The 559,483-nt window shown below is 38.7% G+C and overlaps 21 protein-coding genes, 3 long non-coding RNA genes and 4 other non-coding genes across 50 annotated transcripts; 15 read left to right on the top strand and 13 right to left on the bottom strand.

The window, feature by feature from the left end:
- Positions 1 to 16,131: 16,131 nt before the first annotated feature.
- Positions 16,132 to 86,541, bottom strand: adgrg6 (adhesion G protein-coupled receptor G6). Of its 9 annotated transcripts, none has more exons than XM_032585395.1 (35): positions 86,356 to 86,541; positions 76,795 to 76,883; positions 64,499 to 64,852; positions 64,041 to 64,180; positions 63,121 to 63,400; positions 62,227 to 62,400; positions 59,228 to 59,275; positions 53,197 to 53,244; positions 51,284 to 51,355; positions 50,925 to 51,038; positions 49,771 to 49,848; positions 49,508 to 49,585; positions 47,123 to 47,230; positions 41,354 to 41,433; positions 40,811 to 40,857; positions 39,776 to 39,802; positions 39,561 to 39,694; positions 38,808 to 38,919; positions 37,758 to 37,828; positions 36,935 to 36,999; positions 36,724 to 36,848; positions 36,451 to 36,616; positions 36,024 to 36,167; positions 35,830 to 35,946; positions 35,052 to 35,097; positions 34,738 to 34,844; positions 34,089 to 34,216; positions 33,729 to 34,000; positions 32,183 to 32,273; positions 31,824 to 31,974; positions 31,544 to 31,676; positions 30,683 to 30,784; positions 28,400 to 28,555; positions 26,915 to 26,956; positions 19,121 to 19,231 (listed from the first exon to the last, which is right to left on the bottom strand). In XM_032585395.1, coding segments are annotated over exons 1-34 (3,879 nt in total). In that variant the 5' UTR covers positions 86,358 to 86,541; the 3' UTR covers positions 19,121 to 19,231; positions 26,915 to 26,936. The 9 variants fall into 9 exon arrangements, with proteins under 9 accessions (XP_032441283.1, XP_032441284.1, XP_032441288.1 ...); XM_032585396.1 differs by lacking the exon at positions 19,121 to 19,231 and adding an exon at positions 24,718 to 24,735; XM_032585392.1 differs by lacking the exon at positions 26,915 to 26,956 and having other exon boundaries at positions 16,132 to 19,231.
- Positions 86,542 to 91,997: 5,456 nt separating this feature from the next.
- vta1 (vesicle (multivesicular body) trafficking 1) lies at positions 91,998 to 131,583 on the bottom strand. Its single transcript, XM_032585328.1, has 8 exons — positions 131,378 to 131,583; positions 125,510 to 125,604; positions 120,344 to 120,471; positions 116,570 to 116,645; positions 113,126 to 113,240; positions 108,661 to 108,894; positions 105,604 to 105,681; positions 91,998 to 95,125 (listed from the first exon to the last, which is right to left on the bottom strand). The coding sequence occupies exons 1-8, from the start codon at positions 131,466 to 131,468 to the stop codon at positions 94,980 to 94,982; spliced, it is 963 nt and encodes a 320-aa protein (XP_032441219.1). The 5' UTR covers positions 131,469 to 131,583; the 3' UTR covers positions 91,998 to 94,979.
- A 2,700-nt stretch (positions 131,584 to 134,283) lies between these two features.
- gje1a (gap junction protein epsilon 1a) lies at positions 134,284 to 140,640 on the bottom strand. Of its 2 annotated transcripts, none has more exons than XM_032584471.1 (5): positions 140,293 to 140,640; positions 140,057 to 140,201; positions 137,524 to 137,706; positions 136,725 to 136,922; positions 134,284 to 136,503 (listed from the first exon to the last, which is right to left on the bottom strand). In XM_032584471.1, exons 2-5 carry the CDS (start codon positions 140,084 to 140,086, stop codon positions 136,306 to 136,308), a joined length of 609 nt encoding a protein of 202 aa, XP_032440362.1. In that variant the 5' UTR covers positions 140,087 to 140,201; positions 140,293 to 140,640; the 3' UTR covers positions 134,284 to 136,305. The 2 variants fall into 2 exon arrangements, with proteins under 2 accessions (XP_032440362.1, XP_032440363.1); XM_032584472.1 differs by having other exon boundaries at positions 140,057 to 140,192.
- Positions 140,641 to 140,801: 161 nt separating this feature from the next.
- Positions 140,802 to 183,270, top strand: nmbr (neuromedin B receptor). Its single transcript, XM_032586041.1, has 5 exons — positions 140,802 to 143,627; positions 164,447 to 164,588; positions 165,648 to 165,863; positions 177,633 to 177,871; positions 180,570 to 183,270. The coding sequence occupies exons 1-5, from the start codon at positions 143,200 to 143,202 to the stop codon at positions 180,730 to 180,732; spliced, it is 1,188 nt and encodes a 395-aa protein (XP_032441932.1). The 5' UTR covers positions 140,802 to 143,199; the 3' UTR covers positions 180,733 to 183,270.
- Positions 183,271 to 243,923: 60,653 nt separating this feature from the next.
- Positions 243,924 to 249,574, top strand: LOC116734296 (uncharacterized). The gene is made up of 8 exons (XM_032585611.1): positions 243,924 to 244,043; positions 244,686 to 244,997; positions 245,632 to 245,895; positions 247,179 to 247,421; positions 247,776 to 248,045; positions 248,751 to 248,852; positions 248,929 to 248,957; positions 249,225 to 249,574. Exons 1-8 carry the CDS (start codon positions 243,929 to 243,931, stop codon positions 249,300 to 249,302), a joined length of 1,413 nt encoding a protein of 470 aa, XP_032441502.1. The 5' UTR covers positions 243,924 to 243,928; the 3' UTR covers positions 249,303 to 249,574.
- Positions 249,575 to 254,517: 4,943 nt separating this feature from the next.
- On the top strand, positions 254,518 to 261,983 carry LOC116734297 (uncharacterized). Its single transcript, XM_032585612.1, has 8 exons — positions 254,518 to 254,708; positions 254,978 to 255,289; positions 256,008 to 256,271; positions 258,795 to 259,040; positions 260,142 to 260,411; positions 261,119 to 261,220; positions 261,297 to 261,325; positions 261,593 to 261,983. Exons 1-8 carry the CDS (start codon positions 254,600 to 254,602, stop codon positions 261,668 to 261,670), a joined length of 1,410 nt encoding a protein of 469 aa, XP_032441503.1. The 5' UTR covers positions 254,518 to 254,599; the 3' UTR covers positions 261,671 to 261,983.
- A 5,165-nt stretch (positions 261,984 to 267,148) lies between these two features.
- LOC116734298 (uncharacterized) lies at positions 267,149 to 278,742 on the top strand. Its single transcript, XM_032585613.1, has 8 exons — positions 267,149 to 267,332; positions 267,602 to 267,741; positions 275,032 to 275,203; positions 275,375 to 275,653; positions 275,811 to 275,951; positions 277,468 to 277,499; positions 278,155 to 278,220; positions 278,459 to 278,742. The coding sequence occupies exons 1-8, from the start codon at positions 267,224 to 267,226 to the stop codon at positions 278,525 to 278,527; spliced, it is 1,008 nt and encodes a 335-aa protein (XP_032441504.1). The 5' UTR covers positions 267,149 to 267,223; the 3' UTR covers positions 278,528 to 278,742.
- LOC116734302 (uncharacterized) lies at positions 273,976 to 296,846 on the bottom strand. Its single transcript, XR_004342203.1, has 3 exons — positions 296,835 to 296,846; positions 295,862 to 295,866; positions 273,976 to 274,056 (listed from the first exon to the last, which is right to left on the bottom strand). It is a non-coding gene; the product is annotated as an uncharacterized LOC116734302 (long non-coding RNA).
- Positions 278,746 to 299,001, top strand: LOC116734293 (uncharacterized). Of its 3 annotated transcripts, none has more exons than XM_032585609.1 (9): positions 278,746 to 279,648; positions 286,799 to 287,110; positions 287,830 to 288,093; positions 292,708 to 292,953; positions 294,053 to 294,325; positions 294,470 to 294,604; positions 295,807 to 295,841; positions 297,026 to 297,091; positions 298,008 to 299,001. In XM_032585609.1, the coding sequence occupies exons 1-9, from the start codon at positions 279,522 to 279,524 to the stop codon at positions 298,116 to 298,118; spliced, it is 1,569 nt and encodes a 522-aa protein (XP_032441500.1). In that variant the 5' UTR covers positions 278,746 to 279,521; the 3' UTR covers positions 298,119 to 299,001. The 3 variants fall into 3 exon arrangements, with proteins under 3 accessions (XP_032441500.1, XP_032441499.1, XP_032441501.1); XM_032585608.1 differs by having other exon boundaries at positions 294,467 to 294,604; XM_032585610.1 differs by lacking the exon at positions 278,746 to 279,648 and adding an exon at positions 286,339 to 286,532 and having other exon boundaries at positions 294,467 to 294,604.
- A 686-nt stretch (positions 299,002 to 299,687) lies between these two features.
- On the top strand, positions 299,688 to 315,282 carry LOC116734299 (uncharacterized). Of its 2 annotated transcripts, none has more exons than XM_032585616.1 (6): positions 299,688 to 300,830; positions 301,293 to 301,589; positions 302,968 to 303,249; positions 303,328 to 303,432; positions 303,506 to 303,534; positions 303,882 to 305,471. In XM_032585616.1, the coding sequence occupies exons 1-6, from the start codon at positions 300,785 to 300,787 to the stop codon at positions 303,954 to 303,956; spliced, it is 834 nt and encodes a 277-aa protein (XP_032441507.1). In that variant the 5' UTR covers positions 299,688 to 300,784; the 3' UTR covers positions 303,957 to 305,471. The 2 variants fall into 2 exon arrangements, with proteins under 2 accessions (XP_032441507.1, XP_032441506.1); XM_032585615.1 differs by lacking the exons at positions 299,688 to 300,830; positions 301,293 to 301,589; positions 302,968 to 303,249; ... (1 more) ...; positions 303,506 to 303,534; positions 303,882 to 305,471 and adding exons at positions 313,059 to 313,281; positions 313,486 to 313,788; positions 314,030 to 314,314; ... (1 more) ...; positions 314,793 to 314,821; positions 315,088 to 315,282.
- LOC116734300 (uncharacterized) lies at positions 307,564 to 308,701 on the bottom strand. The gene is made up of 4 exons (XR_004342201.1): positions 308,538 to 308,701; positions 308,195 to 308,296; positions 307,693 to 307,846; positions 307,564 to 307,614 (listed from the first exon to the last, which is right to left on the bottom strand). It is a non-coding gene; the product is annotated as an uncharacterized LOC116734300 (long non-coding RNA).
- LOC116734301 (uncharacterized) lies at positions 308,842 to 311,518 on the top strand. The gene is made up of 2 exons (XR_004342202.1): positions 308,842 to 310,478; positions 310,619 to 311,518. It is a non-coding gene; the product is annotated as an uncharacterized LOC116734301 (long non-coding RNA).
- A 3,586-nt stretch (positions 315,283 to 318,868) lies between the features above and the next one.
- Positions 318,869 to 324,444, top strand: LOC116734367 (fibroblast growth factor receptor 2-like). Its single transcript, XM_032585712.1, has 7 exons — positions 318,869 to 319,132; positions 319,337 to 319,639; positions 319,967 to 320,251; positions 320,341 to 320,472; positions 320,986 to 321,020; positions 321,304 to 321,369; positions 323,321 to 324,444. Exons 1-7 carry the CDS (start codon positions 319,087 to 319,089, stop codon positions 323,423 to 323,425), a joined length of 972 nt encoding a protein of 323 aa, XP_032441603.1. The 5' UTR covers positions 318,869 to 319,086; the 3' UTR covers positions 323,426 to 324,444.
- A 1,767-nt stretch (positions 324,445 to 326,211) lies between these two features.
- On the bottom strand, positions 326,212 to 331,658 carry LOC116734364 (cytochrome P450 2K4-like). Its single transcript, XM_032585706.1, has 9 exons — positions 331,437 to 331,658; positions 330,499 to 330,661; positions 330,259 to 330,408; positions 329,904 to 330,064; positions 329,641 to 329,823; positions 328,339 to 328,480; positions 328,033 to 328,217; positions 327,799 to 327,940; positions 326,212 to 327,729 (listed from the first exon to the last, which is right to left on the bottom strand). Exons 1-9 carry the CDS (start codon positions 331,641 to 331,643, stop codon positions 327,542 to 327,544), a joined length of 1,521 nt encoding a protein of 506 aa, XP_032441597.1. The 5' UTR covers positions 331,644 to 331,658; the 3' UTR covers positions 326,212 to 327,541.
- Positions 331,659 to 333,881: 2,223 nt separating this feature from the next.
- Positions 333,882 to 342,478, bottom strand: LOC116734365 (cytochrome P450 2K1-like). 3 transcript variants are annotated; one of them, XM_032585708.1, is made up of 10 exons: positions 342,221 to 342,475; positions 340,558 to 340,723; positions 340,325 to 340,471; positions 338,376 to 338,536; positions 338,108 to 338,290; positions 337,001 to 337,142; positions 336,699 to 336,883; positions 335,498 to 335,639; positions 334,977 to 335,195; positions 333,882 to 334,666 (listed from the first exon to the last, which is right to left on the bottom strand). In XM_032585708.1, the coding sequence occupies exons 1-9, from the start codon at positions 342,425 to 342,427 to the stop codon at positions 335,008 to 335,010; spliced, it is 1,521 nt and encodes a 506-aa protein (XP_032441599.1). In that variant the 5' UTR covers positions 342,428 to 342,475; the 3' UTR covers positions 333,882 to 334,666; positions 334,977 to 335,007. The 3 variants fall into 3 exon arrangements, with proteins under 3 accessions (XP_032441599.1, XP_032441598.1, XP_032441600.1); XM_032585707.1 differs by having other exon boundaries at positions 333,882 to 335,195; XM_032585709.1 differs by lacking the exons at positions 333,882 to 334,666; positions 334,977 to 335,195; positions 335,498 to 335,639 and adding an exon at positions 335,659 to 335,872 and having other exon boundaries at positions 342,221 to 342,478.
- Positions 342,479 to 344,910: 2,432 nt separating this feature from the next.
- On the bottom strand, positions 344,911 to 348,448 carry LOC116734366 (cytochrome P450 2K1-like). The gene is made up of 9 exons (XM_032585711.1): positions 348,129 to 348,448; positions 347,894 to 348,056; positions 347,667 to 347,816; positions 347,430 to 347,590; positions 347,162 to 347,341; positions 346,663 to 346,804; positions 346,364 to 346,548; positions 345,315 to 345,456; positions 344,911 to 345,235 (listed from the first exon to the last, which is right to left on the bottom strand). Exons 1-9 carry the CDS (start codon positions 348,333 to 348,335, stop codon positions 345,048 to 345,050), a joined length of 1,518 nt encoding a protein of 505 aa, XP_032441602.1. The 5' UTR covers positions 348,336 to 348,448; the 3' UTR covers positions 344,911 to 345,047.
- A 1,330-nt stretch (positions 348,449 to 349,778) lies between these two features.
- Positions 349,779 to 355,161, bottom strand: LOC116734362 (cytochrome P450 2K1-like). Its single transcript, XM_032585705.1, has 9 exons — positions 354,748 to 355,161; positions 353,932 to 354,094; positions 353,708 to 353,857; positions 352,802 to 352,962; positions 352,546 to 352,725; positions 351,877 to 352,018; positions 351,574 to 351,758; positions 350,828 to 350,969; positions 349,779 to 350,752 (listed from the first exon to the last, which is right to left on the bottom strand). The coding sequence occupies exons 1-9, from the start codon at positions 354,964 to 354,966 to the stop codon at positions 350,565 to 350,567; spliced, it is 1,530 nt and encodes a 509-aa protein (XP_032441596.1). The 5' UTR covers positions 354,967 to 355,161; the 3' UTR covers positions 349,779 to 350,564.
- A 693-nt stretch (positions 355,162 to 355,854) lies between these two features.
- LOC116733689 (uncharacterized) lies at positions 355,855 to 360,372 on the top strand. The gene is made up of 9 exons (XM_032584497.1): positions 355,855 to 355,987; positions 356,070 to 356,381; positions 356,462 to 356,728; positions 356,809 to 356,895; positions 357,025 to 357,111; positions 357,201 to 357,229; positions 357,323 to 357,379; positions 358,545 to 358,613; positions 358,923 to 360,372. The coding sequence occupies exons 1-9, from the start codon at positions 355,891 to 355,893 to the stop codon at positions 359,031 to 359,033; spliced, it is 1,116 nt and encodes a 371-aa protein (XP_032440388.1). The 5' UTR covers positions 355,855 to 355,890; the 3' UTR covers positions 359,034 to 360,372.
- A 1,518-nt stretch (positions 360,373 to 361,890) lies between these two features.
- LOC116733684 (uncharacterized) lies at positions 361,891 to 365,218 on the top strand. Of its 2 annotated transcripts, XM_032584490.1 has the most exons (8): positions 361,891 to 362,166; positions 362,314 to 362,456; positions 362,547 to 362,646; positions 362,738 to 363,013; positions 363,123 to 363,170; positions 363,335 to 363,421; positions 363,504 to 363,532; positions 364,152 to 365,218. In XM_032584490.1, exons 1-8 carry the CDS (start codon positions 362,106 to 362,108, stop codon positions 364,401 to 364,403), a joined length of 996 nt encoding a protein of 331 aa, XP_032440381.1. In that variant the 5' UTR covers positions 361,891 to 362,105; the 3' UTR covers positions 364,404 to 365,218. The 2 variants fall into 2 exon arrangements, with proteins under 2 accessions (XP_032440381.1, XP_032440380.1); XM_032584489.1 differs by having other exon boundaries at positions 361,892 to 362,166; positions 362,314 to 362,646.
- Positions 365,219 to 366,074: 856 nt separating this feature from the next.
- LOC116733685 (uncharacterized) lies at positions 366,075 to 368,337 on the top strand. Of its 2 annotated transcripts, XM_032584491.1 has the most exons (8): positions 366,076 to 366,230; positions 366,378 to 366,710; positions 366,802 to 367,077; positions 367,187 to 367,234; positions 367,404 to 367,493; positions 367,570 to 367,637; positions 367,872 to 367,931; positions 368,050 to 368,337. In XM_032584491.1, exons 1-8 carry the CDS (start codon positions 366,170 to 366,172, stop codon positions 368,137 to 368,139), a joined length of 1,026 nt encoding a protein of 341 aa, XP_032440382.1. In that variant the 5' UTR covers positions 366,076 to 366,169; the 3' UTR covers positions 368,140 to 368,337. The 2 variants fall into 2 exon arrangements, with proteins under 2 accessions (XP_032440383.1, XP_032440382.1); XM_032584492.1 differs by lacking the exon at positions 367,404 to 367,493 and having other exon boundaries at positions 366,075 to 366,230.
- A 591-nt stretch (positions 368,338 to 368,928) lies between these two features.
- On the top strand, positions 368,929 to 390,499 carry vash2 (vasohibin 2). 3 transcript variants are annotated; one of them, XM_032585639.1, is made up of 9 exons: positions 368,929 to 369,203; positions 370,556 to 370,951; positions 378,491 to 378,579; positions 378,765 to 378,821; positions 378,979 to 379,053; positions 383,298 to 383,535; positions 383,617 to 383,760; positions 386,031 to 386,149; positions 387,543 to 390,499. In XM_032585639.1, exons 2-9 carry the CDS (start codon positions 370,640 to 370,642, stop codon positions 387,610 to 387,612), a joined length of 1,104 nt encoding a protein of 367 aa, XP_032441530.1. In that variant the 5' UTR covers positions 368,929 to 369,203; positions 370,556 to 370,639; the 3' UTR covers positions 387,613 to 390,499. The 3 variants fall into 3 exon arrangements, with proteins under 3 accessions (XP_032441530.1, XP_032441528.1, XP_032441529.1); XM_032585637.1 differs by having other exon boundaries at positions 368,929 to 369,255; XM_032585638.1 differs by lacking the exon at positions 368,929 to 369,203 and adding an exon at positions 369,394 to 369,646.
- trnat-ugu (transfer RNA threonine (anticodon UGU)) lies at positions 380,923 to 380,995 on the bottom strand. Its single transcript has one exon. It is a non-coding gene; the product is annotated as a tRNA-Thr (tRNA).
- Positions 390,500 to 392,317: 1,818 nt separating the features above from the next.
- angel2 (angel homolog 2 (Drosophila)) lies at positions 392,318 to 402,944 on the bottom strand. Of its 4 annotated transcripts, none has more exons than XM_032585045.1 (9): positions 402,693 to 402,944; positions 400,467 to 401,254; positions 399,836 to 400,047; positions 396,141 to 396,210; positions 394,925 to 395,355; positions 394,517 to 394,652; positions 393,768 to 393,837; positions 393,532 to 393,683; positions 392,318 to 393,415 (listed from the first exon to the last, which is right to left on the bottom strand). In XM_032585045.1, the coding sequence occupies exons 2-9, from the start codon at positions 401,245 to 401,247 to the stop codon at positions 393,240 to 393,242; spliced, it is 2,028 nt and encodes a 675-aa protein (XP_032440936.1). In that variant the 5' UTR covers positions 401,248 to 401,254; positions 402,693 to 402,944; the 3' UTR covers positions 392,318 to 393,239. The 4 variants fall into 4 exon arrangements, with proteins under 4 accessions (XP_032440936.1, XP_032440934.1, XP_032440933.1 ...); XM_032585043.1 differs by lacking the exon at positions 402,693 to 402,944 and adding an exon at positions 402,143 to 402,670; XM_032585042.1 differs by lacking the exon at positions 402,693 to 402,944 and adding an exon at positions 401,838 to 402,131.
- On the top strand, positions 396,500 to 396,572 carry trnat-ugu (transfer RNA threonine (anticodon UGU)). The gene has a single exon. It is a non-coding gene; the product is annotated as a tRNA-Thr (tRNA).
- Positions 398,199 to 398,271, top strand: trnat-ugu (transfer RNA threonine (anticodon UGU)). Its single transcript has one exon. It is a non-coding gene; the product is annotated as a tRNA-Thr (tRNA).
- On the top strand, positions 399,516 to 399,588 carry trnat-ugu (transfer RNA threonine (anticodon UGU)). Its single transcript has one exon. It is a non-coding gene; the product is annotated as a tRNA-Thr (tRNA).
- Positions 402,945 to 403,823: 879 nt separating the features above from the next.
- Positions 403,824 to 543,678, bottom strand: galnt14 (UDP-N-acetyl-alpha-D-galactosamine:polypeptide N-acetylgalactosaminyltransferase 14 (GalNAc-T14)). The gene is made up of 15 exons (XM_032585047.1): positions 543,067 to 543,678; positions 513,950 to 514,119; positions 460,820 to 460,918; positions 447,719 to 447,786; positions 446,262 to 446,327; positions 440,177 to 440,298; positions 432,676 to 432,763; positions 430,381 to 430,465; positions 427,637 to 427,740; positions 424,931 to 425,057; positions 421,833 to 421,925; positions 420,577 to 420,660; positions 417,089 to 417,233; positions 411,793 to 411,912; positions 403,824 to 405,300 (listed from the first exon to the last, which is right to left on the bottom strand). Exons 1-15 carry the CDS (start codon positions 543,220 to 543,222, stop codon positions 405,142 to 405,144), a joined length of 1,686 nt encoding a protein of 561 aa, XP_032440938.1. The 5' UTR covers positions 543,223 to 543,678; the 3' UTR covers positions 403,824 to 405,141.
- Positions 543,679 to 547,248: 3,570 nt separating this feature from the next.
- On the bottom strand, positions 547,249 to 558,721 carry LOC116734110 (AN1-type zinc finger protein 3-like). 2 transcript variants are annotated; one of them, XM_032585273.1, is made up of 7 exons: positions 558,539 to 558,606; positions 555,965 to 556,005; positions 552,165 to 552,199; positions 551,833 to 552,024; positions 550,263 to 550,328; positions 550,000 to 550,170; positions 547,249 to 549,248 (listed from the first exon to the last, which is right to left on the bottom strand). In XM_032585273.1, exons 3-7 carry the CDS (start codon positions 552,169 to 552,171, stop codon positions 549,094 to 549,096), a joined length of 591 nt encoding a protein of 196 aa, XP_032441164.1. In that variant the 5' UTR covers positions 552,172 to 552,199; positions 555,965 to 556,005; positions 558,539 to 558,606; the 3' UTR covers positions 547,249 to 549,093. The 2 variants fall into 2 exon arrangements, with proteins under 2 accessions (XP_032441164.1, XP_032441163.1); XM_032585272.1 differs by lacking the exon at positions 552,165 to 552,199 and having other exon boundaries at positions 558,539 to 558,721.
- Positions 558,722 to 559,483: the final 762 nt, after the last annotated feature.

Raw genomic sequence — 559,483 nt, 5'->3', positions numbered from 1 at the left:
AAATCGTACAACTGCGAAAAACTGACACTACTCTATTTTTGTTTACACTTTGTGAAGGAGGAGGTTGTACTTATATTTTCTTCAGATGTTTTTGTGTGGTTTCTTTCAGTGGTTCTTGGTGCAGCGCCCCCTCAGACCAGGAGGTGAACAGACTTTTCAGTTAGTTTGGTTCGTTTGACACAGTCCACATTTTTATGGACGAGGACTGTAGAAATGTGAAGCTGACTCTCTTCCTCACCACTGTGCTCTCACTGCAGTTCATGGTGGAGGTCATGGTCTGAAGAAGCCAAGAGAACTACAGTATCTGCGAAAAGCAAAGATGCCATCCAGGTTTCCAAACCAGACACCGTAATCTCCATGAGATGCTGTTCATGAACAACCTTGGCGGACACAGGGAACAAGCTCTACTTATACCAAGAACGTCAACACACGTAGATCCTTAATAGCCACCCAGATGCCCCAGAGTCCCACAGCACATATCTATCCTGCTAAATAGCTAATGTGTTATTAAACCAAATAATTAACCATGAGTCGCTCAGTAGAAGATTACTCCATCTTCTCCAGCCCATTGGATTTTATTTCATCTTGCAGACTCATTGGTGAGTCTTAGCATTGGATTTTTCCCAAAGAAAATGTTTTTAATGAGATAATGTCTGCTCATGGAAACTGTGGCAATGTAAATTTTACGGAGGGATTGTGGTTTTGTCAAATAAACTGTGTGTAGAGCCTGGGTCAGAACCTGAAACATTTGGTAATCCCTTAACACCACCAGCTCAAACAGGCCACTTTGAGTTATTCTGTTGTTTTTGTCGTAAAAATGAGCAATGACTTAATGTTTCTCCAGGATTACATAAGAGGTCATCTCATGTGTTAATAATGAACACTTTGTGATTTAATAACCATTTAGAGGTGCATAAAAACAAACTTTAATTGGGATTCCTATGGATTTTATTCTAGGGGAAAGAGGTTTTGTACATGAGGTGGAAGTTCAAACCGTAAAATTCAAATATGCACCCCTCTGTTTTTAAGATACTTTAGCAAATAATTGAAGCAGTTAAAATCTCAAATGCAACTTTGCTGTTAAAATATCTTTATACTACATAAAAGTCGAATTCTCAACGTCACTGAAATGCTGTGGTAGCATTTTAATGCCACAATATGACAAAATGATTAAATATTTGTTTTTCCTGAAAATATGACAGGAGCCAAAGTTATTTTACTTCATAAAAATAGTGACAAATATTTTTCTCAAATCCTGAAACAAATTTTTTTTAAGAGAAATTATTTGTTTCCTGATTAGATTGGCATAGAAACTAACAGCATTTTATGCAGAGATCTGCATGGGTTTCATAAAAATAATTCAAATTCAACAGCCTTGATGGAAATATTTAATGAAATATGAGCCGGAAAAGACAAAATACATTATTTCATTAAATGTACAGTATTTGTAGACTGATTGATTGTACATTGATCAAATTATACTGTTTTTCTTTTTCTTGGAAATCCTAACTTTCTACTTTCATGTTCTTTGCCATATTTAATCCAACAATTCTTTTGGTTTCTCCATTTCTCTGCTCTTCATTTAGCCAAATGTAGGATATTTTGTCAGATCTCAGTAAATTAGAGAGCAGAAACTGGACGGCAGCCTGACTCTGTCGCCCCGAGACACATCGAGATTATAAAGGTGGAGGTGAAATAATACAGGAGAGGAAGAGACCAGTGGGGAGAAACGGAAGAGAGAAAGGAAACGTTTAAAAAATGCCATCAATAGAAAAAAGTCAGAAGTAAATAAAAACAACATTTTGTCCAGCTGTAATTTCTGTGTTGGAATGAGAAAGATTAAGGATTGTTTTAATGAGTAAAGCCAATCAGACAACAACAAAACTGATTATTAAAAAGAAGAAAAAGAGTAGAAACATTAATGGACAGATAGCAGACAGACTCGTGTTTCTTGGAAGACAATCCTGTGAAATACTTCAAAAACCTCTCTGGTAATCTCTGCTTTCATGACAACTTCATAAAATGCTCCGAGGCCACATTCCTTTACCCTTTTCTGTTGTCTTTTCATGTCTTCATAGACCCATAAAGAGCAGCAGTATTTCATTTCATGACTCAGTGGATTTAGTGAAAGTTGCACAAACTGCTGTGGGACGGTAACGGGTCTGAAACGGGCTGCACGGCTTTTCCAGCAGAAACGACTCAAATGACCTGGTTGGAAGTTTTTGTTACTCCATTAAAGCTCCACAACCTTTTAAGTACATCTTAGATTTTATTTTATATTCTATTAATTCAGAAGTCTTGAAAAAGGTTTTTAGAAAAATTAGGAAAGTGCAGATGATGATGCTGTGGTTCTTTTAGCTATTTGAGAGATTTTCATTTCAAAGCAACACATCGAACACACTTTGACATGATGGAAAAATCAAAAGAAGACATCAGGAAGGGAACTGCGGAGCTCCTAAAGTCAGGTTCATACATGCTTCTGATTCCTAAATGCCTGGAGGTGGCATCTGGATCGACTCAAACTGCATGCAGTTCAGGAAGGGGACGGGTTCAGAGTCCAATACATGGGCAGGTTTTGGAGTTAAACATGTGAATAAACTCCAGAACAAAATCCTAAAATGTTGCGTTGGTAAGAGAGCATCAGCGGGTTCAGCACCAACATGGACTCAAAGAGGAAGACGCCATCGGCCCAAAAGGAATATAAAAGCCACATTACAGTTTGACGTGTCCTGTGGTCAGTGAGGAGCCTCTTTACTGCAGAGGCAGCTGCTCACTTTCATGAAATAGAAATGAAATTTATTTTTACTTCATGCTGAACAAACTGAAGTCACCAGAATTTCAAGAAGAAAATTACAAACTGAAACCTGCGACAGAACCAGACTGCCTCCTCTCCTACCTTCACTAAAATCCCACAAATGTTAACATCTGTTTCCCGGTGTGTGGACGCCACTCTGCACCTGTGGAAAAGCTGTGAAAACTCCCTACTGGGAGTACTGGAAGTGCTGGGGAGGTTGATAAATTCTCCACACCGATGGCTCTGGCAGCTGGAAAAGGAGAGAAATATGGAGGTTAGAAAGATGAAGAAAGACAACACAAACTGATCTTTGAGGTAAAGTTAGGCTGTGGTCTCTATAGGCAAAAGATTTCAAGTCCAAACATTAAATGATTCCCAGCTGCTTTAGGTTCTTTATCCAGCTGAGCTTCAGACTGTCAGGTTTGTCCTGACTGAAGAAGGAACTAGTTGGTATTTAATCAGCCAGATTGTTAGAGAAATCTTTAAGGATTCCAGACATTCCTTCAAATAATGAATTTTCTTCATAATCAACTGTGACCAGAAGCTGTGTGACCTGAATGTGAGCTTTTAATTCCAACCTGCTTGGAAGAAATAACTAAACCAGATGGATCTCATTTCGAAGGTTATTTACAGATTTCTGGAACATCTTAATATGCTTAAAAATTAATAGAAGAAGAAGAAGGCAAAAAAAGGCCCTCTGGGTGCTGCTATATTAAATTATGTTTTCTAAAACGCGTAACGAACAAAGTCCTTGATCCCTGCCAAACAGAAATGAAGCAGAACGGATGAACCGCTGCGGCTACGTTACCTCCTAAATAAATGATCCGGATTCATGGCTAAACCAAAACCAGAGACCCAGACTGCAGGATGCAACCGCCATGAGTCATGCAGCTCCAAACCCGACCTTCAACCCACTTCACCAGATTCTGGGAATACTTCCTATCTACGCTCTTCTCCTTAACTGTTGGGTGCTTGGTAACTGCCTGATCACGTTCCTAGAGCAGCTTTGTAAAGATCGATTCATTTCTGTTCCCAGTATCCGTGTGGAACGGGTCGGGTCCAAGTCGGCCTGGTCTTCCTGGGATCCGATCTGTTATTGTAAGTTCAGTTTTAATCTTAAGAGAAGAAAAACGGAGAAGGCTTCAACTGAGCAGTAATTTTATGAAATAAAAAAAAACACAGTTGGCAAAAGAGAAATATTTTTCTACTTTTTCACAGGTTAACAACTTAATAGAGTTGTTGTTTTTTCTATTGCTTGTTAACTGACCACCTGATTTAACCAACCTGGTTCTCAGTTAATGCTTCCTCTGCTTTATATTTCAGATGTTTGATCCCAAAGGTTCCTTCATGGCGTAATCTCTAATGCTAATAATTTTCTATATTCAAATCGTTTTTAAAGTAAATTTTTTAAAATGTAAAAGCCAGTTTGTCAAAAGTCCTGTGTGAGTCTTCAACCAGTCAGAAATTCACTGCTTGAAAAGTAAACAGAGAATCAACATTTGCATTAGCAGTTGGCTGTTGTAATTTTTCATAATTAGGGTTAATTAATTCCAGTGTTTCTGAAATCACAAGTGAACCTTGTCAGTTTCTGGTGAATGATTTAATTCAAAACAATGGGACAGGAAACGTTGACACACTTATTTCCAATCAAGTCTGAGAATTTATTAACAAAATGTCCCAACTTTACGGCTGAATTATTCCATAAATAACTTATTTCTCTAACTACTGACATGTAATCTAGTTACATAGAGAAAAGTCAAGCAGAATATATAGGGAACAATAAATGGATAAAAATCAAACCTCTGATAAAATGACATGAAATACTGAAAAATCATTTCACATTAATCAAACAAGACAAATCTTCACTTTCTCTATATTTACCTAGAAATGGAAAAATCCAGGTTTTTCAGGAACTTTGTATAATTATACAAATAAAACAAATTTGAATGAAAACAGTTTTAAAATACTATCGTTTTCCTTTCCTTAAAAAAACTGCATGAAATTTCCTAACACATTTTCAAATATAATTGTGCAGCTGATTCCTGAGTTTAAAGGAGAACTACAGTACATGTTCGCATTGCTTCATAAATGGTATATTTGCTCACTTTAGTGTCATTTCAAGCCAAAAGAACCACAGCAGGAATGCTAAAATTCAACTTAAATTGGAAACTGGCATGAATAACAGAAACTGAGGCTGTGAGGTTGAAGATTAAACATGGCTTGTTGGCATTCATAAGTTACTGCAATCATAAAGTTTGATGGTCTAAAGCAAAGGAAAGGGCTGCTGGATGAGCAGAAGAGCAGTTTGGGTATAAAAACAGACATTTGTACTCCTTTAAAAACACTTCTCAGATTTAATTAGGACATGGATACACGCGTTGGCATAGCAACAGTTCACTGAAACAATTTCCCTTCTCCTGAAAGGTAAATCCATCAGAAGCAGAAATGTATCTGCATGCCTGTAGTACCAGAGGTATTTCCCTCTTTACAGACTTTTTACAGTTCGGAGGCTCAATAAGTAAAACATTATGCTTCTAAATCTAACATCTAACATTACAAGGACATTTCTAAATGTAGCACTGATTATGCTACTATAGATGTTATGTAAACTCAGACATAACGACTGCTGGAGCTAACGTCAGAAATGAATAAAAAACAGAAGATAATGATTGTCATCACCACAAAAAATGAAACATACATAGAATAACCCATAAAATGAACAGAAATATGTACAATACTACAGTTAACTTTCAAAGTTAATGTGCACAAGGTTTGTTGAAAATGCAAAGACACAAATCAGTAAAGTTACCAACTGACACACATTAAACAAAGATTGTCCATAATTTTATTTATCTGATTTCAGTATCTTTAAACCCTAAAAGGTCACCTGACCAGCATTAAAATAAACAGGACTAGTAAATTATTATCACTGATGGTTAGAAACTTAACTGGACATTTTTCAGTGGTTCTTGTGTTCACATAAATCAGACAAATACATGCAGTTATATTCACAAATGTGCATCATTTGAATATTCCTCACCAATAATTCAAGGTTTTTCTCAGGTTTATGTGCCATATTAAAATCCAGAATGCAGTACCTGCCCTAAGAGGCATTTTCATTTATGCTACCAACTTAAATTCAACAATTTCTTAAAATGTTGAACTGTTACCATCAGCAGCAAATGCCAGCCCAAACCAGTTATCATTAGCTACAAACACTAGCATGCTAAAACAAACAAACATTTTATTCACAACTCACCAATTCCATCCACAGTTCACTGCGTGACAAACTTCATGGCCCAAATCTCACTGGCAGTTCAGATCTGAATCAGATGTGAGTCGTGAGCCTTAAAGTGCAAAAGGAGCAGAAAGGAATGAAAGAAGAAGAAGTTTCGCAGCACAAACCCGTAGCAGCTTTAGCTCTCCCCTCACAGCTGACTGGGTAAAGCTGGAGCAGCAAAACACTCCAAGAGCTCCTGACTCATTCTGGAGGCTCCAGCATGTAAGTGTCTGCAGGCCTCACTTCCTCAGTTAGGGTCAGAGGTCATGATTCAACAGTAATAAAGACAGAATGGGTAAAAATGGCATCAGTGGGAGAGTTTTAACCAAAAGGTCACAAAGGTCTTCTTAATAATGAAGACTTTTGGAAAAATATTCTGTGAACGGATGAGACAAAAGTCTGAGAGAAAAGGAACATGATACTGTACCTGAAGTCAAACAGGGTGGGGGTGGTATGATGCTGGACAAAATACATTAATTCTGCAGAAAACCATAAAATATTAAACAATCACCAGACACATACTCTGCTTTGTCCTTCTCCTTGTGCCTGTTCTCTGTCTCACTCAGTGGAGTAACAAAGGAGGAGTGTGTTTAATCCTCTGTGGAAAACGCAAATCCAACTCCGTCTCCCTTGGTGATGTTAACGACTTTGACAATAGAGTGATTTCTTTATGAATGTCAACTCTTCATCTACTGATTATATTCAGAAAACAATGTCTTTTCTGTTTGTGAAGCTCTATATTACAGGAAGAAATGAAGAACTATGTTACTCAAACACCAAAACCAGAATGTGAAACTGCTGACGTCCCACAACGTCTCAGTTAAAGTCACCGTTTCACTTTTAGGCTCATAAAATGTGAACTGCTGCAGGAGAACAGAATAAAATCTGAATGTTGGAAAATCAAAAACAAGTGAGAAAATGTGTTTCTTTTCTGTGTTTTATCTCCATAAACTAAATCCGAACGTTGCTGAGGCCGTTCATCTGATAACATCACATTTTAAAGACATTAGGTAAAGTCTAGAATAACATGCAGGGAGGCTTTGGCTATATTATGACACCTGAAACGCTGTTTGTTCAGTTTGTTGAACTGAAGAACTGTTTGATTTAGCTTTGAGCTTTTATTGTGCAGCGATCAAAGTTCTCTACTGTAGCTCTTGTCCATTTATCACTTCGTTTATCAGAGTCTAGATAAACTCTCCATGCTGTTTTCACCTCAGGGTCCCGTCTGTCCACAGCATGAAGGTATGTTATAAACTGCAGAGCACTGACTGATTGAGTGGTTGTACTTTGTCTTCTGAAGCACGTTTTCAAACCTCAACATGATCTATTTATGCTGCAGTTTACAGTAAATTTTCTCCCATTTCTAAAATATTGCACATTTTTGCTCGTCGCAGCATAAATAAAGGCCGTTCTTTAACAATGTGCAGTTTGTGGTTTTAACTTTGACCATTGAAAAGCAACAGGGGGTTAACAGGAATGGGAGACATCAAATTTCTGCATCTCCAGAAGCTGGAAGCTCCAGAGAAAACCTCCCATTCCAGCATTGATGTTGGTTTGATCAAAGATATTTTTATGATAGATATGATTTACAGATGTGCCTGAGAACAAAATATAATTGTGCAGTTCAGAAATAATCTAGTATTTTCTGTTAGTCAGTAAAAAGTGGGATCAACATTCCTCAGTGGCTGCAAAAAAGCAGTAGTACATTTACTACTGTATGATTAATCATCAAACACATGAATTTTATTGAAACTTTGTTCTTTTAATGATTTGTTTGAACAGTTCTTTTTCATGGTGGGAGCAGGAGTAAAAGAAGACACTGAAAAACTAAATAATTCCTGACAGAGATATGAAATGAAAAATGAACAGAAACCGAAGACTAACCCTTGGGGAACACCTCAGGTTACAAGCTGTCGCAGGTCAGAGTTCCCTCTGTTTAACAGAGAAACTTCTGTTTTTAAAGAGGAGGAAACTCAGTTCAATGCAGAGACAGAAATATGACTAATTGAAAAGTTTCCTATTATCGGATCCTGGATGAGGTGACGTAGCATACGTAGCGTTAGCACGCTGTAAGAAGACCTACATTTAAACCTTGTGTGAATGCTTCATGGTAGGTGGATGAATCTTTCTGTTTTTGTGATTTTCATTTTCTCCCCTCAGAGTTTGATGCCCGTTTCCTCTCATTTTCTCGTTTGCACCATAAAAAAATGCAAGCATATGGTCCAGATCAGGGGGAAGTGTTGGAGGGATAAATTACTGCTAATTTTTCTTCTCTGATGGATGTCCTGTCTCCACGATGGACTACAGGGAGTTCTCCTTGGAGGCTCCAACAGATGGCTTACTTTGGAATAAAAATAAGTTGTTCTCAGCCACTGAACAGTTTGTGGTGCTCATAAATTCATTTGAATAATTGGAAACACATATTCCCGCGAAGAAACATGTGCCACTGAACGGATCTGTGGCTGTCTGGCCAGGTTGGCTGCTCCATTTTGACTCATAATTATCCCTCGGTGTTTTTCGCTTTGCTTCACTTCAGGAAGTGTTTTTGCATCTCAAACATGCACCGACAGCATTCTGCAGACACCACATCATACGCTCTGAGGGCTGGATGCAGACACTTCTGCTCCAAGGCCACTCCACATACACATGTCCTGGCTCTGGGATGCCAAACAGCCACCAACTCTGCAACCACAAGTTCCCCAGAATCCCATCTGAAGTAATTCCCAGGGCAAACCAAGGATTAGCTTTAAAAACCCCCAACAGACTGCAAGATCATAGAAAATGTTTTTAAATCTAGTAAATTAGTTACAGTGAAACTTAGCACTTCAAAAAGATGACTATAAATCAAGTCAAAATAATAATTCAATAAACATCATGGCTGTTCCCAGAGAAGGAAGGCAAACTCCCAGCAGCCTCACTCGGCTCAACAGCTGGACAATCCGGGCAAAAGCAAGAACAAAATGAAAAATACATTAGAATAAATTCAGTGTAAACTCCATCAACCAAAAATCAAGCCATTCCCCCCAAGGACTCCCAACAAATGCGTTAAACATGCTGCAGTCACTTAATAATTTATTTGAGATTCCTTGAAGCCTCTCATGCTACACAAAGAGTTTGTTTTTCCTGAGAGCAAAACATTTTGCAGCTTGCGAATCAGTGAACATCCCAGTAAATTCATCCAAAGATTAGAGCGTGCAAAGCTCAGATAAATGGCAACAAATCTAAAACTTAAAGATGATTCAGTCAAATCTACGATGTAGACGATCATCAAAAACGTTCACTTCATTATATTTCTGAGATCAAAAACTTTGATTGAACTTTGACCTGACTTTCTCCTAATTATATGCAGAGAACAGAGATTTGTTAATATGTTTTTTATTTGCACAATGAGGCCTAGTCCACATGCAGCCCGGTCTTTTTAAAATGATGTAGTGAAGATATTCGTTTCTATAAAATAATCTCATCCACGAGTGATTGGCTTGAGAAAAGTTTTCATCCACACTAATCCGCTGAATTATATTACTGAGTGTTGTTTTAAACATGCCAAACCCACAGGGGGCAGTGTAGTGCTAAGCTAACACCTGTCAGCCAATCACAATCCTTCAAAACAACAAACTTGCTGTTAGGGATTAAACATGGCGCAAGGAGTTTCACTTGCTTGGACAGACAAAGAAGTCCAATTACTTTAACTGTTGTTTTAAAATCTAATGTTAATAAAACACAAGATAGTGTGGAGTGGGAATCATGTTAAAGTCATGTGGAGGTTAAACGTCGCTGTGCCTCCATATTGGGACGGAGAGCTGGTGTAACATCCAACCTTCAGACTCTCCTTTACAACTCAACGTATTGAGGATACTTGTCATAAAACATGTAAAAAGTGTCTGAACAAACATAAAAATTAGTCATATTTCCTCCATGGCCAAACAGTAACAGTGGTTACAGTAACGGTTCATCACAGCAGCATTATTTGCTGCAGACTGTCATGCTTTCACCTCTAAAGCTCCAGTTTCCAAATGCAAACACATAAAACGAGAATTTGCAAATCTCCACTTTACTTGCAGTTTTCATTATGAATAATTTTTAGTGATATTAAACGGAGGCTACGTGTGGAAGAGAGGCCAAATCACCAGCTACGTGTGGACAAGGTCTGAGTTTCTGCTCAGTGAAATGAAGAAACCTCCCGGCCTTCATCCAGGAAGACAACATCTCATTCACCGAGTGGCGACACAGTCTTCACGGTTTTCTATTTCTGGATATATTTCTCATATGTTTTCTTCCACCCATATATGCAGCTCTGGTTTCACAGCATCACTGCAGTAACAGTAAAGACAGTTTTATTTTCAGCAGGATTCCTGCTGACTCCAGCTGTTCCAGGAAATGAACCACATGTATGTGTGCTGATAAAAAAAAAAAAATCCTGATCTCGTTTCACTCCCATTTTCATACTCATTCTTATTTTCTTGTGATAAAACAGAGAGCAGCCAAACAAAAACAAGGCAAAGTCGTCCATTAGTGATGAATCTCAATAAAGAAAAGGAATCAAAGCTCTGCAGAGCAAACCGAGCAGCTTCCTGTAAAACAGGGATGAAGGCAGAGAGGGAGGATGAAGAGGAGGATGAGGTTGACCAAGCGTCAGACCTCGTAAACGTGTCTATGCCCTTTATATAAATGTGGTCGGAAGAAAGGGGAGACGGCGGAGCACGGGGTGGGTTTGGATAGGTTAAAATTTAACCCCTGTTTCTTAAATGTAACAAATAATCTCAGTTGGAGAAGAAGCAGGAAGAAGGAAGCGGAACGGTTTAATGCTGAGGAATCTTATTTTGAAATCTGCTTATATGGAAATCCTTCAAAAATCTCATAAAAGGACAAACATGACAGAAGTGATAGAACAGAAAAGTTCTGTTTATCTTTGAATAGACTTCATTTTTATGGATTCAGTTTGAACGGTGAGCAGTTTATGTCATTTCTCCTGATCCTGACTTGTTTCGGACTCCTGACCATCGCCTCTCTCTGCTCTGCCTGGATTAACTGGCAGAGCAGAGTTAATCCTCTGCCAGGATTAACTCAGCAACATTAACTGAATAAATAAAAAAAACACCTTTTTCTCCTGTAGTTCAATCAGCAAGTTTAGATTAATCAAGTTCTGCCATCTGTCCCTTCCCCAGAAAAACCAGCAGATCATTCCCACAAAACCAAACTGGAAGAGAGTTACCATGGAAACATCTTTAATAATTAATATTATGTTAATAAGACAAATTAAGTTTTTAAGTCTTGTTCTGCTCTTTTGGTGAACAGTTCATTCTCTAGTTATCCCATATTTCATAAAAATAGTCAACAGATCATTCATGTTTGAGAATTGTCCATGAGTGTCGTTGCATAAAGTTGATCCAAAAGTCCAGTTTGTGAAACCGGGTCAGAGCCACCAATGCCACCTAGTAGCGACTGTCACATTTCATTGAACATGTCATTTCCTTTCTGCTCACTGATGCTGCGTTGGTTGTTATACTTAACAACATCTGCATAGCGATTTCCTGATTGAAAACTCCAAACACTGGAAAATAAAACTTGCAGGAAAGTGTTGGGCAATAGCATTGCTTCATGGAAGAAAACCAAATAAAAATCAGATTAACCCTGATCTTTGTGGATCAACGCCCTGCTGTGCTGAAAGAGCAGTCTCTTTGGGAAAACAGTTAAATCCACTTTTATTTTTCAACTTTATGCTTCACTGTCTTGTCTCGTCGTTCCATAGTCCTCCTGTGGATTGATCACAGTGAAATGTAGAGTTGGATGTTTCAAATGCACCGGGAAGAGCCCAGAGCAAGAACTCACAGGTGATCAAATACCTTTCAGACGGTATTTCTGTCTGTTGACTGCATATTTCCTGATGTATAAATCACAGTCACTGCGGTGGGAAGGAACATTCACTTACTGTAGTTTATGTTAGGATCTTGAAAGATTGATGTTGAGCTTCAGGGTCATGTTGTCAGATAAAGGTTATGTCAGGCCTGATTTGGTGAACAAACTAGAAACTTTCTTTTTACAATAACAGAATCCTTCACCTGATTACTGGTGGAAAATTCTCACCATTCTGCTGATGGAAATGTCAGTTTTCTGGTAGATTTGACCAGATGTTAAAGAGTAGGAAGTGAACTAAATGTTTTCTTCCAAAATCACCAACATTTTCAAATAACTGTGTAATTTGAATCTTGTTGAGACAAAACCCCCGTTCAATAGAGCATGTCATGTTTTTATAACTAAAAGAAAAAAGTTTCTGCTAACCTTAAACCTCTAATCATTAACGTTCCTCTATTAATGTTATACCAATTTATGCTAAAGTGCAAAAATGCTGATTTCAACCATGTTCAAGATGCACAACGTCAATGACATGCCTTATATTAGTGCTTGTTTGTTGAATATTTACAAATTGTTCAATAAACTCACTTTTTAAACTGAAACGTTTTTTTAAAAGTGGCTCTAAGTACTGACGCAATGGAGCTGCCATAAAAAGCATAAATCTTCAAAATAAGAGCATGAATATTAAAAGTCTAACTACTTGAAGAATACTTATCTAAAACTTCAACACAGATATCAAACATTATTCAACTAAAAATTGGCTGTAAAGCCATAAAAATTAGCATTAGTGCTTTAGTATTTATCTGGCTAAGTGGGCTAAATGTTTTCAAAGTTAGCAGCAGCGCTAAACAAATTATTATCTCTGCTAATGCATTAGCGTATTAGCAGAGCTGGATCCTAATATCAGGCTCAACATAGATTCATCTGCATTGTTGCCTGTTTTACTGCATTTTCTTCATCCTGACGGATTAAAGTTGTGCTTTCATGTGTGGAGCAGCTGCAGATCAACTTCCCATTTCTGGGTTTTATTTTTGAGCTGTGTACGGTCCACAAGTTCAACTCACTTCAACACATTTCTCACAGCTTTTCCCCAAAGTAGAGAACAGTAAATCTGAGTGGACCTCAGGTGACTCAGGTAGCAGCAATTCCTGCTACTTAAACATAAGACAGATGGATTTATTTGTAGCGTTTGAAGAAATTAGCATTACTATACCTGGAGAGCAGACATTTGTGCAACTGACAACCTTTCATTTTTAACTGTAAGTTATTATTGCACTATAATAAATCTAACATTGTGACCTTTAAAGGTCTTAGATCTTAGACTTCTCAGGAACACACTGAAAATCTTCCTCCGACCTCAGAAACAAGTCCACTCGTCGTTTCCAAACCACACACTTTAATCTGCATTCTGTGGCAGCAGAATCCCTTTCAGCAGTGAAGAGAGCGAAACCAGTGAAACCTGAGCGTTCCTGGGTTTTACTCGCTGAGTGTGTGTCAACCGCCTCATCTCCATACACCGTATGATAAATGATCTCTGCGCTCTTGTGTTTTCTCTCCTTCGACTTTTGGAGCAGTGACAGGGTTCACACATTTTTTACATTTGTGACCTGACCGCATGTTTGATAAATCCCAGCGCTGAGAGTTAGCAGAGAGGTGAACACGAGGTGGAAAGAAAACAGAAAACGTTACCAAACACACAAGTCTGGGGATCTGTTTTCCACCCCTGACTAGGGACACGAGTTTGTCTCGTTTGCTGCTGTGGATGGAGGATGGAGGCTGTAGCTGATCAGCCTGATAATAGAAATTATTTACTCTTTTAAATCCGACTGAAGTGGCTTTCTGGGACCTTTTAAGGGTTTTTTCCCCAACAATTGCAGCATAAATTGGTTGATTTTTGAAGATTGTGCCACAGAATATCCATCTTAGGGTGTGATGGCGTTTAATAAATTCTTTGTGCTCAGGTCAGGGACTTTTTTCAATGCCTTACGAGTTAAACAAATAGGTGGACATCACTATAGCAACCAGTGACTCAGTGTGAGTGAGTGAGTTTGAATTTCTTGACAGGAATGACGTTCCCATAAGCTGGACTTTGGGCAGAAGTTGCATTATTTGTTGAATCCTGGAAAAACAAAAAAACAATCAGTATCCATGAAACAGCAGAAAAAAAGAGAAGAAATAATTTTACAAACAGCTGCGAGTCTCAACTGAAACACTGTATGGAACTTCATTAGTGCTAAAATGTAATTTACCAAAACGTTTAAAATAAAAGTATTTTTGTTTGAAGAAATTTTATCTAATAACTATCATAAAAAAAACTTTAAAAAGTTTTATACTTTAAGTATCTTTTAGGATTTAAGATTTATTAAATTGCTTTAAAGAAATGTTTTAAAATTTTATTATGTAATTATTTGAACTGAACATTTAACATGCTTTTTGTTTACATGAACTCTTTTGTTCATACTGAATATTAACACCATCTGATTTAAAAAGCTTTCAGCTTCTATGCACCACAAATCTGGAACAAACTTCCAGAAAACTGCCAAACAGCCGAAACACTGAGTTCCTTTAAAGGCTAAAAACTCACCTGTTTAGAGCTGCTTTTGAACTTTAATAAATGAAACGTTGATGATTGATGTTTGATGATGTCACTCATCAAAATGTTCTGATTTTCTCATGGTGTTGACTGTATTTTTTCATGACTTTTTATGTTTGTGTTTTATGATGTGAAGCACTTTGAGCTGCCTTGTTGCTAAAATGTGCATTATAAATAAACTTGATAAACCATAAATAAAAATCCTCTGTTGGATTGGCTGAATGCCCTCGACTGAAGACGAGACACAAACTGCTTTTAGCTCTACAGAACACCACTTATGGTTTTCTAAACCCTATTTTTAAAAGATGATCAATTAAGTTTCACGTTTCTATTTTAAATTAGAAGGTAATATTTAAATCTCACTTATTCATAATGAAGTGTTTTGGCCCTCAGTTTAACAGGACGTCCGCTCTTCCAGCCTGAGTCTCCCTGGCTTTTATTTTGTGAGCTGATGAATAAATTCCTTCACCATGCTGGGGAGAAGAAAGAAAGAGCGACCCGTGGGTTCCGGTGGCCGGTGAAATGTTTCCATGACCACACACTGGACCTCATGGTGAACTCTGCTGTTACCAGAACCGGTGGGTCAAGATCCAAAGAATGATTGTGTGGTTAACCATGAGAGACAAACCGAGTATTCAACAAAAAGTATTTAAAAAGTTTCAAAAGTATCACAGAAGAAACACAAAGGTCCAAAACCAGGTTAAATAAAAGACAGAAATAATGAGAACTCTGAGTCCAGATTGTTCAGCCGTTACCACAGAGGAACCATTAACAGTTTGATCGGGTCACAGAAAGGTAGATTTTACCAAACTGAATCTGGATTTTGATGTTTTCTTTAGGGTTTCACTGCAAGATTTTGATTGTAATGTCATATTCTGAAACTTTTTAATTTAAATTACTTTTATTCCCAGTTTTATCTACACAAGTTCATACACCAAAACATGGGGAAACGTCTCTGCTTTTGCAAGACAAGACAAACTGTTTTCTGTCAAATCAGCCCAGAGTTCAGAGTTCACACGCAAAATCTAATTTACTCCAACTATACTTCAGCTTAAATCTTTTATTTCAAAATTGGAACAGAAGAGTCTTTTAAAAATGTCATATTGAACATAAAATATATTTTTTAGAATATATTATATGTGCTGTACAAAAAAATGATCAGAATAGATGAAAAACTGAACCTGAAATAGTCGGGGGTCCCCTGTAGCGTCATTAAATATCCATAACCATTACTTTTAAAGTTTTGGCAGCCAAAGCTGCAGGGGCGATTTTATCCTGTTCCCAGTTATCAAACTTCAGGAAAGAGTTTTCAATGTGAATATTTGGCTTATTTGGTAAAAGTCATAGAAAAGCAGAACATGACCCTTTTTAAGGTACCACTAGCTAAAACCGTTGCCAACACACAGAGGTACTTGGATGGGATTTCACTTGTGGTGCTAAAATTTTTACAATTTTCCCAAAAACAAAGTTCTTGGGTTTAACAGCCCTCGCTGTAAACCTCTTCCAGTGGGAAAGATCAGAAAACTGGCCCACTGAGATGGGAGAAATAAACCTTTAATTCTTAGAGACTGCGGTCAATGTTTAAGCCAAAGACACAAAACAGGTTCCTAATTCTAAGATTGATTGAGTTTATTTATTCCTTCTGCCTCATAGACATTGAAAATTACAAGAAAATGACTTGTTATGTGCAGCTCTGTGGAAAACTCCAAAACATTGATCCCTCATTTTTCATACTTTTGTGCAGACATCACAGTTTTTCACCCTAAAACGTTTCTTTCCATGTTCAAGCTGCCAGATTTAAAACTAACATGGCAGGAAAAACAAAGACTGATTGAGCCTCCATTTGCAGTTGGTCAAGCTTTCAAATGTAAAATGAAGCAGCATTAAGGGGAAAGAAGTCTGCTTATGTAACAATAAAATGTATTTATTTAATCTTCACCCAAACAGCTGCAGAGAGAAATCAAAGATGCAAAACACAGATCAGTTTCCTAACAACACAAAAGTCTAATCTGAGCCAAACGTGATGCTGAGCTTTATGAAGCAGAGAAAATCTGTTTCGTCTTTCCCGTCTCTTCCGTTCTCCTGTGCACTCGGAGCTTCACAACGATCCGGACTGCAGCGTTCCTGCATCCACAGATCTCATGGCCACAGAATAAGGCACATCGAACAGCAAGATCATTATTTACAGAGAATTTGGCTCCACAAACAAACATCACAGTATTAAAAAAGACAACAGAACATAACAGCCCATTTTTCTCCAACCTGACTCCGACTCTTTCCCTTTTGTTACAGTCCGGCGGTTATATGATACAGTAGGATCGCATCAGCGTCTCTGACCACCCGGTCGCTCCAAACTGAAGCACCTCATCATCCTGGAGACGCCTGGATGTGAAAAACTGGGTGGTTTTATGGGTCATTTTTAACTGAAGATTTGTTCCTGTGACGTGACGAGTCTCAAACTGATTCCAGGAGGCTTTTTGTGTTCTGCAGAGTTTGCAAAAGATCATTTGGTTCTAGTGAACACTCAGTAAGCAAAATTCATCCAAAGCATTCTGTGTGTGTGGAGCTGCATGGTGGAGGCAGAAGCTAAATCAGTTGCGTTTTTATGCTCTTTATAGCTTATTCTGTGTGTAGAAACAGATTATTAAAGTGATGAGTAGCATTCCTCTCTGAGTTTGATTGGAAATGTTTTTGTCTGCATGAGCAGCAGCAGAACCTCAGAGCTGAATGAATTCAGTTTCATGGCATCCAGGAGGCATCTTGTGGTCACTGCCAGATGTTTCCACAACACTTAAAAACATACTTACTGCCAGAAAATAATTTATACAATATGTAAATATGTCACCATATTAACCACTACTTAGCTTTCAACCTCTCAGGAAATACAGAAAAGGTTTTTGTATTATAGCTGAAGTAGTAAAACACATGCAGTCAAAAATGACCAGCAATATTTTGGGTTATTTAGTCAATAAATAATTTCATCATGTTATGCATTCATTAATAAAATGTCACAGTTTCAAATCAAAGATACCGAGCTAGATATTCAGCTTACCAACGGCACACTAAATATTTAGCTCACATGTAGCTTAACATTTAGCCAGCTCTCTATTAGTCGTTTACATGCTATCTAGCAGCGTATAGCTAAATATTCAGCTGATATATGGAATATCAAAATAAAAGCTGTCTTGTGAACCTCTAGAACAATCAGTGAACATCTGCTTTGAGAATAATGTGGCTTATTATTTGTTTTAAGGTGAAATGTTGTATAAGAAAAGGAAGAAAATATATAATAAAGAAGTGACATGAAGGCTTGTAAAATCCAGCTTTTATTTCTGTAGTCCACTTCTACACATCACTCACTAAGCATTTACCTTGATAACTAAATGCTTAGTTTGAAGCTAAATACTTAATCTGCAAGATATATATTTATTTAAAAGCTAACTACTTAGCTTGCTGAACATTTAGTTTGGAGCTAAATATTTAGTTGGTTGATTAAATATTTAGCGTTCTAATTAAATGTTTAGTTTTAAACGGTGAACATGCGACTGAAATAATTTTTTTCTCCAATTCAGCTTTATAAACCAAATTGTTGCTGTTCATTTTTGACAGTGTGACTTTACAAGCGACACCATAACAAAATAGCTCTTACATGTTCAGAATGTGGTTTAAATCAGTTGAGCTGCTATAACATTGTTTTTTTGACACATGATTTATAGTCTTTCATTCGGCTGATTTTGTAAGTGAAGAAAGTCTAAATGGACATTTCTAATTGAGGTCTAGATATTTATTTCTAATTCATGTTCTCAGTCTCATCTCAGTTAGATTTATGTAAATATATATTATAATTAAAGTCCACCACCAATAACCACCAGGAAAGACCCTGAATGCAGAAACCAACTGTGGACTCCCACCAAACTATTGTTTTGCTTCTTAGGGTTTGCAGTTGTGTGCGGAGTTATGTTTTCTAATCATTTATTTTGTTTCTCTGCCATCAGACACTTTGTTCCTTGGTCATCAGAAAATCTTCTGGGTTGCAGTAAAGCTGGTTTAGGGAATTATTGATTATGTTATAATTTATAGAAATCTTGAGGACAGGACTAGATTTTAATGTCACTGATTTTGTTTTAATGAGTTGAGCTTGGACAAATTTCTCGACCTAAAGGATTTCCACATTGTAAAACTCCTACTACTTATACAATACCAAACTAACAAATATAACACAAGAAAACAATAAAATAAAACACGTTCCTTAAGACTGTAGGTGGGTTATAGGACGGCGGAAAGACTGATCCATTTTCCCGGGTGGAAAACGAAACGTTCCAGAAGACGTTTCCGGTCAGATCTGCAAAGATTCCCCAAGCTCCTTTAAATTGAAAATCTCCTCTGGGTGGCAACAACAGAGACACCTTAATCACCTGAAGATGTTCCAGAATGAGGCTGAAAGGGTTTCGTGAATATTTACAAAAAGAAAAAGTCTTCCAGAACCTGGAGATGCAGCTCTAGAGCCGGGTGCAGTTGGCGAAACTGTCGGACATGATGATGTTTTTGTAAAAGTTGTCGGTGCGCGTGGAGCAGTAATCTCTCACCTTGTCAATCATCTGACTGACAGGGAGGATGGAGGAGGAGGAGGAAGAGGAGTTGGGCTCCACATCTGAGGAGGAAGAGGATGAGGAGACGCACTTGGGGCTGGTCTGGTTGGCGAAACATTTGTCTGCAGAAAGAGACGGAAACAAGACAGTTAGGAGGCAAATGTAAAATCAGAGCAGCGAGAACAACAAACTTCAAATAAAAGTTTAATCTAAAGAGTCATTACACTAAAAAAAAAAACACACCACAGTCTAAATTACGATAAAATCTCAGCTTTCAAAATCAACCAACAGTAAGAAAAGATCAGGAATGTGACTGAGGTCAGGATGTGTAAAAGAAAAGAACGCTCATGATTGCACATGAGCAGAGATGTGCAGTGATGTTGTGCACCACCCACCACGAGCTTCCAGCAGGAAATAACATTCCCACTGGGAACGCATTCACTGTTATTCAAGAAAATATGGAAAACTGCAAATCCAATCATGGCTGTAATCTCATTTAGGAGTCGTCAGAAAGATAACCTTTGTTTTTCACAGGTATCATGTTTTTGCCTGCTTTCTGCTGGTTAGGGTCCTAGACTCATGCAAGACCTCAGACCACCAGGTAAAGAAAGAAACACCCAAGGGTAATGCACAACCACCAGTTAGTCTGAAATACTAACCAGAAACCAGAGAAAACCGTGATAACATGCTGACCTCTAAGAGAAACTCTGGATCAGACTCAGACCAAAGGAGGCAGTGAAAACATGTTCAGCAATATATGTTCTGCATGTTGAAAGTGAAATAATGTGTCAGTGGAGCCTTTCAATCCATTTACTAAAAACAAGCTCATGCTAAAATATTTGCACTAAAAACTAAACCAAAATACTCAGTAATACTTTATGTTTTTGCAGGACACCCTTCCTTCATTTTCTTAATTTTTCTTCCATAAAAGTATCAGTAAACAACAATAAAAGTTTGTGGAGCTATGATTGTGCCGGCATCCATATAGTTCCTTAAAAAATTATAATCAAGTGTTTTTTATGTTGATCATAACTGCCACCTCTAATCTGACATGTTACATAAGAGGCGTTGTGAGATTAACCCACATAAACCAAACTAAAAAGCAAACCTATAAGGTCTGAAAGTTTGATTTCTCCGTCCATCAGGATAAGTGGCGACTGGCATTTGAAAACTAGCCTGGTAAAAGCTGACCAGCTCATCACAAACCAGTTTGGCTGTTGCCGTTCTTTTAAAAACATTCTCTTCTAAATGTGGCTTGTTGGTTTGAAGACTTTATTCAACCCTGAAAGGTTTTGGAACCAGCAGATGAAACAACCGAGCCAAGGGAAGCCGGCCTGTGTCATGTTAAAGCTCAACAACAGCAGCCTCTCTCATATTTGCTTTTCATTTTCCAGCTCCCAGAGCCTGTGCAGGAACGAAGACAGAGGGATTACACCTCGGCCCCTCCAGGCAGGATGGGAAGCAGAGGATGGATGCACATCATCAACATGGACTGTCAGAGGAATAAATTCACTCTGCTGAACAGTTCTGATCAAACCGCCAGTAAAAACACGAGGAAAATGTTTTGAAACAGACTCTTTAATTCTTGTGAAAACCTTAAGAGCTTCTTTTTGTCTGAAGGAATGTTCTCAGCTCCACACGACTCAGCTGGGATGAGAGTTCATTTACGAAGCCAACAGACCGTTTCTACCATCAGACAGAAATGGAAATATTTTGAATATTTGCAATCACTTCTACAGAGATTGATTAGAAAAATAGGAATGGAAATTATGTGCTGCTGAAGGGGCAGGGGGTTCGTCCGGTAACCAGTAGGTTGCCATCTTGGTCAAGACGCTTCATCTACTGTCTGAACCTTAACTGCAGTCATAATCGTGACCAAGAGAACAGGATTTCAGATACGATTGATGGGACTTTTCTCTGTAAGGTGGCTGGTTTCAGATGGCACAAGGAGCTTTGTGATGGAGCCTCTCTGCATGAAGAGAAGTGTTTTCTCTGGTCAGGAAGCATCCTGGTTGAATCCTTTTGAGTTATTTGGGATCATTTTAATAAGACATCATGGGAAATACCAAAAACTCTCTAGAGCTATAATGTTTCTTTTCTGGTTTGGGATCCCCTGTGATGAGTTACAGCTTAACTCATTGGGTCATTGAATTAAACTAACCACAGAAACGCAAAGATTCAGTCTCACTTATCGATTCTCATTGAGTTAGGAAATAAACTCTCTAATTTAAAATATGCCCCACATTTTATTTGATTCAAACAAAATTAAAACTGGCTTTAAAAGAATTACATGAAACACATTACACACATTGGGTGTAATTGACAAGTTTTTGCAAACACAAAAACTTATTTTTAATCAGTAGTGTGTATATTTTATTTTCAATGAACAGTAGAGGGGAAACAGGTTTTTAGGTTAAGAGAAGTCATTTTTTTTGTTTTATTTTAATAAAAAAAGAGAATTTGGGGTACTTCTCTGTCATATGGCCTGTAGGGCAACGTTTAGCTCTAAAGGATTTCACCATAGTGAGATCGTCCATGTTAAGGGTTTGTGGGCTTTTGTTACTTTAACTATTAGAAAAGTATTAGAGGATTCTAATAGTTCTTGTGGTCCATCGAAAACATCCTGCAGGAAACCGTGAAGTCAGTCAAGATATTTTGGTTGGATACATGCATAAATAGGAGACCAAGTGCCAAAGTCAACATGATTATTAGGTGAATTTCAGCAGAAAACTCATTAGCATTCTCCATCCGTTTGCTAGACGTGTCGGTCTGAATTCTGAATTCATACTAATAATGCGAAGTGAATGCATACCGGATCAACACCATCCACCTTTAGAGGTTTACATTTCTTGGGAATTTGTTGTGCAACAGGTGCCAAAGCAGCCATGCTTAACGTACACATCTCCGGCCAAATCAAGCACATTTTGTGTTTGCTGGGCCTCTTCTGTTGCCAGCGTGATGCTGTCATACAGGCAGTCAGTCATTCAGTCTCCATCTGAATCCTGCTGTGCAGAGAAAGACTTCGTTGGCATCGGAGAAGGAGTTCTGCTGAAAAAAGTCCTCTACATTTACCTCAGAGGTCCGAATGTCACGCCCAGTTCAACTGGGTTATAGGCTTCAATCAGGAAATTTGTAGCAGTTTTTATTTTATTAGATTAAGAAATTGTGACTTGTTAAAAAATTTTCTGATACTGGGAAAATAAAAGCATATTTTCTCAAATTAGGAAGGACTAATAAACACTGTTAATTTGAATTTTTACTGAAAAATGTCCAACTTTCAAGGAAAGAAATAATAAAATATGAGGGTCCAAATACAGGTAAACTGACTGAAAGGCCCTTTGAGGCACAAACTGACCCAGATTACAAAAATGTGACCAACAGATTCAGCTTTGGCATCAAAATGGTGGAATCAGAAAACATGAATCCATCCTGGGACATTTCATCAGAACACTTTGTAAAAACTGAACGTTATTTAACAGCTCCGGCCTATCAGAATGTTGTTGTTGTAGACGATGTCCACCCGTCTGTTCATCTGTTTCCCCTTTAAAGCACTTTGAAGAACTTTAAACTCAAAGAAACTTCCTGTGACCTGATGACCACAGTGTACCAGGGTTGTCACAGCATCAACATTTACTGGACACTGATGCCATCTTCAGCTTGTGGTTGAAGCTCCTCAGATATAACAGGAAAAATGAGGCCTACATGTGTGCAGATCTCTGATCATGCAACAGAACGTGTTTTTAATCAGAACCTGTTAGGACATCAGAACAGACTGTCCTTTATGCTTCAAGCGTGACAAACTGCACGAAGAAAGATGACCTGGTTCTGTTTTACTGTCGGACCAGCTGACAGGAGACCACTGGACAGAAAGGCAGCACGCTACAAAGTTTGATTGAAATTATTATTTTTTAAATTAAAAGAGCAATGTTTTTCAGCCTGTGTCCTCTCACTGTTAATCTTCAAGTTTTCTGGAGACATTTTTTCATTCCCATCGCTGCCAACAAAACAACAGAAGACAGTTGGAAAGTTTTTCTGGTCATGCTTGGAAGTTAATCAGGTGTTGCTTCCAAAATTGTTGAGTGTTATTCCAGTGTGCTCATCTGTGGTTTATGAGGTTTAATATGCTGCGAAGGGGCTGAACGTTGACTGGACTCCCATCCATCTGGAAACGGTAACAGGCCTCTCTGAATGTCCGACCGTAGATCAGAAAACAGATCTATATGTTACAACTCTGGTCAAACGGGATGAGTGACTCCGTCATAAATGGGTTTTAATGTGAGCATTTCCTCCCACTTGACCCAAAATGAGACAAATAGCAGCTAATTTGGCTACAAGAGAAACAAGAGAAACCTCTTCCTCATAATATGAATTGATCCAACCTAAGGATTCCCAACAAACTCATCCTCAGAGATGCTAAAGATTTCAGACCAGATTTGGTACCTGCATCATTTGGGAAATAGTTGAAAAATGTCCACAGATTACATACCTGAACTATGGTAATGTTATTTACGTCAAAGTGCATTGAGATTCACAATAATACATGTTTTCTGAATGAGCTGCAGCGTATCGGTGTGGAGAGGAATGCCTGCAGGAACGCAGAGCTGCAATTAAAGAATGAGTGGCAACTAGGGATGGGAATTAAGAATCTTGATCTCACTTATCGATTCTCATTGAGTTAGGAAATAAGCTCTTTAATTTAAAACATGGACAAAATTAAAGCTGGTTTAAAAAATAAGAATAAAATAAGAGTTTATCATAAAAGATTTTTGTGCAGACAGATTTGCATGTTTGCAGGATCTGAAAAGACCCTTTTCAGGGCTGAAGGTGTCTCCAGCTGTGGACAAAGTCCCTCTCTAATTGTATTTATTGTCATTTATTTCACATTTCACTAGTTTTTTGTGGTTCTGGGTCTCAGTATTACACTTTTACCCAAAGTTATATCTAAAATGTAGGTTAGAGGAAACTGACTGCACACAAAAAACAGTGCATCCTGTTATTTACACATTAGAACTCATAGTTAATATATGTATTATTTTTGGTACTAATTGCTTGCCATAGTTTCTTGCCACCAGCCCTCCTGACACCCTCCAAAGATAACAGGATGAATGCGGATTATTTAGTGAGGCAGAAACTTCAAGGTGTGCTGGTTCCTTCCAGGTGAAAGTCATCAGGTCGATGGTTCTCTACCAAATGGAGCAGCAGTTTGAAAAGGAAGATGGAAAAGAAGCTTTCTGAGACACTGACTATGAGAAAACATCACTTAGCAAGGTGCTGACTCGGTCTCCATGTTCTTCTGCTTCAACCCAACTGTGTATTTGTGGAATGTGTTGGACAAACAATCCTCTTCCTGCCCACCTGGTGATGAAAATCAGACACTGAGACTTGGGTGTTAATCTGTTATTCCTGACTGTTGTGTGGCGATACAGTGAAAAGGAAGCCCACCGTGTGAGCTGCCAAATCAGCGGCGAGCCGAGCTGGACTCGCTTCCTGTGCTGTAAAAATGCCAAACTAAAGACAAAATAGGAATTAAATCTTCTGCAGCTGTACAAACCGAAGAATTGTTCAAACTGTCAGAAATTAAATCTTCTTACTTCACTCACGTCCATGATTAGCCAATAAAAGTGTTCTGAAAAGGCACAGGGAGCCAAATAAACTTTAGTGAAATTTGTCACTGATAAATTACACCTATTGTGGGTGAAACAAAAATTATATACTTATTTACACGAGGAAACTATTTAGAGAAAATTAGATAATGACAAAAACTTAATGCAAATAAATACAACCATCTGTGCTCACTTAAAGTCCAACTGAACTCACAATAATACACGCTAGTTTCAGCTGTCAGAAAAGAAGTTGGAATGATTTTAGAATAGGTTAGAAAACTCATTCACAGGTTTAATGGTCTGTAAAAACAAATGGACATGTTTTCAAGTCAAAGCACACATTACTTTCTGCCTGAAACACTTTGTTTCATGTCAATAGGGTGGACTTGGTGATTATTCCTTAGGTTGTGCCAATAAAACCCAAAGTACATAGAGGTGGTGCAAAATGTACCAGAAAGGAACTCCAATAGCATCAAAATAACCCCAATTAAATAAATAAAAATCAGAAAATTAGGAAATTACACAGCTTGGGTTTGGTCCTACTAGTACCCCACCATATATATTATAAATTAAATATAATTGATATCTCATAATATCAATATCTAAATTTAAATTGACTGAAAGGTTGTAATAAACTCCCAAATTTCTGTTTCACTTCAGCAAAATCAGGAAAGGCAGATTGCATCTGAATAGTTGTACACAAAAGAAGATTTTTGTTTTGTTCTCATTGTCTGCTGTAGGAGAATTAGATTTTATGACTCCTAGAAATCATATCTACCAGCAAGATGTGCCTGTATGGTGCCTTATTTTGCAATATTACATCATGTTTCATAACATAACTGGTCCAAATGCAAAAAAATAAAAGTGAACACAGGCTAATTAAAGTTTTATGATAATAACTTACTGATCATATTCAAGAAATCTGAATCTGTCTTTGTTTTAGGCTCATTTGTCAGATTAACAGCAACTTTAGAAAATTCTCAGTTGAAAGAACTTTTGGGTCACAACAAATTAAAATTAAAATTTTTTATTTAAACGATGTCTGATTTTTGTTAAAAAAAATTGTTGTGATTCATTTTAGATTCAAAACACAAAATTGGTCCCACATCATGTTTACAGTTTCCTATATTTTCTCATGAGAAATGTTTTCTGTTTAATGAAGTGAAATGTTTTGGTCTGTTCTCATCAATGAAAACAGGATATACCATCTGGATCAGGGGTGGGCAACTCCAGGCCTGGAGGGCCTAAAAGTCTCCTGCAACCTTTAGATGTATCTCTACTTCAACACACCTGAGTCAAATAATGAGGTCATTAGCAGGACTCTGGAGAACCTGACTGCACTTAGGAGGTGATTCAGCTGTTGGGTTAAAGTGTGTTGGACCAGGGAGACGTCTAAGAGTTGCAGGACACCGGCCCTCCAGGACCAGGATCGCCCACCTCTGATCTGGATGTTTGTTGTCTTACTTTCTGTAAAAAAGATGAAAGTATCAAAGACAAAAAAAATTATACTTATTGTAAAAAGATTATTTTAAAACTTCAAAGTTAGAATTAACTGATCTACAACAACATTTTAGAGCTTAGCTGTTTATCTGCAGATTAAACTCATAAGCGTGCGTTATGGTTTGGCGGCTCATGAAAGGGTTGTAAAAATGATTCAAATACTGCAGCTTTGGTGGAGTTTGGAGAACAGATGTTTCATGTGATTCCACCCAATGAAAGCCAGATTATTTCACTCCCACTGGAGTTTATTTCATCCCAACATATAAACAATGTTTGACGCCTTTCACATTTGGTGTTAATTCTAAAAAGCAAACCCAAACGATCAGTGACTGACTGATCTGAAGCACACCATTAGGCTGTTATTAAGAATCCATAACTGCAAATTATTGAGAAAAAAAACAAAAGCACACCACACATGTTAGCAGAGATGCAGACTGGCAGTGGGCATTTGTTTCTGCATCCCGGGACGCTCTGAGCGGGTGGAGTTCGGGTTTTCAAACCCTTCAAAGCGTCTCGGGTTGGAAACAGTGTGACATCACAGCGAGCAGCCAATCACAACACACTCAGCGGGAGGCATTTTCCCAAAACGTCTGATTCAGGACTTTCATCCTATGAAAACGTGAATCTGAGGATTTGGATAATTCAGATTCACTCAGAGGCGTTTTGGGAAACCTGAAGCGGATCACATGACATCATCTTTACCTCTGCAGGTGGTTTCCTCCTGTTAATGCTTTGATGACCTTTCTACACACCAGACACAGAGGCAGACACACACACACACATGAGAACTTGTAACAAAATGAACAGAACAACGACTGTTTTCACATAAAATCTGGAAACAGGGAGTCAGGCAGCCTGGAGCCTGGTTCCGATTTGATTGTTTTTAACAATCATCTACTTACAAAAGAACAACTGCTGTGTTTTCCACTAACTCTAATGTGGTACAACAAACATATTAGAGGAAATAAAAGGCTTAATTTATCATTAACAAAGTTTACTAGTTAATCAGCGTCAATTGATGTCCAAAGAGGCTGTTTGTCTCATAATTGATGGCTTAGAACAATAAGATGTGGTGTTTTTATTCTGCCTCAGCAGACAAAAGACCTCTTATAGTTAGGACTTTCCAGATGGCACCAAAACAACGAGGATGGATATTTAAAGTGGAGACACGCATGGATGATGTACTGGATCAGACTAAACTGGACCGAGAACAAGACTGTGTGAAAATGGCTTTAATTGGATTAATAATTCAGTGTTAGTAGGGTGGGGAGAATAAATGGGTCTAATGTGGGAAAGCAGTTGTGAAGACTGCTGAGGAAGATGAGTGGGATGAAAGGAGTGCAAAGAATAATGAAGAGGATGAGTGGGATGAAACAGATAAAGAATAGAAACCAGAAAATATTGGATGAAAGAGGGAATATACAAAAAATGATGGGAGGGATGATTGGGATGAAACAGGTTGAAAAAACTATAAGGAATCAAGTTGGGTCGTAGAGAATAAGAAGATGAGTGGGATGGAATGTGTGAAGCCAAAACTGTTGTAAAGAAAGATGGGGAGAACTGCTGTGATAATAAAGGTGTAGAAAAAGACAAGGAGGATAAATGGAAAAAATGGTAAGAAGGATGATTGGGATGAAAAGCGATTTCACAGAACAATGAGGAGGATGAGTGGGATAAAGCATTTTAAGGATAAGAAAGAGAAAAATGGGACTACAGGTGACAAAAACAGTGAGAAGAAGGAATAAGATGAATCTGAGTCCTTAAGGATGATGAAGAGGATGAGTGGGATCTTATTCTCCTTCTGACTGAACCGCCCATGCGTCATGTGTAATAAATTATTTTTCTTACAAGGTTTATTTTTCGGTTTCTGACATTTTATTTTTGTAAAACCTGATTGGTTATAAAGACTAGACAGAAACAGAAACGTCCCCCCAAAAGTAGAAAGATTGGTAAACTATTGTTCACTGTAGATTTAAAGACCAAAGTCCGACTGTGTGAACTTTGATTCCTTCCCTTGTTTCCAGACCTAAAGGTTGAAGGAAAAACTCTTTTATATCTGAGCTCATTTTCTCACAGCAAGACGTTCATGTAGTAAACTACTGTGTTCAGCGTTGTTCCAGGTTCTTGTTTGATCTGTCAAGCATGAAAACACTTTCATGTGGGGTTCTCATTAGCGAGGCGTCTCACCTGTGTTCCTGTTTCGCTTGGAGAACGGTGTCAGCGTGGCTTTAGCCTTGGAGGTCCAGTTGATGGTGCTGGAGCCGAAGGAGCTGGAGGACACCGACTTGGCCAGGTTGTCTGAGCTCACCTTCTTCGTGTTGTTGGTGGCCGTCTTACTCCAGTCTGCAGGAGGGAAACAACACCAGTACCATCACACCATCACTTCCAGATTAGTTCTCATCAGATGATTACCTGGAGTAGAAATTGTAGGTCATCAGATAAAAAACAAAAACACTACATTAAATCTTCCATATTTACCAAAATGTTGTATTAGTTTAGGCTTTCAGCTTCCTTGTCTTAAAGAGAAGCTAAACGTTGAATCAATATTTTACCTTAGCGCTAATAGTAGATTTTATTGGTCCTAAAGGTGCAGTGTTGTGTGTTTTCCAGGCACATGGAGCCATTTCATAGCATGATTAACTGTGTTACCTTCAATTGTTATAAATATGATATGTATATCAAATATGACTTCCTGATTTCACAAATCGAAATTGGGGCCCTGTCTCTTTAAAAACTCCTGCTCTTCAGGAAGTCATCACAACATGGCTCCTCTGTTTACCCTAACAAAGTTTTTACCAGTGTTTCACTGAGAAGCAGCTCCTTTAATGAGCTACACTTCCACCAGGTGTTTGCTAATTGCTGCTGGCTAGTCTGAAGGAGCAGAGTGGGCAGCTTGGACGCTGCAGCTCTGAGGAGGAGCTACATCTCAAAGGCGGGGCTAGGTCCACCCAGGCATTTTGGACAGCTGACTGGTTGCCATGGAGATTAAAGGATTTCTCAAACATGCATGTACGAATCAAGGTAAAACTTCAGGTATGTTGGTGATGAGGGAAAGAATTTATAACATGATGTAAAGCTCAAAAAAGTTGATTTTACATGATACTGCCCCTTTAAGGTTGCTGTCTTTGGGGTTATGGGCAAAATGAAATATTTTTGTGTAAATGTGTCTGATTCTTAGAGTGGTCCTCTTTGGGTTGAAGGACGGGAAATGCAACCAAATTTTCCTATTGGTTACAGTAGTACAGGTTGGTTGGTGTCTACGTCGCTCAGCTCCCCGATCGGGAACAAACACAACAAATATTGAGGCTCCGCCCACTTTAGTGGAAGCTTCAGTTTGTTTTGGCTTTTGTTTATAGGTTTTTGTCAACCATCTAATAGTCTGCAGTCCAAATGCTCATTATATTGAAACTTTTATTTGCTACTTTATCCCTGGTAGATTTTATTCTTCTTCCTGACCACATTAATCATCAATGACCCATATCTCTATTTAAATGAGATCAAGATCCAGGTATGGTGGGAGATCTGTGACGCTTCGGGTCCGTTTCTCCTCCAAAAGAGAGAACATTGTTAGAGTCCATGAAATCTATCAACTCTACCATATATTCAATAAAAACCAGATGGAATCTGACAGAAATATGAAATTTGAAGATGAAGATAGAAAACATAAGTTTCCAGACCCAAATCCTCAAAGAAAAGAGTGGAGAGACGAGAAAATCCGAGAGAGCAGGACTCTCCAGAGAAGTTCTGAAAGAGTTCGTCCTGAAGTTGCTGGTTTGACCCCGGCTCCTTGGGCAAGGCGCTTCATCTTCACCGGCGGTGTGTGGCAGCCAGGCTTCTGTCAGGCAGCTGTAGCTACTATCCAGTAGCCCACCCCCATCAGCGTGTGAATGAGACTGAACGTAGTGTGAAGTGATTTGGGGTCATGTTCAAGTACAGGCCATTTACCGGTTACCAGATCAAAGATCCTTCGCTCTGTGTGCTCCAATTTTGGGCAAATTGAGTCAATGAGTGGAAAGTTTAGGTAATGTGGAAAGCAGCTTTTGTTTTACGTCCAGCTGAGACGCCCAACAGGTCGTTGTTTAATTCGCTGTGTTCATCCCACACACAGGCAGGACAGGAACACGACTGTGATCCTGGCTTAAGGAGGAATTCCTCATTTCTAAGGCGATGACACACAAACTTAATGAGGAATTTTTTGAGTATGAAGTCAAACTTTATATTGGATGTTCACAGAGTGTTGTTGAGTACAGCGTCCTCAGACTGACTGCACCTGGAGGACATTCCTCTCCCTGAGAGACGGCTGCGTTTTATCTGCTTTTATTAGCTACAGAGCCGAGGTGACTTAGGTTTTATTAAACTGTCCTTCCTTTTTTTCCCCCTCACAGCTCTGTGAACCTGGCAGCAGCCAGGCAGACAAATCCGAAGGGCTTCCTGTGGGGAAACGAGGCAGGTAGACGGACGGACGGATACCTGAGTTTTCTGAGAGCCTGTAGGGGCCACAGCAGAGGTATCTCCTCCACTGCTTCTGCACGTTTTCCTTCAGAGCGCAGTGGAAGATAAATATGAAGAGACCTGAGAGGAGAGGAGATCAGACAAAAACATTTTTAGGTTGAGACTTTTACTGAAGCGACTATTAATCATGTCTTCTGAACAATAAGCAATTTTTAACCTGAATAAATAGAGACAGAAAAATCTGAACATCCAGATTACAAAAATAAAAAAGACATTTTTTCACAGGAGACCAAAAAGCCAAAAGATCTCACTGGATGGATGGATGAATAGATGGATGGACGGATGGATGAACGGATGGATGGATGGATGGATGGGTGGATAAATGGACGGATGGATGGACGGATGGATGGAGTGATGGACAGATGGATGAACGGATGGATGGATGGATAAATGGATGGACGGACAGATGGATGGATGAACGGATGGATGGATGGATGGATGAACGGATGGATGGATGGATAAATGGATGGACGGACAGATGGATGGATGAACGGATGGATGGATGGATAAATGGATGGATGGATGAATGAACGGATGGAAGGACGGATGGATGGATTGATGGACAGATGGATGGACGGATGGATGGATGGATGAACAGATGGATGGATGGATGGACGGATGGACGAACGGATGGATGGACGGATGGATGGATGATCAAACTTGAGCCACTACCACTGAAATCTCCTCAGATTAAAATAATTTCTTCCTCCCTCATTTGAACCCTGAATGTTTAGATGACATCTAAAGTCATGAGCCGTCGGTTCGGTTCAGTTCTGTTCGGTTCGGTTCAGTTCGGTTTAGTGGTAATGGACGCTGCACCTTGCAGAGAGTTGAAGATGGTGAACAGGTAGGTGAAGGTCAGGTAGACGGGTCCCCAGGCGAACAGAGCGAAGCCCCACGTCATCCCGAGCAGGAAGGTGAGGCTCACAACGCTCCGGAGGTTCCGAAGAATCTGGATCGCAGTGGAAGATTTAACTATTTAAACATTTCAAATAAAACGTTCAAAGATATCCTGGACACATTTGGCCTTAATCTCATCACCAAAAGCTGATTTCACTGAGAAATGTTCAGCTGTAAGTTAAAAACAGTGAGAACGGACCTCTTCTCGCAGGGTGCGGTTGCTGCGTTTGCCGTTGCGGCCGCAGATCTGCATCATCACCACGATGAACATGGCCACGTTGAGCAGGAACATCAGGCAGAAATAACCAACGCAGGTTGTGTAGAAAACACTCTGCTCCTTGATCCAACACCTGAGAGGAAACATGCAACACAAGAAGCATCTGCTAAGTCCTTGGTTGCTTCAGTGACGTCCCACCTCAGCTGTTGGTTGCCGTAGTGCCGTAGTTTACTTTCAGTAAAATTCAAGTTTAGAGGAAACAACAATTTCTACAGCAATAAAAACTTCATTTACAACACATTCTGGTTTCTACCAGACCGGTTACAATATGGTCGTCTTACATCATTGCTGATTCATCGGTGTGGTCCTTCAAGACGCCGTAATAGTTTTTATTCACCGTGACAACGATTCCCACCAGCACTGCAGGTAAACCTGGAAGAAAGCGTAGAGGAAAACTTTTACTGTGTAGGATCTCTGGATGAGTTTCTGACGCCGGCCTACTTCATGCATCGCCTCCACGCTAAAGTCTGTTCTTCTTCCATCTTCTGGATGTTTTCGGAGTAGCTCAGAGTTAAATGGAAATTATTGCTCACGAAGTGAACAAATCCTTCCTTCCCTGATGTTTTGGTGAATGCAAATAACTCAGAGCCTTAAAGCTTTCAGTTGACAGTTTGGGCTCCTCCACCCATCTATCCCTGTTTTCAGCTTGCAGTGCATCCCATAAAAGGCTTTTCCCAGGTTCTATTGTTTCCAGTTGTTCTTCCAACGTTTTAGACATTCCTGCATTGATGAGATCGAGTCATGAAAGGTTCCAGGTGTGATTAGTCCCAATGTTTCTGTAATACGTCTCAGCTGTCCAGCAGAACGGGGGTTCCTGTTGCAGTTCAGGTTTCTAAACTCTGCAGTCCAGAGACATCCCCTCTTTTTTGTCGTTGGAATTTAACTCATATTTTTAGATTTATCAATAAATTTTTAAAAATGCAAAACAAAAGTTTTTCTATTAATGAATTTATAGGAGCATGTGGGAAATGAAAAACGCAGATGGATATTTATCAGTGATGTCCAAAGTTGATCCTCAAAGGCCGGTATATTGCATGTTTCGGGTCTTTTCCTGATTCGACACACGTGAAACAGGTGATGGTTCAGAAACAGGGCTGGATAAACCTTCGACAGGCCGGGGAGGAACCGGGACTGGAGCTGGGCACTCATGGTCTAGATGAATGGATCAGTCTAAAGCTGAACTGGCCTCTTCATCCAAGATTTTTGAATCGTGTTGCAGCCTGAAATGAAGGAATGTGTACTGGCCCAAAGTGCGGCCCTTGGATTAGTTTTTTGTGGCCCTGGATGCAGTTCAGGAATGGTTTAAATGGGACGACAGCAAATAGAGTTTTATGTTTTTCTTTGTATGAGACTTTCAGTGACAAATTTATACCTTTGACAGAAAATCTCAGGTAAGAAATAAATGTTTTTCTTTTATTAGCCTGCGTTTTTTTTGCTGTAACTTTAATGTCAGTAGGACAAAATATCTTTACCGACTACGGAAAAACAGACTTAGTCACACTCAATAATTAAAATTGAATAAATATAGTTCACAGTTTTTGAGGCAGTTTTGGAAAGAAACTAATAATATTTAACTAAATAAAACTAATAATAGCTCCATTAACCATATAGTTGTACTAATAGGAATTATTAAAATACATTCAGTTAACAAAAATACATCAATTTGGAAAACAAAGCATGCTTTTTGCATTTTTTACTTGCACGCTTTTGGACATCAACTAGCCTAAGATGTAAAATATAACTCCAAGAATCAGCAACAATTGGCCAAATCTCAACTTTCAATGAGTTGCAAATTAATCATAGTCCTATAAAAAATAAAGAGCTCACCCCATCCCACGATGCAGAACTTGAGGATGTATCTGCGTATGTAGGTGTTGAAGACTTTGACCAGAGCGATGTACATGTGCACCGACTCCAGGCCCATCCAGGTGAAGGACGTCAGCAGGAAGTAGTGCAACAGGACGGCTGCGGATATGCACAGCCCCTCGCTGTCGACCATGCTGGCGAGCCAGCCGTCCAACAGGAACACGATGTTGAGGAACAACAGCGACGTGCTCAGGTTCATCAGGATCTTAGAAGGATAATCCCGTCGCAGTTTCCTGGGAGGATGGAAAAAAGAACGTTTACTTGATTCTCTGAATGGTGGTTTTAACTCCAACCAGTGAATCAACCAGCGACTGGACTCACTCGAAGGCGATGTAGGTGAGCAACGTGGCAGCCGAGCAGATGGCCGAGATGCCGCAGCCGATGTAGGAAAGGAACGTCAGGACCTTCTTGTTCTCTGGATCTATTATGAAGGAAGCCTGGGAAATGTCCTGCAGGGAATCAGAAACACAGAAAACTCTTCAGGATTTCTTTTCACTGATGGTTTATTTTCCAGGCTCGCCTGCTTTTGCCTTTCTTTTCTGAGAAGTTGAATTTAGTTGTTTTGCTCATTATTTTTAGAAACATTTATTAACAAAACCACTTGCATGGTAGGTTTGGACATTGAGATGTTTTTCCACCTTAGCTTGAACCAAAACACTGAGTTCGAGAGTTTAAATGACCTCAAGAATCCACTTGTATGTTCTCAAACACCATCGCAAGCCAGAAAAATGAAAGATGTGATTTTGTTTTCAGAATGAAGTCTGAGGTTAGCCGGAGATAAGATTTATATGCTCACAACATTAACTAACTTCTGGCTGCATACCAGCAGGACTGTCCAAAGTTTATAACAATTTTCTTTTTGCTATAAAAGATGTTTGTTATGTTTATGTTTGTTTCAGGAAAGCAGCTGTGAATGTGAACGGTGACGTCTGATGGATGCGTCCTAATCCCGGTCTGCGATGCGTCTCACCATCAGGATGCCGAAGTGGGTCAGGTGGTTGCAGAGGCAGACGGTTCTGCTGGAGGTCGACTCTTTAGAAAAGCTGCAGCCGTGGTTATTCCAGCCTCCGTTGCCCCCTGGTGGCGGTCAAACAGATTACAACTGTTGATTAATTTATCATTATTAAATAAAATTATGTTCATTTGGGTTTACAGTTTTCTTAGTATGATTTGTTCTGGAACTTTACAGCAAAAATTGACAAGTAGAAATATTTGAATATATCAGAACAACCTTGTGACCTGAAGCACAAAAGAAACTCCAGGATAAAACTGAGACAGACTCACTGTTCATGCTGAAGTCCCAGAAAACACACTCTCTACGCGACGACGCCTGCCAGGAAACAAGGAAAGAAGCAGCTCAACAAAAAATAAAATAAAAAGAAAATAGAATAACATTTTCATCTATACTCCAAGACGGGAAAATATCTGAAAAACACACTGACAAAAATATTAATACATAAAAACTACAAAAAGGAGTTGAATTTACATTAAAAAAAGAGAAACAATAATCATTTTAAAAATTAGATGAGAGATTAAAAGCAAACCAAATAAATTACTGAAGAAACAAAAAAATATCTCTTAGGAATTCAACTGGAAAATATTCACAATGTTTAAATCTATCACCTGTACCCAGTCTTGTTTTGAAATATAACCTTAAATATGAACAAACAAAATCACACCAAAATTATACATTTTGAGTGAATGAAATAAAAACCAAAACTGATCCATTAGTAATTAAAATAAACAATAAAAACAGAAAATTTAAATTAAAGACAAAAGGAATACACATTCACCTCTAATAAAATAAACAAAGCATAGAAAAGCAAAACAATATTTGAGAATAAAATAAAGACAACCAGCATGAACATAATCAAAACATTGACAATGGAATAAAATCCAAATTAAAATTAATTCTAATAACTCAAACTGTAGCCAACTGGTTCAGATTAAAATATTTTTAAAAAAAATCTGAAGGAATATTTAAAATTAAAAAAATATAAATAGGGTAAAAAATAAAGAAGCATAAAGTAAAAATAAATGACAGGAAGCATCAGAATTGCACCTGATCAGACAGATGGGCGATCTCGATCTTCACCGGATCCTGCAGGTCCGTGATGGAAAGGTTCCCGACGCTGCTGGCCACCACATAGCTGTTCAGAGACAAACCTTTCTGCTCTTTCTGGGGACAAAACACAGAAACACATTACCTGCTGTTCCCCTCATCCTCACTGATGAAGCTCAGCCCTGCCAGCCTACCATGAAGAGGCTGGGGCTGCTGAAGAACATGAAGTTGATCCTGGACAGAGACGACCGGCTGAAAACGCCCTCAGAGATTCCGGACAGCAGGGAGGCGGGAAGCGTGACCTGAGCCAACGGGTTGGCCGTCCGGTTGAACTCGATCTGACACAGGAATGACTCAATTCAGCTGATTGGTTTCATTTAAAAGGGACAGCGCATAATATAACAACACAAGATACAAAGAGTTATATAATTTCATTCATAAAAGTAAGAAATACAATAAAAGCCAGAAAAACCTATTTGAAGAGGCTTATCTCAATATGTTGATTTATAAGAAAGAAAACAAAATAGCATTTTGCTAATTAAAAAAAATAAATCAGCACTTTGGAAGAGGATTCATGAGAACATGCTCATCCTGCGGGGATTGACCCTCCATGACGGTTACCATGGGGTCGATGGAGTTTGGAGGGAAGAAGGCGCTGAATGACGTCTCGTTGAAGGATTTGAAGTTGAGCGCCAGGACACCCAGAGCCAGGTTTTTAGAGTTGATGTTAACCGATGGTCCATCAAACTCCACCTTGTTAGCCAGTTCATCCACAGCTTTCAGAGCTCTGCAGGACAAAAACGTAAAAGACTGAGTGTCCTCAGCAGTAGGCGTGTGGATCTGGTCCAGCAGGGCCGGATGATGCGATCAGAGTGCGACTGTAGGAAGACGTACATGTTGGACGCTTTCTCTGAGCTGACCATGACGTTAGAGATGATATTCACGACCGATTCGGCCACCGCCGTGTCAATCTTGGCAACGCTGACCAGTTCCTGGACCTTCGTCACAACCTGAGAGACCTGCAGACCAAAAGGACAGAAAAACAAACAGTTGGTTCAGTTCATTCTAATTCTTATTCTGATGAGTTTCCATTGTGAAGTCCAACCTCCTCATAGGACAGAGTGTTCTTGGTGAAGTTTGCCAGCTGCTCCGCTACGCCAGCCGCATTTTCTACAAAAACACAATAAATTCAATTCAAGGCCTTTAAGGGTTAATGTGGAAACTTATAGACATTTAGGCAAACATGATTAAATCTAATGTTGTCTATCAATCTGCACTTAAGTTTAATTAATGATCAGATTCATGTTAAAATATGACTGCCAGATGAGACTTTTTTTGTTCATGATTTTTAATATAAATTACATTAATGCATACATTAAGACTTAATACAATTTTGTATCAAAATTTATTTAAACTCCTAAACTCTTCAGAAAATGTATTTATCCCAAATTAAGACATACTTAAATTTGAATTAATATATATAATTTTAGATCAATTAAGATAAACAAAGGTAAATTTACATCAATGATGGGAATTTTAGATGAAATGGAGTAGAAATAAGATTTTTGCATTTTCATAAGTGTATTTTAATCTCACAGAAATTGTTTCAAAGTTAAGATTCAGTTTTAAAATAAATATTACTCTATCCTACAGCTACAGTATATAATTTAGTCCTAAACAAATTTTTAGATTAAGAATTATTAATTCACACTTTTTTTTAACATAATCTTACATTATTGTTACATCGTCAATCCTTCTGTAAAAACTAAATAAAATTTAAGTAAAAATAAATCAAGATTCAGCTAAGAGGCCGACGTCATGCGGTCAATTTTAACCAAGCAGGTTAAATAAACTCAGCTAATGAAAGCTTATGTTAATTTTTTACAGCTATATTTTTATTTTTAAATGTGCTTTAAGTTGGAGAGTACCTGCAGTAACTGAGCAGTTGGTGAGGTTTGCAGTCGACCAGTGAGACTGGAAGGTTTCTGGGTGAATCAAACTGGGAAAAGTGACAAAAACAGGTTAAATGTGACGGTTGTGAGACAATGACAATAAAGATTTATCTTATCTAATTACATATTAGCTCTATATTATCACTATATTAGAAACAATAATGAATAGAGTTTGTCATCAGTAGGAGTTTAATCACTAAGACTTTATCTATAAAGGCCTCATGGCTTTTAAAGTGAAACTATTAATAATCAGAGCTGGGCGTCTTTGTTCAGCCAGCAGTGATTAATGAAACGTCTCAAAGCGAAGCTAATCAGATTTAAAATGTTCTCCAGCGACCCGGGGGCCGGACGGCCCTGCTTAAACACCATTTAAAATTCAATTTACACTTCAGAGAAGATAAAATGATTTCCAATTAATGAGATTAGGGTTCTTTAAGATTTACGAGGATTTAAGCTTTCTTGTAAAGTTTCAGAGCGATTAGATAAACCGTGACCAACAGAAGCTAATCGGGAGCAGGTGCAGAAAACATGAAACGATACCAAGAGCTGGACATCGCTCCAAAAGTGATTAAAAACTTTCAAAAGGAAAACCACAACACTAATAAAACTGTTTGTATGGAACATCTGACATCAGTTTATTTTATTCTTTATGTTTCTGGGCTTTTGTGTCAAGTGGCAAGACAAAAGTTTTTATTCTTTACATTCCCCAAATTCGGCAAAATTAGGGGAAAAAACCCCACACTGATGAAGCTTAATAAAAGAATGTGAAACATGGGGGTGGTGGTATTATGCTGTGGGACTGTTCACCTTCACCTGGAGGAAACATTTCCAAATATCGGCTAGTTTTAGATTAAAACAAGCAGAAGAAGGTGAAATTTTTAAGAATATGATCAGAAGAAGGTTGAGCAAAGGAAATGTTCTCACAGTCTGAGATCCTGAGCTGTTTTGGAAAATACTCCCAAAACACCACATGAACTCACTGCCTCTACAAAGTTTTACTTCAGCCTAACGGCAGTATTTTTTCACCAGGTTCTGGAGGCGCTCTGGTCCTTGTTGGGGAAGCAAGGCAGGAAGTGAGAGACTCTGGGTTTGGTCTCAGACCACAGGTACTGAAGGTGGTTGTCCTCTGGGCAGTTCTCTGTGAGGAAACAGATGATTCACCAGCAACATGTTACAGATACAGGAGAAAAGAAGGAGGAACACGTTCATAACAAAGAGAAGCCAAATTATGAAGTAATGTAATAAAATACGGCTTTAAAATGTAACAAAACATCAAAATCACTATTATATAATAATCTATGCAGAATGTAAGAAAATCCCTGACTGTATTTTGAATTGTTTTGCCTTATTAAACAACAAATGAGTTTTAAAGCTCAAATAAATGACCAAAATCGAGTATTTATTAACCAAACTTTCAATTTAAATGATCTTCAACATGATAGAAGTATTATAATTAGGATGAACACAGTTTATTTCATAATGTGCCACATTAGTATATTATAATTTCTAAAAAAAATGAGCAAAATGTGTCCAAGGATGTCATTAAATTATTATATAATGTGGTTTTAATGATGTTTTATTACATTTTTAAGTCCAATTTTATTACATTATTACATATTGTGGCATTACAAGGAGTTATATGAAGAAAACTAAAGTGATAAGTCAGAGAAGGAGAGAAGAAAAGTTTTTATTTTTAGCAAAATTCTGTTTACTTCTGTTCTTTTTCTACAAATATCTAAAACCAAAGTTTCCAGTTTGACAGCTGAACTCGTCTCTGACCGATCTGGCGAACGTTGATGTCGGCAGCCCGGCCCAGCAGGCTGGTACCGGCCGGGTTGTTGATCAGCTGGTCCAACACGTCGGCTTCACCCAGACTCTCATTGGTGATCATCAGCAGCACCTGGCAGGTGTAACTGAGACGAAATGTTTTCAGCTCAGATTTAAACTGATCATCACCTGAAGATGAGGCCTGAAGCTTAAAAAAAAACCCTCACCTGTTCAAGGCTGCGTCCTGCTGAACTCTGGAAAAACAGATCAAAATAAAGAAACAACAGAAACAAATTGGAACATGAGTCATGATAAGATGTAATAAAGTACAGATAAAAACATCTAGTCGTTTAGCGGAAATAGCCAGTGTTTGTATCTAAATTGTTTTACAATGTTTCTCTTTCCAACATTTTTTGATTTGTTTTTAGATATTTTTAAAGATCATTGTATTAATCTTTCTTTTGACGTTCAACTGTAGTATTAGTGAACGTCCACTAGATGGCAGTAGTAGTAACAGACAGAGTCCTGGCTCAATTAGAAACAGAAAAATAAACATTTTCCTTTTTATTATCCCTTTATTTGGGATAATAAACACTTTTAGGGAAGCGTTCCCTGTTAGTGAAGCCTCTTCATTTTGGACCAATTGTGAATTTAATTTCTTGGCTCTTTGTTTTAGCCTGTCACACACATATTTTTCCTCATTTATTTTGTTCAACAAATTTTAGTCAGCAGCTAATAGATGAAAACTTGGATTTTAGTTCCAGAAAACTGCAAACATAAGGAGACTAACATTATTCAGACAAACACGAACAAAAGCATATTGTCAGTTGTGTTGATATAAAAGAATCAAAAAGTGTTTCTTCTTAAAGAAGCAGACAAAGAACAAAATATTGAAACATATTTTAAATAATTCTAAGTTTGCCAGCTAATTTGACTATGGCTGCTTTTTTCCCCCCTGATTCTTTTTTAATATTATCTTAAAGAAAAACAACAACTAATTGACTGAGGTTACATTAAAAATATTAAGTTATCCGGTTTGTCTAATGTGACTTCAAGCTAATGAAGTAAACAGTTTTATATTAGGACACTGGATGTTGCCATGGAGACGAAAGTAAATCTGTGAATAAAATGTTTTAAAACATCCTGAAGGTCACAGCAGGAACTACTTACATATGATCTTTTTAATAGAATAAAATACAAAACTGCACCAATAAAATCAGCTTGTGTTGGATTGTAAGACAAAAGAAAGTTTGCAGAATTACCTGATATTATCCAAAGAATGTGTCCAGTTCTGAAAAGTTTGATTCATCTGCAAGAAGAAACACATTGATCACTCAGCAGCAGCCAGAGATCACAAACAGATGAGAACTGATGTTCAGAAGAGAAATAGGCCCACTGGAAAAAAATTAAATAAAATCTGACTGCTAACTTCTGAGGTCAAAAGTCACAAATCTGAGAAAAAAAAAGACAGAATCCTAAAATTAAAGTCAAGATTTTGATAGAAAAAGTCAGAATTAAAAAAAAAAAAAAGAGTAAAAAATCTAAGAAAAATAATTCGAATTCTCAGAAATGTTAAATATTGAGATTAAAGTTTAAATTCTGAGAAAAGAGTGGAAATTAAGTGAACATTTTGAGATAAAAATCAGAATATTATGATTAATGTCAGAATTCAGAGAATAACTTTGAGAGAAAGTCATATTTTTCTTTATCTTTGGCCCTAATCCTCTCCCATACTGATGAAGCTTCAGCTCAGCTCTTTCCTGCTGTTTTCAGGGTGAATTGTGGGAACATTTGTCCCATCTTACCCAGAGCGCGGCGGCTCGCTGCACCGCCTGCAGGTTGAGCTCAGACTCCACCGTGAAGGAAACCCGGTAGAACAAACCGTCTGCAAAAAAACCAGGAAACCATCCCACAGTCAGAGCTTTTCATTCAAGTGGAGACCTTTCTGTTTCTGCGCCTCACAGCAGGAGATGAATCAAGCACTCAGAGCCAGTAGAGGCATGTTAACCTCCAGAGAACTGGTGAGGAGGAAAAGTGCAGCTCAGCAGATAACAGCCAACAAAACGAGAGCTTTCTTCTCTCTCAACCGCAACCTTTTCATTAGCGGTGCTGCTAGCTTCCTAAATCTTTAACAGATTTTCCACCTTTCAGCCCAATTTCCCCCAGTCTTGATCGTTTGCATTCAAACTGAGCGGAAAATAGAGAATGTGTTCAGCAACACATGAATGGAGGGAGTTTAGTTCATTTTGGTGAATAAACTCACATTACTGCAATGCAAATAGAAAACCTTCTGATTGCCTTAAAGATTATCTAACTGTCTGCAGAAAGCAAAAGGTTTTTAACCAAAATCTGAGGTTTATCACTTTCCTTATTTTTATCTTCCTGGTAACACTGGAGGGATTTGACTGAGCTGCTGCAGCTGATCCCCGATTCCAGGTATGCACAAATAAAACATCCAAATTCAGGAGAGAATCTGCTGGTTGATGAAATGTAAAACAATTTGATCAGCTATTTTGTGCAGCCTTGTCACTAGAGGGCAATGTCCAACGAGAAGTTCAGCAGATTAAGGTGATGTTTTGCAGACAGACAGTAGATTACCAGCAGTAGATGGAGTTTGACAGAAACTAAATTGAGCTTGACTGAGGAAAATCATTCCCTATTTTAACATTTTTATTGAAACTAAAGACCTAAAAATGAGTTCTTTATTAATATTCCGCCTGCAGGCCTTTTGACAGCTTTGCACATTTAAAAACTGAATAATTTTGGCCACTTTTCTTTGGAAAACAACTCAAGATAAATCGGTTAAAAATAAAAAATCTAAATTTGAATCCAAAAAGAGTTCAGGGAATGTCCTTCAATAAAAGACATTTTAACAACAGTTACATTAGCTTTACTCTATATATTTTGGTATATTTTCATCAGGAGTATTTCTGACATATTTCAGCTTATTTAACGTTTTCTCGTGGCTTTGAGCCTCAGTGGTTTTAGTGCTTCGCTCCATCTCCTGCTATGCTGCACAGCAGCCACTAGGTGTCTCTCTTAGATCTACAGTTGTTAGTTTGAAGACATTATTTCTGGTTGGAGAGCCTGCAAACTGACAGGGATTTGTTTTGCTTGTTCAAACATCTCAAGTAGATTTCTGATAAGGACTCAGAATCCGAGCAGCTGAGCAGGAAGGTCTCCCCCAGAGAGCGGGATGGACTTCGCTAAAAGACGAGGACTGTTGAGGAAAAGTGTCAGAAAATCAAAAAAAACGTCCGATACCTGGGTTTAAACTAGAACTACCAATACAGCAACCTGATTGGACCCAGAATCACACCAAACCAATCACCAAAACTCCAAATGGTGCCGTTGGTCACACAGTCAAAAATTAACAACAATAATTCAGATTATTTAGCTATAAGACACAAAAAGTTGTTAATTTTTCAGTCATATTTTCACCATTTATAAATGTCAGTTTCAATATAAATAAAAAGCAAGCTAGGCTACAAACTAAATATTTATCTGAGAGGTAGATATTTTGTTACGAAGTAACTGTTTAACTCAAAACTAAACACTCCAAGCACACTAAATATCTAGTTTATAAACTAAATATTTGTAGACTAAATATTTAGTTATAAAAACAAAGTCTAAAAACTAAATATTTAGCTAAATATTAGAGTTAGCTAAATATTTAGTTAACTCTGGGTTCGTAAAAATATGTAGTTTATAAACTAAATATGTAGGTAAAGGTTAGAACTAGCTAAATATTTAAACTAAATGAATAGCTAAATAAGCTAAATAATTAGCATGCTAATTGAAGTTAAATATTTTGTCTGAACTGAATATTTAGTTTGATAATTAAATATTTAGTTTGAAACAGTGACATTTGTAACTGAATTAATGACGGTGAAAATATGGCTGTAAAACTGACGGCCGTTTCTTTTTTCATGAATTTTGACCGTGTATCTTTACTAACGGCACCCCGTCAAGATTTATATGATTAATTAGTAAAGGTTCGTTGTTCTACAGAAAAGCCCAACCACCTTAAAAAGAAATCTAACATGTATTCTGTCCTAAAATCCCTTCACAGTCAAACTGAGCAAAAACTCCCAGATTTTAAGACTTAATACAATCAGAAGGAGGTTTCTATACTTGATTGCTTTCTCCAACGGTCTACAGCTACGGTTTGAACATACTGTTCCCTGATGCCTCTCTGCACAGACATGGAAAATCAAAGGTCAGTTTGCAGTGGCAGGAATCAACACTCAGAGCGGGTCGTAGCGCGGTTGGACTCGGGTCTCTGAGTGGAGCAGCCGAGGAAGAGGAAGTAGTTGTAGCTGCAGATGGTTTTGGGAAAACTCCGTGGTTCCACAGGTTCGGATCTGAGGCTGGTTTGGGCTTTGCAACAGCTGGTTCTTTTAAAATGCTTGAGTCTTCAGAAGCATTTTTGGCCCGTGTGGAGTTTGTCACTTCAGCTGGCTCCAGAGGGGCGTCTTTGAGCATCAGAATGATGTCTTTATTCATGCTGGAGATGTTTTTTGTGTCTACATTACCGGAAACATAAAACTCTTTAAGCCCAGACATGACGTCTTGATTTGGGGCATGGATGGAAGAGCTGGTGGGGGACCTGGAAGCTGCTGGATTGGGATCAGAAGATTGCAGGGGGGTTGGAGCAACAGCAGCAGTGATTTGCTGAGATGCATCCATCATGCTTGGTTTGTTTGTGTGTTTAGAAGCAGCAATCAAACGACCTGTTGCAGCTTCCTGCATCCCGTCTCTCCTGCTTTCAGCTGTAGAACTCACTCCGACTTCAGACACTCGCTCTTCAGCAGGAAGCATCTTCGGAGCGACATCTGCAAGATCAAACATGGAATCAATTCTGGAGGCGTCTGCTTTCAGGGAGCCGTTTGCAGGATGAGAGTCAACTCCATCACTGTCAGCGTCTCTGGCAGGAAGCGAAGGCTGCGAGGGAATGGCTTCCCATTCATCTCCAGAGAGTGTGGAAGACTGTTTCCCAGAGAGGGAGAAAAAGAGCTCAAAAGGCTGCATGTCGGCTCGGTGTGGGGTCTGGAAGTGTTTGTTCAGGAACGCCGCTGTGGGTCGAGTGGGTGACAGAAAGCCAATTTCTGCTTCTGTCACGCTGACGGTTGCTAATGTTGCCCTGCTGGAGGCGAGAGTGGGGGAAGAGGGAAAAGATGCAGGGGGAGGAATGTGGGGAACAGAGGGAGAAGGAAGCTGATGTGTGTGTGGAATCCGGTGTGAGTTATTTGGCAGAGGAGCCGGGATTCCCAGCTGTGCTCCGACGGTTCTGCGATGTGTTGTCGGTGGAACGGCAGGCGGGAGTAAAGAAGACTGAATAAATGGGTCATCATGATTCACCTGAGAAAGAGCTGCTGATGTTTGGCCCAGAAAAAAAGCAGGATTCCCTATGATTTGTTTTGAGTTCCCTACAGAAGGAGGAGACGTCTCAGACGACGTCCTGAGGCTGTCGCTTAAGACAGGAGGGAAAATATCTGAAAGCAAAGAGGACAAGGAAGCAGGAAGCCGAGCTGGGGTGGATAGGCGACGCAGATGAGACTGATCTGGAAACAGATTTACATCCTTTAAATCTCTTAGATCAGACTGGAGTGAGAACGGACTCAGAGACGGAGTGATTGGCCTTAAAACCTCAGACAAATTCTCCGTAAGTGAAATCAAAGAAACTGGATTATTCCCACTTAAGAATTTGTTCAATGGAGTTCCATCTGAGACACTTAATGGCTTTGATTTAGAATCAATTTCTGATACATTGGATAATCGTTCCTCAGAAGACAGGGAGGACTCAGGGAAGAGTGCACCAACACCAGACGGGATCTGGGATTCAGAGATGGAATCAGAAAGGAGAGGATGTGAAAACACAGATGGATTTCTGGGGTCAAATCCCATCTGAAGGGTTGAGGTTGGAGATGGAAGTGGTACAACAGAAGGATGGGAGGTTCCTGACACCCAAGGAGAGGCATGAAGCTGGAGAAGAGGAGGGACACTGTTGGAGGAGACAGAGGGTGGCTCAGTGGGACCCAAAAGGGACGGTGGGGAAGATGGAGGATGAAGAGAGGCGAGGAAGAGGGAGAGAAAATTTTGGTGAAAAACAGGGGAGGGATGAATTTTGGCAGATGGAGTTGTTTGAAGATTCCCAGTTTGTTCCACAGAAAGAGAAGAAGCAGGAGTGCTGTTGGGTTTCTGCTGTAAGACAGAAACAGCAACAAGTTGTTTAAGGGGAACCTCCAGAGAAACACCAGCAGAGGGTGAGGTTGCAGTTTCAGTTAAAGACACCGTCGGTTGAACCACGAGACGTTCATCAAACTTTGGTTCAATCAGACTCGTGTTATTTGGAGAGGTATCTTTAGCATCACCTTCCTCCAGAGTGTCACTGACTCTTGTTATAGAGCTGGCAGGAAGTTCTTCCTGGGAGGAAACAGCATCATACTCATACATGTCACCCAAATCATACATGAACATGTCAGACCCTGAAGAGTACTCCAGAGGATCCGTCCAGTTCCTCGTTAGGAATTCCCCACCGCTGATGCTCAGAGGGAACCAAGGGGGCGCTATGGGTTTGCTCTTTCTGTTACTCAGCCCTGAAGATGATGACACCTCACCTTTATGTTGCCGTGGAGACGAGGCCCGTGATGGTATGGGTGCAAGAAGAGTTTCAGAGTCTGGACTGGTTGTGGGGGTCTTGATTGTTGTGGTGTTATGGGTGGAAGATGAAGACTTTGCTGTGGAAATCAAACTGTTTAGCTGATTTCCCAACATGGGAGAGGTGTTCCTATAGGAAGGCCTGGCTGTCGACTTCGGTCCGGTTTTTAGAGGGGAAGGTTTTGTCACCCGAACCTCCACCCTGCTAGGGGTTGCTCGGGTGGCAGCTGGTCGCCTTCCTCCGCTCGGCCTTTTCCTCAGAGGGGTAGAGATGAACCCCAGGGAGTGTTTGGGGCTGTGATAGAAAGCTGAACTCCGGAAGGCGGCGGGGGGTCGTGGGTGTGATGGATCTACTGGCGAGGCTGGACCTGGGGCTGGAGCAATAATTCTGGGTTGATGCTGTGACTTTGGAGGTCTGGAGTCTTGACCTGTAGGACTGAACTGACTGGACGTTAGAGAACGGGGGTTGGATGATAACGCACGCCGGGTTCTTCTGATCGTTTGAAAAAGTCCAAAGTTTCTTACAGGAGTTAATCCACCAGCTAGAGTTTTATGAAGGTCAACCACCAGATGTTTGGGTCTTGGAGAATTGGGGTATTTTGTAGAACTCCTCTCCACTGTTGGGTTGCAGCATCAAAGGAGGAAGCATTGCAGTGAAAAAGCAGGTTAGATTAAATACATAAATGCATTTAAAGCAAAAGAAACACCTGCAAAGTACATTAAAACCAATGACGTAAACCAAGACCATCTGAAACCAGAAATTCTGCCGATTGATCCACGAATCACATGCATGACTTAAAGTTTATTAAATCTTAGAGCAATAAAGAACACAGAAGGTATGAAGGTTGGATAGAAATTCAGAACCTGAGGAGTTTATTCAAGATGCTAAACAGGACATGCAGCTGGTTTGTTACCCAGAGAAGAAACATCGGCTTTGTTAGTCGACGGATGGCTGGTGGTTAGAAACGGCAGCTGGAGAGTCGTCCCTGGAAGAGGTTCAGGTGAAGAAACGAAGGAAGAAACTACAGAAAAGAGGGTGGTTAAAAGATAAAGAAGAGCAGGAAGATGAAATTATTAAATATGTGATGTGATTGAAAATCAAGTCTCTAAATTTACAGAAACGAGGCAGCATGTCTGAAAAACACAAGGTTCCTACGCAATCTGGAGGAATTTGAACGTTGTTTTAAGGCTCTCAGGTTTCAGTTATTATGGAAACAAAGTATTGATTTAATGTGTTTCTCTAATGAATCTTCTACATGATAAAATGATCAAATTTCTCAAAAATAAGTTCATTAAACATTGACATTTTATCTTGTCTGTTGATGAAAACGATTGAAAATAGCTGCTTCATCCATCCGTTCAGCCATCATTCACAGTCCATCCGTCTCTACAAAAATCCACTGAGCAGAGAAAATGTAGGTATTTTAATAGGAAAACAGGAACTCCTATTTAAAGAAAATATTTCAGTACCTACTGCTAAATGTGTGTTTGTTGGTTTGAAGGATTAAATCTTGAATTAAAATAAGCAAAAATGAAGTTTGACATCATTTTAGGTGTAATTAAGACATGCAGGTTGTTAGTGAAAAGTTTTGCTAAAGTATTAAGAAGTAAAAATAACATATGCATAAATTTGATCGTTTCCAATGCAAACTGGACACTAACCATAATCCATGCAAATCCGTCCAATCTGTCCTATTTAGCTTCATTAAATGTTACTTTTCCACCAAACCAGTTCTGTTTCTAGTTCAGAGTTGGTGCTCGGGTTTGTGTAACTTCCTCCAGAGTAAAAAATTATTTCATGTTCAATAAACAGAGTAATGATGCATCTCAGAGCAGAGGTGGGACAGAGCCATTGTCCTGCAAGTCGCACACAGGTCTGAAATATTTCCAAGTCCCAAGAACAACTTGGTCCTGATTTGAGTCAAAGTCTCCCCGCATCACTAAACTCAAATAGTTATTAGCAGAGATGTTGTTAGTGTGAGAGACTAGAGAATAAAAAGTGTCTTTACAGGATGTGGAAATTACTTTAGACGCAACACCAGCCCTGATCTAGCACCAGAACCGCCTTGGTGGAAAACACCTACATTACTTTTTGTTTTTAACATTTATAGTTTTCTACTGATTCTGTTTCTCTTGTCACACTTTCATGGTTCAGGTCAGAATAATCCTTAAATCAGACAGAGTAAACACAAAATTCATTTTTTGAAATGAAGTAATTTTCTATCTGGACCAACCTGGTCTTCTGTGAAAAAGTAATTTTTGTTCTACAGTCGATGACCACAGCTATCTGTGGGTTTGGGAGCAGGAAATGAGTTTGCTACATCCCTGTGCAAGGAGTTTAGATGACATTTGAGAAATTCCAGCTCAGGACTTTCATTAAGCCACTTTTCAAACTATTGAAATGCATTTTGGATCATTGCAATGCTGCAAAATATAAGTTTATGGTCACAATGTGATACACAGAGATCATCCTTCAGGGATTTCTGCTAAAGATCAAAATTTATGATTCCATTAATTACAAGCAGCAGTTCATTTCCAGACCACCATGCTACTACCACCATGTTTTACTGTTAGCATCATCTTTATCTGGTAGAAAAAGTGTTAGTTTTCAGCTGTATTAAACCAGCTGCTGATGTTTTTGGTAAATGTCAGACGGGTTTCAGGTCTACCAACTGTAACGACTGCAGAAAACCCAAATGTAGCTCAGCATTTCAACAGACAGCCTTTTCTCTCAAAGGCATTACAAAATGGAACAAACTCCCAGAAAGTCTTAAACTTTCCACTAACCTGAAAGACTTTTCTTGTAAAGTCAGGAAATGACTGTTAGAAAACCAGCAGAGTAATCGTGACATTAATGATTACAGAGCAGAAGTCTGGCATTTAGCAATATTTATAATGAAATTTTATGACCTCATGCAGTGATCGTATGTAGGGAATATAGAGACTTAATGTATGTTTTATGGTATTTGACTGTTTAATTGACTCACCTGCTCAAGAGCTACAGATGGAAACTAGTTAAATCTGGTGAAAAGCATCTTTTATTCATGTTTTTTTGCACATTGTCCCTGTTTTAAATAAACTAATAACATTAAAATAAAATGTTGGCATACTCTCTGCAGTCAGAAAGGTTATATTTTAGTGATTTATTGATTGTAGAGATCACAAAGTTTTCTGATCAGATTGTGAAAACAAAGAATATAATTAAATACATTTTCTCATAGGTCCAGGTTGCTTGGAAAGTTTTAAATCCAAAAATGTAAAAACTGTTCACAGCACTTTAATGTTAATGTTGCTCTTACCAAGCGCTGTGCTGTTAGTATCTGCATGGTTAGTGCTAGCAGATGAAACGGCAGCCGTGATGCTGGTTGTCTGTTCAGCTACAGGGAAGTAAAACAATCACAGCAGGTTAGTCTCCTTCACCAAAGTGTTGATGCTGCTATAAAACTGTAAGAAAACATTTTATTTGTTCATGTTAGTCAGGTTTTAATGATTCTGTTTTCATGTTGCAGTCAGTCAGTGATGTTGTATTGATGGATGCTGCTGATGAGGCTATCTACCTTACCATGTGTGCTGCTGGTTGAAGCAATGGGAGCAGTGGTGGATGAAGGCGAAGTAGTGGTGGTGTTGATGGAGGCAGAAGCTGATTAGCAACAACATGGTGGCATGTCAGTGACAGAAATCACAGAACCAGACTGGGTTAAAGCAACAGGAGTCTTTCTGAGCTCTGATGAAGTTTTACACCAATGAAAGAAAACAGTTGGTTCTTTTAGTTTTTGGACATAAAATGATTTGATTTTTAGAAAGAACATTTTGAAATAAAACATACATGAAGCGAAAAGAAAATTGTATGCGTTTTGGTTTTCTCCAGATCTTGCTCAACATGTTCTCTCATGAAATGTCTTTATTTCAGAAGACATGAAGGTCATTCAGATGTGGCAAAGCTAAATGCCATGTTATCTACATTTTGATTTAGTTTCTGTAGAATACAGTTCAGAATAATTGGTATGGGGTGTAAAGTTACGTAGTCCAAAAATAAACTAATAATTTGAGTTATTTAGCCTGCAAAGAAAAATATGTGGTTTCAGTTTTTACTATTTTTTCACCACGTTATTAATTTATTTATATTGCAGTTTTGAATAAAGCTTCAAAAATATTTAATTAGCAAGCAAAATACTTAGATGTTAGTTGGTTACATGTTCAGTTAGCAGTTAGTTTGAGGTTCAATATTTAGCTAGTAAGCTAAATAGAAAATATATAGCTAGTCAGCTACATACATAGTTTGAAGCTAACTATTCAACTACAAACTAAATATTTAGGTTGCAAGGTAAATATGACCATGAAGGAAAATATTAAGCAAGCTAAATATTCAGTTTGAAGTTGAGTGTTTCACATCAGCTTAGTATATTTAGTTAGCAACCTTGCTAGCTAAATATTTAGTTTGAAGCTAAATATTTAGCAAGTTAAATATTTAGTTGCTAAACCAAATATTTAGTTTATAAATGAAACGCGTTACATTTAAAAATGAATGAACAACATGGTGAAAATATGACTGAGCAATTAACCTATTTTTTTTCTGTTAATAAAGGCAGAGTAATTTTTAACTGTGTAGCTTTACAAACGACTCCACATAAATGAGAAGTAATAATTATATCCTGATACAAAACATCCAATAAGCAAAGACTGTCCTGGCAAACAACGAGGCAGATGAAGGCTTACCAGAGGACGAGGAGGAGCTGGAAGTGCTGCTGGTGCTAAAGTTGGTGCTGATGGCAGGGGTTAGAGGCATGCTAGGGGTGGAGGTGGAGGTAAAAAAGATGGGAGGAGGGAAGGCTGGAGATGAAAAATTATGCTGGTGTTAACACATTCTCACTGTTCTCACTAAAGGGTTAGAAAGGGACCATTTCTCTAAATCAACTGAAGGAGAACAGAGAAACTGGTTCTAAAACTGAGAAAAGATCAAGAATATGAAAAACAAACTGACAACCAAGAATGAAAGGACAGGAATGAATGAGCAGAAAGGTAGACAAGAAGAAGAGGAAGGCAGAATGAGGGATGATGAGGATGAGGTTTCTTACCGTGGGAGATGGCGTTAGTAGCATGGCTGGTGTTAGTGGAGTCAGTGGATGAGGTGGTGGGAGAGGAAGCAGCTGGTGGAAGTACAGATGTTTGGATAAAACAGAGAAAGATAAATGTGATGCAAAAGGAGATTAACAATGTCCCAAAAACGGAGCAAGTCGTTACCCTCCTCACAAGTCAAATCCTCCTGAAACTTACAAAAAGTTTCTTTAAATACTCTTACTGCTCTACTGTTTCCATGAAACTATTGGAACCATAAGAAGACAGCAGAAAGAAAGGAGGAGCAGTCAGCAGTGTCATCCCGGTGGGTATTAATTGGTGCTTGGAGGCACTGAAGGTGGCGCCATTTCCCAACTGAAAACGTCAAAAATGCAACAACCAGAACGGCAAAAGTACAAAATGATGAAGAGGCAAAAATAACAAGCGACTGCAGTGAAAACAGCAGCAGAAAACTTAAATGGTAGATATGAGAACAAACAGATATAAACCCCTGCTGATGTCTGCATCAGTCAAAACACCAAATCCATCCACCAACCAGCCACACGCTCCGTTTTAATTCCCTTTCTATATTACTGAATTGATTTAAAGACATCAACCTAACAGCCATATTTTTGGACCCTGACAGAACCAACAGATGCACAGGGAGAATAGCCTATACTAACTTTTTTCTGCCATGCTCAATTACTATTATTACCCCAGAAGCTTATTGATTTCTACAAAATGCTTGTTTTTGTTAAAGCAAATATTGGAAGTGAAAGTGCAGTTCAGCTCAAACTTTTTAATTCCTGCTGATTGAGGTTTACATTAAACTTTTAATTTTACCAAATGTTTTTTTTTTTTTTTTTTCCATTGTTTTTACTATTTTTTGGCAGATTTGTGATTCTTTTCTAATAAGAAACAAACTTCAAGATCAGCAGGGGTCTGAATATTTTGGGCTGAACTGCATTTCCTCCCGTTCAGAGTGGCATGAATGCACTTGCAAGGCTCAGAGGTCAGAAAAGGTTTGTGATTTGGGAAGAGCAGGAGCTCAACATGAAAGTTGAGGTCAGAAAGGTTTTTTTAAGACGTCCAGAATCCAGTCAGCAGCTTCCTGGATGATTGCATTCCTGACAAAAAGGTTCATCTGAGGTTCATGTTTCACAGCTTTCAGGCTGAGCGACTTTTCTTAAGCAGAGATAATGGAAAGTTGAGCAAATTTCAAGCTGCTTGGGTTGAGGGTTTGAATCCTTCTTATTCCGTCTTTACAGATGAACATGGTACCAAAGACAATCTCAAAAATACAGGATGTACTTGGAAAAATGTCAAGAGATCCACTTCCTGTGTAATTCCCAAATATAGACACAGCTATAGTTGAATCTGAACAAACAGTGAACTCTTAAAAACTTTAATACTCCTTGAGTATTTTGAATAATATGTAACCTGAAATTACAATGAAAAACACATGGGAACATGTTCTCTTGTGTTGCACATGTGAAACAATGAAAACTCTTGGCAACCTGGGTAAATATGTGAAAACGTTCTTGTACATGTGGGAAAACTTTCACATGTGACATACACAGTGTTTGACATTATTAGATGATAAGATTTTCACATGTGAGCCATAAAAATGTCAAATGAACACTGTTGACCATGATATTTATTACATATTTGCCACATTAATTAATTTATCAAGCCATTTATTTACTTTTATTTCTTTTGTTGGTGCATCTGAAATACGTGAGGAAAAAGGTTCCAATTAAGTCAGAATCTAGCACACATTTTTAATTAAAACCTTCTGATTAAACAAACAAATGAATGAATAAATACTATAAAATGTATTTCCCTTGTAAAATAAAATGTGAAAAAATGTCAAATTAAGATTTAAGGTTCTTAATTCCAGCACAAGCATTCGAGGTGCGTTTAGTTTTCCTACCTGAGCAGCCCAGTTCGCCCGAGTCGCAGCCTGTAGCCGGGTTGGAACCTGAAGGGGACAAACGGTTCAGAATAAGTTGGTGATTGTTCCTACAAGGAAAGTAAGTACACCTGAACTGAAGCTAAAGAATGAACAAATAAAGTTGATATAAGGAATTTACAAAGCCCCGTTAACCTTTAACTGTGCCAGAACAGACAAACATCGTTAAGCTAACGCAAAATACAAATGACAAGAAAATGGAAATAAACCTTGGTTGTTCATATCAGTCCAGTTTCACTTTTTGACCCGGTATGTTAAAAAAAAAAAAACGATGATGAAATATCAGTACTGATTTTATCATGCATCAATCCCTTTCAGACCTTCTGACAGTGTGCCAATAAGGAGTCACCATTCTGATGAGAGGTTGGGAAAGCAACAGACAGATCAGTTTGGATCAACTTATCTGAACATGCAGGAGGGCAAAGAGGGAACATCTGAGCAAATACTATGAAACTCTTCACTACTTTTAAAGTTTGTGCTGAAGAACAAACTCCAACTTTTTTTATTTTCTCACAGGAACAGCATGGAGACCAAACTCTGGGCTCCTCTTGTTCTTTAGCTTTCAGAATTTTAATGCAGCTGCAGCCCACACATCGGGCGCTACATCCACAGAAACGTCAGTAGGAGGACAGGCAGCCGCACAGAGTGGAGACTGTTTCAGAGGGAGACAGTTTCAGAGGGAGACAGTTTCAGAGGGAGACAGTTTCAGAGGGAGACAGTTTCAGAGGGAGACAGTTTCAGAGGGAGACAGTTTCGTCATTGGATGGTTGTCAAAGCAAGTTGCTGTGAGCACAAAACTATCCTGCCTGCTGATTTTTTTGAATAAAAAAAAGAGACAAGACCTGTTTTCTTGAAATTGCAGTTGTATATAAAATGATCCAACCCACAATCAATTATACCAGTGTTACATAAATCAGATTTATACAAACTGTAAAGCTGAGGCACATTTCAACAAATGAATTCCCATCTAATAAGCAACTCTACAGTATTGAATGCAGGAAAAAATGTGAAAATCTATTAAAGGTTCTTATTCAGTTACTCTTTAGTTCCTGGTTCTGTCAAAAACAAATCAGAGGAGACAGTAAGGTTGTTTACACACCTGATAGTCCTGCAGACCCAGTTTGACTGGGAACCAACGTTTCAACATTTGTTACATTTCCATTGTTGTGCGTTTCGCTGTACCACTGCTCTGAGTCAAACCAACCAAGCTAAAACAAAAAACTGTTCACCTTCTCTCCTGTGGTGGCGCTGCACCAACAACCACTGAAGAAAACAACATGAAAACCTCTGAAGAAGACACATAGAACTCTAGTTCTAGTCTAGATCTGCAACTAGAGTTGCCGAGAACTTGAATTAGAACTACAGTTTGATTAAAGCAGACTAAACATATCTGGTGGAAATGAATCCTAAAACATTTAACCTGGAACAAAATAAGATGAACAATCAGGATTTTATTGGCCGTAATAAATGCCTACAGAGTCATACCTGACTCCAATTTAGTTTACCACAGGCGTTCAAATTTAAACAGTTTTGACATTTTCTGGTAAAATTTTAATTTTATTGCATTTCAGCATTTCAAGTGCCCATATCAACATTACCGGGGCATTTAAATAAATTTTAGTGAAACTATTTGGACGTTATTTGGGTAGTCCTGGATACAATTTTGGTGACGATACTAAATATAAATTTATCTTAAAGTTGCAGCGGATCCTTGCATATTCATTCAGTTTTCTGTTGAATGCGAATACAAATGATTTTCAGAACATTTACATATTTGCAGATTCTTTCATAGAGCATATGTAAAATATCCAAAAGAAAAATCAAATTGGGAAGCTGAATTGCCAATGCAACTTGATGCTATAGGCTGGCATTTGGAAAGCAGTCGATCTTATGGTGCCTTTTATCTTCCTTGGTGCTGATTGGCTGAAACCCCAAGGAGAAGATAGGGGAGAATGTTGATATTAGTTAACATTAATGGCGTTGGTTTCCACAGTGTGTATTCAAGCATATTAAAGTATATTTAGTGTCTGAACTACTAAAAAAAGCAGTTGTAAGTGTTTTCAGAGGGAATATCAAGTATTTGCAGATGTTTGTGGTTCATAAACCCTGGAATACTGGGGGCCGCTGCATTTCAATATAGATAATTGGGAGTACAATTAGATTTAAATGCACCATGAAGTTGAAACAGCCATAAAAATCTGTGTGGAAGTGTGGGCAGGGAGGAAATGCATCTTTACGGGACCCCGTGTTGAACACAAGCCATGAAAATTGGTTCTGATTGGACCCGGCCATTTTTAATAAGCTGCACAGTCCTGAACTGAAAAGGCCAAAAAAGTCAAGATTCCTCAACCAAGAGACTGCAGCAGTCGTTAAAAATGGCATTTTGTGTTAAACTCAGAGGAATCACTCAAAATATTAGCTATGTATAGGTAATTAATAACAATAATTGATAAACTTGTCACTGATCAACAGCATTTATGCTTGTTTTGTGTTAATATTGAGGTATGGCGAGTCTGAGGTTTGTTAGTGTAACAACAACATCAGCAAAGAGTCACAGCTGCTTTTATTTAATACAGTTGATGACCTCAGAGCTCAGAGTTGGAGAAAAACAGTCCTGAGGAGGCCGGCCAACAGCAGCAGCTATAAAACCTCCATCACAGCCAAACTGAAAATGACAGAGTTATAAAGTCTGGGAGATTACCTGACTAACACCACCGGCTTCAAACCGGACCATAACTCTCTGCTCTGATCCTGCCTGAGACGTCCAAACAATCCATTTACAGGGACTCCAGATGAAAACAGAGGATTTCACTTTCACAAACTCTTCCTTGTCCAGTGAGCCGTTTCACAGCTCAAAGCTCCAGAGTCTCTGCAGGAGATGATTTACGACAGTCGGGAAATATCAGAGGAATAATAGCAGAGGCTTAAAATAGGGGACAGAATGCAAGCAGGACGAAACTGCAATCATTTTGGGGATTTTGATCATCTACACAAAGATAAAGTAACAGTAATTTTTCTGTCAGTGTTATAATGATCAATTTATTTATTTTATTTTCTAAACATTTTAACAACAGTAACAGCTGTCATCTGCTTTGGTTCAGGTCAGTCAGGACATAAACAAATATTCACATTCGTTAAATGTCATTAAAGCACTAAACACTTTTTAGGGGCTTTTCTTTCCTCTTTCATATTCAAATTATTCCATCTAGATCCACAGTATAGCTTAGACTTGCTTTCTTAGACCAACAGTTACTTTTCTCATTTCACGCTTTAGCTAACTTTGAAAACGTTAAGCACCTTTAGATTCCCCAATTATTTCCTCTGCTTACATTCTAAAGTGCTACTTCACTTGGCTGTAAACTATTAGTTGTGTTGAAGTTTTGATCATCGACTGTTAAGAATTCTTCAAGTAGTTATATGGTTATATCCATGCTTTTATTTTGAAGTGAGTAAAGACAAAATTCTATTTCCTCTCCTCCCCTCCTGAAGTGAAATTGTACAGGAAGGTAAATAGTGACAAAATTTGTAGCACTTATTGCGTTATTGACATGATTAAAGTTAACGCTTTAGAATAAGCTTCTGGTAAATACCATGTTGGTTTAGCATTAGGGGAGCTAATGTTTATGATTAGTGCTTTAGGGTTAGCACTGCTAACATTTTTAGCAAATGTTTGCAAAAGATTCCTGTAATTTTGTCTCAGTGGCCACGTTTTCAGCCCACGTTGGTACAGGACATGTTTCACTCTGAATTATGACTCTCTTTATTTACAAAAATTAAATAGTTTTACAAAATAAAAGTGTCAAATTATAACAATTAGGGCGTGCCGTGGTGGCGTAGTGGTTAGCAGGACCCGTATTTGGAGGCCTTGAGTCCTCGACGTGGCCGTCGCGGGTTCGACTCCCGGACCTGACGACATTTGCCGCATGTCTTCCCCCCTCTCCTTCCCTGTTTCCGGTCAGCCTGCTGTCACATAAGGGACACTAGAGCCCACAAAAAGACCCCCTGGAGGGGTAACAAAAAAATATATATATATATAACAATTATGAAATTAATAAGTAAAAGATTATAGAAATACATAAATACAGAAATAATCAGTAAATTTTGAAATAAATAAAATTGAAAAAATAAGCTTCCCATCAAATAAGTATTTTATATCTATTTTGTTGTTATTTCATGTGGACATTTATTGAATATTCATCAACAATATATTAAATTATTACATCATGAATGAAATGGCTCTCCATGCCAGTTACGCTAAGATTTTTTCTTTATTAATTATGATTTCTGATATAATTCCTTGAGCTCATCCTCTCATTAGTTCCATATAATAGTGGAGTTTTTCCATCTAAATTGTGTCAAAGTCCAGGGTGTCCCAGTAAAACTCAGGATTTAAATGATTTAAGTCAGTCGAATGTTGATGGAAGGAAGCAAAGAGTTCGCACTGCTGATGTGAACTAAAAAAATCAAAAAGTGAACTAGTTGGTCCTTCGGTGGCTACCTCATAAATATCCAATGAGCACAGCTCCACCTTTGCTCAGAGATGACCTTCAGATTTCCGTCAGACATGGAGATCAGGAACCGTCTTGAAGTGCCTGACAGCAGCGGAGCGGCTGACTGACAGCCTCCTGGTGCTGCCGTGACAACCGCAGGGTGGATGTACCGAGGCTGTGCGTCAGCCTGACGCTCTGACTGACACTGCAAACAGGGATCTGCAGCAAACGCAGTCTGACAGGTACTCGTCAAATCATCTGAAGCCTGGAGAGAAGCAGCTCAGAAGAGGCTTTTCTGCTGAGCCAGGCTAAAGGAGAGTGTGTATCAAAAAAGCAGGAAGTCCTCTGAAGACGCAGAGCCCACAACCCGAGTAAACAGAAAAATCTGTTTTAAGATGACCGCTTCCAATAATAATCTGTCCAAAGCAATGTGGTCCAAAGTGAAATGTTAAATCATGAATTTAATCATGAATGAACATTAACCACATTTTTCAGAAAAGCTAGTCAGGGTTTCATCAACTGAAATGTAAGACTTTTTAAGATAATCATGCGTAAAGACCAGAAAGGAAAAACAGAATGTATTTAATTTTTTCAGGGGACCAAAACTTTCTGTGTTTCTGAAGAAGCAGCTTTGTGTTTCTCTACACTGCAAAAACACAAAATCTTATCAAGTATTTTTGGTCTAGTTTCTAGTGCAAATGTCTTATACTTGAAATAAGACAAATCCAACTCACAAGTAATTATTCAGCAAAATATCAGTTTGTTTTAAGCAAATAATTCCATAATATTGAAAAGTAAGAATTCTACTGGAAGTTTATTTCACTAATAAGACATTTTCTCCATGTCTTTTTTATTTTATTTTAAAGAAGTTGGTAAATTCAGTCTCTATACGTTTAATACAGAGAGACATGCAGACTCTCCAAAGCAATGGACCAGGGACTGAATAGTAACACATGCCAGACTTTTCAAATTTGAAACAATATGTTAAAAACATTTAATTTTATTTATAATTCCACCATCCTGTTATGTACCAACTTGTGATGATCTATTAAATTAAAACCCAGTAAATAATGCATTGAGGATTGTGGTTTAATGGCAGAACTTCTGTTAGTAATTTTGTCTGTTTTTTCGCCGCTCAGTGATCCGGACCCAGCTTTATAGTTCATATGGTTCTGAAATTGCTCGCAATTTGACCTGGATGTGTTAAAATAAAACTATTTTCCTGCATCTTAATGCTGTTTCCCCCCAGCAGCTCAAAGATGTCTCCATCATACAGTTTTACTAATTTACGTAATCTGAGACTCCCACAGCTAAAAGCAAAAGGTTTAATCTCAGCACATAATGTTAGTTAATGAGTTTTGTGCTATTGCTGATAATACAAACATTTTCAGACTGACGTAACATTTACAGGACTAAAATCACAGATTCCTCCATTCTTTTTCATGCATTAAAGCTCTGTTAGCATAAGCTATGCATATTAGAAGCGTGTTAGCAGCACTCACCACTAGTGGGCGCAGCAGCAGTTAAATGAATGCAATGAGGGTAGCAGACTGTGAAAAGAAGAAAAGGTTAGTGGGCATCACGTAAAACAATTATCATAATCAATCAATCAATCAATCAATCCGTCCGTCCGTCCATTCATTCATTTTCTAACACCCTTGTCCCTAGTGGGTTTAGGCGGGGTCTCTGGACAGGTCGCCAGTCTGTCGCAGTAACATCATAATACATTTAATAATAAACCTTCATTTAAAGATTATAAATATTTATTTTCATTCTAAAACCAAAGCAGAACTTCCCAGAATATCAGTTTTTTCTACACACACGCACACACACACATATATATATATATATATTTGCAGTGATCAAGTTTTTTTTTTTATATCTATGCTGGAAAGATCTGAGAAATCACCAGAACTGTCATCTAAACAAAGACAACTGGGATCAAATTATGGTCAATTTCACCAGTTAGTTGATGGTCTAAAACCACAGGGTTCAATGTGTTGTAGTGGTTGGTGTCATCAGCTATTTCTGCATCCAAAGCCTCATTAAGTCCTTAATAACGGGTGCAAAGATCACACTTTGCTTAGGCAGCAGAACCCAAGGACCCGGTTCTGCTGCAGTTGTTTTAGGGACAAAACTTGAAAAACTTTTCACTCAATTGTGGTAATTTATTTCTATAAGAAGCAATACTATTACTTTGTTTTCATTTATTTTACAAATGTCCTGACCCAAAGAAATTCTGATATGGAATTAAAAATGCAAGAAAGTAAGAAAAAGAATGAACAAAGCAGAGAAATAAGAAATAAAAACTGGGAAGAAATATGGGAAACAAGGACAAAAGGGAAAAAATAGGCAATTATCTCAACAGGCAATGAGGTAAGAAAAAAATGTACAGAAAGAAATTAGGAAGAAAGTTAGAAAAGAGCAAAGTAGAGAAGAAAGGAAGGAAGAAAGAAATATAGAACAGAAACTAACATGAAAGGCAAGAAGCAAGCAGGGAAGGAAGGAAAACTAGAAAATGACAGAAGGAAGCAAACAAGGGTTGAAGGAGGGAGGGAAGGAAAGAAGGAAACAATCAATCAGAACAATTGATTGTAGCAAATTTTAAGACCTGATATGATGTCTAGAGTCAAGATCAGAGGCGTGTAAAGTAAAAAAAATTAAAACTTGCCTGGTGGATCACTGCAGTGACTAACAACAACCTGGGTTCCCCATTAATTAACAGCATGGGCAGGTCAAACATGAAGTGTTAAATCAAATGCTAGCAGAGCTTTAACAATTTAAACAAGCTTGTCTGGGTGGAGGGCACGAAAAATCTCAAAGGCAGAGGAAAACCAAAACAAGCAGAGGGTTGGGAACCCCGGGAATTAAGCTCTGTCAGCACCTTGTGAAATTACAAACATGTGGAAGTTAAGAGAAAATTACCTTCAGGTTTGCTTGCATTTTCCTGTATTTAAATGAAAGTTAAAGTGTGTGCAGGACAATGTAGAATCTCACAACGGAGACATCCAAAACTGCTCCATAAACATAGACCTCCATTCTTTCCTGCATACACAGCTGGCTGGAGAAAAAGCCCACTGTGGCTCCACACTCATTCACAGTTCTCTATAAACCCACACCTTGGCTTGTACAAGTGCTTCTCTGGATGTGTCAGTGTGCATAATGCATTTTACTGCTACTGTGGGTATAGAATACAGTGAAAGAGTGAATAAATCAGCACACTGTGTCCCTCTTGAGCTGCTCCATAGTTCATGTTGGGAACTGTGGGAGAACTTCTCCAACCGAGCCAAACGAACCCAGACTCAAAGTGAAGTCTGGTCCTCAGCCAGCCAGCTTACTGGAAACCATTAACTCACCATCTGAAGGAAGAATGTAGAAGGATTTGGCGGAAATCTCCAACAGCCTGAATAGTTTAACACTTTGAGTTCCTGTTTGATACAATCCAATGTTCTGCATTTGGTGTTTGATCTGATACCACATCGCTTTGGATCCTGCCTCAAAGTTGAACCATTACTTCCATGTTGTCTCCTGTTTGGCTAATAGTCCATTTTCTCTTGCCTATTATTCTATAAAACATTCAGCATGATTTTATTTACAAGTCCTGAAAACTCGGGAATTTGTGGAGCTCCATGGCCCGGAGAAAGTTGGACTTTGTCTGAATCAGTTGGCATTTGATTCAGGCTCTGAACCCTTCAACTGCTTATTTTTGATCAAGGAATCCAAAAACAGAGCAATAGTAGCTCTGGAGTACCAAACTTGGGCATCTATATTCTACATAAAAAACAGCAGATGCACAAAAATATACATATGAAGCCATTAGAAGGTTGTGTTACTCAAAGTTCAATATTTTTTTCAAAACAACACAGTTTTTACAGATCAACTCTCTCCATGTTGTGGGCTTCCACAGAAAAGTGGAGAATCATTAGAGATGTTTACAAGTCATTTTTCCAAAGTACAAGTCAACACATAATTCTTTAAGGGCCCAGTTCAGATCAAGTTCAAATCTTTGAAGAGCAAATTCCAGTCAAGCCTAAATTTTTAAAGGGCCAGTTCAAGTCAAGACTAGAGTCTTCGAGGGGGAAGTCCAAGTTGAGTCCAAGTCTAAGTCTAATCTGGAGTCATTTAATTTTTGTGACTTAGGTCAGTCTCAAACTCAAGTCAGCATCTTTGGAAATGACCACAGCAATCAGTGACCAGTTTTATTCAAGACAAACTTTTGATACCTTCTACGACAGGTGAGGTGATTACCTTATGTAATCGATCTTGGGTGGCCTCATAATTTTTACCTTTTATTGCACAAGTCCACTTTAACAGTTTAGTTGTAGTTACACTGATCAATCCCTACTAGCTATTTTTGATATTTATATTTTAAAAAAGAATTTGATTTATTTCAAACCTAGCACTAAGCTCTTGACATTCATCTTTAACTACTTGGACCCTACTTTTCAGAGTTTTCATGCCCACCATCCAAAACCAGATAAAGATTGTAAAGTTTACTCACTGCAGCTGAGTGTGTTGTCAGTCTGAGCAAGAGAGGATGAGATGGTCCACTGGCTGTTGTCCCAGTCGATGATGTTTCCCACCATGTCACAGGTCAAGCTGTTGAGCTCCTGTACCGTCATGGCACGATTCCACAAGCGTAGGTTGTACATGTTCCCTTTGAAACTCTGCAGCCCTAAGCCAAACATGAATACAAAGAGTTCAAAGTGAACATCATGTTTGCTTTACAACTTTCTACCTTTTTAAATGATCGTCAGCCTGGATGGTTTTTTTTACACCAAGAACTGCCATAATACTTCAGAAAGTCTCCAAAATGAGAAGGAGAACATTCCACTCCAATGGACCAGGTATGTGTTCACCCTAATAAATAACAAAGTGGCTTCAAAATAGAAATGCTAACTGCTTGTTTAAGAGCTGTGGCAGGAAGGCTTTTTCTGCCCTACCATCACAAACATGGACATGGGTTTCCAAAAGTTTTATATTAGAAACTCGTCCATTGTTGAAATGAAACTAAGATTAAGCTTTTCCTTAGCAACATTCAAGGAGTGAACCAAAGGATGAATAGACATTAAAGCCCTTCATGCTTAATTACAGTGGATTGAATGATTCAATGATTGAACAAATTACCACAAAGTGGTTCATTGACACAAAGTTTGTGTGTAATTACCTAACATACCTTCGTGTGGGGAATTCAAAGGACTTAAACAATACATGGATCTAGTTTATCAGTCTTTTCTAATTGAATTGTCTGGAATCTTTTACAATGAGTTTGATTTTATTAACTTTTTCATCAGATTTATCAGGTGTTACTACAGATTCTGCCATTCTGACCAAGAAGTCCACCATGGTAATTACTGCATAGAGACTGTTAGATTAATAAGTAGAGGCCCCTTACCTCCTAATTTGAAGACTCCTCCAGCTGGAACAGAGTGGCCACTAGATGGCGAACAGGTCTTCCCATAGTAGCGCCTATTGAAGTAAGCAGCCACACGACTGTTTGAGGACATCCAGAGGACACAGAAGGACTTCATGGAAGAGGTGAACTCAGCAACAGAGATGATTGACTCTACTGGGCAGACCACTCCGTCAATAACCATTTCCATGCCCGTCTGATTGTAGCCAAAGCTTAACACCACGTTGTTGTTGATGTCGTAGTAGGTGAAGAACCATTCTCTCTGTTCAGGAACCAGAAGAACTGGGAGTAAGTTGAAAGCAACACAGGAATAAGATAGTTTAAAAGCACAACTTGACAAAGATCTCATTTCATGATATCTTGCCCATATGGTTTAATCAGCTGTTGCTGAGTAATGGTTCCTAAGAACAATCTCAGGGATTCTGTAATAGTACTGGATGCCTTGGTTGTTATCATAACCACAGCAAATGGGAATGTTGAACAACCACTGGATACAAGATGTAGCTCATATCTCCTGAGGCACATCTGCTCTGAATGTCACTGACTACATCTACAAGAAATGAATGAGTAAAGGCTCTGCCATACTTCATCTGAAGCGTCAACATTGTCTTTCATTGATGTAGACACATGACAAAACATTTTTCATCTTAGTAAAAGAGGAATTATACACATTTGTGCAATTCTTTGCAAAACATGTACAAATCTTGTTAAATAGCTAAAACTGACTGGATGGAAATCACAAAGTTGTTGTCCAAGCAGGAGCCTGTCTGCAGAGAGGCGTGGTGCTCTCTTTATGAAACTTGGTTACAGCGAAGCAGAAGACACAGGGATGGAGGTTTGATTCCCACACACTTAAAACATCAACATGGTGAAAATGCAAGAAAAGACTTTTAAACCAGCACCTGACTGGAGCCTGTTCTTTCCACCTCAAAGCATATGGTCAATTCGTTGAGCGCCGGTATGGAAACGGAGTTGATGACCTCTGCGATTTGTCCATTTCCGTTTGGGATTTTCACCTTTTGGTTCCTCAAAGCCACGGCAACTGTAGGGAGAGATGGATGAAGCAGAGAAAGAAAGCAAAGACAGTAAAACAGGAGCAAAGAGAATGCTGATTTTTTAACTTATCCAAACATGCATAAAAATGGGATCAATAAACAACAAAACAAGTTTTTTTTAGACTTAACACATCAACATCTCTGGGTTTTATCTTATCGACTTGAAAAGGAACTAAAGAAAGTACATCATAAAGTGGCCATATCAGTTGATGATATGAGGCATCTTAAAGAAATCAGCATTTCAACCAGCTTCTGTTTGATACATTTCCACCTGGATTAGTTTGCAAGTCATAGCTAGAACCTACCGTGTTGGAAGCTAACCATGAAGCCCTTCTTCTGTATGCTGAAGTCAGAGATGAAAGAAACCTCCATCACGTTCCTTGTCGAGTTTAGTGTCAAACCACTGGCCGTCAGACCACAAAACTTTGATTCAGTGCTACCGGTGTTCACCACGACCCGGTCATACATGCAGTCCTGTGCCTCTTCCAATTCAAAATCCAAGAAGGAGAGTTGGATGATGAAGCCGGTCGGCGCTTGCATGGTCCACTTACAGGTGTGAGAGTTGGGGTATTTCTGGGGGTAGCAGGGTGACATGAACTCGCCCTGGGCCTCAGTCAGCACCACGTTACAGTTTATGGAGCCGCAGCCCAGAACTGGAGCTGATGGTGGGATAAAGCCAGTGAGTCAAACCTCCAGTTACATGACTGATAACATTAGGACAGGACAAAGGAAGACGGGACGGAGAGGAGACCAGAACAAAAACGTGAGACTAGGCAAACACCAACTTCAGTTAGGTAAAGTTATCAAAGCTGGATCAGCAGTAAAGGGAGTGAATGAAGAAAAGTTTCCAAGAAGGACTTCATAGATCCATGCAACAAACGAAGGATTCTTTCAAGAGTTGAGCAAGTAACTCAAGAAAGATTGTGTAGAAGTCCTAAAATTAGGAGAAAACACGCCCACACTGGGAGATCTTGTTCTGTTAAAGAAAGGTTCAGCAGCGCAAAGAGAAGTTATATAATCAATCAATAGAAGATTGATTGCATAGATCAACAGCCAAAAAAATTGTCTGGGGTTTCTCAACTGTTTTAGGGTCATTTTGATGTGCTGAATCCAAATATCACATTGGTTTTGCTCCATCGGGTCAACTTTCTGAACTATGGAGCAACATGAGCATCAAAATGCATAACTTGTTCTCTCATTGGATCAGTTTCCTGAGAATCTGATCAATGAGTGACGAGCAGGAGAGATTCCATCAGCACAGAAAAGAGATGGAGGATTTTTCACAAGGAAGTTGTAATGTTCAATTCACATGTTCTTACCTTTATCAGTGTTTATTATTCAATTTACAGAAATAACATTAATACAGTTTGCTAGAAAAAAATTTTTTGGATGAGAAATATTAACAGAAATGAACTGATATTGTTACAAAACTGTAATAAATTTACTCAGAAGATTGGATTTCTCCAAATCAAATTCAAATAAAAACCTGACTGAGAAAAATGAATGTCATTTTTGGATTCAGTGGTGCAAAGTAGTCCTAATTCAGATAAAAAAAACATAGACAACTTCCAAAAATATTTTTTAGTTATAATCCAGGGAGATTTGGATTTGGGATAGAAGCAGAAGTCATTGTTATTTCCATTTGCCATAACGCCACATATTTATTGCAGTTAATAGACATGCAGGAGTGTCTGAACAGGGAAAAGACTGAGATGGTTTCCACTATGTGTATAAAGGCATATGTAGGGCCTAAAATATTAATAAACGCTGTTATATTTTACTACTGCTATCTATTTAGCTAACAAGCTAAATATTTGGGTAATATGCAAATTCACATGCTGATAAATGGAAGAGGACAACCAAAACAGAAACTGGGTCTTTCAAACTTCCTTTTCCCATGGCGACGAGTCTCTCTGGTCAGAGGGTTTTTCTCAACAGCTGCACCTTAATGATGCTCACAGGTACGTCTGCTAACTTGGATTATGTCAGCATGAAAGCAACAGCCAACCATTGTAAGACTTTTTCACTCACAAATGTCTGCAGTCTTTATTAATCAGCAAATCCTGATCAACAACATGTTCAATGTAAATATAATAATGTTTATTTTAACCATACATCCATTGGCTACACCCGCTGATCCGTCATTAATTAAAGAAAATTAATCCAGTTAGTTTAGTTTTATAGTGTCCATTGTTAATTTATTGAAGCAAACCAAACCCTGATTTTTATGTTAGGTTACACCCCTATAATTAACAATAATGTAGCAACAGCTTTAGTCATTAATCAAAAGTAACAGTTACTACTCTCGGATGTTTAGTGCTCTCTAAACAGTGGAGTTTTACTCCCAGTGAAACCAACACCAACCCACCAGTGGCTGGTTTCTCAAGAAGACTAATGAAAAACATGCTGGCCTTTATGGTTTTCTAAAACTGCTGGAAAAAAAGGGGAGAGCTCCCCAACATTAAACAAAAAAATACAGACACAAGAGCTGAAATGGAAAGTGGAAAGAATGGTTTGCCTTTCTCATGGGGAGCAACAATGGAGTCTGTTCATCGGAGGCCCGACCCTGGATGCAGCCAAACCACAGCCAACGCACTGAAAATGTCAGAAACGGCGCTGAGTGTGTCATTTCCCTCTCTGCATGTCTGAACCCACAACCAACCTTGTACAAGACAATCTGTCAGGGGCCACATTTTCAGAAACAGTCACACTGTGCAGCTTCACTTCAGAAGCCCGTGTTCATATCCTGCTGGCAGAAGCTCCACTGGAGAGCTTCACATCTTCACAGCTTCACATCTTCACAGCTTCACAGCTGCTGTTTCTCACAGTGAGGCATGTTGGGGTCATCTGGACAATCAGTCACCATCAAACTTTCACGATTATTAGCTTTTAACATTAAGGTCTGTTGGGATTTGGGGTGATCAGGCTGAACATCCAGGTAAAGGTGCATCAAACTAGAACAAGAATTGCACCAGCTAACTTTTGGCCAAGACATAAAAATGCAACACAATAAATGAACTTTCCCCAAAAAACGTTTCCAAATCAAGGATCACTGGTGACATCTCCGTTCTTTACTGACACCCTGCAGTCACAACAACTGAAGAAGCTGTTGGCTGAGAGCTGCGTATACGTCTAATAACAGAAAGTTGAGCGAAGGAAAAGTATTGAAAGGAACCTAGAAGAAAGGGAGAGATTCACAAGGTGTGGACTGCGGGTTGACTTGGTGCTTTAGGCTCCGACTGTCAAGACGTGGATGATGCAACCGCCACCACTGCGTTTATGTGTGGGTAGTTCATGGTTATTTGCTATGATATTGTGTGGCCTTTTTATCGCTTTAACTATGTGGTTTCTGTGGAAACAAAATGTTCCCGTCGGGGCTTTGGCTTAATTTTATTTTTTGCATGAAAAATATAATGGAGGAATTTTGTCCAAAATCAACTGTGTAAATAGTGGTGGTGGGGGGGTGGGGGTGGGGGGGGGGGGAAAGCATCTGAATCACTAAAACGTAGCGCTAGGTAGCGCTCTGAGTACTAACTTTACACATCTGACTCACTGATGGTTGAACAACAGAAACCTGCAGAATGACAATCAGAGCCTTCAGCTCACCTGAAACTGATTCTCTCTTTTCTTACAGTAAAAAAACTCAAAGGAGCAACATGATTCACATTCCTGTTTCTCCGTCTTCCTCTCTGTTCCCAGGTCAGCGCTCTCTCCGGTATAAGGTTTGTTCAGAAGCAACACGATTCACCCAGACTGGACTCTAAAAGCTGCTTCTCTTGTTTCCTCCTGGACAAACCCGACTGCCTGAGCTTTCAGACAAGAACTGCTTTCATTCCCACAAGAACACAGTTTCAGGACTGACTTCTTTTATTTTCAATGCAACCACCAAAAGTATTACTGCAAAGTGATACAGAAATGTAGTCCAATAATTCCCCTCTTAATTTCAGGCCCAGTGCAGAGAAAGTTTAACGATGATGCGATGATGCGATCTCTGAATCAGATCCAGATCTGTAAATCTGACCTGCTCTCCGTTTCCACTCTGTTCTTCTGACAGCGATGACATTTTTCTTTCCACAGCTGATAAAACCTGACAGACGAACCTGACCGACCGCACAGGTGTGGGCCTGTCGACCAATCAGGGAGCAGTAGCTGCACAGAGGAAGTCCATCCATGCAAACATGGCGACTGATAAGCAAATGCTGGAATTAGGGAGAGAAGTGGTTCCCAATGAAGAATTACTCAGACTTAATGAAGCGAGGAGGTTTTACCCCCACAGTAAAAACACGGGCAGCAGAAAGAGTTGGAAAATAGGTTGACGTTATACTTTATACTGCAGCATCACGGCTCTGCTCTCAGGTTTACTGAAACAAACACCAGGCGTTCAGCGACGCCTCGTTATCAGTCTGCTTGTCCTCCAATATGTCAGACAGCCGTTAGCAAAATGCCACTGAAAAGAAACTTAAACCTGAAGCCTCAAAATCTCTATATCAAGATTCTCATCTGAAACAAACTGAAATGATGATTTCCTGATTTCGTCGTGGAAGTTTTCCTTTTTCAGGAGAATTGCTGCTGCTTGTTAGTTGACTTTCACACCTTTTTGAAGCAGTTTGCTTCACAATCTTGTCAAGGGTGCAGTTATCCCTTCTGCATCTTTGTCCTTCCACCCAACTTTTCAGTATATCTGGATATAGTCAACGTCTTAAGCAACGTCTTTTTGTGGCTGATGCTCCTTGTGAGAACAACTGAAGTCTGTATCCAGACTCTGGATGCTTCTAACGTCTGTGATTCAGGAATGACTAGAAACACAAAGGATGCAAGAGTTGGACTTTTTTCTTCCACTTCACTTTCCTTTAATACGTTCAGATTTTTTCATTGGTTTGACGTGTTATCTTAAAAATAAACAGGAAAAAATGCTTTAATTAGCTCCCTTTGTAATTATTCCTCAACTCAATGCAAGGAAACGACTCCTCTTCACATTCACCTGCTACTTATCTTCCTAAGAAGCAGGACGATTCCCCTCAAGTTTTAAATAAATTGAAAAAAGTAGACATTTTTTGGAACGTTTCTCACCTGGAGGAACCTGCTGTTACCTTGACAACAGCACATCATCAGCGCCAGCTTCAGTTCAGTCGGTCAGAAGCAACATGGATCTCTGTCCTCAGCTGTCAGTACTGAGGGAACGTAATGGCTGCTGGATTACTGCTGGAGCCAAATTTACATTTAGATGTGTGGCTGTTTCTGGCAGCTCACTCAGTGTTCCCAATAATTCAATTAATTGGCTTAAATAATTGGGCTTTTATGGTCCTTACATTAAGTGTTTCTCTACCGATGTCTCTAAATTACAGTGAGTGTGATGTAAGTGGATTATATTAAAAATAACAGGATGCAGATCGGCTTTATTATCAGAAAATGGGGCGAAGCCTCCAATTACCAGGAGATTGGATAATTACTTCCATGAGGTTATTTATACTCCAATGGCCACATTCTGGGTCAGAGAAGACGAGGGAAAATAAGAAAAGATAATAGGAATAAAATGTCAAAAAGAGCAGTTGAATTTGACAGAAAAACAAAATTAGAAAATATTAACTCAGTTTTATTTTTTGACCCTTTTGGAACTTGACACCAATTTTTGCCATTAGTTAGCTGATGACAGAGACAGACGCTTAGCTTGAAGTTTTTTCCTAATCAGAAATGGGATGATTTCAGATGCTATAAATAGTTTATGAGGGCAGCCATTATGGAATTTATGCCTGAATAGAAGAGGCAGAAAATGCTGAGTCACTCGTTGCTATGGTGATTCCCTCCTTTTCCAGGAAGCAGGGGAACCCAATAGAACTTCTTTAACTTTATGAATAGGAGGCCGGCTGAGTGATTTCTGCACAACAAACTGTAAGACCTTCAGAAGTGAGTCACACTGACTCAACGCTCAGAAATACCAACATTCTGGTGTATAAACTGTGACGGAGGAGATCAAACTGTGGATATTAAAGGCATTCAAATACAAAATGTTTCTGAATGTTGCAGCATCATCACTATATGCTGAAGATCCTCAGGGAAAATCTAAGGAAATCATGAAGTTAATCTATGACTAGATTGATGAACAAGCAGACGGACGGATTTAGAACAGGATTTGTATTTTCAGGTCATTTTTCCTGTTTTCTCCTTTTATTTTCATCCAACCCAGTGAATTCTTTCAACCCAAAGCAGCCGAGTAAATAATTTAGAAACTATCGGATCCGACAGAGGCGACCCCTCAGAGCTCAGATGTTAGCTGGCAGGATGTGTGGCTCCTCCGCCTCATTCAGGGACTCAACCTGCAGCTCAGACGCTTCCTTCAACCTGACCTTCTCTGTTTTCACCTCTCTGTCCTCTCAAGCATTTCTCTCACATTCCTTTCCTCCAGCAGCATTCCTCTCCTCTCTTTTATCCAATCCTACAAAAACGTCTGTGGAAACAAGAAATCAGTTCCGTTTTCAAACTTTTATTCACTTTTAAATTTCTTTGTTCATCTAAGCTCAAATTCACCTTCAAAACTTGAAGCAGATAAAAATAAACTGACAGAAACTTAAAAACTAATAATCAACCAGAGTTTTTTTACATTTATCTTCTCTGGATTTCCCCGATGTGGGTCAGCAAAACGTATTTCTAATAATATAAAAGCAGCAGTTTTGATTTTAGTAGAGGAAAAATATTAAATTAAAGTTACTTTTTTTAATATCCAACTGGGTAATAGCTGTGTTTTAAAACTGTAGAAGGAAGCAGGAGTACCCAGAAAGAATACAGGAGGAGAAAATAATAATCTAATGCAGAAAAACCCCAAGCCGGGATTTGAGCCAAAGACTTTCATGCTGGAATTCAACAACGTTGCCAAAACTCAGCTGTACAACCGCAGTTTAATGCAAATCAATTAATTTATGACAAAATCAAATGCATAAATAAATTGCTATACTTTCTAATCACATAATCAGATTCAGATCCAGTTAAACGTTTCAATCCAATATCTGAGGAATCCCAGACAAACTGAACCGTTTTGACTTCAACAGCAAAACCTCATCACTAATAGAAACTTTACGTTTCTTTTCTTAAACAGAAATCTGCAAATGACTGATCAGGATATCATCAGAAAAAAAGCTGTAAAAACATCTGTTAACCTGCTGGAGGGCATGAGGTTCTAACAAATGACCGGGATAAAGATGAATAAGTCTATAGTTACTGAGTAAAAGCTGAAGGAAGAAGACCAGAAGTTTCCTACTCAAATGATCCTGAATCTGAATAAATGGGAGCAAAAAACAGCAGAAATTGTGATTCTAGAGTGAGCAGATATGATAATCCCTGATATACAAAACAAAAGCAGAAAACTGAGGCAAAAAACAAACATCAGGTCAAACTGAGAAGAATCATGTTGCTGATCTGGACAACAACATTTCCCATCAACCTGCAGTAAATCTTTAATCTGACACTCAGAAATGCTTGAGAACATCAAATTGTCATAAAAACATGGAATCCAAAAATGTACCAAGTATTTTTATTCTAGTTTCAAGTGAAAATATCTTAATACACCTGAAATAAGACAAAACCAACTTTACAAGTAAATGTCCTGCAACATATAGGAGCAGTTTTAAGTTTGTAATTCCTCAGTATTGATGATGAAAACGGATCAGTTCCACTGGCAGATTTTTTCCCTCAGAACATGGGAGAAATGTCTGATCATAAGTGAAATAATCTGCCAGTGGAACACGTATTATTTTAATGAATATTAAGTAATTGACTTAAAACAAGTTCTTATATGTTGCTGAAGGGAAACTGGTTTTTATCTCATTTCAAGTGCAAAGATATTTGCACAACAAAATAGACCAAAACTACTTGGTAAGATTGTGTTTTTGCTGTAAAGATGTTTTTTTTTTTGGTCCAGTTTGTGGATCTTAAGCCCATAACCATCCAGTGTCTGGGAATAATGCAACAAAGCTAATTCCCAGTTTATTAAAATGTTTATTAAATGCTAAATTAAGATGTGATTCTGTTCCTTCAGGTTCTCCGCGGTCAGCCTGTGTTCTGACCGGCCCGGCAGCAGCGCCTGCGCGTCACAGTTCAGTTCTGCAGGGAACTTTACGAGGCGGCATGCAGCAGCTCGGTTTGGCCCGAGGCTGCTGCAGCAGCGGCTGCAGCTCTGGTTCTGGAAAACACATTTAGCGCAGCGTGGTTCTGCTCTCAGGCTCATCGGCTCCTCGGTTCTCAGCGAGAGCTTTTAGTTTCCCGTCTAATGAGTGAAACAATCAGCCTGAGCTCCAGATTCCCTCCAACAAAGACCATGTTTGGGAAAGTCACAAAGTCACATCAAATCTCTGCAGCAGCAACTCCAATGTTTTCATTCCTGCAGCTACATGATTATGTTGGTCACCAGAGAGTTTTAACTACAAGGGTGCATCCCCCACCTGTTGCTGAATGCTGCCAAATGGGTGAAGAAATTTTATAAACCGTTTCTGTTTCAAATCTACAAACGTTTATAATCGTAGAAAGAGCTGCAATGACTTTCCTGGAGTTGCTGCTGTTCAACCCTGTTAGGATAAAACTGGTGACAGAAGCTCTGACTGCAGACCAGCTACCTGAGCAGATAGCCTGACTAATTACCAAGCTTCTGATAAATACTGGCTTAGCGCTTTAGCTTTAGCAGAACTAATGTTTATGACTAACGCTTTAGGAACAGAGTAACTTAATTTATAGTTAGTCGCCTACAGATATGGTTAAGACTGATAATACAACACTATGGCTTAAACAATTAATCATATTGATCAAGTAATTTAGTAATCAATTAATCACTAAGTGGAATATACAGACTGATAAAAAGACCAAATTCTGAAACATCAACATCCTCAGAGGAATAATTAGGCCAAAAATATAAACATTTTACATTCAAGATACAAAAAACGTAGACCTTGTATTTTCTTATTCAAAAAATAATATATTTTATTTACAATTTTTACGTATTTCTAATTATGTATAAAACAGCTTAGATGATTAAATAAAAATCTGCAGAATTTGCAGCATTGTTCATCTGATCAGAATCATTGATAGATTGACCAATTCCTAAAACTATCATTAGTTGCATCCTTATATGACATAATAATATTAGACAAAGACAGATGATCACTACATATTGATTGTATTTTTCATAATTACTGTTACAAGGCCAAAAGGAGGAATGAGATGTTAAGTATGTCGTGTTTTTCTGTAACAGCGACCAGCTGGTTTTAACAGCATGTGGGAAAAAAGGAAACTGGAATCATAACCTCAAACATCACACAACAAATCTATTTCAAACATTTGGTTTCTTCTTCTAAATCTCACTGTCTGCAAATCTAGACCCAAACTGTCTCACAACCATGAAAAAAGATCCAGTTCTGGCTAAAACTGCGATGAATGAATCAAAGCGTAGAAAGCGTGGCTCCGGTGGAGACCTGCATGGGTCTCAGAACTGCAGACGGTTCCAAAACGAAAAAGCTCTAGGCTGCGATCAAAGTACCAGCCAGATGGAAAAGAGATCCATCCGCAGGTTTCATGAAGGAGGGCATCTGATGCATGAGAAGTGGGTTTTGTTAATGGAGCAGTGAGGCAAAACGCGGCATGCTGGAGCACAGAGGGACGGAAAATATGAGGAAACAACAGCGTGGGATGAAGCGTGGCAGAAACAAGCAGGATGATGGAAACATGGCAGGACACAGATCAATTAAAACTGCTGCTGTCAGAATAAAGGCTGCATCTCTGAGGAAACCGCTTCAACACTCAGGGTGGCTTCGCTTTTCTCAATGGATCATTTTCACGCTGCCAAATATTTCATTTATCCTCAAGTCAAGTATGCAGCATTTTTCCCACAGCAGAAAAAACATAAATGAGATGAATAGAAACTCATAAAACAACAATGAGATGGTAAAATGTGCAGCGGTGGCGACTGCTTTTCTGGAGCAAATTACAACCCATCATGTAGAAAACAGTTTGCTGAAATCTGCCATAATGTGATGCTAATTATAATTTCAAACCATAAATGTAACATTTTGTTTTATAATAACCATCATCTACTCTTGGATCCTTTTTAGAGTTAAAAGCCATAAAACTAAGCCATAAAGTTTAGAACTGAGTGTACTATCAAAAATACTTGGTATTTTAGAAACATAAATCTGTCAAAATATGGAAGAACGTTAATAAAACTGCTAAATGCTGTTTGCAGACCCTTTAAACTGGTATGTCTTGCATTAAACGGTGCTGATGTTTGTGGGCCGGGTTGGAGTCCAACACTGACCACAGGTAGAACAAGTCACTTTGTTTCAAATTTGGAATAATCTTTGTGAAACTGAATAATGTGTCCCAGATTTTTACATCCACTGTGAGACAATCGTTCTGCCCGGCACTAAACGACAACAAAGCTTTTATGTTTCAGGATTAAACGAGTTATTTCTATTTGCTGGATATCAGAATAATGACAGAAAACTTGAAATTCAGATGTTTCCATCCGTCTCCTCAGGATTTAGTTTAGTAGTTTGAACTGGATGACTTGGGTCAAACCTTATGGTCTTCCTTCCACAAGCTTTTCCAACAGGTCCATTCCTCCTGACAGAACTGGTAGAAGTGGGTTGTTGTTCTTCAGCCTCTTCACATGTAGCTGTCGGTGGGTTTCAGGTCGTTTTGAAAACCTACTTAAGATTTAACTTCCCAGCAGATGTCTGGAGACGTTGCTTGAATATCTCCATGCAATGATTTGTTCTCTTTATGTTGTGAAGTGCACCAGTCCCTCCTGGAGCAAAGCAACTCCACATCAAGAAGCTGCTAATACCTCAAACAACTAAAGGAGACAATAATCATTATGTCCAAACACTTAGAGGTGACCTATTGTGTTTCCTTAAACAAGTTAGTGTGGGTTAATAGGCTACACTGAACATGTTCATTGCATTTTTTGCACAGAATCAAAGTAAGCTCCCGGTGGCCACGCCCCACAACTCAACATTTGCACTCACACCTGAAAATGGCTGCAAACAGATTCACATACATACATCTTTGAAAAGCAGAGGTGTAGCCTCCTGCACAACCAACGAACACAGTAAGTGGTTTCTGCAACAAAACATTTGTCTTTTCCAGCAGCCGTTATACAGCCTACAGCAGTGAAACCATCATACTAAACATGCTGAGGCTCAGCTAGGGTTGCTAGGTGACGCCCTAGGCTTCACTGAGGTTGCTAGGTAACGACGCAGTGCAAGTCCAATGTGACTCAACATTTGGGAGGTTTTTGAAATGGCTGATTTCCAGACACCAAAAAACATTAATTCATTGCCAAAACCAGCTGAGTGGATTTTTTTTAAGTGCTTGGGCTGTTTTTGGAAGCAGCACAAACACAAATTAAAGTTTAAAAACTTTTTAAAATACATTTTGCATAACAGGTTCCCTTTAAATAAAGGTCTTTGTACCCTGAGTGCATTTGCAGGTTGTAATGTTGCTTTTTCCTGCTGATTGTGGAGAAACGGCCTCTTCCTGTCAGCCATGTCGGTTCAGGACTCTGTCCTCTTCAGCAGCCTCTTTAAAAAATCATCTGCTTTGGTTCTGGGGTTGATTCACACATTTAACATCCAAACCAGAAAGAGTCTCCTTCCTGATCCATCCGGCAGCTGGACGCTCCCATGGCGTCTATATGTGTAACTGTTTGAACAGATGGCACCTCCAGGCACCGGAACCAACAACCAACCAAACCAGCAGCGGTCCTCGGTTCTTTAAGCGTTTCCATGACGTCACACAAGGAAACATCATGTTTATGGTGTTTCTTTAAAATGCATCCTCTGCTGTGCCTCTGTGTAACCAGAGGAATCATCGTCTGTGCAGAACAAACTTATGCATCATTCTGCTGTTCAGCAAATAGAAATAATAATTCTCACATTTAATTTTAAGTGTAATACGATAAAACTGTGGAATCAGAAGTGGCCCATTTCTACTTGGTGACCTAAAATACTAATAAAACCTATTTGAAATATTCTCTGCAGTTCTGCTTGGAGAAATTGTTTGTTTTCCAGTGGATTTGCTCTCACAGCTGATTCCACAACATCTGAATAAATTCTGATTAATTTCTGTGGTTGTTTGGTCATTTGTAGCTCTGAGTCTGCAGGGTGGTAATTACTGAGGAAGATGATGGTTTCTGCGTGTTGTGGGTTGTTTTTCTCTCCGTAGAGTCCCACCCTTCATCTTACGCAACAACTCTCCTCTACACACATGCAGCGTGATTTTATGTTAACAGGAAAACTAATCTCTTCGCTTTTATTTGGATGTTTAAACTTTCGTCTGATTTATAATGAAGGCTGACCTTATTGTTATACAGACGTCACTTTTTGTGAGTGTAAAATCCATGAAAACATTGATTTTTCTCTCTTTTAGCTCCAAATCAATTTAGTTTTCAGCAAAAGAAAATCTACACTACTGTTTAGAAATATCGACTCTGGTCAGTTCAGAGACCAACGCCACTTTCATTTTCCATCCGGAATGCGGCCAAGTAAAGACAATCAGTTTTGACACTTTCTAAACAAGATAAAAAACCAGAGTGAACGTGAGAGGGCGAGTCGGGTCCTACCGGTCCGGTGCAGAAACATCCACAGCAAAACAAACAGGACGACGTGCCGGAGCCTCCACCTTCCACCTCCCCGACGAGGCAAAAACCCCCTGAGGAAGCAAAACATCATCAGTCCAGACTTTCAGCAGCAGCTTTTAATCAGAAAATGTTTTGTTTTGAACAAAAAGCATCGCCCTGAAATGCTGGAACACAAAAATGTTGTTTTGAAAAAAAGTTTCAGTATTTTGAGGTTGTGATGAAATCATCATTTTCTGGGAGCCAGAAACAAAACTAAATGTTTTCATGGTTAAATGATGAAGAGAAAGAACAAACTTTCCTTCCTGATTTCACTTAAATTACTTTAGAAAGAAAAGAAATATGAAAATATGTCTTAACGCACATTTGGACGAATAGCTGTGTGGCAAAGTCAGACTGCAGCAGTTAGTCAGTTTAATGGCAGAAAAGACATTCTGACTCCATGTTTGTCTTTTAGCTAAACATACGCCGTGTAACGCAGGGAAGCAAAAAATTATGAGCAGAAATTTATTACAAAAATGTGTTATACCTGTACAGATAGTTCTGTAGCAAATAAAATGCCTAACTGAAATTAGAATTCAACATTTTATATAGATTTGTGGCTTTTCCAAAAGCTAAATTGCATCACTTCATTTCCCTAATTGAAGCTGCAGGAGAGAATAATGACCCTGACACAAAAACTACAATTCAAAACACACTTTAAAATGCAAAAAATTACTTTATTCTTAGATTCTCATGTTTTCTGAGTAAAGGAGTGGAAAGTTGACCCAGATAAGACACTGGGTCAACTTGTCTTTTTATTATTTTTAAATCTTCTTGAAGTCTGGTTTGGTTTTACTATTATAATCTTCTTAAATGCCTGCAAGTTACAACAAAACATGGACAAATTATTCTGAAAACAGAGAGAATATGAGAAACAACGGTTTGTGTCACAAGAGTTTGTGTTAACTTGCAAACCATTTATACATTCCTGATGGTATGTATGCAGTAAGAAAATATTTTACCCTCTGGTGAGACGTTAGCTGGAAATTAAAACTAAAATGGCTTGACAGAAATAGGAGTTTTCGGAACTTGAATGAACAAAATTTATTTTAATCTAGAGTAAAAACAAAACCAAAAACACACACACAAACACACACCCATACACCCACACACATACACAAAATAGAAAATTATGCAATTACAGAAATCAGAAGTAAAAGTGGAATTTGCTGCAAAAAGCAAAAACAGCAGCAGGTATAAAATGCTGCAAACTCTCTTCACAGAGCAGAAGTCCTCCAGACCACCAGGGGGAGTCGAACACTAAATCCCAGATGCCCAAACCCTCGGTAAAGACGGGTCATCATGATTTAATGGGATATCCAGAGGAAAGTTGGAGGAAGAAAGAAAGAGGTGTGATGGACTTTATCCCTTTTTCAAACATGTTTTTTTTACCATTATTATATAACTGCAGAATATTTACACAAGTAATATTACCTGCTCCTGACTCCCCCTAGTGGTCTGGAGCACTTCTGTTTTGTGCAGAGAATTTGCAGTGTTTTATGCTTGTTGCTGTTGCAGCATTTTCCCTTTTGCATCATTCATGTTGCAAGAACAACTGAAACCTGACATTTTCCTCAACCAACTCAAACAGTTGCTGACAGCAGACAGAGATAAGCAGCATGAATCCCGCTGCAGATAAAAATATTTCCTCTCCACACTGATGTTCCCATATTCAAACGTTGTTTGTTTTGCCCACCGGTCACTGAATAAACGAGTGACCAGGGATCTCAGAGAGCCACCTACGCCTTCATGTAACGTATACGTGTTCCTTATGGCCCCAGGGAGCCAATCAAAACTCTCCCACAGGTCATCATAATGTTTCAGGCCGCTGGCTGTTCCAACTGCTAATGAGACGAGCTGCGTGGAACATTTTTATGCTTCAACTGAAAAAAAAAAACACCTTTAAAATACATTTCTCTTATTTTTTCAAATTTAAATGTCCATGTTGGAATCGAAAGGAGAGATCTTTCCAGATGAAGGAAATAAAACCATGATGAACATTAGTGTAAGTTTAATGGTAAAGGTAAAAACTTCAACTAGTAGTTATGATTTAACAATCTGAGTCACTGAAGCATTTAAGGCAATAAAAGCCTAAACTTTGCTGTCAATTTTTATGTCAGAGGTAGGTATATTTCAAAATAAGAGCATGAATATAAAACATAATCACTTCATAACTTAAAGTTTACAAAACAACATTTATCCAAAGAACTTGATTTAGGGGAAGCTAAGAGCATTAAACATTTTCAAAATTAGAAAAAATGCCACAATTAGATCATGATTGAGCAAAAATCAATCAGTTTAACTTCTTCAGTTCATTATACGTTAGACCTTAATGTTACCTCATCTGCCTGCTTCAGTGGTTTGAATGTTCCTGTGTTTAACCTCATCAGAAACCAGGAGTTTCTTATCGAAGTGCATGGAAATATATGGATTTAATATTTCACATGTCAGAAAGTCTGAAAAAAAAACAAAAAAACAGAAAAAAACCCGCAGACCTTTTGAGCCTAAAGTTAACTAAAACGTTTCTCAGCTTTTGTTAAACCTTTCTTGTCATTATAAAGAGTTCAACCATGCAGGAACAACCAGGCCTTTAAATGAGAAACCCGCAGCATCACAGATTGTCCACTATGCTTCACAGAGAGTGTAATGTGCTTTCCATAGATTCGTCCTTCGTTTAAACCACCTGAAGTTTTTCTTGCTGAAAAACTCCATCCTCATAGCTTTTCATGTCTGGATGAGTCACAGGTCAGATTTTAGTGGCTTACAGAAAAATCCTCTGAAAACATTCAGGTTCTGGACCGAAACTAGGAGAAAATTGCCACTCTGTTGCTCAGGAACACGCCAAACGGATCATTAATATTTACAGCATAGCGAACAGGCTCCAGTTTTAATTCCAGCATCCACTTCTGAAAATTCATGCAGCTGCTGACATTAAAGAAAACTCGCCTCTTTGTCAAGTCATGCGTCTTGTCTCCCCGCCTCCTCCGGTATGGAAATGACGAGCGGAGCGAGGTCAGCGAACAAGGCTGCATACAGACGGAGGTTTTTGTGTGTGCAGGGCTGGATGGCAGCCTGCAAACCCTCCGCCTCCAGGCAGACATTTTGGGGCCCACGGCTCCTGGTTTCACACCAGGACAGAAACTAAACGGTTGTGAATTTAAACGTTTCCAGAGCCGATCATCTTCACTGTTTATAACGCGTCTGGTATCCGTCATTTATAAAAGTCTGAATGTTGCTTTCTTCAGAATGTCCCCTGATATTCTATGGTCGAATTAAACCCCCACTCTGCTCTGCTTAAGGCTGTGAAATTTATTGTGTCAAGATGATTATTCTGCATTGTGTCAAACAGTCAAAGTGACTTATTTCAGAACTGCACATTTGCACACAGGAACCAACAACCAGAAGCAAAAAAAACTAAGTTCAAGTGACATCCTTTGTGTTTTGTACAGCACTAGAGGTGCAAACAGGCAGCAAAGACACAAATGATGCAAACTCCAAAACACAAATGCAAAAGAAGAAATGCAGCAGAAAAATGTTGCAAACAACAAAACGATTCCAGCACAGGGAAGAGATGCAAAAGGGGAAACGCCGTAAATAACAGAAACAACAGCAAGTATAAAACGGAAGTCCTCCAGACCACTAGGGGGATTTGACCACCAGATCATATGGCACTACAACTTCAGTAAAATCCAGAAGAAAGTTGGATTAATAAAAGAAAAGATGGGTTATACTTCATTGTAGAACAACAACATATTTACTCCACTCCCCTTAGTGGTCTGGAGGACATCTGATTTATTTGCTGTTTTTGCTTTGTGCAGCATTTTACTGTTTGCTGCCATTTCTTATGATTGCAGCATTTTATTTGACATGCATTTGCATTTCTCTTTTTTTTCTTTTTTGCAGTGAGTTTCACTATTTACTGCATGTTTGCACCTGTTGGCCACCATAGCATAAATATGTTTAAAAACCCTTCATACATACATGTTGAAGGATAAACTCCAGTACACAGTAAGTACTTTCACTGCCCTCAGTTACTCTGCAGACTGAGAGGCTGAGACTCAGAAAATGCTGAGTCAGGGTTGCTAATGTGATTCCCTCCTTTTCAGCAGAGAAAAACATGAGAATTTAAGCTCGACACAAAACAGTCAATTTGTGAAAACGATAAAATATAGCAAAGGAAATCTTGAACTCCAGGTGGCGTAACCATCTGGTGGCAAAACACGTCCAGTCTCATGTGTCTGCGGTGTTTAATGCTAGAGATCCGATTAGTTTGTCCGGGTTTGGACATCGAAAAGATGGGAGGAAAAGAGCGAGACTACAGTCCTCAAGTTAATAAAAAATCCAAGTGTAAATTTAGCCTTCTGCTAACTTAAATATTTAGCAAAACGAGCTTGTGAGGTTATGTTTGCATATACTTCGAAAACTAAGATTTCTGGAGAAAGATTGAGAAGCTCAGTGAAAGCTCAGAGAAACATGTCCAGATTCAGAAACTCTGGAAAACTGCAGATCAATTCGACTTTCAGGAGATCAGAACTAGATCTGGCTGCTTGACAGAAAAACACAACAAATTGAGTCCAAATGAAGAGATGTGTTGACAGTGTCACTGGAGCAGAAATCAGCACCGAACAGCAGAAACTTTGTGTCAAACAAAAACGGCCCGATGGAGCAAATCGACTGGACCTGAGATGTTTCCAATGGTGTCAGCAAAACCGGAGCGAGGAGCCGGGCAGAGCAAAGTACTGACCGGCAAGATGCATCCATCCATCTGTTATCAGTCCATCCATCCATCCAGTCAGTCAGCATCACCGTAAAGGTCACTTTCAGACTCCTCCATTTCCAAACAGCTGAGCTGCATGTTCATTACATCACACAGATGTTATGCAACTGGAATGCTTGTTGGTTAAAGTCCCACACAAACTGCATGAAACACAACAACATGCAAACCCGTTCAAAGACACATTCAAAGCAGAATATGTGATAATCTTACATAGTGATGAGAAAATATGCATTTTTAGAAAACAGTTTGGGCCTTTATGTGATGGAGGTGATGTAATGGGAAAAGTATTTGGATATAAATGACATTATGGCAAACTCTGTTTCTTCATTAAATCTGTAGGAACTGGACTTTCCAAATAAAATCTAACGACAAAGACAAATGTCCAACTTTCAAGCAACTGTACTTGAGCCTCGCTTGTTGGTAAATGAAGAACACATAGGCTTAACTGGTGAAAATAAATGATATTCATAACACATGAAAATAACAGGGTGGACACGTCATGTCATAAAATAGCCTCATAAATGCAGGGTGGACAAATTTCTGATAATTTTAGCATTAAATGAGCACATGGTGAACCTACTGTTAAAATAATTAATTCACCAATTTGGTACTTTAAAAATCTATTTCAGATTTCTGTGAGGTGTTTATATTAATTGATAAAACATTACGAGAGTTTGGCCATGTTAAGCTGGAAAACATCCAATTACACATAATACAATAAAAATGGCTAAAAATAAGTAGAAATATTTACTTACTTTCATACTAGTCAATGTTTCAGTGGAGGTAATAATGTCTCTAAAGATACCAGAGGATTATTCTAAAGGATCCAGTCATTCAATGATCCAGGAATCGTTTGATCAATCCACTAATCAATCAACAATCAACCTGTTTTTCATTCATTCATTAGTTTAATATTCAGAGTCACCAAGCCAGACACCGAGCATGCGTTATATTTATCGAACCATGTTCAAGCATCCGGAAACAGAAAACTAAAAAATACTCAACAGAAAAGATGCAATCAGAGCAAAAAAAACAAAACTTAAGAAAATCTAAATCCTGTTGAAAGGAAAACAATCAAATGCACAGCGACCATCGTCTCTGACTCCAACATACAGCCGGTTTACAACCATAAAACTGTTTTTTTCTCGGTGCTGAAGCTTCATTTAAACCACTAACATCTAAACCAGCAGTCAGGATGGAGCTGCCTTCATTTGAGCTGCAGGCGTTTTACCTGACTTCCACCTGAAACTTCTTCTTCTTCTGCTCTGAATGTCAGCAGGATGAAAGTGAAGCTGCAGGTGGAGAGATCAGACTTTCCCCCTGCAGTTTAATTAAATCACATTCCAGCTCCATCTTCCAGTAACGGATCAGCTGCGTTTCCAGCTGGACCTGCTGACCCCCCCCCCTCCTGTCAACAGGTTGTTATTTAACACCGCCTCGCCTCGTTAACAGCAGCCAGCGTGAGGAGACTTCAGGCCGAATCACCTCCACAGGTAACATGGCAGCAGCGGCTCCTCCTTAAACAACACCTTCTTTGATAAAGTCTAAATAAAGTGGAGCGGTTCTCTGGAGAACCTCGACTCTTCCAACATCCCTGCAGTCACGTTTTACACTAAATACAAAATCACTTATCTTGATCTTCAGCAGAAAGTTGGGAAAGTCCTTCAAGAAGAATTTCAAAACAGCTTAAGAAGAGCCAAACATTTCTCCAAAGGTAAAAGGAAATAGTTTGAGGTTGTAAAACTGAGGAACCACAAAGGCTCAAATCGCCATGATCTGGTAAAGGTTTCATATTTTGATGGAGACAAAAGCTCAACAACGTCAAGTTGGACTTAAATCTGCAGCTGAACCAGAATAAATGACCAGATTGATTCTGGATGAAAAACTGAGAAGTTTGGATTCCCAAACTAATGTTGGACTCACTTCAGCTAAACTCATTTTTCGTTCTGTACTTTATCACTTTTGCTAACTTTGAAAACCTTTAGTGCACTTAGATTCCCCTAAATTACCTTTAGTTGAATAAATTTAAGTTTTGGTTATTGATTTAAGAATTCCTCTAGCAGTGAAACTTTCAAATTCATGCTCTTATTTTGAAGTGGGTTAAAACTATTTAGTTTCAGTTTTCTCTATTTTCCCCCACAAAGCCTTTAATCCAAACCAGAAACAAAATAAAACAGTGGAGAACAAAATATAATCACAAATGCAATATTGAAGAGAATTACAGAACATGTAAAATATGTCAAAATTAAACTGGAGCTTGAGAGTTAAAACCTTTCTGGGGAAAATCCAGTTTGAATTGCTTCCACTAAATCCTGTGTTGGTTTAGCAGAACTAATGTTTATGATTTGAGCTTTAGGATTAAAGCAATAACTTTTTATTCAGCTGGTTCCCATCGCTGTCCACAACATCAGGATGAAATACAATCTACTAAAAAATTAGATTTGGGGCTGAATGTACAACTTCTTAAGATCATGTTCACCTCAAAAAAACGTTGCGAAAAAGTTTGTTGTATAATCATCTCTCCCTTAAACAGACAAACAAAAAAAAAAAATCATTAAAGATTAATTCAAAATAAACTTCAATGTTCAGGTTGAACTTGAACTGAAGCTTCATCAGCAGTTTGATTTTTAGTTGTAGCACAAACTGACTTTTAGAGAAGTTTTTAACTTCCTTTAGTTCACAGGCGTGACGACAAGTCAGCAGCAAAACCTGCTTAAAACGAGCAGAACTCAACATTCAAAGCTGCTTCACATCATTTTAGACAAATAAAACTGACAGTAAATTTTAACCTAGAAAATGTTTTCTGCTTCGTCTCAAAGCCGTCCACCATCATCTGCCATCTAACCGCCATGGAAAGAAAAAGAAAACTTTCTTTTTCCCAGAAAGTCTCAGGACCTTCTGAGAGTTTATGAGTTGAGATCAAATCAGTCACCTGAGTTTCAGGTATAAACAACAGAACTGGAGACGGTTCTTGGGTTTTAAATTTCCAGAAGCTGATTTTCATCCCAGCAGAACCCAAAATGTTTTTGGATAAACAATAAAACTCAGACAAAAGTGACACTTTATTTTTAGATTTCAAAACATGGAAAGACAGAAAGTGTTTTTTTGTTTCAGTATTGAAGGGAATTGCTGAACATTTTGTTTCAACTGATGACATCGCCTTGAAAAAGCATGAACGTCCCTCAAAGCTATTTTCTATTTTGTCAGGCTACAACCAGAAAAGGTCTTTATCGGGACTTTAAATGAAAGACTAACACAAAGTGGAGCAAAGAAGACAATGCATGGCGTTCACTTTTCTTCTACCTCTAAATAAAATCCAAAAAGCTCCTTTAGACGTTAACTAAACAGCAGAAGTTTCTATTTTAATCTCTGGTCTCAGAGAGAACAAACGGCATTTTGAAGAAGTGACTAAATGCAACATGTGGCAGAAAACTAACAACCTTAACAAACCATCCCTATAGGGAAACATGGTGGTGGCAGCATCATGCTGTGGGGAAGACAGTCAGGAGATGAATGGAGCTCCGTCCTGACAATCAATCAGCTGCTACTGTTATGTATTACAAACATTTTCCTTTATTGAAATCATGATGAATCTTTATTATTTTCTCTCTTTTCCTCTGATGCCAATAAAAATACAACATCGAGATTTTAATGAGACAAAATGAAACGTTCAGTACGGTGCATTTCTGTCGATCCAGGTCTTTTCTTTAGATAAATAATTTTTCATAAATTTGATAGTTGAATAATTCAAGTTAAAATGAGAAACATGAGAAAAGCTTCATAAAACATTCAGAGTTGTGGGAAAATGTGAATTTTTCTAATATCTGGAAACTGATGGAACGTTGATCTTGTTTGTTTAAATTTCAAAACAAGTTTACCTTTTAATATTTTTTATTTACTTACAACATAATCAGACTTAAAATGTTCTTTACATCACTGGAGGTCATTTCTACAAGTTGTTGACAAACGAAACAAATTTAAGTCTTAAATAAAAAATGAAACAAGTTTCAGATGAAATTTATTTCTATTTACTTTACAATAACTGACTAAAATAAATAAATCAATAGTTTCAAAACCTCTGAGTTCACTTAGACATAAATGTTCCTTTTTAAAGACTGGGTGAGGGAAACCACAGAACTGATCCTGATTGGTTTTCTGTTTTAGTCGTTTAAAAAACATTAAAAGGTTTATTTCCATCCCAGATTAAAGTACAGAGAGAGAAATAAAACTGAATTTAACAGGATTTAACAGGAAATAAAAACTGCAGGTCAATGATTATTTAGTTTCACTGCTAATAGTAATAATATATGAAAGTGGGTGAAACTGTATGCAATTTGCATCAAAAACGTTTTATAAAAAATATAATTAATTGACCATAAAAACTGACCAATGACTTTTTTCCGTAACTTTCCCCCCAGCAGCTGTTTTAACTCGATCTCTCCTGATTCTCATGTCAAACTGAAAACCTGCGCAGATGTCAGCAGATCCATGGAAAACATTTCCCACCGCAGAGCTGAAGAGAAAAGATTTTCTCCTCTGCGCCAGATCCAGCATCACGTTTGAGGAGCGGCTGCAGCAGCTGGACGTTTGCATTCAATTAAGGAGCTGAAACTCCCAGCAGCCCTTCAAACTAAACTCAAACTTAGACCTCGGAGCGGGAGACGAGCAGGAGCCGCAGCAGCATCTCCAGGTCCGCAAAGACTGGAAATAAAGTTGAAAACACTCACATGTTCTCAGTGCAGCGGCGGCTGATCCCCCCGCAGGATCATTCTGACTCTCTGCAAACTCTCAGGAAAAACGGAGTTTTCTTTTTCTTAATGAAGAAGTTCACAAAGACTCCAAACCTGCTAAATCCCAAACGCGTCTCAGCTGAGGCGCAAAAAGTCTCCAAAGTTTGAGGAGCAGAGAGAGGGCGGAGAGAGGAGGAGGAGGAGTAGGAGGAAGAGGAGGAGGAGGAGGAGGAAGAAGAAGGTGTTGGTGCGGCTCTCTGGCGGGGTGCGTTCGCTTCTTTGACCCGGATTCACAGGCGGGGGCGGGGTTAAGGGGAAAGTTGTATCGTCTGAATTAAAGATTTTTTAAAAATGACTTTCTTTCGTCGTATGTCTGACTTTACTGGATGTTATATTTTGTTGCTTTTCATCCGATATTTTTAGATGTCTGACTTTTATTTTAATTAAACTGTTATTTTAATATGAAAACATCTCATCAGGTTATCTCATCTTGCAAACAAATTCTAAAAATAAAACACATTTAAAAAGAATTCATTAAAGTGACAATAATTTTGGCTAAGATGTAAAAAGTTTAAAAATCAGCTAAAGGTTTTAAATGTAGTTATAAGCTTTTAATATTTTTCTTTTTATTACTGCAATATTTGCATTGAATTTCCAGAAATAATGACACAAATAAAAGCACCAGTTATGGTTTTACATCTGATTTTATTGTCATTTTCCATCCCACAGAAAAAAAAAAGATCCATCCATAATTATCTTTATTTCAAATCTTGAAAATAGAAATCAATGGTTCTTTAAAAATACATTTTGCTGCTACATACAGTTTATTGTGAAGGAATGAAGAAACTGAAATGACTCCATGTTATTTAAATGAGGCGTTCTGTAATTGGTCACTGGTTTTATTTCTTTATTTTTTATGTCAGAAATGTCTATTGGAAAGTTTTAAGTTGTTTATAATTCTCATTTAAATAGTTCAAAAATAAAAGAGTGGGATGGAAAATGTGTTTTTTATTTTGTAGCATAATAATTCTGCACATATAAAAATTCTAGGAAGTGAAAAACTCATTTATTTCCTTAAACATTCATGTTTGAAGTTTCTTAACATTTTAGATGAACAGATGCTGCAGTTGGTGATGAACAGTTAGAACTAATGATAATAATTATATTCACACAGTTCTTACCCTCAAGGAGCAAAGGACATAAAATAAAAGCATCTTTTAAAACCTAAAGAGGTTCATTTCTCTCATTTCGACACATCCTGGTAACTCTGATCGTAGAGCAGGTTTCTGCCTCGGTCTGATCAGAATCAGCAGGTTTGGATCATAAACTCATCTGTTCAGCCTCATCCAGTCACAAAGCGATGTCACGCCTCCGTCTCAGAGCAGATGGATGTGCAGCCTGAGGTGAGCTGCTCTCATGCGTCTCATTTGCCTCTGAAGGTCGGAGCTTCCTCCCGATAAGAGCTTCAGGATGCTGCACAGATTTGCATGGTTGTGAAAGGAGCCTCAGAGAGACTGTCAGCTGCAGCAGAACCACCATGTGGAGGGGAAGACACGGCCGACGTCACGGAGACGGAGAGCAGCTGGGATTAAAACTCTGACCAGGAAACAGATGAAGATTAAACCCAAAGAGAACCATCCAAACTGAACTGGATGGTCCTCGTTTCAAATTAAATATGTCCAAAACTTAATAAAACCTACCAATTATCAAGTCGAGGCACCAACTGAAAATAGTAGCCAAATTATTTCCTGCCTGATAAAGTTTAGGTATTAAAATACCAAGAGAGGAAATCCAGCACTGCTGTTTTCCATACAGCAAAACGTTACACATTCAAATATGGAACAAACACAATAAACTTCTCTCCAATGTACAGAAGGTTATTACCAAAAATAATCCAACCATCCAGTAAAAATACTTTAAATGGACAAACTCACTAAAATATACAAGTAAAAATGCATAAATAAGAAAAGAGCCACAAAAAAGAAACAATGTCACAAGCTGCGGCTCCATTGTCCAAAACTTTAATATTCCGCTAATGTTGAAAAAAAATAACACAATTTCACAAATTCATTGTTTCCATTAAATAAGAAACACAATTAAAATCCCATGAATACGTTTGTTCAAGTGATAAGTTATTAAAAATTATGCAAGGCCACGATCCTCTACCACTTCCTGTTTCTTCTTCTTCGTGGTTTGTGCCAGTCGCAACATCCGGTTGTTGATCATGTGACTCTTGTGATGTAAAAAGTCTTTCTATTGCAGTTTTGAGAAATAAACTTATTTTGGCCAAAACTTTTATTATCAACAAACCAGAGTTTTTTCTACATTTCCATTAAGAGAATTTATTTTCAAAATGCCAAATTTCACAATTACATGGTCAATAGAAATGCATGAAATTATGAAAATTAAAAAAACAGGTTTATTGAAGAGGATTTTGGGAATGAGGACAAATTCATTATTTCCAAATAGTTCAGATTAGTTTGCAGCAAAATATATTGTCAATTTTCATGGCAACACCAAAATATGTGAAGCTAAAACAATAAATAATTATATATAGTGAAGCCACAATTCATTTTGAACATTTAAATTTAAAGACCAAGGTTTGAACTGAAGACTTTTGGAAATATGTAGCCTTAAAACAAACATATTTGTGACATCTTTAACTGGACCGAGGTAAGCAGTGAGCTCAACCTTGGAAAAGAAAAGATGACGGATGAAAGGATAGAAGAGTAACTAAGACTGGTGCTGAGGTTTTGGAAATCCTAATCCTGAAGTAGAAATGCTGTAAAGGGGGCAGCTGATGCAAAAATAGAAATATTTGTGTGTGTGGTTGCTATGCTGCTATTGATTAACTTTGGGGATTTGTTTCAAATCAGAGGATCGGTTGTGCTGCAAGCGTTTCAAAGTCTTCGTCTGAAACTTTGAGGTCACACGTACTACATTTTCCATGACATCTCCCACAGCCTGCGCGGACCAGCGACCTTTAATGATCTGAACATGACATCATCCCATTTCCTGTAACTCTGCTTACTTTGGTCTCCTGGAGGTTTCATACGTGAGCAGAACAGAAGGTGTCGTTTTCTGCTTCAGGCTGCAGAGTTTCCCTTCTATTAGGAGGAAAACAAGGTGAGAAGTGACCCTAAAAACAAACAGATGGAGAGAAAACGCTTCGGGTGAGCAGAGTGGATGAACTTCATCATGGAACACAACTTACAGAAAATGGAAAGTAAAACTATTTTATTCCACCTGAACGAGGAGAACGCAGCCCTAATTATTATCTTATATTCTTGTTTTTAGACTGAAGGAAACCAGAGAATTTCAGGCTGCACCAAAAACTCTACTTTTTTTTTCGGTAATGAGAACTTTTGTCTAAAATCTTGTCTGCCTTTTCAGTGTTTCTGTACCAACTTGCTGTTCTCAATGAGAAGCTTAAGAACAAAATTCAAAACTGGCGTTTGATGCATAAATCAACCGTTAAATGTCCTGGTTTGATCAGAATTAGTGTTTGAACATCGTTTTTATTTATTTATTTTACAGCTGATCAACAGGACCTCATCATGATGAGGCAACAAACGTTCCTCACATTTGTTTTCATTTTATTTACCCAGAATGCCGTGCGCTGTAGTCCAGTTTCGGCTTTTGGAGCGCTCTCCGGTCTGCTTGGTGTTCACATATTCGAACGGCACCAGAATTCACTTCAACCGAACCGAGACTGAGGTTTATAAGACTAGTTTGCTCTTCTTGCAGTTCAAACACACCAGACTTTCTAGACAAAAGAACTAGAGTTTGATTGGAGCGAAACAAACAGTTCTGGAGTGAAAACATCCCAGATCTGCCTGGGAGCAGCAGGAGACTTTATTGTCAAATATAAATGATATTCAAGGTCAGACGACACGTTACTGAGAAACTGACTGTTTTTGTTGTAGCATACCCGTTTGGTTGAGATGACGACATCAGCACTGCTGCTTCCACTTAAATGCCTGTTTCATAACATAATATTGCAGTATGAACTTTTTACTATTTCCATAAAATTCAGCCGAAAGCCAATTATTCCTAAGTTTTTGTGAGTGGTGTATAAAAGGCTCAGACCTGTTTCTGAAACCTGGACACTGATTCAGATCTGACCACTGAAAGGTCAGAACAAGAGGTCATAGCTGCAGATTTGTGGTTTCCTTTCGACTCCCTGACCACCAGGGGCCGATTCCTTCAAACTGAAACCACATGCCGCCTCTTTAAATACATGAATTACATTACGAGGTGAATATGCATTCCTTGCTCATGAACTTAAAGAGAGAAAAACTCTGATCAATAACACAAATTTTAAACAAATCTCTCAGTTAGGTAAACTGAGGCTTTGAGTTTATTTTATATGTGCTTGTAGTTTAGTGAAGTTTAAGAAAGGTCAGGTTTACCTGATCTTAGATCTGTTTCTGGTGTTCGTAGACCGGATCGTGGAGAGGAGGCTGAATGCTGGAGGAACATCTGGGTCTCATCGTTCTGCAGCTTTTATGATTCTACTGGCATCTTAAAGCTGTGACCTTCAGCCTGTAGATGTTTATGAGATGAGGGTCAGAGGTCACAGATTTCACCTGGAGGTGAAGCAGGATCCGGCTACATGGGCAGCTTTTTGCAGCTGCCTGATATTTATGCAGGTCTTCAACTTTTCCAGCACTTTGTAGAAACTTCTGGTTCAAACATTACAAACTTTCTGCAATGGAAAACTTCTCAAGATTCTCAAATACAACATCGCTGTCAGGTTTGTCTAAAAAACAACATTACTAATCAAATGGAACAAATTTCAATCTGATTAACCAATATTCAATAGTCAGATGTCTGCATCCATATCAATAAATATAAACCTGGAAAGTCTGTTTCAAAGAATCCCTTCCTGAAGAGTGAACTGTACAGGTAGGTGCAAAAAAGTTAGATCAATATGGTTCAATTTAGCACTTTAGCTTTTGCAAAATACCATGTTGGTATAGAACTGGACCCTTGGTACTATAACCTACATGAGTAAATTTTAAATTAAAATATTATCTTGTGAACATTAGTGAAACACTGAAACATCCTGCTGCTTGACTGTAGTCTTTAAAAGCTGGACTTGTTGGTTCTTGATCCAACTGTAGGCATGGAAACGTAACCTCATCCTCATCCTCATCCTCACTGCGGGTCGCCATCTGGACCGACTGACGTCTGAATCAGAACATTCTTTGAACTGATGATTGTAATCTCCTTTTCACAAATCCAGCTCTGACTGATCATTCAGTCGATTTCACAATCAGTTTCTCCACAAGGTGAATATTTGTCTAGTGCGACACAAACGGCTCATCAGAAACAGGCAGGTTGAGCCTTTTTCACTGATACCAACTGATTATTAAAAATAATTTCTGCCATGCTTCAACTTTGTGAGTCGTCTCAGAAAAAGGCAATTTACATAATAAGTAAAGATAAATTAAACTCTTGTCAGTAACATTTGAACAGTCTAAAGGTTTTCCTCATTTAAGAGCCTTTATAAGACCAACATTCAGAAAATCAAGTCATGTTAAACTGACTGAATGCAGATTATATGTTGCAGAAAGAAAAAAAAAAAACTTTTAAATGTCCAGATTCTTTAGATGTGACAAATATTCACACAATTAATCATTTCAGATATTTTATTCAAACTGCAGTGATGATTCGTGCAAACCTTGTGAAAACCTTGAGTTACTAAATCAGCTGATAAAGATTAGATTAAAATCAAAATGCAGAAAAAAGATTTAAAGCTCAGACTACAGCGCGACGTCTCCGTCGGCTGACAGTGAACATCAGAAACAAAAAGGTTTAGCTGGTTCCCCCCCCACTCTGCAGTCCTCCGGCTGCGTCGTTCTCTACGGTTTCTTCCATATGAATCTGTGAGACGCATGTCGACAGTTCAAACAGGATAAACAATGAGACTGAATCCATTCTGGCGTTTAGCTGGACAGAAAGCAGCTGTTTGTCGTTGGTTCAGTCTCAGTCTGATGAGTTCAGTTCCACTTAATGAATTCATCTCAGGTGTCCAAGAAAAGAAATTAACAAAAGGTTTAATCTGCAGCCAAAAGCTCGGTCAAGGAATAGTAAAAATCAGTTTCCACCCACTTGTAGGTGTTGAGTCATGGTAACATAAAGCATTTGGCTGTTTCAATCCAGGAAGCATCTAGACCTTTAACAGATGAAGAAGTGGTGCTTATCACAGGTTAAAGGTTTCAAAGTCTGGATCTCAGGTTGTAGCGTGTAATGAACAGTCAGTAGAACTCTTGCTTTTTATTCACAGTGAAGAAAATAATGCTGTTAATTCACTTATTATATTATCTATATGCCACCTAGAACACAACAGGTGGCGATAGCTTGGTTTATTAGCAACTTAGCTTCACTATAACAAAGCTGACATGCTAATGTTAGCATGGATTAGCTGGTTGTGCCTTGTTAAATGTAACATTAAAATTATAGTTAACTGGTTATAATGGTCAGATCTGACCAGCTTAGTGCCTTTAATTAACTTCTGCTCCATACGACTTCCTGTAGGAACGGTGGAGGATTGAATGACACTTTTAATACACTTTATGGAAAATTAGTAGACAATAAGAACAGTTGTTCTATTTTTTCTTTAAGTTCAAAGGATAAAGTTGGGAAAATGTTCATAAGCATGATGGCATGGTTAGCATGCTACTGTAAAGCTAGTTTAGCATGCTGGTGTTAGCATTATCTTCTTAGTGGAAATGAAGTCAAATCATATATTTTTAATGTGTTGTGTATTTATTAGTCATTAAAATACAGCTGTGGGTTTTCTTTATTTATATGTTAGATTTTAAAACAGAGTTAGCTGAGATGTCCATTAATGAGTTAGCATTAGCATGTAAAAGTAAAGTTTGAACGACAAAGCTCATTTAAGCTCATTTAAGCTAATTTAAAGCTCATTTAAAGCTCATTTAAAGCTCATTTAAGCATGCTAATGTTCGAAGTATGAAACTTCATTCCATCAACCTCTGCACTTTACTGGTACTGGGTCAAATTATTAATTTCTAGTGCACTTTGTAATAAATGAGTGAATATTACAAACAAAACTGTGGATAAACGTCAAAGCTAGAATTTCCCACTGTAGTATAAAATTGCTAAAAAAATCATGTTGGCATGTCTGTAACTAGCAACAGCTTTCTACAGCTAATTTTAGCATGCTAATGGGAAATGATTAGTTTACCAAATAATTCAAACAACCTCTGATCCTTTATTGTACAAATTTCTAGTGATGAATGAGACATTTAGAGCAAAGCTGAGGATGTTTTCATTTTTATATCAACAGATTGTAAAGATCAGATAAGACCTACCAAGATGTTTTTTAGCAGGTAAGGACTAATGTTACAGTAGCATGCTAATGGCTCGAGTCCGCATGTTAAATCAACATACCGCCGTAAAAACCAAACAAAAAACCAAACTCTTAATACTTGTGAGCTAACATTCAACATTGAGGCTATTATCAGGTGTTCAAAGGTTTCAGTTCAGCATTGAACATTCAAATAAGAGTGGAAAGATTTCTTAAAACCTGAGAAACATTGGCTGCAGTTGGTGCATCTATGCTGAGCTTAAAAAGTTTGGTTTTGTTGTCACAGTCCAGTAATTTGCAACTATAAGCACCGAGTCTCGGCTTTCATACTGAGAAATCAAGCAAATACTGGCGCCAGTAGTCAGCTTGGTAAAGGTTCCCAAAAAGGAAACTAGCATAAAATTAACAGCACTAAGAGAAAAATGTGTTTAAATTAATTTAATGTGCATCAGCCAAACATTCCAGATAAAGTTTTCCAGCAGTAAAAGGATTATCCTAAGTTTTTACAATCAAATCCCATCACCTGTTAAACTCTGAAATACTGTGAAAATAAACAGGAATTTAAAACTAACTTTAAGTCACAATTATCATTAAGTGTTGAAAATCATTTGATTAAATTCAGATAAGTAACTTCAGCCAAAATACGGGTTTTGTTAATGTTGATATTGACTAATTTGAGTTTGGATCAAATGATCCAGCTGTGTAACGATTTATTGCAGGAATTACACGATTTATTTATCCAAACTGATGTTTATATTTGTAATAAAGCTTTGTGGATCAAACCTAAGCTCTAAAAACACAAAGTCCTCCTGGCAGTGGAAGCCATCAGTGAGTTCACTCCTGCATTTCTGGGGAGATTGACTGACATCAGTTCTGTTGACAAAAAGCTTGAGTTGATAAAATGACACAAACTCAGGTTGGAGTTTTGGACCTACAGATGTTGTTTTCTATCTTCTTTATTTTGAACCTGCAGTCAGAGCGATATGAACCACGGCGAGGAGGATGAGCTCGTTACCAGCTGGAGGGAGTCACTAGCGAGGCTTTGAGTCCACATGTCCTGCAGTCGGTTGGTCAGTTATCCCGTCGATTGGAGCGGCGGTGGACACAGGCCACCATTGTTCCGTCTGATTTCCATCGTGTCCTCGTCTGACGCTTGAGAGTGGCCATTGGCTCACTTTGGGCCAGTTTGGAGACAGATAAAGGGGAGAAAAAGTGGTGGGGGGTTGAGATGGAAGAAAAGGAGAGGAGGAAGGAGGAGTCAGACTGGAGACGGACAAAGAGTTCATTCTTTGCCGGTGGTGAGGAGTTTCAGGGCTTTCTGGAGGTTCTGGATGGCTGTGCTGACGTCCTCGTACTGCAGAGCGCTGCCGGCGTACTTGCAATACTTCTGCGCCTTGGTGAAGTCTTCGGGGGAGAGCTGAATGCCACCTGAGGAAGGGAGGGAAGGAAGGATCAGAGGAGGAGGTAGAAATCAGGGAGATCAGACGTTAATGTGAGCCAATTAGAGGCGAAAAGAGGAGCAATCAGTCCTGATTACAGACTTAACAAAGGCTGCAGACAGAAACACAAAGTAGACCAGGATCACTTTACAGTCAATTCATGGCAGAGAGAGAGGAGGAGACAAATCTAAGTGCTGTTGGGAACTTTTAGCTAACAGCCAAGAATCAACAAAACACATTAAGAAAAGGCAGATATTTAACTGATTTTAAAGGCAAATGGTCAACTAATTCATTCAGTTAATTTGAAGGAAGAGACATCAGCCATGTTAAATCAGCTTGGACATATTCATTTGAACCAAACCAGAGTTCACTTCAACCGAACAGGGATCTAAGTTTGTAGGCGAATCAGTTTGATTGCAAACCAAAGTTCAGTTTCCTAAATAAACTGAACTTTTTAGGCAACAAACTAGAGTTCAATTAAAGCAAACAGTGCTGGTGTGAATGCACCCTCACTTTAAGTTGCCTAGTTAAGGATAAATTCACCCATTTTCTGCATAGATATGATTATGTCTTCATGGTTAGTCTGGTAATCTGTCCCCCCCAGGCAACCATCCAGTTAGTCCTGATGGCCTCCAAGATGTTCCCAAGTCAGAAGAAGGTAAATCGTCCTAGTAGAGAGTTCTGGATCTGTCTTTGGGTCTTCTCCCTTTAAGATGTGTCCAGAAAGCAATGAGACCTCATTGCTTCAACTATCCCAGTGAACTCCAAGAGAAAGTGCAGCAGATCGGGAATCTTAAATTGGATGCAAAAGGAGAAGCGGAAATGTAGTGGAAAAATGAGACCTTTAAACCTGAATCTATTCACAAGATGGTTGGAGGAGAAAAAACAAAACCAACCTGGAGAGATGCCAAGGTCTTTTCACTCCCCATTAGTCCTTGTACCGGACATTGTATTTGTAAATCTACCCAACTCCCTCTTATGAATCCTTTAGTGATAAAAGTCTCTGAATCGCTTGATAAGAGGAACACAGAAAGTGTGAGAGATCAAACAGTTTTGTAGGCGGTTTCAGTAAATACTGTAACCAGCTGCAACATTACCGTGCGTATCTTTCCTCCACAGCAAGCTGTCTAAGCGGAGAGACCTGAATTATTTTATAACAAAGTCAGGATGGAGCGAATTCAGACTCTGAACGTTCCGTTTTATTTTACACCAGGCGTCTCCAACTCTAGTCCTTAAGAGCTGCAGCCTTTAGATGCATCCCTGTTATAAGATACCGAATGACTCGCTAATAGGCCTTTGCTGAATTTGATGCTGAAGATTAAGACTTTTAAGTCTTACTCTTAAGAGTAAAAGTAAGACATACTCTTAAATAAGTCTTAAGTAAGACTCTAAAGAGTCTTACTTTTTGTATATGTTGTGTGTCTTTATTTTATTTAGCTCCTCGCTCTCTACCCTTTAGTTTCCTCTCGAGGTTTACGGCTCAGCCTGAAGGAGAGCAGAACGCCATGCAACACGAACGCCCTCCTTCCCAATGCAGGAATCCAGAAAAAGTTGGAAAACTAGGCGGTAAAGTTTTGTCTAAATCTTGCAGTAGTAACTGAAATGCACTGAGAAAACTCTTGGATAATAAAATAAGTTATAGATTATTTAGATAACCAACTGCACCCCAACTTTGATTTACAGTGTGTGAGTAAATAACACATTGTGTAGGGAACGGTGCTGTATGAGCAGGGGGTGTAAAAACAGCATGTTTATATTTTTATTAGTCATATTTGATATAGAAATCTTCATAAAAATCATTATGGACTCATCTATAAAACGTGAGACAGAAGTTAATTTAATTGTTTAGTGAAATGGCCTCCAGGCCCTAAAATCTGTTTGTTTAATGATCAGGACATTCTCAGCCATAACAAACCGTCTCCTGATCCATTTTTTATGACGCTTTAGCAACAACTAAATACCTGGTAATGCCTGAGAACTAAGTAACTTATGTTTAATGGCAAATGTAAAAATCCGGCATTAGGACTAATCTAATATCCTCGTCAACCTTGTCATGTTTTCTGTCTACCGATTTCTCAAAGTGTGAAGTCCGGGTTCAGAAAATATATTCCAGCCAAGTATTAAAAACAAAAGCCAAAACCCAGGAAATTAAAACTATGGATGAAATATGTGCTGCACATTTTATCAGATCTATTCAGACGTCTCCTGGGGATTTCAACAGCACACTAGAAATGTTTTACAAAACCTTAATTCCTTCAGTACATTTCTCGTGTCCCTTCCTCAATCTGTCTTTGCCTCCCCAGAGGAAACTGCTAACTGGAACCATGCCGCAGCGCCTCTCTCGCCCCTCGGCGTGGTGCCGTGCAAACTGAACACGAGACGCCGCGTGGGACGGCTCTCGCTCCGCATATCGAACAGAACCATCTGCACAGCTGCACGTCTCCAAGCCATAAAATGAGTGACGGCGCAAAATGAAAACATATTAATGCGTCGTGAGGAATAACGTTTAATAAGCCAGCCTGGCGCTTTACAAATCGGAGGGAGAAAGTTCTGTTAGAGAAGTGCTGAGTCTGAGAAAAACTCCCAGTTTAAGTTGCCTTACACAGAGTAATGTGTTACTTTGTAATCCTTTCATTGATTCAGAAAAGAAAATGTGATTTCTATTAATATTTGTCATGTTTAAAAAATAAAAAAAAATCCAATGTGCTGCGTTTAACAAAAAATCCTCAATGAACCTGTATTTCATGCTTGTGTTATGATTTTCTCCCTTTACTTTACCCAAAGCATCTTAATTTTACAGAAACATTTGGTTAAAACGTTATTTAGTCTGCAGTTCTCTCTAAACATTTATCTTGAGTAAATAGTTTTATTTAATGGAAGTAGTCCAGATCTGAAACAATCAATGTCTCTTCAAAGAGGTACCACAAGGCTGAGTGCTCGGGTCCAGCTTCTTTACAGACCAACACTGAACATTTTTCAGCTCACTCGTCCTCATGTTTTACTGCTTTACAAATGTCACCCAGCAGGATTTGTTATTTCTGATAGATTACTTCAAAACTATCACCACAAATTTGATAGCTCAAAGATTTTCACCTTGTTTCGCTCAGATAACATTTTGGAAGACGACTGTCCAAAAATGAATATTCAGAAGCTTCAAAAACACCAAATATACCTTAATATGTGTGTAAATATGTTGGAAAAATGGTGGAAACCATCTTGGTACCACAAAAGCCAAAATCCACCGTCCTTCTCATCTGTGCTCTTGGGGGTTCAGCCAATCAGCTCTAAGGAAATTGAATGGCACTCCTGGATTGGCTGCCTTGTTAAGTACCATGTTAAGTAACATTGCGCTCAGGTATTTTGGCTTCTAATGTTGTATTTTCATTAGAATATTTAAATATATTCCTAAAAAAGAAAAAAAAAAACAGTTGGAATCTGCTGTAATTCCAGGAAAGAACCATCAAGCACCACCTGTGTGATCTAATAAAATAAGCTAAAATGTGAGAAAGTACCCAGGTAATTCCAGTAATGGTGTCCTGTAGGTTAAAAAAAGTAAAGTGATTTCCTGGAAAGTCTGTAAATTCTGGAAAAGTAAACTGTAAGGCATGAGAAAGTACTGTGTAAACGGATGTCAGAGAATATTCTGTAAGTTCTGGGAAAGAACAAGCTTCAGGTTGCCACTCATCACTGCCTCTGATAATCATCCTCTGTATTGTTTGAAAGAAAAAGGCTCTGACTTTTGTAACCAGACAGAAAGTTGGACGTGACGGTTTGTGCATACGCTGGTATGAAAGCGGACAGAAGGGCTGTGGGTGTGCGCTTGGAAAGTGGACAAGAGCAAAGCCTCACTGAGGCACAAACATGAATACGTTAAAAGTCTGAGTAGAGAAGTTTAGAGCTGAAAACTGGCATATTGACGAGAAGGATACAGGACAAGACGTCTTCATCATGTCTGCGCTCGCCTTGTGGGGTGTTTAATGTCTGCAACCCATGATTTAGGTTCCCATAGTGTGCCTCACTTTATTTAAATTAAATAAACTTTAAATGGAAACAGAGAGGTGCAGCCAGTGATGGTTTACATGTTGGGGGGGGGTTTGATGAAATAACATTTTGTCCTCTATGGTTAAAAATGGTTTTAGTTTCCATTTAAACCTGAAAATCGAGACCTAAATGACTGAAGCATCGTTTCCTGTTTGAGTTTCTCTTAGGTAGAAAGAAAGCAAGAAGTTCAGGGGGTTCAGTAAATTTAAGTGTAGTGATTATGAGCTTAGGTTTGCTGGTTTAAAAAGTGAGCTCAGCAGTATATAATGGGGTGTAGAAACCACAGCAAGCAGTTCAACACTTTCTCTAAATCCACAGATGGGAACAGTTTCTCACCCAGAGTTAATATGCATTAAATGAAATAATATTTCCAAATTATTCTTCTACTTAAAGGTGAGATTAGCGGGAGCCTTTAGAGACTAAGAAGAAGGTCTCTGGGTGAGATTTCTAAAAAGCAGAGCATGCTGAACAAGCAGAGCGACAGATAATATCTCTTGGTTAAACAGCGCTCAGAAAATATGGTCTTCTGCTGTCTTACAACGTTAACGAGGGAAATCACGTTGAACCATAAGTCTCTAATCCCTCGTCTGATTAGCCTACAAAATGTGCTGACTGTATATTCCCAAGGATGGGAATCGTTTGAGACAGAGAAGGAAAAAAAATGGAAAAGTTAATAGAAAAAGTCTGCAAAGCAATGGGCCAGAAACCAGAGATCATGAGGAAACGACGATTTCAGGGAATCATGAATCAGCAGAATGAATAATAGGGATGGATGATAAAACCAGGATGCAGGTTACTGTGGCAACTCAGCTGACTTCTGTCTAAATGTTGGATTTCTTACAAAAATGTTTTCAGTTCATTGTTACATTAATTCCCATGAGTTAAAACTATGTGGTGAATATTTTCAAGTTGAATTTCAGAAGGGAAAACCAAAAATATTATAAAGATAAAAACAAAACAAACAAAAATTAATCAAACCTTAAATTAGGGAAATTTTCACCAACTTTTCTCCTCAGGAGGATCAGTTTGCATCACTTACCACATTTTAATTTTGGTGTTAAATTATGTAAATCCTTGGGTTCCCAGCAGCCTTAAAGAATGCTGATTTAAACACCCAGTGGGATTTGCAGAACCTCCAGCATGACCATTACAACATCACTGGGCTTCTCCAACCAAAACAATAGCTGCTTAATCTTAATTTTAGTTAAATGTTAGTGTTTGTGGGATTTCTCTTTTGTCGTTGGATAAAGATCACGAGCCATTTCTCCAGCTAGCTCTAGACTTGTCCACTTCTTTTGATTGTATTTACCCAGAATGCCCTGCACTGTCTGCTTTTGGAGCAGTCTCAATCTGCTTGGCATTCACATGTACATTCAAACTGCGGCAGAGTTCACTTCAACCGAACAGAGACCGAGGTTTGTAGACGGACCAGATCTTTGGTCCGCATCACCACAGTTTGATTGCGCATTCACACCTCCCAAAATGAACCGGACATTCTAAGATAACAAACTAGAATTTAATTAAATGTGGCTCAGAAATAAAAACTATTTAAAATTGTCCTATACCTACAAGAATCAAATATGAAAGCTCAGTTTCTTTGATTTACGAATGATCAGTAACGTGTACAGGCATCCTTGGTAATGATGGAGAAAAAGACATAACATTAAAGAAAAGAGTTATTTAATAAATCAAGTTTAACATAATTTTAAGTTTTGTAGACCAGAGCAGAAGCAACAAAAGTCACTTTAAGAAAAACCTTCTAATTAAATAAAAGTTTTTGTTTTCCTGCCGTAAAGAGCACCTGCAGAGAATCCACACTGGGCTGCTGAACAGAAAACACATCCTTACTGTTTAATTGGCTTCTTCTCCCCAGTCTGTTAGACACATTTAAATTGGATTCAATGAGACCCATTTTTCTTCATTTTAAAATCTTGGACCGGGGCTTAATGTGCTCCTCAAACAGGCAGATTCTTTTTAATTGTACCAGCAGTCAGGCTAAAGGGCAACGGCCTGGGTCATTAACGCCTAAAGTCACTCTGCAAGGAAAAAGTTAAAGATGCAAACTGAGTTTCTTCTTTTAGCTTCCCAGCAGGTAACTGGATTTTAACCAAATTGTGTAAATGAATCGTAGCACCTCTCTGTGCAGGTAATGATTCTGCTGAGCAGGTGAAACTCAACTCTTCAGAGAAATGCAATGTGTCATTAAGACGACTTCAAACTGCGTCATCTCAGGCTATTTTAGGCCAAAGACGTGAGCGAGACTGACCTTCAAACGGATCAGCAAGGAGCAGAACTACCAGTCTGGCACCAGAAAACCAAACTTTCATTAGAGTCAAACGTTCAAACAGCTAAAAGTTGAGCAAAAAATTGTAGAAAAATTGGATTTCTATAGAATTTTACAAAAAAGTGAATCTGGTGCAACAAAAATTAAAAGCTTGAACGATCATGTTAGTCTGTTGTCATTTGCACACACATATTTTTTACTATATATATTTTGGTAAAAAAAAAAGAACAAAAAAAACAAAAATTGAATTAATTGCTTAAGTAATAAGAAAAACTGAAACATTTTTACGAGCTAGTATTTAGGATGATCACGGTTGCTAGGTGACAGGACATATGCCAAAGTATCGATGGGAATAAATCTAAAACCATTTAATTTCATAGTCGATCACTTCCGAAAGGACACACCCACAGAAAATATTGGCATAAAATGAAGGACAACCCACAACAGAGTAAGAAAAAGTGAGAGTTACTGGTTCCTATGGTGACTTCCCTTCTCTTTAGGAAAACGTTGGGCAGGCGGACAGATACAGGCTTGAAGCTGAGCCTGAAAAAAGCCTTCAGTGTGTGAAAACTGGAAGTTTAATCCAAAAAATGATTAAACCGTGAATCTGGGAACCTTCTATTGGCCACACAAGTAAAACTTTATGGGTCTGCCGTGTTTTATGTAGAAGATGTGACAGGTTAAAGAGACACTTCAATTCCACTTTGGAAAGAAAATGTCAGAGACTAAATATAATGGGAATTAATATGTTTGGTGTGTGCGCTCTGGTGTGATTTGACAGAAAAGTCACTGTAAGTGCATAAAATATTGATTCAGTCGTGTAAATTTGATTTTTCTGGAAGCGGTTTAAACTTTGATTGGTGTTTCTGCTTCACATTCTGCTTCCTCAGTGGTTCCACCAACATGCTGCAACATTTCCTGTAATCCTGAGCCAGTTTTGTAAACATGCTGTTATCCTGTTGTTCCTGATCAAACCGCATGTCTCAAAGTACTTTATGTTTGGCTTTTTCCAACTCTTTTGGAAGAGCAGAAAACCACAAATTGTGCAGGAAACTGAAGATTAATGAGGCGATTTAAAACTTCTGCGCTGGGATCATTAATTGTATTTAGGGTTAGTTTTCAGCAATGACTAAAACTGTTATTATAAATTATTCCCAGTGACAGGAGTTTCCCCTGCTGCATGGAGCATAGCGTTAGACTCCCCCTCTCCCACCTGTTGCTTAATGCTACATTAACATTTTTAGGACTATATTCTTATTCAGGTAAAACTGTTTTAACCCTCCCGGGAACTACTTTGAATATTTTATTACAATTATTTTGCTGTGTTTATGTATTTTGGAGTGAATTTTTATCCATTATGTTTTTCTGATTTCTCTTAAACCAAATAAAATTATCTATGCCTCTTCAGTATGTTCTGTGGCATGGATTGTCATTAAAAAGCATTTTGGATACCCTGCTACTGCAATTTGATTTCTATTTCTATGTAGTTTTTTTAATTATTCCCTGGTGCAAAATATACTTGTCTGTTTTTCCAATGAGCTATTTTTCATCTGTTGTAATTATGTTCATTTCCATGTTTGGAATAGAAAAGTATGTAATTTTCAATGACGTTTTTGACTTTCAATCAGAATCAGTGTTGCTGCCAATTTTTGACATCGGACAAGGTTTGGATTATACTCCAACATGCACATTTACATTTACATATTTATGTAGAAAAATTATAACAAAAAATGTTATTTTTTTGACCTGTTGAAATTCTATATAATTCAGAAGAAACTTACTGTTACATTTTCTTTCAATGAAAATCGTATTTTATTATTTATAAGTATGCACTGCAAAATGTTTTATGAAGCCAAAGCAAAATCTATTTTTAGAATTTAAAATAAAAGAAAAAAAAACAATTTGGTAGAATAAGACAAGCAGTTTCTATAAATATGGAAAATAAAGTAAACTACGAAGCAAAGTGTAAAGTTCTTTGCTTTTAAAACACTGTTGCAGATGTTACAGGCAGATTTTGCAGAACAGCTCACAGAAAAACTCTAGAAAAAGACAATATTTTCTTATTGGGTTTATTAAAGAAACCATTTCCTTTTTGGTTTTGTAAGAGCAAAAGTGGACTGGCCAAAGAGCCACAGGATGTAGACCGCTACTCTATAAGGAGTGAAGTGACAAAAAATATTTTAAAAAACTCAAATCTTTAATAACCACCAGTTTTAGAAACTATTGACTTAACTCCTGAAGAATTAAACAAATATCTGACTGGAGTCAAACTGGAATCTGATTCTTTCTCATGTGGTCATATTTTATGAAGGCTTAAGAAAAAAAGTTTGCTTTTATACAGATCTAAAAACAAACATTGGTAAATTAGCACCTTTTGAAACAGCTTAGCTCTACAGTCTGTAAATTACAGAAAACCTATGCCTGGTGTTCAGAGCATCAGCTCGTCTCCACTCTAACCACTAACCCTCAGTGTGGCTCGCCACCAGCTGCTAATCACAATCGAAGCGACGAAGAGGAGGTGGAGTGGTTGAAACGATGCGTTCAGACGGCAGAACCTCACCACCTCCTTCTATGTTCCGGAGAGAGAAGACGGTCTTGTACGGAAACCCGGACATCTCCCCAAACCCCCCGCTGGTGGAGGAGGCAGCCGCTGCCTTCGCCTTCACACCATTCAGTCACAACTTGATCAGAGTTTCTGTTTCTGTCTCCAACTCAAAGGGTTTCAGTTCTTTTGGTTTTTACCTTTTAATTTGTTTATACATTTCTATGAAAACCCATTTCTGCCATGAAAAAAGAAGCCCAACAGGAAGTTGAAATTACAAGTTTAAAAGTTGCAATTGTGAAAATAAGTCAATAAATATGACAATTATTGTCAATTATGAGAATAGAACTTATGGCTGAGTTTTGAATTAATAATTTAAAGTTTGTAAGTTATAATTTGCGTTTCAAAGTCAATTATGACACTGTCAAACTGGTATTGCAGTGAATTATAAGAAAAAAGTCATAATTATGAAAATAAAACAATTTTAAGTTGTTAGCACTGAGAAGTGATAATTATTAATTTTTAAGTTTGAAGTGAATTACAGGAATCAAAAGTCATAACTATGAGAACAGGTCAGAATGTTTAGATTTCATTTTGAGTTTTAAGCTAATTATAATACAAGTCATAATTTCAAGTCATGATAAGTATCAAAGTTAGTCACAATTTAGTCATAATTACGAGAATAAGACGTAGTTATGTTGCAATTTCAAATTGTGCTGGTGCTTTATGTAAAACTTAATTATGACTTTATCACTGTGACTTCCTGTGAGGTTTTTTTCTTTTCTTTTATGGCAGAAAAAGGCTTCCATACACTTCAGGCTTTCCATATGGATATGGTTATCTTCATGTATCAGGGCAGAGTCGCTGCATAAAATGCATGATTGTCTAATGTAAAGGCAGCGACTGGGCCAGCAAAGAGTCTAAACTATGACACGGTTTGTATGAACTGTATTATTCAGTTTCTCTCAACTTCCCACTTTGACTTTATTTTTGAGGTCAAATTTAAAATACAGAACGTCTTAAAATCAAATGACTGTAAGGAGGCACTGATGGTTATAATGTCCCTACTTCCTGTGCAGCAGTTTACCAACAATCAGTGGCTTTAAAGTGATTTAGTCAATGAAACTAAATCCCTCCACTAAGACTCTGATGGTGCAGCTGTTACAGGTAAAATCTTAATTCTTTGAGGTTACGGCGAAACTTTAAAGCCAATAAATGTCATCTAAACATGAGTCTGAGGTTAAAGGTTCCCCTGCTGGTTGACCAAGTTTTTACTGGAAGAAAGCTGTGAGGAGTTCATGTTCCAGGCACAAAGTTAAAAAACAAATTAACCTCAGATCGACTGTTTCTGTATTTTAGTTTTTTGTGTTTGTTTCCTGTTCTGGTGAAGGTCAAGTCCTCCATGTGAATAAAAACCTTATTCAGATTGAAATGGAAATGTTTCAAGGCCACAGTTGTAATAACATGAATTGAATCATTCAGGACAGACAGTTGATGTAACAAACCGAAAAACATCTCAAAGTTTGAACCTTTGGAGACATTTTTAGATTATTAGGACCTTTTTTAAACCAACTGCAGTATCAGTGTGTTTTATCCTTACCCTGCTGCTTGGCGTTGAGCAGTGACGGGTCAACAGCAGGAACCGACCGGGCAGCAGGGATTGCTTTACCAGCTTCTCCTGGACAACAGCAACAAAGACAAACACTAAACGATCACGAAGTAACAATTCAAAAGGTTTTCAAAGAGTTGGGTAATAATGCTACTCCTGCTAAATAACATTAGAAGGTGAGCTTTCACCTCAGTCTCAGTGCCTCTGCAGGCCCAACAGGTTTTCTACCAACTCTGACCATCCAGCCAGCTCCTGCTGAAAAATCCCCACAGCATGATGCTGCCACCACCAGGGTTCACCAAGACAACTGTATTCAAACTGATCTGCATGTTTAGTTTTTCATGTTAGAAAAAAAGTTTCGTGTTGGTCTTATTTGCTGTGTTTCTTGGTCCTCATATTGTTCTCTAATGAAACTCTGAAATCTTGCAGTTTACCAACTAGCAAATGACTAGAAGAATCAAAATAAATGGACTGGAACAAAAACAGGCTATTTCTTTTTGTAAACATCCCAAAATCCCTAATTTTTCTTTCACTTCAAAATTGGTCTAACATATAAAATCACAAAAAATTACACTGAAGTTTGTGGTTGTTCAAACTTAAAAACTCTAAAAGGTGTTAATTCTTTTAAAGGCTCTGTAAGTTTCCTGTGCCTGTCAGTTGGTAAAAGCTAATATGCTCTAAATACATCCCCGCTTTGATCTTATCAGTCTAAATAACATTTCTCCTCAAGTTTTGTAGCTATTTAAGATACAATTTTGCCATATTTTGCTGGGAGAGAATACACGTTCTCCTTTAACACTTCCAAACAAGCTACGCTTGTTTCACCTTTAACTTGCCAACAACTGAAATCCAGGAAAACTTTAGAGCCCCTATAAAAACACTTAACTGCCTATTTTCTTTAGAATATTTTAGAAATGCATTATGACAAAAATCAAAAATTTTCCATGAATAACTAGAAGTCACATTCCACAGAAAATCAGCAAATAGGCGGTAGTTCACTGCAATTAAAAATATACTTAAATCCCTATTGGTGATACTTTTCCCCCCTGGCATTGTGCTACTGTAAACCTGAACGCTGTGGAAAACAACAAATCTATGAAAAACCTGGGTAATCTTTTACTGGAACTGCATTTTCTAAATTAATGCACTAAAAGACACTCTGTCCTTTTTGAGGGCCTCAAGGCACAAATAACAGTTCTTCAGCATCCGTCTCATTTTCAGAGGGAAGAAACACCTTGTCTGTCAGCACTTAGTGTGATTGGACGAGCTCCACGTTTACCTTTGACACTCTTTAATCTTAATCAACACTTTTTCTCTGCAGACATGTTTAACGAGATGCCAGCCAGACAATAACTCAACAAAGTGAGTGTTTGCACTTCTTGTGCCAGCTCACTGTGCAGAAAGCTGTTCTCTTTAGCTAAACCGGATGTCAAATGTTGCCTAACGGGAAGATAAATTAAGCTTCTTTCGCATGTGTGTTGCAGCAGTTCTTCAGGAATCTTTCCTTTGTCTTCAGAAACTAAACTGCATCTTCTGTCACACAAGAAAGTCGACATAAATGATGGAAATAATGCAGTGAATATTTAGCAAACAACTTTCACTGCAGAGCCACTTCTTCAACTTCATAAAAACACACACTTGTTTGTTGAAGAGTCTCTGTGGAGGGAATATTAACTTTAATGCCAGAAAACTGAAAACAGATTAAACTCATTAATTTACAAGGCAGTTTCTTTTGCTGGTACATGAAAAACAAGGAAAAACCTGGAACTGCTGCCTCATTATCCTCCTTTTATTCTGAGGTCGAGTGAATCAATTCCAGCTTGAGATGAGGCAATACCTGACATCTGAACTCACATAAACACTGAAGTCAGAGTTATGAAATCCAAATATTGTTTGTCAAAATCTGCACACATCAGTATGGTGAGCAGATCCTTAAAAAAAAACAGAAAACTGAGCAAATCGAACATAAAGGATGAGTCAGGTAAAAGAAACCTTCAGCTGATAAACTGGAACCGAACGTTCTGTCTCTAAGAAACCGTAAAAAAAAATCCAGGAGAGACGAGATGCAGGTCAAGCAGATATTCAGTAACCCAAGGAGAGAACCTTGGGGGATCTCTAAGAAATCTGATTCATCAACTTTGAATAAACCAAAGCAGGCCCAGCTTTCCAACTAAGATTTGATTCAGTCAAAAAGGAGTAAAACCGCCTAATTTTATTAAAAGTTTCTTTTAAAATCTCAAAAATGAATAAATTTCCATGAAAACAACCTCTGGTGTTCACAGAGGTTAGGGACTGCAGCCGCCTGCCGATACCTGAAATTCATGAATAGTCAAGTATTTTCTAGAAACACTTGTTAATACCAATGCAAACCAGCCAGGAGAATGGTAATATTTTCAGCTTCAAAAACTGCGCTTTCTTTTGAATATTTTAGATATACTCTGCAAACAGGCAAATTTTCAACAACTAATTTGCTTTAATTATGTTTCAAATTATGTTTTAATTATGTTTCAAAGAAATAGATGAATAGATGAATCCATGAATACTGAGTCACAAACAGACGGGAGTCCACTGTTAATCTGACTGTAAGAAATAAAAAATAAAAAAGCGTGAGATCAAATTTTGTTTTAAAAACACTTTCTGCTTTAATTCACTTCATCAACATTCAATGCTGGGGTACCTCAGGGTTGTGTTTCGATATTGTTGTTTTTGATTAAATTTGTGCCAATTATGAGCAAATTATTATAGAGGGACACAATTTTATTGTGTATGTAGAGAATCTTGTAAAATATGTTTCATGACATTAAAATCTTTTAATCATGTGGTTTTATTTTCATTAATCCTAAACTATTTATTTAGTCTTTGTGGTTTGTAAACACTGGTTTGGTTGTCTATCAAAAACATTTCCTATTATGTTTTTATCTCAGATATCAACATAATAGGAAGGAAATGTTATGCATAATTTTGGGGTAGAATAGAGAAACGTAACTGCATATAATTCATTGGTTGGAGTGTAAAGTCTTCAGCAGGTGTTGGGGTTTAGTGTTGTACCTGAAGGAGGAGGCAGCTCTGCCGGAGTGTTGGCTGGTGCGTGGGCCCCTGGTGGGATCTGGATGTTGTTGTAGTTGGATGCAGGGGGGCCCGTTGGACCTGATCCCGGATCCTGTGCAAAGCCGATACCTGGAGCTGGACCTTGATCCTGATTCTGGTTTTGTGAGGGAAGATCTGCCCTGAAGGAGCCTCCATGTGAGAAGCTCTGTCCTGAGAAACCTTCCGCTCCAAAGTCTGAGAGGCAGAAAGAAAACACATTGGCTTGTTTAAACAGCCTTCATTATTTATACCAAGTTTGTAGATTTTCCCATCTTTGCCAGTAGCTCTAATATTAATCTGCTTTGACTTTTCACTGCTTAGAATTGCTTCTTTTACGTTTTTTCAGCTACAGCAGCTCTCTGTGCATTTTAAAGCAGGAACTGAGCCCCGTTTCTATAGGATTCAGTGTAAGTGGGTTAATTAACCTCTGGAGAGCAGTATACTGTGTTTAACACACATTCAGGCTCCCACTCCCTCCACCACACAAATATATCAGTGGTGGTTACAGAAAGACCATTGTCTCCCCGCAGCTCCGCTCTGACTTTCCATTGGCTGGGAAAGGGACGTGTTGAGCAAGAGGAAAGGAATGGATGGAGGGTGGAGGTAGGGGACCGAAGAAAGGAAACAACTTCCACCGCCGGGCTGCAGAAACAGAAACGAGGTGTTGTTGGTCCTGGTAACCACAGGAACATTTGTGTTCGAGCAACATGTTGCATTTCCAGCAGTCTGTCTACAAGTTTCCTTCTGGCTTTCCAGCAGGTAAACATTGACGTCATGATGCTATTTATGGTGAGAAGTCATCATATGGCGAGAAGCATGAGAACATATATACAGCATTCGTCCTCAACCAGAAATAAACTGGGGGAAAGGCCTAAAAACTAAAAAGTCTCCATGAATTTATCGTATTGTTTATCAATTATGGTGATAAATTTTGATTTATTGTTGTCACGATAAATTAAGTTCCAGTTTATGAAGATTAAAATGTCCAAAAACTGTCAAACAAGTGATTCCAAGTGTGTAGGATGATTTAAAAGCGCCTTGAAAAAGATTGTTTGATGATAAACATCACTGCCAGTTTCCCAGAGTTTGTCCTTAAAACTAAGACGAGTCACTGAGTCAAAGAAATGAACGGACCTCCTACAGAGCCTGTCTGTCTGCAGAGGGAGCGAAACTCCTCATCCTCACTCAATCCAACCACAGATTATTTCTTTTCCAAAAGCCCATCAGGAGGCAGGAAAGTGAAAAAATGGGTTCTGGTGAAATAGTTTGACTATATGGAATTCAGTCAAACTGTTTAAATTCTATTCATGGCAATGTAACCAGAAATATATTTCAGAAGAGGAATGGGGCCTGGAGCTGAAGCGTCGCTGATGAGATGATAAATCAGCTTTATGACATTCATAATTATTCTCAAAACACCTCAATAAAATAAAATGTACTAAAATATCTCCATTTTAAAGCCATAAGTGAACTGGTAAATGAAACCTAGTAAGGACTTTAAAGAACCGTTCTGAGACGAAACATTCCTTCAGGTACAATTTTCCCAACGTAATAAAGAACTGTACTATAAGAAAGTGTGTTTAACTGTGAAAGACCATAATGGTGATGACTAACATATTTTAAGACATTTTACTAGATATATCCTGCTTTTTGAAGAGGGTTGAGAATAGAGCAGAAAAATGATTTAGGTCACACTTGCCTGCTGTGTGAAAGCAGCCTTAATCTCCATGAACCTTTTCATTAATATGTATATTTTCCTCAACAAATATTAACATATTTGGTGTTTTAACTACTAAAATTAGCTATAAGTGTTTTAAGAGGAGTTCTTCAGTGTTGGCGGATTTCAACTATGCATGGACAGTTGTAGACACTGTCCAATGAAAAAAAATGTAACCTTCAGTAAAATACTCAGACAAGGGCGAGGCAGACAATAACATCAGCTATAAGTTAGTGGGAATGAACTACCATGATGTCATCATTGTCAGAGAGACAACAGAGCATTCTGGGAAGAGAAAAAACACAAGCTGTTAAAGTGAGATGGTAACACCAGCAGACGTTGGGGTGTTTTCTAACAAGTTGATGTCATTGTAAACTGGCCATGTTTTGGGGTCAGACAAACCCAAATGTATGTGGCCTGAGTGAGTGTGGCCCAGCAGATGGGCTTTGTTTCAGGGAGGAATTTCACTGACTTAAGAAGCATGTTGCAAGTTTCCTCTTCCAGGGAGGGAAACAGGTTTCAGTCCAAACGTGCTTATGTCAAAACAAATGTCTGGTTCTGTTCCCAAGAGGCTTTTTATAGAATATCAAACTTTTATAATGAACTAAAAAAGTCAGAACAGATGTTGCAGATTCCCAAGGGTTGAAGGAAAAGCTCAACGTTGGGTGAAGTCATCAGGGTCTGGGATGATTCAGTGATTACAATGCTTCACAGTCACAATGAAAACACAGAATACTAATCCGTTCACACTTAACCGTCCCAGAAGGTTTTTAAACTCCTGAATCACTCTGATCCATCTAGGCCTCCAACATCCTAAGACAAACAGTCTGCTGTGCTCCTTGATACAATCTCAACTCTTTTACATGTTTTCTGTGATAACACACAACCATCTGGGCTATTTTAAAGTGAGTCTGTCACAGCCATTAAAGAAACACACAACTAACCCAAAAAAGGTCTTAGGGATTTTCCATCAACTAATAAATCAGCAGTGGAAGAATTCAGGATAAGAAAAGAAACCCAAACTGGACCAAGCGGGTCAGAAACATGTTGGCCTTTTCAGTTTGACAAACAGAAAGAGAAGTTGCAGAAGATTCATGCTATGATAATAACAAAGTTAGTCTCTTTTTAGATCAAACCTGGTTGGTTTGGGTTATTTTGTTAGGTTTGGTTGGAGCTGCGTTAGTGATGTAAGCTGGCTTGGTTGGGTCAAGTTGCTTACTGGATTTCTTGGTTGGTTGGTCAATTAGTGGATTAGGTTGCTTTCTTAGTTTGTGTTGGGTTCTCTGGTTGGTCTCAGAAATCTCTTACAGCTTAAAATGTGATGCTGCTTCCTTACATGATCTGTCTGCTGAAAGAATAATGATACTGATGTGCATTTCTGTGGCTAGATGTGATTTAAAATGTTGAATAGGCTAAAAAGACTCACAGTGGCCATTGGCAGCATCGTTGCCTTGCAGCAAAAGGTGAAAGGACTTCTGATTAACCGTAAATAAAGTTCAGCAACTTTTTACTGACATTTTACCTTCAAATGCCTCAGAGGGATCTGATTGGTAAAGGATAACAGTCAGGATAAGGATACAAAACAAGAAAAATCATAAAAATCTTGTGTCTTTGTCTCATATCTGGGCTGCGGTGCAGGACAGTAAAACAAACCTTTTGGGAAATTGTACTGTGGTCAAAACAAAGATAGGTGAAATATTACCAGTCTCTATCGGTAAAAACTCTACCAGAAACAAAATTACTGTAAGAGGAAAGTCTTTGTTCAGCACAACAACGACTCAAAGCAACTGAGAATCTGCTGGTTGGTGTGAACACAGGTGTGCACATGAGAAGTCCTGGCAGTCCAACAGGTGGTTAACCCAAAAACACTCGGCGTTGTAATGCAAATAAAAAAGTGCTTTGACAAAGTAACACACTAAGGGTGATTTTGTGTCTTTTAGGTCACATTAATGTTGGAAAAAGTCCTGAAATTATATTTACAAACACCTCTGGTACTACAACTGAGTGTTAAAGTTGCTTTTTTGTCTTTTTAACAAGAAATTTAGTCCACTGTGTGTGGGTAGAGGTCACAATGAGTCTCTGCTAAATGATTCTTATCTTTTGAATTACTTTCTGCAGAATCGGGAACAATCAACCAGTTTCCAGTCCATTTTCCCCCAACAAAAAGTTGCCCAAACAGTAGCTTTAAAGGTTGTTACTGGGCATATCTTGTCGTATGAGCTCAAACAAAGGGGTTTTCCAAGGCTTTCTTTCTTTAAAAGGTTAAGTTTTATGGTGTAAACCTGCATAAAAGTTCATTGATTTTCAAGGCAGCAAAGGTCAGAGTTGATCTGAAACTGATATTCTTTTTTCTTTTAAGTCATTTCTTATTCACGCAATAAAAAAAAGAGACTTCTAAGGCTAAAACATTTAGATCCAATTCTTAAAAAAAAAAAAGAGTTGTTTATATAAAAAGCTGAAACTTGTTGCCTGTGAGAACATATTACATGACTAATCTAGCCCTCACACTCTCCTAATCTTTCAGAGGCTACACCTCTGACTGCAGGCCTTTCCCGCTCCTGAGAGCTGATAACCAGAACAATGCCATGCCAGACTGAACACACACCGTCACACACAGATTAAACCCCGTCATCTGAGGAAGTGTTCCTTAAAGAAATGGGACTGGGTGTTTGCCTTGTGGAGGAACAGGACTGTATCAGAGGATCTCACCTGCTTCCTCATCCTCATCCATGCCGATGGGGCCGGACTGCGGGGTCTCGCCGTTCTTCAGACAGTTGTGGATGTAGGTGGCCTTCCAGCGGGCGTACTTCCGGTGCTGGATGTTCTGGAAAAGATTAAAACGTCCAATATTTTACAAGTAGGAGGTCAGTCTTGGAACAAAGTGTAACAAAGGAATAAATATTAATTGCTGAAGGATAATCACTGAATCTTGTTTGGTTCGAACTTTATCGCAATTATCACTCTTATTAACTATAAATGAAAGGCTATGTCTTATGTCATAAAGTCAGTTTCAGCACCATTCACTACCAAACTCAGCATAAATCTCAACCCTGAGGATATTTTAAGGACAGAGACGGTGTCTGGGTGTTTGGTCGATCATTGTAAGTTTTTACCAACTCTTCAGGTCTTTGAGTTACACTAGGCGTTTTACTATGCTAAGACGGGTCTTAATGTAAGGATGTCTTCCATCATACCAACTTTGAGGCAAATTTTCATCGTAACAATCCTTAAATAGTTGCTTTCTGTGTCAATCCTATAATAAAAGGGATTTTCTGGAGAACAGGCGATATAAAACTGTGGCCTAATTACTGGAGTCCTGCAGGTACCACTCTAAAACATCACAGTTGCTCTTTTTTAGTGTTGGTGGATGTTTGGAATGTGGGAAAAAGAGCAGAAGGGGTAAAAAGGACCAAGACGGACACATTCACACCGACGTGATGCTGATAAGAGCGACTGTAGAAACACCTGCTTCTTCCAGATAAGTGCCATGTTTTACAGAAACAATGGAGTTTTGGACGAGAGCTGTGTTTGTTTGACCTTGGCATGTCTAAAGGTTGAAGTTGGTCATTTCCAGCAGGGAAAGAAACACTGATGTGATATGAAACTAAAAAAGAGAAGGAAAGGACTTTTCATGTGAACATTTCAAGTAACAGGTGACTAATGGAGAAGATATTCTTAAAAAAAGATGTCTCTTCTGCTTGGGAAGGGGGCAGAGTAATGTCCGATACTCTCTACTTCTCTCTCTCCATAACCACCAGCAAAGCTAGCTAGCACCTAGCTTAAAGGTACCAAATGAGCGAATTTCTAAAATGCTTTTAGCTGCCTACTTTAATCATTTAAAACACCAAATATACCTTAAACATTAGAAACTGTTTTACCACTACTGCATAAGTTAATATCTTAACTTCCTCATCGTGTCTCTGGAAGGTAAAACAAATCAGCAACAAGAAAAATTAATGCTGCTCCTGGATTGGCAGTTTTGCAAATACCAGCCAATAATATTAAGTAACATTATGCCCCTTTCAGCTTTCTAAGCTGAGATACTGAGATTTCTAAAAAAAAAAAAAAAAAGCAGCTTGGATAGCCTGGTAGAGCTACATATGCTGTATGAAGAAATCTGCAAATATTCCATAAATAATGTGAAAGTTTTGCTGTTTGTAGAGACAGAAGTGAATACAATTATTTTTAACATAACTGTTAAAAATCCTTTTTTTGCATCAAACAAACCCATTAAAATTCTGATTTCCATGCTGAAAGAGTAGCATTGTGGGCTCCTGCAGCTCCACAGAAAGGAAGAGAATCACTATACAAACCGGCTGCTATGTAATTTCATGACAAAAACAATAAAAACATAAATAGCACCAGAATCTTTATAACTAAAACCTCATAATCCTTGCATTGATTAACCAATTATTTAAGTTCTGATCCAGGCAGAGACATGCTAACAGCAACTCACACACTACCCCTAATTTCACACTCTGGACAGGATAAAATCTGTGAAGGCTACAACTTCAGGATTAAAACCAGAAAATCATCAGAGACATAAAGCTCTGCTGAAAAAGCCGAACCAGAACCAGAACATCAGCGCAGTGTGACAGCAGAAACCAGCGTCTGCCGGCCGAGTCACAGAGCGTTCCTGTCTGAGTCGAACGGTGTGAACAAAACAAGAGTTCAGCTGATGTTTTCATGACTCAGGAGGAGAGAGTCCAGCTTTGTTTTCTTCAGCCACACACACTATTAATGGACCGATCCATTCGTTAAGCCACGACTAACGGAGAATTTGAATATGAATGTAAACAGAGGAGTTTTCACTTTGTTTTACCTAAAATAAAACTACCATTATAACAGTCTGCAGGCCTCATGAAGACAGAAGCACATAATTATTGGAAACATTAAAAAAAAAAATCCTCTTCCCCATAAAACTGTATCAAATTAAGAAAAACGGCAAAAACTCCAACAAAAACAGACCTGAGATCCCATTTTGACCCCAAAGTCTCTAAAACATCAGAATTTGCACAACATTAATTTTGTTTCTGTCTGGTTACATCATTCTTTTAAATATTCCACCAAACATTACCAATGCACTGTACTTCATTCGCATTTTTGCAAATGTTGGCTGATGCAATATTTGCTTCACTAGAGACAGTAGCGGTTATGATGATGTCATTGTGGTTGTTTCAGGTTTCATCTGAAATATTCAGCAGGGAGACGAGGAATGGAGAAACATTTTAGATTCAAATGTAAGCTTCAGGTTGAACAGGGAGAATTGAAATTCCTCATCTGTACTTTTTAACCTGATCGATTCAGTTTTGAAATAATGCTAAAGCTAATGTGACGTGAAGGATCGTTTGCCTTTCACTCCCTATTTAATATCTGTGCTACTTTAAATGTAATTAGAAGCTAAGATGGATAAAGTTTAAAGTACTTAAAGTTAATCTGCAGAAATCCATTCGATCCTTTGATAAATATGCCAGAGTGAAGAAATGACTCATTTGCTCTTCTTTATTTAGCCATTAATAGTTAGCAGAACAAAGATGTTAAAGTTCTGGTTTGTACGTCAGGTGAAGATCTGATGCTGCTGCTGTTCCTGACATGAGTGAGGACAGAACAGCACTTCCTGTTGCAAACACTCCAACAGTTCCCCGTTAATCAGCCTCTCTGTGGTTTGTCATGATTGCTCCTTTTGATTTAATGTCCAACACCTTTGCCCACCATTTATCACAGAATTCAGCGGGACATGTCAGGATCTTTGAACATGTTTGGCTCTGATCACGTCGGGTAGTTTGGCTGAGCAGCAGGAGTTTGGTAATTGCTTACCACTCTGCACAGATTAATGGGAGGATGAATGAAAATGATCGTGGGAAGTTAGTTTTTCAAAACACGAGTCAAAGCTTTCACAACAAACAGCTGAGATAGTATCGCCTGCCAGCTGCAGATAATGTGTTGACCATCAAATGCAACAATGATAACATTGGACAGTCTGAGAGCGTTTTAAGTGATAAATAGAGCTGGGTTTTGTTTGTGCCTTTACTCCGTTTTATCCATAATTGTATTATAAATCTAACAGAATGGGGGGAAATTCTTTTGATAACTCAAAGCAGAATGAAATGACGCAGGTTGTTTTGTTTTTTGTTGCCGTCTCATCTCACCCACCTCGTCTGAAAGCTCCCCAAAAACAGACAGAACGTCCATCAACAAGCTGGAGGTGTAGAAGGACTTGATCATGTTCCTGCAGAAAGAAAAAGACGTCAGATCAATCATTTTATTAATGTTTCTTCTAGTGTTTTACTGATTCAGATACATTAAGGCCTCCTTCCCATCACCCTAATGTTCACCCCAAAATTTTAACTCCAGTACAATACAGACAATACAATACATGGATAACAAACGTAACACCATACATTTTAAAATAGTTTATTTGTTTTCTACTGCACTTGAAGAATGAGAAATCCAAAACTCATGAAAGAAACAGAAGACCTAAAAAGAGCAACGTTGTATATTGTCCTTCAGTGTGTTTGTTTGAGAAGCTGTTAAACTGGCCGATGTGTTTATTGGATGAATAAATTCTTAATTTAGAAGCTGTTTTGAAAAGAAACATCTGCTAAATGATGTGGAAATACAGACAAATTACTCTGGCCCCGCAGCAGACGCCACAGCTGGAACTGAAATAGTTTTGAGGGTTTTAAACTAAAAAAGAAAGACCTCAAACATTGCTGTTCCCACTTCAGAAAAAGCAGACAAATGCCTAAAATGCAACATTTTGGCTCAAAGACATTCAGGATGCTTCGTGTTTGGACTTTGCAGCCTCGTTTTGTGATGCAACATGTTGCTCTGAGCCTCAGCAATCTGTGGACAGAGATGTTGCATTTCTAATGATCAACAGATCAGTACAGAAACTTTTAGTTTTATTAGCATCTCATATCCCATTAAGTATAAAACAAAATGGCTTCATAAACTGGAAGCTAATAGAAATCTCTTGTCAAACTTCACAAGCTTTTAAATTTCGACCCATTTCAGTCAGTTTTTTCTGTCAGGCAGCCGGCTGCTGCATCACAGCCATTCAACGCCTAGAGGTTTTCTGGGTTTTAGTGGAAAACTGCTCTCATTTACATGACTTCAAAGTGTTGGTCGGGGGTTCAATGTGACGGATGCTCCGACTTCAGGCTGCAGGGAGACATTCAGACATGACGATCCCATTAGCCACGCTGGGTGCCAAGACCCAACAAAGTGCAGAAGCATGCGTAAAAATGTTGGAGATGTTTTTGGTTAGATATTTGACTGTTTATATAAAGCGATTTTATGTCCTTCTGAAGAGTAGAAAAGCTATATGTAACTGATAAAGATCTTATTGTGAGACTAGTTGGTGAGAGAATAAATAAAGTGTCCCGTTAACATTGTTGTAGAGTTAAAACATGTATCTGATCAATTTTAAGTTAAACTTTCAATGCATCATTGTTTCATGTTAACGTTGAGCTTCATAAGCTATTAAGTTTTATGACTAATCCTTATAATTAAGGACTGATTTGAACAAAAAAGAAAATAACTTTGAACAAGGTCAGAATGGCACATTACAAAATACCAGCGCAAATAAAACATTGAAATGTCGCCACGTAAATGATGTTCATGGAGGTTAAAAGTGGATATAAACATCCGAGTTTGTCCCATCATGGAAGCAGAATGAAGACGAGAAGAATGAATAAACCCCATCAGAGGTTGGTTGGGTTTCTACCAACTCACCTCTGAGCATCAGATTGAATATAATTCTGTTTATTTATGACGGGTTATTTGTGCCTTTGTGTAAACACACTGCAGACGCCTGCTGCTTCTCATTAACTTGCAGGTTGTTTGCGTTCAGCGGAGCAGAAATGTGACTTGATCTTGTTAAACACAGCTGCAGGAAACAGAACGGTTCTGACTGCCTGTTTACACTGAAAACATCTCTGATGCTATTCATCCTGTACAACCTGCTGCTTGCTCCTCACACCTACCGCTACCATTAGGAGGGAAATCCAACCCACCTGGCCTGGCTTTCATTAATGTTTCAGTTGTGTTGGTAACAAGAGAGAGGCTGATCTGTTTTAGGGATGGAAGTACCAATCTATAAGATCTTATAGAGGTTTTATTGAAGTTTCCATAAACAATTTATTAGATTTAGGTAAGTTTTGGGAGCTTTTTACAATTATTTTCTTTTATTCAAGAGCTGAAATGTAAATTAAGCTGCACATTTAAAACAGCAAAGCTTTATTGGAGAGTGACCACAGAATTAATTCATAAAAAACCCTTAAGACATTTGCTAAACATTTGGAAGGTCTCCTGATAGGTAATGAATGAAAGCATGGTGGCGGCAGTGTTATAATGTGGAAATAGTTGTGATCTCAGAGGGCCACTGGATGCCTTCTCTCCATACTGGGGGAGCTGCACAGAGTCCTGGTTGGATTTAGAAGTTTAAAAGCATCATAAAAGGCATCTTTCACTCTGGACACCCGACCTTTGACCTGCTCCTGGCAGGGAAATGGGACAAACTGGTTTTATTCCACAGCATTACTTAACTCTGCCAATACACAATATTTTTAAGGTAGGTGCAGTAATGATCACCAAAATGCTTGTATATATATGTAGTCATTTCTGTAGCCTATTTAGGAGCTTATTCACTGACCTTCTAAAGACTGATGGACCTTATGGGGAGCAGAGCCCAGTCCTGATGTGATGGAGTCTCTCTTTCAGGGTTAGGGATTATGGTTAAAGGTATAGTGTGAGTTAAGGTTAAAATTTATGGTTAGCAATATACTGGCTATGGTAGAAGTTAATGTTTGGGTTGGGCATAAATGCAGTTACTAAAATCAATGGAAGTCAATAAAAAGTCCTAATATGAGTAGAAACACAAGCTTGTGTGTTTTTGTGTTCCGTTTTATATGCTTCATTTTCCTCTTTTGCCTTTTTTAATGTAAAAAAGGTGATTATTGTTTTTTGCATCATGTACAAATCATTTGTCAGAGGTGTTTGTGTGGATAAGCTCAATTTAATGTGGCCACCCTCTTCTATCCTTTGGCATCATCTGTCCAAATTAGCTGCATTTCCATTATGAATGTCCATAAAAATTGTGTCTATATTATGCTAGTGTTGAAAAAACACAATTCTCCAATTGGTGTTTTCAGTAAATAAGAAAGTCAATTAAAATCACATGAATAAGTTTGTTCACATGATAAGTGATTAAAAATCTTGCCACGCCATCATCCTATGACCACTTCCTGTTGATGTCTTTGTCTCTTCTGCCAGCAATAACGTCTGGCTGTTGGTCATGACTCAGGTGATGCAGAAAAGGCGTTTCCTAGTTCAAAAACTTTGTAGTGAAAAATGTGACTTTTCTTTTTCAAAATTGCTGCATTTCCATTAAACAAATTTATTTTTGTAATTCCAATTTGCGCAACAACACGGTCAATGGACACACAGCTACAGTCCTGGAAGTATTGTAACACAGAGCTGCTAACGGCGCCCTGTAATCAAGTGTTTTGTTTTGTGAAGGAAACAGGAAGTAAAAGTCTCCAGACTGCTGCAGTGAAGCTCACGTATAAACTAAGTAACCTAACACAACTGTTTACATGTAGACCTGAACATGTGGTCTGAAGTGAAAAGTCTTTGCATGAGTCACCGCCTGTTGCTAGGAAACGAAAGGTTCAAAGGACGTGAAACATGAAGTCATGCTGCGCGAGAGCGTGTTGTGTCTGAAAGCCGTGAGCATAAAACGCAGCCAGATGTGGCGGTGGTTGGTGGAGTAAACAGCTGGACAACAAACATCATCGGATTCAGAAGCAAACTGTGCTGATCTGACAGAGCAAACGCATCATAATCAAAGTGTTGACATCGAGGAGCAGCCCGACCGGCCTGCGTCGTCTCCTATCAACCAATCGTCTTCTGTCATTTCCTTACTTGTGGAACCGTTCTGCTCTGTCCTCGTTGTCGGCGTACAGGAACAGCTTTAAGGCGTAGTTTTCGATGTGAGCGTTGCCGACCACCTCCTGAGTGATGGAATCGTTTTCATTCAGCTCCTTCTTCATCTGCAAAACAAACATCACACAGTCGGTGGAAAAACTCTGATCTTAGCTTCCTGTTGGCTGATTTGTTGTAATCTGGTGTTTAACTTGCAGATTAAAACCGTTTGGTGCCAAAAAGGATTTCAGAACGTAATCCGGCCCACATGCCAATCAGTTTGGCGGATGGAAGTTTTTATATATTGTAGAAAGGATTAAAAGAAAGTAATCCAGAACCTTAAGAACTGCTTTCTCCAAAGTGAGCGCCATCTAGTGTGACGTCAGACTCATGTTTTCTCCAGTCCTTTCAGCTCCATTCTTTCTCTCTGTTACTGTGTCCAACAGGGCTTCAGGTTTCTAGTAAAAGCACTAAAGAAACCACTCTGGTTTCCCCCGGTAGGTGGACCCTGAGAGGCCTGAATAGATACTCTGTTCTCTGGTTTGATCAGTGGATGTGTTAAGCAGCACAGGAATGTAAAACCATGCAGGGAACATAAAGAACCTGGGATCAAAGGAATCTCTTTCTCTCTGGATTCCATGTTGGTGTTAAGCTAATGTTTCATCGGAAAAAAACAGCTTCACTTTGGAAATGCAATGATAGTCAGATATTTGTAAAGGTTGTTTAGGATGCTTATTTCAATAAACATGTAAAATGGTGGAAGGTGAAGGTCACTTCTTCCAAACAAAGACTGGTTCTGAATCACGAACCATCAAACTTCAAGGACTTTAGCTATTACACAAACTCCTTGGACATGTCTGCTCTTTCTTGGTTGTTTTTATATTTCGATATTTCAGGTCATCAAAACAAATTAGGAATGGATGTTTTGAACAAATGCAAAGGCAGTCATAGATTCTGAGCTCAGTTAGCAAGACGTTGAAGCTCAAAGAAACAGATATTGCAAATTTTGACAATATACTGCAGTGGAATATTATCTAGACAATATTTACCAATAATATCCCAATGTAATGTTTTACAGCTCTAGGTGGAATAATAATGATAAACATTTAAGAGAATAAAATGTCATCTTCAGATTCTCTATAAACTGTCTTTTGATTAACTGATTAATAATTTAATAGCAAAAGATGTATTTTTTTCCTTACATCACTTGAAGAGTTCTGGGTAGAGATTTTGACAGACAAAAAAGGTTTTTAATCTTAAATGCACAATGTATGTATGTATATATACATTATGCCATCCATCCATCCATCCATCTTCTTCCGCTTATCCGAGGTCGGGTCGCGGGGGTAGCAGCTTCAGAAGGGAGGCCCAGACTTCCCTCTCCCCAGCCACTTCTTCTAGCTCCTCCGGGGGAATCCCGAGGCGTTCCCAGGCCAGCCGAGAGACATAGTCCCTCCAGCGTGTCCTGGGTCTTCCCCGGGGCCTCCTCCCGGTGGGACGTGCCCGGAACACCTCACCAGGGAGGCGTCCAGGAGGCATCCTGACCAGATGCCCGAGCCACCTCAACTGGCTCCTCTCGATGTGAAGGAGCAGCGGCTCTACTCTGAGTCCCTCCCGGATGACTGAGCTTCTCACCCTATCTCTAAGGGAGAGCCCAGCCACCCTACGGAGAAAACCCATTTCGGCCGCTTGTATCCGCGATCTCGTTCTTTCGGTCATGACCCAAAGCTCATGACCATAGATGAGGGTGGGAACGTAGATCGACCGGTAAATCGAGAGCTTCGCTTTTTGGCTCAGCTCTCTCTTCACCACGACGGACCGGTACAGCGCCCGCTTGACAGCAGACGCTGCGCCAATCCGCCTGTCGATCTCCCGCTCCCTTCTTCCCCCATTCGTGAACAAGATCCCGAGATACTTAAACTCCTCCACTTGGGGCAGGACACCCCCCCTGACCCGGAGAAGGCACTCTACCCTTTTCCGGCTCAAGACCATGGCCTCGGATTTGGAGGCACTGATCCCCATCCCGGCCGCTTCACACTCGGCTGCGAACCGCTCCAGCGAGAGCTGCAGATCACGATCTGATGAAGCCAAAAGGACCACATCGTCTGCGAAAAGCAGAGATGAGATCCTAAGGCCACCAAATCGGATCCCCTCAACACCTTGGCTGCGCCTAGAAATTCTGTCCATGAAAGTGATGAACAGAATCGGTGACAAAGGGCAGCCCTGGCGGAGTCCAACTCTCACCGGAAACGAGCCCGACTTACTGCCGGCAATGCGGACCAGACTCTGACACCGGTCATACAGGGACCTGACAGCCCGTATCAAAGGGCCCGGTACCCCATACTCCCGGAGAACCCCCCACAGGGCTCCCCGAGGGACACGGTCGAACGCCTTCTCCAAGTCCACAAAACACATGTAGACTGGTTGGGCGAACTCCCATGCACCCTCCAGGACCCTGCCGAGGGTGTAGAGCTGGTCCAGTGTTCCACGACCAGGACGAAAACCACACTGCTCTTCCTGAATCCGAGGTTCGACTATCCGACGGACCCTCCTCTCCAGGACCCCTGAATAGACCTTGCCAGGGAGGCTTAAGAGTGTGACCCCTCTATAATTGGAGCACACCCTCCGGTCCCCCTTTTTGAACAGGGGGACCACCACCCTAGTCTGCCAATCCAGGGGAACTGCCCCCGATGTCCATGCGACATTATGTCCATTATACATTATGCATTTACTGTATATGCACAATTAGTTGATTTGGTAATCAACTACTTTGATCACCAAATTAGTTGTTGATTATTTCAATAAGAACAGATTAAAAAATAACACATTAACAGTAATGAACTCTGGCCATGTGCTGATAATGATATAAATTTGTGTGATGAATATACGCGGACTGAGAACGGCGCTTTGAGGAACTCCACAAGTTATATATTGTTGCTCATATTTACACAAATGACAGAAAGTACTTCCTTTAGTAGCATACCCAACGCATCACTAAAAACAACATAAAATGAGACAGAATGGTCTTTTATCATTTCATGTCTGTACTAAGATGAATTCACCTGTTAATCAGAATCAAACAGACCTCAGTGACTGACAGCAGTCTGGGCTTCAGAATGAAACCAGCTTTTAAACAAATGATTTCTACCTCTCCAGAGAGAGCGAACCGTCTGAGACCAGAGCCGACGATGACAGAGCAAAACAGATTTAATGAGTCCAGCTGAGCCAGTCAGCAGGGAGAAAGCTGCGATGGCTAATGCGCCGATTCATTTATTCTCTAGGAAGATCCCAGCTTGTATTTGTAAAACTCTTTTAATGGCAGGAAAAAGACAAAAAGTCATCTTCAACTTTGATGAAATGGAAACATGTCGGATGTGTCTCACTTCTTCTATTCAACCCAGATGTTTTTAGTCCTAATTTTAAAAGGAGTCCATCATAGCTTGGTGATGCATCGTGAAACTTAAAACCATGCCGGACAGCTGAGGACGGCTAACGAGTCTGAAAACTGAAGAACTGCATCAAAGCTGAGGATGTGACTCTGCATCCAGACTGTGACGTTATTAAGATCTCCACAGTTTCTGTAAAAGTTGTCTGCAGGGTAAACTGGGTCGACTTTAATTGGCTCCGAGTGATTAATAAGGAAAGTCCTGCAGCTCTTCTTCTCTCTTCTGCTGCTGCACAGACCAGGTTTATGTACGGTTTATAGAACTGCCAAAAGTTGCTGCACAGAAACTCTAAAAATGTGGAAACTCTTGAGTTGAGGTTTGTTTAAGGTGATGAAATTCTTCTTTCCAGCACCATCTATAAAATGTTCATCGTTAAGGCAGCCAGTGTCATCGTTTGTCCAAATACCTTTTATAGAAACAGATATGATTGCTCTGAAGAAGCATTTTGTATAATCATGATTACTTAAAACAATAAATTTGGAACTATGATGCATTTATTGCACATGAAGAATATTTTACCTGAATCTTCCCTTAAGAACATTTTATTCAAATGAAGTCAACAATCTCTATTTAAATATAAAAACTAAATGACTTCTGGTTTTATGTCTTTTAATTATAGCATTACTCAGATGTATCTGTATGACGGTTTACAGGTCATACATGACACTTGTGTAATTTACTACAACTACTGGTAAATTATTTGCCAAGTCTGAATTTTAGGAAAACAGGTGATAAAATTATTGAATGTTGTGATAAATAATAAAAGTGTTTCATAGCAAACACAAACCTCAGAAATTATTTATTCATCTCTTGGAAAATAAAAAATGTCCGTCTTAACATGGTTTTAGTGACTTCAGTACTTCTTTACCTTTTACATTTTCTTATTCATCTAAAAACAACCATCATAAACTGTATTTCAGGCACAGAGAACCTGAATGTATTGTACTTAAATAATCAGTAAATAATATTTACTGCCGTCCACATAATTCTTGCAAAATGCATATTACCAGAACAAATTGTCCACATATTCTTAGCTCTATTTGTGATAAACAAATACAATGTTTTCTTTCCTTATTTTTTCCTTTTTAATTGTCCTTTTCTTTTTCCCGTTTTTCATTTTTCTTTTCTCTTACCCATTTATTTTTTCTCTTTCTTATTTATTTTTTTCACTTTCCTCTTTTCTTGACCCCTTCTTTCTTCTTTGAAAAGAAAACATTTTCCCTAAAATCAGTGGTCTTGTTGCAGATTGTGGGTTTCTGTTATTTTGAACAGGCTGCAGAGTGAAACGGACTCTGTGGCCTTTCTGAAAAAGCTGACAGTCTGACCCCAGTCCTGAGTCTGTTTCAAGTTGATCAAACCAGCGCTCTGACTCCAGGACTTGCCAACTGAAGAAACTTAAGATTTTTAATTGAAATGATCAGAAAAAGGCATAACATACTGTAAGGATTGCATAAACATATATAATATACAACACAAGTGATGCAAAAAGTTAGAAAGGATGATTATATTGGTTCTCAAAGAGTCTCTGTGGAGTGGAGATTTAGATGAAGGAAGACACAGCCTCCTGCAGAGCCTAATGCATCCCACCATGAAACTCTGATCTCCAGCTAAAGTGCAGCTAATGGCAAGAATTACCTGCACTTTGCCAAACTACCCGACCCTGGCAGCCTAGATGGGATCGCACACAGAGAGGAAGAAGAGGAGGAGGAGGAAGACTCACCGTCTCCAGCTGGTCCATCAGCTTCACCAGGAACTTCCTGCACTCCGGAGTCTTGCTGTCCAGCTTCATGCCGGTCTGCATGGCGTAGAGCCGACCTGCAGCAGGAGGACGGACATGTTGACAGAACTTTTAAAAACTCGGGTTTATCCTTCATTAGTGCCTTTAAAAGCCAGGAGAGAGAATTACAACTTCATTAACGTGTTTTCAATGCTACATATTTAACCATTTTATTTCAAAATCAAACATTCATTTCAGATTAATTATCTTCAAAAGGTGAATGATTAGCTACTTTCTGATGTACAATAAATTCATTTGAAAGATTTTTTTAAATTCCTGTAATTTCTGAGGAAACCAACTGATTTTTAAAAATAATAAATATCATTACAAAAGTAAATTAACATTTTTAAAGAGTATTTTTTTATTTCAAGGTCTTTTAAAAATTATAATTTTGGAATAAATTTTGCTTCTCTTAAAAAGTTCTACATGTTTTCAGAGAAAATTTGTTTTCTTAAGCCATAATTATTTATTTCACTAAGTATTTTCTTTTAAGTCACATCTGTTATAAGACTTATATTTTTAAAAGACTTTTAGTTTTTTGAAAATCATTTACTTTCCATTGTTTCCTTTAAGGAAAACTCTTTAAAACGTAATCTTGTAAAATCACATCATAATTTTCTGTCCTTATATTTTTTCTTTTAATTTCTAAATCTGCATTACTTTATTTTCAGTAGCATTTTTCAAGGTAAATGCAATAATTTCAGGGATTTTTTTTTTTTATCCAGATTTTCTGATTTATTTTAAAGAGGAGTTGATTCACATTATCAGTTACTATCAATTGCTAGTTTTCTTTTTAAATCCAAAAATTCTTAAGACATTTTATTACACAACAGTTATTCATTTTAGAGAATTTGTCCTTTTTAGCTGAATTAATCTATTCACTGGAATTTTAAGTTTCACACCAGAAGACCCTTTTACACTGAAATAAAAATGTATTTTCCTAACATTTACTAACAGTAAAGTACTTTTATTTTTGACTGAAAAATGTTTTGACAAACTTAAAAGTCCCATTATCGTCACAGATCTCCTATTTGCTGTTGCTCTGGTTCGGAGGATATTCACCGTTTTTAGGCGTTAATTCTGCATTTATTATATTCATTAACTAAAGTTTTTCCTGGCTGCAGGTCAGGTTAGTTATCAGTGATGTTAACCAGATGCAGTTTGACTGGTCAGTTAAATGTCTCTGTCGTGTTTTGGGCCGCCTCGTTGCCGTCGGCAGCGCTTTGTGTTCAGCGTCATCGTCCTGCACAGCAACCAGCAGAACAAAGTTCCCGTTTCACAGAGGCAGCGTGGAGACGGGCCGGTCTGCGTGGCAGCAGCAGGACTTGCGCTGCTCACAGCTTCCAGAACATGGATGCTGCCCTGCAGCGCAGGAAGCCACGCACAAACAAAGGCTTCTTCTGTAGAAGCAGCTGGACGGCCTCCCACTCGGCCCATTCCTCCCAGTTTGCCCAGTTCAGCCCTTGCTGGTCAGCACACCCAACTGGTCAGCTTACAGGAATCTCTCTTAACTTGCAGCTTTAAGACCAGCTGATATTTGTATTTCCTGGTTTTCTCTGAGATGATCTCAGCATCATTTCTTTCTGTCCTGCTGTTTGCTACTTCCTGTTCAGGACGATGAAGACTTCCTGCTGCTGACCACAGCTCAGATAAAAATGGAAACTGCTCTAACGTTGTGTGAGAAAGGCTAAAAACTTTTTTTCCCACAGCAGGTGTGAAACGCAGCACTGCTGAGGCAGGACAGAACCTGTCTTCATTCTGAGAAATATCCAGCCAGAAATAGAAACGCTCTGCTGATCAGCTCCGGTGACTTCAGCCTCTATCTGCAGCCGTTTCCTCTTCACTGACGTACAAATGTTTTAAAGGAGTTCAGAACATTTTGATGTCAAAACTATAAACTTCTCCAGGAAACATTTTCCATTTCTTTACCCAGTTTTGAAGCTTGAATAAAAAAAAGCTTAATCTTTTGAATTTATCACAAATATTTCTGCAATGATCAGACTCAGAATGACTAATTATTTATGTATGTATGTATGTATGGATGGATGGATGGATGGATGTATGTATGTATGTATGCATGCATGCATGCATGGATGGATGGATGAAATGATGGACTGAAGGAGGGAAAGACAGATAAACAGATGAATGAATGAATGAATGAATGAATGAATGAATGAATGAATGAATGAATGAATGAATGAATGAATGAATGAATGACTGACTGATGGATGAAACAGGAAATAAAATTTGGATTAATTTTTCCATTTCTCTTTTCTTTTCTCCTCCTTTCACATGGAAAACACTTCAATGACATTCCAGAGTTTTCCAGGATGTTTCCAGATTCTGTTGATGTTATAAGTTAAAAGATGGATATGAGGAAACGGATCAAGTTCTTCCTGACTCTGGAACGGTTTCCAGAGGTCCATTAGCTCTAAAGAACAGCCTGGACGGTTCTGACCCGCATCTTTAAACCCAGCAACGTGTTAAATCGGGTCACACAATGAAAGCTCATAGACTGCACATTAAATCAGCCCACAAGCTGCTTCCATAAGCATCCAGTCGCTCTAAATGGGGCTAATATTTGCAGAGTAGTAAAATATTTACATTAATGCTGCCAAAATAAAACCTGACCAGAAATCTCACTATCAGAGGATCAGAACGAGTCATAACTCACAAATACTGGCAGCAAAATCAGAGCTGGAGTCATTAACAACGTCAGCGACCCAATCAGTGTGAAACGGTGTTTGTAACGCAGCCAAACAGCCGAGCTGCAGGTGAGTTCTGCAGAATCATTACAGCTGAATGAATCATGGTTCTGACTGCCGCTGAAAGCGATCGCACCGCTCCGAGCATCAGCTGGGTCATCTGCAGGCTGACACGCTGATTAAAGAGATGGATAAAAGCTTCAGGACTCTGATGAGAGTTCTGATCAAATACATTCCTATCGGACGAGTTTTTTTCTGCGTTCATGAAAATGTCTCAATCACTCCTCCAGTTCTTCCTGAACCAGATCCAGCTGCCTCATCTTTAACTGGTGCTGCATTTACTGTCTGAAAGACGTAGGAAATCCAGACCACTTGCACATCATGAGGAGATCTGAGTGGAAACTAGACTGGAGCTCGTTCCTGAAGCTGCTTCTGTCAGAAAGCCTGACCGTCTGCAGAGAGGCGGCTCAGAACCCAACGAGCCCCAGCTGGCCCAGCGGTCCAAACACTTGGTGCTGCTGACCTCCAGTGGCCTGGCGCCCTCACTGGGCCACGTCTGACCCGCATCCAACCCAAACCCCAGGCCTCTACTGGACAACATGGTGGCACAGGAAAGGAATTTAACTTTGGTTTTCAGAGTAACAGGTCAAAGTATAAATATGTAACCTTTACAGGAAGCACATAAATAACATAACAGAGGCATTTGCATGTATTTTAATAAAAACCGAAAAAGAAGGTTTCATGTGACAGAGCAGAGTCTGGGGGAGAAATCTGTCTCTGGAGCGCCACCTGAAGGTAAAAGTTTAAACAGTTTGTGTCTAGGATGTGTGGGGTCTGCAGAGAATGTACTCAAAGGGTGAGTTGTGGGGAAATATATTGATAAAACTACACGTTAAACTGTTAAAATATGAATAAATTAGTGTATCTGCATCCAATGAGAAATCCTTAAAGTAAAGTAATACTGAACATGTTCTCACATCAATGTAATCTGGCAGAATACAGATAAAAACTGCTTTGATGTGATTGATAAAACAATATTTAGGCATGCAAATGCTTATTTTTTAAGCCTGGTTCTGTCAGGAGGGATGGGTCAGAACTCCAGCTAACTAATGTGAGAATGGTGTGGAAGAAAACCCAAAACATTTAACTCAAGTCAGACAGTTTAAAAGACAATCATCCCTAACACTGAAATAATTTTGAAGAAAATAACCAAAAAAGTCTAAAAAATGTTCTTGCTAAGTTTTGGGGCTTTTAGCAAATAGGAAAATAGTAATTCTGACCCAGTTTAAACTGATTTTACTTCAGACAGTGAAAAAAATGTGTGCATGTTTTTTTCTGTGTGTAAAATTCTGCTTTCAACTGGGTATAGAAAAGGCCGACTGAAAAATAAATTAGATGCTTTTTAGAAAATTACCAATCAAACTTGAAAGTTTTTCTGAGAAACAACTTTTCCAATGATGACAACAATCACCAAGCATTTCAAAGACTTCAAAGCTTCAACCGCATCTGCTCAAGAGTGGAGCATCAATCACTGAGTCCTCTGTCTGAGAGCACTTACAAATATGACTAAATTAATTTCCTTTTGATCCCAGGATGCAGATTGGTGAATCAGAACCAGAGGAAGTGGAAACAAGCGCGAGGTCACAGCTGCTGATTCAGGATAGTTCAACGCAGTGACTCAACGTTCCGGAGAAATCTAAAGGTTTCCACAAATGTTACAAAAAGCATGACGCAGCTCTTCGTTATTATTTTAATTATGTCTAAAGGGAAGTTTAAATTCACCAGATTGTAAACTTTGATCCTTCGTTTGAACCTGTTTGTTGTGCAGGTCGTTGGTCGGATCAGCTTTGATATTCCAATTAAATCTGGATAACAATTCTATTCAGTAACTTCCTGTAATGTTTCATCTGTGCAAACAGATGCACAGACCTGTGCACCTGTTCGCAACTAGCCTTAAAGACAGCAGCTAGCCTTAAAACTAACTACTGCACATCAGGTTGACGTTACTCAGTTACAGGGTGTGTCCATACTCAGTCACTGCATCTTTCAAAGTACCCGGCCAACCAGATCCTTCAAAAGATGCAGCCTCTGAATTTACACACACCTTTACAGGAGCTGGCAGTCATTAACGCAAATCAATAATATGTACGAAGTCATTAGAGGTTATTGCAGGATGCTACATACTTCTGAGTCAAATTGCAGAAGTTTTAAAGTTTTTTTTTTTAATTCCTGCAATGTTTAAAGTTTTTAAACCCCTTTAACTGTGAACCAACCAGGTAATTTTTCTGCCACATCTTTATTGTCGCTTCATTCCTGTTATAAATTTAGATAATAATTTAGCTCATTTTCTTTGAAATTTATCTTGTTTTTTCAACCTAAAGAAGTTCTTTTGAACATCTGAAATAAATCATATTTGTCAACATTTATTTTATGAGTCTTTACTTTGGATTTGTTCAGATTCAGAGGTAATTTTCTACTCAGTTTATTTCAAGTAAATGTTGTTTTGTGTCTAAGTAGTTATTAGAAAACCGCAGGACGTTAACCTAAAGTTATGTTTCGATCAGATTTCTGTCCTGCCTCCTTTAGAGATCCATTGGATATAAACTGAGCAGTTTCTGTATTGTTTTGTTGAGGCTTTAGAGCACCACTGTAGAGGGGTTCGGTACATTCCTGCAGGTTGAGCCATTTGTCATCAGGCGGACAACCTGAACCTGCTGGACAGAAACTTTAACCTGCTGCGTCATTCTGACACAATGAAATGTCTGACAGACTTACAGACACTTGCTCATGCTAACAGAAACTTCACAGAACATGTAGCCATTTATAAAAGTCAGAATCCAGCCTAAAGTTAAGAATATCAGGAGAAACCTTCCACCTTAAACAGTAGTCAGGATTGTGCTACGGAAGCGTTGGCCTTTTCCTAAAGTTTGAATTGCCCAAACGATAACCTGTCACTCACAATTAACTATTTTTATCCCGCCGGTGTTCATCACTAAGGAAATTTCGCTCTGAAACACTTTGAATAAAAGTTAAAGCCAAAGCAGCCGCCCTGTTTCCAAGTAAACAAAGCCGAGGAGCTAACAGCTAGCGTTAGCTGAGGGCTTACAGTAATAAGTCACCACCGGGTCCCGTTTCTCATGCTCCTGAGCGGTCCGCAGATGGTGCTGGATGGCTCTGAGTTGGGCTGGTAAAGCCATGATGGTCCAAAAACTCCTGCACAAGACACAAACTCGGTGGAAACGGTCAGTGTTGTTGTTAGCAGGGTTTGTGTCGGTTCCGCCTCTCCGTCCAATAGGAGGCAGCCATCCAATCGTCAGGGATGACGTAACCCCTTAAAGAGGGGAAGATCACGTGACCAATTCTGGCGGGCCGCTACGTCATACACTTACTTCTTAAAACTTACATTTTAAATGATTACCTGAGTGGATAGACATTTATTTTACCATCACAGTGACAGTTTTTCTATACATTTCAGAACCGGACTAGGACTTTTTCAGCTTTTTCACATTTTTATGTTAAAGAAGCAAAACAGAAAAAAATAAAATAAATTAAAATAAAAAATAAAATAATACTACTACTACTACTACTACTACTACTACTACTACTAATAATAATAATAATAATAAGCAAATAAATAAGTAGCACAGAAATTTAACATAAAGTAGCAAAGCAGAGATAGGCTTCTGTTGATTCCCAAAGGTGTTCACTTCACAACACTTTTCAACCAACCTGAGTCCAAAATGAGGCTCTACATCCTTCAAAGAACCAGGTAGGTTGGATCATTTGAAGGATCCCACTTTGAATCTCCTGTTAAGCCAGCAATAAATCATGGGATAGAGTGTGAAGGATACATCAGTCCTTCAAATACACAAAAAAAGAATGCATTTGTAGACCACATTTGGAGGAGCTTAGAAACTTAGCTGTCTCCTAAGTTTCAAAAAGCCTTTGAATGACGCTGCCTCTCAGTTTAGACACACCTATAGAGAACATGTTTCCATCACTGTTTAGAAAAAGTATGGGGAAGTCTAGAATTTAATTTATGTATTTTATAGAAAATACATAAATTATTTATTTTCTTTTCTTGTTTTTTTTTTTCTTTGAAATTTTCCTTGTTTTTCCATCTTAAGGAAGTTTTTTTTGAAGCCTCATGAGGGTGTGTCCAACTAGTTTTCATTTATTTTGCTAACTTGGAGAAGGCTTGATCGTCTGTCTTTTATAATGTCCTGTGGTTTCGGTTTTCTACTAAGGATCATTCATTCCCTGAAAACAAATTTGATTTTGTTGTCACTAATTAGACTCATTTTTAGTGAGTGTTGGATTCCACCAGGGTTGTTCCTTGTGTCTGATTCTGTTCGCCTCCTGTCTACCCTTGTGTGTGATTGTTTGTTTGCCTTTTGTGGACTGTACTGAAACAAATTGTAACTTAAAGTCTGATTCTGATTTAGATTCATACCTTTTTCAGATTTCTAGGTCAATCAACCAAGGAGTCTGATTGTTTTCAGTTCAAGAGATTTTTAATTTCATTTCTGTTTTTTGCAGATCCTGGATCCTGGAGTCCACTTAGGCCCGGTTCACACAACAAAGCCAGGATAGTGAAACAGAAATATTTTGTGGGTTTTGTGCCTCGCATTTCAAAGCCTTTCGTTGCTTACAGGTAGCATCAAGACATAGACAGACATACAACTTTCAGATCCACAAATCCTGCTTTAAACTTTTAAAATCTAGTATCAGTTTCAGACTCGGATGTGAGCAAGTAAGGCAAAATTCAATCAACTTCTGAGCCAATAAAATGTTTTATTCAAGAGATCCTGTAGTTTGTGGAAACCAATATATATTTACCAGCAAGACACACTGAAGAAAACAAATCTAATCGAGCATTAAAAAACTCAAAGGAAATTAGATTTCAAAGGCAGCAGAAGGATTTGGAGTGGGGAGTTTGTCTGTCACAGTTAAATGACTTTATGGTCTGTGGGAGAAAAGAAAACTTTGATTTAATCTGTCTGGCTTGTGGTTGGATGAACCTGTGACCTGATGTTCTTCTTCAGAAATCCCATCCTACTGCTTTTAGTAATAAATATTCGTCTGATGCCAGTTTTCTTTGGTCCAAACCGCAGAAGGGAATGCTGTTTTCATGTGTTCCAACTACAGACTTGGAAATAAAAGTAAAATGAGATTTGGAGAGTGGCCATGACCAGGGGTGATTCAGCGTAGTCCGGGCCTTCATGTTCACTTCCATAATTCATTTTAACACTCATTGTCTTCAGCCTCAGATCTGATCTTTGTTTCCCTGACAAGATCAGGAAGCTGAATTGGTTTGGGGTACTGAGAACTGTTACAGGTACAGACAAAAATAGATAGTGTAGAGGGACAAGTACATGAAGATAAACACCCTGAGGTGCATAAAATGTTCCATCAACACTCTAATTGGCTGATTTTATGTTTAGAATGCAGGTGATTAAACTATGGTCCCATTTCTTAAATAGCTAAGTGATTTTTATGTTCCTGCATTAACATAAATGTCAAAGCTTCCCCTCTACTTTACACCCTTATTTGTAGCTTCCACAGCTACTGGCATATCTTTAAAAGATACGTAAAGAGAAAAACGTGTCCTTGGTTACACAGAATGCTGAAAATATTTGAGAATCATCATTGAGGCCATTCATTCGGTGACCAGCAACCGTCAAACAGTTGTTATAGAGACTTGATGACTAAATGTGACAATCTTTGCTGAGGTTTTCTTACAGTGAAACTTGAACCTCTTTTTGCATTTTGACCAGAAAAAATGGGTCCTTATCCATCCGTGTTGTTTTAATTTTTCAGTCTGATATGTCTCCAAAGATGCTGGCAAGTTTACACCAGTCTGTTTTTAATTAGCCATATATGGTTGCTCTGTGTAAAATAAAAATACCAACAGCATCAACAGAATTTTAAAATAGAAAATATTAACAAGGGTTGGTATGAAAACTGCCAAACTAAATTGTTTCATTAAATAAAATAAATAAAAAACAAAGCTAATTGGAGAACATTTTCTTTAATAATCTCATAACAAAACAAATATGAAAATTACAGATAATATGCAATATCAGTCAAACAAACAGTTTTAATATGCATACATTGGTCATGAAGTGTACCTTACTGCAGCTAAGTGACTGAAAACATCTTTGAGGGGTGAAATTATGTCAGTACAAAGACAGGAATGTGGGAAACAGATGTAGAAAGCATTTACCGTTTCTTTACACTTAGCAATACAAAATGAGTACAAACTAGAGTATGAATAGGAATTAAAGCAGAAAACATTCAGTAGTGGAAATTTCATACACATGATCACATGTAGCTGTGTTTAAATCTTTAACATGTCCTGATTTTTACAGTTTTAAATCTGTTGCAACTGTTGCTGGTTAGCATGCTAGCAACCGCCCACAGTTAGCATGCTAATCTGGACTAGCTACTACCAGTTAACCTTATAAAATCCCTGCACTTGGAAGTATGCAATGGATATACAAATGCTTAGGGGTTTAAATTACTAATGGATAAAATCAAATACTGGTAGCATGCAGCATGGGTCATGAAAGAAGCCCTGAAGATGAACTGTATAGTGATTAGTTGACTCTACAGACTTCTGTAACAGCCGACAGGTATTAGGTGCTCTGAAGGACTGAGGCTTCTCTAGTTGTAGGAACAAAACCATTGGTGTAATTTAGAGTGATAGAAATATAACTAATAAGTTATTTAAATCTGCCTGAGTGCTAAATAAAATGTTTAAAAGGTTTTGAAAACATGGTGTGATCCACTTTTGTCTTGTTATACAATCCTGTACCTGAGATGATAAACAGATTGTTAAAAACTTCATAACAAAAGTTGGATGGATGTCTGAGTATAAAAGAATAAAACAGTACAGAAGATTAAATCATATTTCCAAGGACATACACTGACTTCAAAAGGAAAAATGCATGAAGTAGCTTCAATCAAATAAATGGGTATATGGATGTAGAGGACATTATGTTAAATTCAGTGGTTGAAGCTTAAGGGCAGCTGCTGTAAACAAACTATGAGGATTATCATAACAGAACCAACTTCAAATGTGTCAAAATTTCACCACCATTAAAAATTATTAATAACTGGTTGTTGTATTGGGTGGGCAGCATGTATCTGTGCTCACTGAAAAATATTCTCAATGAGCACAGATAGATTTTTGACATGTTCTCAAAAAAATCAACACAACCAAATTTTCTATTGCTTCTTTTTCTTACTTCATTATACTAAAGTTAGACTGAGCTTGTATCTCTTTTAGTGATGAGGTCTGGGTCAAGACATTTTGACATCCATACTTTGAATTTCATGGAGATTAATTCAATCTGTTGGCCTTTCTGGTGCACTGGATTGGTGGGAGACTTTGGGCTTCTTTCAGGACTATTGACCTTTTGTTTTAGCTTCATCAAACAATAACTGGCAAACAGTAATCTGAGTTCAAGAGAAGATGCACTAGGTTGCTCAAAAATCAGTGTATATGGTGAAAAGAAGATCATATAATGTGTACGTCTCAACCCTACAAACTTTTGTTTGGTATAATATTAGATCTGAGGTTCATCTCCAAGAAATGTTCAGATCTCAGTGAACCTTCAGTTAATACAAATTTTCAAGTTTGGTCAAATGAGCTTTCCTTCTCCACTAATCAAAAGAAATGCATGGGATCTTAGCAGCTTTAAGAAGCTGACACTTTCTGGCCATCCAGTCCAATCATTCAACACTTTTCGAACATGCCAGTACAGAACCGTCTTCTGAAATACACCAACGGATGGTCATTCTATACTTAAGGGCAGAAAACACCAAAAGAACCGCTGGTTCTGGCCAGCCCTGACATGACTGCACCTTCCCAGATTTCTTGGTGCTGCTTACTGACGTAGCACAGGTGAAGTCTGACTCTAGCACCGACTTTCTGCTTCATGAAAGTCCCAATGACAATGAGCCCAACATGAACAGTCTGAAAATATGACAGATATTTTCACTCATTGTGTTTCTGCATGAATCTTTCTGTCATTGATTGCTGAGATAGCCAAGTCTCCGGCAGAGTATTTCAAATATCTCAGCAATACAGAGAAGAATGGTGATCACAGTGAAAGTGTACATAGCACTGAGGAAGATGGTTTTTTCAAAATGTTCAGGTACCATGCACTTGGTCACATTGAAGGCCTTCTCCAAGGAGCTGGCATCACAGACGTACACCGGGTGAACCTGAGGACAGCAGAGACGTATGAGGCAGTGGGTACATTGGGTTTGGTTTATTCCACAAGGACCTGCAGTTCATTCAGACACAACCTTCGAAATCTAAGTCAAGCTGTTGCATTCTTCTTAAAGAAAAGTAACTTTCTGCACCAACTCTACAAAACAAGCCATACTTCTTCATGCTCATGTATTGAACATTGAGCTAAAAGTTATCAGAAATGGAAACAAACCTGAAAACCAAAGAGGTGGCTTTGTAGCCAGAAGGCGATGATTTCTAGAATGATGCGGAGCAGAACGGAGATAATGTAGAAGACGGTGTAGATGGGCCGTTCAAGAATTTCCTCTTGCTCTATATTCCTACAGGCGGCGTACAGGTGGAACCAAGCTCCAGGAACCAGGACAGTTACCAGCTGTAGCGCCCAGAAGACCTGCAGAGAGCAGAAACATAAAGATGTACACACTGAAAAACAGATGTTAGGGATAAAGGTTGTTTCACCGACTGGTGTATATGCTAGCCATGTCAACTCCCTGCAAACTACTAACTACTTGAAGAATTCAGTAGTTAGTAGAAAACAGTCAATAACCAAAACTTCACAGATGTAAAATTTTATTCAACTGAAAGTTCACACCCTAACAGCTGAGTAAATTAGTGCTTTAGAATTCATTTGCAAACATTACATTAGTGGAAACTAGGTGTGCAAATGTTTTCAAGGTTAGCAAGGCGCTAAAGCACTAAGCTAGAAGTTAGCTCCGCTATTAGCGCATTAGCAAAAGTGTCCCTACCACTGTCTGCATCCCTTCTTGAACCTTCAGTATCCATTAAAATATTTAAGTTTTGAGTCTTTGAGAAATTACAGCAGTTGTATGTTGTATAATCATTCCACCCTGGAAAATACTGGAGGTCTAATGAATATGAGGTTAATGTTGAAGCCCATGATGAGTGAGTTGAAACATCTGACCAGTACTGTGTTCAAGGTTTGTGTTGAGATGTTTTCTCTGGTTCTGACTCATAGTGTTGCTTGGTCCCACCTGAGGTGTTATGGGTCTGAACTGGTTGTAGCAGAACAGGTTGAGCTCTCGTCGATCCGGGTCGCAGCTGAAGTGCAGAGCTTCATTCCCGTAGACCGCGAAGCCAAGAACACCCAGGAAGAACATCCGAACCGAGCCGAAGAACAGCGTGTGGAACTGGCCGATGACTGTAGGAGGCCTGAGCTAGAACACAGCCACAGATAGACACACAAAGATCACTCACAGAGCCAGAGAAGGCATTAAACTTTCAGACTTGGAAGGGACCGGTTACTCTTTTCTTTTCTTTTTTTTTTTACAAGGTTCTGGTTACAAAACTGTGGAGATTATCTTCCTTATGTTTCCTCTGTCATAAAGTCCTTTTACTGAGATGACTGTGCAGGGTTTTAGAATAATCCCCCTCCAGTAATGCCTGTGTACTGCAGTCTTTGCCCAGCAGTAGAAGAAGAGTGATCAGCAGCAGACAATCAAGATGATCAAAGTTGAGCATACATTTATGAGCTAAGAGACAATATTTACTTTTACTGTGAGTTTTTCCATTTTGCATACAAAACATCTGCTGATTTGCCAGATGACTTTTAAAGCAATAACCGCTCTTCAGTTGACAAACCTGCCTGTTAAACCACAGCGATTCAAAGTTGCATCACTTTCTTTCTCAGTAACCATCAACTCAAAATAACTTCCTCAATTTCACAAAAAGCTTTTTATGCTTGCTTGAGGTGTTTTCTTTTTATATTTTATAGAAAAAGAGTTAATGCGCTAAAGGGGAAATGGAAATACATTTACTTAATAAGTTCTGGTGTAATAAATGGCCTTTCCACTGGTAGGTATCTGCCTTACCAGAGACATGAATCTTGGAAAAATTTTAAATTCCAAGCCTCAGGCACGTATCGGAGGACTCTGTCTGTTTTTGCTGAGATGTGGGCTTCATGCTAGCTTGCAACTTCTACATCCTGTTTATTACAGGATGTGTAACGTCACCGATTGTCAAAATTAGACTAGGCTGAGCGATTCACTGCAAAACAGTAGATAGAAAAACGCGTAATTAGCATTTTTCACTTTTGTAAAAGTTTAAAAGTTAACTCAAAATTCAAATGACAGTTGGATGGAAACATGGCCAACATCAGATCGGACCCAGCTGTAATCTGACTCTATGTCTGATTACATAGAAATCAGACATAGATTTCTATGTCTATGTCTGACATAGATTCAATCCACCATGTGGTGAATTCATCCACAGAGACTCTCAGGGTGAACAAACATAATGTGAGGAAATTTGAATAAGGTCTTGACATCCATAACAACCTGATGCATGTTTTTATATGTCATAGTGAAAATGGTGGTCGGAACAAGAACAGAAATTTCAACATGAGCTTGAATTTTTGTGTTTATGACAGAATTTTTCACTGTGGCGATTTACAGGCAGACTGCGAACACCAAAGTGAGCTTCAAAGTCCCTCTGCAGGGTGCTGGTTTGTTGGGTCTCCAAACTGCTTACACATCATTTAAAATGAATTTCTCCTCCTCACTAGATAATATGGCTTACAAACCTTGGTGAAATCAGCTGCTGTGGTGTTAAACTTTGATGCCTGAGTTTATGGTGATGTGTTCTGTAAATTTTAACTTTCAGTACCTGGTTACATATTTTTCTGTTTCAGTTGGGTGAGAGCTGTAGATAAAAGCAGTTGGATCACGTTCTGATTAACACTGCGGCATTTTTACTCAGCTGTTAGAAAGAAAGAGAACCTGCTTTTGTCTGCCAGATAATCAGAGTCCCTGAGCTCTGACGGCTGAAAACAAAAAGCCATTCAGATGAAACATTTCTCATCTCTTCAGCTGCTCCGCTCTGATACAACCACCATCTACCAGAAAACAGCAAACAACAGCAGCAGACTGATTTCAGCAGGATAATGACTCCTGTCTCATCTACTCACACATCCTTCGTAGAAGTTCTTGATGTAGTTTAAAGACATGATTTGCTCTCTGACGTCCCCTGTGTGACTCCGGGTGGCTCCGGGCCCTCGAGGCCAGGACTCCACAAACCTGCAGCTGAACTCTTCCACCTCTTTTTCTCTCTCCTGAAATCATGTAGCCTTTTATCTCCCCCTAAACATACTGACCCACTCAGTGGAAAAAACACAACAGGGACCAGGGGGCCAACAAAGAGCCAGGGGCGGGGGCCTGGGTCGCCCGAGTTTTAATCCCTACTGGACTCTGTCAGCGAAAAAGCCCTCCTGTGGAGCACAATGCAGAGGAAACACCTGGTTAGGTGAAACAACTGATGGGTTTATTCTTTATTTCTGTTAATCTGGAGCTCCACTCACTGAAAACAAGTTCAGATTTTAATAAATGATCTAAAAACTAAAGGTTTCCTGCACTTTATTTCAGAGGTTTTGTTGAAGTGGAAGCATGAGTCCATCAGCAGTCAAACACACACTCCCACTGCACACACATCTGAGGTCCCAAAGATAGACAGAAGAACCAAAACCAGAACCAGAACCAGACCAGAACCAGAAGAAGAAGTAAGTCCACACACCAACCGGAATCCTGGCGGCGTGCTGTTCATTCCCTCTCTTTTTTCCCAAACACAGATCCCAGTTTCATCCCAGCTGTTGGACAGTACAGGTCAGACGAGTCGGACTCAAGTACATGGAGGTGAGGTGAGCCGCTTCCTGGCAGGACTTTCAAAATAAAACAGTGAAGCAGAAATCTGCAGCTGCTAAAGTGAGTCGTTCTGTTCTGTTTAAGCAGGAAGTAAGAGCTAAAACTGACCTCCAGGTTTTGGACTCTGGTGCATCACAGGGAGAGAAACCTGCAGAGATGATCTGAACTGAATGTAAACAGGAACAGCAACATAAACGCCTCTGAGCAGCAACGTTGCTTTCAAAGGGGCAGTATTATGTGTTTTACATGTATAGTGACATCATATAGCACAATCAAGTAACTATGTTACTTCATTTGTTATGAAAATGCTACATATATCAAATATGAGTTAAAAGAAAAGTTTCTTCATAATTTAGTGGTTTTGAAATTGGGGCCTCTGTCTCTTTAAAAACTTCTGCTCTTTCTGAAACTCAGCATGGCTCCTCTATTAACCTTCTAATATCGTTTTTACCAGCATTTCACTGAGTAGTCGCTCCTATAATGAACTCAGCAGTTCCACCAGCTGTTTGCTAATTGCTGCTGGCTAGTCTGAAGGAGCTGAGTGGGGGAGTCTTGGGGAGTCGCTGGTCTGTGCTCGGTAGCTTACAAACTGCAGCTCAGAGGAGGAGCTGCGCCTCGAAGGCGGGGCTAGGTCCAACCAGGCGTTTTGCACACCTGTATGGTTGCCATGGAGATTAAAGGATTTCTCGAACATGCTAGAAAGAATCAAGGCAATGCTACACCGATGGGGGAATAACATCATTACACAATGTACAACTGAAAAAAGTCGAGTTTCCATATTACTGCCCCTTTAAGCAACTTCTTGGGTGTCACACTTGAAGCTTTCTGAACTGACAGATTGGATCTTTCATCAGTAAGAACATTCAGCAGAGATCCAACTCGTTCCACCTCTGACTTTAACCATCTGTGACAGAATCAGACCCTCTCGGTCGGTTAAAGTCTCATTAAAGCAGCGAAACAGAAACTCCCAGATGGAGTCCTTCATCTCCAAGAAAACTTGGACGAAGGTGAGAAATAAAAGACGTTTTCTCTGTTCTCCAGTTCTCCTGATCAAATTCTGCAGATGTCAGGAGGCTGGAGAATTATTTCTGAACACCAAACAGATTCTTGGTCATGGCTCAAAGATTCTCTTCTACATGCATGAGATAAAAACCTTGCTGCACATTTAATCCCACGGTGAATTATTGCAGACAGAGAACCTGCTGAACTTGAAAACACACACAGGCTCTTCATACAGACAGGCGTAATAAATCACAGCTATTGCCTATTTGCACATTTTTATGTCTAAAGGTACCAGATTCATCAAAAACATCCCAACATCCACATTAATATGCGGCTTTAGAGTCAGCAGCAGAAAAATCACATCTTCAGGAAAACAGACTTTGCTGCTTTTACATCTGTTTCTGTGAGGATTTAAGTTTCTGCATGGCTGGAATTTAGTCACACTTTGAGATTCATCAGACAATCCAAAAGGAGAAATGGAGCAGGAAGCAAACAAAGGAGCTGGGCAGACAAAAGGTAGTGCTGAACCACAGCAGAGCCTTTTTTTTACCTGAATCAAACCGGATCTGTCTACTATAGGTCTGGATCCAGACAGTCAGCAGCAGGTTTCCTAGTCTCCCTAAACTCAATGCTGCCTCTACTGGATGGATTTCTGTCACCTCTGAGCTGCAGCAGCATATGAACCCAGAGAAAACAGCAAAAGCACCGGCCATGTTTGAAAAACGCAAACAAAGCCGACATGCTCTGCTTAGATCAAACCAAAATGAAAATTTTAAAATAAATACAAAACCCTGAGGAGAAAAAAACCTTGAACATCTTGATGACACTCGGTGGTGGCAGCATCATGCAGTTGGAGCTTCACCTGCCAGCAGGACAACCATCCTAAACATCCATGGTTTAGATCAGATCAGATTCATGGGTTAGGATGACCTAGTCAAAGTCCAGACATAAATCCAACTGAGAATGTCTGGTAAGAATTGGAAATTGATCTTCACAGACATTTTTTTCCCCAAAAAACAACAAAACAAAACAAACAATAAAAACTAGAGCTTTGTTTATTTTTAAAAGAATGAGGGAAACTTTTTAATCTTCTGTTTTTGAGATTTCTTTAAAAACATGTTGGCAACAGAAAAGGGAGAATATTTAATGCTCTGCAGCAAATAAACCCTTTAACAGGACATTAGGTGGGATTTGTTGATTTATTTTGTTAAATTACGAGAATGAAGTCATTATTATGAAAATAACGACTATCAGCAGAATGTTAGGAGAAAAAAAAGGTTGTTTTAGTGATAAAAAAGCTCGGATCGAGTTACTGTAGAAGAATAATGATCATGTTTTTATCACCGGAACCTCAAGAAGGAATTCAGATTATAACTGAAATGTTCCAGCTGGGCGATTCCTGGAAACACTCATAGAACAACAGCAAGAAGCCAAGAAAGAGCTGGACTGGTAGAGAACTACACACACACACACACACACACACGCACACCCCCACACACACACACACACACACACACACACCCCTACACACACAGCAGACAGCTGGGTTCCAGTATAAACACGCGGAACATGCAGTAAATAATGAACAGACAGAAACAGGACAACCATCCGTGTGATTTGATTTAGTTTTGCCATTTTTTTCACTCCCAACATGACAGCAGCTTTAAAAACTAGATTCTTCTGCCGTGGCTTTCTGTGGTTCATCACTCCTGATTTATTGAGTTTCACGTGGAAAACGAGCTGAATGAAGCGCGCGCACAGCAGAGAGGGAGACTGCTCTCCAACAGGTGCATCCTCCTCCTCCTCTTTCTCTTCCTCCTCCTCCTCTTCCTCCTCCTGCTCCTCTTTACGCGCTCTCCCCCTGCCTCTGCTCACTCTGCGGCTCAGACCTGCAGCCCTCAGATCAAGTGTTGCTCCAAACTTTTCTCTCCGCTCTCAGGCTGATCCAGCTGCACCACCGCGCTGGTTTTACGCGCAGCAGCTCCTGCAGCTGGAGCTCCTCTTCTCCCCAGCATGGATGACGAGTTCCTCTCCAACCTCTCCCCGGCTCCCCCCGGAGACCCCGAGGCGTTGACCCCCAACTCCACCGTGGAGCCCGGCTGGTGGGGGGCCTCCGACGGCGGGGAGACGGTGCACTTCGTGGTGCGCTGCGTCATGACCTCTGTCTACATCCTCATCATCACCGTGGGTCTGCTGGGGAACATCATGCTGGTGAAGATCTTCATCACCAACAGCGCCATGCGCAGCGTGCCCAACATCTTCATCTCCAGCCTGGCGGCGGGCGACCTGCTCCTGCTGGTCACCTGCGTGCCCGTGGACGCGTTCCGGTACTTCTCGGAGGAGTGGGTGTTCGGCGAGGCGGCGTGCAAGCTCATCCCCGTCATCCAGCTCACCTCAGTCGGCGTGTCGGTGTTCACGCTCACGGTTCTCAGCGCGGACAGGTAGGAGGACCCGGTGAACTCCGGAACAAGTTTTATCTGCTGGCAGGAAAAGCTGCAGGAATTCTGATGGTGAACAGACAAAATCCACAGAAATGTGACATCTTCGCGCTCCTCTCTGAGCCACTTCGGGGTTGCGTGCGATTTTCCGAAAAATAGAAAAATAATGGAATCAGCTTTTAATTAAGAACTGAAAATATTATCGCTACAGCCTGGATTAAATTAATAATTTGACCCAAAATCCAGAATGAATTCAAACGATGATTTTTGTTCCTTTTGTTTTTGTTATTTGTAAATCAAAAACACAAAACTCGAGTTACATTCCTGCTCTTGATCGTTGGTTTCTAGTTTCACATCAGCCACATTTTTATAGCATCAACAGCTGAACAATTTCAGTGAAAAGTTTTCAGCCCCTTTTATCGAATCACCAACAATAAAATCTGGAATAATCCCACAAAAACATTGAAAAAAAGCTTAATATCAAATGAAAGTGATTTCTACAAAATAATAATTACATAAAAATATGTAACAAAAGGAGTGATTGCATAAATATTCACTTCTTCCAAGTCAGTATTTATTTGCAGTCGGTCTCAGTCAGGCTCATCTGCTCTGCAGTTTTCCTCTATTCTTCCTGCTGAACTGTTAAATCTCTGTCAGATTGATTTGGATCAGCTAAGAACAGGTCTGGGCTTTGACTGGGCCACTCTGGAACTTCACCTCATTGTCTGTACAGCTTTAGCTTTGTGTTGTCGTTTTCCTGGATAATTACATTTTCCGAAGCCGTCCTGGCAGATGGAAACAAACTCCAGGATATCTTGATGCTCGCTGCGTGTCGGCACCTGTCGGCCACCGTAACGTTGTGCAGTACACCAGTTCCACCAGTAGTGAAACAGTCCACAGCATGATGCTGCCACCACCATGCTTGACGGTTGGTACGTTGCTTTTAGGTTTGAAAGTCTCACCTTGACTCTTCCAAATATTGTTCTTGTCATTTTGGAGACGTCTGGACGATGACCCAGAAAAAGCTTCTGGAATGGTCCAAGACTCGACTCCATGATTATTAAACATCTTCAGGAGAAAAGCAACCAGTTTAACTGAATTTTACCAATTTCACGACGGAAAAAGAAAAGAATTAAGCTTGTTGGTGGCAACAAAAAGAGAAGATATGTGTATATTTGAGCTTGTTCAGCCCAGACAACAAAAACACTCAAAAAAAAGATGAAATTGTTCATTTTAACCCAATCAGTCATGCAGAACAATTTGTTTTCCTTCTCCTTTACCTCCCAGACATTTCTCAAGGGTTTGTGTTTATTTTTGGGGCAGAGATTCCTGGTGGATCAATCCATCTTGAGTCCATTATCTGGTGCTTTTCAGGCAGCTTCTTTATCGTTCTCCTGCAGAGTTTTCCTTCATTGATCTGTTGCTCTTTAAATCTGTGCTGACCAAAAAAGTTGAGAAAGAATTTCAAACTTTAGTATATTATCTTTTGCTGAATGTAAGTTTGCATGAATGAAACATTTACAGGACAGATGTTGATCAAGTTGTTTGCGGTTTTATGTTTTAATGTTTGTTCATCTGCTGGGATCGTTCACTGGTTGCTGATCAGATTAATAAAGGAAGTTTGGATTTCAGCTGCATGATGAAATCATCAGAATCAGTTCAGGCTCTGTTGGTTTTCATCCTCCTGGTTTCCTGCAGCGCCTCCTTCTGCTGCTCAGCCAGGATTCTGGTTTCTCTCCAGCTGAGACGAGTTTACACCAGAAACTATTTGTTTTCACTGAGCAGTGATTCAGAAACTCACCAGCGTTTTGCTCCTGCAGTTTAATCTGCAGCTGGAAGAAACGCAACCAGCTGGCAGATTTTCATGCAGCTGGTTGCGTCTCTCTCACATACCTTCCCAGTTTATTTTAGTCTAAGTACATCTGATACATTCCTGGGAGATTTTATTATATTGTACATTTAAGTAAAAATTTAAACCAGTGGTGTCAAAGTCTAACATAAATTAAAAACTTGGATAAAGTCGCAGCTCAGTCTGGATATTTATTGAAAAGAAGTTTTTCCTTCTGTTCATTTACCATAATAAATGTTTATTATGAAACAAACTTAAGCTTTATTTTAACTTTAAATCCAAAGCAAGCAGTTTTGTAGTAAGAACTTATAAAATAATTCAAATGAAAAATAACTTTGGTAGCAGCACAGCATTCTGGGAATTGTAGTAAAAATGGAGCCTTTGCTGTTTATTTGTATCTAACAGACATTTGGATATGATCATACTATGGACCACATTTAGCCCACGAGCCTCATTTTGAACCCTATGACTCATAAAATTAGCTTTTAGATTCTCTTCATGGAGATTAAATTCAAATAAAAATAAAATAGGAATCATCAGAATCATCAGAACATGGAGCGTTCAGGGAGGATCTTCAAAAGCTCAGAGCAGAAATAAGAAATGAAACTTAATTCTTAGGTTCAGCTTTTAGGCATTTTCCAGAAGATCTGTATTGTAAGTGAAAAGAACTGGATGTTCAGTTTGTTCTCACTGACCTGAAAAGAAATCTGCATTAATCACATAAAACTTAATAATAAGATTGCATTATAATCTGTTAGCATTAAAGATATTGTGTCAGAAAGACACAAAGGTCCATCATTCAGGGCGCCGGTGTAACACAGAACAACAGCAGGATAACAATAAGAAGAATAACTGTAGATGTGAGACATGATGAGGAGAAAAATGGAAGATTTAAATGAAACAGTGAATCAGAGGGACAGAGTGAAACAGGCTTCAGGAGAGCTGGTGTTGTTCTGGTGTCCGTGATGCTGCAGCAGAACAAACGGAGCCACCAGACCAGCAGACAGAGTTCAGTGATAAATGACTGGGTGGAGGCTCAGCTCCACGGAGAGGTGGTGCTCATGTTCCTCAGCTGGGAGCCGATCGGTCAGAGGACGAATTAATCAGCTCATTGCTTCTCCATAAATCAGAACGTATCTAAGGTGGGACTTTATGTTTTAATGGGTCTGGAGGAAATAAGAGCAACATCATTAAGGTTTGTTCAGCTCTCTTAAGGAGACACTTCTTAGACTTTGACTGGGACATTTCAGCTCAGGTTATTTTGTCATGTTGCTTTAGAGAAAATAAGCTTTGTCATTTAATCTTTCCAACCCACTGGACATTTAACATGTGCTCTCCTAACTAAGCCCCAAATCAACTTCATTTTTCAGATAAGTAGTATAAACTTGGCTTTGAAGGTGCCGTTTTTATAGAAGAAATAGAAGATATAGAAATATCCTTTGTTGTCCCATAATGGTAACATTTCAGAGGCAATAACAGCAAACAGACTCACACAAAGATAAAACATGAAATAGTTCTAAAAACAGAATGAAGAATAAAAAGTAAGGGCAAAATTTTAAACATAAATATTGTGCAGTTGTATAAGAAACTCCATCAAAAGTATTTATGTTTCTGTACAAACTGTGACATTTACATTTAAACGTGTTTACTTCTTCAGTGCTGCCCTCTTTGGGTTGAAGACTGGCTACTACAGCTGAATTTTCCCATTGTTTCCATCAGTACAGCTTGTTGATGTTTACATAAAACCATCTCAGACAGGCGCCCCCTGGTGGCGAGCTGGAATAGTTGGCATCGATCTGTAGCGTTTTTCAGTTTTGGATGTGAGATTCATTTGCAATGTGGAACTTCTGCCAATCCACAAATGTGCAAATAGCAGCGCTGTTTGTTTTCTTTAGCTTTTCATCACTTCTGCTAACTTTGAAAATGTTTCATGCACATATTTTCCCCTAAATACATTTTTTCTGGATAAATTCTAAAGCGTTAATTTTCCTAGCAGTCTTGTAAACTTTCAGTTGCATAAGTTCGACATCTGTGTTGAAGTTTGTGGTTATTGACCTTTACACCGCACACAATCAGCAACAAAGTTAGCAATACTCAACAAATATAAAACTGAATGTATGAACTATAGGTCTGTTCAAAGAATGACTTCGTAAATCACACATATAGGAGTGTAATGACAAGTTAGACCCTGTTGAGGATCATATAGTATGTCGTGGGACGTTTTGTTGTTGTCATAAGGTGAGTATCAGTCTGTTTTAATTTAGCGCTTTAGCATTTTAGCCATTAAATTCCATGTTGGTGTAGAGCTTTATTGTTAATGATTTGTGCTTTAGGGTTGCACAAACTAATGTTTTAGTTAGCGGTGCCTACTGCTGGTGCTTAGGAAGTCTGCTCAGTTTCTGCAAAGCAACTGGTGCTTTCACATGTTGTCAAAGTCTCCAGTAACAAAAAAGAAGTTGATAGATTTGCCTCTAGCCATTTTGTTTTGAAGAAAAGTCTATTGGGAGGTATGAAAAATCAAAAAACAACAAAGCAACAAAGTGAGAAAGTTGACATAAGTCCTTGCCTCGCCCTGACTGCTGTGCATCAATTAAATCCCCTACTCCAACATCTCTCTGACCAGCTTTCTAACCATGCAGCCAAAGATTTAGAGGAATGGCAAAAGCAAATGAGGTGGATTAGTAACTAGGATGATACGAGTTATGAGTTTTGAGATAAGTCAAAGGAGACGGTTTCATGAACCTTCTCAATTACTTCAAAGTCATTGCTACTGTGTTCCCACTGGCATCGTGTTAACTCACATCTGTAGGCTGCAGAGCATCAAACCTCTGATTCCGTACGGATGTTTGCTGTATATGTTGGTATGACTTATAAACTGTGTTGAAGGTCACCTGTAACATCATTTCTTCTCGAAGCACTTGCATCCCTCTGGTGTCACCTCATTTACTGCAGAAAAATGTAAAACAGAGAGAGCTCAGAATTTAAAATATTCAGAATAAGAGCTACCTGGATTCCTGGAGGCCCTGAAGTCCTAAAGGAAGTTCAGAGGTTCTTTAAAAGTCATTTAGCAGAGTTACTAAAGGCACAATAAAAGCCTTGAAATAGATAGAAGAAAGGAGCCAATGAACGCTGCAGGGAGTCGTCTCTTTTGTTTCATCACTTCCTTTCTTTATCACATTTCCAAGGTTGATTGTTTCCTCCTGACTCCATCTTACTGCAGATCTCTGATGGATACTTACAACCTTTTTGCCCATTTACGGTTTAAAATCAATGGAAATCATGTTCATGCAAAGACATCAGGAAAAAGCCATCCAACATGACATTTAAACCACGAAAATACAATAATGACACACAGAAATATCAGAATAATTAGTTTAAAATCATGTAATAAAGCAATAAGTAACACTTTCGTCGTGTCATCACCTTGTTCTGACCGAACGCTCCTCCCTGCATCAACGTCCGCCTCGCTAATGAATGACAGAGAAAATCTGGAATCAAATCAGCAGAGGCGCCTAATGAATCATATTATCTGAGTTCATGGTGTGTAAATCACATTCACAGTGACGTGTGGCTCACAGTCGCCAGGGTCGATTATTGTAACCGCTCCAGAACCGTTTGTCTGGAAAAGTCACGCACGGCTTTATCTGAAGTATGGAGATGATTCTTATTGAACATGTTTTTAAAAAAATCTTCAACCAGAACAGCAACGACTTCAACATGTAAATAAATACATACATAAAAAGGGTCAAACAGCGGCTGGAAATGTTAAAGAGCTTCACATTAAAATCACCAGATAGAAAGTTATGTTCATTTATATGAATTTAATCTGCCTCAAAATTTGTAAAAAGATGATAAAAAACCAGTTACTTATATTTACTGCTGGTTCCACTAAACTGTTTATCTCTGATTTATGTAAGTAAGAAACAAGAATAGAATAAAGCAAGAATCTAACAACAATTTTCTTGTAAATGAGCAGGAAGTGATTTCTGACTGATGCTGGAAAAAAAAAAACTTTACATAAAATTTAAAACTACAAAATGTTTCTTTAAGATGAAATGTTGCAGTTTGATTGGGTCAGGATCAAATCATGTCTGGATTTCTGATTTTCTGAGTGATGCTGTCGTCTACATATGATGCAGAAACGGTTTTATTAGTTTTACACTTTGAGATTCTGTCCAGTTATGGAAATCTGGAAACAGTAGAGTATACAAATATTTGTTTTTCCAGATTTGATCCCCTGTCACTTTGTGTTTCCATGTTTTTCTTCTTGCATCATGTTTCCCAAATTTGAAGCTACAGAAATATGTGCAGTAAACTCCTGGTGAATCTTTGAATTTATATAAGTTTAGGGTGTAATTAAAACTGGATGCTAAAAACATTTCATTCTCAAATTACTAAAATAATTCCCTGTACAGTTTTGTTTTTCATATTTATCAAGTGGTATTTTGTTCCAGTCAATCAATATGAACACCAGCCGGTCAGTTTTAGTGGATGAGTTTGGTCTTTATTATATTTCAATATTGTTTTATTTGTGTTTGAATCATCAACAATACAAACGATTTTCACACACTTTTCTCTTTGTCCCTGTTTTCTGAGCTAACTGGCGCCCCCTGCAGGGACATCAGAGTGGTTTTCTTTGCCCTGCTGGTTCTCAGGAGCCGACCTTGGATTAAAAACCAGCAGGAACTCTGACTTTGTGCGATTTCACAGCAAGGAGCTGAAATGAGACAAAGGGCGTGAAGAGCTAAATATTTCATAGAGAATTAGGACGTTAATTACTGATCAAGGCAGTGTTTCATGCGTCAGAGCCTGTCATTGGTTATTAATGATCAGTCAGCGCTCAGACAGACTAATCAGTGATCAGCAGTAATGACGTGACGGTCAGACAGGAGATCACGTCTCTCACGGCGCGCCGAGCACGTTCAGCGTAAACCTCTGTGCGCCGTAAATGTCCGTCCGGTGAATTGTTGATTGAGCCCAACAGGCGGCTGAGAGCATCAGTTAAAACTCCGACAGCAGAGAGGGACGGCGCACAGACAGCAGAGGATTTACAGCCGGCCGGTTCCGATCCGATCGGATCATCAGATGCAGTAAAATGATCCAGCGATGTGTGAAAATATCATTCCCTCCCACGTCTAACTTCCTGCTCCCGGCCCATTAAGTCAGCTGGATTTATCCTCTGTGGAGAAAAGGTCCTGCGTCTGTGGAGGTTTTATTTTCCCTCCTGAACAGACATTTAAGTAAAAGAAGCTGATTGTGACTAATTTAATCAGCTCCGTCATCTGTGTGTCAGACTGAAGGAGTGTGTGTCTTCACACAGCAGCTCGGTTATTTCATTTGAGCGTCTTCTTCTTCTCTGCCTGCTCCTCTGACCCAAACATCATAATCCACATTTTTATTCAAACGTCTGTAGAGACAGAGCAAACAAAGCAGCTCCACCAGATCGTCCTTCATTGATAGATATATCTGATCTAGATCCTAATGGAGCCCTTGCATGTCATTATTTACAGCCAGAAATTACACGCATGCGCACAACGCTGGAGGGCCATAAGATTGTTTTACATGTAATCCATGGTGGAGCGCAACCGCTGACACAATGAAACCTGGAGATGTTTGAGTCAGTTAGTGCAATGAGCCACAGCAAAGGGAGAAATAACAGAAATATTATTGAAGAACAACTCAACTTTGCGTTCGACTTGTTGCCATAGCAACTGACAACAACACCACTTTATGTTCCAGAATTCAACACTAAACACTCAAACACACTGAACAGAACATTCAGTCTGTCACAGTTTTATGTTTTCACGCTTGGTGTTTATTTTGTGATTATTACCATTCGCTGTGGTAGATTAGCTATCGCTAAGCTAACACAGCAGTTGTTGATTAGCTCATTTAAACACCTGCTTTACTGATGACCTGTCAAGTTGGTCGCCATGTTTTATTTTTGAACTGAACCCAAACCCACAGAATTCCACATCACGTCTACATGCTGCGGTTGTCAAAGTCAAGCTAGCGTAACTGAGCTACTTCAGTCCATGTAACATGCAGGAATACAGCAGATTTAACTTTCACATAACTTAATGTGTTAAACTCTGAGTTATGAATCTATTATTTTTTCATAACATTTGTCGCTACCACAACTCCTGACTGTAAATATGAATCTGCAGCGACAGAGTGCAGCGTTTTCACTGCCGCTTATGGCTTATTCCCTCCAGTTTGTCCCAGCACACTCCGCTGTGCATCAGGTTTAATACGATGAGATGATTAATGCTGAGGGGGAGCAGTGAGTCAGGCTGCTGACATACAATATTTATATGCATCTCATTGGAAAACATTGAATATGTCAAATCTCCAAGGGCTCGTCTGAATTTTAATGATGTCACGAGGAAAAAGAAGAGTTGCTCAGGTTTCCAGGTGTGTTAATTATTCAAAACTCCAGCATCTGTTTTAAGAAATGAATTACTACAATTTTTAAACTCTGACATTTACAGCTATGGGGGGTTTAAAAGAAAGAAATAAGTAAGTTAGAATGGAACTGCTGGAAGAAATATAATGCAAAGAAAACTTGATTGGATTTTCTAGGACTGAATTTCCACCTATAGGTTACATAAAGTCAACACTTTATAATGTATGGGAGGTTATTTGCACTTTGCTTTTATCAACTAGTGGAATAAATATTAAATATTAAACAATACATAATAAATATTAACAAATAAAATGGTTCCAACAACAAAAAAGAACAAAAAACATCAGAAGAAATGATTATTTTGTAATTTCAGATGAAATTACAAAATAAGAACCACTCTGCCTGTTTTGGGTTTTACTGACGGGACCTTTCCGCATGTTTCTTGTCGCTGTTTTTTATACATGACTCTCAGCTCTGCTGGGATGAAGAAAACAGGACCTGGCATGCATGTCTGCAGAAAAGGTCAGAGCATTAAGTGTCACACTGGAAAGCAGATGAACACTTCAGACTCTTCATGAACATAGAGTCCAGTTAAATCCACCTCTTGACCTTCAAAGGAACATCTGCAGGTTTTAAGATACCTGAAACATACCTTTATTTTATTAAAATGTACAAATAAACAGGTTTAAAGGCTTGTTTTGGTAGTTCATTTAAACTGGTTCATATCCTGACACCAACTTCTAATCTCTGGTTGTTTCATCAGTTTCCAGTTGATGTTCGGTCTGAGCCAAGTGGAGACGCGTCTCAGCAACATCTCATTACCTGCTCAGTGGGTTTGACGCTCATTTAGATTGAATTCAGCTTATTGTGCACAGAAATGACAACCGACGCTATCTGAACTGGATCTGTTTACATGGCAAACAGATCCATTCATATCCAAACAAACAGAGCAGTTCATACATCCACTCCAATATGGTTCCAGCTAAAATACAATACTGTCATATTTAGCTTATGATGCTAATTTGAAAGAGATTGTAAATTAAACAGAGTTGGGAGGAGATATTATGCAGCTTGTCAGCACAAGATCAAGTTTATGATGACAAGAGTGAGTAGGAGATTTTGTGTGAAGCTAATTGGGTCTTAGAAAGTATTAAATTCAACATTTAGCCACTGAAAGTTAGAATTACTCACTATAACAGCTTTATGAGTACTGATAACCAAATCAGATAGAAACTATGAGAATTAATCTAAAGATTCAGAGCAAAGGCCTGGTGATGATGCAGAACCACTGATAAGCTCATCAGTGGTTCTGTTAATTGTATGATCAGCATAAACTGAATAAGGTAAGAAATCAAGCTGCAGGAAAATGTGTTAAAGCTGAATTTACTCATTTTCTAATGAGTACTTTTCTAAGCTCTACGTTACTCATTGAACGTAGAGCTGATCCATTCTGTCTTATTTGCCAGTTTTTACATTATGCAATATGATTTTCTTCTTTACGTCACCCAGACAACCAGCAGTTGAATGAAGAAATGCTGCTAAACATGTCAGATGCAGTTTTTATTGTTTTAATGTTTTTGAGGGTAGTCAGTGCTTGGGAAGGAATGAGTTACAGAGAAGTTGAATCAGAAACAGTGTTAATGGCCAAGATGTCTGCAGAAGTGATCACGGCCCTCCATGCTGCTCTGTCACATCTGGAGCAGCAGGGGAGCTATGTGCGGATGCTCTTTGTAGACTACAGCTCTGCTTTTAATACCATCCTCCCTCACAGACTGGTGGACAAATTGGGGGACCTGGGCCTCCCTCACTCCACCTGCATGTGGATTCTGAGCTTCCTGACCAACCGACAGCAGAGAGTTAGGGTGGGAAAACACACATCCACTGCCCTCAGCCTTAGTACTGGCTCTCCGCAGGGCTGTGTGCTGAGCCCCCTGCTCTATTGTCTGTACACATACGACTGCACCTCTGCCCACCACAGCAACACCATCATCAAGTTTGCTGATGACACCACAGTGGTGGGGCTCATCTCAGGAGGCGACGAGTCCGCCTACAGGGGAGAGGTGGAGCGGCTGTTGCAGTGGTGCAGGGAGAACAATCTGCTCCTCAACAACTCAAAGACAAAAGAACTCATAATAGATTCCAGGAGGAATAAAACGGACATTACACCACTAACCATTGGGGGAAAATGTGTGGAGAGGGTAGCTGATTTCCGTTTCCTGGGGGTCCACATTGAGCAGGGCCTCACATGGAACATGAACACCTTGGAGCTGATAAAAAAGGCCCAGCAAAGACTGTACTTCCTGAGGGTTCTCAGGAGGAACAACATCAAGGAGAAGCTGCTGGTGTCCTTCTACAAGTGCTCCATAGAGAGCATACTGACCTACTGTATCTGCGTATGGTATAACAGCAGCACTACGGCTCAAAGGAAAGCTCTCCAAAGGGTTGTGAATACAGCCCAAAAACTCATTGGCTGCCCTCTCCCCTCACTGGAGGACCTGCACAGCGACCGCTGTCTAAGAAAAGCACAACACATCACAAAGGACACTTCTCACCCCGGACATTCTCTGTTCACACTGCTGCCTTCAGGCAGAAGATACAGAGCAACCAGAACAAGAACCAACCGTCTCAGAGACAGTTTTTACCCGATAATAACAAAACTAAATGCAATCAAAAACAACCATTAATCATCATGATTGATGTATGTGAGAATGTGGCTGCTCTTACTTTTTTTTTTTTTTTTTTTTTTGCCAGTTGTTTGTTGATTCTTGCGTTGTGTGTGAATTGTGAGACAGTTATTTTTTGTTTTTGGGCATGTGCACCGACTGATGGCACCCTTTGAATTTCGTTGTCCTTGTGACAATGACAATAAAGATTTATCTTATCTTATCTTATCTTAGAAGTGATTTGACAGTATGCAGAGATTAAGTAAAAATATACAAACTGTAGAGAAATGTAAATAAAAGTGAAAAGGTCAGTCAGTTTTAGGTAAAACAGGCAGGTTGTGCAAATATACTGATTTTGCTTCCCAGCAGAGAAGCTGGGAGGAGTTCATTGTGTTCATCAGACAGCCTGGGGGGAAAAATGTCTCTGGACTTTTTCCTTCAGGTCGGCTGCAGAGCTGCAGTTTGTAAAAACCAAACAGTGTCAGTATGTGAGGACCAGCTCAGGTCCAGAGAAATGTTCTGTCCTTTTCTGGCTGGGAGCAGAACTTCTTCTTTATAACACACTAACAAGGTTTAGACACCAACCTTCCCAGTGATATACATTAAACCTGAGCTGCAGGTCCTGCAGCAGCAGCTCTGACGATGTAAATGTGAGTAAACCAACAGAGTGTGAGGAATGTGGTGTGAAAGCAGGAAATCTCAGGGCACTGAACTAACAATCCGTCTCATTAATGGGTTTTCAGGAAGCGGTTCTCCTGGCAGCGTTTACATCCTCCGTCATTTTAAACACGACTTCTCACATTGTTGTGAACGGATTTCTACATGAAACATAAAAGCTCAGAGATGTAAGGATCCAAACCCAGGAGGTGGGAATGACTATTTCACACCTTTACAAACTAAAACCTGAGAAAATAAATCTCAGGTTAATATCAGGCTCTCCCTCTGTTGATGACTTCATCATCAACTACTCTTTCACATAGTTTATCACCTCGGTAGAACATTTCACAGAGTTGTCAGAAGAACTGCTCTTAAAGATTCACTGTGACTAAATGCTTAAATTATTTGTTTAAAGTTATGGAACAATAAGAGTCACTAAATAAAAAGACAACATTTTCCTACATCCTCTTCTTAAAGATGTCCAACTGAAACTTAAAGGTGACCTGTTTGGATTCCTTGACCAGTCCATTGTAGCTCTGTGGATTATAGAAAACATGTCATTCTTTTACTCTGCTCAGTTCTGCCTATTTTCAGCTGTTTTAGTGTCTCTGTCACTTTAAAACAAATAAGCTGCTGCTGGCCACGCCCCCCAACTGTGAAAATGGCTGCAGACAGATGCGCAATTATACAACCGTATATCTTTGAAAAGCAAAAGTGGAGCCTCCTGCACGACCAACAAAATGATTTCAGTGGTTTCTAGATGTTAGTTGTCTTTTCCAGCAGCCATTGTACAGCGGATATAGTGATAAAACCAGCTGACCAAACATGCTGAAACTCAGTTTGGGTTGCTTGGTAACAGGCTGGGTTTCACTGGGGTTGCTATGTAACGGGGCAGTGCCTGCTGATTTGTGACTTTGCATTTGAAAAGCTCATTTTCCAGACACAAAAAAACATGAACCTATTAAAAAAACCAGCAGGGTGATTTATTGAAGCACTTGGACATTTTTTGTACAAAAATGTGCAAAATGTGAATTTAGCATAAAATGTCCTGACTCACTGCTCCTGTAGGTGACCAGCCTCCAGTTTTAAATCACCATTTTCCAGCTTCCTGTTTGCCGCTGAGCTGCAGCTCCTCCTCCTCCAAACCGCTTCTGTTCGGCATCATCCATCTGAAAGCCCATAACATCAGCCTAATGGCAAACTCATTTCCAGATCTGCTACTCACCCAGCTGTGTCTCTGACCCTGGTGGTCTCCAGTGGGCCCCTAACGAGGCTAAAGGCCACTAACGAACTCTCAGCGGCTCCTGACTCGCCTGAAGGTCCTTGATGAGGACACAAGCCTAATGGATATTTAGCATGGATTGGTCTGGCTAACTGGAGCTAAATCACTTCCCATCAACATCAGGGACAGTGATACCCCGTTGAGCTGAAGTTTTCTCTGAACTGATTACAGCTGGAAGGCCAAAGCTTTTGTCACTTACAGCTGGGAGAACAATTGGTTTGTATTCTTTGGTTTTTCTTGGTTTTTCTTGGTGTTTGGTGTAAAATCTCATCACTAGAAAGTACTTCCTGAGAAAAAAAGTTGATGTTTGGATATTTACTCAGCTATTTTCCACAACTGTATCACATCTGAAAACAGATTCTTTCTTCAGCAAAAAAAAACAGGGGTCACACCGACCTGATACACAGAAATAAAAGTTCTTGCTGTTGATGAAAGACGGAGACCTGGCAGGAAAAAGGGAATCTGAGCAAAGAAAGAAAGCATTTCTTCCCACCTTTGTATGTGCCATCGATTTTTCTCACAGCTTTCTGCCACTAAAGTGTCATCACAAAGAGTTGTGATAAGAGAACAAAGAAGAAGTCTGCTATTTAGAGAGATGGGTTTTAATGGTAGGAAATGGCTTCTTCTGACAGATAAAAGAGGGTCAGGATGATGAGGAGAGGAACGGAGCGGAGCGTGAAGAGGACAGGAAGTCTGCAGGTGTACGACTCAAACAAACACTTGGTTTCCACAGAGCCCGTCTGGTTGGTGATGTTTTATTTTGGAAAATAATGTTGGCTGATTCTACCTGAGTACGGTAGACTTTAAACGGCCTTCACCCACTTCAAAACAACAGCAGAAATATAAACACAACTACTTTAATAATTCTTAACAGTCGATAACCAATAATTCAACACAGATGATAAACATTATGCGACTGAAAGTTTACAAATCTGCCAAGAATTTTGTGGTTTGGAAATCAATTTAGGAGAAGCTAAGTGCGCCAAGACATTTCTAAGTTAATAACCAGATTAAGACGTCTCCTTTAGGATTTAAACCAGGGAAGAAATATCAGCAGCTTATTATTGTCATGTCAGACTTGAAAATATGTAAAGTGATTCATTAAAGTCTGAAGTGGTTTGTCTTTTTTCAGATAGAGTCAGACTTCATCAAGTTAAAAATGATCCGTTAGATTTCATATTGCAACTAATCTGCTAATCTATTCTTTGGTAACTGATGGCTGTTCATTAATCTCAGTCACTTTATTCAACTGTTTCCCAGCTCCGTTACATTTCTACATTTCAAGTGCCATGATCTGGTTTACCTCAGGAAGCAGTGAAACTTTCTTTTGTTTCTCAAAGCGAACCTGTAAAACCTTGAAACTCTGTAGTATTTATTGCATAGAAACTCCACTGAGACACTTTGGCGTCTTTCATCGTCTGTCTGAGGACTGATTCATTTATCACCAGAGTCTGTTAAGACTGCACGGTTAAATCATATTACATTCTCCTCATGCCAGAAACACAGCAATTATTCCCAACTCCAAATATGACAGTTTCTGAAACTTTATAAGGTTGGTTGGTTTCACAATGTGCACAGCTGAACTCCAGCTTCCGGTTAACGAAGGAGGATTTCCTGCTGAAAGGCTGAGAGGAGCTGCAGATGATGCTCAGGACCTGCTGAGGTCTCTGAGCGAAGTCAGACCACTCGGCTTTCAGACTCGGCGTCGCAGCTGCTGGAGGAGCTCCAGGTTCCTCTGTGGAGTTTTAAAGAATTAATCTGATGCGTTGAAGAGAACATTAAAAACTTCAGAGTGCATTAAAAACCTTCAGGAATGCTGCTTCATGTTGGGGGACATTAAATCCCTCAAAGTGGAGAGAAAACAGCCGTGGATGTAAAATGTGACAAAACTTTGTGCATGTTTTTCAGCTCTGCTTCATTTGGACAAAAAATATCTGCAGGTTGTAGCAACCTGGTGATCCTTTATGGGGAAAAACACGGCGCTGATTGGAAAACAAAACTGTTCAAAGAAAGACTGATGGAGATTTTTTTTATCATCAACTGATTCAAGAAATTCAGATAAAATTTGATGAAGCAGCTAAGCTGGACGGCCTGACCCGACATCTGAATCAAATCACTCCTTCATTAACGTCATCCTGCCTCGGTAACGAGACTTTTAATCCATTCAGGTGAACTGGAGCAGGGATCCATCTGGTCCACTTGCTGTAAAAAGTAAGTTATTACACTGGAGAAACTGATTCATAGATTCTTCAGAAACTCTGAGCTAAGAACGATCTGGTTCCAGTTTGGGACGTTTACACCAAGGGAAGCAGTCACTGTTTTATTCTGATCAGTAAAACAGATTCAGATAAACGACCAACTGGATTGACAGCGGCGGCGGCGGCGCAGCATCCAGGCAGAAATCGATCCTCTGGGACTCGAGCACACGGCTGTGGGGTACTCCTATGAGCCATTGGTTTTTCTTGGACATTAATTTGGAGCTCAGAGTGGAAAACACCAGCTGTGATCTTATTTATGTGTCCAGCTGCTGCCCACTGTCTCCATATTTAACATCACCAGTTCCTGGAGGAGCAGCTGACTCTCAGATCCATTAATGACTCAAACAGCAGGGGGTGCCGGCACTAACTGCAGCAGCAGAAACCGACCGGCTCTGGGTCCTGAGTGAGCAGACTGGGTTCCGATTAGATGTGTGACATGGTCAGAGTCTGTGCATGTCAGCAGCCTGACGTCGTCATGCCGGCATCAGGAAGCCGGAGCGGCGCCGCAGCAGCAGGAAAGCTTCAGCCACACTTCACCATTTTCAGCCTTATTCTGGTTTTTGTCTCAAAATAAACAGACTGACAGAAACGTCAAACCTGATCAGTGAAACACACTTTTCCTCTTTAGTTGCTATAGAAACCTGGACAAACATTGTCCGTCATATTCAGATCAAAAGTCCACTCAGGCTAAAATTAATACAAAACATTTCTGTTTAATTCAACTTCGAGTCACAGAGTTTGAAGTGATAGATTATAATGTGATTTTTAAAAATGAATAATTCCATAATTTTTGTCAAAAATGACCCAATTTTTCAGTTTCTTAGAAGTTTTTCAAAATAAATCATTAACAACTATAGTTAAAGATTTAACTAGTTGTTAAATGATTAATTAGTTAATCATTTAACTTGTTAAATGATTAACTAATTAATCTCCTCTCACATGAACAGATTAACAAATCTGTTCATATGATTTTTTTAACATTATAATTAAATGTTATAAATGTACAGATGTCTCAAACATCTGGATTAATGCTTCTGCCACGTTTCACCAGCATCACAGCCAATCAGACGTCTCTGTAGGAAATAGATCATCAAAACATATTTCTGTGTAAACAGAAATTAGTTAATATTGACTAGTAGCTTATGAAATGTTCATAAACTCTCTTAACTCCAAGTTTTAATATGTAAAATAAAAATAGCGCATTACCAATCTCTTGTTTTGTTAATAAAATGATATAAACTCATAAATAAGCGATAAAAATGAGCAACTTGACAGGCTACCGGTGCAGCCATTGCCCTGAAAAGCCAACATACATCAAGTGAAATCCTGAATTTACTTGATGGATGAAAATAAACATTAAGATGCCACTGAGACTCAAAAAATACTGAGTGGGAGGAGAAGAAGCCCAAAAGAATCGTTCCTCATCAAAGAGAACAAACTCAGACAGGAGCTCAAGCCTCAAACAAACTGTCGTCGTTGGAGAACCAGAGGTCATGTCTAAGAAATCTTTGAACTGTGAGGGTTGAAACATTTCTGTTGAACAGCTGAGATATAACAGTTTAAAGGGAGCCTTTAATGCCAGGTTGGAAAGACAAGAACTGAAATATAGTGGAAGTGAATTAGAGGTTGTGCTCTGTAAAAACATTGCTGCTGCTCCAGCAGTTAGGAAAGGGAAGGTGGAGGATATTTATTAAGGTGGCTGACAGATGCAAACATGCAGAAAACGTTGAACTGAGCTGCAAACGCATGAATGATGCAAACTCCAAAACACACAAACAAAAATGCAACAGAAAACGATACAAACACAAAATGCTGTATCACAGAAAACAGAAGCAAAAGGGAAATTCAGTAAACAACAAAAACAGCAGCAAGAATGAAATGTTGCAAACTCGCTGCACAAATGTCATCCAGGCCACCAGGGGGAGTCGACCTCCAGACATTCAGTAAAGAAGTGATTCAGTTCAGAAGAAAGTTAGAGGAAGAAAGAAAAAGTATCTTATGCTGCATGTCTATTTCAAACATGCAGTATTTTACAATGATACAGCAGCATATTTACACAGGTGATATTACCTACTCCAGACTCCCCCTAGTGGTCTGGAGGACTTCCGTTTTTGCAGCGTGAGTTTGCAGTATTTCATCTTTTGCATCATTTTTCCCTTTGCCTCTATTTCCTGTGGTTGCAGCACTTTTAGATTTCAGCATTTTTATGTTTCATTTGTGTTTTTTGTGTTTTGAAGCTCGGATCGTTTCTGTGTTTGCAATGCATTTTGCCGTTTGCTGCTTGTTTGCACTTTTTGACCACCATAATTTAAGCTTTGATCTATCATACATACAGATAAAAAAGTAAAATGAGCATAAGAGCAGGACCATGGAGCTTCAAAGATTACGAAACTTTCTCATTTTGTGGATCCACTTAGATTCTGTTCATCTTTTTGACTTTCATAGCTGTTTTTAGGGTTGTTACAGGTTTTAAAGTTACACTTTTCTATATTCCTTCTCTTCCATTTGAGAGACAAAAAGTATCTTTATCTGCACTTGTATCAAACACACAGCAGGAGCTTTATGCTTTTACACTCTAAAATGATGTGAACATTTAAGGTTTTAAATCTTCTGAGTGTCCAGTTTGGTATTTCTGTTTAAATTCAGTCTAACTTATGGAGCTTTTAGCTGCAGTGCATTAACAGATGGCTGATAGTCACAGGTCTGAATTAATCCTGCTCCGTGTGACTGTGCTGCTAAATCACGGATATGCTTCGCCTCTCAGGAATTTAAAATGCACAAGGAATGATTGAAATGACAAAGTGCTCTGGCTTCCCCTTTGTCTTTTTGCAGCCTCAGCCATCCAATCGCTGGTCGTTTGTCATGGTTTACGACACTGGGAGAAAGACTACACATTTATTTGCTGTTTGCATTTGGACCAGAAAACAAACAGAGATTCTTTAATGATTGATTTGAGCTTTCTATTAGTTAGAACAGAGACAGAGGCAGGATTTTATATTCCATTTCTTTGCTACGGGAAACAGTTGAAACTTCTGAGGCAGAAGCAGAATAATAGCTGTTGTGATGGGGGGTTGTCGAGTCCCTCAGCAGCCCTGACAGAAAACAAAGAAGCAACAACAGCCTTCTTGTTTTTCTCATCACGGCTGCAGGTAGAAGCTGATCGGTGCGGCAGACTGCAGCCTTGCATCATGGGAGCTGACCCCAACAGTAGCCTGTAGCCTGCAGAGCTGCTGCAAGCTGCTTTTCATGGAAATGTTTATGTAGCGGATTCTGAGTTTCATGGAGATATGTGAACATGGGAGAACTCTTAAGAACTGCTGGCTAAGGGGAAAGTTTTCATGCTTAAAGAAGTGAAGTGGAGGCAGACCTGAATGATGCTTCTGCTCCTTTAAAATGTCAAACCTCAGGGGATTTATGCTATACTGAATATTTTCTGCATCTTCCAAGTTTTTCTTTTTTATCAGCTGGATCTCAACCAACCAACCTCACCTAATTTCCACTGCTGTGGAAACACGAGTTGTAGATTTAGGAGAAAATGATTTTCTATCCATCTGTATGTGATGGACTGGCGACCAGTCTGGGGTGAGCCCTGCCTCTGGCCCAATTACTGATGGAGATAGGAAACAGAAAGCCCACAACTGTTACTGAAGTAACTTGAACCTGACAAAATTAGCAATAAATAAGAATGTACTGAAATTAACCAATGAAAAGCAGATGCTACTTTTGAGATCTAGTCTTCACACACACTGGCTGGACGGTAAGGTGAGGTCAGTTCTGGGTCCAAGAGGCATCAAGAAGATAAAGTAATAGAGAATCTAACTGGGTTTCCAGTTAAAGGTAGACCTGCAGGGGGATCATCAGCGGTTTGGCTAACTGTACGCTGAGGCCTGGCTCATCCTGGGGTTTGATCCTGTCAACATTTGTGCAAAGGCTAACTGTAAAAATGGCCGATGCATTGACATGGTTCTGCTTGGTACTATGGTATTTACCTGCTTTGAACAATCAGGTTTTCAAATGCAGTCACATCTACTTTCACCTCTGTTATAACCTGTTATATCAGGCAAAGTCCTTCATTCAACAGGAAAACCAGCCTGGAGCCTCTCAGTGTCTCATTTTCTTGCCTCTTTAACTTGCGGATGTTTATCCTGAAGAGCAAATCTGCTTGTTTTCCTGAATCACTATGTGAAGGATGACTCTAATAGAGGTCAGGGAAACGAAATAACGAAAATTATTAATTAATATAGTCTTTAATTAATGAATGCAATCAGATAAGGTCTTTTCAACGTTTAAGGGTCAGTTGATATTATTCTCATGAGTCTGCTGGTCTGAGGAGGTACATCAGCTGAAGTTATGCCCACCATCAGTCAGTGGACTGGAAACGCTGGAAGATTTATGGCCAAATTAAAACTCTGATGTTGACAAATGTGTTTGGGTTAAAAAGGCCAAATTATTTTGTATACTCCTGCCTCGTGACCTCATTAGACTTATTTTCTACCCTACATGATAGACATGCTTGTTGTCTGTGGGGACAGGACTAAATGAAGGCAGCGGACATCATTTGTTCCAAAACAACTTTACTTAATTATAGCAATAAAAGAGCTGAAAAGCTGCCGTCCTCTAAGATAAATAACACTGGGTGATGTTTCACAGTCGGAGGCTCCAGGCGGTTTTGCCCGGCCTGGTTCAGGGGCTGCAGCAGAGGTGAGAGTAGCTGTGACTGAGTATCAGAGAATCAGCTGACCTAGCATGGACAACAGATGCTACCGTCATGACACTGACCCAGGACGCCCGTTAGCTGGGTCATAAGGTCAAAGACAACATCATCACACAGCAATGGAAGACAGTGAGTCTCATTGAGATTTTATCAAAGATTGATCAGATTTGTGGTTTTATGATCTGTAGGTGTTTGAACGTTTCTTGTTCATCTTGTTAGATCTTCTTGGTTTCTGTTATCAAGCAGTTTTTGTCTTGGCAGCTGATGACATGAGACTTCTGCACATTAACAGAGAGGGCTTGTCTACTTAATGTAAGCAAAATGTTTCATTTGAATTAGTTCAGTGGGGAGAGATGCCATCTGCTTGGCGGCACAGCTCAATGTGTAAATCCTTTACCTGGTGCTCAGTGAACTTAGTTTATGCAAAATCAACACTGGGTCTGGCCAACAGGAAATATTCTGTACCGAATATTTCTATTCATTCAAAAGCCACAAAAAAATCTAATTCTGTGGTCAGACTGTCAAAGATCTGCTGGGATGAACGTGCTGAGAGTTTGAGATCTGGTTGAAGTTCAGCTTTAGCCACTCTGAGCAGTTTTCTGCGTTGTCTTCATTTTGCATTTCCACTCGATTCTCATCTCACTTCAGCACTCTGTCTGGGATTTCTCCCATTGAGCTTGATTTCTCAGGATGCATTTCATCCTGGCCAATCAGCGATTTTCTGCTCTGTTTTTGAATTGTGAAGCCATTCAGTCCATGCTGGCCTTGCTTCCAACTGCTGAGTGATTCAGTTACGAGCAGAAGGATGTTTGAGACATTTCCTGCTCCTGCTCCTCACTGAGTTTGGTGAAAGTCTAATTCTTCGCAGTGAGAGTCCAAGTAATTATTTCTCCGTAGCCCAGAGGTTGGTTTGATCAGCCCATACTGTGAAGCTTCTCGCTACATTTTCTCTTACAACCTGACTCTCCTGCCATCTTTCTGTCTGCCCTTCAGGTACAAGGCCATTGTGAATCCGATGGACATCCAGACATCTAGCGCCGTCTTCTGGACTTGTCTGAAAGCCGTTTCCATCTGGCTGCTGTCCGTCCTGCTGGCCGTCCCTGAAGCCATTTTCTCACAAGTGATTTCCATGCAGGTACAACAAAAACTGCATTTATCCTTTCAGGTTTCCTTCCTAAGACGTAGTTTTTCAAGATTTTTTGGGTGCTTCTACTTGTTCTAGCACAATGAAAACCAAAGGAGTCATTGACAAAATTCCAGGAAATTTTGGCCCATTTGGGTTTGTTACCTCAGTGATCCAACCTGAGATAAATTCAACAAACATATGGAAGAGACAGAAGATCCTATGTGGAATTTCTCTGTAGAACAAACAGAACTGGGTATTTAACTGCTTTGATTTAGGACTTGAGATGGCAGTCATGGTTTTATAGATGATACTTTTCACCTAAAAACGTTTTCTGTGACTTTCTCTCACATTACGTCGTGCAGATTTGAATGGTCCAAGTTTCTGATGAGGTCTGAAACGTAGTGACTCAGTGAGGTGAAGTCCAACCTGTTGAAGTTTAAATGATGTTTCTGCTGCTGAGCTGTGCAGCTTTTCACTTGTTTCACAGTTTTTTTTTTTCTGAATTTCAAATCCTCCATGCTGTGAATTCAAAGCGCTCCAGTCTCATCTGAGCTGCATGTAGAGGCATTTTTGCACGGGCTTCCTCAATGCCAGAGGAATGGAAAAATCGAAGAATAATAAGAAGAAACAGCATAGTCTGTTTCAATGGGCATCTTTACTAAAACCAAAATGTTTTCTTTATGTGGAGAAGAAGCTGACCTCCTGACTACGCCCATAACTCGTGAGAAACATCAATTAGAGGAACATGAAACCCAGAGCTGGAAATATTTAGGAGGATGATGGAGACATCAGCAGACATCATTTCATGACTCATTGCTTTGATTTGCCCATAATTCCAACATGTTTTGATGTTCTTTCGATCAGACTCGATGTGTCTTTAAACTGCACGCATTTGACTCAGTGGGGTTTCCCATCAAAAACTCGTTGTCTTCCAGCCCAGTACTCTCCTTTATAGTCTATTAATAAATGACAACTGTCTCTGGTTCCCTCCACTGCCAGGTTTATGATCGTCTCTGTCTATTTGCTCCTCTCTTCATCACGTTCTCCTCGTGTTTCTCGCCTCCTCAGGGTCACAGGGACAACATGAACGTCACCTTCGTGAACTGCGTTCCCTACCCGCTGTCCAATCAGATGCATCCCAAAATCCACTCTGTGATGATCTTCCTGGTTTACTTCCTGATCCCTCTGACCATCATCTCAGTGTATTACTACCACATTGCCCGCACGCTAATCAAGAGTGCCTACAACATGCCGGGGGAAGTCAGTGAACACACCAAGAGACAGGTACGCTTCTGTAGCCTTCAGTATGAGGCGGTTCAGTAATCCATTTAGCAGTAATGTGCAAGTTACGTTTCCTTTTTATGAGGTGATATTAATCCAAACCCTGAGTTACCTGGTTTGGCTGAGTACAAGATTGTGGTTCAAGGTTAGTGGCACGCAAAAAGCTTAAGGGCTTCAAGAACTCTTACAAGTCAGGCAGAACCTTCGAAACTCCTGGAAGGTCCAAACCTGATAGAGAGGGAAAGGAACAAAGGCCAGAGCAAAATGGACGCCATTATCCTCAGGGCTGGGATTGTTTCCTCAGTATGAACATGAGAGGACAGATGCGTCCCACTCATTGCAATGGCAGACCGGTCTTTGTTAAAGAGACACATGAATCAGTTTGGTTAAAGCTGAACGTTTCTGCAAACTTGACATTAGAACATGGAATGTAAGCAACATGTGTGAAGTCAGAGGGGAACTTTGAGCCTGATGGAGAACTTCAGCAGTCTGATCTCACTCCACTGCAGGACTTGGTACCGGCCGACACTGTCAAAGGTACCAACAGCTTCTTCAATGACCCTGGTGGTCCAAACCGACCGGACCGGTCAACAGGAAGACGAACAAATCAACCTGAACTCCCTGAACACCTCAGCCTGATTTCCTCCATCACACGTTGCATTGATACACTAATTTATGCAAAAGGAGCCACAACCAAGGATTGCGTGAACAGACAGTGCAGAACCTCAACATCCATTTCAGTTGGCCAACATTTTTATATTGCAAATAATTTTCTATTAGTCTGTTGCAATATTTCAATTGTCTGGGAATCAAGAATCAATACCAACAGAAATGAAAACTCAATATTTCCCAGTTTATGGAATAAATCCACCGTTTCTTGGCTGGGAGAAGTCGTTCATGTTCAGGATCCCACAACATCTCTGTTTTACACACTATGGCCATGAATTATTGATGGCAAACTGCTGAAGACTGAGTGTTTTTAAGGTGCAAAAAGACCTTACAAGTGAAGTTTGTACAAATTGACCAGAAACGGTTCCGTGTCCTCGTGTCATCGTTGTCGCTCACAGGAGAGAGACGGCGCTCGTTCCGTTAATGTTCCTCAGGACTTCAGGGAAACAATGTCTGGTTAGCTTAGGTGCAAAAATCTGAATGTAGCACAACCTAATATCTGAAATAATTTACATACTTAAGGTATATTGGAAATAACTTAAAATAAATGACCCATCAACATACAGGAACATTTTATTAAACTACAAAGTTTTCCGTCTGTTAAGACTAACAGGGGAAGATTCAATCATCAGCTTTTTGCACCCAGAGCTCCCTTAAAGGGCCGTAGTAAACATTTGGTCTGCAGGGGAGGCTGTAGTGGGAGGCAGCGTGTCAGTCAGAGTGAGTAATCACTTTTCACAAGCTTGATCTTCACGGATGGAGGACAGAAGGAGGAGCTGAGTTATTAACAGCCCCACGGCTGCAGAACACATCAGGTATTATAAATCAGAGAAGGCCGGAGTCACTGCGACGCCTCCAGAGGAAAATATGACAAGAATCAATGCTGATGGCAAATCTGACAGGGTCTGTGCTTTAATGGCATGAATTCAGCTGGGAGCAGTGTTCAGAGAAAACAGACCCGGCGCTGTGGTGACTGGAGCGCCTGAAGCCTTAGAAATGCTTTCTTAGGAGACTCCCAGTGGGAAGAGGCTGCAGAACAGAACAAAACCAGAACCAGAACCAGAACCAAAACCCACTTGAATCAATTCATTTCAAGGCTGACTGGGAAACATCTCAAAGTCCCAACAGATGAGCTGAAGGAGGAACCTGGGAAAAGCTCTGTGGGCCTTTCAGCTGTTTTTACCCACAACCTGATCCATGAACAGAAAACAGTCAAAACCAGCAGAGTCGGTGATAAAAGATGATCGGATTGACACGTTCATGTCAGACAGACGTTTCTTTATCAGTTTCAGGAATAAAAATTTACTTGATTTAGTTGCAGGGCTCAGTCAAAACCAGATGTTTAGGTAGCAAGCTAAATATTTAGTTTATAAAGTTAATATTTAGTTTGAAGCTAAGTATTTAGTTTGCAGATATTTTTAGGTAAGTCACAAACCCACCTGATGATAAGAGGAAGTGGACTACCAAATTAAAAGCTGGGTTTTGAGAACTTCTTTATAAACTCCTGGTGAGACTTAACCACTTTATGTCACCTGAGGCTGAAACCTAAAAAGACACATTTATGTCTTCAGAAAGTAAATATGAAGAGGCTGTAGTTATTCTGCGTATGATTAATATTACTTTTTCATGAGTCGACCCAGCAGTCGGGTGAATTTCTTGCTTACGGTCGGACAGCAGATCCAGTCTGACTTTTCTGCAGGATGTGGGAGTAAATCAGCTTCCATCGGCTGTGATGATAATGATAATGATGAAGAAATATTGCAGGTGCAGATGCAAAGCGACACGGCAGTTTGAGCTGCTGCCTTCTATCCGAGAGGAGAGATGAAAAACTCGGCATCGATTTTCAGCCCCATCAAACAGCGAACCAAGTAGAACAGAAGAGATGTTTGAGATGTTGGACTTTAAGAGAATCTAAAATCTCTAATGCTGATAAAACGTGAAGAGAAAAACTTAAAACTAAGTAGGTTTTTACAGCAAGAAGCACCAGAATTATTCTAAAGATTTATTGTGATTCTTTGAGTTAATGAGTTTCTCAGATTAACTGCTGACCTGTCCAGGGTTTAAACCACAGGAAAACCTGCAGAGAGGCTATTGAGGCAGATAAAGAGAATCTCAGAATACTGCAGAGATTTTTTCACTTGGATCAGATAAGACAGGAGAGAAAGGTGCAAAGCCAATAAAAATTATTATGTGTGAAATCTTTAGACATTTTTTATATCAGTGGCTTTAAATATTGCAGCAGATTTTGAGCAATGGCACATTTGGTGTTAAGAAGGTCCAAGGTTTGAATCCCAGTTCGGGGTCTTTCTGCATGCAGTCACATGTTCTCCTGGTGCATGCTGGGTTCTCTCATGACGTTAAATCCTCCATGTTGCCTCAGACAGCAGATGGATGAGAAAAAGTAGCTGATCTCTTTTTTAAAAACATTTTTAGCTTTTTGAACATTTTCCATCTTCTCAGCTGTCCTGATCTCTATTAGACTCACACCTGTGTGTTGTGCTGCTTGACCTCATCTGTATGCATCCTTGTAGGACCAATTCATTAAGTTCAATACAGACATTTTAAGTGGGGCGTTAAAAATAAATGGACTCACAGACGACATCTGCAAACAAAGCGATGGATGATAGAGCTGCTTCTCCTTGGTTGAGTTTTGCTTCACAAAAATGATCTGACGGGACACAGGAAAAGACTTTGCCATAATCTTATGGCAAAGTAATAAAACAACTGGGGTCTGGACTTTAAATTAAAAATGTATGTTAGTTACATACCTTTCAATTAACCAGATTACAATTTTCATTGAGTTGTCACTAATTTAAACACTCAGGTTTTAGAGTTTAGTTGTAATCTCTGGATATTCCCTCATTTTTGGTAGTTTTCCTGTGTGTGTGGGTGTGGGTGTATGTGTGTGTGTGTGATGCTCAGGCAGTGAGTGTTGTGATTCGTTGCATTTCTAATCTTTGGGGACATAATGAGCTCTGCTCTCTGATAAAGCAGCAGCCTTGTTGGGTATTGAAGCAGCGGTTAACGCAGCAATCGCCTGGTGACCCTGTGAGATGTGCAGATTTGGGCTCCGTGTGACGAGCTTTTCCCATTTAGGAACGCTCTGATGGAATCGCTGCCCCATGAGAAGCTGCAGTCGGGTTTAACAGTAATGAGATGAATTACATGACAAACACAATGTGCTTCAACATGGCGACACAGAGGCAGGAGGAAATGGAGGACAGAGTGATTTAACGCAGCAGATTGAATGTCTGGCTTTAAGGTGGTATGAAAATCTGCCTGCTGTCACCAGGATTATTAACTTCACAGTAAAAGTCTCTGATTTGGGTGACATGGACAACACTGTCAACATGAGTGGGACTAAAATGCTTTTTAAAAATTCTTCAATGGATACAGAGGAAATGATGTTCAGTTTGTTTCATAGATGTTAGAAGTAAGAAATGTGCGATTAATTGATTTTCATCTCCTCTCTGCACCACAGTTTGATTTCCTGACACTTTATTTTGGTGCAAGTGGGTCAGATGGACCATAACAGAATATTAAAGATGATTTAAGAAAAAAATCTGCTGCTTGACCACTTACACATAACCTCTTGTCTCAAAACCAGATTGCTAATCCCAAATTAGCTACCTTACAGTCCTTGATAGTTTACAAATAACTACATTTACAGCAAATATATGGGGAGAAAAACATGTTTCACGATGAGCTGTGTGAGTGAAAGCAAAACTACGTTCTCCAATCCTAAAAACACATGCAGGCTGTTGTATGAGTAGGAAGGTCAACATTCTGGTGAGGCCGTCATAAAGCCATGATCTGAACCTCATCACCACAACCCAACAGTTAGCATATGTAGAAGGTAGGGACTAAAAAGTAAGGAATCAAGGTGTTGAAATGGCCCAGTCAAAGTCTAGATCTCAACCTGATTGAAATGATGCAGTTGGACCTTCAAATATCCGTTCAGAAACAAATAACGATGTGATAAACTGACTAACAGCCAGAAATGAGTTATTTCTGCTAAACAAACTTCTGCATATTTCAAATAAGTTAAACTGTGCAAAACTTTTAAGATAAAAGAAAGTCCAGTTCCAGTTTATAAAGGCTTTGCAAATGTAGCAGAAAACACAGAATATTGATAACAAGGACATAAAAATATCCACTTAATGTCGTTTGTTTTATGGTCTGTGAGCCTCTTCGACGCCTGATAATCCTCCCCTCAGGTAATAAAACAGCATTTAATGGATGAAGCCTCCCACGTTTTAATGCTCATATTAAAGTGAAAAATCGAAATAAAAAGTGCTGTGATTGAATTTCTGGTCTGTGGCGAGTCACGCTGCCTGATATCACATCTTCACCCCTCAGGTGTCCTTCAGGGCAGAAACACCGACAGCACAGAGAATGACATCAGCGCCGTCTCAGGGAATCAAGTCAACGCTCCGTCTTCTCTAAAATATCAGCAGTCTGCTGAACTTTCAGACTTCACACAACTTCGCCTCATCACTGACGATTTCAAGCTGAAGACGCTGCAGCAGCCTAGATACCACTGAATATTTATTCAGTACTGATTGTCAGCAATGTTTGTCAAGTTACTTATACTGCTGATTACATCCCCAGTTTCAAAAGTTATTAGTTACTTTAGTAATTATTTACAGTTTTAAGGCAGTTATCCACACTGACCTGACTGATCCAAACTTGCAAAATGAATCTCTAAAAATAAAAAATATTTCTTGCTAACATGTCTGGCATTTATCAAATAGATAGTTTTGCTAATTCTAACTGACTTAAAAGAAGAGAAGTATTGTTTCATTTAACTTCATACAGGGAGAAAAAAATCTGGATGTTTATATTCTGGTTTCAGCGTCTTGTTGGCTTGAGATGTGCAAATAATTACATGTTAGTTAGCATAAACATGCCAATGAAAAGGCAGGGGGCCAAAGACTGAACCCTGAGGTACTCCACAAATCAAAAATAGTTGTGTAAGTATTTAATCTGCATCAACAGAATCAAAAGTGCTTCTTCATAGATGTTAGGGAAACCAACTGAGCTCAGTGCCAGAACTATAAGCCAATTAAAAAAGTAACTTCCAAGACGTAACTTCAGGTGAATTAATTTTACTTTTAGAAAGTTTTTGTTGGCGTTCTCGGTTTGCCCTAACCTTGTGTATTTGCATAATAAACCTTGGCAAAGAGGAAACACATTTTGTTGGAAGCATAATTGCTGTTTCACAATATTCAGAGTAAGTAGGTGGATGTTTTAAGCTGGTTTGGCTCATTATGAAACTGACTCATCTTCATCACCTGCAGCAGCAGGCGGCTGTCCTATTGTGATTCCACAGATGCTTGGAGGGCTGAGAGTTTCTGACTGACAGCCAACAGAAAATAAAGAAGAGGAAGATGTGCTGCAGGTGAGGGAGGTGAATGTTTACAAAGGAAAAGGAATGATGAAGATGTGAGACAGAGACGAGAGAAGACAGAGAGGAAGGCGACACATGAAGAGAGAGAGAATGATGGAGAGACGACAGGCAGAGGAATAAACACCATAAAGAAAAGAGGCTGAGATAATCAGCATATTGTTTTTATTTAATGCCGCTACTTTATAATTACTCAACTGTTTGCTTTAGAAACAGATTTAAAAAAAAGTTTTAAACTTAATTTAATGTAAAACTATGATCTGCTTTTCTTTTTTTTTTTACCAAAGAAAACAATCCTGCAGTCAAACACCTGAATCAGAGAAAGTTTTAAACCTTTACCTTCAGTCACATCACCAGATGCCTCTGAGGTACAGAAATGTTTTAATTAAAACCTGGACTGGAAATGATTCATCGTCATCAACAAAGAGGAAAACATCAAGTCAAAACAAGAAAACTGAAAATGAGTCAAAACAAGTCAGACCTTCTGACTTTAATGACACGACAAACAGAAACAACTGGAAACATGGATGGATGGATGGATGGATGGATGGATGGATGGATGGATGGATGGATGACTGGATGGACGGATGGATGGATGGATGGATGGATGGACGGATGGATGACTGGATGGATGGATGGATGGATGGATGGATGGATGGATGGATGACTGGATGGATGGATGGATGGATGGATGACTGGATGGATGGACAGATGGATGGATGGACGGATGGATGGATGGATGGATGGATGACTGGATGGATGGGTGGATGGATGGATGACTGGATGGATGGACAGATGGATGGATGGATGACTGGATGGATGGATGGATGGATGGATGACTGGATGGATGGATGGATGGATGGATGGATGGATGGATGGATGGATGGATGACTGGATGGATGGGTGGATGGATGGATGACTGGATGGATGGGTGGATGGATGGATGACTGGATGGATGGATGACTGGATGGATGGACGGATGGATGGATGGATGACTGGATGGATGGATGGATGGATGGATGGATGGATGACTGGATGGATGGACAGATGGATGGACGGATGGATGGATGGATGGATGGATGGATGGATGACTGGATGGATGGGTGGATGGATGGATGACTGGATGGATGGGTGGATGGATGGATGACTGGATGGATGGATGACTGGATGGATGGATGGATGGATGGATGGATGGATGACTGGATGGATGGACAGATGGATGGATGGATGACTGGATGGATGGATGACTGGATGGATGGACGGATGGATGGATGGATGACTGGATGGATGGATGGATGGATGGATGACTGGATGGATGGATGGATGGATGGATGGATGACTGGATGGATGGATGGATCATCTGGACATCTATCAGTCTTGGCTTCTTTTTAACTATTTTTTCTAATTATTTCCTAAACAGTTTTTAGTAAAATGTTCGTTTTAATCATTTCCTGTGTTTTTATGTTCAGTTTCCATCTCAGCTCCTCAGGGTCCAAAAGTCCTCCCTGTTTTAGATGTGAGGCCACCTAGAGGCTTAACTCGTGATTGCGTTTCATTTATCTATCATTTCCTCTTGCCACTCTGTTCAGTCTTTATATAAAACACATTTTCACAAAACCAAACCGATCTGGAGTTAATCTGAGATTAAAAATGTAAATAATAAACAACCATTTTATTTCTTCCAGTTACGTCACTCAGAGAGAGAAAATGTCAGACTGATTCTGCCGGTCAGAAATGCCAGCCTGCTTTCAGAACCCGCTCCTCTTTGTGCATGTTGGGATGAATGACGGATTGAAGTTGGCTTCCTGAATGCTAGATGGGAAACTTCCACCTGCTTCCTGGAACTAAAAGCTTTATTTCACCTGCAAACCCAGATGTTGCCCTGTTGTGCAACAACTGTGAAAACCTCATGAGGCCATACTTTCTCTGAATTTCAGCATTTAGAGAATCCAAGAATAAAAAATGACAACTTCATGGATCAGCGCATCCAGCAGTGGCCTGGAGAGCCGAATTATCTCCATGGAGCCTCTAATGGGATCAGGCAGCCTGTAATTCCCGGGCGACTCTGCAGACTTCTGCCTCAGAGACAACGATGGCTCTTAGCTCTGCCTCGGGGGAATCTCTTGATAATAACTTTCCTCCTATTATTACTACAGAGATATGAATCCATTCATGAGGGAGGCAGTAACATTACGGCCCGGATCCCCGTGGGTCACCAAATACCGAGAGACGGCCTCCAGGGAACAAACGATTCTTAAATTAGTTTCTAATTAGATATTTCAGACAGGTCATAAATTTATAAAAACAGTAAAATGCTGCTGGTTTGGTCACAGGATCCTGGTGTTACGGTAGGCTGCAAACGTAATTTCAGATTTTGTTACATTAAAACAATAAATTTTAGCTCATTACTGAACAAATTTACATAAAAAGGATTGATGACGTATTTGGACATCATCACTTTTGACTTTTTTAATTCTTATTGAGGTTTCTGTAACAAACAACAAAAAAAACCTTTTGTAGTGAAATAATCTGCCAGTGGAACCGGTACTTTTTCTAACCAATATTAAGGAATTATTTACTTATAATAAGCTCATATTACTGAAGCTACTTGTAAAAATTTGCATTAGAAGGTAAACCAAAACCAGCTGCTAAGACTTTGTGTTTTTGCATTTTGAGGTTGGATTATGCAGGAATCTCTATTTACTCAGTAAACTTCTGAAGTCAGTCGGTTGCACTTGATTTTATTTAAGGGTAAAAAAGTAAAAGGGGTCTGAAAAGAAATGCAGGCCACAAATGTTGGAGTTTTATTTTTTTGTGCTATTAAAAAGTGAACAACTTTGTGTAGCTAATTCACATAAATCTTAATAAATGCCAAATGGAAAACTGGGGCTGTGAATTTCCATGTTTTTCCGTATTCTTGTAAGAATATCTGGGTGATTAAACCAAACAGATGTTGACCAATTTTATTCTGATTTATTGGTCATTTCTGTTGAGTGTTTTCTACACTTCAGTTCAGATTTAAATCATTTCAAAACCAAATCATTTCATTATATCCTGAAATAGAATAACGCTGGAACATTTTCTTTCTACAAAAGAAGTGAAAGTTGCAGCTGGAATGATCACGGTTTCCCTTTGAAGTTACATTTTCATACAGCAATAAAAGGCAATATACAAATGCAGATGTAAAAAATACAAAGTTTCTTCTGATCCCGGCTCTCAGCTTGCAGGTCTCTGAGAAACTGCAGGAAGGAAAGCAGCAGAAAGTGTCCCGAAGCTTTGAGAGGATCAGTAGAGTTTTGCTTCAACTCAACATTTATTTTACATTAGTTATGATTTACTTCCTTTAAGCAGCAGAGCAGATGGTGACATAACGACTGCAGCTGAATGTATTTAATTACAGCATATTTACTGAGAAAAATCCACTTCAGCTAAACCTAATCCTCTGTTCAGTTCGCTCCAGTAATCCTCTTACAGCGTGTAAATGACTTTGTGATCATGTTGGATCAGGTGAGCCACCAGAGGTGAGAACCTGGCAGACTCAACATCTGCACACTCAGCTCTGATTGGCTGTGGACTTGCTTACATCACACTGTTTAGGGTCAGTTGGAGATTTTACAAAAAGCAGCCAAAAAGACGGAGGCTGCATGTCACTAGAAATGTTCAGCGAATCAAAATAATTATAAAATATTCAGTTTTGTTGATGTGATTCCAACATAAAAGCCTCATAAACTAATGCAACATCTAAAAATCATTTCAGTCACATGCATGAGTGCTGTGTTACCGATACATCCAACATCCTGAAATACATTCCTAAACACCATCTTACTAACATTTCTTGTTATTAATATTCCAACTATAACAGTCAGTGAAAGATCTGCTCCAGAAATAAACTTGTAAACTTCATAGGTAGATGTGCAATAATAAATTGAACGCTACTGAAAGCGATATACTCTGTTGTAACACATGATGGGCATCAATGTGGTTGAATTTAGTGTGTATTTATGGTTAGCCCATTTAAATTATTAGCTTTATCCAACACTGGATGAGACTCACTGGACCAACAACAAGTTTATTTCAGCAACAAAGCAGCTCAAAGAGTTTTACGTTATAGAAACACAATACAGGCAACAATTATGAAACAAGCAATAAATATTACATAAATAACATTTGTTACTAAAATGATCAGATAAATTGATCATTGCTCCACTTACTAAAGGCAACTCTAAACAGATGAGCTTCAGTCTGGATTTAAAGGAACTCAGTGTTTCTACAGTTTTGCAGTTTTATGGAAGTTTATTCCAGATTTGTGGTGCATAGAAGCTGAATGCTGCTTCTCTATGTTTGGTTCTGGTTCTGATGCAGAGCAGAACCAGAACCAGAAGACCTGAGCGGTCTGGAAGGTTGCTATGACAACAGCAGATCTTTAAGCCGTTAAGTGATTTATAAACTAACAGTATTTTAAAACAGATGAAATGAGATCATAAAACTTCAGTGGCTGGAAACTTTACTCTGAACCTCATGCAGCATTAAATCTGTGCCTCTCCACTCTTTACTGGGATGGAACCAGATGAGTGAAAACGGATTACTGGGAACCAGTGAACAAAGAGCTGATTGGGTCACGTGATTGGAGGAAGTCAAAGCAAAGCAAAAAAAAACAAAATCAATCAGTGAACACAGAAACCCACTGAACGTACGATACTAAACCAAAGAACAACGACCAGACCAGGTCCTATCATGGTTCTGCTCACATAATGTCGGATTTTAAATAAGAATTCATCACTTCAAAGGATGTTTGCATCCAGAATCCACTTTCAGCAGAAGGAAGCTGTTCCTCTGGGTTCTCATGTTTCTCCTGAAGCCTGAAGTTCACAGGGAAGTGCTGTGAGAAAACACAGCTGACATGTTTCGCATGTCCACATGCACAGACGTCTGATTGGTATGAAGTCTGTTGGATGATTGAAGGCGGCTTCTTTCATGCCGAGTCTTTCAGCAATGTCAGCCTGACTCCTCTGAATCTGAAACTGTCCGTTTCTGTTTATTGGTTTCATCATCGGACGTTCAGAGCCGGCGTTCTGTTCACCGATCCTGCAGGGACTCCTGGAAGGGAGTTGTTTATATTCTTTCATCAGAAAAGTGATTTCTTTAAGTGTTTGTTCCTCTGTTCCAGCCTTTCTTAGATTTTATTTTCTTCTGCCCTCCTTATTCTCTACATTTTGGGTTCTCAGTGATTTACCCGAAGCTTTTCAAAGCTTCAGCTGTACAAGACTGAATTTGCAGGATGAAACATATTCATATGTGCTTAAATATCTATTGCACTGTAGTTCATCCATTTTGTACACCAATGGCATCAAAAGAACATGATACCTCTACTGTGGTTAATAGTAGGTACAGTCTCCTATAAATGTGCTTCTTCTCATTTTAGCCAAACTCCTTAAACTGTGTCTTGCCTGACCATAAAAATATTTTCCAGTAGAGATTTGGCTTGTCCAGCTGGGTGGACAACAAGACATTTCAGTCCAGCTTGAAGGTGATGGATTTTCGATTTGAGGATTGTTGTTCCTGATCAGTGCGTCTCAGTCCAGGGTGACGTCACCTTAGTTTCACAGACTTTCTGGTTCCTTGGTTATGAAAGTTAAAGCTGTGGTTAAAAATAATTTGTCAAACATCTGAGCAGAAGTTTGTATCTGCCCTTTCAGATGGAGACGAGGAAGCGCCTGGCCAAGATCGTTCTGGTCTTCGTGGGCCTGTTCGCCTTGTGCTGGTTCCCCAACCACGTGCTCTACATGTACCGCTCCTTCCACTACCACCAGATGGATCTGTCGCTGGCCCACCTCGTCATCACGCTGGTGGCCAGAGTCCTCAGCTTCTCCTCCTCCTGCGTCAACCCATTCGCCCTCTACCTGCTCAGTGAGAGCTTCCGCCGGCACTTCAACAGGTCAGAGGCAAGACAGCATCACACAGCAGCTTTAGACGGGACCTGTTACGCACAGCACAACATTTTGCATTTTGTGCTTCTGTTTGGGTCTCTGCTTATAAAAACAGCCTAAACACTTAGAAAAAAAAACATTCAGCAGTTCTTTGCCAATAAGTTAATTGGTGTCTGGAAAACCTTCTGGATGTGATGTCACAAATCAACAGGAAGTGCACTGTTACCTAGCAACCCCAGTAAAGCCCAACCTGCTACCTAGCAACACAAGCTGAGCTCCAGCACGTTTGGTCAGCTGGTTTTACCACTGTATGCATTGTACAATGGCTGCTGGAGAAGACAAGTGTTTTGTTGTTGATTTGCCATCCAGAAGCCAGCTGCTCTATTCTTGTTGGTTGTGCAGGAGGCTACACTTCTGCTTTTCAAAGATGTACGGTTGTATAACTGTGCGTCTGTCTTCAGCCGTTTTCATACGAGTGTAAACACTGAGTTGGGGGTGTGGTCAGCAGGAGCTTAATTGGATTTAAAGTGACAGACGCCCTAAAACCGTTCATTATGAACAGAGTTCACAGTAGGCAGAACTGAGCAAACTGAAAACTCCTCATCCAAGAATGATTTTAAAAAAATGCAGTGATCATGTTTCATACAACTTATAGATCTATCCTACCATGTTGAAGATGGGCTGAACATTTCCTGTTCTGTCACATCCTCAAAGCTGCTTTGTTGGACTCAGACCTGGTTACCATGGAGATCACTGGAGTGCAGTTAACTCCTTGTCATGTCCCATTACCCAGACTGAGGTGACTTGAGTTTTGTGATCTGGTGCAAACCCCAGTCATTAAAAGATGCTGGTTTGAAACCAGTCAGTCTTGCAAATATGACTTTGAGTCCAGACATTTATCTAAATTTAAAAAAGATGTTTGCACTGTGGTCAGCAACACAACTTAGGAAGGTTATTAGGTTTAAATGGTCATCAGTCAGCACTAAGGGGTGCAAAGTGTGCCAATAACCCTACACCATTAGACCACCATCTGCCCATTCTCTGACAAATTTCAGGTTGTTCATAAAAGTGTCAGTAGATCTTCAGCTTCTGAAATATTCAGTCCAGCTGTCTTTCATTAACATGTTCAAAGTCCGTTAAACACCCTTTCTTCCACGTTCTGATGCCCGATTTGAATTTCAGCAGCTTCTCCACCATTCGAAGACCTAAATCTATGATTGGATGGGAAAGCCCCCGATGATTGTGTTTCACACCCTTTTATTTCCCAGGATCAATATTTGAAGTCTCTAATCAAAGTTCTGCTCCACATGCATTCAGATTGATTCAAGCGTTTGATTTAGAAGGGAAGTTATGTTACGGTCGGTCACCGTCCAGAGCAACGCTGCTGAAAGCATATTGCATTAGCTCTGTGTGGTTTTCTACTACGTATCGTAAATCTGCCCAACACATTGGCAGCAGCAGGTGAAAACAGCCTCAGCTTTGACTCCAATAGGCTGCTGTCCACGTGCACATACCAAGTTAAATTGTAATTTTCAGACTAATCAAAAGTTTTCAGAAGGCTGAATATTTGTGAAATTGGGAGCATTCAGGGACAGATGTAGGCGAGAACCAGAAGGCCGGTGCCTCATTTTTCTTAGTGAATCGACTCCCTCACATGGGAAATGAAGTAATCATGGCCCCGTCTTTTTCTAAAGCTTCCTTCAAGTGCTCCCGCTAACACCAGACATCCTGACAGTTATTATTTCGTTCCCTGCAGGAACCCGAGGACAGAGGCTACGTTATGTTTTAGATACAGAGCATCAGACAATTAAGATGAACCCTAAACACAAGCAGGACAAAGATCATATTCTATACCTGAGATTTATGTAAGATTCAAGTCTTGTAAATATTGTTTGCCCTTCATCCTCTGGAGAAATAATTTAAAAATTACAAAACTTTTTTGTTTTTATAAAAATATCACTACATAACTATTGTACAAGTTTTTCCATTAATAAAAAACCCCAAACTGGAGCGGTGTTCCTCCAACATGGCTGACATTTGATCCATTTAGGATTAGTTTAGATCTCTCTTGGACTGAATTACAGCTTGATTTAGCTTGTCAGCTAACAAAAAGAGCTACACTGACATGGTATTTAGCAGAAGCTAATCCTAAAGTACTTCAATAGAAATTATGTTTACTTCTGAAAGACTACGACCATCGAGAAATAATTTAATTTGGGCATTATAATTTACATGTTCTTTAATTATATCTTGTTTTCTAACAGTGTTTTATTTTGTCTCTGCATGTTTGACATAAACTTATTGGGGCAAAAGAGAGAGAGAGAAGGTGAGGAAAGGAAACTGCACTTAATCAATAACAGTATTCACCCCTTCAAAATAAGAGCATGAATATAAATGTCTACCTGAAGAATTTTTTCAGTCAATAACAAAAATTTCAACTAAATGATTACAGCCAAGTAAGTTTTGCATTTATCTGGAAAAATTAACTTGGAGGCACTGTGGGTTATTTAAAGTTAGCAAAAGAGCTAACGGAAAAATTAGCATGTTTGCCTACCAATACCATCATACATGCAAAATCAACAAATAGGAATTTTAAAAAATGTTTTAATTCACTCTAAGACGTTAATACAGAAGCTTTACTTCAGAGGTGAAACTTATCTCTGGCTCTGGATGCCTGGTTTACTGGCTGTTGTTCTTCCTCCCCAGTCAGCTGCGGTGCGGTCGAGGTCCCCGTCCTGAACGCCAACCCAGCTACATGCACAGCACCTCTCACATCCACCTCACATCCATCAAGAAGACCACGCCCACCGCCGTCATTGTGGCTCCGGCAGCAAACGGGAACTCCAACACTCAGGAAGTGGCTCTGTGAAGTTTCCAGGATCCTCTGCAGAGAGACGATAATCATGTTTGAGAGGGACTCTGGGGAAAAAAACCCAGAAAAAAAACTTCTGACATGTTCCACCAATTGGATGATTCACGGCATCAGGATAAATCATGACCATCATAAACAACCAAAACAAGAAGTGCCTCTTTGAAACAAAAAAGAGCAGAAACACCCTGAGAATGTGCTACAACTCAGAACGCCAGCGACCAACTGAGGCTGTAGAAACAGGCATCAACACATCCAGTCTGAAGTATGGAGACGGTTTGTCTGAACTTTTTGTCTGGCAAAAAATTCAGGCAGTGGTTGCACAGACATGCAACCACTGCATGTCTGTGAATGCAATGGTTCATAGACATCCAAAGGCGTTGGGTAGAGTGGATGAACCTGGAAATGTCTGCAAAATCCTGTCATCTTTGGAGATATGAAGGCAGTTGTGTCTGTTCAGCTCAACGGGAAGCTTTACAACTCAAAACTGAAAAAAATTAATCTGCATGTGGCTCTGCTAGGCAGGCGCTCTGCAGATAAACAGTCACTGTTCTACAGGTAGAAATACCAGGTAAGGTTCAGGTAATGAAGTCAGTACCGTGAGAGTTTGGTTATGTATACTTCCAGGAGAAGAGTCACTACCAGCCCTTTCCCTTCCTTTAATGTCCAGAACTGACTCACATTTTAAGTAAAATATTGTAAAACAGTCAAAATAAATTGGTCTTTTATTGAACATCACTCACAGTGAAAACCAGACCTATAATTAGAGTTTGAGTTTGGAAAACATCTCAAATTAACAACATGCTGTTTTAACAAAATCACTTTTGCATCACTGGCTGTCATCACAAACTCCTCCAATAAAATAAATGTGAGTGAAACATTTTTATTTGTAGCTGTTCAAAGTTGATCAAGTGTCTGAGAGCTTCTAGTTACAAATCTACAAATTTCTGCTTCTTTGATGTACAAATATGACGTGACAGAAAAACCCAAATCCCCATCAAGCAAAACGGAAAAGACAAAATAAACACGCCATTCAAGTAAGAAAGGTTTGTGTCGATCTATGTTCATCTTGTCACCATGGAGACGGTACGGCAGGTAGGAATACCACCAACTCTGACTGGTAGAGAACTGGAGCAGCGACTGGAGTCACAATGTCTCCCTAACAACCATTAGATGCCATAACAAGTTGTCGTTTTGAAGGAAAGCAAAAAAAAAAAAAGAGCTTATTTCATCCTACCATCACAAACGTGCTCATTGTGATGGTACATTGTTATTCTACTGGGACCTTAAGTGCAAATGTTGCTTTTCCTAAGAGTTTTCAATGTGATGAAGGATGAATCACTTCATGTCTCCTGAGTAAAGTAGAGGATCTGTAATGCTGTGGAACCACGACATCGACACAAAGGTGAAAATACAGTAGATCCTTCATTGGATCTAAAACATTTAACATAGGAATGCTTCACCAGACACCAAATTAACTTCTTCTAAGGTTATCTCATCTAAAGCCTACAGAAGAGCTGAATAAAGAAAGCATCCATGGGAACCAGGATTCAGAGACTGGGATTGCTGGGATTGCTGCTTAATTACTGAACCAGTGGCAAAAAGGAGTGGTGCAAAGTGTTCACACCAATAACTGATGATTTTGTTTAAAAGCTATTTCTTCTCATGTTATTTTCCACAATTACAGGCTGGATTTTGAGAAAGAAGATGATATTTTAATGGTTTATATACATAGTTACTAACAGGTGGTCAATATTTAATTATTGAGAAACATTTTTTTTTTCATGGTGCCACAATTATCAGAACATCTTAATGATGTTTGAACTTTGGAGGTTTAAATGATTGAATTATTTTAAGAACAAAATGATCAATGTGTGTGTTTGATAAGAACACATTGGTTTCCCTAAAACCAGCAAACATCGTTAGTGACTGTTGATCTGCTGGCAGAAACGCCTCCGCAGGCTCAGGAAGTGATTATTTGGAATTAATTAACCGAAAGTGAGCTGAACACAATCCCCATTTTCCCTCTGCAGCCTGTAATTAGTGTCTAATTGTATTACGGGAATGCATTTTTATTAAAGAGCAGTGAAGTAAACGATTTCAGGAATCAGTCAAACTGTGTTTAATTAAATGGGATGATATACTTCCAGGAGTCAAGTTTTGAGTTTTCAGCTAATCCTGCTGCTAATATTTATTTCCATCTGGTGGTTACCGGCCCAGCATGCCCTCCTTCCTGTGGGGCTTTAAAGACGGTGACAGACAGAGAGGAAAGTGATGCCTTATGGAGAGATTCCTGCTGATTGCATAGACTAACAGAGCCCAGTGATTATCATCATCGCTTTGTGTTGGTGCTTCAGCCTCAACTCAGACGTGATGATTTGTGCTTTATTTTTATGAAACTCTCCACAATTTGCTCTTCTTTAAGCCATGTTCTGATATTTTTCCTTCTTTCAGATGCTTGATGTGTTGTTTTTTTTGTATTACGCATGCTTCTTGTTTTTCTGCTTTGCTCTGTAATAAATGTTCCTGTGCAGCCACCGTTTGGTCTCTGCTTGATGGAAACCGTTGAATAAAGGTTTAGTCCGTGTAAGTGCTGGTTGTTACTTCCAGCTTCTTTAAAAACAGTAATGCTGGTGGAGCTGAAAGAACAGAGATTAGCCCAAAAAGCCCAAACACTTTGCTCTGATCAAAAGCAGAGAAAATATTCAGTGAGAATCCAGTTATTTTCACTCTGATTATTACCAGCAGTTCAGGTTGTAAAAGTCAAAGCATCTCAAATCAAACCATTTGGGGCTGAAAAGTCAATGCAGCTGGATTTTACGTTTTGGTTCTTAAGTTGCTTGACAGCTTATCGATTTGCTGTTTGAGCTTCTGAGTTTCTCTGCGTATTATCAAGGGATGAATAGATCGCACATCCCTCCGACTGGCGCAGGCATCCCTGAAGAGAAGGCAGCAGATTTATGATTCTGATTTATAACTGAGAAATGCATGAAGGACTTTCAAATTTGTTGTCACTTCTGAACTTTGCAAAACCTCTGAATTCTGTGAATTAATGAGACCAATTCAAAGCTAAGATCCTCAACTCTCGGTTTAATCTGGTCGTTTCTTATGTATCAGTTCTCTGCCGAAATAATCTTAGGGATCCAAAAGAGTTTCTGGCACAGTCTCATCAACTCCTGTCTGTCCATCTTCTAACATCCTGTCATTGGTCCATAACTGAAGACTAATCCACCATCTTCAAGTTGAGAATCATAATCTCAGATCCTGCAAACTGGTGCCAACAAACCAAACCAGCCGCAAAAGTCAAATATAAGAACGCTGAGGTTCCCAAAACTGAAGGCCTTCCTCTCCACGACGACGCTGGGTCATGACAAACTAAGAAGAACTAAGACTACTGCTGTAGACCAGCCTGATGAGTTCATACAAATAATCCAAACAACCGTTGCCTTTCTTGTCCAGAACAATATCATCTAAAGTAACTCATTTAAATTGAAGCAGATTCATGTCACCTGAGTCCAGCTGCAGGGCTTTTCCCTCTAAACATCTGCATCATCTCACTAGGTTAAAAATGTTCTGGTGTATCAAACTTCCTCTTCTCTCTGGCCTTATGATCTGCTCTGTTCACTTTGGGCTCAAAGAAGAAACTTCTCTGTCCACTGTGGTCATGGTTGCTGCGCAGCCAAAGATATGGCTTGAATAACAATTAAAGTCACAGCCTGGCGGCTGCATTGATGGATATATCTGCCATCAGAGGGGTTAATAACACGGCTCTTCAGGGAAAACATCACCTCTGTGCTCAGCTGAATTTAAAATGCAGAACCTGAAGGACTCTTAACATTTTCTCATTCAGTCCCGTCTACGTGACTTTGGAGGAAGATTTATCCAGCTGTGATGAAAAACTCACATTTGTTCTATTTCACATTAAGTTTAAGGTGAATGTTGTTACATCAGTTCAAGGTAACAGCTGAACAGTTTCACCATCAGGAAGTCGTCAGTAACAGAAGAACTATTGAAGCTTATGTCGTTGTGTTGATTATCAAATACTAATATGTGTTTATTTCACACTGAGTCAGAAGAGGTTATAAAAGCAATGCTATGACATCAGAACATTACAGAACAATTTGACACATATACATTTTCATTTTCTACAACTGAGCAGAAAGCAGCTACTATCTGTGGCTTTAATTAGTTATGTTTCATCCACACAGCAAGATTTTAAAACTGCCAGAACCTGAGAAACGACAAACACGACATGGATGATGGAGCTCCTGTCCGCGTCTCTAAAGCTTCTTACAGAGGAGCCGGCTCCTATTTGGGATCCTGACCTTTTAGTCAAGATTCATATTCATGTTACATGAGAAATTGTGAGGTTTGGAATATAGTCTGTCTACAAACAAGTGCAGATTTGCTTCCTTAGTGTGTTGGAGGGTTTTGGGACTGAGGCTGTGCTGCCTACATGGTGCAGAGACCTCAGGGGAGGAGAGGGAGACGGTCATCTCTAAACCAGAAGCTTTAGAGATGACCGACCCCCTCAGCCTACTGGAGGAGGTATGTATGGTCAGTGGGAAGGAAGCATCGTAATCTAACGCACAAATCAATATATTTTTAGAAATGTCACACTTTATCTTATTACATGCAACTGGGTATTAATATTTTACAGTATGAGTTAAAGTCACGTCTCATCTGCTCGGCTGTTGTCAACAAAAAGAGACAAAAACTCAAATTTCATCATTTACGTCTTAACATTTCCAATAAGTGAACATGTTTATGTTAATCACCAAAACTTTACAAGCTTCTGAAATTTCTTAAAGCAATTATTTTCTCTTAAAAAGCAGCCAGTAAACAACAACCCAGACAAAAACTGTAATGAGGTGAAATGAAGGGGTAGTTCAAAGTAATCAAGCATCCGCATGGAGAGATGAAAAATGGCCTCAATAAGGGGTGAAGAGAAGATGATTACAGTAATTAAGACAAGCAATTATAAAGATAAAAACAATTTAAAAAACCAGAGCAGACGGATCTATTTAGGAGAGCAGATCTCCTCCAGTTGGTGTTGAAACAGTGAGGGGCGGCTGATGCTGCTGCACACCTTTCTACACAACAAGTGTCTGGTCCATGTGGATTCCTGAGATCTTTTAGAACAATACGGCGCCATCTGACTGGACTGAAGCCTCCGCAGAAGGAGATAAATCCACATTTAATCCTTGAGATTATTTCATTTCTAACAGCGAAGACAATAATTGGTCAGAATAAAGAATCAGCTTTTCTCTGGTGACAAATTTAGCACACTGGTCACTCAAACACCGGACATGCAGATGGCTGCAGAGCCCGAAACAACAAATATCTTCCATGAAATGTTTAGTTGTCATGAACACCAACAATGTGCTGTGATGAGAAAAACATAACTTTATATTTCAGAAGAAAAACAAACATCACTGATTTCTGTCAAGAGCAATTCATTTACTGGTTCCTGTTTCCAAATACAGTCCAGGTAAATAGGAAGAACAACGACTTTCAGCTCAGAGGATTAGTTTCTAAAACAAACTTTAACCTTAAAAAGGGACAAAAAACAAAGATAAAGTCAAAGTACTAAAGCAGAAGGTAAAAATGTTGCAACATTCTTGCTGCGTCAAAAGTGAAATGTGACTCAAAGAAACAACTTTAAAAAATCAGTTCAAGGTCTTGGGTTGGTTGAGATTTTTATCCTGGGTTTGTATTTTTGATCATTTGTTGTCTGTGTTTGGTCTTAGTTATTGTTTTTATTAAGTCTTTGTTTCTGTCTTTGTTCTTAGTTGTTGTGTATTTAGATTTGGTTTATTTCTTGTGTTTAGTTTATTTTTTCTAGATGTCTGTTCTGTCTGTTCCTGGGTTTGTTTTCTCCTCCGTGTTCTGTCGTGTTATTTCTCTTTCTCTCCCTCAGCCTGCCTTCAGCTCACAGCTGCACCCGGTTTCTAATCCATTCTCTGGTATTCAGGCTTCCAGTATTTAACATCTTCTCCTTCACTAACTTCTCCAAGGTTTTGGGTCCAAATAGATCATTAAAACCTGACAAATACTTCACTATTAAACATCAGTTTTAATGTTTTATTCCTTTAGAGCTCCTCTATACTCATATACACATTTGTATGTTTTCTAATAATAACATTTGTAGTAAAATGTTATGATTTCTCAAAACACAAATTGGGTGCAGAAGTTTGTAAATAGGGACATTTCTCCAAAGTTACTCAAAAGGTTCTGATCTGATCTCTGTTGGTCATTACAGGTTCTACCAATTGTCCCATAGAGTGGTCAAATGTCCAGGAGGTCTTATGCAAGATTCTTGTTGATGCTGCTGACAGTGTGTGATCAGGGTCCAAATTCCTCTCTCTCTATTCGACCTCTCATTTCTCAACTCTGTGACCTTTTTGACCTCTCCAGACAGGAAATTATAGTTTAGTACAGCCAACCCTCCAGCTCCTGAAATGAACCCGTCATGCTTCAGTGGCATCACTTTGCAACATAAACCATGTCTGAGATGAATCCAATCATTCTGTCTGTAGTTTCCATCCAACATGACAGCAGATTTCACAGAGACGACTTTATGTTGGTTATTATTCCTGCTGTGGCAAGACGATTGGATACGGGATAAAAATACAAACGTTTTCATCTGACTAAAGCCAACAAAATAAAACTGATCGTTTGGTTTTCTCCACGCGCAGCGCTGTGATTCATGATGCACATGTTTTGTTTCACATGAACAGAGAATATTATTGAGATGAAACTTTACAGACCAAACTGAAGCTGCTGTAATTATTTTAAAGAGCTGGACTGTTGCCTCCAACCACAGCAGCAAAACGTCAAAACCTCTGATTTTATACAGAACCTGATATTGATCGATTGATCAATAAGTCAATACATTTGATTAGCAACACCTGGATGCTACTTTCCAGAGAGGGAGTGCTTTGTCTCTCTGAGGCTTCATCATTGCAGGAAAAACACTTGGAGGTTAGATTAAAATAAATTCAGGAACTGATAAGGAACAGTTTGATTTTATGAGTTAAACTCTAGAATTGAAAGGTTTAATTTAGTTTATTCTAAAGATGTCGGCATCCATGAGTCTACAGCCGCTGGTTTTTCTCCAACTTGACTGGAAATGAGCCGAGTTTGGACTTTTTGGTCCAACAAATCCAAAATCTGTTAGAGCAAATTTAGGATTTGTTAGATCCTAAATTTGGATCTTCTTGAATCATTTACGTAAAGTTTCTTCTAGACACTAAAGAAAAAAATCTTTCACTTTCATCAAACATCATTTGCAGAAAGTTTCATGGCAAGATTAAAAAAAAAAGCTTCAGATTAATTAAGTTTTGTGATCTTTGGAGCTTTTCTCAATTTTCCATGTGACTGACTGGTTATAAATTAATGTCATAATTTATTAATTAATCTAATTAATTAATAAAGGACTTTACTAATGAATAACAGAAACTTACACATCAATAAATTCAAGCATCACATGTTTAACTCCAAAGAGCTTCCACATAAGTCATTTTTATAAAGTTCACTGAAAAAACTAATTAAAAACATTTTTTTTTCTGTACTGTAGGTGGATGGTATCTTGGAGATATTTTATGAATATATTTATGTTATTTAAATTGTGCTGAAAAAGCCTCTTAGCACAACATCAGCACATAATTAAAATCTTTTTCACCTCAAAAAGGGAGAAGATTAATTACAAAGTAAAGATTTTAGAAAGAGTGAAGTGCTCCGTAAATACCCACAAATAACCAATCAAATGTATTGATTAAGACCCAGAGGGGGGCCGGTGGTTGGCTGGGGGGTCTGAGTGATCAGATATCGTCTCTTTTAGATCTCAAAGCCATTTGATCAATAGGATAATCTATCAATGAGGTAAAGACCTTCACACGTAAAATAAGCTCCTCCTGATCAGTGCTGGTTAACAGCTGGATGTTAGATTAATCTGAAATAGATCAAAGTAATGTGATTAATCTGAAATAGATCAAAGTAATGTGATTAATCTGAAAAAGACGATAGAATACAGCTGCTCAGTTTTCAAGATTTTAATTCAGAAAATGTGAGTTTGTCAGATGACCAACTCATAATTAATAAAACAATCAACCAGACATAAAACATATAGTTTACAAAAGGTCAAAATATAGATTAAATTACATTAAGTTTATATTATACTAAGATCTGCATTAAATAGTATAAATAATAACTTCACTCAAACTCCCTGTGTGCCTGTAAAGAACCATGGATGTACAGAAGACGCCAATCTATTCACGGTTCAGTTCACTGATTTTTCCATACAGTACAGCACAATGTAACTCCACGTTATTCACATTAAATTCTCCTATTTGGGGATTTTTTAATACAGCATGTCAAAAATATTGAAAGCATACAGGAGAGTCATTCATTTCACTTTGTTGGGGCAGATAAAGGAAGGCTGTTAGCTTCTGTGGCTGGTTGTGTGTATTAATGCATATTAAGGTGAATGTGATGTTTTGAACTATTAAAATAACTATAAACGTTTTTAGAGAAAATTGCAAGTATATGTTGATTTTAGCATTTTGTTGGTGGTTGTGGTGCCTTATTTTTATGTTTTACCTTCATTTATACATTTTCTCTCATTGAGGCCCATGACCTACAAGAGAGAACTGTTTTGATAAAGCAAAAAAAAAACATTACATATGCAGTAAATAAGAGATTTGACCCAATTAAATAAGCAAACCAGCACCAGCACAAAGAAATGAAATGTCAGATTTCATTAAATGATCAGGTTTTACTGTTTACAAGCATGTAAAGTGACTCTGTATTTCCACTGTTAATCTTTTCCCTCCTGAGCCCAAAATCCCAACAGAACAAAGAACCAACCTGTGACTGACCTGAGGAGGCCGACTGGATTACAGCAACAAATATGCAAAGAATCATCAGAAATGCAAGAGAATGAGACAGAAGATGGAATAAAGAGACTGAAGATAAACAGAAGTGAAGGATGGATGGAGAGGAAGTGAATGAGAATTGAGAGGTTTTGAATATTTTTCCCATTTCTGATATTAATCTGCAACCTGAAGAGACATTTTGCTTTAAAAAAAAAAAACCTTTAGATTCACAAATTTCACGACACTTTGAAGAAAAATATATTTTATAAATTTAGATACTTTAGAAAATTTGTTTTAATCTTCTTTAATCTAAATTTTTAGGATTTAAGATAAAGATAGAACTAAATTCTTGCAAAAAGACGATTGAAAGGCTTTTGTGGGATGGAAAATTATGTAAAATAAAAAAGCAAATTGATTCCAACCAACAAGTGATAAGAAAACCGATCTAAAGCATATTACTGGTTCCTTAAGGGATCAATTTTAAATATTGATTTGTTTTATTTTCCCTTATATAGCGTCTTTACCAGCTGATCCGATGCCGTTGTCTCTTCCGCTGTTAAAAACTCTTTGACCAAAGAAAAAACCAAGCAGAAAATGTTAATCTGATGAATGAAATCAGCATAAAAGCTCATCAGAGAGACATCAGTGGGTGGTGAACTATTTCCTGCCGAGGATTCAGCCTGATCAGATCAGGCTGCGCATCAAATGAAGGATTTAAGTCCCTGGTTTGAACACGGTTTTCATTACTCGCCTGGAAAAAAAAACGTCAGAAGCTTTAATGGAACTGAATGAATCATAAATCACCTGTTCAGCGTCTGAACAGACGATCTGATTCCGTCTTCACCGCTCTTCAGATCCAAACAGCTTTACGACCCGATTCCTCTTCGTTTTGTCTCCATTATGTTTAGTCCTGTCACATTATGCACCACATGAAAGCAGACAGAAAAGATATTAACCAACGATGTCAGGAAAGCTGTGAGTCTGTCCTGAAACCGACGCTGGAACTGTCAACGGCACACAGAAATAAACTAACAGAAAAACAATTAACTAATACGGAAACATCTTAGTAACAATATTGAACACAGGAAAATCACTGAATATGGACGGACAAATTAAACACAAATAAACCACAGAAAACATAAACATCCAAGGTTTGTAACACATTCTGCCGTTTCCACTTTATTCAGAAAAATGTGACTTTATTCTGTAGTGAAAAAGATAATCAGCTACAAAAAACACTTTTTGGTTCAAATATTACTTTGTAAAAGAATATCTGTCTGTCTTTCAGACTCAATGTTTCTAACACCAACATTTGAACCAACAGCAGTGAAGCTTTATGGCTAAATTAAACAGTTTGCAACCAAAGGTTACATTATATGAGCAAAAACATTCATCCACCTCCATGTGAAGCTGCATTATGAATATATTTGTGAATCTCTGCTGTTTTGGTAAAAATTCAAAGTGTTTAATTGCATGCTTTGAGCAGGTAAAGGCAGATTCAAGGTGATTCATTTTTACAAAGAACAAGTTAAAAAATGAACAAGTTTCAGGAATTTCAGCGATTTAGAGGAGAAAATCAAACTTTGCTGAATGAAAAGGCGATTTAACCGACTTAACAAAAGGAGGAAATAAATTAATTATTACTTTATTGCCTCTGAGAAAGTCAACAATGTGGAGCATCCTGCCTCAGAATAAAAAATAAAGCTTAGTCCGTAACTCGAATTCATTCAGGCAGCTTCACTCAGAGGAACATTTCTGCAGCCAGAGCAAAAATGACAAAGAGGAGGAGAGTCTGTGCTCCCTGAGCTGTGTTCAGTCGGATTTACTGAAATGTTGGCAGTTTTTTTATTTCTGGTCCCTGGATGCAGAACGGCCAATAAATCAACGATTATTGTCAGAATCAGAGAAAGAATCAGCAGCGTCAGCAAAATGAAAAGAAGAAACGCAAAGAAGCAGCTGAATCCAGTTCAGACCTGTTAGGAAAAAGAAATGTTTATCCTCTTCTTCTTCATCATCATCATGGCTGCCTGCCTCCTCTTGTAACTCTACATTCCAGCTTCATATCCAGGTTTGTCCAATTTTACATTAAGTCAAATAAAATGATTCAATCACATAAATTAGTTTTTTTTCCCCCTCAATATTCAACCATTACCAATAGGGGAGGCTGAGGTAAGATGAGCTACTTTCATATTTAGGATCCCAACATCAAGGTGGTTGTTAAATTATGCATCTGAATCTTCTAGAAAACTGCAAAACAGCCGAAACCCTGACTTCCTTTACATCTAAACTAAAAACAGTTTACAGTTGCTATTAAGCCATAAAAAAAATGAAACATTGACCGACATATTTGATGTGTATTAATGATTTTGGTGATGGCACTAATCAAACTGAGATGTTTGTTGCTGGTTTTATTCATTTTTGACTGGATGGAGTTTTTTATGACTTTTTATTTATGTTATAAAGCTTAAAAAGTTGTTGCTAGTTTGGGCCCTAAATCACCTTCCACTCCTAAACACACACACACACACACGCACACCCACACACACACCCACACACTATCCTTATCACGCTTCACTCACCTCCTCCAACCTTAAATTAAAGTAACTCTTTCCCATCTTTCACTTTGTTCTACACAATTCATCAATAATATCCAATAACTTTTTTCTTGTTACAAATTACAGCTAATCTATTTGGCAGAAAAAGGAAAACTGAATGTTTTCAGTGGGCCTTGGGAAGAGAACATTAACATTTGGAGAGAAAGCAGCAGAACTGAATCCTTGGCAACTTGAGACTCTATGGGGAGACAAATGGCTCAACTTAGCCCAAAGTCAACATTCCCACTTTATTTGAGGCCACAGTTAAAATGCTACACTTTAATCTTCAGTTTATGTTCTCATGTTGTTTCTCTTACATTGCACAATTGATATAAAAAACTAATTTAAAAATATATATTATGGTTTAAACACAATACTTATGAAACTGATGATTCACTAAATTCACTTTTAAGAGTGAAAAACGTTTTAAAAATAAAATCTAACAACTTTACCAATGTGGCTAACTTTGTGTTTAATTACCACTCGTCCCTTAAACATATTTTTGATTTATTTAATCTTTCTATAGTTAGCCATAATGCTTTAGTTTAAACTTTGCTTCACTTACTGTCACAGGTTGTTTGTGGTTTATTTGTTGCGTTTCCACCCAGGCATGTTTTATATATCCTAACATGACTGAACCATTAGATTAATGTGATTGTTTCTTCTGTTATAAGGAAGTTTTTGGTAAATTACCTTTGTTTGTTTCTTTCATTGTTTATCCTTTAGATGCTACAGCCAGAGAAGGTGGGCGGGGCCAGCTAGCACTTCCTGTTTACATCGGCGCTGATGTCACTGATTGCATCACTGGGTTCAACCACATGGAGGGTTTTCCTTTTGTGTTGTATTGTTTATTCTCTTTAAAGTAACATTTTGAGTTGTCCTGTATTTAATGTTTTTGATTGAAAACTATTAGTTGTGTAGATGAATTATTAAATCAGATTAATAACTTTATTCCTGTTTCTCTGTTTGGATTTTGTTGTTTGGTTTGACCTGTTTCTACTGGTACAGTCTGATGAAATGCAGGTGCGTTTCAAATTCTGTAAAAAAACATTAAAAGTTTGGCTTCTGGGAAGTGAAGATGTCAAAGTAAAAACACTGAGAATCTGCTGATGCTGACAACACGAGTAGCACTACTTCAACATATTTTTACTCAAGTAAAAGTAAAAAGTATCCATCCAAGAAATTAGTCAAGAGTCAAAAAGTATTTGGTAAGAAATCTACTCAAGTACTGAGTAACTTATAAATTACTAATCATTCAATATTTAAAAATTACATCAGCAGATGGACCAAAGCATAAAGTTAAGTGGAAATTTTGTTATTTTAAGTACAAAAAATGTCAGTAATTTATATTAGTAAAAAAAAGATAACAAAAAATAATAATTTTTCTCAAAATCATTTCCTTTCAATATAAAAAAGTATGAAACTTTATCAAAAACTGCAGGTGTGAGTCTGTGTCTGGTGTCTCTTTGGTTAGAGAATCCAGAAATTTTACTCAAGTAAAAGTAGCGATAATTCATCATAACAATACTAAAAGTAAAAAATACAGTAAAAATACTCATAAAAGTACATTTTTTAAAAAAGTTACTCAAGTAAATGTGACTAGCTGCTAAGCTGCTAATAAACTGCATTTACTCAAACACATACTTCTAAAAGTGAAAGTTCGTCCTCACTATTTGGTCACATGATCACATTCTTGGAAACGTTCTTAGAAACAAGATAAGTTGCTCAACTTGTCAGGTACATGAAGCCAGAATCAGAGACCGGGATTGATTAACGATTAAAGCATTGCTCTGTGCTTCCAAGAAAAGCTCTTGGTTTCCTGGTAAAGATCAGCGTGGAGCCCAGTGGGCTTCCTGCCGGGTCTGTGTTCTGCCTCCGCTTCAGACGCAGAGCTGGACCGACTGCAGAGACTGTGTGGTGATGTTGGAAGACAAACATTTGTATCACCGCAGGTCTAAATGAGCCCACAAAGGTCCGACTCGTTTGTCTGGTCGCCGAGACTCAGGCTGGCCTTTTCAGCCGCCTAATTAAACTGATTAAGAGTCAAAGGGTGCTAATGAGAGTGACAGAGCGTCTCTGCAGCGGAGCGGGTCCGGGTGTGTGTCTGGTGCCATGGACAGTTTGACTGGTTTGGGTTGACAAGGTGTTGCAGGTTAATGCGACACAAACACCAGGATCCTCTCCACGGCTTTCAGCTCAGGTTAGAGTCAACGCTCCGCGCATGTTTTCACATCCTCATAACATTTCTGTTACACATAGTGGTAACTATTTTAACTAGCTGATTGTAAAAACACTGCAGCATCTGGGGAGGACGCCACATTAGAGATAACAAAACCTACATCTGCTGTTCCACAAGTTTTACTGACTCTTTAACTAAGAAGAACCGTTTCTATGGTTTAATAACACAACTTTTATCGCCCATTCATGTTGTAAGTAAGAGTCTGTAATGGTGGCACCTCTCCAGGACCAGACTGTGGAGAAACGGACAGAAAAGATTCACTCTGACCACTTCACGACCCCATTTTCCACTTCTACCCTCTGGCAGGATCTACAACCCACAACAGAGAGGAGAGATCAACAAACTAATGCTGCCTTAAAGCTGCTATTATCAGCTAACATGTCAGACAACCAGCAAAAATTTTCCCAAGGGACACAGACTGTAATCAGCCATGATTCTGCTAATTACATTGCTTTCAGTTTTGGTTGGGACAAGCAGGTAGAATTTGTAAAGATGTTAAGTAATGATCAGCTCACAGGATTACTGGCCAAAACTTAAAATCTAAAACTCAAGACGTCCTGGAACATCTGAATTTCCTCCAGAGCTCATTTACTGTTAGTAACTGCAGGTTTTTTATTGCTGCGTATCAATCAGTGAGACGATTTCTGAGCCACGTTATTTCATACTCTGAAGGCCTGATGGTTCAAAAGCCTCATTTCACTGGAATATTATATATATTAAAAAAATAATAACTTAACTTTTGCATTTTACTGTACAATTTTGGTTCATACAAGAAAAACTTTGGCAAAAAAGTAAACAATTGAGAAAAGGAAAATGGTGAAGTATGTAGAAAAGTTAAAACAAATGGAGCAGTAAGGTTTTCTGTACTCTGCACATTGAGACATTTGTCTGTCTTTCACAAACTGGTGACGGTCCAGTGTTTTTTTACTCAGACTTGATAGAGACCACAGCTTTTGGCAATAAGTTGTTCCACATCCCGTTAATCTGTTTTTAAACTTTAAACTCTGGACATTTTGTTTGATGGAAAAAGGACAAACTGAGTCTGATCCAGTTTGGATCAGACTCAGTTTGTAGATCATTTTCCTGCTGGGGCCTTCCCTCCCAGAACAGGGGAAGTTTTGATGTCTGCAGTGAAGCGTCCATCTACTGCACTCTTGTAATTTTACTCAGAACTTAGAATAGGTTGTTCAGAGTTCATAACCCCAAGTTATGTGAGTTACTAGGGTTTCTCCTTTGTTTTTCAGGTGTTTCAGTCTGGCTCAGTTGGATGTTGTACCGACTGTTTGTAACGGAGCTCATCATCATTACTTGATACTGAACTGGTTGGTGGTCATTTAGCAACATGGCAGCATGTTCACCACAGTGGTGTTGTCATCAGGGTATTGGAAAGGTGGGGAGAAGTACAAGGCTGGGTCAAGAGGGTAAACAGCACTGGTCTGAACACACAACCCTGTGGTTCTCCTGTCTTCAGGTTTCTGATCCAGGCATCTATTGGTGTAAAAAACACTAATCCATAAACAAAAGGGGGTTGGAAGTCCAATAATGATTTCTGAGACAGTTTGTATGAATTTATGTGGCGACAGAGATAAATTGTAGGTTTTGTGTGATAAAGCCCAGCGTGAGCATGGAGGAGATTTGTTCCTCCAATTGACAAACTGTTGGAGGTTTAGGTCTGCAGGTTGTATAAGGTCATTGTCTCCAAACATTGTGATCTCATAAGTGAGATGAACTGGTTGGTGGTCATTTAGCAACATGGCAGCATGTTTATTTAGGACAGTTGTTAAAGCAGCTGACTCTGTGGTTTGTCGAAGATGTTGGTGAGTTTCCTAACCTCAGTTCTCTGCATCCTGAGACTTTATCAGATCCAACTTTCTTATACAAATCTAAGATAAAACTGGATCAGAATCACTGGCTTCTCCTACAGTCCATTAAACTCATTTTGCTTTCCTCACCATCAAACCTTAAATGTAATACTAATCCTTGTGCTTTTGAGCAACACCAATAAAATCCCACTTGGACGAGCACCATTTCCCGATGACGGCTGTTATCTCCGCTGCGATCTTTTCTCTCTGCTCTGCTGCTCTCGTTGGTTTTTAGTGTCACCAGGCAATGAGGCAGAAGGTCCATTAAAATCCCCGCTGAGGAAAACAGTGACAGGCCAGTCAGGGTTCAGCCATTAGCTACACAGCCAGCCACACACATTTGCAAGTCTAAAGCCGTTTATTTACATCTTCAGACCCACACAGATATTGCTTTATTTTAAATTATTTATTGAAATAACTTTCATGATGCATATTTCATTCACATAAGATCCCGCTTCATTACCATTTTCCTTCCTATTAATGTTAAAGAAAACTTGTTTATTTCTCGGAGTGGACTGGATGCTGTCATGGAACCAACATGAGTTGCTTCCTGTTCTCCCTGAATGCTGAAACACTTATTTAAATAACACAGAAAGTTTTGACTCACATTGCTGAGCTTGTTGACCTTTAACCTTAAGTCGGAGCGTGTTGGATTCACTCCTCCCGTTCCACTAGGGGGCTCTACAGTTTGTTCACATGGATTCTGAGGAAGTGAAAACTGAAAGTGACAGGAAGTAGTTTATGCCACTTTCAGATGAAGCAAAATTAACCTTAAAAATACTTCTTTGCCATTCTTAAACAGTCGATTTTTAATCTTATAACCTACAAGAAAATGTGTTTTTGTCTTACATGGTGTTTTGGCAGATTAGCTGTAAGTTAATGAAAACACTAGTGATTTTCAATGGTTCTTAGCAACTAAATAGGGTTTTGTTTATTGCCTAGTATGGTTTAATGCTGATGGATTTGTTACTGTAATGATTTCAAGGGATAAACTATGAGCTTCATTAGTTAAATTAAGCATAGCTTTGGTGATATGAACTCTGGTTTCCTTTAAAAGAAATTTGGTTTGAATTTTATGCGATTCCTTGTGTTGCAATTTTGTTTTACTTTGTTGACAGCATAACTGGCTTGACTGTGTAATTTACTTTGCAATAAATAACTACCGGTAGTTTATGATGTTTTTAATTAACATCTTTTGCTGATTGATTTTATGCGCAACATGTTTTCATTTAATCGAAAATTTCAAGTTCCTGCCACTCAACAAAACAAACATGACACTCTGAGAAAAGGCTGCAATAAGATAGACAGAAAAGACGCAGCAATACATGAAAACAATAATAAGCTTTTTATATTCCAGCTGCATGATGAGCTGTTAAGAAGGCAATTATTGCTGCACCTTTTGTTGCAAATGCTGCGACTGATGAGGAGATGTCAGGGAGGGAAGCAATGAAAGGAATCAGAGCAGAAAGAAAAATCTCCAGGAAATGTTTTTCATCTTTCAGGTCACAACAACAGGAGGCCACTTCAGCCGTGTGTCAGAGTTACAGACACCACAGAAACGTCAAAGACGGATTCAGGAGTGAGGGAGCGCATCCGGTAAATGGATCTGAGTTTCTCAGTACATCCAAAGAAACATTTTTGGTTAGAAAACTATTTTTTAAGAGAATAAACTCATTCATTCATTGAAATGTTTGCAGAAAACAACATAAGACCTCGGTGTGTGAATGATAGCATCAAAACCTTGAGTTCAGTATTCATTCAGTTTTGAAATTTCCTTTAATACAAAATATGATTTATTGTCAAACTATTGTCAATATATTACAAATTCAAATACTGCAGTTATTCAAATTTCATGGAATTCAACTGTGGTTCTTCCACTTCTAAAATGTTAAGATCCAGTGGATTCAAACAGTCTTTTACATATTATTAATCATCCATAATCCCTCTCAGATAACAACATTGTCAAAGACTTTAGCTTCACAGTGAACACTTTGTGGCTCCGCTTGGGCAATTAGTAGTTTTTTAATCACAACATTCTCCTGGAAAGACTTGATCCTACTGGACTGAACTCATTTAAGACCATGAAGATGATCCAACCTGCAACATTTTGTCATAAACTGAACTCAAATGTCCAAAACATTTTCTATTCTCTCAAATAATATCCACAGATCTTTGTAAATCTGTGTTAGTGAGCTCTTCTCCTTCCCGCCTCACAGGTGTGGCATGTGAAGATGTTGATCAGTGTTATTACTGCACAGGTGTTTTTTAGGCTGGCCGCTCTGAGATGAGCAGCTTTGTCAGACAGAACAATACCACAGGTGTCTCAGGATTTGGTTTAGAAGTTGATATCTAGAGAATCGAACGGTAAAAGTTATAAAGAATGACTGGCTGTGTTAACATTTAGCCTGTAGATGTGAGAGCAGACAAGTCGCCCACACTGGGAGCCTCTCTGTACTAAAACATTCATTAAAAAACACATGTAGAACATAAACTACTGGGATGTAAACTCACTTCTGAATCTGCCTGGATTAGATCAGTTTGTATAGATTAAATAATAATTTACCCCACTAAACTTGGAAATGTGCACCCAAATGATCAAGTCTTAAAGTTAAGCATAAAACACTGTTTGAAAAACTGAATTGTCAACAGTGTAAAGAAATAATCACAACCAATTTCCTCCCTCAGCTCTCTGATCATAAATTCCTCCTCATGAATAAAACATCAGCAGCAGAAAGACTTTTACAATCTCACTGCCTTTATTGATTCTTCACATCAGCACATAAAATCACCAGGCTGTGAAAGCCAGATGTATTCCAGACTGATGATACTCGTCTGCATGTTTTCCTGCATTAGATCACCATCAAGTGTATCGAGTTTTTTATGGATGAGAGGAAAACCTGTTGGAGGTTGCAGAAGTCTTGACACTGAGCTGGAGGTTTGCCTTCCACCAGGACAGCAGCCCCAACGTTTCTGTAAATAAATTTGGGATCCGTCCACCTGATTCAGTCCCGGTTCCTCTCTGGAGGACGTGGCTGGCAGATTTCTGATCAATCATCCTGATCGTGTTTGGAGAGTCATGGAGGTTATCAGCGCTGCAGTAATTCGCTCCCCTGGCCTTCTCGCTAACATCACTTCTTCTTCTCCTGCTTTTATTTCTGCTCCCATTAATATGACTGAGCTCCAAGTTCAGTCATATTCCCATATTCCCTCCTCCTCCCTCCGCTGTCTGTCACTGTCTGTCTTTGCTGGATTCTTCCTGCTATCAGGAGGATTTCAAGAAAGCAAAAGCACTAACGCCAAAGACATCTGGAAGAAAGGTTTCTGAAGTAAAGTTTGAGTTTGCAGATTGGTGGGCACCAGGCAAATGAAAAGGTAAAGCATGAAAACAGAGGAGTGCTGATGAAATGAGGATTCAGATTTATATTTGGGCAACTTAGTTCTCCAGCAAGGACAGAACATGAGAAGGAAGTGAATTCTCTCTGGACTGGAGAAAATAAAGACTGACCTGTTCTCAGCCATACATCTTTATTTTGGTTGGTCCACAGTTGGATATCTGTCATATCACCTCAGCATTGTCTTGACTTTCTCAGTTCAACCGCTGAGATCTAATGGTACAGATAAAAAATACTAGTTAACCACTGAGAGGAGTAATTACTGATTAATTATGCTGTAATTACCATTTAAATATAAAGTCAGTAGGTTCCCTAGGAGAGACTGGGCGACATCAAGCCAGCTTTATTTTGTATATTTGCCTGTATTTCAGGTTATTGTTCATGCAGTCAAACAATCAGAACAGGAGCTAACAGAACTGTTTTGATAATATAACATGACCAAACATGTTGTCACATGGCTCAACTCATGAAACAGCAGCAACAACTTACCCCACATGTAGGTGTGGGGTAAGTTGAGCCGTCTACCTAAAGCCCCTCTTCCTCCTCTTTCACTCGCACACACACACGCACACACACATTGGCATTTGGAAAGAAAGAACTAAAACTGAATCCTTGGCCAATTGAGACTCAACAGCCGACCAAACTTACCCCAAAGCTTCCATTTGGACTTTATTTGTGCCCACAGCTAAAATGCAACATTTTTATCGTCAGCTTATGACACAGACTTAAAAATGATTCTTTCCTTCCAGCTATTTGGTCACATGATCAATGTGACCATTTCATAGCAACAAGGGGTGCCTCAACTTACCCAATCTCCTCTTCATATAACTACTTCTTTCTTTTATTTGTAGCCTGTAGATATCTTGTAGGCACTCAGGTTCCTATAAGGACAAACATAGCAACCCTTTCAGCACCAACTGTTCTAAATACACAATAAACTCCTGTAGCTGCAGCAGCATCTTGTGCTTTGAGCTGCAGCCTAAAGTACGTCGCACTCTGGTAACTCACATGTACGGACTCTGCACCAATCACTAAGTGATCCAATGTTTAATTTGTGAAAATATCAAATATTGCACAAATAATGAAAAAATGCAGAAACTAAAAATTAACATAACAAGTGATATTGATATCAAATCAGGTAATTTATGTTCATCTTTAAAAAATTAGAAAAGATACAAACAATCCATCATTTCTTCTTACTTTTTTTTTTTTTTTACATAAAATTTCTGGCAGTAAAACACTTGAAGAGAACATCAGTAACACGTCGTGCAAAGCTGTCAGTGTTCCCAACAAGATCACTTCACTAAGAAGACAGTTTTACCTGGACAGCCTGTACCCAGTCAGAACACATGGGACGAAATCTGTTCAACACCAAAAATAAAAAGTGGACCACATGTGTTGATGAGCAGGAGGAACAGCTGCTGCCGCTGCTGCAGCTTAATTAGCTCTGTGTCTGCAGCAGTGAGTTGACAGATCTGACTGGCGAGTGTCGATCTCATGATGAGCTCTGATGAATTTATGCTTCTATTTGAGGATTTTAGCTAACACTGTGGTGTTGGGAAGGAAACCTTCAGAAGGATTTTATGGCGACGATGCTTGAGGGTGTGCATTAATCTAATAAAAAAACAAAAAAAAACATATGATGTTTGAAGCCTCTAAACATATTTAGACTCCCTTTTCCCCATTTTTAGTTTTTGTCTTGAGAATTCACATTGTTATTAGCTCAGGATCCATCAATCCTGAACTAATAAGGATAAATGGATCCTTAATCAAGGTTGGCGCGGCGACGTACTTCAGGAACATCTTCCCTACGTCTTCTGCGGTTTGGGGTAGCCATGGTAACTGGCATCCATTACTAAACTTTGTCAAAAAAACCATTTTCCAACTGTGGTGTTTCCATTAAAATAAGAAACACAATTAAAATCACATGTGAATAAGTTTGTTCACATGATAAGTCATTAAAAAACATGTCGTGTCATCATCATCATCATCATCATCATCATCATCACCCCACTTTCCTGTTGTCTTCTTCGTCTTTTCTGCAGCAATAACCTCCAGTTTCTGATCACATGACTTCTGTTCTGCAAAAAACTTTTCCATCTCAGTTACAGCCGCAGGGCAAACATTTGTTTTAAATTGCCATATTTTCGTAATTCCAAACTGCGCAATTACATGGTTGATGAAAACGCAGCTAGAGAAGCGATGATTGATCAAAACTAATATCAAAGGAACTACAATAATCAATGCATGTAATTTTGTATATGACGGTTTTTGAGACCTATCTCCTTAACGATGTGATATTTTTCTCTGAACTACAGTCAGGAAACTTCCCTGATCTGAACCATACTGAGGAAAATCAAACATGATTCAGTCCAGACTCAGATATGAGCATCTGTGAGAGATTCACACAAGTCTGGATTAATATTGAAACCGTCTCTTTGCACATATGCAACATATTTGCTAATCTAATCTGTTACTCAGAGCCAATTTATGAGATGCAAAGACTCAGAGATTTGCTTTCAAAGTAAAATGACTTGAAAAATGACATAATTCAGAGAAGTAATTTCACACATTCTGCTAATTATCACAACAATGTACTTAATAATGACGACTCTTTTGTGTGAACATCAGTAGGACTGGAAACAGTCTTTGTTCCTGAAGGAAACTGTCATTTAATAATGAGAGAAGAAAAAATAGAAATAAATGAAGTAGACATGGAAAACATGTTCAATGTAATTATGTTTTCATGAAATGATATCAGTTCCTGATGGAGATTTGAATAAATGAAAAGGCTCATTCAATATGTTGGTGCAGCGCAACGTGACTCAGTCCAACGTCCATTAGCCGGCTTATAATGGCATGCCTGTGTTTAATTTCCACCTACACACTTCCAACAATCACCAACAATCCTGAAGGTCAGAAATTACTGGCAGCTCAGCATGAAAACAGCCAGTAATCAGTGTCAGTATTTTCACAGCTCATTTTTTCTGAAATGCAGGTGATTAACAGGAGCTCCTAATGACGCTTTTACCGCAGAGCTGAGAAAATGTGACGACTACGAGGGAATAAAGGTTCCTAAAGAACGAGCAAAACAAAGAGATTTCAGACACAGGTGAGATTAAACCCTGTAGGTTAGCTTCCGCAAGAAAAGTTGCATGAAAAACCTTACAACTTTTACAACAAACTGCAAACCAGTTTGTTTTCAATCCAAAACTGTTACTATCAACTGTGGCTGAGTAATATAACATATAAGTGTTGCTCCTTTTCTAGACATTTTCCTGCTTCAAATTATCCAAATTGCCTCCTCAGCCTGTCATCAGGTTCTGCAGGAGTCGGCTAATGATGCAACCACTTAAGGCAAATGTGTTCAAGCAGGGAAAGATGTAAAACATTCAGAACGTGGGAGCTGCTCTCTCCTAAAATATCTGTTAGCTTTCCTCCATCTGGAGGATTTATCCACCTTCCTCCAAGTGAAAAGAGACCAACTGTAGGAGGCCCAGCAACCATTACGGATAATAAAGCTTCAGGACCTGACACTAATAAATCCAAACTATTGTTATAACTTAGACAAAAGTCTTTGCAGCAGAAAACAGCTGAGGAAACCAAGCTAATTAAGGTGAAGAAAAGCCAAAGTAAGATGAGCTGTACTGAGAAATTACTCATGAATTCACAGTGAGAAAAACTCCATATAGAAAACCTCAGCTGGGAATTGAACCCACAAACTCCTTGCTGTAAAACAACATTCATAATTCAAGAGAAGAGTTTCATACACAGCTAACATTTACCTTCAGGTAAAGTACTCTTACAACAGCAGGGGTTTGGTTAAGGAGTGAAGACTCCTACAGACTCATTCATGTGTTTTCTGTGACGCTCAGATGGTCGATGTTTCCTTTATTACTTTGTAAAATCTGCAAACGCATCAGTGGCTGCCATCTTTTACGAACGACGACTGCTGACCCTCTCCGTCTTCTTTCATCAACAAAAGATTTACGATAAAATGATTTGGTTTGACTTCTTGTCTGTTTGTACAAAAACAACTTCAGTCGCTCCGTTCAATACTTCCCATCCTCATTTCCGACATCCATCATGGCGCCTCCAATGATTTAGTGACGTAGATGCAAAGGGTCAATAGCTTCCAGAGAAATTTTTCCAGCTGCATAATAACTTATGAACAGAACCAAACTTACAAACCCTTTTGGTAGCATCTAATTTTCTTGTGTTCCACAGATGTCTGTGCGACTTACTGCTGAGTCTCATGCAGAGAAGTACAGAAAGGTCAATTTGTCAGAGGACAGAGAGAACTGACACGCTTTTGTAAACACAACCTTCTTGAAGAGGCTGTGTGCGGACAGATCGTCTGCAGCGTCGTTACATGTTCATGTTACATGTTACATGTTACATGTTCATGTTACATGTTACATGTTCAGACATGCTGTTCAGGCTCAAATCATTCAGATTCAGTTTGTTCTGTCTGCACCTTCAGTGTTTTCTCACACAAAGTGAGGAAAGGATCCAGTGATGAGACGATACGGATGAACATGGAGGAAGTTCTTTTAAAAGATGATTTCATGCAGGAAATACTGGAATATTGGTTGTTAATATAATACCACACAATCGCTTGTTTATTTATTCAATAAAAAAGTTTGAAAGAAAAATCTGAATTCAAACTTAGAGCTTCAAGAAACTTGTCAAAATATTTCATGTATATAAAAAACTTACATGAATAAAATAAAATGAGAAATAATCACGGCTTAATGATCTCTGTTACATTCTCTTAGATAATATAAATTAATAGTAAAATAGAAAATAAGGTTAACAAGAAGAAATAAAACAATTTACTAAAATAACATGATGATAAACAAACACTGAGGTTACTGAACTTTTTGTTTTTATGCTTAAATCATTGGCAGATACACCTAAAATATTTTAAAATAACAATATATTAAAATAAAAAGAAATAGACAAGCATGTCCTGATAAAATATAATAATAAATCAAAGAATTTATTTTAAAAAATACAGAAGTAGTTTCAATTTGAGGTTAAAACCTTCTTATGATGTAACAGTCCATAAACTATTTTAATAAACAAAATATTTTGAAATATATTTTTTAAATCACATATAAAGAAGTTGAAATAACTGCTGAGCATATGAACGTTTTTCTCGATTTGAATATTTGTGACAGAGCTTAGACATGTAATATTAGTTATATAATTCAAAGCTGATAAAAAGGTCCATTAAATAAACTGTGTGGTGAATATTGAACTTTAATTTTATATTAATGGTTCCATTAGAAATATTTACTCTGAAAAAATGTTGATGTTCTCAATATTTACTTTCACTGTACGTCTGACTCTAAATATGTTTTATCTGAGGAACTGTACAGAAATGATTTAAGCCTTGAAGGAACCCAAAAGAACCGTCAGACTCACATGTTATCAGGGAAACAGTGACTAACAGCAGTTTAAAGAACCAAACCAGATAAAAAGTCTCACCTTCTGAGGCGCGACCACGACTACGGCTCAGTGTGTGATGCTCTCTGCCCAATGAAAGGAAATGAAAACCACACATCTTCCTTATGGTCTCATTTTATTTTGGGACGTCAAACAACTCCGGTTCTGCTACAGTCTAACAGAACCGGGGAGCAGCTGTGTGGACCCAGCTGCTCAATAACAGAGGACGGGATTCCCAGTTTAATCAGGACAAATGGGATCGGAGGCAAAACCAGGAAATTCAGCATGGATACAGTGAAAAACACAGAGGATTATTTGGTTCTGTGTTGTTTAATATGACCTGGAATACATTCATAAAATAATTAAGTAAAATATTTGTTCTCCATCTGTTTATCAGAGGAACTGAAACATTAATAAATGAAACTCCTGGTTGTTTTTACACGGTCAGTATTCTCAGCAGCACATTTTCCACGTAAATAGAAAATGAAATCAGATTTTTCCTGATCATGAACATTTTACTGTGTTTTCTCTGAAATGGGATTTAAACCCGTCTGAATCCATCTAAACACATGAAGACTGAAGAGGTTTTATTGACTTCCTGAGCTTTTAACAGCCACAGTGAAGAGACTCATTAAACTGTTGATGAGAGTAAAATCCTGGCATTACTGGAACATTTTCAACAATGTAGAAGCTTTAAAAATCTAAAGACCACGATAAGCACCCTAAAATCTAAAGAGAAAACAAAGTGCATTAAATTACAAACAATAAAGTTTTAAACTCTACAGTAAGGCTGAGCAGTGGAGCTGAATGTGGCTGGTGTTTCACTTTTCCTCAGGATTTCATTTTCTTCTTTTTATTGCATCTCCACCGCGTATTAAACTGGTAAAACACCTGCTGTGAGCCTGGAGAACCACTGATCAATACCGCCTTAAAAGATTACAACAGAGCCTCTGTGCTTGGAAGGGGGGAAACGATGGATGACTCGGGTCGTAAAGTATGAACAGTTTTATCATAGCAAAAATATGAAGCATGTACTGGATCCTGACCTCAGTAAACGTGAAGAAAAAGTTGAGTTTCAGACATTTCTGAGTATTTTCAGCTGAGTTAATCAGAGGTTTCTCCTTTCAAACAGTTCAAGATTCCTGTCTTCTCCTGAAACATCAACAGCTTCACTCTAATGTCACACTTCCTCTATTTCCTTTTATTTCATCTTTAACAAAGCAGCATCCATAATTAAATCACATCCATATCTACCACACATGTAGGTTAATGTTGCAACAATTCCAGAAGGATATTACTGAACCAATGCAAACGCTTTGTCTGCACCGATGAAAGCTGACTCACCTCAACGTTCTGAGAGCTTGAATTAACTGTACATGAAATCATTTCTGATTAATTTTGCAAATAAATATCTGGGCACTAAAAGAGCATTAAAATTTAATTCCCTGATGGTCAGACGATTCTCAAATCTGAGAAAATAAGACATGGTGTCAGGCAAAAAGTAACATGTTTCACAATATCAGTGAATAATTATATTATAATATTACTATTACTACTTTATTGTGGGCTGGTAGATTTTCTTGTCTTTGCAGTGAGAGTTGGTTTGTAATCATTTTGTTTATGTAATATAATTTATGTGTTGGTTCTTAGCACAGTATATTGAACAGACATAGGAACATCATTACAAATGTCTGATAATTATTGAGTCAGTAAGTAATATATTTCATTAAATTGATATAAAATAAATGTTAATAAGTGTTAACCACTACAGAGAAGTAGTGGTAAATTAATTATTTTGTTCTTGGTTATGTTTTCTTTTGTCCTACTGATTTGTTTTCTTGTTTTTAAAAGCTTGTTTGAAATAAATACAAACTACATGAGTTAGTTTATTGTGTAAAATACTTGTTCAATATGTCAGCATGGATTGCAGTAAATGAAACATTGTGGTAACTATTGTAAGGTCAAGGAGCTCCAGCAGATTTTTGCTTAGAAATTCCTAATTTGCTGCAGATGGCAAGCGGCTGAAAGCATATGTCAAATAAAACACGCCAGAGTGGAGCTTTAGTGGGACATAAACTGATAAATATCCAGTCAGACAAACAGGAAGCCGCAGGATGGAGGAGCTGTCGGCTACAGTAGCCAATCAGCAGCCGTGTTGACAGACCTCTTTACCTCCATCATCCCTCCATCCTTCCTGCTCTCCTCCATCCATCATCCTGCTCAGCAGGGCTTTCCTATCAAATGCTGCAGGTAAAACACACACACACACGCACACACACTGTTAGCATTGTGTTTTACACCGGAGGCCTGTGTGTCAGACAGGATGTTTCGATATAATCACCAAGACGGATTCGACCCATAATGCATTGGGGCAGGTAGATAAGTGTGGCAAGACGTGAAACTCTCCACGTTCTGGAGATCTGAGGATGATTATTTTGTTTTGCAACAAAGTTTCACTTTGTTGATTTTTTTGTTTGTTTGTGGAAGAATCTCCAGCAGCTTTCAGGAAAAGTCAATACAGAAATTACAAAATTAAAACCAATTAAATGGTGTGATTCAAATAAACTGTAAAACAGCAAAGCAAAATTCATGATCATGTTCAAATGAAAAAAAGAATCCCTGCAGATATTCAAATAAAAATGATCAAATAGAAAGAACTCCTCTTCTAGACCTTGGTAAAGTAGAGCCACATCAGAACTGGCCTCCATAAAACATCCACATGATTTTCCTCCTCTGAGCCAAACCTGAACGGAAATGTTGCAGAAGTACAATCAGCCTCCATGTGAACTCTGATGAATTGCAGATTGCTGATTTATTCTGCTGATTTATTCACTCCCTTCAGCACATTCAAGGTGTTGCAGAAAGAAAACTGAACTGTGCTGTCAGAGGACAGTGACGGGGATATCTATCAAACTGCAAAAGGCGGCAAAGAAAATCCTCCAAAAAAATATAGAGTCAGGAAAAAGGAGCATGTTAAAATGAAATTTGGTTTCCTTGGTGGATAAACCTTCCTCTGGTGTTAGCTTTCTGCTGCCATCTGTAGTGTTAGCGGGTCATTTTGGACCCGTGTATTAAATCAGCCATAAAATACCCTAAAAACAATCTTTTATCATCCAATGTTTTTCTTAACTCTTGTTTAGCTGGTTGGGCTCCCTCATCCATGAAAAGATTGGTTTTAATATTTTTTTGTGGCCCCCTGGGCCTTTGTTTTAACAGCATACCCCTCGTTTTCAATGTCTAAAAAGTGGTCAAATGAACCTTAAGAGAAGAAGGCAACAAAATAATCAGTTTTTCTGTTACCTGAGTGTAACTGAGAGATATTAAAACACATTTCTTAAATGTTCAACAAAAAAAAAGATTTTAATTTTAATATTATCAAATATAGTAACATCTATGGTGTTTCGGGTCATTTTGGACCCGTATATATTTACTTCAAGAAAAGGGCAAAACCTCTGGCCCTGGGTTGAACATCAGTGGAAGGAGTTGCACCCATCTCTCCCAAACATCCCTGATGGGAGCAAGCTTGTCAGATTTTGCTCTGGTGTCTCGATTGTCAAATCTGAGGACTCTTGAGATCATCTGAAAGGTCCGAAGAGACATTGTTGCCCGGAAAATATTTCTGCCCGTTGATGCATCCCAGAGACTCTCAGTTGCCTCATTGCTGGATCTGTAAACTCCAGCAAGGAGGAGAACACCAATGTAGGCATCCAGGTACGTCTCATCAATGTCTTTCCACGTGTTGCCATGGACTTTTTTCCCCTCAAGGTTTGTCATAGCAACTATGACTTTTTTTAGTGACAATGGCAAAAAAAGATCAAAGCACGTCTTGATGTCACTTACTCTTGTCACAGCAAACCTCGTGACCCCAGGGGTCATTTTGATGATGTTTGCAGCAGCTGTCCTTCCATGCACATCAGGAGGAACTGTGCTCCAACGGATGTTGCCACGTTTGGATTGGAATGATTCAGCAGGAGCAGCTTCAGCACCAGTGACCTCCTCTTCAGACTGATCAGTTGTGTCTGTTTCTTCCAATTGGTACTCCACATCATCTTCGTTCTCAGAGGCCTGCTCATCTCCATCGCTAAAATCCTGTGTGTCCTCTGCCTCATTTGCAGCAAAGATGTGATCCAAAGCTTCATTTACAGTGAATCTTCTCCTCATTGTTGCATCCTGTGAATTGGAGATGTGTACTCTGCAAGTCACCACCTCTACACTCAAATGGCTTGACAAGCCTGGATATGTCTCCCTTTGTTTGTTCTCACAAAAAGGCAAAGAGAAAAGCCCCTAAATGAAGCTCAAGTGGTTGAAGGAAGAGGCTGTTGGTTGATTGTTTGTTCATGATTTAATTTTTGGCATTTTTTATTGTTTTATAATTGAAAATTTTAACCGGGTCACAAATGACCCGAACACCACAAAAGTCATTTTTTTCACCAGAGCACTTTATAATTTAGTAAAAAAAAAAAAATTGATTTTACTTTGTTTAAAAGGAAGTCCCTGACAAAGTCAAAAAGTTTCAACGCAAAAAACAAATGTATGAAGTACTTTTATGCATGCTAAAACTCAAAACGGGTCCGTAGGGACCCTAACACCATAGGAAGGTAAAAGGAACAATGCTTGTGCAATAAGATCTTTCCTTCCACAGCTTTTAAATTAGTACTTGACTTTTTCTTGGACTTCCTGCTCTGACCTTTTTCGTTTTCATTGTCCCGACGTTCTCGTCTTTGTTCTGCAGAATCTTTCAGTGCAAGTCACATCAGGTGAAGTCGTTAACGGATTTGTTTGAGGAACTGAAGACGAGCCAGGACTTTTGATGACTCTGGGGCCCTGGAGCCAAAACAGCAGCTGGACTCGGCTCTTCAGTTTTATCTCCTCAAAATTCAGCTGCAAACACGGAAACACAAAGAGCTCTGATCCCAGCATTACTTTCTGAGGGAAAGTCTGAGCTTATGCAAAACAACAAAATATTCTTCATGCAAACACGTAAATATGCAAATTATAGTCGTAAATGAGTTAACTGTCAGAACTACTAATAAATTGCAAGCACAACCTTTAATTTTAATCCCTTTAAGTGCTCATATTTCCATCATATTTCCATCAAAGGTCAACGATTTTCACTTGGCCAAGCTGATGCTTATTTAGCTTCTTCCTCTTCCTACAGTTGCAGCTTAGATCAGTTTGTCCCTGATGCCCAACAGGATGGAAATGATTCACCTGCCATCAGTGTCCTTTTCAGTTGGGACACAGAAGTAATATCTGGCTGCAATGAAGGGCACTGGACTGGCATTAGAGAGAAATAAGTCAGAGTCTTAATTTAAAATGTGGTTAGACTAAAACAGCGCTGTTACCTTCCAGACGTTGGGCATACGTGATGCAGTAGATGCTTTGCTTTGCTTGGATTGTACCATCCGGTCTGATCTACAGCCTTTACGTCTCCAGGTGATTCCTGTTCTGCACGTCATGCTGTCATTTGGACCTTGAGTCTGTATGTTGGCATTTTACCAAGAACATTAGGAGAGGACGCCTCTGTGGTTGTTTTAATAGTTTTAGTGCCAGTTCATTTTTAATAAAAGTTTTTCTAAGCTCAGTTCAGCCAGATGAGCATGAAACTCTAGAGAAAATGCTGTAGCTTTTCATGAAACATAGTAAAAGGTTTTACTCCTAACAGAGGCAGCGCAAAGAATCAGTATAATTTAATTCAAATTTCTCAAAAGGTTGTTGCAAAAAAACTACTTATTGTATTCAGTTGGGTAAGATTAAATTTATGGTGCATACTGATTTGTCTGTCTAGAAGATTTGTAGCAGGTCTGGACTTTTTGTTGAATCTGATTGTGAATCTGATGATTGGAGTTCAGTGAAGTCAGGACATTTTCTCATTGAAGACACCATTTTATATCAGATTCGAACTGTGAGGTTTAGTATCAGCTGTTGCTGAATGTAGGTTTCACATGAACACCTTACATTCATAAAGGGAAGAACAAAGACAGCAACAATAGTTAGCTTGGCTCTCATTTGAATAGTGAACCACTGGCACCCAAAGACTGCCATGAAGAATACACCACCAGTCTGAATTTAACACTAAAGTCTGACCCTGCCATTGATGAAGATAAAATCCTAAAATTAATTTTAGCTTTAGTTTCCTGTGCTTGGCTAACCAGAGTGCTTACGGTCTGAGGTTTTCTTCTGCTGTTGGTCACCTTCTTCAAGACTCTGTCGGTTTATCTTAAACTGTGAGGAATTATAGAAGCTGCTTCCAGTTTCCACTCTCTGCCTCTTTGTGTCTTCTCCTCTGCATTGGTGCTAAATGTGTTGCTCTGTGTGTTTTCCTATGTCACGGGGATTAATGGGAGCAAGTCATGCGTAAATATGAATTGACTCTGACATGCTGGAAGGTTATGGCTGCTGTCTGCATGCTAAAGAAGACTCACAGCAGGAAAATAAACTCCAAGCACGTACGTAACGTACAAGTATTCCCACCAGAGTGGGATCAAAGTTCTTAACGAGAGGCTTTCAACCTGAACCCTCACCAACATGTTTACTCAAAGAAAAAGTCTTTATTTCATATTGGCATGAATGAGATGTTATCCACCCAGTAGATGCTGCTGTCTGCCTGATGCAGGCTGAGTTTCAGAGAAACAGACAGAAAAAAGAAGTCAATGACAAGAAGCAATGCTGCAGTTATTTTATTCCCTCAGTTTCGGGAGTTCTGTTGATGTGCCATTTGTAAGTCAAAAATACACAGTCAAAAATTAAGAGAAATCATTTAGGCTATGTATCCTGTCTTAAATGGGAAAAAATGGTGTTCATTTTTTGAAGTAACATTGGTAATACCTTATTTGACGGGGTTCATAAGAGTGACATGAGAATGTCATGAACATGAAGGAGTCATTATGCATTTTTATGACAGTTGTCATTAAGTGTCATTTGGTAAATTATGACACATTTAATGCAAAGTTGAGATTGTTTAAAATGTCTTTGTTATGATGACTTGACATTAATCCAGAAATTATAACTTGTCATAAATGTCATAACAAGTAAATTTTAAAATGCTATTTAGCTTTATGTGTTAAGGTAGCATTAAGCTGTCACTTGCTGTTAGACTTAACTTTGGCTGTCATGAGTCCATTATAATTGTGGCATTAATATTATCCCTTACCTCAAGTAAAGTGGAAAGACGTTTGAGTATTTATGAAGATGTCATTGAGTTTTATTACTCGGTCTAATGCCTTAATAATAGTCATTAACATTTCCACTTACTGTATCTCAAGTAAAGTGTAAGCCATGTCCACCACTGAGAGGCAGCAATGCACCAACTGGCGCGCAGTTTGCCCGTCTAACACGAGCAAGAAGAAGAAGAAAGTGGAGCAGCAGCAGCAGAAGAAGAAGAAGATGTTCATCTTGCGTTCATGCTAATCAGCAGTTACTGGATCTCGTGTTTAAAAGAGAGCAGAAGTAAGTCAACCAATACATATGAGACATGCTTAATATTACATTTAGATGTTTTTATGAACAGAACATTGTCAGTATGAGCTGCTTTAGGTAAAGTTAGCTTTCAGCAATGCGATGTTAATGCTAGCTCGCTGTAAGCTAGCGTTAGCTAATATCAGTAAGGTTGGAAAAATGACCCCGGCCTGCCCCACACACACATTCACCAAACACACACACACACACATTCAACACCCCCCCCCCCTCACACACACACACACACCCACACACACACCCACACACACACACTTACTTCATGACAGTCAGAAACATTCATTAAGACTCCTTCATGTTCATAGCTGATGTTATGTCATATTTCAGTCTTACACACACCTTCACATAAAGTGTTGTCTTTTGGAGTTACTGTTTTCTAAATTAACAACTTCCTGTAACCCGGATAGTAAAAACATAAGAGATGTGTAAGATAATAAATAGTAAGGATAAGTTCATTTATTATATCCTTTTATTTCAATTAACATTTCAAAGTTCATATAAAGCTATTAAAAATATGTTTGCATTGTTTAAAAAAGTTATCTTTACTTTGTGGGGAATTGCCAGCGAAAATTGTATTTTCCTACAGGAGTACGGTCTGTGAAGGTAGCACAGGTGTGAAGAGAAAAAATAACGGGGAGAAGAAAAGAGTTGGTTGAGGAGAGGGGATAGCAGAGAAGGAGCAGTTAGCTGGTTTGGAAGTGAGTAAACTCAAACTTGTAAGGAGAAGTTATAATATATAGTAGGCAAGTTAGCAGGACACAGTAGCGTTTCGACGAGAAGCTGTGGGACTGTGTGTTTTTCTTTACCGCTGTATTTACTCGAGAGTTAGAGCGAAGCTAAGCTAGCTGTTGGCTAACATGGACTACAGTATCCTGCTGTTTCTCTGCTACAGTGGAACTTAAAGGGCTGCAGAAGATCGTTACCGGACCGGATAACGAGAGCCGGACTCCAGATAGTCGCTCTGAGTACCTCTGGCAACGTGGGAACTGAGGGCCAGCAGATGTGGAGCACATGGAAACCACACAACTGCATCATTCCTGAACTGCTGTTTCTTCGGATCGCTTTGAGGTTCTTCTGGACACAGGACGAAGTGTTGCCTGGATTCATCTGTGGAAAATCACGATTACACAAGGTACTGAGTTGTACTTTAATCTTTTGCTCTTTGAGTGAAGAGGCTCTGGACTGTTGAGTCGGTGGGACTCTTACATTCATGAACATCTGAACAGGCCTGCAGCGTAGGGTGTATTTTCTGCCGGCATTAGGTTTAGTTTTACAATAGTGGGTTATATAACTGGTGTTTACACTGTGTATGCAGATTCATTGTACGGTTGGAACAATGCTCTGTTTTTTCTGTTTTGCCTGAAACCCAAAACCTGCCATTTTATTATTTTATTTTATTTTTTTGTCTAATTAAAGGAGGGTTATTATGGTTTACTTTACATGGTGTGTAGTGTAATTTACTTTAGTAGTGTTCAATGCTGATTGATCCAAAAGCATTAGAGAGAGATTCAAATGAAATAGTAGAGAGTATACTGAAACAAAGAACCCAAAACTCACTTACTTACTAACATTACCTAAATGAGGGCTGCATTCCAAAAGCCCAGTTAATAAAAAAGTAAACTTTTGTGCAGCCAGAGGTTGGGCTGTGGCTTTTACATTTTGCAATCTGTTTATTTATTAATAAGCCTCTTGCAAACATCCACAAATATTTATTTGAATGGCCATTATGTGAAAGAATGTGCCTTCTAATGACCTCAGAGTGCCTCAAACTATAAAACACAATGCATTCGTTATAAGAACAGTTGGAGGCTTTATGGACTTCTAACTAAAACATATCAGGATCGTTGTGATCAGCTCTAGTGATTATTTTACTTGTACTAAGACTTTTAATGCACATTTGTCTGTCAATCTGCCATTTGTTCTGACAGTATGCAGCAAGGGACATTGTTGGGATGGCAGTTAAGCAAAGGCTGAATCAATTTTAAAATCACATTTGTTTACCAACACACATGTGCAGGGTCACCCACAGGGGCAGTGGAATTGTCCAGGCTGAAACAGCAAACAAAAATTAACACCTTCAGAACCAAAATAAAATACCTGGATGAAGCCAACAGGGAGCTGAAAAGTGACAAGGACTTCCTTGTTAACCAAATTAAGGGAGCCATGGAGGAACGTGCATCTACTGGCAAGCCAGGTTGTGGTGATACAAGTAATAGCAAAATGGTTGTTTTTTTTGTGCAGTTTGAGATGCTAATGCTCACCTTGAGGCGTTTTCCTCCGCACACTAAGAATCCGTCATTGTGGAGCCTCAGGAAACTGGTTTCAGGGATGCAGAGACGAAGTTTGCTGCAAACCAAATTGATGTGCATATATTTTTAATTAGAATTCAGATTTGAGATTTCAATCCCTTTAACTGGCTTTCATATTGAATGTGTTAACTCCACCCTGAAACCCATTTCTTCCAATGACATGCTTCCAATTAATGCTACATTTTTCCGGTGGAGATGAAAATATTCCTGGTTCTGCCTTGTGTGACTGTCACGTGACCTGTAAGTCTACCATTATTATTATGTGATATTCTTAATTGTGAGCATTTAAATGGGATATGAGGATAATGTATTATTTTATTTCTCTTCCTGTGGTGTAAATTTCAATCGGAGCCTTTGCCTATCTCATGTGGAGAAGGTATTTATGTTTTATCTCCTTGTGGACATTTAAAAATACAAAACTGATAAAAAATGAAATTATGTTTGTGATTTTTCTTTCTCTGTGTGTCAAGAAAAAAAGTACTTTTTGTCATTCATTGTGCTAAAGGGTCAACACATTTGAATTGTATGGCGCTTGTGTGACCAGTTATTAAAATACAAAAGTAAAATAACTTTGAAAATCCTAATTGTCAGGAGGGATTCCTGGCTGGCACCGCTATTAAAAACATAACCATCATAATCATGCTAACTAAATATTTAGTTTTGAACTGTGACATTTATAAATGATTGAACACATGGGGAAAATATTACTTCAAAAAATGACCATGACTTTTATTTTATGACAGTCTACATAATGCAGATTATTGCTGTTAATTTTTGACTGTTTAAGTTTGCAAACACAAAGTGTGCGGACATTTTTCAGTCACTCACAATAATAATGTGACAAAGACAATCAGAAGGCGGCGGCTCGCATGGATCCAGGGTAAAATCTCCCTCTGGGTCAGAGGTGAGTCCTGAGGATTCAAGTATCTTCATGTCTTGTTCCTGAGTGATGGCAGGATAAACAGGAGATCTAGAGAAATCCAAACTTCCTCTGCTGTGATGACATTGTCTATTGGTCTATTGTGGTGAGGAAGGACAGGAGCAGAAATGTTTACCAGTTCATCTAAATTCAGGCCCACACATAACGTCATGAAATATGGATCATGACAAAAAGATCCTGTATACGAGCCGCTGAAATGAGGTTTGTCCTGCGAGGTGATGGAGTTCAGCCCTAAGGATAAAACTTTCCACAGGAAGTCGTTTTGTTTCTCCTCTGCTTGAAAAGGAGTCTGTTCATAAATCTGAATATTGAGTCTTCAGGCTGTTTCCAACAAAATCAGAATCAGACGTCTTAGATTCAAAATCTTATCAATTTCTTTGGAGAAACATGAACTGGATGAAGGATTAGGGAAGAGAAGATGGAGAGATTAGGGAAGAAAGTGTGACGCGTTTCCATACTTTGGTTTCCACAACGTATAATAGAGTATGTGGCTTTTTTCTTAAAACTGATGTACCTCATCAGTTCCTGTATAGTTTTAAAAAAGTTAGACCTTATTTTTGGACAATGACTCACACAATTAAAGCTTATGATTTGATTTATTGAAAAGATAAGGGTTTAGAAATCAAGTCTTTTGTTTTTGTATATTTCCTATAAACATGAAACCAATTAAAGGGTAATAAACAAGCTTTCCAAAAAATTACAATTACTAAGAATTTTAGAGACAAGAAAATAAAAAAAGGCTGCAGTCCTCAATTCAGCTGTCCTGGGTTTAATTGCCCCCCAGGGTATTTCCTCTCCCTCCTCTGCCCTTCCTCCCAAAAGAAAACTTCAAAATCAGTCACAAACTGGAGACAATAACCAGCGTTATTAAGGCATATTTCCCAGTATTTTTTGATAAAGCAATTTATGGATGTATTGTTAAACAGTGCAGGTATTCAAAAATATTATTTTAATTTCCCATCACACAAAAACAGGCTATATTTTTGAGACAATACAAGAAAACAGTAAAAAATTAAATTGAGAGCAACAGATGACCAACACATGCCCCGTCCATTCACAGTATTACGTCTGTTTCTATTATTATTCATCCATATTTTTAACAAGTGTATTAATGTTTGATGAAGGCTCTCCAAAACCTAATTAACCTCGAGGCTTTTCTGAAAAATAAAATATACAAATCCAATAAACAGATTACACTGGCACTTGTCAGTAGATAACCTCGTCTATTGAAAGTTGGAGTCTTTTTAAATCTTTACAGCAAAACACTGTAAATAAAACACAAGCAGAGTTTGTAGCTCATTATAAAACACGGAAACTAACTAGTTTTTTAAACCTTGAAAACATTCATAAATAAATGTTTATTCATGGCCTTCCAGGATCGGCACGGCTGCCTGAAACCTGCAGAGTTTTACACATGTGAGAATGTCTGCCAGACCTCTCAGGTCTTCTGGTTCTGGTTCTGCTCTGTATCCAGAACCAAACACAGAGAAGCAGCATTCACCTTCTATGCACCACAAATCTGGAAGAAACTTCCAGAAAGTTTCTGGATGATGTTGTGGAAAGGCTTTTCTCCTACTCCTGTAACCCGGAGACAATTGATGGATGGATAATTAAAGCAACTGAACTACTATGGTTCTATTTGCACTAAATCTGTGTAAAGCAGGTATTTCTGTGGTGCTTAAAGGGGAGAAATGACCTAAATGTTTCTGTCTGTGCCTCTAAAAGCCTTCCTCTGCCCATCGTCATCGATCGGCCTCCGATTCTCTGCCTCGGTTTGCTCTTGAGTCATTTTCCTGTCAAGATCCAGTCGGAGGGAGTCAGGTTCTTATCTGCCTCTTTAGTGTAATTACAGCTGCCTGGATGTAAGATGCCTAAATGCACATCCATCTAAAGCTCTGCAGATCTGATCCCATTACAGTGACCATTAACATCAATGTCTGACAGATGTGGCTGCAGCTGAAACAGATTGGTGGTGACATACTGGACGTAAGAGCAGTAAAGGTTTGGATCAGCATACAGGGTGGTTCCTCTGAGCTTTATCAGAGAAAGCAGATGGATGGAAGAGAATCAGCAGAAGGCTGAAGGTCTGATGTTTGTTTAGGATCAGCAGACAAGCAGAGGATTTTATTTTCTGCTTGTTTGTTTTGAAGAAAACCAACAGAATTTTGATGATTCTTTACTTTCATCGGTTCCGTCTGCAGGGAAACCAGTGGACTTACACATTCAGATGAGGTGAAAATAAAACAGAATTTAAAGATATGAGCAGTCAGAAAAGAACATGAAATTGGTTTCTGTGCCTTCAGGTTTCTCAGGCGGGTTGGACCTGCAGCCGGGCCGGGCGCCATAGACTCCTCTTCATGAGAATGTGATTTTGTCTTAAGAAGAGCACTGGTGTCCCTGGACAACAGGAGAACAGAACAAGCTGCGTTAAAATCCCTGCTGGCCGTTTGTGCATTAATGAGATTCGCCCAGAGCAGCGATTCAACCCGGCTGCAGGGGAATGGGAAACTCCTCTCTCTCTTTACTCTGTTTCATCAAACAAAAACCTGGAATACTAAAACACACTTTCACATTGAGTCACCTTTAAAAGCTCAATGTTTGGATTGGTCTCAACTCGACAATATAAGGAAAGGTTGTCATGATTTGCGGGTTTTGGATGGTGAGGTAGACGCGGTGGACCCAGGTTATGGAGAATAATGGTAGTTCAATGAGGAGCAACGAAGAGCACAGAGAAGTCCAGACAGCACAGGTGAGCATAAAGGCAAGGAACTCAAACAGCAACTGGTAGACAACAACACTACTTACGGCAACTAGACGGTGTAGACAAGGATCCGACAGGGAACACAGGTGGGATTAAATACACAAGAGGTAATCGGGGAACTCGAGACACAGCTGGGGGAAATCAATGGCAGACGAGACGACACAGGAACTAAAGTGACACACAGAAAAAACAAATCCTCACAAACATGATGCTGCTATGAATGAAAAAAAATAATCAAAGATTTTATGGATAGTTTTTAAGCAATCCACTGGATCAGGCACTAAACAGGACTAGTGGTAGATCTGTTCTTCGTGTCCCAAGCAATCACAGGCAGAGAAACTCAAAAAGTAATCAGGGAGCAGGCTGATACGACTGTCAGGAGGCAGGAAACGGGTCAGGTACGCAACCGGGACATCAGACACAGAACGCTCTGACAGAGATTTACAACATGAGCCACATTTATGACCAAGCAGTCAGTGGTCAGCAGAGCAGAGGAGCACCATGGGATTGGGCAGGAAAAAGGAAGATCATGACATTAAAATAAAAAACTGGAACAGTAATAACTCCACTAGTAACTTTATAAATTCTGAAAAAACACACAAGCCAACATTGATTTGGAAAAGCTCCACATACAGTATAACACACCTCACCGATATTCTGCCTCTAAAGGTGTTTTCACACCTGCAGTTTTATCAAAACTGCATCATTTGTTACATTTTCAGCTGGTGTGTTTCTCTTTCACACTGCATGGTGTGAATAAAACCCTTTGAGCAACTTGTGCCCCTCCTCGCTGTACGAAGAACCACCAAAGGAAATGACATGAAAACACTGAGTGCAACTTCCTTTTTCACAAAATGTAAACAAAAATGGAGTAGCGTCAGATTTTAGCAATTGGAGGATTTCTCTTCTGCCTTTGGTAAAAGACCATGATCTCGTGGGTTTGTTTTGGTTGTATTTACCCAGAATGCCTTGCGTTATAGTCCACTTCCAGCTTTTGGAGCGGTCTCCAGGCTAATTACTGTTCATTGATTCTGAAGTTTTTAGGTGGACCAAACTTCGATTCCACATTCAAACCTTCACAAACAAACTGGACTTTCAAGGTAAGTGGACCAGAGTCTGATTAAAGCGGACTAAAGAGGACTGGTGTGAATTCATCCTAAGTCTCTAACAGTTTTTACCTCTTAGAGGAACTGGTGTGAATATTTCACCTTTTTCTTTTTCACACCGCAGGAAGTGCAGCAGCTTTCTGGGTCATAACATCCTGCTTTTACCGACTCTCCAGTAAACTGTCCCTGAACAAGCAATTAACGGACCGCTCACTGAGACCTGACCTCAGCAGGCAGCGCCGCCTCTACAGCCGGGTCTGTTGGTGCAGATATACATTTATGGATGTGTGAAAAATCTGCTCTCCACAGCGAGACTTTATGTGTGAAAGTGTGTGAACTGTCATGCAGGTGTTATCAGCAGTGACATTACGCCACGTCCCGCTGTGAGGAGATCAGGAAGGGAGACAGATGCAGCACGCAGTTGATTGACACAGTTAGACTTTGACACGTGCAAAAGCAGCTGCAGTGTGACGGAAATAAACTCAACCTCAGATTAAACACTCATTTATCAAGATTAAAAATCCTGCAGCGGTCAACACTGCATTAAGGCGGATAAATGTAAAAGTTTTCATCAGACCTGCAGCTGGATGGTTTCTATCTTTGTTTCTGCAGACAAAAAAGGCACAAAGCCTGGATGTCGGCTGCTGATCGGCTCATTTTATGATTCATCACTGAAACAGAAGTAACACACTCTTGTTTTTGTTTTTCTCTCTAACTGAATGAATGAATTTCTCCAATAAGAATGAAGACTGCATGTCTCTCAACTGGACTCGGATGTACATCTACAGAACCGTTCAATAAATTAGAATATCATTAAAAAATCCATTTATTTCAGGAACTTTATCATAAAGTGAAACATTACACAAATTAATTACACACAGATGCTTGAAAGCCTTTTTCTGTTTTAATCATGATTTTTTGCTTAAAGCATCATGACTTTTAAGATTACTGTATAATATTACCTCAGACTAGAAAAAGAAATGTGGGTTTAATGAAAAGTATATTTAAAGTTTATTTTCAAAAGGTGCTTTTATCTGACAAAAGGCCCTCATCCGGACGTATATTCTAATTTATTGTAGATGAATGTATATAAAACTCAAAATAGAAGCTTATATATTCAATTTTGAACATAATTAAAACATTTGAAAGTTTTAATTATGTCTTAATAAATGCCATACTCTTCAATGAAATAAAATGTTATATAAAGTGTTTTTTGGCTGATTTCTCTGCCTTTCATTAAAACTGAAAGCTGTGAAGGAGCTAATCTTGTATATAAATGCAATGCGCCAGCCTGTTTCCATGAATATCTCAGTGTTTATTACTTTAAGATCTGACCTTTTGTTTTCTGTCTTTAATGACCTTTTCAACAGTTTCTTTGAGTCCTGGCGCCTCTCCAGATCAACACGCTCATTTCTTTTGCTTTCATGGCGTCGGCCACCTTCTGCGTTATGAATCCTGTGACCAAACTTGAAGGCCGTATTTCTGCATGGACCTCCTGCTGCTCAGCAGCAGCGAAGGGGTTCAGTTATCCACAGACTCCTCATGGTGAGTTGTTTATAGCAGCAGCGCACCGCCTCACAGCGAGTGGCCACAGTGGAAAACAAGCAGAAATAAAATCCTGACGAGAGGAAACTGCATCGATTGAAACTAAAAGAAAAACAAAAAACATCTATTTTTAAGGAAAAGCCAGGATTATGACCTGATGCCTCTGCAGCAGAGAAACATTAGTTAGTATCAAAGCCTTTCCTCTGCCAAGGTGATGGTCTCTAAAGCTCAGAAGTAATTTGCTTGATGGGTGTTTGATACCAGTGACAGAAGGAGCTTTACTGAAGGTGTTGATCACATTTCGTTCTAACAGATCACAAGTTCAGACTTCACATTTTTACTCCTTCCTCCTACAGGAACTCAGAACGACAGAGAGATTCCTGACGGCTGTTTGACATGTAAATGTTGCCCTGCTCTCTCTGAGTCCTCTAAACGAACGGCCATCAGGTTCATTTATCTCTCCAACTGGCCCTCAGGTGACCTGGCCAGATTGGACCTGACCTTTCACCTAATGAGCGTTGCAGAAAGTTCAGTTCTTCTGTGACCTGCCATGATAAACGGGTAAAAATAATGTATAGACGGTTCATTACGGTCAGTAGGTACAATAATGTGACAAAACATTTAAATGTTTCAGATTCTCAGACAAATAGCACAACATATCATTTTCTGATCATGACTTTAGTTATGTAGTTGTTGAATTAGTTTTCAGTGACTACAGGTTATGAATGAACCAACTTTAGGGGGTGCTAAAGAGTTTAAGGCAGTAGAAGAAGGTTGTTTTGACATCCATGTTTTGACACTTAAACACACAAAAATCACGGGCTGGTTTAGAGGAGGAAATGAGACTTTCAGCTGCTTCCATTCACTCCTGCTACACAATCACTGCATGGCTTGCTGATAGAAACCAGACTTTTCTACGCTGACATTTGTGTACAAGTCAGAAGTTTATCGAATATTATCAAAACATGCTGTTTCCTTTACTTTACAAGTTGTAAGATTCAATCTGGTAAAATTGGAGGAGAACAATTCTAGACACATGGTAGAAATTTTTAGTAAGAGTGTTTTTGTCATGAATTGTGGAGTTGTAGTGGTGAGGATAGAAATTATGATTTTAATGATAATCACGAAGGTGAACAGAAATCCAGGCAGCACAGGTGAACGATGAGGCTGAGCACTCAGACACTGGCAGGACTGGCAACGTAGCAACGACAATGACATGAAACACGACAAGGAGCAGGGAACACAGGTGGGATTAAATACACAATCAGGGAACACAGGTGGGATTAAATACACAATCAGGGAACACAGGTGGGATTAAATACACAATCAGGGAACACAGGTGGGATTAAATACACAATCAGGGAACGCAGGTGGGATTAAATACACAATCAGGGAACACAGGTGGGATTAAATACACAATCAGGGAACACAGGTGGGATTAAATACACAATCAGGGAACACAGGTGGGATTAAATACACAATCAGGGAACACAGGTGGGATTAAATACACAATCAGGGAACGCAGGTGGGATTAAATACACAATCAGGGAACACAGGTGGGATTAAATACACAATCAGGGAACGCAGGTGGGATTAAATACACAATCAGGGAACACAGGTGGGATTAAATACACAATCAGGGAACACAGGTGGGATTAAATACACAATCAGGGAACGCAGGTGGGATTAAATACACAATCAGGGAACACAGGTGGGATTAAATACACAATCAGGGAACACAGGTGGGATTAAATACACAATCAGGGAACGCAGGTGGGATTAAATACACAATCAGGGAACACAGGTGGGATTAAATACACAATCAGGGAACGCAGGTGGGATTAAATACACAATCAGGGAACACAGGTGGGAGCAATCAGGGGCAGACGAGACGAAACAGGAACAAAACTGACAAAACCAAATCCTCTCAGTTTTACTTGCATGCAGTGTGTGTATTCATGACACTTGGAATATTTTTGCCTATTGATGTTTTGATATTTGTGCAGCTCTATTGACTATAATAAGCAACAAAAAAGGAAAATAAATTGAGCAAATATCCTCTTGAATGAATGTTTTTATAGCTGTTAAGTGAGCAGATGTAGAGAAGTGAAAGCTTTACTGTTGTGAACTTTTTCTTTTTCGCCCCTCAAGGGGTCTTTTTGTGGGCTCTAGTGTCCCTTTTTCAAAGTAGGCTGACAGGAAAGGGGGGAAGGAGAGGGGGGAAGACATGCGGTAAACGTCGTCGGGTCCGGGAGTCGAACCCGCGACAGCCGCATCGAGGCTACGTTGCCTCTGAATGTGGGTCGCGCTAACCCCTCCGCCACCACGGCACACCCACTGTTGTGAACTTTTAAATTTCTAAATGACGGCAAAAAGACTTGAGAGATTAATGAAGCTCTTCCATACTTACTGCTTTAATGCCTTGACCTTTATTTTTATACCTTCCTTAATGCCGGAGCCTCACAGTGCCTTAAAAATGATTACATACTGTGATCACAGTTTGCTGCTGTATGTGCAGCTGTTCACTAATCAGAAACTGAATGTGTGCAGAATTATGTGGCTTATCATCTTTATTTCAGTTTTTGTTCATAAATCAAGTCAACTTGATGTGAGTCTGAACTCACTCCTTAAACCTTTTCATAAAGTTTCAGTATTTTTGCTTTTCTTCCTCCTTTTTGCCAGTCTAAAGTCAAAGCTGCTTTAGAGGTGTTTTTATTTGTTTGCATTTCATTTGTGGCCTCGCTCGCCGCTGATCCTCAGCTCCTCTGGGAGTTCGTTGAAGAACAGAATCTCTCTTCCCCCGGCAGGCGAAGTGAATTCATATAACAGGGCAGGAGCCTTTAAACAATGCTGCTCTCCCCCGTGTCTCTGCTGAAGAGGCTGCTCTGTGCAGCTGCTGCATCTCAATTCAGATTTCACACCTTTTCATTGCTCCTCCAACACTCAGATCCACAGTTAGTGCTTCCAAAAGCCTGTGGAGAAAAGGGATTTAGCTTTGCTTCAAGTAGAATAATCTTCTGTTTTCGCCAATTGTGTGAAACAAAGAGGCTAATAAGGATAAAAAGGAGTAAACAAAGCATCTTTTATATTGAAAATACTGGCACAGGGCAGTTTGCATTAATTTATGATAATTAATTAGTCTCTAAAGGTCCAACAATGTGAAAAATGTAGCATTTATTGTCAAAATGGGGAGCAGATGAAGCCCCAGATGGACGGTTATTGTCAGGAGTCGATGCAATAAAAAAGTAATTTAATGAAAATAAATGACGTCGACTAAGATGCCAACTGGAAACCAGTTAAACCAGTTAAACCAGGAACAATTCTGTCAGCGCAAATCATTTTGCACCTTTGAGGCTAATTAAACAGAAAATATTCATGGAAACTGACCAGAAAAGAATGGTTTTTAGATTTATATATATATATATTTTTCACAGTACAGATGAACATGGACTGAATCCAAAGAACTTCAAAGTTCCTGCAGTTTTCAGCTGAACTGGTTTAACCTAACAAATTATTCCTGTAGTCACTGAAAGCACCGACACTAAAAGCTGAAAGTGTGAGTAAAAATGTGTTTGGTTGTGAAATGTTCTAAAGAAAATCAAACTTTATCTTTATAGAAACAGTTTTTTACAGCGGATTGACTTCTGACCTCAGCTCTAAAGGTTTTCTTTATTTTTTTCCGGTTCTGTTTTTTTGTTCCTCTGTTGCGGTTTGTCCCTTTCGTCCTGAACATTTCTGTTCATGTTGTATTTTAATCAACATTATTCAAACAAAAACAAGAAGTTTTGTTCTAATTCTCAGTCGTTGCCTCCTGAGTGCCGCTCCGTGCTCGGCTCCTGCCTGATCAGATCAGGGTGATAAATCCTCCACCACGGCGCTAAGTAGCAGCTCAGCTGCTGCTTCCTGTTCCAACAGGAACAGATCTGGATGGTTGAACTAAAGAAAACCTTTTCTTCCAGTCAGAGCATGAACAGCCTCCTCCAATCCTGTTTTAATCTAAAGAGGGGAGAACAACAATCACTCAGGAATCCCTGAGCTGATTGGTTTCCTCGCCTGATGCTCTCTGAGCGAAAATGAACAGCTCTTCAGAAATCCTCTCCAGGTCTCGTTGTGTCCTTCCTGTAAGCATGCTCAACATGAAACCTTCAGTGTGGAACATTTTAAAGCTCAAACTACGCAGCAGGTTTGCAAACATTTTGTTTGGTAGTTAAATGTGGATTGTTGAGCTGCCGGGATGCAGCTCCAGCTTTGTGTTCCTCCAGATTCTGCTTTAGATCTGGACTGACTGTCAGTGAGTAAAATGTTCCCCTACCTTGTTGATACTTTATCAATTGCTGCTAATAATTTTAATGGCTTCTTTTATAACGTCCGTTAGCTGGAGGCGCTTCATGTTTATTTATGTAGTCATTCATACTTCGGGCCGTCCAAAGCACTTTACAAGACATCAGAGGGAAGGCATTAAAATAAAAAAGTAGTCTATGTCCTGATATTTGTGCAGTATAATTAAATTTGGTACAGAAGGACCTTGGCAGACGTACTGAATCCTGCCTGCTGGAGCCAAACTGCTTTGGCTGGAGGCAGGATGATGCTGCAGGTTGCATTCCTACCTGGAAACCAGGTTTCTTTAAAAATGAGGCATTTTATTTTGGGTCAGGAAGTGGTCAGAGAGAGGAGGAGGAAAACATGGAGGTCATTTTAATTCAGTACAACACACACATTCAGCTCTGCAGCTCAAACCACAAATACTTTGCGGTTACATCAACATGTGCAGGGGAACAAGGAAACCGTCCAACAGAATGAGATTCATTAGCTTTAAATCCCAACATCTGAATTTTAATGCACTAAAGCTGATATTTTCAGGAAGTTTTTGATGGAACATTTTGTTGTGTTTTGGTGATCATATGGAGCTCCAGTGCTGTTCATGTCTCATTTACAGCTGAATTGATAACTTCATGTTTAGCTGCTCTGTGTTCTCTGAGCAGAGAAACATCCGGATGAAATATCTGCTGCTTTGTTGACTCTGAAAGTTTTAAAGATTTTAACTGATGCAAAAATGTGGAAGAGATGAAAAATACAGATTTTTATTGCTGTTAACAAATGATCCCAAGTGAAAATGATAAATTTATGAGCTCAGACAAACTCCTACCGGGTCCAAACTGTGAATTGTTCATTTTTCCTAACATCATGCCAGGAATTCATCGTCAGGCCTTAGTGTAGCAGGTCCGATGCTTTAAATGGATCTGATTTACAGTCCTGCTACAGAAACCCTTCCTCCACTCTCAATAAACATTTCAACCGCCATGTTAATAAGAACAACCTGACAGAAAACCAGCCTCGACTCATGTGAGTCTGTAAAAACAGAACGTAGATCAAACTGCAGCGTCAACCGCTGCAGGTGATCTAAAACCAGACGGAAACATTTTATTGTTCATGAGTGACGACGCTGGCAGGCAGTTAAACCAAACAGCAGGAGCAGCAGCGTGCTGCTGCTCAAACTATGAAATATTCACTGCTGCTGCAAAGTGCACTTGCACAACATTTGTTCAAATAAGGAGAGTTTGAATAATGCAAAGACAAAGAGGAGCTGCAGAGAGGAGGAGACAAAGAGAAGCAGCTGGGAGTTTATCAGGTTTTAAACCGCAGAGAAAAACACAAAGACTCATAATGTTCTGATGGAGGGATCCTTCACCGAATGGATCCGCAGAAAATAAAGAAGGAAGACAATAAAAATCATAACCAGCAGGACATTTTTAATTAAGACAAGAGTCTATTTAAAAAGGATGCATAAAAATATCTCACTGTGTTTCTGAAGCACGAGAACAAAGACAGGAAGAAAGAAGGTTTTAAATAGTTATAGAACATAAACATGATTAATATAACTTTACTACAGCACAGAACAAAATGTAAATGAAAATATATACCTTAGACAGATTTGATGAAGTTTGTAATGACTTTATTATGCACTTTGCTGAACATTCATGCATAAACTGAAGTTATTTTCAGTTTAGTGAATCCAGGAAACAGATAAAATTCAATAAGAAATGAAAGTGATGTGCAAGTTTTAGCAGTTAAACCTGTAAATAAGGAAAGTGAGTGTTAGGTTTTAGCAAGTTCTAGAAAGTGAACCGCACTGTTTGCTCCAGGAAAGCAAACTTTCAGTTCTGTTACAGGGAGTAAACTTTAAGTTATAGGAAGTAATCCTGGAGTTATAAAAATGTGACTTGCAGGTTTTGTCAAAGTGACATCCATGTATGTTCAGGTAACCTGTCAGTTCCAGGAAACGTCCTAAATTGACCAGCAGCTCATGAACAGCAGCTTCTCTTCTGAGGCGAGTGACGTACCGGATCTAAAGAGATCCAGAAAAGTAACAAGAATCTGTTCAGTTCTGTCAAGGGTCCAAATACTAAACCACAAATTTTAGAAATTAATCTTTGAACTTGCTGGACATTAATCTGTAAATTCTGGGAAAATAGCCTCGACGTTTTATGAAATAAGTGGACAGTTTCTGGAAAGTTTTTAGAAAAGTTTGTAACTTTTGGGACAGTAACTTATAAAATTCAGAATGTAACATTTAGTTTTTGTAAAAGTTCTGGATTTTCAATGACATGAAGGAAATGTGCAAAAGAAAACAGAGGGAAGGCATTTGCACCATTTTTGTACTGCTGGTTCATTCACCACGCTTTTGTTTTCAGTCAAAGAAAGAAAAAGAGCAGCAGTGATGGAAGAAAACTGCTCTAAAGAAAAAAGTTAAAGGCTCAAAACCAGCAGAAATAAATCCTGCTTCTGTCTGTGACATAATCAGTTTTTCAGTTTTTGGTAACACGCTGATCCATACGGAAGCACATCACAAACAAATGGACCTGATGTGAAGCGTTTGTGAAACGCCCTCCTTGCAGAGCAGACGAATGTTCAGTTGACAGAGGGAAGACTTTCCAGAATCTATTTTCATAATTTGACGCCCAGAAATGGAAACGCTGAATGATTCATTAGGGACACACAGTCGCCAAGAACATTTCCAGAAAACGTTTGACACTTTGACTCATGAAACCTGAAGCTCCTCGATCAACGTCCTGGATCCGTTTCCTTCACCTTGTAGCAGCAGCGAGCCCAGGGCCCGGCTTGATCCGTCATTACCATAAATTAATTTGAACATTTTGGGAGGCTTTCTCTCCAGGCCACTGGCCTGGTACGTACAACACAGAGCTCAAGAGTTTTTATCTGAGACCAACAGACACAGAGCAGGCAGAAACTGAGCTAAATAAAGCAGGAAGCCTTTAATGTATGCAGAGGGAAAATTAGAGGATAAACTGATGCTGAAAATGAACACGAAAGCACTTTAGAGGTTACGTAAGTCCCGATATGTGAGGCGTTTGGATGTTATTCCCTGAGAATTAATTGTCTTTGTAAAATTGGTACAAATGTTAGTGTAAATCCCCTATGACCTATTTACAGCAGAGACGCTTTAGCTTTAACTCCAGCTGACAGGCAAGGAAGTTGACTCCAACTTTTGTTTTAATGGAAGTAAACATGTTGAATGAATTACTACTAAACACAAAACTGATCTGCAACTAAACAGTAAGTAGAAGCTACATATATTCTTCTTGCTAACTCCTTCGCTTTGCTTCTCTTTTTAAGATTAGCTCCTCATTTTCTCCGTGATGCTTCTTGGATTTCTCTGCACTATCAAAACATTGCAACACAAACTGGACTCACCACAATTATCAGCAACCACAAACGCTCCTCTCAGGGCGAGTTGGGTCAGGGGTCAGATTTAGGACTAAGGTGTGAATTGAGTTTTGGTTATTGTAAGGGTTAAGTTTAGGCTGTAGAAATGAATGGAAGTCAATGGAAAGTCCCCACAAAGATAGCCATGCATTCGTGTGTGTGTGTGTGTGTGTGTGTGTGAGTCGAGGAAGGGAGACCTTGAAATGACAAATTCTCAGTTTTTTTGTGATTTGCTCTTTTTAAATGAACACAGTGTTTTTAAACTACACAATGTAAATGAGTTGATGTTAGAGTTCAGCTGAGCTGGTGACGCCTGCTGTGTGCCAACACCGACTCCAGGTTGTGTCATCAAGTGAAATTATGTTCCACCTGTAAGTGCATGAAATGTAGTCAGTGTTGACTTTGTAAAGGAAAAGCAGGCGTCTAAATTTATCACCTGTTTTACATCAGAGACAGTGAGGAAAATGTGATTCAACCTGTGAAGATAGAAAATCAGCCGCTCACTGCCTGGCTACTCCCTAAATTAAATAAAATAAAAAGAGACAACTAAAAAAGAACATGTTGATTTAAAAAAGCAAAAAAAAAGAAAGAAAAATGTAAGATGGAACAAATATCTATTTTTTGTCTCCTGACTGATTCCATCTTCCTTCTCCTACCATGATGGCTCCGTCCTGATGTGACACCTTTTTCATCAAAACACCCTCATTATGAAAAAGTACAAAGAAGTAATTGGCACTGATCAGAAAACATGCGTCACAGGGATGCCTAACAATGAGACAGGTGGTCTCCATGGAGACGGATACAAAATGGTTTCCGTCCTGACCATTCTGTGGAAAGATCAGGAATAAGTTAAGAGCAATATTGCATCGTGTCTGAGGAGTTTAACCTTCATTTTTATTATTAGACATCTTTACATTTCGTCTCCGTCTTCCACTGCGCCTCGTTGTTATTTTCCTCTCTCCTGCTTGTTCTGCAGGTCAGCCTGGGCGGGACACCTTACCCCACATTGAGCCTCGTCCAGCCATGAATCACATCCTCCCTGACTCATCTCCTGCTCCATTAATCCTTTAAACTCATTTTGTTTGACGTAATAGAAAGTCATTTTAAATCAGTTTTGGTTTGTGAGTTGTTGAGGTTGACATTGTTATTCAGAAGAGGCAGCGGAAACCTTCAAAGGGGGTGAATACTTTTCTAAGTCAGAGATAAGGTAAGGTAATTTTATTTATATCGCACATTTTCAGAAACAAAGCAATTCAAAGTGAGATAAATCAGCTGTGACTCGCTGGTTTGGGTCGGACCAGACAGAACTTCTCTGTCTGCCTTCATGCACCAGCAGGCAAACAGAGAAGAGAAGATGGCTGCCTCACTGCATGTTCATGCTCCATAGGGCCCAGATATTGTTTATTGATAATGAATTGCATCAGTGGAGTATCTATTAAGAACAACAACCAATCACATGAAACTATTCTCTATGCTGTGTATCAGAGATGTATTTGTTTAGGACCATTTTTGTCTTTTTTGACCTTCTGGGATGTAAAAATGAGTTTTTTTCAGCAGGTCAATCTAGTTGGATTATATTTTAATTCATAGCACGACGCTGACATCCTGAACGCATGTCTCATTTTCAAGCTTTGTGAGCAGTTTGGAGCGCAGGCTAACTGGTGTTCCTATGCCCTAGTTTGTTTGAAAAGTTTCCAAAGTGCAGACAATATAACTCCACCACAAATTGGCTCCAATCCTGCAGTTTTCACCGGTTAAGTGGAGAAATCTTTCTTTTTGACAGTTACACAAAATGCCCTGAAACTGTTTTTTAATGACGTTATCTTTATGTCCACAGACAGAAAAACATGTTCCAGGGAGCTACTATCTGTTTAATGTATTCTTTCTTTAAAAAATGAAGATCTTAGAGGAGGAAAGCAGCAGAGGTAGATCTACCGTCCATTTTCTTTCACATATCTGCAGTTGCAGGATTCCTCTTTTGTCTTTGGTCAAAGACCACGAGCCATTTCTCCTGCTAGCTCTAGTGTCTCATGTTTTTTGGGGGGTTTTTTTGTATTTACCCAGAATGCCCTGCGCTATAGAGCACTTCCTGCTTTTGGAGCACTCTCCGTTCTGCTTGCATTCAAACTGCACCAGAGTTCATTTCAACCAAACAGAAACAGGTCTAAGTTGGATTATGCATTTACACCTCCAAACGAACCAGACTTTCCAGATAAATGAACTAGAGTTGGATTAAAGTGAACTAAACAGAGCTGGTAGGAATAACAATCAAACTCCCATTTCCTCCTACAGAAAGCTGGAAACGTTGCTTTCTGTCTGTTACAGAAAGCAACAATCAGGCCAAAGTTTGTGTAGAGTTCGGGTTCTCAAGTTTTCTGGATCGGCTCAGAGGTCCAGAATAAATAGTGATGAGAAAATCCCTTTGATTCAAGAGCTGCAGAGTTCAGGACTTTATGTTACTGATTTTACACTTTAAACATCAGCAGATGCATCAAGTCATGAAGCTCCAGACCTGCTGGATGAAATCCTCATGTTACCATCTGGGCTGTCAGTGTTCACTCGTCATGTTTGAGCCAAACTGCAAACAGGAACTTGGGATGATCTCAGTGACGGATTGATAACAGAAACAGGAAACTTACAGACAGGAAGTGGAGCAACAGGAAGAAACATTAAGATTAATGTGAGTGTTTCTCTCTGCATATATTAAAGCAGGAATTAGCTGCGTTTTTTATTTCCTGCAGGTCTTCATGCCCTTCAGAGCCGGCGGGTTAGCAGTGTGTGGAGTTTGGATTAATTCGACTTCCTCTGTCGCTGCTGCAGCCCTGAACTTAAAGACGTTCAACCTTCTTCCATCAGCAGGTTTCACCTCTTGATCCCCATCAAATGTCTCTGCAGCTTCTCTTTTCTCCCGTTCTGTCAGCCTTTCCGCTCAACCATTGTTTCCATGACTTTTGCACTTTGATAAAAAATAAATACAGAGAACCAGCTAACAGCTGCTTGTTTCTACCACTTTTAATTTTAGCAACGATTCAGACCTTCAATTTTCCTCATTTTCTTCAGGCAAAACAATAAATTATTACGTTACAGCAGATGAAGTGCTGCGGTGAGTTCAGCTAATAAGCCGCCGACCACAGACGCCTGAAGCCACAGAAGTCGATTAGTTTTTTTTTGTCTTGGTCAACATTCAGTCGAGGCTCAATTAATGAGAAAAAATTACAACAATGTTCATGAATCAGATCCTGTGAATAACTGTGCAGGTTGATGAAAGTTTTATTTGAACTACTGAGGTTTAATGACATGTTATTGTCTGTATTTACATTGTGTCACGTCCTGCAACTGTTACTAATAAAAGTGAATGAATAAAAATGAAGTAGACGTAAATACCAGATGTTATATTTTCCCAGATGTAAATATTATATCACCAGATAATATTAAAGATTAAAATCAAGAGAGAAGCTAAATGTTAAATTCTCTTCCCGGTTTATTTTATGGGATTTAATGAAGCAACAATGTTTGCTAAAGCAGAAAAATATGTTTCAACATCTCTAAAAGTGATCAATTCAAGCAGTTATCTCAATCCAAAGAAATAATAACCCCATACATAAATCTTCATCCTTAACATGTTCAGATTTAGCCCTGTTATTAGAATATTTCCCTTAAATCAGGAAGATATTAAAGTGATGCATCAAAACGTCTTTCAGAAAAACCCAGGTGGGCTTTGAGATGTTGATTAGATTTCAGCTTGAACAAATCATTTATGCAGAATTGCAGGAAACGTTTTCCTCTGTCTTATGATATGAAAAATGGATCAATTCAGCAATAATCCAAGAAAAGATTCAGTGACAAAACAGAACCAGTTCAGTGTAGTTCTGCTCAAACGTGTCTGTTTGCTGTCTTCCAGCATAGAAACTTCTTATTACATTTATTTTAGTAAAATCAGTAAATCCTTGTGACAACAGCTCCAAAATTCAGACATGAGTGTGAGCTGCTCTTTATGACCTTTCTGGGTTCGTGCCACTTCCCTGCAGCCATCCATCTCTGTGTTCTGCTTCTGTTTAGCCAACGTTTCCATCTTTTATTCATGCAGACGGCCTGGTCTCCATCAGCTGGTCTGCTGCCATTATCCTCCACCAGCAGACATGCCCTCACACAGACATGGACAGGAAAAGTTGTTGGGAAACTTATCTTGCATAGTTTGCTGAGTTAGAGGCAGAAATGTTGGGTCGGATCGAGCACAGCCTGATGACATATCGTGACAGAATCTGCAGAAAATCTCTGGAAGTCATTAGACCCAGCAGGCTGACCTGAGCTCTGCGCAACAACTTGAACAAACTCAAGAAGAAAACTCTCAGACCTGAGTAGCATCACTGCCTTCAGTAGCTTCAGCTGTAAAACAAAAAAAGCCGTAACAACCTGGTTACATAACTGTGACCCATAAACCAACATTTTTATTTTGTAATTTTTGTCACTAACATCCTCCAAACTTCTCAGTTTGTTCGGATCCTGAACCGTCTGATGATCTTTGGAAATATTTATGATGCTCCAGGATTATTCATATACAGTATCTGCATTTAAATTTAGTTTATTTACTCTTTTTTTTTTACCCCTCCAGGGGGTCTTTTTGTGGGCTCTAGTGTCCCTTAAATGATAGTAGGCTGACAGGAAACGGGGAAGGAGAGGGGGGAAGACATGCGGCAAATGTCGTCGGGTCCGGAAGTCGAACCCGCGACGGCCGCGTCGAGGACTCAAGGCCTCCAAATATGGGTCGCGCTAACCACCACACCACCACGGCACGCCAGTTTATTTACATTTTAAACTATTTCTTTCACTATATTATAATTTCTTCTGCATTAGATTTTCCATCAGGCTTTTTTCTTTTGGTTCTGAATCTTTTCAGTTGATCTTCTTCTTGTTCTTTGGTGTTTATTAACAAAATTATCGTCAGACTGGTCAGAATGTCCCTCCAGTGTGTATTCTGTTATATGTGTGTTACAATATTTTATCTGATAACTTTTGCTTTTGGAGTTATTTCTGAATAAAGTTTTACTTTAATTCTATTTAAATTCTACTATTTAACTGTTGACAGTGTAACTTTACATGTTTTATCGTCTCATCAGATCCACATTATTCACTCTGATCACTGCAGGTTCCCTAGAAAACTAAATGTGCTCTTTAACCCAGTTTAACCGAATCATAACCGTCTCTTCTCTCCTCGTCTTTCCTGCTCTCATTTCTCCTTTTCCTTTTTTTCCTCCTCCATTTTCTGTTTTACTAAAATGAAGAACTAAACCCACTAGTGAGTTTCTTCAGTCGCCTTTTCAGCCTTATCTGCCGTTTTGTTCCCTGTGACGCCATAATGAGCTGGTATCCATAAAAAATGAATCATTATTCCATAATTTTTGTCCTGTTTTGTTGAATTTCTATTAAGTTATCTGGTCTGCTTTGTTAAACTGACTCATAATGAACTGGAGTCAGAACAAATGACTGATCTCTGCTGTCTGATTTCTTCCACTGAATGGTGAATAATAATAATAATAATAATAATAATAATAATAATAATAATAATAATAATAATAATAATAATAATATGGACATTTCTCTTGTGTATACAGAAAGTCCATCACTTCTTCTTTTCCTAATGTTGTTAAACTCTGATACAATGAAAGCTACTTCAACTCTATTTAATATATTAAAATTTTCTGTATAAATTTGAACATAACTATAATATTTATTGATATAATTCTGCACTGTTTGTGAGTTTAAAATGAATTCCTCAGAATCATTTCTCCTATATGATGGACATTCAGTCAGAGCTCTTTATGTGTTTCTCCTGGTTTGGTCATCAAGCTCCTCCATCTTGTCTCTAATCACTTTCCTCACTTAAGTTCCTGCGTTAAAATGTTTCTTACTGTTTTTCTTTTGATGCAGTTTTTGTCCCTGTAAGATTTCTGCTTATTCTTAATTAATGATACTCAATTTAACTTCAGTCATTTCTGCATTTTGGTTTTTTTTAATCAAACAAACAGAACAACATGATAAGACTGTAAGTGTAAATGAATCTAAATGAAAATCCTTCATGCTTTGGAGGAAATTACGTTAAAACTTTAAAGGCCTGAGAATCATTCTCTGTTTTATGAAATCCATCTAAACTTACTGGAAACAAAATCATAATTTGAGTTTTAAAACACTCTTAAAAACATTTCTAAGTGTGGATTTAAAGTTTCTGTTAGAGTAACAGTAAATTGTGTATGGACGTTTCAGAAGTTTTGTGTCGTTTAATTCAGTTCCTCAGATTCTCTTCACACTGCTTCCTGTTTCTCGGTGTGTTTTTATATTCTCGTCTTGTGTCTAATTTTTCTGTTTCTGTCTGGAAAACTTCCTGTTTAGTTGGTTTAGCTTCTTTTGTATTAAGTGGATCTGTTATCAGGCAGCAGCATGTGTGAGCCGGCCGTACGTGGACAGAATCTGAATCCGTGTTGAACAAGTGGAGCAGAGTTGTGATAATGAAACCTGGAGCTGCGCAGAAGGACGGTAATTACCTCTGGATTAGCCTCACAGTCAGGATTAAGATGAGGAAAACAAACAGAACAAACAGAACAGAAATAAAGCCACAGAATCGGCTAAATGTCATAGTTCACAAAACAAAACAGTAACAACATTCCTCATATTTCTGTGTAAAAGGTGAATCATCTCCAGTGATTCCTCTCTCCTTCTGGGTTCAACTCCGATGCTGAACGTCGTTTTTATTCTTTCTCTGTGAGCATGAATGGATTTCTGCCTTTTCCTTCTACTGATTGAATCTTTTTATCTTCCTCAGATTCTTTTAAAACACATCATGCTGCAGAATTTTGTGCCAACAGTCTGACAGCTCGTTTTCTCCTCTGCGTAATAAGGCAGATCTGCACAGGTTAAACCAAAATCTAGCAGAGTTTTTCTTGCGTTTATAGGAGAAACTTTGGCTCAACAGTTTCCTACTCGCAGGAGATGGCTAACAGTGATTTAGTCTAGAAAATCTGCAGCTGGTGGACAATTTTAAAGGGGAAATATTTCAAAATTTCACTTTTACCTATTTTTTTAACTTCCATCTGGGCGTCAACTACTTCTAAAAAAAAACACCAAGCCTTTATATGGCAATAAGTTCATGTTTCTTAATGTCTGGAAAATTAGACATTTTAAAAACTTCCTGATTGTTGAGTCACACTGTGCAGTTACTTAGCAACCTCAGTCGAATCCAGCCCGTTACCTAGCAACCCAACCCAATCTCCAACTGGTTTTACCACTGCATGCGCTGTACAATGGCTGCTGGAAAAGACATGCATCTTATTGTTGACTTACCATCCAGAAACAACTCGCTGCATCCTTGTTGGTTGTGCAGGAGGCTCCACTTCTGCTTTTTAAGGGCTTACGACTGAATAATTTTTTGTGCAAAAAAAAAAAAAAAATGCAATGAACATGTTTTGTGTAGCCCATAGACATGTCCTCAACTGTTCAAGGACGCATCATAGGTAACAGAAGAAAGCTCAGAAAACCATGAAAATAAACCGAGAACAAAAGGCCAAATTCTGAACACAGATATGATAAAAATTACATGATTTTACTGGTTAGGGACGAAGAGAGAAAATCCATGCAGAAATGATTTTAAAGAATCTAATCTGACAAATGAATTTATTCCTTACAGACAGACTAAATAAAGATTTCAGTGTGGCCTAGTCAAAGTTCAGAACATGGATAAGTCTCATTTCCAAGGCCATTAGAGACGTAAAAGATGAATCAAAATCATGACAAAAACTGGATGGCAGATCCACAAAGGATAAACATTATTATGATCAGGAAGGGAATTTTTTCTCTCCTAATAAAGCAAATTATTGATTATGTTTTGATTATATTAAAAATATCCAATCATTTGAAATGCTTAGGAGTCACATAAAGCAATAACAGATTCAATCTGTTAGCGCTATAATACTTTTCAGAGCAATAATATTGTATCAATAAAATTCAAATCAAGATGGGAAGCAGAGGCTGAAGTTACTGACGGGACATTGAGAGGAAATAAAGATAAGATGATCAGAGAGGAAGGGATCATTTGTTGGATGAAGAGAGGACAGAACGAGGACAAGGGGCAGAACGGCTGAAGTAAAAATGAACAATGAGATCGTTTGGTGTTCAGAGGACTGAGTGAAGCCATCTCATCAGAGTTAATACCATCAGAGCCAATCCGAGCTCTGATTACGGAGCCGTTTGCAGAAGCAATCAAAGAAAAGCAACAGAGCAGACGTCCAGCCGATCTGACCTCTCCGCAGAGACGTCTTAAACTCTGCAGAACACTATCGGAATAAATAATGTCAGCTCTAGTTCTGCACTGAAACCGGATCATAGGATCATTTTTCCAAAACAATCTTTATTAAATATAAGTCCTGTTGATGTATGGGTCTGCTTCTCTCCTGCCTCTGATCTCAGCTTTAGGAGTTAATAGTTTGTTTCTTGTTTTTAAAGATTTTCTTCGCCTTTTTTGGCATTTTTGTCAAATGTAATGTTTTATATTACATTACAATTTTTCAACTTCTTAATTGATTTATTTGTTACTATAAAATAGGTTTTTATTTACAGAAACAAACTTTCTGCTCCACTTTCAGTGTCCAGAGTTTCTGTTTTGACTGCATCAAACAGAAACATTAATTTTCTGTTTGAGGGAAAATTGATGTCGACTCTTTGCAGCAGTGTGGTTGGTTGGTTGGTTGGTTACTTTTTTTTGCAGGTTCTTCTTTATCCTCTTCAGTTTTAAAGATGACACCAACTGACACACAGGATGAAGATGTGACTCTGAGCCACAGGAGCAGAACGGGCGAATCGAAGTCCTCTGCTGGATTTCACTTCCATCTCAAACCCCCTCAGTGCAGATTGTGAAGTAAATTCATTTCCCTCTCTTCTGCCTTGGTGGACGTTCCTGCAGGTCGACTTTATTTTCTCCACTGCTGAGGTGTTAAATACAACAGCAGCTCTCTCTGACAGATGTCCACCTGTCTGTGGACTGCTGCACAACAACAAAGCAGGTTCCCTTCCAGCGACAGCTCACACATTATCGGCTGACAGAGCCTGCAGCCGGTTATTGATTGGTTATTTCAAGGGACGGCGCCTTCTGTATTAGCTGCAGCTTGATGGAGGTGGAGAAGCAGATAATGAGGAGACTGATGAGCCGAAACTACGGAGCCGTGACGGAGCGGACGGAGGCCGTTCACTTCCAGTCACTGGACACAGCAGCCTGCTGCTGCTGCTAATGCATATTATTGAATATACAGTATGTGTCATATCTAAGAAATCTCACATTCACTGTGACGCTATGTCAGGAAACACATTTTGTAAAGGTGAAGATTAGCCATTCCCTGCAGGTCAGGAGGTCAGCCTCTGCCTCAGATGGAGACGTTTTGGTTTCCTGGTTATGATGTCATCCTTCAGATTTAATTTAATGTTATTTGAACCTTAAATCTTTAATGTTTAAGTCTAGAGTTTAAACCTTAGTTAGTTGTGTTGTGTTTATTAATGCTTTCTCCCCACCTGCAGCCTGTTTACTGGTAAATCCAGTAATCACCCTCCCAGTACAGGCAGCTGGTTTTCATTCACTTGTCAGATCCTTCCTGTAATTTCTTCTCCCTTATTGTTGTTATTTGTGTTGATTTTATGATTTTTTTGTCATCTTTAGTGTAGAAAATCATGAACGTTTCAGACGCAGGTCAGTGTTTCCAAACACTTCATAGAAATAAATACAGTGACACCTACTGGCCATCTTACAGCATCACATTAATATGAATCAAAGGGTGAGGGCCCATGAAACATAACTATGTATAAACTGTTAATGTTTTTTTTATTAAAACTCATATATGTGTGCTATAACCTGATTTTGCAATCATAAAATACATAAAATACAGTTTTTACTCTAACTTTTGATGAATTTCACAAGATTGATTGTAATACAAAAACTGTCAGAGACAATAATTTAGGTTAAATGTTTGTGCAACTGAGAGTCTGATAATAATTATACAGAATGCTGGTAAAAGATGGAAAGGGCTTGGTGGAAAAACTGGAACTGGAGTAAAGTTCCACTTTTAAATTATGAATGCAATATAAAAATAAAACAGAACTAAGTGAACAGTGATAAAATAGAAAATACATCTAACTATTATGTGGTGATAAAATATTAACGTTTAGAGATGAAGACCTCATGTCTAATTATTAAAAGTACAGAGTTGCTAGTTGAAATTCTGAGATGTGAAAGTCCTGCAACCAAACCGCAGATGAAGTGAAACACGAATCGGTTTTGGTTCTGTGGTAAAACGTCACCACTTCCAGTTTCTACGGTGGCCGACAGGTGCAAATGCGCAGCAAAAGAGAAAACATGCAAACAAAAAAGAAGACACCCCCGAATGAAATGCAGCAAACAAAAAGAGAGACGCAAACACCCCCGAATGAAATGCAGCAAATAAAAAGAGAGACGCAAACACCCCCGAATGAAATGCAGCAAATAAAAAGAGAGACGCAAACACCCCCGAATGAAATGCAGCAAATAAAAAGAGAGACGCAAACACCCCCGAATGAAATGCAGCAAATAAAAAGAGAGACGCAAACACCCCCGAATGAAATGCAGCAAACAAAAAGTGTTGAAAACGGAAGTGCTCCAGACCACTAGGGGGAGTCAAAGAAAATAGTATTCATTTCTATGGGACCAGATGCAAGATTCAGAGAAAGAAATTTGAAAGAAAGTAAAGGTATCTCTCTGAATCTTGCATCTGGAAAGTGTGATTATTGTGAGAAGTCTGAAACAATAGAGCATATTATTTTAGAGTGTTGTAAGTATGAAGAAGAGAGAAGATGCATGCTGAGAGAGTGTGTAGGTATTAAAGAAAGGTTTAATTTAATAGAATTTTTGAGGAGAGATTTCGGGAGTAGACATATTCAAATAATTATTCGGTATCTTAAAAAAACAAAGCTATTTCATAGGATATGAGTAGAGCAAGTTGGGTGTGAGTGTGTAAAGAATATCAAAGAGGGGTATATAAAGCTATAAGCAAGTTGGATAATATAAGCAGGTGTGTATGTGTGGGGGTATGTTTAATCAGGAGTTAATGGAGGGAAAAGGTAGAAAGTGAAAGTTTATAGACCATCTCGAACCACACTCCATACTGGTAAGTGGCGGTAATGCTACTGTAAGTTTGTTGCCAACCGCCAATAAATACCAAGAAGAAGAAGAAGAAGAAGAATCTTGCATCTGGTCCCATAGAAATGAATACTATTTTCTTTGACTCCCCCTAGTGGTCTGGAGCACTTCCGTTTTCAACACTTTTTGTTTGCTGCATTTCATTCGGGGGTGTTTGCGTCTCTCTTTTTATTTGCTGCATTTCATTCGGGGGTGTTTGCGTCTCTCTTTTTATTTGCTGCATTTCATTCGGGGGTGTCTTCTTTTTTGTTTGCATGTTTTCTCTTTTGCTGCGCATTTGCACCTGTCGGCCACCGTAAGTTTCTATATGTTTTTAAATGAGACATTTACACTCGAATTACAGTTAAATATAGTTAGCGGTAGACCCATGCACAGTGAACATACTGGATTTATCAAGTGAAGACATTGGGGTTTATTTTCATATTTGTTATTGTTCCTATTTTTATTTTTCATTTTTCTCTCTGAAATTTAATTTTGCATGTTTGAACTAAATATTTCATCTTAATTGTTGTTATCGGTACCGTTATTCAGACTATGAACCTGCTGAGAAGAAACCAAGAGGGTGTTGGTTGAACATTAAGTCCCTTCAAGTCAACAGAAAAGGGAACTCCAAAGGGAGAGCGAAGAAAATTCATGACAGAAATGGCGCCATCCAGTGGGGATGGCGCCAAGATGGAGAGATGGCATGGGGTAGAAAAGGCCGACATAACGCCACGCCAGCCCATTTTCCGCCCTTTGTGAACACCTGGACCCCAGCTCATCATGATGGCTCCATACACTGCTCTAGACCTTTTTCAGCCTTTTTTTTACAAAGAGCACCTTGCTGACAGTAGTGAAAAACACCAATGAAAATGGCCGAGCCCTCTGCTCTACCAAATCCTATTCTTGAACGGACATAACCCTGAAAGACATGAATTCTTTCCTTTCAGTCGTGATCTACATGGGCTTTGTCAAATGTTGAGCTCTGCCACTGGCGACGTGGCACCTTGTACAATCTACCTTTCCCATGAAAGGTGATGTAGGGAAACAAGTAGAGTTTCCTCCAGGCTCTTATGCTGAGTAGTCTGGAAGATGACACTAAAAACGAAAAGAAGAAAGGAACGCCAGAGTTTGACTGTCTGGCAAACATAAAGCCGCTGTATGATGAGATCAGAGTAGCCTGCCATCAGAACTACCAGCCGCGCCTGGAGATGGCCATTGATGTGAGAATGGTTGCCACAAAGGCTCTAGTGCCTTTGTGGCAACCATTCATGAACTTCATGAACTTCTTTATAAAGAAGTTCATGAAGAACAAGTCTGTTCACTGGGGCTTCAAGCTTTTTGTTCTGGCCGACTCCAGCAATGGCTACACATATGACTTTTGGTGTACCAGGGTGAAAGAGACACGGGTCTGAGTGACACGGTCATGAGACTGGTAAATCCCTCCATGTTGGGCAGTGGATACCAGCTGTATTTGGACAATATTTACACCAGTCCAAGGTTCTTCTGTGATCTGTTTAAGCAAAAGATTTTGGCCTGTGGGACCGTCAGAGAGCACGGAGCAGAGTTCTCTAAAGTCAAGCTGAATGCCCTGGACCAGGAGTCTCCCTGTGGAAGCCTCCGTTGGCTTCGCTCAGACTCTGTCCTCTTTTTGCAACGGCGAGACACCAAAGACATCTTCCTCTGCTCCACCATCCACCCAGCCCATGCAAATGAAAGCACCAACAAGAAGACGAAGAACCAAGGAGGCTGCAGCCCTGCCAAAGCAATTCCTCCATCTGTTAAAGACCACACTCTGTAAATACCGTACAATTCGTCTGACTGGGTTTGGGTTTGAATGATTATAAATTTTCTGTCAGTTCCTCCGTCTCCACCAGATCTTTATTTAGCAAAGGAAGAGTGTTCTCTGTAGAGATACGGAGGTTTAAATGCTTGTCCAGAGTTGAATTTCTGCTGGTTTGATGAGAAGATTTTGTGCACCACATAGGAGAATCCAGCCGCTGTAATTCCTCTCTAGCTGTGCAGCATCAGAGCGACACCAACAGCAGCTTCACCTGGCAGGTTGTTGATTAAAACAGCATGAAGACAGAAGCTCACTATACACCTGTGATGAAAAGTATAACACCTTTCAACTATTGAATAAATGAGACAAAAGCAGGACTGTAAAGCAGGCCTCTTCTCTTTGCAGACAGATGAGAGATTTTCTAAACCAGTTTTCACTTGAAAACAGAACAGATGTTTTGCTGGACAAACTTTTTTATTATCTGTAACTTAGGATGAATAAAACATCCTCTGCAAGCAAAGAGGACAAAGCTTGTTGCTAGAAAACCTAAAGCCAGTCTTCACACAGTGGAACCCAGAGGCATTTAGAAAAGAATAGAATAAAAATATCCTTTATTGTCCCAAAATGGAGAAATTCAGGTGTCAGTATTCGTGCATTAAAAAGACAACAGATTTATGTAAATAACATGAATGTGTGTGAGCAGGTATAATAATTCAGATGTGTGGTTTTTCCTTTGAAATCCTGAAGCATGGCTAATGAAATAAGAACTTATAAATTTTTGTTTTCTGTAAAATGATCCACAGCTGAACTGATCAGGGAACCGTCTGATCTTAGTTCTTTCCAGATTCTTTTGTCATCTTTTACAAACCTGCTAAAGAAAATGTTTTAACTGTGACTCGGGCATTCTCTAGTTACAACGCATGTTTCATCTCTAAGGTCACGCAGCTGCAACGTGATTCAGAGTTACACAGCATATATTCTGGAACACATGTCCATGTACGATGAAAGAAAAACAAGTTACACAGCTTCACACCATCGTTCGTGTCAAGGACACAGGAACTTCTTGCCGAGCGATTATCTGCTGAATCCGGATGCAAGCGCTCCCTTACTCACAACATTCATGTCGACTACTTCCTTCAGTGAGGCCTCCTTAAATATAATGATTAGTATTTATATAGGTTATTATTTTAGTTCTATCACTAAATATGTGGTCAAATGCACACACAAGTATTAAAAAATTACGAATGCAAAATAAAAGTACCCACACACAATTATAATTTCTACAAACATTAAATTTCTACACACAGATTTTTTAATTTCAATCTGCAAATATTAAATAAGTATGCATTGTTATACACAAACAAAACTGAATTTACGCACAAATCAGCTTACGATGCACGAGGATTTTTGAGACTTATTTCACGTTTCAACAGCCTCAGATTTGTGCATAAATGGTGCGTTAAAATGCTGGTGAAAAGCCGAGTCGTGTGATTATTTGTTTGGAGTCTAGTGTTTTTATACTCTGAACGTTTGTCTCTTTACTTGTGCTGTTCTTACTTGGTTTAACTCTCTGTCTGCAGAGTCTCAGAGCTGCTGCTGTTCATGGACTGACTGCAGCTCATTAGTTTGAGTCATAGTTCCTGTTTGTGCAGGAAATGACAACAAGCTGTATAGAAAATAATAAAAATAAAAAGAAACTTTGTTTTATGGTCTTTACAATCAGATCTCACAACCATTTCTCACTTTAGTTCTCAGTCTTGTAAAATGAATCAGTTAAAAATAGTAAAAATGTTTGTTTCAACTACTTTCTTCAATTTGTGTTTTTTTTTTGTGTCAGTTTCTAAAGAACCCAAATGTTACGACATCAAAGTGACAGGATGCATGTCCATGTACGGTGGGTGTTGGTGTGAAGCTGTTTTTATTCTTTATTTCAGCCACAAAGAGGAAATATGATCAGTATTTTCAGATCAGCAGCAGAGAAAAGTCTCTCAGTTCAGCGGCTGATGGACGGACAGGAGATGTTGGTTCTGGTTCTGGTTCTGGTCGTTGTGCTTCAGTTTGAAGGTAAAGATCTGTTTTCTTTCACATCAAGATGAGAAAAAGTAAAAGAAACTTTTATTTTTTTATGGAGACATTAACTTATAGAATCTGTAAAATAAATATTTATGGCATTTATGAGTGAAATATTTTTTTATTGTCCTCAAGACTGAACAATGTAAAAGTAATTCAACACCAGAGAAACAAGATGACTAAAACATTTCTAATTTCACCTTCATGTGTCGTGAACTGCGTTTTCTCTGTGTTACTTTCGAGTTTTCTGTATTGTCCTGTGTTGTCCTGTGTTGTCCTGTTCTCCCCTCGATTACTCCCAGGTGTTTCTCGTTCCCTAATTACCCCGTGTGTATTTAGTGTCACCTGTGTCTCTGCATCTCTGTCGGGTCCTTGTCTTGCAGTCATCTAAAGTGTGCGCTGTCCTCTGTGTCATCCAGTCGTTTTAACGGTTGCTACCGGCGTCGAGCCCTGGCTTCCGCTCGGCCGTGCTGCCCGTTTGCTGGACTGTGTCTTCATCATAAAAATCTATTATTCATTCTTACCTGGGTCTGCTGCGTCTGCCTCACCACCTACACCACCAGCACTTCAAGACATCATGATAATTTGGTGAAGAATGAAATGTGTAAAACTTTAATGTCTTTGTTTCTGCTGCAGGAACCAGAGGAGGAGAAATTCATCTCTATCACAGAGAAGGAGAAAATGTTGTTCTACCTTCAGAGAGATCTTCATCATATTACACATGCTCTAATATTGACTGGCTTTACAGCAGAGATGGAAGAACAACTAACACAGAGGTTGGAAATGGAAAAGTTATTCAGAGTTCACTTCGAGCTTCCAGGTTAAAAATGGACAGTAGCTGCTCTCTGATCATCAACACCATCACTGCTGATGATGCTGGACTTTACACCTGTATACATGGTTCAGGACCCTCCTCAGATCATTTTGTCTATCTGAATGTTTTAACCAGTGAGTATGTAGACCTGAATGATTTAACTCTGACTCTTTTCTTCTGATCAACTTGGTGAAATGTTGGTCAGATGTTTCTGACATCATCAGTTCTGATTTCCTTTTTCTCTGAAACCTTGAACTTCTTTGGACTTTAACATGAGGGAACCTCTCAGTGACCTGATGCAGTCAGAAGTTCACATGTTGTTCTGTCAGAGAAACAATCATTTATTTAGATTCAAATAAACATTACCCATCAGTCCACACAGTCTGAAATGAAGCTTGCAATGAGGTTTAAATTTTATTTTCCCAGCCAACCTCTGTTGTGCTTCTTCCACTTCCTGTTTGAGTTGGGGGCGGGGCCAAGCTGTGATGTCATCAGGAAGTCGGCTCATCAGAGTGAACGTTGTGCTCGGCTGCTGAGGATGTTTAGATTTAATCAGTTTATCTTTTATTGTTCAATGTTTGATCTAATCATTGAATAATCAACTTTTTATATAACTTGTTTTCTTCCATCAAGCTGATGAAAACCTGATCAGATCTGTAATAATAATGTAGATCAATAATCAAGTAAAACTTTAAGGTTCTCACCTCTGAGAAAGTTACTTTAACATATTTTAGACTGAGAAAACTGTATTTGTATTTTTTCCTTCAGTTTCAGACGCTGATCCAACAAAGGGATATTTCACATTACAATGTTCTCTGTGGAGATACGGTAACCTGGGTCCTTGTCCAGAGAAAAGTTTCCTCTGGTTGGATGAGACAGGAACTGAACTGATCAGTAAAATCGATGCTCTCAGCTCAGGACAAAGATGTTTTTCTTCTCTAACTGTGAAGCATCAGAGCGACACCAACACAAGATTCACCTGCCAGTTTATTGAAGGAAACAAAGTGCAGGTTGAAGCTCAATACACAGCAGGTAAAATATTCTTTTTTTACAGAGTAAATGAGATAAACAGCAGAAATTACTAGATATTTATGTGATGATTTATATTTTATATGTTATCATTTGTCTTTGTAGACAGCTTACAGTATATTTTCAAAACAAGTTTTTTATCTGAAATAAAACTTGATTTTTTCCTCTCTGAGATAAACAAGGTTCAGATTTTTTTTTTATTTTTCTGCTGCAGCTTAAGATCAGTGAAACATCCTGCATGAAAGCAAAGAGGACAAAACCTGTGGTTACAAATATTCATTAATTTACAGATACTGAGTGAGATTTATGATAATATGAATTCTGATTTATATCACTGTGTTGAGTGATGACAGAATCATTAAGCTTGAATTATAAAATAAAAATGAATTATTATTATTTTGTAAAGTGAAACAGATTCACTGAACTGATCAGTGAACCGTCTGAATGTTTATGTGGAACAAAGTGACCAGTGCAGCGTTCTGTAGGGAAACTTTAAAACGTGACACCAAAACAGAGCAGCAACTTTTAGAGACAAATAGAAACGATAAAAAGAAGGAAGTGAAACAAACAGGAAGAGACAGATTAGTGTGTTAAAGAGAGAAATGCTCACAGAGACTTCAGACTGAGAGTCACATGTTGGTCAGTTTCCAGGTTAGATAATAAACTGAGTTTTAACACAGTGAGCACTAAATCATCCAGTTCTTCAGGAGAAACTAAAGTTTTAATGCAAATAAAAGAATTTCAAACTAACAAACTTCTGTGAGATTCTGAACTTGATACTTTCTCATATGTCACATGTTTCTGTTGAATATATTTAATTTTTTTTGCTTATAGCTAAAAGCTCCACAATGTTTAAAAGCCCAGTTGATAATGATATAACAATTTGCACTTGATCTTATTTGATTACTTTAGAGAAGTTAAGGCTCAAAGGGCTTTGAATTGCCTGAAACTATGTTTTCTCTAATACTTAGTATTTAATCTAAAACAAAATGATTAATTGTTTCTGTAAATGTGTGACCAATCAACCATCAGGAGGAAATAACATTAAAATATTCGAATCTGTAGAAAAACCTTAAAAACGGTTTTGTTTATGCTGTTTTAAGAGAAAAATGTTTGATTCAAATGTTGACCAGTAATATATTCTTTTATTAAAATATTGTTTTTAAAATGCTTTTAATCTTTTTACATATTCTATATTTCCAGTGAATTCAGGCAGAAAAAGAGACTGATACTTATTATTAATAACTAAATGTATAGTAAAATATTTCTCTGAATGTTTTTTCCAGTCCATCTCTACCACAGAGCAGGAGATGAAGCTGTTCTACCCTGTAACAGACCTTCATCATCCGACTCATGTTCCTCTGTTAACTGGACTTATAAGAAAAATGACAACATGAACAAGGAACAGGAAGTTCCTCGTTCTGCCAGTTTGGACAGAATCTGTTCTCTGATCATCAACATCACAGCTGAGGATGCTGGACGTTACCGCTGCAGATATAATACATATGTGTATCTAAACATGCTGATCAGTAAGTAATCTAAATAATGACTCTCTACCTGCTGATTTCAGTCTTTTAAAGATCTGACTGTTTAGATCATGATGTGTTTTTATGAGTTCAGTCAGGACTGGAACTGGATCTGTCTGATTTTAGAGACTGAAATCTGTTCAGTTCTCTCATTATGATATTTATGTTGTAGTGGTTTAAGTATTATATTTATACTTTCAGTGGCCAACCTTCATAGTTATTGCCAGATGTTTATCTGCAACGTTTTAACAAAACAGCTTTTGTTCATGACCATAAAAATAAAAATTGTCCTCAAGTTCACTTAAAAAAAATCTTTCTTCGTCTTTTATGATGAAACATTCTTGTGTTTTCTTTCAGTCTCTCCACAAGATGCTGATCCAACAAATGATGATTTCACATTACAGTGTTCTCTGTTCAGATACAGATCAGGTTCATGTCCAGATAAAAGTCTCCTCTGGGTGGACGAGACAGGAAGTGAACTGACTGGTGAAGGTGATGGATATAAGTTTAGAGGACAGATCCGTTGTGTTTCTCGTCTGACTGTGAATCTTCAGAGCAGCAGAAGATTCACCTGCAAGTTTGTTGAAGGAAACGAAGTGAAGATAGAAGCTCAGTATGGATCTGAAGGTATGATGTCTTATTCTTATGAATAAGTTAAAATTTTGCACTGAATAATATCAGCTTCTTCTGAAATATCTTCTTGGTTTATTGTAAATCTCATTATTAAGCCATGAGTTTCTGATTTAATGTCATTATTTTTCTCCTTGGTTCTCAATTTGGATCCAAAGTCACAGACTGTTGGAGCCTGTTAAGAATTAGATTAATTTATTCATTTTTTGTTAATGTATTAATGTTAAGGTTAGGGATCTAAAGTTATGTGAATGGTAGATCTGTTGTTTATCTGTTTTGCTTAGACCCTCCTCCTTGTCAGTCAGCCTCCTGCTGTGATTAACAAGCAGAAGCAGCTGCTGTGGTTGATCTGATTGTTTGGTTAAGGAGTGAAATAGTTTTTCTACCACTAAATAAAGCTTTTTACATTTTTTGTAAGTCAACTCGGAGAGTGTTTCTGTTATTTTTGTAAGTGAAGGGAACTCACATTTTGAAACCAGAAAACTATCCGCGAGTGCTTTTTTTGTTTTGTATGAGTTAAAAACCTCCTCCTGGAAACAACTCTGGCACTTTTTTTGATTTTTGGGAACTTGTTATCTTTCAAAAGTAGCCGTAACACAAACGCTCAGATTGATGTTCAGTCCACCATCATGTTAAAACAATTTTCTTCCTAAATCAGATGAGAATTATCCCCATCAGGTTGTTGCGCCGTCTCCACCTCAGGCCCCCCCGCCTCGTCTCCTCTGAGCTTCATCATGTCGACTCTGAAGATCACAGGACTGATCCTGATGGTTGGAATCACTGTTGGTATCATCAGAACCAGAGGTGAGAAAACTCAGCTACAATGGAGACGATTTACACAGTTCTTACTTTAATCACTTTATTCTGTTTTTCACTGCAGGGAGAAAAAAGCCTCAGAAAGACATTAATGTAAGAGAAACAATCATGAAAAATACCTTCATAGACCTTTTATATGTAGATTATAAATGACAAACATTTTCCCTCAGACTTCCAGTTTCCAGTTTGCAACATTATGCAAACAGTTTTACTTTTAACTTTATAGAAGTAATAAATAGATCAGCTGTTTTAGAGAATTTTCTCAGTGGTATCCTTTATAATGGTTTGATATTTCTCTTTAAATGTTCATTTTGTTTCTGAAATTGTTTTATCCAGTTAATATCTGCTTTTTTCTCTCAGGTTCGTGTTGCTGTTGATGACGACACAGTGAATTATGAAAATGATGGAGAACGTTCTGCTGCCGCCGCGCTCCACTGAGCTTCATCACATCAGTTACAGTTTATAGAAAACAATGTTTCATTTTAATTATATCCCAGCTCAAAATAATCTTTTGCATCATGTTAACCTCTCAGTAGTATTTTTAACTGTTCAATTCAGTTTGTTTAATATACATGAAAACCATCATAAATATGATAAAAAGATGTTTGTAAAAACTAAAAATAGTTTCAGATGAGAAACCTAAAAATATGGAAATATGTTACTTATTTCTGCTTAGTGTAAATAAAAGCTTTGATGCATATTCTGATTTATTTTGAAAATCTCATGTTGTAAAAAGGAAGTGGTGTGGAGCATCAGAGACTTACTGATCACTCATTGGTCAATGTGCAGAAAGTGGGAGGAGAGAAGAGAGGAAACAGGAAGTAAAATGTGGAGAACAATTGAAGCTTAAAATTTGGTAAATTTTCTTTAACAAAATTTATTGATCACATTTATAATCCATTATAGCTCAATTAATTTTTTTCTCAGTTTAGATACAATTTTATCAACAAGTGAGTTATAAAGCATAAGATAAGATAAATCTTTATTGTCATTGTCACAAGAACAACGAAATTTAAAAAGTGCCATCAGCCAGTGCATATGCTTAAAAACAAAAAATAACTGTCTCACAATTCACACACAATGTAAGAATTAACAAATAACTGAAAAAAAACAACAAAACAAAACAAAAACTAGTAAATTAGAACAGCCACATTCTCACATAGGCTACATCATTCATGATGATTAATGGTTGTTTTTGCTTGCATTTAGTTTTGTTATTGCTATCGGGTAGAAACTGTCTCTGAGACGGTTGGTTCTTGTTCTGGTTGCTCTGTATCTTCTGCCTGAAGGCAGCAGTGTGAACAGTGTTGAGGAAAAATGATTATTTTTAGTGCTTAACACAGTTAATCTTACGGCATGTGTAAAAGGTATATTGAACATTCTTATTTTGAACAAATTTCTTAATTTTGAACAGGTTTGTGTTAAGGATTTAAAACTAAACCAGATGGGCAAGTATTCAAAGTATCTCTCAATGGGGCTCCTGCTGTGTTGTCAGAGGGCAGGAGGCCATAAAATTAGCATCTACTGCAGGGCAATATCACTTGAGCCTGGAGGAGATAACGGGAGAGACTTCGGATTTCACAGGTATCTGTGAAATCTTATCTTATGTTTTTCTTTAACCAAATGACCGTAGAATCCAGGAGGCCAGGACGCAGCTGTTGGCTCTTTTGTTGAACCAGAGACCAAATGGCCTTTTGATCTTTGGTGTAAATTAGGGGGAGTTTCTAAGTTTTTCTGAGTGTCCAAGGTAGCTTCCAGTTGGTCAACCAGAGGTACGCCTTAATTGAATATATTAAAACGGAAAGACACACCTTCAGTATAAGAGTTCGTGCACAGGAATAATAATTCAGAGAGCTGCCACTATTTTGCTTTTTTGCATCGGCTCTCTCCAAAGACGCGTCTTTGTTTTTGTCTGTGTTTGTCTTTGTCTGTCTTTGTCTGTATAAGGTAATGAATATATATCTCTGTTCCTCTGCAGTTTTGCTGTTGATTCATACGTTGCTTTGTATGGGATTAAACTCTGTAACTCTGTGATGTTAACATGTATTGTTGTTTCTTTGTGGCTGCATGTCGCCCGCTGAGAGGACCCGGGAGTTTGAGGAAGAGAGAGAGCCAAACTTTTTCTGAAGTTAATTTTATAAATTATTCTTCCTTAACAACAGAGAATGTCCGGGGTGAGAAGTGTCCTTTGTGATGTGTTGTGCTTTTCTTAGACAGCGGTCGCTGTGCAGGTCCTCCAGTGAGGGGAGAGGGCAGCCAATGAGTTTTTGGGCTGTATTCACAACCCTTTGGAGAGCTTTCCTTTGAGCCGTAGTGCTGCTGTTATACCAGACGCAGATACAGTAAGTCAGTATGCTCTCTATTGAGCACTTGTAGAAGGACACCAGCAGCTTCTCCTTGATGTTGTTCCTCCTGAGAACCCTCAGGAAGTACAGTCTTTGCTGGGCCTTTTTTATCAGCTCGAAGGTGTTCATGTTCCATGTGAGGCCCTGCTCAATGTGGACCCCCAGGAAACGGAAATCAGCTACCCTCTCCACACATTTTCCCCCAATGGTTAGTGGTGTAATGTCCGTTTTATTCCTCCTGTAATCTATTATGAGTTCTTTTGTCTTTGAGTTGTTGAGGAACAGCCTCACCCCTGTAGGCGGACTCGTCGCCTCCTGAGATGAGCCCCACCACTGTGGTGTCATCAGCAAACTTGATGATGGTGTTGCTGTGGTGGGCAGAGGTGCAGTCGTATGTGTACAGACAATAGAGCAGGGGGCTCAGCACACAGCCCTGTGGAGAGCCAGTACTAAGGCTGAGGGCAGTGGATGTATGTTTTCCCACCCTAACTCTCTGCTGTCGGTTGGTCAGGAAGCTCAGAATCCACATGCAGGTGGAGTGAGGGAGGCCCAGGTCCCCCAATTTGTCCACCAGTCTGTGAGGGAGGATGGTATTAAAAGCAGAGCTGTAGTCTACAAAGAGCATCCGCACATAGCTGCCCTGCTGCTCCAGATGTGACAGAGCAGCATGGAGGGCCGTGCTCACGGCGTCCTCTGTGGATCTGTTGGCTCTGTAGGCGAACTGGTGGTGGCCAAAGCCAGGAGGGAGAAGTGCTGTGACGTGACCCCGGACCAGTTTTTCAAAACACTTCGTCACCACAGGGGTTAGTGCCACTGGCCGGTAGTCGTTGAGGCAGGAGATGTGAGGTTTCTTGGGTATGGGGACTATGGTGGAAGATTTCAGGCAGGATGGGACTGTAGACAGGGCTAGGGACTGGTTGAAGATCCTGGTGAAGACTCCAGCCAGCTGATCGGCACAGTCTTTCAGGACACGTCCAGGGACGCCATCAGGTCCAGCAGCCTTCCTTGTGTTGACAGCCTGCAGTGTGCGCCTCACTTCGTGTTCCTCTACAATGAGGGGTGTGGTGTTGTGGGTCGCTTGGTGTAGTGTGGCTGCTTCTGTTGGTTTCACCTCAAAGCGGGCAAAGAAGAGGTTCAGCTCCTCTGCCAGCGTGGCGTCGCCTTCCACAGCTGCGAGGTTGGTCCTGTAGTTGGTGAGATGCTGGATTCCCTGACACACCTGCCTGCTGTTGTTGCTGTCAAGGTAGCCCTCTATCCTCCTCCTGTAGTCAGACTTAGCCATTCTGATGCCGCTCTTCAAGTTAGCTCAGGCTGTACTGTAGACGGTCCTGTCCCCAGACCTAAAGGCGGTATTCCTGGTCTTTAGCAGTCGCTGGACCTCCTGAGTCATCCAGGGCTTCTGGTTTGGGAAGACCCGGATGCGTTTATCCACAGCTACAGTGTCAATACAGTTCTTGATATAGCACAGTACAATGTCTGTAAAAACCTCCAGGTCCTGATGTTCAAAAACATCCTAGTTTGTCCTGTCGAAACAGTCCTGCAGCTGCTGTGTCGCATCCTCGAGCCATAAACTTGAATTTAAAAAGAAAATTCAATAAAAGTGAACAATTTTCCATATGTATGAATAAATATGAGACAGAGAAACTTTAGAATAATGAAACATTTAATTAAGGACATTATTAAAATACCTTTGGTTTTGTTTTCATTAATTTCACATTAAAATTAAGGAATTAATCAGAAATTCATCTTTTTCACTGAAGATAAAATCTTTAATCATTTTCCCCGTCAAAGATGGAAACTTATTTCCTTGGACTGGAGCCAGCTCCACATATCATCTAAAAGTCTGAATGAACTTAAAGTTGAAACAAAATAAATGTTCAACATTTTCCATCTCATTTTCACTAAATATGCAACTGTTAAAAACTCCTTTAAACTGATTTATTCATTAGTTAATTAGAACTCATTCAGAAGCTTTAACAGTAAATCTTTAACCTTTGTGTAGAAAGAATATAATAAAAATGTTTGCATTATTTTAACAATGTGCTGTTATATAATTTCTTTGTTTCTGACTTGGAAAAGCTTCTTTATTAAGATATTTCTGATAAATGTATTTTGTATTTTTTACATCAGTAAATGTAATGTTTTCCATGTTTAGGTGTTTCAGTCCAATAATAATTTATAACTTCATCAGATTTTCTTCCACTGATTTTAAGCTATCAAAGTTTCTTAGCGTCTTCTTGATGTTTTAACCTTTAAACTCAAAATTCTTCCTACAGATTTTAATTCTCCATCATGTTTTAACCTGCTGTGATTATTTTAAAATTTAAATGACAGAACAGCAGTTCTGAGTTTGATTTTTATTGACTGTTGATGCGTTAGCATTGATTAGCAAAGTCAATACACACTGACTGCAGTGAGGCTAACCTAGCCTAGCTAACAGGAAGTGACCTAACTCATGTTTCCGTGATGGAAGCTGGTGAAGTTGAGCGTAATGCAGAGAGACGAGTCGATTCTCAGAGTTTCCTCTGGGACTGAGAAGCTGGACTGTGGAGGAAGTTTTCACATTCTCCCTCTTCAGCATCACATCAGGCCTGCAGCCAAAGTTTATTTAGTTTGATCAAGTTTTGGTTCATTTTCTGCTGGTTTAGCTTCATATCAGGGAGTGTTGAGCCTCTATTTGGTTTTTATTGACTGGAAATTAGAAACTGGGAGATTTAATTAGACAGTGAAATATTTTAATCTAATGTAGCATCAGGTCAATACTAACTGTCACCAGTAGAGGGCGCATGTGGGTCTTGAGATATTTCTAACTCACTAGCAGAGCATTCTGGGATATGTAGTATAAACAGTGAATGGTTTGTTTCCCAGTGATCCAGCTCTAGCAGACATGCTGAATGTTCTCATGGACCAAATGTGACCCACTGCCTGAGTCTGAAGCCTCTGCTGGAAGGATCCAGTTGGACCTGATTGGATTCTGTTCTGACTCGGTTTGATTCTCTGTCTGCAGAGTCTCAGAGCTGCTGCTGTTAGTGGACTGACTGCAGCTCATTAGTATTTATCACAGTTCCTCTTTATGAAGGAAATGACAACAAGCTGCATTGAAAATAATAGAAATAAAATAAAAATAAACCAAAAATTGTTCTATGTTCTTTACAATCAGTTCACAGTGAAATCATTTCTCATTTTAGTTCTCAGTGTTACAAAGTGATTCATTTAAAGATTGTTAAAATTTTTATTTCTAACTAAAGTTTGTACAACTACTTCCTTCTATCTGTGTTTTTTGTTCAGTTTCTAAAGAACCTAAAAGTTACGACATCAAAGTGACAGGATGCATGGTGGGTGTTGGTGTGAAGCTGTTTTTATCCTTTATTTCAGTCACAAAGAGGAAATATGATCAGTATTTTCAGATCAGCAGCAGAGAAAAGTCTCTCAGTTCAGCGGCTGATAGACGGACAGGAGATGTTGGTTCTGGTTCTGGTCGTTGTGCTTCAGTTTGAAGGTAAAGATCTGTTTTCTTTCACATGAAGATGAGAAAAAGTAAAAGAAACTTTTATTTTTTTTATGGAGACATTAACTTATAGAATCTGTAAAATAAATATTTATGGCATTTATGAATGAAATTTTTTTTATTGTCCTCAAGACTGAACAATGTAAAAGTAATTCAACACCAGAGAAACAAGATGACTAAAACATTTCTAATTTCACCTTCATGATTATTTGCTGAAGAATGAAATGTGTAAAACTTTAATGTCTTTGTTTCTGCTGCAGGAACCAGAGGAGGAGAAATTCATCTCTATCACAGAGAAGGAGAAAATGTTGTTCTACCTTCAGAGAGATCTTCATCATATTACCCATGCTCCATAATTAACTGGCTTTACAGTAGAGATGGAAGAACAACTAACACAGAGGTTGAAAATGGAAAAGTTGTTCAGAGTTCACCTCGAGCTTCCAGGTTAAAAATGGACAGTAGCTGCTCTCTGATCATCAACACCATCACTGCTGATGATGCTGGAAGATACGTCTATAGACCTGGTTCAGAAACCTCCTTAGATGGCCGTGTGTATCTGAATGTTTTAACCAGTGAGTATGTAGACCTGAGTGATTTAACTCTCAGACTCTTTGCTTCTGATCAACTTGGTGAAATGTTGGTCAGATGTTTCTGACATCATCAGTTCTGATTTCCTTTTTCTCTGAAACCTTGAACTTCTTTGGACTTTAACATGAGGGAACCTCTCAGTGACCTGATGCAGTCAGAAGTTCACATGTTGTTCTGTCAGAGAAACAATCATTTATTTAGATTCAAATAAACATTACCCATCAGTCCACACAGTCTGAAATGAAGCTTGCAATGAGGTTTTAAATTTTATTTTCCCAGCCAACCTCTGTTGTGTTTCTACCACTTCCTGTTTGATCTGGGGGCGGGGCCAAGCTGTGATGTCATCAGGAAGTCGGCTCATCAGAGTGAACGTTGTGCTGGCTGCTGAGGATGTTTAGATTTAATCAGTTTATCTTTTATTGTTCAATGTTTGATCTAATCATTGAATAATCAAATTTCTATATAACTTGTTTTCTTCCATCAAGCTGATGAAAACCTGATCAGATCTGTAATTATTATGTAGATCAATATTCAAGTAAAATGGAGAAAACATTACAAAAAAAGTAATTATTGTTATGATTTATTTTTTATTCTACATTCTGCAGCCTGAGAGCCTAAAACTTTATTAAGGTTCTCACCTCTGAGAAAGTTACTTTAACATATTTTAGACTGAGAAAACTGTATTTGTATTTTTTCCTTCAGTTTCAGACGCTGATCCAACAAAGGGATATTTCACATTACAATGTTCTCTGTGGAGATACGATTACCTGGGTCCTTGTCCAGAGAAAAGTTTCCGCTGGTTGGATGAGACAGGAACTGAACTGACCAGTAGAAGAGAGGATTACAGCTCAAGACAAAGATGTTTTTCTTCTCTAACTGTGAAGCATCAGAGCGACACCAACACAAGATTCACCTGCCAGTTTATTGAAGGAAACAAAGTGAAGGTTGAAGCTCAATACACAGGAGGTAAAATATTCTTTTTTTACAGAGTAAATGAGATAAACAGCAGAAATTACTAGAATTTTATGTGATGATTTATATTTTATACATGTTATCATTTGTCTTTGTAGACAGCTTACAGTATATCTTCAAAACAAGTTTTCTATCTGAAATAAAACTTGATTTTTTCCTCTCTGAGATAAACAAGGTTCAGATCTTTTTTTATTTTTCTGCTGCAGCTTAAGATCAGTGAAACATCCTGCATGAAAGCAAAGAGGACAAAACCTGTGGTTACAAATATTCATTAATTTACAGAAACTGAGTGAGATTTATGATAATAATATGAATTCTGATTTATATCACTGTGTTGAGTGATGACAGAATCACTAAGCTTGAATTATAAAATAAAAATGTATTATTATTATTTTGTAAAGTGAAACAGATTCACTGAACTGATCAGTGAACCGTCTGAATGTTTATGTGGAACAAAGTGACCAGTGCAGCGTTCTGTAGGGAAACTTTAAAACGTGACACCAAAACAGAGCAGCAACTTTTAGAGACAAATAGAAACGATAAAAAGAAGGAAGTGAAACAAACAGGAAGAGACAGATTAGTGTGTTAAAGAGAGAAATGCTCACAGAGACTTCAGACTGAGAGTCACATGTTGGTCAGTTTCCAGGTTAGATAATAAAGTGAGTTTTAACACAGTGAGCACTAAATCATCCAGTTCTTCAGGAGAAACTAAAGTTTTAATGCAAATAAAAGAATTTCAAACTTCTGAGATTCTGGAGTTGCTGTTTTCAGATTTGAAAAAAATAAAAAATTCCCGTTTCACCCTCGGCTTGTTTTCTCTCTCATCCTCTGATCTTGGTTCCTCTATCAGAGGCCTGGGAGCTTCAGGGTTCTGCACAGTATCTTGGTTGTGCCTCAAACTGCACATTTCTGGACTGAGATGTCTGATGTTGTTCCTGGGATTTGTTTTAGCCACTGCTCCAGTTTGGGGGTGACTGCCACTGTGGTTTTCACCTTCCAGGCCTTTCCCAGTTCCTCTCTGAGGTCCTGGTATTTCTCCAGTTTCTCCTGCTCCTTTTTCCTGATGTTGCAATAACTTGGTATAGCTACATCCACCACAACTGCTTTCCTCTGCTTGTCCTCCTCCACAATGTCCGTTTGGTTCGCCATTGCCATTGTGTCTTTATTATTGCAACAGCGTCTTCACAGTTCTGTCCAACAAATCAATCAAACAGCTGCAGCTGATCCAGAATGCTGCTGCTGGCGTTCTCACTAAAACCAGGAAGACAGAGCACATAACACCAGTTTTAAAGTCCCTACACTGGCTCCCTGTAGCTCAAAGAATAGACTTTAAAATACTGTTGTTAGTTTACAAATCACTGAACGGCTTAGCACCACAATACATTAAAGATCTGCTGTTGTTGTATCAATCTTCCAGACGTCTCAGATCAGAACCAAACGAGGAGAAGCAGCTTTCAGCATCTATGCACCACAAATTTGGAACAAACTTCCAGAAAACTGTAAAACAGCTGAAACACTGACTTCTTTTAAATCTCAACTAAAAACCCACCTGTTTAGGATTGTATTTGAAATGTAATCATTTACAAATTTCTTGATGGAACTTGACTTAATGCTGTGTTTTGATTATTGATTCTATCTTGCTTTGTGTTTCTGTGTTTGTAATGATGTAAAGCACTTTGAAATGCCTTGCTGCTGAAATGTGCTATAGAAATAAAATTTGATTGATTGATTGATTGATTGATTGATGTGTCTGTCTGGATCTGGAAGTCCCACAGGATCTTAGCTCCTTCATTCTCAACCACCTTTGGAGTTTTCCCCACGTTGATCTCGGGGCTTCCAGTCCATATTCTGCACAGATGTTTCTGTACACTATGCCTATGGTTATGGTTATGTCTTTCCATGTACGCTTTCCCTGCCAGCATCTTGCACCCTGCTGTTATGTGCTGGACTGTCTCAGGGGTCTCATATTATAAAAAAATAAAATAACAACCTACAGTTTGGATCTTGTCTGGTAGATCTGAGTCTCTATTGCTCTGGTGTTTAGTGTTTGTTCCTGTGCAGCCAGGATGAGTGGCTCTGTGCTGTCCTTGAGTCCAGCTTTTTCCAGCCATTTATATATTTATGCTTTTAGCTAAAATTTACACATTGTTTATCTTAAAACCCCATTGATAATGTTACATAGCAAATTGCACTTCTTCCTTTTGCTGGAGAGAAAAGAAACTGAAATTGATTGAGGTTTTCTGTAAAACTGAATATTTAAACAAAGACAAAACTAAGAGTTTATATAAATGTGTGACCAGAATTTCAACAATAAGGTCAAAATAATCTTCTTATCTGTAGAAAAGCTTCAAAGATTGCAGAAAAATGTTTATGGGTTCAAATGTTGAATAACTTGATTGTTAATGATGCATTTAATCTTTTTACATATTCTATATTTCAATTTAGGCAGAACAAGAGACTGATACTTATTATTAATAACTAAATAGAGTAAAATATTTCTCTGAATGTTTTTTCCAGTCCATCTCTACCACAGAGCAGGAGATGAAGCTGTTCTACCCTGTAACAGACCTTCATCATCCGACTCATGTTCCTCTGTTAACTGGACTTATAAGAAAAAAGACAACATGAACAAGGAACAGGAAGTTCCTGGTTCTGCCAGATTGGACAGAATCTGTTCTCTGATCATCAACAACATCACAGCTGAGGATGCTGGACGTTACCGCTGCAGATATAATACATATGTTTATCTAAATCTGCTGATCAGTAAGTAATCTAAATAATGACTCTACCTGCTGATTTCAGTCTTTTAAAGATCTGACTGTTTAGATCATGATGTGTTTTTAGTTCAGTCAGGACTGGAACTGGATCCGTCTGATTTTAGAGACTAAATTAATCTGTTCAGTTCTCTCATTATGATGATATTTATGTTGTAGCAGTTTAACACCAGTTCCAATGGCTCACCTTCAGAGTTACTGCCATATATTAATCTGCAATGTTTCCACAGAACAGATGCATTTCATAAGTATAAACACTCATTCGATGGACCCTGAAAATCAGCCACAACACAGGAATAAGCAGAAAACTCAGATTTATTAAAAGACAGTGCAGACCGGACATACTGCGGAGAGGAGAGATCTGTGACTTGAGAAATATTTCAGAAGGAATCTGTTAGTGTGTGTGTAGAGTACACTAACCTGGCCTGCTGATCAGGTCCTGAAACGATCAGCTGAGGGTCGAGCAGATGTTGCACAGATGAGGCTCTGGAAGGAGTTTCTGGGGGAGGAGAAGCGCTGATGCAGGGCAGCGCACCAAGTCTGCTACAGTCCGGGAAGACGAACGCTGTCCTCCTTCACGTTCAGCTAAAGTGCAAAATCCAAATCCAAATCCTTGCAAAACTACTGCCTGACCACTCTTCAGGCAGTGGTCACACACGAAGAGTCAGAGAGCAGAATAGGTATCCGTGGGAGTGGGCGTGAGTCGGTATCTGAAAAACAGGCCTGGGTCGAGATCCAGATGGGCAAACAGTGAGAATCCGACAAAGGCAAGGCAGAGAGGCCAATCCAGGGAATAAGAGCGTGGTTGCAACGAACAGGGCGAGGTGAGAGTGCTGGGAAACTACTAGCTAAAAACGTTTGATGATCTGGCAGTGACTGTCGGTCTGACTGAGAGGCTTAAGAAGGAAAACAATCAGGGAGCCACACAGGAGCAAAAAATAACAGAAATGAGGAACATGACCTGGATCGGCTCAAAAAAAGACACAGAGCACCATGTGAACAGCACAAGAATAAATATAAAACTTAATTTTGTTAGTTTTCTGACTTTAGAAAACGTGTTTAATGCTGAAATGTTATTATTTTCTTTCAGTCTCTCCACTAGATGCTGATCCAACAAAGAATAACTTCACATTACAGTGTTCTCTGTTGAGATACAGATCAGGTATTTGTCCAGATAAAAGTCTCCTCTGGGTGGACGAGACAGGAAGTGAACTGACTGGTAAAGGTGATGGATATAAATCTGGAGGACAGACTGGTTGTGTTTCTCGTCTGACTGTGAATCTTCAGAGCAGCAGAAGATTCACCTGCCAGTTTATTGAAGGAAACAAAGTGAAGATAGAAGCTCACTATGGATCTGAAGGTATGATGTCTTATTCTTATGAATAAGTTAAAATTTTGCACTGAATAATATCAGCTTTTTTGGAAATATCTTCTTGGTTTATTGTGAATCTCATTATTAAGCCATGCGTTTCTGATTTAATGTCATTATTTTTCTTCTTGGTTCTAAATTTGGATCCAAAGTCACAGACTGCTGGAGCCTGTTAAGAATTAGATTAATTTATTCATTTTTTGTTAATGTATTAATGTTAAGGTTAGGGATCTAAAGTTATGTGAATGGTAGATCTGTTGTTGTTTATCTGTTTTGCTTAGACCCTCCTCCTTGTCAGTCAGCCTCCTGCTGTGATTAACAAGCAGAAGCAGCTGCTGTGGTTGATCTGATTGTTTGGTTAAGGAGTGAAATAGTTTTTCTACCACTAAATAAAGTTTTTTACATTTTTTGTAAGTCAACTCGGAGAGTGTTTCTGTTATTTTTGTAAGTGAAGGGAACTCACATTTTGAAACCAGAAAACTATCCGCGAGTGATTTTTTTGTTTTGTATGAGTTAAAAACCTCCTCCTGGAAACAACTTTGGCACTTTTTTTGATTTTTGGGAACTTGTTATGTTGCAAAAGTAGCCGTAACACAAACGCTCAGATTGATGTTCAGTCCACCATCATGTTAAAACTATTTTCTTCCTAAATCAGATGAAAATGATCCCATCAGGTTGTTGCTCCGTCTCCTCCTCAGGCCCCCCCGCCTCGTCTCCTCTGAGCTTCATCATGTCGACTCTGAAGATCACAGGACTGATCCTGATGGTTGGAATCACTGTTGGTATCATCAGAACCAGAGGTGAGGAAACTCAGCTACAATGGAGACGATTTACACAGTTCTTACTTTAATCACTTTATTCTGTTTTTCACTGCAGGGAGAAAAAAGCCTCAGAAAGACATTAATGTAAGAGAAACAATCATGAAAAATACCTTCATAGACCTTTTATATGTAGATTATAAATGACAAACATTTTCCCTCAGACTTCCAGTTTCCAGTTTGCAACATTATGCAAACAGTTTTACTTTTAACTTTATAGAAGTAATAAATAGATCAGCTGTTTTAGAGAATTTTCTCAGTGGTATCCTTTATAATGGTTTGATATTTCTCTTTAAATGTTCATTTTGTTTCTGAAATTGTTTTATCCAGTTAATATCTGCTTTTTTCTCTCAGGTTCGTGTTGCTGTTGATGACGACACAGTGAATTATGAAAATGATGGAGAACGTTCTGCTGCCGCCGCGCTCCACTGAGCTTCATCACATCAGTTACAGTTTATAGAAAACAATGTTTCATTTTAATTATATCCCAGCTCAAAATAATCTTTTGCATCATGTTAACCTCTCTGTAGTATTTTTAACTGTTCAATTCAGTTTGTTTAATATACATGAAAACCATCATAAATATGATAAAAGATGTTTGTAAAAACTAAAAATAGTTTCAGATGAGAAACCTAAAAATATGGAAATATGTTACTTATTTCTGCTTAGTGTAAATAAAAGCTTTGATGCATATTCTGATTTATTTTGAAAATCTCATGTTGTAAAAAGGAAGTGGTGTGGAGCATCAGAGACTTACTGATCACTCATTGGTCAATGTGCAGAAAGTGGGAGGAGAGAAGAGAGGAAACAGGAAGTAAAATGTGGAGAACAATTGAAGCTTAAAATTTGGTAAATTTTCTTTAACAAAATTTATTGATCACATTTATAATCCATTATAGCTCAATTAATTTTTTTCTCAGTTTAGATACAATTTTATCAACAAGTGAGTTATAAAGCATAAGATAAGATAAATCTTTATTGTCATTGTCACAAGAACAACAAAATTTAAAAAGTGCCATCAGCCAGTGCATATGCTTAAAAACAAAAAATAACTGTCTCACAATTCACACACAATGTAAGAATTAACAAATAACTGAAAAAAAACAACAAAACAAAACAAAAACTAGTAAATTAGAACAGCCACATTCTCACATAGGCTACATCATTCATGATGATTAATGGTTGTTTTTGCTTGCATTTAGTTTTGTTATTGCTATCGGGTAGAAACTGTCTCTGAGACGGTTGGTTCTTGTTCTGGTTGCTCTGTATCTTCTGCCTGAAGGCAGCAGTGTGAACAGTGTTGAGGAAAAATGATTATTTTTAGTGCTTAACACAGTTAATCTTACGGCATGTGTAAAAGGTATATTGAACATTCTTATTTTGAACAAATTTCTTAATTTTGAACAGGTTTGTGTTAAGGATTTAAAACTAAACCAGATGGGCAAGTATTCAAAGTATCTCTCAATGGGGCTCCTGCTGTGTTGTCAGAGGGCAGGAGGCCATAAAATTAGCATCTACTGCAGGGCAATATCACTTGAGCCTGGAGGAGATAACGGGAGAGACTTCGGATTTCACAGGTATCTGTGAAATCTTATCTTATGTTTTTCTTTAACCAAATGACCGTAGAATCCAGGAGGCCAGGACGCAGCTGTTGGCTCTTTTGTTGAACCAGAGACCAAATGGCCTTTTGATCTTTGGTGTAAATTAGGGGGAGTTTCTAAGTTTTTCTGAGTGTCCAAGGTAGCTTCCAGTTGGTCAACCAGAGGTACGCCTTAATTGAATATATTAAAACGGAAAGACACACCTTCAGTATAAGAGTTCGTGCACAGGAATAATAATTCAGAGAGCTGCCACTATTTTGCTTTTTTGCATCGGCTCTCTCCAAAGACGCGTCTTTGTTTTTGTCTGTGTTTGTCTTTGTCTGTCTTTGTCTGTATAAGGTAATGAATATATATCTCTGTTCCTCTGCAGTTTTGCTGTTGATTCATACGTTGCTTTGTATGGGATTAAACTCTGTAACTCTGTGATGTTAACATGTATTGTTGTTTCTTTGTGGCTGCATGTCGCCCGCTGAGAGGACCCGGGAGTTTGAGGAAGAGAGAGAGCCAAACTTTTTCTGAAGTTAATTTTATAAATTATTCTTCCTTAACAACAGAGAATGTCCGGGGTGAGAAGTGTCCTTTGTGATGTGTTGTGCTTTTCTTAGACAGCGGTCGCTGTGCAGGTCCTCCAGTGAGGGGAGAGGGCAGCCAATGAGTTTTTGGGCTGTATTCACAACCCTTTGGAGAGCTTTCCTTTGAGCCGTAGTGCTGCTGTTATACCATACACAGATACAGTAGGTCAGTATGCTCTCTATTGAGCACTTGTAGAAGGACACCAGCAGCTTCTCCTTGATGTTGTTCCTCCTGAGAACCCTCAGGAAGTTCAGTCTTTGCTGGGCCTTTTTTATCAGCTCGAAGGTGTTCATGTTCCATGTGAGGCCCTGCTCAATGTGGACCCCCAGGAAACGGAAATCAGCTACCCTCTCCACACATTTTCCCCCAATGGTTAGTGGTGTAATGTCCGTTTTATTCCTCCTGTAATCTATTATGAGTTCTTTTGTCTTTGAGTTGTTGAGGAACAGCCTCACCCCTGTAGGCGGACTCGTCGCCTCCTGAGATGAGCCCCACCACTGTGGTGTCATCAGCAAACTTGATGATGGTGTTGCTGTGGTGGGCAGAGGTGCAGTCGTATGTGTACAGACAATAGAGCAGGGGGCTCAGCACACAGCCCTGTGGAGAGCCAGTACTAAGGCTGAGGGCAGTGGATGTATGTTTCCCCACCCTAACTCTCTGCTGTCGGTTGGTCAGGAAGCTCATAATCCACATGCAGGTGGAGTGAGGGAGGCCCAGGTCCCCCAATTTGTCCACCAGTCTGTGAGGGAGGATGGTATTAAAAGCAGAGCTGTAGTCTACAAAGAGCATCCGCACATAGCTGCCCTGCTGCTCCAGATGTGACAGAGCAGCATGGAGGGCCGTGCTCACGGCGTCCTCTGTGGATCTGTTGGCTCTGTAGGCGAACTGGTGGTGGCCAAAGCCAGGAGGGAGAAGTGCTGTGACGTGACCCCGGACCAGTTTTTCAAAACACTTCGTCACCACAGGGGTTAGTGCCACTGGCCGGTAGTCGTTGAGGCAGGAGATGTGAGGTTTCTTGGGTATGGGGACTATGGTGGAAGATTTCAGGCAGGATGGGACTGTAGACAGGGCTAGGGACTGGTTGAAGATCCTGGTGAAGACTCCAGCCAGCTGATCGGCACAGTCTTTCAGGACACGTCCAGGGACGCCATCAGGTCCAGCAGCCTTCCTTGTGTTGACAGCCTGCAGTGTGCGCCTCACCTCGTGCTCCTCTACAACGAGGGGTGTGGTGTTGTGGGTCGCTTGGTGTAGTGTGGCTGCTTCTGTTGGTTTCACCTCAAAGCGGGCAAAGAAGAGGTTCAGCTCCTCTGCCAGCGTGGCGTCGCCTTCCACAGCTGCGAGGTTGGTCCTGTAGTTGGTGAGATGCTGGATTCCCTGACACACCTGCCTGCTGTTGTTGCTGTCAAGGTAGCCCTCTATCCTCCTCCTGTAGTCAGACTTAGCCATTCTGATGCCGCTCTTCAAGTTAGCTCAGGCTGTACTGTAGACGGTCCTGTCCCCAGACCTAAAGGCGGTATTCCTGGTCTTTAGTAGTCGCTGGACCTCCTGAGTCATCCAGGGCTTCTGGTTTGGGAAGACCCGGATGCGTTTATCCACAGCTACAGTGTCAATACAGTTCTTGATATAGCACAGTACAATGTCTGTAAAAACCTCCAGGTCCTGATGTTCAAAAACATCCTAGTTTGTCCTGTCGAAACAGTCCTGCAGCTGCTGTGTCGCATCCTCGAGCCATAAACTTGAATTTAAAAAGAAAATTCAATAAAAGTGAACAATTTTCCATATGTATGAATAAATATGAGACAGAGAAACTTTAGAATAATGAAACATTTAATTAAGGACATTATTAAAATACCTTTGGTTTTGTTTTCATTAATTTCACATTAAAATTAAGGAATTAATCAGAAATTCATCTTTTTCACTGAAGATAAAATCTTTAATCATTTTCCCCGTCAAAGATGGAAACTTATTTCCTTGGACTGGAGCCAGCTCCACATATCATCTAAAAGTCTGAATGAACTTAAAGTTGAAACAAAATAAATGTTCAACATTTTCCATCTCATTTTCACTAAATATGCAACTGTTAAAAACTCCTTTAAACTGATTTATTCATTAGTTAATTAGAACTCATTCAGAAGCTTTAACAGTAAATCTTTAACCTTTGTGTAGAAAGAATATAATAAAAATGTTTGCATTATTTTAACAATGTGCTGTTATATAATTTCTTTGTTTCTGACTTGGAAAAGCTTCTTTATTAAGATATTTCTGATAAATGTATTTTGTATTTTTTACATCAGTAAATGTAATGTTTTCCATGTTTAGGTGTTTCAGTCCAATAATAATTTATAACTTCATCAGATTTTCTTCCACTGATTTTAAGCTATCAAAGTTTCTTAGCGTCTTCTTGATGTTTTAACCTTTAAACTCAAAATTCTTCCTACAGATTTTAATTCTCCATCATGTTTTAACCTGCTGTGATTATTTTAAAATTTAAATGACAGAACAGCAGTTCTGAGTTTGATTTTTATTGACTGTTGATGCGTTAGCATTGATTAGCAAAGTCAATACACACTGACTGCAGTGAGGCTAACCTAGCCTAGCTAACAGGAAGTGACCTAACTCATGTTTCCGTGATGGAAGCTGGTGAAGTTGAGCGTAATGCAGAGAGACGAGTCGATTCTCAGAGTTTCCTCTGGGACTGAGAAGCTGGACTGTGGAGGAAGTTTTCACATTCTCCCTCTTCAGCATCACATCAGGCCTGCAGCCAAAGTTTATTTAGTTTGATCAAGTTTTGGTTCATTTTCTGCTGGTTTAGCTTCATATCAGGGAGTGTTGAGCCTCTATTTGGTTTTTATTGACTGGAAATTAGAAACTGGGAGATTTAATTACACAGTTAAATACTTTAATCTAATGTAGCATCATGTCAATACTAACTGTCACCAGTAGAGGGCGCATGTGGGTCTTGAGATATTTCTAACTCACTAGCAGAGCATTCTGGGATATGTAGTATAAACAGTGAATGGTTTGTTTTCCAGTGATCAGCTCTAGCAGACATGCTGAATGTTCTCATGGACCAAATGTGACCCACTGCCTGAGTCTGAAGCCTCTGCTGGAAGGATCCAGTTGGACCTGATTGGATTCTGTTCTGACTCGGTTTGATTCTCTGTCTGCAGAGTCTCAGAGCTGCTGCTGTTAGTGGACTGACTGCAGCTCATTAGTATTTATCACAGTTCCTCTTTATGAAGGAAATGACAACAAGCTGCATTGAAAATAATAGAAATAAAATAAAAATAAACCAAAAATTGTTCTATGTTCTTTACAATCAGTTCACAGTGAAATCATTTCTCATTTTAGTTCTCAGTGTTACAAAGTGATTCATTTAAAGATTGTTAAAATTTTTATTTCTAACTAAAGTTTGTACAACTACTTCCTTCTATCTTCTTTCCTTCTTCCTTCTTTCATAATTAAGTCGATACTTGACAGAGTTGCTTCACAAAAGAAATTAAAACAGGATATATAGAAAAAAGCAACAATTTCAACAAAATAAAACCTTAGAACTCATCTGCTTTATGTTATTGACAGCCAGCTAAAGCTTAATCTAAATAATGATTCACGTTAGTTGATCTGACTGTTACAAAGTGACTCAGTTAAATGGAGCTTAAATGTCTAAAGGTTGTACAACCAATTCCTCCTATTTGTGGCTTTCCTTCAGTTTCTAAAGAACCTAAAAGTTACGACATGAAAGTGACAGGATGCATGGTGGGTGTTGGTGTGAAGCTGTTTTTATCCTTTATTTCAGCCACAAAGAGGAAATATGATCAGTATTTTCAGATCAGCAGCAGAGAAAAGTCTTTCAGTTCAGCGGCTGATAGACGGACAGGAGATGTTGGTTCTGGTTCTGGTCGTTGTGCTTCAGTTTGAAGGTAAAGATCTGTTTTCTTTCACATGAAGATGAGAAAAAGTAAAAGAAACTTTTATTTTTTTTATGGAGACATTAACTTATAGAATCTGTAAAATAAATATTTATGGCATTTATGAATGAAATTTTTTTTATTGTCCTCAAGACTGAACAATGTAAAAGTAATTCAACACCAGAGAAACAAGATGACTAAAACATTTCTAATTTCACCTTCATGATTATTTGGTGAAGAATGAAATCTGTAAAACTTTAATGTCTTTGTTTCTGCTGCAGGAACCAGAGGAGGAAAAATTGATCTCTATCACAGAGAAGGAGAAAATGTTGTTCTACCTTCAGAGAGACCTTCATCAGATTACCCATGCTCCATAATTAACTGGCTTTACAGTAGAGATGGAAGAACAACTAACACAGAGGTTAGAGATGGAAAAGTTGATCAGCGTTCACCTCGAGCTTCCAGGTTAAAAATGGACAGTAGCTGCTCTCTGACCATCAACACCATCACTGCTGATGATGCTGGATTCTACACCTATAGACCTGGTTCAGGATCCTCCTCAGATTGCAATGTCTATCTGAGTGTTTTAACCAGTGAGTATGTAGACCTGAATGATTTAACACTCAGACTCTTTCCTTCTGATCAACTTGGTGAAATGTTGGTCAGATGTTTCTGACATCATCAGTTCTGATTTCCTTTTTCTCTGAAACCTTGAACTTCTTTGGACTTTAACATGAGGGAACCTCTCAGTGACCTGATGCAGTCAGAAGTTCACATGTTGTTCTGTCAGAGAAACAATCATTTATTTAGATTCAAATAAACATTACCCATCAGTCCACACAGTCTGAAATGAAGCTTGCAATGAGGTTTAAATTTGATTTTCCCAGCCAACCTCTGTTGTGTTTCTTCCACTTCCTGTTTGAGCTGGGGGCGGGGCCAAGCTGTGATGTCATCAGGAAGTCGGCTCATCAGAGTGAACGTTGTGCTGGCTGCTGAGGATGTTTAGATTTAATCAGTTTATCTTTTATTGTTCAGTGTTTGATCAAAGCATTGAATAATCAACTTTCTATATAACTTGTTTTCTTCCATCAAGCTGATGAAAACCTGATCAGATCTGTAATAATAATGTAGATCAATAATTGTGTAAATTGGAGAAAACATTACAAAAAAGTAATTATTGTTATGATTTTTTTTTATATTCTACATTCTGCAGCCTGAGAACCTAAAACTTTATTAAGGTTCTCACCTCTGAGAAAGTTACTTTAACATATTTTAGACTGAGAAAACTGTATTTGTATTTTTTCCTTCAGTTTCAGACGCTGATCCAACAAAGGAAGATTTCACATTACAATGTTCTCTGTGGAGATACAAAGACCTGGGTCCTTGTCCAGAGAAAAGTTACCTCTGGTTGGACGAGACAGGAACTGAACTGATTAGTAAAATCGATGCTCTCAGCTCAGGACAAAGATGTTTTTCTTCTCTAACTGTGAAGCATCAGAGCGACACCAACACAAGATTCACCTGCCAGTTTATTGAAGGAACCAAAGTGAAGGTTGAAGCTCAATACACAGCAGGTAAAATATTCTTTTTTTACAGAGTAAATGAGATAAACAGCAGAAATTACTAGATATTTATGTGATGATTTATATTTTATATGTTATCATTTGTCTTTGTAGACAGCTTACAGTATATCTTCAAAACAAGTTTTCTATCTGAAATAAAACTTGATTTTTTCCTCTCTGAGATAAACAAGGTTCAGATCTTTTTTTATTTTTCTGCTGCAGCTTAAGATCAGTGAAACATCCTGCATGAAAGCAAAGAGGACAAAACCTGTGGTTACAAATATTCATTAATTTACAGATACTGAGTGAGATTTATGATAATAATATGAATTCTGATTTATATCACTGTGTTGAGTGATGACAGAATCATTAAGCTTGAATTATAAAATAAAAATGTATTATTATTATTTTGTAAAGTGAAACAGATTCACTGAACTGATCAGTGAACCGTCTGAATGTTTATGTGGAACAAAGTGACCAGTGCAGCGTTCTGTAGGGAAACTTTAAAACGTGACACCAAAACAGAGCAGCAACTTTTAGAGACAAATAGAAACGATAAAAAGAAGGAAGTGAAACAAACAGGAAGAGACAGATTAGTGTGTTAAAGAGAGAAATGCTCACAGAGACTTCAGACTGAGAGTCACATGTTGGTCAGTTTCCAGGTTAGATAATAAAGTGAGTTTTAACACAGTGAGCACTAAATCATCCAGTTCTTCAGGAGAAACTAAAGTTTTAATGCAAATAAAAGAATTTCAAACTAACAAACTTCTGTGAGATTCTGAACTTGATACTTTCTCATATGTCACATGTTTCTGTTGAATATATTTAATTTTTTTTGCTTATAGCTAAAAGTTCCACAATGTTTAAAAGCCCAGTTGATAATGATATAACAATTTGCACTTGATCTTATTTGATTACATTAGAGAAGTTAAGGATCAAAGGGCTTTGAATTGCCTGAAACTATGTTTTCTCTAATACTTAGTATTTAATCTAAAACAAAATGATTAATTGTTTCTGTAAATGTGTGACCAATCAACCATCAGGAGGAAATAACATTAAAATATTCGAATCTGTAGAAAAACCTTAAAAACTGTTTTGTTTATGCTGTTTTAAGAGAAAAATGTTTGATTCAAATGTTGACCAGTAATATATTCTGTTATTAAAATATTGTTTTTAAAATGCTTTTAATCTTTTTACATATTCTATATTTCCAGTGAATTCAGGCAGAACAAGAGACTGATACTTATTATTAATAACTACATGTATAGTAAAATATTTCTCTGAATGTTTTTTCTAGTCCATCTCTACCACAGAGCAGGAGATGAAGCTGTTCTACCCTGTAACAGACCTTCATCATCCGACTCATGTTCCTCTGTTAACTGGACTTATAAGAAAAATGACAACATGAACAAGGAACAGGAAGTTCCTCGTTCTGCCAGATTGGACAGAATCTGTTCTCTGATCATCAACAACATCACAGCTGAGGATGCTGGACGTTACCGCTGCAGATATAATACATATGTGTATCTAAACATGATGATCAGTAAGTAATCTAGATAATGACTCTACCTGCTGATTTCAGTCTTTTAAAGATCTGACTGTTTAGATCATGATGTGTTTTTATCTGAGTTCAGTCAGGACTGGAACTGGATCCGTCTGATTTTAGAGACTGAAATCTGTTCAGTTCTCTCATTATGATGATATTTATGTTCTAGTGGTGAAACTAATTTAATGATATTTCCAATGGCTAATCTTTGTATTTTATCGCGAAATGTTTTGTCTGCAATGTTTCCATAGAAAAGCTGCTGATCATTACCATAAAAATAAAAGATTTTCTCTATGAAAAGTCTTAATAATGAAATGTGATTTTCTTATTTTCTTTCAGTCTCCTCATCTCCTACTGTTGGTCCAACAAAGAATGAAGACGTAACATTATTATGTTCTCTGTTGAGATACAGATCATCAGGTTCTTGTCCAGATAAAAGTCTCCTCTGGGTGAACGAAACAGGAAGTGAACTGACTGGTGAAGGTGATGGATATAAATCTGGAGGACAGTTTGGTTGTGTTTCTCTTCTGACTGTGAATCTTCAGAGCAGCAGAAGATTCACCTGCCAGTTTGTTGAAGGAAACGAAGTGAAGATAGAAGCTCACTACCAACATGAAGGTATGATGTTTTATTCTTATGAATAAGTTAAATTTTTGCACTGAAACACATCAGCTTCTGTGTAAATATCTCATTGATTTATTGTGAATCTTATAATTAAATAATATATTTCTAATTTATTGTCATTATTTTGGACACTTTGACTTTTCACACCACAGTTTCTATGTAGATCTCCAGTTTTCTTCTCCATCATGGTGGTTCAGGTTCTCCTTGGTTCTAAATGTGGATCCAAAGTCACAGACACTCAGATTGATGTTCAGTCCACCATCATGTTAAAACTATTTTCTTCCTAAATCAGATGAAAATGATCCCATCAGGTTGTTGCTCCGTCTCCTCCTCAGGCCCCCCCGCCTCGTCTCCTCTGAGCTTCATCATGTTGACTCTGAAGATCACAGGACTGATCCTGATGGTTGGAATCACTGTTGGTATCATCAGAACCAGAGGTGAGGAAACTCAGCTACAATGGAGACGATTTACACAGTTCTTACTTTAATCACTTTATTCTGTTTTTCACTGCAGGGAGAAAAAAGCCTCAGAAAGACATTAATGTAAGAGAAACAATCATGAAAAATACATTCATAGACCTTTTATATGTAGATTTTAAATTACATTTTCCCTCAGACTTCAAGTTTCCAGTTTGTAACATTATGCAAACTGTATTGCTTTTAACTTTTTAGAAGATACAGAAGATTTATTGGTCTTAACTTGTTTAAGACACTTTTTTTAAATTTTAGTAATAAATTGCTCAGCTCTTATGAATTATTTTCTCTATTGCATAATTTGTGATTTTATGAAGTTTCTCTCTAAATGTTCCTTTTGTGTCTGTAACTGTTTTATCCAGTTAATGTCTGCTTTTTTCTCTCAGGTTCGTTTTGCTGTTGATGACGACACAGTGAATTATGAAAATGATGGAGAACGTTCTGCTGCCGCCGCGCTCCACTGAGCTTCATCACATCAGTTACAGTTTATAGAAAAACAGTATTATATTTTAAATTTGTTTCAGTATGCATGTGTACTTTTTTTTACTTGTTAAATTTGCTAATAAAGGAGATGAACAGATGAGGAACTATTCTCTTAGTTGTCATTGTGTTTTGCAATGGAAAACCCAAAATCTCTGTATTTTTTCACTGAGTGATATTTCTCTGGAGTCAGACAGACAGATCCATAATCAGACAACAGAAACTCATCACAGCACTGAGTTACTGGATCATTGTCTCAGTCACACCATAAAGATGCTGCACAGCCAATCAGATGCAGATAAATCTAATATTGAATTAAATGCAGACATCATCCCTCGGCTTTGAGGGTCAGTCTGGACTGGGATTCAATCAATCAATCAATCAAATTTTATTTCTATAGCACATTTCAGCAGCAAGGCATTTCAAAGTGCTTTACATCATTACAAACAGAAACACAAAGCAACATAGAATCAATAATCAAAACACAGCATTAAGTCAAGTTCTATCAATAAATTTGTAATTAGTTACATTTCAAATACAATCCTAAACAGGTGGGTTTTTAGTCGAGATTTAAAAGAAGTCAGTGTTTCAGCTGTTTTACAGTTTTCTGGAAGTTTGTTCCAAATTTGTGGTGCATAGATGCTGAAAGCTGCTTCTCCTTGTTTGGTTCTGGTTCTGGGGATGCAGAGCAGAACCAGAACCGGAAGACCTGAGAGGTCTGGAAGGTTGATACAACAGCAGCATATCTTTAATGTATTGTGGTGCTAAGCCGTTCAGTGATTTATAAACTAACAACAGTATTTTAAAGTCTATTCTTTGAGCTACAGGGAGCCAGTGGAGGGACTTTAGAACTGGTGTTATGTGCTCTATCTTCCTGGTTTTAGTGAGAACGCGAGCAGCAACATTCTGGATCAGCTGCAGCTGTTTGATTAATTTGTTGGACAGACCTGTGAAGACGCTGTTGCAATAATCAATACGACTGAAGATGAATGCATGGATGAGTTTCTCTAGATCTGGCTGAGACATTAGTCCTTTAATCCTGGAAATGTTCTTCAGGTGATAGAAGGCCGACTTTGTAACTGTCTTTATGTGGCTCTGGAGGTTCAGGTCAGAGTCCATCACTATTCCCAGGTTTCGGGCTGATCGCTGGTTTTTAGTTGTAATAACTGAAGCTGTGCATTGACTCTAGCTCTATAGCTCTAGATCTACTGTATAACTCTAGATCGTTCCTCTTTAAGAATCTTTCAGTTTTGTTTCTGTTCAGCTGGAGAAAGCTTTGGCACATCCACACATTTATCTGTTCTAAGCATCTGTTCAGTGATTGGATGGGGTCAAAGGTCACCTGGTGACATCGTAATGTAGAGCTGTGTGTCATCTGCATAGTTATGGTAGCTAATATTATTTCCTGTTATAACCTGAGCTAGTGGGAGCATATAAATATTGAATAAAAGGGGCCCTAGGATTGAACCTTGGGGTACCCCACATGTGACCTTTGACCTCTTTGATGAGAAGTTTTCAATTGAAACAAAGAAATCCCTGTTCTTTATGTGGGATTCAAACCATTAAGCACTGGACCGGAGAGTCCGACCCAACTCTCCAGTCGATTCAGTAATATGTCAAGGTCAACAGTGTCAAAAGCTGCACTGAGGTCCAACAGAACCAGCACTGTGGTTCTGCCACAGTCCGTATTTATATGGATGTCATTGAACACTTTTACGAGGGCGGTCTCTGTGCTGTGGTAACCATGGAAACCAGACTGGAAGGAGTCAAAGCGGTTGGTTATCGTTAGTTAATTGTTTACACACAGCTTTTTCAATAACTTTGCTGATGAATGGGAGGTCAGAGGTCGGCCTGTAATTCTGCCTCCTGGATCGTCTCCAGAGTTTGATGGCCCCATTAACAAACCCCGTTTTTAAATTCGTTTTGTTCCAGCAGCACTATTTGTAAAGCTACTCCAAGACGAGCATGTTGAGTCACAATTATTGTATTTAAGTTGAATCTGTTGCATCATTTTATCCATTTAATTGATTAGTTTCATAATTAAGTCGATACTTGACAGAGTTGCTTCACAAAAGAAATTAAAACAGGATATATAGAAAAAAGCAACAATTTCAACAAAATAAAACCTTAGAACTCATCTGCTTTATGTTATTGACAGCCAGCTAAAGCTTAATCTAAATAATGATTCACGTTAGTTGATCTGACTGTTACAAAGTGACTCAGTTAAATGGAGCTTAAATGTCTAAAGGTTGTACAACCAATTCCTCCTATTTGTGGCTTTCCTTCAGTTTCTAAAGAACCAAAAAGTGACGACAGCAGAGTGACAGGATGCATGGTGGGTGTTGTTGTGAAGCTGTTTTTATCCTTTATTTCAGCCACAACGAGGAAATATGATCAGTATTTTCAGATCAGCAGCAGAGAAAAGTCTCTCAGTTCAGCGGCTGATAGACGGACTGGAGATGTTGGTTCTGGTTCTGGTTCTGGTCGTTGTGCTTCAGTTTGAAGGTAAAGATCTGTTTTCTTTCATATGAAGATTAGATAAATTCAAGATACTTTGGTTTACTGTTACATTTAATGAAGTTATGATATTTAGTATTTGTAAAATCTGTAGAACAAATTGAGTATGTATTTCTAAATCAGGTTTTGTCCAAATAAATAGAAACATCGTTCATCTTTTGTCCTTTTTCTCAAACTTCTAGCCTGACAAATGTTAATTACTACACTGAATATCTTTTTAAAAGGTTGTAACTTAAACAATCTCATAGCAACAAATCAAACAACAAGGAAGATTGACAAATAACTTCACATTCTAGATCTCCATGATTGTTTTTTAATGAATGATGAAATGTGTAAAACTTTAATGTGTCTTTGTTTTTGCTACAGGAACCAGAGGAGAGGAACTTTCTCTCTATCACAGAGCTGGAGAAAATGTTGTTCTACCTTGTTACAGTCCTGCATCGTTTCATTCATGCTCCAATATTTACTGGCTTTTCAGTATATATGGAGGAATTTCTCCTGAGCAGGAGGTTGGAAATGGAAAAGTTGTTCAGAGTTCACCTCGAGCTTCCAGGTTAAATATGGACAGTAGCTGCTCTCTGATCATCAACAACATCACTGCTGATGATGCTGGACTTTACACCTGTAGACCTGGTCCAGGACCCTCCTCAGATGACCGTGTGCTTCTGAATGTTTTAACCAGTGAGTATGTACAGAATTATTTGATTAGATTTGACTGATTTCAGTCAAAAGTTGTATCAGTATTTTTTCTGTTTATTCTTCACAGCCTGAGACTAGTTGCATTTTCTCTCTTTAAAGAAGGCTTCTTCATTTTTCACAGATCTAAGACAACAGTTTTCATTTTTCTTTCAGTCTCTCCATCTCCTACCGATGCTGATCCAGCAAAGGAAGATTTCACTTTACGCTGTTCTTTGGTGAGATACGGAGATTTGGGTTCTTGTCCAGATAAAAGTCTCCTCTGGGTGGATGAGACAGGAAGTGAACTGACTGGTGAAGGTGATGAATATAAGTTTGGAGGACAGACTGGTTGTGTTTCTCTTCTGACTGTGAATCTTCAGAGCAGCAGAAGATTCACCTGCCAGTTTATTGAAGGAGACAAAGTGAAGATAGAAGCTCACTATGGATCTGAAGGTATGATTTCATATTATTAAGACAAAAATTGACAAAAATTCTGTACCATGTAGGTCTATTGAAATTAAGTAATAGCTTGCATGCAGTGCAATTCAGTGCACATTATTACTTTTTGTTCACCGTGTGCAAGTTTTATCATCTTTGAATTTTTTAACAGCAGCTCCTGCCGGTTACACCTCCATCACCATCATCATCGTTGGGTCAGTGATCGTCGTTCTGCTGCTGCTGGTTGTTCTTGCTGCTGTTTTTACCAAACTCAGGAAAACCAGAAATAAAGAGGATCACAAAACTGCAACAGGTACTGGATTTCTTTTTAATGGAAACTTGATCCTCAGAGGCAAACATGAGAGTTCAAAAAGTTTAAAATAATTTTAAAAACTAATGCAGATATATAAGCAAACATGTTCTGATGGGGCGCTCTAGGTTTAACCTTTCAGAGGTTCGAGGAAAAAGAAACACGCAAGTGGTTTTCAGACGTTTTCATTATAGGAATGTGTTCGCTTCAACACATCATTAGATCTAAGATGGTGATGAAAGTTTCCTCTAGATGTTCTGCAGGAACAGAACATTTAGAGCAAAGACTAAGTGAAGCTACCAACATTTAATACTCAGAAATGCTGAAACATTCAGACTTCCTTTTATTTAATCAGGTCTTCATGTAGATGAAAAGGTCTTGAGGGCTGAGATGTTTGTGCCATATTTGGTGTAAAATCCAAGTCTATCATCCATTTCTGCTGAAGTTATTATTTTTGGACTTAAAGAGGAATGATCTGGGGTCACCGCATAGCTTCAGTTATTGCAACTAGAACCAGAAACTAGAGATCAGACCTGAAATCTGACCTGAACGAAGACAGTTACAAAGTTGGCCTTCCATCACCTGAAAAACATTTCCAGGATTACAGGACTAATCAGGACTCAGCGAGATCTAGAGAATCTCATCCATGTGTTTATCTTTAGTCGCATTGATAAAGCCTAAAAAAACAGGCTTTCTGACTAAAAAAAAAAAACGCTGCTGCTGGAGTTCTGACTAAAACCAGGAAGATGGAGCACATCACCAGTTCTACAGTCCTGAGAGAATAGACTATATTCTCTCAGAATATTTATAAACTAAGAATGATGTTAGTTTATAAATAACTGAATGGATTTGCACCACTGTACATTAAACAGCTGCTGTTGTCATAGCAACCTTCCAGACCTCTCGGGTCTTCTGGTTCTGGTTCTGCTCTGCATCCAGAACCAGAACCAAACACAGAGAAGCAGCATTCAGCTTCTTTGCACCACAAATCTGGATCAGACTTCCAGAAAAAAAGAGTTCCTTTAAATCAATCCTAAAATCTCACCTGTTTAGAGCTGCTTTTGATTAACTATAACTAGACATTGATTAATGCTTGATATATATTAAGTTATTATTAATAATTTTGATGACAATATTTGACAAAATGTAATGTTTGTTGCTCGCTTCATAATTGGTTACTGTATTCTGTTTTTAGCATGTAAAATGAAATGTGTTTTACAAATACACTTGACTTGAAGGCAGCTGCAGACTGCTGTGTATTTTCAAAGTGATCAGCATGTCGTTAGTTAGCTGGTCGTTAGCCGTTCTGGTGAACTGTTCATGTTTTATGTTAATTTCTCAGAACCCAAACAGCTTCGTTTGTTTAGTGTTGCAGTTCACTTCTGTTTCTGATGTCTAACTAATGTTGAAATTCACGCTTCAGAATAAGGAAGACCTGTTTCCATAGTTACGACAGTACACTAATAAGCAGAAGTGTTCATGAAAATCATTGACGATTTGTTTTCCTTTGACTCTGAAGATCAAGATTCAACCTGTGGAAATCATCATTACGTGAGTATTAAAACAAACATGTTTCCTATAGAGTTAAGAAAAAAACATCTAATTGCTCTCCATATGTTTAAGAATGGTCAGAAGACGTACAGTAGCTTCACCATAACTTCTGCAAAATCTTTACCTCTCATGAAGCGTAAAGCAACAGGAAATGATTGCAGGTTCTTCCTGTTTTCTGAACTTGTCTAAGAATGAAACACTTAGTTTTCAGTCATCAAACATTTAGCTGGAATTAACAGCTAACAATAGAAGAAATGCTGATTTTATCAGCCAATAAAATACACTAGCAGCTGTTTTCTTAAATAATAGAATAATTAATGTCAATGTGAAATGTAATGTTTGTAATTTTAGCTCTTTAGGTTGATCAGACGCACCTGAGGACTGAGAGACTTTGACAGGACCGGACCGTTTGTTAAAAGTCTCCATCCCTCATTTCTGTCCATCAACAGTTTTATTTGTTTTCATTTCATCACTTTGTGAAATAACTCAAGTTTTTATTTAGTCGTTCTGGTTTCAGTTTGATATTCTCTGTAAGCTTCTTAGAACTTCTTTTTCACATGACGCTGTGCAGACTTCTCTGCTTTGGTCTCATTTCCCCAAAGAAGGTTTTTAAACTGATACAGCAGATAACAGTAAACTGTGTGTTTGTTCTCAGGATGAGCTGCAGTCCGACCTGACCTACGCTACTGTTAACCTTCCTGAAACCTCTCAGAAGACAAAGGTGAGCTTTACAATCTTAAAACACGGAGCAGTGAGTTCATCTTGTTAAATGTAACATGGTACAATTCCCTGATTTTATTTTTTATTTTTTTAGAGGAGTGTTATGTTATTTCAGCATCTTAAGCCATTAAAACCATGTGAATGTGAAGTTTGAACACACATTGTGAATATGTTCAACAGGTACATGTCTACAAATCATTCAAATGGAACTGAAACAGTTTGCGGTTTGTGTTCTGCAGGACAAACGAGACAAAGACACTGTGGCTTATTCTACTGTCAGGACTAAAGAGAAGACAGAGGCGGACTGATCTCAGCGACCTCTAAAGCTACTTCACCGAGCCCAACACACTGAGCCCAAAACACCGAGCCCAAAACACCGAACCCAACACACTGAGCCCAACACACCGACCCCAACACACTGAGCCCAAAACACTGAGCCCAAAACACTGAGCCCAAAACACCGAACCCAACACACTGAGCCCAACACACCGAGCCCAACACACCGAGCCCAACACACCGAGCCCAACACACCGAACCCAAAACACTGAGCCCAAAACACTGAGCCCAAAACACCGAACCCAACACACTGAGCCCAAAACACTGAGCCCAAAACACCGAACCCAACACACTGAGCCCTAAACACCGAGCCCAACACACTGAACCCAACACACCGAGCCCAACACACTGAGCCCAAAACACCGAACCCAACACACTGAGGCCAACACACTGAGCCCAAAACACCAAACCCAACACACTGAACCCAACACACTGAGCCCAACACACTGAGCCCAAAACACCAAACCCAACACACTGAGCCCAACACACTGAGCCCAAAACACAGAGCCCAAAACACGAGCCCAACACACAGAGCCCAACAGGAGTATATGACCATTACATTACTGTTTCTATTGTAATTATTATTGAAAAATAAAACTGATAACAATAAAATTACATTTGTTTTATATATAGTCAGATTTTATATAGAAATTCAGTAAAACAGACTGACTGCAGCTCTTTAGCATTAGCATGCATCACAGTTCCTCTTTGACTCCTCATGCAAAGGATGTTACAAGGTTGTGCAACAGGAGTAAACAATAAAAAAACTATAAAAATAAAAGTTCATTAATTGCCTCGTTTATGTTCTTGACAATCAGTACCTGTAGCTAAACCTCGGTTCATCTTAGTTGATCTAAATGTTACAAAGTGAATCAGTTAAATGTAATTTAAATGTTTATTTTTGACTAAAGTTTGTAAGGTTAGTTCCTCCTCTGTACAAGTCTGACCCGATCACAGAGTATTGGCATGAAATTGTTTTCAACCATAAATTCAGCCATAAGCAGAAATATTATCAGTATTTTCAATGTTCAAGCTGATAGACAGGAGATGTTGGTTCTGGTTCTGGTTCTGGTCCTTGTGCTTCAGTTTGAAGGTAAAGATCTGTTTTCTTTCACATGAAGATGAGAAAAATTTAATGACTCATTGGTTTACTGTCATTCAATGGAGACACAAAGACTAACATTTTTTATTTGCAGAAGTAAATTTGTGTAGCATTTATTAATTGGTCAGGCTTTGACTGAATATATTAAAAATGCTTCAGAAAATTTGGATTCAATATTTTTTGTCTTTTGTCTCAAATTTCTAACCTGACAGGAATTAAAATGTTACTTACTGTTGACATAAACAATATGCTTATGTTTGTTTCTGTGAATAATGAAGTGCGTAAATAAAAATAAGCAAACTTTATTTATATTGCACCATTCATCGTTGGCATGAATTAAACCAAAGATGGTAAGAACAGCTAATAAAGACAAAAGTTGAACATTTAATTAAAAGTTTGTCTGAATAGCGGTTAATTTAGCTTCTTTTTAAAGGAATCAACAGATTGAGCCACACAGAGAGAAACAGGGCGGCTGCAGTCTGAGTGAATAACATAAGTTTTAAGTTGGGTCTTCGGTTCAGAAGGTTTTGGGCTGAAGAATAAGAGGTCAACATTTTGCATATGGCTGGCCTGTCCATTTAAAACTCTAAAGGTGAGACAAAATTTTGAAATTAATCCTAAATTTAACCAGTAGCCAGGGTAGAGAAGGTTAAACCTGTGTAGTGTGTGACTTTCTGTTAGTTCCTGTTTAAAAGTCTCACTGCAGCCTTTTGGGTCAGCTGGAGACAAGTGATGGCAAATTTATTAAATCAAATAAAAATAGAGTTTCAAGAAATAAAATGAACTTTAATGTGTCTTATTTGTTTCTGCTGCAATGTTTCTGACATCAACAGTTTCTCTAAAACCTTGAACTTCTTTGGCTTTGCCGTTGAGCTGTTTAGATTTAAAGGGGCAGTATTATGTAAAATAAACTTCTTTGAGCTTTACATCATGATATAATATTATTTTGTCATAAAAAACAAAGCAAGTGATGCTTTGATTTTTTTATGCATGTTTGAGAAATCCTTCCATCTCCATGACAACCGTTCAGTTGTTATTTGCCACTCTGTGGGATCTATCTCCGCCTTCGAAGACAGAGCTCCTCCTCAGAGATGCAGTTTTCAAGCTCTGCCACAGAGCAGCCCTCCCTGTGACTCCCTCACTCAGCTCCTTCAGACTAGCCAGCAGCAATTAGCAAACACCTGATAGAACTGAGCATCAGATGAGTTCATTATAGGAGATACTTCTCAGAACAACACTGGTAAAAAAGTTGTTAAAGGGTGAATAGAGGAGCCATGTTGTGATGACTTCTGAAACTGTCCTGAAGGCAGTTTCAGAATGAGCAGGAGTTTTTTAAAGAGACAGAGGATCAACTACAAAGCATTCAGTTCTGAAGTCACTTGATTGTGCTATATAATGGAACTATGTGTATGGTTCAGTTTGTTCAAACCATCAGTTACTTTTAGTATTGATCACTTTGTTCCATCATGCTGATGAAAACCTGCTCAGATCTGAGACTCCTAACATTTTAAGGTTCTCACCTTTGAGAAAATGACTTTAACACCTTCCAGACTGAGACAACAGTTTCCATTTTTCTTTCAGTTTCTCCATCTCCACCAGATGCTGATCCAACAAAGGAAGATTTCACATTACACTGTTCTCTGAGCAGAAGTGTTTGATTTATTGATGCTAACCAAAGAAGCTTTAATATTTCTTTCATTGTCTGCTGTGGTTGGATCACTGAACCAGACTTTATGAACACAAAGAGGACAAAACTTGTTGCTTTGAAAATGAAGTCAGTCTTTTTATCTAGTGGTTCTAAATGCAAATGATTTGTTTGCAAATGCAAACATGTTCTTCCTTATCTAACATTGTAGATCTGTCAAGGAATGAGTTTAAGTTGGCAGTGTTGTAGCCACTAGAGGGCAGTGCTGAGTTAGACAAATTCAGAGGAATTGAGCAAATATGGTAACATAAGATCAGGGCCTTTCTAGCCATGATTTATATTGTTGACCAACAATAAATCACTATATGAAAATAAATCTGGCAAAATAATATTTTTAAAATGTGTTATTTTTAACAGAATCTGTTTTAAATGAATTCTAACTGAACATCACAGAGACTGATGTGAATATCTAAATATAGCATAAAATCTTTCTGTCTTTTTCTTCAGGTATCAGGAGGCAGTCAGTCCAGATCTACCACAGAGCTGGAGATGTTGCTGTTTTACCTTCATCATCATGCTCCACTGTCAACTGGCTTTATGAGAGAGCTAAAGACATGAAGAGTCAACAGGTGGTTAAGGAAGGAATCATTGTGCTGAATTCCTCTCTTGCTGCCAGGCTGAGTTTGGACAATAAATCTTCTCTGATCATCAGTAACATCACTGCTGAGGATGCTGGACGTTACAGCTGTCAGCTTTTGGAAGGAACCAGCTATGACGTAGATGTATATCTAAATATAATGAGAAGTAAGTACTTTGAAATGACTTACTTAGACTTAGACTTAGACTGACTTAGACTGACTTTATTGTCATTTTGCATGCACAGGGTGTATACAGAACGAAATTTCGTTGCATACGGCTCAGGACAGTGTTTTGAGCTTTCAATGTTATGAGGTTACTCCAGAATAAAATAAAATACAGTATAAAATATGAATATAAATATAAATATAAAATATAAAGTGCAGGATTGACAGTAAAAAGGAAGTTACTTAGCTCTGTACATGTGCAAGGTATAAAGTGGAGACCAGATTTTAAGTGCAGTCCAGTTAAGAGTTCAGCAGTCTGATGGCAAGTGGGAAAAAGCTGTTTCGGAACCTGGTGGACCTGCACCGGATGCTGCAGAACCTCTTTCCAGAGGGCAGCAGGGAGAACAGTCCATGGTGGGGGTGTGAGGGGTCACTGACGATGTTTCGGCCTCGGGACACGCAGCGCTGGGATGAAATGTCCTGAATGGAGGGAAGGGGGGCCCCGATGATCCTCTCTGCTGTCCGCACCACTCTCCTCACGTTCTTCCAGTCGGAGGCGCTGCAGCCTCCACACCACAATGAATGCTTATGTCTCCAATTTATAAAACTAAAATCCATTTCTGGAGTTTCCTCTTACATAATCAGATCAGATCCACCTTCAAACTTAGTTCCATTTTCATTCTTCCTACAGAACAACCAGTTTAATAAGATAAGATAAGATAAGATAAATCTTTATTGTCATTGTCACAAGGACAACGAAATTCAAAGGGTGCCATCAGTCGGTGCACATGCCCAAAAACAAAAAATAACTGTCTCACAATTCACACACAACGCAAGAATCAACAAACTGGCAAAAAAAAAAAAAAAAAAGTAAGAACAGCCACATTCTCACATACATCATTTATGATGATTAATGGTTGTTTTTGATTGCATTTAGTTTTGTTATTGCTATCGGGTAGAAACTGTCTCTGAGATGGTTGGTTCTTGTTCTGGTTGCTCTATATCTTCTGCCTGAAGGCAGCAGTGTGAACAGAGAATGTCTGGGGTGAGAAATGTCCTTTGTGATGTGTTGTGCTTTTCTTAGACAGCGGTCGCTGTGCAGGTCCTCCAGTGAGGGGAGAGGGCAGCCAATGATTTTATGGGCTGTATTCACAACCCTTTGGAGAGCTTTCCTTTGAGCCGTAGTGCTGCTGTTATACCATACGCAGATACAGTAAGTCAGTATGCTCTCTATGGAGCACTTGTAGAAGGACACCAGCAGCTTCTCCTTGATGTTGTTCCTCCTGAGAACCCTCAGGAAGTTCAGTCTTTGCTGGGCCTTTTTTATCAGCTCGAAGGTGTTCATGTTCCATGTGAGGCCCTGCTCAATGTGGACCCCCAGGAACCGGAAATCAGCTACCCTCTCCACACATTTTCCCCCAATGGTTAGTGGTGTAATGTCCGTTTTATTCCTCCTGTAATCTATTATGAGTTCTTTTGTCTTTGAGTTGTTGAGGAGCAGATTGTTCTCCCTGCACCACTGCAACATTCCTCACAGGGTCATCTAGATTCTAGACCACTTAGTCGACTGTCACAGAGGTTCACCTCTCAGCAGGTCTCTTCAGTGAGGCCTCCTTAAATATAATGATTAGTTTTTATATAGGTTATTTTAATTCTATCAGATCACATTGATAATCCATTATAGCTCAAAAATTGTTTTCCCAGTTTAGAAACAATTTTATCAACAAGTGAGCCATAAAGCATAAACTTGAATTTAAAAAGAAAATTCAATAAAAGTGAACAATTTTCTATATGTATGAATAAATATGAGAAAGAAAAACTTTAGAATAATGAAACATTTAATTAATGACATTATTAAAATACATTTGGTTTTGTTTTCATTAATTTCACATTAAAATTAAGGACATAATCAGAAATTCATCTTTTTCACTGAAGATAAAAGCTTTAATCTTTTTCCCTGTCAAAGATGGAAACTTATTTCCTTGGACTGGAGCCAGCTCCACATATCATCTAAAAGTCTGAATGAACTTAAAGTTGAAACAAAATAAATGTTCAACATTTTCCATCTCATTTTCACTAAATATGCAACTTTAAAAACTCCTTTAAACTGATTTATTCATTAGTTAATTAGAACTCATTCAGAAGCTTTAACAGTAAATCTTTAACCTTTGTGTAGAAAGAATATAATAAAAATGTTTGCATTATTTTAACAATGTGCTCTAATATAATTTCTTTGTTTCTGACTTGGAAAAGCTTCTTTATTAAGATATTTCTGATAAATGTATTTCATATTTTTTACATCAGTAAATGTAATGTTTTCCATGTTTAGGTGTTTCAGTCCAATAATAATTTATAACTTTATCAGATTTTCTTCCACTGATTTTAAACTATCAAAGTTTGTTAGCGTCTTCTTGATGTTTTAACCTTTAAACTCAAAATTCTTCCTACAGATTTTAATTCTCCATCATGTTTTAACCTGCTGTGATTATTTCAAAATTTAAATGACAGAACAGCAGTTCTGAGTTTGATTTTTATTGACTGTTGATGCGTTAGCATTGATTAGCAAAGTCAATACACACTGACTGCAGTGAGGCTAACCTAGCCTAGTATTAAAAAAGAGGATCATTTAATGCTAGCCTTGGACAAAACGTTTGGCTCCTGCTTCCTCTTTTAATTTTGCCCGGGATCTTCGACGAGTGACGTTCTCAGTGGACGACGTGCAGCGACCGCGTGCTGGTAAAACGAAACAACAACAAAGCGTGTTGACGTCACAAATCACAGAGTTTAATCTCATACAAAGCAATCGACAACAAAGCTGCAGAGGAACAAAGATATGCATTTTATCACAAAATAAGACACACAAGGGAAGACAAACGAACACAAAGACAGACAAAGGCGCCCACGTGGAGAAAAGATGAAAAAACTCCCTCGCTGGCTTGCTGACCTGTATTTTTAAATGTAAGAGGCGTTTCCCTATTTAATATATGCAAAAAAGCGTTCTGTTGTTTTGACCAATCAGGGACCTGTTTCGGCCCCCCAGAAAACCCCGGAAACTCCCCTTCTTACAGCTCAGCTTCTAAGGTGATCTGTTTTTTGTCCAAACGAAAGGGGGAACCACTCCGTGTCCCTCTCCGCCTGATACGGGAGAGGCGCCAAGAAGTCTCCAACCCCTTTCGGACTGTAAATTTTATTGCTGTGTCTGTCAAAAGGGGGAGGAAAAAAGGGCCCTACTTTGTCTGCTGAATTCCCAAATGCTCAACAGAAACTGTTCCAAATTAAAATGTTGGCTATACCTTTACACATGTCGTGGATTAGCTGTATTAAGCACCAAACAATAATTATTTTCTTAACACTAGCTAACAGGAAGTGACCTAACTCATGTTTCCGTGATGGAAGCTGGTGAAGTTGAGCGTAATGCAGAGAGACGAGTCGACTCTCAGAGTTTCCTCTGGGACTGAGAAGCTGGACTGTGGAGGAAGTTTTCACATTCTCCCTCTTCAGCATCACATCAGGCCTGCAGCCAAAGTTTATTTAGTTTGATCAAGTTTTGGTTCATTTTCTGCTGGTTTAGGTTCATATCAGGGAGTGTTGAGCCTCTATTTGGTTTTTATTGACTGGAAATTAGAAACTGGGAGATTTAATTACACAGTGAAATATTTTAATCTAATGTAGCATCAGGTCAATACTAACTGTCACCGGTAGAGGGCGCATGTGGGTCTTGAGATATGGCAGACTCACCAGCAGAGCATTCTGGGATATGTAGTATAAACAGTGAATGGTTTGTTTTCCAGTGATCAGCTCTAGCAGACATGCTGAATGTTCTCATGGACCAAATGTGACCCACTGCCTGAGTCTGAAGCCTCTGCTGGAAGGATCCAGTTGGACCTGATTGGATTCTGTTCTGACTCGGTTTGATTCTCTGTCTGCAGAGTCTCAGAGCTGCTGCTGTTAGTGGACTGACTGCAGCTCATTAGTATTTATCACAGTTCCTCTTTATGAAGGAAATGACAACAAGCTGTGTTGAAAATAATAGAAATAAAATAATGAACCAAAAATTTGTTCTATGTTCTTTACAATCAGTTCACAGTGAAATCATTTCTCATTTTAGTTCTCAGTGTTACAAAGTGATTCATTTAAAGATTGTTAAAATGTTTATTTCTAACTAAAGTTTGTACAACTACTTCCTTCTATCTGTGGTTTTTTTAGTCAGTTTCTAAAGAACCAAAAAGTGACGACAGCAGAGTAACAGGATGCATGGTGGGTGTTGGTGTGAAGCTGTTTTTATTCTTTATTTCAGCCACAAAGAGGAAATATGATCAGTATTTTCAGATCAGCAGCAGAGAAAAGTCTCTCAGTTCAGCGGCTGATAGACGGACTGGAGATGTTGGTTCTGGTTCTGGTTCTGGTCGTTGTGCTTCAGTTTGAAGGTAAAGATCTGTTTTCTTTCACATGAAGATGAGAAAAAGTAAAAGAAACTTTTTGTTTCTCATGGAGACATTAACTTATAGAATCTGTAAAATAAATATTTATGGCATTTATGAGTGAATTTTTTTATTGTCCTCAAGACTGAACAATGTAAAAGTAATTCAACACCAGAGAAACAAGATGACTAAAACATTTCTAATTTCACCTTCATGATTATTTGGTGAAGAATGAAATGTGTAAAACTTTAATGTCTTTGTTTCTGCTGCAGGAACCAGAGGAGGAAAAATTCATCTCTATCACAGAGAAGGAGAAAATGTTGTTCTACCTTCAGAGAGACCTTCATCATATTCCACATGCTCTAATATCATTTGGCTTTACAACAGATATGCAAGCCAAACTCACTCAGTGGTTATAGATGGAAAAGTTGTTCAGAGTTCACCTCGAGCTTCCAGGTTAAAAATGGACAGTAGCTGCTCTCTGATCATCAACAACATCACTGCTGATGATGCTGGACTTTACATCTATAGACCTGGTCCAGGAACCTCCTCAGATGACCGTGTCTATCTGAATGTTTTAACCAGTGAGTATGTAGACCTGAATGATTTAACTCTCAGACTCTTTCCTTCTGATCAACTTGGTGAAATGTTGGTCAGATGTTTCTGACATCATCAGTTCTGATTTCCTTTTTCTCTGAAACCTTGAACTTCTTTGGACTTTAACATGAGGGAACCTCTCAGTGACCTGATGCAGTCAGAAGTTCACATGTTGTTCTGTCAGAGAAACAATCATTTATTTAGATTCAAATAAACATTACCCATCAGTCCACACAGTCTGAAATGAAGCTTGCAATGAGGTTTTAAATTTGATTTTCCCAGCCAACCTCTGTTGTGTTTCTTCCACTTCCTGTTTGAGCTGGGGGCGGGGCCAAGCTGTGATGTCATCAGGAAGTCGGCTCATCAGAGTGAACATTGTGCTCGGCTGCTGAGGATGTTTAGATTTAATCAGTTTATCTTTTATTGTTCAGTGTTTGACCAAAGCATTGAATAATCAACTTTCTATATAACTTGTTTTCTTCCATCAAGCTGATGAAAACCTGATCAGATCTGTAATAATAATGTAGATCAATAATCAAGTAAAATGGAGAAAACATTACAATAAAAGTAATTATTGTTATGATTTATTTTATATTCTACATTCTGCAGCCTGAGAACCTAAAACTTTATTAAGGTTCTCACCTCTGAGAAAGTTACTTTAACATATTTTAGACTGAGAAAACTGTATTTGTATTTTTTCCTTCAGTTTCAGACGCTGATCCAACAAAGAGATATTTCACATTACAATGTTCTCTGTGGAGATACGACGACCTGGATCCTTGTCCAGAGAAAAGTTTCCTCTGGTTGGATGAGACAGGAACTGAACTGACCAGTAGAAGAGATGATTACAGCTCAAGACAAAGATGTTTTTCTTCTCTAACTGTGAAGCATCAGAGCGACACCAACACAAGATTCACCTGCCAGTTTATTGAAGGAAACAAAGTGAAGGTTGAAGCTCAATACACAGAAGGTAAAATATTCTTTTTATACAGAGTAAATGAGATAAACAGCAGAAATTACTAGAATTTTATGTGATGATTTATATTTTATACATGTTATCATTTGTCTTTGTAGACAGCTTACAGTATATTTTCAAAACAAGTTTTCTATCTGAAATAAAACTTGATTTTTTCCTCTCTGAGATAAACAAGGTTCAGATCTTTTTTTATTTTTCTGCTGCAGCTTAAGATCAGTGAAACATCCTGCATGAAAGCAAAGAGGACAAAACCTGTGGTTACAAATATTCATTAATTTACAGATACTGAGTGAGATTTATGATAATAATATGAATTCTGATTTATATCACTGTGTTGAGTGATGACAGAATCATTAAGCTTGAATTATAAAATAAAAATGAATTATTATTATTTTGTAAAGTGAAACAGATTCACTGAACTGATCAGTGAACCGTCTGAATGTTTATGTGGAACAAAATGACCAGTGCAGCGTTCTGTAGGGAAACTTTAAAACGTGACACCAAAACAGAGCAGCAACTTTTAGAGACAAATAGAAACGATAAAAAGAAGGAAGTGAAACAAACAGGAAGAGACAGATTAGTGTGTTAAAGAGAGAAATGCTCACAGAGGCTTCAGACTGAGAGTCACATGTTGGTCAGTTTCCAGGTTAGATAATGTTAAGGAGGAAATTTATTAGGTTAGCTTAAATTTTGGAAAAAGCATGGCTCTCTTTTCCTCCTGTTAGCCCGGGTCCCGAGCGGATGTCGTCACGGCTGGCAAGAAGACGGCGAGGCACAATGAGTCACAGAGATACAGAGTTTAATTCAATAGAAAACACCAGAGGTGTGACCAAGTCACTGTGTTGCAAGTCTCAAGTAAGTCTCAAGTCTCTGTCCTCAAGTCCGAGTCAAGTCTCAAGTAAAGACAGGCAAAAGTCGAGTCAAGTCTCAAGTCAGGAACCTTTAATTTCAAGTCATTTCGAGTCGTTTTTATTTTATTTTTTTAATAATTTGCAATTATACATAAAATTCAAATATTAGACCATTTGTTCTTTTTAAAATATGTATTTGAGGTTCATTTGTGATCCTCTTATTCATCTGGTATTCTTCAAATCTGTCAGAAGTAAACAGATGTCAGAAAATAAATTACAGCCTTTCATGAATTACATTTGACTTCAGTTTACTCCTTCTATTCATAAATAAACATCAACACTACAACAATCATAGTTTTCAAAAAATGAAATAAGTATAAATGAAGTTATCACAAGTAAACTCAGGAAGGTCTGGTGCATTTATTTTTCTGCTTTTATTTCTAAGTATGTTAGTTTCAGTCCTCCGTAAATATGGGACAGATATTCTAAACACAAAATTTATTTGGGACAGTCACTGTATTTGGTCTTTTTTTTTTTTCCCAGCAAAGCTATACTACTTGGAAATGGGTTCTGTGCGACATGTGACAGTCACGCCGGTCAGTGCATTAAGTCAAAAACAGTTGACTTAATGCACTGACTGCAGTAAACAATATATTGTCAATATAATTTCCCAACGTAGATGTCTTCAAATACACCAACCATCCTTAGATGATACTAAACCCGGCTCATCATCATGATGGGACAGAGAGACTCTGTTCCCTGTGTTCAGGTCCAGAATCTGCTTTCTGTTCCGGAGCCCCGCTCACTATCCACCGGCTTCCTGAGCTAACACGGTGCACATTATTTGTGGAGGCATTTGAAGGACCGGATTTATGGTAAATCATCACCAATTTAACCCGGAGTACACATGCTAACACGAAGTTAGCTAAAGTCAACTATCTTACAGCAAAAGAAAAGTGCCACCTACCGATCTTTGTGAAGCTTCAAATGCCGGACAAAGTTGGACGTCGTGGCATCTCCATCCAATATTCTCTTCTTGCATGTTTTACAAGTTGCAGTTCGTTTTTTATTCGAAAGTTCATAACCTACGTAGCCAAAAGAAATTACTCGCGGAAGCATATTGAGCCGTTATTTCGTATTTCGTTCCCTGAGCTCTGTAGCTTTGCCGCGTTTTTTTAAACGTCCAAATCCTGTTAATTTGATTGGTTGTGCTGCAGCTACGTACACATACATACATAAGGAGAGAGGAAAACCATAGTGACGGTCTGCGCATATTGAATGAGTGAAATTAATTAATGACGCCACTTTATAAATATGGGGTTTTAAATTTTAAGACTTTGAGTAAAAAATATCAAGTCTTTTCAAGTAAACAGCTTCAAGTCGAGTCAAGTCCCAAGTCAATGGCATGAAAGTCAAAGTCAAGTCCGAGTCTTTGAGCATTTTTTCAAGTCAAGTCTCAAGTCATGATTTTAACAACTCGAGTCTGACTCGAGTCCAAGTCATGTGACTCGAGTCCCCACCTCTGGAAAACACCGTATGAATTTAACAAGAAACTTCAGAGTACAGAGAAGTACATTCTTTACCTGAGACAAAAGAATTAAAAGAAAAAGAACAAAGGCGCCTTTGGAGATAGCTGATGCTTAAAAGCAAAACAGGGCAGTTGTCTGAATTCTTATTATTGAGCATTCCCTTTTCTAGTGAAGGCGTTTCTCTTTGTTAATATATGCAAATAGGGCGTACCTCTGTTTTGACCAACCAAGAGCTACCTTGGAAAAAACTTAGACCTTCCCCTGAGTTTTAATGACAAATATCAAGAGTCATTTTAGTTATTAAAGTTATAAGTTATTTTCACAAAACCTATCTTGCTCCTCTGCAGTCAGCTTCTCCAAAGATTTGAATCTTTGCCTTATCACAAACAATAATGAGATAGAAGTCTTTTTCAACCTGTACAACCTAACATTCAAACCATTCTCTTTTGATTCCGATATTGTCATAGTTAGTACATTTTCAAATACATTCCATTTACTAGATTAGTACTTGTAACTTGGGTAATATACTTTAATCTAACACACTATTGCTATCAATATTTAAAAGGTGTATCAGAAATTAAACCTAAGTGTTTCCAAGATTCCTAAGTTGTGATCAACTCCAGATGCAACTCTGAGCTCCTGGGAAACCCCCGACCTCTGACCTATGAGCCGGGGAAGATGTTCTTTATGGCCTACTAATTTAAAGCCTTTCAAGAGCAAAGTGTTTTATGGCTGCTCTAAGTTACAGCCTTGCCAGGAGAATGTTTATCTCTGAACTCCTACCTTGCATCAGCTTGTCCAAATAGGAATGTTGATCTACTTAAACGCACATGGCATTAGCTTAACTATATTAAACAATCAAAAATAGCCATATTTCCTTAACAATAATAAAGTGAGTTTTAACACAGTGAGCACTAAATCATCCAGTTCTTCAGGAGAAACTAAAGTTTTAATGCAAATAAAAGAACTTCAAATTTCTGAGATTCTGGAGTTGCTGTTTTCAGATTTGTGAACTGTTTCTATTGAAAAAAATTCCCTTCTCTCCCTCGGCTTGTTTTCTCTCTCTTCCTCTGATCTTGGTTCCTCTATCAGAGGCCTGGGAGATTCAGGGTTCTGCACAGTATCTTTACTGTACCTAGAACTGCACATTTCTGGACTGAGATGTCTGATGTTCCTGGGATTTGTTTTAGCCACTGCTCCAGTTTGGGGTTGACTGCCACTGTGGTTTTCACCTTCCAGGCCTTTCCCAGTTCCTCTCTGAGGTCCTGGTATTTCTCCAGTTTCTCCTGCTCCTTTTTCCTGATGTTGCAATAACTTGGTATAGCTACATCCACCACAACTGCTTTCCTATGTTTGTCCTCCTCCATAATCTCCGGTTGGTTCGCCATTACCATTGTGTCTGGATCTGGAAGTCCCACAGGATCTTAGCTCCTTCATTCTCCACCACCTTTGGAGTTTTCCCCACGTTGATCTCGGGGCTTCCAGTCCATATTCTGCACAGATGTTTCTGTACACTATGCCTATGGTTATGGTTATGTCTTTCCATGTACGCTTTCCCTGCCAGCATCTTGCACCCTGCTGTTATGTACTGGACTGTCTCAGGGGTCTCATATTATAAAAAAATAAAATAACAACCTACAGTTTGGATCTTGTCTGGTAGATCTGAGTCTCTATTGCTCTGGTGTTTACTGTTTGTTCCTGTGCAGCCAGGATCAGTGGCTCTGTGCTGTCCTTTAGTCCAGCTTTTTCCAGCCATTTATATATTTATGCTTTTAGCTCAAATTTACACATTGTTTATCTTAAAACCCCATTGATAATGTTACATAGCAAATTGCACTTCTTCCTTTTGCTGGAGAGAAAAGAAACTGAAACTGTTTGAGGTTTTCTGTAAAACTGAATATTAAACAAAGACAAACTAAGAGTTTATATAAATGTGTGACCAGAATTTCAACAATAAGGTCAAAATAATCTTCTTATCTGTAGAAAAGCTTCAAAGATTGCAAAGATTAAATATTTGTTTCTGTAGTCTGTTTAAAATGTTTAAACAGACTATCAAAACATTTGAACCCATAAAAATGTTTATGGGTTCAAATGTTGAATAACTTGATTGTTAATGATGCATTTAATCTTTTTACATATTCTATATTTCAATTTAGGCAGAACAAGAGACTGATACTTATTATTAATAACTAAATAGAGTAAAATATTTCTCTGAATGTTTTTTCCAGTCCATCTCTACCACAGAGCAGGAGATGAAGCTGTTCTACCCTGTAACAGACCTTCATCATCCGACTCATGTTCCTCTGTTAACTGGACTTATAAGAAAAAAGACAACATGAACAAGGAACAGGAAGTTCCTGGTTCTGCCAGATTGGACAGAATCTGTTCTCTGATCATCAACAACATCACAGCTGAGGATGCTGGACGTTACCGCTGCAGATATAATACATATGTTTATCTAAATCTGCTGATCAGTAAGTAATCTAAATAATGACTCTACCTGCTGATTTCAGTCTTTTAAAGATCTGACTGTTTAGATCATGATGTGTTTTTAGTTCAGTCAGGACTGGAACTGGATCCGTCTGATTTTAGAGACTAAATTAATCTGTTCAGTTCTCTCATTATGATGATATTTATGTTGTAGCAGTTTAACACCAGTTCCAATGGCTCACCTTCAGAGTTACTGCCATATATTAATCTGCAATGTTTCCACAGAACAGATGCATTTCATAAGTATAAACACTCATTCGATGGACCCTGAAAATCAGCCACAACACAGGAATAAGCAGAAAACTCAGATTTATTAAAAGACAGTGCAGACCGGACATACTGCGGAGAGGAGAGATCTGTGACTTGAGAAATATTTCAGAAGGAATCTGTTAGTGTGTGTGTAGAGTACACTAACCTGGCCTGCTGATCAGGTCCTGAAACGATCAGCTGAGGGTCGAGCAGATGTTGCACAGATGAGGCTCTGGAAGGAGTTTCTGGGGGAGGAGAAGCGCTGATGCAGGGCAGCGCACCAAGTCTGCTACAGTCCGGGAAGACGAACGCTGTCCTCCTTCACGTTCAGCTAAAGTGCAAAATCCAAATCCAAATCCTTGCAAAACTACTGCCTGACCACTCTTCAGGCAGTGGTCACACACGAAGAGTCAGAGAGCAGAATAGGTATCCGTGGGAGTGGGCGTGAGTCGGTATCTGAAAAACAGGCCTGGGTCGAGATCCAGATGGGCAAACAGTGAGAATCCGACAGGCAAGGCAGAGAGGCCAATCCAGGGAATAAGAGCGTGGTTGCAACGAACAGGGCGAGGTGAGAGTGCTGGAAAACCACTAGCTAAAAACGTTTGATGATCTGGCAGTGACTGTCGGTCTGACTGAGAGGCTTAAGAAGGAAAACAATCAGGGAGCCACACAGGAGCAAAAAATAACAGAAATGAGGAACATGACCTGGATCGGCTCAAAAAAAGACACAGAGCACCATGTGAACAGCACAAGAATAAATATAAAACTTAATTTTGTTAGTTTTCTGACTTTAGAAAATGTCTATAATGCTGAAATGTTATTATTTTCTTTCAGTCTCTCCACTAGATGCTGATCCAACAAAGAATAACTTCACATTACAGTGTTCTCTGTTGAGATACAGATCATCAGGTTCTTGTCCAGATAAAAGTCTCCTCTGGGTGGACGAGACAGGAAGTGAACTGACTGGTGAAGGTGATGGATATAAATCTGGACGACAGACTGGTTGTGTTTCTCATCTGACTGTGAATCTTCAGAGCAGCAGAAGATTCACCTGCCAGTTTATTGAAGGAAACGAAGTGAAGATAGAAGCTCACTATGGATCTGAAGGTATGATGTCATCTTATGAAGAGAAAATTTTAATAAAAATGTGTGATTGTATCAACCCTATGAATGTTTATTGAGATCTAGTGATATATTTTTAAGCCTAGCATACATTATTGGGTGATTTGTGATCAGAATTTTTAACAGCAGGTCCTGCTAACATCCAAACCACCATCATCATCCTCGGATCAGTGATCGTCGTTCTGCTGCTGCTGGTTGTTCTTGCTGCTGTTTTCATCAAACTCAGGAAAAGCAGAAATACAGAGGATCACAAAACCACAACAGGTACTGAGTTCATGCAAATTTACTCATTTATAAAAGTTCATACTTTATTAATATGAAAGAACTTTAAATGAAGAATTAAAATATCTAATGCAACAGAGGAGCCATGTTGTGATGACTTCCTGAAGGCTGAGTTTTAAAGAGACAGTGCCCCAATTTAAAGGCATTAAATTATAAAGTCAATTTTCTTTTCAGTCATATTTGATACATTCAGTATTTTTATAACAAGTTAACAGAGTTACTTCATTATACTGTGAAATTGAACTATCTGGCCATTTGCTGATTAACAATCTTTTAAAAAGCCGAACTTAACGATTCTGATTTTGGCCGATAAAATTTTTTTGTCTGAAATGTTGCTCAATATATCAAAAAAGTTGCTGAATTGGCAACTATTAGTGTGACTATTGTTAGCAGAAAATGTGCAGACATGACCTGGTCGGCCTGTTTGACAGTCAAACTTTTCTAACCGGAGAAAAGAAAAGCACAGTGGTTGATTTTTAGACCTTTGCCGAGGTTGATAACATCGGTGGATAAGATCGGCTTCACATGGAAAAATCAGCTGATCACCGATCTCCCAAAATTAAGGAAATCGACACAAATAAATTGACTGGCTGATAAATCGATGCACCCTAAACAAAACGTCTGAGACAGTCTGGATAAACCAACCATAACTCAGAAAGGCAGCAGCATTCCTGTTATAGAATCAGATTAAGCTGCTTTATTTGGATACAAAGCTATTCTAAAACTGCAAAAATATTATAGAGAGCAAACTGAATCTTTAAAATTGTTTGGATCAGCACAAGCAGTTCATGAGCTGAACTGGCCTGGGCCTGGGTTACAAGGGCACTCTGGTGCCATATGACTGTTGGCCACATGAAAGTAAGTGTCAGGATGGCCTAGTCAAAGTCTAACTGAAAACTGAGTGTGAAGCTGCACACAGCGCTGAGCTGAACTTCCTGTTCTGAGCTCTTTCCTCCAGGTGTTAAATGTGAGCAGGATGTGATGAACACAGAAAGGTTTTTTTTTTCTGTTTTTCTTCACCTCTATTTCTGACATGTAACTCTGTGAAAGACTTTTCTAAGAACTGTTTCCATAGTTACCACAGTGCAGCGAACCAATAGTGGTTAAAAATAAGCAGAAGTTTGATATGATCACTAACATTTTTTATGGAAATGATTATGATGGTTTATTTTCTTTTGATTCAGAAAATCAAGATTCAGCCGTTGAAAATCATCAATATGTGAGTATCGACACAAACACGTTTTCTATGGAGTTTGGAGAAAAAACATCAAATCTCTAAATGAAGTTTTAACGGGTTGAAAACTGGAACTGTTTTTGTACATGACGACAGTTTTGACACTTGTGCAACATCTTCAGCTCTCAGGAAATTTAAAATGACAGGAAATGATTTCAGGTTCTTCCTCTTTTCTAAACTTGTCAGAGAACAAAACACTTTAAGTTTTAAATGAAGACATTTAGCTGCAACTAACAACTAATAATAGAAGAAAATCTGATGTTTATCAGTCACTGAAATACAGCAGCAGCTGTTATCTTGAAGAAATAATGTAATAATGAAGTCAATATGAAATGTAATGTTTGTAATTTTAGCTCTTTGTGTTGGTCAGACTCACCTGTGAACTGAGGCTGAGAGACTTTGACAGGACCATCTCAGGTCCAAAACCCGCCTGGACCATTTGTTAAAAATCTCCGTCCCTCATTTCTGTTTATTAATTATGAAACAGGAAATCTGTAGTTTTATTAACATTTGATTAACCAAAAGTAATAATTTTAAGTTCACATTTTCCTTTTTTCTCACAGATACTTTGTTAAATAATTCTGTTTTTCATTATCATCGTTTTGGTTTTAGTTTGTTTTTCTCCACTTTTCTTCTGTCCACTCTGTGGGAATCAGAATCATCTCATGTTTATGGACCAGTGATGTCACATCATGACCCGGTTTGGCTGAAGCTTCAGTTTCAGAGAGTTTCTCACATTCAGGATTCTCTGACACACAGAAAGGTTCATGTTGGTTTAATGGCTGAAAACAGTTCAGTCTCTAAAAACAATCCCACATCACCAGGCCTCCTCCACTGTGCTCAACAGTTAGAATTGAGATGTGTCACATGACACTGTGAACCCAAATGGTTCCAAATATTCAGAGGCAGCTTTGCAAACGTAGCTTTTCTTGGAACTTGATTTGATAGAATGTCTTATCTGGTTTGTTCTTGGACAACTTTTACTTTGTAGACTCCTTAGCAGAAGACATGTTGTATCTCAGTGGGTATGTTGGACATGTTGTCTCTTCCTGGGTAAATAAAATGAGTAAAATGGACAAACCCAGCAGGACAGAATAAGGCAGAAGAGTTTCTGCGGTTCCACAGATGGAGATTGTTTCAGCAGATAAATGTAAACTGTTTGTTCTCAGGATGAGCTGCAGGCCAACCTGACCTACGCTACTGTTAGCCACTCCAAACCCTCTGAGAAGATAAAGGTAAGAGACCCAATGAGCTTTGCAATCTTATAATTGTCTCATTTTAAATTTGTTTGATTTCATAAAACCAATGAATGAAACAAATCCAATCTAAGTTGCAGGTAGAAGACTGACTGAATTCATCTGTTTACATGACATTGTTAAATGTATTATGGTATGATTACAGTTTCTCTGTGACAAAGTTAAGCTCCTTACACATCAAAATACCAGGAGCGTTTCAATATGGCCGCTCCTCGCTTCAGCAGTAATAAGCTGTGGTGAAAACATGTTTATTTTACAAGACACTCTTGTACAAATGTGTCTAAAATTAATGTTACATGAAGCTCCTGTAACTTTAAACTGGAAACATTTAAAGTGTGGTTTGTGTATGGAAGGTAAAACTTAAACCGATGTTTGTTCGAGGTACTTTGAAGAATCGTTACTTGGATGTTGCCATGTTCTAATTCCGGTTCCAGTAAAATGGTTACAACATCTATCATTCCCTCCTCTCTTCTTGCTGCTCTTCCTGGTTCTTCCTGGTTCTGTCGGCCCAGACTAAATGAAAATAATCCATGTTTTTGTCTAACGCAGTTAGCCACGTCTCAATTAGACTTTTTTCCCTGTAGCTCCTTTGATGACGGGTTAGAGATGTTAACTAAGCAACTTTGTTGGGAGGAAATCTCACGTTTTCCCACAGTGACAGGACATGGCTGTAAGAAAAGATGAAAGAAACTAAAAATAAAACAATCAGCTCTGCTGTGGGAACAAACAACTGTAATAAAAATACACTACATAACTAAATAGCATTTTTTAAAGAGAAAAAAAAGAGTGAGAGTATTTTAAGGGGACATGCTGTGTTTCAACAACCAAATATCTACAAGTTTTTCCATAAAGTCTTTCATATGGAACTGAAACGGTTTGTGGTTTTGTGCTGCAGGTCCAACCGGATGAAGAAACTGTGACTTATTCTGCTGTGAGGACTAAAACAAAGACCAAGGCGGACATCGATCCCAGCGACCTCTACAGCTGCCTCACTGAGCCAAAATGAAGAAACAGGAAGTCAGACGTTTAATAAACCGCCGTACAGGAAGTGAGCTGTTGGGTTTAGGTTTCAGCGACACCAAAGATTTCATTTATTCATGTTTTGGACGTTTTCTGTTGTTTTTAAGTTATCATGAAGATTTCTTAGCAGAAATGTACTGTGACTGAGTTATATGATAAAGTTTTGTTATGTTTGTAAAATATGTGGAGTGTAAATACTGAACTAAAGAGAAGCAGCATGAATATGTAGTAAGTGATGCATTAAGATCCACAAGCAGAACAGCAAATATTCAAAGAACATGTTGACTAGATGTTAACTTAAAAATACAACTTTCAAAATGCAACTAACTCATATCTGGTGACTTTTAGTCGGTTTACGCTTTAAGGCTTTGATCGCTGCATCCGAACAAACTGAACGTTTATTTTCAGTTTTGCTCATTTTCACATTTTTTTTTTCTGGATTTATCTAAAATGTTTTTTTTTATTTATCCCTCGTGAGTTTATACAGCAGATTGTTTGGAACGTTTCAGCAAAGCTTGAGTTTAAACCCTGCAGGTTTCCACATGTTTCACTCTGTCAGCTGCTCTGGCTTCTCGTCCCCTTCAGAGTCCAGTTTAATGATCCTGGTTCTGGATTACTGAGATCAGCGTGGAAATGAGACAGAGTTAGTAACAGAGTCGGACTGTGACCGTCTCCCTCCGAGTCTCAGGGATCTGGACTCCAACATGTAGTTTCTTTTTATAAGCTGCTAAAATCTCCTTTTTTAAACCAGATATTCAGTTAATATTGTTTTGTGTTTATTTTAGTATTGTTTTTAAGAACTATGTAAAACCTATTGTGAAATTGCTATTATGTATGAAAGTTGAAAATAAACATTTTCTTTGGTTATATTTTGCTTTACAACTCCTTGATTTTTAATCTTGATGAAAGTCTCATTGACTGTAAACTTTTTTTGTTTTTTGTGATTAGAGGCCATTTTGGTGCATTTATATAAAATAGTACAAACTATTAGCACTATAAACATTGTAAACCTGACTTTGTCCACTTCAACCATTAACAACCAGCAGAACATAATTGGCACAACAGATTTCTAATATTATCAAGGTTATTTTGCTGCCCCCTAGTGGTTAGACCAGAATATATCAGCTATATATTGTCAGTAAATCGCTTCATATTCACGTTAAATGAGTTTACAAACTTGTAACTGTAATTCTATATTAACATTTTTATTCCTCCTGTATTGTTTTCATTGTTTGGAGGTTTTTGCTGAGGCAGTGTGGTGAAGCTGCCTGCTCTCTGATGTCCTGCAGTTTTGAACGCATCATTTGAAAGGTAACGTTTTTCTGATTAGACTAATGACATCCAGCTGTGTTAAGATTCAAACATGTCAGACTTTACTGTTGTGTAGTTTTATCTTTTTAATAACTGGATTCATCACTCAAAACAGAAATGAATGGATCATTGATGTGTAGAAAAATAAAACCATGTTGAAGCCAGAAGGTGAGTCAGTTTATTGTTGTGATTACAAGATATGATCTGAATACATATCCTCTGGTTGTTTTTACACTGGTTATACTCTGAAATATGTTAAAAATCTCATGAATTTTCTTGCATATAAGAAAGCAACTGATGAAACACGTCATTTATCTACACTTTAAATCTGTTAATCGTTGTAAAATGTTCTCCATTTTAACTTGTAGCATTACTGCTTTGGATCCTTTAAAAGATTTAGCGGTTTCCTTTCTGAACCTTCACTGACTTTAAATATTTTTATATGCAAAGAAAATAAAGTTAGTTTTATTGCATAAATGGAAGTAAACTGAAGTGAACTTGGAGCCTGGGGATATGGGTTGTTCTGTGTTAATGTGTCAGAACTTTGTCAGTAAATTCATCAAGATAAGATGAATTTACTGACTCAAGTCTTTCCACTGTGACCTGAGGTTTGGTTTCTAACCTTGGTGGTTCATGGAAACCAGTTTGGTTCTCTGGTTTCTTTGCCACATTAGGACGTCTGTTTGTGAAAGTTCTTTATTTACTTGCTCCACATATTTACTGTGGAACTGTAAAACAATGTAAATGTGTATTTTATTCTAAACAATATTTTTTGTTTGTATTTAATGTGTTTTTATCTGGTTCCTCATTTCGCTGATGTCACAAAACCACAGCAGGTTTTGGTTTAAAGTTAAACAGATTGAGATCAGAAAGACTTCAGATCTGTGGGAACAAAAAATACTTATTTTAAATTCTGTTGCATCTTTCTGTGGTAGCCATCATGCACTGAATAGAGACTAAATTCTGCAGGATAATAACAATAACAGCTGATTTCTGAGCATCAAAAACATCAAACTGAAAAATATCAAAATGACGAGTCATTGTTTTTCAGGCAATAGACAATTTTATAACATCCTAATAATCTGTCTGGATATTTGCATTTTCCATTATATCTCTGAACAGATTCCCTTTGCTTTGTGATCTGAGTTCATTTGAAAAGATTCAGTGAAACATTATTTTCTACCAACAGGTAAACATTTGTTTAAGCTGCATATCAATGTTACTCACTGCTGTTTTGTTATGACGTTTTCCACAGAAACTCGACCATGAAGAGGAAATATATGCACTTCTACTTTTATGTGGCTTTAACAGGCAGCTTTGGGTGAGGAAGTCAGGCGAACAATGCCTTTCCTTGGAACGCTATTCATTTTTGTGCTGCAGTTTGAAGGTAAATGTTTTTTTAATTATTATTTTAAGTAATTATTGTAGTTTATGGCAATAGTTTAAAATGCGTTGGAGTTTAAAAACAAGCTCTTGTGTTTAATGGTAATCATCACTACTGTCAAAGAGCGAAGAAATAAACAAAAACCACAACAGAAGCTGCATTGAACTGTGTTGAATTAATGCTGGATTTTGCAAAGATGAGAGCAGAATTTCTAAAATGAAAACATGTGAGGGCAGGATCAACTGCAAACATGCACTGTTAAAGTAAAATGGCACTGGAATTTATATTTTTAAGGACAGGATTAAAATAAAACCCTTTCAAAAAGTCAGAGGAAAATAAATCACCTGGTTGCTAAATTAAGCTGTGCTGAGTGATTCTATGAAAACAGAAAGACAGCAAGACTTCCTATCAGCTATTAGTCTGAATAGTTGTTTTAAAGTTTTTTAAATATATTTTTTTTTACAGTAAGTGTCTGTGCTGTATATAAAATGGAGACCTACCGTCCGCTTGGGCAGGACGTAGTTTTGTTGTGTCAACTTCCTCAATCTGACCCACATTTTGAGGTTAAATGGCGTCACGGCGGAGAAACTCTTGTGATGAACGGGACGGTGACGGACGCTTCGTCTCGAGGAGGAAGGCTGAGTGTGAACATTAACGGATCTCTCATCATCAAGAAAGTTACGGCTTCAGACGCCGGTGTCTACACATGTCAGTTTCCAAAGGTCACCAGCAGTTTGGACAATTCGCTGTGTCTTCTGTCCAGTGAGTATTTGATCACCTGCACTTCATTCTGCTAGTTAGCAATCAGTTTAAATCTGTTTTAAGATGCTGATTCTCATAATCAGGCAACACTCCTGTAAATCCATACCTGCATTTCATATCAACTCACTCCACCATTTTATCCCATCATATTCTGAACCATAAATAAACCCATATACCAGTCAACTGGTATCCGTTTATCTCCCTGAGGTATTTGGGGGAAATTATGAAGATTAACAAGAATAAGTTTGATTCTTGAGCGTTCTGCCACCTTGAGTGAGTCAAATATCATCTTTATGTGTTTGTCTGTGGTAATAATAACAGGACAGATATGAAGTAAAACCTGAGAAGTTGGCCCCTCATCTTCTTCAAATCTAAAAATGGGTGTCGGTCAAATCGACTACATTTATTCTGGTTTATGCAGCAAAATATTTTGTTTGCGCTGCTTTGGCTTTGAAGATATTAATAAAAAGGTTAAAGGTCAAAAGATCAACCAGTCTCCCCACTTTATGAAATCAGACGTTGTGCTACATTTGTGCAGCAAAAATGTTAATTTATGCAGGGTTTTTTTTAAAAAAGATATTAAGAAATGTTTCCTGAGGTCATGAAAGTCAACCAGACCCACCAGTTTCTTAAATTAGACAAGTTTGGTCAACTTGACTACATTTATGCAGCAAAAGCTTTTGCTTGTGCTGACCTGGCTTTGAAGATATGAAGATATTATGACTTTTAAATGAAAGACTAAAGGTCAAAAGGTCAACCGGTGCCACTACTTTTACAAAATCAAACAAATTTGATGTCAATGAACTCGACCACGTTTACGCTGGTTTGTGCAGCTATCACTTGAAAAATATTAATAAAAATGTTCTCCAGGGGTCATCAGAGGTCAACTCCTCCCCAAACCCCACTCACATTTGAAAATAAATCAATTTGGTGTCAATCAGCTCGACTAAGTTTGTGCCGGTCAGTAAAGGCTCCTCATGCTTCATCTGATGGGAACCTGAGGTGCAGAACCTGAGGAACCAGAAAGCATCAGGCCAGGAATCCCATCACTCCGCCGCTTTATCCTCCTCTTTGCTTCAACAACCTGGTCATGGAGAGGCGCTGCCGTTTATGAACAAGAGGTCTCACTCTGTCTCAAACTGCAGTTCTGAGACTGGTGCATTTTTATTTAAAACCTGTTCATCTAGTACAGTTACTCAGTGGTGATACTTCATAGTATTAGCAGTGAAGTGACAATAAAAGGTACGATGTAGTAAAACTACTTGCGAAACTTTTTTTTTCTAGAATGTTGTGAAGTCCATGTAACTGAATAAATGTAACTAATTACTATCCAGCTAGTCAAAGAATCTTAAAATAATTTTCTCTCTCCTTGTTTCAGTTTCTCCATCTCCACCAGATTCTGAGTGTAAAAAGGACAAAATCATGGATTTAAATTGCTCTCTGATTTGCAACCCCATCTCATGTGGAGAGGGCAGCATCGTCTGGCTGAATGAAACTGGAAATGTGTTGCAAGAAAAGAAAGTTGGTCAGAACTTGGATACAGGCTGCAGTTCAGTTCTCACTGTGAACCGTCTGATGGGAAACTACAGGAGATACAGCTGTCGGTTTGTTCAGAAAGACAAGGTCCAGGCGGAGGTTCACTACACGCCTGTCTTCTCGGGTAAATAATAGGAGACATGATTTATTTCAGTTCATGTCAAAAATCCAGATGAAGCAACATTTAAGACACGTTGTTCAGATTCCACAGACTGGCCCGTTCCGAGCTGCATCCTGCTGGTTCTGCGCATCGCAGGACTGATCCTGATGATCTGTGTTGTTGTTGTTGTTTACATCAGAACCAGAGGTGAAAGACTTTACAGTCTCAGAACAACATGCATCAGAAAATATGCTAATCAAAATGATCTGCCCTCTTCCAGGAAGCAAGAAGCCACCGAAGGACATCAATGTAAGTAAAATAAGACTTTTGACTTGGTCTTGTTTTTTTTTTTTCTTGTTGCCATGGAAGCTTATTTATTTTGATATACGTATGTGGTCTATGACAGCTTAAGATTTATTCCTCTGAGCTTTTTTGCAGGAAATACAAATAATTTGTTAATAAATACAAACAATTTCTTAATAAAAAGATCAATAACTAGTTCAGTGATTCTAATTTAGTCGGTACATTATATATATATATATCTATATTTGGGTCAAACATTTCTAGACTTTTTGAACCAAAACTAATAATACTACCCTTGAAATAAATTCAAGGTCAGGTTCTTAAAATGTGTTTATTTTTTTCTTTTCTCTCAGGTTCATTTCGTCTGCAGAGAGGATTCACTGAACTATGAAAATATTGAAGTCTGTTCTTCTGCTGTGAGTCGCTGAACTCATCACAACAAGCTTCACATATGAACTTTAACTATCTAAAGTTTTTAATGCTGCATTACTATTTAAATGTAACATCACATGTGTCAAACTCGAGGTCCGTGGGCCAGAAATGGCTCGCCCGAAGATTTCATGTGGGCCTCCAAACTGTAGAAATAGAATCTAATATTTTTTTTAATATATATATATATATTATTTTATCAGTCAAATGAACAGTTTTATATGTATTGTGTAAAATTAGATAAAGGTGAAAATATGTTAAATATTTAATTTCAAGAAGTTCTCATCGAATGCAGAAACAGCTATTAATATTTTAAGTCTTTTAATAATTTCATCAACACATCCCGCCTCAAATTCACATTCTAGATCTTGATCTGACCCAAAATGAAAATGAGTTTGACGACCAGCTCGACATCAAGTTATCAGCAAAGAACATCTGAAAGTAATCAGATTAATTCTGTTTTTACAGGAAGGAAAAAGACACAAACGCAAACTTTTAAACATGATTAAATGCAAATATAGTTTAAGTTGACTTTTTAAAAATAAACTAGCTGATAAATTGAAGCTACTTTTGATGAAATATAAAGCACTCCTCTTGGATAACTTGTTTTTCTGTAAGCGGTACATAAAGGAGCAGCTTTATGTATTTTCTGTAGTTAATATTTTGATCATTTGCTGGACGAGAGCAAATCTAGCTGGAAACTAAGTTTTGTTTTTTTTCTAGCACTGAATAGAAATCATCTGTGGTGGACTTGATGTTAAACACTTGGATTAAAGCTGATTATACTTGAAGATTTTGTCTTTATGCTTTTTTTAATATTGAAACATTAAACATTAGTGACAGAGTTCTGAGAATGTGACAGGAAGCAGGATCCTGACTGCAGTCTCAGTTTTTCTTTCAGCTGGATCCTCTTTAGTTTCACTGAAACTGATTTTGTTAACCCAAAAAGCAAACAGTCAAATATTTTTACTGCACATATTATACACAATGTAACACAATATGTTACATTGTACATATGGTGTAAGTCCAAAAACATACACCATAAACTTTTAAGATGGATTATTGTACAGTTAATTGGTTTATTGGTTATAATATGTGAATACTTTGGAAAAAAGTAAAAATCAAATCTTGGTGCCAAATGAACTATTCCTCTGAAAGGAATGAGAAAAACACATAAAGGAGAAAAAACATTTCAGTTATTTGTGGTTCAAAATCACATTGACAATCAAATAAATGCTGATGAAGATGAATTGTTGGGTTTTTCTGAACTCATCAGTAAGTTGGTCACAAACAGGAAATAAGAGAAACATCTTCAGAAAACTGAGACGCCGCGCCGCGTTCAGCCAAGTACACCTCTCCAAGTACACCTCGCTGCAGCAAACAGAATGGGGCGGGGTCGGACAACTGTCAGTCCCATACCTTATATGGAAATGGTGGGGACGGACCACTGTCCCTCTCATACCTTATATGGAAATGGGACTATTTCATTCCGGAAATGAAGGGGGCGCTAGTGACACTATTTCCTGTACCGATCGTGTTATAATAATTATACTAATAACGTATTTTATTTGACAACGCCTTTTAAAACACCCAAGAACACTTTCAACATTAAAAATACAAATTAAATAGTAAAAAAATGGCTACAAAACGTGATATGTCACGTGGTATGTCTGTCACGTGGTAAGTCACTTTTTTATTTCCAAATCTTTATTAAACCTTTATTTAAAATTATATTAGTAACAAACAATCTAGAATAAGCAATAAGGAAACATTATGGAGATGTATTTATCTATCCTTACACCCAATCTATCTCAAACAAAAGTAATAAAACATGAATCAAATCAATATTTTGGAGACAAATGTACATTACATTAAGAGCACATTTATCCATCCATTAATTATCATGATTGATCCCTATAGTGGGGTCATGAGGGCTGCTGACCCTGGACAGATCGCCAGTCCGTCGCAGATTAAGAAAACAGATATAAACAAATGAAGTTCAAATAATATATTTTGATGTTGTGAATGGTACTCTTAAAATAAATAAGTTAAAATCTAAAATATAATAGCCTCTGGGTTATTAAATAAGAACTAGATGGAAAAGAGGTTTGGTCTGTAAAACATTTAGTCAACAATTTTGGCCAACTTAGTACGTCCATTCACAGCGCACTTTTGTTGTTTATTTGCCAAATATTTTTCTTATTATTCACATTGTGAATATAATTTACAAACAAACCAAAGGACTTTTGAACTTCTAACAAGTGAAGTTCAGAAAACTAGAATATTTTTGGTAGCAGGTGACCTGGCTCAGCTATTATCATTGTTTACCATAATGTCTCATTGGAAACTTTTGCTATAAGGACTCCAGTTCAACCAGTAAACTGATTGGTGTCCCACTATTCCATTTATAAATTCCATATCAATTCTATCAATTGCAATCGATTCATAAAATAAAGCCCTTAAATATCCAATTGTTGCAAAACCCAAAGAGATTAATTAAAACTTTAAATGTAGCTTCAATCTGGAAAGACTCACACAGAGAGAAAGTAGGTTTTAGAAAGTTTATTTGACAAGAAATAATCTTTGGGGCTCGGACCCCGGCAGTAGACACTGCGCTGGTAACTGCCAGAGAGAATGATCTTTTTTCTATATGAAAACCTTTTTGAATAAAGTCACTGGTTACATAAATTAAACCAATGTGTAATTTCTAACTATAACTGTCTTCATCTCACCTGCTCAGCCAATCACCTGATCATGTGTCTCCATCCCAGCCTAACGGCGCCGGGCTCATCTCCTCCACCCTTCATAAAGTCCGGCTTGATGTGAGCAACTGCTCCTCATCTGAGCTATCATCACCTCCACCCCGACTACACCTTCGCTCTGCTCGTTTAATCTTATTTGTAACCGAACAATATGTTTCTGTATGTGCTTGCTTTATTACAAAAAAACCCCAAGTTGATTCTGACTGTTAAAACATAAAACAACTTAGCTGTATGTCAGGTTTGTAAAAAAATTTGTATTGATTCCAGTCATTGTTCAAAATGTATAGGAAACATTGTATTTACACATATAAAATATTGCAAGTTATTAGCTTTGCTTGCATTTAAAATTTTTAAAACAAGGTTATCCTATTGTTAAACAACGCTGTTACAATATATTTACAACTACTTTATTGGTTCTACTCTCTCCAACAAATTACAGCCACAATGTAACTTTGTGTGGAAACGGCACCATTTCTATGAAAACTAAATAATGTAAATCAACTGAGCTACAACAAAAGGAACATTCAAAAATGTAAATAATATTGAAAGAACACATTATTAAAAAGGATGACTGCACAAGTCAAAAGGCAAATATTATTTAGCAGAAATGATTTAAAATGGCATGTCACAAAAAAAACGAACAATGTGTGACAACTGAAATGTGTGAAAGACTGTGGAAAGCAACTAATATTCTCCTTGCATTCAGTATTGACAGTCAGTGCAGTGTCCAGGTCGGCCATCACAGTAGTAACCAGGGTACTCTCCTCGTCTTCCATCGCCGGTGAAGCCCACAGTCTTTATATCACCGGTGGCAGGAAAAACACGTTACAACCGCAAAAGGAATCCGGTTTTCTGCCGTGAATGTTTTTTGAAAATTTGCCCCAGTTGATCTCACCTGTTAATGAAAAATCGATTTCATGTAGTTGAAATCTAATTTCACATGTTTTAGGTGAAAAAAGTCAAAGGTCCTTACCATCCAGCCAAGCAAAGTGAGTCTTCTTCCTGAAAACTGGGTCAGACTCAACGGCTTCAAAGCACTTGCAGGTCAATGCCAAGGTGAGGTAAGCTGAGTCTCCCTGTGCTGGTATCACCTCCTGGAGAACAGCTTCAAGAACATTCAGAGGCATCTGAAAAAAACAAACAAAATAAAAAATCACATTGCACATTATGATCAGTAAAACAGTAGTTAATAATAGCCATTTCACCAAATACTTTGTTACTCTTACTTGTGTAGTTTATTGCAGTTACTTACTAAAACTATATTGAAGTTGTGCTACTCGTCATTAGAGTATCACATCTGGGTACTACACCCAACTATAATGGCTGCTGTTAGTTTATAAAATATATTAGAAATTTAACATTGGTGTACAAAACATATTTAAAAAAGATCAACCTTTAAAAATAAAAGAGAAACACTAGAAAACTGGTAAGTATGTAAAACATATTTTATATTTTTCAAGTGTAGTTATACATACCGTTATGTTGAACCATAGCAGTTTGTGCTAAATGGTTCTGTAGCTTGTATGAGCAAAGGGAACAGCAGTATTTATGTTCATGTTGCAAATAGATACGTGGATCTGTATAATGAAAATAAAAAACAGTTTGAGCATAAAATACATTTCTCAATTATACATGTTATCTACTTTTCTATTTTTATCTAATGGTGCCCTGCGGGATAATAATTAGCTATGCTACATGCTAAAATTAGCCTTCCCCTGTATGAATTACGAATTTCACTAGTTCTTAATTATATTTTCAACCTAATCTAGAAAAGCGTATTGATTTACTATGTGAAAAAATTTAAGAAGGTAAAAATACCTTTTGTTGACTTTGTGAGTTTTGCATTGTTGATCGTGAGCCGAACACCAGTGGAAGAACCTCTCAAACTTCTTTCTTTCTTCTTCCTTTCCTCTTAACTCCGCGTCTTAAGGTATTTATACTAGTGATTATGAAAATAGCGCCCCCTTCATTTCCGGAATGCAATAGTCCCATTTCCAAATAAGGTATGGGACTGACGGAAAGGTCCGTCCCCGCCCCATTCTGTTTGCTGCAGCGAGGTCCTTCTCCGTTCAGCAGCCAGAAGGTGGCAGCTTTGAGATTTTTTTTCCTCTTTGTTCTTCAGTTTGAAGGTAAACATGTTTTACTTTGTTTGATTATAAATTTTAGATGTTTTCATTCAATTTAGATATCAAATTTTTAAATTTGTGGCTAAAATTCAAGCTCAACAATCAAACTTGTTCTGGTGAACTTTTTTGTGAAGAAATGAGCAAAAGATCTTCGTTTTCAATAATGTTGATTTCTTAACTATATTCTCTCCTGTCTCTACAAATATTGTCAAACTTTTTTTAATGTGCATCTGGGTTTTTTTTGTTGTTTTTTTGTTGCAGCGAGCATCTGTGGTGTCGCGTTAAGGTTTTCCATCTATGGAAGTGGGGAAGATGCGGCTTTGTCGTGTTCTGTGTTTCACTCTGACCCTCGTTTCAGGGGTAACTGGAGGTACTGGGCAGACACCCTGATGGAGAATGGGTCACTGCTGGAGGCCTCGTCCTGAGCGGGAAGGCTGAGCGTGAACCATGAAGGATCTGTGATCATGAAGAGAGTCAGGGCTTCAGATGCTGTATCCTACCAGTGTTACTTTAACACCATTAATGTTTTAGAAAACGTGCTGCTTGTTTTGTCCAGTGAGTATTCGGCCACCTAAACCTCAATCATTCTGCTTCTCAGCTTTTAGAACAGATCTTTGTCTCCTGTTTTATGGTGCAGATTCCCACCGTCAGGTCAAACTCTTATAAAGTCATACCTCCATTAGATCCACACACTGCCATGTTGTCCCATCACATTCTGGAGCATTGCTAACAATTGGTATTCTATAAAAATAAAATGTGTCAAAGACAACATATTGAAGACACTTTCTGTTGTTTGTTCTTGAAAATGTTGCCTCATTTATGAACTCCAGATATTTATGGAGTTTTGTTTGCCTGCCTTAAAACTTGCGCAGCAAAACTTTGTGACTTCATCTAATTAGGTGTTTTTTAATTTTTGAAAACAAATCAAAACAAAATATTTTTTGAGGCAAGCGTTTTCTTAAACCTCCAGTCAGTCTTGGCAGATGGCCGTTTGCACTGAGCCACGTTCTGGTTCTGCTGGAGGTTTCTTCCTGATAAAGGAGAGATTTTCCTCTCCACTGTCGCTACATGCATGGTCAGTATGAGGATTGCTTCACTTTCATTTCCTCCTCATGGTTGCATTGTGCAGATTCCACCTGTGTTGGTTTAGACCTCTTCTTATTTTGGTCAAGCAGGAGTTTTATTCTGTGGAGTAAAAAGAAAAGTGCAATAAACTGAGTTTTACTTCTGATGAGACTCTACGCTCAGATTCAGGAGCTTTTAGTCATTATGAAAACTGTTTTATATCACAAACACTGAAACAGAAGCTCAGCAGGGAAATAAGATCAAAGTTTGTTTTTCTCTCCTTGTTTCAGTCTCTGCGTCTCCACCAGATTCAGAGTGTAAAAAGGATGAAATCATGGATTTGAGCTGCTCTCTGGTGTGCTCTCGCACCAACTACTGCTCGTCTCCAGGGGGCAGCATTGTCTGGCTGAATGAACCTGGAAATGTCCTGAAAACAGAGTTGAGTTGAAGAGAGACGTTTCAGTCCTCATTGTGAATTGTCTGATGGGAAACTACAGAAGATACACCTGTCAGTTTGTTCAGGAAGATGAAGTCAAAGCAGAGGTTCACTACACTTCTGTCTTCTCAGGTTAATAACACACAATCATTTTCCATGTATGAGCTGCACTGCTGGAAACCATCGACCAAAACATGTCAGTCTTATTTTCGTCCATTTAATGTAAAACATATCAGAAAATCTGCTAATCAAAATGATCTGTCTTCTTCCAGGAAGCAAGAAGCCACCGAAGGACATTAATGTGAGTAAAAAACACAAAATACTTTTAATGATCAGAAAAACAAAATGGCAGCTGGGAAATTTAACTGAATGTGATTTATTTTTTGTTTTACTTGTTGCCATAGCAAGTTATTTATTTCAATAATTGTGGTTTATAATGGCTTAAGATTTATTCCTCTGAGTTTTTTTTTTCTTTTAGTAAAAAAGTGTTTTATCACAGTAAAACATGCGTCCAAAATACACAGTTACTTTGTGTATTTGGGTCAAACATTTCCAGACTTTATTGAAACAAAAATACTTTCTCGTGTCTTGAAATAAATGAGAATGTGTCGTTTGTTTGGTTAAAATCCCAGGACATTATTTCAGTTTTTATTCAAGAAGTTTTTGTTTTTTTTATCTCAGGTTCATTTTGCTGCAGAGACGATTCACTGAAATTATTGGAGTCTCTTCTTTTCCTGTCAGTCACTGATCTTCATCACATCAGGCTTTACATATGAGCTTCAACTATTTTAAGTGTTTAATGCTACATCACTATTTAAATGTTACAATGCTGATATATCCAGGTATTCTTTTGGTTTTGGACAGAATAAACTGAGGCAGATGAACCAACCTGTAATCTCAGGTCAGGAAATCTGTTAAAACTGATTGTTGACACTGTGGTTGTATGAATGTATGACAGATATATTCATGTTACTGGCTGTGAAAATGCCTTGTATTAAATCCAGATATATTAGCATTTAGCTTGTGTGCTTTACTTTTCTAGAGGAGCTGCTTTGGATTGAATCTTTAATATTAAGCAACTTATTTAAACCAAAATAGCAGTGAACATTCAATATGTATCCGATTAAGTTCATCTTTGTTAGTTTACATTAAATTTATTGCTGTTCTGGAAAGTTTTTTTCTTTGTTTCGTTCAATTTTTAAAATCTCTAAATTTTTGTTTTCAATCCTCGTTAACACAGGTTATCCCTCCGGGACTCCAATCAATCAACCGATCGACTGATCAATCAAGTTTATATGTATAGCATCTTTCAGCAACAAGACATTTCGAATTATTTTCTATCGTAAAAACACAAAAATACAAAGTCATAGACAGTAAACAATGGAAAAAGGTCAGAAGTTCAGGTCAAAGTTCATCCTGATCGCTAGCTTCCAGCTGTAATAACTGAAGCTGTGCATTGAGTCTAGATCTATAATTCTAGATCGTTGTTACTCTGTGGGTCCAAAGATAATAACTCCAGTTTTGCTTCTGTTCAGTTGGAGAATGTTGTGGCACATTCACACATTTATCTATTCAGTGCTTGGATGGGTTCAAAGGTCACCTGGTGACATTGTTATGTAGAGCTGTGCATCGATTGCTAATCTTATTTCCTGTTCTAACCTGAGCTATTGGGAGCATATAGATATAAAAGAAGAGGGGTCGTAGGATTGAACCTACATGTAACTTCTGTCTGCTTTGATGAGAAACAACCTATTGAAACACAAAATTAAAAAGTCCTTCAATGTGGAAGATGGACTGGTTTGTTTAGAACAGAGCTGTCTTCAAATGAGTGAAAGCAGGAAACAGGGGAAAGAACAGCTGCTGCTTTAAATAAACCAGTGACATAAAGGAAATGACAAAACTGGCTCTCTTAAAGAAACAACAACAAAAGGCATCATCTAATTTTGTGATAATTCAGCCCCCAATATAAAAACAAAAAACAATGCTTGATATGAAAAAATCTAAAAACAATTATGTGAATCTTTCTTCTTTGACACAGTTAGTGTAACTTTCTGTATCTTGTTGCCATTTTTTTCTAGAAAAAGGCCAAAAGGTTGCGTAATTTCAAAATAAATGTGGATTTTCCGTTGAGTCATTTTGCTACATTTTGTCAAAGATCTATATTTCCATAGAACTATGGCACATTTGTGTGTCTGAAGTTTCCACTCCTCTGACTCTGAGACACCAGGACTCATTTCTAAAACATTGTGTTGGATTTATATTAAAAGTATAGTATACATACCCCCGACGCCTCTGATGGCTTAGAGCAAATAAAAACTTCAGATTTCTAACCAAACCCAGATTTTATACACAAAAATACAATTTTCCCTTTACAAATCCCAGCTGAACCTCAGTTTGCTACAGTTCAACCATAAATGTTCAATAGTTGATCAAGACTGAGAAAAACACAAGTGATCCAACTTAAAAACGTTATCTCACCATGGTGATCATCTGTGCAGATAGACGAGTTGTTTACACAATTTTTATACTTTTACTGGTATTCTGATACAAATTAGTCTGATAAATCAGAAGATAAACTGGACGCTGGTTTTGGAGCTGCAGGACATTACAACACATTAGACTTCCTCTTTCAATGGAAGATTGAATGAATTTACATTTTCAGACTTTCTGCTACTGCTTCTGTTTAATGTCTATTAACATAAATTTGTTCTGTAAAAAAATAGATCCATGTCCTGTTTAAAAGAAGTTAACGGTGTGGAAACCAAACGATGTCATGCATGGTGGGTGTTGCTTCATTCAGAATGTCAACTCCAAGAAGGAAGTTACATCGTCTTCACTTTGAGGCTGAGAGAGTTGAACAACGTCCAGCGGCTGCTGGACAGACAAGAAATGCCCAGACTGGACGTATTGCTGCTCTTTGTGCTGCAGTTGGAAGGTAAATGTTTAACTTACATGTTCAATGTTTGATTAATAACCTTAGAAAGCATTTTCAAAACCACATTAGTTATATTATAAAATAAAAATTACATAAAATTGATGTTTTATGTAGAATTAAAATAAAGTGCAAAGAATATGAAACCACTGTTTTCAGCTGATGTAAGCATAAAACTTTTCAGATTTTGTGTTTCTGTGTTAAAAGGTATCAGTGGAGATGAACCTGATTTCTATCGCACAGTTGGAGATGTTGTTGTTTTACCTTGTGTTGGTCCATCTTCTTCATCGTGCCGCAGTGTTACATGGCTTTATAACGACATTGTTGGCAGAATCACTGAGAACAAAGTCACAGATGGAAATATTGACCAGAAGTCAGTTAATGCTGCCAGGCTGAGTTTGAACACTGACTGCTCTCTGATCATAAAGAACATCATTCCTGAGGATGCTGGACGTTACACCTGCAGGAGAGGAAACACAGACAGCCTAATGCATCTGAATATTTTATCCAGTAAGTGTTGTACTTATTCCTCCTAATGCCATTTTAATATCAGAAACCTGTGTGTGTGTGGGGGGTGTGCGTGTGTGTGTGTGCGTGCAAATGTGTAGAGACAGCCAGAGACAGAGCATTTCAATAATGCTCTAACAAAATAATCATGAAGTGGAAAGTTATTGATAAATGTCTACACTGGAGTACGAAGTTATTTACTGGTTAATCTGAGATGTCAGTTTTCTCTCTTGTTTCATTTCAGTCTCTCCATCTCAACCAGCTGGTGATGCAACAAAGGATGGAAATATAAATCTACAATGTTCTCTGTGGAGCTTTTCACCAACCACATGTTCAGTTAACAGACTCGTCTGGGTAAACGACATAGGAAACAAACTAATTGGTGAAGATGTCACCGACCAGAAGACCAGTTCACAGATCCGGTGTGTTTCCTCTCTGACTGTGAAGCCTCTGAATAACAGATACACCTGCCAGTTTATTCAGAGAAACACAGTGAAGGTAGAAGCTCACTACCCACCTTTATCTACAGGTAAGGGACTTTGTGTCTTTAAGTATTGAAGGGATCCAGCTGCATCTACATGTTTTAGCTTAGCAGATGTCAAGATGTTCTTTAGTGTTTTGAAGTTGAATTGATCTGCAGAAGTTCAGCTGCTTCCTCCACTGAGTCTCATGTGAACCAAACATGAAACATCTCAGCTTACAGTCTCTTCTTCTATGTGAAAATAAAAACGTAATGAGTTTGTGTTACAGTGTTGGAGAGAAGATGCTGTTTTGATGTTTAACTAGATGAAAATGATCCCATCAGGTTGTTGCTCCGTCTCCTCCTCAGGCCCCCCCGCCTCGTCTCCTCTGAGCTTCATCATGTTGACTCTGAAGATCACAGGACTGATCCTGATGGTTGGAATCACTGTTGGTATCATCAGAACCAGAGGTGAGGAAACTCAGCTACAATGGAGACGATTTACACAGTTCTTACTTTAATCACTTTATTCTGTTTTTCACTGCAGGGAGAAAAAAGCCTCAGAAAGACATTAATGTAAGAGAAACAATCATGAAAAATACATTCATAGACCTTTTATATGTAGATTATAAATGACAAACATTTTCCCTCAGACTTCCAGTTTCCAGTTTGCAACATTATGCAAACAGTTTTACTTTTAACTTTATAGAGTAATAAATAGATCAGCTGTTTTAGAGAATTTTCTCAGTGGTATCCTTTATAATGTTTTGATATTTCTCTTTAAATGTTCATTTTGTTTCTGAAATTGTTTTATCCAGTTAATATCTGCTTTTTTCTCTCAGGTTCATTTTGCTGTTGATGACGACACAGTGAATTATGAAAATGATGGAGAACGTTCTGCTGCCGCCGCGCTCCACTGAGCTTCATCACATCAGTTACAGCTTATTTAAAATGCTCTATTTTGAAATTGCTTCTATATGTATGAGTGTCTTTGTGTTTGTACTTGTTTCCAGATTAAATTGATTAAGGAATAGCGAGTACAGTAATCTAATATCAGTAAAATTAAGACCTATTTTCAACGAAACTTCAAGTTCTTTTTCACAGAGAAAATATTGATACCACAAACTAATCAAGGATACTATGAGGCTTTAATAAAGCAATATCTTGCCTTTTTTTCTAAAAACTGGTATTTTGACAGACTGGCTGATGATCCTGGCTGTTAAATGTCATTTTTAGTCATTAACTCATACAATAAAACTTAATAATTGCATTTATCATAAAATGGCCACAATTGTGTTCTGACAATTTGTGTTCCATGATTAATATTTGAGAACAGATGAATGTGTTCTCTCTACCAAGGCTGTAAAAACAAAATTACTTCTATTTAGGTCATTTTATACTTTACAAAGAGCAGAACTCCAACAAAGCCTTCAAAAGTCCCTCCACCTTACAGAGCAGCCAGCACCAGCTGCCATTTAAACGGGTTGACCACTGCACATGAAGACGATGGTTCATTGCAACCCTTTCCTGACTGATAATGTTAATGTCTGTGTTTCTCATGCAGCTGTTTGTGAAGAGGAACAGTTTGTTCCCTTCACATGTAGGAAACCATCATTTGAAAACTGTTGCTGCTTACTCAGGTCATCTTTCTCTGATGTTGCAATTTGTTTGACCAAACACATTTTTTTTTTTTACCCAAGACATTTAACTGACAGAGCAAAGCTAAAACGTAGGAAATGACATTTAAGTGAGTGGTAGCAGTAATGAGGAAGTGGGCCACTGTGCTTCAATTAAACCAGTGATATAAAGGAAATGACTAAACTCACCTTTCTTAGAAGAGCAACCAAAATAATTCAGCCGCCAAGATAAAGCAAAAACAATGCATGATTGATATAAATACAATTGGGAAGAATTACGCTATTTTTATTGTTTGACAAAAAGTTTATTTCCATGTTATTCATGCATGCAATGCATTCTGGGTAAATGACATCTAACAGTCCAACTGCACTAGCTCCATGCAGCCAAAACGGCAATGACTAACATCTTCATGCCTTTTTAATTTGAACCGGAGCTCATTGAAATCTATCAGAATGTAGAAATCATGAGATGATGAAGATGAGGAGGACAAAGAGGAGGAAGAGGACGGAGTTGGCCGAAGAAGCTGATGTTTTGCTGCTGCTGCCACCTTCAGCTTCATAAATGAAACAATGAATGACACTTATCTCTGGTCAGGCTGTGTGATGTTATAAGTAGTTCTATATCTCTGTGTCTGGTCCGATAACAGCTGTTTAGGTTCTGGTCTTACCGGACGTAAACGGGTCGGCAGTGGTGCCGGGGGTACTACTACAGCAGAGCTCTGTCAGCATTTAGAAGAGCTTCCAGCACTGCCTGTCTGATGATTATCCCAGCATCTGTAGCTCTGTATTGGATCCGGTGTCAGTCCAATTGGTGGTTTTATATTCAGTACCGGCAGCAGTAGCAATTAGCTCCTTTAGCATTTAAAGGACTTCCAGCCTTGTCGGTCTGATGTTTCTCCCAGCGTTTTTTGCGCTCTAGCCGGTGGCAGCAGAGTTTAGGTGCTTTGTGGATAAAAACTCTTGGCACGGCATTTGTTTTGAACTGGTGAAGGTAACGATTACCAGTTTGAGCCTCCATCAGTTTTGCTTGTACAAATGACTCAAAGTCTTCTGGAGAAAAATGTTGAGAGCACAAATCTGGGTCCAGCTCTGGCTCTCTCGCACTGCGCTCTTCTTTTTTTGTGTGTGTGGGAAGCGATCCAGATTCACCTCACAGCTTTTCTTTATAACTGTGACAAGGTGTGGCATTACCTAAATTTACACCAGTCAAATTCATTATGATTAACAATAACTCAGGTAAAGTTAGCCTTCCAGTGTAGATTCCAGTACAGAATGGACCAAAAGGCGTCATCAGCCTATCAGCTGAAAAAAATGGCTACTTCTATGGGGGAGAACTATAACAAAAGATATAAATTTTTTGAAGTAATTATGAGTTTTGACTTTTAACAAACAGCATTTTTTAGTTAATGGGAAAATTACAACAGAGTTTCCTATTAACTAAAAAAAACTAGAAACACTTTCCACTAATCTCGGATCCCTTAAAGTTTATCTATATTCTGTTGGATGCACCAGGAAACCAGTTCTGTTTGTCCGTTTACAGATACAGAACCACTGCAAAATAAAAGTTGCTGGAAAAGTCTGAATTATTTACATCTTGTATAAATCTCTAATGCTCAGTTTTTTTTCTCAATGTATTATTGTAAACAAGTAAAAGACAAAATTTTAGTCATTGCAGCTCAAGTTCAATTTTAGGAACCCAGGAATCATGATGTAATGATTGTAGACAAGCAGAGGAGTAATATTCATGTTTTTACTCCAGTCACAAAATTAATATTTCCACTCATCCACTATGGAGGCTGTCGCTGAAATAACCAAGAAAACTGTTAAATATATTCATTAGCACTAAGACATATTGTTGCAGATAAATAATTTGTCCTTAAAAGTTCAGGGAGTACTCCACCTCTCGTCCAATAGCTGCTGGAAGAAACCTACACAGATCAGGATGGATAGATAACACTGTAAAAATACAAAATCATGCGAAGAAATGTGGTGTAGTTTCTAGTGCAAATATCAAAACTAACTTATAAGTAACTTTTCAGCAAGATATGATCTTGTTTTAAAAAGTTCTTGTTCCATCGTCAGATTATTTAACTTATAACATGAGAAAAATGTCTTATTATAAGTGAAATTATCTGCCAGTGGAACGATTCCTCTGCAGGTTTTCATCAGTAGGTCTCTACTGGTCCTGTATTGGTTAAATGCTGGACGGCTTCATGCATCAAACTGGTTTTCTGAAGTGAGGATCCTTTCTGTCCGTCACCTCTACTGTTCTGATCGACCTCTTTAGATTATTTCTGATTGTCAGATTATTTCTGGACATGTTGTCCTGCAGCATGTCTCCAGATCTGTCAGAAGAACCATCCATGGTTTTCTGATTAGAAACAATAAACTGAAAACCAGTTTGGTTGTTTTTTTTCTGGGATCTGTTGCATTTTATATTTTTGATTGTTTGTTTCCCTCATATAAATTTTTCCTCTGTTACCTTTATGTTAGTCAGTAACCATCCTCCACTGTACATTTACTAGCCAGTTACTCCCATCCTTTGTCAGATCCCTGTGTTAGTGTGTCATGATGTCTGATGTTTTATGATTTTTGCCTTTGATTTTTTTAGTTTTTGGTTTATTTAGACTTTTCTTTGCCTCCATGTTCCTTGTATGATTAGGATATTCTGTTCTACTTTTATTTTGAACCAGAGTTAATGGACGCCATCATTTGAACCACCGCAGGAGAAAACTTAACACTGTTAAACAGCAGCTTAAAAACCTAAAGGTAGTTTTTCCACACTGTTACTGGTATTCAAATGAAAATCAGCGTGATGATGTCTGGTATTATTCAGCTGAAAACACGGTGGACTGTGGTTTTGCTGGTACAAGCTGTTGGCTAATCCAAGACATTACAACACATTACTCTTCCTCTTTCATCTGAACATTGAATTTATTTACATTTTAAGACTTTCTGTAATACCACAATAATGCCTTTTGATTGTTATTTATATTTTATATTTACATAAATTTGTTTTTTAGAAATGGGGTCTTCATCCTGTTTTTTAAAAAAGGATGAGCTAATGGTATGGAAACCAAATGACGTCATGCATGGTGGGTGTTGCTTCATTCAGAATGTCAACTCCAAGAAGGAAGTTACATCGTCTTCACTTTGAGGCTGAGAGAGTTGAACAACGTCCAGCGGCTGCTGGACAGACAAGAAATGCCCAGACTGGAGGTATTGCTGCTCTTTGTGCTGCAGTTGGAAGGTAAATGTTTAACTTACATGTTGAATGTTTGATTAATAACCTTAGAAAGCATTTTCAAAACCACATTAGTTATATTATAAAATGAAAATTACATAAAATTGATGTTTTATGTAGAATTAAAATAAAGTGCAAAGAATATGAAACCATTGTTGTCAGCTGATGTAAGCATAAAACTTTTCATATTTTGTCTTTCTGTGTTAAAAGGTATCAGTGGAGATGGACCTGATTTCTATCGCACAGTTGGAGATGATGTTGTTTTTCCTTGTGTTGGTCCATCTTCTTCATCGTGCCGCAGTGTTAAATGGCTTTATAACGACATTCTTGGCAGAATCACTGAGGACAAAGTCACAGATGGAAATATTGACCAGAAGTCAGTTAATGCTGCCAGGCTGAGTTTGAACACTGACTGCTCTCTGATCATAAAGAACATCATTCCTGAGGATGCTGGACGTTACACCTGCAGGAGAGGAAACACAGACAGCCTAATGCATCTGAATATTTTATCCAGTAAGTGTTGTACTTATTCCTCTTAATGCCATTTTAATATCAGAAACCTGTGTCGGTGTGTGTGTGTGTGTGTGTGTGTGTAGGGTTGTTGTAAATGTCTAGAGACAGCCAGTAGCATGAACCCTCTGTTTCTTTCAATAATGCTCTAACAAAATAATCATGAAGTGGAAAGATGCTCAAACACACGGATCAGCATAAGAGGAATATCACACTGTGTGAACCATGTCCATGAATTCTTGTCATTGGCTGGATAAATCTACACTGGAGTACGAAGTTATTTACTGGTTAATCTGAGATGTCAGTTTTTTCTCTCTTGTTTCATTTCAGTCTCTCCATCTCAACCAGCTGGTGATGCAACAAAGGATGGAAATATAAATCTACAATGTTCTCTGTGGAGCTTTTCACAGACCACATGTTCAGTTAACAGACTCGTCTGGATAAACGACACAGGAAACAAACTAGTTGGTGAAGATGTCACCGACCAGAAGACCAGTTCACAGATCCGGTGTGTTTCCTCTCTGACTGTGAAGCCTCTGAATAACAGATACACCTGCCAGTTTATTCAGAGAAACACAGTGAAGGTAGAAGCTCACTACCCACCTTTATCTACAGGTAAAATGCAAATAAGGATAAAATAAAAGGCAAAACAGAGATTTTTTTAAAGAATTGCATTCAGCCATTGTTTCTTCTTGTGAGCTCAGATCAGACTCTGATCTACATCATTGGACCGGTGCTGGGAGTGGGGCTGCTGCTGCTGGCTGCCATCGCTGCTGTTCTCATCAATTGCAGAAGGAGAACCAAACAGTCAGACGAGCCCAAGAACTCCAATTCAGGTTTTATTTCTCATAGTTTCACTCAATTATTTAAAAATCTCATAAAAGGAAGTGGACAATTTATGTAAGAGTTGACAAACATTTCCAGTGTAGCACATTATAAATGTTAGCATGCATGCTTCCTGTTATGATGTGACCTAATATTTCAGCCCATAACATATTTTAATGTGTTCCTAGTTAATAAAATGCTTTTTTCATCAACAAAAACATTTTTTTCTTTTTCTTTTTCATAATTTTAAAGTGCAGTGTGCCAGCTGCACAACTCTTCATCACATAGTGGTTTAGCACGTTGCACTGAGCAGGAAACATTACCCTAGTGGGGTCAGCACCTCCTGACCCCACTAGGGACAAGGGTGTTAGAAAATGGATGGATGGATGAAAATTAATACAATTAACTCTTTCCTGTTTGGGAAGATACATTCTGTTTGTCTGCCTTTTAAAGCCATGTATTAAGTATGTTAAAATAGGAATGGTTCTAACTGAATTAAAGTTGTTCTTGAAATTCTGTTTCAGATGTCAGAAAAACAAACAATCAAATTCACCAAAATGTGAGTATCTTCTAAATATTCTCCGTTTTCTTGTCAATGATAAACATCACAGTCAAAGGAATTTCTTTACCAAAATGGTGGACTGTCTTGTTAAAATGTGTACACATCTGATCACTCTGTATTTGATCAGATGCCATATCATGATATATAATTTGATGCCAAGTAAAAGTTTAAAACATCTGATTTTATTTGAAGCTTATAATGTGCAGCATTATAATGTATATCATGTATAATGTGTAGCTTACCAATTGTTCTCTGACATTAAACTTTGCTCTGTCCTCAGGCGGAGTCGCCGTCCACTCTGACGTATTCATCGATCCGCCATTTTACTCCAAACTCCCCTCTCAGGGTAAGAGTGGGAGGGTCTCTGTGGTTCAGCTGATGTTTTAGTTTCACACCAAAGAACCGGATTTCACTCGCTTGCATGACGATAATGAACAAATTGAAAAGAGGTGCATCACCAAAACTAAAAATATTAGAAGAGTTCAGTAAGAAACCTGTAACATAGATTGAGTAAATACAGAGTGAAATACCTGAAGCATTTATTTCTGTTAATTATGATGAGTTGGACTTACTAATGAAATTCCAAATTCAGATTTTAAAAGAATTACAATTTACATTTTCTTCATGATAATGTACATTACCATAGATTCTGTATTATTATCATGCTATAGTATTCAAAATCACTGCTGATTTGACAGTCATTGACACCCTCCGTACAGGTCACTAAAGGTCATTGCTAAAGATGCTGTTTGGCTCTATTCAAGCATAATAATGTAAAGTTGAATGGAAGGAAAAAGTGTGGTGGTCAAACAAGCAGCAAGTACACTGCCTGGCCAAAAAAAAGTCGCCACCAAAAAATGGTCACACTCTCTAATATTTTGTTGGACCGCCTTTAGCTTTGATTACAGCCCGCATTCGCTGTGGCATTGTTTCAATAAGCTTCTGCAGTGTCACAAGATTTATTTCCATCCAGTGTTGCATTAATCTTTCACCAAGATCTTGTATTGATGATGGGAGAGACTGACCACTGCGCAAAGCCTTCTCCAGCACATCCCAAAGATTCACAATGGGGTTAAGGTCTGGACTCTGTGGTGGCCAATCCATGTGTGAAAAAGATGTCTCATGCTCCCTGAACCACTCTTTCACAATGTGAGCCCCATGAATCCTGGCATTGTCATCTTGGAATATGCCCGTTCCATTTGGGAAGACAAAATCCATTGATGGAATAACCTGGTCATTCAGTATATTCAGGTAGTCAGCTGACCTCATCCTTTGGGCACACAATGTTGCTGAACCTAGACCTGACCAACTGCAGCAACCCCAGATCATAGCACTGCCCCCACAGGCTTGTACAGTAGGCACTAGGCATGATGGGTGCATCACTTCACCTGCCTCTCTTCTTACCCTGATGCGCCCATCACTCTGGAACAGGGTAAATCTGGACTCATCAGACCACATGACCCTCTTCCATTCCTCCAGAGTCCAATCTTTATGCTCCCTAGCAAACTGAAGCCTTTTTTTCTGGTTAGCCTTACTGATTAGAGGTTTTCTTACGGCTACACAGCTGTTCAATCCCAACCCCTTGAGTTCCCTTCGCATTGTGCGTGTGGAAATGCTTTTGCGTTCACAATTAAACATACTCCTGAGTTCTGCTGTTGTTTTTCTTCGATTTGATTTGACCAAACGTTTAAGTAATCGCCGATCACGATCATTCAGGATTTTTTTTTGACCACATTTCTTCCTGGAAGACGATGGTTCCCCACCATCCTTCCAGTTTTTAATGATGCGTTGGACAGTTCTTAACCCAATTCTAGTAGTTTCTGCAATCTCCTTAGATGTTTTCTCTGCTTGATGCATGCCAATGATTTGACCCTTCTTAAACAGACTAACGTCTTTTCCACGACCACAGGATGTGTCTTTTGCCATGGTTGTTTAAGAAATGAGGAGTTACTCATTGCATCAGCTGGGGTTAAATAACTTGTTGCCAGCTGAAAGATAATCGCCTATGCAGTACTTATCCAATAGGAGGCTTGTACCTATTTGCTTAGTTAAATCCAGGTGGCGACATTTTTTTTTGGCCAGGCAGTGTATAATCCCTGTTTAAAAGGCATGGACTGCAAAATAAAGTCTGAGGTCACAATGCCACATGAATTTCTCCAAGTATTGTTTAAAAATATTGTTTAATAGTAAGAACATTGATCAGGTCCGTAGAATCTCCAAATATAACTTTGTTTTTTATATATACTAGTATAAGAAGTTCTGTTCATGTTGTGAATCGTGTGGTTTGTTTGATCCAGGTCACAGTTCAACACGATGAGGTCACTTATTCTGCTCTGAAGCCTGAAATGGAGACGGACTTCGATCTCAGCAGTCTCTACAGTCGTGTCATCAAACCAGAATAAACCAGACAGGATGACATGAATTATCATGACTTTGCATTAGTAAACCTCTTAAAAGGAAGTGACAAGTGTGTTTCTCCATAAATGGACACATAGTTCTAGTTTATTATTGAGGAAGTGCAACTATGTTTTTTTTTCTTTGCATTTAAGATTTCATCATAAAAAACCCCAGTGAAAAAAGCTGCGAGAAAAAGCTAAGAAAAAGAAGAAGCTATTAGGAAACTACTTGATCAAATGAGGAGATCAATAACCAAAGCTCATCCTGGAAATCCATTTAATTCCATCATTTAGTGGGAGGATGTGACTGTATTACACTGGAATGTCTCAAACATCAAATTGGTGGTTAAAATATTTAGATTGTTTTTGTGCGATATGCAAGAAAAGTACCAAATGTAGTTGGATATAAAAAAGGCAACTGTAATGGTTGCCCTGGCTACCCTTTAGCCAGTTAGCTAAAGGGTCCTTGACTCAGACTGACAGCATCTGCAGCATCAGGATTTAGTAAACCAGGTTTCCTGAATCTGATGTTTTGTGGAAGTGGTTGGGCAATATTCCCCACAAACAGATTATGTGGAGAGCAGAAGGTTCTCACATGGTTATTACATCAGATTAATCTGTCATACAGAAGAGGTTAACACCAAGCGCTAATTAGCATGTGGCTAACACAATCAAAAACAGTTTAATCTCTTTCACTCCTATTAAAGATCTTAAAAGTGCTGTGCATCTTTTCCCAGCAAATGTGAAAAATATTAGTTTGACTTTTTATTCTTTAGTTAAAAAATCTAAACAAGTTTATGAATTTTCTTAATACTTAAGTCTTAACTGAGTTTGGATTATGAGCTGCAAAATTAAGTGTTTGAAAATCAACTAATATGTAGCCTCAGTAGAGATTTTGCATAAACTTCATTCTTCAGGTTTTTTATATTGCCTTTAACAATAAGAGATTCTCAGTTATGTAACAATATAAATTTATTCTATACGTGTTTTTTCTCTGTCTTAATAAAATTTTAAATAATTGTGAATTCTGCAGTTTTGTTATGAAAAAAATATAATGCTTTACTTAACTTTTCTGACTGTTTACTATGTCAAAGGTGCCAAGGGAGGAGATTTATTATGTTATTTGTTGGTACAAATGTGGAAATAATTAATAGATTAATAAATAGAGTGGCTCTCAAATCATAACAAGCATCAATTAATAAAAGACTTGCTCTAAATACTACAATAAACAAGCACATTTTGAAACATTGCAACATAATTTTTGACCTTTGAAAGGATTAAAAATTTTAAATAATTTATAAAACAGTTTAAAGCAGGGGTGTCAAACTCCAGTCCTCGAGGGCCGCAGACCTACAGTTTTTAGATGTGCCACAGGTACAAAACGCTGGAATGAAATGGCTTAATTACCTCCTCCTGGTGTAGATCAGTTCTCCAGAGCCTTAATGACCTAATTATTCTATTCAGGTGTGGTGCAGCAGAGGCACATCTAAAAGTTGCAGGACTGCGGCCCTGGAGGACTGGAGTTTGAGACCCCTGGGTTAAAGGTTGTCATTACTAGAGTAATTGCTGCCGTTTGGTTTTCTTTTCCATTATGAAAACCTTTCTGACCTTGTGCTCCGTCTCATTTCTACCCTCTGAGGCCACAGCGGGTCAGAGCAGTTCAAAGGGAGCTTGTTTCTTTCCACTGTCGCCACATGCTTTCTCACAAAGAAGGACGGCTGGAAATTTAAAGACAGTGAATTCAGGTATGTTATAAAGCTTCATGAATGCACTAACACTAAGACTGATTCGGACTGTATGGAACTAAATCTTAATATGGCTTACTAGATTTTGAATTAATTGTATATAATTGATTTCAGACTGACTGTATTCTGTATGAATAGAGATGAATACGTTTTTGTTTGTAAATTAGTCCCATATGAATAAAATGAACTGAACCTCTTTGCATGTTTTGTAGTTAAAAGGTTTTTGGTTCATGACTCTAAAGAGCCTTAAAAGCTAAATTTAGATTACTGTGGGTGGCATCTCGGGTCAGCTAGTAATGCTTAGCTGATGTCAGTGAATATTATGAAATATTGCACTTCTTCTTTTAGATCTCTGAAAGTGTGAGAAAGTGCATTTTGCAAACATTCAGTGTTGTTCTAAAACAAGACAATAACGTAAGTTTATTTTTTTCTGCTTTGTTCAGCTTGAAACAGCAAAAGTTATATATTTTTATAGAAGTCTGGAAGAAAATGTTATTAAAACAAAAATGATAAGATGGATTTTTTTTTTTCAGGTATATTTCTTCCAGGAAGAGGAAATAACAAAAATATCTTCAGATCTGAAGCAGAAGCCTTGCAGCTGTGAGCGGACAGGAAATGGCCTGCTAGCATTAACTCTGCTGTTGGTGCTTCAGCTTGAAGGGAAGCATTTCTTTAGCTTCAGAAGGTTTTCTGGTATAAATTATAAAAGACTGTTTATTCTTTGCTCCAGGAAAATATGGCTCTTCTGAAAGAAACTGTAACTGATTACCTTTAGAATAGAACATTTTCTAAATGCTCCAGTTAACTCTAACTTATTTTGAACAGAACAGAACAGGCTTAGTGTAAACTTTAAAGAAAGTTCTGAGTTGATATGTTTAATTGTAAATAATAAACTCTTTATTTTTACTTCTAGATTAAGAGTCAACTATTCTTTTTCCTGTTGTCTTTTTTTTGTCAGATTCATGTTAACAGAGATCCTGGTGATGTTTCCTCTGTGAGCTATAAAACTGTTGTTCGTCTTCCTGCTGCACCAACACGGCGCTAAACTTCAGGAGAAAAACCTTTATTACAGCAAAACACGAAAAATGTATCATCTTCTGCTTTCTGAGTGGTAAAACATTTATGGACAGATTTTATTCACATCATTTTATGTCTTGATTGCATATATGTATATGAAACCCTCCAATTTCTATATACAGACAATTTTAATTTGTGTCACATTTTTTCACAATAAAACCCAACACTGGTGAGACATTAATGTAATTTACTACTATATTGCATTTCTTTCTAGTATTTGATATTTCCTTTTGAAACAAAGAGTTCACCACTATACCTGCAGATTAGAAGTAAATTATCTTTGTGGTAAAATAAAATAAGTGGTGTAGTTAGAAAAGTGATATTTACTTTCTTAATCGCTGATAATCTACCAGTTGCATTAAAACCAAACATATATTTTCCTTAAAAGCAGCATTCAACATCTCCTTTCTCCAACTGACTGTGTTTGAGACGATTAGTTAAATTATTAAAATATGTCATGCAGTATTATGAGAAACCATGAAGCTATGAAATAATGACCTTTAAAGTCTCTGAATATCCTCAGATCTGCTGCTATGAGCCACAGAGCACTTTGTACTAGATTTAGTTCAGATCAATGAAAGGCTTAACATGTAATAAAAACTGAAAAATATTTCTTAATATTATATTTTTATAGCTATCACTGTACATCTTAGGCATTTCGTTGTTTTGATTTTGTTTTCTCAAGTTATTTTTCCACATAAAAATCTGTCATGTTTTTTAGAACAAAGCTCTTAGCAACTAAAAGACCAAAGATTGCACTGAAGAGTTTAGACTAATTGAGATTTTGTAAGTATTATTTCACAGTGCAAAGACACAATTTTATTTTTGATAAATTAATACTTTGTAGTTTGACTGAATTGGATATCCATGACCTTATGTTGAATTGATTCTTAGTCTGTCAATTACTGCATTGATAGATATTTTAATAATTTGCAAAAGTAAGAAATCATGGATTTGTTGATGGTAATCTTAGGGATCCTGTAATTACAAGTTTCCTTCTACAGAATTCTGACTAAATTCAGGTTTATTTCTTTGGCTGGGCAGATGCAATGCAGTCCCATGGAGGATTTTCAATCCAAAAAGCAGAATCGGACCTTTCCTCTGCCAGCAGGAGGAGATTTCAGGTTGTATCGCTGATGTCGCCCAAATGAACGACAGACGAAGGAGAGATCCTCTCTTTGTTCTGCAAAGAGGTTTGCCCTAGAGTTTGAAGGTTTCCATTATAGACCTTCCTTCCTGAAACTCCTTTTCTTCCTTCTACTGTGACCAAAGTGGGGTTTTTCCACATGTAGGCTCCTCCTTAATTTAAAGGGATAACACAGATCGTGTGAGGTTGAGGGCTCAGAGTACCACCAACTCGTGGAGTTAGATCGAGTTCTTCCTCTGTAACTCCAGGTGGAGGAGAAAATCGGAAGTGCTGCAGGAGCGTGGCGAAGAAGATGAAAAGCTCCATTCTGGCCAGACTCTCTCCAAGGCAAACCCTGCGACCTATTAGAAACACATCCTCAGCCAATGCCTGTAGAGTAAGGATCTATATAAGACAATAATCAGTCCAACCTGCTGAAAAAGGCAGGAAGGCGTCTCGCTTGAGGAACTTCCCATCTTTGTTGAGGAAGTTGCCTGGATAAAAGACGTTCGGTTTCTCCCATTCGCTCTCATCTTGCAGGACGGACGTTAAAACAGCAATTACTGGAGTTCCCTAAAAAACACAAATCAGTCATCATTTATATGCTGTATGTTGAAATATAGGGAATAGCTGTTGATAGTGCACCATCAAGCCTAATTTCTCACCTTCTCAATAAAATGACCTTGGAACGTGATGTCTTGGCTAGTCCTGTGAGGAATTGCCAAAGGAGCAATGTTGGCAATTCTCTGTATCTCGTGGATGACGGCGTCTGTAAAAGGCAGGTTCTGTCTGTCTTCAACCTGAACCTGCCGACTTCCAATCACATTCCTCAGCTCCTGCTGGACCTGGTCTGAAAGATCAAAGTCAATAAATGACAAGGATACAACAACTCTTTAATTAATTTGCAGAAACCATAAGTTCTATAGCACATTGTTCTATTTTTACATAATCTAGAACTAGATGTTCCTGACCTTGTATTTTTGGATATTTGGCCATATACAGGAATGCCCATCTCAGGGTAGTTGATGTAGTTTCAGTTCCAGCAGCGAACAGGTTCATGACTGTCACCAGCAGGTTGTCGTTGTGGTAGTGACTGTCGGTGATCCCAGATTCCTGCAGAAGATCAGCTGAGATTTAAAAAACCAAAACGGTTCGATGTGGAGTCAAAGGCTAACGCATGTCATGCTAAAGTACTTTCCCATTTGCTTAGCTCAAGTAGAAGGTATATAAAATATTGTAGTAAAATAGCTATCTTAGTAGTGTATTAAGAATGATTTTTATTAGTGGTGTGAAAAAGATGGATATACAGTAGATATACAGTATATTATGGAGAAATCATAGGCGCCGATTCTGTTGGAGCTTCGGGGTTGGAGCACCCACGTGTGCCAGTCATGCATCCAGGGTGAGCACCATTGATATACATTACTGGATAAGACAGTGACTATTAGCAGCTATAGCTAGTGTCGCTGGCACCATTACTACAGACTGAGTCCACAACCAGACTGGTCCGATGGTTCAGTATTGAACCATCGGACCATCAGTATTGAAAAATGTTCAAGCATTTTTGTGCTTGAATTTGTCACAAAAATGTTTGGCTGAGCAACGGCTAACAGGCCCTTATTTTTTATCTCTAAAATGTGGCTTAGATTAAATCTGCCGAAGTTTTGATATGTAAACTTGTTTTCTTTCTAGAAATGAATCTACAAATAGTTTGGTTTCTGTCTGTTCTTTCAAGCTGCAAAAGAAGACTAAACCAATTTATTTTTTTATACTGGACAATTCATGAAAATTGACATAATTGCCACTGAAGGAGACATTCCAATAAATACTTTTTGAAGTATTTTTATCTTACTTGGTGACTTATGAATACAAGGCAATTAGTCCAGTTTTCATTGTTCATTGAACTTTTAGGAATTAGTCCGGCTTCAGTGTTTCACAACAAAAAGCAAATAACAGTAAAACAAGTGAAGAACAACTTTCAACCACTCAGCTTCACTCTTATCCCACAGACACCCCCGTTGCCATGGCAACCAGCTGTCAACAGCTCCACTAATATCAGGAACATCAATACTCAGACATTTCCCTGTTTGTGGTAAACAAACATTTGTGTGTTTCCTACAAACCACAAACCATTTCTTTATGGTTTTATGGTTTCAGGCTTGATGTTTATTTTGTGATTATTCATAACCGGTGGCCTGAACTCCAACAGTGGTTGATTAGCTTGTCAGCGTCCTGAGAGAATAAACAGTAAATTATGTAACATAGGTTCTGACCTTGAGTTGCTGTTGACGGATGAGGAAAGCATCTGCAACTCCTCTGCACATCTGTGGACTGAGAGTCTCTTTCAAACGGTTCAGCAGCATCAGATGATGTTGTTTATTGGCAGCAAATATATCGCTCATTTTCTTTCTGGCTGAAAACACCAGCTTGCCAATCTTTGGGAACATGTTGTACAGCTGATGATGAACACAACATAAACAGTGACTTCTCTGTTCAGTCCAACGTTAACAGATTTTATGCTTTAAAACAGTCACACCTGTATTGACGGCGAGCCCAACAGTTGAATGACTTGGTTTGTTCGATTTACAACGGTAGTGAACTCTAGATCATCATATTCAAACCTTTTGCCATAAACCATGGAGCAGATTACATTACAAACTGCATAGTTTATATGTTGGGACGAATCAAAAGCTTCACCTGCAACAAAGGAACCAGAAGATCATTATTCAACACTTTATTAACTCTATTCAGAGAATTGTTTTACTTTGATGTTGGACTCAAAGAGTAACTCTGACCAGCAAATAACTATAATCCTTCAGGTTAAAGAACAAAGTTCTCATGGTGAAATCTTGCAACAATATCAATAATATTGTCTTCCTCTCTGCTGTTACCTTTAAACTCCTTTAACTTCTGGATGAGGACGTGACATTCCTCAATGATTTTCTCCTCACATACTCTCTTTCCCATCCCAAAGTCCTTCAGGTTGGTCAAAGCAAAGCGGCGCATTTCCTTCCAGGAGTCTCCATTGGTCCACGCAATACCTGTTTAAAACAGTTTAATAAGATAAGTCTAACTAACTATGTCTAACTATAACTAACTTCTCTACATGTGAATTTGTAAAGATTCTGTACCGTGATGCAGATTTGCTTCTTTAGCCACGACGGGTGTTTCTCGTTCTCCAAACTCCTCAGCATAACTGACAAATGCTTCTTTCACCGTCTTATACCCTGTCAGGACCACCATCTTCTTTGGTCCCATGTGGACAGTGAACACAGATCCATACGTCTTAGAAAGCTATGATGAAGCCAGGTGTGCATAACGGAAAAAAAGAATATGCAAATTAATTCATTTCTCAGAAACGTGGGCTTCATATGTCAGTAAATATCTTTTATTTGCTTTAAATTGTGCTTTACATTGAGCTCTCTTTCACCTTAGATTTGAATACTGGCTCAGATCTGCTTAGCTGTGTTTTGTTCCTAGATAAGGCCACTAAAGGAGCTACGACTGCCATCATGGTTTTATCCCCAGTGTGTCATAAGCCTGGCGGGTCACCAGGCTAAGCATTGCAAGATTTTTTTATACACCATAAACAGGGACAGTAATGGCAGATTACACTGGGTTTACCGATGACACACTGAACTGGGCGTGAAGGAGTGCTCACCTGTTGCACCACTTCTGTACCTGCCCATCAGCCTCATACGCTATTATTTCCAAATTACAATGACCGCTGAAGTTTATTGTATTTTCAAAATTCATTAACATAAAATCACGGTGGGCTGCTGGTGGACTGCCCCACTGCTCTACCATCAGACTTAGCAGGTTTTCTGGAGGGAAACCTGAGCGACTAACGTTTTACTTCAGTATTTGTTTATGTGTATGCTCTGTCTTCTCAAAGCCCCACTTGATCGGTTTAACATAATCAGATTTTAGTGCAACAGGTTCCCATTTATTTTGTGTGTCCTGGGCAAGCATGGATAAAAAACAAGATATATAATAGTTTAAAAGAAGGTAAATTGCAAAAATACATGAAATATAGTTGAGAGGAATGTTGAGATCAGTTGTGTCTCACCTTCAGGAATGCTTGGTCAAGTCTCTTAACATCCAGCTGCAGCAGGTTGCCAATGATGGGAAGGGGTTTTGGTCCTGGTGGTCCCTGTCTGTGGCCCTGAGGCCTGGACTTGGAGAGGAAAAAGTGAAACCCAATGAGGATTAAAACCACAGACCCCAAAACTGAAACTGGGCTGAATGAGTGGAGAAAAACCTCCATCGCTCCCATCACTGCAACACGCTTAATACCTGCTGCTGTGCACCAGCTAAACTGGAGGACATTTATTTGATTTGAAGCAAAGTCCAAGGTACAGGTGGAGGTGGAGCATGTGGTTTACAGCAGGCAGTTTGGAACATTACAATGTATTTGCAGTATTTCATATCAGATGTCAGAAACAACCCAAGTTAGCTGTGCATATTAAAAAACTAAAACAAAATGAGCCCAGAAGGTTCTGGTGGTCCTTAAAGGTTTATATTAACTTTTGCCAGGTGGATCACTGTGTATAGTTTGACTGGTTGAGTAGATCTGGTGCTCCACTGCATTGAAATTAGACAGAAGATGTTTTGTTTTCTTGGAGACGTGATCTTAGACAGCACCAGGATTCTACACCTTCAAAATAAAAGCACTGATGTCTAAAGAGTCCCACCAGACCCAGACTGAAAAAATCGCTTTTATTGTTCCATTTTAAGACTTAGTGACATTTTCTTTGCAAAGCATTTTATGTTTTTAAAAAATTAAACGTCAGTTGAAAACATTTCTGATCTTTAATAGTTTTAAAAACACCATAAACCTAAAGAGGAAATGTTTCTCCAGACAGTTTCAAGGCACATTTTACAGCTTTTTAAAAGGTTTTATTGACTCTGTGTGGCCTTCATTTGAGAGACGAAACTGGAATGTGTGTAATGAGGGAGGGAGAAGATATGAGGCAAAGGTCATCAGGCCGAGACTCGAATCTGTGACGGCCGTGTCGACGGCTAAGTCCTCCATGTGTGGGTTATTACAGCCAGCCCAACATTTTACAGTTTTTAACGTCAAAGTTAACAACTTAATCTTATTTTGCAGTTCTTTAAAATTGCATAATTTTATCTCTCTGATATTTTGCAAGTTTTAATATTGTGTTATTCTACTGTGATAATTTATATTTTTCATTCTTCAGGGGAAAAATCTATCCAGGCTGAGATTCTTTTACTGCATTTCATGCAAACATGTTTAGATTGTTATGAAACAGCTGACAATAATTTATTTACTTCAAAGTTTAATAGAGCTGCAAAGTTAAAGATTTACAGTAAACGTTGATATTCTTGTTGCTCAACATGAATGTTTATTTTGCCCAGATCATTTTTCCATCTCCTGTAAGTTGAATTCTCTCAGGTGTCTTCATTTCACTTGCATAACTGTGTGTTTAATCTTTTTATTACCCAGATGCCTGAGTAATAAAAAGATCATTAGTCTCGTGTTTGCAGGACTCAGTGACCTCAGCGCTGAGGTCAGCGCTGAGGTCACTCTGCTCCAGTCGTTGCACAGCTGATGTGTTTTTTGGATCAAGCTGATTTCTGGCCAACAGTAGCTCTCTTAACACCTTCAGTAATTAGAAGAGTATAAATGTTTCTCAGTTTTTCCTGAAAACATTTAAAAAAAAAAACATTCTGTTGTTTTTCTTGATAAGTTATGTGTCATTTTATCCCATAGATAGAATTCAGAAGGAATACAAGTTTTTAAACTACAGGTAACTTTATATTATTAGTAGTTTTCAACGTTCAGTTCATTTTTTCCTAAGCCTCCATTTTTTTCTGGTTTCCTGGATTCATCTCACTGATGTAGATTACAGCTTGTAACTGCTTACAGTATTAACAAGAAGTTTTACTGTGTGCAGATAGTCTGCAAACAACAATGGTATTTTCTTTAGACATTTTATGATCCGAGTTGTTTTTACTTTGCTCAGCTGCCACCTAGTGGACAGAAGCTGCATTTTCTAATATTTTTGTTGGATCAGCAGCATAGAGATGAAACAGAAACAGATCAACTCAAAGACCTGCGGTTTGGAAGTAGATTATCTTTGCTGCCACTTTGTGGTAAAATGGAGTAAGTGTTGTAGTTTGAAAAGTAATATTTACTTTCTTAATCGCTGATAATCGATTAAGAAAGTAATTGATTACTGGAAATTAATTAATTTCCATTAATTCAATGGAAATTGATTCCGTTGAATTAATGGATCAATTTAATGGATTTAATTGATCCATTAATTCCAAACATATTTCTTCCTTAAAAGCAGGAAACTTTTGAGATGATGAATTAATTTATTAAAATATGTCATGCAATATTATGAGAAACCATGCAACAATGAAACAATGACAGTCCTTTAAAGTCTCTGAATATCCTCAGATCTGCTGCTATCAGCCACAGAGCACTTTGTATTAGATTGAGTTCATGTGAACGAAAGGCTTAATATGTAAAAAAACAGACAAATATTACTCAATGTTAAATTTTAATAGGTATGTACTGTACATCTTAGGCATTTCATCATTTCTTAGTAAAGCTCTTATGCAAACAGATTCTCTCACTAATGTTTGAGCTACTGGACCTGAAAGAACAACTTTGCCTAGGTTAAATATAGGAGGAGAAGTAAGTTATTCTTGGCAGGACTGAATGAAAAACAGATTGGGAAAGATGTCCTCTTCTCTGAAATGTAAAGATTTTAACTACATTAACAGACATTCTTCAATTTACTTTGTAGAACATAAAACATTTTTATTAACCTTTTTGTTTTGAATTTTACTATAAACACACAAAATCAAGTAACCGTCTGTTCAGACAAATACATTTGGAGAGTGTTAATTAGTTTTACCTAACACAGATTTAAGGAATAAAAGATGAAATAACCCATAGAAAGATCTATAGTAATTTGTATGAATATGTAAAGACCAGGGATTGTACTAAGCTCTAAATGAATGAAGATTAATTTACACTAATTGACACTTTGTATGCATTCCAGGTATTATTTCACAGCGCAAAGACACAACTTTATTTTGATGAAGCAATGCTCTATAATTTGACTGAATTGAATATCCATGACCTTTTGTAGAATCGATTTTTAGGTTTCAGGTTTTGCTGATGTCGCCCAAACGAACAACGAGTGAAAGACAGATCCTGTCCTGATGCAGCGATGCTACAGCGAGGGTGTGTTTGTCTTGGCTCCAGAGTTTTAAGTTTTCCATCACAGACTTTCTTTCCTGAAACTCCTCCTCTTCCTACTGATGGAATCAAATTGTTTTAAATGCAGTGGATTGTTGATTCAGCAGTTATACATGAAACTCCTGCAGTTTGACTCGTACAAGGCTGGAGGTCCAGCATAACCATCATTCATTTCACAGCACAAAATGTCATTGAAAGTTAGCTTAGCTTGTCCACAAGTAATGACTTTGACTTGATGAAGATACAAAACATCTGAATACATGGTGATGGTGATTGATGGTGGATATTTGTGGAGTAAAGATTTCACATTAAAAACAATTTTTCTCTATTTTAGGACATTTACTTTGATTTCTGTTAGGTATAAAGTACCATTTTTTTCACATATACTGTAGGCTCCTCCTTAATTTAAAGGGATAACACAGAGCGTGTGAGGTTGAGGGTTCAGAGTACCACCAACTCGTGGAGTTAGATCGAGTTCTTCCTCTGTAACTCCAGGTGGAGGAGAAAATCGGAAGTGCTGCAGGAGCGTGGCGAAGAAGATGAAAAGCTCCATTCTGGCCAGACTCTCTCCAAGGCAAACCCTGCGACCTATTAGAAACACATCCTCAGCCAATGCCTGTAGAGCACAGGTGTCAAACTCCAGTCCTCAAGGGCCGCTGTCCTGCAACTTTTAGATGTGCCTCTGCTGCACCACACCTGAATAGAATAATTAGTCATTAGCAAGGCTCTGGAGAACTGATCTACACAAGGAGGAGGTAATTAAGCCATTTCATTCCAGTGTTTTGTACCTGTGGCACATCTAAAAACTGCAGGACAGCGGCCCTCGAGGACTGGAGTTTGACACCCCTGCTGTAGAGTAAGGATCTATATAAGACAATAATCAGTCCAACCTGCTGAAAAAGGCAGGAAGGCGTCTCGCTTGAGGAACTTCCCATCTTTGCTGAGGAAGTTGCCTGGATAAAAGACGTTCGGTTTCTCCCATTCGCTCTCATCTTGCAGGACGGACGTTAAAACAGCAATTACTGGAGTTCCCTAAAAAACACAAATCAGTCATCATTTATATGACACATTTTCAATTTAATGGATTTTTGAACACAGGGAAATGAGATCACCTTACCACTGATTCAAAATTGACTGACATAAAGTTACCTGGTAACAAAGACAATTCCTCCCCCAAACCTGTTTGCTTCACTTCCATATACAACAGTAATCTGCAAGACCTAATCAACTTCCTCCTGAAGTGACCCAGCTGGATTTTTAATTATCTGAAGAGGGTGAAGAAGAGACTGATCAATATCCCAGTGGAGAGGGAATTGCAGTAGCCCAGCATAGAAGCATGAAAAACTTTCTGGAGGGGATAATGGGCAAGACAATCCTTGATTCTGCTAATTAGCCTCGGATGATAAAAGCTAGACTGGAATACTGCATTGACCTTTTTATTAATTTCCAAATCTGAGTCAAAGATCATCCCACTTGACGGATGTAGAACCAGACAAGTCCAATGATGCAACAGCACCGCTGCATCCCAGCTCAGTGAACTTTCACAGAATGTTCTGACTGTGTAATCATTTCTTCAAACCCAATAGATCCTGTATTGAAAAATCTGGAGGAAAATTATTTACATCAAACTTTTTCTGCTCTGAGAATAAAAAAAGCATCCTGTGCCAAAAGCAGGTCGAAGGTGTCATGGACCAAAATCCAGAGAGGACAGCAGTTGTCTCATGGTGCAATTTAATGAAGATCAATATAAGAACTAATGGATAAGGTCAGTCCAGGTGGAGCAGATCAACAGTGACACAGAACTCAAGGGAACATGTGGGAGAATCCAACAAAGTAACAGGGAACTAAAGAGCGTATATGTAGGAAGACAGATCAGTCTTTTCCAACCCGTCATTTTCCAATTCACCACGTCAAATTTTTGTCTTGCTTGTTTTATTTCCCTTCTAATCATGTAAAGCACTTTGAATTGCCTTGTTGCTGAAATGTGCCTTACATGTAAACTTGATCTGACAAGTCAAGCTGGCAGAGACCTCCAACAATGAGCTTAAAAATGAGGTTCATGGTAATGCATCCTCAAGTGTACATTCCTACCTTCTCAATAAAATAACCATGAAACGTGATGTCTTGGCTAGTTCTGTGAGAAATAGCCAGAGGAAGAATGTTGGCCATTCTCTGTATCTCGTGGATGACGGCGTCTGTAAAAGGCAGGTTCTGTCTGTCCTCAACCTGAACCTGGCGACTTCCGATCACATTCCTCAGCTCCTGCCGGACCTGGTCTGAAACAGCAAAGTCAGTAAATGACAATGGCACAGTAATTACTCTCTGCAGAAACCAAAGGACTTCTGCTTATTGTCCTATTGAAAGAAAATCCAGAAGTAGATATTACTCCTCACCTTGTATTTTTGGATATTTGGCCATAAACAGGAATGCCCATCTCAGTGTACTTGATGTTGTTTCAGTTCCGGCGCTGAACAGGTTCATAATAGTCACCAGCAGGTTGTCGTTGTGGTAGTGACTGTCGGTGATCCCAGATTCCTGCAGAAGATCAGCTGGTTTTCAGAAAATCATCCAAAAACTCATTGAGAGCGTATTAACAGTTTGTGCTCAAAATATGATTGTGTCAACGAAGCTATAAAACAAGCACAAAGCAATTATAAACAGCACAAAAGATGAAAGTTCTGTTCCTTAATCTGCATTAATGTTCATATGCTTCATTAATTATAGAGAAAGTTCTAATTCACAAACCAGATGAGGAATAAGAAACTGTAAATCCAGAAGCTTAGCCAACAGTTGCAGTGTGTTGTCAACTAGCACACATTAGCTTTGAAGCACATCAGCTCTGTTTTCAAATGGGCTACAGTGCTTGACCGGACGTTTGTTTCCTATTAGAGGCTGGAGGCTAAAACAGCTGCAACCAGAATCTGCTTTTCAGTTCAGGTAGCTATGTGTGGGTAGCAGAGGTCATCATGGACGGTTGGGATGTCCTCTTAGCTCAGATCAGTGGCATTTGGCTGGTCAGTGGCCAGTATTCATGTGCTTCTCAGAGCTGAAAAAGCTGTTTTTCTCCCTTCGCTGAACTGGCAGCCAATAATCAGCATTCTTGGAGAACCTGTAATTCCAATGTTCCTTCTGCAGAATTCTAAATAAAACCAGGAACCGGGTTTATTCCTTCGGCCAGGATTATAGATACTGGATGAACAAAACAGTAAACTTTATATTTCTTTTAAAGCTCCTGAACAATTAGTGACTCTCTCTCTCTGCCAGCAGAGGAAAGGGGTGAGTGACTAACGCACTTTGTCCTCCATGTTGTCCTAATGAATGACAAGTGCAAGCAGAGATCCACTACTGATGCAGCAATGCTGCAAACAGAATGAGTGTTGTCTTAGTCCTAGGTTTTAACCTGCCCATGGTCAGAGTTTCCTTCCTGAAACATCCCCTCTTCCTAATGAAGCTGAAAGTAGATTAATGCAGTGCATTGTGGGATTTACAGTCATTCTGACCTTGAGTTGCTGTTGACGGATGAGGAAAGCATCTGCAACTCCTCTGCACATCTGTGGACTGAGAGTCTCTTTCAAACGGTTCAGCAGCATCAGATGATGTTGTTTATTGGCAGCAAATATATCGCTCATTTTCTTTCTGGCTGAAAACACCAGCTTGCCAATCTTTGGGAACATGTTGTACAGCTGATGATGAACACAACATAAACAGTGACTTCTCTGTTCAGTCCAACGTTAGCAGATTTTATGCTTTAAAACAGTCCAGTCACACCTTTATTGCTGGTGAGCCCAACAGTTGAAGGCCTTGGGTTGTTCGATTTACAACATTAGTGAACTCTAGATCATCATATTCAAATCTTTTGCCATAAACCATGGAGCAGATTACATTACAAACTGCATTGTTCATATGTTGGGACAAATCAAAAGCTTCACCTGCAGCAAAGGAACCAGAAAATCATCATTCAACACTTTATTAACTCTATTCAGAGAATTGTTTTACTTTGACGTTGGACTGCAAAGAGTAACTCTGAGCAGCAGTTAACTATAATGCCTCAAGTTAAAGAAAAACTTTTCATGGGGAAATCTGCCAACAATTAGTCATTCTACACTGCCTGGCCAAAAAAAAAGTCGCCACCTGGATTTAACTAAGCAAATAGGTACAAGCCTCCTATTGGATAAGTACTGCATAGGCGATTATCTTTCAGCTGGCAACAAGTTATTTAACCCCAGCTGATGCAATGAGTAACTCCTCATTTCTTAAACAACCATGGCAAAAGACACATCCTGTGGTCGTGGAAAAGACGTTAGTCTGTTTAAGAAGGGTCAAATCATTGGCATGCATCAAGCAGAGAAAACATCTAAGGAGATTGCAGGAGCTACTAGAATTGGGTTAAGAACTGTCCAACGCATCATTAAAAACTGGAAGGATGGTGGGGAACCATCGTCTTCCAGGAAGAGATGTGGTCGGAAAAAAATCCTGAATGATCGTGATCAGTGATTACTTAAACGTTTGGTCAAATCAAATCGAAGAAAAACAACAGCAGAACTCAGGAGTATGTTTAATTGTGAACGCAAAAGCATTTCCACACGCACAATGCGAAGGGAACTCAAGGGGTTGGGATTGAACAGCTGTGTAGCCGTAAGAAAACCTCTAATCAGTAAGGCTAACCAGAAAAAAAGGCTTCAGTTTGCTAGGGAGCATAAAGATTGGACTCTGGAGGAATGGAAGAGGGTCATGTGGTCTGATGAGTCCAGATTTACCCTGTTCCAGAGTGATGGGCGCATCAGGGTAAGAAGAGAGGCAGGTGAAGTGATGCACCCATCATGCCTAGTGCCTACTGTACAAGCCTGTGGAGGCAGTGCTATGATCTGGGGTTGCTGCAGTTGGTCAGGTCTAGGTTCAGCAACATTGTGTGCCCAAAGGATGAGGTCAGCTGACTACCTGAATATACTGAATGACCAGGTTATTCCATCAATGGATTTTGTCTTCCCAAATGGAACGGGCATATTCCAAGATGACAATGCCAGAATTCATCGGGCTCACATTGTGAAAGAGTGGTTCAGGGAGCATGAGACATCTTTTTCACACATGGATTGGCCACCACAGAGTCCAGACCTTAACCCCATTGAGAATCGTTGGGATGTGCTGGAGAAGGCTTTGCGCAGTGGTCAGACTCTCCCATCATCAATACAAGATCTTGGTGAAAGATTAATGCAACACTGGATGGAAATAAATCTTGTGACACTGCAGAAGCTTATTGAAACAATGCCACAGCGAATGCAGGCTGTAATCAAAGCTAAAGGCGGTCCAACAAAATATTAGAGAGTGTGACCATTTTTTGGTGGTGACTTTTTCTTTGGCCAGGCAGTGTAGATTAGCATTTAAAAAAGTAAAAATAAAAACTACTTAAGCAACTACAGTACAAAAAATATATTCAAGATTTTTTGGGCCTTAGTTCTCCTGTACAATACCAAGTATGTTTTTATGTTTGTTGACAGAATTAGGGAAAAGTTTGACTATAAATGTCCAGTAATCTTGACTCCTCCATGAAACTTTTGCACTGATTCCACAATTGAAAATGCTCTGGCCTTTTTCCATGATACGTAGGACACAGATTGCACGAAACGTCTCAAAATGAGCCACAAAACTCAATCACTTTATTGAAAACTTAAATACATGTGCTCTTCTTCAATAAATATCTTATTTCTTTCTGCTGTTACCTTTAAACTCCTTTAACTTCTGGATGAGGATGTGACATTCCTCAATGATTTTCTCCTCACATACTCTCTTTCCCATCCCAAAGTCCTTCAGGTTGGTCAAAGCAAAGCGGCGCATTTCCTTCCAGGAGTCTCCATTGGCCCATACAACGCCTGTTTAAAACAGTTTAATAAGATAAATCAGCAAACTAACTTCTCTACATGTGAAGCATTACTTGTCTGAAATTGTAAACCTGTACCGTGATGCAGGTTTGCTTCTTTAGTCACGGTGGATGCTACCCGTTCTCCAAACTCCTCAGCATAACTGACAAATGCTTCTTTCACCGTCTTATACCCTGTGAGGACCACTGTCTTCTTTGGTCCCATGTGGACAGTGAACACAGATCCATACGTCTTAGAAAGCTATGATGAAAGAGATAAAGAAAATGCAAATTATAAGGGCCAGCCACTATAATTAGGAGCAGTAATCCAAAAATCAAATGACCCTTAGAGAATGCCAGCCCCAACCCCAAATGGCTCACAAGGCCCCAAGTCTATCCACAGCCTCGACCATGATAGCAAGGAGACATTGGGGTTGTGGAAAACCCCCACACCTGGTGTCCGGTCCCTGACCCAATCCAGAGACAGGCCCAGAAAAAGTCCAGATGGTACAGTTGAGATAAAACAGTCCCAACCCCCCAAGGATCTCTGATGTCTCCCCCACTCCCACAAACCCAGACATGAATTCCCACCAGGGCCGGCTCAAGCCTCCATGGGGCCTTAAGCAAATCTTGCTTTTGGGGCCCTCTATTTCTGCTAATAATCTGGATTGCTGCAATCAACAATCAGATGATTAGATCATTTACACACTTATTATGAACTTATTGCATCTCTGATAGAGATGTTTAGATTATAGCCTATATGCATGTACAGTATAACATACAGATACATTCATAGTACCATGATTGGCCGATACTTCCATAGAGATCGATCTTATTCCCTGATCTTATCTTCCTCAGCAAAGGTTTAAAAATCAGCCTCTGTCCTCTTCTGCTCTACAGTGAGAGGTTTGACTGAAACCTGATCCTGGGCTCTTTTTCTATCTTCATCTTTCTTTTCTCTCTTCTTGAAGGGTAAGTCCTTTTTTGCAATGTTGTTTAACTAACTTATCTTCTACCAGAGCTTTGGAGGTCTGGATCAAGCGTGACATACCACGGCCACCAGGAGGCCCCAAGAGCAATTTCTTTTTTCTTTTTTTTTCCCATATAAAAAATTATATCTACATACATCAAATATATATTATTGTAAAAAAATCACAACTTTATAATGAAATTGTGTGTTTTTGTTACTATAATTGTTACTATAATTACTATAATGTCAGTCCTGCTGCAGCACCAGCAGGACTGACATCCCCCCCCCCTAACACAGTGAAGAATGGAGCAGGAAACCACAGAGTCTGCCAAGCTGCCCGGCCAGCTTGTCTGAGCCAGGTTCTGGTTCTGCTGCAGGTTTCTACCTGTTTAAGGGGAGTTTTGATCTTCTCTGTCACTGCATGCATGCTCAGTATGACGGGTTGCTGCAAAGTTAATGTCTTGATTCAATCTGCTCGGTTTCCTTAGATAGAAAACTTTGAATAATAAAATAAACTGCAATGTTTGATAAGTCAGATCAATTGACCTAGAATATGCCCTTGTGATGACTTGATTTCCTTCATAATACTAGAATACTATTAGTTACACAGCATATAAGTCCTTTAACATAATCAGGTGCAACAGGTGCAATTTAGTGCAACAGGGGCCCATGTTTTGTTCTGGGCAAGGATAGATAAAAAAACAAGATATATAATAGTTCAAAAGAAGGTAAATTGCAAAAATATATGAAATATAGTTGAGAGGAATGTTGAAATCAGTTGTGTCTCACCTTCAGGAATGCTTGGTCAAGTCTCTTAACATCCAGCTGCAGCAGGTTGCCAATGATGGGAAGGGGTTTTGGTCCTGGTGGTCCCTGTCTGTGGCCCTGAGGCCTGGACTTGGAGAGGAAAAAGTGAAACCCAATGAGGATTAAAACCACAGACCCCAAAACTGAAACTGGGCTGAATGACTGGAGAAAAACCTCCATCGCTCCCATCACTGCAACACGCTTAATACCTGCTGCTGTGCACCAGCTTTACTGTAGGACATATATTTGAGGTTGTTAGAAGCAAAGTCCAATCTGCAGGTGGAGGTGGAGCATGTGGTTTACAGCAGGCAGTTCAGAATTTTTTTTTTTCCAAAAAAATTTATATGCAGTATTTTATATCAGATGTCAGAAACAACCCAAGTAAGTTGTGCATATTAAGAAACAAAATGAGCCAAAAGAAAACTTTTTGAAGTTTAACACTCTTCAAAAACACACATGCACATACCTTTTCTAATTACTTTATGGAAACGTCTTTCTGGGTAAAGACAACATTAAAATGTCTCCTGCATGGAGAACACACATGAAATGCTCACATGTGATTTTGACTCTTTCCACAGAAAATGTTTTCAGACCCTGTATGTATAAATATACATTTATATTAGGATTTGTTAAATTTATAACTGCATGTAGATCATTTGCTCCACTGCATTGAAACCAGACAGTTTAGGTGTTTTGCCCTCTGTTTTGTCCTGTTTCAATATGATCTTAGACGGCATCAGGTTTCTACACCTTCATAAGAAAAACACTCATTTCTACAGAGTCATACCCAAACTAACAAAAACATTTTTTTAAAGTAGTCTGTTTCCTAAGACATTTTATGATCCCTGAAGTTGCAACTTTTTACAGTTTTTAACTTCAAAGTGAGCAGTTTAATCTTATTTTGAAGTTCTTCTAAACTGCATAATTATAAATCTCCAATATTTGACCCTAAAGTTCAAGTTTTAATATTGTTAATATTGTTTAATATTGTCACCTTAAGATTCTTTAATCTTAAGGTGACAGATATCAAAACTTGCACTTTAGGGCAAAAAATAAAAATAAAATAAAAAATGGAAGAAACTATCCAGGCTGAGGATGTTGTGCTGCATTATATGCAAACATGTTTAAGCTGTTCTGAACTGTCTGACAATAATTTATTTAGTTCAAAGTATAATAGATCACCAAGGTTAAAGATTCACAGTAAACTTTGATATTCTTGTTTATTTAGCACAGACTGTTTTTCCATCCCTTGGAAGCTGAATCCTGATCTTTTAGGTCACATCAGAGCTAAAAAGTTACATTTTACATTTGATACTTTTTAACTTGAGACAGAATTTGTTGATTTGTAAAATATCACAGGGATACCAATAGGGTGCAAGCTTTTAAACCAGAGGAACTTTACTGATGAAAAATCAATACAGTTCAGGTAGAAAATCAGAGGAAACTTTATGTTAGTTTTTGATGCTCAGGTCATTTTTTCCTTTGTTTTTTTTGCTCATTTCCTGGTGTAGACTATAGCATGTAAATACTTAGAGAGATAGAAGGACATGTTTTGTTATTGTCATATTTTACAAACATTTATTTGTATTTTCTTAGACCATTTATGATCTGAGGTGTTTTTATTTTGCTCAGCTGCCACCTAGTGGACAGATGCAGCATTTCCTCATATTGTTGTTAAGTCTGTAGTTGAAACACTTAGAAAAAAGTGAGGTTTTGCATATAGATTTAGTTCAGATACTTATCTTTAAGTTTGTAATCTTTTAGTTTCTTTCTTTATTTTCATGTATAAAGATGGATTATTTCAGTCCACAAAAGATAAATAGAGCTAACTTTAGCTCCTGATGCTGGATGCTAACACTCTGTTGCCAGTTTTATTCAGGCTCTGAGGTCTGGTCCAGTTCAGCAGGGAAATCATTATTATTTCACAGTGAGATCATATTCTGTCTGAAACAATGACATGTCAACAAAATCACAATGATTGGTTTGTTCATATGATGACATGACCAGTCATGTGTTTTGGTGTGTGTGTTTCTGTGTTAGTGTGTCTGTCCCAGGTTCCAGCACTGACCCTACAGTTACACACTGAGTTATAACACAATCACCTTCACAAGTACTCCCAGTGTGAATCCAGTACTCCCAGTGTGAATCCAGTACTCCCAGTGTGAATCCACTCTGACTCAACCGTCTGAATATAAAAACTCACCAAACCAGGCAATGTTTGTGTGAATTGTGGCCTCAATTTCATGGTGCATAGACGTAGTATTCTGCATATTTAGTTTTATCAAGTGTTACTATTTTCTTTCTATCTGATGTCAACAAGGGATTGTCCTCTACTCTGCTGGAAGTGGAAGTTTTCTCCTTTTCCCTGTGAGTCAGAGGGTTTGTTGTGTTGAAAATTCCCATTGGCAGTTTTGAAAATACCAAGACCAGCACCAGCAATAATGAGACATTAAAAATCATATTAATAATTTATCTTCCACATTCTGATGCTCTTTTTAAACAAGTAACATATTTTCTCTTTGTTCAAATCCCTAGATAAACTGTCCATAATAAATCAGTGAGTGTGTCTGTTGAACCATTTGTCTGCTGTGGCATATAAAGTCATTTAGCAAAAAAAAAAAGGAAGCAATTCCAAAAACATTTGTTTGAATTCATATTTATCACCAAAAATATGATTTTTGGATGTTGGTGTTTAATACACTTTTATCACAGTCTGATGATTACACATAGAAATAAAATGTTTATTTCATGTAGTTTGTTGATAATCTTTGCCTCACAGCCTCCACACATAGAAACATGTTTATTTTTGTCACATGCGGGAAGCAGCACAGAGCTCATGAGGTAACGGTGTGAGCGTGAGGCCCGTGTGCGGCGTCAGCTCTAGTTCATCCTCTGAAACTCCAGGTGGAGGAGAGAAATGGAAGTGCTGCAGGAGGGTGGAGAAGAAAATGAAGAGCTCCATCCTGGCCAGACTCTCTCCAAGACAAATCCTGCGACCTGAGAGGGACAAATATAATATTAGTATGTTATTTTATCAACATATTTAATCTGAACAGGCTTTAATCAACCTACAAACCTGCAGAAAATGGGATGAAGGCATCTCGCTTCCTGAACTTTCCATCCTTGTCCAGAAAGTGTGGAGGGTAAAAGGTGTGAGGTTTTTCCCACTCAGTCTCATCACAGAGGACAGACATCAGTAGAGGATAAACTGTAGTTCCCTGCAGAAATCACACCAGATTACCGGCTGAAACAAACGCTGCTGCTAGGACTGTATTTACTGTGAAGGACTGTTTAGAGTGTAAATCTTGCTGGCTAACATTTTCAAAGTGGTATTAACATGTACTTATTATGTTAATGTAATCTTTAGCTATTTTTAGGGCAGTTAATGCTCACACTAAACACACATGACAGGGAGATAGGAGATATGTCACACCTGATGTCATCATTGTAACATTTACGAATAATATCATCTTCCCAATACTTTGTAAAACTATGTAACCATACATAGTACTGAGGGGATGTTAGACAAACCTTAGGAGAATTGCATGATTTCTAATAAACTGATTGGTTTATTGACCCAAATCTAGTTTTTGAACATGATCCACAAATATTGAGGTCGGGGCCTTGGGACGTCATTCCTAATGTTTGACCTTTTCTGTCTGTTTGTGGATTCATGTTCAGCAACACTCCTGAGTTTCAACTCTCTCCCAAATAATTTGAATTGAAGTTGAACAATTTGCAGTCACCTTTCAACCTAACATCCATCTTGTGCATTGCACATTGCACTTTTACTGCTAGTAAAGAAAGCCGGCAACAAAAGCTGCTACTAGCAGCTACCAGCTCAGCAGCTTTCAAAGCTGAAAGCCTCGTGTTATTTCTGACGGTAAAGAGTTTCTCTCCATCTTCATCTTTAATTTGATGTGAAGATTAAACTGATGAGGGAGTCTTCCTCTGTCATTATTACATACACAACCAACAGCAGTGAAATGGCTCCACAAAATAAATTATGTTGCTTAATAGCTGGTTTGGGTTGAGTTTGAAAGCAGAAAGCAGTAACTGACCAACTGAAAGGACTCAGACAGGAGATCTTTGCTGTTTTATAAAACGTATTTCACCCAGTCCTACCTTCTTGATGAAATGACCCTGGAATGTGATGTCCCGAGTGGTTTTGTGTGGAAGTGACGTTGGAATGATGTTTGCCATCCTCTGGGTTTCGTGGAGAACGGCGTCAGTGTAAGGAAGGTTTTTCCTGTCTGCCACCTGAACCTGACGGTCTCCTATGACTTGCCTCAGCTCTTCCTGAACTTTGTCTTGTTGAGAAAGAAAACAGATCAACTGATTACATTCTCAGGAAATCCCAGTTTGGTTCCAGTGGTAATTTGCTGTTGAAGCAGCTTGTTTGTGTGGAGAGCAGAGATCTTTACCCTGTATCTGTGGGAACTTGGCCATGAACAGGAGACACCACCTGAGCGTAGTGGAGGTGGTCTCAGTACCAGCAGCAAACAGGTTTAAGACAGTTGTGTAAAGGTTGTCATCATGGAACTGACTGTTGGCAACTCCAGCTTCCTGCACACAAACACAGAACAGCAGCTGGATGTGATGCAGCTTCATGCAGTCTAAACAAATATATCTTAAACTAATACTTAGAAAATAACTTTAGCTGGATTTGTTTCTTCATAACGCCGCCCCGTTTACCAATATGATCGATCTATTATATATTTTGTCCTTACCCTTTCAACACTGTAGAAAAACAACCAGCCTTCTGACATTGATTATCTGCTTCAGTTAAACCTCACAGTGTATTACTGCCTCACTGTCACATGCATAACAAATATTACATGACTAGAAATGATGAACCAAAGTTAACGTTGGTATATTTTTCATACACTTTAAACAATTTCCTAAGTTTCTCCATCTCCTAACCTCCAGTTTCTGCTTCTGAACCAGAAAGGCGTCCGCTAATCCTCTGCACATCTGTGGGTTGAGGGTTTCTTTCAAATTACTGAAGAGGGCAAGGTTTTGTTTTTGACTGGCAGCATTCATCTCCAGAAGGATCCTTCTGTTGGCAGTCCTTTTGAAAAGTGTGGGGAAGGTATTGTAGGCCTGTGATATAGAGAAGAATGTTTTTCTAATTAATAGATAAATATTCTGCAGAATTAAACTGGTTTAAAATATAAAAGTGCAAACTTACTTGTATTGAGGGGGAGCCAAACATGATTGCACCTTTAGTTATTCTGTTTACCATAGATGTAAACTCTGGATCATCATATTCAAATCTGCTGCCATAAACCATGGAGCAGATGATGTTAGAGACAGCGTAGCCTAAGGACTGGGATGTATCAAAAGCCTTTCCTGGAGTCCAGGGGAAGAAATCAGAATATATTTTGCTCCATCATCTCTAGATATCATTAGTGAGATTTCTTTTTACCTTTATGTTTTTTAAACACTTCAATGAGGTGTTGAGATTCTTCAATGATTTTATCCTCACAAACCTTCTTCCCCATCCCAAAGTCTCGTAAGTTGGTCAAAGAGAAGCGGCGCATTTCTTTCCAAGCATCTCCATTGTTCCAGATTACGCCTTATGCAAAGAACATGATTATTAATGGACTGAAAAAAGGTGCTGAGGATTAAAAACCTACTCATTTCTGTCATTACCGTGTCCTTTACTGAGTTCCTGAAAAATCAGCATTGGATCTCTGTCCCCAAACACATCGTCGTGGGTGACCAGCGCCTCCTTCACTGTCCTGTATCCTGCCAGGACCACCACTTTTTTAGGACCCAGATAAATAGTGAAAACTGGCCCATATTTCCTGTAAAACTAGTAGAAGAAAATAAAATTGGTTTAAGGAAAAAGAATTTAGTGGACAAAAGTATCTGTTCATAGTCTCACCTCCATTAATGTTTTGTAGGGTTTCTTCAAGTCAATCTGCAGCATATTCCCAAGGAAGGGAAGCGGTGTGGGTCCTGGTGGCTCGTTTTTCTGCCATTGGGATCTGAATATTGATGAGGCAGTGAAATAAATCAGAAGAAGAACTACAAGACCCACAAACAGAGAGAAAGAAATGGAGTCCTGGAGCAAAATATCCAACATTCCCATGATACTAAAGCAAACCGTACACAGGATCAAACTGCTTTCACTAAAGAGAGCAACGCTGTTGTGTTGAAATGAGTCAGAGAGCAGTTTTATAATGACACAAGTCTTACGTAACACTCATAAACAATCAGGACTTTAGTCTGTGACACCACCTGCATGCAGGATAAAGTCTCTCTCTCTTTCTAAGGTTTCTATTGTCTTCTATAGCTCCTCAGTCACAATCACTGTCTTCTGCTGCTTATCAGTGATCACAATGTATGGTTGGTTGTGCATTTTGTTTGTAACAGAAAGTCCCACAGCCAATTGGTTATTGCGTTTAATGTATTCCTTTCCTCCTAGTATTGTGAGATTGTGCTGGTTTGTACCTGCAGCATCTTTGTGCTGTCTGAACCTGGGATCTCTGGTAGATCTGGGTTTCTCCAGGCTTCCTCCATGATCACTGCTTTGGTGCTTTCCTTTAGTTTGGCCCTTTCTTGCTACTGGTAGGAGTTAATCATCAGCTCATCTGAATTTTGCAGGATCATTAATAATGTTAAAGATCCTTCATTAGCCAGGCTACACAAAGCGTAATTTTGTCAGATGTTGATGTTGTGATGTTGATGTCACAGGACAGTGATAAACAGGAAGGAGAGGCTGCAAACTAGAAGGAGATCTTAGAAAAATGGAGATAATCCCTGACATTTTTTTAATTTCGTGCCTCTGGCGTGGCACAGACCCCCAGAGGATGGGATCATTCTAGACATCTGAACTTTTTTGATAACTGTGTTTCCATTTCCCCTTAAGTGCCTTAACTCTTAAGGAAAAACCAAAAGCCTCAAACGAGCATGAAAACATTTTTTTTGTGAAGCTTAAAATGTTATTTTATATTTTGCCAATACCATCAATCTTTTCTATTGTGATACTTCAAAATGTGCAACATTGTTACTACCTGAGACATTCACTGAGCGCCTCACCCGTCAGTTCATCTTCCTGATTTATTCTTGGAAGTTGGATATTTCATCATTATTATTCCAGTTTGTGCAAAACACCAGTAAAACCGTCAATGACAGAGACAAGAGCATTGTGCTTCCTCCTTCTCTGACACTTCCTGGGTTTGAAGACATTTACTCCCAAAAGCATATGTTTTGTCATATTTTCTGTTTGAGTTTGGTAAAGGGTCTTCCTAAGTAAATGGGTCTAATTGGTCCAGATCGACCCGTACATGACAAAGATGAACTTTAAATATTCCCTTCATTTCTGGGTTGATTGCATGCATCAAGGGATCGGACAGTTCAAATTGTGAAAGTCATTGTTGTTGCCAGTCAGCTTTCCAAGAAATAAAAAAGAGTGTGTGCCTGTAGATTATTATACATGCTTTGAGATAATCAGCAGTGGGACAAAGGTATTTAGGAGAAAGGTAAGGAGAGAGTTGGTCAGTTGACTTAATCATCATTTTATTGCTTCTGGTAGACAACATAATTACTTTATGGTCAGGAATAAATGTATTCTCTTGTAATTTGTTTTCCTCAACAGGTTTAACTTAATTACTCTCTAGCAAATATGTAAGTCAAACTTTATCTAGATAGCACCATTTAAGACGTAATAAAGTTTATGTAAGAATATTGTATGTTATTGGGATTTTATGTGATTGGCAAACATAAGGTTGAGCACAATTATGAAGGCAAATATTAAAATAAAGAAATACATAGCATGACGTACATTTGTATTCAGCTTCTTTTCGTCAGATACTCTTTATTGAAATTCCCTTCAGAGGTCATTTAGTCAGTGATTACAGTTGATTTAGGTTTCATACCAGAACATGAAGCCTTCTGATGTTTCCTCCCAAATATCCAAATCAAAACTTTCCATGTAAGACTTGCAGCTCCAGTTGCAGCTAAAGTTGCTTCTGCAACATATTAACTCAGAACATAAATGCCTGCCACACTTTACAAATTTTTATTTGTTAAAATAAAAAATAAAAACCCAGCCATCATTTTGATTCTTTTTTGTAATTCTAATCTTTTTGCTGGTTTATCACATTCTGGGTTAAGCTTAGCTTAGCCACATGTCACGAAACATTTAACTAAAATTCTTTTTTATGATTTATTTAGACTTATTGCATGATTTTTATTCATTAATTAATAAGCACGAACAGTGTCTGTTTCACAAATATAGTTTTGGGAGATTGGTCTCTGTCACACTCTGACATAAAGATTCATAAAATAAAGCTTTGCATGAACTGTTGATTCTTCTTCACATCTGAGGAACAGCACACAGTAGATGAGGCATCGGGCTGAGAGTGATGCCTCCGCGTGGCGTCAGGTCCAGGTCGTCTTCTCTAACTCCTGGTGCCGGAGTGAAGCGGAAGTGCTGCAGCAGGGTGGTGAAGAAGATGAACAGCTCCATCCTGGCTAAACTCTCTCCGAGGCAGATCCTGCGACCTGAAGGAGAGTTTAAGACGAAAACGTAAGAGGCTTCCTGTCTAAAAGCAGACAGATTCCTGAACCAACACACACCAGCAGAAAACGGCAGGAAGGCGTCACGCTTTACAAATTTGCCATCTTTGTCCAGAAAGTGAGCAGGATGAAAGCTGTGGGGTTTCTCCCACTCACTGGGGTCATGCAGGACGGAAGTCAGGAGAGGATAGACTGTGGTTCCCTGCAGCAGACAAAATATGGAAACATAGCAGACATTTTATCTGCTAAGAGTAACAAACTGCATTACTGCATCTCAGTCAAATAATCCAGTCGTTTGAAAATAGTTCAAGCTAATTCCAGGCTCTTGAATCCATAACTGACAGAGGAAATGTTGCTGAAGGTTGAAACAAAATATTTAATCAAAATTATCCAGGCATGTACAGAGAAAACAGACATAATCACTCCCAAAATGTTCAAATGCTGATTTCTGTGCATTCCTCTTTTTATCCACCAGAGGTCCTCAGTCCCACCTGAGGCACCAACTCCGTTTCCAAATCATCTTCCCTGAAATAGACCAGCACTCAAACTGCACTCTGCAGGTTTTCACACATTTTTCCAGGCTGTAGAGCAGCAACATCCTGTCTGGTCCTCTGGAGTTACAATCCTGAACATTTTAGATCAATCACTTCTCCAACACACCAAAAATGTCTTCTTTTCTTTGAGCTGTAAAAACGTCTGTAAAACCATATAATTTGACTGCAGAATTGCTGTATAATGTGACATTATGTTAGTATACTTGCTTTTCCTGGTTTGATATAAATTCAGATAATTTTTTCCAGCCAGACCTTCTTGATAAAGGAACCCTGGAAGGTGATGTCTCTGCTGGTTCTGTGAGGCAGCGCGGTGGGAACGATGCTGGCCAGTCTTTGTGTCTCGTGGATCACGGCGTCGGTGAACTGCAGACTCTTCCTGTCTGAAACCTGAACCTGCCGATCTCCTATCACCCTCCTCAGCTCCTCCTGGACCCGGTCTGGGAGACGGAAAACATCCAGATAATGACCACTTCTTCACAGCAGCATCGCTATTTCAGTATAAACTTTTGTTAAAACATTTTCTTCTTGTTCTTGTGATGGTGGTAAAGTTTTTACCTTGTATCTTTGGATATTTGGCCATGAGGAGAAGCCCCCATCTCAGAGTGGTGGATGTTGTTTCAGTCCCGGCGTTGAATAAGTTTGTGACCGTCATTAGCAGGTTCTCATTGTGGAAGTGGCTGTTTTTATTACCAGATGCCTGCAGATGAACAAATAATTATGATTCTGCACATTCCTGTCATCAGCTTTAACAGCCACAGGCGAAAATAATAATAAAAAAAGCTTTACAATAAAACCAGGCATAGAAGATAGAATATAAAACAGCATACATGTATTTTGTTTGGAGTTCCCACTGGAATTTAGCTTTTTTGCATTTTGAATGTTGGAAAAAGAAATGTGTCTCTCATGTTCTGTGCTGAAAGTGAAAAATATTTCCACAACAGGGAAATTAAACAGCTGTAGATTTAGTTTCTTTGTGTATTACATCACCAAATGTTCCTATTTATAAGGTTTCCTTATAAATGAAATCATATTGGGTCACTGCTGAACTATAGAACTCCTTTATGCATGGTTTGTGTTGTATTAGAAAGTTATATAGCAACATATTCATGACTTAACACTGAAATACAGGAATATCAATAACAGTCACAATAAACTGTCATGTGAGGGCAGAGTGAGCAGATTCAACTGATGAACTCTGAAATAATTTCAGCTGAAAGAGCAAACCTCCAGGTTCTGCTTGCGAACCAGAAAGGCGTCCACAAAGCCTCTGCACATCTCCGGGTTCAGCGTCTCCTTTAACCGCCTGAAGAGGGCGAAGTTCTGCTTCTGATTGGCTACAGCCATTTCTATGAACTCCTTCCTCCTTGTGACCCATTTAAAGATGCGTGGAAACATGTTGTAAAGCTTTCAAAGAAGAAGTTCTCATATAAGTTAATGATTTCTCCACCCTGCAGCAGGTTGCTGTCTTTGCATTAAATACCTGAATGGAAAGAGAACCGCTGAGCAGAACGTTCCTGTTGGTTCGATCCACCATTGATGTGAACTCTGGGTCACTGTATTCAAATCTGCTGCCGTACACCATGGAGCAGATGATGTTGGAGACGGCGTAGTTAGTCGGCTGCATTGTGTCAAAAGGTTTTCCTGTGAGGAAGTGGAAATAATTGAAGCTTACAGCCGCGTAAAAAACAGAGGTTTATTCTGTTTTTGCTGTTTTGTTACACTTAAATATTTCAGAACATCAAAAACATTTTGTCAGAAAGGAATCATTTCTCAATAGTCAAGGGCCCAGACCCTCAGTACGAAGCCAAGCACAGAACAATAAGCTGGTTTTTACATCTCTACATCCTACATCTCTCTGTGGTTCCATTAAATATCCAGTAAAAAGAACCAAAAAGATTTACTGACTTCAACCAGACAGCATGACTTCACATTTTAAACAAAGACTTTTCTTTATTTTCCTGAAATGTTTTGTAAGAAACAAGGATTTGGTCCATATGCAGCATCAATAGTTAATTACTCCACTGCTCTGGGGTTTGATGGTACAGTTAAAGGTGGTTTGTTGAGCCTCCAAGGAGACTAAAGTATTTTAATATTGCACAGGTTGTGCTGAAGTTGTGATGAGACAGAATAGATCACTGGACTTTCAGCCAACGGTAGTTTTTTCATCATATGTGAAACTTGAAAACAGAACAATATGGATCAGATGTCACAATTTTTAAAAAAAATTCATATATGCAGGACATGGCAGAGCTGATTGAGCAATCACTGGACACGCAGAGATGGGTTTGTCTTTGCAACTTTATGACAATATTAATCTGAAAGGAACTATTTCTAATGTTTTTCATGAGACTGGACTGAATTGTCTTGTAAAAATGATTCATTTTACCTTTGAAATTCTTAAAAACCTCAATGAGATGCTGACACTCCTCGATGATTTTGTCTTCACACGCCTTCTTGCCCATCCCAAAGTCCCTGAGATTTGTCAAAGCAAAGCGTCGCATTTCTCTCCAAGAGTCACCGTTCGACCACAAAACCCCTAAAATAAATTCAGTTGTAGATTTTGATTTAGACAGATGCAAGTACGTATCACTAAAGGCTTTCTCTCCTCACCATGCCCTTTGTTGAAGTCACGTAAAATCTGAAATGAGTCCCGGTCTCCAAACTCCTCGTCGTGCTGAACCAGAGCCTCCCTCACCGTCTGGTATCCGGTCAGAACCACCACTTTTTGGGGCCCAAGATACACAGTGAAGACTGATCCATACTTCTTAGAAAACTGAAAACAGAAAGAAACTGATCAAGTTTCTGTGACAAATGGGAAGTTCAGTTCATAGGAAACATCTTTAAGAAGATCTCCTTGTCAGTGACACAGGAAGTCATCTGGACCGGCCATATTGTTGTTCTCACCAAGAATTTTTGATCCTAATTGCAAAGGAAATTTGTTGGGAATTAAACTCCAAACTCCTGCATCCAGGAATAATCGCTTTTTTCTCCAAACTGAGTTGTTTGTTTTGTTCTTAATTGCTATTTTTCATGTCATTTTTTAAGACACAAAAACTTTGAATCAAGTTTATTCATAAAAGTTTATTTTAGATAACTAAGCTAAAAATAATAATAACCAAAACCAATAAGTGCTACCTGGACTTTGATCGGAAGATGGTAAGGAAAATATGTATTGAGCACAAAGTTTTTCCCAGTAAATAATCAGCTAAAGCATTAAATCAGTGCTAGATGTCACTAACAACCCTAAACATACCGAGTAATGTTTTAGTGTGTCTGCACAGACTTTATGCTCCAACAACAATAAAACTTCCACTTGTTTTAGCTGTAAATGTTTAGGATTTTGCAGCTTCTCATGACTTCATCAAGCTTCAGTTCATTACATAAGCAGGATTAATTAAATTTGCATGAAGTTATTGACCTGCTTACCTCCTGGAATGTGTGGTACGGTCTGCTCAGGTCAATCTGCAGAAGGTTTCCAATCAGAGGAAGTGGTCTCGGGCCCGGCGGCTCCTTCCCATGTTTTCCAGAACTAAAGCTGGAGGCGATGAAATAGACCAGCAGCAGGACAGCCAGAGCTACCAACCATGAGGTCAAGGAGGACCGGAGGAAAACATCTAAAACCCCCATGACTCTGAAAACGTCCATCGCTCCAGATCAGGTTCTGGCAGTCAGAGTGAGCGCTGGAAAGGAAAGCAGCTAACAGAGAATGGGGCTAGTTTGGCTGGACAGAAGGAGGGGAAGTTCACACAATGCAGATAGTTAATGATTCTTTAACAGCACTTTGATCTGTGTCAAAGTTGAGTCCTGATTTTACAGCCTGCATGAACCAGCAGCAGACCTGCTGCACTGCTAAACAGTTCATTAGAATGGCAATTTTGCATTTTCAATGCAGAATTATAGTTAAAACAAATCATGCTACTAACTTTACTTAAAGATCTTCTTTTTTTCAAACCATCCACTGATGTGACTGAAAGGGTCTGGAAGCCTGAATATCCGACAGACAACATCCTGCTGCAGGAGTTGCTCACCAGTTTTACAGTTAATTTTAACAAAGAGACTCAATCTGTGACCTGAAGATAAGCAAGTTAGATATTCACTGATCCAGACATGTTTTAAATAAACAAGACTTACATGAATCATTACATCCATTTCAACTAATTTAGACATTCCAGTTTTAATAAACTTCATGCTGTGAACAGAATGAGTTGTATGACTGGAAGTGTTGGTTCTGTAAATAGTTTCTTCATGTCAGGTAAAGATTCATCAGAGGGTCATGTTGTTCTTCCTCACAGTTTTCTGTGTCACGCCTTATTTCTCATCGTAGTCCAACATCTGAGCAACATGTTGCTCTAAAACCTGCTGTTATACGTCTTAACTGAACTAATGTGAACTTTTCAGATTCACTGTTAGCATAACTTATTATTTTTAATCTTTTAAGATTTTAATCTGAAAAAATGATGAGCTCCACCTACATAAGTTTGGCAATGTACAAAACTAAGTTGGTTTGAGGAAACTACGTGTTGCAAGTCACAGGAAGTGAGGTCAGGATCTCCAAGTACAAAGACGTAGATGATAGAAGAAGTAACTACTGGTCTCAGACAGCGTGAACCTGAGTGGATTAAAATGTTTGTAATTCTGGTTCTGGTTCTGGTTCTGCAGCTTACAGGTAAGAAAACAAGAAATTATCCAGAATTCACAAAATTCTTGTTAATTCTTATTAGAATTTATAATTTTTTTCTTTTCAACAGAAATCAGAGGAACGTTTTCACCCAGATTTGTTGTCCGAGATGGAGATGATGTCACTCTGCCTTGTGATAACATGAGAGATGAACAGGATACATGTGAAAAAACTAACTGGCTGTTCAGTAATTCACCAGATGCATCAGTTACCGTCTCTACAGACAGACAAGTGTCTGGAAAAACGGAAAGATTGGAGGTGGCGGCTGATTGCTCTCTGGTCATAAAGAATGTCTCACATGAGGATGTTGGTTTCTACACCTGCAGAACTTCACGTATCAATAATAATCAAGATGCTCATGCTCATCTGTTTCTCATAACAAGTATGTTTTTTAAAGTATTTTATCATTTTAACATTTAAACCTCGGGAATTAATGTAAAAATCATTCGTTATATTCACCAGTGACGAAGAAGAAAGAGGGCGACCAGGTGACGTTTTCCTGCTTCGTCGCAGCAAAGGAAACGTGCAAACACACGGTGGAGTGGATGTATGAGGGGGGAGCTGTGAACGATACCATGATCATGAAGACATCCGGATGTTCAGTTACTGCGGTTATTCCTGAAAGTTTCCTCAAGAACAAACCAAAATATCGAGAGATGTTTTCCTGCAAAGTGAAGGCTGACTCCACAGAAAGAGACCAGCTGTTTCCCCTCAGCCCTCAGACAGCCGGTGAGTTACAGGGAGCAGTGAGGAGATGAGAAAATGCACATAAATATAGCAAACAATAATAACACGTTTAAATTTAACAGGAAATGATGTAAGCATGACAAGTGCAGAAGGAAGAAAAGCTAATGAAACACAGCCTGCATTGAAAAACGCTTCAACAACTCCATTAAGTAACGCATCTCTGTTATGTTACACTTTATGCTGCAAATGCTTTTCTGTTCCTGATCAAATGCATGAGTAAAAACATGATTGCATGTTTAAGTTGTACTTTTAAGATTATTGTTTTCTTTTGTTTGCAGATTTGTGGTTATACGTTGTCGTGTCTCTTGGTTCAGTAGCATTGATAGTAACTGTTCTAGTGATCACTCTGTGGAAACGAAGGGAAGGTGAGAGAAAACTTTGGCTTTAAATGAACTGAATTGTTCTCAGAAAGTTGTTTGTTGGAGCTAAAATGAAAACCTTTATGCATTTTTAGAGGAAAGATTGATAATTCTTCAGGATGTGGTGAGTTTATTCATTTCATTTTGAATTTTGCTGCCCAGTTGACATTGTTCATTGTGTGGAGATTTAAGCTGCCTTTTCTTTGCACTTTGACAGGAGCAACGCCTGAACTCTGCTGTGGTTCTGTCTATTCCTGGAAACGGTCCAAACACGGTGAGCATGTTTCCCCTGAACTCCAGCCTCCCATTCTCAGCCCACTGGTGGGAATTTCACAGCAGTAAATCCGTCATTCTTACACAAACGGCTTATTACAGCAGTGATCTAAATGTTTTTGGCCACATTTGGCCACCGTAGTGTCTCTTCTGTTCACCTCAGCATTGCTGTGCACAACCAAACCTGCAAACACATTCAATATCAGCAGGACTGAAATGGTTCAATCCTGTATGTTTTCAAACTAAAGTGTTGCTTTAGGAATTATGCTGAAGATTATATGGCATATTGAAGATTACATAATAACTTCATCTAACTTTGCTGTCATAAGTTTTACATGATTTGAGGAAAAATCTAAAGTTTGAAACTGGAAATATGTGAAAATTCACATTGAAAATGGAAGGGAATCATATTAGCAGACATGCTGTTTGCAGCTTCCCAGTTACATTTTGAAAACATTGTTACTTTATTAAGGCTGAAAGATGATGTTCCTCTGGACCCAGAACTCGCTTTGTTTTTTGTTTTTCACAGCCAGAATAGTTTCCAAAAAGAAATATTTCTGTTTCTGTAATAAAGGAAAAGGTGACACACCAGCAGAATTTAGCAACAGGTGGGGGAGGAGGAATTAACTTCAGGGCACTGAGGTCACTCTGAAAGTTTCTGTAGCATCTCTTTAAAAGAACTTCACAAATGTATAACGGAAGATTTTGAGAGTTTTGAAACCACAAATTGAGCTTTGTGTTTTCACCAAACTGTGAGAGTTTGTTTCAGAAAAATGTTGGCATTACATTTTACAATATAATGTACTTTATTCATTTTCTTAATCAACTAAACACATTTTAAGACTTTCTTTGTGACACAAGGAAGAAAGGAGAATGAACAGAAGTGAAGAAAGTGTCACAGTTTCAAATCCATCAGAGTTGTTTCTGTTTTATTTAGACTGACGGATTTTTGGTTTTGCAGGAATTTTATTTTATTATTCTCTGCAGGAGGATAATATCTGTAAGTTGTTCGTAATTTTTTTCTGAATGTTAGAATATGGATATATCCTGCACTCTGTGACCTGCAGAAACAAAACACTTTAGTCAACTAAAAGGAAATCTCCGGGTCGTTTTTGTTGTCTTGTGAATCTTTGTGTCAGTTAGTAAAAGTTTTTCTTTTTGTGTAGGCTGACCCTGAAGATGAAGTTCTCTACGCCACCATTTGCCACACAGAAAAGGCAAAAAGTAAAACTTGGGTAAGTTTCCTTCTGTTGAGCTCTATGATGAAATCAGGAGCTGAAAAGCAGAACTGCTGCTGGCCTGAACTTTTGTGAATTTGATGTCTTGCTTCATGTTCAGTAAATATGAAGAAGGCTGTTACTCACTTTCCTGCGTGATGTTAGAACATTTTGAAATTTCAGGTTTTTTCACAAAAACCCACAATAAAGTAATTCTTCAGGGATGAGTTATTTTTGTCCTTTTCTTTTTTCCTTGTCTTTATTTTTAGGCTCACATTGACACATTGATAAAATCAGATTTAATTTCTGCTCTGTGCTCTCGTTAAGGATGATGAGAAGCCAGGCGACTCTGTGACCTACAGCTGTGTGAAGGTCGATTCTCCTGCAGGTTCCTGTGATCCTGACAGCCTCAACGCAAACCATCAGCAAATCACATGAGCAAGAAATGAAATATTTTGCTTCTGAAAACAAAACCTTATTTATCATGAAGTTAAACTGTTATTAAGATATTAACTGGATGCTGGTGTGATTTATTTCAGTTGAGTAGTTGGTGTGAAAGTCAGGTTTCAGATCATAATCACATGTATCTTGATTATGATGTCCAGGTTATTAATTCAGAAAAACAAATAATTCAGCAACATGATGTGTTTTCTGTATTGATCTGATTTAGTGCTTAAGTCTGACGGTTTATTTATTAACTTAAGTATGTAAAGTAATACAAATTATACAAGTAGGAACATTGTGCTCTTTATAGAAGTTATATAAATCCAATGTGCCAGAAGTGTTCAAATAAATCACCAATATGGTGGACACAAAACTCCAAACACAAAAATATCAAACCTCATGACAAAGAAAATGCAGAAACTTTAAATAACGAGTAAATAAGTCACTAAAAAAGATAAATAACAGAATTACCTAATATGGCTTCCACGAACTTCAGTTGTCTGGGACTCTGGCAACGAAATTCACTTGATTACTAAATAATTTTTCTTCTAGTAACTGAAAACTGAATGTTTAAACTAATGAGTAACTGGTGCTGAAAGGACGAGGACATCTAGTGGTGATGAGAGGAAGTGAAAAATAAGCAAACCCACAGATTCATTAGCTTATTAAAATAATTCTCCTTTTTTCTTGTGAGCATAGAAACATATTTCATTGCTTTATTTTCTAGATTTTTAGCTTTTTTTTTATTTAACCAACCATTTTATTGCTTCTTTGTTTATATGTAATACTAAATTTTAATGTGGTACTTTTTATGTAATTTTCTTTAAGTGTCATTTTTGGCCAGAAATGTTGCTGTTATTAAAACCTTTCTCTGCCGTGTCGGTGCTCCGCTCTGGATTACATCGTCTTTGTTTTGCATCTGGCTGAACTAATTCTGGTTACGTTCATTGCATTTCTTTTCTTCAGGTCTCAAGGTAACAAAAGTAAAAACAACTTTAAAAATGTAAAAACTGAATGTAATTATTGAATATGCATTTGTGTTATGTTTCATAGGAAAAAACAAAGTGACTGACAAATCTGTGAGTTTCATTAGGAAAACTGCCAAAATTTGTTTTCATGGCTTTTAATGCAATTTACACTTTTTCTTCTTCTTGTGCAGGTTTTAAACTCAGAATCAAGACAAACAGTAAACCACTCAGATGTTGAATCAGTTTATCTTATCGTTATTTATCATTCTCCTCAGTTTTCTTTTCATTTACTTTTTCAAATGCAGGATTATGGATGGAATGTGCCATAAGATATGGGAATGAAAATATAAATTACATAAACAAGACACAACAGACGAAGAAATTTAAATGAATGAATAAAAAAATTATATGATCTTGCAGACTGACAGCAGGATGTGAAAGAAAACAATCAATCTGTTGGATATGGTAACATATTTTCTGGAATATCCTGTATCTATAGGAACATTTAAGTCAATTAACTCAAAATAAGTTCTATAGGAGCCCTGAAGGGCCAAAACAATAATTTGATAGATTTAAATAAAATGCACAAAAGGTTGGAATTATTATTTTCCTTCAGGATGTGCCCTGTGTTAGGTGTTATTAATACTTGAGTTTTGTGATTATGATAAATATAAATTCACACTTTAATGTGTTTCCGCAGACGAGTCATAATGAGGACGATTGTCCAGATTATATGAACTTCAAAAGTCCTGCTTCCTCTGCCAACTTCAGCGTTCAACATGAACATCAAGTCTGAGAAAAGTTGATAAAAAAATTCCATTATCTATGTTTTCTAATGTATTCAAGATTTTCCTTCTCCTTTTGCACTAGTTTTTTGGGGGGTTTTTTATGCATAGTTGCTTCTGTAAATAATTTCTTGATAAATAATTTTGTTTTATAGATTTGACATAGCTCAGTAGTAAAATACTATTGATCTAGTATTTTACCAAAACTCAATACAAACCATCAGACAGGAAATAAGACATCAACAGCACAACTTAGTTTATAATTATATTGGCCTTTACCTAAGTTTGCATGACTGTAAAATCCAGCAGTTTACATGTTTCTGCAGAGATTTCATTTGTAATGCGTATGTTATCTTTTGTAATATTTCATATTTAAAGCAAAGCCTGTGCTGTGTTTGCTTCTCTTACTGTTCCTTTTAAAAGAATCTATTTGTAACTCTGGTTTTAAGAAAGCCTTCCATGATCCATAGAGTCAGCATGACCTTGTATTTTTATTTATTTTTTTATTATTATTTAATTAAATCATTCCTTTTTTAAAAGTGATAAAATTGTCTTTTTATTTTTAAAATCTATATCAGTCTGATGACGTTTTAATACATACTTTTGGTTCTGTTATTTAAGGTGGAGGTGAGCTGCAACATTTTCAAATGCAGCCTTTTAATCTGATAAAATCTCCTTGTAAATTTAACATGTTTTCCTTTCATACATGTGAGTTTGCTGCAGATCTGGTCAAGATGTAATATCTTGTTATGATTTCTACAAAATATTGACATAAAGCAGACAGAATGTAAACCAGTACCGGCCCACATCAGCCTTTAATGTGGCAGACAGTTTTCTAACTTTAGCATGAACACAAATTAAACTGGTTTGGTGAACTTTGTGTTTAGCTTTCATAACTTTAATATAATTTACCAAACACGAGACTTGGGAAGCTGTTAAAATTGTTTCTGTCCACAAGGGGGCGTTATAGGTTGGCATCTGGTAAAATATATAAAAAAGAGTAATTAAATAACAGGTTTTAATTTAAAACTGTCTGTCTAAAATCTGAACCCCAGTTAGGGATGAGGGGGAGATGAAGGATGTGAGGCTGGATTTTCTGCAACAGGTCAACCTGTCTGTGATCAAAGTTAAATTTACACCACGGTGAGAAAGAAATGACACACAGACGGTTGTGATGTGTGAATTACTGGAGACGAACAACTTTACTGAAAAGGAAATTATATATAGACTCAGGAAATGCTAAGAGGGCTGCAGTTCAGCGGAAATGAACTGACACTTCAGACAGAGATAAGACAAACTGTTCGAGAAACAGAATGACTGAATTCAGATCAGTTCAACTGTCTTTATGTCTGATTCTGGCACTAAAGTTTACAGGTGAGGATTATTGTTACTGCTTTATGTTTTTGTATTTTATCTAAATGAAGTAAGTTTTCTTGTTATAGGTGTGAGCTGGTTACATTTCCTGTTGTGTTGACATGTTTTCTGCTTTAGCTGTTTTTCTTCTGTTGCTTTTCTCTGCAGTAACAAAGCAAAGTTCTTCTTCTGTCATTGTGAGAGGAGGAGATGAAGTTCTGTTGGCCTGTGAAAACATGATGGGTCCGATTAACTGCTTACGGATCCACTGGCTCTTCAGTAAATTATCTCAAGGAACAGCACTAGCTCTGGTTAAGTTTGGTCAGACTAATAAAACTCAGTCTGCCAGAGAAAAAGCAGACAGGCTGAGAGTTTCATCAAACTGCTCTCTGATAATTCAGAAGGTCAGCGCTGTTGACGTTGGGACATATTACTGCCAACAAGTTCAAACCACAGACCAGATGGAGATCATACACACTGTTGCTTTGTCTCTGGTTAACAGTGAGTACATATTCTCAACCTTTTACCAAATACTAACCAAGTATTCAGCACAGTCACCAGCTAACCTCAGGTCTTTGTTTTCCTCCAACAGTTACTGAACAGAAAGATGATGAAGAGGTGACGCTAAATTGTTCGGTTATACCAAATGATCCATGCAAACACAATGTGAAGTGGCTTTATCAAGGTCAAAGTATTGATAAAAATAATACAAATCTAGGGACAAAAGACCCTGTTTGTGCTGCTGAAGTCACCTTTAAGAGTTCACATTATGTTTATGAGCTGGGCCGTTATAATTCACTGCAATGTGCCGTAGAAGAGTCTGGAGGAAGAAAGCAGCAGCGGTTTCCCTTCAGAGCTGAAACTCCAGGTGAGAAAACTAATGCAATATGAAAATCTCAATTTGTCAATTTAGTTTGATCAGTTGAGCTGATAAATTTGGCCTTCATGTTTTAATGTCATGAAATTCCTGGAAATAGAGAAGAAAAATAAAAGATCTGAAGACAATGAGGCAGAACAACCATCTGGTGAGTCAGGAAATACTTTTCAGAATTTTGGCTTCAAATCTTTTATGATGGATGCATGAATACTAAATGTGTTATTTGTATCACTGGATATTAGATTGTTGTATGTGCCTTATTTTTAGTCACCAGATAGTAAACATAAAGCTAATGTTTATTCATATTTTTAGGTATGTGGTGGTTGTACGTCATTGAAGCTGCTTTAGCAGCTTTCCTGTTGTCTGTCAGTCTTCCCATAAAGACAAAGAAAAACAAAGGTATGAAGATTCAGCTGAAACCAGATTCATTTGTATTTTTACTGTGAACACTAAAGTACTTCTTTCCCTTTTCTCTTTAAAGGAAATAAAACACCAGTGGATGAAAACCTGGTGAGTGTAACTGTTTATAGCGCAATGTACAGTAGAGCCCTGCATATTTGCATTCTAGTATTCACAAGTTTACCTGTTTGTGGATTTTAGCTATATATAAATATATAGCTATATGGCTATATATAACTAAGAATAAACACAAAATAACCTGCATGTCTTGTGCTTAACTTTCTGATTACAAGAGGCCTGTGAGACAGTTTTATGCTCTTGACTCTCCACAAGGGGGCAGGATTGGCTGATATCTTGCAAAATAGTAAAATAAAACAGCAGAAAAGAGTGTTTAAGAAGAAAAACCTCTCAGTGGCGGTTTCTGATATGGGCGGCATCTTGTGGGGGGCGGCATGAGCATCCCCTTCCCACTTCATCCCCCACAACAACATCTTTTATTTATTAATTATCATTGGATTAAATCAAATTTCTCAAAATGCAACTTGTGTATCCAAGATTTTGGACAAAGGTGTTGAACCAAAGCTTGGAGCTATTGTGATTGATGTCTACAAACCTACAAAATGAAAACTCAATGGACTCACAGACATGGAGAGTTGATGTAGTGAAATCAAATTTTGAAAAGAATATAAAAGGGAATAGAAAGTCCTGAAGTTTTTCTCTCTTTTTTTAGGATGATCCTGAGGTTAGTGTTGTAATCTTCTCCACTGGGGGGCGGCATGAGCATCCCCCCAGTGGATGCAGCACTGGGTTGTTGGTTTTCTTTGCCAAAACCAACAACCCATCCATCCAGCCAATGTCTACTGGTAATCTGAGATCGGGCCACAGTTTCAACAGGACCAGTGAGGAACCCCAGATCGCTCTCTCACCAGAGACATCCACCGTCGTTTTCAGGGGCATCCCAACGAGCTTCCAGGATTTATAATGCCCACACCTAGTAGCTCAATGTTCACACTCAACGTGAAAATGGCTGCAAACAAATGCGCAATTATACAACAGTAAGCTTTTGAAAAGCAGAAGTGGAGCCTCCTGCACAACTAACAACCAACAAGGTGGTTTCTGGATGGTGAGGTGTCTTTTCCAGCAGTCATTGTACAGCAAATACAGCGGTAAAATCAGCTGACCAAACATGCTAGAACTTAAATTGGGTTGCTAGGTGACAGGCTTCACTGGGGTTGCTAGGTAACGAGCAGTGCTTGCTGATTTGTGAAGTTGCATTCCAGAGGTTTTTGAAATGGATCATTTCCAGACACCAAAAAACATAAACCTATTGCCAAAAACTAACTAACTTTTTAACCACTTGTGTTGTTTTTAGAAGCAGTAGAAACCCAAATGGAAGTATAAAAATGTGCAGGATGTGAATTTTGTAAACTACATCCCCTTTAAGGCTGAATCTAGCCGGACTCTGATGGAAGCTCGTCTAGGTGACTGTAGAGGTCATAGCCTGAAGAACCCAACAGAACCAAAAAACGAGATCCTGACGTTCTCAAAGTGAACACCAGTCAGATATTGAAATTCACTGAAAAAATAGATTTTTTAATGAATCAATAAACAATTAATCAATCTGAAATTTGTTTGTTTTTGTCCAGAATGAGGAGTTGTCAGCTTAAAGTAGCATCCATATTTCATGTGCTAATACCTGCAAAAATATAATCAGATTTTGCTGTTGAATTTTGCTGTCCTATAAAGTACTCTACCTGTGTTTGGATTCCAGCAATAAAGTTATTATTTAACCACAAATGTTTGTTGTTTTGACTTTTTTTTGCTATTGTGTTTTTTTCCTGCATAGTTTAAACATTTTATCAAACCACTTTCTGTATAAAAATGTATATTGTTAGTTTAATTACCTGGTTGTTCATGTTTGTTGTTTAATTCTGCTGAAGTTGTTTTTAATGTCACAACCATACATGCATCTATTTTCATATTTTCTAAGATTACCCAAAGAGATTGAAAGTCTTGTGAACAACAATACAAACTAAAGTAACCAAATCAAACAGTAATAACAATAAATAAGAACAAAAGCATAATTTAATAGACAGAAACTTTCAAACATTCTACTAAAATCTAATACTGCATTTAAATCCAAACTAAAACAGTTGAGCATTCACCAGATGTTTAAATGTTTTAGAGCTTTTATTGCACATAAGAGGTAAAACAGTTTATAATTTTTGGGTAGTAAGTTACTCTAAGAAGTTTTTTTATTATTTTAATTTTGATCCCTGGACGTCTCAAAGTTCGCCCCCTGCTGGTGTGTTAAAGGTCGACGCCTCTGAACCATTGTAAACAGCTATAATAACATCAGAGTTCATCAGACGTTGACTATTTTCCTTTTAAAAGACAATCTGCTGCATTCTGGACTGATATTAATCGACCGAGTGATATAACTGTGCTAGTTGTGAATTTGTAAAAAAAACTAAATCTATAAAGAACATAAGAAGAGAGACAGGTTGCAAAAGACAGACATTTCCTTCTTTACACAAATCTAAATTTGTGTTGTTCAGATGTTTGTCACCTCCCCTCAGATCAGAGTTAAATTTATAACAGGGTGAGAAAAAACAAAACCATTTTAAGAAGAGATAAGTGTGCGAAGGAGGAACAACGTTAAATTCAGGAAGTGCCGACTGGCCTGCAGTTGTCAAAAAATCTGCTGACACGTCAGGCAGAGAGAAGACAAACTGTCCAAGAAACAGAATGACTGAGTTCAGATCAGTTCAACTGTCTTTATGTCTGATTCTGGCACTAAAGTTTACAGGTGAGGATTATTGTTACTGCTTTATGTTTTTGTATTTTATCTAAAGGAAGTGAGTTTTCTTGTTATATGTGTGAGCTTGTTACATTTCCTGTTGTGTTGACATGTTTTCTACTTTAGCTGTTTTTCTTCTGTTGCTTTTCTCTGCAGTAACAAAGCAAAGTTCTTCGTCTGTCATTGTGAGAGGAGGAGATGAAGTTCTGTTGGCCTGTGAAAACATGATGGGTCCGACTAAGTGCTTACGGATCCACTGGCTCTTCAATAAATTATCTCAGGGATCAGCACTAGCTCTGGTTAAGTTTGGTCAGACTAATCAAACTCAGGCTGCCAGAGAAAAAGCAGACAGACTGAGAGTTTCATCAAACTGCTCTCTGATAATTCAGAAGGTCAGCGCTGTTGACGTTGGGACATATTACTGCCAACAAGTTCAAACCACAGACCAGAAGGAGATCATACACACTGTTGCTTTGTCTCTGGTTAACAGTGAGTACATATTCTCAACCTTTTACCAAATACTAACCAAGTATTCAGCACAGTCACCAGCTAACCTCAGGTCTTTGTTTTCCTCCAACAGTTACTGAACAGAAAGATGATGAAGAGGTGACGCTAAATTGTTCGGTTATACCAAATGATCCATGCAAACACAATGTGAAGTGGCTTTATCAAGGTCAAAGTATTGATAAACATAATACAAATCTAGGGACAAAAGACTCTGTTTGTGCTGCTGAAGTCACCTTTAAGAGTTCACATTATGTTTATGAGCTGGGCCGTTATAATTCACTGCAATGTGCCGTAGAAGAGTCTGGAGGAAGAAAGCAGCAGCGGTTTCCCTTCAGAGCTGAAACTCCAGGTGAGAAAACTAATGCAATATGAAAATCTCAATTTGTCAATTTAGTTTGATCAGTTGAGCTGATAAATTTGGCCTTCATGTTTTAATGTCATGAAATTCCTGGAAATAGAGAAGAAAAATAAAAGATCTGAAGACAATGAGGCAGAACAACCATCTGGTGAGTCAGGAATCTATTTTTCTTCACATCATTTTCTCTTTGTCTTGACTTTTGAATTAAGCATTTTGTCTTTAAAGATTATATGATAAATGCACAAATAATACATGTATTATTTTTACCACATATTTATAAAACTGCATGAAGTTAAAATGTTTATTCCTATTTTTAGGTATGTGGTGGTTGTACATCGTCATAGTTGTGGTTTTGGTAGCTTTCCTGTTAGCTGTTGGGTTTTTCATGAAAAGGAAGAAAAATAAAGGTGGGGAGATCCGACTGAAAATATTAATAGGTTTACTATAAATACTAAAATATGTCTTTGCACTTGCTCTTTGAAGGAAATAAAACACGAGTGAACTCACCCCCTGCAGCCCCTCAGTCTGCTTCAGAAGTGAACCAGGATCCAGTAAGTTTCCACAGCAGAACTATCTTCCATTAACTACCCAAAATGTCAGCTTCATGAGGACAATGTCTTTCAATTTTATCAAGCTTTTAGGAATAAATCACATGTTCAAAAACACCCATGAAGAGACTTTAAATAGAACTGGTATAAATAAATGGAAATGAAAATGTCTAAATGTTGGAAATCACCTATGACTATAATATCAAGCAGATATTTAAGGTTCTTGTCTTTGTGTAGGATAAACCTGATGCAACCATCTCTTATGCTTCAATTAACCTCCCAAAGAACAACAATCAGGTATCTGACTATAATATTATATTTTAAGATGCTGCACAGAATATTCATATAAATCTCTCATTTGTGGGGAATTGTGTTCATATGCCATCATTTATTTGCTGCACTGTGTTCATCACAGGTTTGGGGAAGTGATGCAGCAGTGACTTACAGCGCCGTTAGAATAGGAGAATCACCTGATCCAAGCCACCTCTATGCTTCTGTTAAATAACCAAACTGGTAGTTTGGTTAATTTAATAGGAAATAAGTGGAATAAGATTTTTAAAGCAACTTAAACACAATACATTAACTTTATTTTTAGGGTATAGACTTTGAAGACAGTTTCATACATGAACTATTTCAATTTAAAATGTAAAACTATATTAAAAATGTTGTCTTAAAACACAATAAAAAATGCTTATCAAACAAATTAACAATCCATCTTGTCTTGTGTGACTGTACAGGACTTTTTGTCCAACAGGGGGAGATGTGGGTCAGGTTATGACTGTCAAAATAGTTCCCCACTATTTGCAGTTATTGCTAAAGTAATCAATATAAAATGATAAATCAAACCTGCATGTTTTTGTCATGAAATACTTGAAAATAGAAAAAAGAATAAGGACTCTGTAAGATTTTGTCTGTGCATATCTTTTTCCTTTTGTCTTGACCCAGCCTTCAAATATGCATATATCTCTCTCTCTCTCTGTATGTGCGTGTGTGTGTGTGTGTGTGTGTGGGGGGGGGGGGGGGGGGGGGGGGCGTGTGTGTGTGTGTGTGGACGGTGCAGTGTTTTTTTTAAATTTTCATAATAATCAGGTTAATTTATGCGAACAGAATGACAATAACCTCCTAATGCAAAATCAACAGTTACAATCCAGGAGTAAAAAAAAATACATTTGTTGCAGATTTATCACTTGTTCACAAAATCAACCAATCAGAGTATCTCATCAGTTCCAAATTTGGTAAACGACCATGTAAGTCCCGCCCCTCTTTGTTAGCTCAACCAATTAGAATCCGCCTAGCTTTGGCAAATGCAGGGTATTCGAGAAGCAGAAGAAATCGCCAGGTATCCGCCAGAGGAGCTGCGTTATCTCCAGTGATTTAATCATGTGACGGGCTTATTAAGACTTTTATCATGATGAAATCAAATTTCCCGAATAGACAGCGGATACCGAGGCGATTTAAAGCCTGCTAACGGAAGGCAATGCACAGAGGAGGAGGTTACCCAGGACTGGGCTGGTGGAAGGCAGCGGCCCCTGCAGTGTACTGAGACCAAAGATAGAAGAGCGCCGTCAAGTAAGGAGCGGAACCAACTGAACTTCTGGATGAGAATTTCAGAATAAAAGAGGTACATTGCTTAACCTTAGGCATTGTGGATAATAATTTAGATGTTTATTTATAACCTCATGTGATGTGTCCTACAACTTATTTGCGAGCGAGCTATAAACAATTTTACGTCATGACTAGAAAATAAATCCCTCCGAGATTTTATTTTGGAAGTAAACGTACCGGAATTCCATTTAAAAGACCGTTACTGCGTGGAAGCTTGACAACTTCAAAAAAGGTTGAAGTTACAAAGCCTCGGTCCAAAACAAGACTTTCCAGCCTGGAGTGGACACGGTCGCCTTTTTTATGAATGGAACCCACCTCCTCTTAAAGAGGGTTTATTTTAGTAAAAATGTATTTTAGAGCTTGGAGGCCGTCGACGGTGTGAAGTCGGAGCCCTTTTCGAAAGAACGGTAGGCTTGGATTAATAACGGTTGGAATATTTCCGCGGATACGGTTCAAGTAAGAAGGAAAAAACTGTTGCAGAAATTAACTTTTCTGTATTTTTGTTATCGTACAGCTTAGCAATGTATGCATTTTCTGTCGTTAAGTCAATTTAGTTGCAGTTTCTGTTACTGAAATAATATATACATGCATATTTAGTCGTATTTATATAGAGAAAACTCCTCTTAAAACGTTGGTTTTAATATAATTCAGTTTATGGCTTTTAGAATGTTATTTTGTCACCAAAATTGTTTTTAATAACAGTTATCATTAAATATTAATTAGACTACCGTGTATTGGTCAGTTGTTGCTGTCAGAAATAATTTTGCCTTCTAAATGTATTTAAGAAGTTTTTTGTTTTATGAGCGGTAATGCTGTGTTTCTTCTAAATAACTCCACATAGCACAGGTCTTTGAGCTTCAGACTGAATTGAAAATACCAGCAAAATCCCTCAGAAACTCAACTGAATCTTTTTAGATGACTGGCCAGAAAACATTTCAAATCCACTTTAAAAAGTGAAGGTATTACATACGGTGTGAAACATTTTAAGCATTTACTTCAGCATTGAAAGCACATAATTAGGTTTTTCAGAACATTATGATATTATAAAACCCAATGAAATGTAATTTTTTTATTTTATTTAGTAATGTTATGTTACGACCAAGGAGGCAAATCCATCTACTTTACTTTTACTGGCAGTATGGTTAGAAAGCCGGGCAGAGAGATGTTGGAGTAGGGGATATGGTGGATATTGCCCATTATGATGGATCAGCATGGGTCTTATTCTTACTTTGGGTTTCATAAACTTCACCAAGATATATGTAGATTATATTCCAGATATGTTCCCCTAATCTCTTATGCTTTTGCTCTCTCATCAGGTCTGCCTTCACTATGCCAGTATGGACTGTCTGAACGGCAGCAGGAAGCGGCTGTAGCTGGCTGAGAATCGGCTACTGGGACCGATGACGGGACCCAACTCCCCGAGCCGGACCGGCACCTCATCGGCCAAGTTCAGCAGGCGCGGCCGCTCCAAGAGCACCAGTGCACACTGCCTGCTCCACTACGGCGCTGGGGAGGAGACCGCTGCCTGCCCCCCCAGTAACTCCCCCGAGGAGGAAGAGAAGAAGGAAGGAGGGGTTCTCTTCTACGTTAATCGGAACGGTTTCCCCATCGAGAGCGTCACCTGGGAGAGGATGTGGGGCCATGTGGCCGCCGTCCACCCCGAGGGCCAGGAGATGGTGGACCGGATACGGAATGCTGCAAACCTGCCAAAAGTAAGCCATCTGCGTTCTGTTCATGATTTATTCCCCTGAGGAAAAACACTGCTAATCAGAAACCTCATGATTTGGAGTTCTGCTTATTCTAAATTTGCTACTGTTTTTTTTGCTGCAAAACATAACCCCAGTTTTTAGTTGTTATATAAAAAATGAATAGGATGACCTTCAATTTTCTTTCTTTTAAGGCACATTTGTTGTCATTATCAAAGCATCTATTCTGGATGAGTCTGTGTCACATGACAGCACTGAGGTGTTCAGCATTTACTGAACTGCCTTCTTTAGTAAAAAGCTCTTTATGAAGATGTTCTCCATGCAGCACCCTGGGGATGTTGTGACTGTTCTATGAGGAAATCAGAAGGTTTTCTGGCACTTTTCATTTCCCGATCCACCGTGTTCCATAACAGGCCAAGGTTGAAGGCTTAAAAGGATCAAACAGAGCCGCTTTGCTGAAATACTTGCTCTGTCCTGTTCTCACAGCCTGAACCAACCACAGACATTTAACAGAAAATAGTTCAGCTTTGTTTGCTTCCTCCGACACTTCAATATGTGAGGTTTTCCTGCCTCAGTAACAGCTTCCACAAAGTTATAGCTGTGACCTGGTTGCACTTAGTTATATTCACTAATCATAAAAAGGCAGGATTTCTGAGTTTGGTCAACAGCAGGTTTCTCAGTGCGTCTCTCATTCAGATCAGTCTGAAACATAGGATTTGGTTTCAGTTAGCATATAAGATGCAGGTCTGCATCACATGACCTCTCCTGCCGCTCCACCGTGTTTCTTCTCTCCTCCTGCTGTGAATTCTCAGCGACTTGTGAGGAATTTCTCTTGGCTTTGTGAGTCAGGGTTTCTGATGCTGCTGGAGATGGTTGTGCTTGTGTTCACAGCTGGGTGCTTTTAATGATAACGACGACCCGGTCTGCCACACAGTTTCACTACTGCATGGTCTGAGGAGTACTCGCACAGTTATTCCTCATATTACCATGACAACAAGCGTGCTAAACTGGAGCACCATGCCTGTCAGGTGGCATTAGTTGTTGTCTCAGTGTGATTCTGTGTCACACATGCAGACTTACTGTAGCATGGCAGCAGGATTGAGAAGGCTGCACACATTCGTCATTCTACTGCTGAAATATTACATCAGTCCAGTTAAAGTTTATTTATACAAGTTCCTGTTGATTTGGAAAATTAATTATTCAAAATTAAATAAGTTGAATATCCTTTACATATCTAACTGTTAGGGATCGGTTTGCAAATTTATGAAAATAAAATGTACACTCTACTTTTTTTATTGTCATTACCAGTGGTAAGGACTGCTGATAAAAAGTTAGTTACGCTTATTAGTTCCACAAATGCTAAAGTGCTATATCAACAAGGTACGTAGGGAACGCTAATGCTAACATTCTAGATTCAACCCTCTTGATAACAACCTACAACATGATTTACTGCCCTCAGCTGGCTGGAATGTGTCATTACACACCTTGATAGATCTTTCTCTCATAGTCTCAGTTTTCCAGGTGTTGAGTTTTGCTAACTCTGCTGCTCATTTTCCCTAACTGACCACAGTAGAGCTTCATGTCGGAAATCATTGGACATCAGTAGATTTTAATCTGTTTACAGGCTGTCATTTTACAGTGATGCATTCTGGGTACAGAATAAATGTTTTCAAAGTTAGCAAAAGCTCTAAGCTAGAAATGAGCAAAGAGTAAGTGTGCCACCACTGGTCATTACTAGTTACATTACTTCTTGAATGAATTCATGAATTCATTCATGAACATGAATTTATGTTAACTTCATACCACTATATTTAGTCCACTATAATTATTTCAAATATTTCTTTTGTCTTTATTATACATTCTCATATTTTTAAACAAAGTTTAGTTTTCTTCTTATTGCTGTTTGTCTGCTGTGGATTCAAACTGCAAATCTTCTGAATGGAGAAAACCAAAACTCTGCCTTCATGATATTCGTATTATGTCTGTCTACCCCTCATGTACCAAAACAGCCCAGGTTTCTTCATAGTTTCCCATCAGTAATTATCCTGAATGCGTGTTGTTTTCCTGAGAGAGGAGGGAATCTGGTTGTTGTTGTTTCACTCCACTAATTACCCATGTGGTCATTAGTGACCCGGTTGACTGGCGGTACCAAACTCCCAGACTGTGTGATAAGCTGCAGGAGGAATGTGGACAAAGTTTAACAAATGGTTCCTGTTGCACTTTTTATTTAATTCATCAGACAGTAACAATGTTATTTTTTACAAATACACAAATGTTTTTTCTATAGAAGATTTTTATTTGAAACTTTCAGTACATCAGAGATTTCCTACCATTATCTCTGTAAATTGGGCCTGACCGCCACTCTGTTGCTGGCAGTGAGAGCATTTAGTGTTGGAGGTGGGAAACAGCTGTACAGCGTCTGGCTGTACGGTGAACAATGGAGGTGTCAGTTGGTTTGTTAATGTGCAGCTTGACTCCACTCTGCTGTTGGTGTCGATTTGTGTGTGTGAAGTGTAAAAGCAGATGGGCTGATTTTCACCTTCAGGCAAAGAGGAAAAAGGGAGAATAAAGGGATGGCTCTCCTTTTAGGACAATGACATGTACTGAAGAAAATGTTTTTAAAAGAAGCTGCATTAGATTTCTTTCAGGCTTGTCAGTTAAAAATTTAAGCAAAAAGAAAGTTGGTAAAACTGTTCCCACTGGTCGACTGTTAAAATGGCCTCCAGTAGGAAGGGTTTTCCTGATTTTCCTGTGTTTTGGTCGCCGACCCGCCGCCTCTCTCCGTCCCTGCAGGACCAGTTTGCAGTCTTGGCACAGCAGCTGAGTAATCCCTCAAATACGATCTGGGTAGTGGATAATCTCTGGATACCAACTGGACTGCATGAAGGGAAACTAATTTCACTGGATCTGTTTAGTATTACTGCAGTATTTAGTGCAGTAAGGTTTATGTAGTACCAAAACATAAACCTTTAAGTAAAGAGCTGGAGCTTACATCTTTAAAATATATGGGATTTATTCTAAAAATCTAAACTATTTCATGAAATACTTTATCTTTTCACCTGAATATGTTCAAAACATTTTATAGACAAAGTACTAAAAACAACTGCTGCTTTCTTATTGTTTTGGGGGGGGGGGGGGGGGGTTGCAGAAAAGTTTAATGCACAGTAAATGTTAATAATATTTAGGTTCATGCAAACTTAACCTTATTTTAAAGAAATTCAGCAAAATCATTAAAAAGGGGGGAAAGGTTGAAGCAGTGGTTGGATGCCCCAAAATAGGAATACTGTTGGATATTCAGAAATGAAACCTGCGTTGCTTCATATTTCAGGTTATAAATATTTAATTACAATCATCCGGTCCAGAAAATTCTCCTTTGGCCCATGTTTAACCTCCAGCCATGTTGGCCTGGTTTTACATGTTAAAGCAGATTCTTCCAGTTCTCTTGTGCGTTGTTGAATGAGACGATGCAACTTTCAATAACTTTTAACTGTACTTAAACGACTTCAGCTGTCTGATGAATATGTCTTACACACACGCGCGCACACCCCCACACACACACACCTGGCGTTCCTGGGGAAATCCCACCCTGAAGACATCTTGGCAGCAGGAAACCTGACCTGTCCATGTCTCTCCCTCCTTTAGTTGTCTTGAATCTTTAATGCTCACACAGCAAATGTGTTTTAGATGGCAGTGAGTGTCAGCTGTCCACACTGTTATTTACAGCTAATGGAAGTGGGTTTTTTTTAGTTTTTTTTAATAATGAGAGAGAAGATTTCTAAAGGTACCAGAGAAAATGAACTGTGCTCAAACGAGAGGATGTAGTTTTCCTGCTTTCTACACGACCTCAGGAACAGCACAACCTTCTGGTTTCATTCAGATTCATTTACTCTTCTCATCAGAAGTGTTGATCTTCTTTCATTAAATGATTTAATTTATTTTTGATTATTTAATTTCTGCTGGTGATGAACTCTAAAAGCAGGAATATCATTTTTTTTACTTTTCTTTCTCTTGTTTGGTGGTAGATGTTCATCAGATCTGAGACATTCTAGATTTCCCTTCATTTTCTTTTGTCATATCTTCACTCAGTGCGGCTAGTTTTGGTGCAAGGTGTTTTTCTTTCTGCTTCGTTTTTTATGTGTTCATGTTGTTAGATGTTTAACCTGAGCTCACTTGTTCTGACTTTATTATTTTTCTATAATAAAGTAAAACTACTTTCTGTTTTATACCTCAGCATTTTTGCTTTAGAGGGATTTTCTTACTGTTAGAAACTGTCTGTTCTTTTCAAGGTGAGAGGATGATGAAGCTGATTTGAGGTTAGCTGAGCTGAGGAGACTTTGTCTTTTATCATCCAGTTTTGTCTGGTAGGAAATGTGGATGTTCTCTAACTGAAGAGGATCATCTTCAGCTTTGCTGTTCTACCAACTTTAGGGACTCGCAGTTCCTTTGATCCATACTTGTCAAAATTCAGATTATTTTCTGCTGAATCTTGTTACAAATAACTGCATGAAAAACTGGACTTTATTATCTGCCCTGAATGTTTTTGCAGTTTTCTGTTTACTGTCACAGCTTCTTATCTTAGAAAGGATCCTACATCTGAGATGCATCAATCAAATATTAATATCTGTATCGGTCCGATATTGAAAAAAATTCTAGGTCGGATATGAGTGGCAATGTGCCTGATTCATAAGGGCAGATCTATTCAGTCTAATTCTACGCTTTGTGCCTGGAGCTATGTCATGCTTTATCATTTATTTTGCATTATATTTAAAATTCCTCATTGCAGTTTCTGAATCATTTTAAGGGTTCAAATGTTTCAGTTTATTTTTACGTGCTTAACCAAGTTAGCCAACATATTTTTGTCACTTTTAGTTTCTTTATTATTTATTTTACATTGTCTGTTATGGTCCTAATTGCACTGACTGAACAAATTAAAGTTCTGTTGTTTTTACATGTTTGATCAAACTTGTGAAGACGTTAGTGTATTTAAGTGTGCTGTATTGGTGCAGAGTTATTAAATAAACTTGTAATTCAGCACATTTATGTCTATGTTTAAAAAAAATGTTTTTATTCTAGTTTATCTAGACAACTTTTTAAGCACAGTTGACTCATTTGTTTTCCTGCATTGCCATAATGCACCTCCACTTCAGAATCGATCGGCTTGGAGTATGATGGACTGTAGGTGCTATTTGGACCTGTTCCAGGTTGTCTTCTACAAAAATAACGTTGACGTTAAGTCACATTGAGTTTGTAGATACAGCTAGCATGAAACGTTTTATTTACAGTTCCCAGATGTCTGCTCAGCCCGTGTAGAGCTGGAGAGAGGGAGGAACAGGAGACAGGATGTCACAGCAGAGGGTGGACATGTGGGGGAGGAGATGGAAGCCAAACCAGAGAAGGAAATCAGTAGAGAAGGTTTGAGGTAATAACAGAGAAGTTAGATGAAGGGTGGACAAGAAACCAGAGGAGGAGGTTCCAGATGGGCTGAGCAGACAGATTAATTACCAGGATAAACTGGCTGTGAATCGATGCTCATTCTGCTCTCACATTACGGCTTCTCACTCCTCTGAATATAATGTAATGAACAACAAGAGATAAAAAAAAATAATGAACACTTTTAACATGAGAAAGATGGCTGTCGTTACTGTAAGTGAGGATAAAGAACAGCTCTGTTGTTGAACCCTCTGAGCCTCAGCGTGTCAGCCTGCCCAGCCAGTGAGGAGGTTTGACTGCTGAGGGGATTTCACTTCCAGATTATGTGGCTGTTAAAAAGCACGATATGCTGCTGCTGGCCGGCAGACGAGATGAATGGCCAGTTGGCAGATCGTCTTCCTCTGAGCTGCTGACTGACGGATTGCCTGATTAGTCTGTCTGTTTTCAGGCTAATCGTCTACTTGCCTGTAGTAAATTAGCAGTTAAGTGGCTAAATAACTGCTGTGCATGATTCAGGGAGCTGTTATCGTACAAAAGTGTTTTACCCAGTAAGGATGCAGTCATTGTGGTGTAGTCCCACTATCTCCCCCTTCCATTCTCTGTTCCTGCCTGAAATAGAAAGCAGGAAGAAACAGGAAGTGATAGTTCTGGTGCTCATGGTTCACTCTTCCGTTTTGCACGCACAAGCCCAGCTTTTACTGAGTTTGAGACTCACAGGAAACGTCAGTCTGTGTTTCAGCCTGAGTCACTCTGCTAAAATATCTATGACCTCTAAACGTGTGACCGCTGAGAAGAGGTTCCTGTTGAGGTGAACCAGCTGCAGAATCAGCAGTGATCTTTATCTCTGGAACATGTTGCTTCAAAGCAGTGTGGATTTCCTGTTGGAGTCGGATCGGCCACAAAACACCCAGACTTCTCCTTTTTACTCGGCTGTGGAAAGAACAACTGTGATGTGAATTTATACCAAAGAACTCACATAAACTAGTGAAAAGTTTTTAACAACCTGTTCCTTACTGTTGAGTCCGGGTGCCGTTATTCTTATGCTTGCAGACTTTGGTTTTACTAGACTACAGTGTGCAGCTTCAGCTCCACTTCCCCATGGAGTCCCTCAAGGGTCCATCCTGGGCCCTGTTCTGTTGTTGTTGTATATGTCCCATTTAGGGTCAGTTATTACCAAACACAGTCCTTAAGTGCTGAGATGATGTGAAAGGAATTTAAAGTACGTAGCTTGAATGTGGGTTCACTTCTCTGCTTGCTGGTTCTGCTAAAAACCACAACTTGGATGCAAACGTTTGACCATCTTAGAGCATTTTTAGCTTCGCTCTGTTTGGGTCCCCATCGTAAGATTTCATCGGTTGTTTCTGAAACTCTGCATGGGCCCTGGTTATCTGAATGAATCCCACCGTTCTTCATCAGCAGCACTCAGGTCTAATGACCAGATGGAAATCCATCAAGCCAAACTGAAAAGCAGGACTGGAGCGGTTTACTGTTGCTAATGAAGAACACTCACACATTAGACAGCTTTATAAACCTCCTAAAACCCAACTTTGCTCTTTCCCTTTCAGTTCTTGTGGTGCTTTGACATTCTGAGGTAACCTTATTCTGTAGTACTCCGATGTTGTTTTGTTACTCATTCTGCTGCAAGTTGGCTCAATTTTGACGCGCAAGACGTAACCGGTAAAATCCGGTTTAGGATTTTCAAAATAAAAGATCCGGAAGTAGTTCATTATTTCTTGCGCGGCCCGGTACCAATTGGTCCGCGGCCCGGTGGTTGGGGACCACTGATATAAACCATTTAATTTGCATCTAATCTCTTCTCTCTTTGTATTGTTTTTATGTTTTTCTTTGTCAGATTTTTGTTCAGCACTGACGTCCAATTAGTGCAATTTTCTGTGATTTATAAAAAAACTGTCAATGACATAAACGTGTTTGGCAAATTAAAGAAGAGTCCTGGTTAGAGTTGTATGATCTGACTGGTTCTGATGACGCAGGCAGATTGTTTTCTGATGGACTGAAGGACTAAAACATCGTTTTGATGCTCTGAAAGTTTCCAGATCTTAATCTACTGTAAGCATTTAACGATGTTTGTTTTTTTGTTGTTTTTTTTTTTCCCAGAATGCTGTTCCCTCCATTCCAACCTTCAAGCCATCCATGTCAGCCCCTGATTGGCTGGTGGCCGTCCAGAACTACATGAAGGCTCTGCAGTATCCTTAAACACATTTAATCATCCTAAACAGCAGATGTTATAAACAGAGCCCCGCATTTCAGGTTAAGTTTCTAAACTAAATGGATTAGTCAGATACTAATGTTGCTGACAAAAGTGGTACTGCAGACAAAAGCACATTGTGAAAGTGTTTAAAAGCCCTGTTGCCCTTAACGTTTGTGTTAGGTACAACCACACTGGAACCCAGTTCTTTGAGATCAAGAAGAGCCGCCCGCTGTGTGGGTGAGTGGATGTTGTAAAAATACCGTTAAATGTTTAGAGATGAACATAATTCGGCATCATGAGTTCCCCATAAAGCCCTGGAGCCTCTCCTCCTGTTTGCTCTTCATGTGTTTTTCTTCTCGCTGTTCATGCGTCTCTGCCCGTCCCTCCTCTGCAGGTTGATGGAAACAGCGAGGGAGATGATCAGGGAGTCTCTACCAATCAAATGCCTGGAAGCCGTCATCCTGGGAGTGTATCCTATAAGCTCTACACTGTTGCTCTGCTGTGTCTGAGTAAAAAAATAAATCAATCAAACTTTCACCTCTAAAGTACTAATGCCCCAAAACATCAACCCCCTCTCTCGCTCTGTGGTGTTGCCTGGCAACAGGAACACTTCAAAGTTTCTTCCCCCTTGGCTCGCTCTCACAGCTTAGCATCATCCTGAGAGCTCCAGTTCGAGGTCAGCTGTGTCATTTTCAGGAGCTTTGGCTTCTAATGTGGCGTCCATGTTTCCCCCAACTGTTCTTATCTGACTGGTTTTACTTTTAGATGTTGAAATTATTGTCTGAATCAGTCTCAGTAGAACATGGATTCAGGTTCTGTATTGCCTGGATTTGATCCTGAACCTTTCTGGTCTCCAACCAGTCTGCACTTACATGTCAGCAGAAGACCTTCTTTAATTCTTTATTTGGTTGGTAATTATGAAAAATAGGGTAATTTTCTGCCCTGTTTGGATTTCTACCTGTTTCTAGACGAATCTTATTTGATTTGTAATAGAATCAATGATTCAATTATTTACCGTTGGAAATCTTAAATAATTTACACACAAAGATTTTTAAAGTCTCTGCTGCTTAATAACAGCTTAAAGCTATTTTAATCACAGATTACTTCAATGTTACTTTTTAATGCTAAATGTGTGGATGGAACATCTGTTGTGCTCAGTAGGACTGAAACAACCAATTTAATTAATTGTGACGAATCAATTATTGAAATAATTGTCAACTAATTTAGTAATTGATCAATCTTTAGTGCTCAAAAAAGGGTGTTTGCTGAAAGAACACCATAGAGCAATAACTAAATCAAAACTGTCCAAAACATTTTTACATTTTGCTGTTAAGATAAAAAAAAAAAGCTTTGTTTGTAAATGTATTTTTGCAAAGTGGAATAATTTTCACTTTACTTGGTTCTGATTCTGTAAAAAAATCTCAGTTTTAGCACCTTTTGCTGTTACCGTACTTTCCAGTTTATGAGGCCCACTTTTTGTCACAGTTTTCTGCTCCTGGTCAACAGATCAGCCTGACACAGTATTGATGTTCAGTTGAGCAGAAAAAACTGAGCTTTTCACATGTTAATGTGTATTTTTAGCTGCAGATGCAGCTTTTCCTACAAATGATCAAGTATTCACTAAAAGAATGCTGTTGTTGCATTTTATGCAATTGCAAATTTATTTTCTTTATTAAAGAGAAATGTAATTATTTGCATCTTTTAATGCGTTTCTAATATTGTATATAAAGGCTTAAATGGATTAATGGAAAATCTGCAGGATGTGCTAAATATTTTTTATCTGATCAATCAGAATGATTAATTACTAAAACCTTTGTTATTGGCAGCCCCAGTGCTCAGCCTCTTCTTTAAATCCACACATACTGCCAGTAGGACACAGTCCTCAGTGATTGTCTCTGGTATGCTGGCTCATTGGCTCTGCTTGCTGCATCCAAACAGATGGTGTGTGAGGATTTTGGCAAATGGTGGGATGCGTTCAAGGTCACCATCGGTGTCGGCCTGAATTCCCCTGAACATGTTTTAATGAAACCTGTAAAGGTTTGGTGAAATTTGCGGTGACGTTGGTCTATCAGGAGGACAAACGTCTCTCAGGATAAATGCTTCCAGTGTTGATCCTGCAGGCTGTCATGGCGACTCTGTCACGCTGGCAGCTGACAGTGACTATAATGAAGGGTGGCTTTGGTCTGCAAGCAGCAGGTGATGAAGCTGGAAGGACGAGCAAAACAGCAAAACGGCAAATATTCAGAGGGCATGACTGGGAAAGAGGTCGGCAAGTTCATAGTTTAACATACATCATCTAAAAAGAATAAAGTTTTACTGTTGAGGGAAAAGGAAGTTCAGGCCCCAGCGAGATTTGAACTCGCGACCCCTGGTTTACAAGACCAGTGCTCTAACCACTGAGCTATAGGGCCTCACCTGAGAGCGCAGGCCGATCAGAGGACATTTCAATGACAACCTTGGAATGGTGACACACCCTCACTCAGTGCCATGGCGACACACCCTGCCTCAGCGTCACGGCAACACACCAGGCCAACCAGTCGGCTCCTCCCTCACCTGGATTCCTCAGCTCATCAGCACAAATTCGGTACAAGAACGCTGAGTACGCTATTATTAAACTGGATCTACATAGCTTTATTTACAGGTTATGTCTCTAAACATTAAAATAACAGAGTTTCTATAGCTTTTATTTGAAATAAATAACTTGCATGATGATAAAATCAGCTCCTGCAGCGAGTTGTAGGAAGAAGAACATCTGTTGTAGCTTGTGGCATTTGGTCCTGTCAGTTCGGCTGCATTCGTGTTGACAGCGATCCGAGGTTCCTCCAGGATCCACAGGGTTCATTCTGGGCCGCAGCGGCTCTGTGGGTGTGTGTGTGTGTGTGTGTGTGTGTGTGTCTGGTTCATATGTCTTGTTGCGTTAGCGGTCACAGATAAGACATGCAGGCCACAGCAGCGGTGCAGCTCAGCTTGAATCTCAGTATTTATTGTGGTTGGAGGTGAGGAATCACAACATGGAGGCTGTTTAGTTTGTATTTGTATTGAGTTATAAATAATGAAAGACTCTTTGTCATCTTCAGCCACAAAGCTCCCCGTTTACCGTCAGCCGTTCCCAGAGCTGCTATTCAGCCTCAGGTTTGTTTGGAAATACTGGATTCTTTGACTAAAAGACTGGAGGAGATGGCCTCTCCTGCTGTTTCATCCTTTTTATTTCAACCTTTTCTTAGAGAGAAACCAGAGTCTGAACGAGACGTGGAACATAAACCAAAGTATCTGAGGATGTGACCTGAACTCAGCCATTAAATAGAACTGATCTGGGCTCAGACTCTGAGGTTTTCCTGTTATCAGGTCTCTGCTTGTGCTCTAACTGAGATCAGGAAGCTTTCTTTAGTTCTGCTCTGCTCTGTGTCTGTCTGGAGAGCTGTAAAGCTTAATTACATCCTGTGTATCATGCAGAATACAGAAAACATTCAACATCTTCTACACTCAAGATGCAGAAACAAGTAAAGGTTTGCTCTGATCATGATGGAGGGGTTGGAATTTGCGGGGTCACAGTTTTAAAACTTTTAGGTTGAGTTGTTTTTTTTAAATTTAGCTCCATGACTCCGTCTGTGTGTGTGTGTGTGTGTGTGTATTGCTTACAGTAACGAGGACAAGGACACAGATGTGAGGTTGGTCCAGTTTTCTGGAAGGTCTTATAAATATTGAAGCACCCTAACTGATGAAAGCTTTGACCAATCATAAGCCTTCATGGTCTAAACCAAGCAGTTGATTGGCTACCAGTTGGTCCAGATTCCTTTGAGTCTGTTGGTACGGTTAGAGCTGAGCTGCTGTTTGTCTTATTGCTGTATCTATTTCTCTTCATCATTAAATTATTATGGTACAAAGTTGTATGCTTAGTTTCAGAATGATGGACTTTATTTGTGCTCAGATGTTGGAAATTCACAAGCATTTTTAAAACAGAAATGTGAACTTAATCAGAAGTATGTTTAAACTTGCTTGTAGGTTGTTATTTTCTAAGAGTTGTTTTTAATCTGACAACGAGCCTCATTGGGTCACATCTTCTGATTTACTGATTATGACTGAGCATGATTGTATTTCAGAACTTGTTTCTTTAGTTGAGAACAATTAAATATGATGAAACTCATCATTATCTGTTCATACAGCAACAACATCCAGCAGCACAGAAGTTAAATCTCTGCTTTTTCCTACATTCCCAACCTGAACACACTGCTTAACCTTAAGGCACTCTTTTTGATTGGGAAATCAGAAATTCCTACTTCTGAGAACAAACAGAACTCACCGTCACTAAAACCTTAATGTTTCTCATTTAGGAACGGCTGGAAGTCGAGTTTCTAGTTTTAGGTGCAGAAAAGGAGAAGATGGAAAATGTATGAAGGCTGACAGAGAAAAAGAAGGAAGTGAAGATCATGAGACATGTGTAATCAAATCATGTGTCAGTTGGTCCAAGAGTGTGTAGGTTGCAGGTTACGTGTTTAAACAGAATAAAACACGAGAGGTGGAGCTGGCTGAGCAGCTCTGGCTCTCTGACCTTCACTGTTTACACAGAGGCTCTTTATCCCATCAGAATGAAAGGAATTAACCACGGAGGAAGCTGCTTTGGTTCCAAACAAACACGTTCACTTCCAGGTTTCTGTCAGTGTGTGTGGATGATTCCTGCAGTCAAACGTTTCCTTAGCTGCCGCTGCTGCTCAGCTACCTGACCAACGGCCTCGCGTCTCTGGAGCGCTTCCCCATCAGCTTCAAGACCCAGTTTTTAGGTCACTGCTTCCACCACGTGGTTCTGGGCGTCTACTGCAACGGTCGCTACGGATCGCTGGGCATGAGCCGGCGCCCGGACCTGATGGACAAACCGCTGAGCCACCGGACGCTGGGCGAGCTGGTGGCCGAGTTCGAAAGCTCCTACAAGAGATACCAGCACACTCTGAAGAAGGTAGAGGAGGAAACCGTGGAGCTGAGCAGAGCCAGCGCAGCCTGGGGTCAGCTTCTAACCGCTTCTGTCCGTCTCTCCCAGGTGAAGATTGGCTTGTACGTGCCTCACGACCCCCATGTCTTTCAGCCAATCGAGTGGAAGTATTTGGTGCTGAACACGACCCGACTCGGAACTCAGGAGATGAGGAAGGATCTGGAGAAACATGGCCGAGACATGAGGATGAAGGTTTGTCTCATCAGCACACAGACAGATGAATTTTAATTCCTTCTGCAAAGGTTTTCACATTTTGTTGCATTAAAATAAAGAACATTGTTGTGTTTTATTGGGATTTCATCAGTCAGATTAACTCCAAGCAGCACCTAAAGTGGAGCAGATGGAAAATGATTCACAGTTCTCACTTCTTGTAATGAAGGCCAGAAACAGAACATCTGCATTTATACTGAGGTTATATGACACCAGATCAGCTGGGGGCTGAATAGATCTGCATGCCACACTTTCCAGGTTTTTATTTGAAAACTGACAAAACATTAAAAAAACATTTAGATATTCAGTCAGTATTATTGTTCAGAATAAATAAAAATTTATTCTAAATTAAAATCTTCAAAATAAACAAGTTTGTTCAGAAACTAAACCAGACAGAGCCCAGAATAAATCTGTTTGGATGGTCCACACAAAGTAAACAGGACTATGTGACACAGGGGCCCGGGGCCACACGGCAGGAAGACGTTGTGTCTGTTGGGATCTAATCATATGACAGCCACGACCTTTTCTGTTTTTCTTTGGAAACAAACTTTAGAATTACCTGCTTGTAGGAACATGTCTCTGTTTGTTCACTGACTTCATCTGGTTCTAATCTCCATACCGAAAATGAACGTTTGTAATTAAATTCAACCTTTAATATTATTTAGCTCCTTTCAGATGGAAAAGGAAATGTTTTTTGAGATCATGGATGAATGTTGCTTCCTTTGGTCTGAACGTGGGATATGACCAGTCAGGGATTATTTAGGTCGTGATGAGGAAGGAAGGAGCCGACAACCAGGCCGTGTGATGATAAATGATTCATGAGCCCAGTTGTGTTTTTAGATGTTTCTGTTTAACGTTTAAATCCCATGAAGAAGAACGGGAGTCTGACAGAGGCTGCTGGTGTCCAGTTAGATGATATGTAGGTCAGGGACTTGCAGCTGTCACACACACACACACTAATGGTGTCACACGTTAACACACAAACACACACCTGAGTCAGCTGTGCTGCAGACTGTATGAACTTATTAAGACAGGCTGAGGGTGTGTGTGTGTGTGTGTGTGTGTGTGAGAGACCAATCAGCAGACAGAACTGAGAACAGGCTGATTTTTACTGGAGTTAAATGTCAGGATTATAATCTGATTATAATCAGTTCATGGAGTTCAGAGATTCTATAGATTTTACTTCCAGTTTTTACTTGAACCTTAAAGGAGACGGAAAAGTATTTATATAGACATATGTTTGGTGGTTATAGAGTTGATATCAGCTCATTAAAAATGGTTCAGTCTGTCATCAGTTTGAACAAACAGCAGGTTCATCGGTTAGAAAACAACATAAACTTCATGTTGTCTCCGTCGTGTTCGGTGAGTTTCCTGTTGTTCCCTTTGCTCATTCTCTCCGCCTGTGGCTCTGCAGCAGCAGCAGCAGCAGCTGTTGATCATAGTTTCCTTTCTTTAAAATGCCAGGAGGTCAGCTCAGAGCTCCAACCAATCAGCTGCTGTTTTATTCATTCATTCATTCATTTTTCTAACGACATTCTCCAAGCTTTATAAAGCTTTGACCTTTTGACCCTAGCCTAGCCATATCTGATTTCTCTTTAAGACCAAACAACAACAACAGAGAAATATTTCTACATTCTGAATGTAAATCAATGAACTGAACTTAAAGTGCTTTTCCAATCATTTTTGACAACTCAAAGCTCCTTACACTACAGTCACATTCAACCAATGGATGAAATCATGAATGAAATGGAAATTCTAATATAAAACCTTTTCTCTCTGCATCACTGGAAATTTATAAAAATAAAATTAGTTAAGAACACGTCTAGTGCATCACTTTTATAAAACCGATTAAAGTTCTGATTGTGTTGTTAAATCTTTAGTCTGTTTATTTTAGCTACAGAAAAACTTTTTTTATTATGAACAATAAACATTTTTAACTTTAAAACAAAGTCAACATCATTCAGAATCTTTACTATCTTATATTAATGATTAGCATGGTTAACATTTCTATTACTGTATGCAGCTGGCATTTCTACATCCATCATGTTCCATAAGGTCGACCTCAGAAGGACAAACGGAGAACGTTCTCACTGTTCCTCTGTAGCAGAATAAATAGCTCTGCACTTCCTCTGAATTTATTTGAATATTTTAACTGGTACTGAAAATGTCTCCCTGTGAACTCTGGGTGTGTCTGCCAGCAAGGCGGAAAGTTTTTGTTTTAAAAATAATTATTATAAAACAAACTTTTCTAGATCCTGAAATCCTCCATCGCTCAGTCACCAATCAAGGAGCGCAGCCGAGGAAAGTCCTTATCGCCACGGCGACGGCCGGCCAGCCCTCAGCGACGGACAGCACACCGCAGAGACAAATCGTAAGTCATTGTTCCTGAAGCAGACAGAGTGTGTGGTTCAGATTTACTGAAGCTGAAGCAGCTTCGACTCTGAAGTGACTCAACCTGAGCAGGTAAACTGAAACACTGCTGTCTGCTGAGGTCAGCCAGGGGTCAGGCTGAGGTCAGCCAGGGGTCAGCCCATACTGCCTGTTAGGACCCTTAGAGATCAGACGTCTTTCTAGTTTCTGTGTGTGGCAGCTGAAGCAGCTCCAGCACTCAGGAGAGATCATCTCAAATTAGGAGACATGGACACACAGCTCAGCATCGTCGCTATGGAGACAAATCCAGAAACACTCGGCCACAAAATAACAATTTTCTGGTCTAAGATGAAGACTTTATGGCCAGTTTGAGCGGAAAGGTTTCTCTGTAGAAGGAAGAGAATGAGTGCTGAAAATCTGTTACTGCTGGGTTACTGTTAAGAACCGGGTGACTGGAGCGTGTTGGTCCCTCAGAGGGAGATGCTGAGCCTGTTTGTGAGTCGGGATGTAACAGAATCTGACCGGGTCGACAGCTGCAGCCCAGCGGCACCAGAATTAGTCACTGAGCTGCTGTTACCACGAGGCAAGGCGCCCTGACAGGACACTGTATACTGTAGCTGTTTACTGTAGCTGTTTACTGTACAGCGTTTTACTGTAGCTGTATATTGTAGCTGTATATCAATCCCAGTTCATTGTGTTTCTGATGATCACAACAAGATGAACAAGGAGTTAAAAATCAGGAGAAATGTCAACAAAGTCTGAATGACTTTAAGAAATGGGGAAAAAACTCGCGTATGAAAAATATATATTTTTTCCTGCTCATTAAATGCATCATAACTGAAAATCTGTTTGATTCATCAATACATCATAATCAGACCGTTCTCTAATATTTCATTTTGAGTTTAGTAAGAATCATTAAAGATTAGGGACATGTCAACAGATGTTTAAATGGTATTTTCTCTGTTCTTCTTCCCTTTTATGGCCATTTCTTTTATATTTGATTATTAAATTAAAACAAAGTTTAGAGAGAAGAGCTGCTGTGTTTTAGTCAGTAAAGTTAGATGAACAGAAATCTGTATCAACCAGTGAAACCTCAATCGGTACATCTAACATGTCCTGCCTGTAAGCTGCTGTTTCCTTCTGTGGGATGTGGAAATTTATGGAAAATGAAAAAAGAAACATAGTTTCCAAATTCATGATGAAAAAATGGCTCTAAAACATCACTAGCATTTTTAAAGTTTCTGGTTAGTCTGCAGTTTGGAAACAGACTTTTCTGCTGCACGGCATTACAAAGTGTCAGGGTGTTAAATTGCTAATGCCCGTTAGCTTGTTAGCAGTTAGCATCTCTGCTAGCAGTCACCTGGAGTTCAGCTTCTTCTTCTTCTCTCTTTTAGGCCGGCCCCAGTGGAGAGGAAACCTCTGGAGCTCAGCACCCTTAGTGACGGTTACCAGATCCGTATCTGACGAACCCCCCTGCCCTCTGACCCTGACCCGCCCCCTCTCAGCCTGGGGTCTACCTGCTGTCATCGCTGCCATGGACCAGGTCACTGCAACTGCGTCCGGCTCAAATCAGAAGTAAAGTAGTTTTGGACTGAATCTGGTAGCCATTCTTCATTCCTGACAGGAAGCTCGTCTAGGTCACTTCCTGTCATGTAGCTGAATGCCTGCCTCTGAGGCAGCAGTGACAGCTGAACCGTCTGGTTGGGGGCGGTCCTTTCTTAAAGGGGCGGGGTTTAAAGAAAAATCATGGCTGGATTTTAGAGTGTTTCATCATGAAAGATTCTCAGAACGGTTATCGGATTTAAAACGTCTCTCCAGGAGTTGGACCAAAAATTATACTAAACAAGTAAAACTCTGAATATAATGGAATTCAAAACCAACAGGAGTCCAAATAATCTGGCTAAACACACTTTGACATGCATTAATCACTGTAGGCAGGTTAGATTAGGAGAGCATGTTGGATCAATTATGCAAAAAGAACTAAAGAGTCAGAACAGAATAGAAAGAGGAGGAAGATGAAGCTGGAGAGATGGAAAGAGATTTATTATCAGAGCGCAGCAGCGTCCGTCTGCTGACACAAATCAGAAGATTTGACCTTTAAATGATTTAAGCTTCACTTTCTGCAAAGTTAAGAAGAAATTAGCTTTTTATGTTCAGAGCCGAATATTTTTCCCTCTAAAGGTTCTGCATGGGAAGGAGCTTCATCATCCTGATGGTGAAAAGGTCAAAGTTTATTTTCAAACCTTCCACCAACAGCTGGAAAGTGAACAGATTGAGGTTCAGAGGAACCAAACAGGAAGTGATGCGGTCAGCGCCGTTTGAAGATGTTTATGAATCCATAAAGTTTCATTTAAAGGTAGATCTCTGTAACGGAGGAGAGAGAGTTGATCCCAGAGAAACTCAGTACTGTTTGCACTGATTCACACACCTATGTGGGGGTGTGGGTGTGTGTGTGTGTGTGTGTGTGTAGGAGGGTCTGAACGGTCCAGTCAGGTCAAGTCTGGCCGGATGTTTGGGTTCTCCTGTCAATGCCTTCCACCAATCACAGCACAGAAGCTTGAATAGCAGTTTTATTTCATCAAAACGTTTTGATTCATGTTAACACGTTAGCATGTTAACATGCTAACATGCTAACATTACTTACATATCAGACCCAGATGTTAAAGTTCATTGAGGTCACATCAGGAAGTCACTTCCTTCACCAACAGATTCAAGTCTTACCTTAATAAACTAATGAAGTGGAGTTGACCTGTTTGACCTCAGAGTCTGACCCCAAATCAGTCCTAATGAACTGATCAGTTCTACGTAAGGAACTTGATATCTAGACTTTGACTAGTCCGCTTCTTTATTTCTTTTCGTCCATTCTGTTGATGGATGTGTTGCTGTGTTTGGGTCGTTGTCCTGCTGATGACCCGGTTCTGATCAAATGGGTTAAACTCCAGAACATTTAAGTCACATGGAAGGGTGTACTTAGTTTTTCTCATGACTGAACTGTTGATTAAAATTGATTATAATCGTTTTTTTCCCTTGACTTTATTAGCTCAACAAACTAGATTATATTTCAATTTGAAAAAAACCTCATCTTTCAAGATGTTTTAAGAATTAAACATGAAAATATTCATAAAACATTTATATACATATACATACATACTTTGTGTCTTGGTTACATAAATTGATCAATGTATGACTTTTCTTTGAATGTTTCACATCATGTTTTTCCATCAGAACCAGTGCATTTAGTTGCCAAAAGAAACATTTAAAGCTAAAAGCTATGCAGCAGCTGTTAGCAGAGACGAAACAAAAACCAAGTCTTCCTCAGTGACTGTTTCCTGTTTGAACAAACATTCTGATTCATTCTGAGCTTTTATGTCGGTGCTGTGAACAAACTGAGACGTTTCTGGTGTCGATCTGGGACTTTGTTAGCGTAAAGAAGCACACAGAAATGTTACATTTTGAAAAGTTTCGCGTCTTTTACTTTCCTGCGTGAAGCAGCTTCAAAAGAATCTGAATGTTTTCTTTTGTTTGACTCAAGTCTGTTTAGGATATTTGCTTTGATTGTACTCTGATTTTGAATGAAACGCTTTTGTTACAAAAGGAAACACTTTGTGGTTGCAGCGAGTGTTTCATCTGAAGCCTTCCAGTTGTTTAAGTGCTGATACCAACGTTTCGTCAGGAACTGATGCCAGCATAACAACAACCAGCTACATGCTGGAGGAGGACAGCTTGTTCCAGCTTTAAACCAGATCAACAGCTCTAACTCCTATTAACTAAAACATGAGACTGGTTGACCAAACAAAGATGCACAACTTCATGAAAAAAGATTCAAACTATCTCTTAGAGAAATCAAACTTAGAAATCATATCCAGCATTACCAGTGCCTCAGCAGTGTGTTAACAAATCAAATTTAAATCTGATTTTCTTTGTTTTGTTATGTTTTTCATTATGGGTGCAAAAAAATTTTTTACTTTAAATATTCTCTTGATGTTTGAACTTTAGCTTTGTTTTGGACTGAAGTAGTTTCTTCATGCCTGACTCTGGAGTCGGCCTTTAATAACGCTCCAGTTCGACGTGACGAAGCAGACATCTGCATGTGTGTGTACAACTCAAACCCTCCACCGCTTCTAAATATAATCAAACACCCATAAAGTCTGACGGACTGAACAGCTTTGAAAACGAGTTTTGTCGGTTTTTACCGAGTTTCCTGTGTCGTTTTGTACTCTGGAGATAAATAAGCAAAAATGTGAAACCTGGTAATTTATCATTGTTCCTCTCCTACTGTTACATCCACTGTTTTTATCTCCAAATGTAGCAGCATGTGTTGTTTTAATAAAAAATAAATCTATGTTTTTCAGCAGGAGTTCCTCATTTCTATGTAGAAGGTTTCGGAACATGTTCCTCTACTTCTGTTTATTTCAGCTTCTTTGTATCTTTTACAGATTTCATGAAATCCCTCTTCAAGTTTTCACTCACATTATGCTCAGTCTTTAGAAAAAATCCACTGGCTCAGCAACACTGAAGGTTCCTAAATCTAACCCTTCCAACACTATAACAGATCCTTTCTACCAACTCTAGTTATTAGAATGTAGTTACTATTGATGAGTCTATGAAGAAAAGGGCTACATCAGAGTTAAATGTTTGCCTTGTGATGAGGAAACTCAACCATAAATTGACTCTTAAAAAAATGAACCAAGCAGGAAAGTTTGTCAAAATTAACAGGAGAGAAATCCAGTCAGAAAACGCCAACACTGTGCTGCACCGTGTCCTGGCTTCTGATAAAATAATCAGCTTATGTCAAACTGCAGATGTGAGCGTGTTCCAGCGAGGCTCATGGAGGCCGCAGACTTATAGAAATAATCCCTCAATTCTCATCTCTGCTCCATTTTAAGGATTTAGAGGCAGGAAGGTTTACCTTGCTGTGTGTCAGCAGCCTGAACGTGATGTTTGATGCAGGGAGGGAGGGAGGGAGGGGGGCTCTTATGTAAAGATGACAAGTCCCTCAGACCAATGAATGAATGAATATAGTTTATTAATCCTATATTTTAGTAAAACCCGTTCAAAACTACAAACTTCAGACATTTAGACCGGTGACTGAAGTTGCATCTCTTCCTCCAGAGTGAAGGCGACACAATTAAAGTCTGAAGTTTTAATCGGTTTAAAATTTTTTCACAGCAGATTTTCTTCACCTTTATACAAATATCTGAGAATCCACGTATTACTGAACAGAAAGATACACAAATTAATCACACTATAGACCAGCTACGTGTGTAAAAAAACATTCTATAGTATGTGTGTATATTACGTCATCCTATACTGTGTGTGTACAGTAAATCACGGTCACACTGTGAATACGTAATACTTTGTGTACTACATGAAAGGAAAAAAAACTTCATACTGCAATGATTTTAAAATATATTACAAACTTCTAGCATCTGTGTAAAAGCCTTGAATCTTCCAGTGAACCTGTGGAGGAAATGAAGGATTAGGGTGATGGCAGAGAGACCTTCCAACCTCAAAGATTGAAGAACATCTGCTCAGCAAAAATAAGGACTTGGCTCATACCCATAAAAAAACCTTTATCAGAATGGTAGTCAATATTTTCAACATGCAATATTTTGTTTTAATTGTAAATGAAAGCAGATCAGTTATGTTCTGTAAACGTTATGCTCTACAGTGTTTATTTCTTTGGATAGATGACAGTCTCATCTTTTCCTTGTCACCATTTCAAGTGAATTAGGTTGTCTGCTGCCATCTAGTGGCAACACAGTAAACATTCAAAGTCTTATTGACCTTTCAAGCTTCTTTCTATCATACATGTGCTGTCAAGTTCCACAGCTGAAGGACGGGTTAAATGTCTTCAGTAACTAACAGTTGGAAGCTCATTTCTGTTCCTGTGTAGAGCGTTTGTAAGTATGGCAGGTAGCAGATCCAGCGATGCAGCATTTCTGAGGGGAGCTGAGGAAAATCAAAACGTCTGTCCAAATTCTCTCTGATTGGGTTGTTTCATAACTCTAGCCCTTAACCCCGACTTAATTCTAACAGAATGAAACCAGACTTTCCTCCAGGTGAAAATCTGTGTGAAACATTTAACTTTGGTTTGACCACAGTCTGACAGCGACAACATCCTGCAGTCTAAAGCAGAAAATACTTGCATCAATAAGCAAACTGCAGCTGGGTGTAAAAATACTAATTTATTATTTACAAACTGTAAACTTCCCCAAACTGGCAAACAAAACAGTAGAAAAATACACAGAGTCCAAACCATCGTCTCGTTGCAAACCAGGATAAAGTGATGCATTAAAAATGATAACAGCTTCAGATGAACTGGAACTCATTCAGCTAACAGAACGTTTTCCAAATACGATGATGAGATGCATAGATCATTCTCTTACTGGTAATAAAAATAATTAAAACTCATAAAATAATAAACAGATGATCTTATAGCAATGTTCTTAGTTTTGGCACATTAACTTATAAAACATGACAGTAAAATAAAATAAAACACACTTAACTGCATAATTCCTGGTGTTAGACCAGCAGCTAATGAGTTAAATGTATCATTTTAAAAATACATTTAACCTCAAATTTTTAAAGTTAGAAAGAAAAAACAACAAACAAAAAAACAAACCATCTCCATTCAGTCAAATTCAATTCAAAAATGCATTATTGATCCCAAAGGGAAATGAAAAAATATTCTGACTGATGCGAGTATTAAATGTTATCAGTGGAGCAAAGAAGATGATGAATCTGAATTTTCATCAGCTGCCATCAATCTATAATAAACAAAAATCCAACTAGATAATAAACAATAAACAAATGTTTATGATGAAATTTGTTGTCTGAGTCAAACATGTTGGTTCATTTCTGCATATCTGCAAATATATTTTATAAACTTATTTTGTAAATGCATCACCATGGAGACATGAAATTATAAATTCTTTGTGCAAATTCTGAACTCCGTATGGAAACGTACGAGCGGCAGCAATAAAAATTCTTCTCTATTTAAAACCATACAAGATGCTATTTGTTTCAGTTTTCTGAAACAAATTAAACAGATTTTTTTTCTAAAGGTTGGATTGAATCCAGTTTTTCCTTCATGTGAAACTGTCTGGACCAAGGCGGAAGCTGGCCAGGAGAGGAAGATGGTCCGATGAGTGGTGCCAGTTGGGAAGTCTGTGGACTTCCTCCAGCTCTGATTGGCCAACCAATGACAGCCTGCTCAGCAGCTGGAGGCCCCGCCCACCAGGAAGTAAAGGCATTGCATTTATATCTAATAAAGGAGAGCCGAGAGAGAACAGGAAACTTACTAATAATAATGACAGGACAAGAAGTGTAAGAGTGTGTATGTGTGTGTGTGTGTGGGTGCGTGGGGGTGTGTGTGTGTACCTGAGCTGTACAGAATGTAGTCCACGGTCAGGGATGTGCGTGAGTGGCTGGTGGTGACCTCAGGGCGGCCGTCCGGCAGCAAGCGGTGCCCGTAAGACGACTGCAGCTTCAGGTCATGTTTGATTCTGTATCTGGAGCAGTTCGGCTCTGACCTATGATCAGAGGTCAGAATCGTTCAGGACACACACCTGGCCTCACACTGCTCTGATTGGCTTAAAGCCTGATCATCTGGTTACCTGGTAACATCAGCTGAGGCTCCGGGGGCCGGATCTTCAACCGTCAGGTTAGAGATTCCTCCTTCCACAGCTGAGACAGAAAGCAGAGCTGAGCTGAAACCGGTTCAGGTTCACATTAAATGAGCTGAAACCGGTTCAGGTTCACACTAAATGAGCTGAAACCGGTTCAAGTTCACATTAAATGAGCTGAAACCAGTTCAGGTTCACATTAAATGAACTGAAACCGGTTCAGGTTCACATTAAATGAGCTGAAACCGGTTCAGGTTCACATTAAATGAGCTGAAACCGGTTCAAGTTCACATTAAATGAGCTGAAACCGGTTCAGGTTCAGATTAAATGAACTGAAACCGGTTCAGGTTCACATTAAATGAGCTGAAACCGGTTCAAGTTCACATTAAATGAACTGAAACCGGTTCAGGTTCACATTAAATGAGCTGAAACCGGTTCAGGTTCACATTAAATGAGCTGAAACCGGTTCAAGTTCACATTAAATGAGCTGAAACCGGTTCAGGTTCACATTAAATGAACTGAAACCGGTTCAGGTTCACATTAAATGAGCTGAAACCGGTTCAGGTCCACATTAAATGAGCTGAAACCGGTTCAGGTCCACATTAAATGAGCTGAAACCAGTTCAAGTTCACACTAAATGAGCTGAAACCGGTTCAGGTCCACATTAAATGAGCTGAAACCGGTCCAGGTTCAGACTGAGTGAGCTGGTCCGGTCTGAACGGAGAGGAATCGGGTTTCACCTGCAGGGCTGATGGGACGTGGCTCCTCTGTTGGTTTGCTCTCATACTGGCAGCACTGGTTGATTCCCAGTCCGGGGGACCAGATGGGAGGGGTGAGGAAACGGTGACCTCTGGGACTCATTTCCTGACCCGACACCTTCACAACATGAGAACTCAGTCAGGACTTTCATTTCACACAGAATGATTCACAAGATTTATTTTTATGATTACATGTGTTAGAGAAATAAAACCATGTAAAGCTGCAACTAACAATTATTTTAGTAATTGATTATTCTAGTGAATAACTAATTAATTGGAAAAAAAAGACATTCTGCAGATTTTTTCTTATTCTGAAGTTAACAATTATTTGATAACTAATTTAGATGACGATGATGTCAATAATTGATTAATCGTTTAGTCTCGTCTCACCATGTTAATCTGCATCCCTTTGTACTTCAGAGAGCCTGTGGTCAGGAAGTGGTACAGCGGGCTCCACGGCGCCGAGTTAAAGTCCCCACAGAGGATCACCGGGTTGGTGGAGCCGTCGGGGAGGCGGGACAGCCGGCCGATCTCGGCCAATAGGATGGCCAGCTGAGCCAGCTTGATGTCGCCACGGCGAGGGTTGTAGAGCAGGTGAGTGTTGGCCACACAGATGGAGCAGGACGCGTCGGACTGGGCGGCGCCGGCGTTTGGCTGCAGCACGACCACCATGCCCACATTGTCCCGGTTCAGGAGGGCGTCGCCATGGCGATAGAACTCCACCGGCGTTGAGGAGACGAGCGAGAAGCGGGAGGATTTAAAGGTGATGGCGCAACCGTCTGGTTTCTTCCCTGTCCGCTTCTTATATTCACACTGGTACCCTTAAACACACACACACACACACCCACACACACGTTAGCTTTTAATAAAACACGTTCTTTACATTTTATCACCACTTTCTGACACTGCACTTTCTCTTTAAGCTTATATACTGTAGTTACTGAAATATTCAAACTCTGACTGTTAAAAAACTTCTTAAACATCTGTCAGTTTGTTGTAAGAGGTGATGTTTTTATTTTGTTTCAGTATTTTTCATACCCAGTAGAAGAGCAGGTCCAGATTAATCCTAATCTGAGATGATCTGGATACTTCAGACTCTAAATGCCCCTTTTATTGTTGAAACATTTAGTTTCCTGTTTCTCTCAGTAACTCAAAAAACAAAAAATATCAGTGAATAAAGAGTCAAGTTGTGACAAATTAAAACTGTTATTTACCTATAAATAAATAGAAATAGTACTTTTATCTTCTCAATGAGAGAATGAAAAAAATGTAAATTTTTCAAAACTTTATTTCCTTTATTCTCCTCTCAGCACTTTAAGATCGAAAGAGAGAATCCTCTATTACATTATCTGTTGTCTAATTTTCTCAGAAAAGTAAATAAAAAAACTCTACAGCTACAGAAATATTGAGTTATGGTCCTAGATCTATTATAATAATAATAATAATAATACTACATTCATCTTTAGTTTTATCAATAGAAGATAAAAGAATAAAATCTGGAAGCTTTGATGTTTTTTTCCACCATATTATACTTTATATATTCTATAAAACTGTAATAAATTCTGTATTTTTTAGAACTAGTTGGAAGGCCGTCAGGAGTTGGTACCTAACGCCTGTAGAGCCGGTTTGATCTGGTTCTCATAATGATCCTCCTGGACCTCCTGAAGACACAGAATCTGGGACAGAAAGAAAACAACATTTATTTCAACATTTTCACTCTTTCAGCTGCACTAAGTATTCAGCTTCCTGTTTCTGAGTTTTATTTAAACCTCTGATGTCCAACAGAGAAAAGGAAGAAGCTGCCAACAGAACCAACTGGTCTGTCTGGTACCAAACCAGGAGAGGCGCTGCTCAGGCATGACATTTAAAATCAAACATCCAGCGATATTTATGGAATCATAGTGGAAGGTGTGACCAACAGCACTAAACTTTAACTAGACCGGGTTCACACCTCTGCTCAGGTGAGGCCCTATAGCTCAGTGGTTAGAGCACTGGTCTTGTAAACCAGGGGTCGCGAGTTCAAATCTCGCTGGGGCCTGAATTATTTTTCTATTTCCGATTATTTACACATTTTTAAAAACAACAAATTGTTCACACAATTGTGATCTGATGTGCTACAGCAACTGGGATCAGTTTCTGAGGTTAAACATGATTTCAACACAAATAAACCAGATAAAATCTGAGGGAAATAATCCCACCTGATGAATAATATTCCAACCGTCTCTTGATTTTGGACAACAAATAACACACATTGCTTTACATTTTAAAGAAAAATAACATGGCAGATATTTCTCACTGAAAATAAATCAGCCTAAACATATCTGTTTATTCCTAACCTAAGAATTATTTCTGTTAGCTGCTCCAATGATGTCAGAAGTTTACATACATCTTCTGAACGTTTTTTGTTTCTTTCCAGAAAATTCTCACAATAGTTTGTTGGGGTTTTGGACCATTCCTCCTGACAGAACTCTTGGAAATGGGTCAGGCTGGTAAAACCTAAATTACTGACTTTGTTACCTCTTAGATTTTGACCAGCAGGTGATTTTTTAATTACTAAACTCCAAACTTTTCCAAATTTCCACACTTCTTTTTTAGCTTTATGGGTATTTGAATAGAAAGTATAATCTTTAAAATTGTTTGGGGGGCGTGCCGTGGTGGCGTAGCGGTTAGCGCGACCCGTATTTGGAGGCCTTGAGTCCTCGACGTGGACATCGCGGGTTCGACTCCCGGACCCGACGACATTTGCCGCATGTCTTCCCTGTTTCCTGTCAGCCTACTATCATATAAGGGACACTAGAGCCCACAAAAGACCCCCTGGAGGGGTAAAAAAAAATTGTTTGGGTTGTTTGTTCTGATTAACTGTAGCTCTACAGTAAATAGAGCAAAAGATAGAATAATTTTCTCCTGTAGGGGCATGTAAGGTACCTTAGAAAAGCTTTATTTAACAGTGGAGAACATTTGAGTAGGGGTGCACCGATATCCTTAATTTTGGGAGTTTTGTAATCAGCTGATACTTACATATGAAGCATCATCTGATTCTTATTCTTAGACACATTCTTACCGACCTCTGCAATGTCTTAAAAAAATACAATAAAATAAAAATATAATAAAATCAGCCACTGTCCTCTTTTCCTCTGCTGTGAGAGGTTTGAGGTTTGATCAGCCCACCAGGTTATTTCTGCACATTAACAGTCACACTGTTGTCAACTAAGTGACTTTCTTGGTATATTTAGTGACATTTCAGACAAAAAACATTTGGAATCGGCCCAAATCAGAATTGGTAGGTCAGGCTTTTTAAATGTTAGTAACCAGTGATCAGAAAACTGCGGTCAATGCACAACTGCATTTGAACTTGACAAATAAGATATGAACATCCTAGATTAAATGGAGATTTCTTCAAGGCCTTTTCCATGAAATACTATGAAATAAACTTTTAACGCATCTCGTTATTCATTGTGTTTTTGAAGCTAAAATAAACCTTGTCTGTCCTATCAAGAGGACACTTTACTTTCGTTTTGGATTTATCTGACTGAAAACTAATTCAACCACTGAAGTTCACAACAGTAAAGTGGTGACACGTCACACAGCAAACACAGACATAAAGGTGTGCCTGTACTGGGTGTACAGGTGTAAATGAATCATCACCACCAGCTGTGACAGGTGAGGCCCTATAGCTCAGTGGTTAGAGCACTGGTCTTGTAAACCAGGGGTCGCGAGTTCAAATCTCGCTGGGGCCTGATAAGTTTATTTTCCCATCCTGCAGAGACAAACATTTCTTATTTACCGATGGCCAAACAAAAATTCATCAACATGGTTAAGAGATTTAATATTTAGCTAAATCTAACTATATATCTCACTACTAATAAATGTAAGATACATTTGCAGATGTTACAGCAGCGGCATTCTATGGAGGCCCCTAAGGGACAAAGGGGATTTTTTTGGTTTGTTTTTAATCTCCTTTTGCAATAATAATGTTAATGTATTCTGGAGCTAAATTGGGGCCATAATGTTTGTTCCTAAAGCTGACAAAAAAACAAAACAAAAAAAAAAGATTTGAAACTTAAGAAAAAAAAAGCTTGAATCTTAAATGTAGTATTCAATCTTTCAATTTTTTCATTTTTATTTTTCAAACAATATTTTTGGCTATTTTGGCTAGGACTATTTCTGTTGTCCTCCAGACAACTAGTAGTTGTGTGTTTAAATATTACTTTACCAGCCAAAAATAAATTAGTTTTTGATTGTTTAAGTTACTTGGATGCTAAATATCATTTTTGAAAAGGTACTCATTGAATGCAGAGAAAGCTAAAATACTTTTAACGGTTTGAAATTTATGATAGTTTTATAAATTTCTGACACAACCGGCCCTTTGAGGACATTCATGATCGAAATAAAAACGAGTTTGACATTCTACACCCTGTATACTTTGACAAGTAAATTATTGATATTATTCATACAGTGTTATTCTATTGTGGAAAATCAATGCTGGATTTATTATGTACAAAAACCCTAAAAACAAATCCTGCTAAAATCTGAAATTGTTATATCTATATTTAAAAAATAGTTGATTCTGCACATTTTCTTAAGGAGCCATTGTGGAAAAAGAGCCAGAGGACTCCTGATTTATATTAAAAAAAAACACAATTGTGGAACAGTTTGAATTAATTTGAACTGCAGGTTGGGAAACAAAACATCCCTCACAATTTTATGTTGTTTTCAATGTTAAACTCTGTTGACTTTTCTCTCTTATTTCTAACTGAAGCAGTTATCTACACGTTTTCTGACTGAAAAATACTAATCTGTGAAAAAACATCCAATGCTACAATCCAGTGACGCATTGAAAGCCAGTAATGAACAGATTTACAGACACACTGAGCACAGAGACAACTGGTCTGACTGGAGTCATACCAGCTGCAGTGGAAGGAAGGTGTGTCCACAGCACTGAAACTTTAACTAGACCAGGTCCACACCTCTGCTCAGGTGAGGCCCTATAGCTCAGTGGTTAGAGCACTGGTCTTGTAAACCAGGGGTCGCGAGTTCAAATCTCGCTGGGGCCTGAATTATTTATTCTTTTTTTAATCTATAGTGATTTTAAAATTGAAGAAAGTAAAGCTTCTTAAAATTGGAAGGAAATTAAAGTTTTCACAAGGGATTCCTACAACGTCTGGAGTAGAAATACAGAAAATAAACACATTTTCTTGGTAAGAACCACCTCTCAGTGACTTCAGAAATGATGGATAAGAGGAACAGTGAGTATATTTTTAGATTTTATGATTATTTTCAGGCTTTATGTCGTCCACTCACGTCAGCGTTGTGCTGCTGGATCTCTGCCAGCAGGTTGGGCAGCCGGTACGGCCAGGGCAGAACGGCAGGGTCACAGTGTCGGTACAGGTAGGCGTTATCCTGCAGCAGATCCTGGGATAAGATGTTGTAGGACATCACAGAGAAGTCAAAGACTCTGCTGTCCTCTGGTGGCTGAGTTTCAGTACTGCAGGTCTCCCAGTACCTCTGAAGACCTGAAGAAAACGAGGTTTAATTTCATCTGATAAAATGTGCAAATTGGGAGGATTGCTTTGCTCCATACTGATAAACAAAATTAAAACAAAGTCAGTTTTACCAGAATAAACTTATAGTTTTATGAGAAGTTGCATGAGAATCAAAATGGTTCCGAGAATAAAGTCGTATAAGGATAAAGTCATAACATTTCAAGAATAAAGCCATAACAATATGAGAATAAAGTCATAATGTGATGATTTTATGCTTGTAAGATTTCATTCTCATCATTTTATGACTATTCTCATAACTTTATTTTCTTAGGTTGGCCCCAATGCTCCATTGAATTGTGAGTTTAATAATCCCAGTACATTTTTTTTTTTTTACTGCTTATGAACATTTAAAGAGCTTTTATTTTACCATTATTAAAAGAGAAACTGACTTTTAACTGGGTGTGGAGGTTGTTGTGGAAATTGTCCGTCTGCTTGAATAGAACTGGAGGGCTGGTACTGAAGCCCCGCCCATCTCCCTGCATCGACACCGCCAACCTCGTCAGGTTCTGCCGACCAGGTTTGGTTCTGCTGAAGGCTCCACTGCTCCTCAGCAGGCCTGCCTCGGTACCAGACGTTGGGTTTCTCCTGCTCAGTCCTGGATCCTGCAGCTTGTGAATGCTGGTTTTTAGTTCTGTCACTGCTGCTTTTTCTCTCACATTTAGTCCTTTCTCTGCTGCAAACTCTCTCGGCTCCGGTTTTTGGTTTCTCTCCAATTCTGGACTGGTGGTTCGCTGGAAGTTCGCCGTCTCTTCTGAAATCCCAGTGATGATGCTCCTGCTTTGACTCTCTCTCCCTGGCTTTGGACCTTGTTTCCCTCATTCCTCCATCCCTGGATGATACATTTTCCCCAACACTCTTCCTGTCCTCTCCACTTTTCAATCGTTTGGTTGGAGGTCCTCTGCTGGAACGCTCCATCATGACATCCACAGAGGTGTGGAATGACTGTAGACCACCAGTGTTGGCAAAGTGGAATCTGTTACCACTGAACAGTGGACAAGGAGGTGGGTATGGTGGGGGAAAATGAGGAGGCCAGGGTGGGAATCTGGGGGCTGACCACCATGGATGAGGGTGAGGGGCGAATGGTTGGTAGTGGGAGGAGGCCCAGGGGAGAGCCGGATGCCCTCTGGGACGAATGCAGGAACTGAAGGAGGTCACTCGGTGAAGAAACATGGGAGGTCTGGAGTTCAGAAAGCAAACAGAAAGTTCATAAACAGGTTAACATGTGGGAACGGATGAAAATACTCATTCTGTTTTTTTATTCTTGGGATTACAACATAAAACGATAAAGTTCTTTAATTGAAGAAGTTTTTAATCCAACAGAAAACGTTTATCCACAATGTATGCATACAGGAAGATGCCCTAAGCTTTTCATGTGATTCATATAAACTTAAAACAAATTGCTCCAAAATACGAACAGGAGGTTGATGTGCTTATAGAATGAAAATGGTGGCATTTCTCAAATAAATAGGAAACACATGACTTTACAGTATTAATGTCAATCCCAGCATATTGGGGGGAAAATACCGATTCCCACCGACTAACTGGTGCATCTTTACATAATTATTTAACTGCGTATAACATGTAACCACATTTTGACTTCACTCGAAACCATCCTAGTTATAAAAGGTTGGATCAATACACCGGTAAAGCAGAAACAACCGCTAACCGACAGCTGGGCTAACACATGTTTGGCTAGCTTGCACCTCAATCAATACAAACTCCGTTTCTACAAACAGCTAGCTAACATTAGCATAGCATACCTGTTTTCGGGCGTGGACGTGCCATTTGTTATCTTGGGCCTCAAGTGCATTCGGATAAAATATTAAAAACAAACATTGTCAGCATTTATTTCCTTAGTTAAACCAGCACTAAAAGCAAACCTCAATTCATGTCCTTAAAAAAATTACGCACGTGATGCTTTCAAATACACAGGAGATGTATGTTATTATTCCAATTTGACCAATAAAATGTAGCTTTAAATGAGCTAAAAAGCGCAAAATATTCCAAAAAGTTTAGAGATGTTGCGCAAATATAAAACAATGAGCTTAAACCTTTAAAAAGTTACCTGAATTCCCCGTGTTCTTGTTGAGTGTACATAGTGTCAAAAACTTAACAAAAAACCCTTACAAGTGAAAAGAAACGGTAAAACGTATCAACCAGAGATGTAACCAAAATGAAAAATATGCTTCTTATACTTCAAACCTCTTGTAGGTTACACCTTAGACTGCGCTACAGCGAGAAATATCATTTTTAAAATTACGCGAACGTATCTTCAGCTCTTACGTCATATTCATCCTCTGAACGCTGGGAGTTGTAGTCCTTTTCTGCCGTCTGCAACTCTTAATTCTTGAAGGTTCGAACCCCGCCAGGGTTTGTAGCGAACTACAAACCCCGGCGGTACGGCGAGAAAAACAGTACCGACTGGAAACAATCAAGTTAATTACAGTCCATTTAACCGGCTTGAAATGTCAAGACTCTATAAATCGCAAAACGCGTTGATAAATTCAGTATTATTGCGGTTTTTGTAAAGAAACACAAAATAATATCATTAAGGTTATTTCAACACAGCTGCTCAAAGAAAGAAGGTAGAAAAATGGAAAGGTCGCTGTACTTACGTAAAGGCGACTCTCTCCTCTGGAAAGCAGGGATGCAGTTGAAAGCGGCTCGAAAAGATTAAATGTCAACTTTTCCTCTGTGACATCTTCTGCTGTTAATGTCTTTAAAATCCAAAGGGGAGCAGCCAGGTTCGGGTTAATGATTCCCTGAGCGGATGAAACGGACCGGTGGACTGGGATCAGAGGGGGGATCTGAACATACTGTACTCTGTAACTGTGTATACAAACACTCCGCCTCAGCTCTGATTATTGTGCTTCAGTTTGCAGGAAAGCAATTTCTCCGTTTACACTGGTTCTCCCGTTAAAGAGATCCTGCTAGAAATGCAGACAAAAGCAGTTGTTTGTACTTAATGACACCACTGGTAATAACGTGTCTAAATAATTATTTTTTAAAATAGAAATTTGAATTAATATGGATAATTTGTGCGTATTTGTTGAGAGGGGAAGAATCCGCTTTAATTAAATGAAGCTTTCACATGTACATTTCCCTTTTTGCCAATAGATATGCAGCACTTACTCTTTAACTATTGACAGTCTCTTTAAATAATCAATACTCTTGGTGATTAGAATGGAAAAAGATTGATGTTTGGATCTTTATTCTGCTGAAAGATCCAGTGATGACCCATTTTCATATTTATTTATTCAAAATATCACATTATCTGAAAGAGTCAGTGCTGCCATTCCAACTAAAAGTTTCCCAGGATTTTTAGAAGAGAAAATGTCCCACAGCACACTAGAGCCACCACCATACTCAACAGTCATGATGGTGCTTTCCTTCTGGCTCCATCTAAAGTCTCAGTAACCTTTAGCACACTCTTCACATCTATATTTGTGATGGTAGGACATAAATATCTTTTATAGAGTTGATTCAAATATACTTGGTTTAGCTGAGTCATTATTTTCTTGTAGACATTTTTTGAAATTTGAAGATCAGCCTCATCTGGCCATTTGAAGAGTGACTAAGACAAATGTTACGTCAAATTTATATCCCAGGGAAAAAGGAAGCAATAAATCTTGAGTTAAAAGTTACAGACAGTGTGTTGGACTGATAGGTTCCAGGTGATGATGCTGAAAAACACACTGACGCTCAGTTTACACATGCACCGCAGCACCACAGTCACTTAACAAAAATAGAAAGAGGAATTATAAAACTTTATTCAGGAATCAGAGAGGATATCAAGATGATGCAGCTGCAGATGTCAAACACGTGATGAAGTGAGAAAAAAAGTGAGGGAAGTGGAGGAACCTTTTATAGGTCAGCAGTAACTTTATCTGTGTTTAGATTCACAGGATGACAAAAACAGGAAAACAGGGAACATCATCATATGACACGAGGGTTGAAGGTTTGAATTTCATTTCATCAGCAATAACCTGTTTCCTGTTAGTTTGGCTAGAAATAAAATGTAGCCTTTGTTTGGCCTACAAGATGTTTTACATCTGGGATTCTGTCGCTACATGAGAGGAAACATCTCTGCAGAGAATGTAGATAATGTGAAGAATGAAACAATCTGGACACAATGAAGGAACAACATGAAGATTAGGTCATGTAAAGCTTTCAGGCAATAAAACAACATATTTGGTTTGAAAAGTCAAAATATATATTTAGACTGATGTTTTAATGAGAACGACCCAACTTCTTCAAAAGCCAGCACCTTGCAAACTGACATTAATACACAATGATGCAGAAATACTTCAGAGCATTATGTTTCTTTCAAGATAATCTCCAGCTAACCTGAAATGTTTGATCTGTACCAGAAAATTGGTAAACAAAAAAAAAAATCTAGAAAACCTTTTCAAAAACAAGCCAGTTTATTTTAAAGTGCTGGCAAAACAGGAAGTGGTGAATCAATAATAAAATGCTAATTTGTTCTAACTTTCACATAGTTTGGGGTTTAAGGTTCTTGCACAAAAATGCATTTGAAAATACATTATGTAAAATAATCTCAAACTTAGATTAAATGTTGGAATACTTATCCCCTGGCCTGAATGGCTTTTATTTTGACGAGGTCTTAGTCGCTCCTGCTGAATCCAACAGGAAACACATCTGCACTGTTAATGATGATGAGTTATGTGGTAACCATGACTTGTGCTTACTTTTCATTTTTCTGATGATTAAACAGCTTGAAGAAGAAACGTGTTTGTTGTAAATAATAACCAGACGTTATTTTCTTCCCTCATTGTGAAAAGTTTCTGCCCAGCTTTGAGTTTTAAGGTGCACTTAGTTTCAAACTCTTTAATTTGACCCATGTTTTCCATGCATCCTCTGTTGTTTCCACCATGTTTCAGCCCTTCCACTCGTCTTCATCATGTTTCTGTGCGGTAATCTTCAGCTCGGTGCCGACGTCGCTCCCGCTGCTCCGGCCAGTGGAAGTGGAGCGCTGGGCCAAAGCTCTCGCCGGTGGAGAGTCGGAGTGATAAAGCAGGTTTCTGGAGGCCCAGGGTCACGACGTCAGGAGAAAGGAACCTCCCATCTCTGTGTATAGGCGCTCAGTTCGCAGGGGCTGATGACCAGCATGCGGGACGAGTCCATGCCGTCCAGAGCCATCTCCGAGTCCAGGCAGAATCGAGACACGATGTGCTCCAAGTGAGTCCCTGATTTCTGCCACCGCTGCAGGACAGGAACAAAAAACAGAACGTTTTATGCTAACATTTTATTCTATTTTGCTTTCTTCAACCTTCTTGCTGCTCGCTCAGGCTGTGCTGCATTGAAAGAGGATGTTTTTAATCCAGAAAGCTGCATTCGCCCGAGACGTTTCTGAAAAGGTCTTCAGTCACGCTCTGCAGAGCGAGTCGGAGAAGATGCAGCCGTTTGCAGAGAAATACGTTTCCGACTATGACAAAGGTTCTGTCACCGAGTTTAGCATAAAAACAAAGAAAATGTTTCACAGCTGCTCACCAAAGAGTGCAACATAGACACCATTTACAACGGTTCCATATACAAGTATAGGTAACTTATAGTAACTACTTAGGAAAAATATGCAGTAATAAATCAACAAATATGTCTGTCCTGCAGCAGTCACTGGGTGAGAGGCGGAGGACGCTCTGGACAGGTCAGCAGTCCATCACAGAGACACAACAACAAACACCAGAGGAGTTCTTGATAATGGCACATTATCATGAAAAATCTATCATGATATAAGGGTTTCATATCAGTCATTATAAATAATTATTCTTTATTCTTTTTGTTTTAAATATCTGAAATACAACCAAACTGATGACGTGACCTTTCCGTTTTTATACAGTTTTCTCTCCAGGCCGCTTTTTACTTTTAAGCAGTTATGAGACACGGTGGAGAAACAGGAAACTGCTGCTGTGCGAGTTACTCAACAGGTTGTTGCTAGGTAACCAAAGAGCGAGTGCGTTGCTAGGTAACCAAATAGTTAGTTGAATCTACCAACCTTGCTTAGCAAGCAGCCATGAGAGGCTGAGCGGCTAAAGTATTTCCTCTGCCTACATCCCCCAGAATGCTGTGCAGCTCTGGGTCGTAGTTCTGTGAAATTATTGAATATTCTGATGTATCATTGATACATTGACATTGATCACATGTTTATCACGATCTAAGCTAACCATTTTGTTTTGGACTGTGGGAGGTATCCGGAGTACCCGGAGAAAATCTACACATTCACGGGGGAAACAGGCAAACTCCAGGCTGGGTTGCTGTGGTAACGGTGCTAACAACTACTGATTAATAGACTTAAAACAATAATAACTAGCTGTCTCTGTATTGAGAACTTCTTGAAATCAAATAATGTTTTCACAATTATATAATTTGGCAGCATAGAGCGGAAAAAATACTTTGATTTGACTAATAAAAAAAAATTAAGCTCAGAGCTTTTATCTTGAAAATTCTTACGGCTACACAGCTGTTCAATCCCAATCTGTTGACTTCCCTTCATATTGTGTGGAAAAACTTTTACTTTCACTATTAATCAACCCTGATTCTGTAACTGTCTTGCTAAAGTTGAACTGTTATTTGTATATTTTTCAGTTTATAATCTCAAAGGTTTTGGTGAATTTAGGTAAATATCTATTTGTAATTCCTCTTAATGGCCGCTAGATGGAGGTCTCTTCTAAATCTACCCTCTATCTCAGCGTGAATCTGCTTTTGTGTATCTTTTCTTGAAATATTACTTATGCTTAGGGGGGAAAATCATTTTACACTAAAGTATCATGATTTTATGTTGCTTAACGAGGGAGATAACAGAAAGTTTCACCGTAAAATAAATGACACATCAGTTGTTCTTTCCGTTTGAAGCTGAATTAGACATACTGAATGAAATTTAAATGTTAGATTTTGAGGTCAGTAGGTCTAAACAGTAATAATGGAGGATATCATATTATTTTTATCATTATTCTACAACTGGGAGACTGAGAGCCAATCAGACTGGAGAATTGATGAAGGAAAGGCCTAAATTTGAATATTAAAGCACAAAATATAAATCATATCCATGCTTTACTTGAGTTTCAGAGTTTGTCAGGATGTGGAGCATGAACATGTTCTGATCGGTTCAGCATTGTGGGGTCCTAATCCCACACATGCAAGCTTTGTCCAGTAAAATAACTGCAGCTCTGCTGTGACTCTGGCAGGACGAGACGCTCGTCGCAGCGCAGCGACGGGCCGCTGAGGGTTGTAATTGAAAGAAAAAAAAAGAGGGTGGGATAATTAAAAGTAGATCAATTAGTATTCACCTCATTACCGGCTGCTGCACCAGAGCTGACATCAAATATGAGAGGAACACGTCGCGTTGCTCTGTCTTTGTGCAAGTCAGAGCAGCTCTGGTAAAGTTCAGGCCACTTTGTTCCTTTTCCAGACGACGGCTGGGAGCTGAGAGCTGAGAGCGCATCTCATCATCCTCAGGTCATCACAGGCCTGACACTTCCTCCTGGGAGGCTTCTGCTCACTTCCCTATTCAGCTCTCCTACCTGAGCTTTTTTATTTCAGACAGTCTATGACTATAAAAGCAACATTTAGGATGACTTCAAAACGAAAAGCGTACTTTAACTCCTATCCTGCAGGAAGGTTTTAATTTAAAGTGATTCTGATATATTTGTTCATTAAGATTTCACTTAGCTGCTGTAGGACCACAGCTATTCTAACTGTAAAATAGTGTGGTCAAGGAGCCACAAGGTGAACAACCACTTTGTCACACTAACTAGGATTAAACAAAATTGCATTTATAGTATAAAATATTAAAAATCATCTTAAAAGAAAACAAAGTTATACATTTTCCTTAAATGAAGTATATAAGCTTATTTTCCTTACAGCTGCAGTAGGTAACTTTTACAAAAGATATTTTTTAACATATTTGTTGAAACTGTCACCATGTTGTGACAGTATGTAAAATGATAACCTGTGAAAATATGGATCTCCTCCGCTTTCTAGTGCTAACCAGAAGAAACCAATCAGAGCCAAGTCTTAGTGCTGTCAATCACTCTCCATGTGGTGCTGCCCTCTTCCTCCCCCTCTTTCTCTCTGCTACGCTACAGCTAGTTCATCACAACATGCTAAGGCTAGTTAGTATAGCCACCGATGACGACGGCTAGAACATTTTCCTGGAACAGTAAGTGTTTCTCCGCCCTTTGTACATTTAGCAGTGAGTACATGAGATTGATTAACAGCGCTAAGACCCGCCTCCTGGCTCTGATTGGTTGCTTTTGGTCGGGAGCCAGCCGAGCATTTCTTCAGACGGCAGTAGCAGCTCATGGAGGAAGTGGAGGAGATCGATCTTTTCACAGATTATGTCTCATATTTTACCGTCACAACATGGTGACAATTTTGACAAATATGTAAAATAACATATTTATAAAAGAAAGATTTTGCGATGTGGACTTAGGATCAGTGACCTTTGACCCAATCTAAAGTCTCTTCCAATCTCTAACTGAACGGATAAAAGGTTTTTCTGTCAGAAGCTTTTTTTCCTCATTGAAATGACTTTATTCCTCATATTTGTATGAATTGTCTGTTTTCTGCTAATATCAAGACTTTCGTCTCTCTTATAATGTTTTTCTTACAATTTTAAAAAAATCTGTTAGTCTGGCTCTAATACGCTGTCATTTTTACAGATTTTTTTTTCTCAAACCTGTTTGGTGCAAAAACATCAGACAGTATTTCTGAGAAGTCTGGAACAAATTATTAATATTCCAGATCTTTTTTTGTATACGTTTGTGTTTAAGTTTTGTATAATGTAAAAAGTCAGGTCTTGTATCTTTTTTATGCGATTCCTTCATAGCGTTGAGTGGAAACTACTTCTGCTCGCCTCTCTTTCTGACATTTCCACAGCCGTTGTGATTTGTTAGCTGAAGGTTTATTAATGTGCTAAAATATTCTTCCCTTTTGCATACTTCATTCTATTTATGAGACATTTTTAGACACAACCTGTGCTACCATTAAGCGTAGCAACGTGTTTACAGGCAGACATGTAATTTACTAAAGATGAATGTGACACTAAGTGCTGCTGCTTCATTTATGTAAGTGATATTTTATGCAGAATACTTTGGAAGTTCAGTTTTAAAACGAATCCAGTTTTTTTCTCTTTTCTGTTTAGTTCTGTCTTTATGTGTTTTTTTTATTTCTCTCCCTCTGTGTTTTTTTGCTTCTCTCTGCATTTTTTCCTTCCCTCAGTCTCCACCTGTCAGCTCTGGGCTGCTTCTCTGCCGGATCGTCGTTCTAATTAGCCATCATCGCTCTACTTCCTGCCTTCTGACACACACACACACACCCACCCACCCCCACAGTGTGTCAGCACAAAGGTTTACACGTTTCATTTACATGACAGAGATGCGCTCCAGCGGCGCGGCTGCAGTAGACACACAGAAACGGCTAAAACAAACCCAGATGGTGTGTTTGTGTGTAACCGTGATGCCGCAGCAGCGCCTCCTGCAGGTGTGCTGCAGCTGCCTGTGTGTCTCCATGCATGCAGACCCAAACATCAGCTTCCTGGTCTCCCTAACATCCTCCGTCTCCAGGGTTCAGCGCAGAGTCTCGTTTTGCTAACGCAGTGAAACGATCTGGAAATATTCCAGCAGAACCACGGAAACCAAAACGCTCGGCCTGCTGGAGACGTTTCCAGGTGATTCTTTCTCTCCTCAACTTTCTGGCTGTTTTCAAACAAAGTCAAGCAAAATATGAGAAAAAATATGTTTAGAAATGAACTTTTGTCATTAACTTTTTCTATAATCACTGTTTAATATTTTTCTCCTTTTCTACTTTTCTGTCTTCCTTGTTTCTTACAGTCCATCCTTCCCCACGTCCTTCTTTGTTTCCTACTCTCCTTCCTTCATTCAGTCTCGTTTCCTACTCTGTCTTACTTCCTTTCTTGTTTCCTTCCTTTTTTCTTTATTTCTTACTCTCCATCTTTCCTTCTTCATTTCATTCCTTCCTCCCTCTTTTCCCTTGATTCTCTTTCTGCCTTACGTCCATCCATCCTCCTTTTGTTCCTTCCTTGTTTCATTATTTTCATGCTTTATTCATTTCTTCTAGTTGCATCTTCTTTTTCAGATGTATAATTCAACATCTCTTTTTTCTTTTTCAATTCTTTTCCATCTGCATCACCACATCTTTTGTCTTTATCGCTTGTACATTTTGTTTTGCAGGTTTGTTCTCGTCTTCTTTACCTCTAATAAACTTTCAGACTCAACTCAATCATTTTAAATTCCTCACATCTCAAAGCAGAATTCTCTGAATTCTCTGCTTTCCTAATTTGCTGTTTATTTTTCACACTTCCAGCCTCTTTATGCACAGCGATGCGTTCACTGTCTTTAAAAATAACAACAATCCCTCATCATCACCATGAGATTCAAAGTTTAGTAGGTTTTATTTTTGGCCTTTCTTCTTTGGAAAATCCTCAGCTTCCGTGGAACTGTCAGTTAGAGGTATGTCTGGGCTTTGACTAGGCCATTCTAACACACAGTGGGTGGACCCAGAAAAATAACAAAAATCCATTAAATAATAAATGCAAAAAAAAAAGTTTTATTAAAATAAGTTAAGACATTTACTCGAGTGTAAAATGAGCTTGATTTTGAGTTTTCTGTTCCTTAAAATAACAGTAAATGTGATGTTTTGATCAGCCAATCATATCTTTATTTGTATGCAGGTGAAACTTTCATATCTCATCCTGGCAGACAGAGCTGACTGCAGTGATACTGAACTGGAAAGGCTATAAAATAGTAGAACATTATTATTTTCTCTCTCACAATGATATGAAAAAGTATGGATTATTAAAAAGTTGAGTAATATATGTTTTATTTTAGTTCTGGATTTGTTTGCAGGTTTTAGTTTAGCAGCTGGAAAGGGGAAACTTGCTTTTGGGGTGTGAATACTTTGACTATAAGTGTGATTACTTATGTGTATTTTCTTCTATCTTTCCCTTTTGTTTTTACCGCTTTGTTTTATATTTTCACCTCCTCTCTTGATTCTCTGTTTTTACACCCTTTTACCGTCGTTCTCATTTTGTTTCTCATTTTCTGCCTGGATGACTTTTAGATGAAATAACAACTGAATCTTATTGTGCGTCATGTCAGATATCAGAACGTGGAAATATGAACATGTTTTCTGGGTGTGATTGGATCCATGCGTCCTCTGGTTTGATTTTACATCGCAGGAACCCGGAGGCGATGAACACAAACACACCGGAGCAGATTTTCCACATTGGAACAGTTGGTGAGCTTTAATGAGAAAATCTTCTGCCATCCCTCATCTCCTTTTTTCCTCCATCCTCCCTCCTCCTCTTCCTCATCCTTCCTCTCGTGTCTCCTCTCCCTTGCCTCTTCTTCTTCTTCCTCAGGTGATCTATTGGTTGTCAGGTGGTTCCCTGCTGCAGGGGTTTCTGGGACGCCGTCAAGGTGCCCAGTGGTCAGGTAATGACATGTGTGAGTGTCTGTTTTCAAAGCTGCATGCTCAAAAACGCGCCAAGCATCTGCACATGTGTGAATATCAGTCATTTTTTAAATAAATTCATCTTCAGGTTAATTAACATTTTGATTTATTTACCTGCCATTTGATAGACGATGCTGCAGATACACACCACCTGTCAGTCTGAGCTGAGGATGTGTGTTTGGTGTGTGTGTGTGTGTGGGCGTGTGTGTGCGTGTGTGTTCAGACCTGCTTCCCGTCCGCCATGTTGCAGGGCAGCATGAGGACCTGCGATGCAGGGAAGGTGGTCGACAGCGACAGGCAGTGCTGCTGCTGACGGATCTGCTGCCCGTGAGTGTACACCCACTCCTGCAGGAACAAAACATATTCCAGTTATTAATCAATGTGTGCAGCCATGGTGTGTTTATAAGCCTTTTGTGCAGAATACCTGTTTAAATGAGGTAGATAAAAAAAAAAACCTGCAGGTTTATGTGAGTTTTGATCTGAATATCAGAATATTGAAAGTTTGACTTGAAGATCTTTGACTAGGCGCTATAGCTGGCTAGCAAAGCCTTTTACATGTAATCCCATGGATTTCTCAAGTTTTGCTAACTTTGTGTTTTCCTGTACAAGTTCTGGAAGTATTTAGTATTGGGAATGGTTGAAAGGAGAAGTGGAGGTCTTCCCAGCTAACTCGTTGAGGTAAAACGTTTTCTGAAGAACATCTGAACGCTGCAGGCTTTATTTCACAGTGACTGATTTATCGAACTGCTGCAAATGGAATGACATCAGAGGTTAATTGGTGCTCCAGTTCAATACATTATCTCACAGCTGGAGCAGCTCAGTTACTGCATGTCTTTGCACTTCTAAGATTCAGTCCCAACAGAACCAAACCTACAACCTCAGCGCTCATGCTGGAATGAAAAACTGCTGAGTGTGCGCTTTTTGGTAGTTCTTAAGTATGAATTCTCTTAGTTATCATATTTTGTTATTGTACGGTGAATATCTTGTCCTCCATTTCAGAAAGTGAGACTCATATGTTACATATTTTCATCACATAGAGCAAAATATTTCAAGTCTCCATTTCTAATAATTTTGAAGACTTTGGATCATAGATAATGAAAACTCAAAGTTGAGGTGTCAGAAAATGTGAATATTTTGCAAAAGTTAGATCTTAGAAACCCATGATGTTACACCTTAATTAAAAATATGTGCAAATGTTTTCTGAAGGGGAGGACACAAAAAGTAAAGAAGCTGATTGTTCAAAGAATGTTGTGTCCATGATTATGAATAGAAAGTTGAGTGGACGAAAAAAAGTATGTTCAAAAATGTATATACTTTTCAGAAGGTTGACATTTCTGTTTAAAATAACATTTATTTATACATTAACTTATGTAATATTAAGATTTTCTGAGGAACAGAATTTTGGGTTTCTATTTCCTCTGAACCAGAATCATCAAAAGTACAAGAAATAAAGGCTGGAAATGTTTTGACTTTTTGCAATGAGGGAGAAAAATGTGAATTATTTTCTAGTGTTCTAAAGGTTTTTCCTTTTAATATGTCTGTTTGTGTGTATATCAAGGTTTCTGCAAGTTTTGCCAACTCAAATTTAAGACATTTTTAAGACCACTATGATCAGAATTTAAGACCTGCATTATGACAGAAATATACAAAAGAAAATAGCATTTTTCATATAGTAGCATCGTAGGAGTTGGCAACAGATATGAACCACTGGCAAAGACGAACGTCATACAGCAGATGATTTACAGTCACCAATGATAAGACTCACAAAAACTAGCTAGCTAACTAGCTAAAAAACTCGAGGCCGTTGAGGTAGCCGAGTCAAAGAACGCAATAAAGATTTTTTATTCTTTTGTCTGACAGAAAAGTCCCACGAGAAAAATAAAGTACACGAGATTAAAGTCATGCCAAAGCAGCATCTAAGACCTTTGATTAACTTATTTAAGGCCAACTTGAATATTTTCTAATGAATTTAAGATATTTTAAGGATTCAATTTTGGATGCAGGAATTTAAGATTTTTTAGGATGTGCAAAGTAAAATGCAACATTGATATTCCAACATTCTGCATTAACTTATGCTCATTTATAACTGACTCCCCATCAATTTTCCCTTTGTCTTCATCCAAAATATGTAAATTACCAATAAATAAAAGGTTAAAATCAGGAAGCAGTGAGGCTCAAAATAAGAGTAATACCTGAGAAAAGCTGGCCGATCCGCCTGCCTTTCATGCACACGTACACAGCCTCAGAGGTAATTACATTACTAATGTTCACAATCACAGCTGTGTGGCTCAGTGAGATGGATTTCCTACCGTCTATAATACAGCTGTCCACCTCTGGGTAATGCAGCTGTGTGATTGATTTGTGTCACAGATGACTGACGCAGCACACTTTCTCATCTGCAGGGTGATTTCAGGCTCTGCCTCCAAGATTTTTACCCAGGTACAAACATGCATCTTTATACGAAATACATCACAAGGAAAAATAGACTGAAAGCCGCAGAAACAACAAAGTTATGACAAAAAGGTAGAAATATTAGACTGACTAAAGTAGCTTTGCTTACATGCAGCTGGTAGATATCACTAACTTTACTGCCAGTTTGAATTTGATAGATTTGGTAGATGTTTATTTCTATTAAGTTCTGTATTTCAACAATAACTACAAGTTTTTTCTTCTCTGTACAACTGCAACTGAATTTCCAACTCTTAAAACAAAAAATAACACTTAAATGCTGACAATATGACACTCAAAGCTAATAAACAAGCAGAAAACGCTGATTGTTGTGGTTATAAATGTCTAAAATGTGATTTAAAAAAATAAATGGCCAAAATGTGCTCACTTTGCAGGGAGCCCTGCAGACATGCCAATTAAAAATGTTGGTGTGTCCAACATGCTCAGCTCTACTGTAGGCTGAGATACTTTTACATGACAGAATATTCAGTTGCTTAAAATTTTTAAGCTTCAATTTAATTGGCAAATATGAATAAATCCAGTCACTGACCCACAAGATGTACTTTTATCCTTGTTGGTTCTCCAATCAGAATGACTTTAAATCATTAAAAGAGCCTTTACCAGTTATACCAAAATACTTTTAACATACTTAAGAAAAGAATGGAAGGTTACTTTTCTTTTGAAACAAGTTGTTACTAGAGGATTGTTCCAAATTGTATCATTTGATTCTGTTTTTTGACAAAAATTTGTCAGTTTTTTGAGTAACATTGTTTTGCATGAAGCTGTAATGTTATTTTGCACAGTGTTGCTTTTCAATAATGATTTTTCCTGCTATGCTGTTGGTTTATCCTCTTTGCTGATTCCTGATGATGAAAATATAAAGTATTAATACATTTCATTTGATCCTACATGAGCAGTGTTAATTATTCTGCTGTGTTGTGGCATAAATTTACAATAAAAACTCAGAAAGATGTTTTTATAGCCAGGTTGCAAAAAGAAAAATGAGAAAATTGTGTCAGATAAAAGTTGGTTTGTCATAATTTCTCTGGCAACATTTGAGTATAGAGAGAATAATGAAAAAATAATTTACATTTACAATGAAAACACCTCTGATTTCCCTCCAACACTGGGAGATTCTTTCTGTTTTACCCTTTAAACTAAAGTTAAATTTAATTCTTGAACTTCAAATCCAGGCTGGGAGCTCAAGCCTGACGTGAACGAGCCGAACAGGCTTTAGTTTCTCTTTTGACTCCTCCGGATAAGAGACAGTTTCTCATTCTCACTTGTTCCCAGTTGGTTTCACTGGGAGCTGTGGGACTTTAATCAGCCACCTTCAAGTCAGAGGCTGTTTTCTCCAGCCTTTAGGCATTTCATCTGCTGACATGTTGGCTTTCTGCAAGCCCACTTGTTAGCGTGAATCACAGCCTCCACGCTCACTCTAAACGTGGAATAATGAGAATCCTATGGGTATTAATTATAACTGAGAGGATGGAGAACACACACACACACACACACACACACCCACGCCCCCCTGCACACACACACACACAGGCTTTTCGCTGTGCTTGTTTAGTGAAAAATGAACACAGTCAGAGACGTACAGCAGAACAAAGTAAGAAAGAAACTGGTCTGCAAAAACTGAAACACATCATCTGTTTTCTGTTCTGAACGTCTTGAGATTTTCTCAGCTTCATGATTTGCTTTTTAATTCAAATAGTTTTTTGTGATGTTTACAAACAATGCTGGAGACTTAACAGGAAATATTTTTCAGCAGGATTTTAATATTTGTGGGATAAATAGTTTTTTGTTATTGTGAAATATAAAAGCAACTGTTTGATTGATTTTCAGACAAGAATTACAAAACGTAGACAGAAATGCCGACCTCATAATCAAATCCTCTCCAATTCTCTGCCAAGAGTTTCAAATCATTTTAATGAGATTCCAGAGAAAATGACAGATAACTGGAATTATCTGCAGGTGGATGAAGCAAACAGCAGCTCAGCTGTACTTCTACACAACCTGCTGCTGCACACTTCCAGTCAGCTGGCTGAAAAACGAGTACAACACTTACAAGAACAATATCTGCTTTTGTTTGGAGAATATTCACTCATGAAAGACATAAAGTTGTGGTGTAGCTACCTGAGCAGATAGCCTGACTAAATAACGGCTGCATGTTTTCCTTCATTCTAAAGCCTTAGAAATGTTTTCATAATCCATCCTGGACTGATAGATGTTTGACTTTGTGTTCGTTTAGGTCTGGTAATAATCAGTCTGAAGGTGAAACTGATTAATTTACTAAATGATTCAACAATGGAGCAGGGAGAAGTTATATTTTCTCATTAGGTCAGATTAGTTTGGTCAGTTTTGCTTTTAATAAATCACTTGAAAACATTTAAGCAGGTTTTCTTTGGCTACGTTCACACAGCAGGTTTTGATTCTCAATTTCAATTTTTTACTGAAATACGTAAAAAATTGCATAGTCATTCATTCTACCAATCAGTGAAAGGTTTATGATCCCCCGTGTGCAGAAGAGGAACGTTGACGTCGCACATCAACAGACTGTTTAACGAAGTGATAATGAATTGATTTTAAAGTTTTTTAGCCAACAGTATCGTCATGAGGTCATAAAAAGATGAAAGAAGCTACGACAAAATAAAGCACAACTTTAGTGGAGTATCGGCTGCTTCTGATGCAGAATTATGTCACATTTCACATAAATGATGTAAAAGAGAAATATAATACGAACGATCATCTTGAATGACTTTGAAAAGTATCGCATCTAATTTAGTAAAATCTGATTGTTTGAGGGATGAAAAGATCAGAATTGGGTCGATAAAAGTGGCATAAAATATATGGATTTGGGATGAATTTGCCTGCTGTATGAATCATGGCTTTGCCTCATATTAAAGTCTTTACACATAGTAATGTGAAAGGGGGAAACACTGTTAATGTAGGGAAAGAAAAACAACCAAATATTTGCTATATTTACCTTTTTCCAGACCAGGAATGATAGAAACGTAAACACATTGTGTATTTCTGTGTATTTTCTCCTAGTAAATGCTGACAGACTTACCTGACTGCTGGTGGGGCCCCCCTCTGCTCCTGTGCAGGGGCCCAGTGTGAGGACAGGCATCTCCTGGCCTTCGACCCGACGGGACTCCAGGCAGTTCTGCCGCTGTCGGATCACACCTGACTGGGAGTCCGAATCGTCTGGGACCCTGAGGACGAGCAGACGTTAGTGAGAAGGCTGGGAAATGGAGGAACTAAAAAAAAAACTAAAAACATCCAAAATACGTTTTGGTGTTGTTGGTGTGTTATTTTGAATAAGTAAATATATAAATAACACAGCTGTTCAACTAACTGACATCCTTTTAAAGGAGTAAGATGATTATTTAGTCCGAATACAGAAAACATCCATAAACAAACATATACATCAAACAAAGACAACAAACTACAGTAGACAGCAGCTGAAACACCTGTTTAAAAACCCCAATAATACCTTATACCAACATTATCAGAATTTTTATTCAGAAACTGTAGCATGCTTGAATATTGTTTAAATTTCTGTTTTTTCAGCCCTTTTCCAAAAGTTAGCACAGAGCTTCAGTTACTGCAGGTAGGAACTAGAGATCAGGATGAAATCTGTGAGTAGTTGGACTCTGACCTGAACCTTCAGAGCCACATAAAGACAGTTACAAAGTCGGCCTTCTATCACCTGAAGACCATTTCCAGGATTAGAGGACTAATGTTTCAGTGAGATCTAGAGAAACTTATCTGTGTCACATTGATTCATGCAGCAGCATCTTCACAGGTCTGTCTAAAAAAATTAGCTTCAGTTGATGTGTAAACATCTATTGTCCATAAAAGTGTTTACTGTCAGCTGTTAGGTTAGCTAAAATGCTCTAACCAAATCTGATTTCTGATACCTTTGTTATCCTACATTTGATATCTGAGCCAAAAAGCCAAAGTTTTCCATATTTTCCTGACGATAACCGGCTGACCTGAAGTAGCCATAAAATTACACTTAGTCCAAAAAGTTTTGTCTGTAGTCTTCCTCTTTAATAAACTTTCTCAGCCTTTCTTGTTCAAATTTTAGCTATGCCATAACTGGGGTTTAAGCTGTGCTGCATTAATTCAATCTGCTATCTTTCTCTTTTAATAACCCGTTAAAGGTTATTCTGCATTTTAAGGGTCACGTCTGTTGTCCCCTGAGAGGAAGCCTGTTAATTTCATTCTGGGGGATTAGCACCAGCCTCCCGTGAATAAATGGCTGCTTTAAAAAGGGCGGGATGGAGCAACACTGTTTACGTGTATTTTAATGGTTTGTATGTAGCGTGTGTAACAGCCCCTGCTGTGTGGCAATGTGGCCGGTAAATTGTTTGTCAATTCAGGTCCTTGATTGTGGGAGGTGCCTCTGATTACGTGGCCACCTGGATTGTACTTAAGAAGCACCGTTGCACTCATGAGAAGATCCAGGCGCAGACGGCAAAATCCAGGTGCAGACGGCAAGAACCAGGCGCAGACGGCAAAAACCAGGCGCAGACGGCAAGAACCAGGCCTAGCCGAGATCCAGGTGCAGTCGGATCCAGAGGCGGCCCCAGCAGATTGAGTTGTGGGAGTTGGGAACAGAGACCTGTGAGGGCCAACTGGGTCCATGACTGGAGGAGGACCAGGCTGAGTTAGCACGCGCTGGGAGCACATCTTGGGCTGCCGCTCATTTTTCCCTTGACAGTTATTTTTAATAAATGCCTCTGAAGGGCTGAAAAATTATTCTGGTTGTTGTGTCCTCCTTATTTTTCGTTGCGGCCATCCGAGCTGTTACGTTTTTGTAAAGAACAGTCGCAAAGTGTGTGTTTGTGTGTGAGGAACGGTGTGTGTGGTGAATCTGAGGAGCCGGGCCCCTGGGGAGCTGAGCCAATCAGGACTGAGAGAGAGAGATTTCTCTCACAAAGGCAGCGAATGAGATGCTCAGGAACTCAAATGGACAGCGGACATGAGGGACGGAGAAGTTGGAAATCACTCTCCTCTTATTTTTCTTTATACCTGGAGAAGCAGGTCGATTTATACGGAACTCGGGTCTTTTGTGTGTTTTCCAATTAAAATGTTCCATCTATAATAACGCTGCTGTCACATGTGATGCGACTCTTCATTTATCTTAATCAAGGATGGAGGAAAGTTGCTTCTGACCTTCATGTTGAGATTAAAAATTAATTTAAGTTGGAAAAGTACTTAATCTACAGCAAGTAGAAGCAGCAAAATACCAAAGAGTTTTGAGGGAAACAGGTTTAATAAAAAAGAAACATTTAAACTTTTATTATGGAGAACATAATGTGATTAATTGCACTACAAAGAAAAACATTCAAATTATACTAATGACCTTCATTTACAGCATTCTGTGAATGCACCGGTGATTTGTCTAAATGTTTTTAGAAGTAGTTCTGATGTTCTTGGCTGCATATAATTGTATTTTTAAGTGCATATCGTCTGTCATGGTCAAGAGGAATGTGAACCAAATAAAAAATAAAAAATTAAATTAAATAAATGACACGAGATCTGCAAATTAGAAAAGCAACAAATTTGGACTCAAGATAGAAAAATAATCAACCTGAGACTGCAGAAAGAAATGGAAAAACACAGATTTTCAAAAACAGAAATAAAAAAATAGAAAGAATACATATGTGTGTTTATGGTACATATATAAATGATATGAGAGTCAACGCTAGCTGCCTGAATAAGAAGTAAATTGGGATAAAAATTACATTAACCAAAAAACGTACCAGTCATGAAAAAAGCATATTTAATGTCATAATTAAATGTATTAAAGGTGTTAAACGTACTGTATTTCAATATTAACTCATTTTATTTTAATTTCATTGATCTGGTGTACAAGGCAACATTGTGTTGTTTAACAACTGGCAGCAAAAACTCAAATAATACCTGAAATTTGACACCAAGTTAACTATCTGAAATTAAAAAAGTAAGAGCAAAATCCTTCCAGCTGCACATCATCCGAATCCAGACAGGATTATTGTCCAAAAAAGAAACAACTCAACCCAAAACTTATAACCAGAAGTCTACAAAACAAACAAATCAGAGAAAACTCCGACATGCTGCCACCATTAGTGATACTGCAGCGTTTTAGATATGATTCAATGCTTACCAAAGTTTCTGATTACTCCAAAGATTAATGCGTTTTTACACTTAACTTTTGAACTAAACTTGTGCTGGCCTGCTTTGATCAGTCTTGGTGTGCCAGACTTCTGCCACGTTAATAAAATCTGAAAGTTGGACTCCAACCTTTGCAGTGTGTTGCATCTTTTCACACGATGATCTACCATCATGAGTCAGCGAAACTCTACAACAGCAAATAAAGTGTGAAAAGATCAAAAATAATCTTTTTTTCTAACAATGATCCAGACGGTAATAAAGCCACTTTTGGCATCAGCATCGAAATTTCTCCTTTAAGTTTGCACGCTCAGCAGAAGCTTTTCCTGCACAGATAAGCCTGAAGAGGCATGCGCTAACACACACACAAACACACACAAAAACACGCCTTCTCACTTGAGCTCAGGGTACACATTGTCCAAGTACCACTTGAAGGATTTGCACTTGAGCTTCTTCCGAAGTTCGACTCTGCCTCGAATGCTGGAAAAGACAAAAACAAAGCAGCAGACAGTCAGGCTGACAGATAAACAGCAGATAGCCACTTGCACCTGGCCTAACACTCCGGAGCCAGAACGGGAAATAACCCATAATAAGGAACAACACTGAGACAGATAATAAAATACTAACACAGAGCCAGACATAAACTGATGTGGAAATGTCAGAATTCACATGTTCCTGACAGATAAACTGACGTTTCAGAACGACTGTCTGGCTGCTGCTGCACTGACTGTGAACGTCGAAGAAAACCTGCCACTAATGCACAATCCATTAAACCACATCGGTGTTTTGAAACATTTAGCTTAAGCTTAAAATATAAAAGTAACACATGAGGTTCACAGCAATGATTCATCAGCCTCTTTTGTTTAACCACAGGAGACTGGAGAACAGAGAAACGTAGAGAAATGCTCTTTTAGTTTGTCGACTGCATTAATCCAGAGTCTAAATCCCCAAACAGCCTTAATGACGAAATTCCTAAATGACTAGAAGTTTTCTACTGATGTCTTTTCAGACAACAACAAACACCTCAGTTGGGAGCATTTTTTATACTGAGTCAATCTGCACAATTCACACCAGTATAATGTAGCCAGTGAGGAAGCAAGACACTTATAAGTGTGAGTTTACAACAGGTGCATCGGCTATTAGGGCCACTGTAAATAGATTATTATATTTCTGCCAGAAAAAACTCAGACAGAAACTTTCTAGAAAAAAATCTTGGAAATTTGAAGATTTCAAACAGTCGAACATTTCAACAGTTTAAAAGTCAAAAATTTATGACTTTTGGAAGTGTTCTGAATTTCATAAAATCTTTTCCAAAGTATTTTCTATAACATTTTTTAGTTTTTTCTCACAAATTTTTGACTTGTGGAACTCAGAAATTTCAAGATTTTCCTGGAGAACTTATTAAATAAATCTCAAAATTTCTGAGTTTGTGGGTGGAAATTTTTGACTTTTGGAATTATTACGTTTTTCTAGAAACTTTCTGAAATAAATCTCAAAATTTCTGAATTTCTTCTGGCAAATTTTCTGCTTTCGGAGCTCAGATATTTTCTTGTTTGTTTTCTCAAAATTTTTGAGTTTTTTGATGGAAATGTTTTACTTTTTTTCTGTCTACAATGGCCCTAATAATGCGGCGTAGTTCTGCTTGATCTTACTCTCCGTAGGACTTCCCTCGTGCGGCCGGCCGGGCCGAGTAGTAAAACAGACTGAAGTCGTCCATCCACACCTCCGCTGTGCGCCGTGTGTTCCTGTTTCCACACACAGAAACACACCAAAGCAGGAAAATACAATTATTCTGGGCAGATGACTGAGGAAAAACAAAGTTAATTTCTGTTGCTTCAGTGAAATTGAATGATAGTATACACCCGTCTATTCCTGGTTCGGTATTTACGGATTCTTTTCTTCATGGATTTTTCGGTGAAATGTTACTTCAACTTATTTGTGGATTTTTTTCGTAGAGCATTTATAAAATATTCAAAAGAAAATGCAGCTTAGGAAGCTAAGATACAGAGGCAAAATGCTACCTGACCTGCTATTGGAGCTGCTGAGTGAACAGAAGCCAATCCAGTACTCCCACTTATTTTCCTTGTTGCTGATTGGCTGAACTCCCAAAATAGAGATAAGGTGGTTCCATTATACTTTCCTCCCCAATTAAATAAAAAAAAGAGATTAGACTTTGATACATGAACATTTGTTAATAAATATTTATAGGAATGTTCCCTCAGACTGGTGAATACTGCAAGTAAGATACTGCATGCTCCACAGAAACACGTCAGAGCAGAAAATCAAAGGTGTTTCCATGTATTTGATGTATTTTGTGCAGACAGTAGAGTTGGGAAGCTGATAAAAACTTTTAGTGTTTTTCTGTGCGACCAGGACTTTCTCTCATCAGCATTCTGTGAGTAGTTTCTGATTCTGATCCTGCTGGTGTGAATGAAGAAGAGGCTGCAGGAGGAAGGACAGAGAAAACAAATAAAGACAGACATCAGGAGGCTCGGCCGGGTCACCTGCTGCGTTTAAATGCGGCTGCTGCAGAGGAAACCCGGCCCACCGCCGATGATCTCTGGATGATGGATCACTGCGGTTACACATGTAACCGCAGTGAGTAAAAATGTAACGTTTTACTTCTCTGACGGTTTTTCTCGCATGTTCATGAAATGCTTACATGTTTTCATACATTAAAATCTGAATCCTTAAAGTCAAACTTCTGAAAAAAGTCACAATTCTGCATTAAAGTCGCAATTGTGAGATTAAAGTCAGAATTCTAAGATTAAAGTAAAAAAAAACAACAGAACTCTGAGATTAAAGTTACAATTTTGAGATTACATTAAAAAAAAAAGTCAGATTTCTGAGACTCAAGTCAGAATTATTTCTTGTGTTTTCAGTCGCCCTATAATCCTCTTCCATATTTTCAGGTATGAAACCATGTTTATATCATCCTTTAATCATATCTCTGTCTCTGTATCCCATCAGCTCATTTCTATTCAACCCACTGCACTTTACTCACCCACACAGCTGCAACAGTGAAGCCCATTTTCTCTGCCTCTCATCCCATTTTCCCCTTTTGTCTCGTTCTCCCTTCCCTCTCAGTGTGTCTCTATTGTAATTAGCTATTAGCAGAGTTTCTCTGAGCTGTGAGCGATCTCATTGAATTGACGGAAACCCTCCATTATGAGCATTACACGCGCCGGCCGCGGCGCCTTAATGAACGCGGAACAGAGAGGAGACGCGTGATGCTTGTGGGCGTAGAAACATAAATACGTGTCGCGCGAGGGCTTTAAATTAGCGACTCCAGACGCGCGCGCGCGCATTTACGCAAAGCACAAGGAAGGAAACAGCATAATCTTTGTAATCGAGTTATCAAGCAGCAATTTTTGGTGGAGCATAATTCATAATCCTGTCTGCCAACAGAGAAGCTTCCTGCTAATTAAGCAGCGGAGCAGTGCGGCTCTGTTTCAGAGATGCAAACATCAGGTCGTCGGGATGCAGACTGAAGTCATCATCCTCCTCGCAGAACAGATGTTGCCTCGGTAACGACCGACGGGGAGCAAAAATGAACAACTAAAGAGCGGGGAAAAAAGCATCTCAGTGCTGCTGTGAAATAGGCAGTTGACACAAAACAATAAGCTTTAATGGGCGGTTTGGACGGCGCCAGGCTCTGAAGGGCCGTTCGGCAGCCAGAGAGCCGAACCTCCGTCCTGCCGTCACCTCAGCCTGCCGCCGCCAATTAAACCGCGCCGCCAACTCAACTCCCACACCTTGTAGCTTTAATGTTTTGCTTACAGACAGAGGTTAATGAGTGAGTGAACAGCTGAAGGAATAATCTTTGAGATAAATCATCGGTCTGCGGCGTTTAGTGGATCCCACGAGTAATGCAGTGATGGAGTGTCGCAATTAAGCTGTTGCTCTTCCTCAAGTCTCCCAGTTTACCAGCAGCCATCGGCTCAGGCCAGTAATAATGAGATGAATTTTAAAAAAAACAACAAAAAAACAAGCAATTAATTTTAATTATCAGCGTCTTATTTCCTTATTTGTTTTAATCCTTATCAACTTTGACCTGATTCTATCATTTGAAGGCAACATAATCTGCTTACAGCCTTGATTGATCGGTTAATACCAGATCAATTCATGTTCTGAGCATGTTAATGGATTACTGGCCTGCCGGTAAACATGTCTCCGTTATACTGAAAGGCGCGCAGAAAGAAAACAGCTTATGCTAATGGGATAATATTGTAGTGGCAGCTCAAAGGCTCCCGGGCAGCTGTAAATCCACCTTAACAAAGGCGCGCGCGTAGCGCGGTGGCTGCGGCGCGCGCACAGAGGAAACTCTTACTTCTACACCACTGCTGTCTCAGCGGGATGTCCAGTTATAGTCCATAAACAATGTGACAAGTAACAAAAATCAAGTTATTTAAGTGGTTTAAAGATTAGAAGGTTTGTGTCCAAGCTGTCTGTCTGATATTATTTCCTCTTTTTTCTTCTATATATAGATTTTAGGGGTTTAATCACCGCAGCAGGATGCTACCTCCACCGTGCTTGACGTTTGATACAACATCCTCAACAAATATCTCCAGTAGCTTGATCTTTGTCTCTCCTGATCATAAAGGGTTTTTTCTTAAGATGATTTTTGACTTTTCCATTTGTTCTCCTTCAGTAATATCACATAAATAAAGACTAACACCTGGATTTAGACCTTGTTGTTGTTGTAAGGTGACAGCAGTGACACGTTAAACTGTGACGGTAAAAGTCTTACTTGATGTAGGTGTTGGCGTTGCCTTCAGGGAACACGTACGGGTGTTTCTTCCTGAAGACGTGACCCACTCTGCTGCAGGGCAGGATCTCCAGACTGCCGCCACACTGCCAGACCCGGAACGAGATCTCTGCACACGCACACACACACCAAACTTTATTAGAATGCTTACTGTTTATTTATTTTGCACAGAGACAATGTGCAACATTTCAGTAACCTTTTAAAAGCAGAGATGCTGGTACCATTTCCACCTGCCGTCCCATGACTTAACAGGTTATGTATTGGCGAAAAGCCAGTCTAATAATTAATTACATGTCCAATAATTAATTATTCACATCACTAAAACCAAGCAAACCAATCAAACTACAAACCTACAGACAGTTCAATAAACCATTTATAGCTTTCATCAATAATTTGTGCAAAACGATTATTTAACAGCCATATACAAATATCTGGATAATAATAGGTCACCTTTAAACTGGATGTGTTTCTGAATCCAGCGCACATGTAAAAGGTAAAGCTGACTTGTGTTTTTTTGTTCTGTGCATATTGATTTGTAACTTAACTGTCGGTCAGTTTAGGGCAGCAGAGAAAACAAAGTTTCTCCACTAAAAGAGGAAAAAGTCCAGAGCTGGGAACTTTGAAAGTTTAGAAACTTTGACAATAAGAGCAGAAGAAGAGCTGCAGAGGAAGTGGAAATTAGAGCACAGGCCGAGTTTGATGAGTCGGAGGCAGGGATGGAAGAAGAGATGAAACAGCAGACGGAACAAAGGAGAAGAAGAAGAGTCAGCGAGATGAGGAGATAACCGACACGGAGCTGGGGAGACTGACAGAGACATGACACACAGCAAATGAGTGTGTGTGCCAGGAGGGAAGAAAACAGGCTAATAGTGTTTCACTGATCTGAGGAGAGCAGCAGCAGAGCAGCCAGAGACCCAGCACACACACACACGCCTACACCCAAACGCACACACACACACACTGCAGGCAGGTAGCAGGAGGAGAGCCAGATGTTCTGCTGGAGGAATGTCAACGCTGGACTTTTATCAGCCCAGAGGAAAGTTCACCTTCATCCATCTGATACCGAACGACTCCTGCTTTCTAAACCCAGTCACTCTATAATTCACTCTGCTCACATCACATGACTCATTAAAAAGAGGGAAACTTAATCATTTCATAAATATAATGATTCTGCTCCTTCAGAGACATTTCTATTAGATTTTAAATAGTTTGGTTGTCAAAATGTTTCAAACACAAACAGATAAGGTAAAAAAACCGAAGCGTGAGGCATTCAGTCTGTAGCATGAAATGACCAGAACTGCAAAAGTCCAGGAAGGTAAAAGACCAGTAAAAAAACCCCCCAAAAACCTGAATGATAATATCAACGTCTAACACATTTCTACTCACCGGCTTTTACTACAGAGTAAGAGATTAATTTGTTTCTATACAGTATTTTGTTTAATGTTGTAATTATTATTTGTTGTTTTTGTGTGCAGCACTTTGGCCAACGCCTGTTGTTCTTAAATTTGCCATTTAAACAGATTTGATTGGATTTGGTCTCTTGTTGTCACTGTTTATTTCTGCTGACATATTATGTTTCTGTTGGGAACATAAACACCATCAACAGCTCAGTTAAATCCATTTCTAAATGTCTCTGCAGCACAACCTTCCTCACTCTTTGACAGTAATGAGTTCAGAAGCTTTATGGATAAACTGCGCTTTTGTCTGTTTCCTCTTCTCATTTTAGCAGAAAGAAACTCGTTCAGCTGAAAATTTTGAAATTAAATTTACATGTCAGAGTTCCTGTTGCAGCACTGTTGATGAAACAATCAGGGAAACGTGTTGCATCAAGCGCTCTCTGTATTACAGTCCAATAACAGATTGGTTACATCATTAACGGAGAGTGATGTAATACTCCAACAAGTTAAAATGTTTTTTTCTTGTCTTTGTCAAATATACTCAGGTTTGCAAATTTATTCACAACTTTTTCACAATTCACAGAAAGAAAATGATGCAAAGGTTTTAATTTGAAACTGCAATTTTTCACTCTTGCTACAAATTCTTATATTTCTAGTCAGGTCTGGACTTTGACTGGGCCATTCTCATTAGCGCTGTAGATAATTATTTTAGTAAATGATTATTCCATCGATTATTCTGACAATTAATCTGATAGAAAAAAGCCACATTCTGCAGATCTTTCATTGAACAGCTTAACATTATTTTATACAATGTTAAAAATACATTTAAAATGCAAACAAATAAATAATTCAATTCCTTTTCTGAATAAGAAAATAAACATTTTATTGCCATAAAGTTGTTATTACAAGAACAGCTTCCCTTTACTGAACGCCTGATGCATCTGCAGCTAAAAAAATCTTCTCACATCAACATGTGAAAAGCTCAGACATTTTTTTAACACTTAATGTAGAGCTGATTGTGTGATTATTAAAAATATATGAATTATAGGATAGAAACAGGTGTTTAATGGGAGATTTTTTTAACAGAGTGTGAACCAGAATAAAGAGAACTGAATACAAATACACTGTCCTTTTCTTAACAAATGAAAAATCATGCATCATTTTTTCTTTACATCCTTTTTCTTACTCTATGTTGCTCTGTCAGATATAATCACAATAAAACTTTGTTGATTGAACGTCTGAGGTGTTGACGGGGTGTGTCGTAGAGGTGTGTGTGTGTTTTTATCCTCACCAAAGTTTTCTCCGCCCCAGATGTCCATGGCCGTGTCGTACTTCCCCAGATGATTGAACCAGGATCTGTCGATCACAAAAAGCCCGCCTGCGATGATCGGCGTCCTGACACACCGAAACACAAGAAAGAAAGAAAAAAGAACTGCTTTCATTTGGTTCCTCTCACCATCACCCATCTATTATGTTTAAATCTCAGGACCACAGATTACAGAAGTTATTTTAAACATCAGTCAACAACTGATGCTGCATTTTGTGTCATATTGTGGCCAATTTCCTGTTCCTGTAATTAATATCTCTAGAACCTTATCCAGACTATCTACTTAGAAAGAAACAGTTGCATATTGTGTCCCCTGCATTAATGTGACCTGGTAAAGAAAGGATGTAACGTGTCAGGAGCTCCAAGGCTGATCAGACGTCATATAGAGCGAAACAGTTATTAACACATTAGCACGTTTCCTGCCTGTGTGTCTGTAAAAAAGGATAAATGAACAAAGTCAAAGAGTCACAATTTGGCTCCCAAATGAGGAGACAAAAGTGGAAAAAACAGTTTTTCATTAGAAATGCTTCTAAGTAATAAAGTCTCCCCGCATTAATGATTAGAGCTGTGTAATTTTTCATTGGATTAGGTTTTCTGAGTCGTGGCCACGGTCACTGCAGAACTGACAGGTCAGACTGAGGAGGAGCAGGGCTCTGTTGCTGACTGCTGAGGTGCAGACACGCATCGTTTGTCATCCAGGCAGCAGCAGGACGCCGCAGCGCTCCGTTAGCCAGTCCTGACACAGAAAATGGGATTTTTCACTGTAATTGTTTCAGAATGATGCTAGTCTACAGTCATCCCTCTTCATTCAGATTTTCTTGAGCATCAGTTGTTTGGGTTTCAGAAGGTCCCATCAGATTCAATGTGAAAGTCTTGATGGAATATATACTGTTTTCTAACTGGGAGTGAATCAGTTAGCATTTCTAATAAAGAGACAACCAACCATGCACACACTCATACTGGAATCCATAATATAACTGAAGAATGTCCAAACATTTTGTCACAAGGGTCAAAATTGTTGAGTCAAAAGTCCTTAAAAAGTAACAAAAACACCAAAATCAAGAAAATAAAGTAGTCTTTTTTATTGTGTAAAGAGATGTTATTTAATGTAGAATGAGAACTTAAAAAGGATTTTGCATGTTAGCTGTATTAAAAGAAAGACATTTTCCCATTTTATGGCTCAATTTAACAAATATATTCTCAGTATAAGAACAGGATTCGAGCCACTTCCTTTCCAAACATTCTCTATATTTAAACATGTTTAATGAATCAGATAAAAGCTGATTTGGGTGCAGAAATGTCGGCTTTCCAGTAAAAGTCTCTGGATGAATGCAGTTCTGCTTATTATAAAAATGTTGTTATAAAAAAATTTATACTTTGTGTTGTACCTAATGTTTTCCACTGGAAGAAAATGATGTCCATAATAAATGTATCTTGATTCCAAGTAAAAAGTCTCCATCTGGATTGTGCTGGATTTGTATCATTCTTGAATAACAGTTGGGGGCCGCACAAAATCAGTCTAAGGGCCACAAATGGCCCCTGAGCCGCACTTTGGACACCCCTGCTGTACACTCCAAGTCAAGCTTTTCTACACAGACTCCTAACAGCAACTTATTCCACCACACAAACACGTTATTGCTCACTTTCACACATAAATGACGTGAATTTAGAAGCAATTAAAAGTTTCTGCTGAAGCTTGAAAATTGGAACAGCAGACTGAGGTTAGACGCTCACAACGACTTTCACCAACACATCCAACGCTGAACGTCTTCCATATCTGCTAATAGCCTGGAAGGAAGTGTTTAGATATTTAAATCCAACTCTAGTGTGGAATTGTTCTGAGGAACATTTTGTTGTTCTGGTGTTTCTGCAAGTAGAGATGACCCTAATTCCTTTTTTACAGATTTACACTCACATCACAGGGCAGCAGTCAACATATTTTTCACCTTCTACCTTCATCAGATCATCAAACAATATGAAAATTGACATACAAAATTTTTTAAATATCTTTTCAGCATATCTAAGCGATTTAAATTAGGCAGTAGCAAAAATAAATCAACCTCCAAATGAACACAATGTTCTCAATAATATTTTCCAAGAAGGTAAAGTTAGTTTGGATAGTTTTTTAGCTTTAGTGAAGAAAATAAAAAATAAAAAAATGCTTTTTTGTATTTACTATGGTTTTCTTTAAGCAATATTACAATAGGTTTGATAATGTAAAACATTTAAAAGCTATTATACATTTTCACAGCTTTGTATGTTTCAAAGCCTGAAAATAAACAATATAAACCTGATAGAAGTTTCTCTTGGGATTCAACATGTCCAAAGAAATATAAACGTGGTTTACAGACAAAATGAAGATTAAAGGTTGTTCAAAGCTTAAACCTGTTTACTCTTAGAAATGATGTTAGGTACTTTAATTTCTGTTTATGTGGCTCTTCTGAGGAATCCATCTACAAAAGCATCAGTAATAAACACGTTAACATCAGAACTGGAATGTAAAAAAGCTGTTTAAACCTTGAACGGCAAAATTAATAATGGAAAACTTCAAATGAAAGCCAAACTTCACAACCCACAAGAGCAGATCAGCTATTAAGCGTGTTAATGTTTGAGGTCAGGGCGGCTCTGACTGGTCCTCAGTGTAGGCACCTTTCCATATTATACATAAAGTTTTATTGGGTCAGGATTTAATGTGTTCTGTGCATTACTTGATCGACTGGGTCGGGTCGGTCCGGCGTGCTTTCTGCTCCGATGTTAACTGCTCCCACTTAAAATGGAGACTCCAGTCAAACCCTGAGTGATAAAAACAGAAAAGTGTGTAAGCATCACATAATGCTGCAAATAGCCGACAGCCTTAATGTGCAATGGCTTAAAGAATGAATGCTGGCATGTGAAAATGAAGCCAATTATCACGTTTAATCAGAAGTTCCTCTGTGAAATAAAAAAAGAGAAGAGATAGTAAATGTTTCAGATGCAGAAACTTTTAAACCTATTCATGAAACTTGTTTGAATTCTGAAGTGCCATGTTCCAACTCATTACTTTGTGACAGTAAAGATTAAAGTTCATCTGAATAAAAGGTCATTTAAAGTGTTTAACCAGAAAGTAAAACAAGTTGAGGAAATATATAAAAAAAATTAGTAAATCTAAAGCCTCATATAAACTAAACCCTGACTTTATTATTTATTTTACATCATATTTAGAGTTCCTCACTGAATTTTCTGTACCATTTGAAAGATTTCTGGCTGTTTAATTTTACATGTTTGACCAAGCTTATGAAACTATTGATGTATTTAAGTGTTTGAGTTATCAAATAAATCTGTAATTCAGTAAATTTATGTCTGTGTTTAAAAAAATAAACATTTCATGTCGGTTCCACTGTTTTTCTGTCAGATCTGTTTCGATAATGAACCGCAGATATTGGTATTGGTATTGGAAGTGAAAACAGTGGATCGGTGCATCTCAAATATAAACTGAGATAAAAAAATAATATGCCAAAATGTGACAAAAATAAACTCTGGACCACTAAAAATCCATGTTTAAGGGATCATTTTATGTTGGGAGCCACCGTTTTATCTCCAGTTAAAAGCTCTTTATGAAATGATCTCTGACCATCGATCCTCTGCGTGTAGCTGGGATTGGGCTGGAGAGGACTATTATCACCACTGACTGGCATTGATTGCAGCCACCCAGTGAGGAAGATGAGGATAAGACAGGATAATAGCAGGAAACAGGAAGTTTAAAGCTCTTGGGAGAGATTGGCTGCTGAAATGATGATGGGTGACAGAACACTGAATTATTTTCTATCCATTTTGTTTCAGCTCAGGTGAAGCTACATAAACCTGTCAGGCTTAAAATAAGGAAGATTCTTCAGGATTTCTGATATATTATCAAACTATGAGCTGTTATTGAGTAATTTATTCATAATCTGATCCATCAATAATTCATAATTATCTTTTACATTTGCATAAGAACCAGGGAATACAAAGGAGGAAAAAACCTATTAGAATTTATTGATGATTGGTTTTTAGAAATAAACACAATAACAAGTATCGTTGGTCGATAAATTCTCCAAGTAATTATTGGAATAAACAATAAAATTATTTTGAGACCATTTTCAATAAATATATTAATAATGGTATAATAATGCAAGTTGGCCCTCTCAAAAACTAATACGTTAAAATTTTGTTAATAATATTTAACACTGGAACTGGAAATATCCAAAATAAAACACGACGACCAAAATCAATAAATAAACAGAAATAAAAATCATAAACAGCCAAATCCATAAATAAAGTAGATTATTATGTCGCTGTAAACAAAATAGCCCTCCAAAAATTTTAATCATCAGAATGGAAATTATTGAGCTCAATCTTTAATGAAATTAATTGATTAATTGCTTATTGCGACAGAAACAATAGTTGAGTTTTTTATGGTTCTTTTCAAAAACTTTACATTTTATTTCAGTTCATAGTTGTATCCTGCCGAGAAGAAAATTTAAGTTTTGTTATTTAATTTTAAGTAAAAACAAATCAGAAACTCAACAACAACACAATCTAGACCCGACAAATCGAGCTGAGAGAATGCTGCTGCTTATATAGAATGAATCCATCGGTTTTCAACGTCTGTGCTTAAGCTTTACATTGTAAAAACTCCTCAAACTGAAAGGGAACCTATGCACGAGTACTCATGTCGAGGTGTTTGACTGTCGAGCACGTTTCAAATACAAGCTCCTATTGAAGGAAACAAACTACCCAGCGTCCGCTGGGACTCCAGCAAGAAAGAAAAAACGAACACAGAGAGCGAGGAAGCTGAAAGGAAAATATTTCAAAGGCGTTTGAGCTCCAGAGCAGAGAGAGCAGGTTCATGAACCTATCATGAAGGGCCCGCTCATAAATCAGAAACCCTCAGGGGTTTCTCTCTGCCATCAAAAGATACCCTGAAGGCACCTCAAAGCCATTTTTATTTTTCTGACTGAAGGTGGGAGAAAAGCATTTCCTGATACCTCCACGGAGGTCCGCTGAGGCCGCCACATAGGCGAAGGTGTCCATGTTGATGATATCGATGACAGGGCTGACCACACGAGTTGGATCCTGGGTACAAAATGAAAAACAAACACATTTTCACCCAAAGTTTGAGTTGTGAAGGACAAACAGGGGAAAAACTGACTAAATGAGAAGGAAAATGTAAATTAAAACAAAGACGGATGCTGCATCAGCATTCCCGTCTTCACACTCTGTTCCAATAAATGACATTTCCAGTTCAGTGTGTGTTCATCTGTCTGCGAAAGTTGCAGTACACTTCAAGGTCATGATAATTCTCACACTGGAAGGAACTTTCAGTCATTTGGCAGCAATCATGCAAGAAGCAGTAACTGCGGTGAGAGTGACCGCTATTTCTGTTCTTTTCAATTCAGTGTCATTATATTCACTTTGCTGATGAAAGAAAGGAGAAATACAAAAACCTAGGATGGATTCAGAAAAAACAGAACTTTTAATAAACTCTCAAGGGTTAAAAGGTCAAAATAAATGGTTTTTATTTTTATACATGATGGCCAGAGGGAGGAAAATTACTTAAAGAAGACAGTTAAAAATTATATTTACAAGAATTAGAAGCAATCTGCATTGCATAGCCACACCAACTGCTTCACCAATAAGCTCCAATGACAATGACACACTTTAGTCTTCAAGGGTATGCTTGAAGCAATTGACCTAGAAATGTTCACTTAAAGCTGTTTTATGATAGCTTTGGGATATTTCTTTGTCAGACCCCCTTTACACTGGTTTAAAACCTTATTTCCAGCAGTCCTGTTCAGTACTCTTTAACTGAACTCTAGTTTATTTGGATAGAAAATCAGATTAGTTTGGTGAGGTATGAATGCATAATCAAACTCTGAAGTGGACCAAAAGAGGTAAAAAACTAGGTTGAAGTGAATTCTAGTGACTGTAGACCACTCTAAAATCAGTCAGTGGACTACAGTGCAGGGCATTCTGGGTAGATACAACCAAAACAAATATGCTAGCTTGGCACTCGTGGGAGAAATGGCTAATGGTCTTTTACCAAAGACAAAAGAGAAATTCTCTAACTGCTAAAGTCTAACGCTTCTCCATTTTTGTTTCCATTTTGTGATGAAAGACGGTGCGCTCTGTGTCTTCTTCAGGGGTTTTATGTTGTTTCCTTTCTTGGTCCAGCGCCCCCACAGGCAGGGATGGCGACAGGTTGCTGAAACGGTTTGGTTGGTTGGTTGACAGCGCAGTGTGACAGAGAACCACAGCAGCTAAAAAAGTAAAAAATGTTGCAATTTTGGCTCCCAATCAAACCGAATCTATTGGAATGCAGAATAAAGGTAAAAAGGTCTTCATTTACAGGAACTTGGTGTCCTCACTCAGACCTTTAGGACATACAAATCAATAAATGTTCAGCTTCAAAATGCATGTAAGCATGGCTATGCTGGTTGCTGGGAGACCAAAGGATATAGTAAGTTTTTCATATTGCAGTTTAAACGCATGAAGGCGATGTCACAGAAAACATCCACTGTAACCCAACAAAAGAGAGTGTATCCTTGCATTACTCCTATAGAAATCCTGCGTTTAAATCTAAATCATTTTAAAGTTAGCGCTCCCAACATGACAACCCTTTATAGCCCACATATTTCCACCTCTGATGACATAGTTTGCTCTTTACAAGGATAAAAGTAAAAATTTTCCATCACACTTTCCCTAACACTGCCAGACGTGGCCCCCCTGTTAAATCATGTGATGTCCCTCTATTAGTTTGGTCAAACGGCTGGATGCGCCTTCAGCCGGTGATATTACAGAGCAGGTGGAGTGGTTCTGGACCATTAGCTGCAGGGTCAGTGCAAGGGGACGTGGGCAGCTTCCCACCGTAGCTCCAGCCACATCGCAGAGCGCTGCGGCTGCTTTAATAGCTGTTAGGGTAATGACACTGTGCAGCACTCAGGGAGAAGCATTCGTGACATTAGTGTTGTAATTGGATGACTGTTATTTTCAAATCACTCCGGAGCAGTTTCTTAATTCCAGTCATTTTGTTTTTTCCACCTAATTTAAAATGAGAACATCTTATGGCTGGGCTGAGAGCATCCTGACCCCAAAACAATCTGCATCGTCCTCATCATCACCATCTATTATCGCCCATCTTCATGTTTCTCTCCTGTGTCACATCTAGCTTATTAGCTTTGCTCCCAGATTTTTCCACAACTTGCTCCCTGTAAACAGCATGTTTTAATTTTCCCATCTTTCGTAAAGGATAAATTCATTTGTCATGTTTTTGAATTTCATCCTGTTGCATAAGTATGTTTCTAAAGGTTTTTAAAGAGAAGAAAGCTTTTCAAGGAGAATATTTGAACTCAGGAAACAGTTGATAGAGTGGAAACGTTACTCCTCGTTGTTTATGCAGCTTTGTTCACAGATTGCTCATGAGAAAAAAACCAAAGGAGAGCAACAAAGCAATGGAAACTGTTTTGAACCACATAACTAACGTTTCACAGATTTTTCTGTATGAAAATTCATGGGAGAAACTCTAGAAATGTACAATAATCCCCAAAGTCCAGACGCCTCAGTGACGAACAAGAATTGATTTCACCTTGTAAAATATATATTTTTATAAACTGAGTGGATGGAAATAACATAGTTAGTAGTAAAAAAAAGTGTAATTATTGTAAACTACCTGACTGTTTTATTTATTGCACAATTTGTAGCAGCCCAGTGATGTTTTTCTGAACTACACGTTATGTCACATCATCATCTCAAATTACATGGAATGAGGCTCCGTCTAAAAACACTTATAACTTCCTATTTCCATATTTCAAACACCAAATATATCTATGTGCATTAAACGTCTTAGTACTACTGCAGAAGCTAACATCTACAGATTTCCTTGTTTCTGCTCTTCTGGGTTCAGCCAATCAGCACGAAGGAAAGTGAATTCTCCTCCCAGATTGGCTGGTTTGCAAACATCACCTTCAACAGTGTAAACAGAACGTCTGCATAAATAAAGGCTACAAGTAAGGAATTTGCAAAATGTCATTCTTAGTGAACTGGTCGATAAGTTGCTGAAATAAAGAACTTTTCAATATTATTTTTTTTCTTATGGACCTGCATTGACTGACTTGTTGCAGCTGAGTGGCAGAAATAAAGGGAAAATTATAACTGACAAAGAAGATGTTAAAAACAAAATATTGTTGTTAAATGATCTGCTGTGAATGATGAAACTATGATATTTGATCCTGAGTTATTAATAAAATTCTCCATCACGATGACTGAAAGCTATAGGAATTAAGATAAATTGAAATACTGGTAAGCCTCCCATGGGCCCACCACCCGTGGGAGGGGCCAAAGGGGTCGGGTGCAGTGTGGGATGGGTGGCAGCAGAGAGAGGGGACCCTGGCGGTCCGATCCTCGGTTGCAGAAACTGGCTCTTGGGACGTGGAATGTCACCTCTCTGGTGGGGAAGGAGCCGGAGCTAGTGCGTGAGGTCGAGAGGTTCCGGCTAGAAATAGTCGGTCTCACCTCGACGCACGGCTCTGGTTCTGGAACCAGTCTCCTTGAGAGGGGCTGGACATACTTCCACTCTGGAGTTGCCCAAGGTGAGAGGCGTCGGGCAGGAGTGGGCATACTTGTTGCTCCCCATCTCGGCGCCTGTACGTTGGGGTTTACCCCGGTGAACGAGAGGGTAGCATCCCTCCGCCTACGGGTGGGGGGACGGGTTCTGACTGTCGTTTGTGCTTACGGGCCGAACGACAGTTCAGATTACCCACCCTTTTTGGAGTCCTTAGAGGGGGTACTGGAGAGTGCTCCTCCTGGGGACTCCCTTGTTCTGCTGGGGGACTTCAACGCTCACGTGGGCAATGACAGTGAGACCTGGAGGGGCGTGGTTGAGAGGAACGGCCCGCCCGACCTGAACTCGAGCGGTGTTCTGTTGCTGGACTTCTGTGCTTGCCATGGATTGTCCATAACGAACACCATGTTCAAGCATAAGGGTGTCCATATGTGCACTTGGCACCAGGACACCCTAGGCCGCAGTTCGATGATCGACTTTGTCATCGTTTCATCGGATCTGCGGCCGTATGTCTTGGACACTCGGGTGAAGAGAGGTGCGGAGCTGTCCACTGACCACTACCTGGTGGTGAGTTGGCTCCGGTGGTGGGGGCGAAAGCCGGTCAGACCTGGCAGGCCCAAACGTGTTGTGAGGGTCTGCTGGGAACGTCTGGCGGAATCCCCTGTGAGACGGAGCTTTAACTCCCATCTCCGGCAAAACTTCGAACACGTCCCGGGGGAGGTGGGGGACATGGAGTCTGAGTGGACCGTGTTCCGTGCCTCCATTGTCGAGGCAGCCGATCAGAGCTGTGGCCGCAAGGTTGTCGGTGCCTGTCGCGGCGGCAACCCTCGAACCCGCTGGTGGACACCTTCGGTGAGGGATGCCGTCAGGCTGAAGAAGGAGTCCTATCGGGCCTTTTTGGCCTGTGGGACTCCGGAAGCAGCTGATGGGTACCGGCGGGCGAAGCGGCATGCGGCTCGGGCGGTTGCTGAGGCAAAAACTCGGGCGTGGGAGGAGTTTGGAGAGGCCATGGAGAAAGACTTCCGTACGGCTTCGAGGCGATTCTGGTCCGCCATCCGGCGTCTCAGGGGGGGGAAGCGGTGCAGCACCAACACTGTTTATAGTGGGGATGGTGTGCTGCTGACCTCTACTCGGGACGTTGTGGGCCGGTGGGCAGAGTACTTCGAAGACCTCCTCAATCCCACCAACATGCCTTCCACTGAGGAAGCGGAGCCTGGGGACTCTGGGTTGGGCTCTCCAATCTCTGGGGGCGAGGTCGCCGAGGTGGTTAAAAAGCTCCTCGGTGGCAGGGCCCCGGGGGTGGATGAGATCCGCCCGGAGTTCCTTAAGGCTCTGGATGTTGTAGGGTTGTGTTGGTTGACGCGACTCTGCAATGTCGCATGGACATCGGGGGCAGTTCCCCTGGATTGGCAGACTGGGGTGGTGGTCCCCCTGTTCAAAAAGGGGGACCGGAGGGTGTGCTCCAATTATAGAGGGGTCACACTCTTAAGCCTCCCTGGCAAGGTCTATTCAGGGGTCCTGGAGAGGAGGGTCCGTCGGATAGTCGAACCTCGGATTCAGGAAGAGCAGTGTGGTTTTCGTCCTGGTCGTGGAACGCTGGACCAGCTCTACACCCTCGGCAGGGTCCTGGAGGGTGCATGGGAGTTCGCCCAACCAGTCTACATGTGTTTTGTGGACTTGGAGAAGGCGTTCGACCGTGTCCCTCGGGGAGCCCTGTGGGGGGTTCTCCGGGAGTATGGGGTACCGGGCCCTTTGATACGGGCTGTCAGGTCCCTCTATGACCGGTGTCAGAGTCTGGTCCGCATTGCCGGCAGTAAGTCGGGCTCGTTTCCAGTGAGAGTTGGACTCCGCCAGGGCTGCCCTTTGTCACCGATTCTGTTCATCACTTTCATGGACAGAATTTCTAGGCGCAGCCAAGGTGTTGAGGGGATCCGATTTGGTGGCCTTAGGATCTCATCTCTGCTTTTCGCAGACGATGTGGTCCTTTTGGCTTCATCAGATCGTGATCTGCAGCTCTCGCTGGAGCGGTTCGCAGCCGAGTGTGAAGCGGCCGGGATGGGGATCAGTGCCTCCAAATCCGAGGCCATGGTCTTGAGCCGGAAAAGGGTAGAGTGCCTTCTCCGGGTCAGGGGGGGTGTCCTGCCCCAAGTGGAGGAGTTTAAGTATCTCGGGATCTTGTTCACAAATGGGGGAAGAAGGGAGCGGGAGATCGACAGGCGGATTGGCGCAGCGTCTGCTGTCAAGCGGGCGCTGTACCGGTCCGTCGTGGTGAAGAGAGAGCTGAGCCAAAAAGCGAAGCTCTCGATTTACCGGTCGATCTACGTTCCCACCCTCATCTATGGTCATGAGCTTTGGGTCATGACCGAAAGAACGAGATCGCGGATACAAGCGGCCGAAATGGGTTTTCTCCGTAGGGTGGCTGGGCTCTCCCTTAGAGATAGGGTGAGAAGCTCAGTCATCCGGGAGGGACTCAGAGTAGAGCCGCTGCTCCTTCACATCGAGAGGAGCCAGTTGAGGTGGCTCGGGCATCTGGTCAGGATGCCTCCTGGACGCCTCCCTGGTGAGGTGTTCCGGGCACGTCCCACCGGGAGGAGGCCCCGGGGAAGACCCAGGACACGCTGGAGGGACTATGTCTCTCGGCTGGCCTGGGAACGCCTCGGGATTCCCCCGGAGGAGCTAGAAGAAGTGGCTGGGGAGAGGGAAGTCTGGGCCTCCCTTCTGAAGCTGCTACCCCCGCGACCCGACCTCGGATAAGCGGAAGAAGATGGATGGATGGATGGATACTGGTAAGATTTCAGCTCTCTATCAAAAAGACAGACAATTATTTTAAATGTGATCGGATTTTAGAGCGGTGTGGGGTTCTGCTGACCCAGATCAATACTTCATACATTTAAATCTAAATATACGACTATAAAATGACCGGAGCGGACAGTGACAAATGACTTGTTGTGCATTAAAACACACGTACGCACGCTGTGGGAATGAATAACGATGACGTTGACACTGCAGCCCAAACACATCTGACTCTTAGGTGGATTTAATTATTGATCCGTCTCTACACAGGGAGATCAAAGGTCTTTAATACCAACAAAGGATCTGCTGACTTGATGAATCGGTGGAAAAAAACTCAGGAAATGAGAGGACACAGAGAGAAGAAGGTGAAGAAGAACTTGAGAGTGGCTGTTTGCGATGAATAAAAGTAGAAAAAAGTTATGAAACAATAGCAAAGACAAAGAATGTCACAGGAAAGGAGGAAAAAGTGTCAAACTCCAGTCCTGGTGTGAATCACACCAATAGATTATTAATAGAACTCTCTTCAGTTAAAAAATATAAAACCAAAATTTCACCAAGTTTATAAACAAAAAATAGTTTCGATATTTTAGACTTGAACATGTGAGAATTAAACTAAAGAAAAGAAAGAGAGGTGATTTGTTTGAATTAAATAAATAGTAAAAATGTGATGGCAACAGGTGAAGTCTGGCGATAAATGGAGGAAAATAACTGCAGGCGAAGAGAGCGGTGACAAACAAGAGCAGGAGTGATGGAAAAGGAGAAAGAAAAGATGTAAAACTGGAAGAACTGACAAGTGCCAAAACAGGAGCAGACAGATAAGAGAGGAAAGGGCAGTTAAAGGCAGGCGGCACACAAAGAGGAGACACAAACAACGGAGGCTGGCGGTTGAGCGTGTGGAAGGAGAAAGTGCAGCACTTATTCCTTAATGAGAGGCAATCAGAGAGACGGATACGTTCACAATGAACACATTTCATTCCTGAGGCAACTGCAAACACAAAAACACTTTCAGAGGTTTTTCATGAGGTTTCTAAGCTTTGAGGAACTCTGCAGATGTTACTGGAGCTGCTGATCCCAGTTTTTGGAGAGGGTTCAATCATTCCAGCTGTGTTGGTTAGCATAATGAGGCTGCAGCTCACCTGTTTGATCCTCTGCAGCAGGGGGGGCAGCCAGTCTTTGTTGACCTCACAGTGGCTGTCCAGGAAGGTCAGGACTTTGGCCCTGGCAGCGTCGGCCCCTCGCACTCTGGACCGGATCAGGCCTGAACAAAACGACACTTTAAGAGCTTCTGGCATCTTAAGGTAATTTCATAATGTGACAAGTGTGATTTCTTCAAATTAACTCATGAATGAAACTGACCATGTTTTCATTTTAATTGCTTGTTTGCCAAGCAGACTGGACACTGCTCCAAAAGCAGGAAGTAGAATGTAGCACAAGGCATTCTGGGTAAATTCAACCAAAAGAACACCTGAGTCTAGATCAGGGGTGGAAAATCCTGGTCCTCGAGGGCCGGTGTCCTGCAACTCTTAGATGTCTCCCTGGTCCAACACACTTGAATCCAACAGCTGAATCACCTCCTAAGTGTAGTCAGGTTCTCCAGAGTCCTACTAATGACCTCATTATTTGACTCAGGTGTGTTGAAGTAGAGATACATCTAAAAGTTGCAGGAGACTTTTAGGCCCTCCAGGCCTGGAGTTGCCCACCCCTGGTCTAGAGCAAGCAGAAGAAATTTCTTGTGGTTTTCTTTTTATCAAAGACAAAGGAAAAATCCTACAATCCGTAACATCTGACTCAATTTTGGTTTGCATTTCATGAAGAATGAAGTTGCGCTCAGAGTCTTCTTCAGTGGTTCTTGGTGCAGCGCCGCCACAGGTGAGGAGGGGAACAGGTTTTTCAACGGTTTGGTTGGTTTAACTCAGTGCCATGAGAAACAGAACCACAGCAGCTGGAAATTTAACAAATGTTGCAGTTTTGGTCCCAATCAAACTGAGTCTACTGGACTATCAGGTGTGAAAACAAACTGACACTCAAGATTTGCTGTAGTCATATTTACCCATAATGCCGTGTGCTGTAGTCCACTTCCTGCTTTTGAAACGGTCTCTGGTCTGCTTGGTGTTCACATATGGATTTGAACCGTACAAAAGTTGAATTCAACCCAACTGAGACCGAAATGGGAGTCCATATTTTTGGTCTGATTACGCATCCACACCTCCCCAAACAAACCAGATCTTCTAGGAAAACGAACTGGAGTTGGATTAAAGCGGACTAAACAGGGCTGCTGTTTAGTCTGCCTGAAAAAGCAACAAGGCGTGGTGGGAATGGAACCATCAGCCTCGGTGGTGCGAGTGCCTTGCTGCATGTATTGACATCTGATCCCTCCCTCTCAGGCCGTAGCTGGCCTCCTGGCTCAGAGACAGTCAGCAGAGGGGAAAATCGATGCGAGCTCTTAGAGGCGCTGTCAGACATGGAGACAACCTTTTAACAGCCGCATCACACTCTGCATGTACGTGTCAGGCTTCGTCTGGGAGAAAAGCTTTGTTTGTTCACTTCTAAAGGACAGAAACAGAAAAGTGAAGGAAGAGAGTCGATGTGTGTGTGTGTCGGGTGACTTGAGGTCGTTTTTAAATGTGTGTGTGTGTGTGTGTGAGTAAATGAGCTAGTTAGGGAGGTCTCCCTGATGGTGGCCAGTGTTCTCCTCTATTTGGTGTAAATGGTCTAATCAATACTCCCTGACACATAGATATATCCTGCGTGAATGTGTCTTTTCAGTCAGTGCGCGCACACGTGCACGGCTGAGTGTGCACGGCGCCGAGGGTCCATTGTGTTTGTGTGTGTCGGTGACATTGTACAAGGGGCCGTGAAGTTCCACGCAGAGCAGTTAGGCCGGGGCTCAGCCAATTAAAAATCCCATTTCATCCTCAATAAGGCTTTATTTTCTGGATGGATGGACCCACACACATAAACGGAGCCACACGCAGGCCGGCACAAACACTGACGGAGGAATAAAGTGACCCGAGTCGGCAGCCGATTACTTAGATGCACATAAACACATTCAGAGCCGACTCAGTGTACAGAGATGATCTTTAATCTCTGCTGATAATCCACATCTGTACTCTACTCTCACTCTGAGCTCCTTCCTCTCTGCTAACAGGAACACACTTTAGGTTGACAGTAACGCTGAATGTGAGGTTCATTTTGCAAGAGGAGGTGGTTTTAATTTTTGTTTTAACCTTTATTTAAGGAAAGCCTGATAAAGATGAATGTTTTTTCCTGGGAGTCCAGACTCTTCTGAAGAAAGATCAACAGTCCAGAAGTTTCTGACAGAGATTAGACTGAAGCAGCTCTACCAAAAGAGACTGAGCAAGTGGGATTCAAGTCACAGTCACTTACCAAAAACATGTTTAGAGAAACAATGTTGGACTAAGTACTAATCCATCATTTTATTTTTATCACAGCTGTTAGAAACAATCAGCATATTTTCTGCTTTTTGCCTGAAAATGACTCTTAATATATCTCAGGAACTGCAAGGTTTATTTGAATCACTCTGTATTTAAAATAAAGGCAAGACTCCAGAGAGTTTTTCAAAGATCTAAAAATAAACATAAATGAAATATGTAAACAGTAAATGAATATGGCAAGCAGTAGAAAAAATGTTTTGCTTAAAAAAATCTACTTTGTTTGGGAATAACCCTTTGAATACACCAGCCAATAGCAAGTCAACTAGCATTGCATCTTGATATTTCAGCCCAACTGCATATTCTTTTGAATATTTTAGATGCTCCAAATAAAATATCTGTATTTTTACGAACAATATGATAATTTTCTCCCATTAAAATGCTTTGGATTAGGTTGAGGTCAATGTTAATGCAAGAAGCGAGAGGATTTATCGGGCCAGCAAGTCTCTGAAGCATAAACCATCTGTGGTTGACAGAGAAGACACACAGAGCCAGACTGGTGAGCTTTTATGACCATTAAAAAGATAATCAAGTCAAAAAGCCTAAAGCCATAAACTATTAACAAGCCAGACTGATGAAACCTGCTCCTGTGAGTCTGTAATGAAATCCTTCAGCAGCAACATGCAGCACAACTGTTCGCTTTGTCTCCGAGACAAAGAGGTGAGGCGAAGGCAGGAGAAACTCACCAGGCTGGGAAGGACAGAAACCAGGGAGATGTCAAGCAAACAGTAACAGGAAGGAGCGGCGGGATCAGACGGGGCAGGGACACTTTAGAGGAGTGAAGACTATTATTTTCCAGCTGTAATGTGAGTTCAAATGGCACTGGTCTCATCAAACTTCAACAAGCGTGCTGGAGTGGCTTGTAAGTGTTTTCTTCTTCTGCTTTTCCCTGTGAGGAAACTGCTCTGACCTCAGGAAGCAGTCTGCATCGAAAACCAAAGTCTTTTCCTTCAAACACTTTAAACTTTAAACTGGTAATTTCCTGCTTTAACAGGTAAACCAGGAGCAGGCACTTTATTTACTTTATGTGCTTCAGGTTTAGATCTGTTCATCTCTATCATTGTCATGAGGTGTGATGGTGGGTGGTGAGGCAGATGCAGTGGAACCAGATCCTAATGAAAAACAATGATATTTCATGATGAGAATCGAACAAAGTCCAAAAAACCAGGCAGCACTGCTGAGCGGAAAACCAGGACTCAACACAGGTAGCAACTGGCTACACGAATGGACATGAATACAACTGACAACGTAGACCAGGGGTCTCAAACTCCAGTCCTCGAGGGCCGCAGTCCTGCAGCTTTTAGATGAGCCTCTGCTGCGCCACACCTGAACAGAATAATTAGGTCATTAAGGCTCTGGAAAACTGATCTACACAAGGAGGAGGTCATTAAGTCATTTCATTCCAGTGTTTTGTACCTGTGGCACATCTAAAAACTGCAGGACTGCGGCCCTCGAGGCCTGGAGTTTGAGACCCCTGACGTAGACAAAACGACTGACTTGACAAGGACCCGAAGATGAACAAGGATCACAGGTGGAGTTAAATACACAGAGGGAAATCAAGGAAACGAGACACACCAGGGAACAATCCAGGGTCAGACGGACAACATGGAGACTCAGAGACACAGAAAACTCAAAATAAATACCGAGAAAAACACAGATCCTGACAATCATGTGGCTTTTATTTTCTATTATTGCTCCAGTTTTATGATGTGTTTTATTGATCTCTTATCTGTGGTTCCTGAGAGCCGCTTAGCAACATTTATTCATAACAGTCGGTCAAATATCTGAAACAGCAACAAAAACATCTCTGTTTTACACCCGTGACCATTATCATGGGAAAAGTAAGTACACCCTCACTGCTTCAGGGAAGTAGCTTGTTATCAGCTTTATTAACTGATCATCATCATAGTGACACTGATAAAATAAAAGCAGTTTTTGTACTTTATGACTCTGGAGCAAAAGGAAAACAATGCCAGGGTTTGTTTAACAATTATTTAACTAGGAAGAGAAACTCATTGAGATTAAAAATCTATTTCCTAAGGAAGTTCTGGAAAACAAGATAAAACAAGACAGTTTTAATCTTTAAAACAGTTTAAATACAATGTTAGACTAATAAAACTAATTATATAGTCAATGCTGAAAAACAACAACAATGACTACAGGGTAGAAATTTCTGCTGTCCATCAATTCAGGATGCATATTCAGATCATTTTGAGGATCAAAAGATATAAGGAGCTGCAAAACAAGAACCATGAAATTATTTTCTCCCTCAGCAGATGTGTGGCTGTAATGCAGAGCATCATGTTTGGAGAAAAAGAAACATTTCAGCACTAACATCTGTTATCTTGCTAATTATTTGGTCTTGTTTTGAACCTTCAGCCGTGAACTTCTCTGTCTTTCAGAATAACAATTTTTATATCCAGTTGTCATGTCATGGTCTGGTTTGGACTGGGAACATTTGCTACATCAAAACATATTCGGAAAAATGTGTCTCCATCTTCTACTTAGTGCATCAACTTCTTTTTGGAAAAGTCTCAAGTGTAAACACTTTTCTGCAAAGCTGAAAAAGTTATTTTGAATTTTGTGCTTTCCATCAACCATTTCTAATGCAACACTTCAAAAAACAAAAACGTTGATGGAAACACAGTTAGTGTCGAAGATGAGATCTTCTGTCTGAGATCATTTTCTAGTATATTAACCCACAGCCTCTGCATGTACAGCACTGGGCTCTGGGTAAAGCTAAGTCACTAGCATTCGCTAACCTTCACTGAGAAAAAAGCAAAAAATAATCAAAATCAAACCATGCTCTGTCTTCTTTTGGTTAATAAATGTCAGAAATATCCCTTCATTGTTAATTTGACATTAAATAGTACATTTTAAAATATTTAAATAGTTATAGAGGACCCAGAAATTTTATCAATTAATACAATAAACAGGCAACAACTCAGAACTTTTTCAGGTTTCTAATCTAAATAAATGACATACAGCTGTAAAAGTAGCAAAATTAATGTTTTCAGTCATGAAACTGGGGAGCCATTTTTACCCAACATCACCTATGAGGTGAAAATGTTTGTGATTTTTAAAATTTGTTCAGCCTCCGTCATTTCAAAGGAACAAACATTCAGTAGCAAAAGGAAATCCCAAATACCAGAGACCTTTAAAAATGTTCCGCCTCCACAGAAAGTCTAAATAAAATAAAACAAATAAAATATTCTTTATTTAATCCCTGAGCTCCTAATACCAGAAGCTTCAACACCTTGAAAGCCATGTACAAACATGCAGGATAATCTGCTGCAGGATTAAAAACACATTTTTAAATCTTTACGGAGGCACTTAAGAGTTTTAAGATGCCAGAGCGCTCATGACCCCATCGCTTTGTCAGCCTGTCAAATTCATTTGTGTATTTTGTTTGTATTTTATATTTAATGCATGAAGGCAGCTGGAAATAGATTTCACAGAAAAATGACAAGCAGAGCTAATAGACAACATGTGAAATCAGGAAAACATCCACATCTACAAGAACACTGCTCATCAAGTTATTTATGTATTTGGCTCCTTAAATGCTTTTTTGATGGAGATTTACTGAGAATTCAGCGGCTGACCAGAATCAAACACAGTTCTCCAAGCTTTTACAGCCAAGTCTGCCTTTGGTGCATGTCTTGCTACTGCTGCATGATAGCAAAGACTCATAACTCCTCATGAACACACGACACTCAAACACGAGGAGCCAGAAGACAGCCAAAGGCCGTCAGGCTCCGTGTTGCCATACCTTCTCTCTTGTTGTTGCGAAGACATTTGACTTTAGGCAGTTTGGTGAGAAGCTGGCAGTCGCTTTCTGGAAATAAAGATGAGATAAAAAACAGGATGTAATAAATGTCAGGAGTGCTGTAGGGAGGCGGGGTGTGGTGTGTGTCATCAGTTCCTTTACACGCTGCAGGCTGTTTCCAGCTGAAACACTCCACAGCAGCAGGACAATGACTCAGAGCCAGCAGCGTGATGAACGGCATGCTGGGAGCTTCCTGCTGGATTCCTCATTTTATCATCAGGATATGTTCAGTCCACTGGAATATGTTCTCAAAATTGAAAAATTAAACATCAATTTTTAATGCATGTTTTGGCTTTTATGCAGGAATGCACCGATCCGCTTCTTTCACTTTCGATACCGATATCTTTCAAATGGTTCAGAAAGTTCTCAGTATAATGTAAAATATATAATGAAGCATGATGTTGCTCAGGATAGAGTTAGACTGAATAGATCTGCCCTTATGGATCAAACACATTGTCACCGATACTTGATCTACAATTTTATTCAATATTGGGACCGATGCAGATATAAATATCTGATTGATGAATCTCTACTTCTTTGCAGATATTTGACTGGATTAGTTTGACATGTTGGAAAAGTAAATCCAGCTTGTTGTTTATCCTGCTGCTGCTCCGTCTTTGGTTATGTGTGTGTGTGTGGGTGTGCGTGCTGGTGTGTGTGTGTGTGTGTAACACATCAGTCCCTGCTCCTGTCTGTCTGTCCTCTAGCCTCATCTGTCTTGATAATTACTCCACAGTCTAAATGTGCCACTATTTAACCTCCATCACTTGGATTCTCATTCAGCTGCTTCCCTCATGTCTCCATCCGTCCGGCAGCGAAACGACTGACGAGTCAGGAAACATGAAAAATGACACCAGGAGGCAGGCTAAGGAAACCTGGCTAATGTTGTGTTTACGTCTTACCTTAACTTTAGGTGTGTGTGTATGTGTGTGTGTGTGAGTTTCTATGTTTGGTAACTAATGAGTGAAATCCTGCAAAAAACATCTATTTCCTGCCTCTAAATCTTACTTCACCTTTAATGTATTATAAACGAAGTTTTACCAGAACATTTTCGGCTGCATTAACTGAACCAGGTGATAAACAGCATCTTAAAATGAAGGGCGTGTTAGTTAGTTTCACTTTACTAGTTGTTCTCATAGACAGAATTAGCTACTTATTCCTGTATAATTCCTCTGAACTGTTCTCTCAGTTTCTTTTGTACTTTTCACACAGGTTTTGAGTATTTCTGAAGACGATAGCGTGTGAACTCTGACCCCTAACACAATTTAATCCCCAAACTAAACACCCAGCTGCTGAGGACACATTTCTCCATCTGACCTGCTTCGTGCGTCTCATCTCTGTTTATTTTGGACCTGGAAAAAACCTGCAAGCTGCGTCTGCGAGCTGCAGCTGCGACTCACCGTTGTTGCTGAAGTCGTCCACCAGGATGATCTCATGGATTAGATGAACTGGAGTCCGATTCAACACACTGCAGAGGAAACAAAACAGATCATCACACGTTCAGACACGCCTCCAACATGAGCCTGGAAATGTACAAATTAAAAGAAAGTGTGAAAGTAAATGCCAACCAGCAGACACACACATAGACACACACACACTCTCACAGGTGTTCATAAAACCATTACACATGCACAGCACAGCACATGAAACAACATATTGAAAATGTCAGACCAAATTCCTCTTATGAAAATGTATGATGTGTCGCATCTAAAAAACTATTTCATTAGAGCTGGAGATTGAAACATAAAAAATTCATAACTTTTACAGGAAGAAAATGAGAAAATGTGTTTTGTTCTGGGTGGGTTTCTGCTCGATTTTATTTCATTATTTCTACTGTTCAATAACCTTTGTTCATTATCCCCTCTGGATACGAGCGCAGAGGGAGGAAAAGGCAGGAGGACGAGGGGAGAATAAAAACCCAGGATAAAGAAGTGATTAGAATAATGACTGGAATGGGAGGGAAAGAGGAAATATTAAAAAAGAGGTGAAGCAGCGAGTAAAAAAGAAAAATGTAAAAAGCAATAAAAGCATCAGATTATGCATAAGCTCCTGAGAAAAGGAGTAGAGAAGAAGAAAGCAGGAAAAAAGGAAGGAATAAAGTTTTGTCAAACATAGGAAACAGATTCTGAAGGAAAGAAAACAAATGTAATGGAGAAGATCGAGAGGAAAAAAGGATTATTAAAGATTCAGTCTGCAACATCTGAGAAACACAGAAAACACAGGAATAAAAAAAACCCACCAATAAATCATTTTTCATATTATAACCACAAAGCTTAGTGTTGTTTATGGGATTTTATATGATATAGCTACTTAGAGTAGTGCATAATTGTGAAGTGAAATGAAAATGAATCATGATTTTTAAATATTATTCATCAAAATCTAAAAAGATTGCAATGCATATGAATTTATCTGGCATTATGCTAATACAAGACGTAAATTTAACTGAGACTCTGTCAAATTAACTATTTATGGCAATTTGCCTTAAATTTTATATTGGAATAATTTCAAGGGGTGGGAATATTTATAATATAAGACAGATAAGTAAATAAAATGATAACTGGATCTTAAAATATAACTATTTTAAACAGAAAGAGGGAATATAAGGTGCCTACAGCAAGCAGGTGAGAGTTAAGAGGGGAGAGCAGGTTGGACCCCGGACCCAGCAGGAGGAAAGTGATGGAGAGTTGAAGAGACAGGGACGGAGAGATAGGCTGAGATTAAGGAGAGAGGGATAATAAAGGAGAGAGAGAGATGGCAGCCTGGTAAGGGAGACAAATAAGCCTGATTGTAACTCTGTTTCTCTGCAGAGCCGAGGGCCGATCGGGAAAGATGGATGAATGGATTGATGAATGAGAGAGAGGAGGAGAGGAGGGAATATGAGGAATGTGTGGGCTTAGGAAAACAGGGAGGAAAGGAAGGATGGGCTCAAGATGAAGAGAAATAAAGCAGCAAAGAAGTGAAATTTTAAAAAATGGTGGGACTTGTTCCTTCACAGATTGCATTAGGTAGGCTCATCAGTTAAAGCATGACTGGTCAAAAATATAGACTAAAAATATAAAATATGATTTATTTTGTAAATAACATCAGAGCTGGTAACAGCATCCACTCAACTTTCAGAGAAATTCACAGCAAAAAGACAGACAATGTAAAAACTGTTGTGATCTACTGCTGAAGGGAGATAAAACTTTTTTAATGTTAATAGTTTCAGACTTAAAAACCACCTGAATTTAAATAAATCTGGTTTTTTTTTCTGCATTACTAAAAATCTGGGAGGTTCTTAATGTATCAAACTCCCTAATTATTGATTCTCCGTGTTTTGGTTGGGCTGTGGTGTACCTCAGGGCTCGCTATTTGGGTTTTATAATATATACAGATACATTATGTTGTTTTTCTTGATATTCATGATTATAAAACTCACAAATAGCCCTCACAATGTGAAGATTTTTATTTTGGACAGCAAATAGTGGATGACCCAGATAGTTACAAACCATTCAGTTTAGACCAAAGAAAATATGATTGGTTTGAAATATTTCTGATGCCTCCAAAGCTTTGAGTTTTCTGTCTCTAACTGTCAAAATGCCAGGCCATAATGAATCCTTTCAAATCTTTTTCTCCATTTGTGTGATGTTATCTTATACAATTTAACTTAAAATGATCAAAAATCTTGAAACATTTTTTTTATTTGCTTTCTTTGTCCAGTTTTCTTGTGTTCAGACCTTTTATTATTTATGAGACTTTGAAGCACCAGAAATAAAACAAACCCTAGTTTGGCTTATGAGATGATTGCTTATTTGTATTTTAGCTAAAACCCAGATAAATAGAAATGTTTCATTAGTTATTTTTCCTTGTGAATTTTGAGCTAACTTTAGCAAAAGATGTAAAAAGTATGAAATGTGAATTATTTGTGATTGGCTGTAATTTATTGGGCCAGGTGTAATTGTTCTGTCACATGTTGTCTGGAAAGGTAAAGAAAGAAATGCAATTTCAAAGACAGCTGACAGCAGGAACAGCTGATCAGTCATGTCGGGTAAATGTTCGTCAGAACCTTTTCAGGAAATGTGTTTCCATCTTTTTGGGAAACGATTCCCACCTCAAGCGAGTATTAAAACTTTTTTTGCAATATGAGGAAGTAATTTAGCATCTTTTCCATTTCCATTAAATGCAATACGTCCAAATGCACTTAAAAACATTCCTGGAAACACAGATACTATTAAAGGTATCAGTCAGGAAATCATAGACTTTCATTGATAAATGGTGACAAAAATGGATGTTTCTCCAAATTTAGCCCAAATCTGAGCATTGAAATGTCCAGGATGTTCCCAAGAGGCTGTCAGCAGCAATGGAGCATCTATAAATGATTATGGATGAATGGTCACTAATCTGCTTCCTTTTTGTTTCTCATTTCTTTTCCAGAATCCCATATTCTTCTCTTTCACACACACTGAAGAGTTTCTACTCTCTGGTTCGCAGCTGTGAGGCTTAACCTCCCTTCAGGAGAGCTGAGAGGGGAGCTATCTTCACCTCACAGGAAATATTATCACCACTGACAATACGCAGTCAGCTGCCAGAGAAAAGCACCTCTATATCTGCACCACTCATTCCCAACTCTCTATATACCAATTTTTTTTTTTGTGGGAAATATTTTCATTACCTGCAGCTGCAATTTGGAGAGCGCTTTCATCCAAACAATCCAGCGCTTTCTGAGCTGCATGTGTGGGCCCAGTGGGACTCTAACCCCACTCTGACACTAAATGGGCGCTGCCGTATGGCTGCCAGGGTGACGGGATCAAATCCCACGGGAGACACTTCTGCTCCGTATTTGTGTACTCAGAGTGGAGAGAAAGCTTTCAGCATGAAGGTGATAAAAGCTGCTATCAAGCTGCACCGCAGTTAAAGGAGCAGAACAAACAGAAAGGCATAATGTCACAACGCTTTGTTCAGTCAAGCAGCATGCAGACCGATTCCCTTTCATTCAACAGAACTTGCTGGAAAGCACTAAAACCCGTATAAGGAAAGTAGATCGTAATTACACTTCCAACAGTAGCTGTAGTTAAAGCCTGCATCCTGCAACGTGCTTCCACAAAAAAACAATAAAAAAAACCCACTTTCCCCCCTGAACATGTGACAAAACCTCAATTACAGGTTTCAGATTGTCTCGCCTCTCTGCTGGCCAGGACTCATGGGCTTTACACCTGAGAAGTGATGCTTTCAGCTGAAAAGAGCTACATTTCTTCTGCACAGTTGGTTACAAGACAAACAACATGGCCACTTTGTGTTTCTGGAGAAAGCACTGTTTGTATTTCTGAGTCAGCCGCAGAATTGCTTTTTACTAAAGATTATTTCTGCAGGTGAGAAGAAGTGAGATGTATTTCTAATAGTTTTGCTCGTCTTGTTCCCTTTATCCCGTCTGAAGCTCTGCTGCATTTTTCAGCTTGGTTTCCTCCCACTTTCTTCCTCTCTCTGCCTGATTGGTCTGCTGACAGCCCGTTCTTCCACCTTCCACCTTCCTGGAGTAATTCATCACTCTTTCCATCCACCTCTGCTTCTACCGCTCCTCCATTCATTTGAGGCTGATGTATTTCTCCAACTTATTTCTCTGTCAAGACACCAGCAGCAAAGCAACCGTAACAGAAAAACCTGTTTCTGTGTGAAATATTATACTTGACTAGGACATTTTAACTCAATAATAAACCTAATTGTAAAGTTCTTGCAGCATAAATCAGAATATGTCAATACTTTAATTAACTTATTCATACATCCACAGCATATTCAGTTTTTAATTATGATCAACGCATTTCAATAGAAATTTATTTTAACTTTAATTGCAATGTGGAATAAAAACACATTTACATTTTTTCACAAAGAAATCTGAAAAGTAAAAGCTGCATTTGCATTCGGCTTCCACACTGCAAAACACTAAATCTCACCAAGTAATTTTATTCAGTTTCTAGTGCAAATATCTTATCGTGTATATATATATATATATATATATATATATATATAGACTGCTCAAAAAAATAAAGGGAACACTTAAACAACACAATATAACTCCAAGTAAATCAACCTTCTGTGAAATCAAACTGTCCACTTAGGAAGCAACACTGATTGACAATCAATTTCACCTGCTGTTGTGCAAATGGAATAGACAACAGGTGGAAATTATTGGCAATTAGCAAGACACACTCAATAAAGGAGTGGTTCTGCAGTTGGGACCACAGACCACTTCTCAGTACCTATGCTGTCTGGCTGATGTTTTGGTCAGTTTTGAATGTTGGTGGTGCTTTCACACTCGTGGTAGCATGAGACGGACTCCACAACCCACACAAGTGGCTCAGGTAGTGCAGCTCATCCAGGATGGCACATCAATGCGAGCTGTGGCAAGAAGGTTTGCTGTGTCTGTCAGCGTAGTGTCCAGAGGCTGGAGGCGCTACCAGGAGACAGGCCAGTACACCAGGAGACGTGGAGGAGGCCGTAGGAGGGCAACAACCCAGCAGCAGGACCGCTACCTCCGCCTTTGTGCAAGAAGGAACAGGAGGAGCACTGCCAGAGCCCTGCAAAATGACCTCCAGCAGGCCACAAATGTGCATGTGTCTGTACAAACGGTTAGAAACCGACTCCATGAGAATGGTATGAGGGCCCGACGTCCACAGATGGGGGTTGTGCTCACAGCCCAACACCGTGCAGGACGCTTGGCATTTGCCAGAGAACACCAGGATTGGCAAATTCGCCACTGGCGCCTTATGCTCTTCACAGATGAAAGCAGGTTCACACTGAGCACATGTGACAGATGTGACAGAGTCTGGAGACGCCGTGGAGAGCCGTCTGCTGCCTGCAACATCCTTCAGCATGACCGGTTTGGCAGTGGGTCAGTAATGGTGTGGGGTGGCATTTCTTTGGAGGGCCGCACAGCCCTCCATGTGCTCGCCAGAGGTAGCCTGACTGCCATTAGGTACCGAGATGAGATCCTCAGACCCCTTGTGAGACCATATGCTGGTGCGGTTGGCCCTGGGTTCCTCCTAATGCAGGACAATGCTAGACCTCATGTGGCTGGAGTGTCAGCAGTTCCTGCAAGATGAAGGGATTGAAGCTATGGACTGGCCAGCCCGTTCCCCAGACCTGAATCCGATTGAGCACATCTGGGACATCATGTCTCGCTCCATCCACCAACGTCACGTTGCACCACAGACTGTCCAGGAGTTGGCGGATGCTTTAGTCCAGGTCTGGGAGGAGATCCCTCAGGAGACCATCCGCCACCTCATCAGGAGCATGCCCAGGCGTTGTAGGGAGGTCATACAGGCACGTGGAGGCCACACACAATACTGAGCCTCATTTTGACTTGTTTTAAGGACATTACATTAAAGTTGGATCAGCGTGTAGTGTTATTTCACTTTAATTTTGTGTGTGGCTCCAAATCCAGGCCTCCATTGGTTAATAAATTTGATTTCCATTGATGATTTTTGTGTGACTTTGTTGTCAGCACATTCAACTTTGTACAGAACAAAGTATTCAATGAGAATATTTCTTTCATTCAGATCTAGGATGTGTTATTTGAGTGTTCCCTTTATTTTTTTGAGCAGTGTATATATATATATTGTATATCATATTTTAAGTGAAACAAATCTGCAGTGAAACTTGTATGTTTTGTTTCTAAACCCCAAAATTAATAAAACAAGCTTGCTTATCTTGGTAAACAGTTACTCTTCATTTATTTTTGTCTTAATTCAATTGTACTAAACGTTTTGTATTAGAAACTAGAAAAAAAATTTCTTGGAAATATTTTGTGTTTTTGCAGTTTGGTTGATTTGTTCCAAATCAGTAGACAGAAACACTCCAAATTCACATTTTTTTTCCATTTTTGTGGCATTTCAAAAGTTTGCTTAAAATTTGCATGGAAACAGGGCTACTAGCAAGATTTAGCTTTACCAACCAATAAAAGGAGGTTGGATACAAATGTACGGCATCGTCTCTTAAATTTTATTGATAAAAAAATTGTTTTTATTCTACTTAACATAGCTTTATAATGGTATATCTTCTTTAAAGTCTGAATTTGAAACATGACATCAGCAGCTTTGGAAAAGCCGTGTAGCACCAAAGCTCATCTACAAAGAAAACTCTAAAATGTTTCCCAGGTTGTCCAAACACTAAATGCTTGTCACTGCTAATCTACGAAGATCCGTATCCGGTTTCGTTGATTTACTCTTCATGGCTGCTTATTTAGAGGATTTTTATGCACAAACTCATCAGTGTTAATCTATGCAGCATACAAACCCTGAATGGTACCTAAATAGAGTAGAAATCTGAGGGTATTGATGATCTGTGCTGCAGTGGCTCGGCATCCAGACTGAGTATGTTTATGTTTTCAACCAAAGGTGGCTTCTGTCTAATCAAAATGCTAAATGCTACCTGATTAAAATAAACACTATTGTTTCCAGGCATAACTTTGCATTAATCATTGTACCAATAAACCAAACAGGGAACGGAGATTGATAAAGAGTTAAAAGAAGTGCAGACTTTAGGTTGAGTCTTAATCAAACAGCAAACCTGCAGTAACAAGCAAAGACTATAAATCTTCCCCTTCCTTATTCCTACTAAATCCTGAGTGTTTAGTGGTGGAGGAAGTGGTGTGAACTCTTTACTGAGCGTTTTTAGGAGCAGTGAATCAGAAAGTGCTGATGTGGTGCTGATCTGGAAGTGGCAGCTCTATACCCAGATGAATGTAGGCTGCTGAGCAGAGCAGGACGGTTGCTTGGCTGGACTCAACTGTCTGATGGACCAAATAAATAATTAGAGAACGAGATTTATTTTCTTAAAGTCTGATTTCAGCTAAAAAGATGCAAAACCCCCAAAACTACCCAGTAGCCCCACTCTGGTCTGGTCCTCCCAGATGCCCCAGTGTTAGGTTTGAAACCAAAACTGTGTGTCAACTCCAGCAACAACCACATTGAGAAAGTTCAACTCTGCCCCCAGCCTAGAGAGTACGTAAAGTATTTCACTGAAAATATAACATTTCTAGAATTACCGGTTGCACAGCATGGTGACTACTTTGTAAAGTTATCCTTGGGATAACTTAAGAAAACATTAAACGGTAACTAAACCCCAAATCAACTTGTTTTTGTAGGTAAATTGTATAAATAGGTCTTAATGATCTTGTGCCAATTCTGACATTTTTATATCAGAATGTTGTTTAATTCTTGGCTACTTTACAAACATTAGCTAACTTTGGGTCAAGTAGCTTCGTGCTAAGGAACTTTAACTTCCCAAAATGCCTTTTCTATCAAATATTTTAGTTAGGCTTTATGAGATTATTACATGTAATATGTAAAATGATGAGATCTGTTTATATTTACTAAGATGTAAATAATGTGGTTTTCTCCTTTCAGTTCCATCATAAAGAAAGAATCAAGAAAAGTGACCTCTAGATATCAGAACAAATATCAGTTTCAAACGTTTCATTCAACTTTTTCTCCAGCCAGTCAACATTCAGAACTGGTTAAAGTAAATTAACAATAAAATGCATCAACTGCTGATGTTATTTATGCTTCATCTGTAATCTCACCTGCTGCTAAACTGTTTCAGATAATGATGTTCTGCGTTTAAGGCCAGTTTGAGCTTTCTGTCCCTCATATCCTCCTGCTCTGCTCTGTAAATAAGCTTAATATATAAAGCAAAACCAACGAAAGCTATTAAAACCAAACAAGTCTGCTGCAGCTCTTCCTGCTCTCGTCCTCCGTCTGTCTTTATCTTGTGGGCTGCTTATCTTTGCTTAGCAGCAGCACAGAAGATGAGATCAATTTTTGGATCAGCCCTTGATTAAATATCGACAAGAAGCGGCTCTGCCTCTGAAAGCAGCTCTTTGATCACAAGATGAAAAGATTTCAGAGTGCCCATGATTGTCTCTGAAATCCAACTAATCAGCAGAGGTATGATTATCAGTGAGCCTGAAAGAGCAAAAAACTCCAAAAATGATTCTCTTATATTCATGTAACTGTGGACATTTGATGTTTCTGTTGGACCCAGCAGACAGAGTGGGACTCTGCCAACTTTACTGCTATTAAAAAACAAACAAAAAAAATCTGATTTTTAGTTTCTGGTCAGAAAAAACTCACAAATATTCGGGCAAAAAATTAAAATGGGACATCTGATTCAGTGCATACAACAGCTTCAGCTCGGAAACATGAATACAACCAGCAAACTTTGAAAAGAGTAAAGATTAAAGTAGAGCCCCAATCATTTACTTTCTGAATAAAATAACTCCAAATTATTTGCAAAAAATCAATGTATTCAATGATTTTTTTTACAAAAGTATATCTAAAATATTTGAAAGAAAATGCAGCTTTGGAAACTAAAATAGCTGCAATGCTACTTGCTTGGCATCTGCAAAGCAGCCAATCCAGAAGCGCCATTCATTTCCTGATTGGTTGAACCGCTAAAGAGCAGAAATGAGAAAAACTATTTCCTCCTGCAGCAGAGGTACGATGGTTTCCACTGACGGTATTAATCCATATCAAGGAATATGTGATGCTTGAACAATTAAAATATTCAGTTCTCAGTTGTGTTGTGGTTCCTGACCTAATTAGAGCCAATAAACAACATATTAGTATCAAAAATACCAATAATGTATTTTTACATGAATGTTTGAATAGTAACATATAACTTAAGTCATTCGTTGCACCTTTTAATGACAATGCAATTTGAAAAAACTAAGTCAAAGTTTTAGTAAACTGGTGATTATAGATTGAAATGAAAATGCAACAAAATCTGATTTCCATTTCTGTGCTCAACAATCAGACCTTCAGATTGGCTCTTCAGCACTTACTTTACTTACTAATAATCAAATTCTACATCTGTAGTTTTATGTTGAGTGATATTTCACTGTTAAGCTGTCTGAGGAATCAGAGAAACGCCTGTTTTCTGTCTGTCCACGTTTCTGTCCTCATAAACTGCTCTGACTCACAGCAAACAGCAGAAAAGTGAAGAGATCGCTCTGCCTCTGGAAAGCACTTCAGCGTCCCCATAAAGACACCAAATGAACACTTCTTTTAAAGTGGCCACTCTCAGTAAACCTCCTCCTCCTTCAGTCAGAGCGAAACAGAAAAGTGCAGCTTGGGAACTAACATACTGACACCTCTGTTGTGTGCAACAAAGAATAAAGTGCTAAACCACAAAGACCTTTGAGGAAAGATCGTCCTTGAGTTCACTTTTCCACTTGACTTAATTGTGTTTCACTCTCTGAGGAGAGGCTGTTAAAGGCTTTTATCTTCTCCCAAAAACTCAAAGAAAAGCACAAAAATATAAAAACGAAAAATCCGAATATTCAGTTAATCTTTGACTCATTGGCTTTTACTCTATAAACATTATGTTTCAAGACATTTTCATATGACGCAGACTCTTTGATTTAATTGCATTTAAAACATTTAAATGTCTGATTTACTTGGAAAAACAGATTGTTGGAAAATGTCATTTTCTGGGATATTTTCCCACATTCACACAACTGATGGTTGTATTGAAAAACCCTAGAAACAAAACCAGTAGTTCTACTGGCCTGTGAAAGCCTGGAGAGGTTTACAACGACTCTGGTCAGTTTTCTCATCGCCGTTTCACATTTCTGCACCTTTGCCTTTCTGGTTCCTGGCTTCATACAGACAAAGTGTCCATTCATACCCAGCAGGGAAGAAGTTTATTCTATTTTTTCCTTCTTTTTCAGGTTTTCCCTTCACTTGTCTGTGTCCATTCGGTCCTACCCTCTGCATCCTCCACCATCACACCAGCCAACTTCATCTCCTCTTTCACCATATCCATACATCTCCTATTTGGTCTCCCCTTCAGCCTCCAGCCTGCAGACATGTTAAAGGGCAAAGCGGACCGGGCCATGACACCGGCTGAACAGAGACGTAACCCCTACATTGTTCCAACTGAATCTGAAACTCAGCTTTCCAGCAAACCCTCCTCTGTTGGCTTCATCAGACTACGATCTCCGGCTTCCACTGCATCAGTTTGCAGCTGAATGTGATAAAAATCAGAACCTCCAAGTCCCAAACCGCGGTCTTGACCCGGAAAAGGGTAGAGTGCCCTCTGCAGGTCGGGGTTTAGGTAGCTCAGGGTCCTGTTCATGAATGAGGAAAGGCAAATCGTCTGCATAAACGAACCTGTAAACCCTCAGGTAATCTAATTTAATCTGACATGCTGGATACTTACACACTAATAGAGGCCATTCAAAGACTCTGCCTGTCACAGCACCATCTGGAAACACGATACCGTCAGCTAATTTGTGCAGGTACTAAAAGAAACACTTCAATGGAGGGTATTTTTATTTCTTTTATCTTTTTACAAGTCATTGTAATCATAAAAATATTATATTATTTAAAGAGAATAACCAAAAATAAATAAAGAAAATAGGTCCTAAGTAGTATTTTAATTAAAATAAATTAATATATTACTTTGTTGATGTACATTTCAAGAATAATAAAGAAATATTCCATCAGAAAAATTAACTCTATCATCTCAGATTCTTTATATAAACAATATTTTTATTCAACAACCTTCTACAACAATCATGATTTTAGATACAAACATTTGTTTAGATCAATTTGCTAAGCTTCAAACATTATTCATTTACAGATGATTACAGAAGATGTAATTTTTTCATGACTGAAGGTTTTTTAAGACTGAATTTTAGTTCATCTTTAGACGTTTTTAAAATCCAACAACATATGAAACTTTACACAAAAGCTAAAAGGACCTGCTGCACCCTGGTGAGAGGAAAGGTTCCAAATTCACCAAATAAAAGCAAAAAGCAGCTAAACTACTTCCAGTTCCAAGTCACCATGGGCAAGCTAACACACACCAACACACACGCCCACAGACACCAACACACACCAACACACACTGACACACGGAGCCAGTGGGAGCCGTCGGGAGCCGAAGGGAGCGCGGGGACCCAGGGAGACAGATTGTCTTTTAATTGGTTGAAAACTGCAGAGCTTTGAGAAGAGCTGAAGGGAAAGGACACACATGCACCGCATACACACACACAGAAGACACACAATGTCCTCTGTGATAGTACGGAGACGTAGCCAGTCCCTGCTGACTGACTGGCATAATGAGCTGAACTCCAGCCAACACAGGGAAATGTGTCTTAGTGTCTTTTGTGCTGAATGTTGGTTGGTAACCTGCTGATAGCATCAAAATGAAAGACAGAACAATGGCTCAGAGGCTCAGGGTCAGGGTGGGGTTTTAAAAATGTCTCCTGATTAGATTCTGCTGCAGCATCACTAAATCAGCCAAAGGAAACTTTTTACAGCGTCTGCTAAAGGTTGAGGCTCATCATTCCTCAGATTTCTGACAGATTTATATCTAATACCTTCACAGAGTGGGATTTTTACACGTTATCTAAAAATGAATCATGTTTAACTTCAATGTTTCAGAAGATTGTTCTATATTTTAGTTGAAATTACATTTTCTTACAGTTATTTATTCATATTTGGCATTTTAAGATGGGACATTTATTTTATTTGTGCAGAGAATTTTCTTTTTTTAAAAGTTTTTCTCCAAGATGAAATGAAGGGCCCACCTGCCAGACGTTCACAAACCTTCTAACTTTTTCTCTCAACTGAAATAATCTGTTCTCCCTCCATGACATGGGAACTAATGCAATTACCAGCAAGTCTTTAACTGGGCTTATTCCTCTTAGCATGGACAGCATATCCTGTAGATTTTGGGAATATTTGCTGTTTATTTGCTAAAGTTACATGGGGGAACCAAATATTTCAGTTGAAATAATCTGTTCCAGATCCATAAGATGGGAACTAACTAACCTACAATCTCTGCAGAACCTTCTTTCTGCAAAGCATCAGTGCTAACAAATGTTAGCAACTGCTAATCCCTGCAGCGTTTAAATAGATTCTCAGTGAAAACTCTGACAGGAGAGAAACAAGTTATGAGGGGATATGACAAACACACCAAGCACAGATTATTAAAGTAATAAATGAAAATTTAAAATCAGCAACAAGTTAAAGCAACATGTCATAATGTCACATTGATCTTTATAAGTTTATATGACTGTGACACATTTTTAGAGATAGATAATTATATTTTCACTATTATGTTTCCATAGCTAAACTTTTTTGATATTCTCCTAGTATTGAAAAAATATAATTTTTCAATTGCGTTGTTTCCATTAAATAAGAAATGCAATTAATATCACATATGATAAGTTATTAAACATGCAGAGTCATCATCTTCCAACTACTTCCTGTTGTCTTCTTCATAGTTTGCACCAGTGGGTTAACCCTCCTCATCCTATCGCAAAAACTTTTCAACAAAAACAATAGTTTTTCTCAAACTGAATGTTTCTATTGAGCACATTTATTTTCATTATTATAATTTGCACAATTATATGGCCGATGGAAATGCAGGTACTGACGTCCCAACCATGAACCAAACTGGTCCAAACTGCAGATTGTGTGAAATGAGAGTAAAGCCGAGGCATGTGCTTGCGTTACCTCTTGATGGTGCGCAGCAGCGTGGATCTGGCCTCGTTGTGGAAGGTGATGATGATGGATGTTGCAGGAAGATCTGAGTCGTAGTGAAGAGCGCTGCACCTGCCAGCAGAGAGAGTAATGAACATGACATCTGATCTATTGATCCTGGGAGGAGTGTGTCATGTGCTACAGCTGTAACAAGTCACACAGGGATCAATGAGTTATTGTTCTGAGATTTGTGCTCGACATGCTCAAATGAGCCGAGATGTTTAAACTGTTAATGCAGCTGAGATTCAGGAGGAAAACCTCTGCAGGTAAAACCTGCTGGAAATGGATTTAAGATTCATTTAACCTGAGACACAGAAAACAGTCAGTTAGCATCATTATTGATGAGATGCTGCTTTATTCTCATTTAGGTCTGAATGCTTAAGGTTCCAGGATACTTATCACACACACACACACACCCACACACACACACACCACCCAGTGATCAGTCCAGACCTGTTATAAATGAATTATAGATGATCCCCAAGACGCTCATTAAAATACACCACATAATGGTGAGTGTGTGTGTGTATAGGTGTGTGCTGTGTTCGCTGGGTCAGCAGCCTTTTCTTCTCAAAGAGCACACACACACACACATACACATCCAGTATAATGAGAGGACTGGCCTTTACCTATCAGATTGATGGATTGGTGACATTTTCAAACAGTAGCAGTGCTCGCTCTGCTCTGGCCTTCATGTTTCTTTAAAAAGCTCACCTTCCTCACACATCTGTAAAACTAAACACATCATGACAGCTTGATGGATGGATTTCAGATGCATCTTATTTACCTGTTTTAATATCAGCACATTTTGAGATGAGAAACTAAAAAACGGTTGCAGTTTAAATGTTGGTGAAGTTATTCTGATGAACAGCAAAATGAAATGTGTTTTTAACCATCTATTCAAAAATAAACACCAAAGAACATGGATTATGTTCTTTGTAAACTTGTCTTTAATCATCAGCTTCCAAGATGAATGAATAATGAACCACAAAGCCATATTCTGTTCAAAAATGTCACAATATGCCCACAAACAATAGCAACAAATAAGTATTTTAAAAAGAAATATCCAACTGAGTATGTCAATAAATATAAATATCATAAAGTTCGGCTTCATAAGGTTATTATTATTTCTTGGTTATTGTTTAACTTGTTTTAAAAATATTATTTTTAACACCTTAAGACCTTTTTCTTTTTGTGTGAACCTTTATAAATTACATTGTTACACCTGAATTTCCCCTTTGCTGGACAATAAAGGTTGTTTCTCTTCTATATGTGGTTTCACTATGACTTCCAGCAAAAAAAATACATTTTTCTGAGGAAATTAGAGGCTTACAAATTGATTATTTAAAAAAAATTACATTTACAAAAATCAGGTTCTTTTGAAGTGTGTGTCTACGTAGCCAACGTTGAGTTGGGGCTCCTTTTGCTTTAATAATGCTTCAAAATTTGTCTCTACAAGTTTTTGTTTTTAGAATTGCTAATGAACTACAACTGTAATATTTCCTTCCTTAAACACAAAATTGCTTTCTTTTATGTTGCCTTCTACAAACATGCTGCTAGAATCTTGAATGCACGTTACGGTTCTTTTAAGACAAATTTCTGACTTTTATTTTGTCACAAATGCAATTTTATTTTAAGCACAAAGTTTAGAGTTGCTTTTGAAACATAACCAATGAAACATTAATCAACAATCTAATGTTTAACGATGGCATTTAACAAAATGTAATGTTTCAATCATTGACACATTTCTATATTTGAGCCAGATAAAGATATGTGCTTTCAGATTGTGTAGCTCCGTCACAAGGTCACATATCTTCTGATTAAACATCTGAAATGAGATGACAGAGAAAACGCTGATCAAACTCAACATTCAGTTCATTTTAATGGTGCATCAAGATTTGTGTCTACTTTTAAATACATCAAAGTTGATCGTTCTCAGTCAGAGCTTGTGTTTTTATGAAGTTCAGTCACCTTTTTGGCATCAAGAACTTGAAATTGTCATGTTACAGATCTTCATTTGAAGCTAGTGTTTTACATCTCAGCTCATATCACAGCTATAAATAACGGTTCAGCTTGCTAGCAGATGAAGCTGAAGTGTCCTTGAGGCGAACATGGAGGCTCCTCCGAAGGTTTGCTGTGGATAAGAACACAAGCTGAACTCCTAATTTGTTGTACTAACAGGTCGGGATCCGGCAGCAGTGGCTGCACACGGGAACCCGGCTGTGAAATAATACTATCAGCACCTCATTAACTCGCAATTTGATTTTTTTTTTTTTTCCCCCTTAGTTTGGAGGCTTAATGATTAAGTGGGAAAATAATATTCCTAGCAGGTTGCAGAAAGGAAAATTTCCAGGACCTGTAAGAGGAGCATAAACATACTCTTATCTTTATGAACAGGACCATAAAGAATGAAACTATTTGTGGTAAAAAAAAATGTATTCATCTACATCTTTTCATTGTGATTTTTATGCATACATTGTTATATCCAAAGCTTTGAGCTTCCCTTCAGTGTGAATGTTGTTGGGTTTCATTGGATCTCTGCTGTTCATGGGGGTGAGAGAACACAAGTACTTGCAAACCCCTCAAAAATGCTAATAACTGCTCATTTTAGTTTAGCATCCTTTAACATCCACAGTGGAAACTATCTGAGCTCTACTGTAGAAGCTAAAATCCACAACTAGCACCAAGGACAATTTACACATGCTCTACGTAAAAATGAGTAAATAGCCTGTTTTGGTTTGGAGCCAGATGTAATGATAAACAGGCTGGAAGTCACAGAGCTGAAAACGCTGCGAGTTTTATTAGCTCAGCAAACTTTCCACCTATTCACAGATGTTTCCTTGCTTCTGATTGGCTGTAAGACTGTGGATGTTAGCTTTCATTCTGTGTTTTAACGCATGTTAAGGAATATTTGGTGTTTGAACTTTTATAATAGGCAGTTATAAGCGTATTTAGAGTCGGTTTAGCTAATTGTGTGTAGTTATGGATCAGAGCGGTCCACTCTAATCCAAATGGACCAGATTAGAAATGAGATTACTGGAGGAAACGCTCAGGTCGAGTTGTTAGAACGAGCCAGAGATGGTTTGGGCATTTGAAGAGGAGGACAGAGTGACAGTGATTGTAAAGAAACTGTGACAGAATATAAAGACTGAGAGCCGAATATGAAGTACACCCAGAGCTATGAGTGCAGTTTACAAACTGATTTGCAAGTTTTTCATATAACCATCTTTCATTTCCTTCTCGCTTTTTGGCGTTTTGCAGTCTGTCCCTTTCTCTGTATGCGAATATAAAATGTGCTGCACATATATCTGTCATATCGCCTCCCATCAAGGCCCTCTGTGCATCCACCATGCCACTATCTTCCTGTCTTCATCGCCGTTTTTTTTTTTTTTTTTTGCTGCAGTTGATTTATTCTGCAGTTCTACCAGAGAGGAACGATAAGAAGAAAGAGACGTGCTGCTTCGCTTTGAGTGTGTGTGTGTGTGTGTGTGTGTTATGGAGGCAGAAAGAGCGAGTGAGGACAAACGAGGCAGAGAGACAGACAGACAGAGATGTAGAGATAAAAGTTGTGCTGACAGATGACTGATGTAGGAGCTGATAACAACAAGCTGCCTTATTCCCAGAGTGTGTGTTCAGGCGTGTGCATGCAAGCATTTGTGTCTGTGTGTGTTTATGTGAGCCAAATGAAGGATGCGGCAAAGCTTCAGAGACCAAACACACACACATGCACCCCTACACACAAGCACACACACGCAAACACGCGAATACACACGCATAGTGCAAAGAAAAGAAAAAATTGGAAAAATATAAATATAGATGACCTGGAGACAGACAGACAGACGAGTTAATGACAGAAAACAAGGTAAGAGAAGACTTGAGACTAATGAGAAAGGAAACAAAGAAAGAGGATAAGAAGAAGGAAAAGAAAAAGGATAGTCAGAAAGAAGAAGGTAAGGTAAGTACAGTAAAAAAAAGGATTAAAGATCAATCCAGATATATAAGAGGAATACTAAAGACAGGACAGGACGGAAAAATGGAAAAACAGGAGAAGGAAGGAGGAATATAAAAAAACACAGAGACATAACTCAGACAGAATACAAAACTCAGAAAACCAACAGACAGAAATGACAAAAATAAATGCCACTAACAAAAAAACCAAGTGGCGAAACGATGTAATACAAAAAGATGTAGAAACAAATGAAAACATTCAAAAAGATACAAAATAACTGGTTTACAAAGAAATCTTTAAAAATATGTCAAAGAAAAGAATCAACTGGACAAGAAAATAAGTCGATCAACAGTCGACCCATCATTAAAAAAAAAAAACTTTTGTCATAAAACTACAGGAATCTGTTACTTTAATGTCTAATCAATCCCTCACAGTTTCACCACAGATTAACATGCTAACCGCTGCTAGCAACACAATGACACTGCTGATTGATTAAAGAATAAAAGAAACAAAGAAACTTTCCAGAATAAATCTGACAGATAAAACAGTATAAGAACTTCCTAAGGAAAGCAGAGTTAGTTTCAGACTTTGTTTGCTACACTGGTATATTCCAGGAAACTTGTTGGATTTTTTTGTGAAAGGATTTTGAATATTTCTACAACATTTAATAAGAAATCTGCAGGATGTTGCAACAAAACAGAAGAAATGAGTGGGTTAGTTTCTCCATTACTAAATATTTTATACATTTAATAAAAAAAGAATATGGTAAAATCAGAAGTATCTGGTTTTGTACCCTCCAAGTTAGATTTAAAATCTTACAAAAACTGGGCACTTATGTTTTCTATAAATACTTAAAACTTTTAAGTATTTCAGTTTTAGGAAATACAGTTTTAGGAAAACCTAAAAAGGACAGAGATGTTGCAAAAACTCTCAAACCATATTTTTAAACTACTGACATGCAGAAAAACTACGGGTTTTATTCTGGCTCTCGTGGAAACTTTGATGTTGTGTTTGGTAAAATGAATTTACTGAACAGAAAATAATAGATGTATGATTCTAGGTTGAAGCAGACCAGTAATATTCTAACCATTACTGTAAATGACAGGTTTAAAAACTGAAATAAAACTGAGGAAATGTAAAAAAAAAATTAATGTTTTTGAATTTTAAGAAAAGTGAAGGAAAACATTGGAGCAAAGCAGCGCTGCTGAACGGTTGACTCATCCACACATGATGTGCTGAACCATTTCAGACGTAGACGGAGTGTGTGTGCAGATTAGATCATCAAAGTTCAGCTGGAGGTGAGATAAACAGATGAAAGGAAAGGTCAAACTACAAACACACACACACACACACACACACACAGATTTTCCTCTCTGCGGGCAGTAGCAGCCGAACTGTCAAAGTGTGTGTTCGTGCTGAAAAATACTAATGGCCACTGATGTAGCCCTGAGATACTGCCAGACACACACACACACACAAACACCCCCACACACACACACACACCTACAGCCTCTGATTAACACCTCCAACACATTGTTTTTCTGTTCTTCACTCGTTCTGCCTCTCAGCCTTTTTCCCAGCCTTCCTCCTCTCTGTGTCCTTCACTGAAGTCGTTTCTGCTTCAATCTGATTCTTTTCATGGCCTCTTTTCAGCACTTGGCAATGATGGTTACTATTTCTATTTTTTATATTATCCATCTTATTTTTAATTTTGTCTGCCCCATCCTTCATCCATCAGTCTTTCTTTTTAACCCAGAGAAGAAGACGTGTCTTGTTGGGTTACATTGTGTTTTTCTGTTGTTGTTTTGCCATTTTTGAACTGATTCCCAGTTGGGGAAACCAGCTGGGAATGTGTCAGTCTGGGCTGGTTTTGGTCGTACAGCAGTATGAGTGTCAGTGTGAGAGGAGGTGACGGCAGTGAAATTTTAAAAAACATCAACAGTAAGATCAACCTCACAATCTCAAATAAATGTTCCAGCAATTCAACATGAGTACAACAAACCAAATTCACCTGTAAACATGTTTTAAGTTGCATCTCATTCATTTCATTGGATTGGAACAAAAACAATAAATTCAATGGAGATCATATTAGAAAATAAAAAATAACAAACCTAAATGTTTTTTATTAAGCCTAGATTTTTTTTTATTATTTTGATGAAATATAATTACATTCGTAGTTATTTTGAATTCTTCAGAAAATAAAGAAATCATAAGATTATCATCTTTTACGCATCAAAGTATTTTATCCTCAACTTTTGTCTAATTTATAAAAAAACATTTAAAAAGTACATAAAATTATAAGTTTATGGATCACAAACTGTGGGAGTTTTTAGTTTTAATGTATTTAATGAATACTATCTTTGCTGATTCTAATCTTTGACTGATTGACTGAAGCCTCTAATTTTACTATGAATCACTTTGGGTTGATAATTGGCTTTAAGTTTTCTCTTTTTCTGTCTTCTTTTAAAATGAAATAAAAATCCAAGTAGCCCTAATGATTCTTTCACTCCTTTCCAGTAATACTTATAGCAATAAAATACAGAAAATGATATTTTAGCAAGCTGAAGTCTCTCTGGAAATATCCACCACTTTGATGTAGCTTGAAAGCCAACAGGTGTTTCCCCTTCACTTCTCCCAGAGCTGATTTCTACCTGGATGCTGGCGCTCACAGAGCTCAGAGGAGAAAAACCTAAAACTTCCTCCAACCAACAATCCAGGGATCCAAAATTAATGGGACATTTTTATGCCAATTCCACTTCCTGCGCTCAGGTCACTTTGATCTTCCTGCTAGGAATCGTCTCAGTCCACGGCTCCGGTATCAACATGAAAGTCAAATCAAACGCTTTGAAACTTTTCCATCTTAACTTCTGCTTTAAATAAAAACTGTTTTCTCTCATGTTCTTTGTTAAATTCACTCCTTATTTAAGATTCATCTGCAATTTTACCTCTGATACATGTATCAAATGATTTTATTTCATTGACTTTAGCTTTCTCCCTCCATACATTGCTGCCATGTTTCAGTGTGATGAAACCCTCCAGGCTGCTGAAACCAAAAAGATCAAACGTTTGGATTTTCATCAGGTCTTCATGACCCAAACTGTTGATCTTGGGTAATGAATGAACTCAAAATTGAGTTGCAAACTTCATAAAATGTCACTTCACAGGAATGAAAATGACTTCCTTATATTATTGCATTGCCTTCTCACTTGATTTGGAACATATGTTTGTGGTCTGATGTGATTTTACAAGCAATTCTTGGGAGAATTATTGTGAATTTTTCAAATAATCAAATGAAACTTAGAACAGAAGCAGGAGGAAAATGAAGCACAGATAGAGGGACAAACAGTGAAACGTAAGAATCCAACAATAAACAAAGGAAACCAGTAAGTTTTTTTTATACTAATGCAGGTTTTGAGATAATGAGCTAATCAGAGGGAATAAGGAAAAGGTATGGAAAAACGCAAGGAGGGAAATAAACTAATTAGCACAAAGAAGATGAACCAAGACTCAAAGAAACTACAAATAAAGAGAGAAAGATCAACACTGATCTTAAAGGACTAAGTACAATAGAAAAAGAACAAACATTAGAACAATAAATGATACACAGAACCGAATGGAAAATGGCAAAACCTATTGGGAATAAATAAACCACAACAAAATGATCAAAAATATTGAAATACAAAAACCACCAGACATCCCAGACATGCCTTCAGTCTCAAAGTTCACATTCAAATAAAGGAAAAGGATTGTAAACACTTTCCTAAACTCGATATTGTGAGGTTAGATGTGCTGCCGGTACAGTACGGATCCGTGTCGTTTTAATCCAAATCAAGAAGCAGCACGCTTGCTGAAGTGAGATATTTTGTTAAGCTTTTCACCCCTGGCCTTTCTTTCTCTGTCCACTATCTTTCACTTTTATTCAGGTGTTCACAGAGGAGATGATGGCCTAGTTCTGGCTGGTCGAGCAAAATCCATTTACATATTTATATAAGCCGACTCACTAATGCACACAATGGTTGTGAATGAGGGAGCAGGGGGATTTCTGTTCCGCTGAAGGGGAGAGAAGGGACGACAGAAAGAAGAAACAGCCAGGGACAGTTGATAATAGCTCATTTCTTCTCTTACTGGAAAATTCCATTAGGGAAAATTTCCGAGTCAATGAATCCAATGAATGAATAGTTTAAATGAATAGTTTCTGTGGACTCGACTATTTTAATTGAAGCAGGTTAAATCCCTAAAAAGCTTTAAGGGCTCTGGGAGATTCTCAGAGAATTTAAATAATAAAATAAAAAACAGATTAAGAGTTGCCTCCCAATGTCAATATTTTACACTTTTTTTATTTTAAACATTTGTCACGGTACTAAAAAAAAAAAACAATACTGCACTATGGATTATAAATATCTAATACCCTATTGATATTGATGTTCTATTATTTCTCCATTTAATTGCAGTTAATGGTTTTATATTGGCCAGAACTAATAAAAGAATAAGTGAAACTAATGCATAACTGGATCATGTGCAAATATATATGGATCCTGGATTATATAATTGGTCTCAAGGTTTTTTACTTATGTAGCTGGTTCTTAATAAAAACAAATATCTCCACTACATCATTTAAAAAACTAATAATAACACACAGCATCAGTTTCAGAAACGTTACCATCCACATGAACCTGCATAAATATGACTCTTAACGTTGATTTACACATGCCAAACCCATAGGGGGCAGTGTAGCATGAAACGGGTCAGCCAATCAGATTGCTTCAAAGCAACCAGGACTTCCTGTTGGGAATCAAACATGGAGCCACAAGGTTCATTTATGTCATAGTGACTTAATCCCAAGAGGTGAGCTGTGTTTTAGCGCAGCAGCTCTTTCTGCTTTAGCCTCACTGAAATCTGAATTTATCTCTTCTTCTATTTCAATCTGAAAAATTTTCTCTAGAGTTTTAAACTAGAAAAATAAAACTCTGTTGCCTGGCATGGAGTTTGTTCTCTCCATGAATGCAGTTCTTGCCCTTGTGTGTGAATAGTGTGTCCTGTGTGTCTCCATGTTACCAAGTACTGGACTGGTAACCAGTTCAGGCTGTACCTCAACCAGTGCACAGATAAGTGGTTATAGAAATAGATGGAATAAAATATTCACTCTCTCTTTTTGTTTAGCAGTTTTCACCTTTGAGCTCTTTTTGCTGCAGGGAAACATCAGATATTGTTGAGCATGTTGAACAGCAGTAATACGCTTCTGATAATATCTCCACTTAAAAAGATCTCAGGGGCAAAACCCAACTAAACCTTTTTTCTCTGATCATTTTCTTCTCCGGTCCAAACTAAGCACAAAATCTTGCAATGCCTTAAATTCAAATCACACAATGTGTTGATTCCTGTTCTGTGTTTAAAAGGCGATCTATTGCCTGTTTGTCCAACCTGATACGCAGCACGGCTGTCACTTAGACAGAAAGTTAAGTTCTTTCCAAAGAAAATCAATGCAGTTGGAGACCCAATCTGTGTTTGTGTCCCAGCGACAGACTGAGCAGCGTTCAAAGGCCTAACAGCAGAACAGAAACACAAGCAAACAGTGGAGCAGGCATCTTCTACCTCTGGGTTTCTCAAAGTCTGGACACAAACTACAACATAAACATCCTGTCTGCTCTCATCAGCCAGAGAAGACACAGCAGATCTGACAGATTCTCTTATCTGTAGGAAAAGCAGAACGGCGGCAGGTCGCTGTGTTTGGACGGTCAGTTTGGGACCAGAAACGAGAATCTGGCAGCAGACGGTTGGGTTGCCATGATTTTACAAATGAAAGGGTCTTAGTTTGGATTCACACGCTCCATCCACTCCTTATCAGAGCCGTGTGTTATTCCCTCTCATCTGTGTGAAACTGGGCCAAGTAAACACACTTGAGCACAGACTGTGATCTGATCCATTTATAGACATTTCCCCAACAGACAGACGGCGCTTCTCCTTCCAGGAAATTATCACCATTTTCACTTGTTTAAATAATCATTAACAGAAGGAGTTATGATATTTTTGTCACCATTTTGGGTTTTTTTAGGGAAAGAGGGGGTGAAGTTGTCACATATGAAGCATCTTGGCAATGACTTCTGCAGGGGACCGTCTCTGCAGACCTTAACACCCACATGATGGGGAGACTGCCATCTAAATTTGGTTTCTAGAACAGGCACTTCAATAAGAAGAAGTGACATGACTTCAGAGCCAAACTGCTCATGAGGATTGGTATCTAAAGGTGGAGCTAAAAAAATGAAAAGAGGATGTTTTTTAACCCAGAAGAAATGATTTTTTAACAACCGCCCTGCTCCTCTGGCTCCTTGTTAGAGCGGCTGCGATCTCCCAGCGGAGCGACGAGACCCGTGTTTTCCACAGTTTTTTTGGAAGTGTTTGAAAAACATGAGGCTGGAGCTGCTGGGAGAGAAGCTTCACCCGGTGCTGCTTATGTATTCATGCTCTTCCAGTTCCACCAGCGTCTGGTGCCGCGCAGCCTGAGCTCATGCAGAGGTATTTGCTCTGGTGTGGAAACATTTCTGCTTGCATTTGCAGATCGTCGGCTATGCACATAAACTCAGCAAATCCTTTTTTTTTTTTTAAATGAAGGTATATTTGTGCAGATGTGTGTGTAATTGGGGGGGTATTGATCAATTTAGTGAAGTGCAGAACTGAAACAACAGGAATAATATTCATTTTTAAAGTTTGGATCCATAAAGGAAAACAGTCACTCAGAAATGCAACATGCAGATGTTTTCAGACTCAAAAAAAAACTGGAGTGTTCTCTGATTTTTCTCCTCTGTCTCTTGTGGGAGGCAGCGATCTAGTTAGCCGTCTCTTTTCTCCTCTGTTTCATATTGTTATGTAGCAAAGCTCTTTGAAGAAACTTTGCAGACGGGCAGCGTAGCTGTGCCCTGACAGGAGGAAACCCAGGAGGATTGGATTCACTGCGAGAACAGCAGAGCTGAGCGCTTTACTGAAAATAAAATTATAGACAGATACAAATAAGTTTAGTGTTTTAGTGTTTACCCAGAAGATGGAACGATACGCAAAACAGATGTAGCAACGTCCAGCTCTTCTAGGCTACATTATTAAGATTGAGACACAAAGTCAAATGTTTCAGATAAACTCAGGACTTAAAAAATGACAACTATGGTAGTTTGAGAATGAGAACAAAATATTCCTTCAGAAAGTTCTAAGATTGAAAAGCAGTTGCATAAAGAACATCTAAAAAGAATAAAGCGATTTTAGCACCAACATTACGACCATCCAGATGGGGCTGCGCTCTTATTGCAGGAGTTCAAAGGTCAGTTATTGATCTGATTAATGACAGGCTGGCACTGATAACTGAGAATGTTGTTTTCTTGCTAAAGTTTTCTTAAAATCTTTATTAAAAGTCTGTGTCTCGTCCTGTGGGCGACCAGCCAGTGCATGCTAGTTGTTTTGGTGATTTCTCAGCTGTACTGAAATTAGTATATTTCGCAAAACTGTGACAGAAATATTCTTCCCATACCACAAGTCATGTGTTCAACAACCGGATGTTACTGCAGGTGGAAATGACGAAGATCACAACAGGAAGTGGTAGGTGGATGATGGCGCTGCATGTTCTTCATTGACTCATCGCATGAACACGTGTGATTTTAATCGCATTTCTGAAGTAATGGACATAAGCTAAATATTAAAATGCAGCTACTGATGTCATATAGTGAAGAAACAGGAACCATTAGAGTGAAACATGCAGAAGAGACGGCCACACACCACCCTCAGATGAACCAGAGTGGATCTTCACTGTCTTCCTCCCTCCTCTTCCTCTGAATCTACTCCTCCCCTTTAGTTTACACGTGTCTTTCTGTCCAAACTTGTCCATTCCTCCTGTCATGTCTCAGTACAGAGAAATCAGCATCTAAATCCAGACGAGGCTTTGAACAATAAAGCAGATGAAAGATCTGTCACAGAAAACGATAGAGGCGGAGCTGGTTTCTGTTCTGGCTCGGTTTCACAGCCCGGCTCTATTTCTGCTTCTATCCACTGAAGAAACTTCAGAGGCTGGGAGGATGGAGAGTGGGCGAAGGGCGAGAAAGAGTGACGATGACAGTTTAAAGGTATATAAAAAGTAGAGTGAGGGACAAAGAAAAGCCATTGGGCAGAGAACGTCGAAGTATTTCTTTTATAAGTTCGGGGTAACAAGGTGGGAGAGGAGATTGGGTAAAAGCATCAGAGGAGCAAACGAAACAGACAACAAGCTGTTATAATGACATTTTAAAATGGCAGCTTATCTACATCTCAGCAGGGTAAGTGTAAATTAATGGACTCAAACATTTCAGTGCATATTTAAATTATGCTAAATTATATATACACAGAACCAAACGGTGATGAAAGAACAAAAATCACAATGTTTACCATCTGCATTAGTCTGAAGGAAATGATTGCAAAACATTTAGAAGGATTTCTAGATTTGGTTTGTGTTTGGTTTAACTTCATCTTTACTCCTAGAGAAAACTGACGACGTTATCTGAAGTGATTTCAAGTTTCAAATTCAGGTTTTAATAAAGCAGAGCTGCAGAACCAACTGCATCTCAGAAAAGTTAGATCTTAATCAAAACATTCAGAACAGAGCACCGCACTTATTGCAGTTCTGCATTCATGGATGTTTCTGTGGAACATAACTCCAAATTATTCGTGGAGAACATGCATATTTTTTTATGAGTGTATCCAAAGTATTTCAGAAAAATATGAATCTTGGGGAAGCTGAAATTCCCAAGCTTCAATGCTACTTGATGTGCTATTGGCTGATATTTGCAAAACAGCCAATCCAAGAGCAGCATTCATTGTTCTTGGCTCTGATTGGCTGTAGCCCAAGAGCATCTGGGGTCTATTTAAACACCAAAAGTTATAACTTGTGTTCTTGTTGGTTAGTAACTATGCATCATGGGGTCTCAACTAAAATGACAAAACTGTGTAAGAATTAAGAATTTCTGAAAACTCTCCTGTTTTGGATGGATCCATTTTTAACTTCAGAATCATCCAGGGGCCAAACCGCCTTATCGGTTCCTCAGACGAAGCTTTTCCAGATGTTCCTGTTTACTCTACCAGAAACTTAGCCGTGGTGTTACTTGTTTCTTTCTCTGTCACTGCCTAACACCCAGCTATTTATATGCTGACTGTCCTGTGGGCATCTTTGCACAACCTGCACTAGGTTCCTGTGTGACGGGTCGACCAAGCCTCCATTGTTCATTATTAGTCCCTTCTGCCTGTGCTGTAGTGCAGGAGTCTACAGTCATTAGTATAATCTCTCAATATCAGAATAAATATATTAATATTTAGTCAGATCTCATCAACGCTTTCTATGCAAATAAATAAGTAAAAAGTACTTTGACTCCAGGTTTGGATAGATGAAAACAGTTTCTCACCTCAGCTAGAATAATGAGCACAGTTTATGGAGTCTGTCAGGAAACTAAACACCAGTACAATAAGTCATTCTTAATGGTTTTTATCTAAACTTAGACAAACTAATGGCCAGAAAGGCTATAATAATTACAGTCTGTACTGACGTACATCAGGAATGCTTATGGTTTTCTGTTTTACACAACAGTCGGTCATTTCTCTACAGATCCAGTTTTTGCTGAATTGTGTCTCTGTGTTTATTATAATGGCTGATCTCTAATGTTGAGAAAGGAAATTAGCAGCCATTAAATTAAGAGTAAGTTTTGTTTGAGGAAGAATAGTGAGGATTATTTGGTTAATTTTTATTACAGAATGCTATTCAGATTTCTCATGCCTGAATCTGATTAAATCAGTCGAGGTTATTGCGATGCTGACAGTTACTGCACTTATTTGCACTCCAAACTGTTAGTGTTACTGAGAAAGTTTAACTTTTTTTCATCATATTTCATTTTTGGGAGTTTCTATTTTCACTTTGAGCATAATTTCCACAGATGGTTGTATAACATAGTCCTAACTTCGGTTTGAATCAGTGCTTCATTTGTAGAATTTCACAACATTTTTATCCCTCATTAGAGATGGATTCATAAAAATATGCTCAATATTCCAAGCCGTCACCTGGCTCATGATGTGAATCTGTTAGCATCGTCTTCAACCCTCCATTCGGCTGCTGCAGGAAACTCTGCCGGCGCTCTTCCTGTTCGTGTGTCTGTGTTAGGCCTGACATACAGTAGCAGCAACTCTCAGGTTAGTTTGCTTCATGCAGGCAGGAAACCATCAGTCACTCTGTAGCCCCTGGTCCAACACACACACACACACACACACACACTCAGATGCAGTGTAGTAGATGAATGTTCGGTGGCAGGCAGAGGGAGAGGTTTTCCACATGAAGGATTCTGTACAATGGATCTGTGGTCATTCTCCATCACACACACACCCCACGCAGGCACACACACACCATATTGATGGAAGCATACACACACAGAGAAAGCGATGACACTTTGTGTGGGTTCAGCTGGGTGATGAATGGAGCAATATTTCAGTCTAAACCAGCATCCCTCCACAGATGGTGGTATAGAAATGCCTATACGTTACACACACACACACACACACACACACCCACTTACAACCTGTCTGTTTTTTTTTAACACTTACAGAAAATGTCTGAAAAGCCCATCTGTCAGAGTGTGACAGGATGTGCAGCTCACAGGCTCTACCTGTCTGCTCATGTGTAAGCACACCTGTACGCAAACGCATCCTGCTGCCGTGGAAACAGACCCTCATTAAACTCTGCTCACTTTTCTGCCGTTTCATCCTATAAGGCGGAAACGAGCCAACAACAGAAAACACAAACTAACACTGATAAGCGCCAGCGTATGAGGTAACATACGTGCCTCACATTCACACACTTCCAAACATGTAAAAGCAACACACACACAAACACACCCCGTCACGCTCGCTGGTTTGTGTGATGCCAGGAAGCCTGCAGGTCTGGTAGCAGGGGCCTCTGCTGTCCTACTTGTTTTCCGTCCAATCTTTCACTCTGCATGCACACAACCATGCTGCAGACCCCGAAAAGACGTCCGATTTTAAAAAGTAGAACATTTCATTATTGGCTTTAGCAAAAAGTTTAAATAACAGAAACAAAAACAAATCAACAAACAAAAATCAAGGTTTGGAGACGGTAAAATCACGAACACAAACCCTGATCTGTGATCTTTCTGCTGAAGGAGCTTTGAGGTAATTTGTCACACTTAAAGCGGCACAAACTCTTTGTGCAACTGAGCGCGCTTTTGATTTATGCGAAAAATGATTTATCCAAGCTCAGTTCTCATATCAAATTTAAACAGCAGCAGACTTTCTGGCACACTGAATGTGACAAGCCTTCTAGCAGCCCACAAACAGCAGCTCAGTTCAAAGAAGCTGGGATTCACCAAAGACGGACGATTCTCTGCAGGAACCACAGTGGAAAAGGGTTTTATGGCTGGAGAAGACTACGTTTAAAATAAAAACACGCTGCCATTTTGGTAGGCAATAAATGGTTTTTGTTACTCATAAGAAGGTTCCAAAATATGTGCTCAGAATATAGAAATTATACAGGAATATATTTCAAGAGCAGGGGAAACATGAAGAGAAGATGACGGAAAGAGTGAAAGTAAAGATTAATATTTCATGAACTCTGCTTGTTGAAAATCAATCCTTGCTATAGAATAAATATGAAGGAGGCTTCTGATTTTTCCAACAATAGAAATGACTAAACCACTTTAGAGTCAAGCTCTATAAAAACCCAGAACAGAAGATCATAAATGAACCCCAGAAATGAGAAGGAAAGCAGAAGAAAATGTTCCTCAAATTTTAAAAGAAAACATCTGTTAGGATTTAGATCAGTTCAAAGTTGTTCATTTGACACCAACAATTCACTCAAGTCATGATAAATTATTATCAACAGTGTGAAAAGTGAGGAAAAATAATAACCAACACAGCCTAAAAGTCTCAACTGCATAAAACTAAACTCTTATTTTACCTTAATATGTAAGATTTATAAAAACTCCAACTAAAGCTGACAAAGTTCAACTTCATCTTGTTTTTCATACCATTTACACATTTTAACAATGGTTCCAATGAATAGACATATAGGCTTGCATATTATTTACGAATAAATAGAGGAAATATTCTATAAAATGGAGCCCAAAGGAAGCTTGCACAAAATAGCAGGTGACCCAAAACACATCCCCGTGAAACTCCAAATATAAAAACTGCAGGAGAAAATAGCACTCAAGTCATGTTGGCCCGATTTTATGCTTTTAAAATTAACAACCAATTCAAACCTTGAAAACAATTTATTCCTATAAAATGAATTAAAGCAGACTGCAGATTTCACCATTTTTGAGTTAAATTGTAAAAAAACCAAAACAACCTGAATTCAAAGTCTTTTTTACATTTTATAATCCTGGTTTTTGCAACAGTAAAACATTTTCTGATATTTTAATTTTACTCTCGATGTTCTGGTGTTGAAGAACGGAAGAATGGTATCAGCTCTAAACTCTGCTTGTGAATTATATTTGTAGCTTTTTGAGTATCTATGTAATTGTTTTATCCAGGTGTTTCTTAGCTGAGCTGTTTGCATTACATGTTGTAACCTTTTATAATGATGAATTTAATATTTGTCTCATATTTGAAGATGCTTTTTCTTCGTTTGTCACTGAATGTTACACTAGAATTAATTCAGAACTGAATTTTCACAGCTTTACTTGAGTAATACTCAAAATAATTCACTGAGTGCTTCCTTCTGTCCCAGAGTTGGTGTTAAACTTGGCTGCTGTTTATTTTCCTCTTGCCTGGATGTTTATGCCTAAAAATAGGGGATTCCTGTTTATTCTGAAAATGAGCACAAAGTATTTCTGACTTTGAGAAAGACAGATTTCAGGAACATCTGCCGTACCAGAGAGCTTCCAGCAATGATGTTTATAGAAAGGAAAATCCACAAGTCGCTGCATGGTTGAAGTCAAACTAATTTAATCGCCTGGGACGGGTGAAGTCAATCTGACTCAATTTGCATGAAACACCGCAGCAGCCGAGGATACCTTGTGCAAACCAATTAAAGCCATGAAATAAACCCAATTTTCTGTTCAAATGCTCATGAATGTCACATTGCAATAATTTAGAAATAATATTCAGCTTTAATGTGCTCAGGAAGCATTCATTGAAGCATGCCCTTTATTTAAAGAAAAAAAAATTATTTTCATTCATATTTTTTCTCCTGAGTTCCTCCTGATGACATTAATGTGTCAAACTGAGCTGAATTAAATCAGCACTGGGAAGGAAAACAAATTTATACGGAGATTAAGAATACATTTCTTATACAAAATCAAGCTCAACATGAGGATATAATAGCTAATAGGGATGTAAGTTATCAATTAATTAATTAATCTAAGGTTGATTGATCTTATTGATTGACTAACGATTAGTTTATAAGCGGCCATTTTTCTAAAAAACAGAGTTTTCTCTTCTATCAAAGGGTTTTGACTGTCGTTCCATAACACAAAGGGCTAATTTTTCATAATATGCCAATTTAAGAAAAAAAGTACATCATTGTATTAAAAAAAATGACAGCTGTATTGAATACTGACTGAATAAACTGAAAATGTAGGTTTTCTCATATTATTAACCTTATACATATTCACAATATATTAAAACAAACCGGAATCAAAGAGGTTGGTATAATATGTCAAACACTTATTTCCCCATAAACACAGAGATATTCAGGATGGCAGATTTTATTTACCACTCAGTGTTAACAAAGTGGACAGAAACTGCTGGAGCTTGTTGAGTGTTTATATTTTATAAATATAAAGAGCATTTTGCATCTGGTGGACGGGATACACCGTCCACCATCTTTGTTTCTCTTACAACTGGCTCCATGACCAGTGGCGCCCTCTTCTGAATGGAGGTCAAACTACAACACTGAAATGAGGTTGAAGCAGACATTATTAGTTGACCGATTGGAACAAATTTTAATCTAGTAAACCATTAATTGCAAGTTGATTAATTGCTGGCAGGCCTTTTAGCTAAGCATCATTACTTCTGACTAAAACTTAAAAATTGGCATCTCTTACAGAACAAAATATAATCTGAATCTTGAGCAGTGTTTTCAATTTAATGGTCACTATAAGCTTGTTAACACCATGCAGGGCTTTCTAAGATCTCTCGGATTTCCCATCTGTGATTCAGGCCTCGTTTTGTGATGCCTGGAGGCTGAATGTAGCAGGAAGCGCTGCTGAAAAAGAGTTGTGTTTCTCCCCCTGGCCATCTCCTCCTTTTATCAGTTTCACACGCACACACGCACACACACCCCCACACACATGCAAAGGCTTGTATTGCTGAAATGTGGCTGTTAACAGCACTCACACTTCTGTAGCCAACAGGGGAGTCAGACAATGTAATACCAGAGATACAAGCATGCACTCTGTGTCATACACATAATTCAAGTCTTTCACATTAATCTGGATGAAGAATTCCACATAATAAAGATGGTTAAAGGTCATGTAGGAATAGAAATGTGCAGATAAATGGGTTAGGATGCAAATACATACACACACATGAGAGTGAGAGCAGAGGTGCTGTGATATAATGAGGGTTGCAGGCTGATCAGGCCGCAAAGCTAAAAGTGGAACATGGCTGACATTGATCTATGGCTAACTCTGCAGCTGACTCAGAAAAAAAGGTGGCTCTAATAAAAGTTAATCATATCTGGAGCCTTTAACCTGCTTCTTTAATCTTTTCTCTGCCCTCATCTGCTGATCTGTCTTGATCCAGCATTTTCAATTCATACTTGCCGCACTAATGCTGCATTACCGCCAGCTGATGTCCTATTACATCCCATCAGACCGTAAAAGACAAACCCAGCACCCTGCAGAGGGGAAAACATTTAACTAAACACAACACCTCTGAGAACAAACCTTATAATGAAAGAACAGATTTCTTGCAGGTCTTAGTGCATCAAAATAAACCCTTTCCAACTTTTTCCACCAGTGGAATCTTTATTGTATCTCAGTTGAAAACCATTAAACCTGTTTGAGTTGAACTGTACAGAACATGTCACATTAGAGCTTATATAGGTTTAAAATTGATATGAAGGTTTAGACTCCAGTACGTTAAATATGTAATCTGACATTAACCTTAAAGCCACATTAACACCTGCATTTGTTCAGTTCTAGGTCCAAATATCTACGGTGAGCCAAGCATAGAAAATAGAAATTTGTCTGACAAATTCAAAAGCCATTTTGTGAGATATTCTTCACATCTTAATAAATAACACAGGTAAAATCCTGAAACGTAGCATTTAAATTTCAAGAAATCCTTCAGTGACTCTAGTCTGTGATGAGGAAGCATCAGAAAAAGAGCAAATATAAAAATAAAGGAAAGAATAAAAAAAAGGAAAGAAAGCAATGTTCAGATCTGCCCTCTGAGGAATTTATCCATTTTCCATTCAGTCACTGTACCAGTTAAAAATCTTTACTACACATTTTGTTTGGCCAGTTATTTAAGGATTGATTTGATCCGCTGCCTTTAACTTTTATTTTCTAAGTAAAAGGTAAACACTTTAGTTCTGCTTAGCCCTCCTTGTTTTCCAAGTGGAAATGTTGCCAAATAAAATCTTTAAAAGCCAAAGCTATAGAGCTGTAAAAACATTATTTGGACAGTTACCTTAGCAACCAATTATACAATCTGAGAAAGAAGAGGATTTGACTGAACTGTTATAACTGGCCAATAATAAAAAAGTAAATAAGTCCCACAGTTCGCACAGTTTCACTCTGAAGAATGTGATCAAACTGGATGTTGCAGCTAAAGTAAACAGCTGTCCTCATTTATCTGAGCTTTTCCTTCCACACAACCAAACCTTTTTATCATCTTTTATAGTCTTAGCTCATTAGTTTTTCTTTAGCTACTTTTACACATTTCAGTTCAGTAAACATCCAATGTGTATTAAACTTCATTTTAATTTTTAACTCTCTAAATACTAAATAATTCCTAATAATAATTGTTCCTAATTAAAGCCATTATTATTGCTTCGATTAGGAACAGCTCGTTTGTCCCCGGTCTCTACCGAAACCCTGAGCTTCTCCTGGGAAACGGACCGGATCAGAACCATCGGTGTTTCCGATGTTCTGGTCAGGTCGGTGTGTACCGAACATGATGGCACCTCTGCTTTGTGAAGAGACATTTTGTGCTTTTAGAAGAGGAAATGCACTTTCAGCAGATGTCTGCAGCATTTCTGACCTCATCGGCGGAGCAGAGGAACGACTCAAAGTCACAGTTCAGACCCGTAATTACGCCTCGTCTTTGCTTCTAGTTCATGTGTGTCTATGACTGCACACACACACACACACCCCCCCACACACACACACACACACCCACACACACAGATGACCTTCTCTTCAAAGTGCTGATGTCCTGTTTTCCTCTGAACTCTCAATACTTTGAGCTCCAGAGGAACTGCTGCCGTTTCAGCTGTTGCTACGAAACAAAATGGAAAAATGTGTCAGGCAGACATTGCTGCTGGTTTTAAAATGATGCTCTTTAAAGATAAGGCATGTTTGTCTGGACAGGAAGTTTTTACAGACAATTTAAAGCTTTCTGCCTTTTTCCTGAGTTTTTCAGCCATGGTAGAAAGTAACAAATGACAATTACCTGTGTTATAGTGACTTCGCCTGTATTTTTGTGGAGATTCAGAGCAAAAATGAGAAAGTTCACTTTACTTCAGTAAATGTTTTAGTTAGGATGCATTCACACCAGCCATGTTTAGTCCACTTTAATCCAACTGCAGTTAACTTGCCTAGAAAGTTTCATTCGATTCTGGAGGTATGAATGCACAATCAAACTCTGTCAATAAAATAAATCTTAAAAGAACAAAATGAGACGGTGGCGTTTGTTGAGTTGGATATGGATGGTTGGTTATTTGAACACAGAGCAATCTGGGAATGTAATCATATCTAAAAAGTCTGAAAATGATTGAACAACTACTAACACTTGCTCTGATTGGTTCTGACAGTGTGTGTCTGTTGGTCTGAGCGCTGAGATGCTCTTCATCCAGATGACGAGGTCCAGCCTCCTCTGCTGCTGTCAGAGAGTGTTTGGTTGGAAACGCTGTCAGCAGCAGAGATGAACAAACCACCAACACACACACACACACACACAAACGCCTGCTCTTACAGTGAAAATCTGACTGTGGAAGTTTAACGTTTTAAATATGAAGAACAAAAAACCAGCAGATGTAATAATGTAATGAGGGTCAGCAGTCGCTCAGTGGACAGGATTTATGTTTGAAATACATCATCTGGATATAATCTTTCTCTTTTCTCTGCTTCTGCAAACTAAACACCAAATTATTTAGAGCCTCAGCAGCACTCCAGCCTTATTAAAAAGTACAACAATCATCTTTATTTAGTGCAAGTGCCAACAAACATAAAACTTTAATTGTTCTCTTTGAGGTGGATGGCGCTGAAGGAAACAGGATGAGCTCTAACTCAGAGGAGTGGAGGAGCTTTGACCCCTTTGAGGATCCAGATGCAACACGAAGGTTTTACTTTATTCCACCTGCAGGTTCAGCTCAATCACTGGAACAGAGAAGAGCCACGAGGAAAAATCAATCCTTCAATCTTTAAGTCTTTAACGGCACGATGGGATGGCAGTGGCATTTCATTCCTGCAGCTGGGAGTCGGACTGGGCTCAGCGTTCATGCCAGTCAGCTGGGCACATTAGCGTTAGCGCCATTAGCTTGGAACATTAAAAACTTTCTTCTGGCTGGAGATTGTCAGGGTCTGTCCTGGGAATGCCACTACCTTCAGTTTAGTGACATTTAGACTCACTGAAAAAACAATGGAATCTGCCATTAATGCAAAAGCAATATTTGAAAAATAGTAAAATAAAAATAACTAAAATAGGGAAATTAAAAGCTGTGTCTTTAGAAACTTTTGCTGGCTGAGAATTATCTCAAGTAATGTTGGGAAACTGGATCCTACATGCCACTTGAGAGCACAATATTTTACAATAATTCACTAAGGCGAATAAATATATCTATCTTTATAAATACATGTTACCTAATTATATATCACTGCTGCCTCCAAAAGTTTTTAAGGGGAACTGCTTGTTCTGATAAGTTACCTCCACATGGGAACAACCAATCACTAGGCAAACGCTGAATACTTTCTGAATAAACTACATACTCTACAAAATAACATGTTTAGTACAATTAGAACTTTACTAAAAAATTACCAGAGTCTACAAAATTACTATGTGCCTGGACAGGATTGTGATCTGTTGTCACGCTATGTAATTTGGTTCTTTTATGAGTTTCTTTTTATTGATTTTCCACATTAATTGTAGAGGTTTTAAGACAATCTGGACTCAAAATGGAAGCATATCATGATTTAACAGTATTTAACAGTATTTATAATAAAAATGTACAAGCAGAAAAGGGAAAGGATTCCGATGTAATTTCCTCTCAGACCTTGATTTACTGGAAAGTGGGAGAGGTGAAAGTGTTTGTTTACTGGGGATTGTTTCACCCACAGGATCATATGGAGAATTGATCAATATGTTTGCTGGAAATCGGGAATGATGAAGCCTTGGAGAGCTGGAACTCTCAAGGTAGTAAGATAAACTTGTTTTACACACATTGCTGCAATTATCTGGTTTCACCATGAGAAAATAAATTTTGACCATAATCCTGAGTTCGGTAGTCGAGGAAAGAGTCCATGTTGGCAACAGAATAGAGCGATGAGGCAGAACATTAATTTCTTGAATTAAAGACTGAACTCAGTGTGAACAAAGTGATCTTCTGTATCATTTAAAGAGCATGTCTTCCAACAGAATATCCATTTTCCTAACTTAATTGTTGCTGTCGCACGCAACAGCTGGAACTGTAAATCAGCTAAATAACGATGCATGTGCACAAATCTTTCTAGCATCAGATTCAGTTGACTTAGCATGCGTTGGATTCACGCGCTCACCCTGCACGGCATCATTAGGGAGATGGAGTCTGTTGGCCCTGAGCGAGGCAGGAGACCGCGCAGCATGTCACCTTGAAGATCCAGGACAATTTCAGAAAGCAAATGACCATCTGGCTACCATTTTACACAGCAATATGAAGCTATTAGAGAAACACACACGCACACACACTGGGTTGGTTAGTCAGCCAGTCAGGCAGTCAGTTACTGCTCTCTGTTTAGTTCTTAATTGGGCGTTGTCATAACTCGCAGTGTTTTCATCACTTTAGAGGACATTAAACTGACCTACATTTATCAGGCCAACGTTTGACAGAATTTAGCCTTTAGAATCAGGGTGAGGTTTTGGTTAACGTGTTTTTTGTTCCTAATCTCACCCTCATCAACCTGCTGCTCACATGACTCCACCTCCGTGTCATCAGAGATGGCCTAATCAAATCTGATCAGAGAGAGGGGGTGAGTGGCAGCGTGTGACGGGGTGTCAACAAGCATATCGGCGTGTGCGCGCACGCGTGTGTGTGTGTGTGGTCCGGTTTGACGGGAGCTATCTGAGGTAAACAGCTGCTGATTGGAGGGCGGACGTCCTGTTTTTGGAGAGTTTCCCAGACTGTCGACATAAACATGCTCATACACACAAACACAGAAAACACCTATGAATAAATAATCCACACACTCGTACCCATTATCAGCTCTTGGGGTGACCAGGTAAATATCAGATCCTTGTTGATGATCAACTGATGATCATACACTTTGACCTTTTTCCTAAAGGTCAATAAAATTATATTTAAGTAATAAACTAACACAAGTAGAGCAGGGCTGGGAAATGATTTCAAACATTATAAATCTGAAAAGTGTGGCTTGCATTTATTTTCAGCATCCCAAGCCAATACTTTGTAGAATTGGTGTTTGAGGTACATTGTGCTCTCTCAGTTCTTCTTTTCAAAATAGTTCAAGACTCACCACAGATCCTGAAATGGATATTAATCTAGGCTTTGACTAGGCCAGGGGTCTGCAACCTTTATAAAAAATAAGCCATTTTTGCCCTTGATTCAGTTAACAAACCTTGTTTTGAGCCACAAACATTACATGACCTTTTGAACAAAAAATATATACATTTCAACTAGGAATTTTGTTGTCGTATCTAAAAAGCCATTGTCTTATTCATATATTTAGGTTTTGAAATAAAGAAAAGCGTGAAACTCTGAAACAAAAAGAATAGGATCGATGCATTATCTACTGTGGGATGTTGATATTTGTGGAAATAATGTAAAAACAAATTCCACATAATTTCCAATCAAAACACACAAAACAATAAATCAAAAAACAAAATTCTTCTGCTGCCAAAATTCATAACAAAACTAAAACTACTAAAAACCTGCATTTCTTATTAGAGCCATACTTACAACATTAGTTGGTTCTATTACTTTTTCTCATGTTATTTCCAGAAAGCTGCACCCTGTCAGCAGGTATGTCCACCTCTAACACATAATATGTTGTTTATAGGTAAAATGTGACAAAATGTGAATAGTTTGGCAGAGCGGCGTAAACTGAAAGTACCAGTTTCAATCATTTTCTGGAACAAAAGCTTTGCCTCACCCGGTTTTTAAACATTTAAAATGCATAAAGACGGCAGTACTGGATATAATATGATGTTCATCCTTTGTGCAAATGAAAAGTTTCAGTGTTTTTTTCTTTGGTGCTCAACAGACCAGTAATTTTCAACCTGGAGCTTCAAATGATTTATTGAGCTAAAAAATATATTTTTTCTAATATGCAAATGGCTCAGCGTGCCGTTAATCTCGGTGATAAATGCCCCTTTCCTGTGAAATAATGAACGCCTGCAGCCTCTGGGCTTCCTGCCTTTTATGTGAATAAAAAAGCTTCAGTATTTAGTCTCAAAGTTTTGTGCAGCCACTCGGTTAAATAACCCATCCGTTAGCAATTAAATTAGTCATTAAAACAGCCTTTTGCAAATTGATCCCGAACAGGAAGTAAAAGCTCATTTCAGTACCATCCACTGTTGCTGTTTCTGCTGTAACGGACAAAAACAAATGAACACTGTCGCTTTAAATCCATCTGACCAATTTACCTCATTTTTAAGATTAAATAGGAACACAAACAAACAGACTGAAAGAACCTTATAATAATCACACATATTTGGAAAGATGCACGAAACCAAAGGTAATAGTAAAGACACAAACTCACTTCCTGTACTTCTGGCAAAATATTATGTTACTGAATGGCTAAATTATTAGTTTTATTACATTTAAAATTGATAAAAGCATTACTTCACTGGCAAAGATTTTATTTTTGGCTATTATTACATTCTGACTCTGCCTTGGTCTTGCTGGACTTCTAGCAACATCCTTATTTTTACTGCAACTTATTGTGAAACTCCTTGAAGAATTCAAATGCAACCAGTAAAGTTTTTTACTTAGAAATTTTGTCACCACCTCTGACCTCCGGGCTGAGGATGGGGAGGTGAGACAGAAAAGATGGCAAGAAAAAATAATATTTTTCAGTGTGAAAATATTGATGTTTTCCTCTCCGTACCACAGGCAGGAGGAACAACACGGAGTTAACTTCTCCACCTCCACTCACTCTGCCTGCAGCTACATTTAACAAAGTTCATGTTTATCTGGATGTGCTTTGTCTGTTTAACTTCTTACTGTCTTGTTAGACTTAGTGGCTTGTAGTTGTAGCATTATGAAAATTATAAAAGTAATGTAACTAGTTGTATGTTTACATGTTAGTCTGGAAGCTCCATTTCAGTTTAGCTAGCTTATTAAGTGCAGATTATTATGACAACAGCAATAGTTTTGAAAATGGTCACACATGGTTTGGTCTTAAGTTAAAATGTGGGTTTCTTCACCTTGTTTCTGCCTTTTGTTGCCATTTTTGTTTCCTTGCATGAATCCACTTCTATTTAGCACAAAACATTAGGGATCATTTCAGGTTTCTTTTCCTGTTAGGGCTATAACTAACAGGAAATGTGAACAGCAGTGAGTAAAAAGACCATTAAGTGTCCAGCAGCAGTCAGGGCAGCAGTTCATTAGACAGCGTGCAGCCTCAGTGTCTCACTAAAAATGGTTGCTGTTTTTAAAGAGCAAGCTCGTTGGCTAGAAAAGACAAAAACAAGCTGCTGTCCCCTCAGATTTATTACTGCAGCTTTGTGCCATCTATCTCAGCTTAAATTCTCTATTGTTGTGAAACACACACACACACACACACTTTGAAATGCTGAGATACAATAATGAAACTCCTCCTCAGCAGCACACACAGTGGCACCTCTCCGGAGCTCCGGGGAGAGATCCTGGGATTTTAAAGCAATCGTTACAGGAGCACATTGGCTAATTAAAACACACTTTTTCTTGACAGGCTCTGCAAACACACATGCCAACGCTTAATATTAGACAGCTTCTAAAAGAAGAGGCGAAACGTGCAGAATCCAAAAGGAACTGACAGCGCAGGAGGAAGCGCACGTGTGTGTGTGTGTGAGTGTGAGAGGTGAAGTGAGGGAGACAGGAGTAGGTGGCTGGAAGCCACGGCAGGTGGTGGATCTGCCTGTTTGCTTAAATCACAACATGTTGATGCATGCACGCCGCTGTGTGTTTGCGTGGGCCCGTGCGCACGGCAGATGGCGCGTGACGACTGTATTGCTCTCAGCAGCACAGCTGTCGGAGGCAATACTGGACACACACCTCTTCATCAAGTTAAATTACAGCATGAACACACACTCCAGCTGAGAAAGTAAACACACTTCAGCCTTTTAACGATTTGACTGTCAGATGTTTTTATCCAAATGGAAGTTTGAACTGCATGTTGCTGATGTCACGACCTTCACAGCTAGATGCAGACAGAAGCTTTTAAAAGTAAACTCCACACAAACTCCAGAAATATCATTTTCACAGCTTTTTTGACTCTTTGTGTAATAAAGTCTCACAGTTACACAGGGTCTAAGTGTGGTCAACATTCACATCACTCATTTTACATGATTCAGTTTTATATAAGGATGAAAATCTTCAAAGCAGGCAAACCAGGAGCAGCCTTAATTTTTCTTGGTGCTGATTGGCTTATTCCACCAAAAAGAAAAAAAAATAACACAAACTGCAGATATTAAGTTCTGTGGCAGTGCTAAGATGGTTTCTACTGTATCTGTTAATCCATATTAAAATATATTTTGTGTTACTATCAACTGTTAAAAAAGGCAGTTTTAAGCTTTTTTATGAGTATTTTCAAGTTTTAGCTTTTCATGTGTGTTTGAGGAATCCTTCAGTCTCCCATAGAAACCATTCAGAGATGCCTTAATGCCCAAGAAAGTTCCCACGCCTCGTCCATCCAGCTCCTCCAGACTAGCGGCAGCAGTAATTAGCAAACCTCTGGTGGTTCGCTTATTACTGGTATATGCAACATTTTTTATTACAACTAAGGTCACATAGTTACTTGATTGTCCAGTAAAAATGGCATAAACACATAACACCGTCCCTTTAAGTGAGAAAACGGAATGTAGAAAAGTAAAAGGCCCAGCATACCTCCTCATATCTACTGAAGAAATTATAAATCGTGCTCTATAGTCGAGAACAGAAGTTGGGCATAAAAACCTACTCAGATATTTATTAGTACTGTGGATGACAGTTACACTGATACAACAGCCGGCAGCGCCTGCATTCATCTGACGAACTGAGCTGCAAACGGCCAAACGTTATTATGAGGGATTATTCACTTGCAGAGAAATATCTATGATTTGTAGAACAAGTGAGAGAGAAGAAAAGCTCAGCAGAGGCACAATGAGCACATTAAACATTACACACTGATGCATAACAAATAAACACTCCATACAATATTAAAGATTTTGACAACCTTGCTGCAAAGTCAGGAGGAAAATACAGTAAGTGATGACTACAAAAGGAAGTAAAAAATGTTTATTCAGTGGAAATCACCTGCTCATAACAATATATATGTTCAAGCAGCGTTCCGAATGTCTGCATACAAGAGAAATTCAACTTCAGATTTCCTGATGCTGATTTATGTCTGAATATCAATGCTGACATTTTTTTTTAGTTCTTTGGAAGAATACATTAGGATACATTATTCCTCTGTCCAAAATCAATACATCACTCAGCAGGGTATTAGGTAACTGCATTTTTATTCAAGTATCATATTTAAAGCCTGAGAAATAAAGTATGCTGCATGAAATATAAATGGAATAATTAAAATTGATGTAAAATTTATGCTCTGACCTGCTTGCAAATTTATGTGCACAGGTTTTGTCCAAAATAGTTTTATGCTTCACTAAAATCCTTACTAAATAAATAAAAATCTGTGTGAAGCTGAACACATAGAAAGCCTCTGTTAATTTGTGGTATAGTTCAAGTCTGCATAATGTAAGCAACATGTTGACACACAGTCCTGAAAACAACAACATCCAAACAAACGAACGCAGGGAAGAGGAGGATTTCCTCCAATCCAAAACTTCTGATTCCAGCAGCCTGAACAGAACCGGTTCTGACTTTCATTTGTGTGAATTATCCAAGAAATTGTGACTGTTGCAACAGGAAATAGAAATCCTCAGCTGTTGTGGTGAACTAACTCAGCAACAAGCTGACTCAGTGTCATATATTTCCAGGACAAGCAGTGAAAGTTTGGGATTATTAGAAGGACTTTCTCTGCCCAATTTCTGCTTCCAGCACCAGCAGTAAACTCTGATAACTATCAGAAAGATGCTTTTTGCTTTCACTGCAAGCTAATTTGAAAGAAAAACTGTTTTCAATGACAATTATAGAAATGTGATTAAGTGAGACAATAATTGGTGCTCTATGGTTTCCAATTCATTGAAAGCCTGGAACCAACAAAGACTTTCAAGCATCAAACACAAGAAGTTTAGATTTCTAAAGAAAAGTTAGCCCTGCAGCAGAGTTTTTCCTCCTTAAGTTCACCAACTATCTCCCACTTAGCCATTTATTTCAATATGCAATAGACTAACTGAACAAACTGGAGCAATTAACAGCAAAAGAAAACAAGTGGAAACAGCAAATGTAGCTGAACTGGGGAGTAATATTGCACAAATGCACCTCCCATTGAGAAAATCTAATTTCTATTTAGGCATGAGCAGAGTCGAATCTAATCTAATTTTACCCTATTATCTATTTCCCCTAATGTCTCTTCTCCTTTCCATCGCTGTCTCCTTTGCTCCTTTCATATCCTCCTCTCTTTTTATCTCCTCTAAACTCTTCACCTCTCTCCTCTTCTTTCATCTCACCATCCACCTTCTTTCTTTTCCTTCCCTCCACTAATGAGATGAGGTTTCTGTATAGACACAGAGATGGTGAAGTAGAGACATAGATAAAAAAACAACAGAAGTTTGAAAGCTAAGAGAGAGACGGAGATTGAGACAGGCAGGAGGATAGAAAGAGAGGGAGAGAGAGAAAGAGAGAGGGAGAGGTGGCCTTTGGGTTTTTATAATTGGCTGTCTGTGACTCAGAGAGTGAGTACAGTATCCCTCTGCCTGCACACAGGCTCACACAAGCTCTCAAAGAGATCACATTTCGTCTTCTCGCCTCCCCTAACATGACATGAAACCAGCTTCTGAAGCCTCGGGCCTCTGAACATTTAAATTATCTCCTATCTCCTCCGCTCTCTGTGAGCTAAAGATCACAGATTCAGCTGCACAGCAGCACCCGGGCCGTCATTTCCTTCTGATTCGCCTAATTAGCATCGCTAACGACGTTCTCCACACAATGTCCCTGTTTTAACCTGAGTATTAACCGATCCAGCGACGCACCGAGCGGTGGCCGATCAACAAGTCCGTCTCTGTGGGGCGTTGGCGTCGTATCTGCTGTGTTTTAATGGATTGGGATGCTGTGTAAAACCTTTAGACCACAATATGTTGATGCAAGGCTGTAAGATGGAGTTAGATAAGACAAATTTTAAAAAACACATTAACAATGTAATAAGCAAAGAAATTCTCTAATGGTTACAGAAAAAGAGGAAGATGTTTAAAATACGAGGTGCAGAGAAAAACGATGCTCCTAACATCAGCCTCACTTTCTCTCAGGAGGAAATGAAACTGGATCTTCTTGTCATGAACAGTGGAAGAAGTTAAACTCCCAATTAAAGGAAAATATGCTGCAATCACTTCAGGACTAAAGGAAAGAGAAGCTATAAAAGGTTTCTGTCAGTGTGAGTCATTCTCTGAGCTTCTTGTAGCTTGTTGGTGTTTGAAGCTGCAGCAACAGAAACACTGAGCTGCTGCGAAGACAACGCGTCTTCCTGGGTGGAGTGCAGCCTGTGGTCAGACTGCTCTATAATAAAACTGACCAGCCTGCAGCTTCTGGACAACCCAAACCGCAGCATTCACTGGAGATGAAACAATTAAAAAATAAGTTTCATTTTTTTCATATTTTAATTTTTGCATCTCTCAAAAACAACAAAAACTGTGTTTTGGCTTCATTTGCAATCTAATTTCCAACACTTCAATCCAGCTAGAGTTGAAATGTGGTGACTCACCACTGTGAAGCTAGATGAGCCTTCAAGTTCTCATTAATAATTTACAACGCAGCCTCCATAAATCCTGACCCAGAGGAGAAGGAAAAATAACAGATTTACTGTATTTTCCAGTAAATTTGTGGAGATGTGAGTTTTTTTAATCTGTGACTGAATCTTAAAGAGAATCCTACAGAGAAAAGTCAGCATGTCTGATCAGGGTTTATTTCTAAGAAGCTTACATGAGTTGATTTCTCAGCTGATGGATCTTCAGTTTGATAATGAATCAGCAGCCAGAAAAGCAGAAAAATCTGAAAAAGTTTGACTCCAGAAAATCATGTTAGGCTTTTGATGCTGAGATAAATCCTTCTCCACAGCATCAACTCATCATCAAAACTGTAAACTAAGAAAAAGCCGCTTCACATCCTCCTGATGTTCACATTAACAGTCACACATTTCAGTGAGCAGCTTTACAGCATCTGGGCTTTTTTTTCTTATTTTTACACTTTTTCCCTCTGCAATCTTCTGAGAACTGATTTTTTATTTTTTATTTTTGCTGAAATGACAAGAAGATGCTATAAATGGACGGATAGATTTTCAGATGCAGTTTGGCGCGATGGAGATGTTAAATCCAGGAAGCCCAGTGGGAAAATAAGTAAGAACCTACAGCAGGAGTTGATCACTGCTGGAGCTGCTTTCCATTGGACTCTTTGTTCATTTTCTTTTTTTATCCAATTTAACCTCTTATGAGTAAACAAAAGAAAGAGTTACTTTAGTTATTTTGGTTTTATTTTAGTAATATGAAATCTTCCAAAAAATAATATACATTTAAATAAAATTGTGCAAATTCATTTATCTCCATAATTCCTCATGCATACTTAAGAATTACTGTTAGCAGTGGGCGATATGGACTTCAGATTTTATCTGCAGTCGTAGTGAAACACAACATTCCCACTGTACATGTTAGTGCATATTAAAGTATATTTTGGTATTTTAATTAAATAAACAAGCAGGCATCCAGTGTAATTTAGATTAATTTTAATAAAACTTTGGTTAAGTATTTGATTAAAAAATGCAGTTTTGTTAAACAGATTAAATTATTAGTGTGAAGAATTGAATTACCTGAGAGCAACACTGTCAGAGCTAAACAGAACCACGTTGGCTCAAGCTTAAACATCCAAACAGAAAACTTGTCTTACAGCAAAGTGAAACCATACGTCTTGTTTTCCTACATGACATGGCTATTACTCACTCTTGCAACATTTATTCATGTATATTCCAGCTTCCTGTTTGTGTTTCCAGTCTGTTTACACCCCAGCATCGCTGCTCTCCATCTCCCTCAAACTCTGGCCCAAAGCCATCAGTGGAATTGATCTCCACACTGGAATAAATGACACACATCTATATTATAGTCATCCCTGCAGAACACAACATGCCCCCCAGCATGAGGCATAGCATAAGCCCACACACACACACACACAGCAACAAGCATGCACACAATAATATGGCGAGAGTTGAGGAATAATATCTTCCTGTCCGGAGGACGAGATATTGATTGCGGCGCACCGAGCGGAGAGTTTCGATTTACACATTTAGAGTTTGACGGCAGCCGTGTCGGCCATTTGGCTGCCGGTGATGGCCAAACGCTCATAACTTACAGCATAAATGGCCCAACAGGAAACACAAACGATTAAAAGTACAGAGGTAACTGAGTAACAGAGAGAATAGGGAGATTTGTTCTGGGAGTGCTGCTTAGCTTCATTAAAACACGCTGAATGCAAAATGTTTGCTTCAGAAAAAGCTCATCCAAATGTGTGTGGGCTGATGTTTCTCTATTTGCAGGTGAGGATATGTGGAAGCTGTGCAGTTATCAGGCAGGAATAACTTCAGCAAAAAATCACTTTTAATGACATCCATTAAGCCCAAAGTCATAGCAGAGCATTGTTTAAAATATTTCTTATTCTCATAATCATAAGTTAGGAGAGCAGTTAACACCAATGAAATGAAAACTCTTTATTGGCCTCCCAACACTTATAAATCACTTCCAGACCTATTTTATATCACAGCAGGGAGGAGAGAGGTCCAGAAGATAAAGATAAAAGTGAAAACAGAAGCAAAAGATGAATAAGGACCTAATCTGAAAAGGTTTTTGGCTCAAAGCGGAGCGGAAACTGAAGGGTAGAAGAGGGAACCTCCTGGGAGGAGACAAGAAGAAACCGCGATTAGAGGCAGGGATGAAAAGAAAGACTTGAAGTGAAAATAAAAACGAATGAATCAGGGATTGGGTTGCAGTTTTGCAGCGATGAGGGGAAAGTAAAAGAAGGAAATAACCTGAAGGAGAGTGGCAGAGAGGTGAGGCTGGAGCATCAAACTGAGGTGGAAATATTTAATTAAAAGAAGAATTCTGCTTTCAGCGATTCCAGTGTTGGAGGAGCATTTTTAAGAGATTTTAACCGCTGAAGTTAAAATATTTTCAGGGTTTTTTTTTGTTATGTACAGAGAAAAGCGATCAGTAAAACTGAACAAAAGTTTAACCTCGATCAATTCGGTTCATAGAAGCATGTAAATAAAAATTGAAGTTATTATGTTTGGACCTAAAGAGCAACGATCCAGAATCAGTACAGCTTCAGTTGTTACAACTAAAAACCAGCAATGAGGCCGAAAACCTGGGAGTAGAGATGAACTCTGACCTGAACCTTCAGAGTTACATAAAGACAGTTACAAAGTCGGTCTTCTACATTTATAGGATTAGAGGATTAATGTCTCAGGAAGATCTATAGAAACTCATCCATGAGTTCATTCTCAGTCGCATTGATTACTGCAACAGTGTCTTCACAGGTCTGACTAAAAAAATCAATCAGATCCAGAACGCAGCTGCTGTTGTTCTGACTACAACCAGGAAGTCAGAGCACATCACCTAACACTGAGAGAATAGACTTTAAAATACTTTTGGTTCTGCCTGATCTTCATCCAGAACCAGAACCAAACATCTGGAACAAACTTCCAGAAAACTGCAAAATTGCTGAACCACCAAGTTCCTTTAAATCAAGAATAAATTTCCACCTGTTTAGATTTGCCTTTGATTAGTAATAACTGGAATCAACATATTTAATGTGTATTTGCTTGATGATTTCTAATGATGGCATTTGATAAATGTTTATTGTTTGTTTCATAATTGTTTGTTTCATAATTATTTTTCTGATGTAAAGCACTTTGAACCACCGTATTCCTGAAGTGTGCTCTGCTAATAAGCTTAAAGTGTCACTAAATATTAGCAATATGCAATTATTATTGGAAATCCCCTTTTTGTGTCTTTTGAGAGAAGATTCCTGTATTCGTATAAAATCCATTCTACCTTCACATTTTTATACAATTTAAAGGGGAAATTGGTTGTTAGCTAAGATTAATGTCATCTGGTTTTTACTGCTTTTAATTCAATTCTTGACTCGACCGAGGTTAGGATCAATACAAGAGGCCATTATTCAGATATCTTTAAGGCAATGCACTGCACCAACCTGTGCACACAGTTTAAACTACAACCTTATCTGTAACAACAATCTTAAATGAATCCCACTGGGTTTAACTTTAGGATTCACTCTCTAATACCAGAGAAGAAGAAACTCACTCTGTTTATCTGGATGAGAAAGCGGCTGTGCCTCAGTCTGCGGTCAGTCCCACAGTTTAAACCGCGTTGTGCAGGAGTTCAGGTGAACATGCATGTGGGAGTAAAGAGCCGAGAGGCAGGAACACGGCGCGGCTGGAACTGAGGAACGAGCTGCAGGTTTGGTTTGTGCAGCTGGGAGTAAAACTCATCATTTAGTTCCAGGTGGGAGGACAGGGTGGATCCCATGTGCAGCTCAGGATTCACATCTGAGTTCTGCAAAAAACACAGCACTGCATTCAGGCTCATCTATTGTTCTGCGTTGCATTGTGGGAAGCTGTTATTGATGGTGCGTGTGCAACACCATTTTTCTCCAACAAACTTTCAGCTGCATTTGCACACAGACACAGAATGAGACTGGAAACTGGAGGGAAAGGAGCTTTTTATTAATGGGCTGGCAGAGCCAATAGAGAATCTCCCGGGTGGTCGCTGCAGGACCATTCTGTTCTTCATTTGGATTAGGTTGTGCTGGGTCCGGGGATTAAACACAGTCCGCAGCCACGTTACAATTGATCCAGCCAACCTTATTGAATCACATTTCCCACAAAACATCTCTGATTACTAAAGGAAAAATCCTAAAACCGTTGCATTTAGAGTCGAGTGCATGCGTAAACGACTGACCTGAATGTGCATCTTCAGCTTTGACTTGTTCTTAATTGGAAACAGTCAGAATAAACCTACGGAGGGATGTTTAATTGTGCAGAATATATTTCTAATATAAAAGCCAATAAGTCCCAGAGCAACATGTGCAGCATTGCCAGCAGTAAAAGTTTAACAAGATGCAGTAAAACTATACAGCGTAGTCCTTAACCCGCAGTAAGGGAGTCAGAATGTCCCTTTGTGTGATTAGACGTCCAACAAAGTGTCTCTCCAGCAGCACAAAGCTCCCATAATCAGAGGAAAGGACATCCTGAGGCACATTAACACATGCATGTGTGCTGAGCCACTCATTTTCCTTACAGTAGTGTGAATACATTAGAGCGGGTCATTCAGAGCTGCTCCCATCCCAGAAGGTTATTTATTCCAGAAGAACAGGAGAGAGGAGCCTCGGATGGCGCATTTACATTCAGATGAGTTTGTTTGTCTTGCTTTAGATTGTGATGTTTCCAACCCAAAGGAAGGTGGGTAGAAATAGTCTGGGATGGGGGTGGGGAAGATAAATCCTGAAATTTCAACGTTCAGCATCAAAGCGCATCTTTTATCTGAGCTGCAGAAGCCACTCTGCCTATCGGGTCATCTGCCCGGCAGTCAACACCGGCTCGCTGCATTTACATCCTTTTATCTGCTCACAGGCGGAGCCAGGGAGAAACAGAGGAAACAAAATGAAAAATAAAGAGCGAATGTGAGGCAGAAACGACACGGTGAAGGAGAATCAAAGCCAACAATCAGAGACTTGCTCCTCATTTCCTGAAACAGCTTCAGAGGGCCGAGCCCAAACAGGAAGTGAGCGTTGTTAACATGGAAAGACTCATTTCCTCAGCTCTGACAGCTAATAATGTGTGATCCATCTACACTTTAAAAACAGCCTGACTGCATCAATACACACCTACATTTAACAGGTTTATTCTTTCAGAACGCTCTAATTCAGAAGATTTAGCGATTTTTTTATATCTCTGGGCATCATATGAGAAATACAGGCTAACAAATATTTACTCCAGGAAACAAACAGACATGTTGCTTATAGCTGCTACAGCAGAAAGATTTTGATGTTTTTACCAATTTTGCCCATTTTTATTTGCAAAATAGGACGAAGATCATCTCTGAACATCCATCTTTAAGTCCCTGAAACTGCTGAAATTAAATTATTCAGCACTTTTCAGGCTCTTATTTGTAAAAAAGATGAAAAATAGACATTTCCTCCCTCTGAAATAAACATGAGGCATAAAACATATCTTAATAAATAAAATCCCTGACATTCTGACAAAATGACAGAACAAATATTCCTAATATTGTCAGACACTTTATTGATCCACACAGGAAAATTTTTTGTCACAGTAGAATTTAAAATAGAGTAAACAAAATAAATCATAAAAATAAGATGTACGTCAGAGAATGTATAACAGTAAAAATTAGAAACATAAAAGTCAGAATGAGCCGAGCTTTGCTATTTAAACAGAATCTGAGATGGATCAGTAATCAGAAGAGCAAACAGCAGAGGAAACATCACAACGTAATTCTGCAGACAGCTGGATTAATAAAATGCTTCAGTTGAATATAAACTAAATAAATTGAATTTCTGTGCTATAAAAACAATGTTGAATTGTAATATGCACGTGAAATATTGCCTCACTAAGCCTGTTGCAGTAAGCAATGAATCACATGATACATTAATATTAGCTTGATAGATTACATTCTGATGATTAATATTTATTGAAGACCAATTTCATCTACAGAGATTCATAATTAATTTGATTGTTTTTTGATTGTGTTTGGCTTTTATTTCTGTTTTTAGTTTTCTTGTTTTTGTTTGGTATTTAATATATCTTGGCTAAACATTTTTTACAGAATTAAAGTTTATTGGTCTTTGAAAGAGCAAATTTGCATTTTTATTTTATGATCATGATACTTTTTATGATACTTCAAAATGACAACAAAACAACAATATTACTGATTATCGCTGTAACTTCTGGGACAATTTATGGCAGGCCTCTGGCTTCGTCATAATTTGCTCTGCTTTTAAAAAGATATTTTATGACTGTTAAGAAGACAGACACACAGACTCTTTGGCGGCTCTGTAGCATTAATGCCGGCCACTGCATTACAGCAGGGAGGTTGATTAAAAGGAATTAGAGATGTGCAGCCCTCAGCTAGCAGAGGTTGAAGCCTCTGTCACCCAGATCGATGCTGTTAGCTGCTGCCAGCGCCGCCTGTTAGCCAGGTTGGCTACGCGCCTCTATTTGTAGCTTAACGTCTGCCCTTTGAGCTGCAATATGAATATTTCCTGCACAGTGGTGGAGGCATTAGAAGTAAACTTACCCCATAAGGTTTCGGGGTGAGTTTGCTTATAACTGCAACTCAACAAGCAGGTTAGAAATAATTTGAAAGAGAAAAATTGCTGTTGCACCTGAGGAGCCCCTGCAGCCGTTCATCACTTAATCTAACCAACACAAAATATAAGCAAATATCTTTGGTCTACTTTAGTGCAAATACCTCAGTACAATTGAAATAAAACAAAACTAACCTACAAGAAACTTTTCACCAAGTTGAAGGAGCTTGTTTACAGTCAATAACTTGCTTAACATTGATGAGAAAAAATACTAATTCCATTTCTCTCATGTTATAAATGAAATAATCTGCCAGTGGAACTGGGACTTTTTAATCAAAATTAAAAAATTGTTGACTCTAAACAAATTCATATATCTTAGCTAAAAGCTACTTACTGTATATGTTGGTTTTGTCTTATTTTAAGGATGCTAAGACATTTGGACTAAATTAGACCAGAAATGCTTGTTGTGTGTTTTTTGGTGTCTTGCATGGATCTGCTGACTGTTTCTGAATGAATCAGGCTTTCTGCCATGTGTGGGTATGAGAGTCTGTTTGTGTGGGTTCAGTCTATTATTGTAGTGTGAAAACATTCTCTCTGGAAAGCTGAGAAACTTAACTAAGCTCTTTCTTACTGGCCAGCTCTCTCACTTTTACACTTTTTAACAGTAATTTGAGGTTAACAGTGTTCAATAAGTTCAAACATTTCGGTCACTTTACATTAATGCACAAATATTCTGATTTTCTTGGTCTCCTCATTCAGATTCGAAGGGATAGAAAAATAGACTGAAAGGAGCAGAAAATCACAGCAAGGTTGTTTCTACTTTGGAGGATTTTTACGCCCAGAAGAGAAGAAAGGTTGTTAATGCTTTTAATGACAGGCCTGGGGGGAGCCCTATAATTATTTCTGATTTGGAGTTATTCAACTGAAGCAAATTTTCAGAGATCCACTTCTTAAGGAGTAAGAAATTACTTTCAGAGACAGAGGGCACACAACCGAAGTCAATGTTAAGTCAGAGAAATGTTTTTCTACTACAAAAATATAAAATACAATGAAAAAGAAAAAAAAAACTTTCTGAAAGGAGGAGAAATTATTAGAAGAAGAATTTGGACTGGGCGCAATGTCCTGTAAGTGGATTAAAAGTGAAGATATACTTAATAAAATAATATTTGCATAACTGGTAACACAACTTTCTGCTGTTGAATTTTTATCAATATCGCAGCGTTCATGATGGTTGGTCATAAAACGGATCAAACACCATCTGCAACTATTTCTTTTATTTTCATTATTGTTTTTTATAATTATTATTAACCTGAAAAGGCTAGCTTTCCTTTAATAACCTCCAATTTTATTACTGAAAATTGGAGCAAGAACAAATGAAATACTGAAAATAGTAGATATATTTTTGCTTTACTTGAAACGGTTAAGGGCTTTTATTCATTTATCTTTATTATGTATAACAAATTTATGTATTTATTTTTTAATGAGAGGATAAATAAAGTTTATCTTTAGCTGTTAAGTTCTTCGTGTAATTTAGTCTGATCTGACAAACCATCAGGGAAAAACATTTGGGTCTTTGTAGATAAAGAAGGAGGAAATGTTTTCAAGAAAATGTCTGACAGTCTCAAAATTTCTAAGTTAGAAAAGTCTAAAATTTACTAGAAAAATTTTGTGACTAATGTGAGACATTTTCAAAACACATTTTTTGAGTTTCAGCTTTCTACAATTTGCTAGAAAACAACAGAAATTTTTAGATTAAACTCAGAAATTTTCCAGAAAAACTTGAAAGTTTCTTCATTTGAAACGTGAAAAAGTTGGTAGGAAAAAAAGTCAGAAATTTGAAAACTTGGAAAATTTTGAAAATGTTCAACTTCACTTATAACTAATACATTTTCATCAATACTAAGAAGTGATTGACTTAAACTTCGCTGAAAAGATATTTGTAAGTTTTGTTTTATTTCAAGTGAGATATTTGCAATAAGACCAATTAGAAATCAAATTTTGTGTTTGCCTTATGAATATTGTGATGAGGTGATGCAGAGTGTGTGTTGCTTCAGCAGCAGTAAAAACAGAAGGCGGGTTTATCCAACAGATATCTCTGGGTTAAACTCGCCTGATGCGGAAGAAGTTGGTCGCTGCAGAGAGGAGCCCAGGAATGTCTGCTTCTCTCTCCGTCCGTCTCCTCTGTTCTCCTGTCCTTCACTCCATTAACCCGAGCAATTTGCATGGACTGTTCTATTAGTTGGCTGGACAGCAGAGCAGATGAGACCAGAGAGAGAGAGAGGAGACAGGCAGCAGCACCGAGCCTTGCAGGATAATGACACCACAGCTGAGGATTCAGACAGCAATACTTCCTCCTTCCTGTCCTTCTTCTTCTTCTTCTCGTTTTCTATTTAAACCAGGAGATTCGTCCTGGGAGATTAGCTGATCCCTCTTATTTTTCTGTCTTTCTTTGGATTCATGTTTCATTATGTATGTCTATCTAAATGCTTCTCACGGAATTTCAGTTTCCTCCTACAAGGTTTGGATCTCATTATGGGATGAGGAACCAGAACCAGACTCGGGTTCTTACGATGGCATATTTTAAATTGAAAGCAGCAGGGCCGGCCCAAGGTTGTGTGGGACCCTGTGCAGAATCTCACCGAGGCCCCATTTCCAATGAATCCCATCCTAAAATCCAGCCAACATGGTTTCTTTAAATATATTTTTTATTAAAATGTCGAGGTTTAATTTTCTGTGTTTTGTGCGTCTAATAAAGCTACATGGCTGACATATCAGGGCTGGACTGAAACATAAGCAAACTTTGTCACCAAATAAAACCATTCTGAATATAATTTAATTATACTTATCACTTCTAAACTGAAGCAGAAAAAAAAAATGTTACCCAAATTTATTGATTTTGTTTTCTTACATAACTTTGAAGGAATCAGAGTTTGTAGCCTTTTCGGCTCAGGAAACCTTTTTAGAATTATGTCATAAATTATTAGGAAAAACAAATTACCATGTCATTCATTTATCACTGATTCATCAGGTGAAATGAAAGGATGGATGGACAGACGGACATTTGGTTAATGGACGTAACCTTAGCTCAAGTCTGATCGCACGTTAATAATTTAATCGATTTGCTCACACATTGTAATTTTGTTTCACCCTCCAATTATTCAATCCATGCTATTTCATAAGTAAACAGGAGTAATTCACTTGTGAACACATGCCGGTCATGCACTTTAATCTAAACTCAAGGAAGTTTTTTTTTTTCTTCCCTTTTTACCTATTAAAAGATATGATATGATTTTTTTTTCTTTTATGTAGCTCAAAATAAAGAATCAGTTCACCTGGTTATACCTTCAATATCCATCCATCCATCCATCCATCTTCTTCCGCTTATCCGAGGTCGGGTCGCGGGGGTAGCAGCTTCAGAAGGGAGGCCCAGACTTCCCTCTCCCCAGCCACTTCTTCTAGCTCCTCCGGGGGAATCCCGAGGCGTTCCCAGGCCAGCCGAGAGACATAGTCCCTCCAGCGTGTCCTGGGTCTTCCCCGGGGCCTCCTCCCGGTGGGACGTGCCCGGAACACCTCACCAGGGAGGCGTCCAGGAGGCATCCTGACCAGATGCCCGAGCCACCTCAACTGGCTCCTCTCGATGTGAAGGAGCAGCGGCTCTACTCTGAGTCCCTCCCGGATGACTGAGCTTCTCACCCTATCTCTAAGGGAGAGCCCAGCCACCCTACGGAGAAAACCCATTTCGGCCGCTTGTATCCGCGATCTCGTTCTTTCGGTCATGACCCAAAGCTCATGACCATAGATGAGGGTGGGAACGTAGATCGACCGGTAAATCGAGAGCTTCGCTTTTTGGCTCAGCTCTCTCTTCACCACGACGGACCGGTACAGCGCCCGCTTGACAGCAGACGCTGCGCCAATCCGCCTGTCGATCTCCCGCTCCCTTCTTCCCCCATTCGTGAACAAGATCCCGAGATACTTAAACTCCTCCACTTGGGGCAGGACACCCCCCCTGACCCGGAGAAGGCACTCTACCCTTTTCCGGCTCAAGACCATGGCCTCGGATTTGGAGGCACTGATCCCCATCCCGGCCGCTTCACACTCGGCTGCGAACCGCTCCAGCGAGAGCTGCAGATCACGATCTGATGAAGCCAAAAGGACCACATCGTCTGCGAAAAGCAGAGATGAGATCCTAAGGCCACCAAATCGGATCCCCTCAACACCTTGGCTGCGCCTAGAAATTCTGTCCATGAAAGTGATGAACAGAATCGGTGACAAAGGGCAGCCCTGGCGGAGTCCAACTCTCACTGGAAACGAGCCCGACTTACTGCCGGCAATGCGGACCAGACTCTGACACCGGTCATACAGGGACCTGACAGCCCGTATCAAAGGGCCCGGTACCCCATACTCCCGGAGAACCCCCCACAGGGCTCCCCGAGGGACACGGTCGAACGCCTTCTCCAAGTCCACAAAACACATGTAGACTGGTTGGGCGAACTCCCATGCACCCTCCAGGACCCTGCCGAGGGTGTAGAGCTGGTCCAGCGTTCCACGACCAGGACGAAAACCACACTGCTCTTCCTGAATCCGAGGTTCGACTATCCGACGGACCCTCCTCTCCAGGACCCCTGAATAGACCTTGCCAGGGAGGCTTAAGAGTGTGACCCCTCTATAATTGGAGCACACCCTCCGGTCCCCCTTTTTGAACAGGGGGACCACCACCCCAGTCTGCCAATCCAGGGGAACTGCCCCCCTACCTTCAATATTATATGAAAAATACTTTTATAAGCATTGGGCGCCCCCTGGTGGTCTGAGGGCCATGTGCAGGAGCATAGTTTGCTTATGCTTTGGGCCGGCCAGTAGGAGCACCAGCTCAATCTACTAACTCTTACTATTAGGACATACAGTAATATATAATATATTTCTTAATTAGGTATAAATTCAATTTTATTGCTACATATGGCTTTACGGTGTTTTTATTTGACTTTCAATCAATTGTAAAAAAGAAAAAAATATCACAGTGATAATTCTATACTAAGAGAATATAAATTAATGTCAACTCAATTTAAAAGAGTGACGCAATTCTTTCCTACAGCTGACTTTTTCATCTTTTTATCCAGTTGGAATAAAGTAATTGTGTTAATCACCGTGTCCAACCAAATGGGATTAAACTGCGCTGGAGTTCTGTCTGGATGGGATTAGTCTTACGTAAAAACATTACTGATGTAATTGTGCACACAGCACATCTGTCACTGAAACGAAAGAAAATCTCATTTGCGTCTCATCATTTTTAAATGTTTCTGCAGGGGGAAATTAAAACCTCAGATCTGCACAAAAATAAAAATCAACTTGATTTATGTAGAGTAGAAATGCTTTACAAAAGAAAGCGCTCACAGCTGCACTGACCACCAACACTACTCTCCTACACACTCTCTGATTTGTAAGAGTTGATTTTCCTGCCAGAAGCTTTGCAGAATAAAGCGACTCGGCGGATGAAGCGCGTTCGCAGTGTGAGTGGACGGACTGGAGGTGGATGGACATGTGTCAGAGACAGTTTGAACCAGTTCCCCACTCAGTCTGCCAGACCGCACTGACCTTCCTGTATCTGCCTGAAAATGATCGGCGTCATCTGAAAACTCCTCTGAGAGAGAATATTAAATAAAAACAGAAGCTTCATATTTCAGTCTGCACTCTACTTGGCTCAAAGAAATTCAACAAATACTCATAATAAATACAGCAGAAGCATATTTTCAGTTTCCTCCAGTGCAAACAAACAGCTAACCTTTTGTTGCAATCAAAATTTCAAGGCACATTAATCTTATTTACAGAAGGCAGTTAAAAGACATTTTTAAACAGTTTCATATGTTTTTGTTCTTCACTCCAGACGTAGTTTAATCTGTGTATTAATAGTTTCTTGGGTCCAAGCAGCTGTTAATCATTCAGAGGTCATATGAGGAGCGAACGTTTCTGATCACTGGTTTGGAAACAGATTTTTTTTCCTTTAAGAAGTTGCTCTTTCAGCTTTTTTCAGAAAATGCTTATAAATGAATAAAGTGAAAGAAATTAAACTCAAATAAAAATACCAAGTTATAGGAATAAACATTCAGAAGAACCAAAAATGTTTTGAATATTTACATAAAACGTTAAGCAGCGTTCTTCCCCTTAAAATGTAACAATTATTATTTTACTATTGTACTTTCTCCAAATTGTTTAATTTCGATTAATTTTAACTTCTGAATTTGACAAAAATGATAAAATATTCTTCCTCCTCTATGACTTAGAAATATTTAGAAATATTTAATCTGTTTTATTGAACATGAAGCAGGAAAGATTTCATTAGTTGTAAAGTCAGACAGTGAGGATTCAGGATAATTATGTGGTTCTAATATGGTAATTTAAAACACTACAACTTGAATTACTTTTAGATGATAAGGCAATGAACCTAACGCAGGTATAATAATTATCTTTTCCTTTCAGCTCTGCAGCACAGATCAGGAAGGTAAAATCATTAAAAACTTTTAGTCGGTGCGTAAATAGCTTCTGAAGGTCTGTAATTATGTCTAAGATGTTTCTTTCTCTTCTGCGATGCTTTGAGAATCTAATTTGTTCATTATTTTGAGTTCTGAGCCGTCATCTCTCACCTGTATATATAATCTGTCTTGTTTGCCTCCTGATCTTGTTAATCAGCCTGTGTAATTATTTTTCTCTCTAATCTATGACTCCATCATTTGTTGATGCATGTATATAATACAGATTTAATCTGCCGATAAGCCTGTGCATCGTTTTCTCCCCAAACTCTCCTGAAGGTAATTAGTAAAGTCTTGGAGCACAGACTCCCAGCCGCTCCAAACTGCAGTAAAACTCATCCTAAACTTGGGCCTGTGTGTGTGTGTGTATGTGTGGTGGGTGTGTAGGTGGGTGTTCACTGCACTGTTTTACTTGTAATTATCAACAGCTCAGCAGGAGAGATGATGTTTTTGTGTGCAATTATGTACAAGGTTTGTATTTGTGTGTTGGGGTGTGTGTGCCGGCGCATAATGAAGATGTTGGATGTTGGAGTGCTGCGGCACGAAGTCGCAACCAGCTGTTTGCTGGATCATCAGTCTGAACACGGCGCAGCATGAGCACAAGAAAAATGGCTTGTTTTCCACCGAAAATGCTCTAATTAAAAAATAAAAAGGTGATGATGATGTACAGATTGAGGATTTTCACTGTTCATCATGAACATGTGGAATAATGTTGGAGAAACTCCAAGGGAAGGAATAATTGATACATTTGTAAGCAATTCTGGGGATAAACATTGTGTTTTAATATTGAAATTGTCATTTAAATGTAGTTAAAATAATGTGCATCAATATTTTTGCTAAGCTGCTGATGACCAAACAACAAGTTGTTTAGTAACTTCTGTGATTTGATTTCTGGCAGAACTTCTCAGTGCCACGCCAAATAAAGATATTTAATTCATAAAAAAAACTGTAAAAAGACAGAAAAGCAAAATGCAACATGGTGAGGTAAAACATTACTACCAGATCATGCAGTTATCTTTTAACAGAATGAAAACAATCATACCTGTGAGCAGGTATGACTGTCTTTTATTTTATTTTAAATGGATGATCTAAATTCCTGTCACTGTTATCAGATGATTTCTTATAACAGAGTTTTTGTAACTTTTGTTGTTGTTGTTGTTGTTGTTGTTGTAATATTCGTCCTAATTTCATTTTGTAAACTATGCTGTTTGATAAAACGAGATCTTGGGACTAACCTGGAAAAAACATTTATAGATTATAAAATTATAGGAAATATTAACTTAAGTTTTCTTTTTTCATGAATGTTCTTCAGATTATACCTGTGAGTTCAGTCAAAGTTATTCTTAAATTCATTTAACATATAAGCAGCTACAATATAATATCCAAATAAATACAAAATAAACTGGTAATAAATACCATGTTAACATGGTAGTTTCTGAAACAATATGTCTACTGCAACATCAGCTTGTTTGTTCAACTTTTAAGCAGTTAATAATTTAATAATAAATGTCCTTATCTAAGTCATACAAAACACTTTCAAAGTGTTTCTCATTCAGTGCCAGACATCTACAAACCCTTTGCAAATGTTTACATCACATCATAAATCACTGGGTGGTTTGGCTCATCAACAGAACAGAACAGGGTCAGGAAAAGGACAGCTAACACCTCTGCAGACCCCACACATACTGGACATAAACTTCTTAGACTTATATTCAGATGGCACTGCAGAGATCTCTTTTCTAAAGACAGACGTATTTTTCTTCTTTACATTAAAAAATTGGCTCTACAATTTTTAGTTGTATGGCTTTGTCCTTTATTTTATGCTTTCTAAGGTTTGTTTATTCTTAATGTCTTGAAACTAAAGACAAATTCCTTCTTTATTTACACAATATTGACCAAAAAGCTGATTCTGATCAACTAGACTAATTATCAATAGTATGTTTGATATGTCAGCTGTCATCCTACATTAATGTTCTTTTATCAAACATAAAAACAATCCCAGCACACACACATGCAGAAATCAGACATTATTGATCATTTTCTGCCTCCTGCTCAGCTTATGGCTGGAAAACAGAGCTGGGGAAAATTTTAGAAGAATGTGAAACAGGCAGCGAAGATGGAAGAGGAGGGACAGCGGCGGGGACGAGTAACAAGATGATAACACTATCGGGAAAAGTACAGGGAGCGCGTTTACTCAATGCAAGTGTAAAACACACAAACACACAGGTGCAGAGGGACGACAAGGAGACCTGGAGTAACAGCAATCCTTCTTGTGAAGAGCAGCGGTGACAGGATGGTTGACAGGCACTTACACCAGCCAATCGATGGAGACAGATCAATGACGGACTGGAGCAGTCGATAGCTGGACCGACCTCTGGGGTGCACACACACACACCCACACACACACACACTGCATAGTGACAGTTCATGACTCAATTCAAGGTTGAGTAAAGGAAAATATCACAGAAATTTAATATAAATATCTTGCAGGATCACTATGAGGACTTCATGTCTTCAACGTTTCTTTACAGGACTGAAACATTTTCAGTGGAGATTTAGATCAACATTTATATGATCTTTACAACCATCTTATTATGTATTATTATTTTATCAGTTCTTCTTAAAAAGGTGTGCATGGATGCAGAAAGACCTTTTCACCAGTCAGCTTTAAGACTCTGACCTACCCATGACCTCCATCTTTTCCTCAAAACTAAAGGATGATCTAAAAGGTAAACTCAATAAGACACCAGAACTTCAGACAAAGTTGAAAAACCAGAGCTGACTGGGTGGAAATTAAAGGAGCTAATTCAGAAGGATTGAATTATCAGAACGTTTACAGCATCTTCTGCTCGGTGGTCGCTTCGACGTGCGCTCGACTCACAGGCAGAACAAGGAGGTTAGCTAAAGCTAAAGCGACGGTAAAGCTGCTTAGCGTCACTGTCACTCTTTGCCGTTGTGGAGCACAGGGTGCTTTGGAGCTCAGGTTCCACATCAGCAGATTACCCGCACTACACCAAGGGGATTTCCTCGCCTCACCGTGAGATTTCTGCTGTGCTGTTTGTTAAACTCAATGTAAACATCAGTAAACGGAAAAGAAGGAGTGTTTTCTGACAAGAGGAGCTGCCTAGACCAGAGAACAAGAGAAAAAGATTAAAATAACAAAAAAGACACTCCGAAGTCTGGAAAAAAAAGACTTGTGGTACTCAGGAAGAAAGCAAAAGACATATTTCAATAAATTCTGATTTCAGCCACAATGGGTTGAGTGGTAAATAGTAAAAGTGTTAGAATTAAAACTGAGCATTTCTGTTAAAATTACATTTGAATGACATGATCCATACAAATGCACTCTGCACTTTTCAGATTTTTAATGAAAAGCATGTTAGCATTTAGCTTCCTCTTCAGAATTCTGCTCTACTGTGTTTTGATTTGTCACTTTTAACACAAATATAATAAACTGTGCAGGAGTTTAAGGAGTATTAATACTTTTGCATGTTTTCTCCCACTGGTTGATATTAAAACTGAAATTTCCAAAGACAGTGGTTGACTTTTTAACATGTTCAGACCAAGAATCAAAGAAAACACGCCGATTTTACAAACTGATTGAGCTTCTTAAAACTTTTCCTCTGCTTCTGTTTTAAATCAAGTCCGCCTATTTCCATCTAGTGCTTCACCTTTAGTTGATTTTAACATAAAAAGTGTAAATAAAGTTTAGCTGGCTTCTTTCTCTGCTTTCTGTTCAGGATGCTACTCTCTGCTATCATTCATCACTTGCACAAGTAATCAAATCAACAAGCCTGACGAGGACAAATAAAATGGTTGCTCAGTGAGAGTTCGAAGCGTGTTGTCTTTGTACTTTTTTCTTTTTTTCAGGGCTTGTGATCTGAAAAGATGAAGGGTGTTTGCGTGGGAGCCACCAGAGCTAATGCGGTGATTAATGTTTAGCTGCATGTTGTGATTCATGGAAATATGACTAAATGGTTCACTGAGTGTGAAAGGACTCTGACGCCACCGAATACGTGCAACACACACACACACACACTGAGAGCGACGTACTGAATGACTGCGTGATCTAGTTAGTGATAAGTGTTCAAGGATCACTGGGTCAAAATGAAATTAAATAATTTCTAACCCACTGACTGGACTCTGGACTTCTGGGTGTGTTTTGTTTTTTTTCTTTTTTAAAGTAAGGATGTTTCAAAGAAAGATGACTCCATTTTGGAGCAGCAACAACAAAACACCAGAGCATTATCACATCTCCCACCCCGGCAAAACAAAGAGGATGACAAATGTGTGCAGTGTGCCGTGGTTTTCCGCTCCGCGTCAGAGAAGAAAAAGGATGATGATATTATATCCTTTTAATGCCACAGTTTCACAGTCAGGATATTTCCCCTCATGACCAGATGTCTTTTGGATCTCTTATACAATGTCATTAACAATGTCTTCGTGTCAGGCGCTGCTGATAGATTTTTTTAGCTTGAAAGAACAGGAAACTGACTTCATTTTTTATGCAAAACATGCTTGGAGCGTCAGGAGCACAAAAGATTTACAGAAAAAAATAAAGAAAGAAAGAAAAACGATCTGCTCTGACATTAAATTATAAACCTTTTTAGGCATTTAGCTTTTTTCTAGTTTACTTTTCAGAATGTGTTATATATTTGAATTAGATATTGTTCTCTTTGTTTTAAAATTGTAGGAACCAAAATAACCTCCATGTTTGTGATAAGAGGTGGCGACTAATATGGAATCCCCAAGGGAAGTAAAACTTCCTACCAAGTATTTTTTGGCTGAAAATACACAGAAACCATTCACTGTATAGATAAAATTGGAACACATTTACTCTGAACATTTTGTTATACCAGTTCAACTCCATTCAGTTTATTTATAAAACGCTAATTCATAATTTCAAGGTACTTCACAAAAAAAGCAATTTCATTTCAGTCACACATACTGTACATCCCAAATGGTTCAACTGATCAAACAGTGTATTAAGTTAAGTTCATTATTAAAATGAGTTTAAAAAGTTTTCTATCTATCCCAACCTGGGGAACGGTTTCCAAACTTTCCAACTTATGATCTAAAAAATGAAAATATCAGAAGGTCATGACCCCGATCCTTGGTTGAGCATACAAGCAATTCTTAATGAGTCAATTGAAAAGTGGCAAAATGGCAACAAAATCAGCAACAACAATCAGTTTGTTGGTCAACAAGTTGCTTTTAGTTATGTTCAAGTCCAGTCTAAAAACTTTAACAACATTTCTAAAATGCTTCTGCTTGTTAGAACTTACTGTCCAGTAATCGATGGCGATCACACCAGCACCACCGCGTCTTGACAGGAAAGCGGGCATAGATAATAGATGGATAGATAAAACAGGAAACATAACTAAACTGTAACTATATAAAAATTTATTATAAAAATATAATAAATCACAATCATCATTGAAATACCACAATGTGCAACATTTCAACTGCAAAGGACTGCTGAGGTGTGATATTTGTAATATTTATTATATTCTGTAGTTGCATTACAGGTTTTACTCAAGTTGGAGCTTGAAAAACATAAAAACTACAATAAACTACAGTTTGTTCACTGAGCTTAAAGGAACTCTGAAGATTTTCCCAGAGGGAGAAAACATGGAGCTAATCAGGAAGTGCCACAGAGACTGCGGTGTTTTTCTCCTTTCTGTGCGCTCCCCGGGTTTCTTACTACTTATCTTAAACTCATGCATGACGGTGCACTTCTTTTGTCTTGCATAAAGTCTCAAACAGAACTGGTTGCCATATCAACCTGCAGTGTAGCTCTGGAGGATGTGTTTGCTCCCCGTGCTGCATTGTCTTCCAGCTTGGATCTAATCCCTGCAGCGAAGCGGCTGCTGGATTTATAGACACTCGTGGAGCAGACGGAGGGAGGTTCCCCTGTTCACTGAGATAATAGCAGAGCACTGAAGTGGAGTGGTTTATACACACACATGAACACACACACAGCCTCTTAAGCTCTGCATGTGGCAATTATCTCTCCTCTCAGCAGCTTGTGGCATCTCCCCCATCTCCTGTCCTCTTCTCCACCTCGCCTTCTCTCTTTTTATTAACCTCCTAACTTTCCCTCCTTTGCTCCAACATCTCTCCATCGCTCCCTGTGATCTTTGCATCCGTACCCTCATCCCTTTCTCTGCATGCTGCATCCTCGCCCTTCTTCCAACACCACAAAGTAAACGGAAGCATGGCTTCCATTCAAAGCAAAAATCCACAAATTTTATCTCCACTCATATAATCAGCTGTTTTTAAATGAAGAGGCTTTGAACAACCACAATGTGTTCACTTCAGTGTAGGAGGCTGCTGACACCTCTACACTGCAAAAACACTGAATCGTACCAATTATTGTTGTTTAGCTTCTAATGCAAATATCTTAGTACATTAATAATCCTTAATATTGATGAAAAAAGTTCCACTGGGAGATTTTTACACTTGTAACGTGGGAAAAAAAGTCTTGTTTTAAGTGAAACTTGCTCTTTTTTATTGATACAAAAAAATTATTTAAGTAAAAATAACTCCTATTTCTTGCTGAACAGGTACTTGTAAGTTAGTTTTCAAATATATTTGCACTACAGCCTAAATCAAAAGTATTTAGTTTTTGAGTGTAGTTTCTTTACATCATGTTTAGGCTCTAAGAAGTGTTTTAAAATCCTCACACACACGCTCTCCTTTTCAGGCAGAGATTTCCACTTCTGCTCACTGTTCAGCATATCAGGGATGTTCAGTGTTTCCAAAATGACGTTTCAGTGGTTAGAGGGCCGGGGTTTCACTCCCAAGTGTTTCATTTAGAAGATTGTCATCATACCACTAAATCAAAATGACACGTTTTCAACTGTTTCTAAAAAGATGCAACCAACTTCAAGATCAGAATGACACTTCTCTCTGTAATCTGAATACTTACACCCTGCAGGTTTCAGGAAGAACTAAAAATCTTCCTCCTTTACTCTTCAGGTGATCGTTTCCTCACTGGGAAAATAACAGACCTGCTGCAGCCGAATCTCCAAACCTGCTGTGTTTTTCTCTCCTACCAATTTTCTTTAGACCAGTAATTGATGTTACTGTGGTTCGTTTCTGGTTTATGATGCTTAGTGACTGTCAGCTATCAATCAAGCATGCCGTCAGTCACATTTATTTCACAGTAGGTTAACATAAGAACACAAAAAGAACTCACTTAAAATATTATTTTGTATTATTACTAACAATCAGGAGAAGAAGAAGAAAGCTGTCTTCTTAGATTTGGGCTTATATTCATGAGTAGCAAAAATATTTTTAGCTCCATTACTACAAAAATACAAAATCTTAGCAAGTATTTTGTCTCGTTTTTAATGAAAATATTTTGGTACACTGAAATAGCAAAATATATGAGCTTGTTTTAAGTAAATTCCTTAATATTGATGAAACACTGGCAGATTATTTTTCTTGTTATAAGTGGAAAAAAATCTGCCAGTGCAACAAGCACTTCTTTTCACTATTTAAGAATTATTGACTTAAAATGAGCTTTAATATCTTGATGAAAAGGTTCGAGCATTTTAAAAGCTTGGAAGGAGTAAGATTTACGTAAGTAAGATTTGTTCAGACTGAGACAGAGAGTCTTGGGGAGAAAAAAAGTCTTCTACTTTTAAATTACAAATTACACATTCTCAACTTTTCAGGCTTTCTAAATTTACATTGGTTCATTTTTTTCTATTTCTAAAAGTTTCTGCACAACTACCTTGACTTTAAGCCAAGTTCTTCCTCTCGGGAACCCAGCCAGCGTGTAGGAAGCAGTGCAGAGTCTGCAATGAAAATGAAGGTGTTTCTGCAGCAGCTTCAGCCCAGAATTGCTGCAGTTTCTCGGTTTTTGGTCCCGGCAGAGCATGAGGTGCCACTATTTCCCCTGCCAAGAGCCCCGGAGACCCCAGCTCCACGGTAACCGTGTTAACAGATAATCACATAACAGAACCCTCCTTCACTACCATCCACACACACACGCTTCAGCCTTGTCCTATATGAGATAAATGAGCACCATCAGCCCCCTACCTTCCCGCTAACAGATGAATGTCTGTGTATATCCCTGGTTTTTCCCTCCTACACATCATTCTCACTTTTATAACACACACACACACGCCAAGTGCCTTATGTCAGCCCCACAGTGAATTTTCCTCCTCTCTTAGCACAACAGATGATGCAGGCGATCAACACAATGCTCGCTTACGCACATTAGCAATCCACATATGCACATGCAAAACCACTCACACTTGCACACGCATTCACACACGGCGTCAGAGGCAGCAAACGAGATATTACAGGAAAGGAGAGCCAATCATCTGGGGACGCATGTCCAAACAGCAGATGCACACCGTGATGTAGGTGCCAGTTACACTCAGACGATTTGGGCTCCTATAGGAGACGGATCCTGGAGCCAGCTGTGCTCCTCACCAGAAACCACTCACAACTACAGACAGCTTATCACCAGTCTGAGTGTTTTTGTTCTGAGTCGTCATTTAGCCAATGTAATGTTTAGGGAAACAGATTTTACTCAGCTTAGTTTTTAAACGTTAAATAAATCTGATAAACTATTTAAATCATGTGAAGTGCAAAATCATAAGTCAGTAATTTGGAGCCTTATATTAACCTCCATGTAAAAAATAAACACAAGTTACAATGTTCTGGATGTAGAGAGATTTGGGCTAAATGAGGATTTTGACAATCCTTGTCAAAATCTTCATCAACATCTACTAAAATGTACAGATATTATATATTTTTTTCAAACACAACAATCATCACTTTACTGTAATTTGATGAAGAGGTAGTGCATTAATAAACTTCTAATACAACAACAGCAGAAACTCCAAGAGTGCTTATTTTTAAAGTTGCACTAGAATCCAAAGGTTTGTAGAAAAGTTGTGTTTGTGAATCCTGAGTGGTGTCAGCGCAGACACACTGGACCTCTGCACACTTTCCACAAGTGCCTGGAAGTATTTTATCTCTCCGAATGAGACGAGGCGGATGCTGTCAAAGCGACAAGCTCCTTATCTTCCCGCTGAGCGTCTTTCAAACAGACGAGAACGACGAGCCGCTAAGAGGATTTCTGTTTTGGTTTAAATTAATTTCTAAGCGGACAGATGGATTGTAATTTGCTGTTTTCTGTGTTTGTTTCTGTAATCAAGTTTTGTTTTGGTGGAGAATAATTAGAAACTTGAGTTGGTTTTAATGGGTGTGTGTGTGTGTGTGTGTGGGTGGGTGTGTGTGTGTATACCTGTGATGCAGAAAGCGGTGTTTGTTTATGCCTGCAGGCTGCTGGAGTTCAGCTCCTCTGTGTACTGATAAGCTCTCATCTTATGCAGTGCATTCCTGACAGATTCATACATCAAACTGTGCAGTTTGGTGGTAATAAAAATATCTGTTCTGAGGTCACGTTATCAGAAAATGGTTCACAAAATCTGCTTCAGCACACACTCCATCTGAGATTTTACAACCTGACTTTTTCTGCTTATCCTGTGTTTATATGAGGTGGGACGCTGTTGATAAAGCTGAGGGTCGTGTACCTGTAGTGGCGCGTGTCTCTCAGTGCTCGGTCGCTGGGGATGCGTTCGCTCTCTCTCTGGTTGAAGGCATACAACGTGTACGGATCGTCGCCGGGCTTCCAGCGCCGAGCGTTCAGGTAACTCCGCTCATCAAAGCCCTCCAACATGTCCTCCCACTCCTCATCGGAAATCTGGAAAACAGTCAGCAGGTCAGAGGAAGAACTGATATCAGTATCAGACTTGGTGGATCTCTTCTCAGCACAATGATTGCTGAGGATCTGCAGCAGAAAGAAAACACAGTTTGTTTGGATAATTACATCTAGAGTCATTCACAAAGTAAATTCTCAGCCAAAGATTAGAAACACTTTTCCTTAAAGTGGCAGGATTATGTTTGCATATCTCCACATATTATTTGTAACAGAGGCAGAGTGGTCACCATTAGAGATTCTTTAGTACTTCAGGCTGTAAGTGGATTCCAGTAACCAGGCTCAACTTCAGCCTCGCTGCAGTAAAATGAACTTTTTTGTCCCACTGGTGTGAGTATAAGTCGGATGTTCATTCAGCAGAACATAAATCAATTAAATAGCCTTATTGTGCAAGATCAGTTTGTTTTCTTATTTTTTAATCGTATTTGCAAATATCTTATATATTTAAGTATGCTGCAAATGGATTAAGCTATCGTTGATTTCAGATTTTGTAACTCACTTTGGTCGTCAAAAGTTGTCCTAAAAGAAAGAGTTAAACTTCGACTTGGGTTTATCTTAGATTAAAAATCTCTTATTTATAATTCAAAGAGAAAAGATAACAGGTATAACACATTTATGGAAAACAGTTTAAACAAACTAATGAAATCCACATGAAAGCCACATTGTTGCAGTACATTTTTGCCGAGTATGTTATCTTTACCACCCATAGATTCAGTTAATTAACACTGCACTCACCCTGTGTAACACTGTATAATTAAACTAGGAAGCAAAACAATATTTGTCCAATTTAAAAGGACTTAGAGGAGCGAAAGGAAAAGTGTTGTTTGGTTGAAATAAAAAGTATTAAGTCTGGCTGTAGAGTGACGTTTTCTTTGTATCGCTCATCATCACAGTGGAAGGAAAATGTGAGATTTAGTCATAAATGTCACATTCTGAGACTCAGATATTGTGTACAGTATTGGTCCATCTGCTGTTGTTCACATTTAAAAGCATGTGAAGCTTTTAGAGGTCATTTCACTAGAGGAAGATTCAGGGCTTTACTGCTTAACAAGATGAATGCAGGACTTCAGGTTTCCATCCTCATTGTCCTCTCTGTGTTTTAAGACAAACTGCTGCACTTGGTCTCTCTGCAGTGTTTGGGTTCTGCCTTAATAGAGGCTGTACATAAAATATTCAATCACATCTCTTACAGTTGAGGTACAAATATGAATCTGGTACATTAACGTTTAGGTAGAAATCAGAGTCAAAACATGATTAAATGTTTGTTTAAATGACCACAAATGTTTCAGATATACTGCTGCAAATACTGAGACTTTAAAAACAATCAACTGAATACGGAGTTTGGGTTCAAATTTCTAGCAAGGAAACTTTAAAATATCGAAAAGTTGCTGTGAAGGACAAACAACCATAATGTATTCATGGATGTGGAATAAGTAATTTTTTTGTCTCTCTGTGGGAAATTCAGGTGTAAAACCAAATCAAAGGTAAGTGGAAGCATGCAGATGTACACAGAGGTAAAAATATATATATATGTAAGTAGGAATAGGATAAGGTCAAATTTACAACCTGCATACTTTTAACTTTTGTCGGTGCGGAGTATGCATCAATGTATGTAACTAATTGTTGGTTTTAGAAGTTATTGAAGTTGTATGATTCCAGTTTGGAAAAATGTTCCAGTTGTACATTTTTATTATTTATGAGCCTAAATAAGGATAATTTAGAACTAGATTGTTCTACAAACAATGAGGTTGTAGAACAAAATAATCATTTTGTTCCAAATAAGCTAACGATGAATCAGTAAAACGTCCCTTCAGCCTCGTTCATCAACAAAGTCTGACATCAGTCCCTCAAACAAGATGAGAATTTAAGATTATAATGTTTTCTTTTAGTCTTCACTCAAAACCCAGGATGGTTTTTACTAAAATTTGCTTTAGAATCAAATGTATTGATTAACCAAATGGAGAACCACACAATAATCAAACATGAAGCTTTTAAATACTAATATAGCAGCTCTAAAACTCTGATTAAAGCCAGTGATTTAAGCTAATTTCCCTGATGTAAAAACATTTCCAAACAGTGCAAAGCGTCTTCAGACAGCAGCCAATCCATCAAGTTTACTGATATATCACCTTTCAAATTCCGTCTGAGCTGAACTCTTCACTGCTTTGCAATCATAACTTCAAAAAGTAAAGCCTGTGAGCTTGAATTACTTGCAGAACAGTAATTTATTGCATTGTAATATCCCTCCCCCCCAGGTGACAGAATATCTTTGAACACAATGATATTATTTTCAACAATGCCACAAAACAAAACCGTAATTTTTCGAGGTGGAGTGTGTGATCATTCTCAGAGTTCAGATGAGACTGAGTTAGAGCCTGCAAGGCTTGGAATCATCCCAAAAACCTGCACACTGCTACACTTTGGAAAACAGACCTTGGTAATGAAAAACATATGCAGGGTGTAGTTAATAGGCTGGAGCCTGCTTTTAAAATGCTAATCAGGGAAGCTACACTCCAGTTTTAGCAACAGTAAAGTCACTGATTCTGCAGAAGTGCCAAGGAGTTTTTCTTCCTCGTAGAAGAAAATGCAAAAATGAAATAAATCGAGTTCATCTCCAAACAGCCGGCTGTGAAAACACAAGGTGGTATTAATTAGAAAGCAGAGCTTCAGCTGGACTTTCTGTGCTCTGACTGGAGTGTATGTGGTTTCCAATATAATCTACAGGATGCTATAGAAATGTGTTTGCATGCAGGAGAGGGTGTGTGTTGTTCAGCTGTGTCTTGATGAGGAGGAAGTGTGTGTTTCGGTGTGGTTTTGTGTAATGCACAAGAGAGAAAAGATGTTTCTTTGAGGGTGAGACGTATAAAAAATGTGTTCTCTCCTGCACTTTCCGGATCATAAACACAACACAGGAGCTTCGGCTAAATCCCCTGGAGGCCGTATTTCTCCCCAACGATCACACACGCTGGCATATAAAGGAGATGAATGGGAACACACACACACAGGGTCAGAGCCGCAACGGTGTGTGTAACAGAACAACATTTACGGTGAAACAGCAGTCTGGATGGAGGGATGCAGCAAACGACTTCTTTATTTTACTATAGTCCTGCTCTTGCTTTCCCTCCATCTTCTCATTATTCAGCCGTACGACTTGCTGATGCGACACATTGTCTAAATGGGGCCATTAGAGGGCTGCGAGTCGGAGGCCGTGTGTGTGAAAGTGAATGTGTTATTCCGTGTTGGCGCTTCTTCCCCTGGTGGCTGTAACAACAAAGCATGAAGAACGAGACAAAGAGGGGAGGACAGGAAGAGGAAGACATGGGACGAGACAGGAGCTAATGAGGAAGAGGAGCGGTGACAGAGGGTGACGAAGGAGCCACATGGTGGGGGGTGCAGCGCCTTCCAATCATGGGTTTAAATCTCAGCTGATGTGTTTCGGGTTATAGTTTCTTCCTTTTCATGCATGCACGAGTTTTCTCCGTTTACGATAGAGAAAACTCAAAGTCAAACCATGATCTGTGCAGAATGACAAGGAAAAACCAGACTTTGAAATGCAATGTGAGAAGCAAAATATACTTTATATCTCTGCTCATCTGAAGCTATTTTTTTATCTGACAATTTTATATGTCGGATAAAAAAAAGGCTAATATTGTATAGATTATGTATACACTGGAGTATCTGGGTCAATGCATATCAATGTAAAAAACTTACCTCCATTCTATAGAAATGTCTAGTTTAAGTTCACATATTTATAAGACAAACATCCCTGGTGGCAAAGTCGCAAATCTGTCAGAAAAACAGTAAACATAGAAAATTAAAACTAGGATACTATCTGATATTTAAAGTCAGACATTTGCAACAAAAACTGCCAGAAGTCCTCTGAGGTTTAAGTGATAAATTTAGAAGATATTTTCAAAGTGTAAATGGTAGATCTGTTCCTGGATCAGAACATGTTGCAGCTTCTTCTCTCTCAGGTTTGTTTTCTGAATCCCCTTCAAGGTGCTCACAGAGAGTCTTTTTTATGCTAATTTCAGACTTTACAGTTATTTCAGAGAATATTTCAGTTCTAATATCGTAAATGTCACACTTTAATCAAGGAAATTATTCATTTTCTTTTAGCAATTCAGCAACTCTTTCACATCAGAAATACAAAATCCAAGTTATTTGTGAAAAAGTAGAAATTTTCTCCTCTGTTGCCAGTTTTTTCCCCCCAATCATCTACAACGGCTCTGATACTCATCATCTTAAATACATGATGCAAAACAAAACCAATGTTTAGAAAACTGATGAAAAATACTAAAATAAACAATTCATTAAAAATAAATGACCACATTAGATTTTTAAAGAAAAAACTTGATTTTATAAAACTCTATAAAAGAAGAAAAGCAACATGAATAGTGAGCGACTAAGAAATGAAATATAAAGAAACAACAGAAAGGACAAAAAAGATAATTTTAATGTTATAAGGAAAGTTTAAGTCTTCATGGGAAAAACCACCTAACAGACCGACGGTGACAGACTGGAAGATGAAGAAGATTAATGGGAAGCAGAAAGGATTAAATAAAACAAACAGGAAAGATAAGAAAAATGCAAAGAGAAAAACTGGATCATAGAAAACCTGTAATGGAAGGAGAAAGACGAGAGGTAACAAGAAAACAAGTATTAAAGGCTCTGATGGAGAATTAATTAAACTGAATCCACAAGAGGATTAGGTAACAGGAGCGAACAAAATGAAAAAGAAGAGCAAAAACAACTGAAAGAGACTGAAAATGTGGACAAAGAAAGAAACGGAGAAAGAGTTAAAACAGAACAAAGCCAGGAAGAGGAGGAAAGAAAAGATGGAAAAACAAGAAGAAAGAACGATTAAGCTTCTCTCTATTTAACACACACCTGCGGCCGCGCCGCCACTGCATGATTTGTTTGTGTCTTGTCTCGCTAGGAGCTCAGGAGGAGCTGCGTTCAAGGTCCAATCCTATTTACAAGACACAGACACACACACAGCTTGTCTCCTTAATGCGCCGTGGCATCCTCTCAATGCCTCTCACGGCCGCTAACATGAACACAGACATTCAATTAACAGACCTGAGGCACCGACCGCCGGACAAACGGCCTGGGCCTGCGCAGGCGTGTGTGTGTGTGTTTTACCACCAAGGGAACCTATTAATTCATCCAGACGAGACGGACTGATACATTTAGAATTATAATGAGAAAGTTGAATCCAGCACTCCCACACACACAGCCAGGTGTCACGGTCAATGCATACGCTCTGACAGCTCACAGTGGAGAGAGACAGTGGGGAGGAAGACACAGAGAGGATGCAGAACACAGAGAAACCGGCACATTAACACGGGAAGACAGTGGATTCCTATCTACTACTTCCAAACATTTCAGTAAGGAGGAATCATGAGCTGTCAGGTTGCATCTCTGGGCGGGTTACATTCAAGAGCAAGTTTCTGACACGGAAAACGCTCCAAAATATTACAGTTTTCAGCAAATGTTGTATTAAATATGACTAAATCTTGTTACATTTGAATGAAACAGTAATTTGTGAATCAAAGCTGGATTTTTTAAAAGTGAAAGGCACACTACAGGTTCTCTGATCCACAGATTCATTAAAAACGTATTTCTGACAAATTATTGCAGAAGTTGTGTGAAAATTCCACCTGAATTCATCAGATGAGGATTTATGGTGTTAAGACGGATTATTTACTCACTGTACAAATATTTGAGTTAGTGCATTAGCAAGGGGGGAGGAAACCTAAATATGGGATCAGTAAACATCATGGATTTCAAAAATCCACAAACTGTTTTGCAGATGTAGGACTAAATCACTAAAAAGATGAAAAAATTTATGAAGTTAAACTGGCTTATTCAGTGGAAAACACCAGCTTGACATGTAAATGTTGCTTTTAAATGTTGAAAATAGACTTTTTATTGAACTCTGCTGAGAACAGCTGTCAGTCCGAGTCCCACATTAAAATTTCAGCCCATTTCAACAACCTTACACTATTAATAATGACACAAAATATCTTAAAATGTGGCGGCATATCATATGATCTGTAGAAATCTCTGAACAGAGCAGGAAATGCAGCATAAAAAAGCGGCAAAAGCTCAAAAATGATTGTCAGAAAAGTGAGCGTTGTTAAATCTGCCACGCTCTGAGGGTTTCATGGCTCCAATTTGAATGTTGTGTTTCAGTTTACTGGTTTTTAACGTCATACTCTATGTTGTGTGTGTTAATCTTACCTTGTTTCAATTTTTATTTTATAGTTAAGTACAAGGTTTTCTGGATTAACTGCTTTTGAAGCGTTCTAGATTTAGTAGCCAGCAAGGAGTAGGAGACGGAGAACAGGGAAGACATGCAGCAAAGACCTGGAGCTGAACCTTCTCTACCATGTGACATCCATCCGGTTTTACTTTTAAACAGAAAATGAGATTCACCTCTGAGACTTGGATCAAGGTCACTTGTAAGTCACTCAGACGTAGACCCGGTCCCAATCCTCACACCTCCACCCTGATGCCCTTCATAACTTCGTTCCTGCTGAGGGGTTTGAGCGCGTGTGATGTTTTGAATTAAAAGCTGAAAATATGCCAGTGCTGCGTCTCATATTTTTAAAAAATCAGTTTTTAAATATAACACATTAAAATAATTTTTCTTCACTCTACTGTGCACATGTGAACACAATTCAATTTTGCTCTGTATTGAGCAAGTCATAACAAACCAAATTTAAACAGCTAAATTTCTCCTGCAATGACTTTGGAAAGCAGAAATACCAATAATGTAGATTTAAAATCCATTACTTGTTGTAGATCTGCTGTCTTTTTTAGCAAAACAGCAAAGAGTCTCGTCATTTTGCATGTTGCAGTTACAACACGGAGGCGCTAGTCGATGATGTAACCTGTTCCGTCAATTCTACGATTTCTGCAAGCTTGTACTTCACAGAGGGGAGAAGGATCAATATCGGGACGGGGAAAAAGATTCAACTGGGCCTGAAGGGTTTGGAACAAAGATTTGTGACTGACCTTTGACCCTATGGGCCATTCATGGTTCAAAGCAACCTGTTCATGTTATCTGTAGCTTTATAATTGGATCAGATATATTCCTCCCACTCTGCTCTGGGGAGAAAATTCAAGAATAGACAAGAAATAACGTCATCTTAATTAGATTTGGTTATGAGGTGATGCTTTAGCCTACAGTTTTAATTCAAACAGGAATTACCACGTCACCTCATGTTAACCTCATCACGGCAACATTTTAGGCAGACTAGATGGCATCCATGTGATGATGCATCATTTCAGTCGTTAGAGTTGAAACTTGTAACAAAAACCAGGGAAATTCTCTTCCTTTCAGTTAATATCTTTTTGTTGTCTCTTTTCTAGGAGGAAATGTTGCTGCTCTTTCCTCTCACCTTACAGAACCCACAGATGTGAGTTAAAACTATTATTCCAGCCTCTGGGAGCTGAAATGTAATTAACACGGCCAGGGGAAACGGGATAAAATAGAAACTTGAAACTTCTTCTGGGAATTCTGGACACGGGTCAGCAGGGTTTCAACTACCATTATGAGTCTCCTGTTGCTAGAATTTAATAAAAAAGGGACAGAAGATACACTACGTTAAATTTCATAGACATTTCTGTTCTTAATGCTTAAGTCATTTTGTCGGGTATATGGTTATAGATTTAGCTAGTTCAAAGTCTGACTATCCTTTAGAATTACGAGCTGCTTTCCGTTGTCCTACTGTCGACATCAGGCGTCTTATATTTTCAGTGAGGCTCTGCGTCACAGCTTGTCACAGCGATTCAAGTGCAAAAGGCAAAGAGCTGAAGAATTAAAGAGGAAGGGCGACCGCTACTAATGAGAAAATTTTCCTTTGAAGACGTGTTTGTGCTTGCTTGTGTGTAAAAGGAGAAGAATTATAGCTTATTGTGCACAATGTGGAACAACCAAATGAAACAGAGCCAGGCACTTTTAATGAAACAGAGATCAGAAAAAAAATCTATTTCTGTAAAATTCTGTTCCTTCATCACGTTAAAATCGGCGCCAGATGATGGATTACCTATTACATCCCAGACATAACTCCTGTGTGTCTGTGTCTTTATTATCTCCTGTTTGGCTGCACAACATGAACACACAAACACGCATGTGTCATCCCCTCTATTATATTGTGATGAATCACCTTTGTAATAACTGTAATAAAGCATCAAAACAAGTCTTATTTCTATTAGTTTGCTTCTGTTGCTTAGAGGCAAATTAAAGTCAGAGAGATGGCAGTTATCAGGAGGAGGAGAAATTTCCTTAGTCATGTGCTCTAAAATGATCAGACAAAACAGCAAAGCCCCCTTCACCGTTTGCTCTGTAGGGTTTTTTAAGGTAAAAACCTTTAAAAGAAGTGAATATGTCATCACAGCAGGATAATTTACATCTATGATTTGAACAAATCAATTCCATTGTAAAGAAAAAGAAAATCTAAGAAATAGTCATTTTTAAAATCAAAATGCAGCTTTAGTCTTCATAAAAACAAATATCTTGTTTTAAAAAATAATATCATGAAACATGGGATCGGTTTAAGAAAAGTTTTCATCCACATGAATCCGAACAAATACTGAGCCTCGTTTTAAACATTTAAAAACTTTGCATCAAAGGATCTTTGAGGATTGCAGTTAATGTCGATGTCATCATTGCATTAACAATCCAACCAAGCTTACAGTAAATCAACAGCTTTTCAATTTCCTGTGGTATATTATATAAAAGCCAAAAACAATCTAATCTACAATTAGTTCTTGGTTGTTAGAAAGATGCATCATAAACATTTAATGCAGGATTTTTTTCTCCCAGTGAATAAATGTTCTCAAATAAAATGTTGATTTTTTTAGTGTGAAATCAAGCCACTGCCATGAGGGATGAATTCATTTCAAGATTTCTGCATTCGTTTACCAGGGGTGGCAATTAATTTGGCAGTTGCTGTAAATGTATGAGCAAGATGCTATTAAGCATTTGATTACTGTATAGTTTCATGGATTTACTGTCCTATAACAATATTTTAAAGCCATTTTGATCATAGGAAAAGAAATCTTTAAAGGACATTTTGTATAAAAATGGCAAACAAACAAAATCATGCTGAGATGCTTAATATATTTTGAGGATTTAGTCGTGCGAAATACACAAGCAACAAGAAAAATGCTCTGCAGAAATGAGGCAAACACATGAATATGAATTTTTAGCAGCGGATTAAGCATTATGTGGCAAAAGCTGGAAGTGAAATCCTTAATTCAAAAACCGCACAGAGATAAGCATCCGGAAGACAGATTATACAGGCTAAAGAAACAAACAAAAGAAAACAGAGATGGGAGGGATTAGTCACACTGGGGTCAGATGCTGAACAAAACATCAGAGCTAGACGAACTCACAGCACGACAACTAATTTACCTGATTTCCTTCCTAAACCTGGTCTCTGAAGCTTACCAATTAATTTTCTTGTTGTTTTATGACAATCTTGTTATCCCAGAAAACAGCAAACTGCTGTGTAAGATAACGTTAGATCTTTAGATGAGTGTCAGAGCGGTGCCATCGCTCTTTGTAGTTCAGCTCACTGAGGAGATGAAGCAGTGATCCACCAGTGGCTGTGGATCACTGCTTCATGTCGCATTTAATCAGGCGGGGCGAAGTAGAACAAACAAAAAGTTTATTTTACAGGGAAACTCTGTGACTCAAAAACTTTCTTGTTGTTGTGATTGATATGACTGCAAAAAACACCACAGGACAAATTTATTGATAAGAATCCAATAAGACCCAAAAAGATTAAAATTAAAAACTCATCTCTTTTACACCTATTTAATCAAGATTAACGCAATAGCAAAACAAATTCATGTGATGCCAAAACCAAAGTTAAGCTAAAAGAAAAGTCATGATAAACTAGCATAGCTTCAATTTCACCAAATTCTGTTTTATATGCTAACGTCATTTATGAGAAAGTCGCTATCTTCCATTCCAGTCATTTTGTGGCTTTTTGCTGTTGTGTTGTGGTTTTTACATTTTATTGACCCTTCTTGGCCACCATCCTAGCATGTAAAAATAATTACATCCTTCAGTTTTATGGGTTCCAAGTGAAGAATATGCTTGTTTTATATTTTATTTTTATTTATATCTTTTTTTCGACCCTAAAGCTTTGTGATCCAAGCCTCTGAAAGAAGCAGTTTGTTCTCAATCAAGTTTCTTCTGGATTAAAGAAAAAGCTTGAAGAAATTGCCCTGCAATCTTATTCTAAATTTTACTCCAAATCTTTTTTCAGTGAAAATAATTGTTGCCAACATTCAGACTTTATGGAAGGTGGAGATATGGATCTAGTCATCTATCATTTGCCCTTTTACATTCCTGCAAACCAGGCAGGCAAACAGTCTCAGCTCTTTGGAACCACTAAGTCACATAAAACGGTTCCTGTTTGCAGTATTTAAGGGAAATGCCACACTTTTTGGTGAGATGTATACATGCAAACAAATTCCATATAAACAGATCTTATGCATGGTGAAATATTTCATTCAAGTCATTCCAGTGAAAGTATTGTTTATCTAAATTTTGTCCAGGAAACTGAGGTTTACCTCTTCAGCTCAGTGTAGGAGTATTTGGGTGGTTTTGTTTGTTTTTGGCTCGTTTCCATTTTCCCTCAGCTCTGGGTTGAGTTAAGGGAAAAAAAATACAGTTTCCTCCTAAATTACAGCCTGTTTCTCGCCATGCTGGATTTTTTTTTCCTTTCACAAACACAGAGATAGCAGATTTCTGTGTTTGCTGGAACACCAGTAATTATTTACAACTCAGTCTACAACAGAGGCGCTTCACTCATTCCTTCATACTGTTCTAGGAGAGTGCTTTACCACAAATTTACAAGTAAAATAATTACTGGCTAGAGATCAAAAAATTAATGACTTGTTTGGCTTTGAAAGCTTTTTTTATTTTATATTTTGAAACTTCATCTGTACTCCAATAAAAAACAACCAAACTGTTCTGAGTTTCTGTGATTTCAGACTCTCTACTTCGTCTCCTCATTACTGGATTTATTGCATCATTATGTGCATTTTAGCTCTTGTTCTAACATTTGTGCAGCTGCAGGTAAATAAGACGAGGATTGGGTGGCTGTTTGGGAACAAGAAGGGACAGATGATGGATGAAAATAGGTATTTTCATTCATCATTGTCATTGTTTTTAAGCCACTGATGCATTTATTTTAGCTCTGCTGTCAGTTAGGATGTGTACTATTATTTTCTGCTATATTGTTGTGTACAGGGAGAAGATGCTCAAGTTGCTCAGGGAAACTTAAAGCGGAAAGTCACACTAATTTGACGGGAAGACGGTGTTTCTGATCTAAAAACAGAAATCAAAGCCTTGGTTGCATCAGCAACATGAGATGCAGCATTTTGTTCCCCTTTTATGTTTCTCATCCTGCCATTTGTATCTATTCTTCCATTTAAACTCTTTTCTTCCACCCACATTCATGTTTCTGCTCTTGATCTCTCCCCATCTCTCCTTCTTCTGTTCTGTTATTTGATGCAGCCAGACACACTTGCTTATTTTCTTGCCCTCTCTCCTTTGTCTTCATTTATTTTTCACCTCTTGGTTCTTTCTGCTCTCCTCCCTAGGTGAAGTGGCTGTTGTTTGTTTGAAGTCAGGGCTTATTGAGCTCAGGTCTGGGGAGAGCACCCCAACATCAATACTACTACACAAAGACAGAGAATATACACAGTAGGACAAACACCAACTCATCCATTTTCTCTCTCATCTTCTTTCTTCAACGTTGTTTCGCCCAGCAGAAACCAGGAGAACACACTCATACGCTCACAAGCATCTCTGTCATCAATTTAAGGCTGAGTATAGATCGCTCCCTGAAGCAGCAGCTTGTTTGGTTTCTACATTATTTTCTGGTTCACCACACACACACACGCACGCGAATACACACACACACACGCATTCATCCAAATATCTGAGCACAAACCTTCAGCCTGAGAGTAACTGCATTTTGATTACAGAGGAACTTCTTTCTCACATCAGGTTGTCAGGTTCTGATCTGTAAAATGTTCACACAGTCCTTTTCAAACAGAATCAATCATTCTGATCATTAAAAACCTCATTATTATTGTCTTTAGTTCTAAGTGAAATCTGTCTGTTCTCTTTAGTTTAGAGTTTTAATCACAGATCAGGAGATGAGGGACAGCAAGTGAAAGATATAAATCATTATGATATTTAATTTATTATTGCTCTGATTAAACCAACCATTGTGATTATTAAAAACTGATAAGGATTGTAATACCTGACATTATCTTCTGGAAAAGTGCAAACACACCCTTTACAATAACTTCATCTCTAAAAGCAGAGCCAAATTCACAGCAGCGGAATAAATAACTGGAGAAAACGTTGATGAAAATGTGCAGATCAAGATTAAGATCTTTACATCTAAATGTAAAAGAGTTTTTTTCTGTAATTCTGTTAGAAGCTGATAAACTGCATGAATGGAAAAAATATATCCAATGCTGAAGTTTGATATTAACTCTGCAGCTTTTTAACGGCACCTAAAAAATAAATTCAAAGACTTGATTGGATTTTGCTCATTATTGGAAGAGAAAATTAGTAAATATGTAATAATAAAACTACATCATGTTTTTTAATGGTAGCATTTGAACTTTAGCATTTTTAGCTTTTCATCTATAATATAAGCATAACATAAAATATAACGTTGACTAAAAGTGACATAATCATTACTAAAGGACTAACAACATAATTTTATGACTGAAGGTTGTGTGAGTTGGTAAGTGGAAACCAAATGTCTCACAAGTTAAGCAGAAATGTAATTTTTCTTTATGAAAACTAAAGTTCTGCTGATATATCACTGGACCTACAGACATAAATATCACATCTTTAGAGGATTTCTTCTCTAAAAATGGGAGGTTTCTGCACCTCATCCATCAGTTTCAGCTTTCCTGAAACATCCTTAATGTTTTCATCAGTTTTTTAACACCTTGTCGATATTTTTTTTATTTTAGACAGCCTGCTAGTTGCCTCTAAATATGCCACCCTGTGCTATTACTTTAACCAGACACAAATGTGATGTGATGCACACAAAAATCAAAATCTGTGTTTTTTCCTCTGATTACTATGATCTGGTCCAACCAACACATGGAGCCTAAAGCTGCTGCTGTGGTAACATGATATGATAAACCCTTTAAAATGCTTCATCATCTCAATCAGCTAAAATCTCTTATGTGGCTACAAGTCATCAAATCCACCAATCTGCCTATTATTGGTACAGAATGATTAGAAATAAAAGCAGAGCAAACAAATCTTCATTCAAACTCTAGTTTCTTTTCCTAAGACATTACCATAAAAAACTTTAGCAGCCTATTGCTAAAGAAGATCAGGTTCAGTCACAAGATAAAGAATAGAAATTAAATTTCAGGAACTAGATTCTTGCTTCAGGTTTTGTACACTCTGCAGTCGACCTTTGACCTGGTTGTGTAGGCAGCAGAGCCGAGATGAGGTGGAGAGTCCCAACAGGGATCAACACAGGATCAAATTGCATATTCATGGTCCAGGAAAGTGCCAGACAGTAAAGCATCCACCACAGCTCATATGAGAAGCAGAGCAGACGACATTCACAGATATCTGTGTTTATAGGTTTTTCTGTATATTTCGTCTTTTATTTACAGAATTTTTCCTGCATCCATGCAAGATTTTACATCTCTGTTCAATCAAGTTCAGAACTGAGAAGAAAAACAACCAAGGCTTATTTTCTGTGTGTGTGTGTGTGTGGGGTGTGGGGGGGGGGGGGGGTGCAGGTGTGTGTCTACATGCATATTTATGAGATGACAGATGGGATGTGATTTAAAAGTTACCTTGTACAGACGCAGGTTTTACCCTTCACATGTATATAAAAAGCCTATGGAGAATAAACTGCGAAAAATTATTAAAACTACATGGAGATGTTTTCTATTAAACCCTACACAAGTACAGAGTAATGGTTGATTTATCTTATCAAATTTGTGAAGATATCAAACAGTCAATGTTGTGCTTTAAACTTTAAATCAACACGTTTCCTAATAGATGTTGCATATTTTTGGACCAATCACCAGCATTTTCTACATGCTGCACATTTCTTCTTCAACTCCATTCAGTCAATAGCAGAGAGGAGCAGCAGCTCCTATTAATCAGCAGTTTGCACATGTGCAGGGTTGATCTTCTGGGTTTTTTGTCCCAGTGGAGAGTATGCACTGTGTGAGCGAAAACATAGCACAAAACATCCTGTCATTTTTTTTCTCTGTGTGATTATTTTTCTTGTAAACACAGCCAAAAATCACAGCACATCCATTGTCTTTATTTTCTGAGTGTGAGGATTTGTGTCAGGAGATGCTGTGGGTATAAAATAAGCCTCTTAAAAATGTTCATTTTAAACTAAACGGAACATGTGTTGCTCCCAAAACTTTCAATATTTATCTGCTTATGTTCAAAGATGCTGACATGCTGTGCACTCAACATAAAACAGATGATTAAATATTGGCCTACAAGAATCATAAAAGGTATACAGAGCTGGCAACATTTACTGCCATCCTGTGTAAGGATTACTAAAGCGCCTGTGAGTAAATTGATATTTTATTGCAGAAGCAGCATAGTCTGAATGTTTTAATTGTTTTTAATAAAGCCACTATGAATATTAGCAAACCTTTTTTAGAAAACCTGACAGCACTAAGTCTTCTCCATTAATATTCCACAAGGTTGGAACAATTTTACAAAATGCTCCAGCAGGATTTTGTTTCTGTTGAACCATTTGTGTGGATTTGGCCACAAAGCTTCATCCCAACAACGACTGATTGTCAAGTTCATCATATTTTTACTTTAATATCTAAAACTTTAAAGACTGTAAAATGCTTCAGGCCTTGGAAGAGAAAACCAAACTATTTGCTGGCATAATTTTTAAAAATGAGGATTTTCTATTGTTTGAGTAATAAACATCCACATCAAACATCTCGACAAATGCTTCATCCAATATTGCCTCAAAGAAGGTTTGGGGATAATGTTGTTGAAACGGTTCAGCCAATCAGCTTCTCTTCCTCCTCAATTTCCTCCATCTTCACTTAAAGCTTTGACCTGTAAGTTGTAAATCTTTTCTGTCGGAGAAAGCCGATAGAAATCCAAAACTGCTGTTAAAGACAAGCACAAACACTCGTTCCACGTCTTCCCTGTGTCAGTAAATCTTAGCGGTTTGAAGGATTTGATTTCCACATTTCAGCCGAGGTTGTGCTTACCAAACCAAAACCGATGTACACTTCTATAAATGTAGGAGGTTTTCTTTCTGTTCTGCCTGATAAAACTTCCTACATCTATAATTCAGGAGACATTCCTGCCCCACCACGTCTCTCTAATCCACAAACATCCAGGCTGCAGTCTTCAGAAATGCTTATCGAATCATAGCTGTTCGAAATTCCTCACCTGCCTCTGGAAAACCTCCCTTTGCTGTGTGTGTATAGAAATGCTCAGAGTGGGTTTGTGTGAGATGAAGAGGGGAGGTCAGCAAACACTGCAGAGCAGCTTGCAAGCAGGGCAATAATTCACCCTCAGCAAAAGGCATTAATAAAAAAAAACTTCACAGAAGAGACAAAATACATTGTGTATTTATTGTTTTTTTCTCTCCACGTTTTCCTCTCACCCCTTTCCTTTCACACAGAAACACAAATCCACTCCCTCTCTGCCTCACCTTTAATCTTCATCAAGGCTTTTGCAAAGAAATGTGATGATAAATGGCACCCAAATAAAAAAAAAACTAATAACAGTCTTTGAGTTGAAGAGACAAGATTGAAACTCATTAAAGGTTTTGACAGCAGGTGTGTGAAGGTTTCTGTAGGTGTGTGGAGCCGCGTTTATCTCTGAGTGGACAAATGGAGAAAGAAATGATTCCAGAGGAGAGTTGAGGAATTGTTGGACATATCAGTCCTCCCTGAATCCTCCTGGTTATATTGCTTTCTTCACACTCTTGGCGAAGAGATTAACAGCTAATGGAGCGGATATATCTGCTATTAGCCCCAGCAAGCACAACAATAACAACTATGACAACACTGACAGCTTGGAACGTGCTCTGCTTCAGATGACGGCTACAACAACGGCGCTACAAACATCAGAAATGTATCTGCTTCTTTTTCTCCTCGGCCTCGTGTCGGACTGGAAATAAAACCCTGAAGAGGGATTAGCATTAGTCACAAAGCAAAAAGAAACTTTGGGGACTCAAACAACTCAAATCCTTTAGCCAGACTGTAATGTTAAATGGAATATTGTTTCTGCAATTTGGATTATTAATATGAGACTTTATAGGAAATTACATCAGAAGAGCCTCATTAGGATTTGAAATGCAAGCATAAATATCCAAATGAATGTCTTTATTTCTACACATCTGCATTGAGGCATGATTAAGTTAATTGTTTCATTTATCAGAATAATCTTGCAGCAGTGTTTGGTGAAAGCCTGGAGCTTTCAGTTCATCTTCACCAAATCAGTGTAAGAGGAAGTCAGGCGATTTTAATGGTCGGCTGATAAATTGGATCCTTTGCCAAATATCTGCAATTGGTCTTGATGGAAAAGAGTTTGCTTATTGTTTTTACAGGCAAATATTTGGGCAGCAACCTGCTCTGAAAAAACACATGAAGCACAGCGTCCTGTGGAGACTCCTCCTGAGACCCAGGAGGAGTCAGCAACCCAGGCGATAATTTCTAGAGAACCGTATTTTTCATTTTTTTTGGCTGTTTGTGTGGATCTCATAAAATGTCACATTGATGCCTTCATTTAGCCACCTGTAGAGTAAGTAGGGACAATTTCTGACTGACATCAGATAAAGTTAAATTAGGACATTGGTGTTTCTAACAGGAGAGACAGAATGTGCTAGGTTTAAAAGTTGAGAGAGTTTGAGCTGTATTTCTGTGTATAAATGGAGGTGGGTGGTCATTATTTTTATTCTTCAGCCCTTAGAGTAGTAGTAGAGACAGAAAGTCAACACACTGTGTAGTAATATGCATAAGTTAGCACACAGAGTGTGGAGCAGCAGCAGAGCAGAAAACTCCTCACACTGCTGGTGTGTACGGATGGATGTCTGAGCTCTCATGTCTGTTTGTCTGCACACATTATCTGTTAACTTAATGCTACAAAATGCAATTACACTTGAATGGAGCCATTTCTGACTGTGGGCGTCAGAATAGAATGAATAAGTGGGAAGGATATGATTTGACATTTTAAAACAGTATTTGTGCTCTGAGTTTTCCATATTTGTCAGATGTGTGTGGATCCCGATCGATGTCATTTCCTCTGACAGTCTGCTTGTGTAAAGCAAATATTTCTGCATAAGACTGCTGAAACATCACAATATTTTAAATGTTCTTGATTTCCTTCTGGACATACAGTATAGTCAAATTTGGACACCCTCCTCACAAAAAGTGAGGAGGGTGTCATCATTTCTCTGCAAACACATTTTGCAAACGAATGTTGACTTTTTAAGATAAGAATGTTCTGGAAAAAGAGAAAATAGCCAGGACTACTCACCAAGTACAAACAACAACAGTCCTTCAAGGTTAATCAACACAATCAGAACTTTGATTCTTCAAACTGAGGAAGTCAGAAATATTAGTAACGCCAAACTAACCCTTACCAAAAAATTAAGATGTTACAAATATACTTTTCATTTTGAGTCGGTTAAGCTGCACATGAACTACCAGCTGACCTTTGACTGACATTAATCAAAGCTTTGCAGGCATTAGAATAACTGGAAACAAACCAAGTTGTAAACAACATCCTGCAGTGATGAGAGAAAAAGCGGTCGCTCTGTGGAAGATCATCTTAATTTGTGCAAACTGTACACAAAGACGGGCCTGCATGGTCGCCCCACTGCTTAGTGATTTCTGACATGTTTTAAACAATAACCTGCCAGAAAATGCTGTGATTGCATTGATGAAAGCTTGGCTTGAAGCAGAAGAAGCTGGCTGTGACCAGCGCTGAATGGAGAAATGACACGTGGAGCACAAATGACTGGTGACAGAGAAAACAGCTTGTTCTCTGTCTGCTCTGAACCAGTTCATTTGCTCCCTGTCGACTTGCTGTTGTTCCTCGAGTTGGACGTGATTCTGCTTCTTAGCTCTTTATCTCTTAGCTCTTCTCCTCCCGCTCATATATTTCTAAACGATATCATTTTCCCTTCATACTTTTCAGGAATTAAACATTAAAAATGTGGTTTTATCCCTTTGTGTCACTTCTCTCGTTCTCTCTTACAATCCTATTCTGTCCAATTTCCTTTTTACTGAACTCCCTCTCTCTCTCCGACTTTCTGCACAAGTTGTCGTCACATTTTTGCTCCAAATGTCTCTGTTATCCTTCGTTCCAACTCTCTTTATCCTCCTTTTCCACTCCACTCTCTATAAAGTAGATTGATAGCTCAATCCTTCATACATCAAGGTGAGAATTACAATTTTCACACCAGCACGCACAAATGTCAGCAGACAATTACCGAGCTATTCATGCAGCCTTTGCACGCACACACACACACTCTTTACTTTCCTCTATCAGACCATTTTGACATTTTACAAAGCAGCCCAGATTCAGCTGAAAATGACGTTTAAAGTGGGACATCAGAGGAGACAAGAACATAAAGCTGACCAGTTATCAGGAACCTTTCTTCAAACCACCAAGATTTCAACAAAAGCAGACACATTTTAAATGCCACGCTGTTATTTAAAACCAGACACGTACATCATACAATACCTTTTTTTTTAGTAATGATTAATTTGTAATAACGTCTGCAAGATTTGAGGCCTGCTTGGTTTAATGTAGAACTGAAATGATTATTTGGATTAATTGTGATTAATTATTATTGAGGGTATCGTGAACCAATTTAGTAATCAATTGTTAACAGCATTATACACATTAGTGGGGTAACTAAGCCAAAACTGTACAAAAATATATATATTCTGCATTTAAGAAAAAACAAAAAAACCTTTATCTGTAAATATGTTCTACCCAGAACGTCACCTGGTTCAAATTCTGTAAAAATAAAAATCTAGGCATTTTTTGCTATCCAATTAATAATTAGTTTACCCAAAAAATAAACACTAGATCAGCTCTACACTGTACTGATGTTAAGTCAAGCATAAAGGACTTTTTGATGTTAAAAGTATTTTAGCTGCAGATGCATCCTTTGCTACAAATGATCCAGGAATGATTTTGATGCACTTTAAGCAGTAAAAAGCTTATTTCTTTATTTAGCTTTAGGATGTTTTAATCAAGAAACAACAACTAAACTGTGTATGGACACAACTTTTTCAATAAAACTGTTTTGAAAGTAAAATAATAATTTTGTTGACAAATTGCGACAGAATGACAGACAAAATACTATTGATTTTTGGTTGCACATATGCTACTTAATGCTACTTTTGCATAAAGCACTTTGAATCCCCGTGTGTATTAGCAGTGCCATGCTAGTAAATCTACTTTGCTTTATAAATGACAGGATGACAAAACTCCTCCACTGTTAGTTTGTTGGCAGAAAGTTGAAAAGTTTGGGAACTACCAGTTAATGTCAAGTTTTAATACCAACATTTTCTAGGAATCACGTTGTTGCTAAAAAAAATAAGTCGGATCAAATTGAGTTTCTGCAGCAGCGTTTTAGAAAATCCTCCCTGAAAATAAAGTTTAAAGTTGATTCTCTCCAAGGTTATCTGTTACGGGTCGACAGATTCCTTGTTTATCCCTTCAGTTCTGGAGCCTTTTGGTTCCTGATTAATTTGTAATCAGAGTCAGATAGCATAAGATTTAAAAAATATCCTTAAAAAGTTCTGGTGGTTGGTGAATCATTCCTTTTAAAAGCAGCCACTATTCAGTAATAGCAAAACAAATATTATACAAATAATATTTAATATTGAAATTAATTTGTACATGTTGATTTAGAGACACAACATAGCTATAACTGAAACTAGAATTATTGCTTTTTTCAGTCTGTGTGTATCTGAGGATGTTGGAAACAAAAGCAAACACTGTAGACTCCGATAACTCTACAGTCAAACATGTTTGATTGCGCCGCATCCTCAAAGTTAAAAAATCCCAATTATACCGATTCTTGCAGTTTTTTTTATTTATTTATTTATTTTTAAGAATTGGTTGAATCATTTATAAAGGATGAAGGAATGAGCCAGGCTAAAAATGCAAATGCTTTTCTTAGGTTTTTGTAGGAAGCACACTCGCTGCTGCAGGAATGGCACAGTGATTGCAAATTGGCTGTCTGTGTAATATACAGACAGACTGCTCATTTAGCTGAAACCTGCAGGAGCAAAACAAGAAATCAATGCAGTTCTAAAACACCTCACTTACTTATCTGTAATTTTCTCAATGTGCTCTTTTATAGCAGCCCAACGTTTAAGTGCCCATAGTGAGGAAGCATGGAGCCTTTGGGTTTAGCCAGAATATCAGCATTACACAACATAAACCTGAGATCACGAAATTACGATGGACTTTATTGGTATTTAATGCAAACCTTTTCAAGATTACACTGGGGTGTAGAGAGCAAGCAGAGCAAACAGAACCCTGCAGCCTGTTCAGTTGACTGTGATGAAATATGACTCATGAGAAAACCAAACTAACTCCAGGTGGCGTCCTGTTGGTCCATGTTGCTTAACCACAGCAAATTACACAAGCTAAAGGTGTTTCTACTGTTGGAGCAGGTTTGTAAGGATTTTTAACTCTGCAGTAATGAGGGAGATGATGCAATATTTCATATTTGAGGCAAACATGCTTCCAGACTTCCTGGACATTTTGATGTCAAACTTTCATACTTTTCCAAACACAATTTTTTTCTGGCCCTTTTTTGAAGTGCAAATATGAAAGTTATTATTTGAATACTGATCAGCCTTTTGATGTGTATTGCAATATTAACATGAACAGAATTTCAATCCAAATGAAGTGCTTCAATCCAATATTCAGTAAGACTTTATATTTCACCTGCCATCAGTCAAAATCACCCATATTTAATATATTTGGTCTCTTAATTAGACTTCAATAATCCTCAACACTAACTTTATGTATAGTTTTATTTGCAGAGATGCTAAAGCTCATTGTGGCGGACGGGGAGATTATAATGAAGGAAAGGGGGAAAAAAAGAGTTTGTAAAATATTCAGCAGCATCGTGGTCACATGTCTTCCTGACATCATGTTTAGCTGATGGACAGGGAAAGAAAAATTATCTGGAAATATAGTCATTTTTTTCTATTTAATGAAATTGGAATCAACCTTTTTTCAGATTGCTTGGTTTATCATATTGAACTATGTGGAAAAAACAAATTTGTTAGTGAAAAAAATACAAAAAAATCTCACAAGATGAAAGTGTCACGAAACGGTGCGGTGAGGGGTGGTGAGGCAGACGCAGCAGACCCAGGTAGGACGAATAAATGATTTTAATGATGAATGTCCCACAAAAGTCCACACAACCAGGCAGCACGACTGAGCAGAAGCCAGGGCTCAACGTCGGTAGCAACTGGTAAATAGAATGGACAAGACGAAGGACTGAACGCACATTAGACGAGGACCCGACAGAGACGTTGAGACACAGGTGACATTAAATACACGGGAGGGTAATCACAGAAACGAGACACACCTGGGAAACAATCAAGGGGAAGACAGGGCAACACGAAGACTCGGGGACACAGAAAACTCTAAATAAATACACAGAAAACACAGAACGTGACAGAAAGTAAAGAAGGAGCATCCAGGAATATTGAGTAACTCTGTCATATTTGCATTGTATAAACCATTTGTTTTTTCTCCAAACTGTAATGTTTGGGTTCAGTAGAAGAGCCAAACTGTCAGGTGATTCATCCTGAGAAGCTTTCAAACAACAGCAGGTTGTCAGCCAGGTGATGAGACTTTCCCACAGATAAGGCCCTCAGTGGCAGAGGCCAGTTTAGTTAGCCAACCTGTGAGCCCCCCTGCACTACGAGCTTCATATAAAACATTATTACCATTATTCCCACCCTGGGAGCTGGTTATGGCTCCTCTGAAAACTCATTTCCCTCTCCTCTTGTCCATGTGAATACCTCCTGATAGGGAGGGAAGGAGAAAGGAACAATAACCGCATTTCATATGGGGAAATGAATAATTTCAACTGCGAATGCGCCTCCAGTTTGTGTATGTGTGTAATTGTGTCATTTACTGTAGTGTAAGGGGGCATTGTGTTTGCGTCTTGTCCTATTGTGGAGCGGCTGGGCGTTGTGATACACAAGGCGAGCACAATGATTGGAGCATCGATCATGTTTTTCTTGAGGAACGACAGACAGAAACCTGTCAGAGGCGGACAACATCCTGTTTGCAGAGAGAATTTCAATGAGATCCAACATCTCAAAGTTCAACAGCCGTGATGGTTTCTGGCTTAAAAGTGAAGAAACAAACAGAAAATAAGCTGGAAAGTGTTTTACAGAATATATAAGGAATGAAACAACGAAGGAGCTAAACTAGGCCAAGCATGGAAAAGATGTACAGGACTAAACGAGTGTGTTGGAAATAAAACATGATAAGAACGAAAAATGTGACTGAACTTCCTGGATTTTAACATTTTTGTGAATCTACCAGTTGAGGTGATTGTTTACATTCTCAGAGACAGAAAAAAAATATGTTAATATCTGGACTGCTAATGTAAGAGGTCAAACATTTACACTGTCAATAAATCTGTTTTAAAATAATAAATCCCTGTTTTGCAGTGATTCCTCACACACACAGTGTGACGTCACCTCTGCTCCTATAATTAGTGATTTATCATAGTAGGAAAGCTAGAAATAAATATCTGTGTATGTAGGCCTGTCCCAATAAACAATACATCATTTAATCGTACGATAAATTAAAACTATCGACCTCATTTTAATTATCGGTTTTATCGTCTCTTCCGGCCTTTTTCTCTTTCTGTTAATGACACTGAATGAAAAAAGGTTCAACTCCGGTGCTCTCCACTGACGCCCCCTTCCTCATGTCCTCAGTGTAAAGCCCAGCGGACTCTAAACGATCTTAGAGCTGTCGGCCGATCGTCGGCCAATTTTCAAAACCTGACAGACCACACATTACCCGACAGAAATCCTAGGTATAACGGTTCCATCGGGTTCGTTCCTGCCCTGTGGTGTCCAACAATGGGCACAAAATAATGGCTACAAGTCCAGTGAACTAATTTTAAAACCAGGCATTAATCAATGCTGTACTACAATCTACCTGCAATGCATGTGGCTAGTGTCATTCCTGACTGAATGAAAATCATTATAACCTATTGTTAACGAAGAACAGCTGAAAAGTTACCGGGTTTATCAACTGCGGTAGCAATTTCGCTCCAACTCCTCCCCTTGTCATTTCTATATTCTTTGCACAAAATGTTGAATAAACATTAATGTTGTTTCCATTCCGGTTGCGCGGCGTCAGCTGTTTGGGATTCCCCTCCGTAATTTCCCCTCAGAAAGCAGGAGGGAGGGGGGCGGGGGTGGGGGTGTGGGAGGTGAGGAGATGGGGAGGGATCCACGCTTTCTGATTGGCTACCTGTCACATTCAACAGGTTGCGTTAAAGCTCCCAGTGTGGAAAACTCCTGATTTGGATCGGAGCGGCAACGACGATCTACCGTAGCACACCACACACTACAGGATGATCGGTTATAAAATCGCAAGCGACAATCGTAGAAGAAGAAAATGTCCCAACATTCTAAGATTGTTGTAAGGGGAAAAATCGGGGCAAAATAAATCGTGTAGTGTGAACTATTGCATCAGGTAGTCGGATGTGACCATCTCCTCTATTTAAATCTAATTATTACTGAAGGGCAATATAATAATCTGCACTCTTTTGGTTGAATGCAGTATTTATTTCCACTTTGGCTTTATGTTGTTTAGTTTTTATTGAAGTAAAATTTTTGTTAATGGGGACTGAGAATCCATTTTATTTTTGTTTTTGATTGTTTTGTTTACTTTGTTTATCAGTTCCAGTGTTTAGTGTTCTTTTGAAAATAAAGAACACGTTTCCATTAAATCAGTGTAAAAAGGTCTTCAAACAATATTATTGTTTATTGCAATAAATTTTGAGACAATTAATCGCTCAGCAAAATTTGTTATTGTGACAGGTGTATGTAAATACTAAAAAAGTACTTTTCCTTTTTGATGATTGATTTTTTTTTGTTAGTAGTAAAATTACAGGACAAACGTAAACAAAACAGAGTTCAACAGAAGTTAAATAAGTGTAGGCAGAAGGGTTCACTTATTATGTCTAAACTCTTTAACAATCATCTTAGCATAAACAGCAGCAGTATTTTTTTTTACCAATACAAAACAAAGAATTAAATAACTGGTGCAGATCACGTCTCACAGAAACAGAAAACTTCAGTTTGGTGTTTGTTTACTACTTCTTCCTTGCAATTTTTTTATTTTTTATTATAAAGCTTTCATTTTTTTATCACAGTTATTCAGCACAATTCCTCTAAATTTATACTTTGTTTATGGCTTAGTATTGGTTTTATATGCATTACCATTTTTGGCACTATTAGGCAGAAGGATAGAGATTTATGCTGTTGAACATCTTTGGCTTTATATGAAGTGCAAATTATTTTGAACATTTTACTTCTGTTTGCTTGGGACAGTTTTTGATTAGACAGGAAAAACTGAGTAAACAACAACATCGCTAACAAGCAAGGCCTGTGAATCGTCGGAGAAGAAGTCACGATGGGTGAGAAACATAAATAACACACACACACACACACACGCCTCCTTTGGGATTTATTTAAGGCACACACACAAACACAGGGTCTAATGTTTATTCAGAGCCACAAACGAGGAACAGACCTGCTGATTGTTTCTGACCTGCTGTGTATTTATGCTCCTCTGCACCGTTCCAGCTGATAGTTACCCAACACTAACACTGCCTGCATTTACATATACGCTAATAATGTGATTAACATGTGATTAAGCCAATAAGAGCCTGTGTAAACAACTTCTGATTACATGCAAAACATGGAAATGAATTTAGCAGGAACAGAAATAGGAATTTTAATCCCAAAAGAAAAGACATTTCCACAGAAGTTACATTTAAAAGTCTATTGATTCTGAAATGTTACGTTTTATTTCAACTAAAACTGAATTTATATATGTTCAAATGTCCTAAAGATTTCTAGATGAGCTCAAAGGTCCAGAACTACTACTGATGAGAAAATCCAGGTCAATAAATTTGCGACTTTATGTCGATATAATTATTTGTTTGTGACTCTAAGCTGATCTCAATTCTGACAGCAAAGTGTAACAAACTCTAATTATTTAAGAAAAAGCTCAAATCTGACCAACAATTACATTTTATGTTGTAATAGTTAAGTTTGTTTTTACACAGAAAAATGAACAAAAGAATTTACTTAACCTGCAACCAGATGTGGATTATCAAAACAGCTGTAGGTAAAAGTTACACCCAAAAACAGCTGGTCAAACATCAGCGATAGAACAGCTGCACCAGATGAAAATCAAAGTTCTGGAATGGCCTAGTCAAAGTTCAGAACTTTTTCTGACAAGAAGTCATTCCAGAGAAGAGAGCTTACTTTATTGAAGATATGCTAATTCTAGATACAATGCTCCTTCACTTTCATTTCCCTGAAAACAGCTGAGTTGCATTAAAACTATTGAGCACCAACGAAACAGTCAGTCCCAGAAACTTTCAGGTCTGGTCCAAAGTAACTCTAGCTTCAGTTCCAACATGTATTCAGATAATAAGCCATCACACACTGGATGAATCCCAATTAGCTCCTCTTATTCCTGCAACAGAAGCAGACTGTGTGCAGAGTAATGATCGCAGGAGGCCACCTTTACCTGCTGACAAATCCGACAGCCTCACACTGGCTGTGAAATTCTGTGGGATTAAGTTGGCAAGTCTGAATCTGGCACAAGTAGCAGAGATGAGTTAAACACGTGTGTCATGACTTGAAAAGATCCATTCATTTACACACACACACACACACACACACACGTACACGCCCACACACTCCTGCACAAAGAGCAGAGATTCACTCATTAGCTCAGAGTTTGCAGAACGAGTCCACACAAGTTTTTTCCTCCCTTTTTTCTGTTCTTGATGCGCCACAGTGGTTGCATCTGTTTCTATCTCCAACTGGAGCAGTTTAATTTCACTTTAAGTTTTATATGAGACTTTTAGCAGAGGAATATATTCACGTCAACTTACAGCAACAGAAAATTCAGCTTCAACAGCTGAAAAACAAACCATCTGAAAACACATTCTGTTCACACAAACCTTAAAATTAAGACAAAACTGCTCTGAAAACGTTATTTTTAAACACAGGATCAAACTGAGGTTTTCATCCTGAAAACTCTCAGAATCGGAATATTAGCGAAACGTGACGATATTGGTGCAAGTCGTGATGACAAAATGAGTTGCACTGAGTCACTTTGTAATACGCCGCACACATATTACATTAAGTTGATTCTTATTTATGAAGAGGAAGTTGAATGATTTAAACAGAAAAGACAATCTCTCTTATCCTTCAGGCATTCAGTATTTCTCCAAGTTTAGCTCAGCAGAGAGACGTCCATCTGTTTTAAAAATGATTCAAGAAACAGAATTACTGACAAGTACAACTAACCAAGCTGCTTTTAAACAAAACCATGACTGAAACTGAAAATGTAAACTCATCGGAAAACAATACTAGTATGTCCAGGAGATGAATCACATTTTGTTTTGGAAAAATCAGAGTTCAGTGTCGTTCTCATGTCTGCTTTTTGAGACAAGTAGAGACACGAAGCACATCAGGCTGAGCCGTCAGAGCCGCACAAATCACATGAAGTCAGGTTGTGGAGCTGTTTAAAAAGGGATAAAAAAAATAACTTTAAACACTAAAACATGCGTTTATTTAAGCAGTAAATTATAAATTTAAACCCAGAGTCTAATTTTTAAAAAGTCCACCCAGTAAAGATCCTGATTCGTCACTTAGCAGGAAGAATTTCTCAACGGTACAAGTATAAGCAGGAATTTTATTCAATTCTAAAATATCAAGAAAATATTAAAGCATCATAACATGAAAGAGCATATTACAATTGCATTGGTACAAATATTGATATATTTAGAGTAAAATGCCACTTTTTAATCTGAATGTTGCTCTTAAAAAACTGTCAAATTTGTCTAATTTAGCTGATAGAATTTTCAATACAAGGAAAAGTCTCATGCATCTAAATAAATATCTAAATAAACACTTTAGGAGATAATTCAGTAGCGATTATACAAACCAGCTGGACTTTTATCTCCTTATATTTGTATACTGAGGCCAACAATCAGCACCATAACGGAGCCAAGCTCAGATGGATTTAATAATCCCTTTCCACTGCAGGACTGTGTGGAAAAAAAGTTGGCTTCACAGTTTAAAGCTGCAGCTTAGCTCTTTACGACGCAAGATATCAAAACAGATTTCCACCTCAAACAGTTCTCGCCTCATAGCTTCCACTTCACTGCATCAGATCATCACAGAAGCATAAACACACAGTGCAGGTGTTCTCACACAAAATATGCCCAGACCTCTGTGAAAGCATCCAGTTTGCATTTACAGCTCGGTTATAAAAGCTGAGCTCAGGTGCAGCGACAAACATCTGAGGAACATAATATTTACATTTTCGCAGAATGATGAAGAGAGAATGCTAAAAAACATGCAGCTGTGCAGCGTTCCTGCTTTATAAATTCACATTTTGCCAAAAGACAAAGACGGCTGAAACCCAGCAAACGAAGGAGCTCAATACGCAGCATCGCTTCCACAAAAACATCAATAAAACAGCTTTTCCATCCGAAAACCTTTCATCTCAGAGTTGCAGACAGTCATTAAATTCAAGCCAAACAGAACCGTTAACTGTCTGGTTCTGATGGACACGTGATAGTTAAGATACTTTACTTCTTCAGACAAACAGAAACAAAACTTTAAAGCTTCAGTTTCAAAGAAACTAATCTTTAAATTTATACTTTCATCTAAAAGGAACGGAAATTCACACATAATGACGTTGCATTTATATACTGTGCTCCAAATCTTCCTCAAGATTCCTAAAAACACTCCTGATAACTTAAATGTAGGATATCTACACAAGTTGAATTCTACAGATTACAGAATGAAGCAGATCCCACAGACACAAACCCAGGTTGAAAATCAGTCCAGTTATCTTGAAAAGGTTTATAAACTTTAACACCAGAAATAACTCCTGTGTTACAGTGAAACAGGTCAGAATGAGCTGAAGAGTCTGAAATTGGAAATAAAGTGGTTTGCAAATCAGCAAAGACAAAAACTGTTTGTGTATTTCTGCTGGAAATAAAATTTTTCCCAAGAGATTATAAAGTCTTATCTATCTCCATCTATCTAAAAAATTTATATCTTAGGACGTAAAGCTTCTTAAAAAGTAATAAAAAGTTTTAACAGCCTGACTGTGGGAGCTATCTGAAAGAAAGCGGCACTTTGAAGGATGTTTGGTTACATCTAGTCCTTCAGTTTTATGTCACCAATTACTTTAACCAGCACACATTAGAGAATTTACTTTACTGAATGTCCAAAGCAATGTGCAGTTAAACGAAATCCCTAGAAAAATAAAGCATAAAGTAACCAGGAAGTTTAACTTCTTCTCAAATTCAACATATGAAGTCTATCATCTTATATTTCAAGTTTTCTTCTACTAACATTCAAAGTAAATGTCTACTAAATCAGTTCTTTAATCTCTTTTTTTACTTGAAAATCTCAACACTAACGGAGAGTTACGTTGTTCTGATGTGTAAACGTCATGAAGCGAATAAAAACAAACATCTGGACAAACTTATCAGTGTTGTCATTACCGTTCAGCATCAGTTTCAGTCTGTTTAACCACAAAGTGGCATGTGTGTGTGTTTCCTTCACCTGGTTATTCCCCGTCTCTCCGCCTCCGGCTGCGGCTCCAGCTCCCGCACCGAGCTCCGGTAACTTCCTCCGACTCAGCACCAGCAGGTAAACCAGCGCTCCCAGCCACACCAGCACCGCCACGGCCACCGCCAGCCTCCGACAGAGACGCTTCATTTTCCGGTCAGGAGGAGCCGACGGCGCCCGCAGCCCGGGTGCTGTCAGAATCCCATTTTAGGAACCGGAATTTAAATAAGAAAGAAATAAAAGAAGCGGATAAAAGCAGAGGGAGCTGCTCCAGCTGAGACGACACGAGCCCGTCCGGACCCGCTGGCTGTTCAACACCGTGCGCGCGCGCGCGCGCTCCTTGACGCGCTCTCAACTCTCACCGGAGCTCGAGCGCTTCTGGAACACCGCCGTGTGTCCACGTGCGGGTGAGGTCGGTGCGCGAGTGCGGAGTGAGTGGCTGAGCGCGTTTCTCTGAGGTAGTCCTGGACCCTCCTGCAGGTCTGAATGGGATGGCGGAGCTCCACCTGCCGACACCCACTCAGCTGCTCCAGTGCTGGGCGACATGTGAATGTCTGCGGCTGCAGGAGAACCAGGTGTGCCGCTTGGTGTGGGACCGCAGAGCGGAACATTTTCTCACGTTGTAACACAATTTCATTGTATTTTATAAGAATTATGAGCGATAAACCAACTAAAAGCATAAATGTGAAAGATACACCTGGCTTGGACATTGTTTTGCTATTCAGCACTCTAAAGCAGGGCCGGCCCAAGGTTCTGTGGGGCCTTGAGCAGAATTTGATTTGAGCCCCCCTGTTATGCAGTATCAAGCTCCTCTGCCTTCTCTCAGTGATTCCAGTGCTAACTGGCTCTAGCAACAATAAGAGCCAGGAGGAGGGTCTTAGCACTGTCAATCATGCTTGTGTACGTGCTGCTCACACTCTCCCCCTTATTCTCTGCTATGCTACAACTGGTTCACCATAATAGAGGCTGTCATGAATGCTCCGGCTAGTTGCATGTCCACTGATGACGGCAGATAAATCGTTTTTCTAGCATGGTAAGTTGTTTCTCCACCATTAGCAGTGCATACACAAGCATGACTGACAGCACTAAGACCCTCCTCCTGGCACTGATTAGTCGTTTTTCCAGAAGACGTGTATTTTTTCAGAGGCAATAGTGGCTCAGGGAGGAGGTAGAGGAGCAAATAACTTCAGCAAAAAGATAAAAACAAGCAGAAACCCAAGCTTTAGGACTTATTTATATGCAATAATCTATATTTCATCATAATCAGTTTATCTTTCTCAGATGAGACACAAATGCAGCACATCTGTGTAGTGACCAGTCAGCAGCAATGTGTTTCTGAAGTTTAAAATAGATTTCACTGCTGAGTCACAAATCAGAATATAACAGCAGAACATGGCTGACATGAGGTCAAAGTGAGACTGAACTCTGATCACAGATATCTACCCAGCTCCTACTGAGAAATGGAAAAAAATGTCTCCAGCTGCAACAAAACATCTGGAAAGACGGGAAAAAGAAAGAGAAGAAGAACAAAAATACAAATGGAAAACATGAGATAAACATGGTCAAAAGTGGTAGAAAGAGACAGAGGAGAGACGAAGGCTTTCTGTTTTTATAGCTGCAGTCCCATTAATATCGAGTTAAGAGAGTCAGTGATCCCACGTTTTATTTCAATAAATTATCAGACATCCCACTGAGGATAAAGCTCTGTCTTAGAGTTCATGAATAAAACATGTGGAGCAAAATATAAAAAATGATCCCATTTATGTCAGGAAAGATCTCAGAAAGAAAAACGGTTCAACTATCTTGGCGCGCCATCTAGTGGTGAGGTAACACAACTGCAGAGTAAAACTACATTTTCCAGTGAAGCTTGGAAAAAATACAGATTTTCCCAAACAATACGTTATATTGTCTTCAAAAATTGGCATTGTGCATGAAAAACCCAGAAAAACATAAATGTTTCTGCAGCTTCATGTTACTTTTATAATAATTAAAATCGGTATTTCTGATATTCCCACAACAAATGTAGAGTTTTAGACACAAGTAAAGTTGCTTTTGCAGGTACTGTTGTGTTTATGAAGACCTTGAAGAAACAATGAAGCAGCTATCTCACATGTTTGTGCTTTCCAGGGAATTAACCTTTGAGTGAAAGTATCCCAGTGTGGTGCCCCACCGTGTCCTGCAGGTGGCGAGTGGGCATTAATCTCACAGCACAGCTCAAATTCAATCCCATCTCCTTTTTTAATCTCTTCCTGACCTTTTTAAGACCCAAAATGTTCTTTTATTTTTATAAAAAGTTAGCTGCGCCCACTCTTGAAGGACAGTTATCCAAGAAATGTATTGCATAGCTAAATGCAGATTTATAACTTTTTGCATTCCATATGACTGAGAAGTTTTAATACAATTCAGGTAAGAATCTGCATCAACTTCTTTTCCAAACTGTCTCATTTTTTATTATCTGCCTTTTAGAAAATATGCTGAACAAATGTAATATTTTCCTGTTTTAGTTACAACTGTTCAAAATGTAAAGATTTTTAGCTTCAAATAACTTGATTTGTTTTTGAGTTTACCAACTAACTCGAGTCTTTTCAATAGTACATCTGCAGCATCAGACGTAAAGCTAATGCTACAGTCAGGTTTTACTACTGGTCCCTAAGTGCTGCCTGCTAAACTTAGCAATACAATACAAGCATCATATGTTCATTTATTTAAAGAAGGATGAGAAGAAATTATAAATCAAAACATTTTACTGACAGTCATTGTGTTATTTCTAGCATCTTGTAGCAGTAGTCAGTCTCAGCCTTTAGTCTGAATGTTGTTCCAAATTACAAGTTACAAAAAGAAACACTTATTTTTAAAAAAAATCAATAAATCAGTTTGGAAATCAGTGAATAACTTCTCGGCAGCTTCCTGTTCTATTTCAATCTGGGGATAATTTAAGAACAGAAGCGGTTTATGCTAACTGTTGGGTCCCGTTTTTTCTATATTTTTATTGTTTTATGATGTAGAGTTTAGGGAAACCTTTCATCTCTTTCTGCAGTCCTGCTACATTTCCATGTTTGCCCCTGAACCACATTAGCAGCGGTGCAGCAGGAGTCACCTTCCTGCTGGTGATGACCTCATTCCTGCAGTAGTTTGGGTCATGCTTTATCTTTACATCCTAACAGCAGCACCGTGGCCTGGAATTATTTTATGCATTTTATTTTAATAATATGGACAGAAAAGAGTTTGTTTCTACAATGATTTCTTTGAAGGTTACCTTCACATAACAAGAAAAGTTAAAGATCTCAAAGATTTCTTCTAGTTTGCTAAAAGGTGTAGTACCTGTAAATATTTTGCAATGAATCCATTTGATTTCCAAGTGGTGTATAAACTGCAACAAACTGTAAAGAGCAACATTCAGGCTGGTGTATACGCTGCTACATTTAAAATATCTGATAAATAAATGCTTACATGCACATTAAGTCAGTGTGTGGAAAGCTGGGTTTAGTAGGAACTTTCCTACTTTGTTGTAATGCATAGCTGTGGCAACAAAGTGATTTTACAACCAGGAGCAGCAGATTAGCATCTCAAAAGCTCAAACGATACATGAACTTTGACCCCAAAGGAGTTGAATAAGAGGCTTCATGGATGCAGAGCAGAACCAGAGAATGGAGAGAAGCAGGAAGTTCAAACCGCCGCTACAACAGATCATAATGCCGTCTCTCAGCTTTCTAACCGGTCGGCCAAACAGGAACTGAGAGAGAAACAGCAAAAGCAGCTAGCTAGCAGCTAGCCAACAACTGATGATGTCGTCCAGATCATGTTATTGTGAAATATCTCTGCTGTCTGGAAATGGGGCCATTAACATGTCACAACAGTCATATAGCAACAGCCTTCAGTCAGAAGCCTATTCAGATTCACTGCAAGACTGACTGCTACTGGAGACCCTTTCAACCCACTGGATTACCATCGACAGCGACACTAAAGATCCTTGGATGATATGAGTTACATTCCATTTCTCTTTGGGATTAAAAAAAGTCTTTCTGAATTTAACCGCCTTCAAAACACCAAGTGTTTTTTTTTTGTTACAGAATTACTGAAATAGATTATTGTTTTGGTTCTTACTTTTCAATATACCGATACAAGTTAGGTTTGTATTGACAAACATATGGAAATAAATTGACACCAACACAAAAGCAACATCCTCTAATCCAGTTTAATTTCCTCAGCAGAAAAACAAAAGTGGAACATGATCAAATTAAAGAGGGAAACAAAATAGGACAGAATTATGTTCTTGCTTTATACATTTAACTAAATATGCCACTCTATGCTAAGGTGTAAGTAACTCAAACTGATATAAGGTTAAATAATTTTCTTCTTTAAAAAGGTACAGAAAGATAATCTTTTTTTTTCCATTTCTCATCAACACTCAAAGGAAAAGAAACGCATGGAAATGAGAACTAGTCAGAACTTCTCCAGAACCCTCTCACACGTTGCTGCGTCGCCGTGGGAGACGGGAGAGGCGAAGGAGGGAAGAAATAATCCGGTTGTGCCGAGGGTTAGCATAGTAAAGTGGTGATGGACAGGTTTTCAACCCGCCACGCTGCAGAAGCTCCAGTTCTGCTTCGCGCTTCTCAGTTAATCCTACAACAAAACATACAGTCCAGCATTACCCATGATGCATTGTGGGTAACGCTGCACCGTGCGGTTATTCCGAGCCTGTTTTTAACAGATTGCAACTTCAAACCTTTGCACGCACACTGAATGCCCAAATTAAGAACGAAGAGGAGGAAGAAAACGTCTGCAATGCCACAAACGGATACATGTTAGAGCGAGTCTCTGAAGAACAGATGGAAAAAAACTGAACAATATGCACAGCACAAAGTCCGAACAGGCAGGCTGCAGAGGCCCAGTCAGAACCAACCACCAAACTCAACAATTCACCTCGTTTCTGCAGCCAAAACCACCTGAAGCATCATTAAAACACAGAATCAGTTTAAATCTGAAACAGCTCAGCCAATCACAGCTGGTTGCTATGACAACACCAGAAGCTGAGGCAAACATCCCAGGTTTAAACTGATTTTTTTTAATCCTGGTTTTCTCTGATGAAAAGAAAGCTCAGAAGCAGAAAAGGTGACTTATGCTGAAAAAAAAAAAAATATATAAACATGAAATAAGATGCTAATTATTACATTCCAAACAGCTTCCTGCAGTCCCAAACACAGAACAAATGAACTGCAGAATGATTTCAGTTCACTTCAGCACTAATGAACTTCAGATGCCGTTTTGGTGTCGAACACTTTCAGTGAAAACAAAATGAAGTCGCGTCGCCGTCTGTGTACCACTCAGCGGGAGAAGAGGATCTGCTACAGGGTTGATCTGTTGGACTCGGTCCTTTAGTGTTTTTTTCCTCATTAATATTAAGATTTATGATTTAGTCCAGGTGAGCCGAGGCAGGGACTGGCTGGGAAAAACAGAACGTATCACCGTCATGGCACCCAACGCCATGCGGGGCACTGTGACGCTGCGCGTGGACCGAAACGTCATGAAAGGAACAGAAGAAGAAGAAATGAGGAAGAGGAAGGTGGGTTACAGGTTTTACACTCCAACCCCCTGATGGCGACCTGAGGAGCGGCCGCGGGGCGGAGCCTAACCCCCCGCCGCGGCCGAGTCATGGAGGACAGGAAGAAGAGATGAAAGCGGGCCGAGCGGCGGAACCGTTCGACCGGACTTCCTGTGATGGAGAGAGAAACGGAGAGAAGAGGAGGAAACCATGGCGACGAGTCTGACCGGGTCCGTCCTCTCCAGGAGGGGAGGGTGGGGTTAAGGCTGTGTGTGTGTGTCGGGGTGTTTGCGTGTGTGTGTGTGTGTGAACATGCTGAGCGGGCCTGAAACAGAGCAAACGCTCCAGCACCGAGCTTAGATCCATATTTATTGGGTCAGATGCAGGACGCCCTGCCCACCATCCCCTCCCCTCCCCCCCAGTCTTCCTCCTCCTCTTCCTCCTCTTTAAGTGCCTGGTCTGTGGAGCGGGTCGGCCGATCAGGAGCACTCCTCCCCGATGCGTTGGCATGAGCGGCCCACCTTGCGGTCCAGCTTCACCATCTTGAGCACGGCCTCCTCGCGCCCGCGGCCCAGATGGTCGAACAGGCAGTCGTGCTGCTCAGGTAGACGGTGCAGCATGCAGAACACGTAGCCTGGAGGAAAAACGGAGCGCAGTGAGGCGGGAACCTAGGAAACGCTCAGAACGTTCCATGTTTGGTCACAGAGCTTCACGGCTCTGCATGTTTAGTTTTTAACAAATGAAAAGATGAAAACTGTAGCGTTCATTTTAGTAATCGAGCATCATTGTTATATCATCGACTATATTACTGTGACAATTCAGAATATTTTACACAATATTAGAAATGTACAAGAAAGTGCAAATATATACATTTAATTCCATTTTTAAATGACAATAAAAATTGTACGACCTAAAAGGCAACAACATTATTGGTAGGAAAGGATGAATCTGCAGCTAAAACATCCAAACATCAACATGTGAAAAGCTCAGCCTTTTATTAATATAGTTTAGGCTGATCTGCTGACTCTTGCCAATTAAATGATTAATATTTTTATACCAAAATAAGCTTAATAGGAGATTTTTCCCCCACAGAATTTAAACTAGGTGAAGCTAAAACTGAGGGGGTTTTTATTGCATTTTAGACAATAAAATGTTTATTTTCTTATTTTAAAAAGGAAGTAAATTATTTTTCCTTTGCATCTTCTAATGCATTTCTAATACTGCTTAAAGAAAGGCTTCACTAGGTAAATGAAAAATCAGCAGAATGTCCTTTTTTTAGTCAGAATACTCGATTAATCTTGAGAATAATTAAATGAATGAATTGCTTGTTGCAGTCCTGTTTAACATTCAGTACTTTGTTTGTGTTGGGGTTCTGCAGGACTCACCACAGCGACATGAGCCCAGCTCCTGCTGCACCAGCTCTAGTTTGGTTTGGCAGCGGTAGCAGCGCCGGCGGTTCTTCTGTTTGGGCGTCCTGCGGCTCTCCTCGCCGTTCCCCTCCTTCTCTTCTGTGCGCGGCCGTTTCTCCGGCGTGGCTTCGCTCTCTGGGCCGGAGGCTGCGAACACAACCGGCGGGGTTACGTGTGTGTGGAGCTGGAAGTGGGGCAGCTCATGCAGGGCGGCGGGCGGGGAGGGGGCGGACGCCTACCTGATTCGCGCGGGCGTTTTGTGGGTGTGCAGAGTGTGCCTTGGGCCGTTTCTGTGGACGTCACGCCTGCAGATGGACAGTCACAGGATGAGAGATACACACAGAGAAATGACCTGCTTCCACTGCCAACAGCCTGCTGGAGGGAAAACCTTGGAAACAACAACATAATGATGAAAACACGAGGTTCAACTGTTACGAAGGCAGAAGACGCTACCTTCAGAGATCTGAGGATTCTGGTTGGACATGAAACAGGAAATGAAGGTCAAATACTCTTCATCACATTACAGGTTTAGATCAATGTTCTAACCTGATGCAGCACAACCTGTCCTAAAGATGCATTAAAGAGCCGGTATGGACAGTAGAGTTCCCTCTACTGTCTAAAAACCTGAAGTGAGCTTCAGATTTATTCCCACCCCTACCTTACATATGTCTTGTTGCCTAGCAACCATGACAGGATTAAGCAAGATGGTAAAAATTTAGCTCGAAATATTGAGGATCTTTATTTAATCTTTTCTAACGAATCAAATAATTTAAAAGTTGAAAAAAATGATTAGCAACATGTCTATGTAAAAGCCTAACAACACAACTGATTCATGCTTTTAATTTGTGTAGAACTAAATTAATAAAAGTAAATGCTTATTTCTATAGCATCTTTCAGACATATGGGTCGCAAAATGTTTCACAAAGGCAAAATGCATGAATGAATGAATGAATTTGGACACACACCGAGTGTTTTCTGAATGATTTGCAGAGACAGATCTGATGAAGTGATGATCTGACTATCTCTATGTTCTCACAGCAGGCAAATGCAACTAAAATGTATTTATTTTGTCCATATGTGACTTTTTCATGGCCGTCTGAACGGCTCAATTTTGATGTTTTTATCCCCCTGAGAAATCTGATTTGAGCCACTTCTATATGTAGAATTAAATCAGATATGCAGCTGATTATTTGCAAATATATTACATTTCAGCAAAAAATCTGAGTAGAGCATCCAGAGCAGCTGTATGAACATAACCTACGACTTCTTCCTGTGATTTCTACCGTCAGCCTTTCATAGCTTAGTTTTTGAAGCTAATGTTACATGAAGCCCAAAAGCATCAATCAGTAAACGAACGTTAAGCAGAAAAATTCATGATGTGATCTCCTGACTTGTTAATAAGCTAAACTCAGATTAGCTGTTAGAGGACAGACATTTTGCTGCTGAGGCAGCTGTCTCTGTGAACTCTGCATGTCTGAACCCGGCTTCATGCAGGGACTTTAACTGAACTCTTTCTACGAAAGCTTCAAAGACTGGGAGCTGCTCCACCTAGTGTCCAGTCAAAGTTTTACATTCTAGACCAGCCAGGTTCTGTAGCTCTGCACTCTTCCACTGGACACAAAACACAAACATCATCATCTTCCTTCATCATCAAAGTCTCTCACCAAGCTGTCAGCTTCATATTAGACATTCACATTTCATTCACTTCTGAAATTATTTTGTAACTTATACGTTATGCAGTGTTAAGACTTGATGCCTTAAAAACTGCTTGCTAAAACAGGTGAACAGGGTAACCATGACGACGTTTACCTTCTGTCCGGCTGGAGAACATGGCCGCTGACTCTGCGGCTGACGGCGGCTCCGAGCCGGGCGGCAGCGACAACGATAAGGACTGGCTACTGCTACTGCTGCTGTCGCTGCTGAACACGGATGATTGGCTACTCCCGGGACTTTGGATGGGCTTGGAGGCGAGGTCGTCCTCTGGCTGCTTCTTCTGGACATCTGGACGCAGAGATGGAGGGGAAAAGCGTCACCACACTGCAATCTCAACTGTTAATGAGCCGCATTTATCCTGTCATGAAAAATTATTTATGCAGTAATAAAAAAAACAAAAAAAACGTGTAATAAGAAATTTGCACAACCGTTCATGCAGCTCGCATGCCTTTACTTCTCCCTGCTGGGGAGAAAGGATTAAATCTTCAGATCATTTGCTCTCAAGTCTAAGGCGACTTTCCTCATGCTGACCTTTGACCCAGTAGACTTGAACCTTATTGAGTCAGCAGCATCTGAAGATCTCATATTAGATTCTTAAATAAAATCTTAAAACACCAAACAAACATTCCTGATACTTGAATAATTCAATAACTGACGTGATATGTAGCAGAAAAAGCGATCATGTTTGGAAAATAATCAATAATTCTAGATCATTTTCCAAGTTTAAGCTTGTGGTCTGACAAATTTGTTAAAAACAACTTTTAACTTTAGTCAAAACACACAAATTTCAGTTCACATATTTGCCGCGAAATATTTATTTAGTTAACTTTTTAAGTTACCAGTTCCATTTCTTTTAGGATATTTGGTTTAAACATTAATCTCTTGGTAAACAAAACCAATTAACTACAGATAAACAGAGAAAGTGATCAGATTTAGTTGATCTTCAGTTTCATTGGAAAGTTGAAAACTCAAAAACCTGATATTTTACCGGTCAGTGAATGAGTCATATTTAAAGTCACCTAGGTGACAGGAACAACTCTCTTAAGTGCAGATGTTGTTACTGAGTGAAGAAGACTAAAAGTTAGACATTTTCAATTCATGACAACACTACTTGTGTTTTTTGCCCTTTCAAATTAAACTTTATTTATGTTTTACAACATGATAACGCTTTATTAACCAATTATTATTAATCATTGATGATGTCACGTTTGACACACTATAGGCATTTCAAAATGAATTAATAAAATGAGTGAAAGGATATGCACGCAAATGTGCTTTTCTGCAACATGATGACAACTGTCTTGATAGAATTTTCCTTTAAACATTTTCTAAAAACAACAAATGTTGTGAAAAGCAGCAATTTCAACAACCGACCCAATGGGGGGATACCAGCCCAGTCTGGCAACACTGGAGGAAACAATGGAAGAAACCATTTAAAAGGAAACGTGTCAGGACATGTCTGCAGCTCATTCAGGCTTCAATAGAGAGTTTAATAGATAACAGGAAGGCTGTTTGCAGTAAAGATTGATTTATTCTTTTAAGGTTTAAAATTTTGTTCTGAAAAATCTTTCATTTGAGAAAGTTGGGGATGAGTCAAGATAAGGGAATATCCATAAATACTGTTGTTTTAATAATGCTACCCATGCTAACAGTGACAGTGTTGCTGGTTTAAGAAGCTAATGAATTTTTAAAATGTCGACTTCATAATTCAGTTTTCAACGTATGTCAGCAATTCAAACAAGACGTAACACATCGACACTGATCAGTGCATCTCTACACTTCAGTTTAGATTTCCAGGTGGAACAAAATAGTTTTCCTTATGTCCAAGTTACTTCCAGGCTGGTAGAAAAACCGTTTGGTCACCTTGGAAACCAGAGCTTGGCCTCAGACTCTCCTGAAGCCTGCAGGTATTGTTTCCAGCCTGGTTACTGAAGCTCAGAGTGGCTGCTGGTCTGCAACAACCCACTTCTGCTCGGCTCCACACTGGTGTGTATTGGGTCTATTCTGAGCAGCGGCGCTGTCTCTGGTGGGAGCCTCAGAGTCGGGCCCTTAGGTCCTCTGTCTGCAGTGCCCACTGGTTGCCATGGACACAGACGGGGCTGCAGTGCATCCTCCATCCATCCACCACAGCCAGACTAGAGAAAACTTCATGCATTTCTTAGCATGTTTAAACTTTAACTGGGGCTTTTCTCTGTCCGGGAAATGAAAGAAAATCTAAAAACAACTTTATAACCGGAGAAACCCAGAAACCACAGGAGGAGTCCGGTACTTTTCAAACCAGTTTTAAAATAACCTACATGAGTCACATTTCATTATCAAGGAAATATTTTCAGCTTTTCTTCAATCAACTGATCTATGACTCAACATCTCCCTTCAGCTGGATTGGCTTTGGGTTGGGATGACAGAGAAAAACCTTGAAAACAAGAATCTGTCGTTTAATCAGCTCTGCTGCAGCCGTCACAGGGGACCTGAACGCACCGCCGCAAAGCAACGATGCAACCCACCCAACATGCACTCACCTGCCGCATTCAGGGATTTGAATCTCTGCAGTAAATTGTGGCGACTGTAGTTAAGCAACAAGTGTTCGTGTTAACCACTGGAGAGAAACTAAACTCCAAACAGAAACATGTAGAAGGAGGAACTAACTAGTTTTATTTTAGATATTAAATTATTCTGCATATTTAAGTTAAACTTAGATATGCAGTTGAGAAGGTTTTAAAGCAAATATTAGTACTCAGCAGAAATATCTTAATGTAATCAGGTCCACTGCATGCAAAAAAGCAGGAGAAAGCTTGAGGACAGGATCATTTACATGGAAGTTATTTTTATCTCAACGGTTTTTACTGATTTCAGTTTGTAGAGAAAGATTAAATATAACGAAGGTTTGAGGAAGAGAAACCAACATTTTCTGTGCAGCTTGGGGATGGCTGTAACATCGACTGATTCATTCAGGAACTGCTTCACATCAGTAAAACATCATTAAGGCCCCGCCCAGGTGGAAATGTTTACAAGCGGCCAAAAAACACTGCTTTTACTCCTCCACACCTGTAGGTGGTGCTAAACCTGGAGTATGGTGTATGTGTATACAGCTTCCACACAATGTTAGCGGTAAACAGGAAAAAAGGCAATCACAGAATGAGTGGAGGCTTTAGTGTGGAGAGATGACCAAGTTGAGCGTCATGTTGGAGTTTAAAACTAATAAAAAACAAGACGAACTTTACCATACACCATTGGTGTTACGTTTGATGTGTTTGGGGTTAGAAGTCAGGTTAGAGAACCAGGTTAGAGAACCTGACTTCTAAGTCAGAAGGGGTGTCCAAACTTTTAGACAAAATCTTCAACTCAAAAGTCTTACCAGAAAAGTATAAGTTTTAAAAACTAAATTTATTTATTTTATTTTTACTTTTCAGCATTAAACTAAGTGTGAACTGTTTTAATTAAACAAATAAAGAAATCAATCATCATTTTCTAGAAATGCAATCATAGACCCAACACTTCAAATGTTTTTTGCACAATTTTCTTGTTAAAAGAAAGGAAACCAGTTTGCTTATTATTCTGGGCTCAACTGAAGAAAACTGAGAAATTATTTTATCAGTTCTCAGCAATAATAAAACAGGCTTTAGGCCAGTCTTCATTTGGAAGCACTTGCTGAATTTAGCCAAGTTCAGATATTGAAATTAAAAGCTAATTTGTTTCTTTAAAGTAATAATCAATGTGTAGATTTGGCCCTATTTAGAATGAAACTGGAAATGAAGGCATAGAGCTTGGAAAATATGATCACTTTGTGTTAGCTGACATTTTCGTAAGTAGATTGTAAAAGTCATAGTTTTGTTCTAATTTCTTTAAAAATATTCTTGAATTGTGGTCGATGGGGCCACACAAGATCAGTGTAGGGCCTACAAATGGCCCCTGAGCCTCACTTTCAACACCCTTGGTTAACTAAACTTTGTTGTCTAAATATATTAAAAGTTCTCGTGTCTAAGGCCTAAGAAAGCCTGCATAACAAGTCAACCTTACTAAATAGAAGGAGAAAATCTAAGATACTAATTAAGTTAAATTCATTATTTTTTATGAGAAATTGTTTTTCCAGCCTACAAACTGTACTTCTTAGATCTGCTTTACAGTTTCCTGCCACCTGCTGTTCTCTACCATTACTGTACTGAAACAGTTACCAAGTAATAAAATGCAAGAACAATCTGGAACAAATAAAGCTGTTAGAAAGACTCACCAGCAAAACATTTAGAGCATAAGTTCATGGTTTTACTGGACCTGTAAGAACAGATAAAACAGTAACAGTTATTCAACAGCTCAGACATCCAGAGTCTGTTTCAGAATGTGGAAAAGCTAAATTATACACAAGATAAAACACAAAGTTATGTTTTTTTTAATATGTTCATTCACAGCAAGATAATAAATGGGACTAAAAAACTACCTTCCTCTTTCATAAATAAAAGCCAGTAAGATTAAGCCCATTTTCAACATCTCAGATGACAGTTATCTCACATCCTGAGTGAAATATAACAGCTTTCATAACCTCTATAGCCAGGAAGCTTCATTTACTTTAACATTATTTTGGAAACTGCTCCTTCAAGTCCCAGTTGAGCAAAGACAAACAGAAACAGAAAACTGCTGTTACACCAGATATCCTTATGGCTGGATTCAACTAATTATGTCACAGTTATTGTTGCTTCATTTCAATCCACTGGCTGACTGCGTTAATGAAGACAGATGTAAATGTCCACCTTTTAAATCTGCGTTCTATGTGTTTTCAGTTATTCTGATGTCCCAACTGAACTATGAATCAGCATTAAAAGCTGTGATGTTAAGATGATGGCTGTTCTTAGAAGAACATCTGCTCTGTTCTGGTTTTCCTCCAATGTTGAACCTTCATCTGCTTCCGTCCCGTTCTGGACCCCTCGTTAGTCTCCATGACAACACTGAGGCGTTTCTGTCACCTGTCGCTCTTGTCAATGGGACACAAACTAAAACTTCATGGGATTTTCCCATCATTGTTCTTCCTACAGAAGTTATCGCACTAATGCTGCAGGATGAGTAGGAAAACATTTCTGCTCTTTAACAGGGTGATGATTGTTTTATTTCAATATTTGTTTCATCAAGATTAAAATCTGATCCAAACTTGGCCTGAGAGGCGCCGCCAGTAAAGTTCAGACTGGAATGAAAACTATTTTAAACACTCAGAGTCGTCGTCTTCACACCTTGGAGTTCCTATTTTGAGACCACATAATTAAAGTTCTTACCCATAAATATATTTTATTTATTTGTTGAAATTAAACCAAAGTTCACACAAAACATTTTGTTTCAATAGAAATACTGGAACCAGAAGCTCAGACTTAAAACGAAAAGTGAAATTTTAAATCAGGATTTGTGAATTCTTATATTTTACCGACATAAGAAACAGATCAGTAGGACTGACTCATAATACTGGTTACAATGATACACAGATTATCTTTACTTAGATTCAACAATAGTAAAATACACATATCTGGCACATGTTCAAACTGTCCAAAAGATGATAGCAAGTGACAATATTCAAAAACACTTTTTTAAAATCAAGATAAAAGGTCATAAATTGAGAAGGAAGTCTACACCAGCGTTTATGGATTTTTAATGCCTCAAATGCTAAATTAATAACTGAGAATGACTTAGTTAAAAAAAATTATCTCAAAATGTGATTTTCATGAGCTACAACAGGAAGAAGGGCCAATAACAGAGAGGAATTGGTCCATTTAGAAGCTGAAAGCTGCTCAACAGGATCTAAAATTAAACAGTTTTTTTTTTTTTAGATAACGTTAAAGGTTAACATCCATTCCTGTAAGGAAGGTCCTGTTCGGAGCTGAATGCAGCCAGAAGGTTAGGTGGGTCAGGCCGGCCTGCGGCTCCAGGCAGGTGTTATTCTGAGTGGAGGCAGCCAGAGTCATTAACACTCAAAGGTACCATCTGGGTCACTTGACATTGACAGGTGGGCTCAGGTTTGCCAACTACACCCAGAGTACTGGGCAAATGGGTGAGGGGTGGCTGCTTCCCAAATGACAAGTCATATGACAGAAAACATGGGAGTATCTTCCTGTCTGAAGGTGGCCTCCATTAATCAGGGATAAAACGGTGAGTGTCCAGTAATGAAACAGAGATAAGCTGAGAACACTCTGTTTCTATCCAATGAGTAGCATAATGGTGGAGAGAAACAAGCTGACAGTCGTTTGTGTGGCTGTTGAATAGATTAAAGATCATATGAAGTCATTTCTCCTATTGGGGAACACAGCAGACATAAGTGAATCACATCCGGTATGCAACACACATCCACTAGTTTGACAAAACCGACTGTAAAAACGGTTGAATATGCTTAAAGGCTTTTTTGAATGAAGGAATTGTTTACAATATATGCAAAAGCACCTGTTAGTAGTTTTTATTTATATTTCTTTTCAAGGATTAAGGACAAAATGGCACGTTTAAAAGAAACCTGCTGGCAATAAATCATTTTCTCTCTCGGATACGTCATCTCCTGGCTTCACGAACGGATTTAAAACACCATCTTTTTAAAGCGAAAAACAAAACCCACCACCGGAATTACATTTATCCATCATGTATCTATACATGTAATTAAATGTAGTTGTTTTAAAGGCGATAAGGTGTATTTATTAGCCAACTTCCCAACCCCCCACCCTCGGCCTGCTCGATAGAACAACAACAATGGGTTTGAACCCGCTGAGAACATTTCATCCGGATTTACTTTTCGGTTATAGATAGAGGGTTTAATCTAGTTTATACCGGCTCAAAAACTTACCCCCAAAATCCGCAGGGACACCGGGGAGGTAGAGAGGAAGCTTTGCTCCGTTCACTTGTGTCTCCCATGACTTCCAACAAGCCCCCAAAAAGCCCCAGTATGGAAACGCAAGGCCGGGGATGAGTCCGGGGCCTGGTCCTTGAACGAGGAAAACGGTCCAACAACCAAAAGAAACAAAACAAAACAAAGGAAGAATGTTAGCTTCCGTTAAAGTCCACAATCCGAGGAGGAAGGGCGGTGAAGGTGGTCCGTTTCGGCCGTTGGGAAGAACAAACGGCTCGGTTTGAAGTGGAATAATTGAACGGTACTCAAAGCAATCAGCTGGACATTCGGACGTTTCGATCGGCGAGCGGAAAGAGAAATGGGGGGAGTCCCGGTGCTTTACACCGCACCGAAAAACGGGAAATGACCACCAGCCGTCCGGAGAAACAGATAAAACACAATTATGGCGACGTTAAATAGGTGGGAGGGTGAGATAAAAGAAAGAAAAAATAAATAGACCAAGGCCTTCCCCTCACAGCGGCGCAGGACCACCCCCATTCACACGTCGCTGGTACGTTGAGTTAGGCCGGAAACGCGTCCATCAAACCAGAAATGTCAATATTGACCGACGAGACAAAAGCAGAATGAAGCAAGAAACTAAAAATTACACGATAAAACTGAACTGAGTAGGAAATAAATGAAAATATTTTACTTTTTTATGCAGCTGACGTTAAAATACAGCGAGACTGTGAATTGGTCGGCCTAGTGGCGATTATTGGCTTTGCTGTAATCTGTTTACCTGAGTAAAGCTCAGACAGAAAGTTTTAATCAACTAAATCAAACAAATTTAACATTTATATTTTAAAAATAAGAGTTTGATGTACTTTGTGTGGTTAAATGGGTTAAACTATTAAAAAAAGTTTTTAAAATCCCTTTTAAATGTTCTGCAAAAACCAGGGAGAA

Source organism: Xiphophorus hellerii, chromosome 15 (assembly GCF_003331165.1).
Source record: "Xiphophorus hellerii strain 12219 chromosome 15, Xiphophorus_hellerii-4.1, whole genome shotgun sequence".
NCBI classification, from domain to species: Eukaryota; Metazoa; Chordata; class Actinopteri; order Cyprinodontiformes; family Poeciliidae; genus Xiphophorus; species Xiphophorus hellerii.
This window is presented reverse-complemented; position numbering and strand designations above follow the sequence as displayed.

Excerpts from the sequence above, each read along its gene's own strand:
- adgrg6 (XM_032585392.1), bottom strand. Across the intron at positions 37,829-38,807 it reads CAGAGCGCCTCCAGAACCTG|TTTGATTCACCCAGAAACCT; the intron begins GTGAAAAAATAC and ends CACTTTTCCCAG. Across the intron at positions 19,232-28,399 it reads CAAGCGAAACAGGAACACAG|ACAAATGTTTCGCCAACCAG; the intron begins GTGAGACGCCTC and ends CTCTTTCTGCAG.
- vta1 (XM_032585328.1), bottom strand. The coding sequence starts at position 131,468 with ATGGCTTTACCAGCCCAACTCAGAGCCATCCAGCACCATCTGCGGACC. Across the intron at positions 105,682-108,660 it reads AGAGCTGCCTCCTCCTTCAG|GAGAAGCTGGTAAAGCAATC; the intron begins GTACAACACTAA and ends GCTGTTGTCCAG. Across the intron at positions 95,126-105,603 it reads GCTCAACGCCAAGCAGCAGG|GTGGCATTCAGCTCTCCCCC; the intron begins GTAAGGATAAAA and ends TCCCTTCCTCAG.
- gje1a (XM_032584471.1), bottom strand. The coding sequence starts at position 140,086 with ATGAACAGCACGCCGCCAGGATTCCGGTTG. Across the intron at positions 137,707-140,056 it reads CGCCGCCAGGATTCCGGTTG|CTCAGGCCTCCTACAGTCAT; the intron begins GTGTGTGGACTT and ends GCTGTGTTCTAG. Across the intron at positions 136,504-136,724 it reads GCCACCTCTTTGGTTTTCAG|GTTCACCCGGTGTACGTCTG; the intron begins GTTTGTTTCCAT and ends TGCTGTCCTCAG.
- nmbr (XM_032586041.1), top strand. The coding sequence starts at position 143,200 with ATGGATGACGAGTTCCTCTCCAACCTCTCCCCGGCTCCCCCCGGAGAC. Across the intron at positions 165,864-177,632 it reads GTGAACACACCAAGAGACAG|ATGGAGACGAGGAAGCGCCT; the intron begins GTACGCTTCTGT and ends CTGCCCTTTCAG. Across the intron at positions 177,872-180,569 it reads TTCCGCCGGCACTTCAACAG|TCAGCTGCGGTGCGGTCGAG; the intron begins GTCAGAGGCAAG and ends CTTCCTCCCCAG.
- LOC116734296 (XM_032585611.1), top strand. The coding sequence starts at position 243,929 with ATGATCAGTATTTTCAGATCAGCAGCAGAGAAAAGTCTCTCAGTTCAG. Across the intron at positions 244,998-245,631 it reads CTATCTGAATGTTTTAACCA|TTTCAGACGCTGATCCAACA; the intron begins GTGAGTATGTAG and ends TTTTTCCTTCAG. Across the intron at positions 247,422-247,775 it reads GTATCTAAACATGCTGATCA|TCTCTCCACAAGATGCTGAT; the intron begins GTAAGTAATCTA and ends GTTTTCTTTCAG.
- LOC116734297 (XM_032585612.1), top strand. The coding sequence starts at position 254,600 with ATGATCAGTATTTTCAGATCAGCAGCAGAGAAAAGTCTCTCAGTTCAG. Across the intron at positions 255,290-256,007 it reads GTATCTGAATGTTTTAACCA|TTTCAGACGCTGATCCAACA; the intron begins GTGAGTATGTAG and ends TTTTTCCTTCAG. Across the intron at positions 259,041-260,141 it reads TTATCTAAATCTGCTGATCA|TCTCTCCACTAGATGCTGAT; the intron begins GTAAGTAATCTA and ends ATTTTCTTTCAG.
- LOC116734298 (XM_032585613.1), top strand. The coding sequence starts at position 267,224 with ATGATCAGTATTTTCAGATCAGCAGCAGAGAAAAGTCTTTCAGTTCAG. Across the intron at positions 267,333-267,601 it reads CGTTGTGCTTCAGTTTGAAG|GAACCAGAGGAGGAAAAATT; the intron begins GTAAAGATCTGT and ends TTTCTGCTGCAG. Across the intron at positions 267,742-275,031 it reads GAAGAACAACTAACACAGAG|GTTGGAAATGGAAAAGTTGT; the intron begins GTTAGAGATGGA and ends CCTGAGCAGGAG.
- LOC116734293 (XM_032585608.1), top strand. The coding sequence starts at position 279,522 with ATGAAATTGTTTTCAACCATAAATTCAGCCATAAGCAGAAATATTATC. Across the intron at positions 292,954-294,052 it reads TTATCTAAATCTGCTGATCA|TCTCTCCACTAGATGCTGAT; the intron begins GTAAGTAATCTA and ends ATTTTCTTTCAG. Across the intron at positions 294,605-295,806 it reads GGATCACAAAACCACAACAG|AAAATCAAGATTCAGCCGTT; the intron begins GTACTGAGTTCA and ends CTTTTGATTCAG.
- LOC116734299 (XM_032585615.1), top strand. The coding sequence starts at position 313,074 with ATGTCCTGTTTAAAAGAAGTTAACGGTGTGGAAACCAAACGATGTCAT. Across the intron at positions 314,717-314,792 it reads TGGTATCATCAGAACCAGAG|GGAGAAAAAAGCCTCAGAAA; the intron begins GTGAGGAAACTC and ends TTTTCACTGCAG. Across the intron at positions 314,822-315,087 it reads AGCCTCAGAAAGACATTAAT|GTTCATTTTGCTGTTGATGA; the intron begins GTAAGAGAAACA and ends TTTTTCTCTCAG.
- LOC116734367 (XM_032585712.1), top strand. The coding sequence starts at position 319,087 with ATGCCCAGACTGGAGGTATTGCTGCTCTTTGTGCTGCAGTTGGAAG. Across the intron at positions 320,473-320,985 it reads GCCCAAGAACTCCAATTCAG|ATGTCAGAAAAACAAACAAT; the intron begins GTTTTATTTCTC and ends ATTCTGTTTCAG. Across the intron at positions 321,021-321,303 it reads ACAATCAAATTCACCAAAAT|GCGGAGTCGCCGTCCACTCT; the intron begins GTGAGTATCTTC and ends CTCTGTCCTCAG.
- LOC116734364 (XM_032585706.1), bottom strand. The coding sequence starts at position 331,643 with ATGGGAGCGATGGAGGTTTTTCTCCACTCATTCAGCCCAGTTTCAGTT. Across the intron at positions 330,409-330,498 it reads AGAAGCAAATCTGCATCACG|GTATTGCGTGGACCAATGGA; the intron begins GTACAGAATCTT and ends TGTTTTAAACAG. Across the intron at positions 328,481-329,640 it reads TCCGTCAACAGCAACTCAAG|GAATCTGGGATCACCGACAG; the intron begins GTCAGAACCTAT and ends GATCTTCTGCAG.
- LOC116734365 (XM_032585707.1), bottom strand. The coding sequence starts at position 342,427 with ATGGGAGCGATGGAGGTTTTTCTCCAGTCATTCAGCCCAGTTTCAGTT. Across the intron at positions 338,537-340,324 it reads GAAGTTAAAGGAGTTTAAAG|GTGAAGCTTTTGATTTGTCC; the intron begins GTAACAGCAGAA and ends CCTTTGCTGCAG. Across the intron at positions 338,291-338,375 it reads TGGGCTCACCAGCAATAAAG|CTGTACAACATGTTCCCAAA; the intron begins GTGTGACTGGAC and ends GTTCATCATCAG.
- LOC116734366 (XM_032585711.1), bottom strand. The coding sequence starts at position 348,335 with ATGGGAATGTTGGATATTTTGCTCCAGGACTCCATTTCTTTCTCTCTG. Across the intron at positions 347,591-347,666 it reads AGTGTTTAAAAAACATAAAG|GAAAGGCTTTTGATACATCC; the intron begins GTAAAAAGAAAT and ends CCTGGACTCCAG. Across the intron at positions 347,342-347,429 it reads TTGGCTCCCCCTCAATACAA|GCCTACAATACCTTCCCCAC; the intron begins GTAAGTTTGCAC and ends TCTATATCACAG.
- LOC116734362 (XM_032585705.1), bottom strand. The coding sequence starts at position 354,966 with ATGGACGTTTTCAGAGTCATGGGGGTTTTAGATGTTTTCCTCCGGTCC. Across the intron at positions 354,095-354,747 it reads CGTACCACACATTCCAGGAG|TTTTCTAAGAAGTATGGATC; the intron begins GTAAGCAGGTCA and ends TTCTGTTTTCAG. Across the intron at positions 351,759-351,876 it reads CAAATATCCAAAGATACAAG|ACCGGGTCCAGGAGGAGCTG; the intron begins GTAAAAACTTTA and ends TCCGTCTCCCAG.
- LOC116733689 (XM_032584497.1), top strand. The coding sequence starts at position 355,891 with ATGATAGAAGAAGTAACTACTGGTCTCAGACAGCGTGAACCTGAGTGG. Across the intron at positions 356,729-356,808 it reads CCTCAGCCCTCAGACAGCCG|GAAATGATGTAAGCATGACA; the intron begins GTGAGTTACAGG and ends TAAATTTAACAG. Across the intron at positions 358,614-358,922 it reads AGGCAAAAAGTAAAACTTGG|GATGATGAGAAGCCAGGCGA; the intron begins GTAAGTTTCCTT and ends GCTCTCGTTAAG.
- LOC116733684 (XM_032584489.1), top strand. The coding sequence starts at position 362,106 with ATGACTGAATTCAGATCAGTTCAACTGTCTTTATGTCTGATTCTGGCA. Across the intron at positions 362,167-362,313 it reads TCTGGCACTAAAGTTTACAG|TAACAAAGCAAAGTTCTTCT; the intron begins GTGAGGATTATT and ends TTTTCTCTGCAG. Across the intron at positions 363,533-364,151 it reads CACCAGTGGATGAAAACCTG|GATGATCCTGAGGTTAGTGT; the intron begins GTGAGTGTAACT and ends CTCTTTTTTTAG.
- LOC116733685 (XM_032584491.1), top strand. The coding sequence starts at position 366,170 with ATGACTGAGTTCAGATCAGTTCAACTGTCTTTATGTCTGATTCTGGCA. Across the intron at positions 366,231-366,377 it reads TCTGGCACTAAAGTTTACAG|TAACAAAGCAAAGTTCTTCG; the intron begins GTGAGGATTATT and ends TTTTCTCTGCAG. Across the intron at positions 367,078-367,186 it reads CTTCAGAGCTGAAACTCCAG|AGAAGAAAAATAAAAGATCT; the intron begins GTGAGAAAACTA and ends TCCTGGAAATAG.
- vash2 (XM_032585639.1), top strand. The coding sequence starts at position 370,640 with ATGACGGGACCCAACTCCCCGAGCCGGACCGGCACCTCATCGGCCAAG. Across the intron at positions 378,580-378,764 it reads AACTACATGAAGGCTCTGCA|GTACAACCACACTGGAACCC; the intron begins GTATCCTTAAAC and ends CGTTTGTGTTAG. Across the intron at positions 378,822-378,978 it reads AAGAGCCGCCCGCTGTGTGG|GTTGATGGAAACAGCGAGGG; the intron begins GTGAGTGGATGT and ends CCTCCTCTGCAG.
- angel2 (XM_032585042.1), bottom strand. The coding sequence starts at position 401,887 with ATGCACTTGAGGCCCAAGATAACAAATGGCACGTCCACGCCCGAAAAC. Across the intron at positions 393,838-394,516 it reads ACGTCCCATCAGCCCTGCAG|CTGTGGAAGGAGGAATCTCT; the intron begins GTGAAACCCGAT and ends TTTCTGTCTCAG. Across the intron at positions 393,684-393,767 it reads GCCTCAGCTGATGTTACCAG|GTCAGAGCCGAACTGCTCCA; the intron begins GTAACCAGATGA and ends CTCTGATCATAG.
- galnt14 (XM_032585047.1), bottom strand. The coding sequence starts at position 543,222 with ATGAAGCGTCTCTGTCGGAGGCTGGCGGTGGCCGTGGCGGTGCTGGTG. Across the intron at positions 460,919-513,949 it reads AGAGACACGCGCCACTACAG|GTGCAGCGCTCTTCACTACG; the intron begins GTACACGACCCT and ends CTCTGCTGGCAG. Across the intron at positions 430,466-432,675 it reads CTCAGCGGACCTCCGTGGAG|GGTTTGACTGGAGTCTCCAT; the intron begins GTATCAGGAAAT and ends TTTATCACTCAG.
- LOC116734110 (XM_032585272.1), bottom strand. The coding sequence starts at position 558,606 with ATGGGAGACACAAGTGAACGGAGCAAAGCTTCCTCTCTACCTCCCCGG. Across the intron at positions 556,006-558,538 it reads TGTCCCTGCGGATTTTGGGG|GTCCAGTAAAACCATGAACT; the intron begins GTAAGTTTTTGA and ends CTGTTCTTACAG. Across the intron at positions 552,025-555,964 it reads ATGCTCTAAATGTTTTGCTG|ATGTCCAGAAGAAGCAGCCA; the intron begins GTGAGTCTTTCT and ends CTCTGCGTCCAG.